The 456823-nt window shown below is 38.5% G+C and overlaps 3 protein-coding genes across 13 annotated transcripts; 1 reads left to right on the top strand and 2 right to left on the bottom strand.

The window, feature by feature from the left end:
• Positions 1-15861: 15861 nt before the first annotated feature.
• Positions 15862-200526, bottom strand: HMBOX1 (homeobox containing 1). Of its 9 annotated transcripts, none has more exons than XM_058720794.1 (11): positions 200222-200526; positions 124759-124838; positions 108341-108817; positions 100356-100441; positions 69286-69396; positions 57950-58103; positions 25194-25276; positions 23534-23629; positions 22301-22395; positions 21989-22060; positions 15862-20298 (listed from the first exon to the last, which is right to left on the bottom strand). In XM_058720794.1, exons 2-11 carry the CDS (start codon positions 124779-124781, stop codon positions 20161-20163), a joined length of 1335 nt encoding a protein of 444 aa, XP_058576777.1. In that variant the 5' UTR covers positions 124782-124838; positions 200222-200526; the 3' UTR covers positions 15862-20160. The 9 variants fall into 9 exon arrangements, with proteins under 9 accessions (XP_058576777.1, XP_058576778.1, XP_058576779.1 ...); XM_058720795.1 differs by having other exon boundaries at positions 22301-22392; XM_058720796.1 differs by having other exon boundaries at positions 22301-22389.
• A 263-nt stretch (positions 200527-200789) lies between these two features.
• Positions 200790-303334, top strand: INTS9 (integrator complex subunit 9). The gene is made up of 17 exons (XM_058720793.1): positions 200790-201028; positions 232475-232602; positions 241388-241448; positions 244761-244823; positions 249296-249435; positions 251653-251739; positions 266931-267051; positions 267887-268021; positions 278124-278235; positions 280493-280673; positions 284512-284572; positions 288045-288216; positions 291240-291364; positions 293627-293794; positions 297449-297547; positions 298814-298951; positions 302643-303334. The coding sequence occupies exons 1-17, from the start codon at positions 201020-201022 to the stop codon at positions 302817-302819; spliced, it is 1977 nt and encodes a 658-aa protein (XP_058576776.1). The 5' UTR covers positions 200790-201019; the 3' UTR covers positions 302820-303334.
• A 10881-nt stretch (positions 303335-314215) lies between these two features.
• Positions 314216-451432, bottom strand: EXTL3 (exostosin like glycosyltransferase 3). 3 transcript variants are annotated; one of them, XM_058720789.1, is made up of 8 exons: positions 451318-451432; positions 397675-397783; positions 354120-354218; positions 349932-352560; positions 337634-337761; positions 333199-333343; positions 325062-325190; positions 314216-317484 (listed from the first exon to the last, which is right to left on the bottom strand). In XM_058720789.1, the coding sequence occupies exons 4-8, from the start codon at positions 352077-352079 to the stop codon at positions 317275-317277; spliced, it is 2760 nt and encodes a 919-aa protein (XP_058576772.1). In that variant the 5' UTR covers positions 352080-352560; positions 354120-354218; positions 397675-397783; positions 451318-451432; the 3' UTR covers positions 314216-317274. The 3 variants fall into 3 exon arrangements, with proteins under 3 accessions (XP_058576772.1, XP_058576774.1, XP_058576771.1); XM_058720791.1 differs by lacking the exon at positions 397675-397783 and having other exon boundaries at positions 451318-451418; XM_058720788.1 differs by lacking the exons at positions 397675-397783; positions 451318-451432 and adding an exon at positions 392196-392459.
• Positions 451433-456823: the final 5391 nt, after the last annotated feature.

The raw sequence follows: 456823 nt of genomic DNA, 5'->3' as shown, positions 1-456823 counted from the left end.
ATCCTCCCTCTGCCTCCAGGGCCAGCTCCCCAGCCGACCCGCTGTGGTTCTGGCTTGCTCCCCAGGCTCACTGCATCCTCTGGCCCCCCAGAGACCCAACACCAAGTAACAGACTCCCACAAGTGCCTCTGGTGGGACTTTTGGCACAGGGTCCTGGGCGCCACAGCAACGGGCACTGGGCCTGACCCTCCCACCTTTCCCTCCTCCTTTCCACAGGGTTTCTTAGCGGTTTCTTTGTGGGCATGTTAGTGTCATTATACCTGGAAAGCGTTTTCTCTTTGCCATTTGTTCCCTTAACAGAGTGCTTGGAATATATTTATTTATATTTATTTTTTCAAAATCCGAAATCTTTCGCGAGCCACAATCATCTGCCCAGGCATGAGTGCCCCGGGCCTGCCTTGCACATCACCAGTCTCTGAGGCTGCTCAGCAGCTGCCAGCCTCCTGCCTCTGGCAGGGGTTCCCAGGGGGACAGAGGGTGATGCCCCTCCTTAGGTTATCATTGACACAGATGCACAAGTGGCCTTACTCCAAGAGAGCAAAAACTTGGAGGATTATGTTATGGTGCATCTGCAATGTCAAAGTCAGCAGAGGTGTCACGACCCTATTTGGTGCAATTTTGGTTTCTTGGAAGGGCCTGAGACCAGTTTAACTTCTTGGCAGTTCTATACCCTGATGACTCCCTAAGGCTGGGGGGCTGTGGCCTAGCAGGTAGGCCTGTGCAAGGAGAGCTCCCCACTGTCCCTACCAGTCCAGACCTGGACAGCAGGAGACCCTCCACGAGCATTGCCCAGCTCTCGCAGGACACTTCCTGGAACCCTTCCCCGCCAGGCTGGTTGGGAGTTGGAACGGAGTCTGCAGAAGTGAGAAGAGGGCTGGTGCCTCTGGGACCAGGGGGTGGCATGTGGCTCCGGTGGGGAGTGCCAGGTGGGATGGAACCTCCATGGGAGAGCTAGTGCTTCTGGAACTTTCCACGGGAGTAGCCCAGGGACCTAGTGCCCAGCATTCAGCTACCTTCCATGTATGTCCTCACAAGGGAGCAGGAGCCTAGGGGACACCCTGGGGACAGCCCGGGGACAAACCCCGGGTCAGGATTTGTGCACGGCACTGGGAGGCCTGTTTTTAGTTCTCACATTTAGACTCTTAGAAACGATGCCCAGGAAGCCCTTTTTGAAAAATCTCTGTTCCGTAGGGATTTGAAGCCCCTACGGAGAAGTCATGTCAGGTTCCCTGCCCCAGAGTGGGGCTGTGTGGGGCCCACGGGTACCTGAGGGTTTGCAGCTGCCGCAGGCCCGAATCCCCCTTGGGGAGGAGCCCGGGATTAATTAGCTTCCATTAATTACACGTGGCGCCGCCCGCCCGCCAACCGCTTTGGGGCCCAGCTTCCTAACAGCCAGCTGTGTGCCAGGTGAGAGCTGCCGCTCCCGCCCACCCTGTGTGCCTCAGTCCTCACTCCTCACTGGGCTGGGCCCCCGTGACTCGAGCCGCCACAGGAGGACGGGCCGGAGCTGAAGGGCACACCCCTCGTGTAGCTTTATCTCAGCAAATGTTCAGTTTCTGCCTAACCTTCTCAGCGCAGAAGTCCTCCACAAATCTGTGTTCAGGTAGGACTTTTCTCTGCGGACACCAGCATCAGTGTGGTCTGTTGATGTGCGAACTGGCACCACCCCTTCCTCTGAGGGGAGCAGCGATGCTCTCACAGCCTCCGACGACCTGCCTGTGGGCAGACGTCGCATGCCCGGCTCACTGGAGAAAACAAATGGAAAGTCATTTGGCCGCTTATGATCCTTATTTACCTGGCAAAGCACTTGCCGGAGCCCAGCCCTGCGCGTGCTTTCAGCAGCCTTCCGCAGAACTGTCTCGGGAAGGCCAGTCAGGAGATGGGTGTCATGCTCTGTCTCTGTCACTTGGTTTGGTTGACATGGAGTGGACTGCAGTGGAATTATGGACCTGAGCGGGGTCATATCAGCTGGAGCTTGCAGGAGCCGTGGAAGAGACCAGCCTGGGGTGTAAGGAGGTTTCGGTACCACCTTCTCTTTCTCCCAAGGTCCCCTCTGCAGCCAGCATGGCCTCCCTCCGTTCCCTGGGCCTGCTTTTCCAACATTCCCAGTTTCCTCTGCCTGAGATTCCCCACCACCCATCCCCGTTCCTTGCAGGTCTGCCTCCCAGGGGAGCAGCGTTGCCCCAGCCGTGGCTTCCCCTGGGTCTTGTGCAGAAGCAGCTGACAGTGTGAGCAGCTAAGCAGAGGGCCTGCCGGAACAGCCTGGCTGCCAACGGGGTGGGAGGGCCGTCATTGGTCTTGGGAGGAAGGCATTACTGTGGCTGCTGTCTGGTATGCAGCTCTCGCCTGCTTTGGAGCACGGTTTTTGGGCCCCGCCCTGCAGGGTGTGAGAGAGGAGACGTCTGTCCCGTTGGTGTCGTTGGCGAGCTGCCACTGTGGCTGGAGAGTCAACAGTGGGCCTGCCCCGGGACCGGGAGAGGCTGGTCTGGGTGTCCTGACTCAGCTCTGGCCCCACAGGCACCTTGAGAGCCACGAGGCCTGTGTGGCTCGTCATAGGGACAGGGTTTGCAGTCCCGACCCTCCCTATCTTCTTGCTTCACAACCGGCGCGTCCCTTCAAGGTCCGGGTGTCGCTGGGTTAAGCAGGGTGCAGGCGTCACTCCGTTGCAGTCTGCTGTCTTCCTGGGCAGCTTGGGGCAGCTCTCCTCCTCCAGGGGATAAGCAGTGCGAGTCTGAGGGAGGCCTCCCTGCTCTGGTCTGCGGCCTTCACTCTCGCTCCTCGGTGCAAACTCATGTTAACCTGTTACTAGAAAAGCAGTGGCGTGCGGAAGACGTGCTCACTAAAGCCATATCCCAGGCAGTCCCTATGGCCCAGCGTTTATTGGGCCAAACGTGCGGTCTTGCCGGAGGCATGGCCGTGGGAGGTGGAGGGAGGGGCTCCATCTCACCCACCTTCTGTTCTCACCTTACTAATAGGCCTGGTTTTAAATGAAGTGTCGGCACTAAGATTTGAGATGTGGTTCCAGCAGGTCCCAGGCTCTGGGATTGGGTGTGACAGCAGGAGGGGATGGGCCACCTGGATGCTGGGGCCACCCCCAACGGCCCCAGGCAGCACCAGGATGTGTCAGAGGCCAGGCGGGGATCCTCCTGGGCTTCTGCCTCCCTTTCTGCACATGTACAATCTCCACTGGCCGTCACCCCAGGGCACTGCAGTGGCGGTGGGGGGGTGGGGGTTGGCGGCAGGGGGCAGCTGTCCAAAATCCCAGCCTGACCAGAGGGCACAGGAGAGTGAGAGAGCACGGCCAGTGCATGTGGCTGGGGTCAGCCACGAAGGGCCTTGTGCATTTAGTGAGAGATTTGAGCTTCCATTGAGCTGTGAATGGGACCCTTGAAGAGTTTGAAAGACTTAAACGGTGTTTAAATCCCTCATTACTTCCTTACATTTTCTCATCTTGACTTAACGTTCCCTGTATGTGAAACCCACAAGAAGTTCAAGGGTAGTTATTTTCCGGGCTGAGATTAGCTCCACTTGCTTGACGTTGGCCTTGTAGGCCTGCGTCTGGGACAGGGAGTGCCTGAGAAGGCAGCCACCTGTCTGTCGTGCCTTTTTACCCTGGGGATGGTGGGTGCAGCCTGTCTTGCAGCCTAAAACACTGGCTCAACCGTCCCCACACGTGTCTTTCTCTCAGAGAAGTCCATTGTGCCTTCAGCCAGGCTGCTGACACTAATTTTGTGGGGGGTCTTGGAGGGTCTTCTCCACGTGTGGAGTTCTGTAAATACGACAGGTTCACGTATAAAGAAATGATTTTGATTGGGCGACTATATTGATTTGCTGCACATCAAGTGGGAGTTTAAAAAATCCAAAGACTCTGTAATGAATTGTAAAGACTTAATGATTTGTATTATATAATGAACTAAAGGTCTGTACTTTTGTACCATATATGCCTTTCCGTCGTATGACCAGCAGCCTCTAAATAAAACCAGATGATTTCATGCCTACGTCCGAGGCTGGTCTCGTTGCTTTCCCCTCCCCCCACCCCTGAGGCAGGGGTGTTTGAGCTCATTCCAGGCTGTCCCATGGGGCAAGGGGTGGCCCGGGTCCAAGACTCTTCAAGACTGAGACTAGGACGGGGAGGTTCAGGGAAGCCGCAGGTCCCTGAGTGCACATCTCCAGAACCCTGTACCCCTTGTGGTTTGGACTAAAGAACCGGGCAGGCCCCACAGGTTCCGTGGCCAAGTCTTACTCCCCTTGGTCGAGACCCTCTTACAGGAGCCAAGAGCCAATAGAAACTTTCTGATGGCCTTAGAACTAGGGTAACTGGAGCTTCTGGGCTAACTGGGAGACAGCTGGTCTGGAGGAGGTTGGTGGTGGTGGGGGGACAGTCCCCTTCTCTGGAGCAGGATGTCCCAGTTCTCAGGCAACGGCTCCACCGTCCGCCTTGATCTACGTGATCAGCCCCACACCTGCGAGCTGAGGACTTCCTTGCGCTGCTGCACAAGCAGCTTGACCCTTGAAGGTTCTGCAACAGGCGCTTGGGGGAGGAGATAATGCTTGTGGACACTGGCAGGGCTGGGTCACACCCTGCAGGCTTGGAACCCAGTGTTATTTGTTGGTTCCTGCTTGTACCCATGAGGCCAGCATCCTCAGGACGTCCTCCCGGCCGGGGCCCAGCACGGTTCGCAAGGGCACTAAGGGTGCTGGGCCCAGCCCCTCTTCCCTGGGGAGGTGACCAGGTCTCCTGAGATTGCCTGCAGGGAGCCCAGCACCAGGCAGAGGCAAGGCTGCTGGGTGTGCTGTTTTCACGGGCAAATGGGCTCCCCGGCGGCCCTGCATCAGTAAATCACTTGGCTCTCCTCTGATGGATCATGTCCTTGCAGGTGGAAGGCCGACTGGAGGTGGCCACCAACCAGTCAGGGCACATCTTTGCAGGGCTGGTTTATATTCCTAAGTTCTCTGGGTTGTTCTCTGAGATAAGTACTGCCAAATTATGACAGAAATTTGGCAGCCAGGAGCTGCCCTGTTCTGAGGCAAGTCTGAATGTAGAATTGATCTAGCTCCTAGGATGAATCTCAATTTTCCAAGCTGCTACTTTCCTGCAGCTCATGAGAACTCCCACAGCATGAGGCTGTGGGGTTGTTACGGTTGCTCAGACCCCAAAACGAGCTCTAGTGGTTGTGTCACGTTTAGTCCTCTCGCTGAGTCACTCGGTGAACATTTGTGTGCTTCTTCCGCACCAGGCCTTGTGTAGCAAACAGCGCGGATGGGCAATCCCGACCAGTCCCCACGGTCGGAGCGCATGGTGCTCACGGGAGGGGCCCTGGAGGATTTTAGGGGTTGAGGACGTTCCTTCTAGGCTGGTGCGTTTGCAGTACTCCTTTGCAGGCTTTGGCCCAGAGGAGGAGCGTGAGGAGACAATGTCCTCAGCATCCCCTCCCCCATCCCCTGCTCACCTCCACCTGGGGACTTAGGGTTTGGGGCAACTTAAAGTTTTGCATAGCCCTTCCTAAGAGGAAACCATTTATTTCTTAGGTTTTCTCTGAGGAGGGGTAAAACAAGTCAATCCTAGGCTGTGGGATGAGTGGGGGGACAAGGGGGCTTGGGCACTCTGTCCTTGAGTCCCGGGTAAGAATCTGCCCCAAGCATAGGTGTCTTTAAAGAAAAACAATGAAGCTTCAGCTTCGTTTCTTTTCATTTTTCACTGCAAACGGAAAGACGGCTCTTTGAGAAAATCAGGTGCTTGGGACATGGCCTGGAGCCCGAGAGGGAAAGTGTGTGGAGCTTGTCAGCGTGGACAAGCTGCTAGGACCCCAGGGGCGCTGAGATGTGGGAAGACAGGGAAGGGAGGGAGGAGGCTGGGGTCGATGTGAGAGTGCCCCCCCAGCCAGGGCAAGGGAGCGAGGGGAAGGTGCGGCCTCTCCTGGGGTAGGAGAGCCCCATGGAGGAGGTGGGCGGGTTCAGGGGCTTTCCAGAGCAGAAGGCATTCCTGCCCCACCGCGTAGTGTCTGTCACCTCAACCCTTTCCAGGTGTCCTCGGCTTCTGGGCGTGCCAACTGCTTTTTAAAGCACGAAGGGACTGATGTCCAAAACGGAAGGCTGCCACCCGTTAGTGTTGGGGAGCTTCCCAAACGATTGTTATTCCCCCCCAAAGAAATCCCGGCCAGGCTTTGTTCAGTTATACATTTTATTCTCTAATAGGTACAATACTAAAATAAACACAAATTAAAAAAAAGTTTTATTAAAACAAAACTGTACAAAAAAGCAGTATACTACATTTTAATTACAGAACAGTCTACTGTCCAAAAGGCACTAATCCAGAATAGGAGATACAATGATACAGGACTCATTTGAACTATTTTAATCAATACAATAGAGCACTTGTTTCTTTGACCATTTACATCTAGAAACAAGGGCTTTTTGCTACAGTCATTACACATTGTTATAAATATGAGTCCCACAGGTGAAGGTGCAGTATCGCTCTCCCTAGAGAAGGTTCAGGCCACGAGGGACTGTGTGGGGCTGAGAGGTGGGTGGGGGGCGGGGCCCGGGCCCAGGGCTGCCGGGCGCCTTCCCAGCGGATGGGCCGACTGCCCTGGGTGCGCAGAGCTTGTCTTCCAGCCTGGCCTCCCAGATAGTTGGTTTCTGGCCATTACTGGCAGCCACTTTACCCCCCTCTTGTGTGTTAGCACCGGGAAAGTGGGTTCTGAGATGCTCCAGGGAACTGGGGCTGGAGGTTTGGGTGATGAAGCGCCAGCAGCTCAGCAGAGGGGAGGCATTTTGGTAACCTGATCTGAGAAAAGGCAGCGACTACTCAGAAGAGGGACACAGAGCCCAGGGACGGCTAGTGAGCTGGGCACTACGGCCAGGCAGAGCCCCCTGCTACCTTCTGGGCAAACTTCTGGCCAGAAATAAGAGGTCCCGTTCCTCCATTCAGAGAGGCCCTGCATCCCCTCCTGATGGACCCGGTGGAGAGTCTTCTGTTGAGAGAGACCTGTTACAATCTTGTGTTTTGGAACTTGCCTTCTAGAAGTGGGATTCTGCTTCCCAGAGGCTGTGCCCTGCCTCGCTGCTGCCTCAGAACCACGAACAGCTCCTGGGCAGTAGACGGCCAAGCTGTGTCTCTGCTTGTCCGTGTTTAGTGACCTGGACAACTCTCTAAACCCCAGATTTCATTCTCTAACGGACTCTGGACCTAAGGAAGAGAGATACTGCAGCTTTCCAAACAGTGTCATACACAGAGAAGACAAAGACAGGCATCTGATGTTAACAAAAATAAGTAACAAAGAAATAGGATTAAACCAAATCTCTTCTCACAGCATCCTATACTACATCCTCCTTCTGCTTAGCAGAAAATTGTACGTACACAAAAATACAAATACACAATTTTGTAGAACAGTCTGATTTTAATATATTTATATATATTTATATTTATACGAGTGGCAGGTTAGTTCATTATATAGAGCTTTTTGCACTTTTGGCTCATATGCAACAAGGCTTATAAATTCAGCTTTAGCTTTCATTCAGGTTTTATAGCTTTTGAACAATTGTTTTCACATTTAAAGCAGCATCCAATTTGCACTAGGAGTTTGTGGTGATTATAGGAAAGATGGGGTCAGGAGGTTACTGACAGGGAAGGCAGGGCCAGGGCCAGGGGCAGATATACATTCCAGTGTGTGTGGCGATGTCAGAAGGATTGCTATGGGACAGAGTTGACCATGATGACCCCTTGAGGTAGACTGAACACCTTACAGCAGACTCAGACACAGGTGCGACTCCCCTCAGGGACACATGGTGCACAGGATGGGGGACAGAGACCAGGAGACGCCAGAGGGAAACACAAAGACTAAGACACACGACGGCCAAGGCAGGGAAGGGCACTCTGCCCCAAAGCCATCTGGCAGGGACCCCACACAGCCCGTCGCAGATACTCGAGTATTTGGTGGACGCTAAAGACTTTCAGGCAGTCCCAAGGCATCTGGTCCATGGTATCTGATCGGATTACGACTGTCAACCTCACTTTCCACTTTCCAACCTGCGCCAGCTAGTTCCCACCCCCGCAGCCAACAGGGAGACACAGCTGCACACGGTTCCGCAACAGAAAACAGTCCCCCGCACTCTGTGCACCGGGGTGTTCGGGTCCAGGTAACTGAGAAGAAAGGGGGGCTGTGGTGCTGCTCGCTGCACTGCTGTCCCCTGCTCTGCAGTACTCCCGCGCACGCTCACTGGGACAACGGACAAGCACTCGTAGAACCCGTAAACACGAGCAACTGGAGAACAGAGCAACAGCGCACTGCCCGGATCCGGGTTGGGGTGACGCGCTCCAGAGAAGCCTCCCTTCCATTACCACCACGGATTCAATATTCTCCCGTCTGACCACTTTCATCAACCTGCCTCCCTTCTCTCTCCCAATCCAAAGAATTCCTCTGGCAAATTTGCCCATACCTGTTAAATGTGAATGCCCACCATTTGGGTTATGACATTGTCTGAACAAAAACGCTGGATTATTAATGAAAATAAAGTGCCTGGTATGGATTTGTCCGTTTTGCAAAACGTTCTAATGCACCAACAAATCATCTGAGCGCTGCTTAGTGCCGTGATGTGAACAGAGTGCAGTCACAAAATAATCCGTCGTACACCCACCACATAATAAAGGCCCCAAATTTAGGTCAGACTTAAATTACTTTAAAAAAGAAGCAAACAGATAATCTCACACTCATTTTCAAAGACACACTTGTGATCTTGCTTCACCCCCAGCAACGATGGCCTTTCTGAGCCCTTGTGAGCAGACACCCTGATCCCTCAAATCTAGGGAGAGGACAAGAAGAGGCAGCCAGGGTTCCAGTGATTAATGATGGCAAATGAATCATTGTGTTTTAAACCATGATTATCTGACTCTTTGCCCTCTTGGGTCCGGATGCACTTTCCAGCTGCGGACAAAGACAGACCGAATTCTGCGCTGAGGCGGTCTTGCTCTCCCCGATCTCCCCACTCGACAGCTGTAGATTTTGCTAAGCAGGCTCCTTAACATTCTCTATGAACCAAGACCGTAACCCCATTGACAGAGACACCCTTAAAAAGCAGCGCAGGACAGAGTGACGGAGCCAGCCTGACGGGCCAGTGCCAATGCCGCCCTGCCCACGAGCTTGCCCTTGTAGTTCTGCCAGCAGAATGCTGGGGGCCCTGCAGAGGGGCAGCTATCTGCACCCGCCCCTGAGGGCTAAGTGTAGGGAGGGGAAGAGGAGGGGGCAGGGCACAGGCCGACTCTCCGGCAGGTTCCAGAGGTCTGTAACTTGCTTAGGCACTTAAAAAACAGAACTAGAAATGTATCCTTGGAAGGTACTGCATACCTACTGGTGACTATGGCCGTGGAAGGGAGGGAGGGGAGCCCATGGGGAATCAGAGAAGGCTGTGGGCTCTTCCAGGGGAGGCAACTATGATGTTCTTGGTCTCATCTGGCAGGGGCAATGTCCCACCTTGCAGCCTGGGTGAAGATGGAAACACCGGGGCCGGGCCCAGCAGCAGCTCTGCTCTTCCCTGTTTCTGCAGACCAGAGCAAACGGATCGGGGCAGAGTGGGTGTGTAGATGGTCTGCTCCAGACTCACGGCTACAGGACTGCACAGGCTTGCTTGCTATTTCCCGTGTGAGAAAAACTACTAGAAGAGGCCCTTTCGAGAGAAGTGTTCTGGTGAAACCGTGAGCAACGAAGAAAAGCCTTGCCAGAGATGCCGACGCTTGAAGGGAGAACTCCCCCTGCCCCCAAAGAACTTTGGTTTTGTGGTGCCCATTTTCAGAGATGCAGGATTAAGGGGCTCACTGACTTTAACATATTGAAATGTGGTTTTCAAGGCAAATCACTAACAATAATGCTCTTGAAAGGAGCCCACAGCTGAGCCCTCACCTCTGTTCAATCCACTCTACTAATGTATGCGCTGCCTGCCCCCGCCCATGAATCTGGCATAAAAACAAAAGAGTTCAATGTAATATCACTAGAGTGGCTGCTGTTTACATTAATATAGCACTAATGTCATTTTGTTTCCAGTTTAATAGCTTCAGTGAATGATGAAGTGGAAAAATGACCCTCATAAGTTTACGCTGGGCTCTTAGTTCCAGTAAAGCAACAAAAGGGGAGCGGTTTCTGGGCTTAAAGGAAGCCAGAAAACAAGACGGAGACTTCAACTTGACCTGGAAGTGATGGGAAGCTGGAAAAGTTATAAAGGCAACACAAATCTTGTGACTCATCTCTGCCACCCATACTGGTTGGTAAGAGTCACGTGCTCTTTCCAAGCATGGAGTTAATGTCTCCATTCCAAAATTTCAGTGGCACCCAACTGCCACCAGAGATGCCAAATCTGGACCAACAGCTAAACAGAAGGCACACATACCTTGTTCCCTTCACATTAGGCTGGGTTTTTTTTGGTGTGGGGCGGGGGGGATAATCAAAAATTCCATTAGCCAGCTAATGAAACAAGGTACCTATTACAGAGCCACCAAACTCAAATAGTCAACCTGATAGATCTGCTCACAGGGCCATTCCAACTGGGGCCTTCCTCCTGGGGTGGTTTCCACTCTCTTGGGCTCCAAGGATGCCTAGGACGTGATGGAGTGGATGAGAAGAGAGTGACAACCCCTGGGAACTTACTTTCAAGAGGAAAAGAGCTGGAGAAGCGAGGGGGAGAGAAACATGGAATTTTAGTTCAGTCCTCCGGTCAGCTTAGAGCCCGGGCCCCTGACAATGGTCACTGAGCTGCCACCTGAATCCCTAGGCAGCTGGCCCTTTTGCTGGACTGTGGTTCATTAGACAGTTCTATGCTGATCCCAAATCTGGACCTGTCTCCATGTGGGGCAGACACTAATACCAGAATCCCCGAATCTCCAAAAGTAATGGCTCAGCCCCACTGTCTCTCGTGTCTATGATGGGACAGCAGAACGAGCTGGAACGGCTTAGCTAAACACTTCTGTGCAGAAGCAGGATGCCTAACAGTAACAGGCACTAAGAAAATGCTTGAAGAGCTAAACAGAGGGAAAACAGGAAGTGCACTCTCTGCCTCAACTAACTGCAACTACACCCAAGGAGTGCTAGTAAATTCTACTTCTCCTCAAAACGCAGATGATGAGACAGCCATTCTGTTTCTCCTCCTGCCCCCAAAAGGCAGGACCTCACATTTGCCTTCTAGAGACAGGATGTTTGAAACAGGTTTCACATCACTGTTGCTGAGCCTCACTGAGTTCACTGCGTTTCTGTCACTATCACTAACCACGGAGAAAGGCCAAGGGGAAGGGATGCTCTAATGTCTAGATCATCAAAGTAACACTAGTTCAGTGTCAGGGGGAATGAAGTGCACAGACAGAGGATAGCAATGTGACAGTGTGCTAGTGGGGATTATCCAGCATAGTCTTGTGAGAGAACAAAATAGGTTAAGTGCATTGATTTCACTCAGAGCAATGCCAGGCAGACCCTGCAACCTGTTCTCCAAATAACATCTACTAATGTGAAAGAAGCAACTGGAGATTTTCCTCGACTCCATTAAGGTGATGCTGCTCAGTGTAGGGTCTGCGAATCTTCAAGAATAAACAAGACAGTAAGAACACTCAGCACAGTGCCTGGCGCATAGTACATGCTCAATAAATGTCAGCTGCTATGATCATGAGCTCTGAATGCTCAGGAGGTCTGAATGTTTGTCTCTTGTTGCATTATGATTTAGAATGACATCTTTCTTTACTCTGGTCTCTTGTAAGAGTAACTTCTGGTGTTTTCTTCCAAAAAAAATACTATTTCATGGGTAAGTACTACCCATGCTCTCAGGGATTTGGGTGAGTTGGCTTTCTTTTTTGCTTTTTTCTTTTTAGTGGGGGCTGCTGGTGGTAATGGCATTATAAGGTGTAGGGTTTTTGGAATCACCAAAATGGCCCGTGGAAACAACTGGGGAGGGAAATGTCTTGCCAACTCCAGTTCTTTTTTAGTAGCACCATTCCTTAAGCGGCACATCGAATACTTTGATCCCTAAAAGAGCAGATTGTGTTAGGTTTTAACTGCAGTGATACTTCTATTTTGTTTGAATATAAGCAGATAATCAGAACGTTGTGCTGGCTGTTTGAATGCCTGTCTCAGCAATCGGAATCATACTCCAGTGAGTTCTCAGAATTTCTAATCTTAAAACAGCTTCTCAACTGTAATGGAGATGGTGATCTTTCAGCAGCTGGGAAAATAAGGGATGGGGTACTCTGCTCTTTGGGGCCATAAATCCACAATCATTCCAACTGTCAGAAGACTGATAGGACCCCACAGGGAAGTCTCCACACTAGCACATGTATCTTGAAAGTAGGCGCATGGGGGTGGGGCTGAAAGTCACTTTTAGATCCTATAGGAAGAGAAGCACCGTGTAAGAACTTTTAATGGCATTTTTCCTGATCTGGCCCAATGACTACACATTTTGGAGGTATTTTTGAGGAGAACAAGAATAAAAGACCTCAAGGCAGAACCTTTTCCCAAATTCTGTTTCTGGACGGGGAGAGAACAGTTATAGAGAAGCAGCCTGCCTCAGCATTTTCATCAAAATGAAGTATAACTAGCACTTGGTTAGGATCCCTTCTGATATGTGGAGACGGGGGAAAAGGTTTGTATGAGGGTAAGCAGCAAAATATGAACAAAAGCAAGAGTGGCATTTTCTCAGTGGTTACTAAGCAATCCCGGAGTGTCCAGGCTTGAAGGAAGAAGGCGCTCGTGGCCCAGGCTCACAGGCACAGCTAGGAGCCCCACAGAAACGAAGCAGCTTGTGAGAGGCTGCTTGGCACTATGCTGGGTGCTGGTATTCGTGCAGAGGCTCACTTGATCATAGAACTGAATGAAGACTTCTGCAAGTGATGGAAAAAACCAAAGCATATTCTAGAGAAAAGCTAGCTGGCGACACAGCAGCTCCCCTCCAGTGGGAGGCCTCGGCGGGAGAACAGCAGACATCCTGGGCAGGCGGTGTAAGGTGTCAAGGCCACACGATGCTCAGGGGGACAAAGTGATGAAGAGAAGCAAGCAAAGTGAAAGGGAGAGAAAACATGCACCTGGGTGGGCTGGGGAGACAATCCCAATGACTCAGCAGAGCAATGGGGAAAACTAGGATAACAAAAGGCTGCTGACATAAGGAACCTGGTTTTGCCCTGTAAGAGCAATGTGGGGAAATCTGGGTGACACTCATGCATATACATTAACTACAGGACACTGTAAGTATCAGGACTCCATTTATGCCACATAGTTGTTAAAAGCTCATGTGTTTACATCTGTTTGTATCATGTCTGTCAAAGATCCTATGATTCAGTGAGGAAAACGCTATTTAACTCACGTGTACATTCCCATTTGATACTTTCTAATGGTGACAATGGAAATATCAAGTAACCAAGGAGAAAATCAAAATCCCAGGAAGCTTGTTAGACAGTAAATGTCCTCAAGTGAGGCCACATGATGTGCTTAGCTGGCCAGCAAGTGGGGCAGTCATGAAGGGCTTGTCAGGGACTGACTCAGTTTGGGGTTCTGACTAAAGTTTCTGCCAAAGGTGGAGCTAGTCAAAACTCGATGTGAGACAGAGGTTTCAAATGATATAGAAGTCAAGTGGGGAGCAACAGCGAAGGCTTCCATTTTGAAGTTGAAATAACTCCAAATCCTTCTCTTTCACTAAAGGGAGAGGACACGAACACCATGTCATTATTTTAGTTTACTGAGCTGCTGTTCCAAATGTTCTTGGGAGCATCAGTGCTAAAAGGGAACAGGGAATGGGAGATCTGCCATTTCCAATCGCATAAAGGACAGAAATCCTTTTAATTATGACCATGCCAATCTACATCTTGCTAAAACAGCTAATTACATGTCAGGAGGACACTCAGTCATTCAGAACAATTGTCATTATATTTTTATATATTCATTCTGTGCCACCCCCCTCAATTACCATGGTTACAATTTGAAAGGATTCAGGCAAACCTTCATTTGATCACAGCACACCAATGTGAATTTGAGAGTTAATTATGGCTGTATAGAGCCACTTTTATTAAAAGAGAAAATGAAAATGGAGCGGCATCCCAAGATGTCTGAGCCGGGCACACACGCCCTGCTCAGGTCAGCGTGTGGCAGTCATAGTGACAGGGCACACTCGACAGCTGCCCCCACACCACTGCACTTTGGGGCTCAGACACCCATGGAAGGCACGGTCATGCCATCCAGATGGGCAAATCAATTCCCAAACTTGTCAAGCAAAAAAGGTGTCAGGACTGAAAGGCAGAGCCTCCTGCAGATGCATCCCTGTTTGCTGTCAGGGCGCTGCACGGGCTAACAAGATAACGGGCGTGAAACATGGGTGGCTGACGGCCAGAAGTTAGACTTGACTTGAATCAGTTAGATTTAGTTCTGCGCAATGCTTGGCCCCAAGCATCCTATGAAGCGTGATAAAACAGAAGTCCAGGGTTCTGCACACTGGTTACCCACAGCATCTACTACACCCTCAAGGTCCCTGGGTGATGATAAGCACGGGGTGCAAGATCTTTTGGTGCAAGCAGATTTCCCCTCCCTTCTCCACCCTACGTACTCCCCTTTTAATTACTAAAGAAAACTAATGTTATAGGAAACTGGATTTCTCACATCGTTAGCTTTCTCTTTGCTGCTACTTTTCATCTCCACCAAGACTTCCAGCTTTCGAATGTCCATAGATAGGAACAGAGTTGCACTTCAGAGATAAGTGAGTCAACCGTTGGTCCTTTAAGATGACAAAAGCAGTCGCTTATCACTTTTAGCTTGTAAGTAAAGAGACTGAAGAACAGCCTTTCTGAACATAACCTGTTTATAAGAGGAGTTTTTGTGACTGGAAAAGGAACTTGTGGGGTCGATGTATTGAAAAAGTCTTTCCCACCATCTCAGTATGGTAGTTCTCCTTCGAGGGGTAAAGAAAGCTTTCCTCTTAGGTGATAGTCATCTTTTGAAGAGAAGAGCATGTGATGAAGGAGAGCGCGGTACTGAAAAAGAAAGGGCCTCTACTGTGACAATACGCTACCACTAGGGAAGTCCTTACAAGATAACGTGGCCATTCATAGTTGCCTCCCTGGGAAAACCTTGTGTTCTCATTATGGTACAATACCTTCAAACTGGAAAACTTAGGTATTACTGAAGTAATGTAAATTAGTCTGGAAATTAAGAAACAGGAAGAAGGTTTTCGGGCAGGCAGCTCAGTTAGCCAAATTCAACATGGCTGACAACTGATACCTGAATCCTGAGTAAACATCCTTGCTATTTAGAGAGCACACAAAAAGGAATGTTTTAAATGTGTAATTCCCACCCCTTCCCCAGTGCATCCCCCACCCCATCCCTATGCTCCAGAAAGACGCTGTCAGCCAGCAGCTGGTCAGTGCGCCCAACTTTCACTTGGGAAATCTTGACAAACAAAACCGGCTCAGTAAAGCTATAAATGGATTTGGCTGGTCTCAATGCAGCCCCAGTGAATACAGTAGTAAAACATTACTAATAATCACAACAACAAAATGACAAAATCTATCACCACTCTGACCTAAGATTTAAATCACCACTCTGACCTAAGATTTAAATCACGGACAGAGATTAACACAGAAAACCAACGCACAACGTGAAGGGTCAGGACTATTCAGTGTAGAGTGCTACTGAGCACAAGATCATCAATAACAAGAAAAATTATTGCCTAAGAATCTGTTGAGACTTATTGGGGAAAAATACTCTGGTTGTTCTCTGAACAAAAAATGACAAAAAGCAATTTTAAAAGGCAGAGCTACAAGTTACATGGGAAGACTGCTTCTACCCAAACCCTTCTTAGGACCAAGAGAGTAAGGACTTGAAGTTCACATTTTTAGGATGGGTAGGAGGACTGTGTGTGAAAAAGGGATTATTTCCACTGTTATGGGCAGAGATAATGTAGCTGGTCAGTGGAATATGTAGCTGGTCACAAAGATGGCCTGCAAGACAGAAAGGAGTGTTTGTGTGAAGAGATGGACCACACCCACATGCTCTGCCTTCTGTGGAAGATAAAAATCCCAGCAAAGATGTCTGCTCAAGATGAGGCCCTTAGATTGGAGCCCAGAGGCAAATGGAAGGGGAGCTGTTCACAGAGGGAGAGAATGTGACTGGAGATTCCTGATGAAATAAGTCTATTTACACTTGGTGCTTGATGGCTAGAGTCCAGGAGGGAAGTTTGTAAAGAACTGAAATGAGTGTTTGAGTGAGCTCTTCATGAGTTGTCCCCTTTAAGGTAAAAATATATGTGGATATCTGGCCCCAACAGTGGTACTGTCGGTTACTGGACTGCGTGCCATCGAAAATCTACCAGGAACCACAGTACTGGATTTGCATACTTCACTGTTGATGAGCAGCTGCTTCCTCACCCGTATCTTTTTAGGTGGTCACCTCTACTGAGCTACAGTGAAAGGTACCTTAAAGGGGTCTTCCTGTTCCAGGAACTTTCTTCCTGGGAAGGAACAGGAGAATGGGGGGGGGGGGGGGCGCCCACCCAAAGACAGTGTGTGGGAACTGTATAGATCCCATAGGTAGGTGGAAGGTAACCGCACTTTTCAACCACTTAAAGGACTGAGACTGTGAAGAAATGCCCTAAGGGGTACTCAACAATTACAAGCTTTGCTGAAATAAACCAAAGTGTCTATTTGGTACTGACTGACACCAGAAGGTCTCAGCTAAGAGTGTACTGTATTGCCCTCCCTGGCCTTCACCCCACATTAGGGTTATCAACAGCAAATCAGAAATCTCATTCAGATGGTCCATCTTTAAAAGGTCCCTTTGTAAGGCTGTGTTGTAAGAAGAGTAGGAAGTTTACCCATGTGACTATAGTAATTCAATGAAAGTGTCTTTCAAAAAATAACAGACAAGTTCCTATAAGAACTGCTGACAAGGTTTCCACCCCACCCTTTTATTTAGTCTTCTTCACTAGGGAAGAGCAGTCCTGAAACAGTCCTCTGGGGCCTGAGGGATGTACAGGATGGAGTAAGAAAAGAGGGGTAGATCAACCCAAAAGTACATAATGGGATTTTTTTTTCTTTTTCTTTTTCTTTTTTTTTTTTTGAGTCTGGCTCTTTTCCCTTCAGTAAGACAGGAATTTAGGGTTTTTTAAGAAAAAAATTCACCATCCAAAGATACTACAAATTAAGACAGTGACAACTCTGTGTGCCATTATGAGAACATTGAAGGTAGACTGGACAAGACAGCAGAATTGAACCCAGGGACAAAAACAAAACAAAAACAAAAACAAAAAAACAATGGCAGATTTAAATCTAGGCCCCAAAGAACTGTATTTTTGCTCTCGGTGAAAAAGCAAAAGTTATATGTAAGGCAGCGGGTCTTAAGAGCAGGCCAGCAGTCTTCTTCAATTAAAAGAAGAATTCTGGATGAAAGATTCCTTCTTCCTGAACCCAGTATGAGGCTATCCTGCATTGGTAGACATGTGCTCTTACTTTTTCCAGGTTGCCAGATAGGGCCTGCTACTGCTTTCATGGATACTGACTCCCCTTTTTTCTCTGAAGCTTTTCTCCTTCCTTAAGGCCTTAAAACAATGAAACCTTTTAGCTCTTCTCTGGCAATCACTGTATTTCTTTAGAAACTGCAGCTGTCTTAACAGTTTGAGTCTGTTTCTTTAAAAAGACCAGCAAGAACAAATGATACTAGCAATCCCATCATAAAGAAGCTATCAATTATAATAATCTCCTTACAATAAATCATGGATGTGGCTTGTCAGACAGTATATTTTCCTCTCTTTTCTTTCTGATTCAACTGAGAATAAGCAGACAAAATTTCACCGGAATGGGAAGATACAATACGTTACATTTTTTTTTCTAAGTAATATAAAAGGAAAGAAAGATAACATAATCTCCTAATTGAAATAAAAACTCAAACACACCAAGAAAGAAAATGAGCAGGGGGATCATTCCTGAGAATAACAAATGCTACTCTTGAATCTGTTGGTTCAAGTAATACAGTAAAACAGAAAAGACTACCCCATTTTACTCCAATTCTTGGAAGCTGGAAGAAGTATATACATTTTCTGCCTGAAATCCACAGATAAGAGCAGGCCCAGTCCCTGCCCTTAGCTCTTTAAAGTCACAGACCCATATAAGGTGGCATTTTCATGCCCTCTAAAGGCTTCCGCACACTGGCATAGGCAGGATGAACAGACAGGGAGAAGACCTTGTCAGCATACGCCTTAAATGGAGTCAGACCAGCTAAAAACTGGTGGGTATTTAATATCTACTAATGAGAAAGGGAAAAACAAAGAAGGTCAGTCTCACTCTCTTCTCAATGGTTTTAGGTTGAATACATTTGGTGGGGGCATGGAGGTGAAGAGGTAAGGAAATGGCGCCTTCCTTCCATCTTAGAAATTGTTCTTAGATAATGGACGAAAAGACAGTTAACAGCCAGCCCCAAATCCCCCTTTAAACAAGGCTCCACTGTGCGTAGAAAGGAGATGGAACGAGGCAGAAAATACACAGCAGTCATGCCTCCCTCAGACGCACCCTACGCCACTACATTGAAGGCTGTTTCCTCTTCCCCACAGTGACAGTGTGTCATTTAATCGGGATGCCAAGAGATCATTTTCATACAAGGCCAGCAGATGTAATTTTCTTTGATGCATGAATAGTTCATCATTTTGCTACTAGATGACAAGGTGATCACAGGGTGACTTTATAACGCAAGTTCACTGTTTGGTATTTTGAGTTCTCAAAATGAAAAAAAGATTTATCAAATATAAATATCTTTAAAAAGTAACAAAAGTGCTACATATGTGATCAAGGAAAAAAATTCCATTAGTTACTGCCGCTTAAAGTAGATTAAACTTTACAAATATTACCACATCCATTATCAATATGGCTTCCAATTATTAAATAAATTGCCTGTAGCAATATAGCTTTTCACACCTCTACAAGGACAGAGTAAAGAGAACACCAAAGCAGTCACATCACGTTGTATCTTGAAGACACACCACGCAAGTGGCAATTGTCCCCTGCTTTTTTCTGCTCCTTTTTAGGAAAGTATTTGCAATTGTGATAGTCAGTCAGCATAATCCCACCATAAAGTCCTCTATCAACCTCTCATATTGAGGGGGCTTCAGTTAATGGATACAAAGACTGGAAGTTCATTCACTCATTTGTGACCTTAGCTCCATCCTTGAAAGATTTTTTTTGGTAGCAGGGAAAGGGGACACAAACAGGAGGCAAAGCAGCGTCCATGATGACCTCCAGCACTTTTGCAGGCAGGCACATACCTGTGCCGCGTAACGTACAGTGGTTCTGAGAACTGGACTTAACATCCATTAGACATTCAGCTCATGTTTTTTGTTTTGTTTTGTTTTGTTTTTTTTCCAATGCTCTCAAGCTGGGTTTGTTTTGTTTTGTTTTGTTTTTTTAAATGACTTTTGTTTTTTTGTGTGTTTGAATCATGGTCCCAAAGGCAGAAGGCAGTATTTTATCTACTAAGTCACACAGCTTGTGAGAGGAAAGGATGTCTGTGTCAGGCATGTTAACATCAACCAAAATCTGAGATCAAGTTTTTCCATGGACATTCCACATCTTTCCACAGCACCCAAAGAAGTATAATCTAGCCACAGTGTGACTATTATGAGGCACGGCTTATTGCAGCTGGAAATCAATTATTCCCACTCTGAGTGGGAATTCTAGTGTTCCTTTTACTCTGCAGATACTCCCCAAATGGTGTCTGTCAATCCTGGGCCACACTACCTCAGCTTGCATCCTATCAGTCTTGGGGAAGGAAAAGGGTACAGACTAGTGTTACAGGAATCTAAAGGTACCCAAGGTTTTACACGTAGCCTATTATTTGAGAACTGAGGGCTATCTAAATACCTGGAAGCACTTTCTTGGAATGCTAAGACAGAGCAGCAAGATTTTCTAGCCTCGGGGGCTGGGAGAGGGAAGTTTGGTTGGTTGGTTGGTTGGTTGGTTATTATTTACTGGGAATTAATACTGAGAGAGTATATGCAAAGGCTGAGGGCACCATGCCATCTTCACAGAACAAGACCCTAAGGGCTAACTGACATACAAGAAACTGCAAGTTATACTGTAAGAACACATGTTAAGGACCGAGGAAAGTCTGCTAAGGTGCTACGTCTAAACTAAGTTAACTTCTCATGTTCAACCCTCCCTGATCAGTCGTCATCCAGGGCCTCTGTCTTGATTTCGTTGGCTCCTTGTCGGGCCAAGGCCAAGATAGTGTGGTTGACTGCTGCCATTTCCACAGCTAATGAGATGGGGTCTTGGTGGTCACTATGGCTAGTGCTGTCATCCTAGACATGCAGAAATAAGAAACAAATGTTATTAGTGGATTGGTAAAATTCTCCAACTCACAGAAAGGCATGCTGAGGGCAAGGGGAGGCAGAACATTCGTGGGAGGACACAGTGGGTGAGGGGCTCGTGACAGAGTAGAGGTGAAATGTATTTAAGTAGACACTGAATGGAAATAGGTCCAGACTTCCAGTTGACATTTCCAGGATTCAACAAATAAAAAGCACCAAAATGTTTTTTTCTTGCTGAGAATTTTTTCCTTCTATCAGAAAGATTGCTGGTGATGATAATCAAACCTGATCATTCTAGGTTTGCAACAAACATAGCACTAGTCACTGAAGGCCATACTAGTGAGCTATTGAATTCTGGACTAGTACTCGTACAGTTTATCAGAGCTCATGGTATCTTTCTACTGAGCTGAGAAAACTAGACTAAACTACAGACACCAACATCTTATGGATAAAAATGCATTTTCACAAAAGAACAAAAGACCCAAAAAACTCTCGATTACAACAGGACAAAAGTATAACTGCCAGCAATGGCTATGGGTGAAAACGTGTGGTGCTCTCCTGCAGGAAGACACCAGGAAGCGGCAGGTGTCATATTTAGGGGGAGCGGGAAGCTCTCCCTCCGTGCACAACTCAGTGTTAAACAACAAAGCTGTGAAGGAAACTGGCACCGCAGGATGTTTGTCAGGCACCAGAAGATGGTGTTACAAATAAGGGATAAGTTTCTCACCTGTCATGCCTTCAGGGGAACTCTCGCATCAAAAAGCTTGGGAAAGGGTAAGATCCTGGTGGGTTGGGGGGGTGGGGTGGGGAGGGAGGGAATCATGGGATGTGCTGCCCTTAGGGCATCTGGAAAAAAAAAAACGGGGAGTGATCCATCTACATTAGTAGACTGAAAAATAACAGGAATGTTTCTGATTAGAAAGACAGATATTTTCTTCAGTAAAATGTGGAGCTATGATTTGGGAGTGTACAAAGAAAAAAGGTAACCCCTGGGAATTATGGGCCTCACTGTTTCATTCTCATTTCCACAAAGTGGTCTGCAGAGTTTAAAAGGGGCTCGTGTAAAGTTCGTGCATTCCTGCAGTGTCTGCGCTCAAGCTGGTAAACAGAGGCTGCAAAATGGATGGCAGAAGGAAGAACGTAAGTGGGCTATTATTTCAGAACTGACTGAGGGGCGAGGAAGAGATATATATACACTACAGGAAACAGCAAATGTTCTCCTGCTGTGGTCCAGAAGACATCATACGTTTTTTTCATATTCTAAACAGAAACGAATTTTAAATCCTATGAAAATTTTAATGAAATCTGTCAACAGGTATGTGGGGGGAAAATTCCCACATTCTTAGTTACTGAATTATTCCATCCAGTGGCTACAATTAAATATATATTTTTCCCCCAAGCAATGAAAACTAAGTCAGGGTGAGGTGAGAAGACATGCATTTATGAGAGGATGTGTGTGTCAATGTGCCAGAGACTCTGAAAGAACCACTCATCTGGGCATGAGGGTTCTCACTGCAATGGGGCCGTGGTGGGCGGGACCTTCCACTGTGTGCTGCATTGGTACAGGTTTAGGCATGGAGTATAGCTACCCAGTAGCCCTTAGTATTCTCAAACATTGAGTGTGTGTGTGGTGGATGGTGTAACTTGCTTGTTTGGATCAGATCCTCCTCTCTTCTTCTACCTTCTCTGCTTCTCTGCCTCCCTCTGAACTTCTTCCCTCCTCCTCCTCCCCATTGCGTACTTGCCAAGTATCCTGTTGTATGACAATAAATCCATGTGGGTGAATAACAGTTTCTTACAAATTTTACAGGACAACTGAATCTTATACCACATTCCTTTCAAATTACATGAAAATCTAACTACACACATGAGCAGAGTGGAGGGACATTAGATTGTCTCCTCTCTCCCACCCCGTACAAAACACACCCACAGAATTGAGTTGTCATACTATCCCACCCACTCTGTAACCAAGAACCTCTGCTCAGCTGCTCACCTGCTCTGAGTAGTCATTTCCGTCAACGTCATCACTGTTGGAATGGCCTCCTGGACTCTGTACATCTATCCCATGACTCTCCAGGATTGCTGCTTCTTCGAAAAAAGCAAATAGATCCCTAAATTATCTGTTACATTATTGTAATAGCCAAAACACTGAATTAATCTTTGTGCTGAGGAAATCAGAATGTAATTAAACAAGAACCTAGATTCCTCTACATTTTGGTTCTTTTAAATTGCAGACAGGTAGAATTCAGCTGCACGTAGGCCAGGAGAGGAACACAGTGGTCGTTCTGGAGCCCCTGCTGCCTCACATGCCACATCTGAGTGGTTGACTGTTAGGTGCTTCATAAATACTTACCAACTAATTAAACAGCCCTCCTGTCTTGGGGTTCTGTAAAGTGTTTGAGAATTGTATTGATGGGGAGTAAGTTTAGAATTGAAACACAATTTTAGAAGCTGAAAACCAACCCCCCACCCCAATCTCATTAATTCATGTTTCTGAAATGTTCTTCTTAAAAATCTGTGTTTTGCTTAACAGAAACCCATGGGGGAGGGGAAGGAAAAAAAAAAAAAAGAGGTTAGAGTGGGAGAGAGCCAAAGCATAAGAGACTCTTAAAAACTGAGAACAAGCTGAGGGTTGATGGGGGTAGGAGGGAGAGGAGGGTGGGTGATGGGTATTGAGGAGGGCACCTTTTGGGATGAGCACTGGGTGTTGTATGGAAACCAATTTGACAATAAACTTCATATATTGAAAATAAATAAATAAGTAAATAAATAAATAAATAAATAAACAAAATAAAAAATCTGTGTTTTGCTATGTTCCCTATTAAGACTCTTTCATTCCAGTTCTATTAATCGTACATTTCTTAATACCTAAGTCACAGCCCAGTAACAACAAAGAAGCTCAGGGTCTCACTCACTCTCTCAAGACCTTAACAAGCATCTTTACTATGAGGCACAGGAGTAATTGGTCAGGGGCCATGTCTAATTCTAGATTCTAGAACATTAAGAACAATGCCATTATTAGTATAATACAAATACTGCAAGAAATACTAATTCTTAAAAACACAAAGAAAAACATAAGGACAATTCTTGTTAGGCTTAAAAGTAAGGATTGTTAAGACCTGCAGTTCTAAACTGCAGGTACTTTCAAAAAAAACCAAAAACCAAAAACCAAAAACTGATGTCTAGGACTGCTTCAAAAAAGAAAGCAGCCTCTCTGATACATTACCAATATTGGCTCTCCTCTTGATCTCCTTCCGTCTGTTAGCAAACCAATTATATACTTTCAGGGAGGTAACTCGTTCCAGATCTGACAGTTTTTTGCCTGTGAATGCATGCAATAAAATTCAGATAGTCTGCATCTGAGACTAGTTTTAAGGAATAATACTTTTTGAAAAGTTCTTTTGATTGCATTTATTGCCAGAACAACAGATACAGGGGGATTTTTTTTTTTAGTAGTATGTATGCACTTAAATTATTACTGAATGAATAAACACTAAATACAGAAATAGCAACTAATAACAAAATATTTCAGAAAACCACACAATACTAAAAAAATTTCAATACTAAATACAAAATTAATAAATTCCACAAATTCAACTCTAGGGTTCAAAGGTCAGATGATAGCACATGGAGGCTTCATTCAATTAGCATCATTCTAGATGAGTGTGTTACTCTTCATCAAGTTTCCAGGTAGTTGAAGTTTACTTAAATCTTTAAAGCCTTATATAAACTAGTTTCCTGCTGTCTTAAGACAGAAGAATAATTATTGTCCATGTTTTCTTGACTCTGACCATCCATTATTATAACCATACTAGAACACATAGCATAATTCAGGTTGCATTTTAAATTTATTACCTTCTTTGCTGTCATATGTGAATTCTTACAGATTAACACCATGCCTGCAAACAAGGGTCCACCTGTACCTTTTCCTCCTCCCCTGTCCTTTTCTGTCTACTAAGCTTTTAATCCACAGTGGGTGGAGAAGCCAGAAAAAAGGTTAAGGTGTTGATGACACAGGGTGAAGTGTTTTCCAGGAAGGCTCTGAGTTCCTGCACAGCTTCTGGGGTGGGACTGTGGCTGGTGTGAGGTTAGGGTATAGGTGTCACTGGAGATGTGTCTGTAGGGTCTAGATTGCTAGAAGTCAGGCTTCCGGGTAAGGGAGAATAAATTACAGTTTAATTATGATAAAATATTGACACTTTTGTATCTATAGCCTTTAGGCCATTCAAATTAACTGGCCAAATGAAGATCAATTGATCATCTTAACTGAGAACAGTTTCTGGTAACAAAAACCATAAAATGTGGAATAACATTTTAACACATGGAAAAAAAGTCTTGTATCTTTAAGTGGCTCCATTGACTTGCACGGGAACAACAGGACTTTAGAATGGAACTACCCTAAGTTTTTCCTAACGATGCAGAACTCATCCCAATGCAGGAAAGATTAACAAGCCAATTTTAATAAGAATTCATTCTTCAAACAGGAATACAGAATTATATAACACTTGCAAAATACATACATACATACATACATCTTTTCATTTACAAGACTTGCTTAAATATTCCAAACTTTAAAATTATTTTGGAATTGATATAGTTATGCTCTATTTTTAAAGACATCTATATAGTCTTTATCATTTCTAGGCCTCCTATCTTAAGCAGGGATACTCTCTTGCAACCTTCCATGTGAACACCTGATCTGGACCACCATAACTACATCCCCGAGAAGTACCACCCGAACAGGACAGGGCAGTGACTGCACAGGAGGGTGGTGGGAATGGAACCTAGGGCACTCAGTTGCAATGAGTAAAAGAAGATTCTTGTCCCAGATGATGACGTGAGGCCGAGAGCTCCACCGCTGAGTTAAGTGGCAGCTGCCGCCTTACCTGGCTTCTGTATAACTGCATTGCAAGCATTTGCAATTTCTTCTCTCTTGGCTTCATCTGGGTATTGATTCTCATTGAAGTAACTGCAGGGGCAACCAATTAAGACACAAAGTTTGTACTTTAAGAAACGTGCTCTCATTAAAATGCTAACCCACTGAAAAATCACGTTCTTCTTTATGATGTGGCATTACAGCATCTAGTCCAGGCTGTCCAATGGAGCTTTCTGTGAGGATGGAAATGGTCTGTTCTTTACTATCCAATAGGGTAGCCACTACTCACATGTGGCCGCTGAGCAGCTGAAAGGAGGCTGATGTGACTGAGGAAGAGAATTTTTAATTTGATTTAATTTTAGCAAATTTAAATTTAAATTGCTAAATGTGACCAGTGGCTACTATATTAGTGCAGGCCTAGCTACTGCTTTGCCTCATTGAAAGATGTCCTTGATATAAAAGTTGCCTGTATACATACAGTTGGCTGAAATCATAGAGTTGTGTTACGGAGGTGCTGGTAACAGTAGGACCTTTTTGTGTGTGTCATATTGGTTGTAGTGGCAAAAATTTTAGATTACCAAATTGTGCAGAACAAATTACAGGACATCTATATTTATACACAGCTATTTAAAAATGACTAGGAAAAAATAAGAGCTCTATCCACTGACCTGGAGGGATGTTTACAACATTCCTAAGTGAGAAAAACAATCTACAGAATAGTATGCATGGAAAATGCTATTATGGAATTTGAAAAAATCCTGTCTATGTGTACATAAATTTGCATGGATAAATGCTTAGAAGAGTACACATCAAGCTGTAAAAATCAATTACTTCATTGTGGGGGAAGGGGACTGGTGGTGGAGATTTAAATATTTTTGTCTTTTTTCATATGTTACAAAAGCACATATTACTTCTGTACGATAGTACTTAAAAGAAATTAGGTTTACTGAACTTCTCTTTAGCATTATCAGACCTGTGAGACTCTATGTGGGAAGAGAATGCTTACTAAATGCTACTTCTGTTGTCATCTATGATTTTAAGAAAGAAGATCTTCATACTTTGAATCCATCAACTTATGATCAGGAAATAATCCCTTGTCAAGGTGCTAAACCTCCCCTCTCTTCAGGGGCCTCCCTTCTCTTACAATGCAGCTTTTCCATTCCGTCCCCCTCTGGTAGATGTGCCATTCACCAGGAATAAACACGGGAGGCCGCAGACCCTTCTTGTGAGCCCCCAAACCCAACTTCTGACCCCACCTCCCATCCCCGCCGTCTCCATGGAGTGCATCCTTTGCTGTGGTCCTGACACAGCTGCCAGGACTGGAAAGCCTTTCCTTTTTGAAAACAGTAAGTCCTAGAACTAGATCATACCAGTCCTGTCAACCATCTTCCACAGCAGTCTGCTTGATTCTGTGATTTAAGCATCTCATCCTACATGATTTTCTAGTGCTCATACCAAGTGACTGTCACCGTAACTGCCCCACTCCCACACTCTCACTGGACCTTTACCTTTACTCCACTTGTGCGAAAACACTCTGAATTAGTTTCAGGAGCCGGCAGCACCGGCATCAACTGGGAGCTTGTTAGAAAGGTAGAATCCCAGACCCCACCTCAGACTGAATCAGAATCTGAATTTTAACAAGATCTCCAGGTGATTCGAATGCACATTAGTGTTTGAGAAGCACTGGATTAGCTTCTTCATTTAAAATTCAACGAAGACAACAAAAGCAGTTATTAAGTACCTAACACTGTATGTTTGCACTGTGGGTAAAGAGAATTAGATAGTTTATGACTTCAAGGAGTTTACAATCTACTGGAGGAAGACATGGAAATCAATATACTTGTGGCCAAATTCCATAGGCTGTCTGAAGGGAGTACTCCTGGTGCACAGATAAAGTGTGCTCAGTGTGGTGTACGGGCACCCAGAAGGATGTGGCAGAGGAAGTGTGGTCTTGAGTTAGGTCTTGAAGATGGGCAGGAGTTTGCAAGGCAAAGAAGAGGAGGAAGGGTATTTAATGCAAGGGGAACAGCATGTGTACAAGCAAAAGGTAGATAAAAGCGTTGAGGATTGTGACCACAGAGAATTCAGAGTGGTTGGACTATGGGGTTCACAGGAAGAAATGAGGAGATATTAGCCTGGAAAAGTAGGATGGGGTCAGCTTGTGATGAGCCTTATTTGTTCTTGTCAGTAGTACAGACATCACTTTGAAATACAGGTTTCCAAGTCACATAGAGACATACTCCAATCTGTGTTTTAGAGAGATTACACATCTTCCAGATTCAATCTTCTGAATTCAACCTCCATCATCTTAATTCTGAAATTCTCCAATCAACTTTCTACTTACCTACTCCTCCTCTTCAAAATAATTTTTTCACCTTCTTAATAATCTCAAATCCTTTTTAAAAAATGTTTATTTTATTTTTGAGAGAGAGAGAGAGAGACAGAGTATGAGCAGGAGAGGGGCAGAGAGAGAGGGAGACACAGGATCTGAAGCAGGCTCCAGGCTCTGAACTGTAAGCACAGACCCGACACAGGGCTTGAACTCACAGACTGTGAGATCATGACCAGAGCTGAAGTCAGATGCTTAACCAACTGAGCCACCCAGGCGTCCCTCAAATCCTTTTTTTAATAAAGTTTTTATCTATTTATTTTGAGAGAGACAGAGAATTGGAGAGAGGCTCCATGCCCATCGAGGAGCCTAATACAGGGGTGTGGGTGGAGTGATGTCACAAACTGTGAGAGTCGGACAAACCAAGAGTTGGATGTTCAACTGACTGAGCCACCCACATGTCCCTTGAATCCCTTTAAAAATGCTCCCCCCACCCAACTTAAAAAAATCTGTTTATCTATTCTTTTTCTGGCCTCACCTTTCATTTCTTAGCCTGAACTTCATGGTGAGCCAAATCAATAATATCCCTTGGGAGAAACTTAGATTATTTAGCTTTTCTGTCCTTCCACCATACCTGTCCAGCCAATCTCCTACCCTGCAGAAAGCACCTTCCACAAGTTTTCGTCCATCCTTCTCTCACGGTACCAAGTGTTCCTGGACAAAGTCATAAAATAGGGCCAGTTGGTTTCTTTATAAATCTGTGCTTTTCAACCTTAACTGGGCCCCTCATTTCTGATGGAAACTCATTCAGTCCTTGCTATTTTTAATATTCCATCTTTCAGGCCCCACTTACCTGAAACCTTTTCACTCTTAAGTCCCAAGCCCTCAAACCCACCACTGTCATTCTTTTTACAGATGACCTTGCCTCCTCTTTTACCAAGATAGAGGTTATTTAATGAAGCTTGCTTAATGTTTTTAGCTTTTCAACTTCTAAACTTCTCGGAGTACTGCTCATTCATTTCTTTATCTCATGGTAGAGGAAGATGTGTTCTCTTCTTCAAGGTCTCCTTTTCCACTTGTATCTTTGATCTCTTCCTCCTTTCTTTCATTTGCTCAGCTTTCTCCTGTCTTTCTTGCACGCCCAACCTTTTTCCCTATATATATGCAATTACTCTATTTTGCTGATTTTATGATGTATGTTTATTATTATAATCTCTAAAGTCAGGTTATATCTTATAATTAGTGGTGTCTAAAAATAACTGGCAGTGTTTTTTTTTTTTGTCTCCCCTCACTGTACACAAAATAAAGGTGTGTCTTACAATCAACGCCTTCTCAGATTTGATGGAATATGGTTCAGACCTACAGGTTCTATTTCAGTAGCAGCTCTAGGGCCACTATACCTCATTATGGCAACTCTTCTTCCAAATTACTGCAAAGCCAATGATTGACTCTATACCCCTATAATGTCTACTTAAGATTCCTAGTGCACATCTCTAGTCATGGCACTATTCTGTTAAAACTTTTTAAAGATTTATTATAGAGGTGTTCAGAGCTCTACCCCAAACTACCTTAGCTTCTTTATCTGCTGCTACTACTATATATGCACGCTACAGTCTAGGAAAATGGAATAACCTTGTAAACTCCTAGTATCTCTGTGCCCTTCTCCTGCCAGTGTATTTGCTTTTTGCCTCCCCCCAGCCCAAATCTTGTCTTTCAGGATATAGGTCAGGTATTAGCTCTTGGCCAGTCAAAGGTAAATATCACTCCATGAATCCCAAAGCACTCCATCTGTCCCTCTCTTACATTTTTTCATCTCGTATTATAGTTATCACTGTATACATCTCTCCCCGACTACGTTGAAAGCCACTTGAGGTACAAGGCTGATTCATCCTTATATGCCCTCCTCACTGATGACAGCACTGACAAGTCAATAATGATGAACAAAGTAAAGTCACCCTCAACCCAGTGTAGGAGTTTCCAAAAGAAATAAATACCACTGTAAGTGAACTGGTGAAAATCAAGAGTTATAGAAGTATTGTAAGAGGGTCTCAAAGATACATATTAAAGAGATGATTACCTCTTGAGAGCAAGAATACTGGGATGAATGGAAGACAGGGAAATACTAGTGGTAATTAAGATTGGTTTTCACATTGTTTTATATACTTCTCAGCTGAATTTCTGAAATGAACATATGCTATTTTTATAAATTTTTAATAAAAGAACTTTGGGAAAACACTGAAACAATTAAACACTAGTTTAATAATACTCCATAAACAATTTATGTTTGGAAAGTGTATTTAGATCAGCCAGGAAATATTAGGATTGTGACTACTATTCTAATGATTAGTAGAACAAAGCCACAGTATGTTTGGAAGCTAAGTTAGAATTTGCAGTTATTCATGGCATATGTGATTTAATGAGTTAAAAAGTCTTAAAAATCATTTTTACTGTGTATTTTTAGGATCTAATTATATAAAAGTAAGATGATCAGAGTAAAAATAAGTCAGTAACTTCTTCCAAATCAAAGAATGTAAGAACTCACTATAGTTTTAAATCTTTAAGCCTGACAATTAGTCATTTCTTCTCTATTAAGGTCCTATTATTTTTATAATTAGAAATGTAGGACTACTGAAAATATAAGTTTTCAGTAAAATGTACTACTACAGCTGGAAGTGTGTATGCCAGACTATGGAATACCACTTTCATCTTTTGCCTTTCTATAGTATTTCAATGTTTAAAACATATGAATTCAAGACAGACAGTATAATCTAAACTGATAAAATATAGTTTAAGATACCCCATCGTAATTATATAAGTTTAAGATGTACTAATTAAAAATATTCATTACAAAGCTCTTAAATTTTTTTTTTTTGCAGTGGGAACAGATACACAATACCAACATAAAGTGGAAGCGGTTTTAGGAAAGACAAAGGTAGGCCAGGAAATAAAATATCCAACAAAAATGTATTACATGACTGTGAGTAAGGCCCTGTACTTGAGGAGTGAACGTAAGTTCAAATATAAGCCCTCATCTTTAGAACATGTGGTTCAGCTGAGGAGGAATATATAAAAAAAGTTAAATAGTAGAAGGAGTCAAAACAACAGTCAAAACAGTAACAGACAAACCAGAATACACCTAGCCGCTAAGAATATAAATGATGTGCTAAATAAATTCAGAATAGATTTCCCAACCCTGATCTGGGAAAGCTCACTGAATTGGGCAAGCTTTTGACGAAGGCACAGACTCCAGGCATTGGTGAGGAAAGGTCAAAGTTAACAGTACAGACAAAGATATAAAGGCATAAAACCCTGAAATGTGCTTGGAAAACAAGACAACTGGTAATGCAATCTGATTAGACTATAGGGGTTATTTACAGGGAGATCTTGGTTTGCCTGAGATAGGGCTGTTACCGTGAATGATTAACAAACTCACTTGCCCAAAGTATTCCACTTTAGACAACACGTGGTCACCCTGCAACCACATCACATTATTGACTTATCTGAATTTAGTGTCAAAATGCCCTAATATTTTTCATATGTGCTCTCTGAAAGAGGGCATGTTAATTGCTCAGAAAAAAAGGAAGCATCAAAGAAGATGGTTAACTATAGTTTCTATACAGTTACTCAAAAGAGGAGCTATCTAAGCCCAAAGAATCTGCATGGCACATAACAGAAATTCAGTAAGCAACTGTTTGATTAATAGATGGTTGAATAAATAAATACATGAGGGAATAAATGAATGAAAGAAAGAACAAAGATAAAAACAGAGAATAGTGGTTTCAGTTAAGGCTTTTTTTTTTCAGTTTTTTTTAAGTTTATTTATTTTGAAAGAGAGTATATGAGTGCTCAGAGAAGGGGCAGAGAGAGAGGGAGAGAGAGAGAGAATCCCATGCAGGCTCCGTACAGTCAGTGGGAAGCCCAACAGAGGCCTCAAACTCATAAATCGTGAGATCACAACCTGAGCAGAAACCTAGAGTCCAATGCTTAACCCAGGTGCCCCTTCAGTTAAGGCTTTTAATGAAACCAAGAATATCTTTCAGGAGAAAGCCAACTGAGATCTCACCATATTATATATTTAGACTAAGATATAGTTGAATAAAGTTATATTAGTATAATGTTTATTTCTGACATATATATAACGAATAGATTATCAGCGAGGTTGGGAAATAGGCCTAATGACTTTAATTTTGGAAATAATCATTTAGGCACCCCCCTCCCAAAATGTTAAGTCCTCGTTTACCCCAGGCAATTGGCTAAATGGTGGCAAAGATAATCAGACCAGGGATGTGTGTATGTAATAAAACATATAAAATATTACAGAATGGACTACATTGGGGTGCCTGGGTGGCTCTTTATTTCGGCTCAGGTCATGATCTCACAGTTCATAAGTTTGAGCCCTGCATTGGGCTCCATGCTGACACGTGGAAACTGCTTGGGATTCTCTTTTTTCCTCTCTAGCTTATACATGGTCTCTTTCAAAATAAATAAGTAAACTTAAAAAAAAAAAAAAGAATGTACTATATTGGTGGTATAAATATAGTATATAGGAACAAAGAGGAATGAGCATTTGTGCAGGGTCTTAAAAAAAGAGCAGGGAGGGTGGGTAAAGTGAATTTATACAAGGCAGAGGTAACAACATATACAAAGAAAGGGAGTTATGAAAGAGCTTAGAATGTTCTGAGAATGTGGAGGAACATGGCTGGAATATATTGTACCTAAGGTGGGGTAGTTGGGGATCAAACTGAAAAAAAACACTGGGTCCAGATTTTAATATGACAGAGTTTGCAGTAAACTTTTTAGGCAACTGGGAATGAAGGTTTTTACAGGGGTATTATATGGTCAGATTTATTTTTGTGGGGCAGTATCTCTGGTTATACTCGACACAGAAGCCAGTTAGCGTGGCAATAGCTGAGGAGAGGGTCTGCAGTAGGCTCAGGCATGGAAAGAGAGAAGAAAGGTGAGATTCAAGAGACATTTCAACATGGGAATAACTCAAGACCTCCTGCATTTAGGAACCTCTATCCCCATACACAAAAAGATAGCCTTAGGAATAGTCCATGCTATTTATCATTTACCTTCAAGCATTTTAACCTTTAGATTATGTCAAAGAAATAGATATTTCTACTGTTACCGAGTGGACAAATTATAGGAGAATTTGTCATATTAAAGTCTCTAAGACTTTGAAAGAGATCTGTTTCTACACTGGAACTCTGGAGTTCAAAACATACTTCTGTCCCAAGTAAGAATATTTTATAGTCCTAGACATTTTTCAAGACAAAAAAGGGAAAGAAATGTAAACAGAAATCTACAGGTAGTAATAAAAAAGTAATAAAATAAATCCTAAGGCACTACACTTTTATAGACAAAGGACATCGTCAGCTGAGTAATCAGTGAATATCTTCACAGAGAGAAATCAAATGATCGTTTTGCCAGACAATGACAGCAAAGAATTAAAATGAAAAGTGGCAAAATAATTTACATGAAATGAGAAACCATAAGCTAGTAACAAATGGAAATGTCCTTGAAGCACTTTCATTTCAATAACACTGAAGTCTATAAAAATTGCAGCCAGAAAATTCCTCCTTTTGTGTCTTGGTGAACATATAGAAAAGATGGGGAAGGATTCTTTAAGGGATAATGGCATGTAAATGAACTTTCCCCCCCCCCCCATGCCTTTATGTGAACTATGTCTCCTGGAGAGATATTTAAACCTCGCTATTTTAGTAATTCAAAATAAGGTTTCAGGACCTTCAAACACTGCCCACTATCTATAACCCGGTGTGCATTTCTTCACTACTAAGTAAAATTACTGAGCAGTAGACAGGAAAGAGAATAACATGAAACTAAAGCACTTTGGAACCCAACTGTCCCATCTCCTACTTGAGTCATCTATGTGTTACATGATCTTTGGCAACAAAAAAATTCTACATTTTATTTTCGTTTGTTTTTGAACAGACTGAAGACCGAGATGAAATGGGAAAACCTCCAAGCGTAGCAGCTATCTTTTGTTGATCCATAAAGGCCTAAGGAACCCCCTTAGTTCACATTCACGTGCAAACCAGGATAGTGATATTCTATATTTTATCCAAAGATGTCAAAGTCCCTCTGATACTAATCAGACCTTAAAGTACCCCTAAGAAACAATCAGGGACCAGAGAAACACAAGAGTAGAGCTAGAAATTAGCTATGCATATGATTCTTCACTAGTTAATGTAGACTTCGGGACAATTAGGGACCTTGAAAGATTATGCACTGATCAACATACTCATTTGAGAAATGGAGACAATGACAAGCTTATAGATGACAAGCTCTCCCAAAAATTATAGAACTGGCAAGGATCAGAGCCAAGCTTTTGTTCTCCTGAGCTCATGTTCTTTCTACTACTGCTTGCTAAGAACACTGCTGGGTGTAGTGAGCTGAATAGTGTCACCTAAAAATTCATGTTGGCCTAGAACCTAAGAAAGTGATCTTATTTGTTAATAGGGTCTTTGCAGATGTAATTATAGTAAGGCTCGAGATGAGCTCACACTAGGCCCTAAAACCACCAAGAGTGTCCTTGGAAGAGAATGAGAACACAGACACAGGGAAGACAAGTGTGGAAATGGGAAGCAGACACTGGGAGGATGAACGTGCAAGTCAAGGACCGTGGGCAACTGCTAGGAGGTAAAGAGAAGTGTGGAAGTGTTTCCCCCTCAGAGCCTCCAGGAGAAACCAACTCTGCTGGCACCCTGAGTTCAGATTCTGCCCTCTAGAACTGTGCGAGAGTACACATCTGTTGTTTTAAGCCATCCAGTTTACAGAAATTTGTTAGGTCTGCCTGGGAGACTAATACATCAGGGAAATAGAGTCAGTATAAGAATGGCCTTAAAGGCTAATGTGATTCAACTATCACAGTTTGATGGACTTTAGTTCACTGTAGACTAGAATAAGCAGCTGTTTTTGTAAGTAAGTAGTCTATCAGCTAAACAAAAGCTTTCTCTTCTCTACAAAGTTTGGTCAAATACTGAAACATTCAAGCTTCAATTCCGTTTCTTTCTGTAATCCAAGTTAGACTACAACCCTTCTTCTGATGCTTAACACTGTCCTTCAATGGAACAGTTTTCATAAGCTCCCATTTCAAAGCTTTATTAAAAGTTTTTAGATTGGCTACTTCTTGATAAATAGGGCTATGAGACTGCCATATTCACTTTTATCTGCAACAATTAGTGCAGTGCTGATTTTGAAAAATCTTGGGACACGAAGTACTGATAACTACTTCTGTAATACAACCAAGATTACTGATAATTAAAAAATCTGCTAAGAGATACATAATAAAACAAGTATAGTGAAATGTTATTGGTAGAATCTAGGTGGTAACTTTTCAACTCTGCTGTATGTTTAAAATTTTTCATAATAAAATATTAGGAAAACATTAATAATAAAATGATAAAATGCTAGCAGCATCCCTACTAAATCAGAAACAATGTAAGAGAGCCCAATTTTTTCTCTGGCTACAATTTAATGTTTTTCTGAAAGTCCTAGTTTGTAGAATAAGACATGAAACAAAATTAAGAAACAAATTGGGAAGAAGGGCCACAAAATTATCATTGGCATATTATACTATACCAAGAAAGCCAAGGGATAAATTAAAAATGCCTCAGAAATAATTAGATGGTTGGGCACTAAATAGACAAAAATATCAAAACTTCCCAATGTATCAGTAATAATCAGTTTGATACAATCTAACAGAAGAAAGCATCTATTTAAGAGACCAAGAGAAATGAGAAACATAAAAATAGCTGACGAGAAAAATATAGAAACCACATAAAAAACTAAAAATATTTTACTCACTTTGTTGAGGTATAAAAAAGATATAAGAAATGAAGAGGCATATAACACATTGATAGATAAGAATGAATAATATGAGGGGTGCCTGGGTGGCTCAGTCGGTTGGGCGACTGACTTCAGCTCAGGTCATGATCTCATGGTCTGTGGGTTTGAGCCCCCCATGTTGGGCTCTGTGCTGACAGCTCAGAGCCTGGAGCGTCCTTCAGATTTTGTGTCTCTTCTCTCTCTTCTCCTTCCCCCAATTGTGTTCTATCAAAAATAAATAAACATTAAAAAAAATGAATAATATGGCAATGTCATTTCTTCCAAAATGAATTAAAAGTTTAATGCACTTTAATCAAATTAAAACACACATTGTTTTCTTCTCTCCTTTTGCTCGGTGGGAGTGGTAGGAGTCAACAATATGATTTCAATGTTCACCTGGAAAAACAGACGTAAATGGCTAAGAATGTTTTGAAAATAAATAGTAATGAATGGGCCCTATCTTGTCAAATACTGTGAAATTATAAAGTTATAATAATCAAAACTGTGATTCAAGGATTACCGAGATCAACAGAACAAATATAATAACTTTATATGCAAGAAAGGATCTTTTTTTTTTTTAAGTTCATTTATTTATTTTGAAAGACAGAGCACAAATAGTGGAGGGCAGAGAGACAGGGAGAATCCCAAGCAGACTCAGCACTGTCAGCACAGAGACCGATGTAGGGCTTGAACTCAGGAAACTGAGATCATGACCTGAGCCAAAATCAAGAGTCGAACACTTAACTGACAGAATCACCCAAGTCGCCCCAAGAAAGAAAGAAAGAATCTTAAATTGAAGAAGAGAAAATCAGCTATCTAGAAAATAAGGCCAAACTAGATCCTCAATTTACAGACCCAATAATATTAGGGTTAAATATAAAAGTGAAATCATTTAAAAAATAAAATAAAATAAAATAAATAAAATAAATAAAATACATACATACATACATACATACATACATGCATACATACTAGAAGAAAGCATCTGAACAAGGAAACAAATGATGGAGGCAGCTGCACAAGAATAGAGCAACAGATTTACCTATATGTAAATGAAAAATAAATTACAAACAAGTGCAAATATATAGCAGAAAGGGTTAATGATCTCATTCTAAAAAGAGTTAATATACAAGTAATACACAACAGAAAAATGGCTAAAGGAAAAAATAAACACCAAACATGAATAATAAACATGTACAATGTTTAGCTTCACTAGCAATCAGAGAAGTTTAGTAGACAAAAATAAAACCCTGCTTTCACACCTACTTAACAGGCAAAACAAGGCTGATTTTTCCCTCCACAAAAAGATGATTACAGTGTGCATGGAAGGCAGGCTCTGGCGACAGGGGCAGTATATGCTCAAGGCCACTGTTAGTGATGTGGATCAATTCAGCTTTCTGGAGGGAAGTGGTGGTAATATGGCCAAACGTATCATTATTCTTTTTTTTTTTTTTTTAACGTTTATTTTTGAAGGAGAGAGAGACAGAGTGTGAGCGGGGAGGGCAGAGAGAGAGGGAGACACAGAATCCGAAGCAGGCTCCAGGCTCTGAGCCATCAGCACAGAGCCCAATGTGGGGCTTGAACCCATGAACTGTGAGATCATGATCTGGGCCGAAGTCGGATGCTTAACCAACAGAGCCCCCCAGTGCCCCCAAACGTATCATTATTCTTACGACAAAAAGCAAGTACAAACATGGTCATTGTCGGTACTATTTAGGAGGGCAAAATTGGGAAGATTTAAATGTCTAATAAAGTAATAATAGTTAAATAAATTATCTGAAGAAGAAAGTCATTTTAAAAAAAATCACATTTTCAAAGAGTTCTTAATGACATGAAAAAATGTTGGAAAAAAAGCAGGTTACAAAATCATGTATGTGTTATTCTAATTATGTTAAAAATTATATATAGAGAGATACATAGATAGAAACACTAAATGTACCCAAATATTTTCAGTGTTATTTATGAATGGAAATATTTTATTTTTTACACCTTATGTTTTTTAAAAGTTTACAATGTGTGACTATCAACTTTCTAACAAAATGTTACCCAAAACAGAGTTATGTAATATTACAAAAAAAAATACTTCTGATTAATTTTAAAACTGCTTTTCAAAATGCCACTCTCTTCTTTCACCATCCCTGTATCTGTCTACAAACTGGCAATCTAGCCAGTTATGAAGTCAGGACCCAAACTAGATACAGTTGCCAACCTAAATGTCCAGCTACGAGGGACTGGGTAATAAATTATATATACTCTTAAAATGGATTTAGTCATTAAAAATCATGTTTTCAAAGAGCATATGAATGATCCTAAATCTAAAACTATGTATCTGGTATAAGCTTCTTTGAAAAGCTACATACATAACACAAAAATGACTGAAAAATTCATCAACAAAATATTTATGATGATCTCTAAATAATGGTGTTAAAGGGTATTTTAGTTTTCTTCTTTATATTTCCTTACATTTCTCTTTATTTTATATAATATGCATGTGTTAATTTTGTAATTTTAAAAAGCATTATCTGAAAATAAAGTTTGCAGTCTCAAAGCATGAGGAAAATAACATTGCATAAATTATTTTTAAATGATTTTCTTGCTTTTTCTTAATGCCTTTCAGCAACAAATTTACACTTTTAATGTTTGTTTTGCAAACTCACTATAATACAACAAACAAAAGATTTCTATACTAATGTATTTTTTATAAATAAGAGTTCATTTTGAATTCTACAGATTTATATCGGCTTTCTCCAAATCAGCCTTCTGGAAGGTTCACATGATTATAAAGAAAAGCTAAAATATAAATGAGTTCTATTACAGAAGAAGCTGTAAGTTTTCATGGCTTTGCAGCTTGTTAAAGTTTCAGAATAGAAAAGCCTGTAAAGTGGAAAAATCAGTATTAACCTATGAACAAATTAAAGAATTCAGATATGAGAAGTTGAATTTTGGAATCCTAATTCATAAATGCAATGGAATGCCATAAACATAACTCATTACACATGGATTTAGATATATCACAGAGTAGATCCTGACAAAGAATCAAAGTACTTTAAGCTGGAAGTATTACCAAGTCACCCTCTTTATTTTGCAGATGAGGACATGAACTTTATACAGATGAGACTTGACTTGTTCAAGGTCACATGACCTAGATCTCGGGTTTCCTGACTCAGTTCATTGGCTCGAAGGCCTCACAGGAATGGTCACTATTCCGTTAAGACTTGGTATTGTTTCAGACTTCCTTTAAGATGCAAATTTCTGTAGCAATGAATCATCTAAACCAAACTCTTGTAAATTTCACAAGCGCTCCTGGAAGCAAAGATGTGACAGCATCAGTAAGAAACCCAGGACAGCCCCAGGACCACAGCTATATCTTCACCTAAAGGCTCTTAGCAATTAGGAAATCTAAAACTGCTTTGGAGACAACCACAACACTGACCTACTTATTTTCCCCCTAAGCAGTGGAGAACTAAATAAACTGTGGGACTTGTTCCTTAAAACATAGTAATAATACACATTTAAATTCTATGTATATAGAGTAGTTAACCTAACAGAAGAGTTAGCAGTACCTCTTCAGACACTAGTGTGCACGCGCGCGCGCGCGCACACACACACACACACACACACACACACACACACGCTTTCCAAGTCCATATCAAGATGGTAAGATGCTTTTCTTCACTTGCTTAAAAAAGAAAAATCCAGGGCGCCTGGGTGGCTCAGTTGGTTAAGCGTCCAACTTCAGCTCAGGTCACGATCTCACGGTCCGTGAGTTCGAGCCCCGCGTCGGGCCCTGGGCTGATGGCTCAGGGCCTGAAGCCTCCTTCTGATTCTCTGTCTCCCTCTCTCTCTCTGCCCCTCCCCGGTTCATGCTCTGTCTCTCTCTGTCTCAAAAATAAATAAACGTTAAAAAAAAAAAAAAAAAGAAAAAGAAAAATCCATATATGAGAGAGTTATGGATACCATGTATGAAATGTGCCCAAATATAAAATTTTCATCTACCATACCGGTGGGAACTGTGGTACCTTGGAGAGTGACCTATTTCTACCAGAGGGCATATTCAGAAGCACTGAAGGCTTGGAAGTCAAGGCATTGAAGCTGGTGTGCCCCTGGCTCTATTTGCTTCACTCCTGGCTGGGTTGCAGCTATATCTTCCTTTCCCTGTTTTGTCAGCCTTTGCTGATAGGAAGTAAGTTTACAAAAGAGACTTGTAAGGTGATGTGATTAAGTATCTTACACCTGGTGTACAAGATATCCTAAGGCAGGGAGCCTATTTTTAAATATAAAGCACTGAGTATAAACTGGTCACTTACCAACCTGACACTACCAACCAAAAATTTACTATAAAGTGAATACCAACAGAAGAGGATTGATCAAATCAATCCATTGTCTCCTGCATGGTTTTTCTTACGATCAATACTATTCTGCAAAGTAACTACTTCTTGCTAAAAGGAACAGTCTGTATCTAAAATGAGAACTTGTTCTCCCAGGGAGAGGTCTCAACAAATAGTAAACCAACCACAGACAACAGCACAGATTCTTTATAGAGAATCAGGAGTACACTAGTTGGGGATTATCCTCATACCTCCCTGAAGAGGGAGAAACACACTACTTTGTACTTAGGGGTACTTACTACTTCCTCTAAAACTTAACCTTTTACTTCCTGTGTCATAGGTTCACTGCTGTTTTTATTGGGAGTCAATCAAACCACCCAGGATAAATGACTCTAATTGCCTTTTAAAAAGCCAGATTAATTCTGATAACACTTGACAAAAAACATACTACTTACATCAATATTGTCAGAGCTGCAAGGTTATACCAACTGTATACAAGTTAAATTCCTTCATAGTAATACTACCAAGCAAATCTGGGGTATAGTTATGTTCCAAGGAAGATGTTTTGATAACAAAGTATAGTTTCTATTCCTTAGAAAGATGATAATTATAGGGTAGTCTCAAAATGGTTAGAACCTTTTAGTGAATAACATTTCAAAGGAGGAACCAATGAGACAGAATGATGAGGCACTATTATGATTGGGATTTCTAGGATATGCAGGTTTTCAAAGTATAAAGACCATTTTCAGATACTACTTCCTATTGCTGAAATTACATAGTCCATTTAGACTTCCTCAACCAAAAGGCAACTAAAACAGAAATAGAATATTTACCCACCAAGTCCATATTCTACTATCCCAAGATCTTCAAACATAAAACACATAAGCAAACCTTGGTACAGGCTGTGAATGTTTAGTCTACCAATAATGACTTCCTAATGCACTATTACAATGAGTGGGTACTAAGTAGAAGTTCAATAAATACTTGTTGAGTTTAAAAAAGAAAATGCTCATTCATTTTCTGTGAAGATTTTTCAGTTAGTCTATAAACTGGTCTCTGTCCGTATTAATGTTTATAATATGCTTATAATTCTGCTTCTGGGATGAATCATATCTTCATTGGTGACTCATCACCTACAACACCAATATTTCCCAAACTATATATACTTTATTTCTTTGTAAACTGTGTCCAAAGAACAGTATGAGGAACATGGGGTCTTTGTCGTGTTTAATTGGTCAAGGGACTAGAGAAATGAGGGGTCTTTTTTTTTTACAAAATGAAACTGCTGGCAAATCTATATGAGGATAGTGAGAATTTTTAATCTGCCTCAAAAACACTGTGATAATTTCTTTTGGCTATTTCTGTTTGACCAAAAAGGAACCAGGAAGTGTAATTTGCCAATTTTAAAATGCATTTAAGGACAGTTCATCTTCTTACTGGCTATGAGAAATGGATTGGGATAACTTTACCTGTCAATAAGTGGGAAAGTTTTGTTGTTTTTTTCCTCAAATAGTCTAATGGATTGAAATGAGGTCATGTCCAGGCTCCTGCTGTCTTATATAAATGTTAAGAACTTCCTTCTATTTGCAGAGATACAGGAGGTGTAGTTCATTATGTTCTACCCGAGTCATTCCATAAGAAGTATGAAAGAGGTTGAACTCTTTTTAAAATTCAACTTCCAGCATCTATTAATTCCAAAATTTATAGGAAATTCTTGCAGCATTTTCCATCTTAGAACAGCAATGACATCAGAAGTGAGGGAAAGGAAAACCAGCTTGCCAGGGGTTGCAGTGATGGCAAGACAACCTAAGGGAGGGCAGAGTACATATATTTTAGGTTCTCATTCATTTTAGACCAGAACAAACATTTGATTTTACAGGACTCAACTCTATTCCCACAGAGTGGTTTGTGTGTGGGGGGAAATGGTGGCATGATGGTCAGGCCAAGAAAAAATGACATCAAGGCACTTGAAAGTCATTTTTCTGTTGTTTTTGAATCATTTTGATTGGATCATTTTAAATCATCAAATTATTATTCATCATAGAATTGAACCGAATTGAAGGACTTACAACTTTAACAAAAAAAATCCCCTATTCTGAGCCTAATATGTCTCATAGGGGATACATGGGGATAACATTTTCTAATTGAAGTTGTAGAGCCTTCCTAAATATTTAAGTTTTAAGCAACACTTACTGATGTCAGATTTCATGCACAGCACTGTGCTAGCCTAGGAACCAGCTAAACATAACCACACCCTAGCCTGTGGGAGCATATAAACCTCACCACTGAAGTGCCAGGTAAAATTTACTTCATGGATAGTGAAATAACTCATTCTGATAAAGATATGGTTCAAATTTTCTTCTATAACAGAAGTCAGTAGAAGAGTTGGATTTTATTTTATGATAATCCACTTCTGTAATGCAAGTGAGCAGGGGAAAAAATGGGTCAAAAGATTTCTTTAAAAAATGGAAACAGTTGGAATTTTAACATATTTCCTTGAACACATAGAAAAGAGAATATGATTTAGGCTCTTGTCTTTAAAAAAAGGAAGGCTGAAAAGATATTTCAAAATAGTTTCAATTTTTTAATTCACAGGATGTTTCGCAAATATTAGAACAAAATCTGCCACTATCCTCAAAATAATTTGACTCCCTGTCAGAAAAGGGTTCCTACTGATGCTTTATATGTGGGAGGAAAATGGCAGGAACAACCTAGAAAATGGATTAAGAGATTTTTTTCTTTTTCCAATAAGGAGAACAACCATACTTGGGCATGGATGCAAATACACCTCCTTTGAGAAAGAGAAATGTTACACTTGTGGCGCTACAAGGGTTTTCCACAATCTGGATGCAACTTCCTTCCAGCCCCATTTCCTGCCTGACTGACCAGACACTCCAGGTACCTAATTTTTCATGCCTCTGTGCCTTTGCCAAGAATGCTTTTCTTCCTCTTCCCAATGCATCAAAACCACAATGCTTTATAGGACCCTGCTTGAATGTTGCCTCAGTATTGCCTTTCCTCATACCACTCTCCTCGGTCCCACTGCACTTGTATGTTGAATGTATCTTTATACCTTTTTTACATTATTTTAATAATGTAAGTTTTCTTTTATTGCTTAACATTATTTCATTCACATTTTTGTTCAGATTTACATGGTCACATCTGTCATTCTATCATGACATTCCATTCAATAGACTGATCATCACTGACTCAGGCACTTCCTAAAAAGCTATCATGGTTACATGTAAAGAAGTTGAAAGAAAAAAAGTCTCTGAATTTCCTATCCAAACAAAATTACTATCTTAGTCAGATACATGACCTCTTTGGTCCTAGATGTAAAGAAGTTATTCTCTTCAGTTAGTCCACTCAATTTAGCAGCAACATAACACAGAAGAAAATGAGATGTAAGTTTCTTTGCAATTGTAAAGTAATGAAGGAAGTTTTACTCTTAAGAGTTAAAATGAAAAATAGGAGTAAGCAAATTTCTTCTAATGAGTGAGGATATTTTTTTGTTTTCTCATAAGAAAGAAGGAACTAATCCTTACTACCTAAGCTCATAAAATGTAGGTGAACAATGATTTCTATGCATTTTCAGGTTGTAATACCCTTAAGGTATTTCATTACTATAATATATGAACACAGAAATTGAGAGATCAGAACACAAGCTGACTGACAAGGTGCTGAGACAGATTATATGAATATACATAAATACAGTCCTAGATAACTAGTCTTCTGAAAGAACTTAGTTATCATGGAGGTGATTCTGTTCTTTGAAGTTATTAATCTATTCATGTTGTTATGCTAAGCACCAATTATTTTCTAAAGATTTAATTCTAGGATTGGAAGTGTTTTCCTATCAAAAGCCATGGAGTCTAAGAACAAAGGGTCCACACGAAACAAATTATTTAGAATCACAGAGCAATACAATTTGAAAACCTGAAAGATCTTCAGAAATTCTATAACATTTACTAATTCTTTGAAAGATATAATGGCCAATTTGTTTTTAAATGATAAAGGAGCATAATACTTTATTCAATAAGTATAGGAAGTACTAAAGTATACATTGCAGTTCACATTATGATCAACTAAGAACAGAAGTGTGATGGTAGAAGGTGTATTTAAAGGAAAAAAATGTGAGGGAGGGAAAAGGGAAGACTCAGAGGGCATGAGAGAAGTAAGAGATGAATAAAGAAGCACAGACAAGAAGAAATTCAGTGAAATGTGGTAAGTGGACTTTTGTCTTACTCATCTTTGCATCCCAATTCTTGGCATACACAGTAGCACACAGTAGACACTACACAAATGTTTATCACATAAAAATTAAAGAGGATAGAAAGAAAGGGCTGAGGGATACCTGGCTGGCTCAGTCAGAAGAGCATGCAGCTCTTGATCTCAGGTTCTTGAGTCTGAGCCCCACGATGGGTGTAGAGATTACTTAATTAAGTAAATAAATAAACTTTTAAAACAAGGGCTGAGAAGTTCAGCGAATATGCTTTTTTAAAAATCATATCCTATGGTTCATATGGGAATGGATTCAGAATAAGCAACTTAATCTCATTTCTTCTGTGAGTTTAGCCAAGTTGATTAACCTATTAACTATAGGTTCTTGGTTTAAAAAAATAAACTATTTGAACCATATGATCTTTAGGGTCTCTTCCTTATTCTCTGCAGAAATAGTGACCAAATAAAGGTAAATAAAATCAAAGGAATGTTCTTAGCTCAAATGAGGCCTAAACTAAATCAGTGGTCAGAAGATGCAATTTATATATTTTTGTACAACGGACACCAATTAGTCCCTTTATTGTTCATATGACACAAGTTGTCATTCAAAGAAACATCTGGATAGGTCTCAAGCTCTAAGAAGAGCAACATTAGGAAAACATTTTTTGTTTCTGGCTAGGTATATCTTACTGAAATGAGCAGGGTCTCTTACTCCTTGGATTCCTATTTGGTATGAATACCATCAAATAATATTGGGACACTACAAAATAATACAGAAGGATACTGGGTGGTTATTTTTTCATTTTACAAAGTAACAGGATTCTGTCCAAGAGATAGAGTGCTTTTAAAAAAAAAAAAAAAGGCGGGGAGGGATGTTATTAGGAGAACAAGCAGTTATTTCTCCATTTTTTTATGGTAAATAAAGTCTCAAACTATACTACACTAATAACTGTCCTATATAATGCAAAACATGAAGAAAACAACATTAAAAGAAAATGTGGCTTCATGAAATGGGAGCTGAAGTGGAGAAGATGTCCTGTGTAAAAATTTTTTAAATCACACAGTGGTAATTAAAAGTAATAAAAGAATGATGGGAAGCAGCACGATGAAAACAGAGTGGGTTAATATCACTGGGAGATTACTATAAAAGATCACAGAAGAAAAAAACATCTTCCAGGGCCACTTAAGTTTGAACCTATGCGACTCTTTGGTCTTTATTTTATGTATGTACATACAATGTGTGTACTATATATCATCATACCATCATAATTCAGCATATTTCAAAGTCAGAAGACTAGGAAAAGGAATGTTCCCTGTAGGTCAGGGTTTTGATGACTGGCAAAACACGAGCAAGCTTGCACTGCAGTTGTCTGAGCCACACCCAGTCTGCAGTTAAATATAGAATTTAGTTTCTGGAACTATTGGTCTTCTTAACCTTCACAGTCCAAGTATTCACTGAAAAAATTAAAAGTAAAAAGGAGAAAGGAAAGAGACTGAAACCAAAATCCAAGTACTAATAAACTGTCCTGGGAAGAATTCCAAGATGCAGTAAATACAAGAGAATTAAATTACAGAAGCCTCAAGCAACATTCTAGAAACACACTTTACAAACTTATTTGTCTCTTCTATGCAGATTCTACCAGGATGTAGAACACACTTATACAAAATGTATTTGTGTAGTTAGACCCATGTCTCTAATTCAGATTATATATTCAGACTGTATAACATGTCAGTTTAACAGCAGTGACACCAAATTTAGAGCTATGATTTAATTTTGGTTTGTTATAATATTGTGGTTGTGACGCTATTTTTGCTCATGAAGAGGCACTTTTATCCTAAGAAGCTATTTTTAGATGCTTAAATTGGGGGAGCAGGGAGGAGAGACGCTCTCAAGCTAAAATTTTTAATACTGATTCTTTGCCGTTGGGAAGAATATTTTGGGTTTATTTTTAAAAGTTGTTTTGGAGACTGACAAAAGTTAAACAGCAACAAAAAATGTTTTCTTTATAATTTCAGAGGGTTCTGGGCTTTAGTAATGATTTTGTTTTATATTGCTCACTGAAGATAAACATGGAAAGAGAAGGAACAAAAAAAAATAGTATACAGGTATACTGGCTCCATAAAAAAAATAAAAACATGCAATAGTTTTAATTACAAATACACGAAGAATTACAAAATATTCATTTTGCCTCCGTTCTCCTGGACACATTCAGATACAGACTGATCATTCAGCTACTGTGATGAAAATTAACAGCAAGAAGTACCCTATGTACACAAATCTGGCTCCAAAGCTAGTACTCTTAACCATTATGTGCTATTTCTTCTACCTGTCACAGCCAGGTACTCTTACATTTATTCCTGTATCTAGTTAAAGTCCTCTCCAAGTGGTTGCTTCTCTATCTCGCTTAATTGGGCTGAAAACCCTACATACGGAGATTTGAAGTGTTCTTTTCTCTTTCTCCCTTAAGGCCAGAACAGGTGCACAGCCAGGTTTCATTCTTTTGTGTCCCAGTCATATCCTAACACTCCAAGCCACACCTGTTTCCACATACCCTGCCCAAATTGCTGAAAGGGGAAAGAAAGGAAAAAAGAAAGGAGTACATTAGACACCTTGTTCCTGGGCCATAAAGCCTCCAACACTTCTGACCATAAACTCTAAAGACTCAAGCCAACTAGGTTCATCATCCCTCTACTCCTTTCACCTAGAAGGTATCCATCCCTAGCACCTTGCCTCATACCTAGTAAGTCCTTTGTTGAATTAGCAAAAGGATGGTTAGGTTTGCTGAAGAAAAACCACATTTGAGTCTGACATTACATTATTTGCACAAGCAGCTATTTCTGACTTATGATATATATGATATTTTCTCCTCTTGTGAGTATGCAAACTACTGGAGGTAAGCTTACCTCAGTGCTAGCACATAGCAGATGCTATAAAAATAAATGAATAAGTATTAGTCAATTATCTATTCTATTTTATCCATTCAAATCTAGCCAGGTCCTCTTTAAATTTGTAACAATAATCTTTTTTTTAATTATGGAAAATTTCAAATCTATACATGTTTGTGTTTCTGAGTGTTTCACTCGTCTCATTTAAACAGGAAGCATGTCACCATGAGGAGAACGCGAGTTGGCAGAGAGAGCAAAGTGTGAAATAATTGTTTAGGATACTGGGAAAGACTGAACCAGGTGGGTATAGTATGAATGTCTGGCAGAATTACAGGCCCACTTGAGGTTCATGGTCATGAATTTAAAATGAGATCAGTCTGCAGGGTTTAAAGTTTTCTCTAGCCATATTTAGCTACAAAAATGCAGAAACAGTATAAGCAAAATGCAAGACATGGATTTGACCAGGGTTCACTGATATACTGTGGCTTTAACTGTACCTGATATAATGATGCCTCCTAAATCTCCTTTTCTAGAGACACTGAGATCTCTTAACATCTTGAAATGAGTTCGCAAAGTTCTAAGTGGAAAGAACTTAAATGGAAAAAGAACACTGGCTCAACACCAGTTATGAGGAAGGCATTCTACTGTGTTCTTTACATACATGATCTCATGCAACTCTTCTCATAATAGCATCTCCCATTTTATAGAAAACTGAAATTCTGAAGGATTAACATAAAATGAAGCTGGGACTAAACCGTAAATCTGTATGACTCTGAAGCCCATCCGCTTTTTACTGTATCGTAATACTTAACTCTTCTTTTTCTAAATATTTCAAATATTAAGAGATGTTGAATGATTTGCCCAAAATCAAACTATTTTCTAAAGGTACAGATTCTGTTTCCCAGAATCTGTTAAGTTCTCTTTTACACCTCCTGCTTTGTCATTTCTATGTTCAGTCTGTAACTAGGTTAGGTTGTTCTTTTCTTCACATTTTTTTCTTATACCTATTACCTTCTATCCATTTTGTTTGCTTTGATATTATCCTTTGGGCCCTCGTCGTTCATGCATAGACTACTCTAACAGCTTCCTAGCTGGCCTTCATTTTTCCCACTTCCAATCCATTTACATGTAGGCTAGTCACACTTCCTTCCTCTAATGCTCTTACATAAAATCTGTAAATAATAAAATATATACCGTATAAAATTTTGAAGATTAAATAAGGTCAACTGTCATACAGAATTATCAGTAAGATCAATAATTGTATACAAACTGTAAACTCTTATTCAAATATAAGATGCCTTAAGATATATGAGGGCAGGTACTACAACTTAACATTTATTTAAATTTTATTTACCCTTGACTCTAGGCATCTGGTATGTGTTCAAATACATACTTGATTGGCTGATTTCTTGCCTATCTTCCATACTCTTACTAATATTATCTAACAGACGATTCTAATCAGGTACAATCTCCTTTCTGAAAAAGCCTGAACACCAAACTGTGGTAATAAATTAAGCATGGGACTTATTTAATTATAGCATGCACAGTATGATTAAGTCCTGTATAATCAAGGTAGAGATGCTCCTAACGAAAAACTCCACGTTCTGCCACAAAGAACTTAGTGATAATCTAATATTATAATACTCTTTTTCTCCTTCTCTAATTGGTGAACTAGAATCTGTCATCCATCAAAATGCAACCAAAATGTCATCATTTTGTTAAAGTCTCTTTCCTCTGATTGCATCTCATGGTCCCATAAACTCAAGTACCCATCTTCATAATAGCATTTATTCCTCAGTTCTGTAATTGCTTATACTATAATGCTCCACTATATGCTCACTATAATTATAATGTAAGCATTATACTATAATGCTCCACTATATGCTTACTATAATGTAAAGGAATATATTTCAGGGTAACTAAAGAGTTGATGAGGGAAAGTTCTTCTTTATAGAAGAATTCAGCTGATTAATGCAGAAGAAATGAAAAAATTGGAAGATAACCATTTAAAAAATTTTTAATGTTTATTTATTTTTGAGAGAAAGAGAAAGAGCGCACGAGCAGGGAAGTGACAGAGAGAGGGAGACACAGAATCTGAAGTAGGCTCCAAGCTGTCGGCACACAGCCTGACGCACGGCTTGAACCCATGGACTGTGAGATCACAACCTGAGCCAAAGTTGGACGCTTAACCAACTGAATCACTCAGGCACCCTAGGAATGTAACTATTTTGTAACCCCTTATTAAAAAAGTGACTAGGAAAAAGCCATTAGTGGATGACACAACAGTGATTCTCAATCCTAGATGTACTTTAAAATCACTTGAGAACTTTTCAAATATACCTCTGTCTATGTCCCTGTGGTCAGGGGTAGTGGCTCACTGATATTTTTAAAACCTCCCAGGTGCTCCTAATATGCAGTCAAAATTAGGAATCACTGCCCTAAAACTACTCACTAGATGGGGAACTTTCTAATAAGTGGATCAAGATGACAGAACTGAATCCCATGGTTAATCCTATAGTTACTAAAAATGGGACAACCAGACATAATGTGCCTCCTTATATGATGTACTAGTAAGGACAAAGAAGCCAAAAGAGCTAAACCAAAATCAAATGAGGACTCTAGATCTAACTACCACTCTACAGAAAATATGAGGTGATGTTAAGAGACACATAAGAGGATGTAATTGACCAAACCTAAAATGTGGGAAATTCAATACAACAAATGCCTTAGTATCTTCAACAAATGAACAACATGAACAAAGTGTGTGTGTGTGTGTGTGTGTGCGTGTGTGCATGTGTGTGTGCGTGTGTGTGTGCATGCACGCGTGTAAGGAACTGTTAGAAATTAAAAGACTCAAGAGACACATCTATCAAATGCAGCATGTACAAATACTTCTGATAAACAAGTGAATGAATGAATGCAAATTAAAAGACTCAAGAGACATATCTACCAAATGTAGCATGTATAAATACTTTTGATAAACAGGCGAATGAATGAATGAATGCATACATGCATGCATACTAAAGGAGAAAAAAGACCAATCATTATAAATAATAAATTCTTAAATCTTATACTCTGAAAAACAGGGCTGGGTGTGGAAAGCAGGGTTAGATGTGGATACAGAAGCAAAATAATTTTGATATGGGAATGAGTAAAATCTGTTTCTGTCACTGTCATATAGAAAATCTTCTAAAATATTTCAGTAGACTTAATGTTTGCTTTTTAATTTGTATTTGTATTTGCCTTATGATTTTGAGTAAAAAGAAAAACAAAAACAAATTATTATGGGGCAAATATACCCATTATTTTCTTTATTGGGGATGAGTTACAGTTGTTCTGTATCACAGCCATCTAATAAAATTTTCTGCAGCGATACAAATATTCCATATAAAATTTTCTGTGATAGAAATACTGTCTAAAACTACAGTCAGGGGCGCCTGGGTGGCGAAGTCGGTTAAGCGTCCGACTTCAGCCAGGTCACGATCTCGCGGTCCGTCAGTTCGAGCCCCGCGTCAGGCTCTGGGCTGATGGCTCGGAGCCTGGAGCCTGTTTCCGCTTCTGTGTCTCCCTCTTTCTCTGCCCCTCCCCCGTTCATGCTCTGTCTCTCTCTGTCCCAAAAATCAATAAAAAAAAAAAAAATAAAAAAAAAAACAAAACTACAGTCAGAAGCCATACACAACTAGTAGGTACTTAAATTGTGGCTAGTGTGACTGAAGAATTGAATTTTAAATTTTATTTCATCTTAAGTAATTTAAATTTAAATAGTCACATGTCACCACCATATCAGTGCAGTTCTAGATGACTACAGCTCTCCTCTCCACCTGCAATGTTTGCCCTTTTCCTTTTACTTCATTAACTCTTACCACATCCTCTATTATAATATCTCACAGCACCATGAACCTTTCCTTTCATACACGTATTACCATTGCAATTTTACCTCGATTTGTCTAATTATCTGTTTAATGTTTGTCTCTCCAAGCTGATTGTAAACTTCAAGACTGAAGGAACTATTTATGCTCACACCATTGCATTGTATAGTGACATTTGTTTATTTGTTAAGTAAATGTTATTAGATAACATTGTGTAGTTGAGGTTTTTGGTAATGAAGACATTCATTTCTCATAATTCTACATGAATTGATCCAAAATTTAGATCTTTAACACACATACAATATATGTACAAAAGTAGAGAAAACTGTACTATGAACCCCCAAGTAAGTACTACAGAAGCTATAGAAACCATCAACTTACAAATACTACTCTTGTTTTACCCACACCCTTGCCTCTGCCTTTCCACTTTGTTATTTTGAAGTAAATCCCAGATATCATATCATTTCATCATATTCTATATTTTAGTACATATTTCTAAAAGACAAAAACTCTTTTATAAATGTAGCACCACTTACATACAAGCTACCATTATCATAACTGAAATTAGAATCATCATTTATCCAGTGTATCAAATTTCTTTAATTGGCTAATACATTTTTTTAAAAAACACTTGAAATACCTGAGTTATTATATTCTTAGTATCTCTCACATCATGGATTTTGTTGACCTGAATTCCTCATAGTATTGTTTGACAGAACTTTGTTTAATATTTCCTACCAACCTAGAGCTAGACCTACACGCTTGATTTAATTCAGGTTCAATTTTGTTAGCAGAATACTCTATATGGGTGGTGGTGTTTACATCCTCCAAGAGGTATATAATGCCTGGTTGTCTGTCTTTTTGTTAGCACCTATTCATGATCATTGTCAGATCTATTATTTCATTAGGAGTTTACAAAATGAAGATATTTTAATTATATTATTCCTTTTTCATTTATTAGTTGAGATCCTTCATTAAAGAAAGCCTTTTGGTTAATCAGGGATAAAGTTCATATGCGAAAGACAAGTTAAATAGTCAGTTCTTTCCTTTTACCACTTTTAAATATTTAGTTGGTTCTCTAACATTCTCTTGGTGTGACCAATAATTTTTTTAGTAACATTATTATATATGGATTTTTAATAAGTTTGTTGTGCTTCAATCTATTACCAATGGTAATAATAATAATGGTAATATAATTCGATGTTCAAATTACCCCCATCTTTGGAAGGGGGAGCCTCTTCAAGTTAGCTCCTGAGTCCCTTTGGTATTACTCACTTATCTGTAATGGCCTTCTTGCTTTAACAGGATCTCTAGTCTTATCATGTATATTTCCTGTGCCAAGTTTAGAATCAGACATTTCTCCAAGGAGTGCTAATGGCACTTATGACCACACTCTGTGCCCTAGGACTGCTAATGTCTACTAAGTTGATCACTGTTCATGGGTTGTTTGAGTTAAGCAGAGATGGAAAGTACACCCCCTCCTTTTGTCCAAGAGAAACTATAACAAATTCACATTCTTATTTATAATTCATATTCAAGATTTTGGGATTTCCCACCAAAGTATAGCTGGCTTCTTAGCAGATATTGGCAAGCTGATCCTAAAATTCATGTGGAAATACAAGGAATCCAGAATAGCTGAAACAATCTTAAAAAAGAAGGAAGTGGAAAATTTGTATTTCCAGATTTCAAAATTTACTACAATAAAACAGTAATCATGACAGGCTGATATACAGATCAGTGGAACAGAATAGAAAAGAAGAGATCCTTCACATTTTTAGTCAACTGATTTTTTTTTTTCAACATTTTTTATTTATTTTTGGGACAGAGAGAGACAGAGCATGAACGGGGGAGGGGCAGAGAGAGAGGGAGACACAGAATCGGAAACAGGCTCCAGGCTCCGAGCCATCGGCCCAGAGCCTGACGCGGGGCTCGAACTCACAGACCGCGAGATCGTGACCTGGCTGAAGTCGGACGCTTAACCGACTGCGCCACCCAGGCGCCCCTAGTCAACTGATTTTTGACAAGGGTACCAAGACTAGTCAATGGGAAAAGAATAGTTCTTTCAACAGTGTTGGGACAACTGGATATCGCATGCAAAAGAATAATGTTCAGTCCCTAACCTCACTCACATCAGATGTAAAAATTAACTCTAATGGATCAAAGACCTAAATTTAAGAGTTAAAAGTACAAAACGCTTAGAAGAAACATAGAAATAAATCTTGTGACTTTGATGTAGGCACAGCTTTCTTAGACAAGCCAATAAAGGTGCAAACAACAGACAAGAAAATAAACTGGAATTTATGAAAGTCAAAAACTTGTGTACTCCAAGATCATCATCAAAAATGTAAAAAGACTACCCACAAAATGGGAGAAAATATTTGGAAACCATGTATAAGTGACTTGTATGTAGAATACATAAAGAAAACTTACAATTCAATATACAAAGACAAATAACCCAATTTAAAAAATGGACAAAGGATCTGGATAGACATTTCTCTAAAGATGAAATACAAATAGCCAATGAAAAGATGCCCAACATTATTGGCCAGGGAAATGCAAATCAAAACCACAGTGAGAATCTACTTTGCACACACTAGGAGGGTAGTAACAGTAAGACAGATAATAAGTATTGGTGAGAAACTGGAACCATCATACAGTGCTGGGTGGAATGTAAAATGGTACATCTGCTTTGGAAAACAGTCTGGCAGTTTTTCAAAAGGCTGAACACAATTACTATATGACCCAGTAATTCCACTAGTACACAAATTTTGTTGACGGCAGCATTAGCGATGATAGCTGGAAAAGGGAAACAACTCCAAACGTCTATCAACAGATGAATGAATAAATAAACTATGGCATATCTATACAATGGAATATTATTTGGCAACAAAAAGGAATGCAGTATGTCAAACCTACAACATGGATGGACCTTGAAGATATGCTAAGTGAAAGAAGTGAGTCACACATGGCCACATTTGTATTATTCCATTCATATAAAATGTCCAGAATAGGGAAAATCTACATTCAGAGAACGCAGATTAATGGTTATATAGGGTTGGGGGAGAATGAGTGGAAAAGGAGTGACTGTTACTGGATACTAGGGCTTTTTAGGGGGTGAAGCGAATATTCTAAAACTGATTATGGTGATGGTTGCATGACTGTAAATACACTAAAAAGCACTGAATGGTATACTTTACTTAGGTGAACTGTATCTCAATAAGACTGTTGTTAAAAGAATAAATTCGAGATAAATTTCTATATGCACACACATACACATTATAGTGTTTTACTTAATTATTTTGATTTTATGTTTATATCTGTTGTACACCAAAAATTTTGATTCCTAGGAACATTAATTATGATTGTCTTATTTATATCTGTATCTATACAAATAAAAATAGCAACTGGGTAACAATATTAATATTATCAAATTAGTAAAAACAAGGTAAGATTTTTTTTGTAGTTCTTCTTATCCTAAGCTGTATCCCACCAAGAAGCATAGTCAAAATACTGTGTTATAAAGTTATTTGATATAGGTTATGAATGTTTAAGTCAGTGAGGTTTGTTTCATTATATTTTAGGGGTCACCTTCCCCCCCATTTCAACTTAATTTTGTTTTATAAATACATAAAATATTTACATGGTTACAATGTCAAAACAGGGTATATATTCAGAGAAGTTGAGCTTCTATTCTTGTTCCTTCTGTTTTTTCTTTCTCTTCTTCTATTGGTAGCCGTTTATTTTATGGTGTATTCCTTCATTTTAAAACAAATTATAAGCAAATATATAAATACATAAATGATAGCCAACTATATACAACAGACAAAAAATGTTTTTTTTAAACATTATATTCTGGAGATCACTGTATATAGAAAAGTATTCATTCCAGTAGTTACAAAAATGTAAAAAAGCCTTACGAAATATTTAACAGTGATAGTACAGAAGGACACAGTATGATTTTCATTCTCTAGGAAGGAAAATTCATTCCTTTTGTTGTGGCATAGCACTGTATTATTTGAGCCTGCACATCCAATGTGTGGGTGCACTATAGTTTAATTACCCAAGTCCACCACCCATAGACACACCGGTTGTATTCAATATTTTGACATTATTGCAAACAGGGATGCTGTATTTATATTTTTGTCAGTTTACCTCTGGGATAATTTTCTAGAAATGGGAATGCTGAGTCAAAGGGCAAATCTGTGAGTAACTATCCCTAATAATGTCAAATTCCTGTCCACAGAAGTTGTTCCATTTTGCATTCCCCACAGGCAGTATGTGAGAGTGCCCATTTCCCTACAGCTCAATAAATATGAAAATGTTATGGAACTTTTGGATTTTTGCCAGTGTGATAGGATAAGAATAGTATCTCAGTGTAATTTTAATATGAATTTCTCTTAGTGTGAGTTAAATTGAACATCTTTTTATATGTTCAAGAGCCATTTGCATTTGCTTTTCTGCTGATATCTTTAGTTTTCTACAGAGCTGTTGGTCTCTCTCTTATAAAAGCTGTTTATACATCAGGGATAATAATATGTGGCCAATATTTTTTCCAATTTTTCTTTTGTTTTTGTTTTTTATCCCCAAAGTTTTTTTCTTTTTCAAAAAAGTTTACTTATTTATTTTGAGAGAGAGAGAGATAGCAGAAGTTGGGGAGGGGCAGAGAGAGAGGGGGAGAAAGAATCCCAAGCAGTCTCCCCACTGCTAGTGCAGAGCCCGATGCAGAGCTTGAGCCCATGAAACCATGAGATTGTGACCCGGGCTGAAACCAAGAACTGGACACTTAATCGGCTGAGCCACCCGGGAGCCCCCTCAAAGTTTATCTTTTACTTTATGTAATCAAATTTATCAATCCTTTCTCATATTTTGGATTTTGAGTCCTAGTTAGGAAAAACTTTACCATTTCCAGGATACCCATACTTTCTTCCATTATTTATATGGACTACCTTTTTTGATTCATCTGAAATTTGTCTTGTGTATGGTATGAAGAATGGAGTGACTTTGACTTCTACTAATATATTTGAGTAACCCTAGTACTTTGCTGGATTTACAGTCTGTGCATAAATATTTATCTACCTATTCAGTGTAGGAAAAAACATCACACATTGCTCTGAGGTTAGGGAACTTTATATTCCATGTTAGAAAATAAAAAGTTCCACTTTCACAAAATGAAATCATTCCATGATCTTCTGTACTAATGCTATTAAATACTTTGAAAGGCTTTTTGCGTTTCTACAACTACTGGAATAAACCACATACTTTCTTACTGGTTGTGCCAAGTAAGATAAAATTAAACCTAAGATAACCAATTCCTGGATACACTTATTAAAATTAAGGTTAAAAAATAAAAATTAAGATTAAATGGGAGTCTTACATGGGGTAAGTGCTCAATGTCTTTTTAAGTGAAATTTAATTAGTGTGATTCCATGGGTAGATTTTGTTGCTTTGGGAAAAAATAAAAAGAATCGCAAAACTTATGAGGTTCAATTCTGAAAATGCATTAGGAATATCGCCTATCATTATTAATATTATCAATTTTATTATTTTTCCCATCCCTAATATTATCAATTTTAAAATTAATCTCTCCTCACACAAACATTATGTGATAAATGTATATTGGTATCTTTATGAGTAAATTAAATGGCTGAATCAGTAGCAAAATTAGAACTTACACCAACTAGAAACTAATACCAAAGCCTACTTTGTTACCAAGAGGAAAAGGTATAGTACCATAAATAATTTTTAAGTTTGGAATTATTTAAATTTATGTGTGTTATGTGTAAGTTCTGGGGAAATTTTTTAATAGAATAAAAATTTTTAGATGAAAAAAATAAAGCAGATTATAAACATCAGGTCTCTGGGATGAAAATGTCTCACTCTTCTATTTTAACTGCTCAAGCATATAAGGATTTGTTATTCAATGAATGGCCTCTATGCTAATCTACAATAGACAGAGTGAGAAAAGTTATAGATGATAACATCAATGAATAATCTATAGTTTCATTTTGGCTACTGGATCCAACATCCTCATTAAGCAAACCTTTTAATTTCAACCTAATCACAAGAACAAAAACCATGGCCTCAACTTTGGCATTTTAAATATCCTTCTACTTCAGGTAGTAATGTCTAATGAGCTGGGAGATAATCAGGAAATAAGCAGGAAGAGAGATGACAGAAGTCCAGATGACATATTAAAAACTTTCATTTTATAGATAAAAAAGTTACTGCTTAGAGTTTGTGAGCTGCACAAAGTTGCACAGTTGGTTAACGCCAAAGCCAAATCCAGGTTTCAGGTCTTTGACTCGCAGTCAAATGCTCTTTCCAGTTTGCTGTTCGACTGATCAGATTAGACAATTGGGGAAAAAAGGTGAAGCTGGCTCAATGTCAATATGTATTCTATGTCAACATTGTATTCTATGTAAACATATTCTATGTTTAACTTAGAAGTTAAACCCAGTTTTAAACGTTCAATTCCATTCTTTTCCATTATTGAAATTATTGAGAAATCTCAATATGAAAATTCAATTGTTTTTACCTTTGCCTAATATATTCTTTTTTCTCTATATTTATTCTTGGGAATAAATAGTTTTTAAGTGGAAAATTATTACCTTATTGAATATAAAACTCTCCATCAAAACAGAATTCCATAAACATTACTTTTAGGTAGGATACTAAGAGGGCAATTCTACTACAGGATCTACCCTAAATATACTGAACATTTAATAATCATATTTAATTAATCTATACCATTTTGGATAGAAAAACAGAAGCTAAGATCAAATTCCAATCTAAAACATACTGAATATACTGACTATGGATAAGGTACTGGTGCTAGAGTCAGAAGATAAATTAACAAATCAAAGTAAAAAACAGTATTTTTAACTTTTGGGACTGAGCTCATTTAGGCCATACTCCTGATTGAAGGAAGTAAAATCTCAGTGGCCTTCTATATAATTATTCAATATTTCTGATGAAAATAAGACTTCAAAGAGCATTTCCAAAATAAAATATAAAGATCTAAACTCAGAAAAAGTCTTCTAAAGTTTCTTAAGTTACTGAGAACACTGTTTAGTTATATTCATACATGTTAACTCCAGTTTTATGAATTATAAATGGTAAGATCTTATTTCAATAATATAACGTTTATAATACCCCAAAATATATTTTGAGATAGAACCTACATCCCAAATTACTCGTCTGAAATGGAAACTGTCCAAATCTATCTTGAAGTTTCTCTCTTTCCTAAGTTTGGGACCTTGCTCACGGGAAAGGAGACACGTACCTTTCCATGACAGCGAGGCACTCCTTTCTCCAGGTAAATCGACTCCCTCGTCGTAGTCGGAAGGTGCCAGATGTGGCAGAGACTGGGGGAGGTGTTTGTCTCCATTCTGGGTCCTCTATTGGAATGGGGGCTGGTCTCATACTTAGTGTAGCCCCTGAAACAAACAAGACTTTTTAGCAAAATACCTTGCAATTTATTAAAACCAATGACAAATATAATCATGAAATCAACAATAAATTTTTGTCCTTCTATTGAAACTTGTGAGCCAAATACATTTGCTATTTACAAAAAAAAAAAAAAAAAAAAATCCCCAGGGTCTCTCACAGTGCCCCATGCCAGTGCAAACTGTTGCCTTGAAACATTGCCTGGCTTCTGTGCCACAGGCTACCGGCACTGAAGCATGGAGAAATAAAAAAAATTTTGCCCAAACAAAAATCCAAAGGGAAAAAAACTCTCCTTAAAAAATTCATCATTAATTATTTTAAAATGTCAAATTTTTTTGGTCGCTTGTCATTTATGTCATTTTTTGAAACAAAGCCCAAAATCTCTCTTTTTAGGGGAATAGGGAAGTGTTGGTCTTTGAACTAGTGAGAACTTAATTTTCCTTAAAACAAATGCTTATTTATTTATTTAAAGTTTATTTATTTATTTTGAGAGAAAGACTGTGAGTGTGAGTTGGGGAGGGGCAGAGAGAGAGGGAGAGAGAAGACAATCACAAGCAGGCTCTACACTAACAGTGCAGAGCCCAACGTGGGGCTCAAACCCACGAACATAGAGATCATTACCTGAGCTGGTATCAAGAGTTGGACGCTCAACCAACTGAGCCACCCAGGCACCCATTTTAATCTTTTTGAACAATATACATTTCAAAACTTTTCATTACCACTCAAAGGACTTTTGTTATTGAGAAAATGGAGCCCTTAAAGAATGTATGCAGGTAGAAGATGAATTTAAAATAATCCTAATTATTGTAAACTTTTAAAGAAAAAAAGTTAAATATATATAGCACAAAGGCAGTAAGGTAGTTTTTGACATGATGTTAGTCTATTAGGTAACTAAATTAGATCTCCAAAGGTCTACCACCTCTTAAAGCTATATTATTTTCTGTTACCTTTTGAATGTAATAAAACCAATGGGGAAAAATGTAACTGGGATATTTTATTAATTTAGACTAGCCTTTTCTCAAATAATGAACTTCTGATAATGCGTGTATTCACCATTCGCCAACCTCCCCACCCCCCCTTCTTTTGGCTTGCTATAGACTTAAGCTTGCTATAGAAGCTATGAATAAAACAAAACAAAACAAAAGAGCAATACTGTCTCTGAACTCTGTAGACTTATTTCAAAGAATTTAAATATAACTTGGTATGCATTCACAGAGCTCAGTCCCTGGATCTCCCATTGTTCCTTCATTCTTTATACTGTTAAATTCATCTTCCCAAAGCATAATTATGATCACAGCATTCCAGTGACCAAAAGCCTTCAAAAAGTTCCCTCTGCCTATGGAATAAAATACAAACTCTTAATCTAGCCCTAGAAAGGTTATAAATTATTAGAATTATGTGGAATAATGCACATATTAATAAATATATATTTATTTCTTCATAAAAAGAATACTTTATTTTTATTTTATTTATTTACTTATTTTTTTTTTTGAGAGAGAGAAAGAGACACCATGCATGTGCACATACGCTGGGGAGGGGCAGAGGGAGAGAGGGAGGGAGGGAGGGAGGGAGGGAGGGAGGGAGGGAGAGAGAGAGAGAGAGAGAGAGAGAGAGAGAGAGAGAGAGAGAGAGAATATCTTAAGCAGGCTCCATGTTCAGCACTGAGCCGGATGCAGGGATTGATCCCATAACCTGACCTGAGCTGAAATCAAGAGTTGGACGCACAACTAAGTCACCCAGGTGCACCCATACTTTGTATATTGTACCTTGTAATTAATACCTTGGGAAGTGTTTCTATTTCACTACATATAGATCTCTATGTAGATTCACCTTAATAGCTATATATTTATATGCATTCTCTTATACAGAGGCTCAATATTTTAACCAATCTTGATTTTCCTCTCCAAACCTGCTGTCTTACAGTCCTTCCCATCTGAGCAAATAGCATCCCTATTCTTCAAATTACTCAGTGCAAAATTCTCAGATTCATCTTTGACTTCTCTATTTCTCTGACATACCACATATCCAGTCCATAGCAAACCCTGTCAATTTTATCTTCAAAGTATATCCAGGCTCAGATCAATTTGTATTACCTCCACTAGCTTTAGAACAAGCCAGCATCATCTCTCCAAAGCCTAACTTCCTGGGATACTTCCAAAGATGGCCCTTCACAGTAAGTCATACCTCTTGGTAATCATGCTCTTGAATGTAAGTTTGTCCTGTGACATGTTTTGACAGCAGAAAACGGAAACAGTTCAAGGCTAGCTAATAAGAAGCCTTGCGGCTTCTTACTAGATCTCCCGCAATGCTGGTTCTGGGAAAAGCCAGTTGCTATATAAGAAGTATGACTAACCTGACCCTATGATACTGTAAGGAAGCCCAAGTTAGCTACATGGAGTGAAAGATGCCTGGTCAGGGGTGCTTGGGTGGCTCATTTGGTTAAGTGTCCGACTTCAGCTCAGGTCGTTATCTCACGGCTCATGAGTTCTAGCCCCACATTGGGCTCTGTGCTGACAGCTCAGAGCCTGGAGCCTGCTTCCAATTCTTTGTCTCCCTGTCTCTCTGCCCGCCCCCCACCAAAACTGGCTCTCTCTCTCTCAAGAATAAATACACATGAGAAAAAAAAATAAAACAAACAAAAAAGATGCCTGGCCAGCTCCCAGGTGCCACAATTGAGGAAAAAAAGCCATTCTGGACATTCTAGCTACATCAGATACCATGTAGAGAACAGTATAACCCAGCAGATAGAGAGGAATAAGACCTTAGGCATACAGTACCAATATAGCCATGTGGCAGTCAGCCTCCAAGATGGTTCCAAAGGATCCCTGCCTCCTGGTATTCACCCTGTTGTGTAGTTCCTTCTCATATTATACCAGGATTATTCTGTGTGACCAATAACATGTGGTAGAAGTGATGATACTTCGCTTCTGATATCAGGTTATAGAATATATATACCATGGTGTCTGTCTTAGGTGCTCTACCTCTTAGATGAATGACTTGCTTGGGGGAAAAATAGTTGCCAGGTTGTAAGGACACTTGGGGAGCCAGAGGCGATGCCCATGTGGCAAGGACTTGGAAATCCCTGGGCAATAAGGAGGAAGGAACTGGGGCCTGCCAACCCTCACAAGAGTGGCCTTAGAGGTAGACTGTCCAGTCAGTTGATGGCTCAACTACAACCTCATGAGAACTCTGAGCAGAACCACCTTAGCTAAGCCACTCCTGGATTTCTGACCCAGAGAAATTGTGAGATAATAAATGTTTGCTGTTTTTGGCTGCTAAGTTGTAGGGTAATCTGTTGCACAATAATACAAAATAAATGTAAGACATTGCAACCATCTCCAGTTGTTTATTTCCCCATATTCCCCAGTGTACTGAGGATTATGAGTATTACTAACTATTCACATTTACAAATTTGGCAGGCAAAAAAAATTTCCTTTAATACTGAGATTTTACTGTTAATGAGTATATTTTCTTGTTTACCAAAATTCACATAACTTTTCTTGTGAATTTATGTCTTTTGCCTTTTCTTTTGAGTTATTCACCTTACTGGTGTGTTAAAACAATACCAATTGCTAGTTACACAGATTGCAACTTTTTTTCCAGTTTGTTATTCACCTTTTATCTTTATTTATGGTGTGCTTTCTGATCTTAAATTTAATGAAGTCAAATTTGTCAACCTCTTCTTTTATGGCCAACATGTTTTGTTATCATTCAGAATATTTTTACAGACTTATTGTTTGAACCCTCAATAGATATGATTTCCTATTGTGTGTGAAGTAAATATTTACCTTCTTCCTCAAATGGACAAATGTATCATCACACAATGCTTTAGAGATTCATGGCTTAAATGTAGGCAGACTATGGCTTGCTGCCATAGTTTAAATAAAGTTTTACTGGAACACAGCCATACTCATTCATTTACATGTTAAATTTACATCAAAGTTTTACATTTACATTACATTTGCATCAAAGTTAACAAAGTTTAGGCAAAGGAAAAAAATGGGGTTGGAGTGTTTCAGAGTCTTTGCATTTTCTAAATGCAAGCAGGGATTACAGAATAACAAGGGCTCTAGAATCTACCTAAGTTACATTATATAAATTTTGTTCAACAGCCATGATAGAAGGTTCAAAACAGAGCCAAGCAGCTATCAAGGCTGATCAAGATGAGGTAAAAACAGACTGGCTAAGGCAGTAGTAGGTCCTTTCATCCAAAGCCTGGCTTCTGGTAAAGGATAAAGTTTCAGGGCTTCAGTGGATGAAGGATGAGGAATAGGTCAATAAATTATAATTAGCAGTCCACATTAAAACTATGGCATGCTTTCTTAGTTGAGTGATAAATGGGTATAAATAAAACAAAGAATACAAAGATGAGGTTGAAGAAAAGAAACTGATAATAATGGCTCTTTCTTGGTATTGGGGCTTATTGGTCATGTAACTATGCTTCTTTATAATATTCTGTATTGTCCAGTTTTTCTATAAAAAGGAAACTTAGGTGAAATAAAATTGGTCACAAAGGAAAAAGAAAGGGAGAGAGAATGAAGGAGGGAAAAAAAGAAGAGATGAAATTAAGTAGTGACCTGGTTACTTTAAAATAAATCAAGGCAATTTATAATTTATGCACAAGGTGGAAACTCTGGAAACTCTGTAATTTCAAACTTGTAAATATACTGAATTTGAAATATAGTATTATCACATTACTTTTGAGGTATTTTTTCTTGTTCCTTTTTCTTCTGGAAATACTCCAATAAACACAGATTTATTCTAGAAACCTTAGTTAATCTTGCTTTAGTCAACATGGATGGAAAGCAATGAATAATCCAAGAATGGGTTCAAAATTCTGGACTCTGACAGAAAAATACAAAGATACTAAGAATGCAGGAATAATGTATGTAAGACTCTAAACCCCTCTGAATATAGGAGTTCTAGATTAGCTAAAGAACCCACTTTTTTTCCCTACGGGAAATGTGTACCTATTTTCTTTATAGAAACATTTTTTTCTATCTTGTATCTGGGCTCTCATTAAGAACAAAATTTTGCACATTTATCTAGCAAATCTAAACCCAAGAGGAAAAGGAAAAAAACCTTTTCCTAATTTGCTAAGATCATTAGATTTTGATAAATGTTTTCTTTGTATATATGATAATTTTCTTGCTTATCAGGTTTACTTTTGGGTGAGCTTTTGCCAATCAACTAACAAAAGTATGACTACAACATACTATCCCATTCAGAGAAACTAGCTTCTTCAAAAGCAATTTCTCATTGTCCCCTATGTCACACACGTGATTTCCCTGACGCTCTTGACACTGCAGTAGTGAAGACAGAAGGCATTATTTCTGCTCTCCATATTTTACTTCATGTGCTCCCTGCATGAGCCTCCTGGCAAATTTTATTTGTTTAATTTAGAAAGAGGCAGAGCAGTACCACGAGCCAAGAGGAACTCAGCAAACCCTGTCTGCTATAGCAATGTTTAAATTAGACAAGGGAAAAGACTGCTGAGCTTAATTTGATTAAATAAAGGGGGGTTTGATGTCAACCACAGTGAATTTACTACACACTTCTTTAAAAAAAATAGGTATTTTCTTGTAAATGTTTTCATAAGAAACAAGATAAAATGTATTTGATCAGTTTCCATCAGTCCATTTTATTCATACTCCTTGGCAGGCTTTGGGATATGCTGGGAAATTCTAATGATGTGTCTGTTATCAGAGAACTACACTATATCTATATCAACTGGATTATCAGTAAAAACAACCTAAATATCTACTCTATTCTTTTTCTTGCTGAGTCTACTTAAAAAGAGACTAAAAAACAAACAAACAAACAAAATCCTGTATCCAAATGGATCCAGAATGAAAAGGTTGAAAAAAAAAAAAGAACTTCAGTCAAGGTAATATAGAGAGAAATGATCTGAGCCCAAGAATAGAGGGACAGAATGTACAAACATTTTTTAAATTTATTTTCTAAATACTTATATTTACAAAAAAAGCACTTTTCATCTTAATGATTTTTCTTAATTTTGCATTTTCCTCCCAGAATATATGCAATGGGATGGTACCATTTCCATTTATTCTGATGAGCAAGTAAAAAATTATGATATAAAAGAACTTCTCAATAAACAGGTCTTGACTATGTGAACCTAGGTTCTGTAGTTTTTATATCTTGAAAGCTGTTAACAAGGCAGGTTAATTTCTTTTTTTTGCCTCTCTCTCTCCTTCCCTCCCTTCCTTCTTTCCCTTTCTTCCTCCTTCTCTCTTTTCCATGAAACTTTGTATGTACTTTTTGAATATTATAGTACAAGTACAAAATTGATAAAGATACAAAAGGTTATACAGTTAATAGTATTCCTGCTACCTTGTACTCCCAGTCTCTCAGAGCCTCCACAGAACTTTTCTTAGGTCCGAATACAGCCTGATAGAGATGTTCTATGTTTACATAAGCATATACATGTGTGTATGTATTCCCTCTATATAAATGGCAGTATACTCTAATGTTTTCACCTTACTTTATTCACTTAAGAATTTGATATTTCTACATATTAAGTTTAACTCATATAAAGCCCTCTTTAAAACCTAGCTATTTAGTCTCCATACTATTCCATTTTATAGATATACTATAATTCATTTAACTGGTTCTTGATTGAGAGGCATTTAGGCAGATTCCAATCACCCCTGCAATGACCTGCAAAGAAAATTCCCATGTACTACAAGCAACTAATGACTGGACAGTGCATAAGCTATTTTTAGGTGTTAACATAATTTTAGTTCATCTTATCTAAACAGAATAGTAGTTTCAAAGGTCCATGAAGAAAAAATACTAATTCTTCAGCTACAATCAAAGGTTATTTTAAAGTCAACAAAGATGCATTTATACCTAGAAAGAATTCTATACCATATTAGCTCTTATATTAAAGGTGAAAATGCAATGAAAAACTTCTAAAAATTAACTTTCAATCACTAACATCCAATTACTGTTAATGCTATGAAAACTACCAGTTGACAATTATAAACTTATCCTCCTCTCTTCAGCTAACTTTAAATTTTGTCCTACAGAAAACCAGACTAGAAAGAACTTGGAACCTATATGGATTTGGTTTTCAAATAAAAATAGGAAGTCCTTTAAAAAGGGGACAATCAGCAATACAACTTCATTGAAAACCAAATGTACATAATTAGAGGAATTTAGTTATTTATTATTTACTTTTAAGTAAACTGTACATCCAACATGGGGCTCAAACTTACAACCCCAAGATCAAGAGTCACACGCTCTACCAAATGAGTCAGCCAGGTGCCCCTAGGGGAACTTATTTTTAAATGGAGGTACTAGTTCCTTAAAGAAACCAATTCCTTATCAACAGCTGGATGAATGCTATTAGTGTTTTCCCATTTTCCTGTTTTAATGCCCTAGTTCCACCTTCCTCCAATTTCCTGATAATGGTTTAGTGGAACTCTGATCCCAAGACAAACTGAAATAAAAAATAAGATAAAAAACAAAACATTTTTCTTTTTGTTTTTAGTGATTATTTTTGAGAGAGAGAGAGAGAGAAACAAAGCATGAGCAAGGGAGGGGTAGAGACAGAGAGGGAGCCAGAGAATCCAAAGCAGGCTCCAGGCTCTGAGCTGTCAGTACAGAGCCCAACGTGGGGCTTGAACCCATGACCTGAACTGAAGTCAGATGCTTAACTGACTGAGCCACCCAGGTGTCCCTCTTCTTTTTTAAGTTAAGAAAATTTACTTTTACAAACCCTTGTGTAGAGGGCTTTCAATAGAACGCAGCTAGGGAGCTGCTTTGCTATGTAGGAAACCTGGACCCAGAAGCAGGTCACCTACGAATGGTTTAGCACCAGGTTCCCCACCAAAGTGCACTGCGTGAGGGGTGAGGGGTGGTCCCCTCTCCAGCCGGCCTGTTTCCTGACCTAGGGGCTCTCTGTACCCCACCGGTCCTGACCCCAGGCTGTATTGCTCCATCTGGGTGGGATTCTGACATAGAGACATTTAATCATAATCCCACAGATGGCAGTTTTGTCCCATTGGCTCCTCAGCCAAGCACTCAACAATTTTTAATAAAACAGCTTCAGAAGAACACTATATCACCCCAGTGCTAAAAACTGGACTCCAATAGTAGTATTCCGCAGTCAGCAGTGCTATCAGATCAGCTACAACAACAAGGCTGTGGTGGCCTGAGAGCTGTACCTTAGTCCCCTCCCTCTTTCTGGTGAATTTATTTTCCTGGCATCCTAGTCTCCTCCTGGAATTAGAGCTCAGCCTTGAAATCCCAGTGTGAGATAGGAATGTAGCCTCACCAACTGTGATGATATATCAAGGCACTGTTCTAAGTGCCAATGCAAGAGACAAAAATCCCTTTTCTTATAGCGGATGAATGCCTGACACAGTTGACTGGTATTTGTCCTTCAAATTCTTCACTGTTCTGCCCTATACATTTTGGAATATCTTGACAATCTCTCGGGTGTTCCCTCCTGGCAGACAATTGCTGAGATGTGCCAGGTTTATGAACCCCCTAGGTATAGCTCCTTATTTACCTACCTGAACCTTTGTTATCAGCCTAAACTGCTCTATTAAGCAGACCAAGTGCCAAGTTTTTGTCATTCACCATCTGATTTGCTTTGTTGTATGTGAGTCATGGATGAAGTGATGTCTTTGGGAAGACTGCTTAGAGTTGAGTTTTAAGTGTTGCTTCAAGTATGATTTTATCTTAAGACTGTCTAATAGGGTAGCCACTAGCCACATGTGGCTATTGAGCACCTAAAAGTGGCTGGTTGAAAATGGTGTGTGCTTCAAGTGTAAAATACACTTGAATTTCAAAGAATCAGTACAAAGAGAAAGAAAAAGAGAAAGAAGTCTCAATAATTTTGAAAAGTATCGAATTAAACTTGAAGTGTCAATATATCTTTGCTAAATAAAATAGATTAAAATTAATTTTAGCTATTTCTTACTTTTTAAAATGTGGCTACTAGATAATTTTAAATTACATGTCATTTGCATTGTATTTCTATTGAATTGTGCCCCTTTAGAACATTTAGCTAATGGCAGCAACAATAGAGTCATTAGTTTGAGAGATCTGCTTGCCTATCTACCTATCATAAGAATACCTAAAAATGAAGGTTCTTTGCAGAAAAACTGCCAGCTAATAAATGTCGAAGGAATACTAAATAAATAAGATCAACACCATTTTGCAATCCCCAACAGAATAACTCATTAAGTAAGCATCATCAATGGATGCTAAAACCATTAACAAAAGTTTGCTGTTCATCCAGTGACAAAATGACACCCTACAGATTATTTACAAATTGCAAAGACAAGATCCAGTGGTTCTTACTTTAACAAATGATTGAACTTAGCATATGAACAGTGCTACAACCTGACATTACATAAACCTTGATACATGAGGTAAATGTTACTCACAAAGCATTTTGCCCCAATGTTTGTGAACATTTTCAAACATACAGAAACAAAGAAGAAATTTTATGATGAAAATCTATATTCATATCATATAACATTGTACTCATTTACTTTATCACATTATCTACCTCCTTATCCACTTTATTTTGATGCATTTCAAAGTATATTGTAGACATTACTACATGCCCTCTCTAAATAATCTATGAAGTATTCCTGCCAAAAATGTTTAATTTGAATCTAATCAAGCCTCTAATCCTAACTTGTAGTTTACAGGAAATACAGGCACTAGAGAGGAATAATTTAATTGACCCTAAGAGGAAAGAGAAAAATGCAGAATATGGGACATTCTGTAAGGTTAGAGAGTTTAAAAAGTTTATGTTATGAAAAAAAAAAAAAAGTTTGAGTGACCAGATTTAAGAGTCTAAAGAGATATGACAAATTCCAGTTTGTCAACCTATATCAGATACTATTTGATTAAAAAAAAAGACATTCTTGCAACTAGAGAAATAGGAATATAAACTAGATGTTTGTATCTATTATATAACCATAGGGGCTGTGGTTATTCAGGCGATTATTCTTTTATTCAGGAGAGGAATGCTGAAGAGAAAGACAGGTGTATACATGCATATACATAAATAGATTTTTAAATTTATTCATTTATTTTACAGGGATAAAGCAAATACAGCAAAATGTTAACAATTATTGTATCTAAAAAGAGGGTAAACAGGTGTTCACTGTGTTGGTCTTTCAACTTTTCTGTACATCTGAAACATTTCAAAATAGAAACTGGGGGAGGGTAGATTAAAAAAAAATCCATTGCAGAGATGTTGATATGGTCTGTCTATTTTGTCCTGCCTGGGCCTTTCAGATCAGGAATGTGATCTTTAAAAAAACAAAAACAAAAAACTTACCACTCACATACACATAAATATGTTTTGCAACATTATTTCTATCTCAGAGTCAATACTATTATTAGCTAAGTCTTCAATATGCAATATTCCAACTGATGATTTAACCTATAATAAGCAATGGCTTTAATGCTGTGCTATTACAGAATACAGCTCAATCACAAGGCTAACCTTGAGATCAGGCTCGCTGCCACCAGTCTGTGTAGTGTGTAGATTGATACAGGCTGTCATACAACATCAGACTCTATATACCACTTGTTAAGGGTATCCTACAACAGATCTTGCCTACTCCTGGCAACTTCAGACATAAAGGTTCTCGCGATCTTTTTTCCTTCAGATTTTATTCTACTTTCCAACCTACTGCTGCTGCCAAAGTCATCAGGGCAGTTTCAATCTAAAGTCCAAAGACACGCTCATCATCCAGGTAATTAGAAATAGAAGATCATTAGCAGAGATCACTGGATACAGTATAGAATAAACTAAATAAAAGTATGAAATTAACATTATTAACTAAAGTAACATTTAGAAAAAAAATAGATATGGAATCTTATATGTGAACCTATAGTTGAAAAAAGAAATCAGCCACTGCTGCTTTCAAACTATGGTTAGAAAAAGCATATAACCTGGAAACAAAGAGGTGCCTTGGAGGAAGGAGTGAAAAGGACTAGTATTAGACCCTAAACTAAAAACTGATATAATCAGGGCTTAGGTTTTACAGTTTAGAAGGAAAAAGGAACAACAGGAAAGTATGAAACTACCTTAGTGAAGACAAGTCAGCATACAAATTTAAAAAAGTAATTAATTATAGTCTTGTTTCAGATGCAATAAAATAAGGAAATGATATTTACCAGGGTTTGTCTTCTCAAGTTGATACCATCGGTAAAATGCTCTTTTCTTCTGTTCGCTCAGGTCTGATCCCTGCTGCAACAGCCAATGAGAGATCCGGCTCTGACTGATCCCTGTGTAGAAAGAGAAACAGCTGTTGCGGGTACTGAAATTACAGGGAAGCTGAGGGCTATGTTGGTCCTAGGTTAGTGGGTGTTTTATTCTCTGTGTTACTCTATAAGGAAGCACCTCGAGCAAACTCTCTCATGATAACACTTCTTTGTAAAGGCTGACCGCCCGCCCTGGCTAGAATATACTCAGCAATGATCTACTAGAGGTGAAAGCATTTTATTAACTGAGACTTGAAAGTGGTCTCTAAAATTAATCTATAAGCTAGATTCATGTGAGATAAATGAAGAGATTCCTAATTAATAGTTATATGTCAGAAGTCTATTAGATTTGTGCTCCTTCTATCACCACCTATACCCCAATCCTGGTTGAGAATATTAGAACTTTTACCTGATACTGAGAAGAAAAAAAAAAAAATGAAGCCAGCAAGTTTTACTATTCATTATCAATACTGATGAAAAAGATTTAGGGACTGAGAAAGGAGAGGTCATGAAAACCTTTTCAATAAGGTTTCTGGCTTATTTGTTAATTTACGTAGGTGTTTTCAGACGTGTTACTATTAGTACAGGTAATGAAGAATTGAAAGAATTTTAGAATTAAGCTGCAGGATGACCTCTTAAGAAATCTCAAGAGGTAAAGACATTCTTCTAAGACACAGACTTATAACAGTAAAAAAACTGAATAGAATGTAAAGCAGTTTTCAACTACCTCTAAAAAGTTCCTGACAGCAATTAATTAGAAATGTGAAAAACCTCCACATCTGAAAGTAAAAACACATGTCTAAAACTTACTAGTATGAGAATCATGCTTCTTCTGGTCATTGTAGCTATTCCAAAATGAATAATTCAATATACAACTGGCAAAAGCAAAGAATAATAGGAAAGATAAAACTCTCTTATACACTCATAAGGCAACTTCCAAAAGACCCCTCAGTTCTCACAGAGGGTTAACAGTATCTAAATTCTCCCAAGGAATTACTTATGGTAACTGGATAGTACCGAATGCCACCTGTGCCAACACCTGTTTAAAACCATAATGCACAATAGGAAGGGTGCTATCATGGAAGTAATCACACCTCCTAACATGAGAAGAAGCTGGAGGTCTGGTGATCACATTTAACTCATTAAAAGCAAGCCCCTGGAGTTTCATACTTTAAAAACCAATGTTAATAGAATATTTCAGGAAACCAGGGAAAGGAGATTTGTTAAAAGAAAGGTTGGGGTTCGAAGAAAATTTCTCTGATTGGAAATACCCTTCACTTTCAAGGGTGAAAGTCAAATAGGTTCTAAAACCTAAGTGATTACATTATCAAGTAATTCACAGTAGTTTTCCAGTAGACTGAAGATGTATGTGATGCAGGTGTTGGCAGCTAGCACTGTATGCTTGTTCTAAGAGAATGCAAATTATTCTGGATAATTAAATTGGCTGTGTTTAGCAATGCTTTCACCAAGAGTCTAGTTTCAGATATTATACTACCTTTTACACTACTGTTAAACAAGAGTGAAAAAAACAACCATTTCCCACTATGAAATCAAAATTGGCTTTCAGGTCATAAAACGAAAATATTTAATATGGATTCTTCGTATTGGCACCATACTACTCGAAACCAGAGGTAATTTGAGAAAAATCTGTTGAGAAAATAAAAAAAAGAATATACAGAGATTCTGAAACTTTCAGTATTAAATCTGCACACAGATCACAGAGCCAGTAGATATTGGAACTGTCCAGGTTCTGGTGGTGCTGTAGTGGAGGAAGAGGGGAAAAGCCCATCAAAGGAGATTAAATTATGATCTAGTCACATAATAAAATATTGGGCAGACTTTTTTTTTTTAATGTTTATTTATTTTTGAGAGAGAAAAAAAGAGAGAGACAGAGCATGAGTCAGGAAGGGGCAGAGAGAGCCAGAGACACAGAATCCAAAGCAGTCTCCAGGCTCGGAGCTGTGAGCACAGAGCCCGACATGGGGCTCAAACTCCCGAACTGCAAGATCATGACCTGAGCTGAAGTTGGTGCCTAACTGACTGAGTCACCCAGGTGCCCCTGGGCAGACTTTTAAAAATATTCAAAAACAGCCATCAAAAACAAATAATAACAAACCAAACAAACAAAAAGGCATCAATACCAAATGGCTGGCAACAACGTACAATATATGGAACTCTCATACTGCTGATGGAAGGGTAAGAAGTCAGGGCCACTTTGGAAAACAACTGGGCAGTATCTACTAAAGGTGAATAAATGCATACCGTATGACCTAGTAATTTCTTTCCTTGATATACAGCAATTTGTACATACTCAATAGAAGTGTGTGCAAAAGGCATGTACATCTTGTACATGTACAGACCCACAGGAGCATTTATTCATAACGATCCCCAATCTGAAACAACTCAAATGTCTATCAACAGGAGAATACATAAAAATAATGATTTATACATTCAACTAGAGACTACCATACCAAATAGCAAAAGGATAAACAAACCACTGTTATATGCAACCATATGAATAAATCTCACAAAAATAATATAGGCCCAAAAAAGTTAGATGCACATAAAAAAGCCACACACAACTATATGACTCAATGCATATACAGCTAAAAAACAGACACAATTTATCTATATGGGTGGCAATCAGAATAGTGGTTACCTACAGTTAGGAGAGGAAGTATAAAGAAGGGTTATGTAGTGATTGGCATCATTACTGATCTTGATCTGGATGACAGTTATATGTGTATACTCACTTTATAGAAATCATTAAGCTTTATATGTGTATATTCACTTTATAAGAAGTCATTAATCATATAGTTTGATGAATATATTTTTACATAATCTACATTGTTTTGTGAAGTAACAAAACCTTATATATAGAAAGATACACAATAGGAATTCAGAGTGGCATATTTTTCATACATTGTATACCTCTACATTATTTTCTTAATCTTTCTACAAATATGTATTAGTTTATTTTATATTTAGCCTTTCCTTATAAACACTACATACTTTGTTGGTTGCTTTAAAAACACTGTAATGATGCTAAACAACAGAGATGTTCAAAAAGAAGTTAATTTCAGCCTTCCCTCACCAATTCCACTGAGGTAAGTAATGTTAACTGTTAATTTATGTTGTTCCACAATTTTCTCCATATGTAATTATTAATTTATAAAACAAAAGAAGATAATAAAGAATATCCTCCTGTCTAGTCTTTTATGTGTGCAGATAATAAACAAAGAACTTCTTCCCTGTAAATTTAATTCATTTTCATATACTAAATACAGAAAACAAAGTAATAAAGCAAGTAGTTTTTTCCAGAAGAGGTACTACAAAAGCTGAGTATGTACAATAACACATTTCACAGTCATTTTTCTTGGTTAGCAGCTTGCTGATAGGTGAGGTTCCTTTAACATGCATCCTTCTGTGGCTGGTCCATGCCTTTGGTCCATGGTTCAGCTGAGTTGGTCCATGCTTCAACTGAGGTAGGTGTCAGAAAGCCCTGCTGCTTTTGTCTGCTTTGGTACTCCTTCTTGGGAGAAAAACTCCCTAACTCCCCTCCCACTGCTGAAAAAAATAAAAAGTCATTCTCCACATGTTTTAGCTCCTCATAACCCCTTCTCCACCTTTCACAGGGCAGAAGAAAAGAAAAATTTACATATAACTTTCATACACTCAGAGACTACAACTAACCCCCATTAATTTCTTTCCAATAAGAAAGTGATGGATCACAAAGGACAAAAAAATGCCAGTCTCATGCACATTCTTTTCTGAGCTTCAGCTTTGTCATGCTCCTTCCAGTTCCTCAAATGCCACGCTCCCTTCCACTAGAGGGCTCTCTACCACAACCCAATCTGGTCAAAATCCCTAATGCTACAATTTAAATGTTTTCCTTCCGCGTCCTGTGGAAAGCCACAACTACTGACCACTCCCATCATCTTCATCTTTGAAATGCCAGGTACAACTGCCCAGTGCGAGTTTTCAGTCAGCTTCAGGGACTGCTTTGCTAGCTCCTTAAATGCTAGTGTCCCAAGGGTTCCATCTCTAAGAATCTTCTCTTACTCTACACACTCTTCCTCTGGTCATCTCAACGGTCAATAATCGTGACGTTAAAATTCTAAGTGTCGATGACTTCCAGAGCACCAGACTGTTATTTCAACCATCTGCTAGATAGTTTCATGAAATTTTGCAACAGGTATTCAATATCATTAATTTAATTCATTATCCTCCTCCTTTAAATCTGCTCTTCTTCTGTGTCCCCCCCCCCCCACATCTCAATTTTACCTACCATTCTATTCTTTCCTCCAAATCTCACATGCTTACTATATCCAATCACTTCTTAAAATTCTCTTTATGTTCTAATTCTCATGTCTGCAGTTTGGAATCTCACCCCCTTTTGCCTGGAGAATTGAAATAACTTTGATACAAGAACAAGCCATCTAAGATCCACAAAGTACAAAATCCTCATGATCAGATCTTTTTTATTACAAGATCATTGCACAGTTGAAAAAGTAAAATGTGATTCTTCAAGTAATTTTCTACCTGAGAACTGCAGTCATCTCTATAATTTACCTTCCACAGTGTAACCAGAGTTGTATCTCAAAAGTTTTAAGTTAAAACAATTCTCCACAGGGGCGCCTGGGTGGCTGAGTCAATTAAGCATCCGACTTCAGCTCAGGTCATGATCTCACAGTTTGTGAGTTCAAGCCCCACGTCAGGCTCTGTGCTGACAGCTCAGAGCCTGGAACCTGCTTCAGATTCTGTGTCGCCCCCTCTCTCTGCCCCTTCCCTGCTCATGCTCTGTGTCTGTCTCTCAATAGTAAATAAACGTTAAAAAAAATGAAATAAAAAACGCATTCTCCATAAAAATAATTCATTAACATGCAGAAAAAAGTCCATCCTCCATCTCAACTTTTCTCTTATTCCCTATCCTAGAAATATCCTTGTTTATTTGGCATGAAACCTTCCATACTCTTTCCTATGCACTTATGTCTTTTAAGACATAAACATGTATCTGTATATATATATAGTTTTTTTAAAAAAAAACACATATTTGTAGTTATTCTATACATAATAAGTAATGTTTTGCACATAATGCCTTGGAATTTTCTCATGTAGTACATAATGAATTTTCATCATTCTAATGGCTATGTAATATTCTACACCACAATCCACCTACATATCTACCTGTTACTGAACATTTCAGTTGTTGCTAATGGTTTAATTATACATGATATATACATGACATACATGATATATAAAAAAAAAATATATATATATATATATATATATATATGCACACACACACATATACACACACACGATACAGGATAATTATGGTTTAATTACACATGATGATGAAATAAGCACTCTATGCATATCTCTGTGCATATGAATGGATATTTTAGGAGAGAGTCACAAGAATGGAATTTTTGATTCATAGTATATGAGCATTTAAGTTTGTGACAATACCGAAGAGGATTGTACCACATTTTATACTCTAACCAAGTGATGAGAATGTCTCCTTACATTCTCATGATTACTGAATACTATAAAACTTATTTTTGAAAGTCTTTCATTTTGAAATACATGCTCATTATAAAAAAAAATTATAAGCAATTCAAAAGGAAAAAAAATAAGAGGAAAACTAATTAAAACAAAACAAAACACAGGAGCACCTGGGTGGCTCAGTCAGTTAAGTGTCCAACTTGTCCAACTCTTGATTTTGGCTCAGGTAATAATCTCATGGTTCGTGAGATCAAGCCCCATGTTGGGTTCTGTGCAGACAGTGCAGAGCCTATTTGGGATTCTTTCTTTCCCTCTCTCTCTCTCTCTCTCTCTCTCTCTCTGCCCCTCCCCTGCTCATGCAGTGCACTCTCTCTCTCAAAATAAATAAATAAATAAATAAATAAATAAATAAATAAATAATAAAAAACATACACATCTAAAACAAAACCAAAAACCCCAAAAACCCCCCACCCCTACACGCATCCAAAGTCTCACCACTAAAATATAACTATACTCATAACAAGATCATTCCAAGCATATGTAGACATAGGACAGGCAGAATTACTAAAATGACATACTACAGACAGAATTTTAAAAAATAAAAACATAAAATTCAGTCTGATTTAGATGTAAGAAAAAAATTTTTAATAAACTAGAGTGTAAATAAAGATCAATTCAACTTTAGTAAATGCTTCTGTGAATTTAGCAAATTCAAATAAGGTACCTAAAAAAATGCATTAAAACAAGAAAAAGGATTATACAAAAGCACTGGGAGGCTGGAAGCATTACTTTCTGACTTCTGGCCAGAATGTAATGGCTCCTGGCTAAAAAGCTGAGGAATTAGCAGGCTGTGGTGGCCAGGCTCTAAGATGACCCCTAATAATCCTCTTTGTCTTCCTCCTTTTGTGTAATCCCCTCCAACACTGCTTGAGGGTTGGTTTATGCAACTAACAGACTATGGCAGAAATGACAGTCTGTGACTTCTGTGCTAGGTCACAAATGACATCACAGTTTCTGCCTTGCTCTGAAAGTTGGTTCTGAGGGAAGCTAGTTGCCATGCTGTGAGACCACTCAACCAGACCTATGGATAAACTTATATGGCAAAAAACGGAGTCATTCTACTAACAGCTATGCAAGTGAATCACCCTGGAAGGGAGTCCTCTGGTCTTAGTTAAGACTCCCAATGACTGCTACCTCCTGAGAACACCCTGAACCAGAAAGATCTAAGCTGCTCTTGGACTCTTGACCCAGAGAAACTGAGACAATAAATATTTAGGTTTCAAGTTGTTAAGATCTGATATTCTTTTTTTTTTTTTAATGTTTATTTATTTTAAGAGAAAGAGTGTGAGCAGGGGAGGGGCAGAGAGAGAGAGGAAGAGAGAGAGAATCCCAAGCAGGCCCTGCACTGTCTGCACAGAGCCCAGTGCGGGGCTCAGTCTCCTGAACCATGAGATCATGACCTAAAGCCTAAATCAAGAGTCGGATGCTTAACCAACTGAGCCACCCAGGCACCCCTAGATCTTATGTTATTTCTTATGCAGCAATAGATAACTCATATGCATACATATACTATACTTTCCCCATCTCTCTCCCTGGCCTTTATACCCCACTCCTGATATTTGGAATATATTTTTGCATAGTTAACATTTGTAATCTGTTCTGGATTCATAATTCCCATAGTTGTTTACTCAAAGTTCTAAATTTGAATGGATTCAAGATTTACCATACAGTTCCCCAGGTTTTCCACTCCATACATTTTTTGTTTTTAATTAAAACATATTTTACCTACAGTAAAGTACACTACTCTTAAATATATATTTCAATGACTTTTGACTGTGTATACACACATATGACCATTGCTCAAATTAGTATAATAGATTATTTTCATGCTCCCTAAAAGACCCTTCTTGTGCCTCTCCAGTTAATCCCAAATTCTACATTTTTAATTTAATTTTTGGCAGTATTTCTTCATCAAGAAGTTTTTATTACTGCAGGTTTATTGATGCTATTCTTCCCAGTCCTTGTATGCTTATGTTTGTCTTCCATGTTTATTTTTTGAGGACAACTCTATTGGGGGGATTAGGGTTTCCTTTGAAACCTGTTTGGCTGGAGTGATGTCAATGGGAATGGCAGAGTAAGGGCCTCTGAAAAGCCAGTCCTTCATAAATGCAACAAGAGCAAAAGCAGCTCTACCATAAAAATACTGGCAAAAATTATTAGAATCAACGTTTTCAGAACTCTGGAAATTAACAAAAGGCTTGCAACAATCCGAGGAGTACTTATTCAAGAAAAAATGCTAAATTTTAATAAGAGATATTTGACATTTTAACCAGACCTACACCCATTCCCATCATCCCAGCAGCACAGTAGACTTGAAAACCAATATTCCTGCAATCACAGTGGAAACCAGGTGTAGCCTAGTAGCCACTGGAGGGGGTAAAACAGGTTTAGAGTTCTCTAAAACACCATTCAAAGAGAACTGTCATCATTTGACCTGTCAATTCTCTGCCAACTCCCATGTGCAAGTCTTGTCCTTATTGATTCAGACCTCATTCAGGGTGAATAGCCTTTTCCCTGGGAGGGGAGAAAAAGGGTGGTGGTTTGTTGAAAACAATCAGAGGCAGTCATTTAACAACACCATTAATATTAACTGAGGTAATGACAACAGTTGGGGCAAACAAGCAATTGATCAAAATATTTAAAAAGCTGAGGAATGAGATGTCTATCAGTATCTCTGAAAAGCTTTGACAGGGGCACTTGTAAAGCATGCAACTCTTGACCTCAGGGTTATGACTTTGAGCCCTATACTGGGCATGGGCCTACTTAAAAAAAAAATGCTTTGACATATTTTTGGCCTTTTAGGCCAGGTGCATGTGTAGGGCTGTGTATATGCCTAGGTCCATGTGCATGATCAGAGTAACGTACATGTGAAACTCCTAAGCTCTCACTTCTGGCTGACCTTGAGGCATGGTGTAAAGAGAAAGTGAAGGCAAAGGCAGAATTATGAAATGCCTACCTGAGCATTAAAAGCATACCATAATACACATTCAGAGCCCCTCTACAAAGCTGGGAAACTTATTGTTCCAGACATCTAAGGAAATCTCTGTCCAATAATTAGCTGACAACTAAGCTAACAAGAAACTTCAGTAGCCACACACTGTATATAGGATTAGTTCAAGAAAGTCACTAAACAAAGAAAGACCAACAATATCAAACACTAATAACAACAAATCCAAGGGTAAGGAGGAATCTGATTTCCAGATTTCTACATTATTTAAGAAGTGCCCAATTTGAAAAATAAAATTTATAAACCATGCAAAGAAATAAGAAGTATGACATATGCATAGTAAAAAAAGCCATCAATAAATGTCTTTGAAGAAATTTGTGGACTTACCAGACACAAATTTAAAATAGCTATTTTAAAGATATTCAAAGAAGCAGACAAAATATGTCTAAAGAACTAAAGGAAAGACTGAGAAAAATGCCTTATCAAACAAAACATCAATAAAGGACAGGAATTATAAGAAAAAATCAAATAGAAATTTTGGAGTTGAAAAGTACAAAAAGTGAGAGGAAGAATTTACTAAAGAGGCTCAACATCAGAACTGGCAGGAGAAAACTAAAGACAGGTCAATTGAGATGATTTATTATGAGAAACAGAAAGTTAAGAAAGAATATTTGAAAAAATAATGGCGAGTTTCCAAATTTTATAAGAAAACATTAATCTACACACCCAAGAAGCTCAGAAGTCTTTATGTAATGTAAATTTTGAGAGATCCACACGTAGAAACATAAACTGTTGAAAATCAAAGACTAAGAAAATTTGAAAGCAGCAAGAGAAAAAAGTGACTCATTATGTACAAGGAATACTCAGTAAGATTAATGGCTGATTTCTCATTAGAAACAGTCAGTAGAGGCAGTAAGATGATATATTCAAAGTGCTGGGGAGAAAAAAAGAATGTCAATCAAAAACTCTATATCCAGCAAAACTATCCTTCCAAAATGGAAGAGACATTAAGACACTATCAAACTCTGGGGTGCCTGGGTGGCTCACTCAGTTAAGCATCTGACTTCGGCTCAGGTCATGATCTCACAGTTTGTGGGTTCAAGCCCCATGCTGGGGGCTGACAGCTCTCTGGTGACAGCTTGGAGCCTGAAGCCTACTTCTGATTCTATCTCCCTCTCTCTCTGCTCCTCCCCCACTTGTGCTCTGTTTCTCTCTCTCAAAAATAAATAAACATTAAAAAAATTAAAAAAAAAAAAAAGAAAGACATTGTCAAACTGGATAGAATCTGCTGTCAGCTGACCTGACCTACAAGAAAAGCTAAGAGAATTATTTTAGATGAAATGAAAGGACACAAAATAGTAATACAAATACACAAAAAGAAATAAACAGTGCCAGTAACTGTTTATGCCATCACTGCAATGATGAAGTAATGACAAAACACAGTATAAAAATATTTTTTTGTTTGGAACTACTTTTATCCCTATTTGATTTCAAATTAGATAATGCAATAATTATAAATCAAAGTTGATAGGCACACAATGTGTAGCGTATAATTTGTGTGACAATAATAGCACAAAGGAGAAGGAATGAAGCTATAAGGAAGGCAGGTTTTTCTATATTATTGAAATTAAGTGGCTATTAATCTGTACTAAGCTATTATAAATTAAATAATTATAATTACATAATTATAAGTTAATGGTAATCCTCAGGGCAACCACTAAGACAATAACTGAAAAAAAAACATAGTAAAAGAAATGACAAGAGATTTAAACTGATATACTAGAAAATATCTATTTAACACAAAAGAAGGAAGTAACCAAGCAATAAGGGGAACAAAATAGACACAAGTCATGACAAACAAATAACAAAATGGCAGATGTAAATCCTACCTCATCATAATTATATTAAATTTAAATGGATTAAGCACTCCAATAAAAAAAGCAGAGACGGGCAGAATGGATGAAATAAAAACATGATCCAACTGTATACTGTCTATAAGAAATACATTTTAGATTCAAAGACATGAAGAGGTTGAAAGTAAAAGAATGGTAAAAGATATACTATGTAAGCATAGGCAAATGAAAACCTGAGTGGCAATACTAATATCAGACAAAATAGACTTAAACAAAATTTGTAAGGAGGGACAAAAAAAGGACATTTTACAATGACAAAAGGGATAACACATGAGGAAAAAAAAAAAACAAAAAAAAACACATACACACCAAACAACAGAATGCCAAAATACATGACACAAAAACTGACAGAATTGAAAGGAGAAATAGACAATTCAACAGTTATAGCTGGAGACTTCAATACTCACTTTTAACAGTAGATAAAACAACCAGACAGAAGACTAATAAGAAAAAAGACGTGAACATCATAAACCAACTAAACCTAATAAACAGCTTAAGAATGTTCCACTCAACAACAGTAGAACACGCATTCTTTTCAAGTGTATGTGGAACATTTTCTGGGACAGACATATGTTAGGCCACAAAACAAGTCTCAATAATTTTTAAATCATACAAAGTAGGCTCTCCAAACACAGCAGAATGAATTAGAAATGAATGAATTAGAATGAATTAGAACAGAAAATACTGGAAAATTCACAAACATATGGAAATTAAGAGTCCTAACCAATGAGTCAGAGAAGAAATGACGGATATTAGAAAATACCTTGAGATGATTAAAACACACACAGACACTCACAAACACACACACAAACACACAAAACATACCAAAACATATGAGATGAAGATAAAGAAGTGCTCAGAGTGCTCAGAGAGAAATTTATTGCTGTGTCTCTACTGAAAAAAGAAAAAAAAAAACAGACGAATCAATACTCTAGCCTTGTACCTTAAAAACTCTAGAAAAAGAGCAAACTTACTCCAAGGCAGGCAGAAGAAAGAAAATGAAATAATATAGAGGAGAAATAAATGAAGCACAAAATAGAAACATAATAGAGAAAACCAACAAAATAATACATTTGTTCTTTGAAACAGGCCAATAGGATTGAGAAACTTTTAGGTAGACTGACAAGCAAAATGAGGGAAGACTCAAAACTAAAATCAGGAATGAAAGAGAGGGCATTACTACTGACCTAACAGAAATAAAAAGGGAACAACAATATGCCAACAAATTATAAAACCTACATGAAATGACAAATTCCTAGAACAACCTACCAAATCTGATTCAAGAAGAAACAGAAAATCTGAACAGGTCTATAGCAAGTAAAGGTACTGAATTAGTAGTCAAAATCTTCCCACAAAGTCAGATGACTGCACTGGTAAATTCTACCAAGTGTTTCAAAACTAATTAACACACACATACACACACTCACTCTAATCCTTCACACACTCAATTAGAAAAAGAAGGAAACACTTCCCAATTCATTCTGTAAGGCCAAAACCAGACAAAGACACTGCAAGAAAACTACAGATCAACATCCCTTATGAGTATAGATGTAAATATCCTCAACAAAATACTAGCAAACTGATTTCAACAACATATAAAAAGGATTTTATACCATGACCAAGTGGGATTTATCTCAGGAAAGCTAGGTTCACTGAATATGTGAAAATCAATGTAATATACCATAGTAGTAAATGACAAAATCCATGGGATTACTTTAATAGACAGGAAAAAGAATTTGACAAAATCCAACACCCTTTTGTGATATAGAACACTGAATAAACCAAGAACAGAAGCAAACTCTCTTACCTTGATAGAGAACATCTATGAAAAATCCACAGCTGACATCATACTTAGTAGTTAAAGACTGAGAGCTTTGCCACTAAGATCAGCAACAACACAAGAAAGTTTGCTCTGGTTCCAGCCAGGACAACCATAAAGCAAGTTAAAGAAATAAAAGGCATTCAGACTGGGAAGGAAAAAGGAAAATAACATGTTTGCAGATGACATGATGTTGAGTATTAAAGAATCTGAACAAATCCACATGAGCACATGCACAAACACAAAACTATTAGAATTGTGTTCACCAAGGTTGCAGAACACCAAAATCAACATACAGAATTAAATTTTATTTCCATCCACTAGCAATGACGCAAAAAAAAAAAAAAAAAAAAAAAAAAAATTCAACAACTAATTCTGCGTACAATAGCATCAAAATGAATAAAATACCTAAGTAAATGGAAAGACATCTCATATTCATGGATTGGAGGATTTAATATCATTAAAATGACAACACTCAACAAACTGATCTACAGATTCAAAGTAATTCTTATTAAAATTCCAGCTGCTTTTTTTTTTTTTTTTTTTTTTGCAGAAGTTAATAAAGTGATCCTCAAATTCCTATAGAAATGTAAGGGACCCAGAACAGACAAAACAATCTTTAAAAAAAAAAAAAGAAGAAGAACAAAGTTGGAGGATTCACACTTCCCAATTTCAAAATTTACTGTCAAATTGTATCAAGATTATGTGGTACTGGCATTTAGATAGACATATAGATCAATGGAATAGAACCAAGAGTCAAGAAATAAGTCCAGTCATTCATTTACAGTCAACTGAGTTTTGAGAAAGTTGACAAGAAAATTCAATAAGCAAAGAATAGTCTTTTCAGCAAATGGTGCTGGAACTAGATATCCACCTGCAAAAAAATGATATTGGACTCCTATCTTATATACAAAAATTACCTCAAAATGGATCAGGGACCTAAATGTAAGAGCTGAAATTATGAAACTCTCAGAAGAAAAGAAATATAAATCTGTGTGACTTTGAATTGGACAATGGTTTCTTAGCTATGACACCAAAAGCAACAACAACAAAAATGATGTCATCAAATTTAAAATACTGTGTGCTTCAAAGGTTACCACCAAGAATGTGAAAATATATGGAAACTCTATATCTGACAAGGCACTTTTATCTAGAATACATAAAGAACTCTTACAATTCAATACTAAAAAATAAAACTCATTTAAAAAAATAGATGAACAATTTCACTAGATGTTCCTCCAAAAATACATACAAATGGTCAAAAAGCACATGAAAATATGGTCAACATCATTGGTCATTAAGGAGATATAAATCAAAACTATGAGATACCACTTTACAACCACTAGGATGGTTATAGTTAAACAGATGAATAATAACAAGTGTTGGTGATAATGTGAAGCAATTGGATCCCTCATACATTTGTGGGTTTGCAAAATGCAAAACAGTTTGACAGTTCTTCAAAATGTTAAACACTGAATTATCATATAACCCACAATTCCAGTCCTAGGTATATCCCAAGAGAATCTGTCTACACAAAAACTTCACAGTTCAAAGCACTGTGCACAATAGCCCCAAAGTGGAAACAATCCAAATGTCCATCAACTGATGAGTAAATAAAGTGTAGTATATTTATGCAGTGGAAAATCATTTATCTATTAAAAGAAGTACTGATACGTGCCACAACATAGGTAAACCTTGAAAACATTATGCTAAGTAAAGGGAAGGTAGACATGAAAATTCACAGAGTAAATGAGCCTATTTTATGAAACAGCCAGAAATTTGTCTTTAGAGGTAAATCTATAGACAGAAAATAAGTTAGTGATTGCCAGGATCTGAGGGAATGAAGAGCTGGGGAATGAATGCTTATAGGTATGGAGTTTCTATGTTGAACTTTATCTATAAAGGAATATTTCCATTATTCTTGTTGCAACATCCCTCTGGAACTGTTATTCTTAAACCAAAAATAATGGATCAATCATTCATAACTAAGATACCTTCAGGCAAACTTATTTCCTTCTCCAGGATGGAGGCATGTCAGTTCCCATCATTTTCTCTTGTTTGATTCAGAATTTTTATTTGATTCAGTCTGTGTTTTAAAGTCCATCGAAGACAGAATTTTTCTTTTCTGTTTATTTTTATTGTTTCTGCTTGGTTATGATAACCAGAAGTGAAGAAAAAATGTATTCCTTTTTTTTTTTTTTTCCAGAGAGAGAGAGAGACAGAGAGTGAGCGAGCATGTGCCTGTGTGTGCAAGGAGAGGAGGGGCAGAGGAAGAAGGAGAGAGAGACTCTCAAGCAGGCTGCACACCCAGTGTGGAGCTAGATCTTACAACCATGAGATCATGACCTAAGCTGAATTCAGACATTTAACTGAATGAGCCACCCAGGTGCACCTTATACTGCTACTTTAAACCAGCACTTTCCCTTAATCTTCTAATGTTTGCTGGTCTAATGGGGGGGGGGGGGGGGAGAGGGACAAAAAAACACTGTTAACTTGCAGTTGATTGTTCTTATTTAATTTTCCAAGAGGCTGCAAATCTTTTTTATCTTTACTGGCCATTTATATTAAATCTTTTGTAAATTACATACTGATAGCCTTTGTAAATTTTTATATTGAATTATTTATTGCTTTCATAACATTAATTGTTCTTTTGATATATCATTGATATAAATCCTTTGCTCTCTATATTGCAAATATCTTTCAGTGTGAATCTTGTTACAGTGTCTTTTATTGGACATATCTTAAAAATTTTACGTAGTTAAATCCACCTAACTTTCTTTTGGATTTTATTTATTATGTAGGAAAAGCTTTCTTACCTTAAAATTAAAAAAAATATTCAATATTTTCTTCTAATAGTAATATAACAGTAACTTTCATCCAGTATTAAAAAGTATATATATCTAGTTCTCTATTCCATATGGAAACTGATGTTTGTTTCTGGTGTGATGTCAGCACCTATTTTGATTTTTTTCACTTTCAAAAAAACAACCAATGGAAAAACACCATTTCTTACAGATTTGAAATACTTCTTTTAAGCTAAATTTCCTCATATACAAGATCTATTAATGAATTCTGTTCTGTACCATCTGACAATATGATCTTATTTATTTACTCTAACCATACAGTATACTTTAATATCTAATAGGGCAAATCTGTTCAAACTCTCCTCTGTTTTTCTTAAAGAATGTTTTAGCTATGCTTATGCATTTTTCCTTAGTGATGAATTTTAGAATTATATCAAAAACAAAATTCTATTGATACTCTGATTGGTATCAAAAAGCACATAGAACAAGCTGGCAATACCTGAGGTGAATCTAGCCAGTGCACATTATTATTGAGCCTGTAACATTGTATATGTTTTAAAAATTGATGCTTAACAATAAAATCAGTCACCTCCCTCCCACACCTTACAACACATTCCCTTCCTCATCCTACTGTAGACATATAGTGCTGCCTTATTCTTTTATAAACAAACAGTGCTCCGTATTGATACACCATAACTTGCCTAACTAGTCTCCTAGTCCTGGACACTTAGATAATGTTATTTGCAACCTTTTGCTAAAATATAATATGCTGCAATAAATATTCCTGCATATTCATCATTCTAGACATATGCAACTATTTCTATTGGATAAACTGCTAGAAGATAAATTACATGGTCAAAGGGAGTGTACATAAATATTAAAAAAAGTTACACATACAAAAGAATATGTGTAGTTAAAAAATTTTTTAATGTTTGTTTATTTTGAAACAGAGAGAAAGAAAACAGGGGAGGGGCAGAGAGGGAGGGAAAGAGAGAATCCCAAGCAGACTCCAGCTGCCAGCACTGAGCCTGACACAGGGTTCAATCCCACAAATTGTGACATCATGACCTGAGCCAATATCAATAGTCCAATGCTTAAATGACTGAGCCACCCAAGCACCCCAAAGAATATGTGTATTTAAAAGATGATCATTATGATCAAGATTAACCTTATTTAAATATTTATCTAAATTTTATTTATTTATTAAACAAGTATTTAGTTAGTATCTGCATGTGGGATAAAGGCAAAAGGGTAGTTTAAGCAGCTACTAAATTGCTAAATGTTAACAGTTGACTGAAAATTGCAGTAGTTACAAGATGGGATACTATGCATTTTTTCAACAGTGATATACCAAAAATCACATTTTACATCTTAAATATATATAATTTTATTTGTAAAAAAAATTTTAAATTAAAACAAAACAAAACAGAAAAAGACAACCCTATAAAAATTGGTGACAGATTTAAACAGTCAATTCATAGAGTGTAAATGGTCAATATATATGAAGTGATGCTTTATCTACATATTAATCAGGAAAATCATTTAAAACTGCAGTACTGAAATCTGCTAAGAGAGTAAATCTTAAAAGTCCTCATCACAAGACAAAAAACAAATTTTGTAACTATGCATGGTGATGGATGTTAATAGACTTATTGTGATTATTTCACAATGTATATAAATTTTGAATCATTATATTGCACACATAAGACTAATATGTTATTTGTCAATTATACCTTAAAAAATAAAAAGATAAAACTGCAGTGAAATACCATTTCAAACTTATCGTGTTAGCAAAACAACGTACAAATTGTTGGCAAAATGGACAGCAATGGTTAAAGTATAGATAGCTACAACTGATTTGGAGGTCAAGCCAAGCAGGATGTTCATCAATATTTTACCACATTTCATCAAATCTATGACAACACCGATTATAAGATGATCATTATTGTATGTACTAATAAAAGAACAAAACTGCCAAAACAAAAACAAAAACAAAACAACCAAACCCAGTGATAATACTCTTTATGTATTGATACAGGATAATTTCCAACTTAGAAAAGTTCAGTGCAGAATAGTGTAAATAGCATATTACCTGTCTGGCAAAAAATGAGAAAGGACTATAGACATACTATTTGTTTTTAAATGCATAAAGTATCCCTCCAGAAACTGGTAATGTCCGTATATCCTCTGGGAAGGGGATTAAGGCTGAGAGACAGAGATAGAAGACAGATTTAGCACCCTTATGTAATCTGAAGTTTGAACCACATGAATATATTTTTTAATACAAAAAGTAAATTTATATTTTATAATTTAATTATTTTATTTTTAGTTTATTAGGCTTTTATTCAGTAATAAGAATACATACAAAATTTTAAAATTCTACTTTGGGGAACTCCTTTCAAAGGATATTTTTGAAGCTTTTTATTTTCCCTTCTATCTTTTAAAACTGACTTATTACAATATAATTCACATACCATACAATTCACCCATTTAAAGTGCACAATTCAATGGTTTTTAGTACAGAGTTGTGCAACCATCACCACAATTGATTTTCCCTCCTTTTTGAATAATAAAATGAGATATCAGACAGAATCCTGGCAACGTCTGCAAGTAGAAAAATTATGGAGCAGAGAAAAGGAAGATCTCCTACAAAGGGAGCTGGATATTTTCCTTCCCACCTAACATTTTTAAGGGAATTTTGTGTAATTTTGTGTAAGACTAGTAAGGGTGAAGAAAGTTTCCCATGCTAATATCAAAATGAAATTTATACAGTATTTTTTTAGATGGAAAACGAAAGAGTATTTTAATACCGTTTTGCAATGACTTTTGGTATTTTCTGATATTACACTAAAACTTGACAAGTGATGTATTTTTAAAGGTTAGCTGCGATGTTGAATCTGAAATCACTAAGCTTTTTCACACTTAAAAAAAATTTTTTTTTAATGTTTATTTCTGAGACAGAGAGAGACAGAGCATGAGTTGGGGGGGGGGGTGGGGAGAGAGAGAGAGAGAGAGGGAGACACAGTATCTGAAGTAGGCTCCAGGCTCTGAGCTGTCAGCACTGAGCCCGATGCGGGGTTCGAACTCAAAAACCATGAGATCATGACCTGAGCTGAAATCAGTCGCTCAACCGACTGAGCCACCCAGGCGCCCCTTTCACACTCTTACATTGAAATCCACCAAACTATCATGAACTTTTCAAAATTTTGTTAGTTTTAGGTGTACAATATAATGATATATTTATTATAAAATGATTACCACAATAAGTTTAGTTAAAATCCATCACAATAGTTAAAATTCTTCTGTGTGTATAAGAACTTTTAAGATTTACTCTCAATATCTTTCAAATGTGTAATGAAGCATTGTTAACTATAGCTAACTATAGTGACCAATAAAGCATTGTTAACTATTGTGCCCATTATATCCCTAGAACTTATTTATCTTATAACTGGGAAGTTTGTACCTTTTGACCACCTTCACCCATTTTGTCCAGCCCCCTACTCATCACCTCTAGCAAACACCAGTCTGTTCTCTGTATCTATGACTTTGTTTTTTAAAGATTCTACATATAAATGATATCATACAATATCTTTCTCTGTCTTATTTAACATAACATCCTCAATGTCTATCCATATTGTTGCAAATGGCAGGATCTCCTTCTTTTTTATGGGTAAATAATATTCCCCTGGGTAGGTTATTTTCATGTCTTGGCTTATAAATATGCTGCAATGAACAGGGGGGTGCTATATATTTTTAAAAATTCATTATTAAGTGGTCAGAGGTTAGAAACATTATGGTTAACATATTTAGTCTTAGGAAGCTTAGTTTCAGAAAAGTCAATTTGTAGAGGGATGAAGGACTATAATGGTTAATAATTATAATAATAAAAAAACACTTCTGTGGCATCACTGTGTGCCAGAAACTTTACATAAACCAATTCATTTAATTTCAAAAACGCTGTTAGGTGGGTATTACTATTATTCTCATTTTCCAAAAGAGGAAACTGAAGATTAAGATGTTCAGTAACCTGCCCAAAGTTATATAACTAGTGAGTGACAGAAGTCATATTTTGAACCTTCAAAGTCATGCTGTAGACCACTGCACTATACTGCATCTATATACTGAAATGCTATGTCATGAACACTGGCTTTGCAGCAAGACAAACAGTAATTAGCTGTGTGACTATAGGCAAATGATTGACTCCCCTTTATGCTCAGTTCTCTCGTCTGTAACTGAAGAAGTTAACACTTGCCTCTCAAATACATAAAACAGTTAGCACAGCATCTAGCACCTTGGTAAGTGTTAAAATAAATTACGGCTAAAAATAAAAACCCTCCAAAAAGAGAGGTTTAGCTAACCAGGTGCACAGAAGTAAAATGCAGAGCCAAGGGTCATCTACAAACCACTCAAGAGGGCTATATGCTCTCCTGGTAGGTTACTTAGCACAATGATAAAGCTGAATTAAAGACAAAAAAAGCATGGGCAATAATGGTTTAAGAGATACTGTTTCTTACTACATACTATTATATGTGATAATTATTTTAACACTTAGCACTCAAACATTTCAAAGACATTCTTTATGTCCTAGAAAAATCAAGACAACTGATAATATGTCTTCCAAAAAATATTTAGCAATGAAAGGGCCTGTGTGCAATGCTCAATCTTTTTAACAAAGGAAAAAAAATGCACTTAAAAAAATTTTTTTTAATGTTTACTTATTTTTGAGAGAGAGACAGAGAACAAGTGGGGGGAGGGGCAGAGACAGAAAGGGAGACACAGAATCTGAAGCAGGCTCCAGTTGAGCTGTCAGCACAGAGCCCGATGAGGGGCTCGAACTCAGAAACAGTGAGATCATGACCTGAGCCAAAGTCAAACGCTTAACCGACTGAGCCACTCAGGTGCCCCAAAAAATGTACTTTTGTGAAAACAGCATATTCTAGGTCTTAAATAAACATCATACTAAGAATGTTTCTAAAAACTCTTTCCTATGTTTCTCATCAAGAACAATGACAATAAGCCTGGGGCAATGTATATTGGATTCATACATTAAATCAATGTGTTCAAAACCAAGAAGTTGTCCACAGATCTGCTTGAGAAGAGATTTAGAGATAAGTCACTTAGTATTTTTAAAACTACTACAGGAAGCAAAATCTCATAGCTTAAGTGAGTGAAAACTATGTTCTATACTCAGGCATAGGAGGGCACAGGGTTATGGCTCTATCTAAAGCAAATTCAATTTGGTTTGTGGTTTGTAACCTGGCAATTTTAGGCAACTGGCAAGAGAAAAGTATTTCTGCCAAGGACAGAATCATGTAGAAGAGTGCTGGCAACCTTTGAGGTATTAAGGACCTAATAATCTCCCCTATTTCTATATTCTATCTGTTGCCTTCAGTACAGGGCACAAGCCCTTAACTAAGATCCTTTAGTTAAATAATAGCCAAGTGTAAGACAATCATCATCATCATCATCATCATCAAGAACAGTATTTAAGGAGGAAGTACTACCAATTCTATACCAATTCTTCTAGAAACACAAGGGACTGAAACACTTTCCAACATGTCTTATGAGGCCACATTACCTTAACAAAACTAGACAAGGACATTACATGGAACAAGCAAAACAAACCCTGAATAATATTCCTAATGAACACAGATACTACAATTTTACAATACTAGAGTATCAGCAAATTGAACTAAACCATACACAAAAGGTAATACATGATGATTCAATGGAATTTTTCCCAGAGTGCAAGGCTGGTTTAACATCTGAAAATCTATCAGTGTAATTCACCATATTAACAAGACTAAAATAAGAAAAATCATATGGTAATCTCAATAGATGCAGAAAAGCATTTGATAAAGTACAAACATCCATTCATGATAAAAATTCTCAGAAACCAGAAATAGAAGGAAACTTCGCTTGAAGAGCATCTTGATAAAGGACATCTATGAAAAACTTAGAGCTAAGATCACATTTAATGGCGAAAAAGTGAATGCCTGCTCCCTAAGTTTGGAGAAAACGCAAAGATGTCTGCTCTCATTACCATGTTCAACATTTAACTGGTGGTCCTAGTCAGTGTGATTAAGGTAAGAAAAGGAAATAAAAGGCATACACATTGAAAAGGAAGAAGTAGAATTATCCTTATTCACAAATAATATGATTGTCCATGTAGAAAATCCCAAGAAATTTTTTTAAAGTTACTAGAACAAATAAACGAATTTAGCCAAGTTACAAAATAGAAGATCAATATAACCAAATCAATTATTCTATGACATAAGAAATAAACAACTGGAAATCGACATTAAGGATAATATCAATAGTATCAAAAATGTAAAATATTTAGAGACGAATTCAAGAAAAAATGTTCTGGACCTATACACTGAAAACTAACATTCTTGAGAGAAAATAAAGAAGACCTAAACAAATAGAGATATACCATGTTCATGGACAAAAACACTCAGTATCATTAAGATGTCAATTCCAAATGCTAGACTGACCTATTTATTTAACACAATACCAATCCCAATCTCACTACAAATATTTTTTTTGTCAAAATTAACAAGTTGATTGGGGCACCTGGATAGCTTGGTTGAGTTTCTGCCTTTGGCTCAGGTCATGATCTCATGGTTCATGAGTTTGAGCCCCGCATCAGGCTCTATGCTGACAGCTCAGAGCCTGGAATCTGCTCTGGATTCTGTGTCTCCCTCTCTCTCTCTGCCCCTCCCCCACTCGTATTCTGTCTCTCTCTCTTTCAAAATTAAACATTAAAAAAAATAAAAGAAATTAACAAGTTGATTTTAAAACATACATGGAAATTCAAAAGAGCTAGAATAACAACAGTGATCTTGAAAAAGAAAAACAGGGGCGCCTGGGTGACTCAGTTGGTTAAGCATCCGACTTCAGCTCAGGTCACGATCTCGCGGTCCGCGAGTTCGAGCCCCGAGTCGGGCTCTGGGCTGATGGCTCAGAGCCTGGATCCTGCTTCCGATTCTGTGTTTCCCTCTCTCTCTGCCCCTCCCCTGTTCATGCTGTGTCTCTCTCTGTTTCAAAAATAAATAAACGTTAAAAAAAATTTTTTTAAATAAGAAAAAGAAAAACAAAGTTGGGAGGAATTATGCTTTCTGGCTTCAAGACTACTACAATAATTTACAATTTTGTATTGGTATAAGAATAAACATAAAGACCAAATGGGACACAACAGACAGCACAAAAATAGACCCACACATACAAATTCAATTGATTTTTAACAAAGGTGCCAATGTAACTGAATTAGAGAAAGACTAGTCTCATGACCACTGCTGACCATTTTCAACAAATGGTGCTCCAACAATTGGACATCCATACGGAAAAAAAATAGGTCTTAACCCTTACCTTACACATAAACAAAAAATTAACTTGAAATGTTCACAGACCTAAATGTACAAGCTGAAATTATCAAACTTTCAGAAGAAAACATAAGAAAATCTTTGAGACTTAATTTAGGCATATTTTCTTAGGACACAAAAATATGAACCATAAAGGAAAAAAAAAAAACACAACTTCAGCAAAATTAAAAACATTTCATCTTTGTTTGTTTTTTTTTTAAACATTTCATCTTTGAAAGAGAACATTAAGAAAATGAAAATACAAGCCTCAGACTAGGATATCTGTATATCCACATATTCAAGGACTTGAACCCAGAATATACATAGAACTCTTCTAATCAATAATAAGTGAAACAACCTGATTAAAAAACAATGAGTGAAAGATGTGACAGACATTTCACCTAAGATGATACATGAATAGCAAATGAGCATCTGAAAAGATGCTCAACATAATTAGTCATTAGAAAAATGCAAAATAAAACTAGAGTGAGATGCTATTACATATGCACTAGAATGGCTAAACTTAAAGAGAAACACAAATACCAAATACCAAGAGCTGAAGAGAATGCAAAGCAACTGGAAGTCTCATATGCTGCTAGTAGGAGTGCAAAATGGTCTAGTAATTTTGGAAAACAGTTTGACAGTTTCTTAAAAAGTTAAACATATACTTGCCACTAATCCCACAATCCCACTCCTAGGTATGAGAAAACAAATGTCCATGTAAAACCTTGCAAACGAATGTTCACAGCAGCTTAATTCATAATAGCCCAAACCTAAACATAGCTCAAATGCCCATCAATTAATCTGGATAAGTGAATTTTGTTATATCCATTCAACTGACTAATATTCATCATTTAAAACTTACAAACTACGGATACATGTAACAACTTTAATGAATCTCAAAAGTATCATGCTAAGTGAAAGAAGTCACAAAAAGAAAGAAGTCAGACATTAAAAAAAGGTATATATTGTAAGATTCTAGTCACATGATATTCTAGAAAATACAAAACTATCCTGACAGAACATAGATCTGTGACTGGCAGGGACTTGCAGTGGGGTGAGGTATGTGACTGCAAAGAGGCAAGAGAGAACTTAATGAAATACTGACAATGTTTTATCTCTTGCTTTTAGTTATACCACTGTATAAATCTGGTACAATTCAGAGAACTCTACTCTTACACAAATTTTATCTGACTATAAAGTGATTAAAAATAAAGAAAAAACCCACATTTCCCCTGCATACCTCAAGTTTATTTTGTGAGGATCACATGACATAGTTAAATTTAGCTGAAGTTGACCCATGTTGATATTAAAGGCTTTCTTAAAGGCCAAAAGAATTTGGCCTCACAGATGTCTCAGCTGTCACTGCCCCCAAACTGGTTAGTTTGGTTAGTTCAAGCTTCAGTTCCTTACCTAACTAAAGTTAGTAACTACACACTACTAAATCTAGTATATCTTTCTGACAACAAATTATTTGTAGCAATTGATGTAAAATCCTTTAAGATCTATCGCTAAGTAAACTTCAAGAGTTAACAGGATAATTCCTTAATGCACAAAAGACCATATCTATGTTTACAAAAAATGTTATTTATCCCTCAGAGCTTTCTCCTGCAGGAAGTTATTTATAATATTGCCTGATGATTCACATGGACTTCAGCTGAAATTTAGACTTTGTTACTTCATCAGACACTTTCTTACTAGGGTATTCTTTGACTTTCTTCTGACTTTCTTACTAAGGTTTTCTTGTCATTTATCCCTGTCGCTTTTTTTTTTTTTAAATACAAGGAAAATTAACTTGGGTTAAGTAAGAAATAATTTATAAAACTGCCTAAGTAATATTTATACCTCAAGTACACACTTTCCTCCACAATCTTAGGAAACAAGAATTAGGGAGAAACAAAAATGAAAATTACTGATTGGGGGGAAAAGCCATTTGTGTCTAACCTTTTAGTCACTTTTGTCAAAGCTTATGGTAGAATAAAAAATTTTTAAATATAATTTCCACTTTAAATACAGGTGGAAGAAAAATCTTCTTACTTGCAAACCAACCTTCATAACTTTGACACTAAAAATGTACAGTCCTATACCCTGCATTTGAGATGATGAAAGCCCTGGTAGGACAACAAATTTCAAGAACTGTAGAAAACTGATGTTTGAACAAAAGTATCCTCTGAAATTATTTCATCCCAACTTTTCATTTAGCTATCACCAAAATGGGAAAATGTGAGTATTCAGATATAGAAGCTGGATTTTTTTTTCATGGAAAAAAATGTGTTGTGTTTGTAATAAAATAGCCAACAAATTGCAGAAGATAGAAGAAAATGAGATAAAAACTTAAGAATTTTTTGAACCACAGGACAACATCTGTTCTTATTCTCTAGAGTCTACAAAACCAGAGAAAATTTTAAATTCACTCTACAAAAATATTTATATTGTTGGTAACTGAAATCCATTCAAAGATCTGAAAATACGTTTTTCTCCTAATAAACAGAACCTCTAATCTTCTTCAATTTGGAGACAGAAGTTACATCTCAAATACAGAAATCTGCCCTTTTTGTAGACAGATAATTGCCTTCAAATTGGAGATCTACCTAAAACTAGTGAAACTCATTAGATAGGAATTGATAAAATCTTGTTAAATAAGCAGACAATTAATTATATTTGGTTATATGACAAGAGGACAATTCTTTAGTCTGTGATAAATGCCCTATCAACATTGCTTTTCTAATGTAGACATAAATTCTACTTGTTTATAGTAACTTTACTCATAACTGCCAGAACTTGGGAGGCAACCAAGATGTCCTTCAGTAGGTGAATGGAAAAATAAACTGTTATTTTGAGACAATGGGATATTATTTAGCACCAGAAAGAAATGAGCTAGTAAGCCATGAAAAGACCTTAAGTAATCTTAAAAGCATATTGCTAAGAGGAAGATGCCAATGTGAAAAGGCTACAAACTATATGGTAACATTCTGGAAAAAGCAAAACCATGGAGAAGTCAGTGGTTGCCAAGGGTCAGTGAGGAAGAAGGAAGGGATGAATAGGCGGAACACAGGATTTTTAGGCAGTGAAATCGTAGTATCATATTATGATACAACAACCGTGGATACTTGTCATGATACATTTTTCAAAACCCCACAGAATGTACAAAACCATTTATATGTAATGTGAAGTATGGGCTTTGACAATGATGATGTCGATGTAGGTTCACACATTATAACACATGTAGCACTTCAGTGCCAGATGCTGAGGACGTGCCAGATGTAGGGAGGCTGTGCATGTGTAGGGGGCGTGGAGCAAAAGGAAATTCTACTTTCTACTCACTTTTGCAGTGAACCTAAAACTGCTCTAAAAAATGAAGTCTATTTTTTAAAAAGGTGTATGTACACTTTAGTTGGTTTTTAGTAGCTGGTATGAAGTTCTCTGATTAGGGAGAGGATCAATATATACCCACTTTGTAAAGAAACTATTATATAAATTGAATATGCAATGTTCTCATACTTCATTTTAAAGATACATTTGAAAAAGAGAAATGATCTCAGTACAGTTGGAACATTTCTAAAACCAGTTCAGAGATTCTCTTTACACAAATTCTTACATGTTGGGAATCAGAGTCACTAATATATGAGTAAGATCCACACTTGTTAAATGTACTTAGTTTAAAAACAGCCTAGAATCAGCTAACTAGAAAACATACTTGGAAATATTGGGTCAAAGCCCCTCATCTTAAAATAAGTAAAACAGAGGCTCAGAGAAGCTATATGATTCTCCCCAGGACTATTTAAGATAGAAGGACTAGAACTTTGGTATTCTAAAGTTTCAAGTTTGTCTTTTCATTATACTACTACCATTAAAGAAAACAAAATTATGATTTCTTAAAAGACACAGATGTAACTTTTTTTTCTTTTTCCACTTTAAGAGGATAAGAATCCAATTAGTGTATTTCTTTGGCTGATAAGCACTCACTCGAGCTGCCCACTTACTCATTTTTTCTGCCTGCTTGATTTTTCCCAGAGGTCATATAAAAAGAAAATCATGTTTTAAAAATGCTAAAAGCCAAAGACAATGTTTCACCACGAAAGTGAATATAAAACCCACGTGTGGGTTATTATTCAAGCAAGGGATACGCTCCCCATCCCACCACTGATAGTCGGAATTTAGAATCTTGCTCGACGTCTTACAGAGGTAAAAATCCACCCTTAGTGGGAGCAGCTGTGACTCTGTGAAAGAAGCTACAAACAACATGCTGGGAAATTCAGCAGGCACTGTTATTATATCCTGTTTATACTGTCATTTTTCCTATCAGTAGGATATTATTTATACAGACCCCACCCATGAACTTCTTGTTTATCTTATTATAGAAATCCTCCAAATCTATAAAAAGAAGCCTCTGTATTAGTTTCTGGAACAAGCACATGTGTTATAATTTTGCACCTCACTACACTTTTTTTATTTAGCAATCCCTTTTGTTAGGCCCTACTCATTCTCATTTTTATCTCAAGGTTGATTTATTTCATTATTTCACATATTAGAGTTGAACTTAACTTTTTAAAGACTCCATAACAGGACATAGATTCTGGGGCTCCACACCTTAAACTTTATTTTGGGAAGATTTCATCAGGTAGAGATATTCTTGTAAGATACACTTCACTAATTTGTTTAAAGACAAAAAGTGGCTATACGCTGAGATCAGGTACCCCTAGTGAGTGAGTCCTAGATGTCTAGAAGCTTATGTAGGCTTCTCTATGCCAGGTATGCCAATTATGATGGACAAGCTTTCTATGGATTCTCACTAACTCACTATTTTCTAGTTGGATCTCTTTTCTAGAATGAAAAGCCCTGCCCCTGAGGCTAGTTTGATGGGCCAGGTGAAAATGCAACACAGTAATACATGAGAAATAAATGAATTCACTAAGTTGACCAATGGGACAATGAAACAATCTTGTTATAAATCACCCTCACTCCCCTGCCTTATGTAAATAACTGAATTAAAGCAGATAAAAGAAAGATGCAAATTCCTTAAGGGCAGAAATTCACGAAGCATTTGGTGAACAAATAATTATTTTTGGAGAGGGAACGTCACTGGACAAAGTTAATATTGGATAAACTTTCATATGTTCAGCTTGTGTCAGCTTCACTAAAACTCCTTTTACCCTACAAGACAGCACTACAAGGCAGCTAGGTAAACATGAAATCTTCAGAAAGTATGTATAATGCTAGACTCTCTGGGAATGTGCAAGAAAGATCACTGGTTTTTGTTTTTTTGCTTTTTAAAAAAAAAATATTTATTTTTGGCAGAGAGGGAGCAAGCATGAGCAGGAGAGGGGCAGAGAGAAAGGGAGACAGAGGATCCGAAGTGGACTCTGCACTGACAGCAGCAAGCCCCATGCAGAGCTTGAACCCATGAACCATGAGATTGTGACCTAAGCCAAAGTCAGATGTTCAACTGACTGAGCCACCCAGGTGCCCTGAAAGATCACTGCTTTTAAAGAACTTTACTCTAAAATGCATAACTGAAATGAGGCATAGTACCTAAGAGTGGTGAACTTAGTGTAACTGATTTCATAAAGAGAGAATTCTAAGAGCACCTGGGTGGCTCAGTTGATTGAGCATCTGACTCTTGATTTCAACTCAGGTCATGATCTCAGTTCATTGGATTGAGCCCCACATAAGGCTCCGAGCTGAGAGTGAGGAGCCTGCTTAGGATTCTTTTCCTTTGCCCCACCCCACCTCAAAATAAGTAAACATTTAAAAAAAAAAAAAAGAGAGAGAGAGAGAGATCTACATGTGCTAAAGTGATCAAAGAAGCCAGAATGAGGATAATAATTGAGGTAAAAAAAAATTTTTAATTTCATTTATTTTGAGAGAGAGAGAGTGGACAGAGCGAGAGGGAGAAAGAGAGATTCCTAAGCAGGCTCTGCACCATCAGCACAGAACCTGATGTGGAGCTTGAACTCACCAACTGTGAGATCATGACTTGAGCTGAAATCAAGAGCCAGATGCTTAACCAACTGAGCCACCCAGGCACCTCAAGGTAATCTTGATAAACAGAACTTTATAAGGCTGAAGTGTGAAGGGGAAAAGCATACGAGGCACAAACAATGATTTGTAAGCATCGAAATGAGAATTCTGAAAATGGTGAGTATCTAAATTTAGTTAGGGAGAATACTGAAGAGAAGATGGCAATAAAAAGAAGGCTGGAGTCAGACTATAAGGAGTTCCATTTTTCAGACAATGGAGAACCATTAAAGATATATGATCAAGGGAAAATGTGCCCAAGCTTTTGGAATAGGAATGAAGAGGAGGAAGAATAAGTTGGATTGAGGTTGAAATGGGGGAAGAAGTTTTTAACAGTACCAAATCCTATGATTAGAGAAGCAAAATAAAGGTCACGTGATATAACAAATAATAAATGTGTAAAAATATTTTCAGAACCACAAGATGGCATTATGAGGACTCTTACTGAGTGGCACAATGTTAAAAATATGCCAGTCCACTGAAATTTAATGTCAGAAAAGCTTACCAATCTCCTAGAATTGTACTTCTCAAACCCAAATTATCTGGGGATCTGGTTAAAATGAAAATTCTGATTCAGCAGGTTTAGGGTGGTACTCCGTATCTTTACATTTCTAACAAGCTCCAAATAATGCTGTTCCACGGACTACACTTTGAGTAGCAAGACGCTAAAACATCTTTCAGCTTCCCTTTCCAAAAAGGCAATACTACTGTGTTTAATCCACTATGCTGTAGCTATTCCCTTTAGATATTCCTAAGAAATTCCTTTTAAAGGTATTTTCTTATAATGTGAATCAATGTCACATGGGTTTCAAAAGCTACTATTTACTTTCATTTTTTTAAGTTTATTTCTTTATTTTGAGAGAGAGAGAGAGCATAAGTGGGGGAGTGGCAGACAGGGAATCCTAAGCAGGCTCTGCATTGTCAGCATAGAGCCAGATGTGGGTATTGAACTCACAAACTGTGAAATCATGACCTGAGCCAAAGTTGGACAGTTTACTGACTGAGCCACCCAGGCACCCCAAAAGCTACTATTTTAAAAGTCTAAGATGACTTAAGATTCAGGGGATTCAAGATCCTCAAAAACACTTCCACCTGGAAAAATAACCAACTCTATAATACCGTTCTATAACACTACAGTTTTATTCTTTTTTGTAGCTGACAAACTAGAAGATACTATTGTTTCTAATCTTAGAGATAAAGTAAAAGCCCTGAAAAGACAATACTCTGTCGTTTCACAGTGCACATCAGTGGGTTTTGGTAAAACCCACTTAACTTGCCCTTACAATGCCCTTAGCATATTCCTTAATCCTTGAAGATAAAGGTAAAAATGTATTTTACATATTCTATTGAAAGGTATAAAAATTAAATGTGTACACATCCTTCTATTAAGAAAGATTTCTACATGGAAGGATATGCCTTTAATTAGAATCTTTTACCATGAATATAGGCATCATTTGTAAAAGTATGTTAGTAGTGTTATATATCACACACACATATGTATTAGAATTGGTTGATTCTTGGGATGAAATTTAAGACTTCTGAAATCTCAAGTTTCATTTTTTACCATACTGATGGTCAATAACAACTTTTTTACATAAATTAGCTTCAATAAATACCGATGTCTAGAGAACAGAAATGATATCTTAAAATTGGAAGGTACTATGTGATTAGATCCAACTATTTCATCATATAGGTAAGAATCTGAGATGCAGAGGCTAAAAAGCCCAAAGTCACGTAGGTGCTAACGGCATGTCAAACAAGGAGGGGAGGAGGAAAAAACTAATTTTTAAATCCATTAATGTACAACATACAACAACGTACCAAATACAAAATGCAGTTAAAAGAGTTTCCAGTTCTTCTAACGACTAAGATATAGTTGAGTTTATATTAGGTCTTATAAATAAATCACTGATATCCATGAAAGAAAGCATACATACCAACAAACACGACATGCTACCCCCATATTTAAGAACTCCATAAAAAACGCAATCTGAATAGAGAATGACACATATACACCACATACTTGAGATGGGGCTGCGGTGGGGTGGGTAATGGGATGGTATATAAAGAACAAAGAGAAGACAATGATAACTCTTATCTTCTCAGTAACAGTTCGAAGAGAGCTTCACATATGAAAAGGGCTTAAAAAAAAACTTCCTTTACTCTCATGGATAATTTTTTAATTGGTAAAATCGAGAATCAGGAGGACTGCAAGCTTTTAAAAACATGAAATGTAGATAGCAGTTGGATGTGCATGTGTCATAAGCTCTGTCAGTTACAAGAAAACCAGAGACCCTTTTTTAGTCATAAAATGGGGAATTTTGTGGTTATCACAAATGCTATAAAATTTACTAGCACCAGTTTAAAAAAAAACCACTGGAGAAGTTTCATGATATCAGAGACAATGGGTTTTAAATCATAGGCATACATTATTATGCCTAAGTTGACAGGTCTGCGCTGCAATGCAGAAATGCAAGCAATATTCCAACATCTGCACCAGAAGGCAGAGACTAGACATGATTCCAGAATAAAGGGCTCTTTAGCTCTTACCTGTTACCTGTGCAACAACTGCTTGGGAAATCCTCCGATTGGCAAGAAAGGCTTTGATTTCCTCTTTTATCACACTGCTGTCCCTCCTAACAAAAACAGAAGACAAGACCAACAATGTATGTTGAAGGTAGAAATCCTCATCTTTGCTAAGAAAGGTGAAGCAGAGAGGTGGGGAGCACATAGAAAGAAAGAACACAAAAATAAAGGTAAACAGACCAAGCTTGTGTGAAAATATGAAATTAAAACAAACCAAGAAACACCAAATATTCAAGTCCTAAAACATCACACCATCAGACAGACGCTTTAGTGAATGCCACAGTAGATATAAGTCTCATACCAGACGATGGTTAATCGCATGCTGTGTATAATTCACATTAGGAACAAGGCTGCCATATGGTATATACTAAGTTTCATTACTGAGGAATGAATATACCTTACACAGACAGAAATCCTAGAAAAATAAAAAGCAATAACAACAACCAAAATCAGTTGTGAGTAGACTGTGGGCTCGCATGTTAACTATGAAACTGCATAAATAATGTTCATTTTAAAACCTTTGTTAAAGGAACAGAAATCATCATCATTCTTACAACTGCTAAAAACATTAGCCATTTGAAAATTTTAATTTGCCTTCTTTTTCCTGTATAAACCAAAAAAAAAAAAATTAAGTGGGATGAAATGAATATAGAATTTTAATATAAAAAGGCAACATTAATTTCCTATTATATGTAATATAGAGTACTTAAAACTATATTGTGTCCTTGAGATTACATACATATTATAGATCTAATTTTTCCTCCACTAAGACAACAACAAATTCTCACAAGACGAGACATTTACTAGAACAACAATGAAAGGCAAGACTTCTATTTCTCCACCACAACAAATACACTTTAAGTAAAACTTATACCCTTAAAACCAACCAATTTCTCTTTGAATACTTTATGTTCAAAAGGATTACATAAATAAAGTATTGATTTTTGATCAAGCTCAAAAAAACCACAGAATAGTGGTAATTTATAATCTCATACAGGGTCAGCAAACTATGGCTAAATCTGGCCTCCCAACTGTTTTTATACAACCTGTAAGAGCTAAGTAAGAATGTTTTTCACACTTGCAGTCATTATGTGATGACAGAGAACACTAACTCTGAACATGAATTAAGCAAAGTATTATCTCCTCACCAAAAATTCCATCCTTCTATTGGTAGGCCTATGTTTTAAAAACTATATTCAATATTGTATTTTGTCAATAAAAATCTGTGACTTTTTTTCCCTCTTAGATGTTAAGTATTAAGTATGTGTATTATATCCTCTATTTTGCCTCTTGGCCACAAAGTGTAAGATGTTTACCATCTACTCTTTCCGACCCCTGATCTGAGAAAAAAGGATCATGAAATCTTTACAAATCATTTTGTAAATGAACCACAAACTTCCAAACTACTTATAGGAGCCCAAGTCTTTCTAAAGATTATTTGGAGTAACAAAAGAAAAGATCCTACCCAAAAATAATCAGTTGTGATTTAACTTAGAGCAGGTATGTTAGCCCTTTCGTGAGGAGAGGCTATACATTGTGTGAGTGGATACCAATGTTCCCTTTCAGGAATTCTGGAAAAGAGCAGAGAAGTAATAGTAGTGACAAGCTTTCAATCTGAAGCTCTACTGTATATTCCTGACCTACTGGTTAGAAATGCTAGTCAAAAAAATTCCTAAAGAAAGAAAACAGCTGCTTAATCCAATACTTAAAATTTCTCATACTCCTCTAGATTCTGATCTAGATACTGGCTAGATTCCCTCCAAAATGCTTGTTCATATTGGAAGTTATTTCTTTGAAAAACATGCACTCTCATTTGATTTAAAACTGTGTATCTGAAATAAAAAGGCACAATACATTTAAATACATTTTAAAGTCAAATAAAATAAACTGCTCTGTATAATACAGGTAGTATAGACCAAATGGCTCTCAAAATCCACCAATAAATACCTGCGCAAGGGATAATTTCAGCAGTATGAATTTGCCTTATGTAAATAAAACAACCAAATCATTTGGTCTCTGATACAGCTTCAAAATTAATCTGAAAAAATTTAAATAAAGCACTGCATTGCAATGTATAGACTATCCTTCTAGGAAAATGAAAAGTGAGTTTAACAGAATATTTATTAAGGTTAAATAAAAAACGTGCTTTCTGGGAAAAATGATTAAATGGTATTTTCTTGACTACGGATTTAAATTGGAATTTAAATCAATTTATTTTAAATCAAATTCACCTAGAGTAGACACTAAATCATAAAAAGGAGATAACATTCAATTATTCCAATAGGAAATATCCAATTTGTGAATTATTCACAGCCTTGCAGTATGACATTATCAAGGGCTGCAGAAAGACAAAAAGAACTTCAAAAAGTCTGCAAAACAGCAGCAATTCATTTACCCTCCCATAGACTATATTTTTAGATACTTGGCAAGTTCCTAAGTACCAAGTTAAAATAAGTTAAAAAAATAATAGTAACAAAACCTCTTTAGTCAACTGCTTTACCAGAGAGAAGCTTTTTCAAACTGAAGAAAAACTTAAGACTTAAAAGATAAGGATATGCTTGGGCAAGTCATTTAATAAAGCTGGACCCTGGTTTCATCATTTGGTAAAATGAGAACATTAATACCACCATCACAAGGCTTTTAAAATTTTTCTCCAAGCATGGAAATTAAATTTAAATAAAATTTAGTATTAAATGTATGTATAGGTGTGTATATGTGCATAATATAAAAAAAATTCTTCAATGAAAATTTTTTTGAAACTGTAAAACCATTAAACAATGACTATTATTTTATAAAACTCTAGAAAGAATCCCAGAAGAAACAAAGGATCTGCTATAATTACCTACATCTGAAGTAAACATCTATATCAGGTGCTTTAAGGCACCATGGAAAGATTTAGACACAAGTAGTGATGTGTTTAGTTGGTTTCATCAGGTATAGGTATCCCCTGCTTTCTGAAGGTTCGCAGTATGCCACTCTGCTTTTATAAAAGAGCTACATTAGTTTGGTAAAAGCCAAAATCTCCTTCGGATTTCAGTTAGTGAAAACAGGTACGAATGTAGGTCTTTCCTAAAAGTGAAGTGGTATAACTCAAGCTTTCAGATGGTGGGCGGGGGGTGAGGGGAGACCTGTATTTTCAAAATAGTAATAGCATTCAACTTTCACTGTGTCCAGTTCTCTTGTGTATTTCAAAGACCTCCATTCTACAGGGTTAACTATGTTCTTTAAACTTTCACATATTCCCCCTCATTCAGTCTTCTTTAACAACAAGGCTCTCCTACTGTCCACATCAAAACTGAAATCACCAGTTTCCTGATGCGAAAACTCTTTTGTTTACTCCAAATCTAACTTCCTTATATTCTCCTACTGCTTACTTTCTGTCTTCATTTGAAATTTTTCATCCTCTTTAAAAAGAATGGATCCCTTTTTCTTCACTTTTTTTTTTTTTTAGGAAAACCAATTTTTTCAAGTTTTTATTTTAATCACCAAGTGCTTATCATGATTCACTTCTCTTAAAAATCTCACATTCCTCATGATTTGTACTCCTCAAGTCTTACGAAATTAAAGTAAAACACAAGTTGATCTTCTTTGATTCCATGGCTTACTTCCAAGATAATCTACCACTCTATTTTCATCGAACCACTTAAAATCGATGTCATCTCCTCCTACTACCTTTTCCAAATCACAGCCATGCTGAATTCATCTATCTGGGTGATTTCCACATGAGGATAAAATTCTTCCTTTCCACCCTCCATTGTCATTATTTTTATAACTTGCTAAACTTTCCATTGTTACCCACAGACCTTTCTTAATATCCAAATGAATTAATCAGGAATGCCTCTTTGTAGAATCACCCTTTCTTTAAGACACAATTTAACAGTCATCTATTCAGAGACGTTCTCCCTGATATAGCTAAGAAAGATCTCTTTCTTACAACAACTAACTTTATCATTTCAATTATACTACTCACATGCTAACCTATTACATGGTATTCTGTATTATAGCAGTTCCCCAGACCTGGTCTTATCGCTCCTACTAGCCTGTGAAGTCTTTTGGCACAAAGATTGCGTCTTATTCATCATGGGGTTTGCATATAATAGAGTTTAATTTGTTCAGTGAATGAACAAATTTGTAGTTGAAGATAAAAGGTTGTAGTATGGCAAACCTGATCTAGATAATTTATAAAACAGCTCTAAATTCTTAATCTCAGGTATGTTTAAGCTTCCTAAATCAGAATGGAAAAAGAGTTATTTATGCTAGTTCAAAATGGCAATCCTTCCATTTCCAGAAAGAAGGCTATTAAAGACTACGTGTTTAAAAGTTGTATGCTTTAACATCTTCTGTATTTTCTCAGTTGATATACACTACACATTCTTTAGGACCCCTTAAAGGTAGCCATCTATCTCAAAGACTTCCAGAGATGGACCAGTCCCTACAAAGACTATTTCACAGGTGAGAAAATATAATTACATATAAATTCTTTAGCTTTTAAATAAAAACCTGCTCCTTTAATTTCTACTCATGGAGACAAAGCATAATTTAAAAATTTTAAAGATAATTTTCAAAGAAAAGCTACTCTATATGTATAAACAACATGATAACTGAATTTAGAAAATAAATACCCTAAATCACTTATTGTTAGGCATATAGATAACCACTCAGAATAAAGTCTTAGATCTTGTATAAAATACTAACGTAGTTTGTATAAAATACTAACATTTAAGTACATGGGTAGTTAAGCATAACACCTATAATATATGGCATTGTTTATGACTTCTTCATAAGCCTCATTTTACTTGTTATTTTATAATACATACGTGAAAGAGCAGACGCACTTTAATAGATGTACACTGTAATATAAACGGATGTATATATACAACAGTATATAAATATGTGTGTTAATAGATGCATTTAAAAAATATTAATATGTGAAATGGGTTTTCATTCTAGCTCTTGGTTTTAAAGTTCTTCCTAAAATGTTATATATTCAATAATGTGTTGAGAGCTCACATTCTAGTTTCTTTCTTGTTTCACCATGATCAATTAAAAATGAGAAAAGTTACTTTCTTTCTGATTCTTTCCTAACAAGTTGATCAAATATACAATTATAACCTAATTTCTATAAAAAGTTTCCTTGTGTGCCCTGAAATTATTAGGTATTAAGTCTGAACTCAACAGCTTATGTAATTTGAAAAATATTTATCTTATGGTTGAGTGCTGTAGACGCAGGGAAATGTGAGCATGCAAGATGTGAATTACATGTATCTAGAAAAGGAGACAGGAAGGCATTCAGGTACTCATTCTCCCTACTTACAGCCCACCAAATCTAATTCACTATAATGTCACCATAGTGTTGAGTGATTAGTGAGGGCAGGATAGCCCTATGTGGGCACAGGATACTGAAAGATCCACCGCTCAAAAATTTCTCTAACACTCTACCAAATAAAAATTCATCTGGTTAGTAAATGATCTAAAGTGGCAAATGCATGTGGGGGGTGAGGGAGGGAGGAACAGCCCATTAAGGCATTCACAACTTTGTCTTGTGTTGTATCTACCACTGTTCTTAAAATCTTACTGAAATCTGCAGATGTGAAAAATTTATTTACAGAGGCAACAGATACCAGAGACATGGTAATAAAGACGTGGGTCAGAATTCAGGCTCTGCCACTTAATATCTAGGTTTTCTTGGGCTAGTTATTTAAATTTTGTGAATCTCAATTTTTCTGCTCCACTTCACACAAAGCACTGTTATGATGATTAAAAGGTTGAGAATAGTCATGCAATAAACTTCTCCCTCTGATCTAAGGTTACTATGTGCAAACTTGAGAAAAATTAGAAGTCGGTACAAAGGAGGAGTGCCAGTGTGGGTGAGAACAAAATGGCAGAGGACCACAGAGAGCCAGAAAGTTCAGTGAGACCCCCTAGATGATTAGAGAACCAAAGTAGAAGTTCAAAGAAGCAGAGAATAGGACAAAGTATCCTAACTATACAACAAGTGGCAGTTTGTAAATTAAATGCTGGTAACAGTGCCTAAACATGTATACATTTAATGATGAAACGTGAATGTGCATTTATGGTGGGATTTAATTACAAATCCTATTCATTGCTAAATAGGTTTTCTGTTTATTTTGAAAACATAGTTGCATTACAACAATATGCCAATGTGAGAGTTAATAGTTAAGTTTTTAGACCATTGTAGTCAAGCTTTAGATCTTGGTCAATCTCCCAGAGCCCTTTGTTAACATGAAAGTTTCCCTAAATTTCATGGCAGTCTAATACACATTTGGGAATTAACTATTATATGTTAAAAGCTTATTAAAACTGATTAATGACAGCAACAACAAAAAACAAGTAGCATATAAATTTTATTAGTGATACCCTCTCTACTCAGAATAATTAAAAGCTAACCTTGTTATATTTCAGTGACTTAAGTAACTTCTATTTGCCCAAATGGTTTTCTCGCTCAATCATGACAATGATATACATATTAAAATCAAAAGAACACCTAAACTGTGGCTAGCTGCTTTAATAAATGACAATGAATTCAAAGCCAAATTGATCTCTTATATTTTTAAGTTTTAAACATTTAAATAACAGGGTCCAATGGCTGCTCTATGAACCTATTCATCACAGGAATTACATTGGCATCTAGATGCAATAGCCCTTTAACTCATGATTCCATATAAGGCAGTGTAACCCTAAAAACAAATTTGGGACTGTTTGTTTAAAAGGTATTTTACCATGGCAGTACTATAGAATAGATCTTCCATACGGCAATATTAAGTCACCATTATACTATCTTCAAGTCTTAAAATCTTTAGGAAGAACTATAACTCATAGGTTTTAATTTTATTTCTGACAAAATTCGTACTGTAAATTCTTTCATTATCTATTGTAACTACCTGCAGGCTCTCCTCCCTACTACAGTAATGGTAATCTATTGAAAACAATGCTTTTATCATGTCTATTCCCACAGACCTGTAAAAAAGCCTTAATTCCAGTCAAATTAAACATAAACTACTTGCGTGGAACTCAAATCTTCCAAAACCTGTACTGAGTCGTAATATTCTCATTACCATAGTCTAGCCCATACAATCTTTAGAAGCCTAAACATGTCTTGCCTTTTCTACCTATTATTTACTATTCCCTTAACTTTAAATAAAATTCCTATATTTCAAAACAAAGGCTATTCTTTCAGATTTAGCTCAAATTCATCCATTCACATAACATATTAAACCGTTACTCTGTGTCAAGGACAATTCTAGATTCTGGAAACACAACATTTGAAAACACATGGTTCTGTCCTCAAAGTGTTCCAGGGCCAGTGTGAAGTCTTTCCTAATCACCTCTGTTGAAAGTGGACTTTTCTCTTTTTCAGTGTTTAAAACAACAAAGGCTTATACTTCCCTTGTAACAGATAACAAAAAATATATAAATATATGCATCTCTTAAATTAGAACTTTAGCTGCTTAGGGGTAGAAACCATGTCTATTCTTCGTAAGTACACTTTTTAAATACCAGGTCCTCAAAATTCTTTTGTTGTGGTATGTTAGAGTGAAAAATTAAGAGTGTATACATTTTGTATCATAAAATCATCTCTCTCAAAAATTCTAAGGATCAAAAAAAAAATTCTAAGGATCAGAATGTGTCTGTTAAAAATCCAGAAAATACAGATGTTAGCAATTAGAACTACAAAGAGAAGGCTAACTTCTGCTTTGGTAAAAAGAATGTAAAAGGTTTATCAAGCAGCAAAGAGAAAGGGCTAAGGTAGAGAAGACAAAATCTGAATTATAATCATAAAATTAGAAATTTTTTTTCTTTCATCTCCAAGAGGAGGAGGGGGAAATCACACTTCTTAACAGGTAAGTAGCTGAAATACAGTATATTACTCAAAACCAATCTAAGAACACAGACATTCTGGGGACTCTTGAGTAAGCAGAATAACTAACCTCATTAACTCCTCCACTTTATCATCTACATCTAGGTCCTCTTCTGAGGCTTCAAAACTGTATGACCTCTGACCCATGCTGTTTGCATGGTAGCGAGTGGGTGACATCTTTCCATTGGATGTAGATAATCGCTCGTTATTCTCTCTCCCATTTTGATTGGTAGTGCAAGGCTGTGGGGAGGTATCATAACTGTTGCTAGGTGATGGGGACATTCCAGAATGCTGGGTCTGTGTGGAAGCTGTAGCTGTAGAGGAAGATGCTGGAACATTGTTGGTACTATTCCCATAAGAACTTCCTCCATAGCTGGACCTTCTTCCAAACTTGTCACTATGCTCTTGATCAAGACGGTCCAACGTTTCCAAGGCATGGAGAATTTCATGTTTAGTCATTCCAGTACGCCGAAGGCGCTGAAGCAGATCTATCTGCTCTATGGTAAATCTGGGTTCATCTGTATAGTGAGACATGGTTTCCAGCAAACTAAAAAAAAAAAAAGTTTATTTACAATACTACCAAAAAACGTATCATTATAGAGAATGCTCAGAAGATGCAAAATATTTCTACACCTTAATGAAAGTGATTAAGACATTACTATTATAAAAAATTACATTATATATTATAATAATCTCTCCATGCCAAAACATTATTGTCATGGCAAATGGATTGGTATAGTTACGGAGTTTATTAGCAGATGGACATTAGATATAACGTAAAACCCAATTTGGCATACAATTTACATTTTCTGCAATTTGGTAAATATTTGAAGCACAATTTCAGATATGGCATTAATACCAAAATAGCAGATTAGATACATATACTTTTAATCCTAGCTTATCTGATTACTTGCAGGTATTTTTACCATCTCAAATTCAGTACTCTACATTAGAGTACTATTAATGAAAAGTTATTGAGAAAATAGTTTGTATTGTCTCGATTTACTAAATATCAGCAAAACTGACCTAGGAACTCTATTATAATCTTCATTTAGTGTAAACAAATGATTTGGTAAGGTAAGCCTAGGCAAATACTAGTAACTAGCAAAAATATTTAAATGGAAAAGAGAAGTACATTAAAAATCTCATTAAGCATTTCACCCACCACTTAGCAATTTCGTTTAGTATCTCATCTCTGTAATGCATTCTCTCTTAACAGTTATCCCAAGAAATTGATCTTTCATGGTTGTAGCCAAACTATTCATTTTTCTTAGAAAATTGCTTCCATATGGTTCCTTTAACTAACACAAGAAACTGTAGCACACCACAAAATGCCAGAGTCATAACAATATTAAGTTTAAGGAAATTATCAAACTTAAATATTCTCACTACTTGAATTTTTTTCTTAAAAAACCTGACTATCCTAATTTAAGATTTTTTTTAAGTGGTAATTTCTTCTATTTTTACTATTATAGTTCTAGTGCCAAATAGGATTCATGGCATACAGTAGGCTCTAGATAAGTGTTTGCTAATGGAAATAAACGTAAATAAACGTCAAGGACTTTTCTCAACCTTTACAGGTAAATATCTGTTCTGGGCCAGTTCTCCATAGCTGTTCAAAGTCTGTTTCTTCATCCCTCTCTACTGCAAATTTATTGAACATTCACTTCTCGGCAGGAATTGGGCAACAGTTTCATATAATGAAATTTCATCTAATCTTCAAAACAACCCTCTGTGGCAGAATTTTAAGATTTTATATTGACTGATTATTGGGGAAACTAAGGCTCAGATTGGTTCTGTACCTTGCAAAAAGTCTGATTAAGAGCAGAAAAAAGATTTAAACCTAGATCTTATTGACTCCAAAAGCATGTATGATTCCGTTTTCCAGTATATTGCAGAACTTACTGGAATCCTATGATCTGGGATATAGGCTATACTCTTTTAAGTCTCCAGTTAAAACCACTTAGATAAAATCACTCCACTGATGGACTAGGGGTTCTAGGAATAGTTTTTTTTTTTTTTTAATCTTTGGTCCATCTGGAATTTGTATTTACTTAGTAAGTGTGAAAGGATTTCAGCTTTATTTTTTCCCAAATGCTTCACTGAGTAATATGTTTCTTTTCCTCTAACCTGAAATACCACCTTTCTCATATGCAAAATATCCATACAAACCTGTATCTATCTTTGGATTCTCTATTTTATTCCATTGATTGTTTTGTCTTTCAAATCCTAAAAATAAGCAGACAGAAATCTAGACCTTTTATGTGAAATCACTCTAGTTTTAGAGACAGGCTAATTAAAAATAAAAACAAACATTTTGTGAACCAAAAATAACATGTTGCAAGCCATTTGTGGTCACAGGCTACAATGTCTTACACCTAAACATTATCTTCTGTTTTCTTCCAATACTCACTGTGACAAGCTATCCATGATAAAAGTCCTATTTTCATGATTACTGTATTGCCTAAGTTTTTTCCTCCAACATTTTATAATGAAAAATAATAAACATACAGAAAAATTAAAATAAATTTACAGTGAACACCCACATACTAACCATCTGAATTTTCTCATTAGCATTTTACTTACTTTATAACTATCCATTATATCCATTAAGTATCCATTCCCTATGCATTCCCTATGCATTCATACCTACATTCATACCTACATTCATCTTTTTTTATGCATTTCAAATTCAGTTACAGACATCTGTACACTTCCTCCTAGACATTTCCACATGCATTTCATTAACTTGAGTTCAGTTATTTGTTCACGTTTTTCTTTTGAGGTAAAATTTACATAAAAGAAAATGCATAAATCTTATGTTTACCATTCTAAGAGTTTTGAGAAGTACATACTGTAAAAATGAAATACATAAAAAATAAAATAAAAATAATTTAAAAAGGGACACTTGGGTGGCTCAGTCAGTTAAGCATCTGACTCTTAGTTTTGGCTCAGATCATAATCTCACAGTCATGAGATCGAGCCCTGCATCAGGCTCCACACTGGGAATGAAACCTACTTGGAATTCTCTCTCCTCCTCTCCCTCTGCCCCTCCCTGACTTGTGAAAACATCTGCGTGCTCTCTCCTTCTCTCTCTCTCTCTCTCTCTCTCTCTCTCTCTCTCTCTCTCTCTCTCTCTCACACACACACACACACACACACACACACACACACACACACACAATCTGTGAAAATGTGTATGAAGATAAAGAATTTTACTACCACTCCAAGAAGTGCCCATTTCCAGTTAATCCTTGGCCCCTTCCCAGTTAATCCAGGACTGCTTCTCTCATAGGGAACCACTGCTCAAATTTTTCCCACCCCAGATTAGTTTTCCCTGTTCTAGAACTTGATATAAATGGAAGTTCTACGTACTCTTTTGTGTAATTTCTATGTACTTTTTTCACTCAGCATAAAGTTTTTGAGGTTGATCTACAACGTTGTATCAGTAGTTTGTTCCTTTTTATTGTTGAGTAGTACTTCATTATGGGAATATACTACATGTTTATCCATTCTATTTTAGACACATGGACTGTTCCCAATCGTTAGCTACCTAAATACTGTGGCTATTACAATTGTACTTTACTACTTGTTAGCTTAATAAATGCCCCCCTGCCACATATATCATAAGCTGGTTGACAGAGAAGAGAAAATTTCACAACCAGAGTAACTCATTTACTTTTTTTCCTGACCAATTTCAAAAGAACAATACACCCTGCTTAACATAAATGATATATTATTAAAATGCTATGCAGTGTTGCTAATGTTCTATGCTCTATGCTAGTTAACATTACACTGTTATATTCACTGTGAATATCCATCAAGTTGTGACTATTGATAGGTGTATTTTTCAGTAGGTATATTATGCTTAAATAAAGTTTGTTGAATATCTATGTGAACATTTTCTGAGTGGCTTATAAGTACACTTAACACTCCACTTTCTGTTATAACCCTTAACCTTTTGTCTGCTCCATCCAGTGCTTAGTAATATATTATCCCCTAATCCTAGGAACTTCTCTTTAAAATTAACTGCAAATGACATAAACAAATGGAAAAATACTCCATGCTCATGAATTATAAAAGCCAATATTGTTAAAATGTCCACACTATGCAAAGCAATCTACAGATTTAATGCAACCCCTATCAAATTACCAATAGCATTTTTCACAGAACTAGAGTAAATCATCATAAAATTTGTATGCAACCACAAAAGACCCAAATAGCCAAAACAATCTTAAAAAAGAAGAACAAAACTGGAGGTATCACAATCCCAGATTTCAAGATATACTACAAAGTACCTTGCTACAAGATTTCAAGATATACTACAAAGTACCATTACTACAAAGTAGTAGTAATCAAAACAGTATGGTACTGGCACAAAAACAGACACGTAGATCAATGTAGACACATAGAGCCCTGAAATAAACTCACGATTATATGGTCAACTAATCTTTGGCAAAATACCAAGACTAAGCAATGGGGAAAAAACATTCTTTTTAACAAATGGTGTTGGGAAACTGGACAGCTACATGCAAAAGAATAAAATTAGACCACTTTCTTATACCATACACAAAAATAAACTCAAGATGAATTAAGGGCCTGTGAGACCTGAAACCATAAGACCTAGACAGAACAGAGCACAATAATTTCTCTGACAACATCTTTCTAGATAGACCCCTGGGACAAGGGAAACAAAAAGAAAAACTATTGAGACTACATCAAAATAAAAGGCTTCTTTCTGCACAGCAAAGGAAACAGCAAAACTAAAAGACAACCTAATAAATGGCAGAAGATACTTACAAATGACATATCTGATAAAAGGTTAGTATCCAAAATACATAAAGAATTGACCCATGTATTTGCTGTCTACAAGAGACCCATTTTCAACCTGAAGACACCTTCTAATTGAAAGTGAGGGGATGGAGAACCATCTATCATGCTACTGGTAGTCAAAAGAAAGCTGGATTAGCCATACTTATATCAGACAAACTAGATTTTAAACTAAAGGCTGTATCAAAATGTGAAGAAGGGCATTATATCATAATTATGGGGTCTCTCCATCAAGAAGAGCTAACAATTATAAATGTTTATGCATCCAATTCGGGAGTACCCAAATATATAAAACAATTAATCACAAACATAAGAAATCTTATTGGTAGGAATGTGGTAATTGCAGGAGACTTTAATACTCCACTTACAATGATGGACAGATCATCTAACAGAAAATCAATAAAGAAACCATGGCTCTGAATGATATACTGGACCAGATGGACTTCACAGATATATTCAGAACTTTTCATCCTAAAGCAGCAGAACACACATTCTTCTTGAGTGCACATGGAACATTCTCCAAGACAGATCACATGCTGGGTCACAAAAGAGCCCTCAATAAATATTGAAGAATTCAGATCATACTACGCACATTTTCAGATCACAATGCTATGAAACTTGAAATCAACCACAGGAAAAAGTCTGGGAAAACCTCCAAATGCATGGAGGTTAAAGAACACCTTACTGGGGCGCCTGGGTGGCGCAGTCGGTTAAGCGTCCGACTTCAGCCAGGTCACGATCTCGCGGTCCGTCAGTTCGAGCCCCGCGTCAGGCTCTGGGCTGATGGCTCGGAGCATGGAGCCTGTTTCCGATTCTGTGTCTCCCTCTCTCTCTGCCCCTCCCCCATTCATGCTCTGTCTCTCTCTGTCCCAAAAAGAAATAAAAAAAATAAAAATTAAAAAAAAAAAAAAACGTAAAAAAAAAAAAAAAAAAGAACACCTTACTAAAGAATGAATGGGTCAACCAGGCACTTAGAGAAGAAATTTAAAAATATATGGAAACAAATGAAAATGAAAACACAACAGTCTAAGCCTTTTGGGATGCAGCAAAGCAAAGGCAGTCATAAGAGGAAAATACATTGTAATCCAGGCCTATCTCAAGAAACAAGAAAAATCCCAAATACAAAATCTAACAGAAAACCTAGAGGAACTCAAAGCAGAACAACAAAGAAACTCCAAGGCCAGCAGCCGAGCAGAAATAAACAATATAGAATCCAAGAAAAACAGATCAATGTAACTAAGAGCTGACTTTTTGAAAAAATAAACAAAATTGATAAACTGCTAGCCAGACTTCTCAGAAAAAGAGGGAGGATCCAAATACATAAAATCATGAATGAAAATGGATTTATCAAAACCAATCCCTCAGAAATACAGTTATCAGAGAACACTATGAAAAATTATATGCCAACAAACTGGACAACCTGGAAGAAATGGACAAATTCCTAGACACCCACACACTACCAAAACTCAAATGGGAAGAATAGAAAATTTGAACAGACCCATAACTAGTGAAGAAATTTTATCAGTTATCAAAAATCTCCCAACAAATAAGAGTTCTGGGCCAGATGGCTTCCCGGGGGAATTCTACTAGATATTTAAAGCAGAGTTAATACCTATCCATCTCAAGCTGTTCCAAAAAATAGAAACGAAGGAAAACTTCTGGACTCATTCTATGAAGCCAGCATTACCTTGATACCCAAACCAGACAGAGACTCACCAAAAAGGAGACTTACAGGCCAATATCCCTGATGAACATGGATGCAAAAATTCTCAATAAGATACTAGCAAAATGAATTCAACAGCATATAAAAAGAATTATTCACCATGATCAAGTGGGATTCATTCCTGGGCTGCAGGGCTGGTCCAATATTCACAAATCAATGTGATATATCACATTAATAAAAGAGAGGATAAGAACCATATGATCCTGCCAATAGATGCAGAAAAAGCATCTGACAAAATACAGCATCCTTTCTTAATAAACACCCACAATAAAGTTGGGATAGAAGGAACATACCTAAACATCATAAAAGCCATATATGAAAAGCCCACAGCTAATATCATCCTCAATGCGGAAAAATTGAGAACTCTCCCTGAGGTCAAGAACATGACAGGGATGTCCACTCTCATCACTATTGTTTAACATAGTGCTGGAAGTCCTAGTATCAGCAATCAGACAACAAAATGAAATAAAAGGCATCAAAATTGGCAAAGAAGAAGTCGAACTTTCACTTTTCACAGACGACATGATACTCTACCTGGAAAACCTGAATGACTCCACCAAAAAGCTGTTAGGACTGATACGTGAATTCAGCAAAGCTGCAGGTACAAAATCAATGTACAGAAATTGATCACATTTCTTTACACCAATAATGAAGCAACAGAAAGAGAAATCAAGAAACTGATCCCATTTACAACTACACCAAGAACCATAAAATACCTACGAATAAACCTAACCAAAGATGTAAAAGATCTGTTTGCTGAAAACTACAGAAAGCTTATGAAGGAAACTGAAGACGACACAAAGAAATGGAAAAACATTCCCTGCTCATGAATTAGAAGAATAAATATCATCACATGTCTATAGTACCCAAAGCAGTCTGCACATTCAATGCAATCCCAGTCAAAATTGCACCGGCATTCTCCTCAAAGCTAGAAAAAACAATCCTAAAATTTATATGGAACCAGAAAAGACCCTGAATAGCCAAAGTAATATTGAAAAAGAAAACCAAAGTGGGAGGCATCACAATCCCAGACTTCAGCCTCTACTACAAAGTTGTAATCATCAAGACAGTATGGTATTGGCACAAAAACAGACACTCAGATCAGTGGAATAGAATAGAGAACCCAGAATCGGATCCACAAATGTATGGCCAACTAATCTTTGACAAAGCAGGAAAGAATATCCAATGGAATAAAGATAGTCTCTTCAGCAAATGGTGCTGGGAAAACTGGACAGCAACATGCAGAAAAATGAACCTGGACCACTTTCTTACACCACACACAAAAATAAACTCAAAATGGAGGAAAGACCTTCATGTGAGACAGGAAACCATCAAAACCCTAGGGGAGAAAGCAGGCAACAACCTCTTTGACCTCAGCCACAGCAATTTCTTGCTCGACACATCTCCAAAGACAAGGGAATTAAAAGCAAAAATGATCTATTGGGCTCTCATCAAGATAAAAAGCTTCTGCACAGCAAAGGAAACAATCAGCAAAACTAAAAGGGAACCAATGGAATGGAAGAAGATATTTGCAAATGACATATCAGATAAAGCGTTAGTATCCAAAACCTATAAAGAATTTACCAAACTCCACACCCAAAAAACAAATAATCCACTTAAGACATGAGAAGAAATGAACAGACACTTGCCAAAGACGACATCCAGATGGGCAACAGACACATGAAAAGATGTTCAACATCACTCATCATCAGGGAAATACAAATCAAAACCACACTGAGATACCACCTCACGCCAGTCAGAATGGCTAAAACGAACAACTCAGGAAACAACAGATGCTGGCAAGGATGTGGAGAAACGGAACCCTCTTGCACTGTTGATGGGAATGCAAACTGGTGCAGCTGCTCTGGAAAACAGTATGGAGGTTCCTCAAAAAATTAAAAATAGAGCTACCGTTACAACCAGCAATAGCACTACTAGGAATTTACCCATAGGATACAGGAGTGCTGATTCATAGGGGCACATGTACTCCAATGTTTATAGCAGCACTTTCAACAATAGTCAAATTATGGAGAGAGCCTAATTGTCCGTCAACTGATGAATGGATAAAGAAGATATGGTTTATATATACAATGGAATACTACTGGCAATGAGAAAGAATGAAATGATGCCATTTGCAGCAACACAGATAGAACTGGAAGGTATTATGGTGAATGAAATAAGTCAGTCAGAGAAGGACAGATATTATATGTTTTCACTCATATGTGGACCTTGAGAAACTTAACAGAAGACCATGGGAGAAGGGAAAGGGAAAAAAATATGGTTACAAACAGAGAGGGAAGGAGACAAGCCATAAGAAACTCTTAAATACAGAGAACAAACTGAGGGTTGATGGAGGGGTGGGAGAAAGGGGAAAATGGGTGATGGGCATGGAGGAGGGTACTTGTTGGGATGAGCACTGGGTGGGTGTTGTATGCAAACGGTTAACCATGGGAATCTACCCCAAAAACCAAGAGCACGCTTTACACACTGTATGTTAGCCAATTTGACGATAAATTATATTAACTATATATATATATATAAAGAATTTATACAACACCAAAAAAACAAATAATCCAATTAACAAATGAGAAGACAAGAACATTTTTCTTTTTTTTACGTTATGTAAAAGATTTATTATATGTCATAAAGGTAATATGTGTTATTTTATATATATTAACATTCAACTGTTTTTAACTATCATTTTTTCTCTGTTGTAAGTATTTTCTATAACAGTGACTTTGTTTTTATATTTTTAAATTTATTTTTTTAATTTATATCCAAGTTAGCTAGCATATAGTGCAACAATGATTTCAGGAATAGATTCCTTAGTGCCCCTTACCCATTTGGATCATCCCCATCCCACAATCCCTCTAGCAACCCTCTGTTTGTTCTCTATAGTTAAGAGTCTCTTATGTTTTGTCCCCCACCCTGTTTTTATATTATTTTTGCTTCCTTTCCCTTATGTTCATCTGTTCTGTATCTTAAAGTCCTCACATGAGGAAGTCCTATGATTATCTGACTAATTTTGCTTAGCATAATACCCTCTAGCTCCATTCACATAGTTGCAAATGGCAAGATTTCATTCTTTTTGATTCCCGAGTAATACACTATTGTATGTATGTATGTATGTATGTATGCATGGTATGTGTGTGTATATACATATACATATACATACCACATCTTCTTTATCCATTCATCCATTGATGGACATTTGGGCTCTTTCTATACTTTGGCTATTGTTGATAGTGCTGCTATAAACACTGGGGTGCACATGTGCCCCTTTGAAACAGCATACCTGTATCTCTTGGATAAATACCTAGTAGTGCAATTGCTGAGTCATGGGGTAGTTCTATTTTTAGTTTTTTGAGGAACCTCCACACTGCTTTCCAGAGTGACTGCACCAGTTTGCATTCCCACCAGCAGTGAAAAAGAGATCCTCTTTCTCTGCATCCTCACCAACATCTGTTGTTGCCTGAGTTGTTAATGTTAGCCATTTTGACAGGTGTGTGAGGTGATATCTCATTGTGGTTTTGAGTTGTATTTCCCTGATGATGAGTGATGTTGAGCATTTTTTCATGTGTTGGTTGGCCATCTGGATGTCTTCTTTGGAAAAGTGTCTATTTGTGTCTTTTGCCCATTTTTTCACTGGATTGTTTGTTTTTTGGATGTTGAGTTTGATAAGTTCTTCATAGATTTTAGATACTAACCCTTTATCTGATATGTTGTTTGCAAATACCGTCTCCCATTACATCGGTTGCCTTTTAGTTTTGCTGATTGTTTCCTTTGCTGTGCAGAAGGTTTTTACCTTGATGAGGTCCCGATAGTTCATTTTTGCTTTTGCTTCCCTTGCCTCCGGAGGTGGAGACTTTTTGAGTAAGAAGTTGTTGTAGCCAAGGTCGAAGAGGTTTTTGCCTGCTTTCTCCTCTAGGCTTTTGATGGCTTTCTGTCTTACAGTTAGGTCTTTCATCCGTTTTGAGTTTATTTTTATGTATGGTGTAAGAAAGTGGTCCAGGTTCATTTTTCTGCATGTTGCTGTCTGGTTTTCCCAGCACCACTTGCTGAAAAGACTGTCTTTTTTCCATTGGATATTCTTTCCTGCTTTGTCAAAGATTAGTTGGCCAAACGTTTGTGGGTCCATTTCTGGGTTCTCTATTCTGTTCCATTGATCTGAGTGTCTGTTTTTGTGCCAGTACCATACTTTCTTGATGATTACAGCTTTGTAATACAGCTTAAAGACTGGGATGGTGATGCCTCCTGCTTTGGTTTTCTTTTTCAAGATTGCTTTGGCTATTCAGGGTCTTTTCTGGTTCCATACAAATTTTAGGATTGTTTGTTCTGGCTCTGTGAAGAATGCTGGTGTTATTTTGATAGGTATTGCATTGAATATGTAGATTGCTTTGGGTAGTATTAACATTTTAACAATATTTGTTCTAACTATCTAGGAGCATGGAATATTTTTCCATTTTTTTTTCGAACAGACATTTTTCTAAAGACATACTTGGGGCACCTGGGTGGCTCAGTCGGTTAAGCGGCCAACTTTGGCTCAGGTCATGATCTCGCAGTCCATGAGTTCGAGCCCAGTGTCGGGCTCTGTGCTGATGGCTCAGAGCCTGGAGCCTGTTTCGGATTCTGTGTCTCCCTCTCTCTGACCCTCCCCCGTTCATGCTCTGTCTCTCTCTGTCTCAAAAATAAACGTTAAAAAAAAAAAAAAAAAGACATACAGATGGTCAACAGACACACGAAAAGATGGTCAACATCACTATCATCAGGGAAATGCCAATCAAAACTACAAGATCCCTAGGGGCACCTGTGTGGCTCAATCAGTTAAGCATCTGCATTAGGCTCAGGTCATGATCTCACGGTTCATGTGTTCGAGCCCCGCGTTGGGCTCTGTGCTGACAGCTTGGAGCCTGGAGCCTGCTTCAGATTCTGTGTCTCTCTGTCCCTCCCTCCCCCCCACCCACCCCCACCCCCCGCTGACGCTCTGTCTCTCAAAAAACTTAAAAAAAAAAAAACAAAAAAAAAACAACTACAAGATCTCACCTCACACCTGTCAGAATGACTAAAATCAAAACCACAAGAAACAAGAAGTGTTGGTGAGGATGTGGAGAAAAAGGAACCCCTCGTGCACTACTGGTGGGAATGCAAACTGGTGCAGCCACTGTGGAAAACAGTATGGAGGTTCCTCAAAAATTTAAAAATAGAACTACCCTATGATGCAGTAATTTTACTACTGGGTATTTACCCAAAGAAAACAAAAAACTATTTCAAAAAGATAGATGAGCCCCTATGTTTACTGCAGCATTATTTACAAGAGTCAACTTACGGAAGTGGCCCAAGTATCCACTGACAGATGAATGGATAAAAAAGATGTGGTATAGATATACAATGGAATATTATTCAGTCATAAAAATAATGAAATCTTGCCATTTGCAACAATATGGATAGAACTAGAGAGTACAATGCTAAGTGAAATAAGTCAGTCAGAGAAAGACAAATACATATGATTTCACTCATGTGGAATTTAAGGAAGAAAACAAGCGAGCAGAGAAAAAAGGGACAAAGCAAAAAACAAACTCTTAACTATAGAGAACAAACTGATTGGTTACCAAGGGGAAGGCTGGTGAGGGATGGGTGAAATAGGCGAAGAGGATTAAGAGTAATCCTGTCATCAATTATCATGATGAGCACTGAGTATATAATTGTATCACTATATTGTACATCTGCAACTAATATAACACTGCATGTTAACTATACTGGAAATAAAATTAAAAATTAAATTAAAAAATAAAAGATTGACTGCCCAATCCCTTTAGTAATCCAAAAAACTGACCCCTTAATTTACTGATTTGATAGGCTGAGGTTTCCATACACCATTCTTTTCTCTTGTAAATAAAGTAGGCCTGTCCTTTGCTAACATCAGTCTTAATGCTTTCAAAATACTTCATAAACTGACCTTACTTAAAATTTTTTAAAATATTTTATTTATCTTTGAGAGAGAGAGAGAGAGAGAGAGAGACAGACATTATGAGTGAGGGCGGGGCAGAGAGACAGAGGGAGACACAGAATCCGAAGAAGGCTCTAGGCTCTGAGCTGTCAGCACAGAGCCTGACAGGGCACGAACTCGTGAACTGCGAGATCATGACCTGAGCTGAAGTCGGACACTTAACTAACTGAACCACCCAGGTACCCCAAAACTGACCTTAATTTAAATTTTTTTATTTTTTAATTGAGAGACAGAGACAGAGACAGAGACAGAGACAGAGTGCAAGCAGGGGAAGGGCAGAGAGAGAGGAGACACCCAATCCGAAGCAGGTTCCAGGCTCCAAGCTGTCAGCATGGAGCCTGAGGTGGGACTCAAACTCACAAACTGTGAGATCATGAACCTGAGCCGAAGTCAGACATCCAACCGACTAAGCCACCCAGGTGCCCCCAAAACTGACCTTACTTAAATGAGACTTCAAGAACTGTTTTATTATATGGACCAAAAAAAAAAAAAAAAAAAAAAAAAAAAAAAAAAAAAAAAAAATCTATCAATACAATAGTATCTGTATATAATTCTTTAAACCTTTCTCTGTATGGAGCAGCAGTCTGTATGTTAGCATAAAACTAAAATAAATTTTATGTGAATTTAACCAATTACTGAAAAGAATCCATCCTAAAGCTTGTATTGGAAATATCAAAACTAACAATTCACACAGAATCTAAAACAATTTAGTATTTTAGGTAATTTCAGATTAACTGACTATGGGAAACACTTTTATCCCAAAAGCCATAAAAGGAGATAACAGCCAGAAAAGGAGATAATGTGTGTTATTTTGTCTGCCTAGAATGCCTCACTGTTTCCAATCACAGGGGTAGGTACACAAGGAAGTCAAGTCTTGCTTTCATCAAAATATTTAGGTTAGACCAGCAGGAAGATGGACAGTCACTCTAACTGTGCTCAGTTGCAGGAAGATATTAGTTTGGTACATTCTTCACCTTGTGGAAGAAGCCACTTTGTAGCAGAATAAAGCAGACATAGCAAGAAATGCAGAGCAAAAGGGAAAGCTCTGCAGTGTTCATATTCTTTGTTCTAGCAATTCCTGAGACACTGCTATATCTCTGCTCTTACTGTATGTGATGTAAGAGCTTAAATTTCCTCCCATAGTTTGTTTAAATTAGATGTTTGTGCCTTGCACCAAAAGAGGTCCCTAGTACAAAGATATACCTAATGTAAAAAGATCTACAATTGCTAGAATGGAAGGTATGATCACTATAGAGTAGAATAACAATGGCATGATGAGCAGGATCAAATCCTACATATAACACTGAAGGTACTATGTTTCACTGAGAAAATGCCAAGATTAGAAGTTTTCTTAGATATCAAGAATAGTATTTCAATGTGCATTAACAAAGGTACATTCTGTCATTTCTACACTTTGTTTCTTATAATTTACCTAAAGCATATAATCCTGAAATTATGGCAGTAAATGACCTACAAAGTTCATTTATGTCCACAATACCAGCAATTCTTTTATAAGCAGAAAAAAAGATAATGTGTAAAAACTGAATTAATTTTCTTCTGTAGCACAAATACTATTCACAGGATAAGGAGTATCTTTCACTTTAAATTACTAATCTGAATGCAGACTCAGGCCAACAATAATTGAAAATGATGTGAGAAGAATTTTGACACTGCAGTAACACAATGTTTAAAGCAGAAAAGAACAATTAAATTCAGGAATTATGGCTCAGTTCATAAACGGATACTCTAAAAGACGATACTGTATCAGACCATAATAGTAAACCTATCTTATAATAAATTTTATCCCTACTTGGATATGCACCTAAACCCTTCTTAGATAACCATGAGGTCCAGAACACTTTCTTAAACTAAATTCTACAGGGGCGCCTGAGTGGCTCAGTTGGTTAAATGTCCGACTTTGGCTCAGGTCATGATCTCACGGTCCGTGAGTTTGAGCTCTGCGTCAGGCTCTGTGCTGACAGCTCAGAGCCTGGAGCCTGTTTCGGATTCTGTGTCTCCCTCTCTCTCTGACCCTCCCCCGTTCATGCTCTGTCTCTCTCTGTCTCAAAAATAAATAAACGTTAAAAAAAATATATTTTTTAAAAAAACCTAAATTCTACAAACATACAAAGCAAAGAAGGTTAAACCATCCACAAATGATTAATCTTGAAATCACCTGTGCAAAAATGACATTACTACCCTGCTTGTAAAGCATTAACAGTTAATAAGATTTTATTAAATAACAGCATTTTCTTCAGTTTGATTCTGCTATCTTTTCATCTAGAATGAGTAAGCAAAATATGATCTAGTCATAAGTTACTTTTGTTTTGCATACATGGTATTTACCACATGATGATCTAACACATTCTAATCATAATATTCATCAACTAAAGATGTACTCAGGCCCTTCTGAGTATTTATGGCACAGTAACCTCTTTCATAATTATTACCATCAAAGGAGTGGAAGTCTTAAAGTTTAAAAATGACAGGAAGTGAGAATAAGTGAGAAATGAAGATTTACTGGGGATTGAGTATGTTAAGATGATTCTATAATTCAAACCAATAGGAGAACTGACTAAAGCAAAACAAAAAAAGTATAAAAAAGCAGTATAAAAAAGACAACAGTATAAAAAAGTTCTTTCATATATAAAAAGACTTTGAGAAACAAAATTATATTTCACTGTGCCAATCACACTTTACAATAATTACTTTTATCATTAAGATGACATTTTTTATTGTAGCCACCTCATACATGTTTGGGGAAACAAATTCAAGTAAAAACATGCAAGTTTATAGAAGGAAATATAAACTAGGTATGGAATCAGAAATCTGGACACTATTTAGAGAAAAATCATTCATTCAACTAACATTTACTGAACATGCCCTATGTGTCAGACCTTATACAAGGAAGAAAGGATGCAACAAGGAACTAATCAGGCAAAAACTCCTCACCTCATGATGCTTACATTCTAATGGCTATTAAAAATAGCTATCAGCAATTATATCATTAAAAAAAAAAGGAAATTAAGTCCCAAAGCAATGCAGTGCCTTGCCATTTCCCAAAGACATAGCTATTTACCAAAAATTCAGGCTACAGTTTACATCACTTGGGCCTATTCCAGAGACTTTTCGATATGTGATAGAGTCAATGAGACAGGAAAAAACTTTAATGAAAAACCTAAATAATAAAGAAAATCTATGTTAATGTCTACTTACTGGATTAGAGAACTGTCAAACAAAACGGAAGGAATTTAATCGAAACATAGACTACACCAAATTTTAGAAAATACTTATGCTAAAGGCACTCTGCATTAGACTTCAAAGATCCACTTAATGAGCTAATAGATACTTTATCTTCTCTAATATCTGAAATTCCCGGAATACTTTTATTCAGAGGCCTATTTAATATGAACTAGTGGTTACAGTTCATATCCTAGCACAAAAAAAAAAAAAAAAAAAACTCTCAACATAATACCACCATCTCAATTTGTATTTTTTGCCTGACTCCAAAGAAAGACTACCAATGACATTAGCTAATAGACTTAACTACATTATCTCCAGTAGGTAAAGGAAAATGGCTAAGGTGCTTAGGAGTCTGCATACAAAGGCAGTGTTAAAGTAACATGCTTCCAATATTCTGCTTGTCACAAGGAATCGAATAGTAGCTAGCCATCTATTTTGGAAGTTTCTAGGCTATTAAACAGTTTGAAATAATTAGTAGAGTAGTTTCAAGTTGAAAATTAATGTCAGACTTCAAAGTTGAAAACAGAAGAGAAAGGTAATTTGAAAATTCATTCCTTTCCACATGATTATGAAAAAATTCTTTCAACTCTACAAATGACTGCTGTCATTTCTGGATCATAATCATAATGATTTCTTCACTTTATTAAAACAAGAGATAAAATTAAGAAAAGGACTAGATACTTACACCACTGGAAAGGAACTGAGCATACTTTACATGAGGTGAATCAATATCCTTTCTAGAGATGATCAGCGTTATTTATCATTCTGTAGAATAAAGACAGAAAATTCAGAAATACTTGGTAATCAAATGTTGAATAAAAATTTTAATTACATATCGTAAAGATATTAACAGTCAACATCAGGTAGCCATGTTTTAAAAATTATTTTGTAATTTTAAGTGAAACCTTGGTTTGAAGCAAAATTTTAAAAATAAAAAAATATTATTGATAGCTTTCAAAATTATTACCTTGGAAAAAGTAATGAAAATCATACCCCTGAAATTTAATCTGTTATCAGACATCACCCAGGGAAACATTTACACTTGTGACGGAACATATATATTATTGTGACATTCAAGCCTTTGAAAAAAAAAATGTTTTTGAGAGAGAGAGAGAGAGAGTGTGTGCACAGCAGGGAGGGGCAGATAGACACAGAATTTGAAGCAGGCTCCAGGCTCTGAGCTGTCAGTGAAGAGTCTGACGTGGGGCTCGAACCCTCGAACCCACGAACCCTGACATAATGACCTGAACTGAAGTTGGATGTTTAACTGACTAAGCCACCAGGCACCCCTCAAGACAACTTTTTGATAACAGTATCAGTGCATTTATGTAGAATCCTCTAAAGCAAAAAACCCATGATTGCAGCTAAAGGTTTTAACTGTGGAACAAATTCTGGGGTCTACTTCCATGTATTTTAGTACTTATTTAACTACTAGCGAAATCTTGAGTGACTTAATTTCTCTAAGTCTCAATGTCTGCATCTATAAAACAGGGATGATTGATAACTACCTTGAAGAGCTATAGAAGTTAACACATTTTTTTAAATGGTGGTCATGAAGCACTTCACAAACTCTCAAGTCGCAGGGGGCTATTATCAATTTAAAAAGGAGACTAATATGCATGTTGCTTTAGATTACTGAACACAATGTAAATTAATAGAGTGAGTTTAGTACTTCTATCTTCTGATTAGCATTCTACTGCTTTTATTCACCATTCAGACCCTTCGACCCCTTTCAATTTAGACATAGATTTTAACAAAAAATGAAATCTACTATTCATGGTTTAGAAGCTAAAGATCATGTATTACTGACTGGACTTATTAGCAGTTTCAAACTACAATCTAAAGAGGCAACACTTTCCATTAACTCAAAGTTAAGATTATAAATTACACGAAAGTTAAAAATGTTGATGTCAAAACTCTCACACTAAAATACACACTCAGCACTGAATTATATTAAGCAAGACCAAAGTGTCTAACAGTGACTAATGATATATGCGAAATGTACAGGGTAAAGTTAGAAACCTTTCATATTTGCATATCCTGAATTGTAGCTTTAATGAAGTTCCTGTTGTGGTTAATTTTCTTGCTGACTTAAAAAATACCTGTCCTGGGGCGCCTGGGTGGCGCAGTCGGTTAAGCCTCCGACTTCAGCCAGGTCAAGATCTCGCGGTCCGTGAGTTCGAGCCCCGCGTCAGGCTCTGGGCTGATGGCTCGGAGCCTGGAGCCTGTTTCCGATTCTGTGTCTCCCTCTCTCTCTGCCCCTCCCCCGTTCATGCTCTGTCTCTCTCTGTCCCAAAAATAAATAAAAAACGTTGGGAAAAAAAATTAAAAAAAAAAAAAAAATACCTGTCCTAAAAAAAAATAGAAGTACAAAGAAAACCTACTGAAAATGCTGCTGATTGTAAAAATATCAAAACTAAGCCACAAAACTGATTAATGGTCAATATACACTTTTCATTCTTGCTCAAATCCAGTTAAAATATGTTAAATTCTGAGGCCCCTGGGTTACTCGGTCAAGTGTCTGACTTTGGCTCAGGTCATGATCTCACGGTTTCTGAGTTCAAGCCCCACGTCGGGCTCTGTGCTGACAGCTCAGAGCCTGGGGCCTGCTTCAGATTCTGTGTCTCCCTCTCTCTCTGCCCCTCCCCTGCTCGTTCTCTCTCTCTCTCTCAAATAAATAGACATTAAAAAAATACACTAAATACCTACTTGCCCTGAGATAGGCACAAAATCATAACAGTAAGATAAGACCCCAGTAATGCAGGAGCATATTAAACTATAGGAGAAGGTCAAATAAAAATTATACACACACACACACACCCCTACCTCTATAATAACATGCATAATGTGATAAGACTAAAAATACAAGTTTTCTGAGAGTAACAATTTAGAGATTATTTTAGGCTACAGAGAACTGGGAAGACTTCTTAGAGTGAGATCTCAGCTGTTAGCTGAAGATTAGAATAAGACTTCCACCAAACCAAAGTGTGAAGAGAAGTGTGAGAATCCGTGGAGGAAAGATTTTGGGGAGAAGGAACAGTTAAAGGAGACTATGAGGTATGTTTAGGGATTAAATAGACCTTTATTGACGGCCTTTTACATGTATACGTGAGGAATATATAGACTAGAAAGGGAATCCTTCCACAATCTTCAGAGGGCCGGCAAATGCCTCACAACAATCCTGACTGACCTTTATTATGCAAGTATGAGGACCACGGTACAACTGAATCAGACAATCTCAGAAGTAAATCACCAAAGATTGTCATTTCACAAGTGAGGAAACTGATACAAAGTTACTGATACAGACTTGTGTAACTGCAAATCACTGCGTTTATGTCATTCATATTATAGATATAAATGGGTTTAAAATATTCAGTAGAACTAAAATATTCTAGGGGCACCTGGGTGGCTCAGTCGGTTAAACATCTCTCAGGTCATGATCTCACAGTTCATGAGTTCAAGCCCTGCATCAGGCTCCACACCGACAGTACAGAGCCTGCTTGGAATTCTCTCTCTCTCACCCTTTCTCTCTGCCCCTCCTCTGCTTGTGTGTTCTCTAAGTTAAAAAGAAAAAAATAAAATAAAATAATATAAAATAAAATAGAACTAAAACATTCTAAAAAAGCAAGCAAGTACGGTGCTATGAGTTCTCTACTTTCAGGCTCATTGTCACAAAGCCCCCTCTACATAGAAGACAGATTTTTTTACACCTTGTTTTAAAAATGAGTTTAATAATTAAATAAAGATGTATATTAAGATCATAGCCATTAGAAAGGGCACTATAAAAAAAAAAAAACAACAGAAAATAACAAGTACTGACAAAGATGTGGAGAAAATGAAACCTTCTTACGTTGCTGGTGAGAATGTAAAAATCGTGCAGCCACTATGGAAAACAGCATGGAGGTTTCTTAAAAAACTAAAAATAGAAATACCTTATGATTTAGTACTTCCACTACTGAGTATTTGCCCAAATAAAATAAAAAACAATAAATCAAAAATATATATGCACCCCTATGTTTATTACAGCATCATTTAGAATAGACAAAATATGGAAGCAACCTAAGTGTCCATTGATAAATGAATGGATAAAGAAAATGTGGCATATACATACAATGCAATATTACTCAGCCATAAAAAAGAATGGAATCTTGCCATCTGAGAAAACATGGATTGACCCAGAGAGTCAGATATGAGTCAGATTGAAAAAGACACAGGCCATATGATTTCACTCACGTATGGAATCTAAAAAATAAGTGAACAAAGAATAATCAGAATCAGACCTATAAATAACAGAAAACAAACTGATGGTTGCCAGAGGGAAGGGAGGTGAAGGGGTAAATAAGCAAAATGGGAGGAAAGTGGGATACAAGCTTCCTATTCTGTGATGAATAAGTCATGGGAATAAAAGGTACAGCATATGGATTATAGTTAATGATATTGCTAAAGCACTGTTTGGTGACAGGTGGTAGCTACACTTGTGGTGAGCATAGCATAACATTAAGAGATGCTGAATCACTATGTTGTATACCTGAAATTAATGTAACATGTGTATCAACTATACTCAAAAAACTTAAAGCATAAGAAATCTGAACTTAAGAAGGTTTTAAGGATAAAAGTTCATGGATACTGGATCACATTCAGCTCTAAAAAGCAAGTAACCTAGGGGGCCACTGGGTGGCTCAGTCAGTTGAGCACACAGCTGGTGATTTTGGCTCAGGTCATGATCCCAGGGTGGTGGGATTGAGCCCCACGTCAGGTTGAGCATGGAAGCTGCTTAAGATTCTCTTTTTTCCCCTGTTCCTGTCTCCTGTGTATGCTCTGTCTCTTTCTAAAAAAATAAAAATAAAATTAAAAGCAAGTAACTTATAAAAGTTAAAGAATCAGCTCCTCATTGGACTCTTCATCTTTTGTACTTTAAAAAGAGAGAAAGAGAGAGTGTGTGTTGAAGAACATTCTCAGATGACAAAGATAAAATAATTCTGTACCAACAAAGCTTACATTTGGTATGTGAAAAAAATTTGTAAATATGTAAAACTTCAGAGAATGTATTTTTTCAGGCATCCCAACTAAGAAAAATAATTAAGAAAAGGTTCTAAGAAAAAACAAACCAGAATAAGAGATGTGGTAATAGGGAAGATGAAGAGAAAGGATAATACTGTAAGCAATGAAACTTCCAGTTTCTATTATATAACACACATTTAAATAATAACCAAATGTCTAGGAATGTATAACTTGTATGATAAAGACTCCTGAAACAAAAACACTATATCATAAAAGAAATTTTAATAAATTTCTAAACTATACAAAGTAAAAGAGTTGTAGACAGGTGAGATGAAGGTAAGCAGAAGTAAAAATACTTCCAAGATCTCACAAGGAAGAAGAGGCTCAAGGGAAAAAAAGAAGAGGGGCAGAAAATAAAAGTACCCTTAAAAGTCTCATCTCTTCAAGGTCAAGGAGCCGGCAAGGAAAGCAACGAGCATCTTTTGGGGGAAAAGAGTATTTTGTTTTCAGGTAACTGCAGAGAAACATGTATCAGTCAAGGTACAATTTTAATGTCAAAAGTACTTACCAGTATAAAGAGAAAGAGTATATAATTATAAAATATACAGTTTATGATTAAAATATAAGAGTTACAAACTTGTATACACAAAATAACATAGCAGGTAAGAAAGCAAAATTTGCTAGAACTTTAATAAATTTATTTTTAAAAATAGAAATATACAGTAATTTCAGTATACTTTTTAGAATAGACAAATACAGTTGGAAAGAATATAAATTTAATTATAGTATCAATTAACATGATTTTTAAAAGCTACCTTGTAACCCTCTAACCAAAAACAGATTTTCCTATGTTCACTACCATGACTTATCATAAACATGGTCATAATGAAAGTTTTAATTAACTTCAGAGATATATACCTTAAAATTTTCAAAAAAAAATTACGATATCTTTCCTTAAAACCTATGACACTAGATAATCTTTGGATCAATTAGGAAATCAAAAGGGAAATTATGCTCTATGTGGTAAGCTATGACAATATATAAATAAAATCATAATTAAAACCCATGTGATCCAGTAAAATTTATATGCAGAAGTAAATTTATGGCCTTAAAGAATTTTAATATTTTTAAAAGGCAAGAGACAAAAACACTTAAAAAAGAAATGAGAAAAGAAACAAAATTTATCAAAATAAATTAGGAAGAAGAAATTAAGAGATATTACTTAAAATTCATAAGAAGTAAAGACTTTATAGAGAACATAAATAAATCAAAAAGGTAGCTCTTTGAAAGATGATTAAATAATCAGAGTCTAATGAGTGGGTGGAAAAAAAAGGGAACAAGAGGAGTGAAAACTCACAAGATTCAGAATGAAAGAGAAATACAACCACAAGTATAGGAGATAATTAAGAAAACAAGACAAATTTTAAAAAGACGAATGCAATTTCGTGGCAATTCATTTCAAAACCTGAAAGAGAAGATGATTTCCCAGTAAAATAGAAAATATCAAAATTGACCCAGGAGAAATGAATTGAGTAGAACAAAACACCATAAATTAAAGGTAATTAAAAATCTACTATAGAAAAACATCAACACTGGGCTGGGTTCTCAGTAGATTCTTAATCTTTAAAAAAACATAATTCTAATAATAGTAAACCACAGAAAAATACAAAAAATGCTTCAAGTCATTTTATCAAGTAAAAATAACTCAATGCAAAAATCTAATAAAGGTACTAGTACATAAAATATACCCATAAACTGATTTCACTTTAAAGTTAAATATGATTCTAGGGGCGCCAGGGAGACTCAGTCAGTTAAGCATCCCACTCTTGGTTTCAGCTCAGGTCATGATCTCCCAGGGTTCATGAAATCAAGTCCCACATTGAGCTCTGTGCTGACAGTGCAGTCTACTTGCGTCTGCACACATGTGTTCTCTCTCTCAAAAATAAATAAACATTAAAAAAAATTAAATGTAATTATAAATTTAAAAAAATAAAATTAGACAATAGAGTCCAGGCACATGTCAAAAATAATATACTACTATAATTTATTGCAGAAATACAAGTGGTTCTTTTTTAATCAACATAATCTAATACATCAACAAATTAAGGAGAAAAAAATCATATCATCGTATCATTAGATGCTGAAAAGCATTGGATACAATTCAGCAACCATTTTTTAAATGTTTATTTATTTATTTTGAGAGAGAGAAAGAGTACTGGCAGGGGAGAGGGGCAGAGAGAGAGGAGAGAGAATCCCAAGTAGGCACCATGCTCAGCACAGAGCCCAATGTGAGGCTTGATCCCACGACTGTGAGATCATAACCTGAACAGAAACCAAGAGGATACTTAACTGACTGAGCAACCCAGGTGCCCCTCAGCTTTTTAATAAAGCTCTATGGAAAAAAATAAAACAAAAAAATTAAGCATTTCTGAAAAAAAGAACAGTAGTATCATATATAGCAAAACATGATAACCATTTCAAATAAAATTAAGGTTATATGAACATACAATAAATTTGTACATACATTGTACAGAGGTATGTGTGTTTATGTATAGATCAAGAACTTGCTTCTATATGGAAATCTGATGATCTGTGGTTACTTTGAGTACAGGGTGGGAAGTGAAACGATTAGGGAAAAGATGGGAAGGAGACTATTCACAGTTAATTTTTATTATTTTAATCATATGAATCATTGAATCATTACTCATTCAATAAATCAATAAATAAAATTAATTAAATTAGGGATTAGAACAGGAAGCCCACTAACCCCTTTAAAATTCAACAAAGACTTGGGCGCTTGGGTGGCTCAGTCGGTTAAGCATCCGACTTCAGCTCAGGTCACGATCTCACGGTCCGCGAGTTCAAGCCCTGCGTCGGGCTCTGGGCTGATGGCTCAGAGCCTGGAGCCTGCTTCCGATTCTGTGTCTCCCTCTCTCTCTGCCCCTCCCCCGTTCATGCTCTGTCTCTCTCTGTCTCAAAAATAAATAAACGTTAAAAAAATTTAAAAAAAAAATTCAACAATGACTTAAAGACAATAGGAACTAATTAAGACACGAAAATGAATTAACTGGCATAATATCAGAATGAAAGACAAAATACCTTTTTGTTAATGACCTGATGGAATACTTAGAAAATACAAGCAATTATAGTAAAAGAAAATTGAAATAAAAGTAAATTATCAATAAGAGGTATGATACAATACAGTTAAAATTTTAAAAAGTTCTCAAAAATAAAAAATAAAAAAATAAAAAAAAATTCTCTAGTTTAGAAACTAACACATACAAAAATAATGGGAAAAATATTTCATTCACAGTACTTTTTCCCAATATTTATACATGACCGTATTGAGAAATAATGCCAAAAGATTTGTTTTTTTTTTTTAATTTAAAAACAGGAACTTAAAGTTATAAAGCAAAAAGTCCAAGAATCACCAAAAAACCTGAGCAAAAGGAGAAAACTAAAAATAGACTTCAATGATATGTATCAAAATACATTCAAAAGACAATAATCAAATCAATATGGCACTGGTTTAAGAATAGACACACAGATGAGTGGAACAGAATAAAAGCCTTAAATATAGATTCCAGCACATATGAAAAAATGTACAAGTCAGAAGTTAAATTCTACTTCTGCAGTAAAGGATAAATTATTTTCTCAAATGATCATTACAAAACTGGTTATCAAGCAAAAAAAAAAATAGATCTTTATCTTACATTATTTATTAAAAAAAAAAAAAAAAAAAGAGCTCCAGGTAGGATAAAGAAGTGAAAAAAATAAATCACAGCAACACATTCTACAGTAAAATTTATAAGATGATATGTCTTTTAAACAATCTTAACAAAGAGCAAAAATTTGAAGAGACAGGCAGACATAAAAGTTCAAAATTTCCTAGACATAAAAAGTGAAAAAAGCATCAACAAACTAAGCAATTAAACTGGAAAAAATATTTGACATGTAGAGACAGAGCAGATTCAAATTATCAAGTTTATAAAAAATACTCAAACTTACTAAAAGTGAAATAACAATTAAGTGGTTCTAATGAGACAGCACTTTAGCAAAAATGTAGAAGACTGATAATATCTCATCAAGAAAGTACTGTCATATTTTATCATCTAAATGAATTAGGACATCCTTTTGTGTATTTTTTAAAGTTTATTTATTTTGAGAGCAAGAGCTCCCCTCAAAGAGGGGAGGGGCAAAGAGACAGGGAGAGAGAATCCTAAGCAGGCTCCGCAGCTCAGTGCAAGGCCTGATGAGGCAGGGCTCAATCCCACGACAGTTAGATCATGACCTGAGCAGAAATCAAGAGTCAGACACTTAACTGAGCCACCCAGGTGCCCCATTTTTGGAAAGAAATCTGGTATCATGTATAAAATGTAAAGTACTTCCTTCTACCTGTAACCTACCAGTCCAATTTCTGGGAATCTATCATACAGAAATAAAAGTAATCATATGTAATACATACAAAGATGTTTACTGTCACTTATTTTCCAATTTCTTGTCTGTATAAACAGTATTGTTTCTTTCTTTCTTTCTTTCTTTCTTTCTTTCTTTCTCTCTCTCTCTCTCTCTCTCTCTCTCTCTCTCTCTCTCTCTCTCTTTCTTTCTTTCTTTCTTTCTTTCTTTCTTTCTTTCTTTCTTTCTTTCTTTTTCAAGGTAGGCTCTATGACCAATGTGGGGCTTGAACTCACAATTCTGAGATCAAGAGTCACATGCTCTACTGACTGAGTCAGTCAGGCGCCCTAAGCAGAGTTGTTTCAATCAATACAGGAATGGCTGAATAAATTACAATATACTCTGATCAATTAACACAATGCAATCATTAAAAAGAATAAATCAGTTTTACTAAGTGACTTGGTGGGGATCTGCACAATGCAGTTGTTGACTGAAAAAAAAGCAAAATGCAATCAAATGAGTATAATATGATCAGGCTTAAAGAAAAAGAAACTACAGAGGCACCTGGGTGGCTCAGTCAGTTAAACGACTGACTTCAGCTCAGAGCATGATCTCACGGTTTGTGAGATGGAGCCCCACATCAGGCTCTGTGCTGATAGCTCAGAGCCTGGAGCCTGTTTCAGATTCTATGTCTCCCTCTCTCTCTGTCCCTCCCCCACTCATTTTCTCTCTCTCTCTCTTTCTCTATGAAAAATAAACATTAAAAAAATTAAAAAAAAAAAAGAAACCACAACCAAAAAATCACTTTGTATGTGTATGTCTTATGTCAGTGTGTATACCTATATACATACATAGACACATACCTAAGTACCTGAACATAGAAAAACAGGTAGTCAACAGATAATGGAGTTGGGATTAAGGACGGGTATGTGTATTTGGAATATGATCAGGAAGGATAAATGCATCTATGCAATAGATACACATACACCCACACTTATGTAATAAAATTATAAAAATTCCTAATATCAGAAGTGGACTCAATTATCAAATGATTAATTTAGGGTTATCAAAATACTACACAAAGTCAAGGTGAGCAATGAAGAAGCCTACTATCAGCATTGTTGACCCTTGAAGAAAAATAAAATCCAGAAAATCCATTAGGAATAAGAACCTGTAGATGCTGTGTAATCCACAGGTGGTAAAAGGTTTTTGGTTTTTTTTTTTTTACCCTACATTTTGTCTTTAACATAAAAAGTAGTAACTGTAGAAGGTAAAGGAAAAGGTGAATTTCAGAAGACCTATACTATAAACGGTAAGTCTGCCTCTTACTCCAAACTCCTTTTTCTCTTCCACTCAGACACCATTCAGTTTCTTCATACATCTTAGTACAAGAGTGACTATAACTTTATGATAATTTCCCAGCAGAAAAATTGTTATAACAAAGAATATGTACATTTTAAGTGATGCTAGGTTTTGTCAAATTGCCTCCCGAAAAGGCAACAATTTATACTCCCCACCTTCAGGTAATGCTTAATTGTGAATCCAGTACATCCAGTGGCAATTTACAATCGAATTTATACTTTGCGGTTCAGCTTGTATGTTCCACTCAATAATAGTAAACACAGAAAGGACAGAATATTTAAATCAAGGAAGAAAGAAAGAAACAAGGAGTGTAAGGCTTTAGGAAGAAAGCAAAGCATAAGAAAGAGTGAAGAGTTAGCTTAGCTGTGCCACAGGCAGTAAGCAAGCAATCAAGAGGAGAGATGACAGGGGACATTGCAAACATCAATTAGTGACCCTTTAAGCCCAGATTTGGATACCAAACATGAATTCTCAGAAGTTTAAAACAGCCATTACAGAGCTCTTTTTACTGCTCTTTCAGCATCTCACACAGAACCCAGTGCTACCATTTAAACTATTTAAAATAAAGCAAAAAATACGTTAAAATACAGAGGTACACAAGTCTCATGTTTCTGCAAGTTAGATGCTGTTAGTATTTTCAATTTACAGATTGTGAATTCAAAGAATTTACTAAAGTGAACCTCCTTCCTGACTAGATATACAGTAAACACACACACACACACACACACACACACACACACACGAAGCTAAAAAAGGTCTTAAACTCTTCTAAAGTGAACATCCCTTTCCCTTAGCTCTCAGTCCTTCTGTCCAAAGATAAATACTGTTAAGTTTCCTGTAAATCCTTATAAAGATAAAAATTAAGAAATAAATATACTTAGACCTGCATATAGCTACCATACAATTCCTTTTTTAATGGTCGTTTTAAAATACTTTTATTATGACAATTTGCAAACATGTACAAGGGCAGTTAGAACAGAGTAATAAATGCTCAAGTGCCCATCACCCAGCTTGAATAATTAAGAAGGGAGGGGAGTTGTTAATTATTTTCAAGTGAATTCCAGACATCTTAATCATTTTAACATACAATTCTTAGCAAGCCTGAATATCTGGTTTCCAAATCCAGAACAGATTAGACACAGAAAATTAGAAAGTGGTTGGGAGTGTTTAAAAAGGCTTTACCACAGAAAAAAAATGACAGCTGCCTGAGAAGAACAAAATAAAATAAATGAAAACAACTATTTAATTATAGATACACATAACACTAACTCATCAAAAAATTAAAGTCATGTTTAGAGTCTTTGTTTTAAAAAGGCAGGAAAGTATGTGATACACTTGTTTCAAAAGTTGAAAATGGTTAAAAGTTTACATTTTAGGAAGTTAATCAGAAGGTGTTTCACTTATGCTAAACAATTTCCCCCTGAACAATGTTGGGTAAATGAGGATTTACTACATTTAGCTGTGATTTGAGAGGCAATTTGCAGAGTTCTGCAGTGAAGAATGCTTGGTGACTACAGGAAAACAGAACCACAGATATTGCAAATTAACTCATCTAGATTAGAATACTAATCTCTCAAATAATGCCTCTAGGTAGTTTAAAACTGTAAATAACAACCACTACCACTATTTAATGTTTACTTCCCTGGGCCAAATACTTACTGGTTAAGTATTTTACAAATACAAACTCATTTAATCTCACAATTCCCTGAGGTAGGGAATTAAGACAAGACACTACTTGCCCAACGTCAATAAACTAACGGGACTTCCCTTTTCTTATTAGAACTGTACTATAAGTACTTGTGTTGGGCTCCATCTTTCTGCAAGTATAAGTTTAGGGATACAATTTTTTATCATTTTTCTGGGGCAATGTTTCATTGTGATAGGTACCATGCAACAAGTTCAACAACAGACACACCACTAAAAAAAAATCTAGTATTTACATCAAGTTTTACTCATTATGATTCAGGATTAAAGGATATTGTATACCATGGACATTTTTATTCCAAAATAATTATTACATATGCTACTTGTCAAATTTTTAAAGACCTATATATACTCTTGTGGCTTTTCTTACATTTCCAGTGACAGGGAAGTTTAATGGAGAGTTTTGCTGATAAAGATCTTCCTTTTATAAAATTCTAAACTGTTTCTTAGAACTTCAATCCACTCATCTGGCTGAATCAATACAGACTAAGTTTTACCTTTTCTCTCCCACAAGGCAGCCTTTTAAATTATCTGCAGAATCTTGCAAAGAGTCTCCATGCTAAGTATTCCCAGCCCTGATTCCAGTTTGACATGGTTTCCTCATTTGTCATTATCCTGTCTTCTCTTAAAAAGTGGCTCCCCAAATTTGACACAACACTTTTGCAAAGAGCCTAATCAGAGCAGGATACAGGTTTTCCGGTACTAGACCTAAAACAATATTACTTTTTTCCATTACCAAGTCAATTTTGTGTGTACTAAATTTGCAGAAAAAAAAGTTTCCACACATTCATTCATGAAGCAGTGATTAAATATCTATGATGTTAACTGAATCAGGCTTCTTTTTTTACGCCAAACTTCCCTTTCCTAAACTCAGGGGTTTTTTTTAACAAAAAAGCAAAATAGTTTCACTTTTGCTTCTTTTTCTAAGCAAATATTAATCTTTAATATATATGATTAATATATATGACCAATATTAATCAGCATGTTATATATTTATCGTATGTGTCTATTATCTGTGTCACGATTGCCTATTATCTGTACCAGCTCCTAAAGCAGTATCTGGAACACAACAAGCACTACAGTTATTTGTTGAACTAACTCATGAATAGACAGAAGAGGGTAGAACATTCATATTTTTTATAGCTTCTTGGAAGGAGTCTCTAGGCTACTATACTTCACTGTTAGATGTTGAAGCATTATCAATAAACACAATTAATCGGAAAAGCCACATGACTGCCACATGCCCTCTAGAATTTACTATGGTCGTCTAATATAGGAGTTAAAGGTTTTGATTACTTTAAGATATATGGTGGTTTTTGATGTTACCTTCAAAATATTACTTGCATTTCTCCATTCTAAAATAATTATATAACCTGAAAATAAAAATATACATTGTTAATAGAAGGTCACTAGTAAACTCTATTTAACTATGCTGTGAAATGTTAGGATATACTTAAGTCAGAGGCTGAGCCAACCTCTCTGCCTTTGTATGTGGCCTCAAATGTACTGGACTCCAACCAGAAGCACCCTTATATTACAGTCGGTTTAGATAACACTTTCTTGTGGATTTATATCTGAAAGAGTTGTAGTTCCAGATTTTATTTATTTGAGTTCAAAACACATGAAGCTGTTTTCATTTATTATCATACTGTTTATATTATACTATTTTGCATTCCTTACTATGAAAGTCTCAGGGTGTTTGAATCTCATGGGGTTGTTAATGTTAAGTTACACATGATCCTACTTCCTTCTTACTGAATTGCAGTACAAATATATTGTACCACGTCAGTTTAGGACAGGTGTTCCCAAACTGTGCCATGCATCAGAATTAAAAGCACAGAATCCCTAGCCAATTCTGTACCTACTGATTCCAAATAATTGAGGGTAGGGGTCCAAGAATACTTTTAAACAGCTCCTGGAGGTAATGCTGCTTGGAAACTACTAGTTTAGAGAACAAGCAAGAACTCTAATACCACAGTGCCAGAGAACAAGAAAGAATTAATATGGCAATGCCATACCTGGTGTATAAAATATAACATCTAGGCATAAAGACAATTTTGAGAATAATGTCATCCAAAATATTTCCTATTATTTCCCATACCAATCAATACTCTAAGCTGAGTACTTAACCTTATTCATAATTGAAAGTAAATTTGGTAGAATTCTACTTCACTACAACAGGAAGACTTATTTTGAAGGCAAAGTCTATCATCATCATATATATATTTTTAAGTAGGCTCCATATCCAGTGTGGAACCAAACACGGGGCTTGAATTCACGACCCTGAGACCAAGACCCGAGCTGAGATCAAGAGTTGGAGGCTTAACCAACTGAGCCACACAGGTGCCCTCATTATAAATAATTTTTAAAGTTTGTGTACTATCATTCAAAAATGGAACTACCCCCTGGACTAAAACAAATACATAAAAAAATCCCTATTGACACACATCCAGAGTATTTTGATATTAAAATATAACGATTTACTCACAGAACCAATTCACATGTCTTGATCCACGGCTCAAACATTCATATGGCTTTGAAGCTTCTATTTTCTTTTGCAGGCAAAGGATATAACATACTGATAAACAACCTCCAGAGCAAACCCTTGTGGTTCTGCATTTCTGAAAGATTCAATATTTTCTTCCCATTTTTGCATTTCCCCTATCCCAGCAGTTTTCCAAAGTCTAATAAATGAAATCATTATAGAATTGGCATAAAGGATTTCATTAAGCTACAATGAAGTAAATCATAAAATCTTAGATTAAGCTAGACCAGATGTTAGTGTTTTTCAATCACCTCTATTTACAGATGAAAACAAAAATCAGATAATAGGAGCCAGAAACCCTGACTCCCAGGTTAGTGCAAAAAATCCAACATAGTGCTCTAGAAACTTAGGGTCTATATAAATGCGTGTCATTTAAAGGTTTTGTTGAGTTCAGAATTGTTATAAACATGCCAACAGAAGCTGTCCATAGTTGGTCCTGGGCAAGTATTTCTTGGAAAGGGATTAATAAAATTCATCATATTTTGCGAAACAACATAAGAAAAACTACACAACGAGATAATTGTTTGGTATTCACTTTCCCTATAGGCACTTCTTTTTATGCTCAATCCTGCAGTACCTTGTGTTCATTTATGCTTTCAACAAATATTTACTGAGCATCTACTACATGTGAGAAATTACACTGGGAAATACAGCAATGAACAAAATCCCTATTCACATAAAGCTTACATTCTTGTGGTGAAAGGCAGGCAAATTTAAAAAAAAGTCAAACATACAGTATTTAAATCATGGTAGGTACAACAGAGAAAAATAAAGCTGGGAAAGCATTTAGGGATTGTGGGTGGTGGGGTTACAATTTTAAATAGGGTGCTCAGAGAAAGCCTCAGCGAGAAAGTTAAATCAGAGTAAAGACCTGAATGAAGTTAGGAAGCAAGCCATGTAGATAAAGGGGATCAAGACCCTGAGGCAGAAACTGTCTATCATGTTCAAAGAACAGCACCGAAGACAGCGTGGCTAGAGTTGCATGAACAATAGAACATGAAATCAGAGAAGTGGGAGCTACCAGGAGGCCCAGATCAAAGAGGAACCTGTAGTTGAAAATTTCTATTAAAAATACTAAATATTATCTTGGCTAGATAGCAATTAAATCAGTAGCTTCACTAGGGATGACTCAATTTAATAGGAAACTTAGCATGAATCAGTAATGGTAGAAATTTCTGATAATATCAACAACAGGTTAATAGAAATGTTATTTTGGGGCATTCCCAGCATCCATTAAATTGACTTTAGAGAGCATCATCAACTACTCTTATGACTAGCTTTGAAGCATCCTCTTGTCAATTTATTAGGAGGTGAGTGCTAAAAGGAGGATATAAAGGCAGAGGATGAGGGAATTCATATGCTCTTCATTGCAAGAGAAGCGGAGAAGTGTTTTTACCTTCCACATCTCAGGAGGATATGCTAATATATAATTCAAAATAAGGAGGTAGCCAATCAGGTTATGTTTTACAACTGAACTTGAAGTCAAATTCCAGGGAGCCAAGTTATGTTTCATCCCAATACTTACAACACTAAAGGACAGCTGCAGTTTCTTTTACTTCCTGCATTCCCAGTCTATAGTTATTTCAGAGCCTTGCATTTTGTGTTGCCTGACTGAACAGATCTGAACAGCACCTCAAGTCATTAGAAAAGGCTCTCCACCTGAGTTAGGGAGCATAGAGCTTTCTCATGCTCACCTTTAAAAACCTGGGGGGGTGCAGATACCATCTCATTTTCCCTATTTCTTTTGCTCTTTTATGTTCCCCATGACCTGGCCATTCCCAACAAGATCATGTACTCTACTCCAGAATCATAATGGATTATCTAAATTTTATTTGCTATAATCTCTTTATATTTCAGATCTGTTATTCTGAATTATTTTCCTCAGATATCTACTGACAAACTCATGAGTTCTCAAACCTCAGTAACAAAGTATAATGCACGATACAAATATACAGTATTAATATTTTAAATTATTTATTATACGCTACCAAATACAACTAGCTCTCAAAAAGCACTCTCTGTACAATGGATTCATATCTAATTATAAGTGGCAAAACTTGTTCAATCTTTGGAATAATTTCCAGATTCAAATGAGTTTTACATTCTTTTATATTATGTCTAACCAGCATAAAAAAATATGCTAAATCCTGTGCTCTTTACTACTTCTTTTATATGAATTAATATATAAATAAAAGTAGAGATTTAAAAATACCTATCAAGCACATTCATATTAAAGAAAATCTCTACAAAGGACAGAGAATGATTCAGTCTTAAGATTCTGATTTATACTTTATGCCATATCCCCAAATACTAAGTGTTAATAGCTTCAACATATAATTGACAGGTTGTCATTTTAAACTGGAATTTATAGCTTGAAAAATCCACTCTTTATATGGTAAACTAAAAGAACACACAAGTATATGCTAAACCAACATTTCAATTACTCTCTTACCAGGTTCTTTTATCTGTGACCTTCCTTCTCTCTCGTACTTGAAACCGTTTTTCTGCTGCATTAATACCATGGTTTCCAACTGTCCTGCCTATCTCCATTCTTGTGATACATAGTTAACAAAACAATCTTTCTAAAATTCAAAACTGGGAATAAAATGGAATAATACAAAGAATAAGAGACTTGGAGCAAGATGGTTATGTGTTTGAAAGCTAAGGTTCTACAACTTGGTAACAGTTTGGTCTTGTACAAATGTCTTAACCTTGCTAACCCCTGGTTTCCTCCTCCGCGAACTGTAAACAGTGATATCTGCCTCAAGGGGTCACTATGAGGACTAAAATAAAATACAGAAAAAACCTAAAGTAGGCACTTGGAAAGGTTAGCTCCCTTGTTCCTTTGTCAGTATGAACCATCAATCTTTCAAAAAGGTTAGTGTAACCTAAGAGAAAACTAATTTAAGGAGACTATCAGAAAGACAATGTAATGGCTGGTATTGAGAACACTTGCTTTCTAGTAGGGGAGTTTATTTGGAAAACTATACCATGAGAAAGTAGTTTTGTGAGCATGCAGAAATGGAGAGCTAGACAGACAGCTCTCAGCCAAGAACTGCTTGGACAACGCTTGCTTCTCCCCAGTAACTGTCAGGACTCACTGTCCCAAGAGTTTTCCTCCCAAATCTAGTTGTTGTTTTTTTTTTATAGTGCCTCCAAATAACCTTTCAATTACTCTAAGTATGAATAAGTGACAAACTATTTGAGAAAAAACATCAAGAGCCGTAGTTTCTAACCATCTGACTGGGATGGGGGCAATGGAAGTCTATGACAAAAGGGAGGGAAGAGGTAATATTAACAATTGTATAACACTCTCTAGTAGGAAATTCTGGAACATGGAATACAAAAATATGAACTACGTAGGTAACAGTTTTTGATCCAATGGGAATCATCAGTGTCTGGGGACTTTGGCTCAAGGTATTAATTCCTCTTCCAATACCTCACTGAACAAAACACATTCAAAATGCTGCCATGAACGACTACAGCCTGGCTAAGTTTTTTTGAATACTTATTAACATCTATGGTCATATCCTCCCAGTCCCTTCAAATAATGACCAAAATCTAGAAAGAATTCTGGTAGAGATCATGGAAAGAACAATGAATATCAGTGTTTTCTGATCCTGCCTGCTAAAGTTTTACACCTCTAAAATAGAAAATGCTTGCTGGAGTCATGGGATATGGCAACTAAATGAATAGAAATGAGATATTAAATCTCATGATTCTGTATGTTGTCCTCAAGGGTGAAGGAAGTTTCAAATAAAGATTTAAGAAAATAGAAAACGATGATATCCAGAACTGAATATTTAAGAATCAACAGAACACCCAGAGGCAGTATCTAGTTGATAGCAGATGATGAAGAACCAGAAAATGTGGGAGTCAGAGCTGGAGAAATAGACCAAATAAGCTACCTCTGTATGTGCAACAGTGGAGGGCATAAACTGGAGGCTTAGCAAGTTGGATCAATCCCATGGATTTTGTTTGGTCTACATGGAATTTTGACATTAGGAGACAGAATATAAATATGAAGCCTTCTGAATTCAAGAAAAAAACTGCAGCATCTGTCACCACTGAGTCACCACTAAGTTTGTAATACCTAGTGTGCCAACAATTGGCTGGAGTTGAATTGCACTGTCCCCCTTCATATAAGGCATGCACCCTCCAGTTCAGCACAGTCCCTACTATTTCTAGACACTAAATATCAGTTGCCATTCATCACCAAGCTTATACTAAGGTTTGTTCCAGGATAGAGAAATAATTCTTTGTACTTTTATCTCTATGAAAAGTATGAAAACAAAAACAATTTTTTTTTCTCCTTACCTGGTCCACTTCTTTATGATTCCTGGGTACTACCTGAGCAATCACCAAATAAAATGAGGTAGTGACACAGCTCATTAAAGGAGGAGTCTAGAATATAAGCTAGAAATCAAAAACAAACTCCTAAGAATTTAGTAACTGAAAATGCAGCAGGTTCTAAATTACATAACCTTTAACCTAGCAATTCCAGTTCTGGGGATTTACCCCCCACAGATATAGATGGGTAAAATAACTTATGTTAAATGTTATTCTCTGCAGCATTACTTGTAATAGAGAAAGATTAGAAGCAACCTAAATATCCAACATTAGGGGACAAGATAAATAAGTTATTATATAACCATGCAATGCAGCCATTAAAAAATAAGCAAAGTCTTGATTGCTAATGCAAAACAGTCTTCTAGTGAATAGAACAAGGACAAGCAGAGCAAACATGTCATTTGTGAAGGAGAAGGGGGAGAGTGGGGAAGAATATATACATTAACTATACCGATTTATTTATACACACACAAAGAATTTCTAGAAGGAAACAGAAGAAACTGGTAATACTGATTCCCCCAGGGTGGGGAACTTGACACCTGTGGGATGAAAGTACTAAGAGACTTTTCACTGGACATATTTTTGTATCTTTTGAATTCTGTAGCAAGTGAAACCAGTTTTTAAAGAAGTAACAGGTTGACTGAGCTGATTCCAAGTATGATTAAGAATTCAGCAACTATCATGGATGATGCAAATTTCAGCAGGAATTTAGAGAAGGGCGAGAGGGTGAGCAAAGGAGAGTGAGATGAAATAAAGGCCAATGGGAGAAATGGCATATCTTTTTCCATCTGGCTCTCTGAACTGGTTTTGAGCCCAGAAATAAAAGGATAGATGGAAAAGATAAGAAATCTTTTCAAGAGAGACTGAAACTCTGAGCACAAACTCTGCTGCTTTGGGATTTGGGGACAAAGCGTACAGAGATGGGAAGTAGGGAGAACTCTCTAATTCAGCCATGCACTCCTGGGTACTCTGAAGGCTGGCAGCTCTGAAAGCACCAAACAGAATCTAGCTACTACCCCTCACAGAAGACCCAGCAGCAGTGGCAGTGAAAAGGTACCACATTGGGGTGGCTTGAGGGGGATGGACTTCCCAAGTAAGCTGTAAGAAAAGAATATTCACTTCATGTTCCTGAACACATGTTACATTCCACTCAGACTCCCCAAAATACCTAAGGGAACTCTGAAAAGGGCTGGGGGGCTTGTGTGAGCAGGAGGGAACTAACAATTATATCCTATGTCTATATAGGTGATGAAACCTAGAAACATTATGCTACAAAAATATACAAGTATTATGCAGAAGAGTGAAAGAACAGAAAACAATACCCTGGCAAGAGAGCCAGAAGTAAAGTCTTACTGGCCTTTTTTTTTTTTTTTTTTTTTTTAAACCTAGGCTATTGCTCACTGAACAGGAAGTAGAAGAGAAAAAACATGATGGCTGGAAAGAGGTTACTCAAGGCTCTGCTGGGAACCAACACACTTAGTTATGCAGTACCTACTTTCCAAAGTGAAATCTTTCAACTGCTTTAAAATGTTTCTTTTCTAAGCCATTGAAAGCAATGAGATCATGTTCTTGATTAAGTGCCAGGTTTTTTCCCCTGCAACCCAAATTGTTGAAGTTAAAAAGAGGAAAAATTAGAGGAATGAAAAAGGATGAAGGTAGAAAGAACTGGGAACATAAAACACAGAGGGGGGGGGGCAACATAAATATATTTTAACAGGCTAGCGGAAGAAAATTATGGAATGACCACATATAGAGTCTGTTTTAAAAGTCGAGGGTATCTTGCCCTGTTCCAAAAATATACCAAAGTATCCATTCAATCTGTTTAACTGATGTTTTCGCATTCCATTTTACCCAGTTAACATATACAATCCCTTTATGCCTAACAGCACATAGTATTAAGTAATTACAAACACATAGATAAGCCATTTGTGAAAGATGAGGTACATATTAATACCACAGGGCTTGCTGAACCATAAAAAGAAATCTGAAGGCTAGTCTTGGGCAATTTTGGTTCATATGTTTTTCACAAGTAGAAATAAATGATATTCATTACCATAAAGAATGGATAGTGAGAGCTATAATTTGTGAAATAAACAAGAAGTCAAATGTACAAGAAGTAGAGATTAAATTCCATCTTGAAATGCAATTCCTATGGCTTAAACAATAAACAACAATAACATGGCTCATGTATTACACTCTGTATCCATGAGTGTCTTCCACTCATATCACTATTTAATGTAACTTTATACTTAAATAGCACTTTAGACTTTTCAAAGTGCCTGCACATTTCTCACTTAATGTCCTCGATAATGTCCTCAATACCCCGTGAACATCTGCCCTGTAGGTAGGACAGGTTTCACTCAGTTTTAGATCCCCAAACAGAAAGGTTAAGAGAGAACTTACAAGTCAGTTGTAAGCCAGGGATAGAATGTAAGGGTCCAGAACTTCTGGTCCAATACTTGTCTAAATGATGTCTGTGGACTATTATTCATCTATGCACACTATTTACTAAGCTAAGACAGTGTTCCAAAAACTATAGACAATGGGCATATATGCAGGCAATGGCAATATAACACAGAACAAGAACATATATAATTTCCACCCTCATGAGCTTCCAGGTTAGTGAAAGTCGTTATTCAAATAATTTTACAAATACATGGCAAAGCTTCACTTGTGATGGAATACTCAGTGCTCTGAGAATATATAATGTGGGGGAGTTGACCTAGTTAAGGATTTACTAGGAATCGGTTAGTAGGCTAGGAAAAGATTCCCTTAGGAATTAATGATAAACCTCAGATCTTATGGATAGGCACCACACAAAGAGAGAAAGGAAACACTGATTCTAGACTAAGGCAATATCATGTGCAAAAGACCTGCTGGAGAAGTCATGTAAAACACAAGCAACCATGTAAAACACAAGCACAGTGTGTCGGAAGCAGAAGGCCTGACTCCCAACTTCTAACTCCCAACTTCTAAGGGGAGAGATCAAAATTCCCCATGTGATCTTAGACACATTTAAGGTTTGAGTGACTACTGCCCTACTCCAATTTATTTTATAATATTTAGATGTTTCACTCAAGAGTAATGGGTGGATTGAAAAGACTGAAAATAAAGGCAACTGCTGTGTCCATTAAAGGTTTTATCTGAAGTCTAAGGGGTGATATTACTGAATCTGAATTATCTGAATTCTAAGGGGTGATACTACTTTTAATTCAGGGCATAAAGAGATAAATTATGAAGGCGGTGACATTTGCCCTAGGCTTTTAGAGGTGGACTGAATTTCCATCAAGGATTGAGAGGCTACTACAGATAAAGAAATGAAGAGACTGAAAAGACACCCCTTGCTGCTTCATAGAAGTGTGAATGTTTTATTTTAATGTAGCCTTTTCTAAGTGGTACTTTAGAAATATTATCCCTATAATATCTTAGAATTGCAGAGGTTTTGTGCAGCTTACAAGGCTTTGTTTAATTTTAAACCCACAACAGATTCTATTAGGTTCAAGGACAAATATTAACTCTATCAAATTTGCAGATAAAGAAAGCCAGCTAAATGAGGCTGACTTGTGCAAGGTCACATTTCAACACTGCTCTTTCCTTTTAACGTTATAGATTTCTGATCATCAGGATGTGGAACAGATATCAAAGTTTGTTATCTGAAATATGGAGAACTGACCAGGCCTGGGATTCTAAGATACATAAGAGCTCTACTATAGTAATTTAAGGCAACAGCCAGTTATTTGTTTTTAATTAAATGAAAGTAATAATAGGTATGTGGTCTTCTTAGACAGTGAGAAACAGGAAATAACAGAAAGACAGAGATTCAAATGAGGCACCCTTATAAGCCCTAATAATTGAGGTATAAAAAAAAAGCAATTGTGGGTAAAGGACTAAGGAGGTAGGGCAAAACAAAGTAGCATAATATACTGAAGGGCAAAAGTGAACAGATAAGCGGAAACACAAACAGCACTTGGTAATGTTTTGAAGTGATTTTTCAGTTTTCTCCCAGAAGTTGCCTTCAAGAAATCTCTTGATGATCACACTTTGAAATTCAATGCTATTCTTAGCCATCAAACATACTTATTGCTCTTTACCTTTTCTAACACATGAGGATTCTAAATGATGCAAATAACAATCTTACTTTTATTAATAAATATTAAGTCTCTACTTTGCATAAAATATTTTGGAAGATACAAAAACAAAGTCACCAGTCTCAAAGGTTTATTTATTTTGGCAACATCAGCAGGTCCAATCACTATTCTGTATTCAACAAAATCTGTTGCACTTTATTCCCACAAACAGAAAGAACATTTTTTTTCTATAGAAAAACAAATTTTAAAAGCCATGAATAAGAAGATCCAAATCACATAGAGACTGATCCAAGGAACTAGGTGCCTCTGGCTTATGAATCTGGCCTATAACAAGTACTCCATAAAGTGATTATGTTGTACATATAAGAATAATTTTCTTTAGTAAAAAGGTAGCATAAAGTTGGAAAGAACAGAGGTGGAATAACAGTTAACTGCTAGTAAGAAACTTAGAGAACTTCAAGGAGTATGAATAACAGTAATAACTTATTACCCAAAGAACTTTGGGTCTCTGTATGGAAGTACTAATACCCACTTTAAATCCTACAGAACCAATTTATAAATCTCTTTGTCTCCCTCAGCTATACCATCCTCACTACCAATCCTGTATCATTCCTCTTGTCCGTCTTTCTCATCCTGTCCCAATGAACTGGGTGACTAAACAGGTAGTGAACAACTGAAAAAAGGAAGACACAAGGAAGATAGTAGTTTTTTTCTTTCAATTTTTTCCAATTCTACTGTCTCATATCCTATCTACCTTAATATAAAATGAAGAATAATACTGTACTTTACAAGTAGAGTGATGATAATGTTTTCTAATTTTCTTGCTCCCAAATCCCTTAATTTGGTTTTCTTGAAAGTGACCTTGGTTGCCATTCTTTTTTGCTCAGTGGTCCTTGCTAAACAAAAGGTTCTTAACTCTTGTAATATAGAAAGTTTAAATGTATAATGGATGAGTCATGGGTGAGTCTCTATAATCTAACTTTCAGACATTAAAAAACCCATCTTCCCTGTGCCAAAGACAAGTAGATTTGTGAAGCAATAGAGTTTATCTCATTTGACATGAAATCATTCTCTTTTTAGCTCAAAGTACCTAATATGTTCTTTGTTCTATGTAACATGTACATATGTACATGTACTTTACAAGTGCAATGACGATAATGTTTTCTAATTTTCTTGCTCCCAAATCCCTTAATTTGGTTTTCCTGAAAGTGACCTTGGTTGCCATTCTTTTTTGTTCAGTCGTCGTTGATAAACAAAAGGTTCTTAACCTTTGTAATATAGAAAGTTTAAATTTATAATGGATGAGTCATGGGTGAGTCTCTGTAATCTAACTTTCAGATATTAAAAAACTCAATTTCCCTGTGCCAAAGACAAGTAGATTTGTGAAGCAATACAGTTTATCTCATTTGACATGAAATCATTCTCTTTTTAGCTCAAAGTACCTAATATGTTCTTTGTAACCACTTAACTATCTTTCATTCCTTACAGTAGATCATTACATGTTTTAGAGCACAGCTGAATTTCACTACACTAAAAAAGTAAACTAATGACCAATTAATCCTAGTTATTATAGTTTAAATATATAACACATAGTATATATTTATTTATAGGAAAATGACACAATTATTACTTATTATCTCTACCTCTCTAGAGAATGTTTCTTCAATAGCTCATAAAAGTACTGCTGTTAAAAAGAACTGGCTTGGTATAAAACTACAGAGCACACACAAAAGTAGTGTGAGCAGACTGTCCCTTAAGAGAAAAAAAAAAAAAAAGACTACATCCACTTTTGATTTCCATGGTCAACAAGGATCAGAAGGATAAACTGGAGTTTACGGATGTTCATACAGCTAGTAAAATATTTTTAAAAATTTTCAGGGAATGCTGCCTGGCTCAGTCAGTGCCAGTTCATGGAACATGCGACTCTTGATATCAGGGTTGTGGGTTCAAGCCCCACATTGGGTGTAGAGATTAAAAAATTTTTAATTAAAAAAAATTTAAAAACTTTAGACTCTCCTTAGATATAATTATAGTTAGGGGCAACTGGATGGCTCAGCTGGTTGAGCGTCAGACTTAGGCTCAGGCCATGATCTTGTGGTCCGTGAGTTCGAGCCCCACATCAGGCTCTGTGCTGACAGCTCAGAGCCAGGAGCCTGCTTCAGATTCTGTGTCTCCCTCTCTCTCTGACCGTCCCTCACTTGTGCTCATGTGTGCTCTCTCTCTCTCAAAAATAAACACTAAAAAAATTTTAAAAAGACATAATTATAGTTGGTTATGTGAAAAGGAGAGGTCTTTTCATACTAACCATTATTTAAGGGGAGTAACTAAGGCCCAATTATGTATGATAACAATAATGATGACAATGATACATTAAGAATAGTAATAGCATTCTATGGAGTGCCTGGGTCGCTCAGTTGGTTAAGTGTCTGACTTCAACTCTGGTCATGACCTCACGGTTTGTGAGTTCAAGCCTCGCATCAGGCTCTGTGCTGACAGCTCAGAGCCAGGAGCCTGCTTCAGATTCTGTGTCTCCCTCTCTCTCTGCCCCCTCTTCCACTCATGCTCTGTCTCTCTCTCTCTCTCTCAAGAATAAAAAAATATTTTTAAAAAATTTAATAAAAAAATAGCAATAGCATTCTAATATTTTTATACCTATTTTGTTTGAACATCATTACAAGCCTATTAGATAGGTATGAATATTACAATTTCACAAAAAAGAATGAACCCTCAAGGCTCAGAGAATGTGAAAAAACACTAAATTTCATAAACTGGACCTTTGACAAGTACTAAAGTTAGGATTATGTATGAGAAGTTCCTGAGTCTAAACCCCAGCACTTTTTCTACTACACTATACTGGAGTAATGGATTGCATAATAAGGCTACATACAAATTACATTCATCTCAGGATACTTTTTTTTTGTAATGTCACCCTGTTGCCTGCTCTTTAATCATGTCTCTCAAAGAAAGTCAGTCTTTAATTTTCAAGAAGTGAAATTTATCAATATTCATTCTCGTATCATTCATGCTTTTTGGGTTTTCTCTAAGAAACATTGCCTTAGCAAAGTCACATTCTCTTCTATAAGTTTTATAATAAGTTTCAGCTCTTAGGTTTACAACTATAATTCATTCAAGTTAATTTCTGGATACAGTATGACATAAGGGTCACAGCACATACCATAAACCTGAAGGATATACCATTCCTCCAGCACCATATGCTCAATTGCCTTGGCACCTTTGTCAAAAATCAATTGACTATAAATGTGTACATCTTTCTAGACTCTGCTCTGTTCAACTGATCTGTCCTTATGCTAACAACACAACTGTCCTGAATACTACAACTTTATCATGGCAAATCTTAAAATCAAATAGTGTTAATTCCTCAAATTTTGTTCTATTAAAAAAAAATGTGTTATTTTAGATCTTCTGAATTTCCATATAAATTATAGACTCAGCTTATCAAGTCCTACTAAAAAGCGTCCTAGGGTTTTGATTGAGATTCTGTTGAATCTATAGATCAATTTTGAGAGAACTGAAATTTTAAAATTTTTGAGTCTTCTGATCCATGAAAATAGTATACATCTCCATTTACTTAGGTCTTCTTTATATGACAGTATTTTGTGGTCTTGTACACATTTATTATTTATTTTTAAGTATTTCATTTTTTATGTTATTATAAATGGTACTGTTAGTGAACTTCCACTTTCCAATTGTTCACTGCTATTATCTGATAAGTGTATACAAAACTAAAAATGGTGTCTGTATACTGATTATATATACTGTGATTTCACTAGGCTGATTTAATAGTTCTAAGGGCTTCTTAAAAAATCCTTAGGATTTTCTAGAAACACAAGCAGGTTGTCTATGAATAAAGACAGTTTTATTTTTTTCTAGTCTATGTGTCTTTTATTTATTTTCTTACCTTACTGCACTGGCTAGGAATCTCAGTACACTGTTGAATAGAAATGGTAAGGTCAGAAATTCTTGCATTATTCCCGATCATAAAAGAAAAGCGTGCAGTCTTTCACCATTAAATATGACATTAGTTTTAGGTTTTTAGAAGATATCCTTTATCAGTTTAAGGAAGTTATTTTTTATTCCTAATTTGCCTAGTTTTAGTTTTTTGTTTTTAAATCACAAGTGGCATTTTTCTGCATCTTCTGTACAACTTTCTGCAATTCCTGCATCTTCTGCAATGAAATTACAATAGTTTTTCCACTTCAGTCTATTAATATGATGAATCACACTGATTTCAGAATGTTAAACTAACCAACCTTATTTTGACATTACATTAGTCATGAGGTATTAACTTTTTACAATTTGTTATTTTGTTTATCCTTTCCTAATATTTCAATAAGAATTTCTGCATATGTTCCTGAGAATATTGGTTTAGATTTCTTTCTCTGTCATGTCTTTGTCTTGGTATCAGAGTAATACAGCCATCCTAAAACAAGTTGAGGAGTGTTCCTTTTCTCTTCTCTTTTCTGAGTTTATGTGGAATTGGCATTATTTCTTCTTTAAATGTTTGGGAGAATTCGCTATAAAGCCCTGGAGTTTTCTTTGTGGGAAAATTTTTAACTACAAATCTAATCTAAGTAATAGACATAGGGACGTTCAGGTTGATCTATTTCTTCTTGAGTGGGCTTTCATAGTTTGTATCCAAGAAGGAATTTGATCATAAGTTTTTTTTTTTTATCTAAGTTTTAATGTTTCAGGATCTATAGTGATATCCTTTTTTGTTGTTGTTGTTGTTGTTCCAGATATTTGTTGTGTCTTCTCTTTTTTTCTTGATCTCTTGACAGGTCTGTCAATTTTATGGATCTTTTCAAAGAACCAGCTAGCTATTGGTTTCACTGATTTTCATGCTTATTTTCTATTTCACTGATTACCATTCTTGATTATTTCTTTCCCTTGACTTATTCTGGGAAAGATATTTGCTCATCTCTACCTAGTTTTTTGAGCTAGAAACTTAGTTAACTTATTTGGTATTCTATTTAGTTTACAAGAGTCCAAATCAAAAGAGTTCCTGCACCAAAGGAACTGAACTTAAGGAGCCTATTCACATCTGAACCTGATGCAGATCAAGAGATCTTGGACTTGGAGAGCATGACTATAATCAGGTAAGACTTTGTGGAATTTGGGAAGAGAATAAGTATATTTTCCATGTGGGAGAAATATAAAACGTAGTGGCCTGAGAGTGGACTGTGGTAATTATTTTCATAGATGGTTGTAATAATTTCTCCTTTGGTGTGTGACTTTGCTCCTCTGTCCATTGAGAGAGAGAACTGGAATCTGAGATTATACAACTTCCCAAACCAAACCTTGAGCCTCTGGTAAATTCTGCTTTTCACTTTTTTGGAGAGCTGCCCTGAGATTACCCTGTAAAGAAGATGGCCTACTTTACTGCCCTGAGATTACCTTGTAAAGAAGATGGCCACACAGAAGAGAACCAAGGCATGCCAGCAGACAGACATGTAGGTAATGCTGTCTTGGACTTTCAGCCTTTCCAAACCTCCACCTAAATGGAGCACCATGAGTAAGCCCAGGCTAATCCAACAGAGGAGCAGCCCAATCAGTTCTCAAAACTATGACAAATAATAAATCTTTGTTGTTCACTCCTAAGTTGTAAAGTGGCTGGTTAATCTGTAGTTAACTGAAACTACTGAGTACTGATAGAAAATAGATAAAAGATTTTTCTCTTTATGGAGTTGTTAAGGGAAAAACATAAAGATAAGATTTAAATCAATTGAGATATTGCTAAACATACTCATTAAAAGCCACAAAAGCAAAAAAGAAAAAAAGATAAAAGAAGGAGTATGAAGTAGAAAAACTTAAATAAGGGCTTCCCATAATTTATATATTTGCTTTACACTATCAATGCCTGCTAATCTCTGCTCTCTTTGGTAAACAGAGCCTACCACCCATTCTCAATGGTAGCCAGAGTGATCTTTAAAGCTGTAACTCAAAATCATGTCATGTCCCTACTTAAAACCCTACAGTGCCTCCCCAGTGCACAGAGAATAAAACTTAAAATCTTCTATCATGATCTACACTGTCTTACAAGATATTGCCTCTGCCCTTCATTCCCCCAGTCTAGGCACAAGTTGCCTTACTTTTCATCCTTGAATACCCCACGCTCACTCCTATTTTAGATTCTTCAACTGCACTCTACCTAAAATATTCTTTTCACAGCTGGTTTCTTATTCTGATGTTAATTCAAATGTTACCTCAGAGAGACCTTTCTTGACCACCCAATTAAAATACTACCTACTATCATAACTTTGACTTCCATTCTTCTAGTACTTACTAAAATTATTTACTTATTTATTTGTGTATCTGTCCTCCCAGCTCTATCAAAGTAAAAATTGTTGGGGTGCCTGGGCTGGTTAAGTATCTGACTTCGGGTCAGGTCATGGTCTCACACAGTTCGTGAGCTCCAGCCCCACTTTGGGATTCTCTCTCTCCCTGCCCCTGGCTCACTCGTGCTCTTTCTCTCTTGGAAAAAAAAAAAAAAAAAGGTAAAATTGTTTCAGGCTAGTTCACCATTGTGACCCTGCTTAGAATAATAAACTATATTCCCAAGACCATAGTGTCTGGCACACAGGAAGTGCTTAAATACTTGTTTTCTTAATAAATGAATTATGTAAAGATAAGGTATTAGTTTGGGACTCTCACCCCACTCCCATGAGGGAAAAGTTGAGAACGATCAAGCTCCCTAATAATAAAGAACTAAGTATTTTGAAAGGTTTAAGAAAAGCATTCAATTATTTAATAAGCTGTCACCCTTAACTAAAAAGGGTCTGTGCTAGCACAACTCCCACACTTTATGCTACAAACCAGGGTTCTGTGTGAGCACATGACACTAGTGCTTTCTAATTAGCTCCTATTGACAGAATTTTGACTGTAACTTTCTTCACAGGAGAACTCAAAACACAATTCAAGCCCCAAAGCCAAGCTTCAAGCCTGCTGGAGAAAATGAGGTAAGATACCCTCAGAAACCCCTAAGAGTCCTAAACAACACTTTAGGACTGAGATAACACTTTTGTTAAAAACAGATAGTCTGACAGGGCAACTCTCCCTTCTTTGGTAGAAGGCATGAGAAACTTATGTATGTCCATCAGTCTGATGAATCCTGGAACATGTCTCATCTTTGCTTATGTGATTTCTCCCACCAGAAATGTTTATATGCAGGATTTTTCATCTCTACAAAACCAATTCCATCTCTCAACGTTTAACCATATGCTTTCTGGAGCAAGAAATAAATAGCACCATTCAAAATGGCTTAAACTTACAAGAGTGTTTACTATTTCATATAATAAGAACTCAGGAAGATAAGGCAGCTTCAGAATAAGTTAACTGAGAAAACCAAAGATCTTTATCAAAGAACCTTTTCCCTTTTACCTGCTCGGCCATCCCAAATGAGAAAAAAAGAGCTTAAGAGATTTAAGCTATAGATAGGGCCATGTATAGGTACACCAACGTACACAATAACAATCAGAGCTCTACAAGGAGGGGAAAAAGAGCGATGCACTGACTAGGCAACCAAAAGTACAAAAAGGTCCAATCACAAATACTGATATTTCAATAAGTCTTTCTTGAACACTCAAGCCTTCTGTGACATTACATGTATGACTTATATAATTATCTGGCATTTTAAATTATTCTTCTGATAGATTATAATTTTTTATGGAAATCTATAGTGAAGGAAATACCAAAGCAGGTTTACTTAATATGTGTGAAGATACAAGTAGATTAAATATTAAAATAAGACTATACAAATAAGAGAACTTCAAATTTGGTATATATCTACATCTACATAGATGTGTACAAATACTAAGCTGCAAGGATACTCAGAATAATGAAATATTGGAAACTCACATGTCCAACAATAGATGATTGTTACATATAACAACATGGTTACAGAATTCATTAATATATACTCTTACGGAAAAATTCTGGATATCAATACCTAATGACACAGAAAATACTCACGATTTAATTTTAAATGAAAAGGGGCTTACACAAACTGTACATAATACATTTCATCCTAGACCATTTGAACTAAGCAACAGAATATGCCACATCAAGTAAAAGAGTCTCAAACATTTCAGTATTTTAAAGTACTAACTTGTCTTGACATAGAAGAGGCATCTGCAGATCAAGGTCAGATGAAGAACACACTGTCACTGTTTGTCAATTAATAAACATCAGGGTACAGAAGAGTCAGAGGGCTATTGTGACTTTTTGGTTTGGTTCTAGACTGATAGTTCCTATATTTCAGGGCTGTCTTTCAACTCTGATTGGCACTATGAATCCCAAGTGCTTTGAGATTATTGAACAATAAAAAGTTCTTCTAGGTACTAAATTTTCAAAGTAAAAAAGTTAATTTTGTTACATTTATAAACTGCTGCTATGATGTTGCATGACTTCTAGAAAAGTACACATTGTTCTTAAACTAATCTGTGCCATGGACATACATTTTGTAATTTTGAAAAGTCTGTAAAAATATGTAAACTCATTTCACATGAAAATGACACTGCTAAGTTTATTTTAAAAAAATCATTAGGGGCACCTGGGTGGCTCTGTCAGTTAAGCAACCAACTTTTCATTTCGGCTCAGGTCATAATCTCACATTTCGTAGGATATAAAGCCCTGTGACAGCCTCTGCACCAACAGCATGGACAGCCTGCTTGGGATTCTCTCTCACCCTCTCTCTCTCCCCCTCCCCTACTCACACACTCTCTCTCAAAATAAACATTTTGAAAAAATAAAAAATTAAAAAATCATTAAATTCTGAAAGTCTGTTTCAATACACCTAGTTTTTGTCTTTTTCTTTTTTCATTTATTAAATTCCACATGAGTGAAATCAATGATACTAGTCTTAGACTGACTTATTCCACTTAGTATTATACCTCCTAGGTCCAACCATGTTGTTGCAAAATGGCAAGATTTCACTCTTTTTTTAAAATGTTTATTTATTTTTGAGATAGAGACACAGCACGAGCCAGGGAGGGGCAGAGAGAGAGGGAGACACAGAATCCCAAGCAGGTTCCAGGCTCTGAGCTGTTAAGCACAGAGCCCGACACGGGGCTCAAACCCACAAACCACAAGATCATGACCTAATCCAAAGTCAGACACTTAACTGACTGAGCCACCCAGGCACCCCGAGATTTCATTCTTTTTTATGGCTGAATAATAATACATATATACCACTCCTTTACCCATTCATCTATTGATAGACACTTGGGTTGCTTCCACATCTTGGCTACTGTAAATAATGCTGCAATGAACACAGGAGTGTTCGTATCTTTTTGAATTACTGTTTTTATTTATTTTTGTAATGTTTATTGATAGCAGGAGAGATAAAGGTCTTCCCAAACAAACAAAAACTGAAGGAATTTGTCACCACGAAACCAGCCCTACAAGAGATCCTAAGGGGGATCCTGTGAGACAAAGTACCAGAGACATCGCTACAAGCATAAAATATACAGACATCACAATGACTCTAAACCCGTATCTTTCTATAGTAACACTGAATGTAAACGGATTAAATGCGCCAACCAAAAGACATAGGGTATCAGAATGGATAAAAAAACAAGACCCATCTATTTGCTGTCTACAAGAGACTCATTTTAGATCTGAGGACACCTTTAGATTGAGAGTGAGGGGATGGAGAACTATTTATCATGCTACTGGAAGCCAAAAGAAAGCTGGAGTAGCCATACTTATATCAGACAAACTAGACTTTAAATTAAAGGCTGTAACAAGAGATGAAGAAGGGCATTATATAATAATTACAGGGTCTATACATCAGGAAGAGGTAACAATTATAAATGTCTATGCGCCGAATACCGGAGCGCCCAAATATATAAAACAATTACTCACAAACATAAGCAACCTTATTGATAAGAATGTGGTAATTGCAGGGGACTTTAACACTCCACTTACAGAAATGGATAGATCATCTAGACACGCGGTCAATAAAGAAACAAGGGCCCTGAATGACACATTGGATCAGATGGACTTGACAGATATATTTAGAACTCTGCATCCCAAAGCAACAGAATATACTTTCTTCTCGAGTGCACATGGAACATTCTCCAAGATAGATCATATACTGGGTCACAAAACAGCCCTTCATAAGTATACAAGAATTGAAATTATACCATGCATACTTTCAGACCACAATGCCATGAAGCTTGAAATCAACCACAGGAAAAAGTCTGGAAAACCTCCAAAAGCATGGAGGTTAAAGAATGTTTATTGATTGTGAGCAAGCATGGAAGTGGGGGAGGGGCAAAGAGAGAGGGGGACACAGGATTTGAAGCGGGCTCTGCGCTGACAGCGGCGAGCCTGATGTGAGGCTCGAACTCACGAACTGTGAGATCATGACCTGAGTTGAAGTTGGACGCTCAACCAACTGAGCCACCAAGATGTCTATTTTCATTTTCTTTGGGTAAATAACCAGTAGTGGAATTACTAGATCATATGGTAATTCTTTTTTTTTTTTTTTTTTTTTTGAGGAACCTTCATACTGTCTTCCACAGCAGCTGCACCAGTTTGCGTTCCCACCAACAGTGCACTAGGGTTCTTTTTTCTCCACATCTTCACTAACACTTGTTTCATTTGTTTTTTTTAGTCATTCTGATATATGTAAAATGATATCTCTTGGTTTTAATTTGCATCTCCCTGATGATTAGTGATGCTGAGCAGCTTTTCATGTGTCTGTTGGCTATCATTGTATCTTGTTTAGAAAAATGTCTATTCAGGTCCTCTGACCATTTTTTAATTGAATTGTTTTTGTTTTGTTTTGTTTGTGTTTTTTTGGAGTTGTTTAAATTCTTCATATATTTTGGGTATTAACCCCTTATTGGATATTTTATTTGCATATATTTAAAGACAGATAGTGGGTGTGTCTAAACTACCTATCACTGGGTCTCAAAACCAAAGCAACCATTTCAAATTTTTAAGGTCATCTTAGAAGAAAGCTCCTAGGAATAGATCAAACCACAGGTCTCCAGGAAATTCATGTGATTAAATTTATTAATTAAGAGGTAAATGGCATAATCAAAAGGCACTTTCTCCTAGGAAAGATAGCATCAGGAATTAGGATTAATTCTGTGGGAGCTCTCCAATACTACTGGGAAAGAAGAGAATCCACTTCATTTCCTAGGTTAGGGAGCTTAGGTGATTTTGTTAACTCCAAAAGTATTTTCACCTGTGCCCACAGAAAACACCATGAAAAACTTTGACTGTATTTTAGAGAGGCAGAAGGACTCTGTAATGAGAGATGTCCCATCCTCATAAGGATATACTGAGTGTGACAACAATGTAGAGAGGCAGAAATTGAACAACTCTGGTATTAAAAATGCTGTATTTGGAAAATTTTACTGAGTAGCTTTTATAACACTATGTACTGTATATGAAGAAATTTCCAGGTGTGAGGAATTTCATGCAGTAACTTCAAGTAATTTTTGAGACTATTTGAGGGTTGTCTAGAATGTGACAACCTGGACTTATGAGCTCTATGCTCTATCCTCTAAGTCACAGGCAGCATAGCAGCTGTATTTCTTTTATCTTTTATTGTACTAATCACATAGTGAAATTGAATATTACTTAATGGCCAAATAAATGTATACATACAACTTCACATAATTACATAGCTTAGTAGCTGGATGCAGAAAGAAATCCAGGTTCACAGGCATTCAACAAATGAAATTTACTACTCTGGACACAAAAATGGGATAATCACTTATATGCAAATATATAAAATTACTGAAGTGAAAAAAGTAAAAAGAGAGACTATGAATAGCTATGCCAAGCACAATGACACAGAATTCCACTCTCAGTAAAACTCAATTTAAAATTATCATTTCAAGCCTTTCCTGAGATCTCATCTACAATTATTTACAATAACTTACATTTAACCATGAAAAACTTTGATCAGGAATGAGTCCTTTCTACATACTCTGGTTATGTGAGAATTCATTTTAAAGCAACAATATTCCATAGTAGTTGATTACTGAGAATCCCTCTAAAGTATATTGATACACAGTAGACCCTTGAACAATGCAGAGTTGGAGGCACCCTGCCATGCAGCTGAAAATCTGCATATAACTTCTGACTCCCCCAAAACTTATTAATAGTCTATTGTTGGTTCTTCCAGTAATATAAACAGTACATTAGCACATATTTTGTGTGTTATATGCACTATATGCTATATTCTTATAAAGCTAGAGAAAAGAAAACATTAAGAAAATCATAAAATATATTTACAGTGTATAAGTGAACCCATGTTGTCTTTCAAGAGTCCACTGTACTGTTTAATTTAGTAAGAATACAGGCATACCCTGGAGATATTGCAGGTTTGGGGCCAGACTATCATAATAAAGCAAATATCGCAATACAGCAAGTCAAATGAATTTCCTGATTTCCCAGTGCATATAATAGTTATGTTAAACTATCTACTAAGTGTGCAACAGCATATCTGAAAAATCAGCATACATACCTTAATTAAAAAATACCCTACGGCTAAAAAATGCTAATCATTATCTGAGCTTTCAGCAAATCATAATCCTTTTGCTAGTGCAGGGTCTTGCCTCAAAGTTGATGGCTGCTGATGGATACGGGTGGTAGCTGCTGAAGAATGGGATGGTTGTGGCAATTTCTTAAAATAAGACAGCAATAAAGTCTGCCATATCGATTTATTCTTCCTTTCACAAACAATTTCTCTGTCACATACGATGCTGTTTGATAGCATTTTACCCACAGTAGAACTTCTTCCAAAATTGGAATCAATCCTCCCAAACCCTGCCACTGCTTTATTACCTAAGTTTCTGTAATATTCTAACCCCTTTGTTGTCATTTCTACAATCTTCACAGAATCTTCAGCAAGAATAGTTCCTATCTCAAGAAACTACTTTCTTTGCTCATCAGTAAGAAGCAATTCTTCATCCACTAAAGGTTTATCACAAGATTACAGCAGTTCAGTCCCATTTTCAGGCTCTACTTCTAGTTTTCTTCCTATTTCCACCACATCTGCAGTCACTTTCTCCAAACAAGTCTCAAACCTCTCAAAGTTATCCAGAAGGGCTGGAATCCACTTCTTCCAAAGTCCTGTTAATGTTGATATTTTGACCTCCTCCCATGAATCACAAATATTGTTAATGGCATCTAGAATGGTGAAAACTTTCCAAAAGGTTTACAATTTACTTTACCTAGATCCATCAGAAGAATCCCTAACTATGACAGCTATAACCTTAGGAAATGTAGTTCTTAAATAATAACACTTGGATATTGAAATAACCCCTTGATCTATGAGCTGAAGAATGGATGTTGGCTTAGCGGCATGAAAACAACACTCATCTCAGAACTCTTGGGTGACCAAGTGCATTGTCAGTGAGCGGTAATATTTTGAAAGGAATCTTTTCTTCTGAGCAGTTATCAACAGTGGACTTAGAATATCTGTAAACAGATGTGCCGCCATCCAGGCTTTGTTGTTCTATTTTTAGAACACAGGCAGAGTAGAGTTAGCATAATTCTTAAGGGCCCTAGGATTTTCGGAATAGTAAATAAGCATTGACTTTAACTTAAAATTACATTAACTCCTAATGAGAGCCTGTTCTTTGAAGTTCTGAAGCCAGGCACTGACTTCTCCTCTCTAGCTATGAAAGTCCTAAATTGCATTTTTTTCAAACAGAAGACAGTTTCATCTACACTGAAAATCTATTGCTTAGCATAGTTACCTTCACTAATTATCTTAGCTAGATCTTCTATTTTTAAAGCAGCACTTGCTGCTATACCTTTCCCTTTGATGTTATGTAGATGCCTTCTTTCTTTAAACCTCATGAACCACTGTTAGCTTCAAACTTTTCTTCTGCAACTTCCTCACCTCTCCCAGGCTACACAGAACTGAAGAGAGTTAGGGCCTTGCTATGGAGTAGGGTTTGGCTTAAGGGAATGTTGTGGCTGGTTTGATCTATGCAGACCACTCAAACTTTCTCCATATCAGCAAAAAAGCTACTTGACTTTCTTATCATTTGTATGTCCACTGAAGTAATACTATTAATTCCCTTCAAGAACTTTTCCTCTGCATTGCACAACTTGGCTATTTAGCACATGAGGCCCAGCTTTCAGCCTATCTCAGCTTTCCATGTGCCTTCCTTTCTAAGTTTAATCATTTCTAACTTCTGATCTAAAGTGCAAGATATACGACTCTTCCTTTCACTTGAATACTGAGAGGCTATTGTGGGATTATTAATTGGACGAATTTGTGTTGTTGTTGTTTCAGGGAATATGGAGGCCCAAGAAGAGGGAGAGACAGGGAAATGGCAGGCTGGTGAAGCAGTCAGAAAACACACATTTGATTAAATTCACCATCTGAGATGGGCGCTCTTCTCAGTGTTCCAAAGGAATTACAATAGTAACACCAAGGATCACTGACAAATCATCATAATATACTAGTAATGAAAAGTTTGATGGGGCGCCTGGGTGACTCAGTCGGTTGAGCATCTGACTTCAGCTCAGGTCGTGACCTCGAGGTTCACGAGTTCGAGCCCCGCATTGGGCTCTGTGCTGACAGCTCAGAGCCTGGAGCCTGCTTGGATCCTGTGTATCCCTCTCTTTCTGCCCCTCCCCCACTCACGCTTTGTCTCTCTCTCTCTCCCTCAAAAATATAAATAAACATAAAAAAATAAAAAATAAAAGTTTGAAATAGTGCAAGAATTACCAAAATGTGACATGAATGCACAAAGTGAGCAAATGCTGTTGGAAAAATGGTACTGATATTCTTGCTCCCCATAGGATTATCACAAACCCTCAATTAAAAAAAAAACGCAATTATCTGCAAAGTGCAATGAAACGAGGTATGTGTATTATAATCTAGATGTTTTGAATGTTTAGGTACTTGCTGTTGTTATTTTCTGAAATAGGCAAAATTTGTACAACTTCTGAATATTCTTTGAAAATCTTTGTCTCCGTTTTCTTTCACTTTCCCAACAATTTCTGGTTTATCTGAATTTTCCTCTCAGTTTGCTGCTTTATGCTCACCCAACAAAATTTCTTTTTGTCACCTCAGCACTTACGATTTTAATTCTCCCTCTCTGTTGCATACTTCCTTCCTTTTCTGCGACTGATTTTCCTCTTTTTTGCATTTTGCAGGAACTTGGTTTGTACACCAATAACAGAAAACTACTTTAAGTTCTCTATCTTCTCAGTTGGAGTGCCTAACATACAACTAAAAACTTCTGCTCTTCTCTATGTCTTGTCTACTATAACCCTACCATTCAAAACAATACTGTTTATTGGGAGCTTTTTTTTTTTTAATGTAATTTATTATCAAATTGGTTTACATACATTATTGGGAGCTTTTAATTAACTTGGGACCCAGGTGGTAAGTAACTATACTTTTTACATTAGAGTTTTTTACAACTGAACTCAAAACAATTTCCTGATGCAATTCATGAAATACTCTGCAATTAATATGATCAATAAACCTTGTATGTTACTTTTCACTAGGGAAAAAAAGAAATTCATATTTTATTTTTTCTTTATTTTGAGAGAAAGAGAGAGAGAGAGAGAATGAGAATGAATGAACAGGGGAGGGTCAGAGAAAATCTCAAGCAGGCTTCATGCTGTCAGTGTAGAACCTGACATGGGGCTCATTCCCATGACCTGGGCCAAAATCAAGAGTTAGATGCTTGATTGACTGAGTGACCCAGGTGCTGAGAAACTGATATTTTAGACACATGTCAGAGCAAAGATTTTCAATTCTAAAATGTTATTGTAACTCCTAAGAATAAACAATTCAACAGTATTTGGCAAGCACTCAACACATGATTTTTCTTGAATTTCACTTAAATTTGCTATGTCAAGTGAATAAAAAACACAAATTTGATGGTCATTGTTTTTCTTCCTCTCTTGGTATCATCTGGGTTATGACTCTTGTAAGTAATTAAAAGCACAATTACATAGGAATGTGGTGCTAACCTTCATTCTAGCCAAATCTTTTTTTTTTTTTTTAATTTTTTTTTTCAACATTTTTAATTTATTTTTGGGACAGAGAGAGACAGAGCATGAACGGGGGAGGGGCAGAGATAGAGGGAGACACAGAATCGGAAACAGGCTCCAGGCTCCGAGCCATCAGCCCAGAGCCTGACGCGGGGCTCGAACTCACGGACCGCGAGATCGTGACCTGGCTGAAGTCGGACCATTCTAGCCAAATCTTAATGAAATGAGCAATATGGAGCTACTTAATACATCCACCCAATGGTGGTATTTAATACATCCACCCAATGCAATACTTTGCAAATGTAAGAAAGAATGAGGAAGTTCTCTATGCATCGATACAAAAAAAACCTGCCATTATACAACTGTCATATAAGATGAAAAACATAAAAATATGCTACCTTAGTTGAAAAAGGAAGTGAAAATAAGAGTATGTTATTTGCATAAAGAAATACTTGAAGAGCATACAATCTAAAAACAGAGTTACATGGGCACCAGGGTGGGGGGGGGGGGGCTCAGTCAGTTAGGCATCTGACTTCAGCTCAGGTCATGATCTCGCGGTCCATGGGTTGGAGCCCCACATCAGGCTCTGACAGCTCAGAGCCTAGAGCCTGGAGCCTGTCTTGGATTCTGTGTCTCCCTTTCTCTCTGTCCCTCCCCGACTCACGCTCTGTCTCTCAAGTCTCTCTCTGTCTCTTAAAAATGAATAAATGTTGAGGCGCCTGGGTGGCTCAGTCAGTTGAGCCTCTGACACGGCTCCAGTCACGATCTCATGGTTTGTGGGTCTGAGCCCCACATCGGGGGCTGATAGCTCAGAGCCTGGAGCCTGCTTTGTATTCTGTGTCTCCCTCTCTCTCTCTCCACTCCTCCTCTCTCTCTCTCTCTCTCTCTCTCTCTCAAAAATAAACATTAAAAAAATGAATAAATGTTTAAAAATATTTTTAAAAATAAAATAAGAACAGTATTACATAAGAAAGACTGCAGCCAGGAACTTGGTGGGTAAGGAACAAATACAGTCTTTCCAATTGTCAATATATAACTTCCTACATTTGTTAATTTTTAATCATTTGGAATATATTAGGTATTGAAAACTAATCTAACTAGTTTTAAATCTCCTCTCTTGAGATTATAAATAAATCTCAAGTTCAATGGAAAACAATCACTTTTAGTTAAAATATACTGAAAATTAATGTGCTAATAAAAAGCAAAAAAAGAGTTCCTAAAAGAATTTCTGGTCACTCTCTCAATACCATAGTATATCATAATCATAAATCATTTGCCTATAATTTTATTCAGAATACCCAGCTAGGTAATGAGTGACATTTTCCCTACCTCATAACTTTTACAACCTATTGTCAAGATAATTAAAATATAGTTACAAACAAACAACAATTTAAGGCAGAAAGGCCTAACACTAAACAAGTGGTACAAACAATATATGTTCCAACTGATTCAAACGAATGATCACAAAATGCAAATAAATTAAGATTTCATGTAAGATGTGGGAATTAGATAAGTAGAAAGAAAAGAAGACTAGTCCAGGAAAGTGAATTGCTGTAACAAAGATGCCAACAGAAGAAAAAAAAAAACAAAACACTAAGTATGCTTAAGGATACTGACTACACTAGTTTGACTGAAACAAGAGACTGGTAAAGGTAACAGTGAGAGAAAAAGAAGAAGTCTAATAACTAAAGTAATACTTGATATTTGTATAATATCTCATTTATATTACCTCATTTGATCACCTAAACAACCATATGAGAAAGGGTGGATGGCAGAGTCCCCTGAATATCAGGTATTAAATATCTAGCAGCAGCATCTAAGAGAGACTACTCCATCCATTAGAGGATAAAGAAGAAACTGGAGGCAAGGAGACTGGTTATGAAAGATGCAGTCTAAAGTTAATAAGGATGCAGGTTAAAGTGATAACAGTGAAAACAGGACGAAACTTATCAGAGTATGATGATAACTGGGGGAGAAGGTAAAAAGTCTGCCAGGGCTTAGACTCAGTTACAAGAGTATGATATGAAGTCCAGACAGAGAGGAGCTGTAAGAGTCTGATTTCAGAAATAGGTTTGAAGCAATAATGGCACATCCAGTTTCTAGAGCATCTATCTAATGAGTGATTCTATATACACCATCAAGTAGCCAAGTGAGACGTGTTTCTCTGCCATTAAGCTCAGGGCCTAACATCCTTAAAATGATAGCTGATATGGGAGGAAGGAATAGAGAGTGACTGCTTAATGGGTATGAGGTCTCTTTTGAAGATGCTTTGGATAGATAGGGGTGATGGCTGTACAACACTATAAACACATTAAAGCCATTGAACTGTACACTTTAAGATGGTTAATTTAGGGGTTCCTGGGTGGTTCAGTTGGTTGAGCATCTGACTCTTGATTTCAGCTCAGGTCATAATCCCAGGGTTGTGAGATGCAGCCCCACATCAGGCCCCACAATTGAGTGTGGAGTCTACTTAAAATTCTCTTTCTCTCTCCTTCCGCCCTTCTCCCCCATTCACACTCTCTCTAAAGATGATAATAATAATAATAATGTACATTATGTAAATTTCATTTCAATGGAAAAAAAAAGGCAGTCGAAATAAGACCATCATAACTTTCATCATATTGCTCAAAGTCTATGCCCAGAACACCCTGTGCTTTCCTGCCAATTCACTCTACCTATGCTTCTCTACCTCCTAAACTGATCCAGTGCGCCTCTGGCATTTTCTTTAGCAATAACCCAGACATTTTATCTTCAAACTTTTTTCTGATTGTATCTCCTTACTTTAAAATAAAGCTGGCTCTCCTCTAAATATAATACTAACTTGCAGCCCATCCAGTGGTGTGTGTGTGTGTGTGTGTGTGTGTGTATTTTATTTTTTTCCCTTCACATGGTAGTCACCTCAGGGCTTGGAGGAAAAAAGGGGTTTCCCTGGTCCTACCCTAACCTCCAAAAATTACTCTTCTATCATCACATTAAAAAACAAACAAAACAACTTATTTCTTTGATGTTCAGGCCCTCTCAACTATATTACCATCTCTCTCCTCCTCACTGCTATCATTTTTTAACTTTCCAGGCATCCTCTCCTCATTTGTGTATGTCTTTGGCATCCAGCTTACAGCCTCCTTCCTCTAAGCCCTGTCATCATTTCAGATCCAAAAGAAATACTTTCCCAACAGTATGCTTTCAGGTTATGTCCAGTAATACTCTCCTTCATGCCATCATAATCATCCATTGCCAAGGTAAAATTTTGGACCCTGATCATCACTCAAATTGCTCTTTCACCAACATTAATAACTTAGATATCTTATTATTATCCATTTTCTCCATGCATGACTGCACCTGAGCAGTCAAGCAATTACTAGGGAGAGTTCTCCAAAGGACAAGTTCGTTCCATTACTAACTCATCATTACTGATCTCAAAGGAGACCTCCATGCAAGGGAACAATCCTACATTTCTTTGGTTAATGCATTCTTCCACATGCCCCCATGGCTACTGCAAATCTTCTCCAACTTTTTTGATCCTCTGACTGACACTTCTCTCTTCTGTTATGAAAGATGACCTTTCCTCCAACTTTAGAGAAACTAACCACTAGGCAAGAACCCCAACATTTTACCAATATGAAATGCAAAAAACATACCTACAACTGCATTCTATTCTCTCTTCCTAAACTCTTAACAGTGAAATGTTCCTTTTCTTATCTCAAGCTAACCTTATACTCTCTATCTCATTCCCTTCATTCATTCTTTCAACATCCAATAAATATTTACTGAAGGCCTACTAAATGCCAGGCACTGATCTCCAGGTGGGAGACACAGTGAAGACAAAATTTCATGTCCTCCTGGACCTTACCTTTTGGGACTTCGGGGAGGTTATGAATGATATAAAATAAACATAAGCAATATGTGACGTATGTTTGTATCATATGACATGACAAATGACATAGTATGTTAGAAAATAAGTGCTATGGGGGAGAGAAAAGCACAGAAGAACCAAGGGTGTGTGGAGCAGAGGACAGCAGTGTTTCACTGTAAAAAGGGTAGTCAGAGGGGACCTCACAAATTTATTTCTCCATCTCAGATCTCTCCTCTGAGCTCCAGACATAAATATCCAACTCGTGAAACTCAAACAGGTCCAAAGGGAATGCATGAATGTTTCCCACTCTCCAATCTCTATATCCTAAACAGATAACCCAATAAAAACCACTGTCTTATTTCAGTAAATAATACCTTCCATGAAGACTGTAAAAGCCAGACCTTGGAGTTATCCTTGATGTTCTACTCTCTTTCACTTGCCCAAAGTCTGTCAGTTTAATCTACCAAATATTTCTAGAATCTGTCACTTACCTCCCTCAACTGCTGTCATCATCACCACCACTACAATCCAAGTACAAGCTACCATCACCTCTTCTTGATTAGTCCATATTCATCTTGCTTCCTTATTTCCCTTCCCATAATCATTCTTTACAGAGCAACCAAAGTTACATTTTTCAAAACATTAAAACACTCTTAAGATAAAGACTAATTTCGGGGTGCCTGGGTGGCTCAGTCGGTTAAGCGTCCAACTTCAGCTCAGGTCACAATCTCGCGGTCTGTGAGTTCGAGCCCCGCGTCAGGCTCTGGGCTGATGGCTCAGAGCCTGGAGCCTGCTTCCGATTCTGTGTCTCCCTCTCTCTCTGCCCCTCCCCCGTTCATGCTCTGTCTCTCTCTGTCTCAAAAATAAATAAACGTTAAAAAAAAAAAAGTTTTAAAAAAAAAAGATAAAGACTAATTTCCTTAAGACATGTTATAAAAGGCCATGGGTAATCTGACACCATCCTATTCTCCTTGCCTTATTGTATCACACCTGTCAGATCTTTCATCTCTAATCATACTGGCTGATCCTTATTTTTGTCAAACTCCACATTACCACAGGGTTTCTGCTTCAAATCATTTTTTCTCCTTCCAGATTGGTTAACTTCTACTCATCCCTCAGATTGCAGCTGAAGAAAAGTCTTTACTGACTTCCTAAACTAGGTCCAACTGGCAGGCATAGCACCATGCAACTATAGTAGTCGTTTATAGTAGTATATAGTATATATATAGTATAGTATACAGTATACAGTATATAGTATAGTATATATAGTATATAGTATAGTATACAGTATATAGTATATATATAGTATACAGTATATAGTAGTTGGTTATAGTAGTCGTTTCAGTGTCAATTTCCTATTTTTTGTATGGATGATCTGATTAAAGACTGCCTTGTAAAAATTGTTATTGACAAAATTAAAACAAATTGCTGAATTCATAGTAATAAAGCCTTATCTTAGAATGTTCTATTCTAGGGGCGCCTGGGTGGCGCAGTCGGTTAAGCATCCGACTTCAGCCAGGTCACGATCTCACGGTCCGTGAGTTCGAGCCCCGCGTCAGGCTCTGGGCCGATGGCTCGGAGCCTGGAGCCTGTTTCCGATTCTGTGTCTCCCTCTCTCTCTGCCCCTCCCCCGTTCATGCTCTGTCTCTCTCTGTCCCAAAAATAAATAAAAAATGTTGAAAAAAAAATTAAAAAAAAAAAAAAAAAGAATGTTCTATTCTAGTAAATTAAGAATTAAATTTAATGTCTCTTAAACTAGATCTGGTATAAGTCATGAGGTTGCTAGAAGCACTGTAATTTTATAAGAGAAGTATTTTCTCAAAATCAAAGGTAAAAATTCAAACATTAGAAATTTAATATATTTAATACATCAATCTTCTAAATGAATGTGTACATATGTAGGGATGTGTATGTGTGTATAATCATCAATGAAGTCACAAAATTCTTTCATATTTAAATAGAAATTATTTAAGTATTTTACCAAATTTTGTAGAAAGCCAGCAACAAATTCAGATTTATTTTTAATAACCAAATAAATCAATATCAAAAAACTAAAGCTTATGAAATGTTTGTGCTTCACTGGAGTAAATAAACATCATTTTTGCCATTTGCACACTAGACTTTAGCTGCGTCCAACCTTTCACCTATCACAAATATTTAAAAGTAGATTCAAGGTCACCAAAGACAACAGTTGAGAGAACAGCTGTAAGTCACGTGTAGTTTATTTTTAGAATCATATGTTTTAAAAATATACACAAATTGACTTCATAAGGATTAAATAAAAACATTTCTTTGAAATAAAAGATGCCTCTCGTAAAAAGACCAAAAAAAAAAAAAAAAGAAAGAAAGAAAAGAAAAGAAAAGAAAAAAAGAAAGAAACAACATGAGGAAGAAACAGCGTCGATGGATGCCTATAAAATAATGAGATATTTTCACAAATGATTTTCAGGTTTATAGGTGCTTTGAGTTAAACCCTCAAGACTAAGTTAATATTTCTGACTGGGTCAAAATACTTTACCTGCAGTGTTTTACTTAGAAACACATTTAATTTTCACTTATAGAACTCAACATGCTTTCAAAACATTTTTCCCATCCTCACTAAGTAGCTGAAAGGAAGCAATAAGAAATATACTGTTAGCCAATAAAGAAACAAAAGAAAAGATTAAACAGTAACTATATGGCTCTAGTTTAAAAAGAACAAAACTAGGATTAAGAAGAACACCCTGGGGAAATAAGTTTCTGCAAACCAGTGTGACCAGACGTAAATCTTGGCTTAGTCTCTCTTAAGGTTTTCCTCAGGGGCTCAGCTCCTAATCATTGATGAAAAACACCTGATATACTCTACAGCCACCACAAACAAGCGTGGCTGTGTTCCACTGAAACTATATTGTGGACAATTATACATTTGTTACAAAATATTATTTTGTTGATTTTTTTTCAAATATTAAAAATTTTAAATTTAAAAATTAAAAATTTTAAATCATTCTTTGCTCATGGGCTGTACAAAAACAGGTGATCAACCAGAATGGACTCTGGTAGTTTATCAACCCATGGTCTAGAAGAAAAATCACCAATATGCCAGATGATGTGTTCTGGCTCTTATAGATATGTGATCCATGATTTCAGTAAACTTCACTTTCTTCAACAATAAAAAATATATATACATACAAAAATTACTTCAAAATGGATCAAATACCCAAATGTAAAAGTGCTAAAACTATAATACTCTTAGAGGAAACCATAGGGGAAATATTTTTATAATATTGGATTTGGCAAGGGATTTCTTGGCTATGACACTAAAAGCAAGAGCAACAAAATTAAAGAACAGGTAAACTGAACTTCATCAAAATAAAAAAAAACTTTTGTGTATCCAGGGACACTAACACAAGAATGGAAAAACAAGCCAGAGAATTGGAAAATATATTTGCAAATCAATACTCAAAATATACAAAGAAGTCCTAAACTCAATGACAAAAAAAAAACAAAACAAAACAAAAAACAACTGAATACAAAAATGGGCAAAAGACTTGAATAGACATTTTTCCAAAGAAGATATACAAATGACCAACAAGCACATGAAAGGATGCTCAACATTAGTCATCACGGAAATGCAAATCAAAATTACAAGATACCACTTTATAACAGTGGCTAGAATTTTTTTAAATGTTAAACAGCAAATGTGAATGAAGATGAGGACAAACTGGAACCCTTGTACATTGCTGATGGGAATGTAAAATGGCATAGTCACTGTGGTAACAGTTTGGTAGTTCGTCAAGAAATTAAACATAGAATTACCATATGATAATTCCAGTAATTCCCCTTCTTAGATATAAACCGAAAGAACGGAAAACAAGTGTTCAAACAAAAATTTGCAAATTTTCATAGCAGCATTATTGATAATAGACAAAAGTAGAAACAATCCAAATGTCCATCAACTGATGAATGGATAAACAAAACGTGGCATACCCATATAACAGATTATTAAGCTATAAAAAGGAATGAAGTACTGATTCATGTTATAACATGGGTGAATCCTAAAAACATCTTGAGTAAAATAAGCCAGACACAAAGCCTATATACAGTGTATAATTCTATTTATAGGAAATGTCCAGAATAGGCAAATCCATAGAGACTGAAAGTATGTAAGTCCTTCCTTGCCTGGGGATAGGGGGAGGGAGAATTGGCAGTCACTGCTTAATATAGGGCTTCCTTCTGTAGTGATAAAAAGTCCTGGAATTAAATAGGGGTGATGACTGCACAACACTGTGAATGTACTTCATGTCACTGAATTGCATGCATTAAAATGGTTAAAATTTTGTGTTATGTGCATTTACCACAGTAAAAAAAATCTTATAAGAAAAAGAACAAGAAGGGGAAAATGCTTGCCTATCTACGTGTGTAAAATAAGACTGGGTACATAGCATCACTTTATAAACTATTATTATTCCAGAAAAGTATGATTGCTACCAAAACACACTCTGTATAAATGAGAATTCACAGAATATGGAATATATTTTATAGTATATAGTAGTATATATTCAAGTTGCTGATAGAATGAATATATTAGAAGTTATACATTGTCACTCCTCTTCAAACACAACTTTATGGGTTCAAAGTCTCCATTATAGAATAAGAACAACTTAAGAAAACAACTATAAAATTAATGCTTAACGAGTTTTTTTTTTTTTTTTTTAGGTTTATTTGAGAGAGAGAGAGAGAGAACACACTGCACACACCAGCAAGGAGGGGAGGGGCAAGGCAGAGGGAGGGAGGGGAAGAGAGAAAGGGGGGGAGGGGGAGGGAGGGGGAGGGAGGGAGGGAGAGAGAGAGAGAGGGAGAGAGAGAGAGAGAGAGAGAACGAATGAATGAATCCCAAGCAGATTCTTAGCTGACAGCGCAGAGCCTGATGCAGTGCTCAAACTCACAAACCATGAGATCATGACCTGAGACGAAATCAAGAGTCAGGCACTTAGCCAGCTAAGCCAGCAGGTGCCCCTATGTTTGGTGAGTTCTTAACCAGAAGTCTGAGAACTGCTTGAAATTATATGAAATTTTGTGTATGTGTGTGTATGTGTGCATGTGCATCTGTATGTCTATCACTATGAGTACACAATTTATGATTTTTAGATTTCAATGGTACCCAGGTTGACAACTACTGATACGCCACAAAGATTCCATTAAACAAAAGAACGATTTGTTTGATTTCTCAAAGAAAAGACTTGTCTTGCAAAGATAAAGTGCTTAAAAAAAGTAGAACTCAGAAATAAAAGCCTACCAAAGTAATGCTTTATTATTTCAAAGTTAAGCTTAGGTCCAGCCTCTTCCCTGAAGCTTTTCCTGAAGAGTTAGTTCATAATTATTTCTTTTATTATTATTTATTATTTTTCTTTTTTCCTCTTCTAAGTATTACCTTTGTGAATTACTTTTATATGTTCCACATGTCTTTTAAAATTAGTTATAAGCATGTTTTATTTATTAAGGTTCATGTTCTATATTTCAAATGACATACATATTTTGGGATAATTTTGCAGTTTTAACAATAAAATGAAAACACAGTTATCAAAGTCATCATTAAAGTCACTCCTAACCATGTTGTCTCATTTGGTCAACCACATATACCAATGCTTCACTGCACTATTAGTATTGTCCATAAATGCTTACTTTATCTACAGGGAGAGAAATAAATTAAAATCTTTCCAGAACCTTTACAGACTTCCTTTATACCACACTACTCACTGCATGGCAAACTAAGAATGTAAGGTCATTAGCCATCATTTTGACATCAAATGATGACAAAGGAACTATTAAAATATGTTTGGCCTAAATGTGATCTAAATGTTTATAAAATGCTCGTTTTAAAAGGGCTTTTTTGCGGGGGGTGGTCATCACAATGTTAGAAGTATTCATAAATTACACTAGAATCCATAAAGAGTTTTCTTCTATGGTTAGTCTAGTTTACCTAAGTCATTCTTTAACTCAAAATAGGAAATAAAGGGGCGCCTGGGTGGCTCGGTCAGTTGAGCATCCGACTTCGGCTCAGGTCATGATCTCACGGTCCGTGAGTTCAAGCCCCACGTCGGGCTCTGTGCTGACAGCTCAGAGCCTGGAGCCTGCTTCAGATTCTGTGTCTCCCTCTCTCTCTGACCCTTCCCCATTCATGCTCTGTCTCTGTCTCAAAAATAAATAAACATTAAAAAAAATTTTTTTAAATAGGAAATAAATCTCCACTTAGGTTAGCAATTTCATTTATCCTAGGTTCTCCACTATTATTATTGCATCCCTCATTATTTTATAGAACTTCTAGTCTCTTGAAAGATAGATGAAGCCCTTTCTGAGACTCACCTCTCAAAAACCAAACCATAATTAAGCATTTTCCTTCTCTTTCCTTCTAAACCATCTTGGGCATATTTCCACTATGGCAATAATCACAGTACTCACTTCATTTATATTCTTATCTCCTTCATCATACAGTAAACCTTATAAGGTTAGGGTACTGTGTTTCATTCATATTATTTTTTTCTAAAACCTAAGCATAGTCTCTGATATACTACGTGCTCAATAAATGTTTGTTCATTAACTTCTTTGAGAAAGTATTTGGGTATGAGGGATACATGCTTATACAGAATCATTAAATAAGATAAAGCTCCTAATATAATCCAACCACACAATATCCTAACAGCTCTGTCTTTTCTATTATGTCAGCACAAAATAGTCATGGGATAAATTTCAAGCAGTGCCAGAATAACTTAGCCCTTTACACATATTTCAAGTACAAAGAATAGGATGTACTTAAACTATCCTCCCTCTCCATAAAAGAGAGCCTAAGTTAAAATTTCACTGGAGTCAAAATCACCTAATATCTAGAACCAAGTAGCTATCAATCTTTATTTATAACATCACCGTATCATTTAAAGAGTACATAGATGGTGTATGGCACACATTACATTTATAAAAATATTAAATTTATTTCCAACACTTTATTTTTTTAAGTTTATTTATTTATTTTTATTTTGAGAGACAGAGAACGAGAGCGAGAGAGAACGAATGAACATGGGCAGGGTAGGGTAGGGGCAGAGAAAGAGAATCCCAAGCAGGCTCCAGGCTGTCAGCACGGAGCAATACATGGGGCTCAATTCCACAAACCGAACCGTGAGATCACGTTCTGAGCCAAAATCAAGAGTTGGATGCTTAACCGACTGAGCCACCCAGGTGTCCCCAACACTTCTATTTTGTATCAGTCTTTTATTGTTTTGCTTAGAAAGGAAATTCCTGATATGAGCTACAAAAACAAGAGAAAGAAAAATTATTCTACAGAAAATAATTATGGCAGGCATTGCTAATTGCTTGTTAAAAATCTCTTTTTATTCCTTACTAACAAAATTCTGATTTTGTTTGTAGTGGCAATGGGAGTCGCCAGACACTTTTGAGAGTAGAGATGTCCACATAATATAGTTCTGATCTATGAGATTAAAGTAGAAAGAGTCAGCTAAGTCGAAATTGGAGAAAAAACTCCAAACAAACATAACCGGGGCAGTTAACAAAAGAAAAAGCTCATTTGCAGCTAACAGAGACTTCACAGGCTTTATTCTAATTTTTGCAAATTAATAAAATCACTTATTTTCTGGCAACACACAGGTATTAGTTGACATAGTAATTGATAACATTAAACAGAGCCCTAACTATATAACAGGCACCAAATCTATGTGCTTTATACCAGGCAACTCATTAAATCCAATCCTGAGACAGGTGATAGTATTACCTTAAGATCACACAGCTTGTAAACAGCATATCTAGAATTCAAATTCAGATAACGTAACTCCAGAGTCTATGCTGTCAACCACTATGCTCTAATTATGTTCCAAACATGCCAATACACGTATGTAGTATATATGTACGGGCATGCATAAATATGAGTAGAAATAAACATGTAAGGATATCACAAGTTAATGTTGAATTTGAACTTAACACATAAAATTCTCATAATGACATAACTGAAAATATATTCATGCTTTAAACAAATATTGTCTAGGGTTTTAATTTACAAACATAGTAAAGAGTTTATTGGTCTGGTGTAACCAAGTCTGTCTTATTCACAACTGTATTCTAGCCTTACTCCAGTGCCTCGTCCATAGTAGGAACTTTATAAAAATTTGGTAAACTGAATAAATAATATATATAAAAGGTTAACACACAGATTTGAAACTCGAGCTGTTATCAAGTTTACCTGGCTAATATTAAATCCTAGAAGAAATATTTTTAAAGTGCTATATTTGTCACAATAAACATAACTGTTTATTCATAAGCCAATTTTGTATGCAATACATCTCTGAGACTAGCTTTAAAAATTTCTGCTTGTTCTTCATAATATTTAACATCTGAAAGATCTTTTTGACTAAGGCTTTCATTTTTAAATTAAGGTAATGTTAACTCACGTAAAGAAAATCCATATCTACAGTTACCTGTGAACTTTAAAAAGGATAAACAAAGACTAAATTTTTCTAACAAAGATCTATGAGTACTGATTTTCCAAAAAATTTTTAAACAGGAAGTTTTTTTTAGCTTTATCTGTTCTGCCTTATGGCATTTGCAACAAAATTTGGTATATGACAATTCAAATTATTTACTACCTCTCAAGGATATTTTTTGCTGAAAGAAAGTTAAACAGGTTTATTACTTTCACATCCAGAATCAACTTGTGAATATCCTACATCTTTCTTTCTTTTTTTAATTTTAAGAGAGAGAGTGTGAGTGTGGGGAGGAGCAGAGAGAGGGAGAGAAATTCCAAGTAGGTTCCACTCTGTCAGCACAGAGTCCGAAGTGGGGCTTGAACCCATGAACCGTAGGATCATGTCCTAAGCTGAAATCAAGAGTCAGATGCTTGACTGACTGAGCCACCCAGGCGCCCCTCTACATCTTTCTTTTGCACATGTCTGCTAAGAGAGTTAATCCTTCACTGTAAAAGGAAAGTTGGCTATGACGGGAACACTGAGAAACCAATATTCTATTCTGTCTGTCACTCTCCTCTTGGTACTTTGGCCAGGAAAAAAACTTCCATGTTTTTTAATTCCCAAATTTTTCAATTTAGAATTGACAGTATAAAAAATGCTGTAAAAATGACTACAATGTTTGGATAACGTCTTCAGAAGAGGCTCTGGCTATTTAAAACTTGATTATGACTTTAGTGGTCCTCACTAAATTCATGTGCTTAAAATACTTTGATAACATATCATAAACACCATCAGCAGCCCTTTTTAAATTATTCACTCATGTCCCAGAAAATGACTACATTTGTTCTTTTTTAAAGTTTTTATTCAAATTGCAATTAGTCAACATACAGTGTAATATTAGTTTCAGGTATATAATATAGAGATTCAACACTTCCATACAACATCCAGTGCTAATCACAACAAGTATACTTCTTAATTTCTATCACCTATTTCACCCATCCCCCCACCCACCTGCCTACTGGTAACCATCAGTTTGTTCTCTATAGTTAAGGGAAAAGGACTGTGCATTTGAATGACCTCAATTCTACCACTTTTAGACACTTAGGCTAAGTGAAAGGTTGAAAGCATTCAAGTTTGGTACATTGGTCATAAAATTATGTTTATACACTCAAATGAAGTTCAAACATTTAATCAGTTACAGTTTTTTGATAATGAAAGAGAGGACATCACTAGAGACCCTACAGAAATTAAAACAATAAAATAAAAATAAGTATATGTCCATAAACTGAGCAACTAAGATAAAATAGACCAACTCCTTGAAATACACACATTACCAAAAGAAAAATCTAAATAGTCCAACAGCTATAAAAGAAGTTGAGATCATAGTTTTAAAACCCCCCCAAAAAAACCCTCTAGGCCTGGATGGTTTCACTGACTGCAGATGGCCAACTTGAGGAAATGGGGAGAAGCAGCATTCAGAAAAAGCAGAAACTTTAAAATTGTTTGTCTACTAAAGTAGCCACTAGTCATATGTGGTTACTGAGCCCTTGAAATGTGGCTAGTCCCAACTGGGATGTGTTAGAAGTGTAGAATACATCATGATTTTGAAGACAAAGCATGAAAAATAAAAAGAATGTAAAACATCTCATTAATAATTTTTATGCTGATTACATGCTGAATATTTTGGTGTTCTGTAGAAATTTTTTTTGTAATTCTTTCATTCCATTTATATATGTTTATTATGTTACATTAATGTTACATTAAATGTTGCATTCCATTTATATGTTATCATTTTTTAATAAAGCACTTTCATAAAGTACTTCATTTCCATTCTAGATATTAGAAGTTAACACTGTTTTCAAATAAAGTGGAATAAATTCTAAGCAAATAAGTAGGTTCTCAATGAAATAATAGAAAAAAAGAAATTCTCACTGAAATGAAAACTGCATATTCATTTATGAATTCAAACATTATTGAGCCCCTACTTAGGCTAGGGATATCAAATATCATTGCCACATCATCTGTCATGGCTGTTTCTAGTCTAGTGCTATGGTTCAAAGGATGCTAGGCTGAATTTGATACAGATATTTATCAGAATAAAGGAGAAGAATGAAGGCATATTTCAGATATTTGCCTCTTCTGCAAAACAATGACTTAAAAGTTAAAAAGATCATTTTGATGGGAGCTAAATTTTGTAAACTTTTAATTAACAAGTTAAATTTCCCATTGACCATCTTTGATAGGTTATATATTTGATGGGAGTTAAATTTTGTAAACTTTTAATTAAGAAGTTAAATTTCCCACTGACCATTCTATAGATAGGTTTATGTATTTGATCTCAGAATTACAATTTCATTCTTAAGTTCCTAAACACAGATTTTATGACATAAGTTCCAATCATTTTCTAATATCCACTTTGACAACTTAGTTTTATAATTTAGGCAGAGTAGAAGTAGGAGGAAAAAGTGTCCTACTTAAATAGCAGGTGAGATAACAGAGGCAGGAAGAAGACTGCCCAACTGAGAAAGTGAAAGAAGTTCAGTATAGCTAGAATAGCAAGTACAAGAAAAGCAAAAATAAAGAATTCTACAGATAAGTGGGTACAAGTATCCTAGAGAGCCTTAACAGGCACATTAAATAGTTTGGACTCTCTAAGGGCAAGGGATTACCATTAAAAGATTTAAGGAGTTACATCCATCTGGCTAGCCTATGGGAAAGAGGACAAGACCAGCACCAGGGAGTGAGTGTTATTAGAAGGTTCTACAGTAACCATTCTAGGCCATCATTGACTGTGGCTTGGACCAGAGTAACTGCAGGAGGAAAGGAAAGAATTGGTAAACTGGCAGTTATTCAGTAAATGTAATTCTAGAAGATGTGGTGTGAAGGAGACAGAAAAATCAGGGACAATCTCCAGGTTTCTAGCTTAAACAGATGTTGATTGGTGGTGTCATTTCAAGCAATAACAATACTAGAAGAAGGGAAAACCTGAGTGTGGTTTCAAAAATAGTAATTTGGGGATGGCTTTGAGACAGAAGAAGAAATGGCTAGTTGGATATAAAGTTCTTTTTGAAATTCAACAGACAAATCTGGACAAGTGGTAACAGGTTATGGGAATAAAAGAGCTTGCCTGTGCAATACGTAATGATAACAGGGCCCGGAGCAGACCCTTGAGGAATATGAAGAATTTGGAGGACAAGAAGAAGCCTCTGAGAGACTAAGAAAAAAAGCCAAAAGATGGAGGTATCAAAGAAGGAAGTGTTTCATAAAAGAGGCATAATCATTGACAAAAACTGTTGAGATATCAAACTAGAAGACTGAAATTGTCCATGGATTTTAGCTATATTGTAGAAAACAGTTTTGGAGACTAGTGAGAATAGTGAATTGAGGAGTCTATGAAAGGTCAGGAAATGGAGGTGAGGGTAGTCAATATCATCTGTAGAGGAGAGAAGAGATATATGGCAGAATCTGCATGGGAAAATGAGGTTGAGAGAGCTTTTGTTTTGTCTCTTTAAGTTGGAAAATACTTAAACATTTTTCAAAATGTTTATTTTTGAGAGAAAGACCAACCATGAGGAGCAGGGGAGGGGCAGAGAGCAAGGGAGACATAGAATCCAAAGCAGGCTCCAGGCTCTGAGCTGTCAGCATAGAGCTGGACACGGGGCTCAAACTCACACACAGAGAGGTCATGACCTGAGCCAAAGTCGGACACTTAACCCCAATACTGGAGCATTTTTAAACAAGAGGTAGGATTTGTCTCTCATTAACAAGTTTGAAAATGCCAAATACTCATTTCCCAATTTCCTTTAGAAACAGCGCATAAGCAGATGTACCTAACTTAGACTTTGAATGGGGAATTTTTGTCACAAACAACCAGAAAGAACCTCCTTAAATAAAAAGGTCCACTGCAGCAAGATTAAGTTTCAGGGGAGCAACAAAAGTCAAGTGCCAAACGGTCCTGGCTGTGGTTCCTGCCAGGGGACAGCTCCCAACAGTTCTTCCCATTGTACAAGCCTGGTTCTCTGGTCTTCCTAGAAATGCTGAGAGCTTCCTAACATCCACTTAACGAATTTACTTTTAGCTTAGTCATAGTCAGTTTTTGTTGCTCCAACTAAGAAACCTGACTGCTTGAGGAATTACAACAAAAGCTGATCTTTATGTCAATGATACTGTGGGAAAACAGCTCCCCCAACATACATACCAGGATATCTGGTTTCAAATACTGACTCAGTTATTAAGCATCACTCAGCAAACAACTCTAGGATCATGTAAATCCTTTCTGAAATAGGGCTGAAAACAGAAAACTGGTCTTTTCATTAGTTCCTGTGGTTCTTTAAAATAAGGAACCATTTGGAAAATTATCACTTCAAAACACATCAGTAAAAGAAAGAAGACCAAAAAACCAAACAGTAGTTAAAAACATCAGGAAAGCAAATATCTGAGAAGATAAAGAATTCTTACAACTTAGTAAGACAATCAACCCAATTATAAGATGGGCAAAATACCTGAATGAATATTTCACCAAAAAAGATATATGAATGACCAATAAACACATGAAAAGACAATGTCATTAGTGAAATGCAAATTAGTACCACTAAAAAGTAATGAAATATTAACTTTACTTCCACAAGAATGACTATAATCAAAAGGAAAATAACAAGTGTCCACAAGGATATGAATAAACTTCAACCCTAATACATTGCTGGTGGGAATGTAAAACAATTTTGCAGTTTCTTAAAAAACTAAATATAAGTTTACCATCCAAGCCAACAATACCGCTCCTTATCTATCCAAGAGACATGAAAACATGTTCACACAAAAGTTGCATGCAAATGTTCACATAACATTATTCATAATATCCTCAAACTTGGAAACAATCCAAATATTCATTAGCTGGTGAATGAACAAAATGTATTATTTCCATACAATGGAATATTATTCAGCAATAAAAAAGAATGAAATACCAATATATGCCACAACATGGATAAGATTCAAAAATATTACACTAAGCAAAGAAGACCAGACACAAAAGACCATATACTGTATGATCTCATTTACATAAAATGTCCAGAAAAGGCAAATCTATTGTCACAAAAAGTAGATTTGGGCTTACCTGAGGCTGGGGATAGGAATAGGAATTAAGTATAGAAGAGCATCAAAGATATTACCAAGGTGATGAAAATGTTCTATATTTTTATTCATCCATTCAACTGATACACATTTGAGTTGTTTCTACTTTTGTCTATTATGAATAATAATGCTGTCATGAACATTAATGTATAAATTTTTGTTTGAATACCTCATTTCAGTTCTTTTGGGTTTATACCTCAGGTGATATTTTGCAAAAAGTCAGCAAATTTACTAAAACATTGAACTGTACACTTAATACAATTGAATTTTATGTTATCTAAATTACATCTCAATAAAATTGTGTTTTTTCCTTTTTCTATGTTCCCAAGTCTCACTTTTTGGTCACAGAGGCAAATTTAGCACTTCAGTAGGTCAAGCACCTGCATATTACTTGTAGGTATTATTTGCTGTAAAAAGAGAGCTTTGTAGCCTAGTTATTTGTAACATTTGTGTGTTCTAGAACAGTGCTCCTCAAAGTGTAGTCTGCAGACCAATGCCTATCTATGTGCACTGTTACTGTATGAAATTGGTCCATGACTAGGTAATTACAGAAGTTGAGAATACATGTTTATAAATTTTAATAACAATGTGGGGTGTCCGGGTGGCTCAACCAGTTAAACATCCAACTATTGATTTCAGTTCAGGTCATGATCTCAGGGTCGCGAGACTGAGCCCCACATAGGGCTCCTTGCTGAGTATGGAGTCTGCTTAAGATTCTCTCTCCCACTGGAGTGCCTGGGTGGCTCAATTGTTAAGCATCCAACTTCAGCCCAGGTCATGATTTCACAGTTTTTGAGTTCGAGCCCCACATCAGGCTCTGCACACTGAGAGGGCAGAGCCTGCTTGGGATTCTTTCTCTCCCTCTCTGCCCCTCCTCAGTTCATGTTTTCTCTCTCAAAATAAATAAATAAACAAGCAAACAAACATTAAAAAAAAAAAAAAGATTCTCCCTCTCTCTCTGCCCCTTGCTCCCCTCACTACACATATGCACTCTCTCTAAAAACAAAAAATAAAAAAATAAATTTTAATAACAATTTGACAAAGTAGTATTACTGTATCTGTTGAATCTGATAAAATATTTGGACTTGTATCTTATATTTCTTTGGCTATTTTTTTCCATTTCATTTTTCTAGTCATTCATTTTTATTATATTTTACAGAAGAATCAGTCAGTCAGTGATTGGAAAATTAAAAAACAATGTGTTGCAGGCCCTTGGAAGGCGCAGTTGTTAAGCATCTGACTTCAGCTCAGGTCATGATCTCACAGTTTGTGAGTTTGAGCCCCATTATTTGGACTCTCCGCTGTAAGCACAGAACCGCTTGGGATCCTCTGTCCCCCTCTCTCTCTCTGCCTCTCTCAGAGGCATTAAAAAACAAAAGTTTTCAAATGCTCCAACTACTCTGGTAGTATTATCTATCAATGCCAAATTTCAGGGCTTTCTGCATAATCCAGATTTTAATAAATGTTCATCTATTTTTGCTTTTATAAATATATTTTCAAGTTTATAATTAAAAGATAAAAATTCAAACGATATATAATTAATGTCAATTTTCTTCCCTTTTCCTCAATAAAAAAGTAGGTCTGAATTTGAAGGAAAAATTTAGTCTTTAAAATCAGATAGATTATTGTCCTAAGAAAGATCCTATAAATCAAAACAAGGCAAGCTGATTATATTTTCATTTTAAAATAAAAGTACAAACCAAACCAAACCACAGTTCCTATATTCATTTGGAAATTAATGCAAAAAATTATATTTCAATCAGCATAAACCATTAACTAGACATTATACACATGATGTTCCAAACTGTATCAATAAATTAAATCAGGTAATACAAAGACCAAGCATACATACGTTACTTAGGAGATCTCTAGGAGAGGGGTATAATGTGAAGGTCAACAAATGGTTAGACAACTCAAAACAAAAGTAGAAGAGAAGCTAAGATCCCTCAAAGATGCTGAGTAGCCTATAGGCCTCCTATGACATACAGTCAGGTGCACAGGCATATAAGAAATCACTAACTGTATAAATCATTTTTATACTACTTGTATAGGATTGTTTAGATGATGTTTACTATATAATAAATAATGTAAACAAAAGAGACATAAACTGAATGAATCACTGTTAAAAATCTATAAAAAGGAAGTTATTCAAATTCCCTAAATGTCCATCACAAATTTACAGAATTTGAGCACAATGAATTAGAAAGTTTTGGTTGCCTTTTCTAACATGTAGTACAATAGAGAGAATGTCAAATGAGAAGATAAGTGACCTGGGTTCTACCCTGGCAATAAGACTTAAGACAAGAACATTTTTCTCCCTTCATTTCCTTATTGGACACAACTGATAAACCAGATTATTTTTGGTCCTTTCCTTTCAAGGATTCTGCATTAAAACTTGTTGATAGAAGTACCAACAATGGAAAAATCATCATGACACATATTCAATAAACTGCCTTAAAATATTTACTGTGCCTCTTCTAAACTGAATCCTGCATAGATGGTTCATTTGGAAAATAATCTTTCATTTAAAAGAAATTAATTTTTCTGTCTCAAAATTCCCATTTAATTATTTTCCACATAATTCTGATAACATTTAAAATATGTTTGACTTAAAATTTATTATCTTGATACATCAGGAATTATTAGTTTGATAATCTGTTCAAAACATCCTTTTCAAAAAGTTTTTCCTAAGAATCTCTACTTATACTATTAGGCTTGAAAAGGCAGAGGGGTATGCCTGGGTGGCTCAGTCAGTTAAGCGACCAACTCTTGATCTCAGCTTGGGTCATGATCTCATGATTTCATGGGTTTGAGCCCCACATCAGGCTCTGCACGCTGACCATGCACGGAGCCTGCTTGAGATTCTCTCTCTCCCTCTCTTCTCTCTGCCCCTCTCCCACTCACACTCTGTCTCTCTCAAAATAAATAAATAAACTTTTTAAAAAAACAAAAGGGGAGTGGAAATGGAAATACAAAGTAAAAAAAATGTTCACATGAGTATTTCATAAATGTAATATATTTTATAAATGTCATGTAAGACAACTACAAAAATACACAAATAAAATAGTTTTCTATGCAATAAATTTTGTTTTCATAAAAGCTTAAGAGAAATGATTATTTTTAAAAATCTCATTAAGAGTTAACCCAGCCATGATGCTCTAAGTAATCTCTTATCCTTCTCTCACTGTTTCTCTAGATTTAAAAAACAAAAACAAAAACAAAACAAAAAACACCATTAAGAGAAAGTGCAGGGAAAAAGAGGTAATATGTTCCCCCAATAACTACACAAATAGTAATTAACAACTTTAACAATTCTATTCTAATTGAGCTTAATCTTCTAGCTCTGAAAGGAGCAACCATTTAATTCAGGTTCTATTTCCCACTGGATACTAGTTATTAGATAATTCACTGGGTATCTAAAATGCCAGTTTCTGGATTTCTCTGATTAATCTCTGATGAAATTCTAAGTAACACCACTTTATTAGGCAATAAATCAGCTTGCACAAATTCACGTAGCCAAAAGTATGCATATATTATGAAAATTCATATAATCAAAACTAAAAAATGTGCTAGTAATACGATTGAAAATGTGTTAGAACCAATTATTTAGTGAAAATTGAGATTCTGACTTTAAGTATTTTAAAGAAGTATAAAAAATGTTTTGGTAAAAAGCAGGAAACTGGCTGATGGGGTTTATTATGCAAAGGTCCAGATAAAGGTAATCCAGAAGTACAAGACAATCATGGAAGTTAACCTGCTTAAAACAGAGTTGGTAAATAGGATATAGCCAGCTGATAATAGTCTTTGAAGCACACACAAAAATATGCTTCATGGAAGGGATTGGAACCCAGCAATTTATTAATTTTTAGATAGAAATGGCTTCCTGATAATCACAAATACCTAAAATTGCTAAGTTCCAAAGCACGTACATCAAGAGTGAAGATCATTATTCTCTTTTGAAGGCCACCACTGGTATTGCCTCTGTCCTTTATCCTCCATGATATCCTCACAAATTCTACCAGTTTGGAGTAAGACAAAACTCAATTGTAATATAACACTGTCTTATGCTTGTACTTTTTTTGTTTGTGTTTGCTTTCCACGTGTGTATGGTTTGTTTTGGACTTGTTCATTTATTTAAGAAATGGTTTTCAATGAACTTACTTTGAGAACAATTCTTTTTAACAACAAAAATTTCTCAGTTCCTTACTGTTCATGTAGAAGCTCTTAGCCAACCTCCACTTAACCAACCATCACAACCAATCAATGCAATCCAAATTCCCCTTTTAAACCAGATACGGGATGCTAATGGCATCTACCTCATACACTCTTCTTTGTGCCAACCAAGAGTAGGTTGGTTTGTATCCCTCACAGGAATACATCAAGTATTCTTGCAATTGTGGGATTTAATTATCTATCATCTAAAACCAACAAAATAGGAGTATGAAGAATTGTTTCTATGAAAACTAAGTAGAAAAAAACAGATGGAATATTTTGGTATAATAGATGATTTACTTTAAAAAAGAAAATACTGGGGAACCTGGGTGGCTCAGTCAGTTAGGGGTCCAATTTCAGCTCAGGTCATGATCTCACAGTTCATGAGTTTGAGCCCCACACCAGGCTCTGTGCTGACAGCTTAGAGCCTGGAGCCTGCTTCAGATTCTGTGTCTCCCTCTCCGTCTCTGCCCCTCCCCTGCTTGCACACACAATCTCTCTCAAAAATAAATAAAATAAACATTAAAGAAAATTCTAAAAAAGAAAATGCTATTGAGTTGGGTGTGGGTGAGACTACCATAAAAAACTTGGGGAAAATAATAAAATATTAAGATTTGATTCACAGATTATAAAGTAAGTGTCTTCAAGGTCTCTCTCCATTTTAAAGAAATCAAAACTTGAAATCGTAAATAATACATTTGGGTATAGTATATGCATGAAAATCTAATGCAGAGTGCCAATCTGTGGATTCATATACCAAGAAAAGAAAGCCCTTAACCTTAGATCAAGGTTTCTTGATCCTGGCACTATGGACATTTTGGACTGGAAAATTCTTTGGAGATTGTGGTGCAATACTGCCCTCTGAATTCAAAGATGTTTAGCAGCATATCCCTAGCCTCTTTACTACCCACAATGGCAACAGCACCCTCACCCAGCTATGACAATCAAAAATGTCTCCAAACATTGCCAAATATCTCTAGGGGGTAAAATTATCCCAACTGAGAACTACTGCCCTGTATCAAACAATTGATGAATACATGTATATGTATATATTTTCATTAAAGTAATTAGTTTTTAATGATTTTTACTATAACCAACTTTTTTGAATAAATGATCAACTACTAATTCAAATTAAGTCATATAAGATGGCTTTTCTATACATAACAGGAAGAAAAAAAAAAAAACTACCCTTAACTTCACAACGTGGATAAGATAGTAAGTGAATAAGATAGCTTTAATTTATATATGATGATATTCCCATTTCTAGCACAACCTTTCTGAGATCAAAACAGAAGCAAAGAATTACTGAATAGGTCAGGGCAGGAAAAGATGGCAGAAGCAGCAAAAGAAACAAAAGAAATTTAAAAAACAACTTCCAGATGGTTGGAAGAGCAGCATAAGGAGAAAGCTTATTATCTTTGACTACATGGTTCTATTCACTGCAACATTTACTGCAGGACCATCCAACACCAGTCAAGAGAGGTTCCTCATGCATAAATTTCAGAAAGCTTAAATGTCTACCATTGTAATAGCAAATTATGTATGATTCACTCATTTTGATGTACAAAAATTTAAGGTGAGTCTTTATGTACTGACACCATCACATATTGTTAAATAGATGTAAGTTGGATATGATACAATTATTTAAGTTGGTATTTGGAAATACAATTTGTACGTGCAAAGAAAAAGATCTGACAGTAAACCAAATTACTAATAGCATTTATCCCATGCAATCCCTCTGCATTTTCCATAATTGGCATAACAATATTTCCTTCATGCATGCTCTTCTAGAACCTTGCCACTCTTCCTATCAAGATTCTGTATTCCCTGCTCTTGAACCCAGGCAGGCCAGCAGGACCGCCTCAATAAACAGAATACAGAGGAAGTAACATTGTGTGGTTTCCAAGGCTAAGTCATAAAAAGTGATATGCCTAGCTTTCTTTCTCTCTGCAACACTTGAGTTTGGAGCCCTGAGGTACCATGTAGGAAGTCCACCTATCCTGAAGCCACCATACTGGAGAACCACCAGCCTTCAGTTGTTTTGAGTTCTCCCAACCTGGGCATCAGACACATGAGTGAGCTAGTTCAGATGACTCCAGGTAAGAAATCCCAAGTAAGAATCACTTAACTAAACCCCCAGAACCCTGTAAGAGAATAATAAAATCATTTTGTTGTTTTAAGCTACTGTTTTGAAGAGGTTTGTTATGAGTAATAGAACACTGGGGTAGAATATATTAGGAAGAGGAGAGGGTAGCTACACTTATTATTTTACAAATACTTCTTCATTGTTTGGATTCTTTTGTATGTAATAACATTATAATTGCAATTCTAAGTCCGTATATCTCCTGCTGTTCTGGCAAAAAGAGGGGAAAACTGAGCTTATCCTCAGGAAAGAGGGAACTTAAAACTCTTACATATCATCTACACTGACCATTCTTAATCACTATCATTGGTACCAGCATTCTACAGCCAAAAGTATTTGTCAGGAAGCTAAACTCGGCAATCTACCTGGTGTTAATCACTATTTTTGAGGGTAGATCAGAGAAATTACTGAACCAAGAATAACTCAGGTGCAGTATTGAAATCTGTACCTCTGGGTTCAGTCTTCTTTCTGATCTTATCAAATCCAAATTGTGAGCTTCCTAGAGTTTAGGCCTATGTCTTATATATCATATGTAATCAATATTAGATGAATAAGAATAAATGGACTTTGAAAATTAAAGGGGAAGGAAAAAGAATGCAGAGAGGGATAAGTCAATAAGAGATTGAAGGAACTTACACTTCAGCTAGAATCTAATTCATACACAAAATGAAAACTAGAATATTTAAAATGTGATACACATTGTAAGTAAATTCAAATTATATATACTATTAGCTGAGTGCACAACATGTACAGCTTATATATGGAGTAAATGACTGGGCCAAGTGTGACAGAGTTCATCGGAAAGTACCTCCTCAGAGAGAAAAGGCTTTAAGTGGGCTTTATTAAGAAGGTTTTAACTGGCAAGATAAGGATATACAAGATATTAAGTGGGAGAAAGTAGAAAATACCAAGAAATGAAGGCTGAAAACATATAGCAGGAAGAAAGGTAATTTACTTGAACGTAATTGAGAAAAAATCTTTAGGAATAAGAAAACACAGTATCAGTAAGGGAGGAAAGAAAATGTTAAAGAACCTTAAAAAAAAAAAGCATGGGGATTAAAATTGGAATATAACACAATTCAAACTAAGGTACAGCAACTTCTTGAATGACTTGATGAAAAGTGTTTGATGAAAATTATTCTAACAGTACTGTGCACCATGGAATAAAGTAGGGAAGAGGCAGAGAGGCCAGTTTTACTGTTGTAATCATCTCAGCAAGAAGTGATGAGGATGGCAACTATAGATGTAAAAAGATCTAAGAGATGTGATGGTGAAAGAATCAGTGGAACATTGCTGATGAATTAGATGGGGGAGGAGGGAGAGAAGCATGAAAAGGAAAGTACTAAAGGGGTGTTTTAAAGGTTTTAAGTCCAGGAACTTCAAGACCAGAGATAAATTTTAAAAAGAAAGTAAAAGGATGATGGAAGAGAGAAGATCTGGATAGAAAGAATTTTAACTAAAAGGAAATAGGCATTTTGCATCAAATGCAATTAAAGCCTACAAAAGGTTAACTGAGAAGAAAAACAAATCAACGAACAAAAATAGCTAGAAAAACATTACTTGCAACATATGAGAATTCTAATGATTCAGGAGAGTAAATACCTTAGAAACAGAAGCAGAGGCCAACTAATAGTAAAATGATAAGGTGTGCCTTCATCTGTGGAACCAGTCTCCTAAGCACTTTACAAATATTGCCTCATTAGCCCACAACAATCCTGTGATATGGGTACAATTATTTATCTCCAATTTATAGAAAGAAAAATGGATACATACAGCAAGGTTCATGCAAAGTTACACAGTAAGTTGTGTGGAGGTCAGATTTACACCTAGGTAGTCTCAAGTCCATGTTCTCAATCAGCTCAATATTCTAGGATTAATTAAAAGACTCTGAGAAGAATGATGACATTAAAAAAAAAAAAAGAAAGAAAGAAAGAAAAAAAAGGTGAGAAATTACTTTGTGAGGGTAAAGGTTCATGAGATGGTTGATATATCAAAGCAGATATATTAAAAAAAAAAACCTTGCTTAATAGATTTAGAAAACAAGGGTAAGGGAGAACTTATCGACCAAAGGGGGGTGGGAGTAGGGACCAGGGGAAGGATTGCCTTAAGAGTTGGTATATAAAAATATAAAAGTTTAAGGGGTGCCTGGGTGGCTCAGTCAGTTGAGCATCCAACTTCAGCTCAGGTCATATGGGTTTGAGCCCCACGTCAGGCTCTGTGCTGACAGCTCAGAGCCTGGGGCCTGGTTCAGATTCTGGGTCTTTGTCTCTCTCTCTCTGCCCTTTACCCACTCACACCATCTCTCTGTCTCTCTCTCAAAGGTAGACATTAAAAAAAATTTTTTTAAATATATAAAAGTTAAAGAAAATGAATGGATGATATAACCATAAAAGACTAGATGATTTGGGGTATAATACTAACCATTAAGTATAACATCTAGAAAAACAGCCACGATTAACCAAAACACATCCCATGGCACAATTTAGTGGCATAAGCAGTTATAGAGGATGGATATGGATATTTAAAATAAGGCAGGCACATGTCAGGGAGGAAACATTTCAAGTTGTATAGACATTTAACATTACTAAGTATTCTACCATAAAACCAAGCACATAGTAAGTTCTCAGTAGGTATTATGTTATGTCTGTGCATTTTCCAAAAGTTCCAAAGGCCATCTTATTAGAATTACCTGGCATTTACGAAGGACACATTCCTGGGCCCAACTAAAATTTTTTAAATCTGGGGGTGGAGCTCAGAAAACAAAAATCTTTTTTTTTTTTTTTTTTTTCAATGTTTTTTATTTATTTTTGGGACAGAGAGAGACAGAGCATGAACGGGGGAGGGGCAGAGAGAGAGGGAGACACAGAATCGGAAACAGGCTCCAGGCTCTGGGCCATCAGCCCAGAGCCTGACGCGGGGCTCGAACTCACGGACCGCGAGATCGTGACCTGGCTGAAGTCGGACGCTTAACCGACTGCGCCACCCAGGCGCCCCAGAAAACAAAAATCTTAATATATTTTCCAGGCAATTATTTTTCAAAGAGTTGAGATGTACTGCCTTCCTGTGTTGTCTAAGTATTAGAACTCTAGGACTCGCCAACCGTTTATCTTCGATGGCTTATATAATCTGACACATATCTTCTAAATTATTTCATTGCCTATGCTTGACTTATTCTAAAATCCCAGTCTTGGTTTGGTTAACACAATCAAGACTTTAGCTTTGGAGTTTTTAGCTCTTAAATCCATACCAACTCCAATACTGACACAGAGAGAAGAAAGCTCTAGTTCCTTTCCCTGACATCATGGATCCTCTGTTAAATATAGCATATGTTGTTGACTAGACACTGGATTGACCCAGTATGTCAATTCTTACGTTGTCAGATCTGTAGTGAAGAAAATAAAATGCTCACTACTACAGACTCACCATATGAATGCCTATTTATTGCCTTTAGAGTAAGGGGACCCAAATGTTCCATCTTTGTTACTAACTTTTGCTAGAAAGTTTAATGGGTATTAATTTAGCACAAAAGCTTGTCAGGAATGAAAGACGTTTTCATCTTTCATGAAATGAAAATGGTTGTCACCATATAGACCATATCTACAGCAGTGTTCCTGTTTCTGAAAAAGTGAGTTCTTTTAAGATGTCTCTTGACCTCAATGATGGGGCAAATGACAGCCAACAGGCTGTTTACTTGATAAGAGGCAGAACTGGAAAAAGAGCCTCTTTAGTCAACAGGGGACCCACCTTGACAGCAGCAACTAGGATCCTGAAAGAATAGCTTCATGTACTTTCAAACTTTAGCAGATCTGTGATTCAAACTGTTAAGATGGAACAGCCATGTCTAGTGTTACCTCTGGTTCTGTCCTTAATCCTGTCTAGTTCCATAGTTCTACTTTGTCATCTTTCTGGTTTGCCTGAGGTGAAGAACATAAAAAGCTAACACTAAATTACACTAAGACTTTTGCCATTTCCTGCAAATTATTTGATCTTTGAAGAAAAGGATTAAATCCAACTAATCTTTATATCCCACAGAGTACCTAAACATGCGCTGCTATACTTGACATGTTTAACTGAGTGCCCTGTTCAACCTCTACAAGAGAATCCTCCTCATGCAGAGCACCAAAAGCATTAGCCTTGTATAAAAAGGTAACTTCCCCTTGTGTCCTATCCCCAAGGTCATGAAATACAAATTGACATCTAACTCATGGTCATGCAATACATTCAGATTTCTCTCTAGCCACTTGAACTAAATAAAAGAAGCACAGTCACCACTAAGATGTAAGCTTTAGTCAAAAGAAAAAAACAGTTCAAGTCAGCACCACTGGCAAACCAAATCCACCTGTAAGTCAAAGTCATGGAGAAATAAACTGTGGAAAAAATACAGCAAGGCAAATAGAAGTGGAAAGGAGAAGTAACAAAAGGTTGATGAAGCAGACATAAAAAGAGAAGGCAAGACAAGAAACCATACATCCACAGAATGAGAGGCAGATAGACTAGCTTCTCAGATTCCTGACAGATCTCCCTTTTGCATAACCCCAAACAGCTGGATCCCTATAACAACCTCCCTCTAAAGCCAAAAGAATCCCTGATTAAAATACTATTTTTTTTAGATTATACACCGAGATAAATAAAAAGCTGGCAACAGATAAATCCAAAGAGGAAAAAAAAATTGCACCAGGAAGTGTAACTTCAGGTTAGCCAAAAAGTTTTCTAAATACGAACCTGACTTATGAGAAAGTACCACCAACACTTGCCATATTCTTGTCAATGAAACAAATTAGAATTTAATTGATGTTTTCAAAGGAAATTATCATTGTGCACAAAAAACTGTCTCAAACTCAGAGGAGAAAAAGCCCACAATGATATATATCTTTTCTGGTAACATGTTTGAGAATCTTTTGTTAGCCTGTTTAAAGCAGATCTTTGTTATCTGATGTCTATGATAATTAGTAGTATATTAAATTAATAGCCTCATCTTTAAAGACAGGTTTCTTAATTTACACAACTGATAAAGAGAAGGCAAAGGTCAGTCCTGTAACCAGCCTTTAACCTGATAGTCCTTTCTTGTATCTAGACTAACAATAGTATCTGGAACCCTTTTTTTCCTCTACAGATCCTTTCTCTGGAAACAATCTTTGAACTGACTTTCTCTGAAGAGCGTTCCCTTAGAACAAATCCAAAATAAAACTACCACATGAGCTCACAATCAATTAATCTGGCAAGTTTGTTTTAACACTGTTAAAGACCAAACTAACATCAGAATAATTATAATTTGGTTATCTTATACAGATTCTAGCATACTTCCAGTCTGGCAAGAAATATATCACTTAAGCCTTGAATTCATTTAAAACTTTCACTTTACCAAAAATGTCAAGGTTACTAACTTTTACTAACAAGTTTAATGGGTATTAATATTATAAATCCTCAATTAAGTAAAGCTTGCCAATTTTTAAATTCTCACAAGTCTCATTGGAATTTTCCATAAGAAATTTCAAGATGTGCCAAAAGAATTTCTGAACTACTACAAAAGGCAAAAGAGTGAAATTACTGATTCAATAATTGGTTAATTGGTGTCCTTCTCCTTAGTTATATTTGACAAAACAAAATTTATGACTAAGAGGGGACTTAATCTTTGTAACAACAGAATAGTTCTTGAATAGTATCTGATTGTGGTGGTGGTTATAGAATCCACACATAATAAAATGGCATAGAACTATAAACATACACTGTACCAATATCAATTTCCCAATTTTAATACTGCACTAAAGTTACATAAGATGTAACCATTAGGGGAAACTGGGTGAAAGGTATAGGGCCCTTTCTACTATTTTTGCAACGTCCTGTGAATCTACATTTCAAAATGAATAATAATTCAAAATAAATGAATAAGCAAACAACTTATTATTTTAATTAGTAGCAAAAATACCATATATATATATTTTTAATTAACCTAAATAGCCTATTTAGCTGACCAGAAAGTAGAGACCTAATCTTTTATACATACAAACTTACATTGTCAATAACATAGTGAACTCACTTAATTGACATGCTGTCAATTAAGACATTCTATTTCAGAAAATGGAACTTAAAATGGGAAGTAACCAATAACTTGTACTCTTGTAAGTAATTCCTTGTTTTAGGGAAGACAAGGTTGGATGATGGCTGTGTTGCATTGAAATAAAAGTAATAGATTTATTTTTAAATTATTATACTTTACTAAAAGAAAAGTACTTTTTTGAAGGCAAAAAACTAAAAAATATTTTTATTTAACCTTTAGACCTACCACCTTTGGAGGAAAATGAAAGTTTATTGGAAAAGAGGATACAGAATTTCAAATAAATAACATCATGCCATCTTTTCAGAGAGGTCTTCCTCAGACAACAGAGTGTACAGCAAATATTCTTGTCCTGAATGGTTCTAAACAGCTACTATGTAAAACTAAACATAGGCTATCTTTGACTCCAGAAAATGGATTTTCAACCAAATAAAGATAATATTCAGAACAGCTACTTTCAAGTTCTCCACGATGAACAATTATGTTCCATGAATGTATATGCCCAGCTAAATGACTGACTGCAAACTACAGTCATAATTTAGCCTCCTACAAAAATTACATTTTATCTGGATCGGTACCTTAGCTATCATCTTGCTGCCTCTATACCATAGTTTTGGGTAACATTTATCCTTGTCTCAATTTGGTAAAAACAGAACATTCTTTCTCCTCCTTGAGAGGAATGAGACACAAATATAAATTGCCATATGTGTATCATCTACCACTTTGGAAAATCAACTGAAGCAGTAGAAATAAACTAGCCACCCAACCTCAAGTATAAATATTAGTACGTAAATAAAACAGATGTTTATCAAAGAAGCTTCCAAATCCCATAATGCAACTACTCAATTGTCACTATAGCCATGTTAAACAAAACAAAACAAAACTGAAATAGAGTAAGAATTTGGATGTGTGGGGAAAAAAGTGAAAGAAACTATACAGATTTAAAGGGCTTTCATGAAGTTAGGTAAGAAAATGAATAGGTTGGATTAGCAAGGGGGAAACTATGTTAGAAACATAAAAATGTATTAACAAGGCAAAATAAATAAACTTTAAATTGTCTGAATTAGGCAATAATCTAATACTGCCTTTTATTTAGAGAGGAAAAAACAGAAGCCAAAGCAACAGAATATACTATCATTCTTTATACAGCAATAGGTTTTAAAGTTCACAATTAATTCCTTACTTTTGAAGACATTACTAACAATTGCAACCCTTACAGACTAATAATGTACCCCACCCTCCTTATCTATGCTAAAGAGTGCCTGTTTGGCCTACCAGTAGTTTGGCATGGCAAAGGCATAGGGTCTGGAGTTGATAATGATAAAATACAAGGGAGGAACCAGAACACAAAATACATGGAATAACATGATAATAATAATAGTTAACATTTATGATATGCCTGAAGTATTCTAGGGACTTAACAGCATTCTAAGGGCTAATAATAATCCTATAAAGTGTGGACTGTTTATCCCCATTCTACAGATGAGGAAAATGAGGAACAGACAGATTAAATGACTTACCCAAAGTCACATAGCCAGTAATTAGCAAAGCCAGGACTCGGACACAGGTGGAATGACAGTTTAGATTTATTTGAAAGGCTGGGGAGCCACTGAAGGATTACAGGCAAAGTTACGGCTAACAATCAAATTCACATTTTGTTTTAGCAAGATCACTCAGTAGGAGTGAAAAATGACTAAGAAAACATAGTGAAAGTAGTAAGATTAGTTAAGAGACTGATGTGGCAAGACAGAAATGATAAAGGCCTGAATTGAGGGAATAGCATATAATGAAAAGTGAACCGATAGATACAAAGGATATAAAATCAACTTGATTCTATGATTGGATGTGGAGAATCAGAATAACTCAAGTCTTGACTGACTAGGCCCCACCCTACAGCTTCACATTTTAATCACACCACTACTTTATCAAAATCTTAAAGCAGATAAATTTAGTCTCAGGTCATCTTCATTTCAGCAACAGCCACAGCATTTGACTTTCCCCTTTCTGAAAACTGTAACTATATACATTAAAATGACTGCCCCTTGGCAACGCCACACTAATTGTTTAATATGTATGCAGTAAAGAGAGCTATTAAATGTTTTTGATAAACCACACGCAGACTATCACTGAACATAAAATACAGAGAAGCTACTGAGAATATGTGCAATTTAGTAAACATTCTTATCTAATTGGCATTCTAAGTTGTAAAAAAACCTAAATGCCCTCTGAATAAATTAGATTCATCTGATCATTTATAAGGAAGGGTCTATAGACACCTATTTTAAGATTCAAAAAAAGTAAAATAACTCATAACTTCGAAGCTAAATATAGTTTTTTCTCCTTTGAAAAATGAAAAAGCAAAAATAAAAACTGCTATCCTTACTTATACCCCAAGTCAAGGATCTGTAAAGTACTGCATCAGAATTATAATAACTACTGGAAAAACTTACTGTAACTTCAACCTTATTACCATTGTAAGGGTAAAACTATGCTAGAGCCAAAGACTTCCAGTAACTAAATGCTCTTGGAAAGTGTCCAAGACATGTTATAGTAAATTTCCAACTTGTTTCATCTAAGATCAGGAAAAGCAAGTTATCTAAAGCACTGGATTAAGTTTAAACAGTCTCTAACTAGAAGTTATACCTCAAATAATCAGAAAAATCTTTAGTTATGTTGGGCCCTAAGACCTGTAAGGGTCAGGTGGGGAGACAGCTGCACGTAGGAATCTAAGTCACCTACTAATTAATATTATTTTGAGAAAAATTTCAATACCAATAGCTTCCATTTTGAGAGAAACAGATTTTGGCAGGATCTGTTAAAATAATGCTTTATAATGATGCTGAAAATCTCCATAGTTCCTATCATGTGGACAGCATATGGTGGTAGTTACTCCGGTTTCTAGTGTGAGCCACTGTTTAGCCTCCTGTTATCTATGGTTCAGATTCCTTTTTTACAGGCTGTATGTCTCACAAATATACACCAATTTCATATATAAACAAACATGGTGCTTTATTGTGAGTGCATATGTAAATATAGCTATATGACACTCTAGACAAGCTGTGATTTCCACTCATGACAATTTTTTTTATAAATTAAAGTTCTACTAAATTGAGAAGCAAAACCCAGCAGTTAAAGAGAAAAATCCAGCCAAAAAGCAAAGGGAGCTACAAAATTAACTCTGGAAGCCAAAAAAAACTAAATAAAGCAGGTTCTCAAAACAAACAAATTCAACACATTTTCACTGAGCACTTTCTAGTTTACCTATAAATGTTCACATTTTTAAAAGGCTGAGTGGTACACCAACTTTCATTTATGAAAAATGACACCCTAGGGTAAATTTCTAATTTCCAAGAGAAATACTTCAAGTTTAAAGATCTGCAGACAAAAATAATAGAAGCAAGAGCTGCAAAGAAATGAACCAAAAAAGCAAACATGGTTTTACAAGAAACACAGAAGCTGTCTGCAACATTTAAAAGTGGATGGACTGGGCGCCTGGGTGGCGCAGTCGGTTAAGCGTCCGACTTCAGCCAGGTCACGATCTCGCGGTCTGTGAGTTCGAGCCCCGCGTCAGGCTCTGGGCTGATGGCTCGGAGCCTGGAGCCTGTTTCCAATTCTGTGTGTCTCCCTCTCTCTCTGCCCCTTCCCCGTTCATGCTCTGTCTCTCTCTGTCCCAAAAATAAATAAAAAACGTTGAAAAAAAAATTAAAAAAAAAAAATAAAAGTGGATGGACTGAAAATAACATATAAAAGACCCCAAATGAACAAACTTAGTATAAGTATCCCCAATGTGTTCAACATCTACTGAAACAAGCAATGCCATTTCAACTCGTAGCACAAAAACAGCCATAAACTGGTTACCTCTATTTTTTAAAAATGATTAACTTACGAGATTTGCTGCAATATATTTTATAATTTACCAATACTATTAGTGATGCTTCAACTATGGATTTGTGCTAAGAAGAGTGAAATCTGTTCATACACCAGTGAAAATGAAGCCCCACCAAAGACATTCAACATAAAGCTGACCTCTAAAGGCTCCCTGATGCACATTTGCAACCACAGTATTCATGATATGCAATACACTAAACTAGCAACAGATTGGTTAAAAACAGTTTGGATTCTCAACTTCCCATAATACAGGCAACATTTTTAGAAGCAATCATATTCAAATAAATGTGTCTTTCACAGTTACGGGATGAAATTTTAAGCTGGACAGGCACCAATGCCCTGATTTTCTACTTTTTTCATAAACCATATGACTTCCACACGCTGACAGTGTTTTATGTTTTAACCTGCAGTAAAGGCTTTACATCATTTTAATGATCAGTGCTTAAAATGCAACAGAATCACCTCCACTAAATGCAAGGAATAGGTTTGGTTTACCTTCAGTGATTTCAACCAGACTACTAGTCAGGAAAAGTTTAATGAAAGCTTTTCCAGTAAGTAACTTTGCATTTCCACGGAAGAAAACAAAAAGAAAATCTGAGGTAGGGAAGGTGGAAGATAAAATTTTACCAACTCTTAAACATTTGACTTTTTTATTTCTAAAATAAGTACTTAACATCTAAAAACTACATCTAAAAGGATATCTTTCAGCAAATGTATACTCTATTATATAATTATACAGGATTTTCCTCCAGTTTTGGCAAAGTAATATTTCAGGTTAAGATAGAAGATTAAAACAAAAAATTGTGGAAATCTTAGTCTGTAACAAATCAAAGGTTCAGCCTTGTATCAACATAGCCTAAATTTGAGATTTAAAAAACACAAGTTTTTTTTCTATTCAGGTCAATCTAAATATACATACTACCTCATATTTATAGTCAGCTTATCTGTGTGAATGATCAACTGCAGAAATTTCAAATCTAAGGTTATAAGACATACCATAAAACCACATACTATAACTATGTGACTTTTCAGTTTTTATGGAATCTGAGGTCCTTTACTCTTAGGTTCAAGAATTGATCAATTTGGAGCCAAATATGTAAATGCTTTGAAGTCTCAACAGTTAAAAGAGCAAGTATGCCAATTCCTTTAGTCATGTAAAGGTCCATTACACACACACACACACACACACACACACACACACACCTGTCACAGAAGGGTTAGTGAAAATTTCAATTTTGGACTGAAAAAACTACAAAATATACGGTCTTAAATTCTCCTGGTGTAATGTTATTAAATATTAAAGACTGTGAGAAAAAAAGATGTTGCAATCCTCTTGCCTTTATAACTCTACTTTAAACTTGAGGAAAAAAAAATCAGAATTCAAATATTCCAATTCACCTAGCTCTAACAACTTAGTTGTGCAATTTTAAAATCAGTTTAATGCAAAGCACTTCAATCCTGATGTGACAATTACCTGTGGCATAAATGCAAAATAAAAACAAATGCAAGTCCTCTTCATCTAATGATGCATTTTATAGCAAAACCACAAAAAGCACAATCATATTAGCACAAACTAAATAAACAGGCACAAGAGGCATCATGTCCATCCAGGAAAAGAAATGTAGCATGCCAAGAAAGAAAGGAAGGACTGAAACAACGAAGAAGGGAAGGAAGAAGGGAAGGGAAGACAGAGGTTTCTATACCTGAAGGATCCGAGAGAAATGAACTAGTCACATCATTCTATCCTATTAGATACATAAGGGTTTCTTAAAGCTTCAGGGTAAAAAGCAGCAATCACTTTACACCATTCAACTTTACACAGTATAGTATATTTCATGTCAACTGCTTTCCATCCTTCACTCACCCAATGCTTCCTCACTCTTCCATACGAGCTTTCAGACAAATCCGAAACAGAACAGGGTGGGGTAGAAGAAAAATACAAGCAGCGCTTTTCTGCTACTCCCCCCGCCCCCAAATAATTTCCAACAGTTTTTCCTACTACGAAAATAAGTCTCCCTATCTTAAGATACACAACAGTCATTCTATGTCCTTAGTAGACACACAGAGACGCATACACATGTCAGCACTCCAGACCCCCACAGCACGCCCCCGAACCTTAAGTAATGTTTATTTCATTTAACGTGAAGACGACAAGATACATCTACCTACTGTTTCGGGGTGAGGGTGGGTGGAGGACTCCTTTCAAAGTAGCCCCAATAGTGTAACCAAAACACGGTTCCGGAATAAAATATTAAGAACACTTTTCCTTTCCCACCTATCTATGGACTTAAGGATGCAAAAATCCATCTCCAAACCACCTCATTTCTAAAATTCTTCAGCCCGGAGTTTGAGGTGGAGATTTGTCCAGGGGAGGGGGCGGAGGCGGGGAGAAGTGTGAGCCGGCAATGGGACACAAACGAGTTGCTAACCCCAGTTACCCCGCACCACGTCGCCAGCCCAGAGGTCCAGAACTCGGGACCTCACGCACGCTTCTCTGCCCAGGCCCAGTTAAAAGCTATGACTCCAGCTATCTAACTTCGTATCTACAGACATTTGTTCGTTACTAACACATCACACAAGTACACGTCACACAGTTTAAAACACACTTATAAACCCCAAACAAATCCACACACCTCAAATTCACCTCACAGTTTCCCAAACTCCAAACAGGAGACCCCACCTCCAGGATTCAAACCTTCCGCCCACAGTGGAGGAAACCAGGAGAAAAGAGTTGGGGAGCAGCCGACGCCTTTCAGTTATCGCCCCCCACAAACTGCCCCACCCCACACCCTGCGTTCGGGTTACCCACTCGGAAGCCCCGTTTCCTCCCTCTTCTCAATCGGGCCGCTTAAGAGACCCATCCCCAGCCCACTCACTTTCTCCCCAAAACCCCTCAAAAAAACAAAAAAAGTGAAGAGAAAGAAGTGAGGAAAGAGACTTGAGGTAGTCCGGCTTCAAAACCGCTCGACTCACCTCAGAATCCTTGCTGAGTTCTCTCCGCCCGGCACAGCCCCCTCCCCAACGTCCCAGTACGAAAGGCTGAGGCAGGGAGGAGGGGAAAGCGGGAGGGGGAGGGGTGTCTTCCGCGTGGGGCGCCAGTCGGGAGGGGACTGGGGAGGGGTTGAGGCCGGCACAGGAAGAGGAGAAGGGGGAGGGGAGGCCCCTATCTCCCAGTCTCCCCCTGAAAACCTCCCTTGTCTCAATCACATCAGACTGACTGTCTTTGTCTGGCTGACAACCGCCATATTGATATCAACAGCCCCGCTCCCACCTGCTGCAGCCAGGCGGCCCTGGGAGTTGTAGTTCCTGCCTCCCTTGAGTAAAAGCTCGGAACTTGGCATCCAGAGGCCCCAGGGAACTACAGATCCCGGCAAGTCCCGCGCCCATCTGCCTTCCCACAGGGAGGAGGGGAAAGGGGCGGCCAGAGCCATGGGGACTACACATCCCAGAATACCATGGGTCCCAGGCCGGGCTAGGGGGCATGATATCATGCTGGGGTGCAGAGAGAGGATGAATTGGCGGCGGGGATGAATTTGAGCTGACCGAGGGAGGTGTTGGAGAGGAATGGGACGAAAAAGAAAGATGACCACAATTCCCATGATGCACGGAGAGAGGACTACATTTCCCATCATGCCCCGGGAAGGGGGCGTAGAGAAAAAGAACTGCATGTCCCGCGATGCTCTCGGCGGGCTAGTGGCAGAGATTGAACCGGAAGACGCTTTCTGCGTTTGAGAAGTGGAGTGTCTGGTACTGAGCGACCAAAAGTCCAATATGAAACTGGTGAGTCTCAGCTCCTAGGTCAGAGGGCAAAGGTGATGCCATATCCTTTTGGACTTCGTCGTTTCCACTTTGGGAAGGGAAGTAGACAGTGGGGTGGACCAAGGAAAACTGCTGTGTTGAGGAGGTTTGAATCTTATTCCCCCCACTCTTCACCCCCAGCTACCCGGAGATCTTATCCATCCATTGGCGGGTCCCTTTGGTTAAAGACGTTCACTCTGTCGCATTTCTTCTCCTACAAACTAAAGTTGGGCTTTACGAGCCAGGGTGGTTTTGTTTCTCAGCTGCCACGTGAGTGTTGTAATAGGTTAACTTCTTTCATGCTGCTTACACTTGATTAGCGTTTTTCCCACCGTTCACGTGGGTTTGGTTAGATATGAGTAGAGTAGAAAATACTGAGCAGAGGGTAATCACTTATTAAATTTTGTGTTATAGACTTTTAACTGCCCTAGGAATTCAGAGAGGGACAAAGTCAGGGTGTGGTCTTGGAAGATTTGAGTCTTAAATCCTGTAACAGTGGACTGAGAGGAAGTATTAAGGCATTCCAACCTAGGGACTGCATGAGCCAAGGTTAGAGGGAACATGCCGGTATATCTGGAGAAGTCTTTGTATCACAAAACCCAAATACTTGGCATACAGAAAAGCTTCCAAGACCTTTATTTTGGGCCATTTTACTCGTATTGTGTAATCTGCCTAGTTTATTCCATACCTGTATGGAATTAATAGCATAATTCGGTGTGAGATACTGTTTCTCAACCTTTTAAAATTCCTGTTCCTGCAGCCAAGTATTGTCAAGCTTTACTTTCTGTGATTTTTATACAAAAACAAAAGGTTTGTTTTCCTATTTGAACATACTTTCCAAAGCATGTGTGCCCGTATGCGCGCACCCACGCACACATACTATAGACATATACTCTGTGAAGTGTCAGTTGTTTTCTGAAAAGAAGTCACAGAAAGTATTAAAGTAGATTTAACTTCAAAACTGCTTCCATTTCAAGCTGTTTATGTAGGGAGAAGGGTACAGATCAGTAAATCTTGACTGTTAATTTGTTCCTGGGTCAGCGTGTAAAACATGTAAGAATGCAGAATTGAAGGTCACTGCCTTGCCCTCAAGAAGTATGTAATTTAATGAAGAAGACAGAAAAGAGGCAAAATTATAATGCATTATGATCATGGTAAAAGAAGAGCGTGTTCAGGGTTTGGGGAATTGAAAGGATAATGGGGTGGGAGAGAGGAGGGAGATATAGACAAGACTCAAACTGATAGGAAAAATGAGTAGGCCTTCCATGAAGAGGGCTCGGGTTACAGGTGCAAAGAAATTGCACTTAAGTGGTTGGAACACAGACCATGTGTCCTCAATAAAGGATAAATCACATTTGGTGTGCTTACTGAGAAAGCATGCAAATGTGAAACAATTTTTTCCATAAAAACTCATTTGAGTATCGGAAGCCAAGTTTACATAAACTTTGGTTTGCTCATAATATCCTCCTGCTTAATTTATTTACAAATGTGAAAACATGGGAAAAAAGTAACTTATTTTTTCCTTTAAGAACCAAAATATGCCTGGGGCAAAAATAAATAAAGATTAAAAATTTTTTTAATGTAATTTTTTAATCTTTGAGAGAGACAGAGTGCGAGCAGGGAAGGGCCAGAGGAAGAGGGAGACACAGAATCCCAAGCAGGCTCCGGGCTCCAGGCTCTGAGCTGTCAGCACACAGCCGGACTCGGGGCTCTAAGTCGCGAACTGCTAGATCATGACCCGAACCGAAGTCAGATGCCCAACCCACTAAGCCACCCAGGCGCCCCTAAAAAAATTTTTTTTTGTTAAGAACCAAAATGTGCCTCAAAGGAAGAGAAAGTGTTCTATCTATAGTCCCTCCCGCTTTACTTTCAATCCATGTGTTACATATTAAAACTCATTTGGTGGTTAGAAGATCTTTAATGTGGAATTACTGTCAACATAGCAAAGTGGTTTCAAAACCATTGACTAAACCATTGACACTCACTAAGACTTCTTTTGTGGGTCATGTCTCCCATAAAGTTGAAATAAATCATCTGATGGCCTAAAATTTTTAACTTTGTGCACTGCTTCAGGAATAATGTGATAATAAGTCATGTTTACATTTATATCATGAAACACAGAAATATATTTTATTGAGCGCATTCATGTTTTTGAGATTATGACTTCCCAAAATACCCTCCCCATGCACAATCTGACCATATCTTGTTGATTCTCCGTCTGTTCTTGAACAAGTCTGTTTCTCTCCAGTCCCACTAATACTGCTTTTGTACTGGCTCTTTTCACTTGACACTTGGAATTCAACAATACCTTCTAACTGATCTCCCTGCATTCAATCTTTATTTTTCTTTTATCTTCTTCAAATGTTTATTTTTGAGAGAGACAGAGACAGAGAATCCCAAGCAGGCTCCACACTGTCAGCGCAGTGGCTGACACTCGAACCCACAAACCCTGAGATCATGACCTGAGCTGAAATCAAGAGTTGGACACTTAACCAATTGAGCCACCCACGTGCCCATCCCTGCATTCAATCTTAACTCCATCCAGTCTGTTCTTTACTCTGCATCCCAGAAGTTATTTTAAATTGCAGAGTTCCATGGGGCGCTTGGGTGGCTCAGTCGGTTGGGTGTCCAACTTCAGCTCAGGTCACGATCTCACGGTCCGTGAGTTCGAGCCCCGCGTCGGGCTCTGGGCTGATGGCTCAGAGCCTGGAGCCTGCTTCCGATTCTGTGTCTCCCTCTCTCTCTGCCCCTCCCCCGTTTATGCTCTGTGTCTCTCTGTCTCAAAAATAAATAAACGTTAAAAAATTTTTTTTTTTTTTTTTTTTTTAAATTGCAGAGTTCCATAAAACCCCTCAGTAGCTTCCTTTGCCCTTAGGATAAGGTCTCATAATTCTTAATTTGGCTTACTTGGTCCTGCAAAATATGACCCTGCCTACCTTTTCAGGCTTCTGTCTAGCCCTCATCTCCCTTGCTGTCCGGTTTCAATTGTATTGCACATCTTCCGGGTCCTTCAGCTCACCATTGTCTCTGGGACTTTAAATGTGTTGCATCACCTACAACACTTTTTTGCTTGCCCACTTTCTTCATATAGGTCAGGTCTTGGTTGAGCACTTCTTCAAGGATTCCTTGAATTGGGCACCCCTGTTATATCCTTCCATGGCACATGTTCTTTTTGTGGCAGTTGTTGGTTTTATGTCTGTCCTCCCTCATATATTCCCATGGCCTGACACATAGTATGATGCCACTGAATAGTTGAATAATTTCTGAAAGATTGTCAAGATCTGTGACTGTTGATAAGAAAAGATTAAGGAGTGTTTAAGCAGCAATTTGCTGTGTGCTGGGCACTTGCTGTTTGGTGTCCCACTTACTCCTTTGATCTAGGTGATAGTATTCCCATTTTACAGATAAAAAGTCTGAGCCTCAGGGAAGTGAAGTGGCTCAAAGTTACACAGATGAAAAAGTGGTAGAACCAAGATTCCTTCCTCAAGAGTCTGTTGTCTAATGAAAGCAGGGATTCCAGCACCTTTCACAATGCGTGGCATATGTTAGGTGATCTCTTGATAAAAGGAAGCCAGAGTGCATTTTAAGCTTATTTATTTTGAGAGAGCACGCGAGCAAGTGATAGGAAGAGAGAATCCCTGCACTAACAGCACAGAGCCTGACGTGGGGCTCGATCTTAACAGCTGTGAGATCATGACCTGAGCCAAAATCAAGAGTCTGATGCTTAATGTACTGAGCCACCCAGGTGCCCCTGAAGGCTGTTTTTAAAATTAGCTTTAAATGTGATTAAGTTAAGATCTTTGAAAAAGATTACAGGTAAAGAAATCAAAGTTAGGAAACTTCCTTGATAATATAAAGGGCTCCATATCAGATCATACCGATGAGGTTGTGTGCTCAGGTTAGTTTTTATACTGCTCAGTTTAGCCTCTGTAATACCGTTTATAGTTCTCTTAACTTTACACATCACTCTCTTGGTGGCTTTTCACACCCAAGGGAAGACCATGGATATCATTATAAAGTAATCCTTGGATATCTCCTCCCTAGAGAGATACTAACTCAAAAGGATCTTAATGACTGTCTACAATATCATGCAGTATTCAGGTGGCTTTATTTAAATGAAAAAATTTTATTGGCACCTTCAGTTAACCAGAATCATTTTTAAAGAACTGGAAAATTGGAAGTGTATCCTCTAAATCAGGATATTTTACAGCATGTTCTGTTATTAGTATTAACTGAGCATAATTAGCTATGCCCCGATGGCCAATTCAGCAAAGGATAGAAACTGGAATTCATCACGGTCCTTAACAAGAACCTTGTGGAACAAAAAAATACTGAATACGTTGACAAATTGAGTTTGGAACATCATATCCAGGAATTTAGTCATTCAAATAGATGAAGATTAAAGTGAATGAATAAAAGAAGCAGTGTGCAAGAATGCAGCATGTGTCATACTTTTTTTTTTTTTTTAACGTTTATTTATTTTTGAGACAGGGAGAGACAGAGCATGAACGGGGGAGGGTCAGAAAGAGGGAGACACAGAATCTGAAACAGGCTCCAGGCTCTGAGCTGTCAGCACAGAGCCCGAAGAGGGGCTCGAACTCACAGACCGTGGGATTATGACCCGAGCCGAAGTCGGCCGCTTAACCAACTGAGCCACCCAGGCGCCCCTGTCATACTTTCTATAGATAGTTCCAGACATGGAGAGAATCTTCTAGTTTATTAAGTCAACAAAGATTTATTATGCAACCACAGTATACTGGCATTCAAAGTTTTAATACTTTCCATTTTAATTTTTACGTTTGACCCCAAAGATTGATGACAGGGAATTATTGGGATTTTGCTGAGGCACAAATTTGAATGTGACTTTAACATTAGTGATAATCCTTAGTGAATGAATGAGCCTGATTACCTCAGAGTCCGTGGCTTTCTGTAGTTATTGTTGCTGTCTTGTTCAAGTTCTGAAAGGAAGGTTACTTATTTATTTTTTAAAATTTTGAGACAGAGACAGAACATGAACGGGGGAGGGTCAGAGAGAGAGGGAGACACAGAATCTGAAGTAGGCTTCAGGCTCTGAGCTGTCAGCACAGAGCCTGACGCGGGGCTCGAACTCACAGACCGTGAGATCATGACCTGGGCCGAAGTCAGAAGCTCAACCAACTGAGCCACCCAGGCGCCCCTGAAAGGAAGGTTATTTAAATGCTTGTTATGCTATACTTTTTTAATTTGATGGAGGAAATTGTATGCTATAGTTGTATTTACAAATTAAAAAATTCAAGAAGGCCAGGAGATGTTCTTCAGTGATCTAGTCTCCTTTATACAAAGTGCTATTTCATTTGGGGGAAGGCTCAAACTTTTCACTCACCATTTCTCCTAGGAAAACAGATGGAGCAGAGAAATGGATTCATGGACTGTTCCCTGTGGAGGACAGATAAAATACCAACTGGAATTGTAGATGATCTACAAGATCTTTACTTGAAAGGGGCAAATTCTACCACAAAGTCAATGTAACAAATTATTAGGATGGGTGTGGTTAATCCTTACTTGGATCTGAGAGTGATATTTTATTTCTCCAGTTTACAGAATTGCAGAAGCCTTTAGGCTTCTTAGAACTTGGGTGAAGAATAGAAAATCTCTTGCTGGGGCGCCTGGATGGCGCAGTCGGTTGAGCGTCCGACTTCAGCCAGGTCACGATCTCGTGGTCCGTGAGTTCGAGCCCCGCGTCAGGCTCTGGGCTGATGGCTCGGAGCCTGGAGCCTGTTTCCGATTCTGTGTCTCCCTCTCTCTCTGCCCCTCCCCCGTTCATGCTCTGTCTCTCTCTGTCCCAAAAAAAATAAATAAAAAACGTTGAAAAAAAAAAATTAAAAAAAAAAAAAAAAAAAAGAAAATCTCTTGCTATAAATTACCAACATTCACAATTTTACCAGTGCTTATTAATTCACCTATTTCAGATTGATTGTTAAAATGTCAACCTGATTTCACTCTTTTCTATTTCTTTTTGCTGGTTGATTAGAGTGCCCTCGTGTGTCTTTTTGATGTAATATCATTTTGAGCTTCAGAAGGGTCATGTTTTATCACCACCTTGGTATTTGGTATGATAGGTGTTTTTCCTTTCTTTCCTCAAACTGAAAAGCAATGTGTAACATAAGGCCAAGTCACATACTTTGTTCAGCAGTGCTGTGAGATAAAAACAGATATTTTACTTTGGGACATTTCAAAGTCATAATTATTACTGTGAATAAATCTTTTATACTTAATGCAAAAAAAAAGTGTACCAATCATAGATTTTTTTCAGTAATGATAGTTGAAAATAATGGTTGAATTGAAATAGTTATATTGGCTCTCAATGTAAGCATGACATCATTAGTGTTGCATATAACTGCAGTAGTACATCTGTTTTGTGACTGGTTTGCTTTGAGCACTCAAATCCTGCTATCATTGTCTCTGATGATCAGTAGAGTGTACTTGGCAGACAAAGGCCAGGAGTGTAGCATGGCCTGAAAATCAGTAAAATACAGTATTCCAAATGGAAAATTTGCTCCTGGCGTGCTAAATACCAACTGAGGTCCAGGCACAAACTACCCCTCAGATCTCCATTATGATTCATTTATTCATTCAACAAATATTCCTGAACACCTTCCTCCTCTGTGCTAGGCATTGCTCAAGGTATGGGGTATATTGCAGTGAACAAAACAGATTTACTCCCTGCCTTTATGAAAGGTAATGTCTAGTGGGCTTACTGGTGCAATTCAAACAATATTACGGTGAACTTCCTGATGTGGAGATGTCATTGGGCACTGGCTCAAGCATTTTTTTAATGTAATGGCCAAACAATGCATTTAATTGTACCCAAGAACATTCCTTCTTAAAATTTTAACAATTATGGCCAACTTGCCTGCTAGTTTACCATTGTACCAGTAGCGTATGAGAATGCATTTCCTCCCCCTTGCCAACAATGCCATCTGTTTCTTTACTCTTACTATGTGTCTTCCTAATGCAACTTCCTTTCATCAATCCACACGCCCTCTTGTCTCTTAGACTTCAGCCATATTTAGTAAAACGTCCTTACAGTAATGATGTATGGATGTGGGAAAATGTACCGGAAAGGGGAACACGTTTCTTCAGATAAAACAGTGGTGTCATGAAAGTCTTTAAAAGGAATTTTTTAAAGAATTTTTGGTGTTGCTTTGAAAATGCTGATGTGCATGGGTGTAGTAATTAAGATGGCAGTATTTTGGGATCAAATGGGCTGGAAAGGCAACCAGACCAGGTGTGTGTAAATGACAGATGAGATCCCCCATCATCCCCAGAAAAGGAATAACCTGTGAGATGAAGCTAGAACTTGATGTATCAGGAAGGGCTAAGAAAAAGGGCCAGAATTTTCAGAGATTAAGAAAAAAGGCAACGCTGCAAACCAAAAGGATGAAGGGAAATAAGAAACACTGTAAGAAGAAAAGAGTCAGTTTGAAAACCCCAAGACACTCAGTGATCAAGTCTAAGAACTATGTGGTGGGAACTTTACTGTGAGAAAAACAGGAAGTTTCAATTGTCCCTGATTGACCATATATCTGAAGGAAATGCCTGTAAGGTCTAAAACATTTAAATTTATTGAATGCACAACTGAATGAACTTTAGCTCTCTCAAGGATATATAATCAGATAGATGATATTCAAGAAAGTGGTTTTGTTTTTGTTTTTTTTAATTTTTTTTTTCAACGTTTTTTATTTATTTTTGGACAGAGAGAGACAGAGCATGAACGGGGGAGGGGCAGAGAGAGGGAGACACAGAATCGGAAACAGGCTCCAGGCTCCGAGCCATCAGCCCAGAGCCTGACGCGGGGCTCGAACTCACGGACCGCGAGATCGTGACCTGGCTGAAGTCGGACGCTTAACCGACTGCGCCACCCAGGCGCCCCGTGTTTTTTTTAATAGAAGTTGCAAAACGAACACCCTTTTTGCCCTTAAGGTACAGTTTATTTTTCATCATTCATGTTTATGAAAGAGTGGGAGGAGGTGAATAATAAAAGGTCTTGCATAATCCATTCCTCAGATTTATGGCCCAAGCAGAGATTCTCTTTTCCGAAATACAATATTTTTGCATTTTTTTAAATTTCAGTGAAATAGAGGAAGGCATAATTAGATGTTCTAATTTAATAAGTCTTCCTTCCCATATGTTTTTCCAGCATGTGGAAATAGGAGTAAACAAGCAGTAGTGTTAATAAGGTAGAGGAGGGGCACCTGGGTGGCTCAGTCAGTTAAGCAGCTGACTTCAGCTCTGGTCATGATCTCTCACTTTGTGGGTTTGAGCCCCGCATCAGACTCTGTGCTGACAGCTAAGAGCCTGGAGCCTGCTTCAGATTCTGTGTCTCCCTCCCTCTCTGCCACTCCCCAACTTGCGCTCTCTCTTTCTTTCTCTCAAAAAATGAATAAACATTTACAAATTTTTTTAGTAATGTAGATATTATAACCCCTACCCTTTTTTTTTTTTACATTTTTAAAGCAATTTTATTGAGGTATAATTTACATACCACAGAATTCATGCATTTAAAGGGTACTATGTAGTAACTTTTAGTAAACTTACAGAAATATGCAATAATCGCCAAAATCCACTTTTAGAATATTTCTGTCACTCCAAAAAGATCCCTTGTGCCCATTAGCAGTCAATCCCCATTACTATCTCCAGGCTCAGACAATCACTTATCTACTTTCTGTCTTGTAGATTTGCCCTTTCTTGTTATTTCATATAAATTGACTCCTACAGTATGCAGTCTTTTGTGTCTGACTTCTTTCACTTAGCATAATGTTTTTGAGGTTCACCCATGTTGTAGCATATGTTGCTCAATAATATTCCACTATATGAGTATGCCACATTTTGTTTATCCGTGAACCATTTGATAGACATTTGGATTGTTTTCACTTTGGGGCTATTATGTGTGGAGAGTTTTCATTTCTAATATCTCCATATTTTCATTTCTTTTTCTTGCATGATTGCACTGGCTAGAACCTCCAGTAAATATTGAATAGAAGCAGTGTGAGCAGACATCCCTGCCAATCGTTTCCCAGTTCCCCGTCTGAAGGGGAAGGGATTTAGTCTTTACTGGATTAGATATGAGCTTTCGTTTTTTTGTAGATCAGGTTGAGGGTGTCCCCTTCTATCCTTAGTTTATGGAGCATTTTTATCATGAATTGGTCTTGGATTTTACCAAATGCTTTTTCTTTACATGTCAAGAGGATTGTATGGTTTTTGTCCTTTATTATTATGGTGTGTTACCCTGATTGAATGTTGAATATTAAGTCAGTCTTTCATTCTAGGTATAATTCCCATTTGGTCGTGATATATAATCCTTTAAACATATTAATGGAATTGGTTTGCTAGTATTTTCTTGAGGATTTTTGCATGTATATTCACAAAAGATATTCTGTAGTTTTCTTTCTTTTCTTTTCTTTTTTTTTTTTTTTTTTGCTTTTAATAAATGTTTATTTTTGAGAGAGTGAGCAGGGAAGGGACAGAGGATCCAAAGCGGGCTCTGTGCTGACAGCAGTGAGCCCAATGTGGGACTCAAACTCACAGTGAGATCATGACCTGAGCTGAAGTTAGGTGCTCAACTGACTGAGCCACCCAGGTGCCCCTGTTCAGTAGTTTTCTTATGAGATCTTTGGTTTTGGTATCAGAGTAATATTGTTCTCATAGAGTGAGTTAGGAAATGTTCCCTTCTCTGTATTCTAGAAGAATGCTCAAAGAATTGATACCATTTATTTAAATGTTTGATAGAATTCATCAATGAAGTCATTTGGGCTTTTCTTTATGGACAGATTTTTAATTGACTGATTCACTTTCTTTACTTGCTATATAGGTCTCCAGATTTTCTCTTTGTGTGTTACGGTTTTTAGAAATTGTAGTCAAATATACACAACATAAGATTAACTGTTTTAACCATTTTTAAGTGTACAGTTCAGCTGCATTAAGTACATTCACATTGTTGTGTGACCATCACCGTTGATCTCCAGACATTACTTAGCATAATATCTTCAAGCTTTGTCCATGTTGTGGCATGTGTCAGAATTTTCTTCCTTTTCAAGGCTGAATAATACTCCCATCAACCGTGTATAACACATTTTGTTTATCCATTCATCTGTCTGTGTACGCTTAGGTCATTTCTACCTTTTGGCTATTGTAAATAAAACTGTTTTGAACATGGATGTACAAATACCTCTTCAGATCTCTGTTTGAATTCTTTGGGATATATTCCCAGAAATAAAATTGCTAGATCACACGGTAATTCTCAGTTTAACTTTTTGAGGAATGAACACACTTGTTTTTCACAGCATATGCACCTGTGCCATTTTACATTCTGAGCAGCAAGACACAGGTGTTCTAATTTCTCCACATCTTCACCACTTGCCAACACTTGTCATTTTCAGTTGTTTTGATAATACCCATCCTATTGGGTGTGAACTAGTTTCTCGCTGTGACTTTGATTTACATTTCCGTAATGTTTGGTGATGTTGAGCATCTTTTTGTATTTTTTTAGATAGGTAATACAGGTACATTGTTTAACTTTTAAAAAGGGTAAACTGTACAACAAGTTTAAGGGACAAAAAAAAAATGAAGAGATCTCCTATCTGTGTCTTCCTCCCCACGAGCAGTCTCAGTGATCAGTTTCTTGTGTACCCTTCAGAGATATTCTGTGGACTTACATATATAAAATTTCCATCCTTTTTAAAAATTTTTTTTTACATACACAGTGAGATCCCACCCACACTGGTTTTGTGAATTCCTTTTTCTTTTTAAGTTAGAAATGCATCTTACCTATCATTTCATATCAATATCTACCACGGCTTCATTTTATAAAACACTATATAATCATACCCAATGAGTCAGAGTCTGCATTCGATAAGATCTTGGGTCATCTGTTTTCACAATACTTTCATGCTAGGCAATAAAATATTTTCAGTGCTCCTTTCAGATACTTTAAAAATATTTCTAACAGACATTTTGTATTTTCATTGTCTAAAGGCTGAGTTTAGAATTATGGATGTTGGGCTGGAAGATACAGTTCTACTCCCTGCACCTACATCCCTCACAATGATTTTGAAATCATTCATTGTTTAGGGCATGGTTTTGTTGCTAATATAAGACATAACATGAAATTAGTGTCAACATATCTCAAAAATATATCATACTATTGCTAGGAAAAAAATCAGTTGGTAGTCTTTTATTGTTTAGATATACCATAATTTATCTGGCCAAACCTTCAGTGATGAGCATTTCATTGTTTCCAATCTTTTGCAATTAGAAATCATGTTGCAGGATGATCTCCTTTGTGAGCATCTCTAGATGTATGTAGGATACATTTCTGGGTGAAATGGGTGTTTCAAAGGGTATGTGCATTTTTTATTTCATTTTATTGCCAAAATGCCCCCATAGAGACCTATCAGATTACACTCTCCAGCAGCATAGCCCGGTGTACCACTGCAATGTAACCATCACACTGTCTTATATTTTTCTCACTGAAAAGTGAAAAAATAGTGTGTCATTAGACTTTAAAAATTTTTTTCCTCCTAGGTGTAAGATGTAGAACATACTTCTATGTGTTTACAAAAGCATCTATGTTTCTATTTCCTTCTCAACTCTTTTATCCCACTTGATCTATTAATTTTACAGTACTTAAACTATTTCATCTTTTGTAGTTTTAGAATGTATTTTAATATCTTATAGTACTTGCTCCCACTCATTGCTCTTCACTTTAGAATTTTCCAGACTGCTGTCAAACATTTATTTTTTGTATAAAATTTAGAATTTTAGATGTCATATAAAATTAAAATTATTAGTTCCCACTAAAATATTTCTATTTTTATTGGAACCGGGTTAAATTTATAAAATGTAAGGAGAGAAGTGACTTATTTCTTTCAACATATAATTGAGTCTAAGAACAAATGTGCTTTCCTTTAAATCTTAAACATCTTTTTTTGTTGTTACTGTAATTGGAATCTTTTCCTACATAGTTTACATATAAGATGGGTATTTCTTTCTTGTATTCTCTCTACAGCCCCTTGTTGAATTGTTTTAATTTTTAGTAGTTTTTCCAACTAATTCTTATGGGTCTTCCAGGTGTATAACTTTGCAGAGAATCTTTTTTCTTTTTATTTTTTTTTTTAATGTTTATTTATTTTTGAGACAGAGACAGAGCATGAATGGGGAGGGTCAGAGAAAGAGGGAGACACAGAATCCAAAGCAGGCTCCAGGCTCTGAGCTGTCAGCACAGAGCCCGACACGGGACTCGTGAAATCATGACCTGAGCCGAAGTCGGATGCTTAACCTAAGACTGAGCTGCCCAGGCGCCCCATAGCAGAGAATCTTTTTAAACTCATTGTTTTCCTGTGGTGTAATGACATTGGCTTATACTTGCAGGATAGTTTGGAACAGGAGTGGTAGTGGTAGGCCTCTCTGTTCTATTTCTGACACCAATGGATATGCTGCTTTAATTCGACATGTCACTATTAGATCAACTTTTGGCTTGAAATTTTTGTATATTTTAATTTACATGCTGTTACTAGCTACTTTCTTGCTCTAGAATTTTCTAGTCACTAAGAAAGTGAGATTCTTTCACATAGACCAACAATAAGTTATTTTTTAAGGGGAAGATCTATTTGTGTTGTAGGGTATTGTTTGTTCTAGTCAGCTAATTATATCTTGCAAGCCATTTCCAGACTTTTGAGAAAACAATGGTTTTTAGAACTTAAAGTCTTGGGTGGTGTATAGCAGATTCACAGAAGTAAAAGACTTCTGTGACCTTAAGAGAAAATTGCAGGGTTTCCTTAGAAAACAGAACAGCCAGAAATAGTTTCTCTCTCTGTACTTAAGAGACAGGCCTGATAAAGGCAAGAAATGTAAACAAATTGGTCTGTTAAAATAAACATAATTACCCCACCACCAACAACAAAAAAAAATCTCTGTAGAAACAAAAGGGTTCAGAGCCCTAGGCAGGGGCTTATTTATTTTAAGCTGCGTTTGATTCAAGCTCTGTAGATCCAGTAGGAAGAAACTGTTGATGAATGGCTATGTGATAGTTAAAATTAACAGAAAAGAGAAGCAGTAACAAAAATCCTTTGTTTGGCTGTACAATCCAACAAATGCTACTAAATGCCTATCACATACAAAACCTCCTTGATGTCATGGGACATACTAAAGATGAGTAAGAGATCCTACTATCAATAACTCACTATTTAACAAACCATGGATACAGTATATTTATACAGTATACTATGTATATGTATACTGTGTACGTATGTGAGAGTGTATGTAGTTTTAGTAACAGACTTTGATAAAAGGCAGTAGTAGGGTTTGTAAGTTTAGGGTTATGAAGGATGTATTGCAACCAGAAAATCAAAGTTGTCTAGAAGAGTAAAATCTGAGTTGGCCTTGAAAGGTATGCTGGCTGGCAAATATGTCAGAAGAGTTTTGTGTCACTGCCATTGGAGTCAGGGGTGAACTTTCTGAGAAACAAAAGTTAGAAAGGTAGATTGAAGCCACAGTGGTGGCTTTGAATACGAGACTTAGTGGTTTGGACAGTCACAGAGTAAGGATATTTACATTATATATATATATATATATATATATATATATATATATATATATATATATACACATATGTGTGTGTGTATATTTCAATGAAGTTTTGGAGCTTTAAAGTAAGAATGTTTAAACACCTAGAGTTTTTAATTTATCCCTTTGGAAATCTAGGTCAAAGGAATTGGAAGAACTATATTTTACACACTTAAAAACTTCGGAATGTGAAATCAGAGAAGTATGGTTCATTGCAGTTACAGAAAATATTTTGAAAAGTGAAATATAATCAAGAAGCATTAGGAAAGATAGCAAATGCATCAAAGTAAGCACAAGTCAGAATTACCCTACTTAGGACAAGATTTTTCTAAGTACTTTACGAGGACCTCATAAGCAATAACAGAATTCATAAATACATCAGAAGGTGAAAGGGATTTGGAGAATCAGTGGGACATATTGATGGGCACCACAGAAGAACAATACCCAGATAGGAAAAAAAGGAGAGAACAGAAACAGTGAATTCCTTGACATTCACCTCTATTGAGAAAAAGCTGGGCAAGGGTCCCATTCCTACAGAATTGATAAATGCATAGAATATTCTTGGTTACATTGACAGCTTGAATATAGATAAATCACTAGAAAGTGTGATGCTGTCCTTGGATTTTTTTAAATATAATTTTCGTACATTTAAACTAGCATAAATTTCAAGTGTGCTTCTAGTTTGATGAATTTTTATCTAGTTATGCATTCATGTGTGTTCTCATTTATGTCTGGCCTCTTTAACTCAACATTGTTGACCTGAAAGTTTTGGAGGATGAAATTGTTGACTTGTTGGCTAACCTATGCCCCCCCCCCCCCCCCCCCCGCCATGATAAAGAGCAATTTGTAGAGGACTGGCAAGCTGCCTGTGAGATTACCATCTCTTTGTAGGGTTCTTGAAGGAACCCTGAGAAATTCAGCCTGGTAAAACCTATTTCTGGGCTTGGCAAGCCACTGCAATTCAGTGGGAGACTGTCGGGCAAACACAACATGGTTTCTTTTAAAAAGAAATCAATCTGAATTATCAGAGTTCTGCAGAGGGACTAAATAAAACTTGGTTTTTAATTCACTCGAATTTTTAGAATGCTTTTCTGAAAATAAAAATAACTATTGTAGAATCAATACATAATTTTTTTTTTCATAATATGATTGAAAGATATAAAGGAGGAAACAAAAATCACCTGTAATCTCACTGCTTAGAGTAATCACCGTTTAACATTTTGGCAGGTAATCTGTGGTGGATGTGTGCACTGATATCCTTCTATATCAGTAACTCTAAAGTTATAAATCTCTTAGGATTAGATTCCACTCTGAATGATAGGAAGCCTGAAATAATCATGGCTTAAATAGGGTTGATGTTTGTTTCTCTCTTACATAATGACGTCTGAGGGTAAATAGTCCAGAGCTGATATAACAGGTCCATCATCCTTAGACACCTTATTGCCACCATCTTCAATATGTGGCTTACTCTTTGTGATCCAGTGTGACTTTTTCATCTAAGGCCATCAAGTCCTTATTTCGCGGAAGGAGGAAGAGGCAAAGAAAGACATGCACCTTCCCTTTGTTAGTTTCTCAGAGTTGCATATTCCACTTTGATCTATCTTTTTGACCAGGATTTACATTGCTAATCTAGTTGCAAGAGAGACTAGCTAGGAAATAGCCTTTATTCCAGGTGGCCATAATTCCAGCTGAGATTTGGGTTTCTCCTTTAAAAGGACAGAAGGAGATGGGGTGCCTGGGTGGCTCAGTCAGTTGAGTGTCTGACTTCGGCTCGGGCCATGATCTCGCTGTCTGTGAGTTTGAGCCCCGCGTCGGGCTCTGTGCTGACAGCTCAGAGCCTAGAGCCTGTTTCGGATTCTGTGTTTCCCTCTCTCTGACCCTCCCCCGTTCATGCTCTGTCTCTCTCTGTCTCAAAAATAAATAAACGTTAAAAAAAAAAAATTAAAAAAAAAAGACAGAAGGAGATACAGATAATGGGACAATAGTGTCACAAGCATTTCCATCTTAAATATGTATATCGCTCATTTGGAGCATTTTATAGTATTGCATTATGTGAATTTAGTCTGCTGTTGAATATTTTGGTTTCCATCCCCTATTATCCTGCACAATGCTGAAGAGAACATATTTTTATTTGCCTTTTTTTTTTTTTTTTTTTTGCACCCACCTGGTTTTTGTCTTACTGTAAGTAAATTCCTTAAGTAAAATCGCAAGGTCAAGGACTACACATGCACATTTTAAATTTTGATTCAATTCTGCTTTTCAGAAGTCCTTTCATTTTCACCTACCAGGAATAATTGAGTTTCCATTTCCCCACGTCGTCGTGATTAGTTTCTTTATGTGAGTGTTTGGACAAACCATTTCCTCTCTGTAGTTTTAATCTACACTTCCATTACTTGTAGGTTGATCAGCTTTGCATTTGTTTTTGGTGTTTTGTGATTTCAGTATTTTGTTGGCCTTCGTTTGCAAATTGCCTGTTTCTGATTTTGGCTCATTTTTCTCTTGGAATCTTTGTCTTTTTCTCAGTTATTAGAGTTCTTTATATATTAAGGATATCAATTCCTGGTTTTATAGTTTTTGCCAGTATATCTTTCTTTCTTTTTTTGCCTTGTTTTGTTTCTCACATAAATAAACACATCTTTTATTATTTTCTTCAGGATCATGGCTTTAGGATGACACTTAAAAGTCCTTTTCCACCCCAAGATTATATCAAATATTTCCCTAAAGTTTTAGAATCTCTCTCTAGTATTCCATACAAAGATTTTTAAAGAAATACTTTATCAACTACAACAAACTGAAAATCAAAATCAAACTGCTTTCCCCAGTAAGTGTGGGTCTCCCTGTTGCCATTTTTGCAGGCTCAGTATTAATTAGTAAAAGAAGCTGCCTCTTCTATTCTCTCCGAAGGACCCAGATGGTACAGGCAAATGAAAACTTTTTTTTTAATGTCTTTCTTTTGAGAGAGAGAAGGAGCAGGGGAGGGGCAGAGAGAGGGGGAGACAGAGAATCTCAAGCAAGCTCTGCACTGCCAGCACGGAGCCTGACACAGGGCTCAAATTCATGAACTATGAGATCAGGACCTAAGCCGAAATCAAGAGTCAAAGGCTTAACTGACTAAGCTACCCAGGTGTCCCCAAAACCCTTTCCTTTACTCTGATCCCTGACATGTTAACTGGTGTGATTAGTAGGAAATTTTTTGGTTGAAAAGCCTTTTCTAGACCCCAAAACATTGCTGATTGCCTGATTTTTGTCCAGACATAAATGCATGTGAGGGACCCAGCATAAAGTGTTCAATAAATGGTAGCTGTTTTTATAAACTTCTTCACTTAATCAAAAGCAGTTTTTAAATCCATTTCTTTGAAAATCTAAAGGACTAAAAGGGGCTTGTCCCCTAATTATACCTGACACCTTCCCACTAAACAGCACAGTTTTGTCAGCATTGAAAGTCTGTTCAGTTAGGTAACACCTCTTGCCAGTTACCTACCCACGTGCCACAGGGAACTCCCTAGTGACCATGGTATCTGTGCCCTCTCCTTCACAGTTGACTTTGATGTCCACATTTGTCTGGACACTGAAGTTTGAACCAATGCATTATCTGTGGTTTGGGTTGGGGGAGTGTACAACGTTTTTATTTTTATTTATTTTTTTTTAATGTAATTTATTGTCAAATTGGCTAACATACAGTGTATACAGTGTGCTCTTGGTTTTGGGGATAGATTCCCATGGTTCATCGCTTACATACAACACTCAGTTCTCATCCCAACATAACATGACTAGAATAAACTAGCTTACTCTTGAATTAATGTTAAACAAATAATGATTCTCCTTGTTGATGCTGATCTTCTTAGCCACTTACTGGTGTACCATTTTATTAACCCTTTTCCTTTTTTCTCACCCATTGTCATTGCTGTGGATTTTCAGCAACTCGTATAAATTCTATTGTCCTTAACTTGCCTCTGCTTCTAAATTACTCATCCCATAAATAATACTTGTAGTTTCCATATCTCTCTCTCCCTTTTTAATGGTATCTTTACTTTTATCCATCATATTCATATGTTGCTTTTTACTAGCACTTTTATCACCCTTGCTACTTTTGTTCTTATAGGACATGCTGGGTTAATAATGTTCATTAAACACCTGAGAAGCAATCTCAAATAAAACAAACATTATGGAACAGAAGCATCATGTAGGCCTGTTGTGTATGATCTTTAACGCAGTTTCTTTTTGGTGGTTGTGGACCACAGCTTTTGCTTTGAAGTGTAGATATATCCATAGTGTGAGAGATTAGGTTAGAGTAGTACTTATTTTTTTAATTTATTATTATCATTAACTATTTCTAACCTTATCTTTATATCCCATATTTCTTATTTCCTTTCCTCTAAATGCTGTTACCTGTTTGCTGTCAACCTTTTAAAATGTTGTCTCTAATAGAAACTTCTGTGGTAATTGCTCTGTATTCCCAAAGAGAAAAAAAAAATGTCTTGGTTCTTCCCCCCATCCCCCCAAAAATCTGGTTGAAATCTGGTTTTAAAAAGAATTCAAGGGGCACCTGGGTGGCCAACTTCAGCTCTGGTCATGATGTCACAGTTTATGGGTTTGAGCCCTGTGTCAGGCTCTGCTGACAGCTCAGAGCCTGGAGCCTGTCTCAGGTTCTGTGTCTCCCTCTCTCTCTGCCCCTCCCCCACTCGCACTCTGTCTCTCTCTCTCTCTCTCTCTCTCTCTCTCACAAATAAACACCAAAAATAAAAATTTAAAAAGAACTCAAGAGTGTATAAGAAGTAACTAAAGTAGAAAGTGAAAGTTGCAGTATTGTCAACCACCCTCTCCCCTGCAGTAACCACTTTTACCAGTTTGGTATATGCGCTCAGTCTTTTTTAATTACATCTATATATTTACATAAATGAGGTCATATGCGTAGCTCTGTGAATTTCTTTACCATCAACTCTAATTACTTTGTAACATTTTTAAAGTTCTGGTACCAGCCAGCCAATGATGTTTGCTCCCAAGCCAACTCCTGCCTATTTTCCCTCTCTCTTTAATATTGACTGCCAACATTCCCACCCTTCCTGAACTTAAGTTGGGCTGTTTTCTTTCTATGACCACTCTCCGCTGCTTTACGCATTTACTGAAGAGTCAAGTCAGAGAAGAGGATAAGCATGAAGGAGCAGCCATAAGTGTCAATTCCCCAGCTGTGTGTGTTATCTAGCCACTCTCCAACCAGAAAGTGGCTTCACTGTGTTCACCATGCATGCTGCAGATTCTCTGCTCAAATGGAAAATTATCCCTCTATCCAGCTGTGTAGTCAGCTTAACAGTGAGTATGATTGGCACATTTAACAGCTCTCCTGCAAGATAGAATCAAGATGGAAAGCGAAAGAAAGTGCAAGATTACCAAATAAAATTGAGCTGTATTTATAGAAATCTCTGAGTGTTGGAGAGCCTTGCCAAAAATCCTTAGCAGGGGTAATAGTTCCAAATTAGGCAAATTTGGCTCAGCGGTAACCATTTTTAACTCAGGATGGTGTGGTACAAGGTGGAGATTCTCAATAGAGTGTGCTCTCTTTCCCTGCGGCACTAAGAATCTTATACATCTCTATTGGGGCATAGAGTATCTCCTAGTGAGCTGTAACTATCCATGGCAACAAGTGTATGTACACTCAGGGGTGTTGGTTCAAAGAAAGTTCACAAGCCCTGTTAAGAGCTAGGTTCCTCATTTTTCAAAGAGGTATTTGGACTAGATGATCTTATAAATTGTGTATTATGTTTTCAGAAAGTCAATTGTAAACAACACAGTGGTATAAACACATCTTGATGACAGGTTATATAAAAGAGTGAGGGTGCAGTCCACCCAGGGAAATGATGGAATGATGAAAAGGAACATTTTTGTGTTAAGAGAGAGGTTAGAAATAATCTAATTAAGTCTCATTCATCAGGTAAAGAAATTTGAGAATAACAAATTAGAGGCAAAGTTAAAAACTAATACTTTATGCCTAGAACTAATCACAGCCCAGCAATAAAATCTGACTGATTTTTTTTTTTAAGCTAAAAATAAATTTCTACTTTGGAAAACAGTTTGGTAGTTTCTTATAAAGTTAAACATTTAACCCAGAAATGTCACTATTAAGTATTTACCCAAGAGAAATGAAATTATATGCCCCTACAAAAACCTATAATGTAAATGTCTTATAACTGCTTTATTAATACTTGGCAAAAACTGGAACAGCAACCCAAATGTCCATCAGCTTGTGAATGCATCAGCCAATTCTGGTACATCCATACATTGGAATACTTTTTAGCAATAAAAGGGAATGACCTGCTGAGAGCAACAAGAAGGATGAATCTCAAAAACATTATGCTTGTAGTATATGAAATTTCGAGTTGCTCAGCCTCCTTGCCAGCTCTGGTCAGTCTTTCACTTTGACCCTTGTAGTAAAAGTGTAGTGGTATCCTATTGTGGTTTTAATTTGTATTTCTCTAAGGACTAATATTGAGCATCTTTTCATTTGAAAAGATTTGAAGTTGTAAGGATTTTATTTTATTTTATTTTATTTTCTGCTTTCAAGTTCTTTATGAGATACGTGTTTTGCAAGTATATTCTCCCAGTCTGAGTTATCTTACATTTTCTGAAGAGTGTCTTTTGAAGAACTAAAGTTTCAAGTTTCAATTAAGTTCAATTTATAGATTTTCTGTTATGGTTCTTGTTCTGTGTCTAATCTAAAATTTTTGGCTAACGTAAAGCACAAACGTAAAGCACATTTTCCTCTGTTTTACTAGAGTCGCCCTGTCCAGTAGAGTATCCACCAGCGGTATATGGCTATTAAACACAAAGTTGCTATTATGACTAAGGAACTGAAATTTAAAATGTATTTTAATTAAACTTTAAAGGCTGATACTCGGGGCACATAGGTAGCTCAATCAGTTGAGCTTCGGCTCAGTTGGATGACTTCGGCTCAGGTCATAATATCCCGGTTCGTGGGTTCAATCCCCCCATCAGGCTCTGTGCTGACAGCTCAGAGCCTGGAGCCTGCTTCAGATTCTGTGTCTCCCTCTCTCTCTATCCCTCCCCTGCACACACTCTGTCTGTCTGTGTCTCTCTCTCTCTCTCTCTCTCAAAAACGAATAAATGTTAAAAAAAAATTTTTAATAAAAGCTGATAATTCAATTATTGAGAAAATTTTAAGTATGTTTGAAAGAACTTGAGTATGTGGATCTACTTTTTCAACTGTAAGTTTTATGAAATCTCAATACATACTAAGTCTTTCAGATGAAAATTTATCATCTGAATTGAAATATGCTGCAAGTATAATGTTAACACTAGATTTTGGAGACTTGGTACCGTAAAGTAATGTAAAAATGTCTCATTAATATTTTATATCAATTCTATGTTGAAAATTTAGATATATTGGGTTAAATGAAATATAGTACTAAAATTAATTTCACCTGTTCCTTTTACTTTCTTAATTTACCTACTAGAAAATTAAAAATTATGTATGTAGCGTGTATTGTATTTATATTGCATGTACTTCCCAGAAGTTTTTATTGTTTTAGCTCTTACATTTAGTTCTATGATCCATTCCAAGTTTATTTTTTTTTTTTTTTAAATTTTTTTTTTCAACATTTTTTATTTATTTTTGGGACAGAGAGAGACAGAGCATGAACGGGGGAGGGGCAGAGAGAGAGGGAGACACAGAATCGGAAACAGGCTCCAGGCTCCGAGCCATCAGCCCAGAGCCTGATGCGGGGCTCGAACTCACGGACCGCGAGATCGTGACCTGGCTGAAGTCGGACGCTTAACCGACTGCGCCACCCAGGCGCCCCGATCCATTCCAAGTTTAAAGGCCCCTTTAACCTCAATATTTTATGATTTTTATGGAAGCTAAGAGTCCAATGAACATAAGCAAGGCTGGGAAAAAGAATTAAATTTTTTTTTTTTTAAATCTGTAGATTTTATCATTAGGAAATATATTTTTTAATGTTAAAATGCACTAGGATACAACTTCTCAGGGATATAGAAATGACAGTGTCAGTAGTCTTAATTAGTAGTCAGTAAGTCAGTAGTCTTAATCCCAAACTGTCTGCCTTAGAAGTAAGCTAGCAGGGGTTAGTGGTACAACAGGAAAGCAATATTGAGGGAAAAGATGACTAGAACAAATTATAGTCACTTTTGTTTCTAAGATTCTTAAGTTTTTTTCCTATCCATATTAAATATGTTGCTCTTAATATAGTACACTATCATAGGTTTCCTACTAGTATATTAGTGGAAAGATTTAAGAGAAAGCAGTTAGAACTTGTGCTGGTTTGAGTGCAAATTCAGTCTGTTATTAATTGTGTGATCTTGGGCCTTGACAGTTAAGTTAGTATCAATAACATTTATTCAGTTGTTGGGAAAGGACTAATTAAATACTGGATAGAAAATATTTGTCAGCAATTCTTAATGTTTGTGAAGGTAATTCATACAATGAAGTTTCCAGTTGCTACTCCTTTCTGAGCTGTGGTCTAATTTTATTTTTAGAATTCCTTTTCAAGTGTCAGCATTACTGTGTATTTTTATGAATATGTATATCTTATAAATATAGCCATCATATTAATATAACATTTCTGGTAATTAAATAACGCTCAACATCACTTGAAAAACTTCTTGTAAAATTATAAAGCCTTGCCAAATCTTGTTAGGGAAGTGTTTTACTAAACTTCATAAGACTGGGAAGCATCAAGGAGTTCACTGAAGGTACTAACATAATCTCAAAATTTTAGGCTAAAATTCTGGGAGTTATCTTTATTTCTTTCCTTTCCCCCTGCCCAAGGCCATATCTTGTACCATGAGACTTTTGTCATAAGGAAAACAGCACTACAGATTTTGACAATGGTAGGAAAGGTATAATTAAATAATTCTGATGTCTGCGGAAGTTTCTGATAACAATACAGAAAAGACACCTTAGCACTTGTTACTAATATTAAATAGTTGTAAATAGTTTGCGTTTTTTTAAAAAACCAGATCTCCTTGCTCCCCTTACCCCCTTTTTAAAGACATAGTTATATCTAAGGTTAAAATCACCAACCTTTGCTTTTCCTCCCTTACTACTTTCCTCAAGCTGATGTGCATCATACCTATACATGCCTTTATTAGCTTAGTATATTTAAAGTATGTATTCAATATTATTAGTATTGCCAAATTCTTGAGAGTTACACCAATTTATACTCCATTTTTACTATATTCTCTTCAGTACTTAGCATCATTAGTCCATTTGCTCATTATCATCTTATTTTGCATTTCCCTGATTCTAGTGATTTTGAGCTTTTTATATCTACATTTATTGCCCACTCTTGCTTCCTCATTTCTATTGGGTTTTTAAATCTTTTTTTGTTGATTTATATGAATTTTTTATACTGAATAGGTTACAAATAAAAAGCACTAGTGAAGTTATTAGCAATAACTTATTAGTTACTAATAACTTTATTAGTGCTTTTTTATTAACACGTATGGGAAATATCCTCTCCCAATCTCTGGCTTGTGTTTTCACTCTGTTACTGGTGTCTTTTGAAGATTTTCATTTTACTTTATTAATTTTTTAATGTCTATTTTTGAGAGAGAAAGAGAGCAAGCGAGAGCGGGGGAGGGGCAGAGAGCGATGGAAACAGAATCTGAAGCAGGCTCCAGGCTCTGGGCTGTCAGCACAGATTCTGATGCAGGACTCAAACTCACAGACCACGAGATCATGACCTGAGCTAAAGTTGGACACTTAACCTTCTGAGCCACCCAGGCGCCCTGAAGATTTCATTTTAAAGTACTGTAGTCAGGTTTCTTAATCTTTGTCTTATTTGTACTTTTTTGTCTCTAAAGAAAGTCTCCACTACCCTAGGGTAGTAAAGAACTTACCCTCTTTTTATTTTTCACTAAAAGTTTTAAATTTTTTGCCTTTGTACCTTAAGTATTTAAGTCCTCTGGAATTGATTTTTGTGTATGGTATGAAGTAAATTTTTTCAGATGGGTTGCAAACTTCCCCAGCATTATATATTAGAAATGCCACGTTTATCATATGGCAAGCCCCTGGATATGTATGTCTGTTTGCTGGACTGTTTATTTCTATTTCATTTGTCCATTAACTATCACAGTTCAACATCCTACTGTTAATTACATTATAGTTAAGTTGTAATATCAAAAAATTTAAGTCTTCACTAATCACTGGTCTTTAGTTTTTTCCTAGGTAATCTTAGCCCTTGACTCTTTGATATGATTCTTAAACTCTATAAAAAAGTAGATTAGTGAGAATTGCTATTTTTGCAAAAGTTTATTTTCCTTTCCAATTAATATTATCTCTGACAAGAGTTTTATAAAATTTTTTGGTAAAGATTTTACACTTTTTTACTTTTATGGTGCATTTAAATTTTTGCCATATAAATGGTATTCTAATTTTTAACTCTTATTACTTTTTACTAATTGTTTATTGCTGGCATGTAATAGCTTAATTAAGGGGTGCCTGGGTGGCTCAGTTGGTTGGGCGTCTGACATCAGCTCAGGTCATGATCTCATGGTTTGTGAATTCGAGCCCCAAGTTGGGCTCTGTGCTGACAGCTCAGAGCCTGGAGCCTGCTTCAGATTCTGTGTGTCTCTCTGTCTGCCTCTGCCCTGCTCCACACTCTGTCTCTCTCAAAAATAACATTAAAAAAATTTTTTTAAATAAAAAATAAATAAAATAACTCAATTAATTTTGGTACTTTGATTTTTGTATCCAGCAACCTTGATGAACTCTCTTATTGGCTGTAATAGTTTGTTTTCAGAGTGTCTTTTAATCATATCAACTGGGAACAATGACTTTTTGTTTCTCTATTTCTAATCATCTTTTTTAGTTTTCTTGTCTTATTGCATTATATAGCATTTCCAGGTATAGTGTTGAATTTAAGCAGTCATAGTGAGTATCCTTGTTTTGTTCTTGACTATAAGTTTTGTGTACTTCATCATTAACTATGATAAAGGATTTGGTTATGAACCTTTTATCAAATTAAAGAAATACCCTTCCATTTATAGTTTGCTAGGAGTTTCTGCCTAGAATCAATGTTGTGGTTTTCAAATATATTTTCTGAATCTATTGAGATTTGTTTTTTCCTATACTCGTTTATGTCTGAATTATATTAATAGGTTTTCTAATGTTGTACCAGGAAGCAAAACTATTACACAAAAATCAATTGGCTAAAAGTATTTTTTTTAATATTGTATTTGAATCAGAAGCAACCAAAGTCACTTCTTTATTTCACTGCCAGGGAGAAAAGCAAACTAAACCTGTTTTCTCTTTGCTCATAGATATCCATAGTGAATATATGACTTAGTTAAATAGACAAAGGAGAAAAAGGAAATAAATGGTGATATCATTTATAACTTATTTCATTAACACAATTGCCTATAAAAAGCAGTTCATTTATAGTGCTGTGCAGTTGTCCCAAACAATATTAAAGAGATTTTGGCATTAACTCAACCTAAAGTTATAGTTTACATTAAAGATAATGAAAAGTAATTTCAGAGCAAAACTACTTTACAGTGAGAGAATCCTAATACTTTTTTTTTTTAACGGAAGAGAACACCCAACAAAAGAAAATTTCTGTTATGATGGATTATAGACTAATTTAATATTGTGATTTAGTTGGGATCTTTGCTTTATCTTACATTAGCCAGCTAACTAATTTTCTTTGTTCTCAACTAGATTATAAATTCAGTCTATGTTCTTATCAATTCACATTGTGGCCTTTTAGAGCACATTATCTCTGCCAAAAAAAAAAAAAAAAACTTGTTTTTTTAAATCTCTGATGATTCTTTTTTCTCTGTGTTACATGAAATGCCATGGTGGTTAAGTGTACTCTTTCTGGATCTCACTGTCCTGCATTCGAGTCCTGATACAGCTCTTACAACTTTGGGAACATGTGCAAATTTCATAATCTCTGTGTCTCATTTTCTTCATTTGTAAGATAGGAATACACTTCCTACCTCATAACTTTCTTGAGAGGATTAAAGAAGTTAAATATAAAGTTTTTACAGAGTGCCTTACACTGCAAAAAACACCATATCAAAATAACTGTGTATATTGTTATTTTAAACAACACTAGGAAGTAGAAGAACATACATGATATTTTGGTCCATGATTCTTTCTGCAGAAGACAGCCAATTCTCTAAAATTCAGTTTGCTATGACCAAATTGCCAAGTGTACCAAATGTACTAATTTGTTAAATTTTCTGGTTTTGTTTTATGAAGTTTACAGTAATTCGTACTGCTTTTGAAGATTTCTGTGAGGTTAATTTGGCCAGTTGTCATTTTGTCTTCATAGCAGCTTTTGAAAGTATTAGAACTGCTGAAACCTGAGGTTGTGATGTGAGTCTTGTTAGTAATAGATGTAATATTCAGAAACACATATTTCACGGTCAGTAATCTGAAACCTCCAAAGGCTATGTGCCTAAGCGAAAGGAGAACTAGAAAAGTATCATTCACTTGCTCAAGAAGTCAATAAGGAAGATGGTCTCTGCAAGGAGCTTGAGCCAATTGCTTTGAGAGTGTTGAAAGTCTGATTTATATAATGTTAACCACTTAATGGACTGAGCCACATAGGCGCCCTCGCCTGAGTGCATATTGTAATCAGCTGTACATTTAACAGCAGAAATTTCTAAAATGTAACAGAACAATAAAACTGAGAACATAAGTTAAATACAAATTGAAAGGCAGGGGAGCCTGGGTGGCTCAGTCAATCGATCATCTGACTTTGGCTCAAGTCATGATCTCTTGGTTTCGTAGGTTTGAGCCCTGTGTCAGGCTCTGTGCTAACAGCTTGGAGCCTGGAGCCTGCTTCAGATTCTGTGTTTCTGTGTTTCCCTCTCTCTCTGTCCCTCCCCCGCTCATGCTCTCTCTCTGTCTCTCAAAAATAAATAATTTTTTAAAAAGTTAAAAAAAAATTGAAAAGCAAAATATACTTAACATTATTGATAATTGAATAGTTGCTTATGTACTAAAGAAAAATATTAAAAAAAAATTTTTTTTACATTTATTTATTTTTGAGAGACAGAGAGCACAAGTGGGGGAGGGGCAGAGAGAGAATGAAACATAGAATCCGAAGCAGGCTCCAGGCTCTGAGCTGTCAGCACAGAGACCAACGCCGGGCTCAAACTCAAAAACCATGAGATCATGACCTGAGCCGAAGTCGGAGGCCTAACCGACTGAGCCACCCAGGAGCCCCTAAGGGAAAATATTTTAAATTGTAAAGGAAGAAAAAATAAAATTAATAGAAGAAAAAAACACTGCATTGCTCCTGGCTTGAGAAATGTTATTGTATAATAAAAATGGGAGCATTCTGTAAATTCACGTATAGATTGAATGAAGTAGCCTCCATTGACATCTTTGGGGAACATGAGTCTTTAAAAGTCTAGTCATTCTAATTTACTTGAAAATATTACAAAATATAAATGTTACAGCATTGGTATTAAAAATGAAAAACAAGACCAGGGAATAAAACAGAGGCTTCAAAAATATAACATATTACAGAACTTGGAGGTGTAACTTACAAACCAAGAATAACTTAAAGGTGAAAGGAATCACCTTTAATGAATTTTGCTAGGACCCTGAGGAAAATGGACTTAGGTTTTTGTCCCTGTTGTGGATAAGAGATCAATTTAGGACTATTTACAAAAATCTATTTTCAGAGATCAGTTAGGTTTGTCACCATTATAGCTATTCTTCTGAAATGTGTCAATATCAGAAGGAAAGCAGCAAAGGCAGAATAAGGATAGTTGTTAAACCTATCCAAGTTGAGTAATAGGAGTTTATTATACTAGTTTTGCTTACTTGTATATTTGGGATTTTCCATAATAATTTTTTCAATGAAAGTAAATAAAATGGGAAAGATAGTGTGTATAACTGATAAAATTTTTATCCAAAAATATGAACAATGTTTATATATGTTAAACATATATGTTCTATAACCACATTCTATTTATTCAGTGGAAAAAAGGGATCAACAGGCAGACAATGAAGTATTGATAATAAATCATTACACAGAAAAACCTGCAGCTTTGGTATTAGTTAGAAATAAAATTAACATGAAAGCATTGGTGTGTGTTTATTAAGCTAGAAAAAAAAGTGTGAAACTTTACGTTGGCTAGAATATTCACTTATGTACTTGGTAGTGACTGTATCTAACTAGAGGGAAAACTAGCAATAGACGGTATTTATAAAATTGTTCACTCACTGTCCCTACAATTCTGGGATAACAAGTATCTAAGACATTAGTGAATGCTACTATAGAATAGAATTTCTTCTCTAAAACGCTGTCGATTTAGGTGGCCTCCCAAATTTAGGTGGCCTTTTCAGTCCCTTAATGGTTCTATAACTAGCAGTAAACACACTCTGTGGGTCAGGCACTGTTTCCATTCATTTAGACCTCACAACTTAAGGAGGGTAGTGTCTATCTGCATCTTACAGATAGGAGGATTCAGTCTTTGCAAAATGAAGTGATTTTCCCCAAATCACATGTTAATAATGAGCTCAACCAGGATCTGAGCCCAGGCAGTCTTATTTCAGACCCCCTGCTTTAAATCATTTCTCCAAACTTCCTCTCAGAATTAAAACCTTGTATCAAGTAGTTGACTTTCCTTTTGAGGGCCATATAATTGCTTTAAGATGGCTACTATTAACATTCAGCTTCATTTTAGTATAGCTTCTAGATGGTTTTGACCATAATGCTGATGGGAATAAGCAGTGAAACAGATCTTCTGATATATAACTGATGTCATTGTAAATAGGTACAGCCTTTTTTGGAAAGCATTTTGGCAGCATATTTCAAGAGCCATAAAATGCTCACATTTTTTGACCTAGTTAATGCCATTTCTGGGAATCCTCTAAAGAAATAGTCTAATATGGAAAAAGCCATAAGCACTACAGTGATCACCACAGCCATGTTTGTAATAGAGCAACTGGAAGCAACCCTGAATGTTCATCAGTAGAGGAATGATTAAACACACCATGGTATATTTACTTAGGCAGCCAATAAAAATGAAGTGTGATGCAGCACAAAGAAAACAGGCATCTTGAGTTTTCAAAGTAGCACACAGCAGTATGTTTACAAAAATTACATTCTTTACAAATATGAAAAAAAGATGGAATAGAAAACTGTGTGTAATATTTTTTCTTTCTGCTGTTTTTCAAGCTTTTTGTAATATAAATTTATTCCTAACCTTAAGATTTAAATCACATGATTACCTAGTGTTTTTGTGTATTCGTCTCCTAACCCTCACTAGATTATAACAACTGCTTGATTATAAGCTGTGTGGTTGCAGACTGCATGTTAAAAAACATGCAGAGAGCATCACTGGACACAGGCAGACTTCAAGAACCTTGCAGGTGCTTCATTTACTGGTTGCATGAACCTCGGCCAGTCACTCTGTCTCACCTGACTCATTTGACCCATGAAGTGAGCAGTGCAGTTTGCAAAGCATGACTAGAGTCTTTGGAGTCAGGGGACCTTACTGTGTGTGTCTTTGGCTCTTAGACAAGTAGCTCAAACTTTGTAAAGCTCAATTTCCTCATCCATAAAAATGGAGCTAGTGAGATCAAGGTCTGGCACTCCTTTAGTAGATGCTCTGAAAATGTTCCTTCCATTCAGTTATGGCCCTTATAAAGTGTTCCTCACCTTTCTCTTTGCATGACAAGAGCAAATATAAAGTCTTTCAGCTAACTTCTTTTGTCTGAAATCTTTTGAGCAGCAGCTTTTACACGTCTGTCTTCTAGAGTAACTTGTTACCTGTAATTTAGAGTTAAGGATGAAGGAAGAAAAGATTTTGTCATTCAGTATGGCCAGCAAACTTTTCAGTTTTGTTGTAATCCTTTTCTTATCTGATTATAAAAAAAAGTAAGTGGCCATTGTTGAACATGTGAAAAATGTGGAAACCTGGAAGAAGAAAGCTATGCGATAATCTTCCCACCAAGAAATAACCATTATATGTTTCATTTTATTTCTTCTTAATTTTTTCTAAATATGACTTTTTTTTTTTTTTTTTAAGTAGAACTATAGGAAAGCTCTCATTAGATCGTTTGTATGTTTGGGGCAAGTTTATTATGACGTTTTCTGTTTGCTTTGAGGTAGTGTACCTTTTTGTATTTTAATATTCATTTTTGAGAGGGAGACAGCACAAGTAGGGGAGGGGCAGAGAGAGAAGGAGACACAGAATCTGAAGCAGGCTCCATGGTCTGAGCTGTCAGCACAGAGCCCAGTGCAGGGCACGAACCCACAAACGACAAGATCGTGACCTGAGCCGAAGTCATACACTTAACTGACTGAGCCACCCAAGCGTCCCAAGGTAGTTTACCTTTAACAAGTAATTCTTATACAGAGATAAAGACCAAACTAGCAATAGGGAACCAGATGGAGGATGGGGTAAGGATAGCTCTGTCTTAATTAGTAGGACAATTTTTTCTGTAATTCTGATACCTGTCAAAGAATGTACTTATGTAAAGTATAATTACCCGAATCATACTTCCTGGACTTTTTTAGGACAATTACAATTTTAAATAACTTGTGATATTTTCATTGCAGGTTATCTTGTACCATTTCAGACCATGAGTTGTGAAGTTTGGTCTGGAAAATATAATCACCAGACATAAACTTGGAATAAAAAAAAAAAAGCTTGCAGAATAACCACAATTTCTTGGCTCTTGTCCTTATCATTTTTAGAACATGCAGTTTTAAAAAATCGTCAGTCCCTGTAACATTCTCTGGAGAAAAGGGGGAAATTTATCCAGTGACAGAACCAACAGAGCAGCAAATACCTAGAAAGGCAGCCTGACCTACTGTGTCTGTGCGGGGCCAGGCATTGATGCCACATTACCCTGACTTGTGTTGAGCTTGTACTGAAATCAGAAAGAGAGAATGTTACTTGTTGAGGGATTAAGAACGTCGATCCTTCCATTTCTGGGCTTTGCTGTTCAAGGCAGGCTTCTCCGGAATGACTTTAAAGGTGGGGGGAAAGGTGTTTTCCTTCTTCCATTTCTTTTCTTCACAGCAGTAGTAGAATTATGAAAGGTGACAGGGTACATCCTATATAAATAATTTTCATTGTGGCATATCTGTCATCCCCACTACATCGAGGAAGACATGAGAAATGTTTGAGGTCAGTGTATTGTCTTGCCTCATCACTCTCCTTGGAATATGCCACTGTGGCTTGTGCCCTTTTCACTTTTGAGGTCTGCTTCCACAGGCAAGAGACTGTTGATTGGTTGGAAGTAGGTGCCCCTCACTCCTGCTTTAGAATCTGCACATCAGGACAGTCACTTGTCCTTTTGAGTCTTGTCTTCTGACAAGGAAGGGCCATAACTCCTTACTGATACTTGCTTGTTAACCCTTCCCAATCATTTCCTCTTTGAGGAAAATCACTTATTTACGGGAGAAAACCTAACCTATAGTACAGTTTGAGAATCCAGATTAGAATTTAATGAACCTCCACAGCGTTAGGCAGTACTTAGGTGCGGTGGGATAGTAGAGATTTGGAAGTGTCGTATGGGAGTGGGACAGATAACTATAGCCTGTAAACCTTCTACTTGGAATAACTTTGGTCTCTTCAAAAGTGTGTTTGCCTGAGATGGAACTTGGTACTCTGTGAAAAATGATGACCTGAGATTTTTGAGCTGCTGAGGGAAGTGGTACCCAGAGCTGTAAAAGGGAGGAAGCTGCATAGAAAGTTAGCTGAATCTATATGCTATTCTTATGAGAGAAAATGATCAGTTCTACTTAATTCACTATATCACTTCTTAGATTTTTTTCTGTAACTGATTATTGATAAAAGTGATTTTATTTCTTTCAGTATTGCCTGTCAGGGCACCCAACCTTACCATGCAATGTGCTCAAATTCAAATCAACTACTATTATGTTGGACTGTGGACTGGACATGACTTCCACTCTCAATTTCCTTCCTTTGCCACTTGTTCAAAGGTATGTGCTGCTGCATCTGAGACAAAATGAGATTTCGTTTTTTGAAAAATGGTACCGATTAGCATAGAGATTACTAGTACCTTGTGTGTTGTCCTTAGTTTACTTTGTTCCCTAAAAATGTTCTTTATCAGAATCATTTCCTTTGGCTGGGTTGATGGAAAGTGTTGTATTGATTTATTGATTGACTTCTTTATTATAACTTCTGAGCTTCTGTAAAATGTTCTTGCAACTGCTCTATGCAAGTGAGGTCATGTATATTTCATCTTTCTTGCTAATTCATATAAGAGCTGATAAATAGTCAGCTGATGAGCCCAAGAATTGAATTTTAGAACCATTTAACTGCCTTTGCAGCGACTTGACATCATAGAGCCTGACATTTCTTTTTGATAGGTATCTATGGATTATATTCATAATTGTCAGCTGTAGATATCATAGAATCATATATGAAGCCAAAGTCCTTGTCTTAAAGCAGATATCTCAAGACTATAGTCACCACTGTTTACTCTTACTAATACTTTGTCATGGAAATCGGCTTCCCAGTTTGCTGTTATTTGGAAGCAGCAATTTATAAGAGAAGTGGGTAACTTATATAAGCAAATATGCTCCCAGTAACAAAAAGTGGTATCACATAGGAGAGACAGAAAAGCTATCTAAAACAGATTTAAGAGCTTAAAAGCATAGCAGCCTAGGTAAACCATCTACTATACCTCATTCCTGAAGATATCACCATATGCAATGATTATTCATAATGATAATCTCCTGAACCATCTAGAAAAAGTATAATTAAAAATCCGTCTTTGGGTTTTGTTTTTGTTTTTTTGTTTTTTTGAGACAAGGAATACCAATAAGGTAAAGGGGACAGAGATAATTCCAGATTACGTTTTGTGTAAAGCTGATAAAATTCAGTTATAATCACACCTAAAACTTAGAAATACATTTATTATCCACAGATACTATCTATCTATATATATATTTACAACTGTTTCAGAAATTGTAGGTATCACGTATATTTCTGTACAAAAGTGACTGACAAGTTATTTCATACTAAAATAGCCTGATATTATTGTTTATCCCCCAAACATTACAGTGTCCATTTGTTGTTTATTAAGAATCTGCACTGGACTGGAGCAGGGGATACAGATCTAAACAAGACCACTTTCTTTTTCTCGTGGAGCTTACATTGTGTTGGAGAGAAAGTATTCCACAGTTGAAAATTTCATTATACTTGTGTTAAGAGAACAACTATACACTTGTGATAATTACTAAAAAAAACAAAATATAAGTACTATGAGAGTTTCCAAGAGGCGGCCTCTATGCACTGCGAGGTCATGAATTACCTAGGTGCTCCAGTCCTGAATTGGGCAATTTTAGCTACATATTTTCCCTTTCCTGTTCACTTTTGTCTTTACCTAATTCTGTGTTCTCACAGCCCTGGCTCAGCATTGGAATCCACTTCTACTCTCTCTTCCCCTTTGTCATTGTTCTTCTCTCAGAGGGAAGTTATACTAGAGGGATGATTGACAACCCATATGTAGTTCCTTAAAAAAAAAAGTGTTTTCTGTTGCTCAGGCCAGAAACCTTAGAGATACAGTTGGCCAAAATAGTATCCCCAGTCCCTCCCTAGCCCTTCATCCTGCTTTATTTTTCTTCATAGCACTTGTCCTTACATTATATATACATATTTAGTTTATATGTTGTCTGTCTTCTCCACTAAAAGTTTTATAAGGGCTGGGATCTTTTTGTTCACCACTGAATCCCCCTTGCCTAAAATACTTCTTGGCACGTAGTAGCTACTCAGTATAAGATTTGTCCTATGAGTGAATCTTCTCTGGATTCCTGCCCTCTTGAAGTGTGATTTCATTATTCATTATAATCTTTTCTTTATCTTGAACCTTCCCATCTTGATTCAGTTCTTCCCATTTAATTATGCTCAATTACTTCTAACTTAATATTTAAAAAAACCTTTTTTAACCTTCTCTCGACTCCACTTTCCGTTTCAGCATTACTAACTCTTCTCCAGTCTATGTGCCCACACCACCTACCAGAACACCTCTCACTAGAATCACAAATGACTTCGTGTCATTAGATGCACGTTTGTCAGTTCTCATCCCCACTTGGCCATTCAGCATTGTTCTCCTCCATCATAATGCATTTCTGGTTCTCCTCTTCTCTAACTCTTCCTCTTCTATCTACCTTGGAGATTCATCTTTTTTTGACTGGCAATCATATATCAGAATTCTTCGATATCCAGTACTTGGCCATCAGAGTATCCACCAAGGAAATTTCCTAAATGCTCAGGGCTTTGATTACCTTCTAAACAATAACCTACAAATGTGTATCTTTAGTTAGTAATCCTCTTCTGAGTTCCAGATTCATAAACCCAAAATGCCTACTGAGTTTCTCTCCTTGGATGTGGCTTTGGAGGTACTTCAAAACTCAGCATGCCCCAAGCTCAGCTCATGAATTGATGGTTCAGAAGAGAAGACCCTCCCAGACCTGGTTATCCCCCACAGTACCCTATCTTAATGACTGGCATGCTGTTCTGAAAGCCAGAAAACTGGGAGTTAACTTAGATATGCCACTATTTCTCATTCCCCATATCCAGTCTTTCATGAAGCCTTGTTAGTTTTACCTTCTCAAATAGTTTCGAATCCAGTTACTTCTCTCTAAGTTCTGCTGCAGGTGTTATCGTATTTTACAGGCATTACTGCCAAGGCCTCCTCATCAGTGTCTTCAGTTCTGATCTTGCCCTTTTCTGAATCCAGAGCCATTTTTGTGTAACTTTTTCATTTTGAAATCACTTCAGATTTACAGAAAAGTTGCAAGAATAGTACAAACATCTCCTAGTTACTCTTGTTAACATTTTATCATATGTACTTTTATAATTTTCTGTTTATACATATGCATACAACTTTTTCTGACCCATTTGAAAGATACAGACAGGATGCTCCTTTACCACCTAAATACTTGAGGCCTATTTTCTAGGAAAAAGGAAATTATTTTACATAACCACAATACAATAATCAAAATCAGGAAACTCACACTGGCACTATGCTAGTATCTAAGCTGTCTACCTTCTTCGTATTTCCCAAGTTACACCAATTCATATTTCAGTATAATGCCTTTTATAGCAAAAAAGAAAAATAACAGTAGTGTTCCAGGATCCAGTGCAGATCACACATTTCATTTACTTGTTTTGTCTTCAGTCTCCATTAATCTGGAAGAGTTTTGCAGTCTATCTTTATGACCTTGCCATTTTTAGGAGTACGGGCTAATTATTTTATGTAATGTCTTTCAGTTTGGATTTGTCTGATACCTCTGCATGATTAGGTTAGGATTATTTTGATAGAAATACCACACAAATGGTGGTATATGTTATCAGAATGCACATGATATCAATTTTCTTCAACATTGTCTTGTAGAAATATACATCTAGTCTTGTCTCTCACCTGTTTAAAACGTTTCACTGGTTTTCATCGCTCTTAGGATAAATACCAAGTTCATCTTCGTATATTACGGTTTATGCCTACCCCTCTAGTATCTTACTTTTTATTTCCTTTTAGTTTCAAAGAAATCCTATTTCTTGCCTGGGAGCAGTCACACTCATTTTTTCCGTCAGTCGTAAAGGCTCTTCTCCCCCAGCCCCATCCTGCTTTCCCTGAGCCTACTTCACAGGAGCTCGTGTTTCAGGTCATTTATGACTTCAGTTTCTATATAAGAAGGACATAAAGATGGTATTCTGGTCAGGTGAGGGGGACAGAGTGTGTGGGCCTCTTCTTGAAGTTTCATTTGAATAACCTTCTATGTAAGATGTCCATGCCAAAGGCTGGTGAGAATTACTGGAGGAAAATATGGGTCTTGTCTTTCTCTGTTCTCTCCAACCCTGTCCTTTGGCCCGGTTTCCCCTTGAATCTAGGACTGTCCAGATCTCAGCTCAGTCATCAGACCCAGAGAAGTCTTTTGATGCTGCCTAGACCAGTCCCTCTTTTTTTTTATTTTTTTTTTTAATTTTTATTTTTTTTTTAATTTTTTTTTTTAATGTTTATTTTTGATACAGTGAGAGAGCATGAACGGGGGAGGGTCAGAGAGAGGGAGACACAGAATCTGAAACAGACTCCAGGCTCTGAGCTGTCAGCACAGAGTCCGACGCGGGGCTCGAACTCACGGACCGCGAGATCATGACCCGAGCCGAAGTCGGCTGCTTAACCAACTGAGCCACCCAGGTGCCCCTAGACCAGTCCCTCTTTAGGGAATTTTGTACCATCCTGCATCATCATTTTTAGTATCTTCTTCTCTATTTGTGTGATTACTTGTAATGTCTGTCTTCCCTGCTAACTTGGGGACAGGTATGTTTTGTTCACCGTCATGTCACCAGCATGCCTGACACATAAATATTCATTAATGAATGAGTGAAGATGAACAATACTCCTACAGTACTGCACCAAATGTTGAAGTTCTTCCCTCCATGTTCCCTTTTTATGGAAACACTTCCTCCACCCTCACCTCCTAACTCCTATTCCCAGCTCTCCCACAACACCACACGCTGTCAAAGGTGCCCTTCCTATGTGAACCTGTAACACTTCTGCTTACCCCATCATGCTTTTATTTTATTCTGTTTAATTGCTGTTTACCATCTCGCTTTACTAAAGTGCAAACTCCTAAAACTCAAGGTTTATTTTGAACTGTCGTTACATTACAGTACATTGTTATGTGCACTTTGTATACTTGGCTCAGAGTAAGCTTTTATTAAATATTATTTGAATGAATGAATGTAGTCATGCCTCTTAGAGTATTTTCTGATTATAAAAGTAATACATTTCAAAATAGGCATTTGGAAAAAGGAAAAGTATAAGGGGAAAATGAATTGCATACCGTGTTCATTCTAACTTTTGCTATTTTGTTAGGTAACAGATTACTTTTAAATGCCTTGGGTTATTTATTTACTTATGGGAATATTTTACCTAATTTTTATACTTAAAAAAATATTTATTTATTTTGAGAGAGAGAATGAGCGGGGGAGGGTAGAGAGAAAAGGAGAATCCCAAGCAGGCTCTGTGCTGCCAGCACAGGGCCCAACATGAGACCCAATCCCACGATCATGACATGAGCCAAAATCAAGAGTCAGACGCTTAACCGACTGAGCCACCCAGACACCCCGATAATATTTTACTTATTTTAAAAAAAAATTAAATAAATGGGAAGGGGATTAAGAGACACAGACTTCCAGTTATTAAGTAAATAAGTCACAGAGACAAAAAGGACAGTCATTAATATTGTAATGTATGGTAATCTGGTGACTGCAGTTCTCATGGTGAGCATTTAGTAATATGTAGAATTGTCAGATCAATATATTGTACACCTAAATCTAATTTAATGCTGTCAGTCAACTATACTTCAATAATATAAAATACTGAAAAAGATCTTGTATACATGTTTTTTCTCGACTATAATATTTTTAATGGCATTCTTTTCTAAGAAATTATTAAATAGGGGATGCAAAGATGTGTTAATCTATAATCATAATTTATCTAATATCTTCACCTCTCATATTTTAATAAGGTATATTTCTATGGAAACACTTCTTCTTCCTTGCTTTAAAAAACTTAGGGGGTGCCTGGGTGGCTCAGTCGGTTGAGCGTCCGACTTCAGCTCAGGTCATGATCTCACAGTTTGTGGGTTCAAGCCCCACATCAGGCTCTGTGCTGACCGCTTGCTTAGAGCCTGGAGCCTGCTTCAGTTTCTGTGTCTCCTCCTCTCTCTGCCCCTCCCCCGCTCACGCTTTGTCTCACTGTTTCTCAAAAATAAATGTAAAAAAAAATTTTTTTAAAAAAACTTAGGGGCCCCTGGGTGGCTCAATCAGCTGAATGTCCAGCTCTCAATTTCAGCTTAGGTCGTGATTCCAGGGTGGTGGGATGGAGCCCTGTGTCAGGCTCCCCACTGTGTGTGAAGCCTGCTTAAGATTTTCTCTCTCCCTCTCCACTAGTCCCTCCCCGACTTGTGCACATAACTAACTAACTAACTAACTAATACAAATTCTGTAATCATTAAGAGCAAAGTCCTAAGTCCCTTCCCTTTTGGTAGCTTAAAGTGTACTGACTCTTTATGATTTAGTCATTAACTGAGTGGAACTCAGTAAGTAAATATTTTCATCTCTGTAGTCAGCATCCCTTTGCCGTTTGGTGACACGTCTGTGGCCCTCATTTTTGGCACTATTGTTATAACATGGCCATGCTCTTTGAGCAGTCATTCCCATTTACTGGCAATTTCTCAAATCCAGAATAACCACAGGTGTTTTATAGAAGGCTTTGATGTTTAAAAAAAGTATTTAGCAAGAGTTAAAACTATAGGATCTTAGGAGCACCTGGCTGGCTCAGTTGGTAGAGTATGTGACTCTTGATCTTGGGGCTGGTTGTAAGTTCAAGCCCCACGTTGGTAGAGATTACTTAAAAATAAAATCTTAAAAAAAAAAAAGGTTGGGGGGGGGTACCTGGGTGGCTCAGTCAGTTATGGGTCTGACTCTTGATTTCAGCTCAGGTCATGATCTGACTGTTCATGAGATCACACCCCATGTCAAACTCTGCGCTGACAGCATGGAGCCTGCTTGGTATTCCCTCTCTCCTCTCACTGTATCTCTCCCCGACTTGTGTTTTTTCTCTCTTGCTCCCTCTCAAAATAATAAACATTAAAAAAAAAAAAAAAAAGTACAGTATCTGAAAATTTTACGTTTTAAAAAAGTTATTTTTGGGCTCCTGGGTGGCTCAGTTGGTTGAGTGTCTAGTTCTTGATTTCAGCTCAGGTCATGATCCCAGGTTCATGGGATTGAGCCTTGTGTCAGGCTCCATTGTAAGTGTGGAGCCTGCTTAAGGTTCTCTCTGTCTCTGTCTCTCTCTCTCTCTCTCTCTCTCTCTCTCTCTCTCTCTCTCTCTCTCTGTCTCTGTCTCACACTCTCACTCCCCCTCCCCCTCCCATCCTCCCTCCACCCCTTTCTGGCTTTTGTACTCTCTTGCTTGCTCTCTTGCTCCCTCTCTCGCTCTCTAAATAAACAAACAAATTTCTCTGATAAGCAGTGTACCATTCTGATCATTTGTTGAAGACAACTAACTGAATCAGTTATCTGTAATTTGAAGGCTGATTTCTGTGTGTCTGATGGGAAACAGAATGCATGTCCTATGATTCAGTTCACTTTTAAAGGGAAGTGAATATTTACAACCTTCCTTTAGAGAGCTAGCATGCACAGAATGAGAACAGTATTCACACTGTTTTGTCATTACATTTTTATCTGAATGCTTGGTTTTTTTAATCTGACCTGGCGGTCAATGTATTTTTCAAGAAATAAGTCTATAAGTGAAGACACACGTGACTTTGAAACGAGATGGGAATTAAAGAGCTAATGATAGAATATTTTTCTGTGAGGTTAGTGCAGAAAACTCCCAGAGTTTAAAAAACAAGTTTATCAGGTATAACTTATATGACCCAAACTTACTCTGCTAGTAGTAATTTTCATTCCCAAGTATGAAATCAAAATTCTCACTTTTTGGTAAATCAAAGCAAAATGTAAACAGAATGTAGGCAAAGCGTATGTGGGACTTCCTAGTCTTTACATTCTCACACCTTCTCTGTAAGTTTTGAATTACTTCAAAATTAATAGTTATCCCCCAAATTCCTATTGTTTTCTAAAATTAGATGCATGTGTATTTTTATTCAGGCTTTTAGCCTTTCCTAGAAGATTGGAAAATATTCACAATATTTATGTTTCTTATTTTCATTCTCTTTCACCTAATTACAAAGTCAGAATTTGATAAACCTATTTGGCAAGAGGCTAAGGGACTGTATATTAATTTGGTTTCTGATTATAGTCTTTTAGTCCCACACTGTTACCTTGCCCTTAATTTTTACTTTACAGACTAATTTTGTGAGGAGGCGCTAAAATCCTGTTGCCACCCAACTTGTACTCCCAACGTGCTTTTCTTCACCTAACACCTTGATCATTAAGTTCTTCTTTTAACCAGCATATTTCTCCCTAAGGTATTTGCATTTTCAGCCTTCAGCATAATTCTGCTAGTCAACTGATAGCACACAGTTAAAACCTGAGATTGCCAGAAGTGCATGATTTCTGAATCTAGACTTTCTTAGTGTATCCTACATGTGAAACGAGCCTCACCTCCTAGAAATTATTCGCCTATGCTGTCATTTTGTAACACTCAGGGAAACTAGGTTCGTTTTCCAGATTTGGAAACCCAAGCCACAGGTGCAAAGTGACTAATCCACTTATAAGCAGTGGATGTGGAATGTGGACTTGACCAGAATTCAGGTACTGTATTTTTATTTGCAGTGAATTCAGACTGATAGGCAGCTAAGTGTTCTTGTCAGAGCACCTGACCCCTCTGAGTCTGTTTTCTCATCCACAGTATGATGATCCTGTTTAGCCTTCCCCGCAGGCTTGTTGTTAGGCACAAGCAGGGTGAAGTCAGGGGCAGTAATTGGAAAACTATAAAATGCTCTAGTGTCTCATCTTTCTTTTTTCTCTTTATTATTTTGCATAGGATTCTTTTAATTTTCCCAGTTGACTGCTAAACTCTTTGGCTTGTTAATGTTCCATCCCCACATAATTCTTAAGCTTGCTACAGTGTGGTTATTTTTCTTTCATCTTTTTGATTAGTGTTTTGGGTGGACATTGTTGCCAGTAATTTCAAACTGTTTTTAACTTTATGGAGATGATAACAGTCACCATGAAATCACTGAGGACTGTAATCGATTTAGGATAATTTAATCTTTTGTTTTGCAGTCCCAGGCTGTCTAATCTTCCTGGCTGGTCCCTAAAGGATGGAAATGCTTTCTTGGACAAGGTAATGATAACTGAAGCATATCTATACCCAGTGGAAAGCCATCTTGTCACACCGGAGCCACCGTATAGTACTGTGACTGATGGGTTCATTTTTTTCTCAATATATTCTCTCAGAAAAACCCCAAGATCCATGTAGGGTCTTCAGTACTTGGTGATTATTGTCTTTAAGAGCCTTTTAGGGAATCTCAGTGTTCAAATTCAGGTCCAATTTGCTCGTATGTAAAAATCTAAAAACTTCTGCTGCAAATACATTTTATCACCACAGAAAGAAAACTATTATTTTTAGAATTGCGATGAGAGTTTCAAAGGTAATACTGATAGAGAGTTCCATCCAATTCATTCTATTTTCAGGCTAGACTGACACCATGACTGGAAAGAGTAAAACTTTAAAAAAAAAAAAAAAAAAAAAGACTTTAAAATCCTCAAGTATGTGAGTTTTAAAATGCTTCTATCCATGCTTAGGGAAGGTGGGGCTTTGAAAAATTTTGGTTCTTACTCTTTGGGTGAGGAGAGGCCATGGAAGATTGCAGGAGGGCAGTGTCATCATCTGATCAGATCTCTTGCTGCCTTGTGGGGAACAGACTATGAAGCCAGTATTTAACTTCCCAGGCAATGTTCTTGGGGGAGTGGGAGAGTAACATGATCTTGGGTGAATTCAAATTGAGGGCCTTCCAAACTATGAACTAGGATCTCACTCCAGCCTTTCCTGGTAGCCTGGAATGGATAACCTTATAGGTATGAAAAGAGAGCACACAACTAGGAATCTAGGATTTGGGGCCCTACTCTGACTTTAATCATGGACTAGCCCTACAGTAAATGACTTAAATAACTTTTTTCTTCAAGGCTATTAAATTTTTGACATTGGATTATCATCACAGTAATTCCTTCCTCCGACCAGTTTTTAGGCAGTTAATTTATAAATGAGAGACCAAAGGTACAAAAAATGTTTATAATCTAGTCACATTTTCTCCTAAAAAAAAAATCACAGGCAAAGGAAGGTCAAAAACTGTGAAGCTCATCCATGCCATTCTCAGTCCTCTAAATCATTCTTCCTCTCCCAAGTTTCACAATTGAAAGACTAAAGAAATTTAAAGATCCTCAAAATGACTCATCCGCATAAGGCATTTCCTTCTTGTAATAGGTACTGTTAAATAAAGAGGGGATCTTTTTACAGAATTAATTTCTGTAACTGCATCCCAACCTCCAGTGCAAGGCAAATGCATAATTTGAAACTAGGTTTCCCTCATAGCCAACTATAAAATTATGTGACATTCAGAAACCTGTGCACCTGATTTCAGCCTAACTCTCCTGCTGGCTGTAAATCATTATTCCCTGAGAAAGGCTCAGAAGCATCCCATTACCAGTGCATTGTGAGCGAAAATGACTTGCATGTGTATGTGGGAGCATTTCATTAGAAGGGAGTGGTGAATAAAATACAGGGGCACTGTAAGTGCGTGGAATGCAAATATGCTTCTCCAGGCCAGAAAGCGTCAGAAGAGGCTCTGTCATGTGAGCTAGACATGCCCTGATGTGTAGCATTATGGAGAAGAAGATTACATAGCCAGTTTAAGAGCAGTCAGGGCTTTGAAATTTCCCATGATTTGTCTCTAATCATATTTAACCTCATCCTAAGGGAGTTGGGAGTCTTCTCCCATTAAACGTAATTGTTCATTTGTTTTTAGCTAGCAGGTACATTGTAATTAAGAACTATTTTCAGTCTGTTTTTGGCTTAGTGTTTCACTGTTTAAAAGGTAGTCATATAAAGAGAGGAACCGGAACCAGAGTTTACTGTGGAAGGTAAGGGGAGGAAACCTTCTGTCAAGGTTCTGATATAAGACCTGTAAAATTCAGAAGGAGAATTACACAGTTAATACCCTAATTTCAGATAAAGATTGAGAATAAAACCATTCAAGCTCCCATGTGTAAAGACACTTGTATATGAATATATAGAAATACATGTTCAATGACTAATGAAAACATGATGGAACAAAATTCTAACAGTATTTTTCTTTTTCTGGAAAGAGCAAATTCTCACTTTTACTGGTTTCCTTATAAAGTCACAGAAAACTTTGACCTTGATGAAGCAAAAAATCCTCCACAGATTTCAGTTTCAAGTATAATGTGGGAAGATAGCCACTCGAGTGGCTTTCTGGAGGCATTTGTAGCAGACCCCATAGGTGGCCCCCTCGTGCCTCTTCAGTGTGCTGCTCTGTCATAATTTCAGCTGCCCATACCTGTATGAGTCTGCCGGAGAGTTTTCCCCTGAAGCTGCACAAATGCAGGAGTTACCGTGTAAATAAATATCCTAGATCTGTTGCCTCTGAGGAGGGTAACTCCAAGGTGTGTGTTTCACACCATTTCTCAGAGTTCCCCATGGGAAGAAGTCCCAGCTGCCCACAGTGGGGTACAGCTTAGTAACATACTCATGATCAGCCCCCTTCCTTTCCCCTGATCGCCCATCAGGGCTCTCATCCTCCTGCCCTTTTTTCAGCACTTCCGTGTTAGCTTGCACTCACCATTTTCTCAAGGTCTGTTTATGAGGGAATTCAAACTAAGACATATTAAATATGGTAGGGCACAAGCAGAGTAGGGAATTGTACTATATTCTCTTTCTATATAAGTGTACTTTTTTCTCTTGAATAAATACATGTGGTTTATAATCCCAAATGAATTGTGCGCTCCGTGAGGACAAAGGTTACGTTCACAGAGGTGATAGTAGTGGTGGTGGTTTAATCCCTACCCTCTGCGCTTCATCTCCCTCCTTGCTTGCCCCTTGTCCCTCACCCCTCGATCCTTGGTAGGAGGAGAAAAAGCCTCTAAGTCGTTTGTCCTTGGCCAGGACTCCTAACCTGATTGCATAACAAAATCATTAGAGGTGCTTATTATAAATACAGGTTTCAAGGCCTCATATCCAGATTTCTAATCCCTTGATGGGGCCTAGGAATCTTTACTTCCATCAGCGTTCCCAGATGATTCTGATATTGCTGGTATAAGCTATGTAACTATTATTTGGGAAGCACTGCATTGTGATTTAGAAAGCAGCGTATATCCACACATGCTTGAAGAGACATCGAGAAATGCGCGTTGAAGCCCCAAGTCAGCCACCAACCAGCGTTTTTTATCCTGCATAAGACACTTAATCTCCCTGAGCCTAAACACGAAAGCAGTTGGCCTGAATAACCTTCCGACTTCCCTCCAACTCTCTAGCAGTCTGTGATTCTTCATGGAAAGTTTGGTTTGGGGATGAAGTTTCTTTGGTGCTATATCTGTTGGATATCTCTTCCTAGAATTTTTTCCTTTTGGTTTCTTTTAGGAATTAAAAGAGTGCTCAGGTCATGTATTTGTGGATTCTGTGCCTGAATTCTGCTTGCCAGAGGTAAGATGAAAGTGATTCTTATTGTAGAAACAAAGCATATCTTGTCATCTCTCAAAATGGAAGTCAAGAAATAATCTTAAGGGGCTTAGCTTTCTGTTTTCAAAATGAAATGAATCTATTATTCCAGGCACATTATCATGCAACTAAAATATAATCATTTAGGAGCCTTTTATATTATCTGTAAGAAATTTAACTCTCCTTTTTGTATTCCTAGCTCTTTCTATAATCCCCACTGACACTTGTACCAGGGCATAGTTCTGAGCATGATACAGAAATAACTCAAGCCTTTCAGTTTTGTAATTATATCCCTGTGTCTTAGATTAGCCATACTGTTTGTAGTCTTGCTTACAGTGGGTAATTGGGAATTGCTATTATTCAACCAATACAGTAAACTGTAATATCAAATATTGCTTGAAGTTCACAGATTCTGAATTGAGCCACGGATACCTATTCACTTACATATTATTATCACAGTGACACTTGTTTTAAGAGTTTGGGGTCAGTTTTATCATTTTAAAGAAAACAAAGGTCAGTTTCCATTCATTTTATTTTTTTGTTTCCTTGTTTTTATTTATTTTTGAGAGAGAGAGACAGAGAGGCGAGCGGGAGAGGGTTAGAGAGAGAGGGACAGAGAACCCAAAGGAGGCTCCAGGCTCCAAGCTGTCAGCACAGAGCCCAACACGTGACTCAAACTCAGGAACCATGAGATCATGACCTGAGCCGAAGTCGGACACTTAACCAACTGAGCCACCCAGGCGTGCCCCTGCCCCATTCACTTTAAATGCAGCTAAGTAATCTCAGTTGACGGAGTCCTGATCTCTAGAGCAGTCTAGATGGCATTCTCAACAAAGTATAGGGAGGCCAGTAGCTAGTCCCAGGTTCCTAAGGAAATCAGTGAGAAGCTACCATCCTGGTCTTTCCATGTACCCAGTGGACTATGGTGCCTCTAGAAAATACTGTCACAATTCAGTGCCAGAAGAAAATCTGAAGTACTATTTCCCTTATTTTTGTACTCTTTCTCTGTCTCTTTCCATTTTAACACCTTCTTTGATATTCTGTAGATAAACTTGTTTTCTCTCGTTGAAGTATGTGTATGTGCCCTTTTGGAGTTGTGGAGCAAGATTGGTAACTGAAGGTGGCAGACAAGGGAACAAGTTTGAGATAAAGTAGTAAGAGAAACAGTGAAGGTAAAGAGTTGCCAAGAATCCTGAGCTCTTCCTAACTGCTATTCAAATCTTTTGTCACCTTCATTTGTCATTTAGGAATTGGTGGGGCAGGTCCCCATCTGTTCAAAGATTCCTAATCCCAGGTGCTGCATTTATTTTCAGCTTGCTACATATGGCACTGACTGCAGCAACCTTCAGTTTATGGACCACAGTGTAGAATTTATGAATTGGTGTTCTGATGACTTTCGGACCTGCTCCATTGAGTACTAATCAATTAGAAATTGGAACTAAATAATTCGTATTTTGGGCACCTGGTTGGCTCAGTCAGTTAGGTGTCCGACTTCGGCTCAAGTCATGATCTCACGGTCCATGAGTTTGAGCCCTGTGTCAGGCTCTGTGCTGATAGCTCAGAGGCTGGACCTGCTTTGGATTCTGTGTCTCCCTCTCTCTCTGCCCCTCCCCTGCTCATGCTCTGTGTCTCTCATTTAAATGTTTTAAATAAACATTTTTTAAAAATTACTATTTCACAGTTCACCTTTGCTTGGCTAAAGGATTATTGATATATTTAGGCTTCTAGAGCTATGTAAGTTTTTTCAGCTTGTATTGTCTTGTAGTTTGTGTCAAGTTAGTAATAGTCACTATTTTAAGGTAGAGGCAGGGCATTGTATGATTGGGAGAAAATAGGAGAGTCACAGAATCAGGACAGATATACTTATTCCAGTGCAGTCTTCAGAGACTTATAGGTGAGCTAATCCCAGTCTTCCTGGAATTTAAAATCTAGTGCAACTACCTTAAATATTTTTGTATCTGCCTAAGTCCACACTGTAGACTGAGTATAAAGTCTAGGGCAATATAGTAAGAAACCAATAAATTATGAGTGTTTGACCCAATTCATGGTCTATAGAACCCAAATGTCTATATACAACAAGTTTAAAATTAAAATAATCTTTATTGGATTTTGAGTGAGAGAATGTAAACAAAAACATAAATGCGAGTATATAAACATGGTTTGGATGTTAAATTTATTTCTCAGGAAAAATGCTTATGTAGGCACCCTTGATATATATACAGACAGAATATATATGTATACATATATTTTTTTCTTCTAGCTGTCCTTACCAAATTTCTAATCATTCTAGACTCTGTGGACTGATTCTTACATATTAAAGAGAAATTTCAAACTCACCCAGTTTCTCTGTGCAAGAGGGAAAGGAGATGCTTTCGAGCTTTCTTGTTGTTTCAACCGTTGTTTTCTTGTTTTCTAAATTTTTTTTTTAAGTTTATTTCGGGGGGGGGCGGGGGGAAGGGCAGAGAGAAAGGGAGAGAAAGAATCCCAAGCAGGCTCCACAGTGCCAGCACAGAGCCTGACACAGGGCTCAATCCCACAAACTGTGAGATCATGACCTGAACCGAAATCAAGAGTCATACACTTAACTGATTGAGCCACCCAGGCATTCCCTTGTTTTCTTCTGGATCTGTCACTCTGCGATTATGTCTTAATTTTCTTATTTGTTTAAGAATGGTTCTAGAGAGGTAGTAGGGAATAGAACTATTGGAATGTTACATGACCCTTCCTTATGAGGATATTGTCCTGGAAGTGCAGTGCACACCTGGAGTTAAGGGTGGTGTAAATTAGCTGTTACTGTCATTAGGCATTTTATTCACACAGATTGCCATTGCCCTAGCAGTGAGTAACTTCTGACCTCTAATCTACATGCTGTCCTCAGGAGCTGATTATCTCTTGCCGGCTTTATTAAATTAACTTACTTTGTATGTAAAGCCATTCAACCAGAAAATACCCACAGCCAAAATGGCAAACTGTCTCTATTATTTGCAAGATGGCACAGAGCTCTTTGTTCTTACTTCTTCTCTGTGGGAGACATATTAGTTCAACAACCCATTCTCCCATCTAAAACACTTCCTTGACTTACCCTATGCTGTCCTTAGTACACCATACAATTTCTCAGAGGTAACTTTAGTCATTGAGATAATGTCTCTGAATAATCGCAATTCACTTTTCCCACAGAAAGTGCCAGTTCCAATGATGCATTCCTCCAACAGCAGTGCGCCTAGGCCTGTTTTGCACTTGCCTACCACAACTGGGAGGGGACAGAGATGAGTCACACAGGATTCTTACCCTCAGAGACATTTAATATTGGAGGGACAAAGTGGTGCTTTGAGGAGCTGTTTTACAGAATGGCAACAGTCATAAGAGGGGCATCTACATAGAGACACCTGGGTGGCTTAGTTGGTTGAGCATCCAGCTTTGGCTCAGGTCATCATCTCACAGTTTGTGAGTTCAAGCCCCACATCAGGCGGATAGTGCAGAACCTGCTTGGGATTCTCTCCCTTTGTCTCTCTGCCCTCCCAAACTCACTCACTCTCTCTCTCTCACTCTCTCTCTCTCTCTCTCTCTCTCTCTCTCCCCCACCCCCATAATAAATAAACTTAAAAAAAAAAAAAAGAGGGCTTCCAGAAAATGCCTTGGTAATTCTGAGAAAGAATTGTGTTTTTTTCATCTGGGCAAATCAGGAAGGTTTAACAGAGGAAGTGAATTAAAGCTTTAAAGGACAAGTAGGACTTAAATATATGGGGAAATATTCCTTTCTGCTGAAAGAGTTTTCATAAAGTTTACTAAACACGAGTGGCATTTTCCCTCACCTGCCAACCTGTCTTTCCCTTTTCATGTGACCTTAATAGTGGAGTAAAAGGTAAATTTAAGGTTAAGGCTAGGGCAGAATATGACAGTATAATTTCCTTTTGTGATTCTGACACTAGATTTGTTTTGGATCTATATCCAGCACTAGTGGTCAAAATTTCCCTCTAGAAGAAAAAGAAGTTTCCTCCTGCATTTGCCTTGTGAAGGGCTAGTTTGTGCCTAAGCTGCTCCCTCTGTCACCAGTAATCCATGGCAGTGGTGCATTAGATTCGCATTCCCCTCACGGCTTCTGTCGTGCTCTTTCTGCTTCACGGTACCTGGTTGCACGTGCTAGGCAGCAGCTGCTGAGACGTCCTGTTGTCATTTCCCCTCATCTACCTAACTCAGAACTCTATTTCGGTAAAATCTGAGTGCTGCTGGTGCACTGACTGGCTGCATTCTCGCTGTTAGCCATCCTGTCCTGCTACTTAATGCCAACATTAGGAAACATCCTAAAATGAGAGAATAGAAGCATTGCATGAAAGGCATCATTATTCTGTAGTACAAGAACAACTCCTCTGCATTCTGACAGCATCATTTTTCAGTCACATCATGTTGATCTATGTGCCCTGAACAGATATGTATCATTCCCTCCCCTTTCTTTTCAGACCGAGCTAATAGATCTGTCTACGGTAGATGTGATCCTCATCTCTAACTACCACTGCATGATGGCACTGCCCTACATCACTGAGCACACTGGTTTCACAGGCACAGTGTATGCCACAGAGCCCACCGTCCAGATCGGCAGGTGAGAGTATTTATTCTCCCAGCAGCAGAAAGTGGCTGAAGAACTCCTTCCTTCCTTGGTGACCATTTAACAGAATGTTGTGCCAAGAGTGATTGGTGTTTCCTTCTGAGCAGCTAACCCAGAAGTAGAATTGGTGTGAGTAGACTACTCTCCACAAATAAAACAAGCATTCATTGGAATTGCCTCAAGATTAATGCAGCAAGTAGTCTCAGTCTTTTGTTTGGTTTTTTGAAACAAAGAGTGGAAGAAGGTGTTCACAGAGACCGGTCCTCTGTGCAGATGACCCTAATTAGAGGAGGTAACGTTGAGTAAGATGTCACAAAGATGTAATGCAAAGAGCTTCAGGAGAAAGGAGCATAGCCTATTGAAAAGAAGAGATCGTATTACTTTGCTTTCAGAATTTCCTCCCTGTATGATTTAGCACAGACTGTAAATGGAGACAGCTTGTAGAAAACAGGATAAGTAATTAGATGGTTAAGTTGACTGTACTTGTGACAGGGTGAAACTCAGAGCTCTAAGGAGTAAAAGGAGCCTGCCTTTGTCTCTGAGAATGCTCTGCTGTCTCTTCCTCTGCACCTCCCAAGCCTTCACGATGCAAGTGGTTGCTGCCAGTACCTATAGCATCATTTAGTGAGAGAAAAATCACATGAAGAAGATTACCTACCCCAGAAAAAAGAATTATGTTGAAGCAGACTAACAAGTATGGTATAAAGTGAAACTAGCAAGACTCAAAATACAGGATCGAGGTGTTGATACAGACTCTTAGCTTCGGGTTCCAGTGTCTTGCAAAAGTACAAGATGGAATTACCAGAAAGAAACCAAATGTGTCCTTGTTTTTTGTGTCCGTTCACGTTAAAGAACATTTCATGTGTACAGGAGAAGCCTGGAGATCTGAGGAAGGGACATTATAGGAAAGGCAAACACATGGTGGTGGATCACTGATAATGAGAGGATAAGCTGAAAACATCAGACTCTACTCTGAAAAGGTTAAAGCATGAGGAAGGACACACCAGACTGTTCTCCAGGAACTCCAGCCAGAACGATAATGTGCCTGGGTCCCAGATCTTTGAATGTGCTAGAACTAGTGCTGTTCCTTCAAGATGAAAGGAGATGGGATGGGGAATAAATAAATCGATGGAAATGAAATGAAGTTGTTCAACGTTCAAGTGCTAGTAAAACTACAGCCTACCGTATCTCTATGTTGATTGGGAGAGGATTTGAGTCAATATGGGTCCTCTCTACTGCGTTCTGAAAGGGGAGTCAAGATGTTGAAAATCTTTTTCTCGCTTTTTGGTCATCCTCTAGTCATCCAGGATTCTCACAGGTCTCTGCCATGCACTTCTCAGAGCACATTGCATCATCGATCCACTCGAGTAAAGCATTTCTTAGGTTCCCCTCTGTTGTGATTTTGTGGTAATCTATCTCATGATCTGCACACAGAACCTGTCCTTTTGCAAGTCTTGAGTTAGGCTTTTAGGATTAATTCTTAAGAGTATTCTTCCATGTGGAATTTTGTAAATTCCCAAAACGCATGTCAAGAAAACGTGCTTTTCCAGTGTAAAATTTCCACTTAATATTGTCATTAAAAAAACAATCCTGGGGCGCCTGGGTGGCTCAGTCGGTTGGGTGTCTGACTTCAGCTCAGGTCATGATCTCGCAGTCTGTGAGTTCGAGCCCCGCGTCGGGCTCTGTGCTGACAGCTCAGAGCCTGGAGCCTGCCTCGGATTCTGTGTCTCCCTCTCTCTCTGTCCCTCCCCTGCTCATGCTGTCTCTCTCAAAAATAAATAAAAACATTTAAAAAACAAAAAACAAAAAACAATCCTACCCCACCCCTGCTGCCACCAAAATCAGGTACTTCACAGTCATTTGGCTTTTCCTCCTTTCATATTTTTAGTTCCATGAAGGCAGAGATCTTAAGAATGAGAGCTAAACCATGGGCTTGTATATTTCAGTGTCCAAAGATAAGATACATGCCAGGCTTGTTTTAAAGGTGAATTAAATCATTTATGTTCAAAATGTCTAACATGGAAATTCAAAAGATGGTTGGATTTCTGTTCAGGTTTATGTGAATGGGTGTCCAAATTTATATGCAACAGAGAGAAAAATGATTCGGGAGGGGGAAGGCAGACAAGCTCACTCGTCTTGGCTACCATGTTACGAATGTGGTGTTTTTCTCATTTTTCTATGAGTGCTCATCCCTTTTTTCTTTAAACTCAGGCTTCTCATGGAAGAGCTGGTGAATTTCATTGAAAGAGTGCCCAAGGCTCAGTCTGCCTCCTTGTGGAAGAACAAGGATATTCAGCGGTGAGCAGTAGATCTGTCTGTTCCCCTTGACAGTAGACCCACAGGCTTTGTGAAACAGTACCATTTGTTCCTTGTGTTATGCTTTACGCTTTTACTGTTAGAACTCCCTATCTTATGGAAGAGCTATGTTTGATACAACCAATATATTGTGAGAGACCATGTCCAAGGTACTGTACAGGGTCCAAAAGGTTTTTAAAATTAGTAAAACAATTGGCGCTGTCTTTGAGGTGCTCAGGGGTTGATGGGAAGTCAGACCATTGACAGATAAATTACAGCTTTGGATGGCATGTATTGTAAGAGGTGCTCGTCACAGTGCTATAGGCACTCAGAGAATGAAGAACTCTTTGTGTAGGGAAGCTGATGAGGACATCCTTAGGAGGTGGCAGTTAAGGTGGGTCTTGAAGGAAGAAAAGGACTTTCCTGATAGGTCAGGAAGTGCGTCCCAGCACAGCATGACAGGATATAGTATATTCAGGGAACAGTGAGAAGTACAGGGTGGATGAGAGTGGGAAAGCAGAGAGGTGAGAAATGAAACTATAGAGGTACATTGGAGCAAGATAATGAAGAATCTGATGTGTGAAGTTTGAGTTTTGTGTTATGGAGAGTGGGAAGTCCCTCTGTGGAGGTTTGTAAGGAGAAGAATGTTGTGATCACACATTTGGGGGAAAGTGACTCTAGAAGCAGCACGAAAGATGGGTTGGCTGCAGAGATGGAGGCAAAAGACCAGGTGTAGGACTCTTTCAGAAACCCAGGGGAGAGAACAAAAGCCTGAACGGAGGCAGTAGCAGGGAGCATGAAGAAATTTCTAAGACAGAATGGAGAAGAATTGATATGAATTGTGAAAGAGGCTGTGAAGTCATCCTTAGGAAGATCAGAGGAGAGCTGAGCGGCAGCCCAGGGTAAAAGGGAATTTCCCCACACCTGGCCTTGTCATTTGGTATCAGATGCTGCAGAAATATCATCATGTAAGATGGAGGTAAGACCCTTGGTTAATGGAAGTCCCAGGGAGGTTAGTTCCACTAGAGTGCTAGGATCAAAAACCAGATCATAAGAGGTGACATAGTAGAAATATAATAGTAGAGGCAAGGAGGCAGCTTGATTCTACTTCCATGCTCATGTTTCAGTGGTAGCGGAGGACCCTAGCCAGTCTGAGCATACTGCGGTTTCTGTGAGCCTACCCTCCATCACAGTGGTCCCAGCCTTCCAGGCCTAGCATCCAGAGTCTGGAGTAAAAACTCGTCATTGGCTTTTTAAGTAGTGGGTGTCCCATGTGTGCCTGCCTAAGTCCACTCTTTTCCAGCCACCTTGCCACTGTGTTCTCTTTCCCTCTAGGTCAGTGATTTGTGAGCTCTCTAGTTATCTAAGCTTTAGAATGTCTTAATTCTTAGACTTAATTCGTAGACTATTCCTTCTACAAAAATATGTATGTGTAGCTAAGAGAATATGCTTTGTTTTTATACTGTAACTGTTTCAGAGTTTGAGCATATGAGTTTCCTCTGTGTATGTGTTGTTTTATTTAACTTACACTGTGTGCCAGACACTTGTTTTTCTTAATTCACTTAAAGTCTCAGCATTTTACTTAATTTATTTAGTTCTGTAACATGATCATTTTGCAGAAGAGAAAACAGGCACAGATAGGTTAAGTAACTTGCTCAAGGTCAGCCAACTAGTGACTGGTAGGATTTCAATTAGAACCCAGGCAGTAGGGCTAGCCTGGTTCCAGAGTTTGTGCTTTTAACCATTATGCCAGGCTGCCTTGAGGGCACACATGTCACTTTTTGAGTGCATGTGAGCCCCCTCAGGTGAGGAGAGGAGGAAGTATGTGTAACTGTGCTCATTTTTCTCCTCTGTTTTATTGATATTGTTTGGGTCTCGATTTCTGTGATTTAGGGATATATGGTGTCTGTATGGCTTCATGGTAGGAAAGACTCAACGTGTGTCTGACTCTTCTGTGTGTACACCCACCTGCCTAAAACAAGGTCCCTTTCCCTTCTCATTTTGCATTCTTGTTCTCAGCTGCCTCTCCTCCTGCCCATTGCTATCCCTCCTTCCCCTTTTCTTTCTCTCTCCTGTGTGCCCACTGGAGCACATCAGACCTAGCTGTGTGCATTTCCCGCCTTAGAAATTTTAGGACTTTGATCTCTTTCCCCATGGAACATGTACACATTGGCTCTTATTTCCTCCTTTTAAATTTATACCCCTTACAGTATTCTTCCACAAATAATTTTGGCACACCAGAAGTGATGTTCAAAGGTCACTGTTTCCTGGCTCCCAAACCCTGGGCCAAGTCTTAGGAAGTCCCATGTCCTTATTTTGCCTTTTCCTCTGTGACCTTGGGCAGAGTCCTTGGCAATTTTCCTTTGCCTCCCATTCTTTGTAAAATACAACGAGATAACTGACTTACAAAAGAAGTGCCATCGTTTATGAGGGAGAAGGGTGAAATGACCTTGAAGGAGCAGAGGATGGGGAGGGCAAGGTTGCAGGGGTAGACTGGAAGTTATTTCCTAAGATGCTTAGGAAATCTCCCTTTTAAAGAAGGGTGCTCCTTGAATTAAAACCTTGAATTCACTATCTCGCCACCTAGTGGGCAAAAGTCTGAAACTGTTGAAAGCTAACTTGGTAAAGGAGCAAGCCGAATAACTTGGACTAGTGGAGAAGACCTCATTTCATTATTTCATATATTGAAACCATATTTCTGATCCTGATCAAGTATTGTGTTTTGGCATCTGAGCACAAGATGAGCCATAGTTATTGATAAAGAGAAGACTCTTATTGGAAAGAATATGCTGAGTGTTAGAGAAACAAACCGAGCAAGCCATGTCCTCTTTTTCTCCTGGATAAACTCCGCATAAATATTACAAGCAGTAGAGGAATTTGAAGAGCTGTTTTGTAATTGACATCAGACAAAAGAGTTCTTGTGAAATACTCACCTAGAATTTAACCTTGGGCCAGAATACTAAAAGTGCTTCATTTGAATAACATTTATGCTGAAGGCTTTACATCACTTTAAAATTTCTGTCACGAGCCAGTTCATATCTAGTGTCCCAAAGTACTGTGGCACACTAAATTGAGTGAGAAACACTGTTTTTTGCTGTCTGATACATTGACATTTTTCCCAAGTGATATGGGCTATGTCTTCTATTTTTTCATTCCCCCCTTTTCTTCCTCCTTTAATTCCTGTACTCACCTTGTTGAGAGGGGTCTTAAGTAGGGCTTACAAACTCAGATGACTCCAGGGATGGGAAAGGTCAATACAAGAGTAAGGTGGGCCACCTGTAACTGTGGACTAGGGATCACATCCCTCTAAAGGGGCACAGCTTCAGCAGATTATGGCCATATGGAAACGTGAGTCTATTGCTGCCAAATCTTCCTTTTCTTTTTCTTTTTTTCTTTTTTTAAGAGAAACCCAAACTCTGGATGTTTTAAATGTGACTTTTTTTTCATCTTTTTAAAATGTTGGCTCACACACGAAGATAAAATCCTGTATGATCCAAGTAAAACACCTCTGAGTTGGATTTGAGACTCAGGCCCCCAGTTTTTTACTTAAACTTCACACAGGCGGTCTCTTGGTTAAGTGCCTAGAATTGATGCATTTTGGTAGCTTAAGTTATTTAATAAGACCATGAACTAAAAAAATAAATTAATTAAAACCTTTCAGACTCATTGGTCAAAGGAATCTGACAAATTCTCTTAAATCATTTGAAGTTAGTTTGAGTTAGCGTTTGATTTAGTATTAGGATGTATACCAAAAGAAGCTATTACTCTTGCTTTTTGGCAGCTGTCTGACTCCCCTGCCTCAGTTGACACCACTCCTTGAGATTTATTTAGAAGTTAGACACCTTTCTTCCTCATTTTGATGGCCGCAGTTTACTCTTCTTGAAAAAGAGATTTTGAAGGGTAGGAAAAGGAGACTCCCTCTGCAAGATAATTTTTGAGTCTCTGACTTTCCCATACCCACTTCAAGGTTTAGGGTTTTTAACAGGAAAATTTAGAACAGAATATTCCACTTAAGAAACTAAACTAGCAGGTAGGATTTTCCTGTATTAGCCTAGAAGTCTACGGTTATAATTAAGGATAAATCATTACAGGATATTGTCATAACCTTCTTGCAAGCATTAAGGAATTATGCACCGATATATTCCTGGCAGAAATGTTGTGGCAGTTTTCAGTAGTCAGAGCTCAAATATGTGGGTTCATCCCTTATAAAAAACATAAAAGAAGACATGGTTGAAGTTCCTCAGCTCTGATGCTCCATGGGTATTTATAGAGGAATTTATCAGGGCTAACTATATGGTCGGGAAAAAATTAAAGCTATGGGCTTGGAGATCAAATAGACAGGTGTTTAAATTTCATATCTGCTTCTCAGTAGCTGTAGCAATTTATTTCTTCTAGGCTCTGTTTCTTCATTTATAAAACAAGAATAACATTAGCAGCCTTGCAGGGTTGTGTTGAGGACTAAATAAGTAGCATGAGAGTCCTTCAAACAGTGCAAGGCACATTGTAGGTGCTCTGTAAACACCAGCATCCTTTTCCCCTTTAATGATACCCTTGGCTCACATAACCTCTTTTCCGTAATCAGCACACATGTGCCTTCCACAACCTAATTTATCTTTAGGTGCTACCTTTCCTGATGAAAGTAAGGTAGTATAAAAGAAGGAAAACCATTTTTCTGATTCCACAGTTGTCTCCTGTTAGTTAGCACTGTCATCCAGACGCTGGCACTCAGTCTCCTTTTCTGTAAAACAAGAGAATTGAATTAAATTATCTCTAAGTTCACTTAGGTTACAGCTTTTAAAGATGTCCAAGGGAGAGGCTCCTTAAGCCAGTGTTCATGGAGTGGCAGTACTTTGATGAAGTCATCACTGCTTGTCCTTGAGCTTTGCAGTTCCAGAAACTTAATCATTTCATTTCACTCAGAGTTGATTAGCCTCTGAGGGACTGATTCCGGCTAACTAAACTCCCAGGATATTGACTGACAAACAAAAATCCCATTTAATTACTTTATACTGAGACATCTGCCTGGCTCCAGAACTAAAATGGTTCATCTATCTAGGACACTCTGGTCTGGTCAGCAAGTCCACTTAAGAGATCAAGTTATAGATAAGAGGTTTTTTTGATGAGAATGGAATCAAAGCAAAGGTAGTTTAGGTACTCTGGAGAATTGTTTCTATTGTGCTTTAGTAGCCTAAGCAATTGCCTTTGTCCTTTTTAGAGATAAATGGGTCTAAAACAAAAATCAGAAATTATAGTTTTAGGTTAATATTAAATGCCCAGGGCGCCTGGGTAGCTCAGTTGGTTAAGCGTCAGACTCTTCTTGATCTTGGCTCAGGTCATGGTCTCACAGTTCAGGAGTTCAAGCCCCACCTCGGGCTCTGCACTGACAGTGCAGGACTACTTGGATTGTCCGTCTCCCTCTTCTCTGTCTTACTCCTTCACCCCCACCCCCTCCGCTGCTCACGTGCTTTTTCTCTCTCATATAAACTTAAAAAGAAATATTGAGAAATGCTTGATTATCAAGCTCCACTTTAGTAAACTCCACATAGATCATCACTCTGCTAAAATATCTCCACCCCACCCGATTCACATGTATATTAAGCACACTTTCCTGTAATGAGAGGAAAAAGACGTTGCTGTTGCTTATATTCTTTGTATTCTGCTCTTACATTCATTTTGCAGATTCCTTCATTCATCACACACTTAGAAAAAACCCAACCAGTGTTTTATCTCTAAGCTTTTAAGTGGTCCCTATGGACTTAAAAGTCTTACTCTTTAACACAAACACATGGTCTTTGCTGCTTGTTGGATGCTGGTAGGATGGAAGAAGAGACAGCAGAGCTCTGGCATGATGTCAGAACACTGGGGGAAAGTTTCTTAAGTACTCAAGTGTGATAAGAAAAAACAAAACAATGAAATCTTTTAGAAAGTACTTATTAAACATTTAGACTCTGAGAACTTGACTTTGATAAATTAGAAAGCCAGAAAAAATAGAACTAGTTCCCACTGGGTTTCTTTATCCAACTTTTCCTGAATCAGCCAATCATCTTAATAGCTTCGAATGGCTCTATAAATCCCTCTCTATAATTACAGCCTCAGGTAAGCACAAGCAGAATTTTAGGGAAAGTTAGGTTAGATGTTAGGAAATATAAGGAAGTAGTGACCAAGTGACTAAATATCGCAAAGGAGTAAGAAAAGGGTGTCAATGAAAGGAATTTGTGAATATAAATATGGAATTCAGACGACTTATTGACTAACTGCCAAGTGCCTGACATCATGATAAGTTTGCAGGAAAATGCCCCCAAAAGTTTAAGACATAATCCCTGTACCCAAGGAGCTTGTCAAGCAAAGATTATATACTAAGTGGCCAGACTTATACTGGACTTGGCAGATTTAAGTAGAGTTTCAAAGAGGGAAGAGGCGATTCTAAGATAAAGGAAGGGTAGAGGCAAAAACAGGGCAACATGGCATGATTGAGAAGTGACTGGATTGGTTCAAACCAGCCAGTACATACCAGGAAAGAGAGAAAAGAATTGGAAATTAACATTGTAGAAAGGATTATTGAAACTTTGGTCATTTGAAAAAGCCACCAGTATATTTGACTAATTCCTAGTTTAAATCTCTTCTGCAGCTGATAGGAAATTCACCAAAATTGTGGAAATTTTGTCACCAAACCTGTATGAAAAAGGAAACCTCTGGATATTTCCCAATAGAAAAATAAATGACAAATAATTAGTTTTAAATCTGAAAAATAGTGTACTCAATAAAAGGTACCAGAATAAGATACCCAAAGAATTTAAGTATAAGGGGGGAGCTAAAGTGATTGAATTTCATTAAAAAGCTGAATTTCATAAAGCACTGATTATCATATATATATATATATATATATATATATATATATATATATATATACACATTTGCTGTAGTCCTCACAACAATCTTTGAAGGAAGTATTTTACCCTCAGTTTAGAAATATGGTGGAAAGAAAAGGTTAAGTAAATCGCTCAATGTTGCAACCAAAATAAGCAAAAATTGAAGTTAAATTGGATAATGAAGAATACCCTTCTACAGAAGTTCTGTATAATTAGTGCTTGTAAAAATGTCATTGAGGAGACCTCAGGAAAGCCCAGACTTAGTTAAGGTATTTAAACATGGGTTCTGTGCTAACATGTGATCCAGAAAACTATAATTTATGAATAACACTGGGTTGTCTGTTCTGAGTCGCCTACAAGAGCTTCACCTCTCTCTGGCTCCACTGGGAAGGAATCACTCGTGGGTGATGGCACAGTTCTGTTCCTCACAGGTGATGGACTGAAGCCTCCTTCAGGCCCTTATGTGTGGACCTGTCCACAGAGCGTCTCACAGCGGTTTCATCATAGTGAGCAAGAGGACAAAAGAGAGAATATGGGCAAGATGGAAGTCACAGTCATTAGTAAACTAATCTTAGAAAAAGTGACATCCCTTCAGTTTTGTCATATTCTCTTCACTTGAAGCAAACCACTAGGTCCAGCCCACCCTCTGGGGAGGGGAACCACACAAGGCAGTGAATACAGAAGGCCAGGGATCCTTAGGACCATGTTAGAAGCTGCCTGCCATAAAACCCTACACTGAGCAGGTCAGACTCCAGACCAGAGTCCTTGGGACCTGCATAGCCTTCCTCTTCTGGCTCACTGGTTGGTTCTTCCCTGAAGTTCTCACCTCCTCACACACTGTCATAGGGCTCTCTAGCCAAACTTATTGGTGCACTTTGGACAGAACTTGTCAATAATTGACTCACTGGTTCCTGCCTTTCCTGGGGCAACAAGTGAACAGACATTTTTATTTTGTGAGTGTCTTTTGTGTTGGGCACTGCTCAGTCAGGATACAAAAATGCAAAAAGATACTATGGTGTGAGTAATACAATATAATGGAATAAAAACATATATGTTATTGTTTTTATTGTTGTATTTAATAAGGCTATTATCTCCTTCCCAACAGTGCTCTCCTAAACTAGTTATTAAAAATCATCATGAATGTTTCTTTATAAACAGATGCTTTCCTCAGTTTCTCTGGAACATAAATTTATTATTTCTATGCCATTTGCCCTAACGGGAAGATGAGAGAAGATCCAAGTTGAAATATACCTGAATTTTTCACAAGTCTTTTGTTTTGCTTAAGGAAATTGTTATTCTCTACACTCTAGTAATTTCTCCAGAAGTAGGTTCTGGACTGTTGAAGACAAAAGTAATAGATATTTCACATCTTTGGTCTTCCCTTTTTCTCTTATCAAGGGCTCAGCATTTGGTGGCTTATTCTAGAGGTTGAATATATGATTGTTTACTCTCCAACAGAGAGTGAAGGAAACATTAGCCAAATGCCTCGTCTTGAGAAAGACTGTTTCATATTTTAATCTGCTTAATTTGTAGAGGACACTGTCCCAGATGGCAAGGGGAGAGTATGCTGGGAAGGGTCCTCAAGGGAAGAAAGTAAAGCCCAGAAAGTTGTTTCGGGTAATGGCCGTACTGGTTGTCCAGGGATGGGAAGAAGGTTCACTGTAAGGAAAGCGGGTTGAATCTAGCCTTGAGTATGACTTTTTGCTCCACCTCTAACAGAGATGACTCTGTTGCAGCGCCTTGGCAAAGCTGAGGGCAGTGTAAGACAAATTCACCTAAGTTGAAAGATGTGATTAGGCTGCAAGTGTTATTTTTCATCCGCCCCACCCTCTCAAGCCACTCCCATAATAGCCTTCCAGCTCTGGCTTAAAGCTTAGAAACAAACCCTTCTTCTCCTACCCAGCCCAAAGTAAGAAGTCTTTATTTTTATGAAGGTCAGCACTAGGGTGCCCAAACCATGAAGCTCCCTGATCCTGAGGAATTTAAAGGAGCTAAAGCAGGGGAGTAGCTTGGGTTCTTTCTTGAGACCCTATAGAGCAGTGCGTGGGCCACTCAAGTTCAGAGTCATTGCTGCTCATTGAAGTAAATCACCCTGGGCTGAAGTTTACTCTGATACTGTTGGAAAATGCATATGTTCCTGGAGCTGTGTTGGCTGTGTTTTGGGAGGGGAGGAGTTGGGGGAGGGAGTGGTTAGAGACCATCTTTATTCAGCATCTGTTCTCTGCCAGACATTCATGTACATTATACTATTTACCCCTCACAGAACAACTCTAAATTCTTCTAGAGGTGCTGCTCTCCCAGTTTCACAAATGAGGAAACTGAGGCTCAGAGGTGAAGAAGTAATGCTGGGATTTATATCCAGACAAGACTGTAAATCCTGTTTCTTCCATCAGGTGCCTCTGAGAGAAACCTCTCCTTCCTCCAAGTAGTTGGCAGAGAGTCAACAGGGGTGTGAAAGGAGAAGAGAAGCAGTAGCAGCAGCCCCTACCAGTAGCTGCATCCAAAGGGCTCTCCTGTACCACTTCCCTGTCTCTGATACACAGTTAGGCCATTCTCCCAAAGAGCACATAGGATGTGTACCTGGCCTTGACCACTGTCACAAGACCTGAGAAAAAGAAGCTGTCTAGATTTTAAAGGAGTAAGTGTTGTCCACACAAAATATGAAGAGGAGACAACATGATAGGTTACAGGCTGGAGGAAACCTGGCACCAAGAGAGCTGTTTATAGCTCAGTATACAGAACAAAGGCTGAGGCAGGACCCAGATAAAGAAGGGCCTTATAAAGTCATGCTAAGAGCCTTGGATTTTATTCTGAATGTAATGGAAAGCATTAAAGTGAAAAAGGGGAGGGAGGGAGGGAGGGAGGGTGGGTGGGTGGGCGTGTGTGTGTGTGTGTGTGTGTGTGTGTGTGTGTGGATTTGCATTTTCAATATATCTTTTAGACCCTTCAGTGAGAGAAGGCAAGTCTGCAGGCAGGGATGACTCATGGCTTTTGACATCTTTTTATTGCCTTGTACTGTTGTAAAAATGTTTTAGACTTAAACTCCTTATGAGCAGAAGCCTTTATGTTGTGCCTGTTCTAGCCCTTATAGGACTTCAGTGCTATGGCCATAGTCAGGGCTAAATATTTATTGAATAAATATTGTAAAACCTAAAGCAATCCAGTGTATGTAGGACAGGTAAGTGAAATAAAATCTTCATGAGTGTGTTTATGCAGAAGGTAAAGAGAAGGATTATTAATATTTTGTTGCTGGAGAAACAAAGGTAAGGAGAATTGGGACAGTGTGATCCATGTGCTAGGTTAGCTAAACCTCTATTCAGTGTTTATATTATTCTGACTGTATAAATGCAACTCCCTGGCCTTATAACATTGTTAGGATTACTTTTCTTGTACAACTTTTTGTTTTCCCTTGAGTTAGTAATGATCTTGTCTGCTTAGTTTCCTATACACTTCTTACTAATTTATCTCCAACCTGTCTCTTTGTACAAGTCTCTCCTCAGTATGTTCAAACTCAGTGTGTTGTAACAGTTTTATCTTCTTGGAAATTCTCTCCCAGAACCTTCTCTTTCCCCCGTCTGATCTCAGCTGCTCTTGGGCCTGCAGCATGGCTCTCCATGTAGGATTTTCTTCACCATTATCCTGAAGAGATCCTCACCTCTTTCTTCTGTTGCAACCTCTGTTTTCTGGGTCTTTTTCTTGTTCATGCCTTCATTTTGCCAGGCACATTCCCTACTAACTTCCTGAGGAAGAGTGCATGGGAGGCAAACTTTCTGAGACACTGCACATCTAAAATGCCTTTGTTGTGCCCTCACCCTCCAATGGGTAGAAATCCGGATTTGATAAATTTTCTCTAGCTTCCAGAAGTGCTGTTGAAAAGTCCAGTACTGGGGCGCCTGGGTGGCGCAGTCGGTTAAGCGTCCGACTTCAGCCAGGTCACGATCTCGCGGTCCGTGAGTTCGAGCCCCGCGTCAGGCTCTGGGCTGATGGCTTGGAGCCTGGAGCCTGTTTCTGATTCTGTGTGTCCCTCTCTCTCTGCCCCTCCCCCGTTCATGCTCTGTCTCTCTCTGTCCCAAAAATAAATAAAAAAACGTTGAAAAAAAATTTTTTTTTAAAAAGATAAGTCCAGTACTATTCTGAGTCTAAATCTGTGGTATGTATCCCTCTTACTCCTCTGTGAAAACTTAGAATATCCTCTTTGTTCCTTAAACTCACGATGATATTAAAAAAAGAAAGAAAGAAAATCATGATGATGTGGTTTTACTAAGGGACAGTTTTCATTCATGGGCTGAGTACTTAGTGGGTCCTTATCTAGAACAGAGGTTGCAACTGTGGCCAAGCCCCTGTTTTGTGGGCCAAATGTGTCCTGCCAGTTTTTATAAGTAAAGTTCTGTTGGCATACAGCCACATTCATGCATTTACATATTTTCTGTGGCATTACATAGCTAGGTTGAATGATGCGACAGAATGTGGTCTACAGAGCTTAAAATATTGTTTTTTTTTTTTAGAAAGCATGTTTGCTTTATAAAAACTTTAAGTCTGAAAAGTTAAGAACTTCAATTTTGGCAAAAATTTTTTTTTGTTTTTAAAATGTTCTCCCTTGTGTTTTATGTTCTTTCTTTCTAGAATTCTTAACACTTAGATGTTGAACCTCTTGGACAGGAACTCAGGTTTTTTTTTTTTTTTTCTGTCTTCTTTTTCTATCCCTTTGTTTTTGTTTGCTCTTTCGTCTGAGAAATTCTCTTTACCTCCCAACCTATCCATGAGTTTTTCATTTCTGCTATTATAATTTCTTATTTGGGCATGGTTTTTTCTATTTTTTAAATGAACTTCTATTGTAATATACAAATAAAAAATAGATAATATATAGTTAATAAATTACTATAAAGCAACCATCCTTATAACTGCTACTCAGGTCTAAAATAGAAGATTTCCAGTAACTCAGAAGCTCCTCTCCATGCCCCAATCTAATTATAATCCACTCTGACACATATGTCATGGATTTTGACCCATTCCAATATTGTCTTTTTGCAGCTCAGATTTTCCCATCTTTGGACAGTGAGCCTTTTCATGGTGTCCACTGTGTCCTTTTATTGTGACCTTTGTATGTACCCTTTGTTTCCTTGCTAATCTAGTTTAACACTCCTCTTGTTTATTCCCTGTCCTAAATCTGGAAGCCCCCATTTCTCTAAAAAACTCTGTATTCTTTTAGTTGGAAATGGAATTTTAAGCTCCCGTTCTGGTTGCTAACAATACTCCTTACTTCTGATTGGTTGTTGTTTCTAGGTTGTCATTCAAAGGAAGGAGCATATGTATTTTTCCTTCCCTTTTTTTCATGCTTTTATTATATTTATATTATCAGAACATACAGCCCTCATATTCTATCCTCTCTCCCTCTGAACCTTCATTTGGCCTTACTTCTGGAAAACTGCACATAAACGTTCATCTGATACATTGATGTTTCTGTAGTCAATTTGGTTATCGGAAACTCATTCTTCAGAAGCTGTCTCAGGATGGGATCATGAGAACAATATTCCCTGAGTTCTCGCAGGTTAATAATTGTTTATCTGTGCTCAGTGACCTTGAAAGTCAGTTTTGCTAGTTGTATAATCTTTGGCTTGCATTTTCTTGCTTTGAATGTCTTAAATATTTTACTCTGTTTTCTTTGAGTAAAACAGCATTGCTGTTGAAACTCTGGTATCATATTTTTTCCTTTGTAAGTCACTCGCTCTTTTTGCCTAGTTGCCCCCAAAGTTTGTTTTATTTATAGTGTAAATATTTTCCCAGAATATATCTTGTGTTCTTCTGGGTCGGTATTTCAGGTATGCGTTCAGTTCTTTCAGTGTGTAGTTTCAAGCCTCTTTTTATTTTAGCAGTTAGAGGTTTTAGTATTTGGCTTGGATTTCTGTTAGGGACTCCTGTGCTCTGTATGTTGCATCTTCCTTGCCTGATTTTTGTTTTATGTGGTTCTTTTGTGTCTTGTATAATTTTTTTTATGTTTTTAACTTATTTTGAAATTTTGATATGTTGGCATGATTTCATTGTCTCTGCTGTTATATTTTTATGTCTAAACTTTTTCTCATTATCCCTCTTTTTTAAAAAGTCTCTTCTCTTTTCTTAGATATACTATCTTGTTTATCTAAGGATCATAATGATAGTATTTTTTTAAGTTTTATTCTACCAGCCTAATTTATTTCCTGTCCTCCTCCCTTCATTTGTTTTGGCCTTTATCATTTTAGAGACTTTCCTCACATGTATGGTAATCCTTGGTTCTTGGCTCATGTTGAAGAGTTGGACAGTAAAAAAAAGATTTTTTTAAAAAGAGTCGGACAGTAAAAAAACTGATTAGAAAATCTGTGTACCATGAGTTAAGTCTTGCTGAATTATAGACTTCACCATACTGTAATCTGGTTGGGCCTTTTTATCATGAAACCCCCAGTGGCGGTGTCTTTTAGTTGATTGTTTTCTTTGGTACTGATCAAATTTTTCAGAGAAGTTTCTTCTGGTCTCCTACCCCCCTGGAGGATATAAGCCTGACTGATAGTGTTCTGGGAGCCATATGAGGAGAAGAAAATTGTTACTCTTGGTATATAAACTTTGCTTAATAAAGCTTCTTCTAGGGGCACCTGAGTGGCTCAGTCGGTTGAGCATCTGACTTCGGCTCAGGTCATGATCTCATGGTTCATGAGTTCGAGCCCTACATTGGCCTCTGTGCTGACAGTTTGGAGCCTGCTTCGGATTCTGTGTGTGTGTGTGTGTGTGTGTGCGCGCGCGCACCCCTTCCCTGCTTGCACTCTCTCTCTCTCAAAAATAAACATTAAAAAAAATTTAAAAGAAAAATAACAGAGCTGCTTCTAGTTGTTGGTTTCCCCTAGTCCATACCCTCATTTTTATTCTCTCCAGAGAGTAACCTCTAGCAACATGCCTGGGAGGAGAAGAGGCAGTGCTGAGCTATGTGGAATAGATGAGGAGAATTGGAAGGTTCTATTTCTCATCAGTTTTTTTCAACAAATCCCCTTGTTTTTAGGCTCACCTTCAGTCTCACTTCCAGATATACCTATTGTTTCAGATTGCTGAGCTTTTTGTGGGTTCTGCAGTATAAATTGCTTGAATTAAACTTTCCTGTGTCTGCTAAGTCAGTTTTTTGTCTTCCTACTTTCCACTTTCTAAAATGCTTTTGCTATGTCTCTTCTCTCATTCTCTTTGTCTTAAAGGCGTGTGTGTGTGTGTGTGTGTGTGTGTGTAGCCCTTAACTATATTCAGTGGTATTTAAGGAGAGAGAACAGAACTAACACACACTTTCAGTTCACCAGAAAATCCTTGACCTATTTGTACAGAGAATCTCAGGGAAGTCCCTCTCTCAGGTCTGTTCCTGAGTCTGTTACAGCAAACAATACAGTGTTTTTCTAATGACAAATTTTTGTTTGCTTGTTTTAAGGGATACTCCTGATGCTAATCTGAAAGGTCACAAATTGTGTTTTATTTTCCTCCTTTATGCCAAGCTTCAGCTGTGTTTAACTCAATCCCTTTCTATAGCTTTGCAGGCCTATGAGTAAAGTGTATTTCATATATCACTCGTGAACAGGGAGGAGCAGTTGAAATGTCCTAATCGTGAAGGAAATTAAAAGGCTGCATCAGTAGTAAAGTAGTAAAGGAGGAACAGAGGGAAAAAAAAGACCTGAGGCACACAGAAAACAAAAGTTAAATTGGGAAACATAATCCAACTATATCAATAATAAATGTGAATGTATTAAGCAGTCCAAATGTCAGAGATGGTCAGACTAAATTAAAAAAAACATATCCAGCTTTGTGCTCGATAAACAGAATGGAGAATAGGAAAATAGAGAAAAGTTAGGGTTTTTTAAAAAAGGATCAACAAAACTGAAAAACTTTTAGCTAGACCAAGAAAAAAGAGAGAGGACTCAGAAGTGAAAGGGGGGCAGTACTACCACCCTTACAGAAATGAAAATGATTATAAAAGAATCCTGTCAGGGTGCCTGGGTGGCTCAGTTGGTTAAGCCTCCAACTCTTGGTTTCAGCTCAGGTCATGATCTCACAGTTCTTTAGTTCAAGCCCCACATCAGGCTCCATGCTGATGGTGCAGAGCCTGCTTGGGATTCTCTCTCTCCCTCTCTGTCAGCATCTCCCCCAACTCACTCTCTGTGTCTCTCTCTCAAAAAAATGAATAAACTTTAAAAAATTAAAATAAAAAAAAAGAATCCTGGAGGCAGTTATATGCCAGTAAGTTGTAATAACTCAGATAAAGTGGACAAATTACTTGAAAGGATTTCGTGATAACACAGAGTTGGCATTGTGATGCATTTACAGGCTGCTGCCTTCTCCACTCAAGGACGCAGTCGAAGTATCAACCTGGAGAAGATGTTATACAATGCAAGAGGTGAACTCTGCCCTTAGCAAAATCCAGCTGGTGGGATATTCTCAGAAAATTGTGAGTATATGGTTTTAAGTGATGCATGAATGCTTTTGATTCATCCTGTTACCCTTTGGGAGGATCTTCTCGTTCCCTTTCTTCAGCCATTCAGTTACTGAGAATCTTGTACAAGGTGAAAAAACAGAGCAATTGTCATTATCCTCTGTCTTCCACCCTCCAGGCTGATAGTTGTGTTCTTTCCTAACCCTTACATTCCCCATCGTTAGCCAGCATTCTACTGACCAGCATGTAATGAGTCAGGAGAAAGACATCTCATCCTATTCACTTGAGAACAGTGGGCGCAGCTTTATAGATTTTGGACAAGTGAAATAATACAAGAGCATAAAACAGATCAAGAAGCGATTTGTTGGCAGGTATAACTTTTGAGCTCTGACCTGATAGTAAGTGTCCCCATTTTTGTTAACTTAGGCCCAGAGCCACTCAGTATAGAACAACCAGGCAATTAATGCCTAACCTAAAAAAAGAAAAAGAAAACCCAAGTATTTGTCTCTTTGGTGTTGCTGGTAATCTATTGCCTCTTTATTTAAAAAAATAAAAAATCTATTGCCTCAGTCTTTTCATGAGTGAGGCCTGAGTGCCTGGTACATGTAGATATTCTGAAACTCAGGGGGTAAGTATTGCTTTCTGGGTCTACCATCTGGTCTCCATTGATTTTTGTTTTTGCTTTATACTTTCTGTTTTACTTTAAAATTTCTATATCTAAGTAGAGAAGGATATTTCTGGGGTTTTTTGGTTTGTTTCTTTTTTTTTTTTTTTTCCTGCAAAGACTTATCTGGTATGACTGTACTGCTGAAAGCTCATCACACATTCTCTTACTGTGGTTCTTTTCTAGGAGCTTTTTGGTGCAGTTCAGGTGACTCCACTAAGCTCAGGCTATGCCCTTGGAAGCTCCAACTGGATTATCCAGTCCCATTATGAGAAAGTATCCTATGTCTCCGGATCCTCCTTACTTACCACACATCCCCAGGTAGTTCTGATTCTCTTTTAACAGTTCAGTGTTTTGGTTACTGAACCCAAATTGATAATGTATCCAGAACATCATCAATTGTTTTTAAATCTTCCTAATTTTGGTTTCTACATGTATCCTATTTAAAAAAAAAAAAAAAAAAAATTTATTGTTATTTTGGTAAGAATGCTTAACATGAAATCTACCGTTTTAATAATTTTTATCTATACATTATTGTTGACTACAGTACAGTGTTGTATAGCAGATCTCTAGAGCTTATCTTGCTTAACTGAAACCTTATGTTAAGACACTCTTCCTGAAAGGTAGATTTCCCATGTCCCAGTGTTTAGGATTGCAAGGTCCTCTGTAAGATCCTGCTGCCTTTGGGTCCATCTCTAGGATTTTGAGATTTCCCACCACTTTCAATAACCATAGCCTAATATACAACAGAAATGGTCACCCATTTACTCAGCAGATGTTAATTATTTCTTTACTAAGGGTCTACTATGTATGTGTCAAGCACTCATTAGGTATTAGAGGGTCCATGGTGACCCACAGGCAAAGTCCTAGCTCATGAATCTACGTTCAGAAGAGCAAGGAGGGGCCATTGTGATTGCAGCATGCTGAGTATGGTCAGCAGGGGTGTCCATGAAATGAGCACAGCCAGGTGAGGTGGAACTTTGTTGACCATGATGAGAAATTTAGATTTTATTTTAATGTATTTTATTTATTTTTCAATGTTTGTTTATTTGAGAGAGGGAGAGGGAGAGGAAGACAGAATCTGAAGCAGGCTCCAGGCTCTGAGCTGTCAGCACAGAGCCCTATGTGGGGCTTGAACTGACAAATCATGAGATCATAACCTGAGTCGAAGTTGGACACTTAACGACTGAGCCACCCAGGTGCTCCTTAATTTATTTTATTTAAACGTGTTGAGGGAAGCTATTAGAAGATTTTAGCTTGGTCATTTGTTAAGTCATATTTGACAAGAAGCTAAGTACATACGTACCCATTGTTACAAATGTATTGTTTGTTCCTTTTTAGGTATTTGTAATGAATTTATTGTCCATTTCATAAATCCTGATTCTTTCCATGTTTGTAAAGGAGGGGCAGAAATCAGATAGTTAGCTGATGGATGGATATGTAGATGGATAACTTGGGGAAGCCCGTATCTTATTTTAATACGAAGAGGAAAAATGTCTGCTGTAGGTCTAGAACAATAGGATGCTTATGATCTGTCACCATGTATTGGTTTTTTTCATACCTTCTTTTATAATCAAATTTCATCTCCAGGTCTAGAGGAGGGGACAAGTTGCTTTTTTTTTTCCTATAGCTAGCAGAATTCTGGGCCTTTCCCGCTTATTGAAATCAAAAGTCCATCAGTGTCATCTTAATCTGCTTCATTGAATCAAAATACTTTATTGGCAGCTTCTATCATTCTTGATATATTCTTCCATAAAAGACAGAAAAATTATTTGGCTGCCAACTCTTCCGATTTGTCCTGCTTAGATCAAAGGCTTTACAGTACTACTGATGTAATTTCCAGTAAATTATTCTTCCAAGGTTCGTAAATTTAAAGGGAAAATAAGGTCTTGAAAGTAATGAGCAACATACCTAAGTAATTAATTTTAATTTCAAGCTGGCAACCAGTGTTGTATATAAAAAAGATAATGAATTCGATTTCCTTTCACCCAGATAATTGGATTTTTTTTTTTTTTTTTTTTTTTTTTTTTTTTTTTTTTTTTTTTGAGAGAGAGAGCATAAGCAGAGAACAGGGGCAGAGAGAGAGAATCCTAAGCAGGGGCTCGCTCCCACGACCTTGGGATCATGACCTGAGCCAAAACCAAGAGTTGGATACTCAACCGACTGAGCCACCTGGGCGCCGCAATGATAATTGGATTCTGCATTGAATTAGCAAGGATAAGAAAAGTTTAAGTTTGAAAAACTTAACAGTCAGCTTCCGAGGTCAGCAAGCTATTGTCCATGGACCAAATTTGGCTTGCTACCTGTTTTCATAAATGATGTCTTCTTGCAGTACAGCCACATCCATTTGGTTATGGATGGTTTATGGCTGCTTGCACACTGTACCAGCAAAGTTCTGCTTTAGACTTTACAGAAAAGGCCAACCACTGGTCTACTTGAGTGGAACCTCCCTAGGTAGAAAAAATAGGCTGCTTTAGTGATCTAATAAGCATAGCAGAGTGAGGCTTTGGATTAAGCCTGAAATGGTAAGAATGGAATGACAAAGAAAACATTGGCAGGTCTTTATTTCAACAAATACTTATTGAATGCTTGCTGTCTCCAGGGTAGGAAAAATACAGGCCAGAGATTTCATGCCAAGATGATATTGAGAACGGTAATGATGACACTTACCCACTTGACAAGAAGGAGTTGACAAAGGGGGTTCTGGTTTTAGAAGGGAGTAGTGAGTATGATGCATAGCAATTTGAGTGAACACCGGGGACATGAAAATCTAGAACTGGATCTTGGATTTGACAGCAAGCCTGAGACAAATTAGAGCATCAGATTTTTTAAAGTATGTAAATAAAGAGCCTAACGGGAAAGACTGATGAGCTGTGAGGGACATTTACCAATAGAAGGTGGAAGGAAGAAAAATAATCTTGAATAAGAATGGAGAGTTAGAGGAGAACTGAGGCCCACAAAAGTACAGCATCTCATCCCAAAGGGCAGAAGAGAACTAGCCTTTACTGACTGGAAAGCCTCAGTACTAATTTTCCTATTGATCTGGTGTTCAACAACATACTGAATTCTTATATTCTAGTATTTATCTACTGATGATAATATCTGCAAAGAAGTAACAATTTTGTCACTTTTCTTTCAATCTTTTTATCTTTTATTTCGTTTTCCTGTCTTACAATCACATATTCTAGTCCCATGTAAACAGAAGTGATGACAGTGGCAGCCTTTTCTTATATCAGATTTTAAAGGGAATGCTTTTGTAGCTTCTTCATTAAATAGGATGGCTTCCTACTGGTTTTTGTCTATCAGGTTAGGGAGTTTCTCCTCTGTTCCTAATTTTCTTATTTTTAAAAGTCAGATGTAGACATTATACCTTATCAAGTGCTTCTTCCAGTCTGTGAGATGATCATGTGATTTATTTCCTTTAAACCAGTAATGTAATGAATTGTAGTATTAGCTTTTCTCACATTTTTTTTAAGTTATTTTTTAAGTTATTTTGAGAGAGAGAGCATGAGTGGGGCAGAGAGAGCGAGAGAGAGAGAGAGAGAGAATATCCCAAGCAGGCTCTGCACTGTCAGCACAGAGCCCAAAGTGGGGCTCAAACCCATGAACCATGAGATCACGACCAGAGCCAAAATCAAGAGTCAGACACTTAACTGAGCCGCCCAGACCCCCAGCTTTTCTCACATTTAACCATCCTTTAGTCTTGTGATAAATCTTATTTGATCAGTTTTTTCTTTTTAAAATATACTCCTGGAATATAAGTTGGTCAGTATTTTTTTGAAATTTATACAGGTATATCTCATTTCATTGTGCTTTGCTTTATTGCATTTCTTACCTACTGCCTTATTTACAGATTGAAGGCTTGTGGCAACCTTGCATTGAGCAAGGCCATCAGCACTTTTTTCCAACACCATTTGGTCACTTTGTGTCTCTGGGTCACATTTTGGTAATTCCCACAACATTTCAAATTTTTTCATTGTTATTACATTTGTTATGGTGACCTGTGATCAGTGATTTTAACTTGCTAAAAGCTCAGATGATGGTTAGCATTTTTTAGCAATCAGATATTTTTTTAATTAAAGTATGTAGGGTTTTTTTTTTTTTTTTAAGACATAATGCTATTTCATACTTAACAGAATAGTATGTATAAATGTAACTTTTATATGCACTGGGAAACCAGAAATTCGTTTGACTCTTTTTATTGCCATATTCAGTTTATTGGTCTGGGCCTCAACCTGTGATATCTCCAAGTTATGCCTATAATCTGTATTCATAAGTGAAAAATAGACCCATACCTTATTTTCTCGTTCTGTCTTCATTTGTTTGGCATCAGTATACATTTAGTCTCATGAGATGATTTGAGTACCTTCCACTCTTTTTCTTTTTTTTTTTTAATTTTTTTTTAAATTTTTTTATTGCTTATTTGTGAGAGAGAGAGAGAGCACAAGATGGGAGGGGCAGAGAGAGAGGGAAACACAGACTGAAGCAGGCTCCAGGCTCTGAGCTGTCAGCACAGAGCCCAACACAGGGCTGGAACTCACAAACTAAGAGATCATGACCTGAACCGAAGTCAGGTGCTCAACCAACTGAGCCACCCAGGAGCCCCATTTTCACTCTATAGCTATACACAAGATAGCTGTTCTCTTTTTTTGAAAGTCAGTTCCCCATAAAATTATCCAGGCCTGAGATTATCATTTTAACTTTCTCATGAACTTTGAACTATATTCTCTGGGTCAGAGCTGTGCGAATATAGCAGAGATTTGTCCATTTTACCTAGGTTTCCAAAATCATATCCATGGAAGTTGTTTATTACCCTTTTTATTTGTTTAAACTTTTTTGTGTAATTCTATTTTCATTCTACATTTTAACACCTCTTTTTTCTTGATCAGATTTGCCAGAGGTTTATCTGCATTACTGATTTTCTTTAAAGAATAAGTTTTTTAGATGAACGTAAGGGAAGGGAAACAAAAGTAATATAAAAACAAGGAGGGAGACAAAACAGAACAGACTTATAAATATGGAAAACAAACTGAGGGTTGCTGGAGGGGTTGTGGGAGGGAGGATGGGCTGAATGGGTAAGGGGCATTAAGGAATCTACTCCTGAAATCATTGTTTCACTATATGCTAACTAATTTGGATGTAAATTTTTAAAAATAAAAAATTAAATTAAAAAGAATAAGTTTTTGTTTTTAATTGTTTTTGTTGTATTTTCATTTTCTATTCTGCCCTTTATTATTTCCTTCCTTTCATCTTTGGGTTGTCTCTGTTGCTTTTACTTTAATACTTTACCCCATTCATTTCCATCCTTTTGTGCTTTCCAGTAAGTGTACTTAAAGCTATATTTCTCTCAGTATCATTTAACTCTGTTAAATTGTTAATATGTAGGGGTCTGTCATTCATCTCTCAGTATATCGTAATTTCCTTCATAATGTTCATAATTTAAGTAGCCAAAGGTTGTTTTATAGTGCTTGTGTTTGTTTCTGGTCCATCCAATATGATTAGACCTAGGGTTAGACAAGAGACTTTTTCCGATCATGCTTAAATGTTTCTGGATTTTCCCTTTTTTTTTTTAATTGGCATTATGATAAGAATATACTCCTTCACTGAAGTGTTGCTTTGAAACACAGTCCATTTTTGTAAATGTTTTGTGTATGTTGTAAAAGACTGTGTTTACCGTTGAATGAAAACTTTTCTAATTATTGTGTTATTCTGTTCTATCATATCTTTGCTTAGTTCCCAGTTTCTGGAAAGAAAGTTATTTGTTGATTTATCTACTTCTGCCTATACTTTCAACAGTTATTGCTTTTTATAGTTTTAAGCAATGTGATCAGATGTATATGTGATCATTATGTTTTATTGAACAATTACTCCTTTTATCAGGATGCTGATTTTTTTCTCTATCAAACCTGCATTAAAAGCTAAGAGACATTTTCCCCCTCCATATTTGCCTGATACTATTTTCCATCTGTTTCTTTTCATTCCTTCTGTATCCTTTTCTAGTGAGTCCCTTGTAGACATAGTAAGGGTTTTTTCTTTTTTAGTCAAGAGTCTCTGGAATGGTGAAACTATTTATATTTACTGTAATTACTATTGTACTGAGGGTTTATTTTTGTAATTTTATTTCATGGTTTTTTTAGTTCATTCTTTTCCCCATCCTTTCTTCCCTTCTTTTAGATGACATAATTTCTTTCTGTAAGTTTGAACACACATTTTATTTTTATTCTTCTGGGTTGTTGCTTCATTTATTTTTCCTTTGAGTGTCCTAAGTTTATCAATATCTTTGTCTTTCCCTCCAGAGCCACACCTTCCTCTTGTCTTTCCTGTCTTTCTCCTCTTCCTTCTCCCCTGACCCACCATGTTCATACTGTCTGGAATTTTAGTTCTGGGTTATCTAGGCTATACATCAAGTGTTGAATATATCACTTATTTAGACAGTGAGCTTTACTGAGTTGTTGTTGGGTTTTTTTTTTTCCAACCTACCTTCCCATATATCTCATAATCCTCTAGATTGACTTTCTTTCTTCCAGGAGTGCTTGAGGAATGTTCACCAAGAGCGTCTTAAAATGGTAAACCTTATGAGGCTTTGAAGTACTAAGAATAGTTTTAATTTTTTCTCACATTTAAATGATAGCTTGGATAGATATAAAATTCAAGGAAAAGAATTTGGAAACTATAAAGCTTTGAAAATCTTTATTCATTTTCCATTTGTACCCTTGTTGTACTTAAGAACTGCAAAACTCTTTAGATTTGTGTTCCTTTATGGGATTTGCTTTTAGAATTTTCACTGTATCTTCAGTATTCTTAAGTTTTACTGTGACATATCTTAAATGTGTATTTTTTCTGTATAATACTTTGAGAAATCTTCCAACTTTAACACAAAAAGATTCTTAATTGTTTTTAAAATTATTCCTTCTGTTTGATTTTTTATTTCTCCTTATGGAATTTCTCATACACAGGTATTAACACTTCTATGTTTTGTATATCTCTTTCTTCCTTTTTTTTTTTTTTTTTACCCCCTTCTCCTGCTTGACGCCTCCTGAAAAAAAACTCCTCAACTTGATCTTCCAGCTCAAGAATTCATTCTTTAGCTCTATCCATACTGCCCTTCAGCCTTTGTGTTGGATTCTTTATTTCAGTCACTGTATTTTTATACATAATATTTTGAAATGTTTCTCTTTATACTTGTTTTTCTTTTGCTTATTTTGTGTGTGGACTTTTTTAATGCATATTCTGCTGTTCGATTTGGTTTATTAATTCTCCACGTGGCGTAGGTTTTTAGCTTATTGTATTTAGTAGATGTTGTTTTCCTCAGTGGTCTTGTTTTATTTCCCTGTGAGCTCTTACTACTTGGCTTTCAGGGACATCCTCTTGTACCTCTGCTCTAGACACTGCTTTTTTCCCAGGATTTGTCTTCCTGATGTTATCACTTAGCCTGGTAGTGTGAGGAAACAAGGAACGGCTGATAGGTCTGCCTGTACCTTTTATGAACATTCATCCCACTATTCTGCTATGTTCTGCTTCACAGTATGGTGGAGCAGGCCATAGGCAGTATGGAAGAGAGAGAAAAGGACAAGGAGTTCCTTGCCACCCTCTATTCTTCCTGCAGTGCAAGCCCTCTTTGGCTCTTGCTTGCCATCTTGTCCCTATTCCAACACCCATGGTTTCCCAGGAATTCATTGTGGTTGTTTAGTTTCTCAAAACTGTCAGGTGCCCTTATTTCTATGTTTTCTCTCAGCTTAGATTCTAGAAGGGAGCCAGCGGCCTGTGTTCATTCTCTATCTTGTTGGGAATCTCATAGTGGAATTTTTGTTTTCTTTTAAAATATTTTTATTTCCTTATATTTCTGATTAGAACACTAATTTGTATTTATTGTAGTCGTTTTGGAACATACAAAGTGTGTGTTTGAATAAAATGTTCCCACTTGAAGCACTCGGTGAGTTGCCATAGACACCTGTAATATGTACATTTGCTCTTTGGTGATGAAATGGAGATGTTGGCAGTGTCAGCTTGGTTCATAGGATGTCACTACAAGGTGTTAAGGGCTAACTCTTTACAGTAGCCCTAGTAATCTACAAGAAATGTCTCCCAAGTATGTCTCCTAAAATCACAAACATCTTGTCTGATCTGATCATGAAGTATCTCATAACTTCCAACTTGGTGGTATTTGTATTACAGTACTGCCTTTGTTTTGTTTTGTTGTTTTTTGGGGGTTTTTTTTGTGGACATTTAATTTTCAAAGGACGGCAGCATCGATAACTGAGGTACAGAGATAATGTTTTCAGGGCCACAGTTTGATCTCCATTAGATGCTTTCATTCAGATTGGTAGTTCTTAACCTTTTGGGGGTTATGGCCCCATATGACAGCCCAGTCACCTCTGGGAAAATGTACATAGGCGCGCACACAGAATTGTGTATGCTATTTCGAGGGTTCCTAGGCCATCTGAATTCCCCCATCAGCCCTGTGAATCATTATTGGTTTGTTCTAATAAGGTTCTTATAAAATTGTCATTTTAAGCTAAATATGCTGTCTAACAAAGTTTGATCCCTTTTGTCGGCATTCCGGGTCCTTCTGTTTGATGCATGCACACAGTGAACATTTCTAGGCTCATTGCACATCTGCTACTATAAACCATTGTATTTCTTCTTCTCTGGAAACAATGCATATGTATTTTATTAGAGAAGTGCAAATAGGAATCAGAATCTATTAGATATAGCTGTCACGACTATACTTATCTGTGTTAAAGAAATGTTTCTCGGGTTAGAAAGCAGCTTATATAACTGCAGTCATGTTATTTAAAAAAAATAATGAAGCCTTATATCCATGTTTATATAAAATGCTAAAGGAGTATACATCAAAAGGTACATATACTCAGAGATAACATTGCAGGTGGTGGGTCTTTGCTTGCTACTGTTTGGAATTTTCTTTGTTGGAAAATACGGGTTGAACAGAGAAAGGAGGGATGAAGCTTCTTACTAAACTGGGTTTCTGACTTTTATCTTCGTGTGTTCCATTGAGTATGTGGAACAACACTAAGGAAAAGACATGCTACGAAATGAGACCTAGCATCTCAATCCCTGGGCCCTCATTTTTGTTTTCAGTTTGAATCCCGGTTTCTTTGGAAAAGGCAGTTACTTACTTACTTACTTACTTACTTCCTTATTTATTTAGATGCTCTGAAAACCATCAAAATTAAATTCAGACTGTGCGAGGTAAAATAAAAATTCAACATCCTGAGGATCACATAATAGTGCACTGTTGAGACTTCATAGTTTACAAGAAGATCATGTATATTAGCTCATAAGACTCTCAGAAATCAATGAAGGCTTATGGGTCACAAATATGCCCATGTTATGAGAAACCCAGCTCAGAGCCTTACCTGAGGTCCGTGACCAGTAAGAGAATGGGAAGGAAGCTCGTTGTTTCTGGATCCTAATTCAGTATTCTTCCTGGCTTCTCTGCCACTGAGACTTAGGGAAAATTGCCTTGACTAGTTGAGTCCCAGGTTGCATGTTTTCATAATATAAACTTCATGTATTTATTTCAAGTCTTTACACTTGTTTTCATTTTGCAGAGCTGTCTTGAGAATCAGATTATACAGCACAATGGTTCTCAAGGCGTGACCCAGACCGGCACCAGGAGCATCTCTTGGTAGCTCATTAGAAATGCAAATTCTTAGGCCCACCTCAGACCTGAATCAGAAACTCTGGGTTCAGTGCCCAGCAACCCACAGTTGAGTAAACCGTCCAGGTGATTCTAATACACACTCATGTTGGAAACCCACCAGCGACATGTGTGACATGACATTTTCAAAAGAGCAAAGCGCTCTACAAATTTGAGATCATAAGCTCTTTTTTTTTTCATTGAGGTACAATTTTATGTATAGTGAAACCCAGAGATCTTAAGCATACAGCTCTATGAATTTTCACATCACGTGATTACCACACCAGCTGAGGCATAGAACTTTTTTTTTTTTAATTTTTTTAAATATTTCTTTATTCTTGGGAGACAGAGAGACAGAGTGCAAGCAAGGAAGAGACAGAGAGAGAGAGAGATACAGAATTTGAAGCAGGCTCCAGGCTCAGAGCTCTCAGCACAGAGCCCGATGTGGGGCTTGAACCCACGAAGCATGAGATTATGACCTGGGCTGAAGTCGGACTCTTAACTGACTGAGCCAGCCAGGTGCCCCGGCATAGAACTCTTTTATCATGGCTGTAAAGTTCCCTCATGCCTCCTCTCATCTGTCCCTATCCCCAATGGGCAGCTACTTAACTGTTCACTGACAGACTTCATTAGAGGAAGTAAGGGAACAGGACAGTGATGAGCCAAACACAGAAAAAGCAATGACTATTCTCTTTTTCCTTCACTACTTGCACTTCCCATTTCCTTTTGAAGTACTGAGCATAGTTCTCTCTGGTTTTTCAGCCCATGGACCAAGCTTCTCTCAAAAACAGCGACGTTCTCGTTCTGACAGGCCTCACCCAGATCCCCACTGCCAACCCGGATGGCATGGTGGGAGAGTTCTGCAGCAACCTGGGTATGTGTCCAGCTCAGGCCATGAACAGGATGAAATGTGCTAAATTTACTTTTCAGTTCTTGCTTCTGTAGCATTTTGTGTTCCTTCTCTTCACGTTCACCCCCTCTGATACCCCGGTTCAAGGTTTCTCCTGCCCCGCCTACTCTACCCTTCCTGCCCATCCTTCAAAGCTTGCTGTTGTCAGCAAAAGCAATTCTTAAGCAACATAAATCTGAAGAATGTAAGAATGGTTGTAAGGGTAAATTCAAATGTTTAGCACGTTTATGCAACAGATACTCAACATTCTCCCACTTGATTTATGTTGAAAATTCTTATTTGTTTGCTCTGTGGTGGGATTTGGGGGCAAGACAGGGGTGCATACAGGATAGCAGTTGTCAAAAAAGGGAACAATCACATCTTTGCTTGTAAGTAATAGCACAGAAAAGACTTAATACTTTGCATTCACAATAGCAATATACTTAGCAGATACATTTTTCCACCAATATTTGGTCAGTGTTGTTTTTTTCTTTGAGAGAAGACTAAATTTGGAGAAGAGACTTGCTACCCGGAAGAAACGTATGTTTCTTTGGATATAATTGTCAGTAAAATCTAGAAATCCTGCCTTTCTTTTAGAAAAGTATAGGTTGCTTACTGTCTTAACATGGGCTGCTGTAACAAAATGCCACAGACTGAGTGGCTTAAAGAACAAACATTTCTCACAGTTCTGGAGGCAGGGAAGTCTGAGATCAGATTGTCAGTGTGGTCAGGGTCTGACCAGTGGAAGAGGGCTCTCTTCCTGGCTCGCAGACACCCGCAAGTGTGTCCTCCCTTGGCCGAAAGAAGCAGCTCTCGTGTCGTCTTCTTCTTATGAGGGCAAAAATCCCATCATGGAGGCTGTACCCTCATGGCCTCATCTAAACCCAGTTACCTCCCAAAGCACCCCTGACCCAGTACCATCACATTGGGAGTTAGGGCTTCAATATATGAACTTTAGGGGGATACAGATGTTCAGTCCATAACAGTTGCCAAAGAGGAGTTAATGAGCTCAGACCTTTCACCCCTTTCACACAGTTTATTCTTCCTTGAAAAAAATTATTGGACTAGTCTCAAATAGCACCCCTGATTTGTATGTTTTGTTTGCTTATTGTCTAGAATCACAGACTCAAAACACTTTAGATCTGAAAGGAACCTTGCATCTAATCTACTGTTTCTTAAGTCCACTAACCACTTGCCTCATGATCAGTGAGGCCACTTCTTAAAGATGCAAATTTGAGGGCCCATCCACAGACCTAGTAAGTCAGATTCTCTGGGGACAGGAGAGACCCAGCAGCAAAGTTGCATTTTCAACATGTTCCCTGGCAATTTTCACACTTACGAAAGCTTGAAGACCACTAATCTAGTCCACTCCTCTCATAACCAATCAGGAAACAGGCCCAGCCAGGTTTCAGTGGCTTACATGGGGTCCTATAGCATGTGATGAATGCAGGAGTAGATCCAGGCCTCTTGAGCCCTGACCACTGTCTCTCCCCTCGGTACCATACTCTAGTAATAGCAAGTCAACCAGTACTCCAAGTACAGCGTCTGGGAGAACCCATACGTCAGGGTTGGGAACAGAGGAGGATACAAGACACCAGAGGCTTCAAGATCTACACCCGAAAGCTCTGTGTTTCAGTTTGTTTTGGAAACTAAACAAAAGAGAAACTTAAGAGGGCTTTGATATTTTTTTTCTTTTGTAGCCAGTTATAACTTCTAATATAATTATACTCATTAAGTTGCAAGTCCTTTTTGATAACTTGTTTTTAAGTATTTAAAGTGTAGAGGATTTTCTTACAAATAACACATTAATGAAAGAAAATGCCACTAAAATGAGTCAAATGGAAAAACTTGGCCTATTTCCTTATATGTCATACAGCAGTGGTCAGAGACTGAACAGAGACAAATCCAGCAAAGTTTTGAGCAGGAGCTAAAAAGAGAAGGAGCTTGGAGGGTCTGTCCTGAAGTTCGGCTGCCATTGGTAACCTTTAAAGCCCAAACCCTTAACTGCACACCTTGTTCCCAGGGACTGAGACGTCCATTAAAAACCCAACTGATTGTTAGCCTCTGGATTCTCCCACTCTTGTGCTATTCTTCAAAAGAAGCAGATCATTGTACCTGAGAAATGAATTGTATGAACAGAAGTAGGAAATGAAAGAAATCCAAATATTATTTTTAAAGTTTCTACCTTTATAAAACTGTTCTTCTGACACCACTGTTTTCTCTCTGACTTCAACTTTTCTAGCACTGACAGTCCGGAATGGAGGAAACGTGTTGGTGCCCTGTTACCCTTCTGGAGTGATCTATGACCTCCTGGAATGCCTGTATCAGTACATTGACTCCGCCGGCCTCTCCAACATCCCTTTCTACTTCATCTCCCCCGTGGCCAACAGTTCACTTGAGTTTTCCCAGATTTTTGCTGAGTGGTATGTCTGCATTCTTCTCCACGATTCAGTACATTCAAGCAGTAAGAATAAAATGGAAAAAGTTTTTTTAATGAAAAAAGTATAGGGGCGGCTGGGTGGCTCAGTTGGTTAAGCGTCCAACTCTTGATTCCGGCTCAGGTCGTGATCTCACGGTTGAGCCCCACATTGGCTCTGCGCTTAAGACTGTCTCTCTCTCTCTCTCTCCACCCCGCCCCACACCCTGCTCACTCACGTGCATGTCCACACACTCTCATTCCACACATACGCACTCTCTCTCTCTCTGTCAAAAATAAAAATATAAAGGGTTTTTTTTTTCTCACATTACTATGAGACTTTGATTTTGTTGTCTTTGCATGTCTGTGATGTGAAAATTGTATTAATGAAAGCCAAATCTGTTACATTGCTAGAGTTTGGAGGAATAGTTGTCAAGGAAAGAAGGATGAAAGGCAAAGGGTTAACTTAGCACTTTCAAATTCAGTGACAAAACATTATACATTTATCTTCTCCCATGCTACCCTCTGCCTGTTACAAAGTGAAGTGACATTCTAGAGGCTCAAAAAAAGCCCAAGTTCATGTTGTCTGGAATTTCTAATACCAAATCTGATGATAAGAAAAGCTAGGTTCTTTTTCATTTCAATAGCATGATATTTGATAAAACTGAGTTTTATTACAGTAGGAAATTGTTTGATCCAGCTGAAATGGGTAAATTATTGAACAGTATGAAGTTAGTGAACCTTTTTAGGATTATTTAGATGCATGTTTGAATCTAACTCACCTGGCCCAAAAAAGGGAGGGATGAGGGAAATACAGAACTTTTACAGTCGACCTTCAAGTGCCTTAGGGTGGTGTTTTTAGACGGGGGCATGACACTTGCATAGGGTGTGTAATCCATTTTGATTGTATGGTAGTGTAATGGACACAGTGTTCTACCAAGTTTCTAATTAAGAAGGGATTTGTATATCATTCTGTCCTAACATGTTCTATATGCTGTCTCCCCACTCCACCTTCTTAAAGGGCATTTTTTCCTCCCCTTTTAAAAGTTGTAGTCAAGGACTTTTTTTCTCTATCTCCATTCAGACAAACTTCTCCATCCTGTGTGCATGTTAGTCATGTTTGTCCGTAGGGCCGTCACTTTATTGGTACCTGTTGAATTTTATCCTTTGCATTGGGTCATTTCTCCCCCAGCATAGGAAGTTAATCTTGAATAACTAGTAGTCCAGCCTAAGGATCACTTGCACAATTAGCATGTTCTGAATTTCTTCATCCAGATCCTTAATAAAAAACTCCAGCCAGCCCTGCAAGGCCTGGGGGATGGTGTGCTCCTCAAAGCCACTCCGTCCCCACTGTGTGCTGTTCTTGTCAAAATAATATCTTACGGGCTAGAAGTCAGGACCACTCTAATTAGAGTAGGTTGTTTTTGTTTCTGGGTGTTTATATTTGTTCGTTTCTAATATATGTGTAATACACACTTACTATAGAAAACAAGTTACAGAAAACAGGAAAAACTGAACCTGTAAACCCACTATCCAGAAGTAATATCACTGTTGGCATTTGGATGGATTTCTTCTTTCTATATGGGGATCATACCAATTATTTAATTTTGGATCCTGCTTTTAAATATTTTAATTTTCTTTTTTTAATGTTTATTTTTGAAAGAGAGAGTGCAAGTGGAGGAGGGGCAGAGAGAGAGGGAGACACAGAATCTGAAGCAGGCTCCAGGCTCTGAGCTGTCAGCACAGAGCCCGACGCGTGGCTCGAACTCATGGACCGCCCGAGATCATGACCTGAGCTGAAGTCAGACACCCAACCAACTGAGCCACTCAGGTGCCCCCTGCTAATCTCACATTTTTAAATTAAAAATGTGAGATTAGAGGATTAAAATAAAACTTTGAGGACATAGTTTTTACATGAATACATTATTACATCATGTGTATACTGTATTATTTATTTAACTGTTGTCTTATTGTTGGACGAACAGGCTTTGCCCAGTTTTTTCCTTTTAGTAATAAATCTTCAATTAATATCGTTGTATGTATATACGACTGCATCTTTTGCTTTAGGTAAATTACTAACAGTGGAATTACAGGAACAAAGAGTATAAATATGTTTTAATGTTGATTATACAAATCTCAGTTGCTTTCCAGAAAGATTTTTGTCTTCTGTAAATTGTTCCTCTTGCCCATTGTCTTCTGTAAATTATCCCTTTTTTACTGATTAGAGATGTTATACTTTTCTTACCAATTTATTTGAACTCTACTCTTTGTTATACATCTGCAGATATTTTTTTCCCCTTCTTGGCACTTTGGATTTTAACTTTGATTTGTTTTTTAAATAATAAAGTCGTTACTTTGGAATAATTTTGAATTTACAGAAAAGTTGTAGAGGTAGTACAGAAAGAACTATATACCTTCTACTTAGTTTTCCCTAATGGCCACATCTTACACGGCCATACACATGTATCAAAACCAAGAAATGAACATTAGCACACATTATTAGCTGAACTACAATCTTTTTCAGATTGTACCAGTTTTCCCACTAATGTCAGTTTTCTATTCCAGGATCCAGTCAAGGATACCACAATGCATTCAAGTTATTGTTTTGTTTTGTCTTGGTTTTTTTTTTGTCAGAAATACTTTAGTTTTTTTATATATTGATACTAACTAATGCAACATAGTATCCTTTGCAACAATCTAAGAAACCTTAAATGAAGATCTTCTGTTTGTCTCTCTTCCTGACTTTAAAAAGTTTTGTCTTCCTGATTAGATATTATGTATAATTCTATGTATATAAATATATGTAATTTAGATATTATAAGGTAACCCTCCAAAAATATCTTCCTTCCCTATTTATATCTTCCTCCAAAAAGGATATAAAGTAATGTTTTTTAAATCAAGATTAAAGGAAATTTTAAGTGTAGGAAAAATTAATAAGTTGTATTCATGAAGTTCATATAAAACCCAAACCCTGGAGTCCTGAACTACTCCCCAAAAAATAGTATCTGGTAGAACTGTTGAAATACTTTAATACTGTTTTAGTAGAATTCTTACAAGTAGTCGTGAACAAACATGCGTTATTACTACATAACACCAAACCTACAGAACACCTGTCTTTTGAGTTATCAGTTGTTAACTTTGGCCACAATTGCTTTATTCAGACATCTCCATTTTTAAATGTCCGCTCTGTCTAGGAAAGAAATATAGACTACCTAAAACATTTATAGAGTCTCCCGGTTGAGATACCACGTTACTCTCCAGTTTCAGTGACCAGTGTTGCTTAGTGCATGTGCAAAACAGAAAGTTGGGTCTCTGAAGAAAGCCTGTCACTTTCTCCTCAAAAGTGATCACTACTAATGCAATATGATATTTCAAATTGGATCCTGGAGCAAAAAAAAAAAAAAAAAGACATTAGTGGAAAAACTGGTAAAATCCAAATAAAGTCTGGAATTTAGTTAGTTGTAACGCACTAATGTTAATTTCACAGTTCAACAAATGTATCATGGTTATGTAAGATGTTAACATTAAGGGGGCCCTGGGTAAAGGGCCCAAGGGAAGTCAGTACTGTCTCTGCAACTTTTCTATAAATCTAAAATTATTCCAAAATAACAAGCTTATTTTTCAAGGAAAAAATGTACTCAGGAATTTTAATGGTTAAAAAATGCTCACAAGGGTCTTGTTCTGAATACTCCGTACGTAGATCCTGGCTTTCAATCACAGTGAGATTGGTTAACCGGAAAATTTTGAATACGCTTTACTAGTGTTTTTGCTGCTACCACTAGGTGGCAACAAATGATCCTGTATGCCCTATCCTAACAGGCTCATCCGTTTTTCCTCTTTAAAAGGCTTTGTCACAACAAACAGACTAAGGTGTATCTCCCAGAACCACCTTTTCCTCATGCAGAGGTAAGAAATGACATTATTGGGTCAAAGCAAGAAAAAACTGTAGATAAATGGATGATAACATGTCACTAGATTATAGAAATCCTTAGGTAAACTCATATAGTCCCTTGTTTCCCATGTGAGATGACCACGAAGTACTCTAACTCAAGATATGTTACTTTCTCTTCTCATTAACACATTCTATTGCCAGTACGTGTCTGCAGTTCATAACCTACCTCTGTTCTGTTCACTGAGTGTTATCTGACCCCTACTACTAATTTCTTTGCATAACAACAGATTCATTTATAGTCAAAGTCTTCTTTCCAGTTAGTCATGTTGATCATAGATGTGAAGTTTTAATGATGAAAATAATAACATTTAAGTTTTTAAAAAATAGAGGGTCAAAGGTACAAACTTCTTCTAAAATAATTCATGGGATGTAAGTACATCATAGTGACTGTAGTTAACCATACTGTATTGCATGTTTAAAAGTTGCTAAGAGAGCAGATATTAAGAGTTCTCAAAAAAAAATCTTTTGTAACTATCTGTGATGATGGATGGTAACTAGGCTTACTGTGGTGATTTTTTTTCCACAATATATATATTATTGGACACTTGAAACAAATACAATATATATAACGTAACAACATAACATAGCCAGTTTTGTTTTCATTACATTTTTCACCAAACAGTGTATCATGGATATTTTTCTGTGTGCCTCCTATTATTATTATTATTATTGCTGCCTAGTATTCCATAGCATATCATATGAACATATTATAATGTACTTAACCATTCTCTTACTATCCAACAAAAGAGTTACTCCCAATTTTTTGTTACATTTTTAAAAAGGATGTTTAAATTGGTATAAGCCACTTTAGGAAACTGGCAATATCTGCTAAAGCTGAAATGCTTCAGCAATTTGTTCCTGAATTATATACCAAACAGAAATACATGGGTATGTCACCAAAAGACACAGACAAAAATCTTCAGAGCATTCTTGGTAATAGTGCTGAAATATACCTAAATGCCATTAATAGTCAAGCGGATTTTGTGGTATATTCTGTACAATGGAATACCTTACTTACATCAGTGAGAATGAATGAATTCCAATTATACGAAGTTATGTAAACAAATCTCACAAACATCATGCAAGTGAAATAAGTGAGATATAAGTAGACAGTGTGATTTTCTTTATATGAAAGTTCAAGAACACACAAAACAATTCTGTGGTATCGGAAGCCAGGATTGCAGTTATCCTGGAGGGTGGGGTTGGAGGCAGTAGTAAGTGGAAAAGGACAAAGGGGAACCTCTAAGAAGCTGGTCACACTGCTCCTTAGTGTGCAGTTGGGAACATGGACTTTTCAGTTTGTACAGACTTCATCCATCCACAGATGTCTGTGTGGATGTGCTTGTATAGGATTTAGTTGGTTTATTTGTTTTACAGTTAACTGTTTGATTCAGCGTAAATAGCAACAAATGTCCCGCTATTTTAAATTTGACAACTCCTGCCACCCCTGCTTATTGCTACTCCAAACGACCTTTATGAGCCAGAATTTCATGCGGAAGGTTCTGACAAAGTCATGTTTCAGTCCACACATTCCGTTACAGCAGCCAAAGTTTTTCCAAGCTTTGTCATTACCACAGTGAACTTCAGGCTAGAAATGCAGTGATGTCTGAAAATTAAGCGTGGCAAAGCATACTTTATGGTGGACTTTACCACTGAAGGCTGGTTTTTTCTCCCCCCAACAAAAATTAGCCTTTTTTTGTTTTCTAAGAGTGTTACTCTACGTTTTTACCCACGTATTGTCACAGATTACTTTTGTCCCATTTAGTTAGGAATATGAAAAGACCATAGTTGCATGATCAGGGTTCCTGAAACGCACTTGCCTACTTTAGGATATGATGGAGTTGACTCAGTATTGTGACCAGTGCCAAAGAGAAAATATTCTAGCCTTAGTACTGATAATTAAAAAAAAAAAAAAAAAAAAAATTTTTTTTTTTTTTTATAGAATTCCTACCCTACAGCTTCATTGCCTATACAGTTGGACCTTAAATAAGTACAGAGGTAATGAATGGTCAAATGTAGTAAGTCAGCTAGAAAGGTAGCTCCAGTGGGCAAAAGAAAAGAGATGAATTTATCTTAGTTGCTATGCATTGATCAGTAGAACTTCAGGAACTGTAGGTAATGCCTAAAAAGTAATTTAAGTTGTGTGCAAAGACCCACTGCTATTCTTAGAATCCCATTCGTCTCCTTGACGGCAATGGATACAGTAGGCTTAGTCTTTTAGACAGCGCTCACCCATTTCAATGGGACAAGTAATGATTTGGGGGCAGATCAGTTATAAAAAGAATGTCCCTTTTGTTTGTATATAACTTGGAAGGGAGGTGGGAATTCAGCATTTGTCCCATCTTTACTACAACATATCCCATCCAAACCAGGGATGCCTGGCTAAGATCTCTAGAGTAGTGTTGCAGTGTTACCAGTAAAAGCAATCTCTCTGAATTAAAAATTAAATCTTTATAGTGAAGAGAGTTTAGCTTCCATTTGGGGGTTGTCCCATTCCGGCCACACTTCACTATTTGGGTGACTTCTGTTGGATTTGGGCTCCCCTCTTATGCATTATTGGTTGGTTCAGGATTAACTTATGTCACAGACTATTTCTTTATCTATTAGACAATATCTCAGGGCAGTATTCCCTTTGATCTAGCTGGCATTTAAGGTCTCTGAAGTCTGGGTGTTTGTCATCTTACCTTTTGGTGCTAGAGTAGGGAGGTGGAGGCAGGCCCAGGGCAGCAGGAAGAGCTGCTGAGCCATGTCACAAGATGCCATCTGTGGCTGTAACTATATGGTGTTGCCTTGAGTCGGTTATGACGTTGGGAGAGAATTGCCAGGTATTGCTCTGGAAGGGAGATCATTTGATTCAAAACGTACACTTTTGAGACGAGTCTGAGGCTGTACATGGCCCACTTCTTACTACAGCTCTCTGCATAGGACATCTCTGGGAGGACATCACACTCCCAAATTTCTGAAAGCCAATTTGGCCTTTGTCTTTGGTAAGTTGCTGCAGTAACTTACATCTCAAGAGATGGTCCTGTGCAGGTAAACAGTTTTTCTTGTGTGAAGTGTTTATTGTTGACAGAACTTGGTGAGTCACATGTTTGGGGAAAATTACTTGTACTTCAAATAATAACTGATCCTGGGAACTTCTAGGGCCGGGACTCCCGAGTGTCAGGAAGCTCTAAAAGAAGGGTTAGACTGCATCAGGCCTTTAACAGCCTGAATAATATGTTAATACGTACCAGAAGGTTGTATCTGTTCAGAAAGTCACATTGTACATAACAACAACAACAACAACAAAAAACACAATCTCCCACAAATTCTAATCAGATTCATTTGTATTCTTCCTTCTGCTCATGCTCCCATGCTGTGCAGTCCTTCCCTCCACCTGGACAGGCTAACATCTCTTTGTGTGCTTCCCTGTACATATTGTAGCTCATTCAGACCAACAAGCTGAAGCACTACCCGAGCCTCCACGGAGACTTCAGCAGTGATTTCCGGCAACCATGTGTGGTGTTCACTGGGCACCCCTCCCTCCGATTTGGGGACGTGGTCCATTTCATGGAGCTCTGGGGGAAATCTAGTCTCAACACCGTCATATTCACAGGTAAGTAAACAAACAAATAAAACCCTGCCCTTTCCACTGGGACTTTCACCCAGTGCACTGACCAGGACAAAATTTCCAGTAAGGCATAAATATGAACACTCATCTGACGTAAACCATAAGGGAAAGAGTAAAGCAAGATGGACTGTTAGGAAACTGTACTGGACAAAGCTTTCATACCCATTTTTCAGAGATTTTTCCGTGAGGCAGATTTCTACTGAACTGCTTTTGATAGGATTTTGTAAGCTGTTTCAAGAACGGCAGTAATCCTAGTAACCACTCTTGTGTTACCCTTTAGGAATTATTTCTTGAGTTGGGTTTTTCTCCTTTGGTTATAGTTCGCTCTGGCTTACACTGTTTTTTCTGGAGACAAACCCCTCAGAGTAAAACAAATCCTTTAATGAAGCCAAGCAGGGGTTTTACTTAATCACTATATTATTTTAGCAACTTTAGGTCTTCAGACAGCCTCGGGATTTGGAAATCTTACGGGCAATTGAGTGAAAAACCTTGATCTGAATCTGGTCCAGTGTACTATAATCTAAGCCAAGTTACCTCACCTCCCTGAGCCTCACTTTCTTCATCGTAAAATGGGATTGTTGATGGCTCCTTCCTTGGGCGACTCTGTGTGTTTACTGAAATGTTATCAGAAGGCACTTCATGCAGTGCCTGGCACATAAAAGTTGTTGAGAAAGTTATCAGTTGATTTCTTTCTCATTGCTTTTAAGACTTGAATGATGGAATAGAGTCTAACTGTGCCCAAATCTTCAAGATCAGGGACACTGGGGCCCTTTCCTGTGCTCAGCCTGTTTGTGAGGAGTGCCAGAGGCCTCCATCACACCACCGGTCAAACAAAGTTGGCTTTATTGATTCATTGCAGCTGAGAAGAACACATGGGGAAGTGGGAGGCATCTCAGAACATGTTGGAAAGAACTTATGGATTTGGACTTGTGTTGGGTGATTTTGAGGTAGGTTCACAGATGTGGGACATTGCTCTGGATTGGCCGTTGTTAGGAAGCAGGAGTGGTTAAATGATTGAATATCTTAATAGTTCTTATCTAGAAGGCAAGAAGAATGGAGCCAGGATAGGGTAATGTTTGCTCCTTTTGTGGTTCGAGAACAGTGTTGTGGTTGTGTGTTCAGGCATGATTATGGAGGGGTTCTTGTTTTTGTCTTGATCCATTGTGGTCACCAAATGGCTATGTCTGGTGTTAGGGTTCTGTGAATTGTTGATGTCCAATAGGAGAACAACATGGCCTGGCCATGACTGACAGGCCGGCTCCAGCTATAACTCCAAGACCTGGTAGAAAGTGCCAGGAGAGCTCAGAAAAGCAGCTTCAGGGGCTTCTTCTCTTTTTCCTAGGCCCCCTTTTGGCCAAAGGCAGAGGAAGTCAGGTCACAAGACATTGACCCACAATACCCAGAACCTCACCATGGCCAACTTTTGCTAAGCAAGAGGTATTCTGGAGAACATTGTAGTAGGACTAAAGGTGGTCTTTCATTCTTTTTGAGGGGTTACTGACTCTGATATGACAGTGGGTACAGTATTTTTATAGGCACAGTAAGAAGTGTTTGCTGTAGTATAATTTTTCCTTTAGCCAGCTAAGAAGAAATCAAGGATTGTTTGATTGTCCATAACAACCCTGGTAATGAATTTAAATCTAAACCCATTTTGAGGGACTTTCAGAGCAGCTATGTCATGTATGATGTCTGGTCACGTCAGAGATGAGTTTTGGACCACTTTTTTGGATTGTATTACAGCTGTGGGAAAGTTGTAGCTCACATAGTACACGTAAAAAGGGAGTCCGTTTTCTCCTAGGTAGCTGTCCTTGCCTCATATTTGGGGGGTTCTTCTTAGAGAAACAGGAGCCACCAAGGGGAAGTAATTGAAAAATCGGGAAGTTCCAGGGTGCCTGGGTGGTTCATTCAGTTAAGTGTCTGACTTCTGCTCAGTTCATGATCTTGCAGTTCGTGAGTTTAAGCCCCACATCAGGCTCTGTGCTAACAGCTCAGAGCCTGGAGCCTGCTTCAGATTCTGTGTCTCCCCCCCACTCTCTGCTCCTCCCCTGCTCATACTCGCTTGCTCGCTTTCTTGAATAAACATTAAAAAAAAATTTTTTTTTTAATAAAAATCTGGAAGTTCCATCAGTCATCCTCAATGCACTGGGAGAGTTAATGGGATGGGTAAATGTAAGCCAGAGGGCTGTAAGAAGTGATGTCCTCATGGGGGCACAGGCTGTTGTGAGTCTAAGTATTATATTTCACACCAGAAATGTAATCTCTGCCACACAGGCCACAGTGAGTAGTTCTGGGTTTAACAAATGGGCCGTCATGGCAAGCGTGGTTCCCAGTCACTGCGCACGCCATGCTTTGCCGAGAGGAGCATGACAGTTGCAGCAAAAGCATCTGTTGACATGAGGCCAGGGTCCTTTTCTCATGTCTGCCCTGTCAAGTCAGTGGTATGTCATTTGTCTCATACCTGCTTGTTAACTTCGAGCACTTGATTCGAGAGGCCTGTGCCAGGTTTCCCCACTGTGAAGTCAGTTTTTACATTTAATCAGTATCTTGGGTGGGGGGACACTTTGAGACTATGTATCCTTGTCTTCCTCAAATTTTTATCTAATTTTTTTTGCATCTATTGATGATCCTGGTCCGAAGAAATTATTCCTGTGATGCTTGCCAAATGATAAATTTTTTTTTACTTTCATTGTTTACATTTATTTGGCATTCTGTTGCAACAAAGAGTTTTCCCTTCTCCCCCATTTACTTATGTATCCCCTCATTTATCTCCTCCGTCTCTCTGTGTTGAAAATCTTGAGCCCACACCCACCCGGGGAGAGGTTCATTCTGGCCTCTCCCCGTCCTTACCTGTGAGTAAGTGACCCTCTGCAGTGATCAGGAATCCAGCTCCCGCCAGCCTCTGCACTTCGGTACGGATCCTGCCTGGCCTTGACCACACCAGCCGCCTCCTCACTTGGTAGCACCTCTGTTGCTTGCATTTTAAATTTTCCTTTTTGTGCTCCCATTAGAACCTGATTTCTCCTACCTGGAAGCACTGGCTCCCTACCAGCCCTTGGCCATGAAATGCATTTACTGCCCCATCGATACGCGACTGAACTTCATCCAAGTGTCAAAGCTGCTCAAAGAAGTACAGGTAAGGAAGGGAAGTGCTGGTGTATCCCCACGGCCCCGATACAGCAGGAGTTTGCGGCAGGGCGGGCTGTCTGGCTGCGCTTCTTCCCTTCCTCGTGTCTCCGGAGTCCTGAGTCTGCAGCATGCTGGCACGTGTGCCGGTCACCGCCCCCCCCCACCCCCCGCCCCGCCCCAGGTAGGGGGCTTAAACCTGGAAGCAGTTTCTGTTCTAAAGAAATCAAAGGTGGAAGGGAAGGAAAGCATTAGCCTGTTATTTTTGATGAGGACCGTCTGTGTCCAGTCAAAAGCAAATCGCCCCGTCTCCCCACCAAAATAGCCCTAGAAACAGACTCCTCAAGCTGAAAGGCAGTTTCAGTGAAACCTGTACTGGTTCCTCGTTGCAGATGTGGGTTAGTACCATGGACACTGTTATTTTACTTTTTTTTTTTTTTTTTTTTTTAACATTTATTTATTTTTGAGACAGAGAGAGACAGCATAAATGGGGGAGGGTCAGAGAGAGGGAGACACAGAATCTGAAACAGGCTCCAGGCTCTGAGCTGTCGGCACAGTGCCCGACGCGGGGCTTGAACTCACGGACCGCGAGATCATGACCCGAGCTGAAGTCGGCCGCTTAACCGACCGAGCCACCCAGGCGCCCCTGTTATTTTGCTTTTTGTTAGGGGTTTGTTTTGGTTTGTTTTTTGTGGCTTCTGTTTGTTTTTTCCTTTTGCATCTTCTGCCGTAGGGCAAGGGAAGAAGTAGTTGGGTAAAGCGGTGGGTTAAGGAAGACCATCTACACAGGAGAATGTAGGGGGGGCGGGGGCGGGGAGTAAAAATCACTGCACCAGGTCAGCAACCTCTTGGCAGAAGTTTGATAGTGGGGTTGGGGGAGGCTGCTTGCAGTTGGCGAGGGAGAGAGGCAAGAGGAAAACTTCTCATTCCCCATTGCCTCAGGGGCTTAAAGGAGCACCAGGGCGCCCTGGCACGTCTTCTGTCGTTTCACCTAGTAATTTAGCAAGGTACGATTAGCTCCCTTCATTTTTCTTGGCCTAGGTCAGAAGTTTGCTTTCCTCCTCACAGAACCTATGACCTCAGGATGGGAGGCACTTACCCAGAGCTCTAAGGAAGGGTAACAAGAAATGGAAAGCTGAAGAACCTCAGGAATGCAGAAATAATGGATTATGGCCATCACTAGCTTGCTGGCCCTACAAGGAAAGAATATGGGCTTTCTCTAGACATGATTGAGAGTAGTGGATAAGTTTGGGCTGATTTGGCAATTCGATACCCACCGTGTACTCATCAGCACGCTGGCAGAAGCAGTTAAGAGCCTGTTGTTTTCATGACTAAGTTCCCCCTGTGGTCCACACGGCAGCGGTGTGCTCATGGAGCCCCTGGCGGTATATGACTGTGGGAGCCAGAGGCCACCTGGTCCCCAGTGTAGGAGAGGGAAGCGGGGACAGGTCCTCAGGCTGCGACTGTGCACTCGGATGGCTTTGAGAAGAGTTAGGAGATCCTAACCTAACCTTCTGTCAGGAGGAAGAAAAGGATCAGCCCAACGGAACAAGTGCTGTTTTTAGTGCATCCGGTCGGCTGTTCCAGTGCTTCCTGTTGGAAGGCCTTCCAGGAGCTGGAGGTGAGCTCCAGGCTCTTAAGTAAAAGCAGTGTCAGTACAACTCAGTGGGCTACCGGGATCCATTTTCACTTGGGTGGTATTTGTCCCAAGTAAATGTTGGTTTACTATTTTTGTCTCTCAGAATAACAAAGAGATATTTTGCAAAAAGATCTGATTCAGTGTGTCCCACACAGTGGAGTATGTGAGCTGTGCACTGCCCACTGTCTAACACCAGTGCACCTGCAGATACCAGAGAAGCCCCCACCCCAAAACACCAGACTAGCACCAAAGTCAGCAGTTCTTGCCAATCGGCCAACAGCTGTACTGGTCAGTGATGGTAGGTGTGACAAGAAGACTGCCCTCAAGGGGCTTGGGCACCAGTTGGGCATAGACCTATGGAAGAAGTTACCATCAAAATGACTTAAAAACAGTGAAAACATAAAAACAAATGCAAACGGAGGCAGTGGATCCCCCACTAGTCCACGTGACTGGCAGTTGAGGGCTTTTCTCTGAAATGTTTATTTTTTTCCCCCCGCACTGCACTCCCCTCTCCTGCTGCCCAGTGTTTGGGTTTGAGGGGAGGGGGGTCAGGAGGTGGTGAGGCGGAGCAGGAGTGCGGGCACACTGAGGTGGGCCTCCTCCCTTACTTGCCCCTGTCCTGTTGGTTCTCAGCCACTGCACGTGGTCTGCCCCGAGCAGTACACGCAGCCACCCCCAGCGCAGTCCCACCGCATGGACCTGATGATCGACTGCCAGCCGCCCGCAATGTCCTATCGGCGGGCCGAGGTCCTCGCCTTGCCTTTCAAGCGTCGGTACGAGAAGATCGAAATCATGCCAGAGGTGAGCTGTTCTCTTTCTCATGGTCAGACCCAGGTTTTCCACTTGAGTATCTGAAAAAAGATGGTCTCAGAGGTGGCTTTCTTGGCTTTGGGTCAAATGCGGATGAACCAAAGAACACAGCCCCTTAGGCAAGGAACTGGCAAGAGAGGCGGGATCTTCAGAACCGCCTTATTTTTCAGGCAATGAAGTAACAGCTGTTAACATCAGGACCGCTGCTTGTGTTCACATTTAACATGTTTAAGCCAGGAAGCCAGGGCCTCTCAGAACAGAGGCACTGATGTCAGCTCCGTCCCTGACCACGGTGGATTTTTCTCATCCTTTCTGGACCTCATTTGAGTGTGAGTCAAGTTTCATCAAATTCAGAGATAGATGGAGGAAATAAGAGTAATCAACATATAAGGATTATAAATGTGATTATTTGTGTGCATATTGTACACGTGAGACAGTTGAGGTATACTGTGCATGAGCGACCAACTGAGGGCAAGGCAGCCCGAGTCACATGGCCTAGCTCCTGCAATGTTAGTGTGGAAGGCTCTGTAGGAAGCTACTTTTGGCTTCCTTTTGCCTCTTGAGATAGCTTGAACATGTCCTCAAAATTCCTGGTCTCAAAACTTCTTAAAAATTAGAACCCAAGGGGCGCCTGGGTGGCTCAGTCAGTTAAGCATCTGACTCTTAATCTCAGCTCAGGTTGTGCTCTCATGCCCAGCATGGAGCCTACTTAAAAAAATTAAAACCTCAAAGAGCTTTTGTTTATGTGGGTTACATCTATTGATATTTGCTATATTAGATGTTAAAACGAAGACATTTTAAATATATTTATTCATTTTAAAAATAATGATTTAGGGGGTGCCTGGGTGGCTCAGTTGGTTGAGCATCCAACTCTTGATTTTGGCTCAGGTCATGATCTCAGTCTTGAGATTGAGCCCCACGTCGGGATCTATGCTGAGCGTGGAGCCTACTTGATTCTCCTTTTTCCTCTGCCCCTCTCCCTCTTGTGATCTTGTTCTCTCTAAAATAAAATTTTTAAAAAGCTATAAAAATAATGACATAAACCCATTAGATGCTAACACAACTAAAATATCTTTTATGAGAAAATGTTTCTGAAAAAAGGTAATGAGAACAGGGGCACTATTTTCCATTTGCAAATCTCTTTAATGTCTGCTTGTGGACTGTCCTATCTCCTTTTGCTTTCACTTTGTTGTGGATAATCTATGTCATGTAACCTTGAGAAAATCCCAGTGAACACTCGTGATAGCAAGAGTGAAAAGGCTAAAACTGTCACATTATTAGGACAGTCACATTGACCACGATGCCCCTGAAAGAGGCTCAGGTCCCACACTTTCCTGAGAGCAGTGCTCTGCACAGCCATCTTTTTAAGGCCCTTCTGCCTTCTCTTGCTGTTTTATTAGGATTCTGTTACTATTAGAGTTACTTTCCAATAAAAGTATGCATACTCTTTCTGGAAAATTCGGAAAATAGAATAAAAAAAAGGATAAAGACAAAATAATCAGTCGTGGTCCCCGTGCCAGAGATAACTACTGCTCAGAATTTTGTGTATTTGCCTTGTCTGTTCTGTGTGTGTGTGTGTGTGTGTGTGTGTGTGTGTGTGTGTGTGTGTGTGTTGTGTGTAGTTGAATCCTACCCAGCATGCTGCCTTGGTCATGGAACAGTAGTAGGTCGCAACAAGTAAACATCTTAGTGGGGGTGTAATGGTCTATCATAAGTTTATCATAACTATTCCTTCATTGGTGAGCTTTATTATTTCTGCTTTTTCTATGTTATAAGTAATGCTTTCAGAAACATTCTTTTACATAAATTTTTGTCCGTGGACGTAATGTAGAGTTTTGCCTGGGAGACGCATGTGCGAGATGAGGAGGTTAAAATCTGGCGCTGCTCTTTAGGTTTTGCTGCTACTAAAGGATGCTTATTCCTCCCCCAAACGAGAGTGTGTCCTCTGCAGCTTCCCATAAATCCTCCCCCTTTGTCCCTCTGAGTGCAAGACGGGAGATCGGATGCGACAACCCTCATGGACGGGTTCTCGGAAGACTGTCTATTCGAGGGCGGCGAGGGGTGCTCCCTCCCTCACGGAGGTATCTGAGTGGAGACCTCCCTCAAGCCTAGATGAGTCTTAGATCTCCCTCACAGGGCCGCCCAGGGAGAGTATCTCACCTGCTGTGTTCCCACAGTGCCGTCCCCAAACCTCCCAGGCCAGTTCTTTGGCTTTAAAGTTCTGCTAGGCAGGCTCCCCTGGGATGGGCGTAACTGCAGTGTAGGAAGGAAAAGGATGCTCACGGACGGGTGTTGTCTGGAGACCGGAGCAGACATGTCTCCCCCGGGGGGAACGTTTCACACTTGTGCCACATATGTTTTCTTATTTCGTGAAACAATTTTCACATTCCGCTTTCCAGTTCTTCTAAATACCCTGAGCTGCTTCCTCTGCCCATGTGATATAGATCTTCATATTTACCTAAGTGGCATCTTGCATATTTGTTTACTTTTGTTCTTAAATCTAGGAGACTGGGACAGACCAGGGTCTACGTGTATTCTGTTTTCCAAATTTTCCAGAAAGAGTATGCATACTGTTACTGGAAAGTAACTCTTATAGTCACAGAATCCTAATAAAACAGCAAGAGCAATAGCCAACTAAAGCTGAGCGCTACGGCCTCTTAGAAGATCACACATCACTGCCAGTGGCGGGGTCAGGGAGCTCTAAAGCTGCCCAGAAGATGGTGTACACCTCAGATTCGGGTGGTAGGGAAAGAGATGGCCCCCAGGTAAAGGTTGGATGTTCCGCCTTTGGGAGAAGTCACGTTTCCAGGAATTAGCTCACTCAGTCCAAATGCTACTGCCCTGTCCTTCCTGCCTGACACTAGTCACCTAGTGGTCATGAGGACAGAGGCGGAGGCTAGCATGAAAAGTCAGCACTCAGTAGGTATTTCTGCATAAAGAGAAGCCCTCTGAGGTTTTGGAGAATACTGTGAAAGTGTTTGGAGCCGCCTGGAAGCCACCTGAAAGATGGATGTGAGGTTGTGGCAGTTCAGGTGATGGGCCCTTAGCACAGTGTGGGCATCTCATCATTTGGGGTGGGGGTGGAGCTAACAAAAGGGAGAAGCAGAAGGGTCAGCATGCTGGGGTCCCAGCACGCAGTGGCACAGGCTTGCAACTGGGTGGAGAGTGTTGGGTGGAGAGTGTTGGGCTGTCGCTGGGAAGGGCACCCAGAACACTGTCTAAGAAGTTGCGGTCGGACGAGTTCTCTAAGTCTTTGCAGCCCAGTTTACCCACCACCACTATCCCCTTTGCCTCTCCGGCTTCTCTTACCTCCTTTCTTTATTACAACCGAGGTATACATTTGTGTGTGCGATACATTTTTTATTAACGTTATTTTAAAAATGTTTTTACCTTCTTCCTTAAAATTATGTGGCCATGTTAGACTGCAGTGATGTAGACAGAAGTTCAAAAGAAAAGGAAATGAATAAAGGTGATCATGAAAGGCTCAGCGCTATGGCGTTTGATGCCGTGTCTTTCCCACCAGGCTGGCGGGGGCACTTAAGCCCCAGCCCGGTGTGGCCTCCAGGTCCTGACTGGACAGCGCAGCTGCTGCACCTCGTCCCCAAATTGAGGCGAGCCCGACTGAAACCCCTTGTGTGCTTCCAGCTTGCAGATTCACTGGTGCCCATGGAGATTAAGCCTGGCATTTCCTTGGCAACGGTCTCGGCAGTGCTGCACACGAAAGATAACAAGCACGTCCTTCAGGTATGGGGGAGTGTGGGCTGCGCCTGAGTCCACGAGGAAGCGCCCACAATCGTGGTCCCAGTGTCCCACTGCGGAAGTTAGCACACTACGTAATGGATTCGATCTGAAACAAAGAGGGCCCTGCATATAGATTCTTCACTACTTACTTCTCTGGCCACACGCCTCAGAGAGATAAAAGGGAAGAGCAGCTATTACTTGTAGAGTGGAGGCCACACATCAGCCTGAGTGCCCTTCCCGGCTCCCAAAGTGCCGGCCCCACTCAGCTCCCGCGGGCGCATTTGTTAGGCAGCGGGCAGTGCGGAGAGCTGGGTGGGCGCCAGCCCCACACCTGCGGAAGTGGGTGGGGCCTGGGAGCCACCCATGGTTGTCCCCTCTGCGCCCCCCCCCCCCCCATGCCCTACGTTCACGCATGTTCACTGCCTCACGGTGCAGCTCTTCAGGCACTCGTCCTCCCTCATCCCCCTTAGAAAAACTCCTTCCGGACTTGGCTGTGCTGCTCTGACACCCTGAATGAGCTGCACGGAGCTGCCACTTCAAATACATGAGGCGCATGCTGTGCCCTAACCTGCTGTATTTCCCACTTCGCCTTTACTTCACCCTCCCGAAGCTCCACCATCACCGCTTTTTAGACAATTTCTCTGACCTTCATGTCGGCCCATGAGTCTGACCCCACCGCTAGTGGCTGTGACCAACCTGCTGTTGCTACACCTGCAGTGGCCAGCACAGGTTATTATTAAGAATTTACTCAGAAGGGACACCTGGGTGGCAGTTGAGCATCCGACTCTTGATTTCAGCTCAGGTCATGATCTCAGGGTTCAATGAGAGGGAGCCCCATGTTGGACTCTGTGGTGGCAGCTTGGAGCCTTCTTGGGATTCTCTCTTTCTCCCCCTCCCTGCCCCTCTCCCCCACTCACACTCTCTCTCTAAATAAATAAACTTTAAAAAAATAAAATCTTAAAAATTTTATTCAGAAGATACTGAATTGAATCAGAGACGAGTCTTGATAAAAGGGAGATCTCTTTGCCAAAAATATTGATGCTGTGTGGATGCTTTGGCATTAGCTTATGTTATGAAGAACTCCAGATGGAGCCCCCAGCTAACAGTGACTCTGAACTCAAGAGCTGGCTGACTTCACACAGGGTGACGCCGGGCTGGGCGCCAGGGCCTCCACCAGGAAAAAGGTTGTGTTGGTAGGATGGACAGACGGGTTCTGGCTGTGGCCTGCACTGACCTCTTGCTGAGATGGTGTTTTTGTTCCCTCTCTAGCCCCCACCCAGGCCCACCCAGCCCACAGGCGGTAAGAAGAGAAAGCGGGCGAGCGATGACATTCCAGACTGCAAAGTGCTGAAGCCACTGCTGAGCGGCTCCATCCCGGTAGAACAGTTCGTGCAGGCCCTGGAGAAGGTGAGCGCATTCGGTTTGCACCTGCAAAAGCTGCGCAGGAGCCTCCCTTCCTGCTGTTCACCTGCTTCAAGAAATGTGTGCTGCTGCCTTTCTCATAGTCTCCACAGTCTGGGCTCCTGTCTCTGAAGCATCTGCTTGATCCAGGGCCGTGGCAGGAAACAGAACCAGGGGAGGGTCACAGAGTTGAGAGAAGACCATGCCCTCCTTCACTGTAGGTCCCCCACTTGCTTCTCTGCCAGCCTCTTCCTCCCCATCAGGCACCAGGCCGCTAGAAGACCGCCTCATGACATCTATGTCTTGTGGGAACTAAACCAAGGAAGTCCCTTCCTCAAAAACCTAGATGCGATGGATGGGCAAGGTGGGAGCAGCCAGGAAGTCTGCCCCTTAGAGCCTCACTTCTCAAGCAGACCCCTTGCTGCCAGAGCACCAACATGGCTTGTCACAAGAGAAGAGAGGCTTGGGCCTGGGGGGCAGTGAGGGCAGAGGCGCCAGTGTTGCTGGATCCCTGGATCCCTGGGAATTCTAGAAGCAGGGCCAGCAATCCCCAGACGGGGTGGGAGGAGAGGGAAGAAAGAAGCAGTCACCTGGAAGACACTGGTCCTTTCCCAAATCAGCAGCCATCCATTAGAATTTTAATTTTCCCTGAAGAAGACTGCAGCCACATTGTGCAGCCCTCCTAGCCCCTGAGAGTAGGGTCACTAGTAATTAACATGGGAGTGTCACCTGTGATGCAGGTGAACATGTCAATCACTGCTTCCTTGTGACCTTGTGCAGTGCTCCAGCCCCTGTTGGTAGGACTCGAGCTTGACTTGTTTTTTATAAACTTGGAACAACTCGCTCTCCCAGAAAGACCTTCACTTAGTTCGCCTGGGTCATCAAGGAATTGACCCTTAGGATCTGACCTGGACTCTTCCTTTTCACCATTTCTGCCTCCTCTCCTGCAAGAGGAACATCAGTACCTGCCCTAACCTATACAAGCTTTCTAGAACTAAGGGTAGAGACTTTTCCTAGCCCATTTTCTTTGCCTATCCTGTGTCCCTTTCAGGCATATCAGCCTTATTTCTACTACTTTTCTGCTTTCTCAACTTTATGTATGATGTGAAAGAAAATTCTATAACTCACATTAAGGTAGCTAGAGAAGTATTTCTTGTGCTGCCTTGTGTCCTTCCTTGAAAGGGATTCGCCAAATCACAAGGTCACTGGTATCTTGCTTTGAGGAATGCATTTTCCTGAGATAGGATGGAGCTTTTTTTATCAGAGACCATTGGCATATGGAGGCTGGTGATGGACGGCCCAGTGTCCTGGACTCCTGAACCCAAGCTTAGATGTGTTCCCCAGATAACTTACAAAAGTTTAAGCAGGTTATAGAAATTTTGTTGTGGTTTGTATAATCTTGCATGTTTAGAGGCTTCTTTTAAAGTATATGAAGCTATGTTTGAATTCTATTGCTATAGAAGGTCATGTGACAAGTGTGAAGAATTGTATGGAGGAGCATCAAAAATGGCAGTTTCTAGAATGTTCAGTTTAGCCAAGTCTAGGAAGTGTCATTTCTTTTTTTTAATAATTGTTTTTTTAAATTTAAATCCAAGTTGGTTAGCATATAGTGCAATAATGATTTCAGGAGTAGATTCCTTAATACCCCTTACCCATTTAGCCCATCCCCCCTCCCATTACCCCTCCAGCAACCCTCTGTTCTCTATAGTTAAGAGTCTCTTCTGTTTTCTCCCCCTCCCTGTTTTTATATTTTTGTTTCCCTTCCCTTATGTTCATCTGTTTTGTCTCTTAAAGTCCTCATATGAGGGAAGTCATATGATATTTGTCTTTCTCTAATTTCGCTTACTACCGTCTAGTTCCAGCCACATAGTTGCAAATGGCAAGATTTCATTCTTTTTGATTGCCGAGTAATACTCCAGTGTGTGTGTGTGTGCATACACACACACATATACACACCACATCTTCTTTTGGGCTCTTTCCATACTTTGGCTATTGTTGATAGTGCTTCTGTAAACATTGGGGTGCATGTGCCCCTTGGAAAGAGCATACCTGTATCCCTTGGATAAATAGTAGTGCAGTTGCTGGGTTGTAGGGTAGTTCTGTTTTTAATTTTTTGAGGAACCTCCATACTGTTTTCCAGAGTGGCTGCACCAGTTTGCATTCCTACCAGCAGTGCAAAAGAGATCCTCTTTCTCCGCATCCTCGCCAACATCTGTTGTTGCCTGAGTTGTTCATGTTAGCCATTCTGACAGGTGTGAGGTGGTATCTCATTGTGGTTTTGATTTGTATTTCCCTGATGATGAGTGATGTTGAGCATTTTTTTCATATGTCTGCTGACCATCTGGATGTCGTCTTTGGAGAAGTGTCTATTCATGTCTTTTGCCCATTCCTTCACTGGACTATTTGTTTTTTGGGTGTTGAGTTTGATAAGTTCTTTATAGATTTTGGATACTAACCCTTTATCTGATACATCGTTTGCAAATATCTTCTCCCATTCCATCAGTTGCCTTTTAGTTTTGCTGATTGTTTCCTTCACTGTGCAGAGGCTTTATTTTGATGAGGTCCCAATAGTTCATTTTTGCTTTTGTTTCCCTTGCCTCCAGAGACGTGTTGAGTAAGAAGTTGCTGCAGACAAGATCAAAGAGGTTTTTGCCTGCTTTCTCCTCGAGGATTTTGATGGCTTCCTGTGTTACATTGAGGTCTTTCATCCACTATGAGTTTATTTTTGTGTATGGTGTAAGAAAGTGGTCCAGGTTCATTCTTCTGCATGTCGCTGTCCAGTTTCCCAGCACCATTTGCTGAAGAGATTGTCTTTATTCCATTGGATATTCTTTCCTGCTTTGTCAAAGATGAGTTGGCCATATGTTTGTGAGTCCATTTCTGGGTTCTGTATTCTCTTCCACTGATCTGAGTGTCTGTTTTTGTGCCAGTACCATATTGTCTTGATGATTACAGCTTTGTAATACAGCTTGAAGCCCGGGATTGTGATGCCTCCAGCTTTGGTTTTCTTTTTCAAGATTGCTTTGTCTATGCAGGGTCTTTTCTGGTTCCATATAAATTTTAGGATTGTTCTAGCTCTTTGAAGAATGCTGGTGTTATTTTGATAGGTATTGCATTGAACATGTAGATTGCTTTGGGTAGTATCGACATTTTAACAATATTTGTTCTTCCTATCCGGGAGCATGGAATCTTTTTCCATTTTCTTGTGTCTTCTTCAGTTTCTTTCATAAGCTTTCTATAGTTTTCAGTGTATAGATTTTTCACCTCTGTGGTTGATTTATTCCTAGGTATCTTACGGTTTTTGGTGCAACTGTAAATGGAACCGATTCCTTGAGTTCTCTTTCTGTTGCTTCATTGTTGGTGTATAGGAATGCAGCTGATTTCCGTGCATTGATTTTATATCCTGTGACTTTGCTGAATTCATGGATCAGTTCTAGCAGTTTTTTGGTGGAATCTTTTGGGTTTTCCATATAGAGTATCACATCATCTGCGAAGAGTGAAAGTTTGAGCTCTCCCTGGCTGATTTGGATACCTTTTATTTGTGATACTGTGTTGAATAATGTGGTGAAAGGGGACATCCTTGTCCCGTAGGGAGTGTCATTTCTTGGAACTGTCAGTTGCAATATCCTCCAGCCTTTCAGGCAGCCCCTTGCTTTCAGAGTATCCATCATCTTCCTCTCTCTTTTCTTTGGAACAGCATGGCTTCAGCGACGTTAAGGTAGAAGACACAGCAAAGGGCCATATTGTCCTGCTCCAGGAAGCTGAGACACTCATCCAGATTGAGGAAGATTCGACCCATATCATTTGTGACAATGATGAGATGCTCAGGGTACGACTGCGGGACCTCGTTCTCAAATTCCTACAGAAGTTCTAAATGGAACATCTAAACCATTTGTATTTCACTGAAACCCTTCAGTTCTTCACTGTGGCTGCCCAGCACAAACCAAGGAAGGGCACAGTTGGCCATGTCTTTGTGGTCAGTGGCTTAAGGAATAAGTGACCCTTGAGGGACGTGATTATCGGGAGTTATGGCCAGAATCTCCTGGAGAACTTCTGCTTTAAACTTACATTCATTTTCTTCCCAATTCTGGGTAGCCGGGAACGGTAAGGCAGCGAGCTGAGGAGTAGCATAAAAGTAACAGAAGCAGCTTCCCAAGAGGTTAATGGTGGAAGGGGTAGGTAAAAAGATGACTGACTTAAGTGGTCCGTGTTTACTTTTCATGGTTTCACAGGCCTTGGGCAGGAAAACTAGTCTTCGATTGTGTTTTATTTACTTGTCTACAGTGCCACGCCCAATAAGAAAGATGATCCCCCAAATTGGTAAAATGAACCATCTTTATTTTATATTGTGAGCCCATTTTGTTAATAAAACTTATTTTTATAGAAGTATCTGTGCCCTGTTTAACCTAGAATTTATATATTTATTTAGTGTCTGAAAACCTATGAAAATATACAGAACAGCATAAACTTAGAAAATACCATGGCAAATTTTAATTTGATGTGTGCATTCATATATTTTTCTTAAACTGTATGAAAAGGTGCTTAACTTTATCTGAGCTGTATCTGTATAAAAAACACTGACACAGGGGTGCCTGTGGCTTATTCAGTTAAGCGTCTGACTCTTAATGTCAGCTCAGGTCATGATTTCATAGATCATGAGTTCAAGCCCTGCATCTGGCTCTGTGCTGACAACACGGAGCCTGCTTGGGATTCTCTCACTGCCCGTCTCTCTGCCCCTTCCCCTGCTCGCTCTCAAATAAACTAAAAAAAAAAAAAACAAAAAACAAAACACCAACACAGATTGGTATCAACCTTCAGCCTAACCTTCTGGAGGAAGGTCCAGAACAAACAGTTCAGGCTCTGCTAGTTAATCCCTGCCCATCACTGCCTTCCTTGCAGATTATCAGGATTGTCTGCATTAAGCAGAGCATTAAACTCCACTGCCCATAGATCCTCATAATAGTAAGCTACTGCATTGGAAATAATACTGCTTAATTGTTCAAAACAGATATGTCAGATGACATCTATCTAAGCATCAGTTGTCACACACACACGCCAGTTATGCAAGTACTGGGGGGTAAGAGTACAAGTCTTGGAATTGGTCAGCTAGGGAAGTAGGCCCAGGTCGGCCTGTCCCTACAATCTTTGCAGACTGGTTGAAATTCAGTCAGTAGTCCCCATCCTCCAACTTAGCCACCAGCTAAGCATCACAAAGGGATTTACTGAGTCAAGAATGAATGATGTAAAATCCTATAGAACTACTTACTCAGGCTTTATGGAGACTGGATTGTCCATTCTCTGGAATGCCCCTACCAATGGGAAGGAATTCTTCATTAGAGGACGATGCCTTCTCTGACTTGGCCAGACTCGGACACAGGAGTGCTCGGCTTCAGCAGGCCTCTGTTTTCCAGGGTACAGGTCATCACCCCAATCAGGGGGCCTAGGATGTGTCTACAGAATGACCTGGGGGGTTGGGGGAGGGGGGGGCGGGGCTACAGCCATGGGAAGGGATGGACATTACAAGAGATTGACAAGCCATCACCGTGAAAGTTTACTTTTTATCTTAGGAGGAAATGATAAATATGCATCACATGTAGGAATACTTTCTACGAAAACTTTTGAGAGAAATCAAGTTAAATTTCAAGCATCTTTAAAAATATAAAAGTAGTATAAAATAGAGCTCAAGAAAATCAAAATGGTTACTTTACTTTGATTTGTCCAAGTTTGATTTTTGTTAAAGGGCTTGCTCAGAGAGCCCCAGGCACTGATCCTTTGAGAGGTGATTACTCAACAAACCGTATATAAATGCAAATTAGTACACTGTCAGGCAAGGAATACACATGATCTTAGCCAAACGGCTGAGAAGCAATGACAGGCAAGAAATAATTGAGAAATTATAAAGGCTGTAATCAAGTCACCATCACCTACTTAGTGGCAGAAGCCAGAGAGGCAGGAAGAAGCAAAGAGTCATTTGTTAGAGCAGAGAGAAAATCTAGAACTGGCCTTTGCAAGTATTAGGAGAGAGCAGTTATGAATAACTACCTAGAGTTCAGGTATTTGGATAGCAAACTAGGTTGGTAGAAGACCCAGAAGAAATGGCAGGACCTGCCTTCCCATGCTACAGTTATACCACTGATGGTGTGTCAGTGGTATAGACATGCAGCCCACTGATGCTGACCTGGTGAAGGGTATGACATTTAGACCAGTGTCTACTCAAGCCCAACAAAATCCTAATAATTAGTAACTGAAAAACCATTAATAGTGAAGGAGAACCTGGTTTTGTTATTTCTTTTCATCTAAGAAGCAGTATTCTATTGTGCAACAAATTACTCCCAAAACTCGGTGGCTTAAAGCAACATTATCTCATTTCTGTGGGTCAGGAATCTGACCTGGCTTGGCTGGGTGCTCCTGCCTCAGGGTGGTCTCTCCATGTTAAGATTTTGGATGAGGAAACTGAGGTACAAAGTTTAAGTAACTTTTCCCAAAACATATAGTCAGTACATGGTATCTGCCTTACCATAATGTCCTATGTGAGTATCAGGGATCGGGAGCGAGCTGGGGAAGGGGACATACCTGTTCGTCCACTGCTTTTCAAGAAAGGCAACAGCTACGCCTCTCCTTGATCCCTTGGGAGCTTGAAGCTTTTTGGACTTTACAGTTGTCCTAGAGAGGCAGGAGTTGGCTTTTTCAGACCATAGTGAAATACCAGCAGAAATAAGAATGAAGACATCTCCTAAGCTGTATGATGATACTTTCATAAGAGCCAAGCAAACTGGTGGATAGGAAAGGGAGATACTGTTTTTCTCTGGCCCTGAGTTGTCTTCCCTACAGCCATAAAGGAAGCTGAATATTGTCTCAGTGTTTTATTGCTACACTGTGGGTAAGGTAGGAAACATCTGATGTTCTCAAAACCACTGTAGTGGAACTAGGGGTAAATAATGTTACTCTCTGAACCCAGAATGAGGTTAGAAATAACCAGCTACAATTCTAAAGGAAGTTGCAAAACCTTGAGACAGGCAGTGTAGAACAACAGCCAAAGATGTCTAATCTTGCCAGAGGATAAAGCCAACATCAATCATGAGTTTGTTTACTAAAGACTAAACACCATAGTCTCTACTGCTTTTTAGTAGCCTATTAATAGGTTTTAGTCATATCATAAAAACATTTTACCATCCATAGATTCAATACAACAATACTTAGCAAATTTACAATGACATTTTCACAGAAATAGAAAAAACAACCCTAAAATTTGTGTGGAACCACAAAAGACCCTGAATAGCCAAAGTAATCTTGAGAAAGAACAAAGCTGGAGGCATCACAATTCCTGATGCAAGTTTTACTACAAAGCTATAGTAATCAAGACAGTATAGTACTGGCATAAAAATAGACACATAAGCCAATGGTACAGACTCAAGAGCCCGGAAACAAACCCACACTTAAACAGTCAACTAACAAGGGGGGGGGGGGGGCCAAGAATACTCAATGGGAAGAGGATAGTCTTTTCAGTAAATGGGAACTGTATAACCACATGCAGAACAATGTAATTAGATTGCTATCCAACGTGGATGGAACTGGAGGGTATTATGCTAAGTGAAATCAGTCAGAGAAAGACAGATACCATATGTTTTCACTCATGTAGATCCTGAGAAACTTAACAGAAGGCCAAGGGGGAGGGAAGGGCGGGGGGAAAGTTAGAGGGAGGGAGGCAAACCATAAGAGACTCTTGGATACTGAGAAAAAACTGAGGGTTGATGGGGGGTAGGTGAGAGGGGAAAGTGGGTGATGGGCATTGAGGGCACTTGGGATGAGCACTGGGTGTTGTATGGGAACCAATTTGATAATAAATTATATTTTTTTTAATTTTTTTTAAACGTTTTTATTTTCTTTTTGAGACAGAGAGAGAGCATGAACAGGGAAGGGTGAGAGAGAGAGGGAGACACAGAATCCCAAGCAGGCTCCAGGCTCTGAGCTGTCAGCACAGAGCCCGATGCGGGGCTCGAACACACAGACTGCAAGATCATGACCTGAGCCGAAGTCGGACGCTTAACCGACTGAGCCACCCAGGCGCCCCATAAATTATATTATAAAGTAATTGGACTGCTATCTTACACCACTCAAAAATTAATTTGAAAAGGATTAAAGCCTTAAATTTAAGACCCAAAATTGCTGGAAGAAAATATAGGGAGAAAGCACCTTGACACTGGCCTCGGCAATAATATTTTAGATAGGACGCCAAGCGCAAGCAGCAAAAGTGAAACTCAACAAGTAGAAGTACATCAAACTAAAGAGTTCTGCACAGCAAAGGAAACTATCAGAATAAAAGGAAGCCTACCAAATGGGAGAAAATACTTGCAAACCATCTATCTGACAAGGAGTTAATATACAAAATATATAAAGAACTCCTACAACTCAACAACAAAAAAAAACTTTTTAAAATGGGCAAAGGATTTGAATAGACATTTTTCCAAAGAAGACCTACAAGTGGCCAACAGGTACATGGAAAGGTGCTCAACATCACTATCAGGAAAATGTAAATATTGATATCACTTCACACCTGTTAGAAAAGCTATTATCAAAGAGATAAGAAGTAAGTGTTGGCAAGGATGTGGAGAAAAGGGAACCTTGTGCACTACTGGTGGGAATGCAAATTGGTGCAGTCACTGTGAAAAACAGCATGACCTACTTCAAAAAATTGAAACTACAACTACCATGTGATCCAGTATTCCACTTCTAGGCATATATTCCAAGGAAATAAAATCATTATCTCAGAGGTATCTGCAGCCCCTGTGTTCACTACAGCAGTATTCAAAACAGCCAAAACATGGAAGCAGCCTGAGTGTCCATAAATGGATGAATGGATAAGGAAAATGTGGGATATACACACGCGCACGTGCACACACACAGTGGGAGATTATTCAGCCATAAAAAAAATAAATTCTACCTTTTACAGCCACACAGCTAGCCCTTACAGGCATTATGCTATGTGAAATAAGTCAGAGAAAGACAAATACTGTGCAGGCATTTTGTGATTTGCAGATACTGCATTTTTTACATGTTGAAGTTTCAGGACTTCAGTGGAGGAAGTAACCACAGATGTGTAAATAGCGAGGGAAATAGAAGTAGAGCCTGGAGATGGGACTGACTTGCTACAATCCTGTGATAACATTTTTTTTTACATTATCTAATATAACTTTTTAATCTAGTAACTAGTTACAATGTTCAGAGTATTTTGAAAATAGTGAACTTTGATGTTATAAAGTCTTTTCCAGTCATCTATAGGCCCTTCCAGTCACCAATGAGCATTTATTAGGCACCTATTATATAATCTATGCATTGTGCTCTTTTGACTTTAGTTCACAAGAATAACAGATAAAACTTAAGTTTCTCCTAAGTACAGAAGAACAAATTTCCAAGACCACGTGTGTGTGTGTGTGCAAAATGACATATTATCCAACCATAAAAAGGAAATTCTGACACATGCTACATGATGAACTTTGAAAACATGCTAAGTAAATTAAATCAGACACATAAAACTCCATATTATGTGATTCCATTTATATGAATGTCCAGAATAGACAGATTCATAGCAACAAAACAGAGGTTCTCAGGGACTGAAAGGAGTGAGGAACAGACTTTTTCTGTTGGGAAGACGAGAAAGCTCCAGAAATTGCTAGTGGTAGTGGTTACACACTGTGAGTGTACTTCATGACACTGAATTGTCCATTTAAAAACAGACTAAGGGGCGCCTGGGTGGCTCAGTCGGTTGGCGTCCGACTTTGGCTCAGGTCATGATCTCACGGTCCGTGAGTTCGAGCCCCGCGTCGGGCTCTGGGCTGACAGCTCTGAGCCTGGAGCCTGTTTCAGATTCTGTGTCTCCCTCTCTCTCTCTGACCCTCCCCCGTTCATACTCTGTCTCTCTCTGTCTCAAAAATAAATAAACGTTAAAAAAATAAATAAAAATAAAAACAGACTAAAAGGTCATTTGTACATTATGTAAATTTTACCAGAATAAAAATATTTTAATTTTAGGTTTTTAAAAGAAATTAACCCTAAAATTTAGAGAACTACAAAGTAACCACCATCGTACCCGAAGCAATCTTGAGAACAGTGACCACGTTGGAGGACGTCTACTTCCTGCAAGACTACCTTGTGAGCTCCAGTAACCCAGCCAGGACGGTGCTAGCAACCAGCACTGACAAATCAGCTCGGACAATAGAGATGGGAAATACCCCCACCTACACGGTCACTACATTTTCAACAAAGGCCCCAAAGCAACTCAATTAAAGTCTTTAACAAATGGTGTTAGAATGATCGGACATTCAGGGGCACCTGGGTGGCTCAGTCGGTTGAGCGTGCAACTTTGGCTTAGGTCATGATCTCATGGTTTGTGAGTTCAAGCCCCGCGTCAGGCTCTGTGCTGACGGCTCAGAGTCTGGAGCCTGTTTCAGATTCTGTGTCTCCTCTCTCTGCCCCTCCCCAACTTGTGCTCTATGTCTCTCAAAAAATAAATGTAACAAAAAAAAATTAAAAAAAAAAGAATTATCAGACATTCATAATAGAAAATAAGAAAGAATTAGAACCTTGACTACTATACTCCATGCCCCCAAATTAATTTGAGATAGATCCTAGACCTAAGTGTAAATGCTAACACCATAAAGCTTTCAATGGAAAACATAAGAGAATGTCTTTAGAACTCATGGCATGGGTTTCTTGAGTCATAGAAAGCAATAACAAAGAGAAAATGTTATAAATTGGACCTCATTAAAATTAAAAGCTTCTGCTGATCAGAAGATATAAAGAAAAAGGATAGGCAAGCCACAAGTTGGGGGAAATATATATAAAACAGATGTCTGACAGTGGACTAGTATCAACAATAAAAAGACATTACAATGGAATATTATCCAGCAATAATAAGAAATGGGCTATCAAACCACAAAAACAATGAAGAACCTGACATTCATATTGCTAAGTGGAAGAGGCCTTTCTGTGAAGGCTGCATTTATACAATTCCAACTATGTAACATTCTGGAAAAGGCAAAATGAAAGAGACAGTTAAAGGATCAATGGCTGCCAGGAGTTAGAGACAAGGAGGCACCAAATAGTCGGAGCAGAGAGAATTTGGAGGACAGTGAAACTTCCATGGAATACTGTCATAGTCAGTAGGTCTGGGGCAGGTCACTGTACTTTTGTCAAAGTCACAGAATATACTGCACAAAGAATGAACCCTGATGTAAGCTGGGACTTGAGTTAATATGTCAATACTGGCTTATCAGTTGTAACAAATTTACCACACTAATGCAAGATGGTAAGGGTGAGAGAGGAGGGAGCTCTCCTTTTCCACTCAAGTTTTCTGTGAACCTAAAACTGCTCAAAAAAATCAAATCTGTTAAAAATGTTTTTTTAAACAATACAAAAAAAAAAAAAAAGAGAGAGAGAGAGAGAGAGAGACAAACCCCATGTGGGCAAAAAGATTTGTCCAGATACTTCACAAAGGGAATATATATATAAATGGCGTAAGCATGTAAAAAACATGCTTAATGTCATTAGTCTTCAGGGAAATGCACACTGAAACTACAAGATACCATTACCCACCAGCATGGCTAAAAAGATTAACAACAGCATAGACTGATGAGGAGGTGAGTAATTGGAACCCTCAACATTATTGGCGGGGGTATGAAATGGGTACAATCACCTTGGGAAAAGGTCCAGCATTTTTTTTTTTATAAAACTAAATATATATATACCTACCTTATCACACAATTCCACTCCTAGGTATTTATCTGGGAGAAAGCCATAAATCCACAAAAAGACTTGCACATGAACTTACTAGACACATCTCCAGAGGCAAGGGAAACAAAAGCAAAAATGAACTATTGGGACCTCATCAAGATAAAAAGCTTCTGCACAGCAAAGGAAATAATCAACAAAACTAAAAAGCAACCTTCAGAATGGAAGACGATATTTGCAAATGACATATTAAAAGGTTAGTATCCAAAATCTATAAAGAACTTATCAAACTCAACAACCAAAAAATGATCCAGTTAAAAAATGGGCAGAAGACATAAACATTTTCCCAAAGAAGACATCCAGATGGCTAACAAAACACATGAAAAGATGCTTAGTATCACTCATCATGAGAGAAATGCAAATCAAAACTACAATGAGAGGGATGCCTGGGTGGCTCAGTTGGTTGAGCGTCCCACTCTTAATTTCAGCTCAGGGCATGACCCCAGTGTTGTGGGATTGAGCCCCATGTCAGGCACCGATCCGCACTAAGCATGGAACCTGCTTAAGATTTTCTCCCTACCTCTTCCCTTCTCCCCCACTCATGCTCTAAAAAAACAAAACAAACAAAAAAAACTACAATAAGATACCACCTCACACCTGTCAGAATAGCCATAATTAACACAGGAAACAACAGATGTTGGCAAGGATGCGGAAGGAGAATGGGGAACCCTCTTAACACTGTTTGTGGGAATGCAAACTGGAGCAGCCACTATGGAAAACAGTATAGATATTCCTCAAAAAGTTAAAACCCTACAATCCAGCAATTGCACTACTAGGTATTTATCCAAAGGATACAAAAATGCTGATTCAGAAGGACACATGTACCCCAATGTTTATAGCAGTGCTATCAACAATAGCCAAATTATGGAAAGAGCCCAAATGTCCGCTCGTCCCAACTGATGGATAAAGACACACACACACACAATGGAATATTTATTAGCCATAAAAAAGAATGAAACCTTAATTTGCAACGATATGGATGGACCTAGACAGTATAATGTTAAGCGAAATAGTGAAATAAGTCAGAGAAAGACAAGTACCATATGATTTCACTCATATATGGAATTTAAGAAATGAAACAGGTGAACATAGGGGGAAAGAATAAAAAGAGGGAAGTGAACCATAAAAGAGAGTCTTAACTACAGAAAACAAACTGAGGGTTGCTGGAGGGGAGGTGGGCGGGGGATGAGCTAGATGGGTGACAGGTTTTAAGGAGGGCACTTGTTGGGATGAGCACTGGGTGTTACATGTAAATGATAATCACTAAATTCTACTCCTGAAACTAATATTACACTACATGTTAACTAACTAGAAATAAAAATTTGAAGCATTTTAAAAAAGGCAAAAAAAAAAAACTTGCACATGAATATTCATGGCAGTTTTATTCCTGATAGCTAAAAACCATAAACAGCCCAATTCCCAGCAATAGAATGGACAAATGTTGCCATACAAGTATATTCTACTTAGCAATAAAAGGAACCAATTAATAAATGCAGCATGGGGTGAATCTCAACAATATTATGTGGAGTTTCTAGAAGCCTTCCACAAAGAAGTAAAATTATATGACACCATTATATGAAATTCTAGAACAGGGAAAACTAATCCAATGTGGAAAACACAAAATCAAAATCACTGGATTTCTCTGGGGGGGTGGAAGCAGAGATTGACAAGGAAGAAACATAAGGGAACTTTCTGGGCTTGACAGTAATGTTCTGTATCTTGACTGGGGGGTAGGGTTACACAGGTGGATGCATTTGTCAAAACTCAAGAGAATGTACACTAAGATATGAGTGCTTCAGTGTGTAAATTTAGTATTTAAATTTTACATGGAACACACAGAAACTAACACTGACCTCCAGTTAATGACATGTGTGCTTATATATTTGGAAGGAAGTGTACTAATGTAATTCACTTAGAAATGTACCAGAAATAGGATGAATAAAAAGATGAATAGGGGCACCTGGGTGGCTCAGTTGGTTGAGTGTCCAGCTTCAGCTCCAGGTGATGATCTCACCGTTCATGGGTTTGAGCCCCACATCAGGCTCTGTGCTGATAGCTAAGAGCCTGGAACCTGCTTCAAATTCTGTGTCTCTCCCTCTCTCTGCCCCTCCCTTGCTCATACTCTATCTCTCTCAAAAATGAATAAACATCAAAATAATAGAAATAAAGGATGAATAGAGGGACGAATAGCTGGATGGAGCAATAAATAGATAGCTATAAAGCAAGTATAGTAAAATAATTGTTAGGTATACAAGTTTATACCATAAAAATTATACTTAATTTTTCATAATGAAATATTGAGACCAATAGTTTAAATAAATCCTAACAGGACAACCCTGCAATATGAGGATTGTAATTTCACAAAATACGAAGACAAATTGAGAAAGAGAAAACAACTAGCTGAATTAAGAGTTAACTGGAATTTAAATAAAAACTTGAAAAACTTGAAAAACTTGAAAACAAGCATACATACATACATATATCAGTCAGTCAAGAAACAGGTGAAATTAAGTAACAAACCAGGCTTGCCCACCTTAATGGTCTCTTCTAGAACCCATTCTGTGTCTTTTAATTCTTCTTGGCATGCTCTCTCGTCTTCCTTTGTCAATGAAGATTAAAGAATAAAAACTTGTCAACCATTACGGGCCAGGCTTCCTTTCACTATCTGATAATACCACATTAGCTCTAGTCCAAAAACGCTAGGATACTGGTTACTATTCAGCTTGTTGCCAGCTAGGATTCCTAGATGACCCTCTTTGGATTTGTCAAATCATTATTATCAAAAAGCTATTCAGCACTCAGGATGTGCTCAGTTCTCAAGAGACTTCCAATGTGGCATGGGTTGCAGAGCTGGAAGCCATCAGGTGTGCGGTGCGGTGACGGGCAGGTCAAGCTGCCGAAACAGGAGATGGGGCAGGGGCAAGCAGTGGTGTCGAGGAAGGGAAGACTTCCTGAAGCCAGTGCTTCAACTGCCTTGAACAATGAGTTGGCATTAAGACAAATGGAATGCAGAAAGAGCTGCTGAGAAATTCTCAGCGCGTTACCCCAGTAATCCTTCATCTGTGCTGCATGCCAAACAGCAGACTCCTTGCATTTATTAACTCTCAGCAGATCTTTGAGATTTAAACGCACTAGCCCCCAGCATCACAACACACTTAATTACCATGAAAAAAGGAAGGAGGTAGAATGTGGCAAATGCCATCTTCTATCCCAGTCAATTCAGTTAAAGGACACCCAAATTCCTTTCAATGTAATCAAATGGCTAATCCCAGAAATGGACCCAGGCGAGGCTGCCCACATCCACGTGTGTTTACAGCATCACCCAGGTTCAAGTGCGAAGGCTGCACCAAGACCAAACCACACAGCCCATGGCCTTCTGTTGGCAGGGGCCCCAGCTGTGGCTCCCTGGAATCAGGTAGGCACCTTCTCTTGGGTCACTCTTCTGTTCCTGCAGAGGAAAATCACAAAGGACCTCCAGGCTGCTTGAGTTAAAGTCTCCATTTATTTTTTTCTTTTTTTACAAAAATCCAACATAAGACCATTGTGCTCATGACTGGAAAAAGGGTGGGGCGGATGGACACGGCCTGGACATCAAAGAGCTTCCCCCTTCAACATATCATCATTTCAAAGCGGGAGCTCCCTGAGCACACACACAGGCAGCTCCTGCACAGACCACTCCACCTGCCAACACAGGACCCCGGTGACCACGAGCCGGCCCGGCCTGAGGAGCAGTCCGCACCAGACAGACAACCACTGCCAGGAGTGCAAAGGCTCAGGACAGCCTGATGAGCACCTTGGGGAGGCTCTCACTTAGGTGAATGTCCCTCATGATGAAAAGCAACTGGCTACCTGGGGACAAGGATGTCCTGGGCCCTGGGTGCAAAGACTAGGCAACAAGGTGTTACCTACAGACAGCTGGGGAAACCCATGTGAGCGGTTTTCATCTTCCAAATGAGTCACAGTTACATGGTAGAGATGACATCTGTGTTTCCCAAGGTGACCGATCAGCATCAAAGGCATTTGAAGCATGGAGCTGGGCCTCCCCCTAACCCAGCTTACAAAAAGCAGCAGCCACTCACTCTCCAGTAGCACCTAACCAAGCAACATAAAAGGTCTGACTGCCCCACCTCTTGCTACTGAGGAGAGTCCCTTAAGAACATGGCCAGTGTCCACCAGGGCCTGCTGTTCGGAGTCCTTCAGGTTAGTGTTCCATTCAAGTCAAAATAGTGCTCGCCTTGTCAGGGGCTCTGACATCCTAGCCCTTCTGCAGTATGCTTTGATGTCATCCATAATCTCAGACCACTCAGCTACTCCTGGATCCACCAAGAGCATTCAGGGACCAAAAAACCTGGCTCCAATATATGGGGGTCCTAACACAGACTGCTCTTTTCTCACCAGGTCCCACTAAAAGTCAGTTTATGAGTTCCTCACATTAAAATAAACAAGATAAAAATAGCAGCCACATATATAGCTCAAAACACCACACTCTTTGGCTCCCCGGAAGGAAGAAGACTACTGCTAAAAAGGATAAAGTCAGGAATCAAGAAAAGGGTAGTTAGAAAGCTAGGATGCAGGGAGTCTGGACCCCTTTGCTGGGTTGCTGAGAAGCTGAATTGAATTTCCTGGGTAGCTGCCTCTGTGGAAGAGCCAGTGGGATGCCAGTGGGAACCTCTGGACGACACAAGTCCCAGGCGCAGCCCTGGTCTTGTCTGCCAAGAAGGAGAGGTCCCTTAGGTCCAGCTAGCCCTCCAGCTGGATGGGATCTATACGGGACAGAGTCTGGCTTCGAAATGATATTTGAAGAGACCCACTGATACAGACATGTCAGAGGAGAACGTGCCCCCAAGAAATAGAAGCACAGGGTGTCAAGGTCTGGGGAAGACGGAACTGGCTTAAGGCATGTGCATGACCAGGACAGACCTGAGCTTTTGTCCAGCTGTAGGAAACCACCTATATTCAACTTCACTGAAAGAAAGTGGGGTCCAGAAAAATGGTACAAGCCATGGGCTAAATCCCTGCCAAATGCCTCTAATACCCTCTTCCATTCCCCTACTGCCACTACCACCAAAAAAAAAAACCAAAAAACAAAAACAAAAAAAAACCAATAGCTTATTTCCATTTCAGCCCAAGGAATAGAAATGTAAACCTGGAGTGAAAGTGGTCATATGGGTACAAATGCCTGTGAAATCTCAGGCTGGACTGGAGCCTAACTTAACAAATTAGATCTTCCTATCGTTCTGGCACATACCAAACCTCAAGGGGTCCTGGAACCAACCTGGCATTGGGGATCTAAAAACTACAGGTAACATAGGGCACAGGTCCAGACAAAGGCGGAGGGGAAGGTGAATTTCACCAAGGTATTTATCCCAAGGCAGGCGCCTTGCTGTAAGACTTCCCGGCCAGCCGGGTGGGGATCCGCAAAGGATGCTCACTCATTCTACGCCAGAGAGAGGAGGCCAACCCGCAAACCACTGCAGATCACACCTGGAAGTGCCTGCCAGTTCTCTGTTCTCTTACACAAGAGATAACTTTCAGGAAAGCCTGAAGCCAAAGCACAACACGTGTTTTAAAAGGAGGGCTGAACAAAAAGAGCCATCTGGGAGAGCTGTCTTCAGGTCTCACTCCTTCCTCATTCTTCTTTCCAACAGGGGAGAGAATGGGGGCGCAGGGACAAGTTCTGGGACAGCATGGCCTAATGATGAATCCTTGAAACCACTGAATCCAGCACAGGGAAGCTCCGCTGTTCCCAGAGGTGCAGGTCCTCCCCGCGGACTCAAGCGACAGGAAGACGCGAGTTCCAGATCACCGGGTGGCAACAGATGGGGGAAGGAACAAACCGACACGGCTTATCTCGTCCAGGCCCCACAGGAGGGCCAAGCCTGGCCTTTTTGTTTCTGCACAATGATGCCCTGGGGAGTGTGGAGATGATCCTTAAGGATGAGCTAGATACCATGAGGCCAGGATCCGTCTCCACCAACATACAGAACATCAGAAGACCTGATGGGTCCCTCACTTTGTGAAACAGGCAGAAATTTCAAACTCCCCCCCAAATATATATATATATATATATGTATATGTATATGTATGTGAGAGTGTGTGTGTGCATCTATATACATATATACACACATATATATGTATATATACACACACATATATATAAATAAGCCTTGAATGGCAAATCTGAAACTTTTTCCTTTTAAATAATAATAATAGCTGTTACTGAATTTAAAAATCACAAACCAGCTGTCCTGGGCTTATGAACTGCGTGAGTGACTCTCCGGAGTCCCCATGGTCCTCAGTGTAAGCTATCAGTCAGTGCCCTGTATAGGGAACCCCGGTGTCCTTGGACCAGGGTTCCAGGCCCAGTGTGGCCGACTTTAAGAGAAAGAAGGCTATTTCCTTTCCATTCTTCCTGCCACCTCTCCCAGCAGAGGGCGTGGGCCACCCACCCAGCAGATGTCCCTGAGGTCCTTCAATGTCTAGGAACCTTAGGAGCCATCTCCCCCTCTCTGCTCATCCTCTCCCTAAAACTTGCAATGCCCCTAGATGAACTTGAAGCACTTGGTCTTGTCGTGGGGCAGGCGGGTTTTGAAGAGCACAGAGTCCACCCTGAATTGAGTGTACAGCAGGGGCATATAGCCATACACCTTGACAAAAAAGTTGATACATTTGTGCCGCTCATGAAAGTGGGAATCATCGTGTGACAGGGCCTGAGGGCATCCTGGGCATCGGAAAGTCCACCGAGAGGTCACCTGGGAATAGGGAAGAAAGAGCAAACAGAGTGAGAATCGCAGGTGCTAGTACAACAGAAATCCTGCAGCTTAACCAATCCGATGCTTCCAATTTCCCAGGGAAGACAGTGACCCTGGGTGGCCACATTCACCCACAGAGCACGTCAGGAGCCACAGCCCAGGCTCTCTTTCTGTCACATATGTATCTATATCATTGAAAAGGGTGCTCTTTCCAAATAACCTGAACTGTAGATACCAAAAGCCTTATAATGTTTAGTATTACTTGTCTCAGTAACTCCACCTCTAGTATTTATCTTGGTTGCACAGCAAGACGTAGGTATGAGATGGTTCATTTCATCAATGTTTTGCAATAGCAAGATAATAGAAAAGTACCCATCAAAAGGGGACTATTTAAATAATTATAAAATACTACACATCCATTAAAAAGAGGCTTAGGGGGACACCTGGGTGGCTCAGTCAGTTAAGTCAGACTTCGGCTCAGGTCATGATCTCCCAGCACACATGAGTTCGAGCCCGGCAACAGGCTCTGTGCTGACAGCTCAGAGCCTGGAGTCTGCTTCAGATTCTGTGTCTCCCTCTCTCTCTGCCCCTCGCCCGCTCCCACTTTATCTCTCTCTCTCAAAAATAAACATTAAAAAAATGTTTACAAAAAAAGAGGTTTAGGAAAATTATAAAGGCATGGAAAAGTGGTTATACAGCAGTAGTTACGATGATGCCCAGGAAATTTCAAGAAATTAGAAAAGCATAATAAGTAATTTAACAGCTTCAAGATCAGCAATGTGGCAGACCAAATGACATAAGAACACCCTCAGCACAGAGTACCTGAAAATTCAGTATGAACTATATACACCATCTCTTTAAATGTATGGCCAAGCTCATAATGAAAGAAAGGAGATGAAATGTCAGGAAAGAAGTGAAATCCTCAGAGGCCAAAATAATGAAAAAGTCTGAATCCAATGAGATAGCCAGGAGCTTTGGATTTTAACGGGCTGGGGAGGCAAGAGCTACAAAACCTTACTGGAGACTTTTTTACACACCAGGACCCAGTGGAAGGCTGCATGGGTTGGAGGCAGCTCCACAGAAAGCTGTTTTCTTCCCAGTCTTAGCTCTAAGTGGAAGAGGAAACATCACCTGTGAGAATGTATAACCAACCACATGCTAGCCCTCACACACCTGAGTTATGTTACCTGTGTGTCCTGAAAAGCCCCAAGATGCTAATTTAGCTTCAACAGGTCTCAAGGTATTGACCCCAGGTGCATGGAAGAAGCAAATCCTCTCTGGTATAAATGCACCCCTCCTTCCTACAAATGCCATAAGTAAAATCTCAAAGAATATGATTTCACAATCAAAAGTCACACACAAGAAAAGGGAATGAGCCACATGAGGGAAAATCTGCAGAAACAAACAACAGAATTAGACTCCAAAACCCTGTAAAATCACAAAACCCAAAACCCTGCAAAGATGCAGGATTATCAGATGGTTACTAGGACAATAAATGTGTATTCGTGCAAGGAAATTTTGCAAGATTACTTAAGGTTTGATAAAGAAAAAAGGGATTATCAAAACAGTCCTAGAGACTATGAAAAAGAACCAAACAGAATAGGAATGAAAAGCATACTGAATTCAATCAATGGATGGGTGTGAAGAGGTCAGTGATGAAAAGTATAATAAAATTATTATAAATAGAAAATATCAACTAAAAGCTTTAAAAAATACGAAAGCAAGACTGAGAGACATGGAGAGGAGATATTGTATGACTCCATTTATATAAAGTTCAAAAAAGGCAAAGCTGATCCTGCAACAGAAAAAAAAGACCCTGACTCACTACCATTCCCTGGCTGAACTCTCAGGCCTGCTAAGAGCTGCTCCCGCCCACCCCTGCCTGTGGGAGCCAGGCCTCTCTTCGCCCTGCCCTCCCTCCAGGGCGGGTGGTATGGGAGAATGACTAAGGAACAAGGAGAAAAATGCTCAACCTCTCTAATAATCAGGCAAGTGTAAATTAAGACAATGGGATACACTTTATACCTATCAAGTAGGCAAAAATGAAAGTTTAACAGTACCAAATGTTAATAAAGATGTGTAGGTGGGGCGCCTGGGTGGCGCAGTCGGTTAAGCGTCCGACTTCAGCCAGGTCACGATCTCGCGGTCCGTGAGTTCGAGCCCCGCGTCAGGCTCTGGGCTGATGGCTCGGAGCCTGGAGCCTGTTTCCGATTCTGTGTCTCCCTCTCTCTCTGCCCCTCCCCCGTTCATGCTATGTCTCTCTCTGTCCCAAAAATAAATAAAAAACGTTGAAAAAAAAAAAAATTAAAAAAAAAAAAAAAAGATGTGTAGGAACTGCAACTATTATACAGTGTGGGTGAGAATATCCATTGGTACATCTGTTTTGAAGATAGTTTGGCATAATCAAGTATAACCGAAGGTACATGTAGCCATGACCCAGCAGAAGAGGAATGAACAGGGTGATACACGGATCTACTCCATTTGTTTCTTTTTTAAAAAAGGAAGAAAAATATATAATCTGAAACAAATAGGGCAAAATGTCAATATTTGGCAAAACTGCTGGGTACGCATGTTTGTTATATTCTTCCCTTTTTAAAAACATTTCATTCACATATTGTAAACCAGTAGTAAATAGCAAGCGTTCCATATATGTGTGTGTGTGTGTGTGTGTGTGTGTGTGTGTGTGTGTGTGTGTGTATATAATAAGCACTTTATTCATATATGTACAGATGTATCCGATTCTCTGCCTTTGACAGGCCCAACGGTTCTTCACTCCTTTTCACGTGAGTGATAAAACACAAGCCTCTGGAAGGATGAAATTAACAGCATCCCAGCCAAGGGAGTTCCAGTGACACCTTACATGCTTGCCACTCTCATTTTTAGTTCCCCCTTCCTGTCTTATAATAAGCCCAACTATACAGTGAAAGAAAAGTCTGTTACATAAACACTAAAAACATGTTATTTTTAGGTTACCTAGTCCACAATACTGCCAGAACCAGAAAATTTACTGTGAACTTTTTAAAAAGCAGACTACAAAAAAGTACATATTTAAAAAAAAATAAAAATAAAAAGGCTACCACCACAGAAAACCAAAAAAAAAAAAAAAAAAAAAAAATGCCAAAAGGCTTGAGTAATTTTTATTTATGAACAGATATTTTAACAAATAATTTAAAAATTATTATTACTAATATAAATTGAGGGAAGAAATTAAGCTTAAATGACCCATCCCATAATTTTTAGCTAACAAGTAAACATCACATATAGCCAATCATAGCTGTCAGCGCACAAGTCTCCATAGTTGAACCGGGTGAACAGTGGTCAGTGCTCCGAGGTGCTGCTCACCACACAGCTAAAAGTCTGAGGGGGTCAGGACTTCTACAGAGGTGGTCCCTTGGTCCCTGTGAAGGAGCCCACCAGGCCCCCCAACTTCCCAGTTCTCACAGGATCCTTGTTGTGTACAGGAAGTAGTGAGTTACCACTTTTTCCACCACCCTCACTGAAACAGGAGATGGGCATCAAGAATTCATCAAAAGGGGCGCCTGGGTTGCTTAAGCGTCTGACTTCAGTTCAGGCCATGATCTCGTGGTTCATGAGATCAAGCCCCGTGTTAGCCTCTGTGCTGGTATCTCAGAGCCTGGAGCCTGCTTCGGATTCTGTCTCCCTCTCTCTCTGCCCCTCCCCCACTCATTCTCCCTCCCTCCCTCCCTTCCTCCCTCCCTCCCTCTCTCTCTCTGTCTCTCAAAAATAAACATTAAAGGGGCGCCTGGGTGGCGCAGTCGGTTAAGCGTCCGACTTCAGCCAGGTCACGATCTCGCGGTCCGTGAGTTCGAGCCCCGCGTCAGGCTCTGGGCTGATGGCTCGGAGCCTAGAGCCTGTTTCTGATTCTGTGTCTCCCTCTCTCTCTGCCCCTCCCCCGTTCATGCTCTGTCTCTCTCTGTCCCGAAAATAAATAAAAAACGTTGAAAAAAAATTAAAAAAAAATAAAATAAAATAAACATAAAAAAACAAAAAAGGATTCGTCAAGAGAAGGATATTATCAAACAGCATCTATGTCCAGTATTCTAGTCTGTTCTCCCTATACCTGAAAATCTTCCTCCTCATCCCAGACACCATCTAACCACAGAGAAGCCCCTAACCCTGCAAATGATCCCATTTGACACAAAAAGATATTTTATGCTGTTCTCACTAAAGCAGTGGTTTCTAATTATGTGCCCCACCAGTAAAAATAAATTTGAGACAGCAACCCCAGTACATTTATAAAATATATTTCTATACATTTTGGGATATGTATTTATATATTATAAAACACTGTATTATGTAACAAAACAAAGGAATTTAGAAACATGAAGCAACAGCTGTACTATAAAATGAAGTTTGAACTTTTAACACTTAACCAATACTATAGATTATATTTTATGTGGGAACATTCAGTCCAAGAGAAGTATTAGTGTCAGGCATAGTAACAGAAAGGAAAGCCCTTCAACAGATGGTGAGTCTCTCTTATGACCAGAGAATTAAGATACATACTTATGCTTTCTACCTCTACTTCCTTATCACTCTCTACTTCCTTTTTAATTCCTGCTGGGCTTTTAAATCCTTTATTTTTTTTTAATGTTTATTTATTTATTTTTGAGAGAGAGTGTGTGTGTGTGTAAGTGGAGCAGAGAGAGAGGGAGACAGAGAATCCCAAGTAGGTTCCTGCTGTCAGTGCAGAGACCCACATGTGGCTTGAACTCATGAACTGTGAGATCGTGACCTGAGCTGAAGTCAGATGCTTAACCAACTGAACCACCCAGGTGCCCCTTAAGCCCTTTATTCTGAATGAAGCTTATTTACATTCTAGATCTTCTCCTCCTTGAATGAAAACAGTACATTTTTCAAAGCAATAATATGAAACTAATTCCTTTTTCTTTATTTAGTCAATATTGTTAAAATATTAACATTTTATTATTATTTATTATACTTTTTGTGGGGGTGGGGGAGAGAGCACAAGCAGGGAAGAGGGGCGGAGGGAAGGGGGGGAGAGAGGGAGAGGGAGAGGGAGAGAGAGAGAGAGAATGAGAATCTCAAGCAGGCATCACAGTCAGCACAGAGCCTGACGAGAAGCTGGATCCCATGACCCTGAGTTCATGACCTGAGTCAAAATCAAGAGTCGGATGCTCAAATGACTGAGCCACCCAGGAGCACCTACAATATTAACATTTTTCAAAGAACACTGCTAATCGTATAAAACAGTCATACCTGCTTAATCATAACAAGGGAGAGAATATAGTTTGATAGTGAAAATTTGAAGTAGTTAAAGGGAAAAAAAGAATTACTATTTTAGAACATAAAATAGCACATATACCTAATACTATTAAAATTAGGTAAATTAGGGGCGCCTGGGTGGCTTAGTCGGTTAAGCAGCCGACTTAGGCTCAGGTCATGATCTCGCGGTCCGTGAGTTCGAGCCCCACATCGGGCTCTGTGCTGACAGCTCAGAGCCTGGAGCCTGTTTCAGATTCTGTGTCTCCCTCTCTCTGACCCTCCCCTCTTCATGCTCTGTCTCTCTCTGTTTCAAAAATAAATAAACATTAAAAAAATTTTTTTAAAAATTAGGTAAATTAATTGAAATATTTAGCTCAAACTGGTTCTATACTATTAAGTAAATCACTGGACTCAGAATTTGAAGGAATTAATTTAAGAATTTGAAGACATTCTTAATTTATTGACTTTTGACTTAAAAAAGTCATCCTAATCTTGAACTCTTCTTATATTCTCACAGAACTGAGAAAATTCACAGAGAATACTTATTTTTCAAGTTTTTACTTGGTAAGGATCATGTATACCAAGTGCAAATTATTTGTGTCTAACTCTCTACACTGAAGAGATGGTTTGGCTCATGAAACACTGGCCTAATATGGTAGACAAACATGCTTTAATAAGGATGAAAAATTCATCATGTCTGTGAGTGCTTCAGGTGACTGATGATATTAGGTACCTAATCACTCAGATACTTTAAATTTTCATGGATAATGTCTTCTGATCTACTAGGGAAGTATAAATAGAAGCATACATCTTGGATGAAGTTTAGTCCCTGGTCACATAAGAAAGGATGAAGAAAGAAAAGAAAATTGCACCAATCATTAATTTCTGAGAACCCTGTCTCTTTAGCTTAACGTTTATAAGGAAGTGTGCTTTTTATCTGTTTAACATCACATAAAATGAAAACAAAGATTTTCATTTAATATTTAATTAGTATCTATCACTGCACCTGGGAAACATACTATACTTTTATATAAGTAATTGTAATGACTATTATTCACAGTTTAAAAAAATTTTTTGGTGCATTGTTTTGCTAATTATTTTCTTGTGAGGCTTTAGCAGAAGGCCCAGGAATAGAAAAAAACTATGGAGTAATCCGGAGTTAAGTTATAATGCTGAGCCATACTTGGGAAAAGGTTTGATTAGGCATAAATGAATGCATAAGGCCTCCGATTGCTTTTCTTTCTTTCCTTTTATGCTTTGTTGCATGGACCCAAGGTCCTCTGTTTACCACTCTGCTACCACTACAGATATGACTGGAGTATCATTAGCATATGCTGGTGGTTACTTCGTCTACAACTTACCTTCAAAATATAAGAGGAATGAAATATCCGCCCAATTATTATTAATTAATACGTGAAGGTAAACTTATTTTATAAAATTAAATAATATGCCTTTTTAACAATAAAGACAACAGGATCTTAATCAGCTTTTTAATTTTTAACGTCAAGGACAGCAGGTGTGAATCCATAACATAAATACTGACAGAATAGTTATAAATACTATTAGTTTGAACTGACAAACAGGTTCTCAAATATTAACTGCTGCAAGGTCCTTACGAGGCCGACCCTCATCCCTACCAGAAGAGCTTTCACTTGTCTGAACCTGCGATGATGACATAAAAGGTTATGTAACCAGTCTCTCTGTGCACAGAGTATTAAGTTATTATATTCTGGTCAAATCTATTCACTAACTCAAAGACAAAAACAGAATTCAAATTTCTAGAATCCAGAAGGTACTGATGATTTGTTTTTGAGTAAATGCCTTTCATAGCACTACTTATGTGCCAGGCACTATTCTTAGAGCTTTACGTATGTTAACACAGAAACCTTACATTTTTTATGCCATGGATCTATGGAAAAGTTAGTAACTACCATAATTTCAAAGCAATGGTGAACATAAATAATACTTCAAGATGCAGCAACAAATGTAATGTGATAGGAAAATATCTGTCAGTTCTATTGGTGACAAATCAGTTACTGTAAATACTCTTAGGAACTGTAGCATGTTTGATAACTGATGGAAATGCTAACTCCAGTTAGAGATTAGTGAAAATTAAAGATGTAACATTTTCCCCATCCAAGTTCCAAACCCTCCGAGTTCTGTCCATTTACACCTTAGCGGCAGAGAGCCCCTGTATGAACAACTCACTTAACTCTGCAACAACTGCAGATGAGGACTCTGAGGTACGGTTCATTACCTATTGCACTACCGCAAAATAAGTGACTGAAGTACACATGCACCCCCAATTCCAGAAGTACTGGCACCCTCACCTTGATGGGGGGTTTCCGAGTGATGTGGGAGACAAGGAAGTTCATGGCAATGTCCTCACAGTTGATGTATTCATCCACCATATCTCGGATGGCCTGGGGCATCACGTAAGAATACAGGTAGGCATAATACTGTCAGGGGTAGAAAAAGAATCACATACTCTGTTAGAGGCCACAGTTCTTTGGCTTTCAGCAAAAACATACATGGATCTAGGCGCTGTTAGGAAGTGTAGTGGGGGTGGGAGGGCTGGGTGTGACAATCATTAGTGGAATCGCTACTGGCATTTATTTAGGGGGTTGTGGCCAAGGATGCTAAACATCCTACAAGGCAGATCTTCTGCAATAATAAATAATTTTCCCGTCCAAATCGCCATTATCACCCCCCTTTGAGGATCAAAAGTTCATTTTACAACAATATAAAGACTTTTTCAAATTAGGTCAGACAGTGGTTCAGTTGAACATTCTGTGACAACGACAATAAGGGATAAGTGTGGGGGAAAGCCTGGTTATTGAGCCATAAAACATCCAATCCCTCAGTTCCTCTACATATGGATTCTAGAATCTGATTATTTCTCAACCTTTGCCATAGGCTACTCCCTGCTCCAAGCCACCATCATCTCTTGCCTGGATTATTCATACTGTCCCCTAAACAGTTTCCCTGCTGTCATATTTTCTTCCCTACAGTCCGTTCTATGCACAGCAGGGTGATCATGTTCAAACACAAGTCCAACTGAACATGCCAGTCTAAAACCCTTCAACAGCTTTTCATTTCACTCAGAGTAAAAACCTACTTTCTTTCTTTTTTTTTAAATGTTTTATTTTATTTTTGAGAGAGAGTGACAGAGTGAGAGCAGGGGAAGGGCAGAGAGAGAGGGAGACACAGAATCTGAAGCAGGCTCCAGGCTCCGAGCTGTCAGCACAGAGCCTGACACGGGGCTCAAACCCACGAACCACAAGATCATGACCCGAGCTGAAGTCAGATGCTTAACCAAATGAACTACCCAGGCGCCCCGAAGTCTACATTCTGGAAATTGTCCTGAAAGGCCCACAAAATGGTGTGCGAAAGCTAGCTCACACCTGCTAATGAATGTCAATTGCTAACCAAGAATTTTGTGAGACTGTTTAGGAATTCTGTGAGCGTGTTATGAAAAATAGCCATTATTAAAAATATAATCACATACACTTAAAATTAAATAAGTTATATTAAAACCAATAAATACCTAAAGCACATCACTTAATTAGCTTACTATTATTTATTACATTTTACTGTTATCTTGAGGTTGTTTATATCTACCATATCTGGATGGTGACAATACTATATAATGGTGCAGAACTGCCCATCCCTTCCTAACTTCAAGTTCAGTGACTCATGTCCATAGCTTGAAATCAGTCGCAGCAAGAATACTTATACCACAGAAAAGGACAAATGCTATAAAACAAGGCAATTATTAATTATGATGTGTTGCAATGTGCTAATGATGAATGAATAGGTAAGGTGCCCAATAAAACGGATTTATATATTTTATTACCTTAAATAGTTAGAATCTATGTAGTGAAATAATGATAATAAAATTTTTGTACCACATAGTGGTTTGCTGGTTATCTTACGGCAAAGTACTTAAGTGAACTTAAAAGATGAATTATACATTTCTCTCTTACAGAAAGAGGATTAAAATTTTCCGACTCTTTATTTTTTTTAAGTGTTATTTATTTTGAGAGAGAGAGAGAAAGAGAGAGCAAGCAAGGTGCACAGTGACAGGGAGAGAGAGAATCCCAAGCAGGCTCTTTGATGTTAATGCCGAGCCCAAAGTAGGGCTTGATCTCACAAAATAAAAGATCCTGACCTGAGCCAAAATCAAGAGTGGGATGCTTAACTGACTGAGCCACCCAAGTCCCTGTCAACCCTTTAAATGGACAGTGGCTGCCATTAGTGTGCAAATGAGAACATAGGTAGAGAACATAATCCATCTCCTCAACAAGGGAAGGTGACATGAAAACAAGAAGAACTGCCTTCTTTTAAAAATATGGAGAAGAGAAAAGCCAAAGTAATTTTGAAGAAGAAGACCAAAGCAGGAGGCATCACAATCCCAGACTTTAGCCTCTACTACAAAGCTGTAATCATCAAGACAGCATGGTATTGGCACAAAAACAGACACATAGACCAATGGAATAGAATAGAAACCCCAGAACTAGACCCACAAATGTATGGCCAACTAATCTTTGACAAAGCAGGAAAGAATATCCAATGGAAAAAAGACAGTCTCTTTAACAAATGGTGCTGGGAGAACTGGATAGCAACATGCAGAAGATTGAAACTAGACCACTTTCTCACACCATTCACAAAAATAAACTCAAAATGGATAAAGGACCTGAATGTGAGACAGGAAACCATCAAAACCCTAGAGGAGAAAGCAGGAAAAAACCTCTCTGACCTCAGCCGTAGCAATTTCTTACTTGACACATCCCCAAAGGCAAGGGAATTAAAAGCAAAAATGAACTACTGGGACCTTATGAAGATAAAAAGCTTCTGCACAGCAAAGGAAACAACCAACAAAACTAAAAGGCAACCAATGGAATGGGAAAAGATATTTGCAAATGACATATCGGACAAAGGGCTAGGATCCAAAATCTATAAAGAGCTCACCAAACTCCACACCCAAAAAACAAATAACCCAGTGAAGAAATGGGCAGAAAACATGAATAGACACTTCTCTAAAGAAGACATCCAGATGGCCAACAGGCACGTGAAAAGATGCTCAACGTCGCTCCTCATCAGGGAAATACAAATCAAAACCACACTCAGATATCACCTCATGCCAGTCAGTGGCCAAAATGAACAAATCAGGAGACTATAGATGCTGGTGAGGATGTGGAGAAACGGGAACCCTCTTGCACTGTTGGTGGGAATGCAAATTGGTGCAGCCACTCTGGAAAACAGTGTGGAAGTTCCTCAAAAAATTAAAAATAGACCTACCCTATGACCCAGCAATAGCACTGCTAGGAATGTACCCAAGGGATACAGGAGTACTGATGCATAGGGGCACTTGTACCCCAATGTTTATAGCAGCACTCTCAACAATAGCCAAATTATGGAAAGAGCCTAAATGTCCATCAACTGATGAATGGATAAAAAATTGTGGTTTATATACACAATGGAGTACTACGTGGCAATGAGAAAGAATGAAATATGGCCCTTTGTAGCAACATGGATGGAACTGGAGAGTGTTATGCTAAGTGAAATAAGCCATACAGAGAAAGACAGATACCATATGGTTTCACTCTTACGTGGATCCTGAGAAACTTAACAGAAACCCATGGGGCAGGGGAAGGAAAAAAAAAAAAAAAAAAAAAAGAGGTTAGAATGGAAGAGAGCCAAAGCATAAGAGACTCTTTTAAAAACTGAGAACAAACTGAGGGTTGAGGGGGGGTGGGAGGGAGGGGAGGGTGGGTGATGGGTATTGAGGAGGGCACCTTTTGGGATGAGCACTGGGTGTTGTATGGAAACCAATTTGACAATAAACTTCATATATTGAAAAAATAAAAAAATAAAAATATGGAGAAGACATTATGAACACAAATGTTTAGAAGTATTTCCACCATTATGTGATTATGATTGATGCCATAAATAAACGCTTTCATGTTGTACATTTTATTTTATTTATTTATTTTTTTAACATTTTTTATTTATTTTTGGGACAGAGAGAGACAGAGCATGAACGGGGGAGGGGCAGAGAGAGAGGGAGACACAGAATCGGAAACAGGCTCCAGGCTCCGAGCCATCAGCCCAGAGCCCGACGCGGGGCTCGAACTCACGGACCGCGAGATCGTGACCTGGCTGAAGTCGGACGCTTAACCGACTGCGCCACCCAGGCGCCCCAATGTTGTACATTTTAAAAAAATAAAAACTTTGTAGCCTGTTTAAAAATATTTTAAATGAAAAGTTTCAATGCATTTAGAACCTACTCTAAGAAAAAGTAACACTTTCTCATTAGTTTCCTTAAAAAAAAAAAAAAAAAGGCATTTCAGAAGATGAAAATTCTAAGCTGATTTTAACAAAATGCTACCAAATTAGTGGATGAATATCATGACTTAATAAGTCCAGCAATGTGGCATTTCTTACATGGACAGTGACTAAAACCAATTATCAAAAATATGCTTACTTTAGAAATAGATCTGAGTACCCAAGTGGCTCAGTTGGTTAAGCAGCCAACTTCAGCTCAGGTCATGATCTCACAGATCGTGGGTTCAAGCCCCGCATCAGGCTCTGTGCTGACAGCTCAGAGCCTGGAGCCTGCTTCTAGTTCTGTGTGTGTGTGTCTGTCTGTCTCCCTGCCCCTCTCCAGCTCACGCTCAGTATCTCTCCCTCAAAAATAAACATTAAAAAAAAAAAAGAAATAGATCTCTGACTTGCCATAAGACAGTGTCAAATTAAGGTTTTAAAATAATACACCTGAAACTAATATAACACTGTATGTTAACTGGAATTAAAACAAAAAAAGGAAAGGAAAGGAAAGGAAAGGAAAGGAAAGGAAAGGAAAGGAAAGGAAAGGAAAGGAAAGGAAAGGAAAGGAAAGGAAAGGAAAGGAAAGGAAAGGAAGAAGGAAGGAAGGAAGGAAGGAAGGAAGGAAGGAAGGAAGGAAGGAAGGAGGGAAGGAGGGAGGAAGAAGAATATTCAATCATTTGCTTTCACTAAAATATAAAAATTCAGTAAGAATATCATTTTGAAACTTTATTTCATCTTTATCTCAACATTATAAAAATTTCTATAAGTACAGTAGTGCATATAAATAAATACACACATATATGAGGTACAGGTTTAAAATTTTTTATTGATTGGTACTTATAAACAGAAAACTTGATTTCTCAAATCAGGGATGACCAACTTCATTGCTTTCAAGGACCAAACAAGTAAGGTAAATAAATAAGTGACACTTTAAAAAAACTGGTGTAAGAAACATAAAGAGACGTGGGGCAAATAAGTGCATACAAGCCCATCAGCAGGGGACAGTGACTACACAGCTTCAGGCAATTGGTGCCAGGCAGGAAGAACACCCAAGTATGACCTGATCTTCATGTTCACCGAAGTCCAGATGTTTGTGTAAACTTCTCTGGTGTTTAAAACCTGGCAGTGCATGGGATGGCATTAGGGGACTAAATAAACATTTCTGTTAGCCACAGAAGGCTTGAGGGCTGCTACTCTATAACCTTTGCTCTAGATTTTCAAATAGAAAAAAAAAAAACCCTAAGGTTTATTAAGTAAATTATTTATTACTTAAAAGTGAAGGGATATGGCTATTGTAACTTTTAAAGAGCAATCAGAATTTGAGAACAGGCAGACTTTTCAGAAGGCAAGTAAATTCTTAAGGTATGAGTAGCAATGCTAAAATTGGTGGCTCTTTCTCAGATGACCAGTAGGAAAATAAATGACTCCAGTTAAGTATGGTTTCTCAGCCGATAGTTTCTAATCCTACTTGCAGCTCCTATCCAACCAAAGCCCACCCATGTTTGGAAAATAAGCACAAGGGTGAGATTCAAGATGGAACAAGCAGATCAGCTTCACACATTAAGTTTTAAAAAGAAAAAAAAAAATCTGAAAGTTTAAGGATTTCTTGGTCTAGTTCAAAATGTCCCTAGTAAGATGGCTTTCAAGGTTCTGTTTGAGGTGGGTCACAAGATGCCACCACAGGAAATATGAAATACATGAGGGACAAAAGATTGGAGAAACTTGGGATGTCAGTTTGAAGTTTGAAGAGGGACATATAGGGGATGTCCTGAAAACATCATTAGGTATAGGAGTACAGAATTCAGGCAACAGCCAAGGCTGGAATATAGACACAGAAATCACCAGCCTGTAGATGTTAATCCACAAGACCTTGAGATATGAGAGAATGTCTAGGGAAAACACAAAGTGAGAAGAGCACTAGATACAAAAGCCAGAACTCTAAGACACTTCAACATTTATGGGGAAAACAGTGTGCAAGTTGCCCAGGATGAGAGAGGGCATGGAGTGGAGATCAGGATGATGGGCCACGTGGCAATGTCTTTGATGACCAGGAAGAAATAACTAGGAGGTTCCTAGATGGAAGCAACAAGACAGATGCTCAAATGAGACTCAAATGAGATTTTATATGAGAGCTGAGAATTGTCTGGAAGTGTCATTGGTAAGCAATAAAAATGATTCTCTGTACCTTCCCTGCTCCAAAGTACATATCTGGGGAAATGAGTAGACTAAATCACTGTCCCAGGAAGAAATATAGGAACAGGGTAAAGGGGAAGCACTGTCCTCAGAGAAAAGTCAGGTATTAATCAGGTCAAGGAGACAGAAGAGGTATTCTGTGAAGTGAGGGGTGCAGGGAATTGGCTATCTAAGAAAAGGGATTCTTCAGAGCCCAGAGGAAGTACTTGGAAGGAAAGGTATAGAGCAACACTATCTAAGATATATTATGTGAGTCACATCTCTGGTAGCCACATTTTTAAAAAGTAAAAGAAACAGTATGGGAATGCAAGCTGGTACTGCCACTCTGGAAAACAGTATGGAGGTTTCTTCAAAAACTAAAAATAGAACTACCCTACAAACCAGCAACTGCACTACCAGATATTTATCCAAGGGATACAGGTGTGCTGTTTTGAAGGGACACATGCACCCCAATGTTTATAGCAGCGCTATCGACAATAGCCAAAGTATGGAAAGAGACCAAAGGTCCATCCATGGATGAATGGATAAAGAAAATGTAGTATATATATACAATGGAGTATTACTCGGCAATCAAAAAGAATGAAATCTTGCCATTGGCAACTACATGGATGGAACTAGAGGGTATTATGCTAAGTGAAATTAGTCAGAGAAAGACAAAAATCATATGACTTCACTCATATGAGGACTTTAAGAGACAAAACAGATGAACATAAGGGAAGGGAAACAAAAATAACACAAAAACAGGGAGGGGGACAAAACATAAGAGACTCATAAATATGGAGAACAAACAGAGGGTTACTGGAGTAGGTGTGGGAGGGGGGGATGGGCTAAATGGGTAAGGGTAACTTAGGAATCTACTCCTGAAATCGTTGTTGCACTATATGCTAACTAACTTGGATGTAAATTTTAAAAAAATTAAATTAAAAAAAGAAACAGTAAAATTAATTAGAACATATTTTATTTAACCCAGTGTATCCAAAATAATTGCATTTTAACATACAATCAATATAAAAATTATTGAGATAGTTTACATTATTTCTTTCATGCCAAATTTTCAAAATCTGGTGTGCACTTTGTACTTACAGCTCATCTCAATAATGACCAGTCACATTTCAAGTACTCAATAGCCACGTGTGGCCAGTGGCTACTTCATAGCATAGACAAGATACAGACGAAAGATGAGTCAGGAGCAAAAACATTTAGCAATAACAATACAGGAGAAAAGTAATGACTGCAGGGGTATGCATTTTGGATATTCATTAAAAACTGGGATGCATGCCATGGTGAAAGCTCTAAGGAATAAATAAAACTTGCACAACCACTACAGAGGCTCATAGTGGGGTTTGATAGTGTGGGTTAGCCTGAATCAGAAGAGAATCAGCCAGGCCATGTCTAGGATGGCAATGGTAAAACAACAGTATTTAGCCCAAAGCTCTCAGTTTTAAGGATGAGAGCCAATGCCCAGAAAGGTAAACTAATTTCCCTAATGGCCTACATGCAATCGTGCAGGCAGCCTTACTACCTTGACTTTTTATCCCAGAGTTGCTTTGAGCATCTTGAAAACAATCTTTAAAAATAGAAATAACTTACTTCTAGCATAAAAGGAACATATAAGAGGGGCACCTGGGTGGCTCAATCAGTTAAGTGTCGGTCTTCGGCTCAGGTCATGATCTCACACTTTGTGGGTTCGAGCCCCACATCAGACTCTGTGCTGACAGCTCAGAGCCTGGAGCTTGCTTTGCATTCTGTGTCTCCCTCTCTCTCTGCCCCTCCCCCACTCATACTCTGTCCCTCAAAAATGAATAAACATTTAAAAAAATTAAAAGAAAAAAAATGAACATATAAGAAACATTAGGATGGCTAACTTTAGGGCAGCATTTCACTACCACCCAAAGGCTCAACTCTTAACCAAGTTCATGCCAATCTTATCAAGCTTTTTCTTACCTTGTGAAAGAAGGCAGCACCTGTCAGCACCATGGACAGCTCACAGGAGTAGTTGGAGTTGTAGAGCCAGGACTGATGAGGGATGTCCCACGCATGGTAACGGCCAGGGAAACCCACAATGCGGTCCCGTGCTTCTCTCCACACCCTTGAAAAACACAAGTATATGCACACACCTGAGTATGAAGCTCTAAGATAACCAGAAAGTTTAAATTACCGTCTCTATCTTGCAGGCTCTGGTCCTTGGGCTGTTACTTCTTTTTTCCTTTAAAAGGTTTTTCTTTAAATAACAAGATCAATCACAGGCCAAACAGGATAAAAACAAGCAAAGAGTGCCACGTGTAGTTTCCTTAATAAGCACTTGCTTACTGCTCTTCTAACTTCTGGCAGCCAGCACCTCTCTAAGCCTTTACAGAGAGAACAAGCTGGAATAACATGGAAAGGAGTTAACTAGAAGTCAAGAGTCTCCAAAATGGGGTATGAACAGCAATCTGCTAACAAGTAGGAAGAAATATCAATTTCTACTTCTATTTATTTTTAATCTTAATTTCCAAAAAAAGTTGTTATATTTTTATGTGCTATTTTCTATTTTTTTCTGTTCTATTTTCTATTTTTTATTTTTATTTTTTCTCGAAAGTTTTGTTTTACATGAGCATAATATGTTAGTACAGTAGGACTTGTATATATTTTACGTATATTGCATACATAACTGTTCTTTTAATGAGGGGGTACACCATTAAAAAAAAACTTGGAGCCCACTGGTTTAACCACAGGAGACTATTGCTTGGAGTAGGTGCAACAGTCTTAATTCCTGAATTGAGCACAGCTGAGGCCAAAACCTGTACCATCAAAAGAAGTGGTCTATAGGACTATACAAATGAAAGATTCGTAAATGCGTGAAATAATAAATTCAGAATTCAGTATGTTTCCAGGCTAAACTTTTATATAATCCCTAAATTTATAGGTAAGGTAGGACAATAAAATTGGTTCCCCAATTTCACAGGCTAAAATCATAGAGCTGAAAGTACTTATTGTCTACAGAACCCTACAAGCTGTAGAAGTGCTTCTGGTTTCATAAGCAATAAACCACCATATCCCCACTCCATCTCACCCCCAAACAGAGATTTAAACTGCCTGAGAAACTCTCTCATCACTTTCATGGAGTTTCAATTCCTAAAACACAAAAAAGATTTCATTCCAAAAGACTTCCTCTCCTATTAAGTTTGAAAGCAATTAATCTAGTCCAATACACCAGAAACCACAACTTCTATCACAATATAACAGCCTCCTAGGTGGCCTTCTGCCATCTCCTACCCAAGTCTTACCTCTGTCCTAATTTATCTCCTAAGAAGGACTCCAAATTACTAGCCCAAAAAGCTACAAGAAGTTTTTATTAAATACTTTGACATTTACAGAATGTAAGAATTACTAATAAATACCACCAGGATATCCAAATGTTCTACCAGTACTCCTAAAAATATTGATCTCTTCAAATGCCTATTACTTCTACTAGTCCTGAAATAGCAGCAGAAAGAATAGGAAACTGAATTTTTTTTGAATTTTTTTTTAACATTTATTCATTTTCTGAGAGACAGAGAGAGACAGAGCATGAGCGGGAAAGGGGCAGAGAAACGGATACACAGAATCCGAAGCAGGCTCCAGGCTCTGAGCTGTCAGCACAGAGCCCGACACAGGGCTCGAACTCACGAACTGTGAGATCATGACCTGAGCCGAAGTCGGACGCTCAACCGACTGAGCCACCAGGCGCCCCAGAAACTGAATATTTTAATCATCTGATTTGGCTAATTTAAGTCAATATAATGCAATTAGTCCTTAATAGGACAGAATCTCATTTGCTACATACATGATATCAAAAGGTACCATATCTAATTTGTTTTAAGGGCTGCCAACCATGATATGGTCAATTATATATTAAATAATAATAAATAAGGCTAATTATATATCATAAAAATATGGTTAATTAGCTATTAAATAATAAGGGAAAAAATCAATACGGAAGCACTGGTATGAGATAAATTCAGATAAAGGCTTAAATAAATTCTTGGGGCAATGCATCAGTAGTTTTAGACGGTATGGCCTCAGTGAATATTTGAAAGTTAGGCATTTTAAAATATTGACTATAAATAATGCTACTGATTTACATATAAAAACAAAGGACATAATCAGTTCCTTAACCTTATACTCAACCTGCGCTGCACTAAATATGTTTAACTCATGTGCCATAGTATAATAGGTCATGCTTTGGTATGCCTTACCCTTAATGAATTATTCTTTAAATGTGCTAATGTTCTAATTACCAACACACTACAATCGGTTATTAGGCACATAAAAAGATACTCAACATCATTAGTCATTAGGGAAATGCAAGTCAAAATTATACTGAAATACCACTTCATCACAAACAATAGAATGGCTATAAATAAAAAATGAAAAACAAGTATTATCAAAGACATGGAGAAATTAGAACACTTATATACTGCTGGTGGCAATATAAAATGGTGCACCCTCTGTGGAAAAAAATATAGCAGTTCCTCAAAATGTTGGAGTTACCACATGATTTAGCTGTTCCAGTCCAATGTATATATCTAAGAGAAAGGAAATGTTCATACAAACACTTGTACATAAATTTTCACAGGAAAAAAAAAAAAATAATAAAATAAAATAAATTTTCACAGGAGCATTATTCACAATAACCGAGAAGCAGAAATGACCCAAATGTCCACCAACAGAGAAATGGACCAATATACAAACCATATATATTTGGTTGTATATATGCAACCAAATGCATATATACAAAAGGAAATACACTCACATGCTCAGATGGGTGAACCTTTTTTTTTTAATGTTTATTTTTGAGAGAGAGACACACAGACAGAACATAAGTGGGGGAGGGACAGAGAGAGAGGGACACAAAATCTGAAGCAGACTCCAGGCTGTCAGCACAAAGCTCGATATGGGGCTCAAACCCATGAACCACAAGATCATGACCTGAGCTGAAGTCGGATGCTTAACCAGTCAACTGAGCCACCCAGGCGCCCCCAGATGGGTGAACCTTTTAAAATCTCTTAAGTGAAAGAAGCCGGTTACAAAATGGCACATGTTATATGGAACCATTTATTTTTGATATCCACAATAAGCAAATTTATAGAGGCACAGATAGATTAATATTGCCTAGGGCTTAGAGAAGGTGGAGGAAAATGGGAAGTGATCGCTAATGGGTACAGGGTTTCTTTCAGTGGTAATAAAAGATTTCTAAAAAGATCACAGTGATGGTTCCATAACTCTGTAAATATACTAAAAACTGTTGAATGATTACACTTAAATGAGTGAATTGTATGACTTATGAATTGTATTCAATAAACATTACCCAAAAATGAATTGCAAGAAAATGATCACAAGCTTGGATGTCACAATAAATGTCAAATTGCTTTAAAGTTGCTAAGGCCTACCCTCAATTTTTGTACTTACTTCACTGTGGACACATAATAAACTGCCCATGGGCCTGCATAGTAGTCCATGACACACTTTGAATAACCCTGATGTACTCCATTCTCTTATCTGTAATGATCCTTCAACTGGGATATATAAACCCCGGTAAGAACTACTAAGATTCAAGAAAACTATATAGTTTAGTGATTGACTGGAAATTCTGGAGTCAGACAAACTTGCATTTGAATTCCAGTTCTGCCATTTACTTTCTAACATCATGGTTTCGCTCTCCTTGATCTCAGTTTACTCCTATGTAATATGGAGAGGAGTACAACTTACATCGTCAAGTTTTAGAACAGTATTAATGAGATAAAATCACACAAAGTGCTCAGCTAGTCTCTGGAACACAGTATGGATTCAAAAATGTCACGCATTTTGATAAGAACCACCTCCTCCTCCCTCTCTTTTTCCTCTTGGATCTTTGCTCCTAACCCCATCTTTCCCCAAATCTTTCAAGCCCCAGGATTCTGGCACCATTCCATTACCCTAACACATAGCAACATGTTGCTTCTGCCTGACTGGGAGCTATTCCTGCAAACACAAAAACCTCACATTTCCATTAGGGAACTATCTCTTGCCTCCACTCAGTCCATGTTTGTGGCTGGAGGATGATATAGTTTCAGCTCCAGGGCCAGGCAGATAACCCTGATCTAGCCAGTCACAGAATCCATCTCCCTGCCCTCCCTCAAAGGGAGAGCCTATGGGAGATCACAGGCAACAAAGAGGAAAGCAAAACCTAGAGATGAAGAGAAATGGAGTTCTCCAACATCACCTAAGACCCAAAATCCAGCTATGTCCTGTCAGCCCTTACTACCTCTGAGTACTTATTATCAGCCAAGAAATTCATTTTGCTGCCTAATCCACCTTTGAGTTGGTTTTCTGTCACTTGCAAACAAAAATGTTTCTTGATTAAAAAGTAGCTGCTCACCGAAACCCAAACATGATTTCATCATGGCGGAGGTGAGCATCATCATCAATAGACAGGATAGCCTCTGTCTCAATTTCATTCCAGGGCAAGAATCGGTTGTTCAAACTGTTCTTCTCAGTCCGGACCACCTGTAAGGAGGAATGAAAAACACTAATGAGCAATGCTGCATTATAGAATGCAAAACCAAAACTGCCTCTGGTCAAAGGAGACTGTGGCTAAATTTACTAAATAATCTTGCCAGGTTGCCTACCACTCATAAAACCCAGTACATGTCTTTCAGGAACAGAAACTGATCTTATAATTCAGCACATGTATAAGGATTTCGCATTTTAAGCTTTATTCATTTGCTAACTAATTTTCTTGTGAAACAAGTTAAAGCTGAGTATTATTTTACATAAACGATAAACAGTCTACAGAAATTAAAAATAACTCTCCCAAGAGAACACAAGGTGGCAGAGTAGAACTGAGATTATAATTCCCAGCTCTGAAATCCCCAGGCTTACTCATAAATTTTAAAGCCCAACTCAGAAATCCCTTGAGTTTGTGTCATTTCTGATGCCTAAAAAAGGAGAGCCCATCCAGTTGAGGTTAATTACCTCACCTTTGCAATTCCCACTGACTACACATACAGATGCTTTTTCTTTCAAGGGGTACCTAACTCAGCAAAATTAACAGCTGTGTTAACTTACAGCAAATCCCAATTCAAAGATTCTCTATCCAAAGTGACCCATATATGCAAAGCAGTATTTTCTTCATAAAACAAAGATTAGTGCCCAAACAGAATTACATTACAAAGAAAATGTTTTACTTAGACATCTTAGATAAGCACAGTTTACTAACAATGTAGGTGGTAGCTTTGTTATTCACCTTGCCCAATATGAAGATGACCATACTCAGTACTTTAATAGCTCATTTTATTTTTATTGTACCTATATCTAATTAATCCACCTAATGGGAAACTATCAATTTATTCTCAAAAACCAGAAACAAAGGGAACTTCCTGAGGAATCATCTTTTTAGAAAGACAGAGAGGGTCATCTTACTTTCAACAGAAACTTTTACTTGTACTGAGAATAAGCTCTACCTAGCTTGATGAATGGAATTATATTCATGGTCTAAAACTTTATGAATGCTTTCAAAGGTACTCCTGTGATCTCACAAATACTGTCTCCATAGCTTAAAATACTCTTTCTCCTCTTCTTCTACCAAAATCATTCTCTCCCTGGAGACCCAGCTCACATGCCTCCTGTCAACTTACACCCTTGTCAAAATTAATCACTTCTATGTTCTTTTTTTTTTTTAATTTTTTTAAGGTTTTATTTATTTTTGAGACAGAGAGAGACAGAGCATGAACGGGGGAGGGGCAGAGAGAGAGGGAGACACAGAATCGGAAGCAGGCTCCAGGCTCTGAGCCATCAGCCCAGAGCCCGACGCGGGGCTCGAACTCACGGACCGCGAGATCGTGACCTGTGCTGAAGTTGGACGCTTAACCGACTGAGCCACCCAGGTGCCCCAATCACTTCTATGTTCTTAGAGCAGAGTCCTCATACTTCAACTAATGCATTCTAACATACTTAGAATCCAATTAGTTCAGAGATCAAAAGGCCTTACAGATCATACAGCCAACTCTCACCTTGTACATGGACAAATGGCAAGTGGCAGAGCTAGACACTAATTGGTGCCTTCTAACTCCAAATCAGTCTTTTTCTGCTAAACTTACATTAAATTTATCAATCTCATCAAACCAAACATCACTTAGAATGTTTAATTTACTAAAGAGCTTTAAAAAGTCTTAAAAGACTTTGCCTCAGCCCCAGAGGAGTTCCTCCCAAGTCAAGACAAGAAAGGATCTATAATCTATAATCAGATTTGCTACTACAGAAAACAGATGTCAGAGCCAAGCAATAGACACAGAAATCCCCCTTGCCCTGCAGCACGTTTGGCCATATAAAAAGTCCCTGGAAGCAAGCCCAGGTCTCCCAAGCTCAGACTCAGCAGTTGCAGAACAAAGCACTGAGGTCTGGGTTGCAGTAAAGATGAGCAGGAAGGGGGAGATGACAAACTACTCACCATAGTAGCTGCTGGGCTCCATCCCCAGGGAGCAGGGAAATGGTCAGAAGTAGCAGGAGCCAAATGCCAACCTCAGCAAACACAAAATGCCATCTATCTTAAGACACACCCAATTTCAGAGATGTTAAAATATAAAATAACATCCACCTTAGAATCAATGCACTATGGCAGCTGTTTGCTCAACCACCCCCAACAAACCACTCTTGGTCATTCATTTTACTTTCCTAACACACCTAGCATCCACTTAATACAGAACTGCAATTCTGGCAGCTCAGGTGGACAAAGCTCCCCCTCAACTCTAGCAGCAAATACACACAGCTTAAAATGAAGAAAACATACTCAATTCTTGAATATTCAACTGTAGATTATCAGTTTTACAGGTTAGACACTAGGAAGATTATCTACAGCAAAATTAGCAATCCAGGAACACAGCACAGAACTTTAGTAGTTAAAGTGTAAGCCAAACACCACCAACACGGGCCTCCCCTAGGGCTCTCTTGAAACACAGGCCTACCCCAAGCCTACCAAGTCAGAAACCTGCAAAATCCCCTGGTGATTCCTATGCACATTAAATTTTGAGAGGGTTGGTAGAGGAAAAGCATGGTTTTGGAGTCCATCAAAAAAGCCTGGGGGCGCCTAAATGGCTCATTTGGTTGAGTGTCCGACTCTCAGTTATGACCCTAGGGTCATGGGATCAAGGCCTGTGTCAGGCTCCAGACCAAGATTCTCTCTCTCTCTCTCTCCCCCTCTGACCCTCTCATCAGCTCACACACTCTCCTTCTAAAAAGGGGGAGGGGGGGAAAGAAAGAAAAGAAAATAGAGACAATTTTTTTTTAAAAAGAAAAGCCTGAGTTCACATTCCCACTCCACCACTTACTTGTGCAAAGGTAAGTGAGGAACCTCTCTCCTAAATACAGCCCCATACTGTGTGCAAAAATGGAACTTATTCATCAGCCAAACGTGACCATCTTATAAACAACCTCATTCACTCTAAAAACAACACAAACTAAAATAGTCATGATTTGATGCCTAGAGCACATCCAAAATTTTTGTCCAATTTACAAAATAAACCAAATCAAGAGGACCTGCTTGTCTTCTGGAAGACTTAGAACTGAAGATCTAATACCAAATGTGTTTTAGCCTAGATTTGACATCTGTATTTTTTAGCAAGTTTATTAAAGTCCAGTAAGAGGCAAGTCCATTACAAACAACTACTGTGGATTCCAGAAATATAGTATACATACTACCTTTGCTCATCCTGGCACAACCCCTCTGGGCTGGATGGCAGCAAGATTTTCAGGATTAGAGAACTGACGCAATAGCCATCAGAATGAAAGGAAAGATTTAAGGATTCACAGAAACACAGCATCATGAACTGCAGCAGCTTATTTCTGGTTGGCTCACAAACAATTGTGGTCAAAAAGTCTGCTTTAAGAATTTACAGCAGTGATTCTTAACTATGAGCGATTCTGCCCAAGAAACATATAAAACAATGACGCTGGACAGTCTTGGTTGTCATAACTGGTAGTGGAACGGGGTGAGCTACTCATATCTAGTCAGCAGAGGCCAGGGATGCTGCTAAATACTACAAAGCATGGGACAACCACCCAGAGCAAAGAATTATCCAGCTCTACATGTCATTAGTGCCACTGAGGAGATACTCTGATTTAGAGTCAACATTCAGAAGACAGTACAGCACATACAGTTCATTATTTAAGAACAATTTACCTTTTCCTTACAACCAAAAGGAGATTTCTGCACTTACAGACATTGCAAATATAAACTAAAATTAACTAGGAGGAAAGAGTAAAAGCTTTCTTCTAACAGTTTTGCTTCAAAGCTAGACTGCTTAATAGCTAGACAAAATTTTGCTCAGCAAACCTACTATTATCAATTCTGGCACCAAAAACATAAGGACTAAAAAACTTAAATATCTGTAATGCAGACATCCATCAGATCAGCAATGGCATCTAAGATTTTTGAGAAACGGCAGATCGAAAAGGAAAGAAATGAGTCAACCAGAGTAATAAGTCATGTTGCTCATTTTTGTTGACATTGTTTTGTTTTGTTTTTAAAACTAAAAAACAGCTCCTGCTTCTTCAACACTGGCTATTTTCTCATGCCTAATGATTATACCTTGGTAACTCGTGGACATGAAAACTGACCCTCAAGTTACTAAGTCAGTTACTGGTTATGACACTGACCAGAATGTACCGAGCAATGTGCCTGGCATACAGTAGGTGTTCAGCACATTTTATAAATGAGCAAATAACCAAACGACTAGGAAATAAACCCTAATTTAGCCCTGTCCATTCTATTTTCAGAATATGGAATAAAGACTTGATAACTTTATGTATCAAAACTATAACATTCTACATACTAAAACCTCCTAGCATTTAATCTAGTATTCCAGAGCAAAACAATCCATCAACCTACAACTGCCAAGTCAGGAGCCATGCACGCCAACATTCATTTTTTGTTTGTTTCATGAACAATGCTTCCTGGGGAAGCTACATGAGCTCCTGCTGACTAGTTCTACCATCATTCATAAAAGCCTAGACTTCCGCTCACTGCACGTTTCTTCCCATCACAATGGAACAATACAGCAGTCATGGCCTGGAGTCCTACTGTATGCAAATGTATGCAAGTACATGCATGATCAAAAAATAATTAGTAACCTCACATAACATTTAAGTTGGTTCTTGAGGAATTCTGGAATTTATGAATGATAAAGAGCTACTATTCTACAAAGATCCTTTCTCCTAGTATGCTAATAAGGTATTTGGCTTCTAAATCCTGGCAGAAATCAGCAAATTCACATTAATTAGGAAAGTATCAATTTACATCATAAATATTTAATTAGCTATCATAAGTTAGATCCCCAATTAATAGATAGCCAATATCTCTTAATATGTAAGGGATGGAAATGTAAGTAGTTATTGCTATTAACAAGCAACAATCGAACATTTCTACAATTTGGTAAGTGACAGTTGCTGAAGTGCAGCAGAGGAATTTGGATTCAAATGGAAGAACTACCTAAATATGGAATCTTTTATAAAAGCAGATCACAACTAGCCATAGGCAGGTCTTTGAAGTTGGGAAGCAAGAAAAATAGGGCATGAAGAAATTAAGTGTATGAACCCAAGTCATAAAGTAGACCAAGAACAGGGAACATAAAAAGGTAAAACATACTTGACAAGTAATAAAATTAGAAAATATATGTGGAAAATATAAAGCACCATACAAACACATAATGCCACCTATTAAATTCAGCAATTTAAATACACTTAAAATGTTCTCCTTTCTCTCCTTAAGATAAAATTTTGCCTAGCCAAAGTCAACAGTCTCCAGTCTCAAACAACACATACACGTGTGTGATACACTTCTGTAATGAATCCATTTCTGAAAATGAGCCTTATGTCAAGTCACCATACAGGCAATAAGGTAAACAGCAATTAGCTTTTGTCCTCCATCCTCCCCTTTCCTCTAACTTAAAAAAGTAACCCAGGACGCCTGGGGGGCTCAGTCAGTTGAGTTTCCGACTTCAGCTCAGGTCATGATCTCACACTTCACGGGTTCAAGCCCCGTGCCGGGCTCTGTGCTGACGGCTCAGAGCCCGGAGCCTGCTTCAGATTCTGTGTCTCCCTCTCTCTCTGCCCCGACCCCGCTCATGCTCGCTCTCTCTCTCAAAAATAGACATTAAAAAATATATTTAAAAAATTTAAAAAGTTTTAAAAAGAAGTAACCCATCACAGAGCTCAGGAATTAAGAAAATGAGGTACAAAAGGAAGCTCATAGTCCTGTATACCTGCTTTTGAGACAAGGACCCATGTGAAACAGCTTGAGGTGACTAGGGTGGAGAGGTAATCAACAAACAGAGAGAGACCAAGGAGCATTAAAATATCTTGATTTTTCAAGGGACTCATTCATTCAATAAACATTAAGTAGTAGGGAAAGTTAGGTAATGAAAAGAAAGGGAAAGGAATAAGAAGGTGAACACAGTGAACTACTTTTCTATTTATAACTTACTTTAAATCTGGGTCTGATGCAGTATTAAAAAACAATTTAGGTTTTGATTTTAGGTTATATTTTAGGTTATGAGATAAGTCTGTTTTAACTCATAAAAGAAGTTGTACATGATCCCTATAAAACTGTAGATCAAATAGCATAGGTTAGAGGTTCACCATCAAATGAGAGAATGCAGGGGTGTCTGGGTGGCTCAGTCGGCTAAGTGTCCAACTCTTGATTTCGGCTCAGGTCGTAATTTCACAGGTTCTTGGTATGGAGCCCTGAGTCAGGCTCCACGCTGACAGTGCAAAGCCTGCTTGCAATTCTCTCTCTCCCTGGCTCTCTGCCCCTCCACCGCTCATGTGCCCATGCTCTCTTGCTTTCTCTCAAAATATATAAATAGTTTTTAAACAAGAGAATGCATAACAAGAGGACAACACAGTGCTGACCGAGCACATCAAAAATGCTCAAAACTTGTTAGCAATTATTATCACATAAGATTAATACAATCTCCTCCTATTTTACTTTGTAAACATTTTATTTGTGCATGTAATCTGTGCCTTTTCAAGAAATTTAGATTTGGTAAAAAAGAAAAACATGCACTGACCATGGTCAGAAGTCCTAAGACCTAAGTTCTAATTTGGGTATTAATTGGTTGAGTGACCCAAAACAATAAAATTCTCTCAGTCTCAGATTCCTTACTTTGAATTAGTAAAGAGTACAAATAGAGTAAGAGGAGGAGACATTCCCTAAAGAATTGATTTGTAGCAATTAAGAAATCATTTATGCAACATGACTTTTCAGCAATTCCTTTATATTACACATTTATAATTTTTGCTATAATTTCTGATTTCTGGTAGCTCTGTTTTATAGAATTCTCCTTCACAGCCACGTAGCCTCTTCTCAAACAGAAAAAAGAGAGCCATAGCTATAATCACCAAGTTATTAAATAATGTCAAAGAAAAAAACCAGAGATGCTAAACCTAGTGAAGTCTACCAGACTTTGTACAATCTTAGACCTAGAAAAACTGGACAAGATTTTTCCTGTTAGTTTTGCTTAGAAATCACATTTTAGGAAAATATCATCTGATCTATTCATGTAACATATATATTACTTGCAGAGCCCAACTCAGGGCTTAACCTTACAACCCTAAGATCAAGACCTGAGCTAAAATCAACCAACTGAGCCACTGAGGCACCCCTCAAGTAATATTTTTTAAAGGAGAGTGGACACAGATAAAAAACAATGTGTATCAACTTTATAAGGAATAGCCTTTATTATTATCTCTACTGTTGCCTGAGGTCTAGCCAGAAGTAAAGCCTTTAACAGCCTGACTGGCAGAAGTCCAAGCCTGATTATTAATGACACTGAGTTCTCTTCTAGTCTTCCTTCTTGTTCCCTTAGTTGACCATGATGACTGACATGACAATAACTACTCTGGCATGACATTAGGTTTCCAAAATGGGGTTCTCCTTTTACAGTTTTACTATTAAGGGCTGGGAGGGAGGGAAAATGGCAGTGAAAAACAATCTCGTATCTCTCTATATAGTTTTCATTTGGAAAAATGGGCACATTCTGGTCTTAACACTTCCACAGAGACCTTGGATTCTAGTAGGGAGATGTGATATGCTTAGCTGACCCTCTCTACCACTGCTGCTCTGGTCCAAGTTTCCAACACCCCTCACCTAGGCTCCTGCAATAATAGCCTCTGAACTGTTTCTTCTGCTCTTTTCCCCATAGTCCAACACATATTACCCTTTGCTCAAAACCCTCCAATGGCATCCTAACATACTTCTAATAAAATCTAGAATCCTTACCATGGCCAAGCATGCATGCATGCTTGGTACTATCTGTAAGCAGACTAATAAAAGATAAAAAGATTGAACTAACATTTGAGTTGCCACTCACTCAAGAGACGGAACTTGCCATTTGAGTCCAACCAAATAAACTGCCTGTGAAAACTAAAGTATCAATACTTCACAGAGAAATAAAACAAAATCCAGTCTTCACAATGTAATATTCACAATGTACAGAGTTTAATACAAAACTGTGCGATGTACCAAGAACCAGAAAAACATGACCTTCAAGAAAAAAGAAAAATCAATGAAAGCAAAACCCCAAATGTTGGAATCAGCAAAGGTGTTAAAGTAGCTATTATAACTATGCTCAATAAAATGTACTCAGAATGGAAAAAAAAAAAAGGGAGGAAATCTCATCAGGGAAATGGAAACTATTACTTTAAAAACATGGATATTCTGGAACTGGAAAATATAATATTTGCAATTTAAAATTGACTGGATGAGCTTAAGTGTAGAGATGACACAAAAGTTTGTGAACATGATGATAAATCAAGAGAAATTATCAAAATTGCAGAACAGAAAAAAAGATTAAAAAAATGAATAGAGACACTAAGAACTGTGGGATGGAATCAAAATGTCTAATATTCACAGGGCATCTGGGTGGCTCAGTCGATTGAACATCTGACTCTTGATTTCAGTTCAGGTTATCATCTCATAATTCATGAGATCAAGCCCCACATTGGACTCTGCACCGACAGTGCAAAGCCTGCTCGGGATTCATTCATTCATTCATTCTCTCTCTCTCTCTCTCTCTCTCTCTCTCTCTCTCTCTCTCTCCCTCCCTCCCTCCCTCCCTCCCTCCCTCTGCCTCTCCCCAGCATGCGTATGCATGCTGTCTCACTCTCTCAAAATAAATAAATATTTTTAAATGTCTAATATACATATAATGAAGCCCCCAAAGGAGAGGAGGAAAAGAATGGGGCAGAGAAATATACCTGAATAGATAATGACATAAAAATTTTCCAATATATGAAGAAAAAATAAATTGACAGATTTAAGAAGCTTAGTGAACCCCAGTCAGAACACAAACAGAAGAAAACCATGCCAAGGCATATCATACTCAAAGCACTGAAAACTAAATATAAAGTCCTGAAAGCAGCCAGAGGAAAAGAACATGTTCCATATAGGAAAACAAAAATTTGAAGACCACTGACATACCATCAGAAACAAGGGAGACCTGAAAACAGTGGAACATCTTTAAGACGCATGAAAGTGGTGGTCCCCAACCCAGTAGGGAGTTTTTCTCAAAGGACTAGCTTTCAAATCCTTTGACATAATACTTATTCCCCACACAGGGCACCTGGATGGCTGGGTCCATTGAGTGTCAGACTTGATTTTGGCTCAGGTCATGTTCTCACAGTTCCTGAGACTGAGCCCTACATCGGGCTCTGCACTCAGTGTGGAGCCTGCTTGAGATTCTCTCTCTCTCCCTCTGCCATTCTCTCCCACTTGCACTCCCTCTCTCTCTCTAAAATTAAAAAAAAAATTAATACTACTCTCCACTTCCATTAGACATTCTTAGTTATTAAGCTCCCAGAGCTAATGAACCTGATTCAACTGTTTACAAAACAGGCAAGAGACAGAGCAGTCACCCACCACCACCACCTCTGTTCAGCAGCCCCACCCCATTCTGACGAGTCAGCTACTTCAACTAGTGGCACTTGCCCCATCTCTCTGGGTGGAGTCTAGTCACCTTGCCCAGGCCCTTTCCCATTTGAACTGAAGAGAATTAAATCTTTTGGGGCAAGAGTGTCAAAGGATGGTGGTAAAGATCACATCTGCTTTAAGCCGGATCCAATGTAGTTTCCCCTTTGTCATCTAAATAATAGACAGTATGAGGAATTTGACAAATCCCAGAAGGCACCCCTAAGACAATCCCTCTCTACTCAAAAACCTAGTGCTCAATACATTTCATAGCCCACAAATATTTACCATTTATGCCTAATGCTTAGGTGAGAACCTGAGCACAAGGGAAGCACAAATTGCCCCTCAATTTCTGAAATGATACGTGTGGGTTCCTAGATTAATTCAAATATGCTGATTTGAAATCATTTTCCCTTAAGGATTGGAATCTGACAGATTGCCTGGGAACCACCCTACTGCTAATTTTATAAAGACCCGTTAATTATAACATAATGAATTGGGTACATCTGCATCCTGGGTAGGAAAACTACTCTGCAACGTCTCATAACGGTGCCATTTCTCCATAGGGGAGAGAGAGAGCTGCGAGTCCCTCCTAGTATTGATACCTGGTAGTGTTGGCTCTGTGCCCAAGAGGTCAGCAATTCAACCACTGCCCCCCAAAAAACCTGCCTCTCTTAAACAGAAAGAACAGACAAAATATTTAGAGAATACAGTGAATTCTCCAGCTTAAAAATGTTTCCTCTTTTTCAGAAGAACTAGGAAAAAAACTGGTATCATGAGTATGGGCAAGCTATTCAGAATGGCCCCCCATTTGGAAAGTTTCTGGCACTTTCCAACTAGGCATTGTATTATTGCAATGAGCTGCCCAGTAATCAAAGAGTACTTATTTCCCACCAGAGCTAAAAGAGAGGATTAGTTCTGGTAAGTTCTCTAACTAATTTCAGTCATTGTTAACAGGGTGGCATCAGCTTCTCTACATCCCTATCAAATTCAAAGAAAACTCAGGAAAAAAAGGAAAACAAAGGCTGCTTTATTATTCTATTTGAGCAGCATCCACCTTTCACAGAACAAATGCTTTTTTTCTTTTTAATTTCAATGACATTTAAGAAGCTGTAACTGAGAAAGAAAAAAGTGAAATTTATTTGGAAAGAAATCTTATAAAGAAATCTCCCTATTTATAACACTTTTCTTAATATACAAGATAAATTCTGGGATCAAAAGTTTTTAGAAAAATACACAGTCTTTGAAGAGCCTCAGAGTATAAATTCAACTAAATAAAAGAAAAGAAAAGATGAGCAGTGGTGGTAAGCACATAGCAGCAGTAATAAGAAAGACAATTTTAAAGATTTGTACAGGAGAAAGCAAGTAATAAGAGCTGTTATGCAGAGGATACAAGAAGCCTTTATCAGTGAAGTGAGTTAACCCTGTCCACAACATAGACAGATATCCATACTGCCTCCCATCTTCTTGGACGTGAAAGGGTAAGTAGGAATCAAAAAATTATTAGGCACCTTTCTAGATTCCTTACTTGTATTATTTTATTTTTCTGTTTAATCCATAAGTCAAAGAAGTTAATTAACTCATCAAAGATCCAAAAGGACTACTTAATCCCAGGTCTATATTAATCCAAAACTCATACTGCCCTAACATTATACTATGCTGCTGTTTAGAAAATACTTCACATGAATTAGTTTCTTGATATAAATTTTCAAAACACTGGTCTAGTCCAAACATTCCCCTTCAGACAAGTTCTTCCTAAAAATTACACTAATTTTCTTAAGCAAGCTTTTGGCAATGGATGGCCCACCAGAACTTTTGCCTATCTTTGCTACCTTTTTCTGGAAAGTCTATGCCACGGGGTAAGTAGTTGGAACTTTGTTTGCTTATGACTTGCTCTAAGGCCTCACATTTAAGATAAATGGGTAATCTGCTAAGGCCAAATTTATGTCAGAAGGTGGATAAACAAAGTACTCAGATAAAGCCCTATTCTACATAACAGATTATTATTTTTCCTGTAAAATACAGCATCCAAGTCAACAGATAAAGTAAAGAATCTGAGAAAAAACCTGTAAGAGACCATAGAAAAGGTGCAGGATCTCCCACTCCCAAATATTTCAAACCCCCAACTCTAATCCTTCAAAAGACTTCTGTAATATCCTGATAAAGAAATGGGTCTTCCTGCTAAAACAGGGAGGTGATTAAAAATGCAGCTTTTGGAATCAGACACTAAAGCTCAGCTTGTCCTTTATTAATCATGACCTTGGGCAGAACAGTTAATCTCTCGAAGCCTTAGTTTCCATAGACATAAAGTGAAGAGACCATAACAATGTAAGTTCTATAAATCCTAAATTCTATAAACCCTGAAATCACAGGTGCTTACTAATAGCTCTGTCATCATCGTTCTCATCAACATGTTTGTTATGACACAGAAAACATCAATGGGGTAACTGAAGGGCTTTTGTAAACCTTCATGAGGCCAGTATGGATTTCAGTTTTGGAGAGTCTTAGGAGATTTAGAGGAAGTGAGTAGCAGAAATGGAACTGGCAAGGCCTGAAAGGACTGAAAAAGAAGCAAGCAGAAATTCCATGGGGAAAGGAAATCTGTATGGGGGGGAAAAAGTGTATCTATAAAGATACACTTTATATATATTTGGAAAAAGAATTAAGGAGTAAAATGCTATCTCATGCAGTAAAACAAACTGCTTTTTTCTATTACCATAATAGGGACGCCAATGTCGGGCCACAGAAGGTCCTCTGACGGTAGCTTGGGAGAATTCCATACCACCACGACCTTGTTCAGGTAAGGGAGGCCATTCAGTCTCTCTAAAGAGTTCATAAGCACTTCCTCCCTCTCATAAGTCAACATCACCACCGTGAACTGCTCTCGTGGAACGTTGCCTCCAAGTGCCGCCTGAAACTCCTTGCCAGAACCCCCAGCTCCACCACCAATAGGCCGAAATCCAGTCCCTGAGCCCAAGAATTTGGCCTCTGAGGGCAACACAGGGTCAAAGGGTGTGTGGGGGAACAGATGGAAAGGCCCTGGAGCAGAGTTCCAGCTGCGGTAAAAATCAGTGACAGTCAAAGTAAAGTTGCGGAGGTATTTGGGTGAGGCATAAGGCGGCTCCGTTTCCACTGGCCCCAGGTCCAGATCCCCATTGTCGGCCATGTTAGGGTCCGTTCCAGCCGCCTTGCCTGAACGATGGGGGATCTCAGCTGCCGCCTCTTCCCGGATGGGAGCAGCTGGGATCTGTATGCGAGTCCTAATCATAGCCAGCACGGTATTAAAAATACTGTCAGCGGTTGAGAAGTACGTCTCCCAGAGAAAGCGGCCTTGCCGCCTCATAGCCAGCAGATCACTATCTGAGAGGCTTCGTAACAGAAAATGAACCTCGGTAACACGTGGCTTGGGCACCACCAGGGCTGCCTCATTCCACTGCAGCATGTCCTGGTAGGGAAGCTGGACTTGCTCCCCCAGCACAACTGGGACAGCACCAACTTCCAGGGCTTCAAAGAGCCGTGTTGCACACCCAGATGAAATAACCAAGTGAGGGTCCCCAGGAGTGATAATGAGGGCAAAGGTGGAAAGCTTCAGTAATTCCAAGCGGTCCTCACGCTCCCCACACAGTGCCCACTCAGTAGGCAGACTGGGTTTAGGCTGGTTTTTGCAGGTAAATTCTACCAGGACCTGATCTAGCTTGCTGTCCTGTACAGCCTTTAAGGTGGCAATGATACGATCATCATAGTCGGCTGGAGGGTCACCCTCCATTTCTTCTTCAAAGGAGCGGGCCTCCTGAAGGCTGGATCTCAGTGATTCAATCTTCTCACCCTGGAAGGTGAAAAGATATTTCCGCTTAACTGGCACCTGTGGTGGGATTTCCATGAAGTTGGGCTCTGACATGGCATGGACTAGTGGTGACACTACCAAGTCAAATCCAGGTCTGTACTGGGCAGCATAGAAAGTAGACTGGGCCACCATGGCCCGGCCTGTACTGACATTATATAGTAAATTCTGTGTATCTGACTTCCGCGACAGATTGATGATGACATGGTTGTGTCCATCTGTCCGCCAATGTGGTAGAGAATAGAGCTGCTTCTCAAGTTCAGCAGGCCGAAGCACTACTGGCTCCTGTATTTCTCCCACTAATATCACATAAAGGCAGGCAATGTCCGCATTTTCTGTAACATAAACGCTGGCTCGTGCTGTAGCCTGAAAAGCCTGCTTGACCAAAGGATCCAGGTAGCTGCCAAAGGCAAACTGGTCACTGTCATATACATAGACTGGAAAACCAGAGGTGAGAGGACAGCGAGAATAATCGAAACAATTGTGCAGCCGGCATCCCCGTATGATCTTTGGGGGAGGAAGACCGGCATCGTCCTTCTCTGGAAGCAATCGGATAGGCAAAGAAAGTTTGGGCTGATTTTGAGCCATCAGCTCTTTGTAAGAATGCTCAGTCTGGCTAATGACATTCTTGAGCTGAAGCAAGTCCTGCTTGGCATTCTCAATGCTCTTCTTACAGGCTTCAATCTTCAGATTCAGCTTGGCAATTTCACTGTTCAGCTCTTGCCGCTTGGCTTCCAGCTGCAAGAGCTCTTCGCTTACAGACTCACGAATCCGGCAAAGATCCAGCACATGCTTTACCTCGCATAGTTCATTACCAGCCCTTGGGCCAAAAATCCGCTTGCCTGCCTCATCAGCCTCATCCAGAGTGGTGAGATAATAGTGAGCAATAAGGGGGAAGAAAACCAGAATGATGAAGAGCGTGAAACTGAGCCACGTGAGTCGGATCCGGTTGGACCACCGTAACATACAGGTTTGACCTCCATTCCCCACTCCCCCATTCCGCAACATGGTATAGCCCGTCATGAGTTCCTGTGTGGCTCTTGCCCCCTCTAATCACGTTGGGTCACTCGCCATAACCATGAGTTTCTATTAGACGAACTCAATCTCTTTTCACTCAGACCTTTCTGTTAAGAGTTAGTGTGCTCCCTGTACAAGGCACCAAATAAAATGGAAATTTCATTTTCCTCAGCTGTAATTGAAATGGTCTCTGACCTTATTCCAGCAGATTTTAAGTTCTGGTTGCTGACCAAAGAACATGTCCTTAATCTTTACTGAATGGTAAAAGGTACCACATTGTTGATGAGATGAAAAGGAGAAGGTCCCTGATGATGAAACCCAGGAAAAATACCCTGGAATCAGACAGACTTTTTCAACTGCCATAGCTCTTGTTCCTTGGTTTTGCTGAGCAACAAATATGCATAGTTACTATTCACAGTTATAAAGTAGCTGGTTAGAACAGAAATGAATGTCAGCCTCTTATCGATGTCCTTGCCAACAATGAGGCCTGCAAAAAAAAGAGAACCATGTAAGTCTTGAAAAGATTATGTGCGACAACCCCACCCTTCCCCAGTTTCTAGAAAATGCTTAAATCTGAAAAGGTAAAATAATAGTTGCAACACTGATGTGTGTCTCACAGAACATTTTAAGTTCGGTTCAGGTTGTCTTAGTATGGATATTTTACAGTATGGCTAATAAGAAATGGGTAAGCGTCCAAAAACAACTTCAGTTTTTATATACACATAGACACACCCTGTCCTCCAATTTAACAAGATACAGGGCAGAATTAGAGCTCTATGAAATGAAGATCAACAACATTTAACAGAGGGCAAAGATGTATGCGACAATTTGTTATTCTAAATGGAAAGTAACACCATCCTGTCCAGCCTTGATAGTCATGTTCATTCCTAACATGAGCCTCCTTTTGAATCACTTAAAAAAAAAAAAGACTCTGAAAAGCTCAAGGCTTTACAGTCAGAGTTGAAATTAATGGAAGAGAACTCTTTTGATCTTTACCCAGTAGTAGGTGCATTAATCCAGAGACAAAATGTATTTCCTAGTTTGCTTCTCATTTATCTTATGCTAGCAGACATCAAGTATTCCTCTTTAAAATATAAATAGTAACTTGGTCTTTCAGAAAGACTACTATACTTAGAAATGAGGGGCATTATTTCTTCTCCTTTGGAGACAGATTTGCTTTCAAACCTTATACCTCAGTTTCCTAATCTCCCCAAATGGAGATAAGTATACTGAGACAGAAACAATATATTGTGTTGCTATGACAAGAAAGGACAGAGAATGTGAGAGTACTTTCAGCTAATAAATCTTGAAACAACATTCTCACTCCTGTTCATTTACCAACTTTACTATCACAGGCTACAAAAGCTCTTCACTTGCTTTCATCTTGAACTCAACATATCTAGAACTGAATTCATAATATTCTGCGCCAAAGAATATTCCCAATTCCTTTCATTTATTTCCTCCAGAAAGTATTTACCATACTCTTAACATGTCTAAAACATGCTCAGTATAACTACAGGAGAAGCGAGAATGCAAAATAATCTTCAACCTTGTGGAACCTCCTTTAACCTAAGAGATAAAATATAAACAAACAGCAAGGACACTACTACAGGGTAGTATAAGTAGCACATCACAGGTGCTCAATCTTCTCTCTAGCTTCTATGCTTGTTAGAGGTGTAAAATTATTAAACTTGGGATAGAATCACCTCTCCTTTAAATAAAAAAAGTTGCCAATGTTAATAAAAGGCTTGAGTAAGCAGAATAAGAGAATAACGACAACAAAAAACAAAAACTATTGATCACAAAAAAGCTTAAACTTGGAGGATCAAAAGTTGGATAATTAACAACTAACCAAATATCCCAGAAAATGTAAGTCAATATTTCTAAAGCATTATCCTTTTAAATCAAATGTTAAACATTTCTCTTCCTGTTTTCAAAAGAATATTCTCTACACCTTACAAACAAATTATAACAAAGAAAGAATTAAGTGGAAGAAAAAAAGGAATGCATAATCAAGGAAATTCAGTTGATTCATTCCCTCCTTACCATATGTTTCTGGATCCTTCCTTTCTCTAACTCATGCAGCATTTTACTTCAGTATATAATTTCTTAAAATAGTGAGCTCCAGGTCCAGGGTTTGCTCTCCTGATAGAAAATAGAAAAGTGACATGCTATTAGAAAGATACTCAATACTAAAGGCATTATTAAAGAATGTATTTACTGAAGGGGAAGATGCTGGGGGAGTACGAGGACCCCAGGCTCGCCTCGTCCCATGAACACAACTAGATAACTACCAAATCATCCTCAATACCTCAGAAATAAACCTAAAGGCTGGAAGAACAAACTCTACAACTAAAGGTAGAGAAGGCAGGAAGAGTGGACACATGGTTTGTGAGAGAAATGGATCCTGGCCACTGTGGTGGGTGGGGAGCCACAGAAGGGCAAGAGAGACCAGGACACAGGGAACACAAATTCCCATAGCAATTGGCTCGGAAAGCGAGAGGGGCCGAATGTCATGAATTCTTGCAATTGGTGGGGCTTAAAGCCTGGAGTTTTAACGGGGCGGGGGGGGGGGGGGGGGGCTGGGGGATGGTGGGAGGGTACAGACTAAGGGAGAGGCCAAAGGGCATTGGGACTATTCCTAGAGAGAAGGCAGGGCACAGTCAGTGGACTTTCAGTAGAAACATCAATCTGAAGAGCACCTGGAGCACACAGTGGGGAGGTTACCTGCTCATCCTAGAGCCTGGGTAGTATTTGCAGAGAGACCTCTCTGGGAACAATGGAACTGACCTGCACCACTTCTCTCCCCTGCACCTCAGCATAAGCACAGAGTCACCTGCAGGAACCAGCACACCGCTGACACTCCCTACCTAACTTGCTTACACCAAGCCCCCAACCCCTCAAGCTCAGGTGGAACTGCCCTCAATCCCAGCTCAGCAGGACCCCTACCCCAGGAGACTGGCATAACCCCCTGCCCACACCACATCTTCCAACCTGGGAGTTTTGCAGGGCCTTGGTTCAGGCAATAGTGGTAACAGGTCTCATTTCATAAGCAGACCAGAGCACATCTAGTTAGAACTCACCACATTCAGGCCAGGGATGAAACACTGCTCACTACAGACAAAGAAAGCCTCTGCAGACAACTGGCCTGAAGGATAAAGCGACCAGAACACAATAGCAGAGCACATGCAGCACACACTGAAGACACTCTCTGAAGTGCTAGGCCCTGGGGAACACGGGACACCACACTGCAGGGCACTACTAGATCTCTCCTTCATAAGGCCATTACCCTCAAGAACAGGAGACATACCTGACTTTCCTAACATAGAGAAACAGGACCAGAGAATTAGAAAAAATAAGAAGACAGAGGTATTTGTCCCAAATGAAAGAAGAGGAGAAAGCCACAGCCAGAGATATAAGTGAAACAGATATAAGTAACATGCCTGACAGAGAATCTAAAGTAATGATCCTAAAGATACTAGCTGGACTTGAGAAAAGAGTGGAAAGCATCACTGAGACCATTAACACAGAGATAAGGAATAACACAGCAGAGATAAAGGGCTCAATAAATGAAATTAAAAACACACTTGATGGAATGAACAGCAGGTTGGAAGAACCAGAGGAACAAATTAATGACATAGAAGACAGAGTAATAGAAAGTAATCAAGATGAACAAAAGAGAGAAAAGAAAACTACACAAAACAAGAACAGACTTAAGGAATTCAGTGACTCCATCAAACATAATACCATTGGTATTACAGTAGTCCCAAAAGAAGAAGAGAGAGAAAGGGGGCAAAAAATTTATTTGAAGAAATAACAGCTTAAAACTTCCCTAATATGGGGGAGGAAACAGATATCCAGATCCAGTAAGTATAGAGAACCCCCAACAAAATCAACAGAAGGCAATCCACACCAAGAGATATTGTAATTAGAATGGCAAAAGGTAGTGATAAAGAAAACACGTTTAAAGAAACAAAAGAAGGCAGTTACATACAAAGGAAACCACATAAGCCTATCAGTGGGTTTTCAGCAGAAACTCTGAAAGCCAAAAGGGAGTGGCATGACATATTCAGAGTGCCAAATGGGAGAAATCTACAGACAAGAATATGCTATCCAGCAAAGCTATCATTCAAAATAGAGGAAAGATAAAGTTTCCCAGACAAACAAAAAAATAAAGGAGTCTGTGACCATTAAACCAGCCCTGCAAGAAATATTAAAGAGGACTCTGAGTAGAAAGGAAATATCAACAGTGATAGTATGAAAGTAGGAAACAAAAGAGAAAAAAAATGAATATTTCTGTAAAAAAACAGTTAAGGAACTCACAAAGTAAAAGGATATATAACACCATATACCTAAAATGTATGGAGGAGGAGTAAAGAATGAGTTCAAACTTAAACAACCATCAACTTAATATACACTGTTATATGCAGATGTTATATATAAATCTAATGGTAACCACAACAAAAAACTACTAATAGATATGCAAATAATAAAAAGGAATCCAAATATATCACTAAAGAAAACTAGTAAACCATGAGAGGGAAAGAGAAGAACAAATCAGAGAAAAACTTCAAAAATAACTGCAGAACAAGGAATAAAATGGCAATAAATACCTATCTATCAATAATTACCTTGAATGTAAATGGACTAAATGTTCCAGTCACAAGACATAGGTGACAGGATGAATTAAAAAACAAGACCCACCTATATGCTGCTTACATGAGATGCATTTTAGACCTAGACACGTGCAGACTGAAAGTGAAGGAATGGAAAAATATTTATCATGCAAATGGATGTCAAAAGAAAGCCAGAGTAGTATTCATATCACACAAAACAGATTTTAAAACAAAGACTGTTAACAAGAGACAAAGAAGGTCACTACATAATAATAAAGGAGACAATCCAACAGGATGATATAACATTATAAATATTTATGCACCCAACATGAAAGCACCCAAATACATAAAACATTTTATAACAAACATGAAGGAACTAGTCAACAGTAATACAATAATAGTAGGGGACTTTACTTATTTATCTATCTAGTTATCTTTTTTTATTTATTTTTTTAACGTTTATTTATTTTTTGAGAGAGAGACAGAACGTGAGTAAGGGAGGGGCAGAGAGAGAGGGAGACACAGAATCTTAAGCAGACTCCAGGTTCTGAGCCATCAGCACAAAGCCCACACAGGGCTTGAACTCATGAACCATGAGATCATGACCTGGGCGATGTTGGACACTTAACCAGCTGAGCCACCCAGGTGCCCCTCTATTTATTTATTTTTAAAGCAAGCTCTGTGCCCAATGTGGGGCTTGAACTCACAACCCTGAGACCAAGGGTCACATGCTTTACCAACTGAGACAGCCAGGTGCCCCAATAATAATAGGGGACTTAACCCGACACTTATATCAGTTGACAGATCATCCAATCAGAAAATCAACAAGGAAAAAATGGCTTTGAATGACACATTGGATCAGGTGGATTTAATAGCTATATTAGAACATTCCATCCTAAAACAGTAGAATACATATTCTTTCAAAGTGCACACGGAACATTCTCCAAAACAGACCACATATTAGGCCACAAAACAGATCTCAACAAATTCGAAAAGATCGAAGTCATACCATGCATATTTTCTGACCACAACAGTATGAAACTAGAAATCAAACACACACACATAAAAAAAAAAAAATCTGGAAAGAACACAAATACATGGAGGGTAAATAACATGCTACTAATCAATGAATGGGTCAACCAAGAGTGCAAAGAAGAAATCAAAAAGTACATGGAAACAAATGAAAATGAAAACACAAGGGTCCCAAACCTTTGGGATGCAGCAAAAGCAGTTCTGAGAGAGAAGTTTACAGCAATACAGGTAACAACCTAACCTTAGATCTAAAGGAGCTAGAAAAAGAACAAACAAACCCCCCAAACAACAGGAGACAATAAAGATTAGAGCAGAAATAAATGATAGAGAAACAAAAAAACAGTAGAAGAGATAAATAAACCAGCAGCTGGTTCTTCGAAAAGATCAACAAAATTCATAAACCTCTAGCCAGACTCATCAAAAAACAAAGAGAGGACTCAAATAAAATTATAAATGGAAAGAGGAGACATAACAACCAACACCACAGAAATACAAATAATTTCAAGAGAATATTATGAAAACCTAATGCCAACAAATTAGACAACCTAGAAGAAAGGGATAAAATCCTAGAAACAAATAACCTACCAAAACTGAGATAGGAATAGAAAATTTGAATAGACCTATTAGCAGCAAGGAGACTGAATCAGTAATCTAAAAAAGAAAAAAAAAAACCTCAAAGAATGAAAAGTCCACAACCAGACAGCTTCATAGGCAAATTCTACCAAACATTTAAAGAAGAGTTAATACCCATTATTCTCAAACTATTCCAAAAAGTAGAAGAGGAAGGAAAACTTCCAAATTAATTGTATGAGGCCAGCATTACCCTGATACCAAAACCAGATAAAGACACCACAAAAAAAAGAGAACTACAGGCCAATATCTTTGATGAATATTGATGCAAAAATCCCCAATAAAATACTAGTAAATAGAATCCAACAATACATTAAAAAAAATCATTCACCATGATCAAGTGGGATTTATTCCAGTATACAAGGGTGGCTTAGTCTCTGCAAATCAATGTTATACATCACATAAATAAGAAAACAGATAAAAACCATATGATCATCCCAATAGACACAGAAAAAATATTTGACAAAGTACAATACCTATGAATGATAAAAGTTCAACAAAGTAGGTTTAGAGGGAACATACCTCACCATAATAAAGGCCATATATGAAAAAACTACAGTGAATATCATATTCAATGGGGAAAAACTGAGAGCTTTTCCCCTAAGGTCAAGAACAACACAAGGATGTGCACTCTCACCATTTTTATTCAACAGAGTACTGGAAATCCTAGCCAGAGCAATCAGACAACATAAAGAAATAAAAGACATCCAAATTGGTAAGGAAGAAGTAAAACTCACTATTTTCAGATGACACGATACAGAAAACCCTAAAAATTCTACAAGAACCAATAAATGAGTTCAGTAAAGTCACAAGATACAAAATCAAGGTACAGAAATCTGTTGCATTTCTATACACCAATAATAAAGCAACAGAAAGAGAAATTAAGAAAACAATCCCATTTCCAACTGCACCAAAATTAGTAAAATACCTAGGAATAAACCTAACCAAAGAAGTGAAAGACTTGTACTCTGAAAACTATAAAACACTGGTGAAAGAAACTGAAAATGACATAAAGAAATGGAAAGATATTCCCTGCTCATAGAGAAGAATATTATTAAAATGTCTATACTACCCAAAGCAATCCACACATTTAATGTAATTTCTATCAAAATACCAACACCATTTTTCACAAAGCTAGAACAAACAATCCTAAAATTTATATGGAAACACAAAAGACCCAGAATTGCCAAAGCAACTTTGAAAAAGAAAAACAAAGCTGGAGGTATCACAATTCCAGACTTCAAGTTACATTACAAAGCTGTAGTAATCAAAACAGTATGGTACTCACACAAAAACAGACACCTAGATCAATGGAACAGAATAGAAAACCCAGAAATGAACCCACAACTACATGGTCAACTAATCTTCAACAAAGCAGGAAAGAATATCTAATGGGAAAAAGTCTCTTCAACAAATGGTGTTGGGAAAACTGGATAGCTATATGCAAAATATGAAACTGGAGGGGTGTCTGTGTGGCTCAGTCAGTTAAGCATCTGACTTTGGCTCAGGTCATGATCTCACGGTTCGTGAGTTTAAGTCCCGCATCAGTCTCTGTGCTGACACCTCAGAACCTGGAGCCTGCTTCAGATTCTGTGTCTCCTTCCCTGCCCATTCAGACTCTGTCTCTCTCTCAAAAATAAAGATTAAAAAAAAAATTTTTTTTAATGAAACTGGATCATTTCCTTATACCAAACACAAAAATAAACTCAAAATGGATTAATGAATGACCTAAATGTGAGACCTGAAACAATAAAAATCCTAGAAGAGAGCACAGGCAATAAGGTCTCTGTCATTGGCTGTTGCAACATTTTTCTAGATACATCTCCTGAGGCAAGGGAAATAAAAGCAAAAATAAACTATTGGGACTACATCAAAATAAAAATCTTATGCATAGTAAATGAAGCAATCAACAAAAGTAAAAGGTAACAGACAGTCCAATTAAAAAATGAGAATAAATGAACAGTTTTCCAAAGAAGACATACAGATGGCCAACAGACACATGAAAAGATAGATGCTCAATATCAATCACCATAGAATTTAACATTCAAACAGAGACACCCCTTTAAGTGAAAAGGGATGCTATCAATAATTACACTGTAACAAGAGGCATAAATTAACACTCTTGAAGACAAATCATCCAGATATATAGTTACCTATTTGTGTGCTCTAAGAAGAGGGAATAAACCAAAACAATGAAATGTTAAAAAAAAAAAAAAAAAAAAGTTCCTACCTTTTAGAAGTATATACTGAGATTTTTACAGAGAAAACAATTTATCTGGAATTTGCTTAAAAGTAAACAGGATGGGGGCGCCTGGGTGGCGCAGTCGGTTAAGCGTCCGACTTCAGCCAGGTCACGATCTCGCGGTCTGTGAGTTCGAGCCCCGCGTCAGGCTCTGGGCTGATGGCTCGGAGCCTGGAGCCTGTTTCCGATTCTGTGTCTCCCTCTCTCTCTGCCCCTCCCCCGTTCATGCTCTGTCTCTCTCTGTCCCAAAAATAAATAAAAAACGTTGAAAAAAAAAAAAAAAGTAAACAGGATGAATGAGGGTGGTGAAGAGTGTTTAGAAGTATAGATGAAACAAGATTAGCCGTGAGCTAACTGCTGTTGACACTGAATGATGGGGATACATGGGGATTTATTACACTATAGTCTGCATTTACATGTTTGTAATATTTTTACATTTAGAACCTTCAAATACATTACACAGAGTCTAAACAAAATGTTTTTTTAAATGTCATCTGGAGACTGGCTACACTTAATCTAATACTGCTAGTGCTACCAACTTATATGAACACAGGTAGGAAAAAAAAACAAAAGTTCTAATGGGAACCAATAATTCAATAATGATTCAAAAGAATTTCTTCCAATTAAGTTCCATCTCTTTTATTGGAATAAAGCAAAACTGTCATCAATGTCCAGGAGCATAAACGTTCTTTCCTAAACAGCTAATTAAATTATTGCAAGCACAAAAGAAAAAAAAAAAAACCCAGAGTCTCCTCTGTCATTCTCTGGAAAATGGCAATGAAGTTATTAGGATCTAGAAATAAATGTCAATGAAACACTGATAAGAAGCAATCTCCAGAGTTGTTTTTTTTTTAATCCAACTACAATATAACCTGCCTTATTCTTTACCATCTGCCCCAGCAGTGAATGCCTAACTTGTCAGCCTGCTTTAAAATTTTCTTAAATCCTTTTTTTTTTTTTGAGAGAGAGAGAGAGCGAGAGAGAGAGAGAGCGAGAGAGAGAGAGAGCGAGAGAGAGAGAAAGCATAAGCAGGAGAGGAACAGAGAGAGGGAGACAGAATCCGAAGCAGGTTCCCGGGTCTGAGCTGTCAGCACAGAGCCTGACACAGGGCTCGAACTCACCAACCGTTGAGATCATGATCTGAGCAGAAGTTGGACACTTAACCAACTGAGCCACACAGGCACCCCTTAGCCTGCTTTTACAATGCATTCTACACACAGCAACCAGAATCATCATTTTAAAAACATGAATTAGAATTTTTTTTAATGTTCATTTATTTTTGAGAGAGAGACAGAGTGCAAGCAGGGAAGGGGCAGAGAAAGAGGAAGACATAGAATCCGAAGCAGGCTCCACCTAGGCTCCAAGCTGTCAGCACAGAGCCCGATCCCATGAACTGTGAGATCATGACCTGAAGTGAAGTTGGACGTTTAACTGACTGAACCAGCCAGGTACTCCAAAACATGAATTAGAATATTGGTGGTTCAAGAGGGCAGTGTAGGAAGACCATGAATTCACCTCCTACCAAGGACACACTGAATCTATTCCTACATATAAAGCAATTCGTCCTGAAGAAGAATCGAGGGCTGACTGAACAGCTTCTACACAACAAACAATGGAGGGAACACACACAGAAAGGGGTAGGAAACAGAGACACTGTAATGACAGGAACCCCACCCACAAAACATCAAGCTGCAGTAGGGAGGAATGTTACTGAGGGGCCTGTGCACTGACTCATGTACCCCAGGTCACAGTGAGAAAACAGTGATTTAAAGGGCAACTACACAACAAGTGAGGGAAATTCATTTACTAACTCTTGAGCATACACCATACAGGAGGGAAACTGCTCGAGCTCTGTGGAGTCAGAGGCACCAGTGAGCCCTTCCACCTTGATAGTTTGAACAAGAGCAAGGTCCAGGTGCTCTAGCTGACCTGCTAGGGCCTCCCCAGCACATCCCAGACTCCCAACCCACACTAGCTCCAGCCGTTCCACCAACGCAGCTCCTGTGTAACACGCTGCATGCATCCTTTGGCCCATGCTCACTCCAACTGGCCTTATAAGAAATGTTAAGGAGTCTTTAACTGGAAAAGAAAAGGCCATTACTAGAAATAGGAAAATCAATCATAACTACAATAGTTAAGGGATACAAAAAAAAAATGGATGTAAAACATGAAGTCAAAAACATAAAATGGTGGGGGTGGGAGAGTACAGATGTAGTGCTTTTAGAATGCATTTGAACTTAAGTGACTAACAACTATGTATATAGGTCAATATATGTGAACCTCACGGTAACCACAAACCAAAACCTACAAAAGATACACAAAAAATAAAGACAAAGGAACCCAAACATAACATTAAAGAAAACCATCAAACCACAAGAAAAGACACTAAGAAGAAAGGAACAGAAAAGGGCTACAAAAACAACCATAAAACAATTAACAAAATGGCAATAAGTACGTATATATCAATAATTACTTTAAATGTAAAGAGACTTAACACTCCAATCAAAAGATAAAGTGTGAAAGGGAAAAAAAAGCCCCAATATACTGCCTGTAAGAGACTCACTTCAGATCTAAAGACACACAAAAGTTCAGAGTAAAAAGATAGAAAAAGGCATTCCATGCCATGCAAACGAAAATGAAAAGAAAGCTGGAGTAGCAATATTTGTATCAGACAGATTTTAAAACAAACATTGTAAAAAAACACAAAGAAGGACACTACATAATGATAAAAGGGTCAATACAAAATGAGGACATAACATGCATAAGTATTTATACATCTAACATAGGGGCACCTAAATATTAAAAACAAGTATTAACGGACATAACGGGAGAAAGTGAAAATAATACAATAATAATAGGGAACATCAAACTCCCAATTACATTAATGCATAGATCCCCTAGACAGAAAATCAACAAGTAAACAAACATTGGCCTTAAACAACACATTGTACAGAAAGACTCAATAGATACATATACAAAACATTTTATCACAAACTGCAGGATACACTTTTTTTTCAGGTACACATGGAACATTCTCCCAGATAGATCACGTTAGGCCACAAAACGAGTCTCAATAAATTCAAGAAGACTGAAAATGTATCAAGCATTTTTTCCAACTACTAACAGTATGAAACTAGAATTTAGTTACAATAAAACTAGAAATTCCAAAACACAAACATGTGGACACTAAATAATATGCTACTAAAAAATAAAACCAATGGATCTATGAAGAAATCAAAGAGAACATTTTAAAAATACCTTAACACAAATTAAAATAGAAACCCAACTTTCCAAAATCTATGGGACAAACAAAATCAGTTCTAAAAGGAAGTTCACAGCAATGCAGGCCTCTCTCAAAACACAAACAGACAAAATCCCAAATTATAAATAATCTAAAAGAATTAAAAAAAGAAAAACAATGCCCAAAGTCAGTAAAAAGGAAAGAAATAATAAAGATCAGAGCAGAAATAAATGAAACAAAGATAAAGAACAGAAAAGATCAATAAAAAAAAGATCAATTAAAAGCTGGTTCTTTGAAAAGATAAACAAAATCAATAAACCTCTAGCCAGATTCAAGAAAAAAAGCATCCAAATAAATAAAATCAGAAATGAAAGAGAAGTTACAACTCACACCACAGAAATACAAAAGGATCATAAAAGACTTACAATTATACACCAACAAATTGGAAAGTATAGAAAAATAAATAAATTCCTAGAAACATAACCTTCCAACACTGAATAACAAAGAAACAAAATCTGAATAGACCAATTATAAGTAATGAAATTGGGTCAGTAATTTTAAAACTCCCCCCAAAACAAAACTCCAGAACTGGATGGCTTTATACATGAATTCTACCACATAAAAAATATCTAGTACTGATCCTTCTCAAATAATTCCAAAAAACTTAAAGAAATAAGGAATGCTTCCAAACTCATTTTATGATGCCAGCATTACCCTGATACCAAAACCCAGAAAAAGACACCACAAAAAGGAAGTAAATAACAGGATGATATCCTTGATAAATCCAGATGCACAAACTTTCAACAAAATATTAGCAAACTGAATTCAACAACACGTTAAAAAGGTTCACATACCATAATCACATGGGGTTTATTCCAGGAATGCAAAGATGGTTCAACATTCACAAATCAATCAACACAATACACCACATTAAATAAGCAAAGGATAAAATGCATATGGTCATTTCAATAGATGCAGAAAAAGCATTTGACAAATGCTACATCCATTTATGATAAAAAAAAAAAACAACTCTCAACAAAATGGGCATAGAAGGAATGTACCTCAATGTAATAAAGGCCACATTTAACAAACCCATAGCTAGTATCACACTCAGTGGTGAAAAGCTGAGAGTTTTTCCTCTAAGATCAATAATAAGACAAGGATGCCCATTCTTGCCACTCATTCAACATAGCATTGGAAGTCCTAGCCACAGCAATTAGGCAAGGAAAAGAAATAAAAGGCATTCAAATGGAAAAAGAAGTAAAACACTATTTGCATATGATAAGATACCATATATATACATATATATATATACACACACATATACACACACACACACACACACACACACATATAACCCTAAAGGCTCAACCAGCAAACCACTAAATGAATTCAGTTAAGCAGCAGGATACAAAATTAGCATACAAAAATCAGTAGCATTTCTATACACTAATAACAAGCGATTGTAAAGAGACATTAAGAAAATAATCCCGGGGCGCCTGGGTGGCTCAGTCGGTTAAGCGTCCGACTTCGGCTCAGGTCATGATCTCACGGTCCGTGAGTTCGAGCCCCGCGTCGGGCTCTGGGCTGATGGATCAGAGCCTGGAGCCTGCTTCCCATTCTGTGTCTCCCTCTCTCTCTGCCCCTCCCCCGTTCATGCTCTGTCTCTCTCTGTCTCAAAAATAAATAAACGTTAAAAAAAAAAAAAATTAAAAAAAAAAAAAGAAAATAATCCAATTTACAATTGCATAAGAAAACATAAAATGCCATTTTTAATCTTGCCTCTGCTCTCTGCTGATGTGCTGCACTGGGGGTTCTGGAATGGTAAGCAGTTCAGGATACACAGCCTCTTGGGCAACCAGGCCAGGGGTGAGTCTGAGGGTCCCATGACCTGAATGTGTGGAGGGCAGCAGCCTGGCCCAGACCACATTGTCCAGGAGACCTCAAGAGGTCCCCAAGAGGCTCCCAGTCTGTGTTCCCATGCCAGGATATGGGGAGGTTGGTTTGAGTACATTTTAGTTTACTCGTCATCAGCTGTATGCCAGGCAGAGATTTCTCTCATGCAAAAGAGAGAGACCTCACTGTATAACTGTCATGTATGCCTGCCCTATCACAGTGTGAAATCACGTCATCATTTAAGGTGCCATTTAAGGTTTAGATCTTGATAACTGTTTCAAGTTGTAAAACTCTGCAAAAATCAAATGAATATCATTAACTTTGCAGGTGAAAGATGGATGCTTGAAACAGAGACTGCTGCTAACTGAATCTTTTCTAGGAGCGCAAAGGTGACCTAAGGATGTCCTCGGTAAAAAAAAAAAAGAAAAGAAAACTTGACCTTCACAAAAGTTTCTTGGATCATTTAACATTTCCAGGAGTCGAGGGGTACTGAAACTATTGCTTTTGGACAGTCCATAAATACACATTTAAAATAGTGGGACTGTGAATAAATATTTCAATAAGCTTCTTGGAAAAAAAGAAGGAATAAAATATATAGGAATAAATTTCACCAAGGAGGTAAAAGACCTGTACTCTGAAAACTATAGGACATTGACACAAGAAACTAAAGGCAACATAAATAGAAAGATATTCTGTGCTCATGAATTGGAAGAATTAATACTGTTAATGTTAATTTTTGAGAGAGAGAGAGAGACAGAGACAGAGAGACAGAATGCAAGCAGGGGTTGGGGCAAAGACAAAAGGAGACACAGAATTGGAAGCATGCTCCAGGCTCTGAGCTGTCAGCACAGAGCCCAACAACACGCGGCTCAAACCCATGAACTGCAAGATCACGAACAGAGCTGAAGTCAGACGCTTAACTGACTGAACCACTCAGGTGCCCCGGAAGAATTAATACTGTTAAAATGTCCATACTACTCAAAGCAATCCATAGATTTGATGCAATCCCCATCAAAATACCAGCGGCATTCTTCACAGTAATAGAACAAACAATCCTAAAATTTGTATAAAACCACAAAAGACCTCAAATAGCTAAAGCAATATTGAGAAAGAACAAAGCTGGAGGTATTATGTTTCCTGATTTCAAACTATACCACAAAGATATGGTAATCAAAACAGTATGATACTGGCATAAAAACACACACATAGATCAATGCAATAGAAAGCCCAGAAAGAAACCCACACATATGTGGTCAATTTACACGAGAAGCGCCAAGAATATACAATGGGGAAAGGATACTATCTTCAATAAATGGTGTTGGAAAAACTGGACAGCTATGTACAAAAGAATGAAACTGGACTTTTATCTTACACAAAAATATCATACACAAAAGTAAATTCAAAATGGATGAGACTTGAATGTAAGATCTAAAAAAACTCCTAGAAGGAAATATAGGCAGTAATCTATTTGACATCAGTCTTAGCAATATTTTTTGGATCAGTCTCCTCGGACAAGGACAACAAAAACTAAAACAATTGAGATTATATCCAACCAAAAAGCTTTTGCAGAGCAATTCAGGAAACCATCAACAAAATGAAAAGGCAACTACAGAATGGGAGAAGATATCTGCAAATCATACATCTGATAAGAGATTAATACCAAATTATATAAAGAACTTACACAATTTAATATCAAAAAACCAAACTGATTAAAAACTGGGCAAAGGACTTGAATAAACATTTTTCCAAAGAAGATACACACACACCCAAAAAGCACATGAAAAGATGCTCAACATCATTAATCATCAGGGAAATGGAAATCAAAACCACAATGAGATATCACCTCACACCTATTAAACTGGTATTATCAAAAAAGACGAAAAATTACAAGTGTTGGTGAGGATGTAGAGAAAAGAAAATGTGGTGAGAATGTAAACTGGTGCAGTCAAAATGGACAACAGTACGGAAGTTCCTCAAAAAAATTCAAAAACAGAACTACGAGACCATCCAAATTACACTTCTGTGTATTTATCCAAAGAAAACAAAAACACAAAAATGAACTACTGGGACCTAATCAAGATAAAAAGCTTCTGCACAGCAAAGGAAACAATCAGAAAAATTAAAAGGCAACCAACAGAATGAGAGAAGATATTTGCAAATGACACACCAGATAAAGGGTCAGTATCCAAAATCTATAAAGAACTTATCAAACTCAACACCCAAAAACAAGTAATCCAGTGAAGAAATGGGCAGAAGACATGAATAGACACTTCTCCAAAGAAGACAAACAGACGGCTAACAGACACATGAAAAAATGCTCAACATCCCTCATCATCAGGGAAATACAAATCAAAACCACACCGAGATACCACCTCACACCTGTCAGAAGGGCTAAAATTAACAACTTAGGCAACAACAGATGTTGGTGAGGATGCGGAGAAAGAGGATCTCTTTTGCACTGCTGGTGGGAATGCAAACTGCTGCAGCCACTCTGGAAAACAGTATGGAGGTTCCTCAAAAAGTTAAAAATAGAATTACCCTATGACCCACGAATTGCATTACTAGGCATTTATCCAAAGGATACAGATATGCTCTTTCCAAGGGGCACATGTACCCCAATGTTTATAGCAGCACTATCAACAATAGCCAAAGTATGGAAAGAGCCCAAATGTCCATTGACAGATGAATGGATAAAGAAGATGTGGTATATATATGCAATGAAGTATTACTCAGCAATCAAAAAGAATGAAATCTTGCCATTTGCAACTATGTAGATGGAACTAGAGGGTATTATGCTAAGCGAAATAAGTCAGAGAAAGACAAAGATCATATGACTTCACTCATATGAGGACTCTAAGATACAAAACAGATGAACATAAGGGAAGGGAAGTAAAAATAATATAAAAACAAAGAGGGGGACAAAATATAAGAGACTCTTAAATACAGAGAACAAACTGAGGGTTGCTGGAGGGGTTGTGGGAGGGGGGAGGGGCTAAATGGGTAAGATGCATTAAGAAAGACACTTGTTGGGATGAGCACTAGGTGTTATACATAGGGGATGAATCACTGGAATCTACTCCTGAAATCATTATTGCACTATATGCTAATTAACTGGGATGTAACTTAAAAAATAAATTAATTAATTGAAATTAAAAAACAAAAACAAAAACAGCAATTTGAAGAGATATATGCACCCCCACATTCACTGTAGCATTTTCACAATAGCCAAGATTACGAAAGCAACCTAAGTGTCCATTAATAGATGAATGGATAAAGATGTGGTGTGTGTATACACACACACACAGTAGAATATCACTTAACCATAAAGAATGAAATGTTGCCATCAAAGACAACATGTATGGACGTAGAGAGTATAATGCTAAGTGAAATAAGGCACACATAGAAAGACAAATACTGTATGATTTCACATATATCTAAAAAACAAAACAATCAAAACAAAAGAGAAACAGACTCATAGATACAGGACACAAACTGTTAATTACCAGAGGGGGACTGAAAGGGTGTTGGGGGTGGGCAAAATAGGTGAAGGGGATTAAGAGGTACAAATTTCTAGTTATAAAATAAATAAGTCACGGGGATATAATGTACAGCATAAGGAATATAATCAATAATATTGTAGTAACTTTGTATGGTGACAGACAGTAACCAGACTTACCATGGGGATAAAATATCAAGTCACTATGATGTACCCCTAAAACTAACAGAATATTTTTTTTTTTAATTTTTTTTTTTTAATGTTTTTTATTTATTTTTGGGACAGACAGAGACAGAGCATGAACGGGGGAGGGGCAGAGAGAGAGGGAGACACAGAATCGGAAACAGGCTCCAGGCTCCGAGCCATCAGCCCAGAGCCCGACGCGGGGCTCGAACTCACGGACCGCGAGATCGTGACCTGGCTGAAGTCGGACGCTTAACCGACTGCGCCACCCAGGCGCCCCACTAACAGAATATTTTATGTCTATTACATATTAGTTAAAAAAACAAACAGGAATTAAACCATGTCTTTCCCGTCCTTAAAAATTTTCAGTGGCTTCCCACTCTACTGCCAGGCCCTGTGTAACTACATCCTGACCACCTATCTAATCTCATTTGCCATCATTGTTCCACTTGCTCCCTCAACTTTAGCTAAACTAGCCTCCTTTCAATTCCCTAACTACACCAAGCTCTTTACTGCCTCAGAACTCTTATATCTGCCATCTGTTTAGTCTCAAATGCTCTTCCCCAGGGTTTCTCTGGCTGACTCTCATCCTTCAGTTCTTAACTTCCTTGCTATTCCCATTGAAGGTAGTCATTCTTACCTCCTGACACTTACGGCACTGATCTATTTATTTCCTTCATATCTTTTCATTTATTTACTTACTATTTATCTTCCCCACCAAAACCTTGAGGACAGGAATCTCATTTGCTTGGATCACTGCTATATCACCAGTACCCAGCACAGTGTATTTATAAGTCCTCTATAAACATCAGTTAAATAAATGAATTATATCACTGATCACTTTCTCATTCTACATTCTACTTAATTTCTCATGAAACCATACTTCCTGGTGTTCTACCGAATTCCCCAATTTACTCACCCTTTTTGCTTTGTTGGCAAAACAAACCAGTATTCTACCTATTTCATATGGAAAATGCTGCCCACTATGGTTTTCAACTTAACCTAGTAATGAATCCAGCCACTTAAATGGCTTCAACCTCCAGAGCTAATACTCCAACCTTAGCCTTTCTGCTCTGCACTACTTGACCAATATTTCCAACTCCCTGAAGGATACCTCTCCTAGGATATATATCACCATGATGATTCCAAATACCTCATCTTTCCAATAACTTTCAGTGCTGCCCAAGATACTACATCCTTCCAGTCTTTCCAACTAAAAACAATGTGATATACAGGAAAGCGAACAGACTTCAGGGCTCGCAAGACTGGGATCAAATCCCAGCTTTACAAGCTATTAGATGGTCACTTAACCATTCTGAGGCACAGTTTTTTCATCAGCAAAAAGATAACAGTCATGCTTAGGACTGTTATGAGAATTAGAAATAGCAAAAAAAAAAAACTTTGCATGATATCTAGCATATTGTAGGCTATTTATTAACCACAAGTCTTAGGGGAGTTATTTTTTAATTCTTCCAACTGCTTATGTCCACATCTGACCTCCTGCCAAACTATACTCATTCTTTCTTATAATAATCACAGTAATAATATTTATAACAGCAATAATAATAATTTACAATAATGTTTGCATTTATCCCTTTTATTCTGCCTTCACTCTAGTACTGGACCGTGACAAACCATAATGCCTAATCTCACATTCTCCATCAATTTATCCTGTTTTACTCTAAGTCAGTATTTATTTCATCTAATAGTGCTTCAGTTTGAATAATTTCAATTGACTTGTCTTTGAGTTCACCAAACCATATCTAGTCTATCATTAATTTCATCCAATAAATTCTTAATTTTAGGTATTTTTCAGTTCTAGAATGTCCATTAGGCCCTTGTTCCTCTACTGTGTGGTAAAAAAGTATGAAAGACATAAAATGTGCCATCTCAATCACTTTTAAGTGTACCACTCAGCAGTAATAATTACATTCACAATGTTGTGCAACCATCATCACTATCTATCTCCAAAACTTTTTCATGACCCCAAACAGAAATTCTTGTAACCATTAAGCAGTAACTCTGTTTCTCCTCTAAGCCACTAGTAACCTCTAATTAACTTTGTCTCTATTAGTTTGTCTATTCTAGATATTCATATAAGTATAATCATACAATGTTTGTCCTTATGTGCCTGGCTTATTTCACTTAGCGTAATTGTGTTTCAAGGTTTGTCTATGTTGTAGCATGTCTCAGAACTTCATTCCTTTTTATGGCTCAACAATATTCCATTGTATGCCTATACCACCATTTTGTTTATCCATTCATCTGTTGATGGTCACTTAGGCTGTTTCCACCTTTCCAGAAACTGAGGTCGTAGTTAATATTTGCTTAGCTGAACTTTCTCCATTCTTCTTCTAGCAAACTTTCCATATTCGTGTGTTTCAGGTACCTCTTACAAACAATTTGAGAACAAGACTTCATTTTTTAAATAAAACTCCAATATAACAATCTTTGTCTTTAAACTAGTGTTTGATCCACTTACACTGTGATACATTAAGATTTACTTATAACACTCTTAATCTGTGTTATTTATGTTTTTCTATGCTCCTCACCCCTTTCTTATCTTCTGTTATCAAGGTTTTTGTTCTTTTTTAACCCCTCTACCAGTCTATAAGTTAATACTCAACTTATCTTTAAGAGGTTAACTCTTAAAATGTAACATACATTCTTTTTTCTTAAGATTTTATTATTTTGTAAGTTATCTCTGCACCCAATGTGGGGCTCAAACTTACAACCCTGAGATCAAGAGTCACATATTCTACTGACTTAGCTAGCCAGACTCCCCATATCATGCATTCCTAAGTCAAAAGTTTAACAGTATCTCTAATATTTCCTCCCTCTTCTCAATTAACAAAAGATCTTTGGGGCGCCTGGGTGGCTCGGTCGGTTAAGCATCCAACTTTGGCTCAGGTCATGATCTCACAGTTGATGAGTTTGAGCCCCATGTCAGGCTCTGTGCTGACATCTCAGAACCTAGAGCCTGTTTTCTCTCTCTGCCCCTGCCTCACTCATTTTCTGTCTCTCTCTCTCTCTCTCTCTCTCAAAAATAAAACATTACAGAATTTAAAAAAATAAATAAAAGATCTTCACCTATACTGACCTACCTCTTGACTTTCATGTCATTATTGACTGATATTTTAGCTCCACCTTGTTTTTATGCTCAATATTAGCCCTTATCATTACTAATAGGATTCAGGCTTGTTTCGATTCACCCACATAGTTACCAATTTCTTTACTCAGAATTCCATTCCTTTTTGCATTTCATTCCCACCCTATGGTTTTCTTTTTCCTTAAGTAGTTCCCTCAGTGAGAGACTACTGGTGATAAACTATTTTTATGTGGAAATACTTTATTTTACCCTAAATCAAAATGATGATCTAGCTAGATAGACAATTCTAGGTTCACAATTCTTTTCCACCAAGAGTGAAGAATCCTCTGGATTCCATCACTGCTGCTGCTGAGAAGTGAAATGTCAGTCTAACGGTTGTACTTTATGGATAATAAGACTTTTCATCCTGGTCATTAAGATCTTTTCAGCAGTGCCTGGGTAGCTCAGTCGGTTAAGCATCTGACTTCAGCTCAGGTAATGATCTCACGGTTCACGAGTTCAAGCCCCACGTTGGGCTCTGTGCTGACAGCTCACAGCCTGAAGCCTACTTGGGATTCTGCGTCTCCCTCTCTTTCTGCCCTTCTCCTACTGACACTCTGTCTCTTTCTCTCTCAAAAATAAATAAACATTAAAAAAAATTTGTAATAAAATATCTTTTCACTTGTGGGGTTCTGCAGGTGTCTACATGTACAATTGGGGTAGTGGGGGAAGGGGCACTCAGCATTCATTAAACATTGATTCTTAAGATTCATGTCTTTCATTAATCTAAAAAATTCATAGCCATCATCTCTTTGAATATTGCCTATCCCTCATTCTCTCCTTCTTGAACTCCTATTAGATGACTAGATACATGTCAGAATTCCTCATTCCATTCTCCATGTCTTTAAACCTCTCTTTTATATTTTCTTTGTCCTTTGTGCTACCTTCTGGAAATTTCCTCAGATCTATCCAGTTTAGGGACAGGAAATTTTTTCAGTAAAGAGCCAGAAAATAAATATATTAGGGCTTGGGAGCCACATACAGTCTACATAAATAGAATGTTTTCTTTAGTCTTTTTTTTTTTTAAACAATCCTTTAAAAGCATAAAAAACTATTCTTACCAGGGCACCTGCGTAGCTCAGTCAGTTAAGCATTTGACCAGCTCAGGTCATGATCTCATAGTTTGTGGGTTCAAGCCTCACATTGGGCTCTGAGCTCAGAGCCTGGAGCCTGCTCCAGATTGTTTGTGTGTGTGTGTGTGTGTGTGTCTGTCTGTCTGTCTCTGGCCCTCCCCTGTTTGTGTTCACTCTTCTCTCTCTCAAAAATAAATAAATATTAAAAAAAAATTCTTGCCATGCAGGCTATACAAAAACAAGCCACAACTCAGATTCACCCAATAAGCCACGGTTTGCCAAATTCTGATCTAGCTCATTAATTCTCTCTTCTGTTTCTAAGCTGCTGTTTATCCTACCCACTGGGTTTAAATTTTACATTTTCAGAAATTCTACTAGTTTCTTTTTTAAGTGGCCTTATGTTTATGATAGCACCTATTCTTTATCATATTTTCTATTCCTTCCCTTCATGTGTTTAATTTGTTCTATCTGCTAATTCTTGCTTTTAGAGGAATAATAGACTGTTTCTTCACGTGCTTTATAATTCTATATTAAGTTCATTTTTGGTAGTGTTTTATTTCTGGGAATTAGATGTGTTCTGGGTTGAGGATATGCCCCTCTAGAACAGTTTCTGTTTTCCAAATACCTCTGTCATATCATCAGCCTTAAACCATTTTTTTAATGTCAATTCTCAATCTGGAGATTCTCCCAGACCCCACATGTACTGTAAATTCAAACATAATACCGACATGAAGGGGAAAGTCATGGTCTTGAGTTCTCAGCACTCCCCTCCCCAACAAATCCAGGATCCAGACTAACAGAGACATCTGTGTATGCTCACAGGCACATTTTTTCTAGTCTATCTACTCCTTAAGTGAATGTTCAGCCCTTTGAATATACTCTTATCTGCTGTCTCAATTCTAACACGCACAGGCCTAAGGGTTTTTCTCTGGTCTCTATGGAAACTAAAATGCAAGTTACTAAGACTAGCAAACACTCTAAGGGAATATAACATCAAATTGCACACCACATGCTTTTTCAATCCCCATCCTTGCCTGCTCCTACCACACTTTTTTATTTTAATGAGGATTGTTACCTTTTTTTCTGGAGAGTATAATATGCATTTTGTGGCAGCAGGGGCGTTATATTTATCTGGTCTGCTATTTTGTCAAAACCAGAGACCTCTTCCAGTCTTTTCTCTATGCATGAATAAATATGCATACAAAAACATATTAAACATGTATATTCTTTTTGTAATTTGATTTTTTCCCTGACATCAAGAACAGTCTAATGTCCCACATCATTAGACATTTTACTACATGATCATTAATAGCGGAAACCTCTATAACAAGGTTTGCTCTACCTATCCACCTTATTTAAACTATTCCACATACATTCAAATCATGACTCTTTCAAGCGCTCCCATAATGCAAAGAATGAGTCAGCTCAAGTTGTGGCTCTTTTTCCAATCTTCTCCATCTCTCCTCCCCAACAGACACACTAACAGACACTTGGATTGGCATTCTTTCTCTTTTCCACTTACCCATTTATTCTTTGGGGACATTTTTTTTAATGTTTATTTATTTTGAGAGAAAGTGAGAAAAAGCCAGTGGGAGAGGGGTAGAGGACAGAGAGAGAGAGGGAGAGAGAGAGAGTGAGCAAGTGAGAGAGCGAGAGAGAGAGAACCCGTAGCAGACTCCACATTGTCAGCACAGAGTGGGGCCATTTTAAAGACTGACTCCTTTCATAAATCTTTCTCCAACTACACTTGATTTCTCAAGTCTCTAAACACCCACTTTCAGAGGATTCAGAACTTAATCAACTGTTCATTAGTTTTATTTAAGTAATTTATTTCTTGCCAGCTAGATTAAAACTCCTTCTAGAAAGAAACCACTTTTCTCACCACTTTTGAATTTTTTTTTTTCAACGTTTTTTTATTTATTTTTGGGACAGAGAGAGACAGAGCATGAACGGGGGAGGGGCAGAGAGAGAGGGAGACACAGAAGCGGAAACAGGCTCCAGGCTCCGAGCCATCAGCCCAGAGCCTGACGCGGGGCTCGAACTCACGGACCGCGAGATTGTGACCTGGCTGAAGTCGGACGCTTAACCGACTGCGCCACCCAGGCGCCCCTTCTCACCACTTTTGAAATCCCCCCACAGAACACTACAAAGTTCTGGGTATCTAATCATTGCTTAATGAATAATGATGCCAGTTGAAAGTCTTAATTTACATTTTCATTCTACGTCAAGTTTAAGATTTAGAGACTAGGTAGTCTTGATTCAAGGAAAATAAAACATTGTAAAATAAAAAGAGAACTTCACAGCTAGGAGGAAGCTTGAAGGCCACCTTGACTTGCAGCCATACCATCTGTCTCAGGACTCCACAAAGCTTTGATAATTTAGGAATGTTATATAATTTCCTCCTTAAAGTGATGTTGAAAATCCCCAGGGCGCCTGGGTGACTTAGTCAGTTAAGCATCTGACTTTGGCTTAGGTCATGATCACATGATTCATGAGTTCGAGCTCCATGTCAAGCTCTGTGCTGACAGCTCAGAGCCTGGAGCCTGCTTCAGATTCTGTGTCTCCCTCTCTCTCTGCCCCTCCCATGCTCGTGCTCTCTCTCTCTCTCTCAAAAATAAACATTAAAAAAAAGAAAGAAAAGAAAATCCCTACCTACTTCCAGGGTTCAATAACATATTATACACAAAAAATATTCATGGGGCTCAGCTAAAGCAGTGCTCAAAAGAAAATGTATTCATGGAGTGCCCACATTAGAAAAGAGATAAAGTCTTACACATTTTAGAAAAGAGGTAAAGTCTTAAGTCAATAACCTAGGCTCCTACTTCAAAAACCTAGAAAAATGGGCTCCTGGGTGTCTCAGTCAGGTAAAGCATCTAACTCTTGGTTTCAGCTCAGGTCATGATCTCACAGTTTCTTCAGTTCGAGCCCCACATCGGGCTCCATGCTGACAGTACAGAGCCTGCTTGGGGTTCTCTCTCCCTCTGTCTGCCCCTCGCCGACTTGTGCTGTCTCTGTCTCTCTCAAAATAAATAAATAAACTTAGGGGAAAAAAAGAACCTAGAAAAAGAACAAAATAAACACAAAGTAAACAGGAAGGAAAGAGCAGACCAATAAAAAAACAGAAAAACAAAAACAAAATATCAATTTAAAAACCAAGTTTGTCAAGAGTTTTGAAAAACCTGCAAGACTGACAAAAAAAGAAAAGTTGCAAATTCCAACGTCAAGAATGAAACAGGATCACTACAGTCCCTGCAGGCATCAAAAAGATAGTAAGGGAAGACTGAAATAACATATCATACACAAAAAATATTTGTGGGACTCAGCTAACGCAGTGCATCTACACATGTAAATTTGACAGCTTAGATGAAATGAAATAACATTTGAAATAATTAATTCTATAAATAAGTCAACTTTGTAATTTTAACCCCTCCCCACAGAGAAATCTCCAGCCCCCATGATACAATCTCTACCACAGGGAATACTTCTCAGTTTATTTCATAAAGCTAGCATTACCCTGATACCAAAACCAGACAAAAACCACCAAAAAAGAAAGCTACAAATATCTCTCATGAATACAGGGACGAAAAAACTTAACATTAGTGAACAGAATTCAGTAATATATACAAAAGAATTATGTTGCATTTAAGTATGGAAGTATTATTTTCATATAATCTTATCCAGAAGCATGAAAATCCATCCATTTATTCACATCTTCTTTTATTTCTTCCATCAAAATGTTTTGTCATTTTCTCACACACACCTCTTATCTCATACTAAGTTAATTTGTATTTTATACTTTTTTAGTCATCTGCTGTCTTGGTTCTCCATGCCAACAGCTCTTTCTCTGACTCCTTTCACCACTTTTAAAGACAATAGTTCTTCACCAGTTTGTCCTTTGTCCTCTTTTAGTATTCACTTACAAGAGCTCACCAATTAGCTTCAATTAGCCCCCTCAACCAGATGACTCTAAATTTACCTAACCTTGACCTCCTCCTGATATCTCCCTTTCCACGGTCAGCAACACAGACATGCACACCTTAATGTTCCAATGGTAATAAGAGTACATTTATTATTATAAGGAAGTTACAGTAGTTAAGTTTCTTCTTGTAGCAAAGAGAAAGAAAAAATTCTAAATACTTGCACACGGTGATCTACCATTCAGATCATGACTGGCTGATGCCCTAACTTTCTAATCTTCCTCTAATCAAAACATTTTGCTGATTAAAATACAAAGTAGAATTCTTCATCCACTAGCCACTCGCTTGAGGGCTTGAAACAAGTTCCGTTCCTGTTAAGTAGAAATATGAAAAACTCAATTCAAAAGTCCAAGAGGTTTACAGTTCCAATTCAGAATTTTGCATGCACTTGTATTCCCCCCTCATCTTCCTCATATCAATGCTCTCTGTTATCACCTTTTCTTTGCAGCAGTCTTCTCTTGTAACATTCCTTTTCACAACTGGCAAACTCTTATTATCAGCAGGAATGTTACCTGTGATCAGGAGTCGGCTTTCAAGGGTCTGATGATACAACAACCATCCTACTGAATGCACTTTTCTTCTTTTAAAACTAAAATACTCTGGGGGCTCCTGAGTGGCTTGGTCAGTTAAGCATCCAACTCTTGATTTAGGCTCAGGTCATGATCTCATGGTTTGTGGATTTGAGCCTCTCATCAGGCTCTGCACTGACAGGGCAGGGCCTGCTTGGAATTTCTCTCTTTCTTTCTCCTTCTCTCTCCAACCCTCCCCAGCTCGTGCGCTCTCTCTCTCTCTCAAAATAAATAAAAATTTTTAAAAAATAAAATATTTGGGGGTTGCCTGGATGGCTAAGTCGTTTAAACACCCAACTCTTGGTTTCCACTCAGGTCATGGTCTCACAGTTGGGAGATCAAGCCCTGTAACAGGCTCCGTGCTGACCATGGAGCCTGCTTAAGAGTCCCTCTCCCTCTTCCCCTCCTCCACTTGTGTGTTCACATGCCCTCTCTCAAAAAATTTTTTTTAAAAACCACTAAAATACTTTGATATTTAAACTCTTTATCATGGATGTGGGATGTCTGTTTATTCAGGTCTTCTCTTATGCCTTTTAATAAACTTATATAATTTTCTTCATATCAAAAACAAAAATAACCTGAACTAAAGTAAAACACACAGGGGAAGAGAAAAAAATTAGAAGGGAGGAAAGAAGGGAATGGCTGGTTCCATTTGGGCTGCCATCATGTATCACATCTGAAAGGTATGAAGAGTGAATGGGGCAAGAAACAGGAAGAAGCTCAACACTATAAGACGTTCCCAAATGAAACTTTCAACTGACTTTAATATTGTCAGTAATTATAATAGCTAACAGTTATTGAATGTTTACTGTTCCTGGTTAAACTGATTATACTTCTAAACATACTTAATCTACACAACAATCCTATGAAACAGGTCCTACTCTAATTCTCACATGAGGAAACCAAAGAACAGAGGTTAGGTAATTTGCCTAAGACCATCCATACTAAATAAAGCTTAGCTTCAAATCAAACTCTTAGAGTTGCTTTGATTTGAGGGTTCATTTTAGAGTTGCTCACACTGTTAATCCCTTAACCATTAATGGTGAATTGCCTGTGACATTAACTCAAGGAACATAGTGCACATGCATACCATGCATAAATTATTTTAAAATTATCCATATTACTATTGCTCCACTGTAACCATGGATAATTATAATTAAAACACAGTAATACTACTTCAGAACCAAAAGCTAACATTCTATTCATATTTGAAGTATTTATCTGCTAAACAAAGTAAGACAATAATATGCTCAGCAAAATACCTTTGCTGATGTAACCTATGACTTACCTGTGTATCTGTGGATGCAGTGCTACCTTTTTTTTTTTTTTTAAAGTCAAAATTGGCCCATCAAGGAGGCAGCATCTCATTTCAACCCAGGTGCAGGTTCTACAGAACTGTTTGTACATTGCTGCTGTTATTGCCACTAGCCCTTCAAATTAGGTAAACACAGTTCTGTACAGGAAATCATTTCAGTAAGGTTGTTGAAAGCAATATTTCAGAGGTTTTGTTTTGTTTTTAAATACCAGCAACCCAAAAGAACATCATTTCCTGATTTCCTACTAAACACAGGCATGACTAACAGCCTGTTATGGCAAGGTAGTGCCTCGTTCAAAAATCAGGAAATATTTTAAAAAGCACTAAAACCATTCCCCAATACTAGTACTACTGTTAAGATTCTGACTACTCTCGTCTGTTGTTCAAAACAACATAAGGCACTTTCCAGAGAAGCTAACTGTAAATAAAGCATAATTGGTAAGAACTGCACATAGGCACTTCACAAGATAAAGGAGATAGAGGCCATGGGTGTTTTTTCCCCCACTATGATTTTTTTTTAAGCTTTTATTTAAATTCCAGTTAGTTAACATTCAGTGTAATACTAGTTTCAGGTGTACAACATACTGATTCAACACTTCCATGCAACACCCAGCACCCATCACAGGTGCACTCTTTAATCCCCGTCACCTATTTAACCCCTCCCCCCACCCACGTCCCTTCTGGTAAACATCAGTTTGTTCTCTACAGTTAAGAGTCTGTTTCTCAGTGTGCCTTTTTTTCGCCTTTGCTTGTTTGCTTTCTTAAATTCCAATATGAGTGAAATCGTATGCATAGTATTTGTCTTTCTCTGACTTATTTCACTTAACATAATAATCTCTAGCTCCATCCATGTTGCTGCAAATGGCAAGGTTTTGTTCTTTTGATGGCTGAGTAATATTCCACTGTATACGTATATATCACCTCTTCTTTATCCATTAATCAGTCGATAGACACTTGGGCTATTTCTATAATTTGGCTATTGTAGACAATGCTATTTATAAAACACTGGGGAGCATGCAGCCTTTTGAATTGTATTTTCGTATTCGTTGGGTAAATACTTAGTGCAACTGCTAAATTGTAGGGTGATTCTATTTTTCTGAGGAACCTCCACACTGTTTTCCTCAGGGGCTGCACCAGTTTGCATTCCCACCAACAGTGCATGTGGGTTCCCCTTTCTCCTCACCAACATCAGCTGTTTCCTGTATTGTTAATTTTAGCCATTCTGACAGGTGTGAGATGATATCTCATTGTAGTTTTGATCTGCTTTTCCTGATGATGAGTGATGTTGAGTATCTTTTCATGTGTTAGCTATCTGTATGCCTTCTTTGGAAAAAATGTCTATTCATGTCTTCTGCCCATTTCTTAACTGGATTGTTTTTTGAGTGTTGAGTTTGATAAGTTCTTTATAGATTTTGGATACCGACCCTTTATCGGATGTCATTTGCAAATATCTTCTTCATTCTGAAGGTTGCCTTTAATTTTATTGCTGTGGTTTCTTTTGCTGTGCAGAAGCTTTTTATTTTGATGTAGTCCCAATAGTTCATTTTTGCTTTTATTTCCCTTGCCTCAGGAGACATATCTAGGAAAATGCCGCTATAGCCAACAAAGGCCTGTGTTCTTCTCTAGGATTTTTACTGTTTCAGATCTCACATTTAAGTCATTAACCCATTTTGAATTTGTTTTTGTGTTTGGTATAAGGAAGTGGTCCAGTTTCACTTTTTGCATGTAGCTAACCAAATGTGTTTGGCGTTTTCCCAACACCATTTGTTGAAGAGACTTTTTCCCACAGATATTCTTTCCTGCTTTGTCGATTAGTTGACCATATAGTTGTGGGTTCATTTCTGGGTTTTCTATTCTGTTTCACTGATGTCTGTGTCTATTTTTGTGCCAATACCATACTGTTTTGATCACTACAGATTTGTAATATAACTTGAGGTCTGGAACTGTGATGTCTCCAGCTTTGCTTTTTCAAAGTTACTTTGGCTATGTGGTGTCTTTTCTGGTTCCATACGAATTTTAGGTTTGTTCTAGCTATGAAAAATGCTGTTGGTATTATCATAGGGATCACATTAAATGTGTAGATTGCTTTGGGTAGTATGCACATTTTAACATTTGTTCTTCCAATCCACAAGCATGGAATGTCTTTCCATTTCTTTGTGTCATCTTGAATTTCTTTCATCAGGGTTTTATAGTTTTTCAGAGTACAGGTCTTTTACCTCTTTGGTTAGGTTTATTCCTAGGTATCTTATTGTTTTTGGTGCAACTGTTTTGTTTTCTTAGTTTCTCTTTCTGCTGCTTCGTTATTGGTATATAGAAATGCAACAGATTTCTGTATATTGATTTTGTAGCCTGCAACTTTACTGAATTCATGTATCAGTTCTAGCAGTTTTTTGAGCCATGTGTTTTTCACAATACAACAACCACAGTAGCTTATTTATTGGATAAACTCAACCTGGGTATAAAACAAGGGAAACAGAAAGTTGTCACCAATTAAAAGCCAAAGTAAGAAAAATTAACATACTGAGGTGAGACTCAAGATTACAATACAATCACAAACTTAACCACAGTGAAGCCACCTTTATTATAGGGCTGTTAGAAAGAGAACAACAAGTATTCTTTGGGCTCAAGAGCAGATTTCTAAGGCCAAAGATGTTCCACAAATATCACTCGCAAACAAATCAAGGTATTAACAAGTAAACAAAAATTATTGATTAACCCAGGTCACCTGTTTAGTCAGCAATAAACCTGAAACCAGAACTCTCAACTCCTAACATAAGTCTTCAATTTGAAAATTATGCCATTTCCTATAGGTTTCCCTTCCCACCAGTTTCATAACGTCCCACAAACCAAAAGCATATTGCCTCACCAGTCATTTTTTAACTAAGGTTACAAATCAGATTCACAACTCACTCAAGAATTTTTTCAAATGATAAACTGCGGCCCTGCCTACATTAACTGAATCAGAACTCCAAAGTGTGGGCCAAGGATCCTGTGGTTTGACAAAACTCCCAGGTGATTTTAACACAGGACACACAACTCTAACTCAAAACCACTGGACTAACAAAGAATTAATGACAACTCCCATTCAGATTGATGACATCTGAATCAATGTAATTAGACACAACTAAGGAAGGCCAACAACAATACACCTTATTCAAGTAAGAATTCTACAGACTACACCTTTGGAAGACATGGAAGGTAGAGGAGGCTTTTCACTTGTTGTAACTATATTTATTTATATTTACAATGTACTCTAGATAACACACTTTACACATATTATCTCATTCCATCCTCATGTCCACCATCTGTGGGTAGGTATTATTTCTTCTTTACTGATAAAGGAGTATGAATCACTGATGTTAGGTATCTTGTTCAAGGCCATACAGCAAATAAGTGGAGGAGCCCAGATACAAATCCAGGTCTATCTGTTCTATACCATGCTACTCACATGTCTACTATTTGCTTACTTAACACTCATTTTTGTCATCATTCATTTTTACAAAAAGCATGTATTAGTTTTATAAAGAAAAATATTACCTTGCTGCCATCACTTTAAAGTACACCACGCTAGATTTTTCAAAAAATAATGTGACAATTCACTTTTCTGGAAAAAATAAATTCAAATTCCTGTATGACAAACCAAATCTAAAAATAAGTCCCAGATGGATTCAAGAGGTAATTGTAATAAATGAAACCATAAAAAGAACAAAAGGAATACACGTAATATCATCTCAAGGTGAGTACAGCCACTACTACAGGAATTCAAAGAAGAACATTATCTGTAAAAGTTCAACAGATTTGACTACATAAGTCTCAAAAGATTCTATATATTTACTTTTTTAAAAGTTGAGATTCAATGAAAAGACGGCGGAAAATATTTGCAATATGACATTTATAGAAGTAAAGGTAATACAACTTGAGTGGTCAAGGGAAATAAACAGGAAATTACATGCATACCTCATTTTATTTTGCTTCATTTAATTGCACTTCACAATACTGTGTTCTTTATAAGTTCAAAGCCTGTGGCAACCTGAGTCAAGCAAGTTTATCTGCCATTTTTCCAACAGTTGCTTACTTCGTGTCTCTATGTCATATTTTGGTAATTCTCACAATATTTCAATCTTTTTCATCATTATTTTGTTAGGGTGATCTGTAATCAGTGATCTTTGATGTTACTATTGTAATTACTTCGGGGCCCCACCAACCGTGCCCATCTAAGATAGCAAACTTAATAGATAACTGTTGTGTGTGTGTGTTCTGACTGCTCCACCTATGCTATTCCCCTGTATCTCTCCTTCTCCTCAGGTGTCCCTATTCCCTGACACACAACAATATGGAAATGAGGCCAATTAGTAACCAGACAATGGCCTGTAAGTGTTCAAGTTATAGGAAGAGTCACATGTCTCTCACTTTAAATCAAAAGCTGGGAATGATTAAGCTTAGTAAGGAAGGCATGTTGAAAGCCACAAGGCCAAAACCTAGGGCTCTCATGCCAAACAGCCAAGTTGTGAATGCAAAGGAAAAATTCTTGAAGGAAATTAAAAATGTTCACACAAACGGTAAGAAAGCAAAATAGCCTTGTTGCTAATATGAAGCAAGTGGTGTGGACAAAAGATCAAACCAGCATAACATTCTGTTAAACCAAAGCCTAATCCAGGGCAAGGCCCTAAAGGTTTTCAATTCTGTGAAGGCTGAGAGATAAGGAAGCTGCAGAAGAAAAGCCTGAAACTAGCAGAGGTTGGTTCAAGAGGTTTCAGGAAATAAGCCATCTCTGTAACATCAAAGTGCAAGGTAAAGCAGCAAGTGCTGCTGTAGAAGCTGCAGCAAGTTATCCAGATGATCTAAGATAATTAATGAAGGTGGCTAAGCTAAACTAATTTTTAATATAGATGAAACAGCTTTCTATTGAAAGAAGATGCCATCAAGGACTTCCATAGCTAGAGAGGAGAAGACAATGCCTGGCTTCAAAGCTTTTTAAAGGATAGACTCTCCTGTTAGGGGCTAATGCAGCTAAGTTGAAGCCAATGCTCATTTATCACTGTGAAAATTCTAGGGTCCTTAATTATGATAAATTTACTCTGCCTGTGCTCTATAAATGGAACAAACCCTGGATGATAGCACATCTGTTTACAACACGGTTTACTGAATATTCTAAGCCTGTGTTGAGACATACTGCTCAGAAAAAAAAGATTTCTTTAAAATATTATCGCTCACTTACAGCGCACCTGGTCACTCATGACCAACAGTTTGATAGAGATGAACAATAAGATTTATGTTGTTTTCATGCCCGCTAACACAACATCCATTCAGTAGCTCATAGATCAAGGAAGCACTTCAACTTCCACATCATATTATTTAAAAAATACATGTTGTGGGGCACCTGTGACAGTCAGTTAAGTGCCTGACTCTTGATCTCGGCTCAGGTCATGATCTCACGGTTTGTGGGTTCGAGCCTCGCATCAGGCTCTGCACTGATGGCACAGAGCCTGCTTGGGATTCTGTCTCCCCTTCTCTCTGCCTTTCCCCCACTTGTGTGTGCTAAGTAAGAAAACCAAAAAAAAATAAAAGAAAAAAGAAATATATGTTGTAAGGCTTACAGCTCCCACAGACAGGGATTCTTCTGATGGATCTAGGCAAAGTAAATTAAAAACCTTCTGAAAAGGAATCACCATTCCAGATACCATTAAGAATATTTGTGATTCATGGGAAGAGGTCAAAATACCAACATGAACAGAATTTTGGAGAAATCTGATTGTAACTTTCATGGATGACTTTGAGGGGTTCAGGACTTCAGCAGCAGAAGTAACTGCACATGTGGTGGAAACAGCAAGAGAACAAGGACAAGGAGTGGAACCTCAAAGAGGCTGGGCTCTGGCCCCACGACTCTGGTTCACAGGGTCTGGCATAAGCCCTGGAATCTACAGATTTAAAAGGTGATTCTTGGGGCGTCTGAGTGGCTCAGTCAGTTGAGCATCTGACTCTTGATTTCAGCTCAGGTCATGATCCCAGGGTCTGTGGGATCGAGTCCCATGTCAGGCTCTGTGCCAGGTGTGGAGCTGGCTTGAGATTCTCTATCCCTCCCTCTCTGTCTCTCAAAAAAAAAAAAAAAAAGTGGAGCCTAACAACTGAAGTTACGACTGACTTGCTGCAATCTCATGATAACGAACAGATGAGCAATTGCTTCTTACAGATGAGCAAAGAAAGTGGTTTCTTGAGATGGAATCTACTCCCAGTGAAGATGCTGGGAAAGCTGTAGAAATGACAACAAAGGGGTTAGAACAACAACGCAGTGGCAGGGTTTGAGGGAACTGACTCCAGTTTCGAAAGAAGTTCTACTGTGTATAAAATGCTATCAAACAGCTTCATACGCTACAGAGAAATTGTTCGAGGGTCAATTGATGGGGCAGACTTCACTGTTGTCTTCTTCGAAGAAACAGCCACAGCCACCCCAACCTCCAACACCACCACCCAGATCGATCAGCAGCCATTAGCATTGAGGCAACACCCTCCACCAGAAGAAAGATCGTTACTTGCCAAAAACTCAGATGATAGCATATTTTGGCAATATTTTTTAATTAAGGTATGTACATTTTTTAGACATAATGTTACTGTGCACTTAATTGGCTACACTGCAGCATAAACATAACTTTTATATGCACAGAGGGAAAAAAAATCATTTGGCATGCTTTATTGTGTTACTTACTTTACTGCAGTGGTCTGCCATGTGTCTGAGGTATGCCAGTATATAAGAAGGGCCCAAATGATAAACAGTTTTAGATGATTGATTACCCTGACAATCATAGAAATTGACATATAATCAAGATACAGGGACATTTTCCACATGTGTATCAGCAAAGAATTGTAAAATTTTAACATACGGTGCTAGCCTGGATTAAGGGTAACATCCCCACATTCTGCCGCTGGAAGTGAAAACTGGCACACCTCTGGAGCACAATTCAGCAGTAAGTAATAAGAGCCCTGAAACTGTGCCTACACTCTGACCCTACAATTCCACTTCCAGAAATTATTATTAGGTAAGATTCAGGGATGAGAAAAAAGATTTAACCTCAAGAATATTCACACTAAAACATTACAAAGTATACCACTAATAAGGTACTGTGCGGCTCTGCACCACATGGGCAGCTACGCTGTGTGGCAGGTACTCTTGCTTAAGTTAGTAGGAAGGTTAATGGAAAAGTAATTTGCCATTTGTAACAAAAGTCTTTAAAATGTCCAGCAATTTCACTTTCTAGGAATGTATTCCATGTGAACGAAGATTTGTTTTATTAAGGATGTAATAACCACAGCATTCTTTTTAATAGCAAAAATAAAAATAAAAATTTTAATTAAATTTCCAAAATTAGAAGCATGGTTAAGTATAAAGTATGATAAAATCCATGTCACTAAAATGACTATCAAGCTGTCAATAAGCTTTTCAATCATTTTAAATAAAATTGGAAAATATTCAGTGGAAAAATAGAGATTCCACTATACAGGAGGGAGGGAAGTGGAAAAACACATTTTTAAAAATAAGGTCTTCAGATGGATTTTGCTAAAGTATCTTCCTGGAACAGTCAACTTGATGTACAAGTACCTAGAGTGCAAACTAATTTCTCTAAGGTTTCCGTGACTCAGGAAAACATGATTTTTATTTTACGCTATGAATGGCACAGAAAACTGAAGTAAAAGTGTGCTAAGTCACACATAAATCAGCTTTATGACTCAGGCATCTGACTGCAACCTTCATGGGTGAATTCAACCTAAGACTCCAGTTTTGCTGTCCCTCTCTCATTACCATCTGATTCATCAGGTCCTCTAACTTCACAATTTCTTGTCCTTCTGGACTCATATGCTCCTTATCCTTTTTAAACTCCTAAATTAAAGGACTGAAGTAGATGACCTCAAAGATCCTTTTAGATTCTTGGATCCCCACTGACTTACAACCACCTTGCACACTGAAAGCACATACATATATATTTTATTGTGGAAGTAGAATAGTACCAACACGTCAACTTAGGACAGCTAGGCTCTTCCCAAGACCTTTTGTTTCACCTCCAAGATTTTCAACACAATGCTTTCTTTGAGGCCCCCCTTAATTTTCCATTTGTAACAGGGTCCTCATCAACTATTTCCTAAGCCACAGTGCTTTTATATTTTACAGCTCTACTTCAACAATAAACAAGTCATGCTGGGAAGAGTAAGTCAAGGCTGGAAAAAAATTCAGGATACAAAAAGATTTTATCAATCTGGACTATCAAAGCAGATAAAATTTAATAGAGATAAAGGGAAGTTCAGCACTTAGATGCCAAAACTACATGGAAATGATCTGATTTAACTGCACCATGCACACTCACATACACACACAAAAAACCCTTAGGGCAAAAAACCCAAAGTTTAAACTTTGTTTTTCTGCTGTTCTCTTTCTTTTTTTTTTCTTAACCTAGTGTTGAAATAGGAAGGAGTAAAGGTTACTCTCCACCCTGTAAGGCGACAGTGAATGTTGAATACCATAAGCTGTGCTGAGTACACTTTAAGAGGGACAGTAAAAAGTAAATGAAAGGCAGAGGACTAAGAAGCTGATGAGGAGATCTGAAACTGTCAAATAAGAAACATTTGAAGGAAATGGGAATGTTTATTTAGACTGTGGAACAGAAAACCTTAAGAAAAGGACAGCAATCTCAAGGACTACAAAAGCCCTCAAAGTGAAGTAAACTAGTGAAGCCAGCAGGTAGACACTTTAGCAAAATGGAGAGTATATTTAGCATCTAAGGGAGATTACTACCATCAGAAATTGTGAGCTCTGTATCACTGAATCCTCTAAGTTTTTTTCTCAAGAAATGCCAGATAGAAATTTTTATGTGAAATATCCCCATTTCTAAAAGTCGGCTCCCAATTTAAGTTTTTGCATAAACTGGGCAGCCAAATGATTATGTGTGCAGGCCTTATTAGACCCCTGCACACCAGTTTGCAACTCATGTCCTGGGGAAACATGATGACTACCTTTCAACATCTGAAGAACTGTCACAGAGAAGAGGCATAGATTTGTTTCATACTGCCCTGAAAGGTGACAATTACAGAGGCCAACCGCAGCTCAATTAGGAAAAAGAAAACTCATCTACAAATTCAAATGAGCTGCCCAGGGAGGTTCATGTCATTGTAAATATTCAAATGGAGACAGCTCTGTAAGTATTACTGGCCAGTTCAAGAATTCTGCACTTACTACCACTAAACTTGGTCAAATAACTAAACCTCCCCACATCTCACTTTTCTTTCTGACCTTCCTTCCCCCTCAAAAGAAGGAATATTGTTAACGTTTAGTCTCCTACCTCTCAAAGTTACTGTAAAGATCAAAACCCATGTGACCAAAAAAAAAAAAAAAAGAGTACTATATGATGCCAAAGAACTACAGTCATTTAAGACATTATTACAACCTACCATCATAAGGTATTTATGTATTTCTTTTATTATACAAGCTAGGCGTATATTCCCAACCTAATTCATTTTTTATTCCTCCCACAGATCAAACATTTGCTGCAAAAAATGTTTCAAAGGAAGGTGGAAAACAAGGTTAAACTGACAACAATATAAGAAGATAGGATAACAGAGTAAACTGTCACCAAAGCAAACATCCAGGATGTTAATCATTAATATCATCGACCAGTCTAAAAGGTATTGTGCACAAGCAGAGGGATATACAAAAGGTAATGACGTGTGTGAGGGGCTGATCCACTAAGGCAGGCACTGGTAAACTACAGCCAGCTGCCTGTTTTGTTAATAAAGTTACAGTGGAACACAGCCTTGCTCATTCAATTATGGATTGTATGTATATACTACTGTATTTATTTATTGTAATATGTATCACATATATGCTGCTTTCACCCTACAGCAGCATAGCTGAAATGCTGCAAAGCCTAAAATAGTTATTATTTGACCCTTTACAGAAAAAGTTTACCTACTTTTCTGTAAAGGTACTCTCAGGTTACAAACCACACAAGTGACTGAATACTGAGACATAGTTCATCTTCCTATGGTTCCATCCCTGAAAAAGTTTACCTACTTTTCTGTAAAGGTACTCTCAGGTTACAAACCACACAGGTGGCTGAATACTGAGACATAGTTCATCTTCCTATGGTTCCATCCCTGGAATGTTACTGGGTCATTCTGGTGCAAAATCCTACACTAAACATTATGGCCTAGGTGTAGGGGAGGCAAATATGCTGCTAAATGGAGACTCCATATTCCTCTTACATACTCAAGATTACAAAATTTTTAATCCTGCCTCTCTTCCACCTAGTAACATCAGCAAAGAGAGGTGAAAAATTCCCAGTGTACAGGAGGTGGGACTGGTTCAGGCAGGAAAAAATGGTGCTTCTAGGTGAATCTACCTCTGTCCCTCTTAAGTTCTCAGACTCCCATGTGTCTGAGCCCCACTATTTTCATGGAACATACAAATACATGAAAAATCTTTTCTTTCCTCTTATCCTATCATACGTCTTCAAAAGAGTTACCAAAAACTATGAGGGAATAAAAATAAAATGGAAATATGCTAAAATAAGTTTTCTGATATAAATTTAATATCCAGCAGAAATAAGTGCACAGTGTTAGTTAGGACTTTACGAAAGATTCATATTCCTTGCCTCACTCTTAAGTTACTACATGCAAAGACACTCAAATCTCTACCAACAGTAGATCTAGAGGGATCTTCATTTTTCTAATACCTGACTCTATTTCTACTTCAGCAATATTTCCAATCCTCCTCCCAGGACTACTTACCAGTCTCACCTCAGGTAGGGACCACACACACACACACACACACACACACACCCCTGCCACCACCTCACTCCACACCACCCGTCAATGACTTTCCACACAACAGCAAGCCTAGTGTCGTGAGGGAAAGGGCACGTCCTTATCTTACCACCACATTCTTCTGATAGCATTCAACCATCCTTTGAACCTTCCACAGTGTCATACAAATCCACTTCTCAGGCCCAACCCCTGACCCATTTCTAACTTGTCTTTTTACTCATAGGTTACAACTCTGAGGCCTCATTAAGAGATTCCAACTACCCACCAAACATTTAATGCCAGTTTTTTCCCTAGAAAATGGAGAGAAATATGAAGAAATGAAGACACATTCTTTTCAATATTTGGTTAGTAGCTACGCCCACTGAGAGCACTGACTATTCTCTTCGGGTATTGAATAAAAATTTCGAGTATTCCGAAGATTCACAATTCTAATTCTCTTCTAGAAAGTATTTAAGCTAGCATCCCACATACTTATGAGTACTTAGGACTCCTCAGGCTCCCCCAGAAGATCAGGAAATTCCCACAGGATAAGGTATTTTTAACTCACCAAATAAGAGTTTTAGAAGACAGCCTTTCTTTCATCAGGAAATATTGAAAAGCCTCCTTGCTAAATAAGTTGTGGAGAATGCTTAGATTCACTCAAGACTATCAAGACCCCACAGGTTACTATCCCAGGCACTCTGGATATATCGTATAATAACTGGACAGAGTGCAAGACTAACCACTAAGCAAAACAGGGAAAAATTCAGATCGTCTCCATGACCACAACACACAAAGATCTTTTTAAAACAAAAGAAAACATGGAGAGCCCAGCCTTAAAAAGTGAAGCTACCTAAATTAGAGGAAAAATTGGACAAAGTGAGGGGAAGAACTGCCAAAGACACCTCTTAAGTAAATCACATATGGGGCGGGGGGAGGACACACGTTGTTCTGCATTGCCTCCTCCCCCTCCTCCTCCATGGGAGTTGAACCAAGAGGATTTGATGAAGCCCTTGGAATTTTTTAAAAGGAAAGAAAAGAAGTTCACATCTACCAAATTCAAGTCTTTTGAGAACTACAGATACCTAAAAAGGAACTGAACCACTGGCTCAATGTGGAGAAGAGATAAACATTTTATCTGGCAGCCCTGCCTGATCTTCAAAAGGTTCGCGATTCGTACTGTCCCCTGCAGCGCACGGGTCGGGTCACTGGGCTAAGATTTCGGTAGTGCAGACAGGCACCCTGCAGCCCTTTTGCCCAAGCAGCGCTAGGCCCATCGCTACACAGCTGGGCCTGGGCACAAGAGCCCCAAATGCAGAGAACAGCGGCACCTGAACCCTCGGACAGGAAGTGGCTATTCTGACTGAGGGCTTATGGTCAAAGGAGGTGAACCCCGTGAAAAGAGCCAAAGGAGAAACAGCTGCGGGCGACTGTGTCTGAACGCAGCGCAAAGCAGATGTGGGAGTGTGTGCACCGGGAACATGGGAGGGAGGCAGACATGGGCTGCCCCTTCGTCGACAGAAGATGCTCTTACACAAGCAGCTGGACAAACACAGGGGGCAGGAGGATGGAGGGCTTAGGGAACAGAAGACGCTGCACAGCTGAAGCCGAGCTTCCAGAAGAAGAGGTGGAGGTGGGAGCGCAGCCCCAAACTGAGGCTACAAGGGGCGCCGGGGAGAGGGAGGGGCGTGTTAGAACCCCCGGAACCCGGCTAACCCCTCCTTGCTGGTGGCTAAGGTCCTGGAGGTCCTCTCCCCAGTTCCTCGAGACGTCTGGGAAGGCCTACTCCGAAGCTGCACGCCCCCGCCGCGCAGGGCAGCAGTCTCCCCAGGGCTCCCGCGGCCCCAGCACTGCCGGACCCGGTCCCTCCCGCCTGCCCGGTGCCCAGCGCTCAGGGCCAGCCCCAGGATCCCTACCACGAGCCGCTTCCTGGTCGCCGCTTCCCTGCTCGGGGCCCCAGCCGCCGCCGTCGCCAGGACTCCGACCGGCTTCCAGCTCAGGGACGAGCCTCCGCCGCCTGTGCGAAACTCGGGTGCCCAAGAGCCGCTCTCGCCGCCTCCCGCCCGCCTTCCAGGCCGCGCCGGATCCTCCGCTCCCCCTGCCGGTGGGCAGCCATTTCCGACAAGCGTCTGCGGAACTTGCCGAAGTGCGCCGGGCCGGAAATGGCCGAACCCGGGCTCTCACGAGCCGAGGGGCGAGGGGCGGGGGCGACTTTCCGGGCAGCGCCCGAAGGGCCGCCGAGGCCTCGGGCTCAGCCGCCGGGTTCGCCAGGGTCCAGGAACTGTGGCGGCGGCGACAGAGCCGGGGATTGTGGGAAAGCGAGTGCGAGGGCGGCCAGCCGGGCGAGCGGGAAGAAAAGACGCGGCAGGTCCCCTGAGCCTTCAAACCAGCGCCCTACAAATGCTCCTCGTCCTTTAGAGAAACCTACCTATGGAGTGCGGAGAGAATGCCCCCGACAGTTCTGGAACAGGTTGCGACTACGACAGCCTCAGCTGCTTCGAGCGGGCCCAGTGAAATTCAATCCAAAAATAAACCCAGACCCGTAGAAAAGGCCTTCCTAAATGAGCTGACCGGCTCCAACAATGGACTGGAGTTTTGAGACACTTTTAATATTTAACAACAAAGAAAAGGCCAGGCGGCATGCATGCTTCGGGGAAAAAACAAAAACAAAAAGCCCGGGGCTTTGCAAAAACAATAGCTTAATCCAGTCGTGTGGCAAGATCAACCAAAACTAGGAGGGAAAAGAAATACCGTTTGAAACACTTAAGAGCCAATCCCTGTGAATCTGAAAATGCACGTATTGTACAATCCTAAGAGACACTCCCAACACCTGCAAAGTCAGGACAAGATTTTTAGGGTAACTGGAACAATGGGGGTGGGCGAAGGAACTCTACCAATCTTAAAAGACACACCTGATCATTATTGTTAACTCAAGAATGAGTTTAAACCATCTAAAATCTATAAGTGCAGTAAAATCTGAGATTAAATTTGCTTCAACATTTTTTTTTTAGCATGTTTTTAATCCCCAAAAGGCAGGGCTTCTATTCCAGGGTTTCCTAAGCAGGAAACCAAAAACACACCAGAACCTGGAGAAGCTGAGGAGGGCCAGGGGCCGGCTCCCATCCCTGTGCGTGGGTGGTCTGGTAGTTCAGAGGAACTGCACCCCCTGAGACAGGTCCACAGCTGCCATGTAACCCATCCAAACACCCTTCCTGCTGGAGCCCAGGCCCACGCTCTAGCTAGGAGGCTGAGAAACCATTGAAGATTGATTAGTTTCCCACAGGGGACAGTTTGAGCTCAGGATTCCATCTGCAAAACAAAACTTTAAAAAAAACCTAGCAAACTGTTTTCCAGAACATACTCTTCATCTCTCCACACCCATCAGCCCCTCCTCTTTCTGATCCTCCTTTTTCTTCTTTCTTGACACCTCCTTACTCACCCCTATTTCCCTTTCTTCTCATACCTCACTGTTTTCCTTACCTTTATTACTTTATTGTAATAATTTCACTCTGAACAAATATCCAGAGCCTCACCACCATTACACATGTACAAAAAAAATTTTCTTTTACCAATGTGTTCAGGAAAGTCATAGAGGGGGAATCAAATTTTTAAAAATGAGAACCATTCCAGGAAGTGAAAATGAGGAAAACTGTTGCCCGAATATCCTGAAAAATCTGAAGTTGGCTTTTTTCTTTTCTCTTTCTCTTTTTTTAAACAGTTCATCTTCCTGGCTCTCCTCCAGAGGTGTGTGGCAGCAGGCAGAAGTCTGGCAGTGTGTGAGGAGACACAGGCCCAGAAGCTATGGTAAGAATTACCAGGTATTGGTTCATCTCCACGCTGACAAGAGAGGACCTGCAAATAGCTGCTACCTGAGGACTCAGCCTAAATAACTTACACTTTTGAGTGAATTAACACATTGTTTCACCACCTGGTGGTGTCTATTCTTAGGATAGGCAGGCTTTAAGACGAAAAAGGGATACCCAACCAAAATATGATGTATCGTTGACTTTACTGGAGCCCCGAATGCCGATCATCCTCTTCCTTTGGCTCTTTTGAGCCTGTCCTCTCTCGTATCTCCTTCTCTCAAACAGTTCTAGCTCAGTCTCTTCCTCTGGTTCCTGTTCCTTCTCCTGACTCCTAAGAGGTATTCTCTGAAAAGATATGACGGGCTACTTTCTTCTTCTTCTTCTCCACACTCTGTTGCCAATTTCAGTCAGCTCCCTTGCATCATCTGCACGTTTAAGCAGATCCCTCCCTATGGCGCTCCAGTCCCTGTCTTCCAGCTGTACTCCAGACACCATCACATCATCGTCATACTCTTAATACATGTTTTATAAATACTTAATTGCCAAGCAATAAGCTAAACCCTTTATAGGCATTGTCTCATTTTAATCCTTACAGGGAGATATCAGTGTATAGACGGAGAACTGAGACATTAAGAGGCTAAATAAAGTGCCCAAGATCACAGAGTGAGGTGTGAAGTACAAATGGAACTCCAAGTCCTCTGAACTCCAAAGCCAGTATTCTTCACCAGAACAATCAGATTGTCTCACCAGGACTTTATTATTTTTTTAATGTCTATTTATTTATTTATTTATTTATTTATTTATTATTGAGAGAGAGAGAGAGAGCACGCATGAGCGAGTGAGCAGGGGAGGGGCCGAGAGAGAATCCCAAGTAGGATTTTATTTATTGTGTGTGTGTGTGAGACAGAAAGCGAGAGAGAGAGTGAGAGAGAGAGAGCAGGGGAGAGGCAGAGAGAGAGAGAGAGAAAGAGAGTGAATCCCAAGCAGGCTCCATGCTGTCACAAACTGTGAGATCATGAATCAATTCTAGAGCCAGAATCAAGAATCAGACACTTAACTGACTGAGCCACCCAGTCACACCTCACCAGGACTTTAAACTTAGTATATCCCACACTGAACTCATCTTTACTGCTTCCCCCTTTGCTCTCCTCAAATGTCCTTTTGATAATATTGATAATGGTGTTACCATTATTTTTCCTAACTCAGAAACTCAAACCTGGCACCATCTTGACTTCTCTCTTTACCCTCACACTAAATCAATTTCTAAGACTTGAAGCCTTCACCTACATTTATTGTCTCTACTTTGTATTTTGGTAATCAAAATAGTTTTGCATTGTTCTTTAACAATCATATATGCAGATCTTTATCTGCTCCAGGAGCCTATGGGTCTTCTCTCTAGAGCACAGTCATAGGGACTCTGCAGTACCCAGTCTCTCTCTTTCTGTTCCAAATTTTAAATTCCCAGAAAAGAGACATGATTGTCCTGGCTTGTCTCCTGTGTCAACCCCTCGATCAATCAGCTTTGGCTAAGCAGCAGGTCAGCCTTGTCTAAATACAGCAATTAGAGCCTCTCATATAAATAGGGCTTGTTCTGAGAAAAGGAAACGGCATACACCATTGTTCATTTGTTCATTCATTCCATCAACAAATACTTGAGCACCCTCTCAAAATATATTCCGGGTTTTTTCATATATGCAAAATGTTTACAACCTAACCCTACCCTCATACCATGAAATACACAACATAAAAAGATAAGAAATCACCAGATAAAATGCATAACAATATTCACCCATAAGAGACTACCAATTCAATTGCGTGTGATGGAAAATAATTCAGCACACCCTGTATGAGCCTGTGGTGGTGAAAGTACTCAGCAGTGAGGCCCCCCGGGTGGCTCAGTTGGTTGAACATCCGACTTCGACTCCAGTCACAATCTCATGGTTTACGAGTTCAAGCCCCGCGTCGGGCTCTGTGGGGACAGCTCAGAGCCTGGATCCTGCTTCAGATTCTGTGTCTCCCTCTCTCTCTGCCCTTCCCCCACTCATGCGCGTGCTCTCTATCTCTCTCTCTCTCTCTCAAAAATAAATAAACATTAAAAAAAGGTAATCAGTAGTAATGTGTGCATATTCTACAAAACAAGCTCACAACAGCACCGTGAGGAATAGACAGAAACAGAAAACTACCTAAAGTCCATCAGTAATAGACTAGATCATCAAAGTATAGTGTATTCACCCAAATGACTACTTTACAGCAATGAGAATGCTCTACATATACATACAACAATACTGATGAATCTCACAAACAATGCTAAGCAAAAGAAGCCAGACACAAAAAGGTACATAGGATATGATTCCATTTACAAAAAGTATAAAACCAGGCAAAAGTAATATACCTGTCAAGAGCAGGAGTACCTGGGTGGCTCAGTAGATTAAGTGTCAGACGACTCTCAATTTCGGCTCAAGTCATGATCTCACAGTTCATGAGATCGAGCTCTGTGTTGGGCTCTGTACTAACAGCGCAGAGCCTACTTGGGATTCTCTCTCTCCCTCTCTCTCTCTCAAAATAAATACATAAACTTTATGGGGCGCCTGGGTGGCGCAGTCGGTTAAGCGTCCGACTTCAGCCAGGTCACGATCTCGCGGTCCGTGAGTTCGAGCCCCGCGTCAGGCTCTGGGCTGATGGCTCGGAGCCTGGAGCCTGTTTCTGATTCTGTGTCTCCCTCTCTCTCTGCCCCTCCCCCGTTCATGCTCTGTCTCTCTCTGTCCCAAAAATAAATTAAAAATTTTGAAAAAAATAATAATAAATAAATAAATACATAAACTTAAAAAAAAAAAAAAAAAAGCAGTGACCAGAGGAGAACAAAAGGAGCTACATGGGTACTGGTCATGCGCTATTTTGTGAGCTGCATGCTGCTTACACAGGTTATGAGTTTGTGAAAATTCATCAAGTTGTATACTTATGTTAGTATCCTTCGCTATATGTGTATTATCCCTTAATAAAAAGATTTTTGAAATAAGTAATTCATGGGGGCACCTCGGTGGCTCAGTTGGTTAAGCATCTGACTCTTAATTTCAGCTCAGGTCATGATCTCACAGTTGTGAGTTTAAACCTTGTGTCGGGCTCTGCGCTGACAGCATGGAGTTTGCTTGGGATTCTCTCTCTCCTCTCTCTCTGCCCTCCCCCACCTCAAAATAAATGAATAAACTTAAAAAAAGTAATTCATGGGCAAAACGAGCCTTTAAGCACCCTTGAACATTGTCACTATAAATATCCTAGAATTGCCAATTACTGCACATTCCTGCACCATTACACCACCTTCTTAGAGACCGTAAGCCACTATCAGCCTTTGCATATCGCCACCATTCTTATCACATGGCCTCATCCCCTTCAGCCCCAGCTGACTGGACTTCCTGCTCATCTGGAAACTTGGGAGCAGAACACGTGAAGCTGAGTCAGGTGATAAGAGTGCTTCATCTAATAAACTGTATGGAACTGGGAAAAAAATAATTCCTGGACATACGCACAGCAATAAGCCAAGAACGCTGGTCTGCAGAAAACAGAGCCAACACACAGAAGGAAGCAAACAAACCTGTGAGAAATGGAGGGGAAAGCTTCAGAGGCTGCTCACTCTCCAGCTCAAGTCTCATATATCCCAGCTGTCACTGGGTATCCATGAGATTGCTCATGTTGCCTTACTACTGAAAAAAAGAAAGAAAAGAAGACCTTACTTATTTAAGCTAGGGTGAATATGTTTCTGTGTGTGGAATGTATAGTCTCATTTAGTCCTTTTAACAACCCTATATGGTTCAGTTCCATTATGAGTCCCACTTCACAGTTGAGAAAACTGAAGCCCAGGGAGGTTATATGTAACTTGTGTAAATCACACACCTGGTAAGTGGTGGTGCCAGGATTTGGACCCAAGGAGTCTGACTCCAGAGCCTGAAATCTGAAAACTATCCTACACTGCAGTGCAACAGAAATGCAGAAAACGGCAATGTGATTTCTATGTTGCATTAATGGATTTAACTAAGGCATCTGATTCCGTTAAATGAGTTCAAATGTAGAAATGGTACAAAAGATTAAAAGACTGGCTGCCTAAGAAGTTGGTAAGCATTTATTTCTTTCACAAGGGAATTATACTTTGAGTTGTAGATGTTAGAGAAATATAAAACGCATGCAGTGTGACAGATTATACTAATGAGACTGTGTTATTATGCCAGGAAATTTATCTTATAGATTTCAGCAAAATGCTCTCTTAGAAGATCCCTGCTGGTTACCTGTTTCTCCCAAAATGTTAATATCCAGGAGAAGGGGGGTTTAGTCTCATGGAAGGAGAAATTGATAAAAGTTAACTTCAAGTCTTAAGGAGAGAGGCACCAGTGGTCCCTTTCCATGAAGGTAGCTGCCAGACCCACAATCCACTCAGCAAGGCTGCTAGATCAATCACAGGCAAGCCACTGGTGACCCCCAGCAACCTTCAAAAGGTATGATTCAGGAATTATCAGTGAGTTTAAGTCAGGTAAGAACTTGTTCTATCAGTAATGCTTTGATTTTAAAGGAAAGTGCTGACAACCACTATTCAAGATCTTTTCTATATATAAATGATTGAGCAATTTTTGTGGCTTATAATTAGAACAATGCATGACAATTTCCAGATTGGAGTTCCAAGGTTACTCTTTCCCTTTGGTCCATCAGTGCCAAAAAGACAAAAGGTCATCTTCTGAGGCTCCATGGATAGCACTCACTAGCCTGCTAAGTGGCTCACTCTGAAAGTCCTGGCTTTGATGTTATCTTTTAAAAGTGGCTGTTTTTTATCTGGCAAAAGGTGCAACAGTTCGGATGTTTTGTAAAATACTTTGTAGTAAGAACACTGAGTTAATATCAGGTCCAAAACAAAACACACATTATTGTCAGAAGACGGTTTGTTAACTCCTTGCCTCATGTCATAGTACTCACTATCTTGCATGTGGCTGTGAAAAATAAATTTTGTACTAGTTTCACATTCATTAGGAAGCTTAGCATGGCTCAAACCTGTCACTTACATAAGACTTATAATCTGTAATGACCAATTAACATTCTAAAAATTAGCTGTCGTCCCTAAAATATAACCTATCTGTCTCTAAAGTCCCTTCTTCCTTCAAGCACTGTTTCCCCTGTGAGTTTTTATTCCCTCCCCACCATGTCGGCACAGCTTGCAGAGGCAGTCAGATTTGACCATCGGTAGATATCAAATGCCACCAAAAGCTTGCTCCTGGTAGTTCCAAGTAATGATACAAATGTCCCCCCAAGGCAAAAATACAGGCACCTAACATTTACCCTAAATTATGCCAGTGAGGAGTAAAACTGTGCTCAGTTTTACAACAACATGCCACAACATGGCATGTCTGAGTGTTTGCGGAATTTAGCATAATGAGAGTTGTAACCAGGAAGAAGAAGAAGGAGAAGGAGGAGAAGAAGAAAAATCAGGCAGAGCATTGATAAAGTTCCAATGTCACATTGTATGCAGCTCTATCACTTCAGGATTGTCCTTACACCAAAAAAGCTACCCATACATTCAAAAAATCAACTACTCACTACTTAAAAATGCCTCACATAAACAAGGCACTCCAATTGAAAATGGGCAGAATGTCATAGAAGTACTTACAGAACATCAATTAACTTCTTAGTTAACCCATTTAGCTATAAAATCAAAATTGAAAGCAAAATTTCTGAAAATAATAATACTAAAAACTTTTTAAAACTTTAAAAATATATATAAGTTGGTAATAACATGGAGTTCATGTATATTTAAAAAACGAACAAACAGTAGTTTCTACCAACCATTATCAAGAAAAAAATGTGTAGGTTTTAAACCAACTCATGAATGTTTACAGTAAGATTTTATTGAAGAGAAGGTTTTTCACTATTTTCCTAAATATTGCTTGAGATTAATTCTCAACCTAAATGATAAGAGCATGAATCTAGTGGGACCCAGTCAATGCCAGAACAAACTAATCACTGATCCCTTCCTCAATCCATGCCTTCAGCCTTGCAAATACTATGCCACAGGTCAAAAATGAAACCAAATGAAAATGTGGCATTTCTCCAAATCCATCAATTCAGTGGGCTAAAATTAACAACCCAAAGCTCACTCCTAATGGACAGTTTCAGATATTTCATCCTCACTTTTTTAAAAAAGATTTTATTATTAAGTAATCTCTACACCCAACAAGGAGCTTGAACTCACAACCCTGAGATCAAGAGTCGCATGCTCCACTGACTGAGCCAGCCAGGCACTCCAGATGTTTCATCTTCTGTAAAAAGGGACACACATGATAACCTTGTGTGGGTTATAAGGAAATGCATATCTCTAAAATGAAGAAGGGATTATTGAAGTTTATTTATTTATTTTGAGAGAGGCAGAGAGAGTGTGAGCAGGGAGAATCTCAAGCAGGCTCTGCACTGTCAGCACAGAACCAGACACGGGGCTCAAACTCATAAAACTGTGAGATCATGACCTGACCCAGAATCAAGAGTTAGGCCCTCAACCAGCTGAGCCACCCAGGTGCCCAAAGAGGTGATTGTTTAGAAAAAAGATGATTGAAATAAATGAAGCAAACAATCCAAAAATATATTAACTATATATTAACTAAATATGAAAATACTTTAAAAGTTCAAATACCACCACGCATTTGTATTACTTTTATGTACATTTATTTTTTTTTTTTTAATTTTTTTTTTCAACGTTTTTTATTTATTTTTGGGACAGAGAGAGACAGAGCATGAACGGGGGAGGGGCAGAGAGAGAGGGAGACACAGAATCGGAAACAGGCTCCAGGCTCCGAGCCATCGGCCCAGAGCCCGACGCGGGGCTCGAACTCATGGACCGCGAGATCGTGACCTGGCTGAAGTCGGACGCTTAACCGACTGCGCCACCCAGGCGCCCCGACTTTTATGTACATTTAACTATGCTGCAATGATGTTCAATTTTTTTTTTTAATTCTTTAACATTTATTCATTTCTGAGAGACAGAGAGACAGAACATGAGTAGGGGAGGGGCAGAGAGAGAGGGAGACACAGAATCCGAAGCAGGCTCTAGGCTCCGAGCTGTCAGCACAGGGCCCGACGCAGGGCTCGAACCCACGAACTGTGAGATCATGACCTGAGCCAAAGTTGGAAGCTTAACCGACTGAGCCAGCCAGGCACCCCTGTTCAATTTTTTTTTTTAAGTTTTATTTATTTTTTGAGAGACAGCGTGTACAAGTAGGGGAGGGGCAGAGAGAGAAGGGTACAGAGGATCCTAAGCGGGCTCTGTGCTGACAGGCTGACAGCAGCAAGCCTGATGTGGGGCTCAAACTCAGGAACCATGAGATCATGACCTGAGCCGAAGTCAGACAATCAATTGAGCCACCCAGACACCCCAATGTTCAATTTTTTGTATTTCATCTTTAATTAGCTTAAATAATAAACACTTAAATATTCGTAGGAACACAAATAATAAAAAACACATAAACTGATCAATATTTGCCAGCTCTGTGGCTTCCTTCAAGCTCACAAGCATAATTTTATAAAATTGCTATCTTTATGTATCAACCATTTCAATTTCTTCCTTTTTCACTTACTTTGAATGGATTATTATGTGTTTCTACATCATTCTCATAGTCATCTTTACAGGTACTAGAACATTCCATATCTGTTCTCAGTAGTTCCTGAATGATAGTTTGTAGACCAATATAGGATGAAATTTTTGTCAGTCCACAGTTAAATGAGAAAAGCAAAGGCAAGTTATTGAGGTTTCAATTTTATTCAATTTAAAGATTGTCCTTTATTTTGAGATTATGTCCTTCCCCCTTTCTTGTGTTAAAATTTGTTTTTATGAAATGATAGTGATGGCAGCTTTTTAAAAATCTTCCTTACATGACAGAATATTGAGACATATTTAGTTTGGTTCCCTGCTCCCACCCCACCCCCGGACCACCAATTACTTGTTATTTTACTAGTCCATTAAATCCAGAAGTCAGCTAACTATCTAACTACACCCCTTCATTTTAAAATATGAGCCCACACAGACACACAAACACCCAAAATGTTTTTGGAAAGACTTCTATGGTAACCAGCCTCCAAAATGTCCCTAATGATCTCTGTCCCTAGTATTTCCACCCTCATATAGTATTTCCACACTGTACCACAGATGATCTATGTGACCAACAGAACGCTGCAGAAGTGATGGTGTGTCACTCCTGAGATTAATTTATAGAAGGCATTTCAGCTTTCACTGTGGTTGTTCTTTTTTTTTTTAATCACTCACTCTGAAAGGAGCTAGATGCCATGTCATGAGAAACAGTGTAGAGAGGCCCCTGTGGTGAGGAACTGAGGCTTCCTGCCAACAGCCATGTGAGTGGGATTGGGGAGCAGATCCTCCAGCCCCAGTCTAGCCTTCAGATGATGCTGCTGCCTCTGAAAGACCCCAAGCCAGAACCAACCAGCTAAGTGCCCCCTGAATTCCTGACATATAGAAAATAAGAAATAATAAGTAGTTGTGTTTTAAATTATTACATTTGAGATAATTTGTTATGGAACAACAAATAACTAATGCGACTCCTGTATCCCTTTTCAGCTACAAGATGAATATGCCAAAACTGCTGAGCATGTTTGTGTTCATGCCTGTGTGGGGGGGAGAAAGGATTAGCAAGGACTGTTATCTCAATTATCCTGACTTTAGTTTACATACACTGACTCTTCCCTTCTCCATTGCTTTTTCTACTTTTCTCATATTGACCAGAGCACTTGGTAAACTGAATAATCCATCTCTAGCAAAGGAATCAATTCTATAAGTTCTTATAGGCTTAGTTAAAGGAATCATTCTATGTAAATGTGGTATTTTATCATAGTTTAGAAATCTGGTAAATTTCTATTGACAGAATCCCTCACCTTAGCTGTCAAATCTTTCCTAGATCCATCCCTACCTCAACAGAAGAAGATCTCTCATGTGCATTGAGAAAATAGAAGCAATCCCTTTCAATTCTCTCCTCCCACATTTACACCATCTTTAAACTCTGAGGTGAAAAAAAAATTATTTTAGCAGCTGATGCCAGAGCTCCTCTTAGGAATAGAAAATACCTTATTGAGGAAACTATCTTGATATGACACCTGGAGTGTGGAGGAAGAAAGCTTGGCTTGTAACAAAACTGTAAAACAGAGATAGCTAAACAGATCTGGATAAAAAAGAAGAAGAAGATGAAGGAGGAGGAGGAGGAGGAAGAGAAAAAGAAGAATATGAAGACTGGAACAGGGCAAAGAGGACAGGAAATGGGAGGAGAGTAAGAAGAGATGAGGCTTAAATAATGGTGTGGGAGGCTGAAGGTTGGGGAGTGAGTTCCAGTGATGGGGAAGCTGAAAGCATGTTTAAAATAGAAATATCTATTATTGGACTTCACATTGTTTGTGTTGCTAAGGATATAAAATCCCTGAAGTCTTCAGTAATATCTGACATATGCACAAGTGCCTTATGTGAGTGATTTGGGGGAGATCAAGGGAAAAAGATGTAGAGGGGACTGGTCTGAGTTCTACAGCTGGGTCAGATGGAAATAAGGAATAAGAACATGGGAATTGAATTACAAGTGAGACGAATTTAATAGAAGCAAAACTCAAAAGCTAAAGAAACTATTAGATGAGCTCCCAGGAATTAACAGAAATCTTGGAATAGGCATTGAACTTCCACATGAAATCCCAATGTGGAATGGGAACTTAAGTCAATTTTACTTAAATCTCAAAAAAAAAAATCTATCTTAACTGACATCTGGGTCCATATTCATGGATTATTCTCTCATCTGTTCTGGCCTTTGACAAAGGGATGTCCAAGACTAGCACTCTCTTTTTTAATGTGATCTGATATCCTTCCTTCCTCTGACCTTGCTCTGTCAGTTATTCTCTCTAATACATATAGTCAATATTCTCCTCATTACAGAGGAAATCTCACTGCTTATACCCCCACTGCTTATACACAGGCTCAGGCCCAGGCCCAAACTACCACCATCTTACAACACCAGATTTGAATTCCCAAAGATTTAGATTTTGAAACCTTGATTTATTATTAGTCGGGTAACCGTGGGCATATTACTTAACCTCTATATGCTCTCCTCACTATAATTTCCTCATCAGAAAATGGGGATAATAATAGTACACACCTCACAGGAATACAGTAAGGATTAACCTAGATAATGAGTATAAATTGTCAGTCCAGTGCCTGGCAAATAGCCCTCTTACTTAACTGCTATCATCATCATCATTCACCAGAATTCTCAAAAGAGTAATCTCTACTCTATGTCCACTTCTCTACCACCATTCACTCTTTCATATCCAGAAAACTGGCTCCTGCCAAACTACTGAAATTGCTCTCATTATGGTAACCAGAGACTTCCTTGTTCAGTAATGCCAGTGAAACTTCTCAGGCCTCCTTTTGGAATTCTTCTTAATCCTCTACACTTAGCTTCTTGAAATGGTTCAATCCTGGCTTCTCAACACATCGCTCTCTCATTACCCTCTCTCTTTTCTCTCACTGAATCTTCTTTCCCCACCACCCTTTAAATGTTGGTGTGCCATCATCTTCCATTCTCATTGAGCACGTATTCATGACTTTAGCAGCCAGATCACTACCCTGAACCGAGACCCTTCTTCTGAGCCCCTGAGCCAAACTGCCCACTAGGTATCTTGCCCTAGGTGTTTCACAAACCCAGCCAGTCACCCAAACCATGTTTATAGGTACTGTTAGCACAATCATCATTCTGACTTCCCCAATTCTTTCCCTCCCCTCGTAGTCATTTTCCTGATTAACACCAGCTGTGATTCTTCCTGTTTCCATCCTTGACCTCACTGTAGTTCCAAGTGGGCTTTAGAGTCACATGGGCCTGGGTCCAAATACTAACTATGATGGTTCTCGGCCAAATTACTTAACCTCTCTGACCTCAGGTTTTTGTGATGATGAAATGAGATATCACATGCAAAATGGCCAGCACACAGTAGGACTTCAGCAAACACTCCCCTACACCTCTTCCTTCGGGTCTTCTTCACCACCTGCTGAAATACAATATCTACCTATTTGGTCTCTCTTGCCCTTTTCTCCTCCAAATTGCCCTAGTCTTTCTTATAAATAAATAAATAAATAAATAAATAAATAAATAAATAAATAAATAAGATACTATTATCTCTTTGCTTACAAATCTTCAACATTTTCTTTTTTCCTATGGAGCAAAGTCCAAATTCCTTAACATGGTAAGTTCCAACTGGCTTTCTGGTTCCTTCTCTCCCAGACCAGTTACTCTAAAATATTGGCTGCTCACCAGCTATTTCTGTACATACTAGCTTACATCTCTGCACATGTGAATCCCTCTGGCTATAATTCCCTTCCTGTGCCCAAGTTCTTTTGTCCAACTGGCAAGTTTATTCATCCCCCTTAAGACTTACCTCAAAAGCTGTCACTTATACGGCAACAAAAGCTCAGCCACCAAAAAGTAAACAAGTTTAAAAGCTTCTGCACAGCAAGAAGACAATAAAATGAAAAGGTAAACTACAGATTAGAAGAAAACATTTGCAAACCATATATCTGATAAGAGTTAATATCCAAAATACAGAAAGAACTCCTACAATTCAGTGGCAAAAAAAAAAAATTTTTTTTAAATGGTAAAAGTCCTGAATAGACAGTTTTCCAAAGATAACCATACAAATGGTTAACAAGTACAAAAAAGGTGCTCAGCATCACTAATCATCAGGGAAATGCATATCAAAACCATAATAAGATATCACCTCATACTTGTTAGGATGACTATCATCAAAAAAGTAAGAGATAACAGGGATCCCTGGGTGGCTCCATTGGTTGAGCATCCAACTTCAGCTCAGGTCATGATCTCACGGTTCATGAGTCCTGGTTCATGAGTCCATGGTTCGAGTCCTGCTTTGGACTCTGTGCTGTCAGCGCAAAGCCTGCTTTGGGTCCTCTGTCCTCCTGTCTCTCAACCCATCTCCTGCTCGCTCTCTTTCTATCAAAAATGAAAAAAAGATTTAAAAAAAAGATACAAGATAACAAGTGTTGGCAAGGATGTGGAGAAAAAGGAACCCCTGTGCACTGTTGATGGGAATCTAATTTTGGTACAGCCACTTTGGAAAACAGTATGGAGGTCCCACCCCCCAAAAAAGAACTACCATATGACCTGGCAATCCCTAGTCTGGGTATATATCCAAAAGAAGTAAAGTCATTACCTTGAAGAAATACCTGCACTCCCATGTTCACTGCAGCATTCTTCACAATAACTGAGACATGGTGAAAACTTAATTGTCCATCAATGGACAAATGCATAAAAAAATTTGATATACATTTATGCCATAACTGTATTACATATGTGTATGTGTGCACATGCACCTACACACACACACAAACAATAGAATGTTATTCAGCCTTAAAAAAGAAAGAAATCCTGCCATTTGTGACAACTTGGATGAGCCTGAAGGACATTAAGCTGAGTGAAATAAGCCAGATGCAGAAAGAAAAAGACTGCATGATGTGACTTATATGCAGAATCTAAACAAGTCCAATACATAGAAGCAGAGAATAGAATGGTGGTTTCTAGGGGCCTGGGGGTGGGGGAAATGGGGGAAATGTTGATCAGAGGGTACAAAGCTGCAATTAAATGGGATGAATAAGTTTATAGATCTAATGTACATCATGATGACTATAGTTAATAATATTGTATTGAACATTGGCAATTTGCTAAGAGGTTAAATTTCAGGTACTCTCACCACAAAGAAGAAAAGCATGGTAACTACTTTAGGGTGAGGAAGTGGATTTGTTAATTAGCTTGATTGCAGTCATCATTCCACTATGGATATACATACAAAATCATGTTGTATGCTTTAAATATATAAATTTTTTATTTAAAATTTTAAAAAGTTTAAGGGGCGCCTGGGTGGTTCAGTCACTTAAGCGTCCAACTTTGGCTCGGGTCATGATCTCGCAGTTCGTGAGTTCGAGCCCTGCATTGGGCTCTGCTCTGACAGCTCGGAGCCTGGAGTCTGCTTCAGATTCGGTGTCTCCCTCTCTCTCTGCCCCTCCCCGGCTCATGCTCTCTCAAAAATGAATAAATGTTAAAAATATTTTTTCAAAGCAAAAATGAACTACTGGGACCTTATGAAGATAAAAAGCTTCTGCACAGCAAAGGAAACAACCAACAAAACTAAAAGGCAACAAACAGAATGGGAAAAGATATTTGCAAATGACATATTGGACAAAGGGCTAGTATACAAAATCTATAAAGAGCTCACCAAACTCCACACCCGAAAAACAAATAACCCAGTGAAGAAATGGGCAGAACACATGAATAGACACTTCTCTAAAGAAGACATCCGGATGGCCAACAGGCACATGAAAAGATGCTCAACGTCGCTCCTCATCAGGGAAATACAAATCAAAACCACACTCAGATATCACCTCACGCCAGTCAGAGTGGCCAAAATGAACAAATCAGGAGACTATAGATGCTGGCGAGGATGTGGAGGAACGGGAACCCTCTTGCACTGTTGGTGGGAATGCAAATTGGTGCAGCCACTCTGGAAAACAGTGTGGAGGTTCCTCAGAAAATTAAAAATAGACCTACCCTATGACCCAGCAATAGCACTGCTAGGAATTTACCCAAGGGATAAAATACCCAAGGGGCACTTGTACCCCAATGTTTATAGCAGCACTCTCAACAATAGCCAAATTATAGAAAGAGCCTAAATGTCCATCAACTGATGAATGGATAAAGAAATTGTGGTTTATATACACAATGGAGTACTACAGGGCAATGAGAAAGAACGAAATATGGCCCTTTGTAGCAACGTGGATGGAACTGGAGAGTGTGATGCTAAGTGAAATAAGCCATACAGAGAAAGATACCATACGTTTTCACTTTTATGTGGATCCTGAGAAACTTAACAGAAATCCATGGGGGAGGGGAAGGAAAAAAAAAAAAAAAAGAGGTTAGAGTGGGAGAGAGCCAAAGCATAAGAGACTGTTAAAAACTGAGAACAAACTGAGGGTTGATGGGGGGTGGGAGGGAGGGGAGGGTGGGTGATAGGTATTGAGGAGGGCACCTTTTGGGATGAGCACTGGGTGTTGCATGGAAACAAATTTGACAATAAATTTCATATATTGAAAAAAAATAAAAATAAAAAAATAAAAATAAACCTATCTTGCTTACATTAAATAAGTATAATAAGCTTTTTAAAAAAATATTTTTTCAAAAAAAAATAATAAAATAAAATAAAAATTTAAAAAGTGTAAGCTGTCATTAAAAGGGTGACAGCTATTCTTTACTGGTTCAGAATTTAAAAAAGAAACTAGTCTAGGGGCACCTGGCTGGCTCATTCTTGGGGTCATGAGTTTAAGCCCTACTCTGGGCGTAGAGCTTACTTTAAAAAAAAAAAAAACAAAACTATTCTATACACACACACACACACACACACACACACACCAAACATAAAAGGAGAAGGACAGGAAGAAAGAATGGTAAATGTGGATACGACACAATGTTAAAAATTGGTGAATCAGGCACCTGGGTGGCTCAGTCGGTTAAGCGGCCGACTTCGGCTCAGGTCATGATCTCGCGATCCGTGGGTTCGAGCCCCGCGTCAGGCTCTGTGCTGCCAGCTCAGAGCCTGGAGCCTGTTTCAGATTCTGTGTCTCCCTCTCTCTGACCCTCCCTTGTTCATGCTCTGTCTCTCCCTGTCTCAAAAATAAATAAAATGTTAAAAAAAATTTTTTTAAAAATTGGTGAATCTGGGTAAGAATTATTTGGAACTTATAAAAAAAGTTGCAAAACTCTATATAATTCTGGCTTTTATGTAAGTTTGAAACTGTTTCAAAGGAAAAAAAGAAGAAAGCATGGGGCAATCTAACCATGCAGTAACAATCAAACAAACCCAAGTTGAGGAACATTTCACCAAATAACTGGCCTAGATTCTTAAAATGTCAATGTCATGAAAAAAAGAGAGGAAGTTCAGAGGGAAGGAGGGAGGTAGGCAGTGGGCTGAGGAAATATTCAAGATCAAAGGAGACTAAAGAAACATGACAACTAAATGCAATGTGTATTCCTGGATTGGATGTTAGTTTGGAAAAAAAATGCTATAAAATACGTTATAGAAACAAGTAGGTAAATTTGAAAATGGACTCTCTATTATATAATAGCATTACACTAATATTAAATTTCCTGAATTTAAAAATTGCACTGTAGTTATGGAAGAGAATGTCCTTGTTCTTAAGAGATACATCCTGAGGTATTTAGGATGCTGGTATTAGGATGATGGTAATGTCTACAACTAAAATATGTTTCAGTAAAATTCAAAATAACAGTTAAAACGTGTCTGTATGTATCTAGAGAAAGAAAAGAGCAAAATGTTAACAATTGGTGAATCTGAGTTAATGTTTACCATTCTTGCACCTTTTCTATAAGTTTGATTTTTTTTCAAAATAAGTTTTTTTTTTTAAAGCTGTAACTCAAGTAAAATATTTTCCCACTCTCCCAGTTAGAATTAATGCTGCCTCCTCTAAGCTATGGGTTTTTTTTAAGTTTATTTATTTATTTTGAGAGACAAAGAGAGAGTTCAAGCAGGGGAGGGGCAGAGAGAGGAAGAGAGAGAATCCCAAGCAGTCTCTACACCAACAGCACTGAGCCCAGTGAGGAGCTCAAACCCATGAACCATGAGATCATGACCTGAGCCAAAACCAAAAGTCAGATGCTTAAACAACTGAGACACCCCTGTGCCCCTAAATGTTTTGATTTTTACTCTAAAATGCTCAGATTGGGTTGTAATTATTTATTTAAGCATTTGTCTTATTCTGCTAGATTGAGAACCTCTTGGGGCAGGAACTTGAGTTGCCTTTGGAATTTAATAATGGGAGAAGTATTCTCCTTCAGGATAACTTTATGCTGCTGGCATTGTATTACTACTAGAATACAATGATGCTACAATTTGGGCTCATTGCAAAACATGGCTGGACATTGCTGAGATGAGAACTAGAATGGAAAACAAAACTTAGTTTGTAGCATAGGAAAGTACTGGAGTTGATTTACAATGTACCATTCTGTCTTTTATGGAGACTTCTGCCGGCAAAGCTGGAAAGCCCTTGCAGATACACAAGGTCCCATGCAGATACACAAGGGTGCTATATGTATGAGGGAGAGGGCCCCTGAAGGTAGAGATGAATTACAACCCCAGATGTATCTGTCTTATCACTTCCAACACATGTGTAACAGGAGGGCAGTCCCATCCTCAGTTGGCCACAGGGCTAATTATAAAACCCTTGGGTTAAGGGTGCCTGGGTGGCTCAGTTGGTTAAGTGTCTGACTCTTAATTTTGGCTCAGGTCATGATCTCACGGTTTGTGAGTTTGACCCCCACATTGGGCTCTGTGCTGACAGTGTGGAGTCTACGTGGGATTCATTCTCTCTCTCTCTCTCTCTCTCTCTCTCTCTCTCTCTCTCTCTCTCTCTCTCAAAATGAATAAACAAACATAAAAATTTTTTTAAATAAAATAAAAATAAATAAATAAAACTCATGGGTTAGAAGATCAGACCATGGGAGAGTGTAGGTGAAACCATGCTCCTCCCATCTCCCCATGCTTGCTTTGATCAAGAATATAGGAAATAATCTTTTCCATAGTACTGAGAAGATAGCTTCTATCCTTCTCTTCCCACTTCCTTTATATACTCCTCAAGGAAGAAACACATCACTTAGATTATTGATAAGCCTACCTACAGGGTCATTACACACTCACTACCCAAGCTCCTTGCAAGTTTGTCTTTCAGAGATGCCTGCCCCACGGGCCATATGTGTTCTCTCCTCGTGCAGTGGCAGGTTAAGCAGTTTCCAGCCACCCTGCCTATGTCCAGGGAGAAAGTTCAGTTCCCGGAGGAAGAAATGAGAAGCCAGTTTTGGGCTCGGGTCTAAGCAACATTCTCCAGACCAGCTTTAGCAGCAAGAAAGATGATATTTCAATCCCAGTCTGTTTCCTCTATGTCATTCTGGTTCAGGACTTGGAAAAGAAAGGGGCATGAAAGGCCCCCTCAGAATCCCAACATTATTTTACTAACCTTTGGATCTCGGTGGTGGCTTGTTCTATGACAAGCCCTCAGTAAACTTTTGTTGTCTTGAACTCAGACAATGTGATGCATACACAGGCATGTGATTGCTCACAGCTATCCTTGTGGTGGTGGTTGTATTTTTTAATCATACAAAGTGATTTTTGAAGCTTTTCTAGTTTGTCCGAGGGCTCTGGGGCTACAAGGAAGCAGGCTTTCATTAGTAAGAGAGAGAGAGCTGTGTCTTTGTGCTTCACTGTGATGGCAATACCAGGGAGCGATATCCCAGGGGATCTGCCAAGCAGCTTGACAGCAATTCTAGCAAGAAGGTGGTAGAAACACAATTTTAGCAATAATGATCAAACCTTTTTTGAAATGTTCCTTTATCCTTGAAATGCCTTGTGTTGCTGAAAGCCTATTCATTACCGATCATTCATCTGTAGCAAGTCGTGTCTTTATGTGTCTGTACCCAGAAGTGACCACACTGGGAGGGTTTTCACAGAGAGACAAAGGCTCCTAGGCACAGTGAGAGAGCCAGAGAGGTAAAAGTGAACAGCAGCCCGAGGAGGCAGGAGATAAAAACACAAAACAGAGGAAGGAGAAGCTATAAGAAAGTCATCTTACTTAAAGGGGCTTTGGTATTTAAAGTGGACGTCACAGCCCTCTGATATTTTTACTGGGACCATATCTGGAACCTCCATCTTCTTTTGGGATCATTCCTCTGATCTCATCTATGAATCACTGCCTTCCTCTCCAGGATGTCCAACTTCTCCCTGTCTCCTTCACGTCAACCTGTAAACATGCGCAAGTTTCTTACATCCCCTGGAGCCTCGAACTACCCTCCAATGACCACTCTCTTGCCTCCTTGTTGAGTATTCCAGTGCCTCCCAAAGTGTGGCTTGTGGCCAGCAGGATCAACAGCACGTGAAGTGCATCTGAAATGCAATCCTCAGGCCCACCCCAGAGCCACGGAATTAGGATTTCCGTGGGTGGGATTCCAAGATCTTCCATTTTAATATGCTCTCCAAGTGATTCTGAGGCAACCTGCGTTTGAGAAGCACTGCCTCTGCTCCATGTTTCTGCTTCCTCGCCATTTTGGAATGCCTTCCTATGTCCCTTTAATGTTTGATTCCCCAAGGCTCTGTCCTGGCCTCTTCTTTTCCTAGCTATCTCCTTTCTCTAAGTGATCTTAGCCACCCAAAGACTGATTTAGTTGTTTGTTTGAACACAGGTATGCATCAATTTAAGAATCACTCCTTCCCTGGCCTTGTCTCCAAGCCTTGAGAACGGCCAGTTGCTTTGTGGACCTTTCTGACAAAATGTTGCACAATTTTCTAAACTCGGTAGATCTAAAACAAACCCAGTATCTCCTCCTATACCCACTCCATATCTCTTTTAACTGGGCTGCAGGGTAGCACTACCACCCACATAGTCACCTCGGACCCCTCACCCACTCCGAGCCAGTCTCCAAGCGTGAACAGTTCCACCTCCACCACTTCCCCAGTGTGCACCCTGTCAATGCTCCTCTTCCCTAATCAGTCCTCCTTCATGCTGCCACCCCATCACCTCCCTGCTTAAGGCCCTTTAATGAATCCCCATTGTTTACATAACTCCTAAGCCCCTTAACCTGGGCTCCAATGTATTTCCCATCCATCCTCCCCTCCATAAACAAATATTTCAGTAGTATCAAATTACCTCCCATTCTGGGAATGGTCCATGCCACTTTGCAACTTTGTGTCTTGGCACCTACTAGTGCCTGATTCTGATATGTCCTTCCTTCTGCATGCCTTCCTACCTCAGCTGGTGGTCCTGGCAAACTTCTATTCATCCTCTAAAACCTCACTCAGATGATGTCAAATCCTCTGGGAAGTCTTCCTTACACTATAGAGTACTTACCAATGTTTCTCTCCGCAATAAGGCTAGATCACCTTCATGCCGGAAGCCTACCTTATTTGCCTTTGTATAGCCAGCACCAAGCACAGGCCCTGACACTGAGGACGTTTAGAAAAAATTTTTTTCCTTATGTTAATTGGTGCACCCAACAAAAATTTACTGAACATACATCATGCAAGGAGCATTGTGGATACAATGAGCAAGACAAAAACTCTCTGCCCTCTAAGCTAACAAGTAGGCCAATAATTTTAACAGTATACTCAATTTGACATGAGGGATAAGCTTAGGGAGGTACATGGAGTGACACCTAAATCAGTGTGGGGGTAATCTTACTGTGTCTTTGGGAATATATTCAGTCTTTGGATCTGCAAGGAAAAATGACCATTTGTATTTTTAAAGGATATCACAATGTCTAATCATTGATATTATTGCCAATAACAGGCATACTTGTCCTTGGGCAAATGTCTTTCCCTCTACTTAATTCTGAGGAGGAAAAACATGAAAATAACTCTCCACATGATTTTCTTCATGGCAGCTGCCATGCAGGTAAACAGGAGCCCCTCAACAGATTTTCTTTCAAATAGGGCTGAGAAAACAGTAAGACCTTGGGTTGTTGACGGTCATAATCTGTGTGCTCCATCTCTGTCCCCATTCCATGAGCTTCTTTAACCTAATCTTCAGAAGTTCTGTCAGCTGATAGAGAAAGCCAATGCTAAAAGGGCACAATCACGATGGCAAGTTCACCTGCATACATCTCTTCTCCCTCATCCGTTTCACACCACTCGGGCCACAAGAAGTATCACCTTTGTGTCATTATTTCTTGTAACTTTTTAATGTTTATTTAATTTTTGAGAGAGAGAAAGAGACAGAGCACAAGTGGGGGAGGGCCAGAGAGAGAGGGAGACACAGAATCTGAAGCAGGCTCCAGCCTCTGAGCTGTCAGCACAGAGCCCGACGCAGGGCCCAAACCCACGAACCGTGAGATCGTGACCTGAGCTGAAGTCAGACGCTTAACCGACTGAGCCACCCAGGCGCCCCTAACTTGTGTGTCATTACTAAAGGACATCAAGATATGACAAATTCCATTTGTGGGTGATCCCCCCTTCAAATTGATGATCAATCAAAACATATAAAAGGACATAACTAAATCAAGCAAGGCTTATATTCACCACACAGTAATGAAAATATCTGCTCTGAGGAAGAATGTTTTCTGTATAGTTTTGGAGTTCTTTAGAATTATGGTTTAACATACCCTGCTAATGGCTATGGTTCCTCAACTTCAAGATATGTGTATCACTCCCAAGCATTAATTGCAAAGATACCAGATTAGCAATTCTCAAATTTGAGCAAGCATCAGAATTATCCGGAAGGCTTGATGTCATGCGAACTTCTGAGTCTCAACCCTAGAGTTTCTGATTCAGTAGGTTGAGGTGGGACCAAAGATTTCCTAGTTCTAAAAAATTCCCAGGTGATACTGATATTGCTGATATTGCTGCTTTGAGAAGCAGCAAAGTCAAGGGTAGAATTCCTATACCTGCCAATCTTTACCACCAAGAGAGACTAACCCTGAGTGCCTCAAGAAAACCATATCATAAGAAAAGCAAATAATCATTACAATTATACATTTTAACAGCCTCTGCCTATTCCATGCTACTTATGAGAGGAAAACGTCAGCTGTTATATAAAAGCTAAGTTTTGGGAAAGCAAGAGGAACATGGGTTCCAAACGCTTGCAGTGCTCTTCTCCTGTGAAAAACAACTGCAGCAAAGGCAGAAAATACCTACAATAAAGAAATCATTCCCATGATTTCCCATTCTCCTGAGGTTTCCTTCTCCTCACAGAGTGGTGCCAGTGGAAAGAAGAATTTTAGTAACTACTATTTATCCTGGCTTAGTGACTGATGTGTTAACATCAGGTGAGTTTAAGAGTCCAATTAACATTTCAAGCAGGCACCCTGATGCTCTCAGGAAAAGAATTAAGGATTTGCTGTCACACTGTTCTGTCCTTTATGTTTCCCAAAGTTGAAGGGATTATCCTCTGTATTATTATCAAAATAATATAGACGGGGAGGCACTTGTGATGGTTAATTTTATGTGTCAACTTGACTGGGCCAGGAGGGGATGGGTCCCAGAAGTTTGAACAGGATTCTGGGCATGTCTGTGAGGGTCTTTTTTGGATGAAGTTAATGTCTGAATCAGTAGACTAAGTAAAACAGACTGCCCTCACCTATGTGGGTGAGCCTCAGCTGAAGGCCTGAACAGAACAAAAAGGCTGAGTAAAAGGGATTTCTTCCTTCCTGACTACCTTGAGCTGGGATGTGGATCTTTCTTCCGCCTTCAGACTCGAACTGAAATGTCGGCTCTTTTGGGGTCTCGAGCCTGAAGGCTTTTGGACCAGAACTTACACCATTAGCTCTCCTGGGTCTCTGGCTTGCTGCCTGAAGATCTTGAGACTTCTCACCTCCATAACTGCATGAGCCAATGCCCTATAATAAATCTCCTTATCTATATAAAAAGAGATTACACACACATACACGGACTCACATCCCATTGATACTGTTTCTCTGAAGAATCCTAATACAGCACTGGACACAAATTTCTTTCTAAATCACCTGTTTTCTGCTTTAATTTCTACTTAATTAAAAATCAGCACCATTCCTAGCAACCTCTACCAAAGTCCCTTTAAAAGATGTCTGTAACTAGACATTTCAGTAGAGGTGATTCTGATTCAGTGACTCACTGGTGATTTCAGCCCTGTTGTGCTCTCAGCCCTGGTGAAGTAAAGTCCAGGTTGAAACCTGCTGAAAGGGGAACATGTGCTCATTTAAGATAGCCATTGTTATATTGGGGCGCCTGGATGGCTCAGTCGGTTAAGCGTCCGAATTCGGCTCAGGTCACGATCTCGCGGTCCCTGAGTTCGAGCCCCGCGTCAGGCTCTGGGCTGATGGCTCAGAGCCTGGAGCCTGCTTCCGATTCTGTGTCTCCCTCTCTCTCTGCCCCTCCCCCGTTCATGCTCTGTCTCTCTCTGTCCCAAAAATGAATAAACGTTAAAAAAAAAAAAAAAGATAGCCATTGTTATAACCTAGGCAGTGTTGATTTTTCTTTATTATTATCTGAGAGTAGAGAAGTTAGAAATGATATCAAAAGCAGAAACAGTGTTTGTGGTCTCCATAATTTGCAAGGATCCTGCTCCATTTCTCACACACACACACACACACACACACACACACACTCCTTGTCAAACTTCTGAAAACTTTTAGCTGTACTTTTTGAAAGCAAAAAAGCCATAGAGGACATATCAATTACTTAAAAAGAGTAACAGCATTTTGCAGGAGATAGTCACTTAAAGAGAAGCATCTGATTGGCATGAGAGAGCAGATAAGCTGTATAACATTAACACTCCACTCTAAGTACTAATATAGGTAACCACTTTAGTAATTATGCCAAAAAAAAAGAATGTTCCAATGGTTTTGATGTGCCTATTGGAATAAAGTTAGGACATTTTCCTTATAGGTAGCACAGTGTAAGATGAAGGAACCCGAGAATACCGTTCAGAGTAATAAAGCTACCATTGAGGGCCTCAGTGATTCTGCTTCTACCAGAGCAAACGGGGCTACTCTATAGGTTACTGGTATCTAGTAGATATTCACCAGTCTGCCAGGTTCAGGGAAATTTGTGTATTAGTCCTGGTATAGGGAATACTGTTGAGGTTAGCTTCAGGAGATCCAGATAATGTGAGTCTGGGTCAAAAATAATATTAATATCAATGGTAGCTTCCATTTAATTAGCAGTGATAATTACATTAATAGCTAACTCATACAAGAAGGTATTTTTAAGTGACCTGCCCGAAGCCATACAGCTAATAAGTAGCAAAGATCTGACCCCAAGCGCTTCCCATTCCAAAGCATGTTCTCTGAACTGCAATTCATTTCTGCTTTCTAAAGTGCTAGAAATAACTAATCTTTAAGGAAATATCATGAATCAAATATAAATAAATAAACAAAAAAACAAACAAATAAATAAGAATGAGATATCACATTAAGTCTAGACTATTATTTCAATTAGGATGATAGCCACTTGGTCAGGAGGCCAAGAATCCCAGTACTGAACGGAAATATTCACATGTACATAGAATGAGGAAGGGGCTGACAAGGATCCCTTTTTTTTTTTTTTTTTTTTTTTTTAATTTTTTTTTTTCAACGTTTTTTATTTATTTTTGGGACAGAGAGAGACAGAGCATGAACGGGGGAAGGGCAGAGAGAGAGGGAGACACAGAATTGGAAACAGGCTCCAGGCTCCGAGCCATCGGCCCAGAGCCTGACGCGGGGCTCGAACTCACGGACCGTGAGATCGTGACCTGGCTGAAGTCGGACGCTTAACCGACTGCGCCACCCAGGCGCCCCAAGGATCCCTTTTTTGACCAAACTTTGGTCCAGCTCTTCTGAGCTCTCTTCTTGACTAGACTGTGTCCTAAAGCTACCACCCTCAGCCTGCCTAAGGCCAGTTCAGCACAATCCTGCCAAACCAGTTTAGCAAGGATCCCCCAACCCCGGGTATCTAACCAAGTTCCTCTTAGTAATTTCCCATCCACTGATGCCTCTCATCCTGCCTGTTGGCTACAACACCCCAGCTACTTCTGTTGTATCTAGAGTTGAGTTCCATCTCTCACCCCTACTGCAACAGTCTTGACCCCTAATGCATTAGTCTTGAATAAAGTCTTCCTCACCTATTTTTTTTTAATTTTTTAACGTTTATTTATTTTTGAGACAGAGAGAGACAGAGCATGAACGGGGGAGGGGCAGAGAGAGAGGGAGACACAGAATCGGAAGCAGGCTCCAGGCTCTGAGCCATCAGCACAGAGCCTGATGCGGGGCCCCAACTCAGGGACCACGAGATCGTGACCTGAGCCGAAGTCGGACGCTTAACCGACTGAGCCACCCAGGTGCCCCTCTTCCTCACCTATTTAATTAGTCTGATACAACTTTTCTTTGACAGGGCATAGGCAAACACAGGAAGAGCTGTTAGTATGGTTGTATTCTCTCACCCCTGCAGTCACAGAGTAACTTGGTGATGACTCAACAAACCTACCATTACAAGGAGCTCCCAAATCCAGCCTACCTAGAGAGTTTTCCAGAATGCTTAGTTGTGGGAACCTTCCTGCAAACTAAAAAGATAAGCCAAAGAGTGTATGTGAGGGAAGGGAGGGGGGTGGAGGAGAGGAGAAGACCAGGCTACAATTTTAAGGAAGAAAGCCTTCCAGTTTAAACTGGTGGGTATAAAAGCTTTCTCCTCTCCCATCCAAAAGCCCACGGAAATGCTACAAAGATATTTCGAGAAAGAATGAAGTCATAACAGCAGTACAAAAATAAGAAAAGGTGGCCATGATAGGCCCAGAAATCTTGAGAATTCTTAGAAGGCAGAGAGCATTAGAATGCGGTTAACAAAGAACAAGCTAAGGACACCACAATTTAAACACCTCAGGGGAACAGAGGTCTTGAAAAGAAGTTCCATGGAAGCTTCGAAGTGAGTGGCAACAGATAGAAAAAGTGCCCCACAGACAACTATTAGGGTAATTTGTTAACAAGCATTCTAGGCTGCTGGCAAAGTTGGGACCTCCAGTGTTCTTTGCCTAAACAAATTTAGCTTTTGCCCTCCAGCTAAACATGGAAAACTGTTCTAGAAAAGAACTAAAAAAAAAGAGCAATTGGTAATGAAACTATACTTATTGGGGGTGGGGAGGAAATCCAATAGAAGAACTGAATTTATTAGAACATACACAGGCAAAGTCTCAATTTGTTTTTCTCTCTCTCTCTTTTTTTTTAGTTAGCATATAGTGCAATAATGATTTCAGGAGTAGAATCTAGTGATTCACCCCCTACATATAACACTCAATGCTCATCCCAACAAGTGTCCTCCCTAATGCCCCTTGCCCGTTTAGCCCATCCCCCCTCCACCCCAAACCCCTCCAGCAACCCTCAGTTTGTTCCCTGTATTTAAGAGTCTCTTGGGTACCTGAGTGGCTCAGTCAGTTAAGTATCTAACTTCGGCTCAAGTCATGATCTCATGGTTCGTCAGTTCGAGCCCCGTGTTGGGCTCTGTGCTGACAGCTTGGAGCCTGGTGGCTGCTTCAGATTCTGTGTCTCCCTCTCTCTTTGCCCCTCCCCTGTGCTCGCTCACTCTCTCTCTCTCTGTCAAAAATAAACATTAAAAAATTTTTAATTAAAAAGAGTCTCTTATGTTTTGTCCTGTTTTATATATTATTTTTGCTTCCCTTCCCTTATGTTAATCTGTTTTGTATCTTAAATTCCACATATGAGTGAAGTCATATGATATCTCTTTCTCTAATTTCTCTTAGCATAATACACTCTAGTTCCATGCATGTTGTTGCAAATGGCAAGATTTCATTCTTTTTGATAGGCAAAGACTCAATTTGAAATATGCACATAAAGGAGAACTTTCAGAATAAAGAGCAAATAGACAAAAATAAGGAAATAAGAGAGAAAAGATAAGGCTTGTGGATGATAGAGCCAGGTAGCCTAATATTCCTTCAATAGGAATTCCAGATGGAGCAAAAGAAATAAGAAAGGGAAGGAAATCATAAAAGATATTGAAGAAAATGTCTCTGAGCTGAAAATGAACCAAAGTCTTCAGATTAAAAGGGCCCACTGAGTGCTGTGCAGAGCAAACGAACAAACACCCAACTTAGTCACCTTCTTGGGAAAGTTAAAACTTCAAGAAATTTTGAATGTTTCCCACAAGAGGGAAAAATGTTTATGAAGAGGAAAGAGAATTAAACAAACATCAAACTTCATCAACAATACTGGTTGCTAGAAGACCATAGAGAAATGTCTTCAAACTCCTGAGAGAAAGAATATTTGGAGCTCTGAATTCTGTGGTTAAACGATCATTCAAAATATAACATTCAGATTATGAATAAACTGTTTTTTATTTGATAAAAAACTCAAGATAGTCTACAACACTCATCCTATCTGAAAAAAATTACTTCAGGTGTTCACTCACACAAAATGAAAAAAATCCAAGAGAGGGAGTGATCTGGGTCTCATGAAATCATGGCAGGTGATTTTATGAATGAGATGCTCTGTACTCTTCTGTGGGTCATTTGCCCTTTCCTTCCACCCTGGTGCTCACTGAGAGATGAGTCACCGAACTCAAACTCGGACATTGGCCTTATTCCTTTCTTAAATCGCTCCAACCCTACACAGATGTCCCACCATCACCACCATCTGACTTTTTGTCATACTTTTGGTACTGGTGTACTATAAAATCCCAATTATCAGAGGGCTCTCTGGAATATTGAGCTTTCTCGCTAATGCCTTAAAATTTCTGGCTCTCTTTCAGTGTTTGTAATTTTTAAAATAGTTTTGAATGTATTTGTCTTATCTTTTGCCAAAGTAAACATGCAGTGAACAAAATGCAACTTGTTCCTCAGTTCAGGATCTTGTACCACAGAAGGGCGCACCATTCCCCACAATCAAAATGTTTGCCTTAACACCCAGAAAATCAATAAAGTGACGTGCCTAAGATCACAGCCTCTTAGTGGCACAGTCTGGGTTAAAACCCTCATATTCTGAGGTGCCTGGGTGGCTCAGTCAGTTGAGCATCTGACTATTGATTTCAGCTCAGGTCATGATCCCAGGGTCTTGGGATTGAGTCCTGCATCAGGCTCTGTGCTAAGCATGGAGGTGAAGCAGGTGGCTGGCTGCAAACCAGGAGGAAAACTCTTACCAGAACCAAACTATGCTAGCATCCTGATCTTAGACTTGCAGCCTCCAGAATTGTAAGAAAATAAATTTCTGTTGTTTAAGCCACCTAAGCAGACTGATGTGGACCAAATGTTTTCTTTCCCCCAAATTTATTTGTTGAAACCTCATCCCCAGTAGGTTGGTATTAGGAGGTGGGAGCTTTGACAGGGTGGAGCCTCAGGAATGAGATTAGTGCCCTTATGAAAAGATTCTACAAAGATTCCTGACCCCTTCTGCTGTGAGGTTACAGCATCAATGAGGAAGCAGACTTCACCAGACAGTGAATCTGCCATTGCCTTGATCTTGGATTTTCCAGCCTCCAGAACTGTGAGAAATAAATGTTGTTCACAAGCCACCCTGTCTGTGGTATTCTCTTATATAAGCCCGAACGCACTAAGACACTCAGCCAAATTCCATTTCACTTCTCTCTGCTCATTCTCACATCAATTGTTTGTCAAGTGCATTTTTATCAAATGGTCACTCTGTCACAGATAAAGAAGATGTTGAATACCTGAAAATCTGTATAGCTCTATAAAATAAACATTCATATTTCAGCATTAAGGCCCCATTAGCTTACTTATTAGGCTTCTGCCTCTTTTGCAAGCATCCCTAAAAGAGCCCATATTCGTAAATTCATAACAGATTTATGGGACCGTCTTTTTCTTCCTTTTTTTCCCCCAGCAACAAAGTTTCTATCAAATTTCACCAAACTGTTTTTTAGCTTCATGGTGAGGTAACTGTTTTTCCATCACTCAACAGAATATCTATCATAATTTTATTATTTTTATTGAGATATAATTGACATAGAACATTGTATTAATTTCAGGTGTATATCTGTCACGATTTTAAACATCAAACTGCCCCTTCTAAAAATACCCACGGCTTACACAAGTATACAGATGATATAAAATGTCATTTTACTTTTCACTGAGGATCAGCTTTGAGAATCCCTTTAAGTGGAAAGCAAGCAAGCACACTCGCGTTGTTGACAAGGCTAAGAGAAAAGACCCAGCTAACACCAGGTCAGGCCCCACTTGCATTCTGAAAGGTACGGAGATAGCAATATTTTCCTATTTTTCTCTTCTTTTCCCAAGAGTCTCTTCATAACCCCTATCCATTGGAGCAGCCAAATTCTGGAGTCTGCATTTTAAGATCAAGTGTCTGCAGTCTGGTGACCAGCCTGGACCAGCAGTCTCCTCAGCCCTGTTACACAACAGAAAAAAGAAGATAACGATAACCTCTATCTGATGTGTGTTCCACTGAGGGCAGGTTTAAGAAAGTTGTGGTAAAGTGGAAAAAAACTAGGGGTTTTGACAAATAGTGATCTTCACATGGGGGTATACAAACACTTTCTACATGGTACGAGGCAACAGCAGCTGAGGGAATCAATTTCCATATACTTAACAAAAACTCAACAATTTACCTGCCTGAGATCTTGCCTGTGCTGCATGAGCAAATTCTTCCTTTCCCCAGTAGTCCTTCTTCCACTTTGGGAAAGATGAGAACACCTCTCACCCATGCTGTTCTCACTATGGCACACTTCCCTGGGCACCAAACAGAAAGAGGATTGGGAATACCAGGGTTCGTGCCGAGGCAAGAAATGGCTTTAAAGACTGAGGAAGACATGCTTGTGTAAGGCAGGGGGTTTCTAAAGCTAAGTGTTCAACAAAATTGAAGGAGACCTCAGAGAGTCACAAACTTAGCATTCAAAATGATTTTTGACAATAGGGCAACATAGGATTTTTGGCTCAGAATGAGCTCAAAGAATTAACTGAGAACACTGTAACACAATTCTTTCCATTCTCTCTCTCTCTTTTTTAACTTTTTTAGTGTTTATTTCTTTTTGAGAGGTGGGAAGGGAGGGGCAGAGAGAGAGAGGAAGACACAGATTCTGAAGCAGGCTCCAGGCTCCAAGCTGTCAGCACAGAGCCCAACTCGGGGCTTGAACTCATGAATTGGGAGATCATGACCTGAGCCAAAGTTGGACACTTAACTGCCTGAGCCACCCAGGGACCCTAGTTCCTATCTTCTTTTTGTATGAACAGGATTCCCCTGTGTTTCTACTGAGAAACACAATTGATACTGAACGCTGGCCTACTCTAGCAGTGAATAATAATCAAACCCAGATACATATACTCACTGTGGTAAAAAGCCCATCTCTCTCCTTAGAGGATATATTTCCACCAAAATGTAACTTTATATTTAGTAATTATTTACTAATTTGGATATATATTGCTGTTTTGACCAAGTATCTTGCTAATAATTGTAATGATAACTCCATCAGAAGAGATTATTCACGAGCACCTGGGTGGCTCAGTCAGTTAAGCATCTTCCTCTTGATTTCAGCTCAGGTCATGATCACATGGTTCATGGGTTGCAGCCCCACATCGCGCTCTGTGCTGACGGTGTGGACCCTGCTTGGGATTCTCTCTCCCTCTCTCTCTGCCCTCCCCCCACCACAAAAAAATAAATAAATAAACTTTAAAAATATATATTAAAAAAAAAGAAGAGATTATTCAATGATCATAGGACTTATGGTCACAGGAAATAAAAATATTAATTTCAATTTATACATGTATATAGTTATATTGTTGCAGTACAATAGGGTGACCACTGAAAGATTTTCAAGCATAAAAATATATATGGAAAAGGTCCATATGGGAAGTGGAATGGAAATTCAAATTCAGGGGGAAAAAAGGAATGATATAAAATTTCTGATGTTTAAAGGAGAGCTTGTTCCTGTATTCTTTTTTTTTTTTTTAACATTTATTTATTTTTAAGACAGAGAGAGACAGAACATGAACGGGGGAGGGGCAGAGAGAGAGGGAGACACAGAATCAGAAGCAGGCTCCAGGCTCTGGGCCATCAGCCCAGAGCCTGATGCAGGGCTCGAACTCACGGACCGCAAGATCGTGACCTGAGCCGAAGTCGGACGCTCAACCGACTGAGCCACCCAGGCGCCCCTGTTCCTGTATTCTTTTAATGGATGATGGTGGGTATCAGACACTATTAGATTCCTCTGTAGACATTTAAAAGAATAAAGTTACAGTTTTCTGGGTGTGTCACATACATACATATACAGGGACATCTGAATGGGTATATATATATAAAATGGTATATATAAATATATCTGTGTTAATGCTCTGTAGTTTAGAATCTATGGTTTATATGAATAGATTTAGATTTTATTTATAAATTATATAAAATATAAATATATTCTTATATAATATACAGCTTCAGTAAGGATATATGTGTGTGTGTGTGTGTGTGTGTGTGTGTATATATATACATTCCTATATATGTGCTATATCATATAAACTAAATATATTATGTGTGTTTACATACGCCTAATAAATATATAGATAGATCTGTATATATTCATGTTAAGACTTTATATTTTGGTGTGTATATTTTAATAAATGCACATACACATATACATGCACACATACATATTTGCACATTTATATTTGTGCTAAGGCTTTACACTGTATATAAATGCATACATGTATTATACATATACATACACATACCTCAACATGAATATACTTGTGAAATTATGTAATTACATACAATTACCAAAATTCTTCAAATTGTACACTTAAAATTGACATTTTATTGTATGTAAATAAAACAAAGAGAGGAAAATTCTCCCCATTCCTATAGGAATAGGAAATTCCTATAAAATAAATAAATAAATAAATAAAAATATATTCCTATTCCTATGGGAATAGGAAATTCCTATAAAATAAATAAATAAAACAAAGAGAGGAAATTCTCTCCTGTTCCTATAGGAATAGGAAAAAAAGGAAAAAAGTAGAAACAGAGGGATATTTCCCTGGTATGATTGATAAATATCTTGTGTATGTGTATAATGGCTTAACACACACACATACACACACACACATATATATATACACATACATATGTAAGTGCATGTATATTCAATTTTTTTTAATGTTTATTTATTTATTTATTTATTTTGAGAAAGGTGCAAGTAAGTGAGGGGCAGAGAGAGAGGAGGAGAGAGAATACTAAGCAGGCTCCATGCTTGGCCTTGAGCCCAGTGCAGGGCTCGAACTCATGAACAGTGAGATCATGACCTGAGCTGAAATCGAGAGTCGGACACTTAACCAATTGAGCCACCCAGGCACCCTTCAGCAATTATTTTTTAAAGTCAATATTGACAATGAGCTCTAAAATATATCCTTCACAACTAATTAAACAAAATAAAATTTTAGATAGAGACTGTAAATGGGTGAGGGGGGCATGTAATTTTACAAAATCCTCTGGAGGATGTGCAAGCCAAAAAGTTTGAAAATCCCTGGATGCTGATACAGGATAATATATATGGGTGAAGCCAACATAGCAGAAACAGAGAACAAAGAAACCATCAGTATATTTTTGCTACGAAGATATAGGAAAGCTAGATTACAATGACATAATGTTTACATTTGCAGTAGACATAAAAAGTTTAAAAGCAGCTCTTTGTTCTCCTGCTTACTGTGGGGCAGGCACTGGCACATGTGAAGGAAAAGAGATGACAGCACAGGCACGCAGTTTGACCTGCTGATGCCAAGGCGTCACCAGATCGAATCTGGGAAAATGACCCTGGGTTCCAGGACAGAAGCCCACACACATGCCCTTCCACTGCAAGCCCAGGTCACAACACCTCATGTCAGGACTCATTCCATGACTACCTGCAACAAGGCCTCATAATTACTTTACTTTGGAGGGGAGAAGTCAGTTCACTTGAACTCTTACCAAGTACAGAAATCTTTGATCAGTAAGGTTTAACTGGCTTCTTTTCCCAAATGACACTGCAAATAAATTTATTGTGCTCCTAGGGTGCCATATGATATCATTTTATAAATGCAGATGATTCAAAAGCAGTAAATGCTTCGTCTTTGCTCTCAATAAACCTGTCACCTAATCAGGAGGACAGCATCCAAGTTAAGACAACTGAAGAACAATTCAAAGCAACGTGAAAGAAGCATGTAATAATCCCCCAAGAGAAACAACAATTCTCATACTTTCCCAGTGGATGTATAAATTGGTACAATCCCTGTGAAAGAAATTTGTGGACAGAGATCCGACAGAATTCCTGTGGACAAAGATAAAAATTACAACCAAGTATCTCCTTTGACCTAGTAATTTAACTTCTGGGAATTTGTGTTTCTGCCATACTTAAGAAATAACATATATACAAAGTTACTCATTGCAGCATGACTCAAAATAACATAAGATTGGAAAGGACTCAAATATCCTTGAATAGGGAACTGGTTAAATAAATTATGCTATGTATATACAACAGAATATTTGAAGGTATGAAAATGCATGAGGAAGCTTTCAGTGCACAGGTATTTTTAAAAGTCTCCAAGATCTACTAAGAGGTGTGGAGGGTGGGGGGGAGGAACCCCAGCAGGTTGCAGAAAATGTATGTACAATGCATCCTTTTGTTTACAAGGAGGGAAAAACAAGAATGTAGAATATATTTGTATTTGCTTTGATATTCATAAGTAAACTCTCGATGAATACACACAAAAAACTAAAAGCTGAGACCAGCAGTGAGTTGGAGGGGGAAAAGTGGGTGCTGTGGAAGGGAGGAGGGAGACTTTTGCTGTATAAAACACACTGATCTATTTTGAACCATGTGAATGTCCTCCCATTCAAAACAATTAAGAAGACAGTAATGTAAAAACACCCCCCAAGGAGGCCCAGCATAATGAGGATGAAACTGGTTTCCATGGGACTCCTCCTTGCCCTATGTCAGGCATGGACCTACGCTTCGGCCAGCTCTGTGAACAGTAGGGAAAATGAAAGGGAGCGAGAACACATAGTTTCTGCACTGCAGCACTGAAGGCTTCTGAGCCACTGCCCAGCTGAAATGCTTCCCTGCCCAGTACCTCTCGTTCATGAGAGCCCAGATTCCATTCCTGCCTCCCCTGTTGCCAGGAGGTTCATGCCCAGCCATCCTCACCAGTTACCAGAATCCTCAAGCAGCTGGCTTTAATTTTTACTATGGCAGGGTGGGGTGGGGGTGGAGGTAGAAGGGGGAGGGCAGGGTTGATTAAGTAAATTTCTATTAAGGGAAGAGTAATGCGCAGGAGGTCAAAGAGTCTGGGACAGATGCCTGGCTGCCTGCCAAATCAAGCTTAGCAAATACTCCCCAAAGATACCAGAGAAATATGCCCAAATGTGAATGCTGATGGCTTCAAATTGTGTAATCATGGGTGTTTTTTTTTCCCCTGGTCTTTATGCTTTGATGTGCTTTCCAATTTTTTTTTATTTTATTTATTTATTTATTTACTTATTTATTTATTTAAATGTTTTTATTTATTTTTGAGACGGAGAGAGAGCATGAGCAGGGGAGGAGCAGAGAGAGAGGGAGACACGGAATCTGAAGCAGGCTCCAGGCTCTGAGCCATCGGCACAGAGCCCGACGCGGGGCTCGAACTCACTGACTGTGAGATCGTGACCTGGGCCGAAGTGGGACGCTCAACCGACTGAGCCACCCAGGCGCCCCGTCCAATTTTGTTTTAAATCAGTATAGATTACTCTTAAAAAACAATATTGCAAAAAAAAAAAAGAAAAGAAAAAGAAAAAAGAAAAAGAAAACAATATTGCATACAATGTGAAAGATGTATATATTAAAAACCAAACCATGATTCTTACATAGCCCAGAAACTTTAAATGATAAAGAAAGGCAGCTCAAATGGGCAGCATAAGAATTTCACAGGCATAGGGGCACCTGGCTGGCTCAGCTGATAGAGCATGTGATTCTTGATCCTGGGGTCATGAGTTCAAGCCCCATGTTGGGCATAGAGTCTACTTAAAAAATAATAATAATAACAAAATACAATTTCAAAAAAATTTTACAGCTGTAAACAATAAAAATAAGAATACTGTAATTTTTCTTTTAATTTTCCTATAATGCTGAAGATGTCACCTAACTGTATGTCAGTGTGACCTGCCTCGTCAGGCTAGGCAGAGTGGAACTGTCCATGGTTCCAGGGCAGGAAAGGGCAGACATTTAAGAGATGCCTGTATTAGTCCTAGCTTTCCAGGTCACAGCCAGGGCCTGCCCAATCTTTCTTTCATTGGGTTTGAAACTCCGTATCCAGCACTTCAAACCCAAATGGTGGGGCGCCCAGGTGGCTCAGTCGTTTGGGCATCTGACTCTTGATTTCAGCTCAGGTCATGATCTCATGGTTCGTGAATTCAAGTCCCAGGTCGGACTCCATGCTGACAGTGCGGAGCCTGCTTGGAATTCTCACTCTCTCTCTGCCCCTCTCCTGCTTGTGCTCTCGCTCTCTCTCTCTCTCTCTCTCTCAAAATAAATAAACTTTATCATTATTTTATCTTTCTTTTTTTCTTAAAATTTAAATCCAACTTAGTTAACATATCATGTAATAATGATTTCAGGAGCAGAATTTAGTAGAATATCCATCACTTACATATAACACCCAGTGTTCATCCCAACAAGTGCCTTCCTCAATGCCCATCATTCATTTAGCCCATCCCCCCACCCAACACCCCTCCAGCAACCCTGTTTGTTCTCTTTATTTAGGAGTCTCTTATGGTTTGCCTCACTCTCTGTTCTTATCTTATTTTTGCTTACCTTCCCCTATGTCCATCTGTTTTGTTTCTTAAATTCCACATATGAGTGAAATCATATTATATTTGTCTTTGTCTAATTTCGCTTAGCATAATACATTCTAGTTCCATCCACGTAGTTGCAAATGGCAAGATTTCATTCTTTTTGATTGCTGAGTAATATTCCATTGTATGTATATATTTACCACATCTTCTTTATCCATTGGTCAGTTGATGGGCATTTAAGGTCTTTCCATAATTTGGCTATTGTTGATAGTGCTGCTATAAACGTTGGGTGCATGTGCCCCTTTGAATCAGCATTTTTGTATCCTTTGGATAAATACCTAGTAATGTAATTGCTGGGTCATAGGGTAGTTCTATTTCTGATTTTTTCAGAAACCTCCATATTGTTTTCCAGAGTGGCTGCACCAGTTTGCATTCCCACCAGCAGTGCAAAAGTGTTCCCCTTTCTCTACATCTTCGCCAACATCTGTTGTTGTCTGAGTTGTTAATGTTAGCCATTCTGACAGACGTGAGGTGGTATCTCATTGTGGTTTTGATTTGTATTTCCCTGATGATGAGTGATGTTGAGCATCTTTTCATGTGTCTGCTAGCCATCTGGATGTCTTCTTTGGAAAAATGTCTATTCATGTCTTTTGCCCATTTCTTCACTGGATTGTTTTTTGGGTATTGACTTTCCTAAGTTCTTTGTAGATTTTGGATACTAAACCTTTATCTGATATGTGATTTGCAAATATCTTCTCCCATTCCATCAGTTGCCTTTTAGTTTTGCTGATTGTTTCCTTTGCTATGCAGAAGATTTTTATCTTGATGAGGTCCCAGTAGTTCACTTTTGCTTTTCTTTCCCTTGCCTCTGGAGACATGTCGAGTAAGAAGTTGCTGCGGCCGAGGTCAGAGAGGTTGCTGCCTGTTTTCTCCTCTAGGATTTTGATAGCTTCCTGTCTTACATTTAGGTTTTTCATCCATTTTGAGTTTATATTTGTGTATGGTGTAAGAAAGTGGTCCAAGTTCATTCCTCTGCATGTTGCTTTCCAGTTTTTCCAACACCATTTGCTGAAGAGACTGTCATTTTTCCATTGGATATTCTTTCCTGCTTTCTCAAAGATTAGTTGTCCATACATTTGTGGGTCCATTTCTGGGTTCTCTATTCTGTTCAACTGATCTTAAATAAATAATTTTTAAAAAACTCAAATGATGATGATAGTCCTATTCATCTCAGAACCTTAACAAATACTTTTTGAAAGTTGGCCAGTTTTTCCTTTCAGCTCCTTAGTAATTGTGGGAAAAGTAAGTTAATATTCAAATTACTGGATTAGGTTTGGACATAGTTGAGGCTAACAAGGTTTCTCACCATTTAAAAAACAGTTTTACCTAAAGGAAAGTCAGTAGAGTTAGATGCAAAATCGAGCCCTTCAGTGCTTGAAAAAATATAGAGTTGGGGCACCTGGGTGGCTCAGTTAAGCATCTGACTTCAGCTCAGGACATGATCTCATGGCTTGTGGGTTCAAGCCCCACATCAGGCTCTGCGGTGACAGCTCAGAGCCTGGAGCCTGCTTTAGATTTTGGGTCTCCCTCTCTCCCTGCCCCTCCCCCTGCTCGCTCTCTCTCTCTCTCTCTCTCTCTCTCTCTCTCAAAATAAATAAACTTAATAAAAAAATTTTTAAAGAAAAAATATAGAGTGGCCCTTGATGTTTGCAATGGATCCATCCTAAAACCCTCCTGAATCCCAAATGTGACAACAGCATTATCACATAAAACTTTCCCCTTTATTAGTCTTTTGATTGTAAATGATAGGCACTCGAATGACAAAAAAAGTAGTATATCACAGGACAGAATTCAAGGAATGGCTGAACAACCAAATCTAAGAAAAGATAGGGGTGCAGTAGGCTACCAAAAAAAATAGGACCCAGGGACACATACACTGTCCAGACTCTGTCCATCTCTCATTTATACTTCTCCAGGCAAGCCATTTTCATTTCCTACTCCACATGATAGGAAACGTGGCCATTGAGAGGTCCATCTAGTATTACCATTGGCAAGGAGTTGCTCAAATTTTTTCTGGTCTTAAGTTCAAATATCCTGAGAAGAGTCTTTAATTGGTCAGCAAAGGTCAGGTGTCCACCCTGGACCAACGAGCTCTAAGAACATGGCAGTTCCTTCTAGAATCACATGGCTGAAGTAAAGGAAAAGCTGATCTCAGTATACAGAAGGTGCCAGACAGACCAAAATAAATAAACAAAAAGACAGAGGGCTACTACACTCCAGTATAAAAGAATATTGTAAAACTGAAAAATGTAAGTGACATTTCAACTTTTATGGGAGTCCTTTTTTATTTTTTATGCAGCAAAGCTACAGCGAGATAAAGAGACTGGGCCTTTGTCTAGGTGCTCTCAGAAGCAAGGAGCTTCCCTCCCACACACCAGCCTCACAGCACACACAATTCAAGATTATTCCACCTTAGCTCAATCCAAACTGTTATGTCATGGATTCCGATTGCTCACAGATGGTAAATTATAAATAACAAGGGTCTATAATGCCTCAGAGAAAAGCATTTTTAATGGAAGGTGCTTCTCTAAAATGAATAGATTATATAAAAAGGCAGAATGATTCTCAATGAGCCTACATCCTGACTCATCTTGACACCACCTGCTCTTTACCACCCACTCAGTTACCAACTAAATCCTATTATTTCTATGTCAATAGCAACCCTCCATCTAGTCCCCTCCCCTTGATGTACCACCATCCTGGTTCAGGACATTATAACCAGGCTGAATCATTCTATAAATACTAGAAAGAGAAATAGGATGCCTAGGCTCTTATTTGCAAAATACCTATTGAGGAATAAATTATTTTTAGTCCCAAAGTTTAAGATTAATGAAGCCAAGCCTAGGAAATGACAAGAGCATGGATGTTGAAACCAGATAGCTCTGGTTTGAACACAGCCCTGTTACTTACTCTCTGTGTGACCATTGCAAGTTATTAGATTTCTCTGAGGCTGATTTTCTTATAAAACTGGCATAATAATATTTGTCTTGAAGACCTTCTGTAAAAACAGATGACAGAATTTAAAATGCCCAGAATATTAAGGGAATATCTAATATTTGCTTCTGATATTAGAGGACTTATGCTAACCTTACGAAGGTCAATAAGCAAATACAAGGTAAATGTTTAAGCCAGTAGACTAAATCTGCTCCCTTCCTCCCATCCTGCTTTGGCTCACAAAGAGCCACCATTTTTTCCTCCTAAGCCTGGAAGGTATGCCTAAATAGTAGATCTTAGTTTCTTTGTTAAGCACTGCTTTGATGCAGAACAGTTATCTGTAAGAAAAAGGCTTGGAGTCTTTCTTGGGACTGTATTTAAGGAGACAGAAAAGTTTGAGAATGCTAATTCCCTGAATGCTTTAGTAAAATTTGAGTAACTTAAGTAATTTTCACACCATACTGCTGAACTGTTAATGATGGGGTTAGGAGGAGTGTGTAGCATGTGCCAGTAAATTTAAATGTTTGAAGAATTATGACTAATTTGGGGTAGGAGAAAGAATACAGGGCTTTGGATCAAACACCTGGAGTATTCTGTCCTATATTATTATATGATATAAATTGCAATGGAATATAACAATAGAAGATGTAATTAGAGAAGATTTTGCAATATTGAAGATGGATTCAATAAGAGGATCTTCTGAGGCACCTACGTGGCTCAGTTGGTCAAGCATCCAACTCTTGACCTCAGCTCAGGTCGTGATCTCACAGTTCATTAGATCAAGCCCCATGTCTGGCTCTACACTGACAGTGCAGAGCCTGCCTGCTTGGGATTCTCTCTCTCTCTCTCTCTCTCTCTCTCTCTCTCTCTCTCTGCCCCTCCCAGCTTCTCTCTCTCTTTCTTTCTCTCTCTTTCTCTCTTTCTCTCTCTCTTTCTAACTCTCAAAATAAGTAAATAAACATTAAAAAAAATCTTCCTGAAAAAATTTTTTAGTCAAATTCAACATAGAATAAACTAATCTCTTCTGACCTTCTGAGGACAATGAGGTCAACAAAATCTCCTAAGAATCTTTAAGCCAGAGAAGTTTCTATCTCTTTTTCCTTATTAAACAATCCTACAAGATTATGACTAGGGAAACCAATTCTGGTACTAAAAGTAAATACTATGTTGCTTTCTCCCATTTTAGGTAACATTTATAGGACTTTACATCTCAGGGAAAATCTCTTACATTGTATTATAGAGAGTGCTACTATCTTCCCAGCAAGTATCAGCAAACAAACAACATAAGCCATCAGTGAAAAAAATGTAAAACACTGCTGAAAGAAAGTAAAGATCTAAATAAATAGGAAGACATCCCATGTTCATGGATTAGAAGATTTAATATTCTTGAGATGATAATACTACCCAAAGCAACACATAGATTCAATGTGGTTTCTATCAAAATCTCAAAGGTCTTTTTTTTTGAAATGGAAAAACCCAACCTAAAAATTTGCACAGAATTTCAAGGGACCCAGAATAGCCAAAATAACCTTGAAAAGGAAGAACAAAGTTGGAAGATTCACACCACTTGATTTTAAAACTTATTACAAAACTATATAGTAGTCAAAACTGTGTTGCTGGCATACAAACAGACATATAGACTAATGGAATAAAATTTAGAACTTAGCAATAAACCAAATCTATGGCCAACTGATATCAACAAGGGTGCCAAAAGCTCTCAAAGGAGAAAGAACAATCTCTTCAAAACTGATGCCGGAAAAACCAGATGTCCACATGAAAAAGAATGAAGTTGAGCCTTACTTTATACCATGTACAAAAATTAAGTCAAAATGAATCAAAGACCTAAATTTAAGAGCTAATACTATAAACTTAGAGAAAACATAGGGGAAATTTTGGATTGACCTTGCATGACCTTGGATTTGGCAATGGTTTCTTAAATATGATACCAAAAGCATAGACAACACAAGAAAAAATAGGTAAACTGGACTTCATGAAAATTGAAAACTTCTGTGTATCAAAAGACACTATAAAGAGAATGAAAAGACAACCCACAAAATGGGAGAAAATATTTGCAACTCATATATCCAATACAAGTTTAATATCCAGAATACATAAATAACTCCTAACACTCAACAATACAAAAACAAACAACCCAGTTTAAAAATGGACAAAGGGAGTGGTAGAAGGGAGAGACAGATAAACAGGTGAGACACAGAGGATTTCAGGGCAGCGAAATTATTCTGTCTGCTACCATAATGGTGAATATATGTCATTATATATTTTTAAAACTCATGACCTCCAATGTAAACTATAAACCTTGGGTGATAATGATGGGGTGCCTGGGTGGTACAGTCAGTTAAGCAGCTGACTTCTTGATTTTGGTTCAGATCATGATCTCAAGGTTCGTGGGATCAAGCCCCATGTTGGGCTCTGTGCTGACAGCATGGAGCCTGCTTGGATTTTCTCACTCCCTCTCTCTGCCTCTGCTCCACTCACACACACACTCTCTCTCAAAATAAGTAAATAAACTTAAAAAAAGATAATGAGGCATCAATATAGGTTCACTGATTGTACCTCTCTAGTACTAGATAAGCTGATCCTAAAATCCAATGGAAGAATAAAGAACTAGGAATAACAGAAAACAATTTTGAAAAAAATAAAAACAAGGTAGACCTCCTGTCCGTATGAGGTATGAAGATATATAAAAAGTTATAGTATTTAGATAGTGTTATATTAGCCCAGGAATAGATAACTAGATCAATCAACCAAAGAAGTCCCCAAAACAAACCCAACTGTATGGAAACTTGGTTTCAGACAGACATAACAGATCAGTGGAGAAAGAAACTGATTTATTTATACACTAAACATGCTGGACTCATTGATTATCTGTATGAAAGACTAAGAGAAACGGATACCAATCACAGAATAAATTCTAGATGTGTTACATGATTAATGTGAATATCAAACCTGAAAAAAAATTTAGAAAGAAAATATGCATATGCTTTTGGAGTGGGAGAAAAAAAAATTTAATAAGACCTGAAGGAGCACCTGGGTGGCTCAGTCAGTTAAGCGTCCAACTCTTGATTTTGGCTCAAGTTGAGATCTCACAGTTCGTGGGGTTGAGCCCTACATCTGGCTCTGTGCTCACAGTTTGGAGCATGCTTAGAATTCTCCCTTTCCTCTCTCCCTCTCTGCCCCTCCTCTCACTTGTGCTCTCTCTCTTAAAATAAATAAATATTTAAAAATAAATAAGACTTGAAAACACAAATAATAAAGATTGTGAGGTCACTAAGTTTAAAATTAAATTTGTCTGTATATTGAAATACCCCATAAACAAAGCAAAAGACAAGCAAGAGACTTGGAGATCCCTGCACAGTGCATGACTAGTAAAGGGTAAGTAACCAGAACATACAATGAACTACTTCAACCCATAAGAAAAAGAACAACACAGGAGACAAAAAAGCAAAGAATATGAACAAATAATTCAACAAAGAGGAGACTCAAATGGCCAATAACCACATGAAAAAATGTTCAACCTCATTAGTAATCAGGAAAATACAAACCATTATGAGAAACCATTTCACATGGATCAGATTGGCAAAAAATTGTAAAAGTCAGACAACAGTAGGCATGACTATTATAAGTAAGGCAGTGCAGAAGCAGAAGCTGTCACACAAACCATCAACTGGTACAACCACCGTGGAGAGAAATTTGGCGATGTCAGGGTACATTCACTATGACTCAACAATTGCAGCTGTAGACAAACACCCTAGAGAAACTCCCACCCAAGTGTACAAGGACCCGGCTACAAGAATATGCCTCAGAGCATCATGCGTTAAGTGTGTTTATCCACATATGTATATGTAGCAAGTGACAGAATGAAATCATGCCTTGTAACAATACTTCAGAACAGTCGTGGCCTCTGGAAGGGAGGGAGGGAGGAGAGTGAAATCGGGGAGAGGGCTTCACAGAGGATTCAGCTACATGCATACATTTTCTTAAAAAAAAAAAAAAAGGAACTGGAACAAAAAGGCAAAATCTTAAGATTTGACAAAACTAAGTTGTGAGTACATGATGTTCTTCACACTTTTCTAGACCCTTGAAATATTTCATAAGAGCAATTTTTGAAATTCTAGCAGTAGTTAGCCAGCATGGCTTTGAGGACATGAACATTCCAGACAGTTGGGCAACTACAGAAGATGAGAGATATTTAGAGCTGGAGAAGCTGCATCTTTCTTTCCTAAAGACTCCGAGCCAGGAAACATAAATGATGCAACACCATCAGATACAAACCGGAGGCATCAACTTCTTTGTTTCCTTCCTGGTAGGATGATCAGCATCAAGGGAACTCCCCTGGGAGTCTCCCCCCAGACCCCATCTACGTGCCGCTCTCAAGACTACACCGTGACTTCTCCCTCTAATGGTGACCCCTTTTCTACACATGGAGGAGAGTCATTTATTCCCTCTCTGAGTATTTCCTGCAAAGATAATTAAGTATTTTAGTACAAAATAAGGAACACTCAAATTTCATTCCCTTGAAGCTCCCACTGCAGAGCAAAAAGCATTGGCAAGAAAGTGAAGAAAGTAACAATCACCAATGACTTACCAAGTGTAGGCGGCAAGGTGTGGTGGTGAAGTGGCTTTGAATATTAACTCCTCCACTTATTTGCTAACTTAATGTACATTACCTCTCTGATGTTCAGTTTCCACAACATCAAGTAACAACAATAATCCCTACCTCACAAGGTTAATGAGAAACTAAGATTATATATGAAAATCACTCACACAGTGCCTGGCACATAACATATTCATAGTAATAACAGAAATTTGTATTATCAGTAACCATGGGTTGGACTACATTGTATTTAATCTTTGCATTTGCTAGAATGTAAACTCCATGATAACAGGAAAGTCTGTTTCGTCTTTTTTGTTCACTGGTAAAACCCAAGTACCTAGAACTCTGGCCCACACTAAACACTCAATAAATGTTTGCTGAATGAATGAGTATGAATCTCAGTATTTGGCACATATTAGGTACTTAATAGTTGCTATTTACTGAGAGCTTACTATGTGCTAGGCATTATACATTTTGTTTCTCATTTAATCCTTACAACAACAATGTATTATACTATTCATTTTATACATGAGGAAACTGAGGCCCCGAGAAATTAACTTAGTTCTCCAAGCTCACAGAGTTAAAGGGAAGAGCCAGGATTTGATTCCGGGTTGTCAATTTTCAGATATTTGTTGAATTAATAGCTCAGAATTATTTTGACAATTTAGTAAATGTTCACAGTAGTTTGGGTAAGAGTGATGAGTTACCCTAGGTGGCCAGGTGAATTATTACAAATTTTATAGTAAATTGATTCCCCTTAATTTAGTATTTATTATGTGTACCTATGGCTTCTTGGCAAAGATTGGCCATGTTCTAGTCCAGGAGTAGAGCCCACTCCAGTGTCTCTGCTGGGATAGTAATGAGGAAGTTCTCCACATTTCACAGAGAGTTACTAGACAAAAAGCTAAAAATTAAATGTCCTAAGTTCTTTTATTTTTTTAATTTTTTTAATGTTTTTATTTATTTTTGAGACAGAGAGAGACAGAGCATGAGCAGGGGAGGGGCAGAGAGAGAGGGAGACACAGAATCGGAAGCAGGCTCCAGGCTCCGAGCAGTCAGCACAGAGCCTGATGCGGGGCTCGAACTCACAGACTGTGAGATCCTGACCTGAACTGAAGTCGGACACTCAACCGACTGAGCCATCCAGGCAGCACTAAACGTCCCAAGTTCTAAAGAGAATTGAAGTAAACTAGTGTGCTTTCTTCTCACAACACTCCAACTAACATAGCTATTGATTTGGAATCCACTGCATCTAGAAAAAAACAGTATGAAGGCAAGAAAGTAAAAGAAACACTTTCCTTTTCATAAGACCTCAAATATCTCCACATTTATTTATAATCAATTACTTCTCAAGAAAAAGATCATAGAAAATAATGACATTAATGAAAACTGTTTTGTTTGGAGCAGTTTCTAATTTAAATATAACCTTATAGAAATTTATTGTATAAAAGTTTAAAAAATTACAGATTAAAAAATTGATTTCATTACCACCATATAATCTTTGTATCTCCTCCTAGTCATTTCTGCCTATTTTTCTTCTACAAAAGTGGGGTGAAACTGCACACTTTATTTATTTATATATAAGTACATATATTGAGAGAGAGAGAGCATGCATGCCCACGGGAGAGAGGCAGAGGGTGAGAGAGACATTTAAGCAGGCCCATGCCCAGCACCAGCCCCATGCAGGGCTGAATTCCACAACCCTGGGATCATGACCTGAGCCGAAATCAAGAGGCGGATGTTCAACCAACGGGGCCACCCAGGTGCCCTGAATCTGTATACACTTTATAACTTACGTTTTCCAATTAATAAAGGTAACTATCTTTATATGTCCATAAGTGCATCTTTTTTTTTTTGGGGGGGGGGGGACAGAGAGAGACAGAGCATGAACGGGGGAGGGGCAGAGAGAGAGGGAGACACAGAATCGGAAACAGGCTCCAGGCTCCGAGCCATCAGCCCAGAGCCTGACGGGGGGCTCGAACTCACGGACCGCGAGATCGTGACCTGGCTGAAGTCGGACGCTTAACCGACTGCGCCACCCAGGCGCCCCAAGTGCATCTTTTTTAACTGAGGAGTTCCATTGTATTTATATGTTAAGTCCCAGTGGCTAAAAATTCAAGTTGTTTCTGATTCTTCCCCATCATAAACAAGGCTGAGATGAACATGGTAGAGATAAATCTTTTTGCATGTGTTTAATTATTTCCATAGGATCGATTTCGAGAAGTAGGCTTACTGGGTCAAAGGGTTACATTTGGAATTTTTTAAGTTAAGCACAGACATCTGTTTTAAATATACTTTAACTTGTCTTTCACTTCATTTTTAGTTTCCTTTTTAGTATCAAGAACTACGACAAATAACATGCCAAGCCTCCAACAGAGACTGGTTGATTGAGCATCTCTTTATATATTCTATTTCTCTCTCTCCTTTTTGGAAGAAATAGTATCTGCAAGTTAAAAAGAAGGGGGTAAGGATGAAACAAAACAATGTTGACCCAGAGTGAGAAAGACTAGTTGGTAATACTGTGGCTTCTCAAATAGGGATAATAAAAGTTCATGGCCCATCAAAATAAAACAAAAAACAAAGGAAGAATAGCTGGCCCCCAAAATAGGTTGGGAAACAAAATTCCATCATCAAAGGCATATGCACAACATTGCATTAGGCACCCTACGAAGATTTAGAAGAAAGGAAATATGTATGGATAGTCCGAGCCCTTGAAAAGCAGGGCATCATGATGAAAAAATATATTGAACATTATATTTTAAATTAATGCTTGAAGAACATTTATTTATACACAATCTCTGAATGAACCGTCAAGGCATTTTCTTTTGGAATAGGTCCATTAACTGGAGTTTCATAATGCTTTGGTTAAGTGGTTCCATTTTTGGTTTCCTTACAATTTTTTTTAAAATTTTTAACAAATTAAGTGGCCTTGAGCATAACTTGCACTGGTCTACCTTCTGCTTCCCTGGAAAGGATGAATTTACATCATTTGACAAGCCTATTTCAGGTTTTTTTGTTGTTACTGTTTGTTTGCTTGTTTTTGTTTTCGCAGCCTAAAATTAAAATGTCATATAATTTTAGTTCTCACAAAAATAAAGTAAAATAAAAATTTTACTAAATTAAAATTTTAAATTAAAAAATTTTTAATTAACTAAAAACTTTCCCTAATATTTGTTTCCTCACCCATACCCAATTCTTTTTTTTTTTAATGTTTATTTATTTTTGAGAGAGAGCGTGAGCAGGGGAGGGGCAGAGAGAGAGAGGGGAGACACAGAATCTGAGGCAGGATCTAAGCTCTGAGCTGTCAGCACAGAGCCCAACACGGGGCTCGAACTCATGAACTGTGAGCTCATGACCTGCGCTGAAGTCGGATGCCTAACGGACTGAGCCACCCAGGCGCCCTCACCCATACTCAATTCTATTATAATTATCCTTAGTAAGTTACTCTCACCCAGTCTTTTTCCACATCTCGACTTGGCTTTTATAAAAGCAATTCTCATCGCTTCTTGGCCTTTTGGCTAAAATCAAGTGTAGAAGCAATTCTCTTTTCAAGCTCCTGTTTCATATTGGACATCAGAGAGGCAATGGAGAACAGAAGTTCACACGAGTTAAACAGAAGTGTGTTGCTTCCTTTACACAACATGAGTGTTCCTCAGATCAAATCCAGATGGCATCTACTCAGTAATTACCCTTCTGAGGCAAAACAGTGAAGCAATGAATCCAACGCATAACTTCTAGTTCTTTGTTAGAGAGCCAAGGGCATCCACCATCAACCCTACCTGGGAGGAGAGAACTCCAGATGACACTTGGGTATCCACAGACCAAGGAGTGGTTTTCATCTTGAGAAAGTGTTAGAATCTATTAAGATGTACAGGATCATGAAGTATATTTTAAAAAGTAAAACATGTGAGGTTAGAGGCAATAAGATTCCTTTGAATTAATATAATAATCATACTACACTAGTCTGTTAGAAGTGCTGATATCATGATGCCATAGAAGAAGAAGCCATTCTGCAAGTCATGAGCTCTGAGTTCTAGTCCAATTAGCTCTGTGGCTTGTACATGTTACAGTCCCTCTGGGCTGTCTTTCTCATCGGCCAAATGAAGGGAGATAGTGCTAGATGAGTGCTAGGATCCTCTTCGGTTCTAAAACTCTACTATTCTGGGGTGCCTGGGTGGCTCGGTCGTTAAGCATCTGACTTCAGCTCAGAGCATGATCACACGGTTTGAGCCCTACTTCAGGTGAGCATGAGCCTTGCTTTGGGTGAAAAAAACACAAGCCCCGGGTGAGTCCCACTTCTCTCTCTCTCTCTCCCTCCCCCTATCTCTCTCACTCTCTCTGTTCCCCCCCACACTTGTGCCCGAAAGAAAGAATGAAAGAAAGAAAACTACTATTCTTTAAGGAGGACCAATAAGCATAGTTTCAAAAAGGCAGTAGACATTGTATTCTAGATATTCCAGTAGCCTATTGAAACAACCCAGATTCTAAAATCTAGAAGAAAACTGGAAAATCCTTTAGGACAATAATGTCTCATTTTATGTCACAATTGCAATAAATATTTATTGAGTGTGTTACTCTGATGCTGAGGATATTTCATAAAACATGGGAAATGTCTGCTTTCGCAGACTATATGGTCTGCTGCGGGGTATGATTTAACAATTTAACAATGTAATTTAACAATGACAACAGAGTGTGATAATTGCTAAGATGGGAAAGTAGAACGCTCTTACAGGAAAAAATATGTGCACAATGCAATATGGAAGGCTTTTCTCAATACAGTTGTATCTAATGTGGGAACTGAAAAGAGAAGTAGAGGTTCATGAGGAAGGGGGCTCAAGAGGGAAATGGTCCAGGTGCAGGGAGCGCTACGTGAAAAGGTGCACAGCCGGGAGACAGGTGGCTAATCTGGCATCTATGGCTGAACTGCCTAGAACAAGAGATGAAGTCAAAAGTGAAACAAGCAAGAGCTGAATCACACGAGTGTTTACAGAACTTAACTTGCCTTTAGCTTCCCACCAATGTGGGGTCATCAAAGGCTTGTGATAGGATCAGATGAACATTTTCAAAAGACGACCCTGGTTGGAATGTGAAGAAAAAATTGAGAAAATCACTGGGAGGCTGTTGCAGGAATATAGACAAAAAGTGGTGACCTGAACTAAAATACTGGCAGCAGAGAGGGGATAGATATTTAGAAGCTGGGATGGGACTTAGTGATTAAGCAGTGGGGGAAGAGGACTCAAAAACTGATTCCTAGAACTCCAGATTGAGAAATTGGGTAGAAATTTTTCCATTGTTTGTTAAGAGGATTGGATATAAGCCTAGAGTTGCTGGCAGGCATTTTGCCATCATTTGGAAAGAGGCTGCCTGAGAATGGAGTCAACACAGGAAGAACAAAGCTAAGAGATAGAGTGAGGCTGTTTGTGACGTCCTTATTTTATGTCTCTGGACCGGCTATCCCAGCAGGCACATGAATCAATGCATTTCCTTTGTTGTGGTTTTTGGTGGTGGTGATGGTGGTAGTGGTGGTTTGGTTGGTAGGTTGTTCAGTTCAATTTGAATTGGGGTCCTATTACTTGGAACCAAAAGAATGCTGGGAAGAGTGGGGGCAGAGCCCAGGGTAGAACTACCACTGAAGAGGTGACACAGGAAAGTGAGCCCAAGAAGAAAGCAAGAGGAAAAAGGAACCCAGGAAAGTATAGTGCCAAAAGAAGAGAACTCTTCAAAGAGAAGCATGTAGTCAGTAAAGTCAAATGCTGTTGAGAGATAAGACAAATGCACTGGGGTCAACAACACAGCAGTAGTCAGTGGCCTTTGTGAGGACAATTTCAGTGGAGTGATAAGAGTACAAGCCAGAGTAAAGAAAGCTGAAGAGTTGAGATGAGGAAGTAGAGTAGAAACAATTCTAAATCAAGAAGCTGAGTTGTGGAAGCACCTGGGTGGCTCAGTTGGTTAAGTGTCTGACTTCAGCTCAGGTCATGATCTCATGGTTTGTGAGTTCAATCCCCACATCAGGCTCTCTGCTTTCAGTGCAGAGCCTGCTCTCGGCCTATCTGCTTTCAGTGCAGAGCCCACTTCAGATCCTCTGTCTCCCTGTGTCTCTGACCCTCCCCTATTCATTCTCTCTCTCTCTCTCAAATAAACGAACATTAAAAAAAATTTTTTTTAAATAAGTCATGTCGTGAAGACAAGGGCTGTCCGAGGGAGTGATTTTCAGATGGGTGAGATGGAGGCATGTATAAAGGCTAGTGCCAAGAACTCAGCAATCATTGGGAGGGGTCCCCGAGAAGGAGAGTGGAGAAGGTCCAGAGCACAGGCCAAGGCACAGATTTAAAGGCTGGCCCTAACTCAAGGGAAGGATACCTCTTGAGTTGGGACTGTACAGAAAGAGCAGAGGATACATGCAAAATTAACCAGACATTTTCACATGGCAGTAGGAACTCAAGGCATTACTGTTTGACCGCCTCTATCTTCCCCGTAAAGTAGTGGGCATGGTCCTTTGTGGAGAGCAAGGAGAACCTGGGTGGTGGGAGGTTTAAGGAGAAGAGAGGCTGTTTGAAAACTTGCTCTGGGGAACAGGAGAGAGGCTAGGAAAATAAAAAAGAATTGACTAGAAACTCTGAGGGCCCACTTTATGACAGTAACCATTCCCTGGTTTTACCCAAATCTGGTAAGTCGAAGAAAGAACGAAACCTGAAAGTAAATTTCTAATGATAATGAGACAACTGATTTACAAACGAGACCATTATAAGAGAGTCTCTTTTATAAATAAAAGAAAATGTTAGTACTGGAATATTCGTCATTACTAACCTAAAGGAGGAACTGGTAAGTATGCTTCTATGACATTCAGCTTTTCTGCACAGTGAACTGCCAACTTGATGGAGATAAACCACAGGAAGACCTCACAAAATGGCGTGACCAAGCCCAAAGTGGCTGATAAGATGCAGCAGGCTAGGAGATGATAAGGAGTCTGGGTTTTCAAAGCAAATCAAAATTCAAACCATGCTGGCAAACTAAAGGTTTTGAGATCTTAGTGACAGCCCAATGAAGAGATCGAAGTTATGGGCAACAGCTCTCTGCTCTCTGTAACAGCAGATACAACCCCTTGGGCTGACAGAATATCAAATATCAAGAGGCTACTAGATAAGGTCCCTTTGCAGTGTCAAGACTCTGAAGTTTCAGACGAGAGTGACAAGAACTCATGTGAGGCATCTGCATGAAGAGATGGCCTTCCTCCGTCCAGTTAGCTATCTATGTGTTCAAGTTTATCCATATACCCTGTTCCATTACCATCATGTGGTTTGGGGACCATATTAGCTCAGCCCTTCCTGAAACATCTTCTCTAAATTACAATGGAGTCTTGTGATGTCTATCTTCAGGAAGCTATGATGCCAATACTCTGAAGAGTGTTTTTTGTCTTTTAGGGTTGAGGGTACTCCTAAATGGAATTACTCAATGTTCTTCAGAAAACAAAAACAAAAATAAAAACCCAGCCAGGAACTTTGCTATCCTGGGTCCTCCTTGCCTGGATTTTCGTTTATCTGCCCCATTTCTTACCTATCTTTCCAGGTTCTTGAGCTGGAGAGTTCATTCCTCCTTTAGAATACTGTGATTCTCCTTCTCGGCCTTCACACGTGGAGGTTACCATGTCCCAGAAGTAAGCGATTAGGACATCTTCCCTAACTTTGAAGGATTCATAGACTAAGTAAATATAAAGGGACAGGTGCTGTGATAGGAGGTACACGGCAAAAAGGTGGGAGTGATCATCTCTTACAGCATGGGCAGAATTTTACATCATTTTCATTTGTCATGAAATAGTATTCTTCTAGATTTTTCAACCATGTAAATATGTAAAAAACACTCTTACCTCACTGTCTATACAAAAACAGATATGAGCTTGATTGCCTGTGGATGAAAGTTTGCTGACCCCTATTCCAAGCACGAGTTCCCAGGGCAAAGATGGCCTCCTTCATTTTTATCTACTCAGTTTATTATTATAACTGATACCAATAATACTAATACACACCAACTGTTGAGAACCTAGGTGCCAGGTAGTATGTACCACAGAGAACTGCTCTGAAGAATAAACAAAATAATGCATGTAAAGCACTTCACATAATGCTTCATCCAAAGTAAGCATCAATAATTGTTAGCTACCATTACTATTTTTGTTTATACATCTTATCCCTGATCAGTAAAATGACTCATAAAAGGAAAATATTACAATCCTATGGAGGATGAGAAAAAGGAAGTAATTTGTGAAATCACATAGCTAATAAGTAGCAGAGCTAGGAATTGAACCTGATTTATCTGACTTCAAAGCCTGTGGCCTTTCCATTACCTCACAACCTCCTGTTTAGTTAACATGAAGTAAATTCACTGCCTGCTTGTTACTTGCTGGCCGACCCATGAGCAGCAGGTACTATTGTTCCTGGAGCCCGCCATCTTGTGTCAAGAGTAGCACAGGGCTTATTCTATTCTTGCTTCAAAGCTTAAATGCCTGTTGGGCCACTCAGTTCTTGTTTCCTGCCAAGGGATACTCTTCTTTATGACAGTAAAGATGACTAAACTCAATGAACAGTTAAGCCTTTTCCTGCTCAGGTGTCCAATTCTGTCTGCTTCCCCAAGTTCTTCTGATGACTCATCCTTAGGTAACTTCCTGAAAATGACTCCCCTGGGATCCTACCACAACAGCATTCTAACAGAAAAGTACTTTACACTTCCAGTGATAACTCCAGATAGTTTCCACCAAAGCTAAAAGTGTTAGTTGCATAAAAACCATTCCTATCTGCATGATGTTTTCAGAGTGGATTATAAAATAGTATTGAAGATATTGTCCACAGCTTCAAAATTATATTCAAGGGAGCCTATGTGATAAATCCTTCTTTGAATTTAGTTCCAGAGGAAAAAAAAAGGTCTTCTCTATAGTTGAATCTGTATATTTTATCTTGCCGGAATAAGAATATGATGTAACCCAACCTGTTTCCTCTTATATTGTGGCTTCCAAGAAACATAAAGCCAAATCCCATGCCAAAGCGTCTCATCCCAGGTGCCTAGTAGAATCTATTTCTGCTTCATTGCTATGACCACTTTTACATGTTACAATTTTAAATCTAGCTTGAATACAATGTGTGTCTCCTCTACGCCAGGCACTGTGACTTTCTCATGTGCCCTTCCTTCTTAAGTGGTTTCAAATCTGGTGCTTGTTTTACTGAACTACCCTAGTGCCTTATTTTTTAAGTTCTGTTTTACCTTATGTCCCATACTTAAGATCTCCTGAAAGCAGGTAAGTCCATACACTGGAAAGAAAAAAAGCCTCCGTTCACCTTTATGCACATAGTTGTGAAGGGCCAACCTGGCTTTATCCTTACAGGCCTCACAATAGGGGTGTCATTCCATGAATGTCAGGGCTTTTCCAGATTGCCCTGTCTTCCACATCTCTCTCTTTCTACCTCTGCTTGTCTCTTGTGTATCACTCTTTTTGTTTATCTTTTGGGGTTCCCACTGTGGGTATCACTGATCCTCCATGCAGTCATTAAGAACTTCAGGCAATCCCCACACTTGTCTGTGCCGGGGAGAGTTACATGAGTAGGACTCCCATCCTGATGGGTCTGCAGCCACTAGACACATGTCCTAATGAGAATCCTTTAGCTCCATGTGGCTTCCTCTCGGGAAGCACAACTCTCTTTGGTATCTGTCACCCTCACGTCACTTCCCCTCCAATTGTATCTGTTCCCCTCTTGACCTTTCTGTAAGTCAGGAAGGTTAATGCAACTTAGAGTTTATGTCCAAGGGTGATTGGCAGAGCAGCATCTAGAATAAAGCTAGCAGACAGCTGTTACTTGATGGAAAAATTGGAAACTGGAAAGGATATGTGGCACAACAGAGGCCCTCAAATATTTGATAATGAATGAATGAATGAATGAACAAACTCTAACTTCTCCCCACTTTCCCACCTCACCTTGATACCTAGACAAAGCCAGCAACCAAACACCAGTGCCAAGCACGCAAATCTCTGCAGTAATTGTAATCGTCTGCATTGACTGCAGCAAGGCTAATAAAGATGGAAATCCTGGTTTCTTTCTCCTTAGAAAGAAAGCCAAAGCACACCTCTGTCAGCTCAAAGAGGTGCCTTGCCAGTACCAGGCACAACTGTCTGGCAGAGGCCAGGTTTTTGCTTTAAATTCTCCCTTTGCCTGAACTTGCTCAATGACCCTGGGCAAGTCACTTGACGACTCTGGGTCTCACTGTGCTCATCTGTAAAAGGTGGAGGTTGAACTAAACGGTACCTCTGGGACCTTCCAACTTTACACTTCCGTAATCTGTCCTCCGGGAATCCAGCCAGCATTCTTTGCTTGGGCTGGGCCTTTTGAGATGTCTGCTTTAATTTTTGACTTACATTGCCTAGTCTTCTTATCACAAATTTATTTAAAGTTTCTGGACTTTGGTCATCTGACCAAAGTGCTCAATAGGCTCAATAGGCTTTTTTTTTTTTTTTTTTTTTTTTTTTTTTTTGTGGTGGCGGTGGTGGTAAAATAAAATCGATCACTTTAGCCATTTTTAAGTGTACCATTCAGAGTCATTAAGCACGCTCACACTGTTGTGCCACCATCACTTCTGCTAATCCACAGAACTCTTTTCATCTCATCTAAACTGAAATTCTACCCATTAAACAGCAGTTTCCCACTCTCCTCTTCCCCTGTGCCTGGCAACCACCAGCCTACTTTCCATCTCTACCATATGTAAAATCCTACACTATTTGTTCTCTTGTGACTGGCTCTCTACTTAGCATGATGTCCTCAAGGTTCATCTGTCTTGAAGCACATGTCAAAATGTCCTTCCTTTTTAAGGCTGAGTAAATAATACTTCATTGTATGGATAGACCACGTTTTGTTTATCCATTTGTCCACTGATGGACACTTGAGTTGATCCCCCTTTTGACTCCTGTGAATAATGTTGCTATAAACACAGGCATACAAACAGCTGTTTGAGGACTTGCTTTCACTTTTTTGGGTAATACACCGAGAACTGGAATTGCTGGATCACATGGTAATTCTATGTTTACTATTTTAAGGAACTGTCACACTGTTTTGTTCAATGGGACATTTAAATGCAAAGACAGAACTACTTAGGAAGCTAGGGTTGCAGGGGTGCCTGGGTGGCTCAGTTGGTTAAGCATCAGACTCTTGGTTTTGGCTCAGGTCATGATCTCACGGTTTCGTGGGTTTGAGCCTCACATTGGGCTCTGTACTGGCAGCACAGAGCCTGCTTGAGATTCTCTGTCTCCCTCCTCTCTGCCCCTCCCCCACTCATGCTGTCTCTGTCTCTCAAGATAAATAAAATTTAAAAAACTGGTATTTCAGTCTTTTTGCCAGGCTGACTCCTGAGATGTGTTTCCAGGGTATAGATTTGCCTAGAAGGGTTGTCTTGCCTCATTCTCAAGAGGGGCAGGACCCACTTGCTGTTCAGAATGAATCCTGCACTAGACACTGGATCTGGAGCCACTTCTGACCCTGCCTCAGTATCAATATCTGTAGAGTAACCTCATAATACTTAATTTGCAGAGTTATTATGAGGGTCGAGGATGATGCACACAAAGCACTCAGGTAAGCACTTAGAAAATGAAGACATGAATCTTACCCTACCCTGATTGCAAAGGGTGGTTCTAAAAACCAAATGAAAATATGAGAAAGCCAGAAATAGTAATGCATTCTACAAATGCTAAGCCCTCATCATTGCTTTTCTAATCACTGCTATCGCCACCTACCTCCTGGCCTCCCAGGTCTAGCCTTCACTCAGGCTTGAGAGTAACTGTCTAAAGCACATACAACCCTGTTGTTCTCCTGCTAAAGATTTCAGTGGCTCCCCTCCCCCTTGCCCAGGCCTTTTCTGCGCTGACCCCTACCTCTCTCTTCAGTCTTATTTCTAATCTTTGTAGGCCTCCTATATTGCCACTTCACCCCCATGATTTTGTTAATACCTGTCCCCTCTACCTGGAGAACTCTTCCTCCCCTTTCCTGGCTAAAAGTCATTCTTTCATATGAATTTCAGGCACTGCCTTTTCCAGAAGGCCTTTCCCAACTCCACCAAACCATAATAGGAGCCCATAGCAGCATGAGCAGACATCATCATACCAAGCACACACTTTCTTGGAATTATCTGTAGGTTGATTTCCCCAACTAAATCAGCTTCTTAAAGTCAGAGGTTAGATTATTTGCATTTCCAGTGTTAGCACAGTGGTAGGATGTTTATTGAATAAATATATGAATATGAACAAATAGGGTGGTTTTATTGTAAAGTTGGGATAGTTCACATATGATTAACTCTTGAGTTAATGCTTCTATAATCTCATATTACATGACTCCATCACTAGAATAATTTTAGTATCACTATATAATGATTTTTTTGTTAATTTGGTGTCTTTTTGTTGTTGTTGTTGTTGTTAATTGGCACCATAAGGGATAGAAGCCAGAGGGGAAATATTTAAAGGTATTTTCTCTATCTCCTTCTCCTTCCAAAATAATTGGTGTGTCTTTAAATTGAGGTCCTCTGGTCTTCATGGTGCTTCTTCTTTAAAAAAAAAAAAGTATTTATTTTGAGACAGAGAGAGCGTGTGTGCGCATGCATTCAAGGAAGGGGGCGCAGAGAGGAAGAGAGAGAATCCTAAGCAGGCTCCATGCTGTCAGGGTGAAGCCCGACCTCACCAAACACGAGATCATGGTCTGAGCCAGAAGAGTCTTGATGCTTAACCGACTAAGCCACCCAGGCGCCCCTTCACGGTTCTTTTGAAAGATGCTTTTGCTTCCTTAGCAGGCAAGAACTATCCAGGCCCCTAATTGTATGGTCCTGATGACACAGCCCCCAATAAGAGATCTTCCCTACAGCTATTTTTCACAAGGAGTAGACTAAAGCAGTGAGTCCACTCTTATACTTAGTAGGTGCCTGATAAAGATCTGCTCAAGAAAGGAGTAAATTATGAGTTGCTTGTTTGTGCTAACTCCTGTAAACCAGCTTGTGGCTAGAGGTCAGTTTTTAAGTTGATCTCCTTCAGAAGCAAGAACTGTGCCAGCTGTACCATTTTTGAATAAGGGCATTGGAAGACTGTAAAAGCAATGGGTTGTTTAAGCTAACCTAAAATGCATATATTTACAGCTGATATAGGAAACATTTGATCTGCTTATTTTTTGTGAGCCCACGAATTTGTATTTAAGTTTCCTTACGTGGGTGTCGGTGTCTTTCCACATGACTCTCTTGAGGCTATGGGCTCACTGATGCTTACAATGTACTATGCAAAGTTATCTCTAACATGTTCTTAAACTGCTCCTTTTAAGCTTCAAAGAGTCCCCTCTCGTTCTTATGGGTGTTGGTGACTATTAACGACATACTGGATTTTGGTTTTATCTTTTGGGTTTATTTGCCAATAACCGAAGACCTCATGATGGGAACCACTGATGTATACCAACGCAATTTTTTTCTTGTATTTAGTTTTTTAAAGGTTTGTATCTTTTTACTCATAGATACATAATGCTATAAAATAATAGTAATGTTAAATGTGGAGAATACAAATCTTTTCCAAATAGAAAATATTTTACATAACGAGTAATTCATAATTTCACATTTTGATAGAAAACTGACGTTTCTGGAGCAAAGTACCCAGAGACAGCATTAAGGACCATTAAGAATCCCTGCTTAACAAAAATTTAGAATTCTAACAATTTCTAGACCTACCCTCTTTCCTTGGGCATAGGTAAGGTGGTAACAGTTCGAAAGAATTTTCTTAGTTTTTATTGGTATCTCCAATCAAGAGCTGTGTCTAGCAAAAAAAAAATCTGTGTTGATTCATGGCATTTTATATTTGAAAGGAACAATAAAGAAAATTTAATCATCCAACAGTTCTCTTCTTGGAGGCAAAAATGTTTTATTTTATTTTTTTGAGAGAAAGAGAAACAGAGCACAAGTTGGGAAGGGGCAGAGAAGGAGGGAGACACAGAATCTGAAGCAGGCTCCAGGCTCTGAGCTGTCAAAACAGAGCCAGAAGCGGGGCTCAAACTCACCAACCATGAGATCATGACCTGAGCCAAAGTCAGACGCTCAGCTGACTGAGCCACCCAGGCACCTCTAGGCAGAAATGTTTTAGAATCAAGCTTGTCTGATTTCCCATCTTCTGCCTTTTATGATGAGCTAGTTTGGTAATTAGGATCACGTTCAACTGAAGAATATATCTTTTAGCTTTCCTAGTTATAATCTTTATTATTAAACAATAAATGAAACTGCATGTATATCATAAGTAAAATCAATCAACTGATAATGATTAGAATGGATATAATATAGGGTAAGGGTTTTTTAAATCTATATACCTTTAAAAATATAATTTATTTTACGCTGGGGATAGGGATCAGAGGACTAATGGGCTTTTCTGAACCTTTAGAAGTGGGCAAAAGGGACATCATTTTAGAACCAAAGCCTGGAGTTTTCAGGATGGGATTATTTTGGGTTGGCATTATTACCAGGAAGGGAGACTGAATGAATGGAGCCATGCAGTGTGACCCAGAAACAGGCTGAGGAGGACAGACGCCAACAAGCTTAAGCTATCGCAGGTGCCCACTCCCCCATTCAGTGCATTCAATTTGGCAAACTTTATTTTTTGGAAAGCTCAAACTGTGCGATCTCCAAACTAGGCTCAGCTGTGCTGTTAAGGGGGCTCTGGCTGTGGCAGCAGGGACTGCCGGGAAGCAGGTCCTGGGAAGGAGTCCTGGGGTGCGGTGTGTTTGGGTCTATTATAACTTGAGGACACCCACTGGCTTTCGATCACAGGATAGCCACCTCCGGATAGGGTGTCGCAGGCGGCGCACGCGACAGACGCCACTCACTACCTGAAACAGCAGGGGCTCAGGATCCCCACGCACACTGTGAAACAGACCCCGACCGACATCTAAATTTTCCTGAGTTCTCACACATGCACACATCCGAAGAAACCCAACCCAACCAAGTTCTCACACATTCTAACCCCACCCCGAAGTCTGCACACACAAGGCAGAACGGATGAACCAAGAGCTTGAAATTACCCAGGCACAAACTCCCCAAATCAGGCTTCCCAAAGCCCAACAGAGTCTAGAGGGAGCCGAGAAGGGGTCGCAGACAAAAGAGTTTTAAAACAGATCCCTTGGAGCCAACCCGGTTGTTCCATGTCTAAATTTTGGCAGCTTAAGTCTTCTCCAGTTTGAACAAGAAAAGACTCCACACACACCCCGCCACAGGGACTGTCCTGAGAAGCCCCCCCTACCTTACTACAGCGCCAGGTGGACAGCTCCCCGAGGCTGGGAAGGGTGCGACGTAAATCCCGGCGGCTGCCCGCAGGAGCCGCACAGCTGTGGGCCACAGCGGCTGCGGCGCCTGGCCCCGCCCCCGCCTCAGCCCCGCCCCCCTGGACGCCCGCCCCCCGGACGCCTGGCCCGCGCGCCCCAAACCCTCCGGGCTTAGCCGCCGCCGCCGCTTGGTCCCCTCCCGGCTCGCGGACTACAGGTCCCGGTGCATTGTGGGAAGCCAGAGCCCAAAGCTAGGCGGACGCTGACCCCTGGTGGGTGCAGTTCCAAAGGGAGCCGGCGGCTCACGGTGGGGGCACTCGCAGGAGCGGCGGGAGCTGCAAGCTAAGAGAGAGGGAAGGCCGACCACCCAAGGCCACCCCAGCGAACTAGTGTCTATTGCATATCGCTCCTATGTCAGTAAAATAGCACTATAAACCCAGATGCTTTCAAAGTGCCTGGGGCCCCCTGCCTAATAGTGATATAAGTAAAAACTAAGGAAAGCTTTTTTTTTTTAATTTTTTTTTTAACATTTATTTGTTTTTGAGACAGAGAGAGACAGAGCATGAACGAGGGAGGGGCAGAGAGAGAGGGAGACACAGAATCTGAAACAGGCTCCAGGCTCTGAGCAGTCAGCACAGAGCCCGACGCGGGGCTCGAACCCACGGACAGTGAGATCGTGACCTGAGCCGAGTCGGACGCTTAACCGACTGAACCACCCAGGCGCCCCAGGAAAGCTTTTTAAATACGGAAATTCATTTTTTAAATTGTAAGACTAAATGACGTCAACGTTATGGAAAAATCTGCACTTAATTTTTATTTCTGGTAAAACCACAGATGGGCTCAACCTGTCTAGAGAATATGGGGAAAAAATGTAACAAAAACTAGGAAACTGGAATCCAGGACTTTCTCTTCTGGGCATGTGTACCTCAAGGAAATAGTTCAAAAGAAGTATATTTTTAAAGAGTAAACTATATAAAAATATTCATAGTGAAAAATTAGAAAATAACAAATGACCGATAATACATCAAAGGCACAAAAATAATGCGTACCTATTTAAATAAGAATATGAAGAGTATCACCCTGTAGAATGATTTCTATCAAATAATGTTAAATGAAAAACACAGAACACAAGAAAGCACAAAGCCAATGATTCCAACCATGTGAAAATGTATGTGTTCACAAATATAAAAAGAAACTTTGGAGTAATGTGAATGCAGTTTAATGTGTCTTAAGATTCTTTTATTTTTATTAAATAATTTTTTAAACATTTCTAAATTGTTGGGGCTAGTTCTAATTTTGGATAGCATATGCAAGATTTCAGTTTCCCCTGGCTGTAAGCAATAAACAAAGTTATCTAAAAAGAAAAAATTCTGAGGCTGTAGTGAACCATGATAATTTTACTTGTCTACAAATGCTGGTAGGACACAAAAGGAAATAAATTTATTGGGAGTGGGGTGGGGAGGTGTATTAATCTGCCAGGACCGCCTAAGGAAGTACCACAGACTGGGGGGCTTAAACAGATATGTATTGTCTCGCAGTTCTGGAAGCCGGAAGTCTGAGATCAAGGTTCTCTCTGAGGGCTGTTGAGGGAAAAAAAATCTGTTCTGGGCCACTCTGTTGGTTTGTAGACGGCCATCTTCACATTCACATGGTGTTCTCCCTACATCCATGCCTGTGTCCAAATTTTCCCCTTTCATAAGGACACCAGTCATATTGGATTAAGGGCCCACTTTACTCTAGTATGACTTCCTTTTTTCTAACTACATCCACAACCATATTTCCAAATAGGTTCATGATCTGAGGTACTAATGATTAGGACTTTAGTAATTGGAGGGTGAGGGAGAGGGGTGGAAAGAGGACACAATTCAACCCATCACAGGATTCCAAGTGTAATCTTACGAAAATTGTACCTGGCGAATGACAAAAATAATAGTATAATGTATGCAATCTCAAAACATATCAAAACCCTAACAACTTAAACACAGTAAAACCCAGTTGATTACAACTTTCTTCTTTCTGTCCTTTAACACCATCCAGGCCTTTTTAGTTGAAACTGGGGATGTTAATGAGCTAACAAAGCCTAGAGGCTTTAAAGATAATATATCTGATGTGTCCAGTCTCCTGCAGCAAGGCCTTGAAGATGTGTCCAAATGCCTGGGAGGAGGGTGGCTTCTCTTGCATTTGAACCTCAGGAACATGGGCAGAGACAACATGGGTTGAGAATTACAGGAAGCAGGATCCCCATCACTGGAGGGCGCCCACAAATACCCTCCTGCTGAAGAATTTATCTTTAGTGCAAGAAGCTGATGAGAGACCCTTGCAGCTTGGGGGGGATGCCCTACTGGGGAGGAATCTGGTCTCCCCAAACAGAGCCAGCCTCTCCCAATTAACCTTACCACGTGGGTGGGAAGAGAAGCTCTAAATCTTCACTGAGACCTGCCTCCTACCTTCTGAGGTCATGAGGACCCAGAAGATCTCTGAGAGAAATGAAGTCCTTAAGATTTCTGGATCAGTTTGCTTGTTTGTTCATTTGTTTAAAGAACCAGAAGCCCAGTCAGTGGTATACTGATAAAAAGGACAACTGGCTCTCCAGAAAGAAAAGCTCTCATTTGTGGGGTTTACAGATTTCTGTGGTGTAAACATTCCCACCATGGCTGATTTCAAGCTGCCAACATGAGCTCACTGAACACAGAGTTGAAGCTCCAGCACACCACCAAGCCCCCATAACTGGCTTAACAGAGTCTCAAAGCTGGGGAGCAGGGAGCCATATCTGGAGCATCCCAGTGAGAGGTGGAGAGAACGGGCACCCCTTGTGGGTTAGGAGAAGAGCCCCCGGCTGGCAGCCGTACTAGTGGGGAGCCATGGGCAGTGGGATGACTCAGTGAGAAGCAGGGTCCACACATAGCCTCCAGGGCAGTGAGGATGGCCGATGGGCAGGAAGGTCAAACATAGCAGGCAAAAAGGAGGAAGTGCATTCTTTCAGAGCTGAGAGAGGCTCACACGGTCTGGTAGGAGAATTAGGACAGGTAGCTTTAGGGCAGGAGAGGCGGTCAGAATTTTCTCAGACTGGAGAGAAACACCCCTCTTTTATTTCCTTTATGAGGGCATTTTCCTGGGAGGACCTTACCAGGAAGCGACACATTTAGGTTAGAGCTTCCAGGGCTCACACAGATGATCCTTGTCAACTGAGCTAAATCCCACATGGACTTCCTCCCCGTGTAGAGATTTGGTGTCAGGCTGAGCCCAGCAAAGGACACATGTGGGCTCCTGTTACAACAGGGTAAAGCTTGTGTGAAGGCAGGTAAGAAAACCAAGACAACTTGGTGGGTCTCCTGTCACTTACACTGTATCTCAGGGGTGTCGTATATATGGTGGAGATCAGTGGTGAGCCTGGGCCACAGGTTAGTAACTCTTGCCTAGCCACACCTGGCAGTGTTCATACTCAGCACTGCTTTCAATACTGTTCTTGTACAACACATCCCCCATACCTGCCAGAGCGATCTGTCTCACAGGCAAACCTGATCATATATATGTTCCTCCTACTTAAGAACCCTTTCCTGGGGCCAGTTCACTGTCATTCGGCACACAGGCTTTTCCCGATCTGATGTCTATTCATCCCTCTAGCTTTATCTGCTGCTCTGCTCCTGGTAACTTCACTCTATCTAGGTTGCCATTCCCAAACAAGCTCTGTTTTCTTGATTCTAGGCCTTCTTTTTGTGTTTCCTCTAAGTTTTTACTCTTTTCCTAGCTCTATGAGTCTATTCCCATGCCAGGATCTTGAGTCACATCTATAGTTTTATTATTAAATTCCTGTTTTTTTAATTTTACTATCTTTTTATTGTGGGAAAATACATAGGACATCAAACTTACCATTTTTCACCAAAAAATTTAGTGGCATTAATTACATTCACAATATTGTGCAACCATCACCACTATTTCCATAATTTCTCATCACCCTAAACAGGAACTCTGTACCTATTAAACAATAATAACCCACACCCCACTCATCCAACCTCGCTAACATCAAATCTACTTTCTGTCTCTATGAATTTGCCTATTCTAGATATTTAATATAAATGGAATCATACAATAGTTGTCCTTTTGTGTCTGGCTTCTTCCATTTATCATAATATTCTCAAGGTTCATTCATGTTGTAGCATGTGTCAGAACTTCTTTCCTTTTCCATGGCTGGATAATATTCCATTGTATAGACATACTACATTTTGTTTACACATTCATCTGCTGATAGACACTTGGATTGTTTCCACCTCTGGGCTATTGTGAAAAATGCTGCTCTTGAACATTGGCATATACTTCACGCATTTTTCCCTCCTCATGATAAGATCTTATTTCTTTTGTAGACCTGGTGAACTCCTATTTATGGTACAGAATCCTTTATATGTAGAAAATGGAGCCCGAACCCAAACCTCCTGACTATGACCAAAGATGTTTCCACTTTGCCCCACTGAATGACAGTCTTTCCTAGATGGGCTATCAAAATGCAAGGGTGGGCCAAGGGTGGCAAAAGTGGGTCTGCATTTGATACTCATAAATGTCTCCAGGCAGCCATTTTCATAAAGTAACAATATGTGTAGGTCACTGTAGGGTGTGCATGTATGACTAAGTTAACAGGAGAAGAGTAGAAAAGAATGGGAGGCAGATGAGAAAGAAAGACATGAGAATAAATGGTCATGTGAATACTTAACAACTTTAGTCAAGCTACTAAATCATACTATAACAACAACAAGTATGTCCCCACAAGGACAAAGCAGGTGGCGGGATGCCAGCATGCAACTTCATTTCGTCTGTTTTTACATGAAAATAAGTAATAGAGCATACTGAAGACAAACAAGGATATTTAATTGACCATATATTAAGTGTCATGATCTAGACTGAATTGGTCAAACCCAATTCATTGCTATTAATCTGCCCCCTAAGAAATAGTCACTGAGGGGCGCCTGGGTGGCGCAGTCGGTTAAGCGTCCGACTTCAGCCAGGTCACGATCTCGCGGTCCGTGAGTTCGAGCCCCGCGTCAGGCTCTGGGCTGATGGCTCGGAGCCTGGAGCCTGTTTCCGATTCTGTGTCTCCCTCTCTCTCTGCCCCTCCCCCGTTCATGCTCTGTCTCTCTCTGTCCCAAAAATAAATTAAAAATGTTGAAAAAAAAAAAATAAGAAATAGTCACTGAGAGTCTTTTGCTCTCCCCTGCCCCAAGGCCTTGAGACCTTGTATTGAATATTGTCAGCACTTACTGCAAAGTTGTAAGACATTCCAAATTGTACACTCAGAAGTCCTTTTATTTTTTTAAGTTTATTTCACTTATTTTGAGAGAAAGGGAGAGAGAGAGAGAGAGAGAGAGAGAGACAGAATCCCATCAGGCTCTGCACTGTCAGCACAGAGCCTAATGCGGGGCACGAACCCACGAACTGTAAGGTCATGACCTGAGCCAAAACCAAGAGTCAGACGCTCAACCAAATGAGCCACCC

The sequence above is a fragment of the Neofelis nebulosa genome, chromosome 3, assembly GCF_028018385.1.
Source record: "Neofelis nebulosa isolate mNeoNeb1 chromosome 3, mNeoNeb1.pri, whole genome shotgun sequence".
Taxonomy (NCBI): domain Eukaryota; kingdom Metazoa; phylum Chordata; class Mammalia; order Carnivora; family Felidae; genus Neofelis; species Neofelis nebulosa.
Note: the sequence above shows the minus strand (reverse complement) of the source record. Positions and strands in the feature narration are given on the sequence as shown.

Excerpts from the sequence above, each read along its gene's own strand:
- HMBOX1 (XM_058720794.1), bottom strand. The coding sequence starts at position 124,781 with ATGCTCAGTTCCTTTCCAGTGGT. Across the intron at positions 58,104-69,285 it reads ACTTGAGAAGACAAACCCTG|GGGCTACACTAAGTATGAGA; the intron begins GTAAATATCATT and ends TGTTTGTTTCAG. Across the intron at positions 22,396-23,533 it reads CAAGAGGAGAGCCAATATTG|AAGCAGCAATCCTGGAGAGT; the intron begins GTAATGTATCAG and ends CTTTTTTCGAAG.
- INTS9 (XM_058720793.1), top strand. Across the intron at positions 232,603-241,387 it reads CCTTTGCCACTTGTTCAAAG|TCCCAGGCTGTCTAATCTTC; the intron begins GTATGTGCTGCT and ends TTTGTTTTGCAG. Across the intron at positions 297,548-298,813 it reads ATAACAAGCACGTCCTTCAG|CCCCCACCCAGGCCCACCCA; the intron begins GTATGGGGGAGT and ends TTCCCTCTCTAG.
- EXTL3 (XM_058720789.1), bottom strand. The coding sequence starts at position 352,079 with ATGACGGGCTATACCATGTTGCGGAATGGGGGAGTGGGGAATGGAGGT. Across the intron at positions 333,344-337,633 it reads GAAATCATGTTTGGGTTTCG|GGTGTGGAGAGAAGCACGGG; the intron begins GTGAGCAGCTAC and ends GTGTTTTTCAAG. Across the intron at positions 317,485-325,061 it reads CTCGGAAACCCCCCATCAAG|GTGACCTCTCGGTGGACTTT; the intron begins GTGAGGGTGCCA and ends CCCTATTCCCAG.